Here is a 576,716-nt window from a genome sequence, read left to right on the forward strand (position 1 = left end):
GTGCCTGCATGATCATTCTCAAGATTCCCAAGAGCTATGGTTGTAGGGAATACCAGCCATGGACTTGCAGCTCTGTGAGGTTTCTCCATTCTCCATCCTCATATTTTCCCTTCAGCTGCTAAATGGCAAATATCATTCTTTTTCATCCTGCAATTCTCCTGTCTCCCTTAATAATAATAATAATGGATGGGATTTATATAGCGCCTTTCTAATACTCAAGGCGCTTTACATCACATTATTCATTCACTCCTCAGTCACACTCGGTGGTGGTAAGCTACTTCTGTAGCCACAGCTGCCCTGGGGCAGACTGACGGAAGCGTGGCTGCCATTCTGCGCCTACAGCCCCTCCGACCACCACCAATCACTCACACACATTCACACACAGGCAAAGGTGGGTGAAGTGTCTTGCCCAAGGACACAACGACAGTATGCACTCCAAGCGGGATTCGAACCGGCCACCTTCCGGTCGCCAGCCAAACACTTAGCCCATTGTGCCATCTGTCGTGATATCCCTTGACATTAAGGTTACTATTTTCCTGGTCCCATTTGCAAATGTGGATTTTCATCTACAAATTTACAGAGGTAGCCTGGTTCCTGTCAAAACAGTAAAGGGTCTGTCCCACTTGGGCGTCATTTGCTCGTCATTTGGTCTCAAATATGAGATGCCGTTCCTCCAATTTGCATTTAGCCTCACTCTGACGATGGAGGAGACCGAGGACAGAAAGGTTGGTGTAGGAATGGGAAGGAGAATTAAAGTGTCCAGCAACTGGGTAATCAGGTTGGTTCATGCAGGCTGAGCGAAGGTGTTCCGCAAAACGATCGCCCAGTCTGCGTTTGGTCTCGCCGATGTATAAAAGTCAACATCTTGAACAACGGATACAGCAGATGAGGTTGGAGGAGGTGCAAGTGAACCTCTGCCTTACCTGAAAGGACTGTCGGGGTCCTTGGACAGACTCGAGGGAGGAGGTATAGCGACAGGTGTGGCATCCTCTGTGGTTGCGTAGGAAGGTACCTGGGGAGGGGGTGGTTTGTGTGGGAAGGGATGTGTTAATCAGGGAGTTGCGGAGGGAACGGTCTCTGTGGTAGGTGGAAAAGGGTGGAGATGGGAAAATGTGCCTCGTGGTGGGATCCCGTTGGCAGTGGCAGAAACTTCAGAGGATTAGGTGTTGTAAGCGATGGCTGATGGGGTGGAAGGTAAGGACTAGGGGGACTCTGTCTCTGTTGCGACAAGGGGGAGGGGGAGCAAGGGCGGAGCTGCAGGGTACTGAGGAAAAACAAATCAGGGCCTCATCTTTGATTAGGGGAATCCCAATTCCCTAAAGAATGAGGACATCTCGGATGTTCTACTATGGAACACCTCATCTTGGGTGCAGATGAGGCGTAGACGGAGGAATTGGTAGTAGAAGTGTAGTCGAGACAGTTGTGGGAGTCAGTGGGTTTGTAATAGACGTCAGTCAGTCAAAAGACTAGAATGTTAAGCACACTAGGAAATAGGATACAGGTCGGTCTTTCAATAATAATCCACCTGCTACATGGCCAAGGAACTAAGACAAAATGTCAAGATACCAGTTACCAACGCTTCTGAGATAGAGCATATATTAGTACTGTTCCATAGGCCTTGGGTACAGAATTCCTCAGCGTACAAATGGAATAATGCAGGAAAGAACTGCAGATACTGGTTTTCACCGAAGATAGGCACAAAATACTGGAGTATCTCAGAGGGACAGGCAGCATCTTTGAATGGAAGGATTGGGTGACATTTCGGGTCGAGACCCTTCTTCAGACTAGACAAATGGAATTGATGTGTATAAACCAAGAAAAGGTTGCATAGAAAGGAACTGCAAATGCTGGTTTATACCAAAGATAGACACGCAGTGTTGGAGTAACTTAGTGGGTCAGGCAGCATCTCTTGGTTGGCCTGGCTATGAATAAAAATGCAAAGACTCATAATGGAAGAGTGCAGCACCACTGTGCAATAAGATCAGTCCAGCATTACTGTGCAAAGAGTAAAGGGCCTGTCCCACAAGCATGCGACCTGCATGCGGCAAGCGCGACCAAACCGGAAGCGGGGGCCGCGCGGAGGTCGAGTGAGTGACGTGAAGTTCGAGCGAAGTCCGCGGGAAGTTCGCGCGTGACGTACGGCGCCAAGACGCTGCGTCTGGCGTCGAGACGCTGCGTATGCCCATCGAGGCGATGCATACGGCGTTGAGGCGGTTGCGGGCCGGCAGGCCGTTGCCGCGCGGAAAAATTTGAACACGGTCAGTTTTTCAAAGCCCCGCGCGAAGTGGGACCGGCCCCGTGAGGCCGTACGGCTCAAGCGACCACGTTAGGTCGCGCTTGCCGCATGGAGTCACATGCTCGTGGGACAGGCCCTTATGTGTTCAGCTCCATGAACAAAACAAATACAAAAAAAAGTACAAATATTTGTGTGCAAGCTCACATCAATTAGTGAATATTGATCAAACTAAACTAGACACAGTGGTGATATCTTGACAAACCAAAAGATATTGGGAATGAATGATTTGATGGGTGGCGGACCCATTTCAAAATGATATTTGAAAGCCTCCTCACTCTGCTGCAAGTGAAATGAATTTTTCAAAGGATCAATCTAATTATCAGTGGACAGAAGCCTATCACACAAAACTATTCATAATCCACTACAATTCGGTAATCTTGCCTGAGACCTTAAGCATATTTGTTGCAGGAAGTGAAATTAATCACATTGATGGAATAAGAGGTATTCTTCTAAAATCCTGATATTTAGAAGCATTTTAAAATAAGTTCAGGAGCCTTTAAAAAGACATTTAACCATGCATGTTGTATGTGGTTAAGGTTACTGCTTGACTGGTAGCTCACAGCTGAAAGGAAAATAAGATAACAGAAGAATATAAGTCTGAGCATTTAAGTTTAGTTTAGAGATGTAACGCGTAAACAGGCCCTTCGGCCCACCGAGGCTCGCCAACCAGTGAACTAGTACATTAACACTATCCTGCACACACTAGGGACAATTTACAATTGTGCCAAGCCAATTAACCTGTACGTCATTGGAGTGTGGGAGGTAATTGCAGATCCTGGAGAAAACCCACACAGGTCACGGGGAGAACATACAAACTCAGTACATACGGCACCCTTAGTCAGGATCGAACCCGGGTCTCGGGCGCTGTCAGGCAGCAAGTCTAACACAGCACCACTGTTATGAGCAATTATTCTATTTCAACAAATATTTAGCCTTATTTTTTATATTTAATTAGCAGGAAGAATAAAAATGCTATGTAATAGGTCAGAATTAAAGATAGTTCAATATTGTACAATTTTGATTTAACTAAATGAATTTAACTTCATTTGTCCTAACATTCCAAAGACATGCAGGTTTGTAAGCTAATCGGCTTCGTTAAAAGTTGCAACTGGTGTGTGGCATCGGAAAGTGGGAGAGCATAGAACTGGCGTACGGGTGATCGATGGTCGGCATGGACTCTGTGAGCCAAAGGGCTTGTCATCCAAGCTGTGTCTCTAAAAACTAATACCATGTGATCACCCTTTACGAGTATGTTGCCGGGACCTGAGGGCCTGAGTGACAGGGATAGATTGAGCAGGCTAGGACTCCATTCCTTCGAGTGTGGGGGGACGAGGGGTGATCTTATAGAGGTGTGCGTTCATACGAGGAATAGATCAGGTAGACGCACAGAGTCTCTGGCCCAGACTAGGGGAATCATGAACCAAAGGACATAGGTTTAAGGTGAGGGGAGAAAGATTGAATCGGAACCTGAGGAGTGACTTTTTCACACAAAGGGTGATGGGTGTATGGAACAAGCGGCCAGAGTAGGTAGTTGAAGCAGATACTATGGCAAAGTTAAAGAAACATTTAAACAGGTACATGGATAGGACAGCTTTAGATGGAGATGGGCCACACACAGGCAGGTGGGGCTAATGTGGATGGGACATATTGGCCGGTGTGGGCAAGTTGGGCCGAAGGGACTGCTTTCACGCTGTAAGACTCTATGGCTTATATTGCAGTTTGCGAGAGTTCACAAAAGCTTGAGAGCTGGGAAATGCTTGAGACGTGTATTCTTTCATGCATTGGAGAAACATTGGGGAAACATTGGGGAATCATATTCCGCAACAAATACAGAATGCATCCACTATTGTTCAATACTAAGTTGAGATTTAAATAACAATTTAAAGTTAACTGATTGAAAGTCGTCACAAAAAACTTTTATTACAAATTACCTTATATTACAAATTAGGTTATTTGATATTTTTTGCAGATGCCTTTTAGGAGGACCGCTGGAGTTTCATATGGAACATGCGCACCGCCACTCGGTGAGGCAAATGCATGTTTAGTTTGCATTGCAACACTTATATACCTTAATCATTCAACATTTTAGTTTCTAAAACTACAGGTTTTATGGTCCACACAATTTTCAAATCGTCTTTCAGAACATTTTCTGCATGAGAAAGGCTTTCAACCATTGATCCAGATTTTCCAACCTACTGCATCTTACTAGGCCATGACATCATCTCCCATACTAATTCATCTCTGTAAATACCTGCTATTTCTGCAAGCTTTATTTAGAATCTGTGATGTAATTTTGTTGACACACAATGAGATTGCTGTTCAATATTTCTAAAATCAAAAATGTTCTGCTATTTTTAAGCCTTCCTCATTAAAAGTGTTGCAATCTTACTAAAGAATTGAATTATTCCCTTGTTTTCACTTCAGAAATAACCTATCTTTTCATGCAGCTGTTTATATTCTCAGAATGCTCTGAAACATGTTACAGCCAAAGAAGCATTTTTTTTAATGCTCTCGCAGCAGAGATTGATAGATTCTTGATTAGTACGAGTGTCAGGGGTTAAGGGGGGGATGGGCAGGAGAATGGGGTTGAGAGGGAAAGATAGATCAGCCATGATTGAATGGCGGAGTAGACTTGATGGGCCAACTGGCCAAATTATACTCCTATAACTTATGAAATTAGGTAAAGCAGCAACCAATTTGTGTACAAGCCTCCACAAAACGAAATGTGATGACGAAGATATGATCTGTTTCACGAATCATAATTAGTGGACAAACATCAGAATGCAGTTTTCATTTAGTTTAGTTTAGAGCAACAGCATGGAATCAGGCCCTTCGGCCCACCTAGTCAACAACCATCATTCACCCGTTCACAACAGTTCTATGTTATCCCATTTTCTCATCCACTCCCTACAAATTAGGGGCAATTTACAGAGGCCTATTAACCTGCACAACTAACCATTTTTGGGATGTTGCAGGAAACTGAAGCACCCAGAGGAATCCCATACAGTCACATGGAGAACGTGTAAACTCCTTACAGGTGTGGAATATGTTAAATAACCTTATGTGTAGAAGTGCCATGGTTTTAAAATCTCATCCAAAGCATTGCATCTCTGATACTGCAACAGTTTTTCATTATTACATTGAAATGCTAGCCTGGATTTTTATGTTCAAGTGTCTGAAGTGGGAATTGAACCCACAAATTGCCCAATGCAAAAGTAAGGAATCGACCTACAGCTAAGGTAATCAAAAGATATCATCATTAATTCTAAACATCTTTGTTAGGTTTTAGCATCATTTATATTATGTGAGAAGAAACTGCAGATGCTGGTTTAGACAATAGACAATTGATATTAGGTGCAGGAGGAGGCCATTCGGTCCATCGAGCCAGCACCACCATTCACTGCGATCATGGCTGATCATCCACAATCAGTACCCCATTCCTGCCTCCTCCCCATATCCCTTGACTCCACTATCTTTAACAGCTTTATCTAACTCTCTTGAAAGCATCCAGAGAATTGGCCTCCACTGCCTTCTGAGGCAGAGAATTCCACAGATTCACAACTCTCTGGATGAAAATGTTTTTCCGCATCTCCGTTCTAAATGGCCTACCCTTTATTCTTAAACTGTGGACCCTGGTTCTGGACTCCCCCAACATTGGGAACATGTTTTCTGTCTATCGTTTCCAATCCCTTAATAATCTTATATGTTTCAATAAGATACCCTCTCATCCTTCTAAATTACAGAGTATACAAGCCCAGTCGCTCCATTCTATCAACATGTGACAGTCTGCCATCCTGGAAATTAACCTCAGGAACCTATGCTGCACTCCCTCAATAGCAAGAATGTCCTTCCTCAAATTTGGAGACCAAAACTGCACACAATACTCCAAGTGTTGTATCACTAGGGCCCTGTACAACTCTTTGCTCCTATACTCGACTCCTCTCGCGATGAAGGCCAACATGCCATTAGCTTTCTTCACTGCCTGCTGTACCTGCATGCTTACTTTCAGTGACTGATGAACAAGGACCCTCAGATCTCGTTGTACTTCCCCTTTTCCCAACGACACAATTCAGATAATAATCTGCCTTCCTGTTTTTGCCACCAAAGTGGATAACCTCACATTTGTCCACATTAAACTGCATCTGCCATGCATCTGCCCAATCACCCAACCTGTCCAAGTCACCCTGCATCCTCATAGCATCCTTCTCACAGTTCACACTGCCACCCAGCTTTGTGTCATCTGCAAATTTGCTAATGTTACTTTTAATCCCTTTATCTAAATTATTAATGTATATTGTAAGTAGCTGCGGTCCCAGCACAGAGCCTTGCGGTACCCCACTAATCTCTGCCTGTCATTCTGAAAGGGGCCCGTTAATCCCTACTCTTTGTTTCCTGTCTGCCAACCAATTTTCTATCCATGTCAGTACCCTACCCCCAATACCATGTGTTCTATTTTTGCCCACTAATCTCCTATGTGGGACCTCATCAAAGGCTTTCTGAAACCGAAGATAGACACAAAATGCTGCAGAAATGCAGCATCTCTGGAGAGAAGGAAGGGGTGATATTTTGAGTCAGGTCGGGTCTGAAGAAGGGTCTCGACCCGAAACATCACCCATTCCTTCTATCCAGAGGTGCAGCCTGTCCCGCTGAGTTACTCCAGCATTTTGTGTCTATCATTTGTATTATATTACAAACCAGGAACCAAGTTGTGAAAGAGTGCTACATAAATGAGTGCGTATTCTTCATTTTTAGATAGAAAAATGGTTTGTTGATGATGTTTACATTATGCTCCACCATATTTGGGATTTAAACCTTTTTGGTAGAAATGGGAGTGCTACAACATCAAATGCATCTCAAGTTGCTTCCAGGCCTATTTAACTTTTATTTTTTCAAGTCATGGATTTCTCCCTTTTTTTTTCTTTGCCTTTGCTGCCATTGCAACAAAGTTTGGTCAATCGTCGAATGACATTACTTAAGAAAAATACAATACATTGGCTGATAAAATCCTCGGAGAAGATATCAGTTTCAGAACGTGCCATTTATCAACTTCATTCTGGAATGTAATAAACTGATATGATAGAATTATGCAAATCAAAGAAATCTGTGGGTGGATAAAACTGAGTAACCTTGACAACCACAGATGCACAAACTCAACTCCAAACCATCTGTCAAGATTCTATATAGCACAGATAAAACACAAAAACATCCTTGTGGTTGTGGGAAGAAAGATGATAAAATGATCAGGCCCAAAGAACATCAGGGAAACTATTATTTAAATAGGAGGAAAGAAAATTTGAGGCACGGCTGCCGAGTGGAACAAATCAATTATGTTGTCCAATTTAGATGTTTAAATCTCAAACCATACATGAATTGTGCAATTTTCGCATCTATATCAGATCAGGGGTCTTGGGGAGGTTGTCTAGTCCTTCCACCCCAACTGGGTCACGATTATATTTGCTGCATTAAAATGTAATAACCTCCCTTCCAGCTTGATAAGCAATATTACTTTAAATACATAGAAAAAGGATATCATCCTTTTCACTCCTCTGTGTCAAGAATAAATACATTTTCCATTTTCTCACCATAACTGTTTCTTTCTACCCTGACAGTTTACAGTATGAGAGATGTTTACTCAACTAGCGTCAACAATGGTTTTCAGCTTCCATCAGAATGTATTTTCCATTATTTTTCAGTGCCTTCCCTTTTTAGTAACTAATGAACAATAGAACCAAATTTATCTTACGTGAAGTCAAATTTCCCTTCCTCTAACTTGTCAGTTGTTCTATTTAGAAACTAAATTGATCTCCTCATGACTTTCACCATTAAAATATGATGTCTGCAAGCTATAGTGTGTAGAAACTGCAATAGAACAATGACTTAGGAAGTTCTAGGGATACTGAAAGAGCAAGATGAAGGAACAGCAAAATATATCTAGATCAGAGTGGTCTTTCATTCAGAGGGGAACTGGACTTTGGCGTTCATAGAGTTATACGGCACAGAAACAAGCCCTTTGGCTCAATTTGCCCATGCCCACCACAACATCCCCTCTATGCTAGTCCTACCTGCCGACGTTGGTCCCAAATCCCTCTACACCTTTCTTATCCATGCACCTGCCTCAGAGTCTTTTAAATAGTGTTATACTGTAGTTCCTGCCTTAACTACTTCCTCTGGCATGTTGTTCCATATACCCGCCACCCTCTGTGCAAAGAAGTTGCCCCTCACTAATCACAATCACAATAATCACAATAATACTTTATTAGCCAAGTATGTTTTGCAACATATGAGGAATTTCATTTGCCAAGTCAGTCATACAAATAAAAAGCAATGGATACACACCGTTTTAACATAAACATCCACCACAGTGACTCCTCCACATTCATTGCTGTGATGGAAGGCGAAAAAAAGTTCAAATCTCTTCCCTTCTTTGCTCTCCCGCGGTCGAGGGCCTCGAGCCCTCCGTTGACAGGATGATCTTGACTCCCGTAGCCGGCGGCGTTTGGGCCCGCTACATCGGGGCGATCAGCTCCCGCATCAGGGGGATGTCAGCTCCCCTGCGCCGGCGATCAGACCCCAGGTCGTGGCTGGTCGAGCCTCTGCATCATTGGAGCTTCCCGACTCGGCCTCTCCCGAGACTGTTAGCTCTTGATGGTAAGTCCACAGGCCACGGTTGGAGCGATCCCAGCCAAAGGATCAACTCCAATGTTAAGTCGACGCCCCGCTGTGGGGCTCAAGTCAGTCCGAGGAGGCCTCCAGCTCCATCGATGGTAGGCTGCAGAGCGACCAGAGATGCAACCCGGAAAATAATCACACCTCTAGCAAGGTAAGAAACTAGAAAAAAGTTTCCCCTGACTCCCTCCCCCCACATATAACAAACAGGAGAACATTTACACAAACTTTTAACACATGCTAAAAATTTAAAAAAAGATGAAAAAATAGACAGACTGTTGGCGGGGCTGCCAATCGTGTGGTGCCTCAAGTTCTGATCAAAACCTTCCACTGTCACCATAAACCTATGTCCTCCGGATCTTGATTCCCCATCTCTGGGTAAATGACTCTTGTGTTCACCCTATTGATTCTCCTCATGCACCTTCGGCCTTTCTCACTGATACACGTTGCAGAGTTGATAGGTGCTTTGTACTTAATTGGGCTACCTTTCACATTTACAAAGTAAAGCAGATATTGTACAATATCCAAAATGAGTACAAAATTCAGTGTAAACTGGAAATGCTGTGGCTAAATTTCAGCCAAGAGTTTTGATGTTAAATTCTAAAAGAGATCTGCTTTAACAAAAGAAAAACTGACAACTAACCCTTGAAAATGAAAATTAATACTGATTGGAAAACAAAATTAAGATATTTAAATAGGGAAGGCAATAAAGATCATAAAATAGTTTCACATGCAGATAATTTTACCTGCTATATATTTTGCATATTATGTACATAATTTTACACAATTAAACTTATAATAATGCAGATTTAAAAAAGGTACACCAAACAGTGCATTAGGCCACTCAACTAAAAAAGAAATTTGACAATCTAAATTTTTTATAGACAGTTGAATTTTTGCAATTGTTTTAGTTTTTACTATGATTTCAAGAATTTGGCATAATTTAGGAAAGGAAGAATGAGTTGATTTTTAGTTAGTGAATTTGATGCATTCCACCCAGTGAATTCCAAATCAGAATTGTGTTAAGGTGATACAATATCAGGGAGATCAGCTCCCCGGCTCACGTGATGAGGGAAGGAAAGATTAGTTGGCATTTCCATGTGCTTTCACTAACCAATAATCCCAGCTGGAATGCAGGGTAAGCAACAAAAGTAAAACCAGGCTTTGTTTTTTATTGCTTCAGTGAGCGACAGGAGAAGCTACCTGCACATGCAGCTCATAGTTGAATAACGGTAAATTCCACAAGGGTCTGAAAAGTGTCTCCCACTTGGTTAACCACATTCCAATAAAAGGTTTGTGTCATCAAATGAAACTGACAGCAATCACATGTCATGAATAAAGAAACTAAATATTATCTTTTTTTTTAAATACTTCAAAACAATATGGAAAAAGAAAAACCATGCGATATAGGTGTAGACACAGCCACAGAACTGTAATCTCCTCAAAGGTTAAAACATCAGCAAGCTACGCTTGAAACTGTTTCTTCACACATCAAAAAAATATATTTAATCTAGACACAATTACAATTGGCAAAACAAGTTAAAGCCATAGCTTTTGAGGGGCACCTTAATTGTTTGCTGTAGATCCACATATTGGTTTATAAGGAGATTTATATTGAGTTAAATAAAGGGAGAGACAGTCAGTTAGATTTTTAAACAAAAAGCAATGTAGACAATGCATTGCCAGGTTCCAAAGGCAACGGGATTTGTTTTTAAGAAATTGAATCCAATGCAATGTTTGGAGGTGGTGGGGCAGCAGTGCAGGAGGGGTGGGGCTCAGATTATTGGTCTTAATTGTCAAATAAAAAAGAATAAAATAGAAATAAACTTATATCAGATTCATGAAGCTGATTGTATTTCTGATTTTCTCTTGCATATAAACATGCATGCATACACACAGTCTGAAGAAGGTTCTCGACCCGAAATGTCACCCATTCCTTCTCTTTAGAGATGCTGCCTGTCCCGCTGAGTTACTCCAGCATTTTGTGTCTACTAGACATTAATATGTACACATACACACACATATGTTTGTTTAAAATATTTAAACATATGTGTGTGTATGTGTATACATTAATGTATATATATATATATTTTAAAAAAATACACACACGTATATATCAGATAATATATATGTGTGTGTGTGTGAGTGTGAGTGTGTGTGTACGTGTGTGTGTGTATATACACAGCCCCCCCCCCCACCCCCCCACCCCCCACCCCCCCCCCCCCACCCCCCAACCCCCACGGGCCCGACCCACCCCCACCCCGCCCCCCCCCCCCCCCCAGCCCACCCCACCCCCCCCGCCCCCCCCCCCCACCCTCCATCAGTCTGAAGAAGGGTTTTGGCCCGAAATGTTGCCTATTTCCTTCGCTCCATAGATGCTGCTGCACCCACTGAGTTTCTGCAGCATTTTTGTCTACCAACATACACACTTTTACATCCAAATATATGTGTGTGTAAGAAAGAACTGCAGATGCTGGTTTAAATTGTAGGTAGACAAAAAATGCTGGAGTAACTCAGCGGGTGACGCAGCATCTCTGGAGAGAAGGAATGGGTGACGTTTCGGGTTGAGACCCTCCTTCAGACTTTCATGTTTCATGTATATTTTTCAAATAATCAAAGGGAGATATGCGAATGCTGTGGATCTGAACATTTACGCACTTCATTCTCTGATGAGAATCAAAGATTCCAGAAGATGCGGATTGCAGAGACCGAGCACAGATCCCAAACGATTATTTGACAGCAGTCACATACTTCAAGCTGAACTTGAACGTCACGATCCCTGGAGTCCAACATTCATAGCAATTCCTGCCAACACGGAGGTTCTATTTCTCACACATTTTTATTGTTTCCCAAAGTAATGTTTCCAAATCAGTGGCAATTAGTTCCAAAATCCAAAGTCATATCTGTCTGACAGATTTATTTCCACGAGGAACCAATTTAAAATGACTGAGATGCTGTTCATTTGTGAGTTAGTAGCCTGTCACTTGAGAGAGCCTTAAATGCACTCTCTCAGGCCAAGTATGCACACATCCCAAAAGTAAATGCCACAAGACTTAATTCATGCCTATCACGACTTAAAAACGTTAATAAGCTTGATTAAAGCTCTGACATAAATGATTTCAATGGAAACCAAACACATTTAACCTAGAGCGTAACAGCGAGATCAATTTATTTAGCAGTTAAAAGCTTATTGATTGAATTTAACTAGAAAGAATGCTCAGGTGTTAATGATGCCGTTCAGAAGCTTTATCCAGTTAGGTGTGTTTCGTTTGCACAATGCTTTTGTACATTTTCAGAAAGCGTGCAACAATATAGATAATTTAAATATAGTTTTATATTTGCAATGTTACTTAACTTCATTAGCCAAGACCTGTTGAGTCCATTCAAAGCGCTGCAATGGGACACACTTGAAATGAAAAGATGCTTCCACTTCCCAATTAACAGAATCGTTCCCTTTCAACTAAAATGAATGTTATTGAAATCAATTAATGTGGACTGGAAAATCTCTCATTAATGAGGGGAGTGTGGGTGAGTAAGCAGCAATGAAAAGATGAAATTAGAGAAGAGGCTCTCTTGTTGGCCTGGAATAATTACACGCTTAGTTGACTAATTGTCTGGTAAAAAGCACTGCAGTGATAGTAACAGATTGCCACATTCATTAGGCTGCAAAAGGCCACCTGCTGCAGGGCCTCATTTGCTTCCAGTCTTTATACGTGTGTTTATCCCTAGGGGTTGATATTAGGACATAACATTCGCTGTGAAAAGCAAAGCAGCTTGCCAATATGCTGCAATATTGTGTCCTTTATGCAAAATACAGGAGCTTAATATGTCAACTGTAATGAATAAAACAAACAGTAATAACTCAGTATGTAACAAAAGTGACCTCATAATATGACATTATAGTTTCATTTGGCGCATTGATGAATCGTTTTGCAAACTAAACTTCTTTGAGTTTCAGAGTGCCAGGCTGGAGAATTTAACAAAATACCACATCAAGCTAAATGTTCTGCTGTGCATTGGTTATATTTGTCTAATTCGATTTCATATCTAAGTGGAACTGCGAAGCAGCTGAAATAACCATCATTCTGATTCAATCAGATAACTTGAAAGCACAAGTTTCCACTATGTGAATGCTGTGTCCCCACCTGAGTGACTGATCCGACTGTAATCCCAATTGATAAAGAAATGTCGTCTTTCTGAGTTAAACTGCACTCATTCCTGTTGTCTGGTTTATAAGGTAATGAAGGATTCTCTTGATAATTATGATGTTAGATTTGATGCTCATGTCAAACAGAAATGAAGGAGAATAATTCCCTGGCAGGTTACATCAACAAATCTGCACCCGTTTACAGTATATCTCCAAAATTTGTTTTTGTGGATGTGGTGTTAAGATCAGCAAAATAAATCATACATCACCCAGTAGATTTTGATTTTGAGTTTTCATGTAAATGTTTTTCTGCGCTGTTCATTTCCTGCAGAATCTCAGATTGAACCATTTCAATTAGACCGATATTACACAACAATCCTATCATAATGGATTTAGCTTTTTTAATTACATTCATTGCTATTGAACCAATTTGACAATACCTTCACCTGCTCATTATACTTATCTTACAAATAATCTCCAGCCTGCCCAAGAGTGCCACGCAAGCCATGTATATTAAAATACCTTCTCCATGGGGAGGGTGATCATGCTATCACTCATGGAGCACATAAAGGACGTTACATTATAACATTCTGAATACAACAGTAAATATCAATTAACTACACAAATTGAGAGCTCTGAAGGTTTCCGTGGTTAAGGATTTTAAAGCCAGCTTAATTGTCAATGGTTTATTTGCTGGAAGATTTCATTTCTCTAAGAACCCTATGATAAATACTCACAGGATTGAATACAACAGGACCAGATTGCCGAGGCTCCCTTGTGTCAACTGGAAGCAAGCAAATGTTACCCTCCGGGATCAAACAGATGCATCTGCTGTAACCCTTCATTGTATTCTCTATTACCTGGTGAACCCTTAGTATTCCACAAATACGTCAGAAGGTTAAAACAAATATCAAGTTTTGCATTATTTCTTTTTAAACTGGACTGGTGATTAAAATAATGAATTATATGGGACCAAGTTCAAAGCGGTTTTTATGCTACATGATATTTATTTTCTTCATAAAGCTCCAAGATTTCTATTTTAAATTGGACAGAACAATTTCTGCAGGTTGACATCTTTGATGCAAGTATCCTTCTGAAACACAATAGGCCAGCATGGATGAAAAATGAGCACTAAACGTTGTCAATTGCAGTTCTTCTACATAAAGCAAAATCGTGTTCTAAATTAAACAATTCATTTTATTGGCACATTCCATTGCAGGTATAAAAGTTATACTTCTTAGAGCCATATGCCAGAGGATTTAGGTGAATATCCTTTTGTTTAATGAAAATGCATCAATAGTTTCTGTTGCAAATAGTGACGAGACTCATGTGTGAATGTTCATACCCATATATCTTGGTGCTGCTCAGCTAATCTACCATTGTCCCTAATCTTAATAAAGTAAGTAACTAAACACGTTATTGGAGTTGGAAAATTAGTCTCAACATTTGGTGTTGTCATACATACACTTGTTTTGAACACCTTTGCTGAGAGGCAGAGCTAAGAATGGACAAAGAAAGACACGTCTTACTATTTTTCTACAAACAGGGTAACAAATCAAGGATCTCTGAAGCACCTTAGATCTGTAGATGCCAATTAAGTCACCCATCTTGAGAACCAATAGAGGAAGTCATTTTGTGATTAGTTTAGTTTAGTTTGGAGATTCAGCCCGTAAAACAGGCCCTTTGGCCCACCGAGTCTGCGCCGACCAGCTATACCCACACATTAACACTACCCTACACATACTAGGGACAATTTACACTTATACCAAGCCAATTAACCTACAAACATGTACGTCTTTGGAGTGTGTGTTGAAACCAAAGATCTCGGAGAAAACCCACGGGGAGAACATACAAATTCTGTACAGACAACAGATACCCGTAGTCGAGATCGAACCCGGGTCTCCAGTGCTGCAAGCGCTGTAAGGCAGCAAATCTACCACTGCGCCACATGTATAATATTAAAAATATCTTCTTTATAGTCTTAACTTTGTTTGGCTGTGAAACAGAGCAAGATTCCCTTCAATATACAAAACATGAACATATAAAACAAACGGAGAACTACAGGAAGAATCAAAATAGAAAATGTTGGAAACACTCAGCGGGTCAGTTCGTGCCCGTGGTCCGAACACGGACCAGAAAATATCTTAAAATGTGGTTTTGTTTATCTTTTTAGTCTCTCTTTCCCACTTCTGGAATGGTACTGCTGTTTTAGTCTCCATAGATGCTGCCTGAATGTTTCCAACATTTTCAGATTTCTAGCACAGCAGTTTTTTTTTCATAGGATCATTCGAACTTGCTCTGGAGAGCTAGAGAAAATTAAAATTAAATATAACGAATTAAAATGTTTTGAACCAGTATGTTTTACATTTGATAAAGTGACAAATACTGGCCACAAACAAGGAATGAACAAACACAGCACTGGATGTGAAGCAATCCAAGCCAAGCCTTGCTGAAGTTACACTGATGAAGTTGCACTCTGTGTCACAGCTACATCTCTAACAGCAGCTGATATGCTTTGAGCATCGTAACTGAATATCATTGGTAAATAGTTCAAGAAATGATCCATAGAACAAAACCAGTTTTCTATGAAAATAAGAAGAAGCCAAACTGCAAGGAAATATCTGCAAGAAATACAGGGTACAGGGTACAACGTATCTAGTTATAACTTGAGATTGCTCACTAAAGTTTTACACACCTCAAAAGCATAGTTCCATAAATAAGATCACAATTGAATCTCATCCAGGAATTAACCCTGAATGTCGGTAACTTTTTCACGCAAAGGGTGGTGGGTGTCTGGAACGAGCTGCCAGAGGCAGGGACTATTGCAACGTTTAAAAAGCAATTAGACAGGTACATGGATAGGACTGGTTTAGAGAGATATGGGCAAATGCAGGTAAGTGGGAGTAGTGCAGATGGAACATGTTGGTCGGTATGGGCAAGTTGGGCCAAAGGGTCTGTATCCACACTGTATGATTCTATGCTCTATAACCAGCTTCCACTTGCGTTCAGTGCCTCAGCTAATGAAGGAAAGATTCTGACTTCACCATGCTTACATCAATTCCACACTTACTTCACAACCTTGTATACCTGTGCTGCCACATTTAGGAATTCCTGGGCTTTTACAGTAAGAGCCCTCTGTTTCTCTATGTTGCTGAGGATTTGACCATTCATTGTACTGTCCTTGGAGATCCCCCCACATGCGTCACCTTGCACTTATCAGGATTAAATCCCACCTGACACTCACTACTCTACCCAATTTACAAATTCATCAATATCATTCTGTAGTGTATGAACACAATGTTTAGGAAGGAACTGCAAATGCTGGTTTACACCAAAGATAGGCAGAGGATGTTTGAGGAAGGGTTTTGACCCAAAAAGTCACCTATTCCGTTTTTTAGTGATGCTGCTTGTCCTTCTGAGTTACTCCAGTATTTTGTGTCTATCTTCTTGTATAGATCACATCATGTGTGCCATCTATGTTAAATTCTTAGCAAAGAAGGCAAACAAAACAGCCATATAAAAAAAACCTTATTACGGATCCAAAACTTAAAGCCAAGGAGTTCAATCAACCCAGGAAAGAACAGCTATTGTTCAATCAAATCTGAATAAGAGGAGGAGACATCCCTAACTTTTGTACGTGAGAGAGTAAATAAATGTACTTTGATATTATGGTGATTTTTCTAAAAGAGCTTCCAAGCCGTTACATAATTGTCTGAAGAAAGGTCTTGACCCAATACGCCACCCATTCCTTCTATCCATTGATGCTGCCTGTCTCGCTGAGTTACTCCAGCATTTTGTGTCTATCTTTGGTGTAAACCAGTATCTGAAGTTCCTTCCTGCACAAGTTAGAATGTTCATTTTACATTTTTACTCTACCTTGTTAGAATATTATGTTGTTTGACTCCTACGCCATAAGACAAAGACACCAAATGTATAGAACACACAGCGCACTGAATCACAAGACACAGATTTCAATTTTAACTCCTAGGCACAGAATCAAGGATGAGGTGCAAATCGATGCTTGTGAAACACCCACCTGCTTTGTCTTTTTAATGAATAAAAGGTGTTACTGCCTCGTTCCACGACCAGTCAGAGCAATGAAAAAGACAAAGACTCACATTTTTATTGTGCCTTTCAAAACCAAGACTTTACAGCCAACGCACTGGCATAATTCAGCATGTTCATCCATCAATGCTAAATAAAAAAGGCTGCCTGATCCACATTCTCCAGGCATCCTTGTCTATGTTACTGCAAATTCCATCAAACAAATTGATCATTGTTGGTATTGGACTCTTGTTGGTATTGGTCCTTGAGACTCTTGAGAGGCGCCCATAAATAAAATTTATTATTATTATTATTATTGGAGCATTTTTCCAAAATTTGAGTATAAGCTTTTTTCCCATTATTAGCCCGTAATTAAGTAAGTTCTTTTGAAACACGTTTAATTCGGGGTTACCTTCCAATATTCCAAAAATGATCCATTCTGCTTTTGGTACAAGTTTTATTTTAAATAATTTTGTGAAGATTTCAAATATTTCGTTCCAGAATTTTTGGATTTTTTTACAAAAAACAAAAGAGTGCACTATGGTAGCTTCTTGTGACTGATATTTATCACAAATGGGTGAGACATTGGGGAAAAGTTTATTTATTTTAGTTTTTGAATAATATAGTCTATGTAATGTTTTATGTTTTATGTAACGTGGATTTCAAACATGTTCGAAACACTACACTTGGAAGAGATGAGACTCCTCCTAGCAGGCAAAGCAGACCACTTCCAAAAGACGTGGTCTGCATTTATGGAACTATTACAAGTATAAGGTGCAATAGTAATTTAAAATATAAATGGTACCAGGATCTGGTAACGGGGGGTATAAAATAAAGTTAAAAATAAAAAAAATGCGGTTGGTATATCCTTGTTTGCGGAGTTTTGTGTTACAATAGAGCGATTGTTTTTCCTTTTTTTTCTTTTCTTTCTAGGGTCTAATTTCCTTTCTTTACTTCCTTCTCTAACTTCTTCCCTAAGGGGCTTTCTTTTCCCAACACTTTCCTGCGCCTTCACGATTCTTGCTCACTTTCCTTACTTCTTTTATTTCTGTCTTTTTTAAAGCTCGAAAAACGAAGTGGTACAACAAATGTATTAAGATATATGTGATGTGTATTATTGTAATTTACTGTACTTCTAATTTAAAAAATAAAATAAAAAATAAATAAATAAATAAATAAAAACAAATTGGTCATTAAGTAGTGAGACTAGAAAAAATAGAAAATCAAACCGCCAGTGTATTCATTACATCCAAAATTGGTCAAAAAATGTACAAAGAGTTGCTGTAATTATTGAAAAAAACTACTGACGGTGGCACGGTGGCGCAACGGGAGTGTTGCTGCCTTACAGCGCCAGAGACCCGGGTTCCAGCCTGACTACAGGTGTTATCTGTACGGAGTTTATACGCTCTCCCCGTGACAGCGTGTGTTTTCTCCGGTTTCGCTGATCAGGGATCGCTGGTCCCAGTCTTTGCAGACATTCTACTTTTCCTTTTATCCGCCCTTTCTCAGTAGCTGTAACATGATACATTCTGTGCTATATCCTTCTCTTTTTACACGACCTTTTATACTTGTGTAAGGTTTGATTGTATTCATGAACGTATGACTTGACAGGATGGCAAACAACACAAGCTTTTTCACGATATCAATAGTAATCCAATATAAATACCAAGATTTGTTTTAATTTTGATTTTTTTTTAAAAATAATTGACAGCAAATTATATATTTGATTCTCACAATAAGGTTTCTCTAAATATCAAACAGTTAAAAACCAAGTAATCATTCTGGTTATATATCAAGTTTACTTTTCTTGATTTTATGTAGTGGGCACTAATTGCAATAACATTAGAAGCTAAATAGAAAAGACATGACTCATCATTAAGAAACTGAATTAACCTCAACAAATCCATGGACTAAATCAGGATACTCCAGCGGTCACATCATTTCCTGGTGTCATCCTCATCATCATCATTTATTCTTTAAAATAAAATTGGAGCAAGAATTGAAATAGACTGAAAAAACCTCCTTGAAATTTTTTTTTATTAACTGCTATGACACGTGACACTTCTTACAACATGTGTTCGGCAATTTGTCCGAATATTTTAAGGTTTAATGCCTTTAATTGATCTGCTTTCTTAGAGGAACAACTCCTTCCATTCTCCATTCCTTGGGCATGACTTTTCATTACTATGCACAGAAAACAATCGATCTTAAACTAATAATGAGAAACAAGAGACCAAATCCAGATAAATGGATCCAGTAGTGACAAATAGCACACAGGTAGTAATCTGGCAGTAAGTACATGAACAAGATCATGAAATAATTACCTATGAGGAGGTTATTTTGATTCATCCAACCAGCGAGATCCTAATTTCTTCCAAATGTGGTTCAATTATTTAACTGTTTTCAGCGTTTTGCCTCTTTTGCACTCTCTGGAACTTCCTTGCGGCTGCTCATTTTAAACCTTTGTGCTCCTGTTCCACTGAAAGAACATTGACAATCAGTCTGAAGAAGGGTCTCGACCCGAAACGTCACCCTTTCCTTCTCTCCAGAGATGCTGCCCGTCCCGCTGAGTTACTCCAGCATTTTGTGTCTACCTTCGATTTAAACCAGCATCTGCAGTTCTTTCCCACACATTAACCTTGACACATTTAGGCTGCCCGTCTCTCATTTGTGCAATTTCACCTGCTGTGTATTATAAGAATTTCCTGTATTTCTCTATGTAGCTCATCAGATCATTTTCAGCTATTTTCTTTTTGAACAGAAAATTTCAGTTTCTGTCTATCCGACTTCAAACTAGATAGTAAAGTCAAGTCAATTTTATTTCTATAGCACATTTAAAAAACAACTCTCGATGACTAAAGTGCTTTACATTGGTGGAGGTACTAAGGTTATACAGCGTACCACAACCCCTGAAGCGCGAGCTTCCATTGGCCCCAGCATTTGAATATATCTTTCTCTGCTCTGTGTCTATGACCAGACATAGTACAGGTACTTACATTCTGAAAAGTGCACATTTAAAAATCGAACAATTTCTCCTCTAATCCATGCCTGACCTATTTTTGGCTGTGCAGCTATAAATACTATTGACAAGGTTCTTGCAAACCGGTTGCCCAAGTTGAGTAGAACCATTGATGAGAAGATGCATGATGAGAATAATCAGCACTGAACCCTGATGAAACAATCTGGAATCACAGCGATCAGTCCTCCATGGCAAAAGCTGAAGGCCACGTTCTTTATAAAATCTGTAGGAAGGAACTACAGATGCTGGTTCACAACGAAGATAGACACAAAATGCTGGAGTAACTTAGCGGAGACAGGCAGCATCTCTGGATGGAAGGAAGGGATGACGTTTTTGAAGAAGGGCCTCGACCCAAAATGTCACCCATCCCTTCTATCCAGAGATGCTGCCTGTCCCACTGAGTTACTTCAGCATTTTGGGTCTATCTTCATTATAAAATCTTCCTGTTTTCCTCCACATTTTCACAGCAGTGTTTAATAATTTCAGATCAGTTATTTAGAACTTGGAATGGTTGATTGGAAGTGTTAGATAGTCCACATTTCAGTTGTTGTCCACATAACATAGACATCCTATGTTTGTCATTTTTGCAAAATTTGATTTTGCAAACAGTTCAACTCCTTTCTTGCCGCTAAATGTATATGAGTCGTAAGATGATTTCCAGCAGTATTCAATGTTGCTAATGGCAAGAAACTGCTCTGTTTATGCACCTGCGACATGGTGGCATAGCAGTGTAGCTGCTGCCTTCCAGCGCCAGAGACCTGGGTTCGATCCTGACTATGGGTGCTGCCTGTACAGAGTTTGTACATTCTCCCCATGACCTGAGTGGGGTTTTTCCGAGATCTTCGATTTCCTCTCACACTCCAAAGACGTACAGGATTTTTAGGTTAATTGGCTTGGTGTAAATGTCAAATTGGCCCTCGCGTGCGTTGGGTAGTGTTAATGTGCGGGGATCGCTGGTCAGTGTGGACTTGATGGGTCGAAGGGTCTATTTCTGCGCTCTATCTCTAAACTAAACTACACTAATAAATCTGCATGTCTTGTCCACTGTTGTTTTCCAAATTAAAATGCAAAGATTATCGGTTAAGAAAATGGTCCTAACAAAATATTTCTGCTGAAATAAGCAAAATAAAACTAATCTTGTTCAATCAAATTATTTTGGCATTTCTACACTTTATATGTTCAGCTCTTCATATCTTAAAGCACAACTCTCACTTTCTACCATACACTTCCCTTCAAATTTTTGAACAGAAGGATCACCAACCACATTTAAAATCAGCTAATTTTAAAGTCCATAAAAAGCAAATATAAAAGGAAAAAAAAAATCAGAAATGTGTAACTATATAGAAAGAGAACATGGAATATTTTGCAGATATATTCTAATTTACAGTCAAGATATAACTTCATGAAATTGACTAAAAAGCTTTTACTTTTCTCAGTGAAAATAATGATACAGATTGACTCAGCATGCTATGTGTCTTGTGGGGAATCTTAAAGGGAATAATGTTCCATAACATTACAGCATGTGTTCTTCCTCCTGATCGCAATCACAAGTGATCAAGGTGATGTCAAAATAATATCAGAATAATAACAGGCTAATAGGCATCTCACTTCTGTGAATCGTTGCCCTGGATATTTGGTAGAGAGTTCCTACGATTCATCATTCTCTGAGAGAAAACATTCCTCCGCATTTCTATTTTAAGTGGACAACCTTTTCATCTGAAACCATACCCCCTCGTTCTAAATCCCTCCTCGTGGGGGAAATATCCACCTTGTCAATCCTTTTCAGAATTTTTTCCCTCTAATCTTCAATGAGTATAAACCCAAACAGAGTTGTAATATATGGGGCATTTTCCAATTGCCGTTCAGAAATTAGTTATGTGGCATAGATAATAGTGCCAATGCCTCAACAATTTACAGTCGATATTAATGAGTTAGATAAAAGGGCCAACTGCACTGTTGCCAAGTTTGCTGTTGACACAAAGACAGATGGATTAGTAAGTTGTGAGGGTGAGCAAGAGCCAACAAGGATATATAGATTGATTAAGAGGGTGGGAGGAAAATATAAGTAGTATAATGTGAGAAAATGGGAGGTTATTTTCTCTCAAATTAAAAAGCAAATTATTATTTAGATAGTGTTGATCCAGCACAGGCACCGTGGCTCGGGTCAGCTTCGACAATAAACGTTGAGCAGGTCGAGTGAGATGTTGCGTAAGTTGAGTCGATCCAGGAACAGGTCGGAATTAGCTCTATACGAATGTTCCATGAGCTGTTTGGCTCATTCAGATTTCAGCCAGCCCGCTCAGCGTCCATTCTACTGTGGATATTCAGGGCTGCTGGTTACAGTATGTGGCGAAAACCCCAGCGTGCAGCAAACTCCTTTCGTGTTGGCTGGTAAATTGACTGCTGTTTGCAGATAACTTTGCACGGAGCTCTGTGGTCTGCAAAATGGCAAGCAAGCTTCGAAACTACCCCGCAAGAAGTGGGGCTGCGAAGAAAATCAATGTCAAACCATCCAGAATATGAATCGACAAGTACCAGGTACTGCTTGCCATGCCATTCAAATATGTCGGTTGCCACTGTAGGATGGCAGGAGCCGGATGTGAAAGTGGTTGCTTTTGTTGACAGGACATCAGGTAAGTCGGGACGTTTTTTCCAGCCTGATAAAAAATGTCCACGAATAAAGAAATAGCCCCGATTACCTACGGCTGGCATAACGAGCCGCTACGATATATCCACGGACACCTACAGCCTCCTACGGACTCGTTTCGAACTTTCTGCGAGTTTGAATCAAGGGGAAAACACGGGAGAATTCGTGAATAACTCGGGAGAGTGGGACAGGCCCTTAACACTATCCGACGTACACCAAGGACAATTTCACAATTATACCAAGCCAATTAACCTACAAACTTGTACGGCTTTGGAGTGTGGGAGGAAACTGAAGACCCACACAGGTCACGGGGAGAACGTACAACCTCCATACAGACAGCACCTGTGGTTAGCATCAAATCCGGGAATCTGGCACTGTAAGGCAGCAACTGTGTACCACCGTGTCACCCAAATGTTGACCACTTGAATGTAATATTTATTGTGCAAATGTGAAAATATACACTTTTGAGAATGGAAAGCGAAAGGATGATCTGTATTCAAACTTCCCCAAAGGATTGAACAAAAATGGAGAAAAGTTGGTTCCAATGTGCACATATAATACCTGAAACAGACCAGTGAGCAAACAAATGCAATATCAACTGAATATCAAAATCACCGACTTAACAGTGAATAACATAAGTAAAGTGAAGCTCATGTTCTTGTATTAATTATAATTTTCATAACCAATACATAATGTTACCAAAGGCACAGTTCTCAAACTAAATTAATTTATAAGTCACTCTGAAGCAGCACCTACAACAGGGATTGCACCTGGCCACTTTCAGGTTTCGTGTGTTAATTAGTAGTCAACTGAGAGATCTCATGATAAGTGTAAGAAGGAATTGCAGATGCTGCTTTAAACCAAAGATAGACACAAAAATCTGGAGTAACTCAGCAGGACTGGCAGCATCTCTGGAGAGAAACATAGAAAATAGGTGCAGGAGTAGGCCATTCGGCCCTTCGAGTCTGCACCGCCATTCAATATGATCATGGCTGATCATCCAACTCAGTATCCTGTACCTGCCTTCTCTCCATACCCCCTGATCCCTTTAGCCACAAGGGCCACATCTAACTCCCTCTTAAATATAGCCAATGAACTGGCCTCAACTACCATCTGTGGCAGAGAATTCCAGAGATTCACTACTCTCTGTGTGAAAAATGTTTTTCTCATCTCGGTCCTAAAAGATTTCCCCCTTATTCTTAAACTGTGACCCCTTGTTCTGGACTTCCCCAACATCGGGAACAATCTTCCTGCATCTAGCCTGTCCAACCCCTTAAGAATTTTGTAAGTTTCTATATGATCCCCCCTCAATCTTCTAATTTCTAGCGAGTACAAGCCGAGTCTATCCAGTCTTTCGTCATATGAAAGTCCTGTCATCCCAGAAATCAGTCTGGTGAACCTTCTCTGTACTCCTTCTATGGCAAGAATGTCTTTCCTCAGATTAGGAGACCAAAATTGTACGCAATACTCCAGGTGTGGTCTCACCAAGACCCTCTACAACTGCAGTAGAACCTCCCTGCAGAACCTCCTATACTCAAATCCTTTTGCTATGAATGCTAACATACCATTCGCTTTCTTCACTTCCTGCTGCACCTGCATGCCTACTTTCAATGACTGGTGTACCATGACACCCAGGTCTCGTTGCATCCCCCCTTTTCCTAATCGACCACCAGGAGGAATCGGCCAGAAGGAATGGAGGGTCTCGACCCGAAACGTCACCGATTCCTTTTCTCCTTAAATGCTGCCTGTCCCGCTGAGTTACTCCAGCTTTTTGTGTCTATCTTAGATCTGATGATAAAACTGATTAACAATTATGCTGTTTTGGATCTAAGGCACTGCAATGAAATAGAAGCTAATGCAGTTGCACTGTCTCTAGGGTGCAAATGTGTAATCAAAGTATCACTTGGTGGCACCATAATCCAGTCGCTTCTGCTAACTAATCAATGTTCCTTCAAATTCTTTTAAAAACATTATTCCTGTTTGATTAATTCCACTGAATTAAACTTACATATTTACCGGCTCATTTACTTTCTGTATGTGTTTAAGAAGGAACTGCAGATGCTGGAAAATCGAAGGTACACAAAGATGCTGGAGAAACTCAGCGGGTGCAGCAGCATCTATGGAGCGAAGGAGATAGGCAACGTTTCGGACCGAAACCCTTCTTCAGACAAACGTTGCCTATTTCCTTCGCCGTCTGAAGAAGGGTTTCAGCCCGAAACGTTGCCTATTTCCTTCGCTCCATAGATGCTGCTGCGCCTGCTGAGTTTCTCCAGCATTTTTGTGTACCTTTTACTTTCTGTATGTGATCCTTATATATCATTTCCAAAGAGTTAAAAGCAGGTACATTAAAATTCCTCTATCATTAAATATGTTTTGCACACCTATCTGAGATAGATGTACTTAACAAGTGAAATAAGCTAATTTATCTAATCCTTTAAAAAAAAAAATCTGAATGGTGTCAAATGTTTGATTATTTAATGGATGAGTCAGTCACTGGACTCCATTGAGTCATGAAAAAATATGCAATTTACTTGAGCAGGAAGCAAATTAGCCCCATTCATGTTGTACACTGTTCCAATGCCTTAAGTAACTTAATTAGTAAAGGTAGCTCTATACTGGATTAAGACATTTGTTAGCCTGACTTGGTATTTTTCAAGCGTCTAATTTGATTCTTGACCAAATAGTTGAGTTTTAAATTGATGCAACTAATCTCATGCTATATACTACAGATTGACCAGGGATTTACATTTAATGAGACACCCTACTGCTTTGTATCTTATTCAGGCTGAAACTTTGTAAAACAGGGAATAATGAGAGGTAGCATGAACACACCTTAAACTCATAATTAGGTTATCTAGGCAGCTAGAAAAACAAAATAAATCATAGGCAACAGTAATGAATTTCTGATCACACCAGCAAACCTGATACTTGGCAAGACAGGTGATGCTTAATTACTTTTTTGGGGATTAAATGGAATTGTGATTTTATTTATATCACGTAACCACAGACACTATGTTCTTTTATTCAGTCTGATCTTTTTTTGAAGTTCCTTTCTTGTTTGCTTTGATTTAATACAAGAGAATTTTAAACTTGGATTGAAGATTAGCATGTGAAATCTGCATTTTGAAAGGTATAGCACAAAATACATATTTAAACATAAATTTATTCAACTTCCAAAACTTTTCTAAAATCAAATAATCAATTTAGTCTGCATTACAATTACATTTTTAAACATAATGAATATCCACCTTATTGCATTTCTTTTAGCTTGACATCAGCAATGTTGATCTTTACTTAAATTATCGATGTTATAACAATCTGTGGAAAATACTAAGAAGTGCATTACCTTTCTTTTACTCTTATTAGCAAGTTTTGGTTGTGTATTCAACCAATACCTTCTCACTAATCTGATATTAAAAATGATAGAAACATAGAAACATAGAAAATAGGTGCAGGAGTAGGCCATTCGGCCCTTCAATAGGATCATGGCTGATCACCCAATCAATATCCTGTACCTGCCTTCTCTCCATACCCCCTGATCCCTTTAGCCACAAGGGCCACATCTAACTCCCTCTTAAATATAGCCAATGAACTGACATCAACTACCTTCTGTGGCAGAGAATTCCTGAGATTCACCACTCTCTGTGTGAAAAATGTTTTCCTCATCTCGGTCCTAAAAGATTTCCCCCTTATCCTAAACTGTGACCCCTTGTTCTGATGCTTTGATTATTAGTACTGTGGACTATCCCAAACATTTTTGATGGAATCTCATTTGTATCAAATACTACATTTCCATCATCCCACTATGTCCAAATTCCAGTGACCTCTCCCCACACGCTTGCCTTTGTGCATTATTTAGTTTAGTTTCGTTTATTGTCACGAGTACTGACATACAGTGAAAAGCTTTCTTTTTCATCCGCTGACCGCTCATCTTACTTTTCCTCACTAACACTAAACATTTCATAAGATCAATAAGATCATAAGTGATAGAATTAGGCCATTCGGCCCATCAAGTCTACGCCGCCATTTACTCATGGTTTATCTATCTCTCCCTCCCAACCCTATTCTCCTGCCTTCTCCCCATGACCCCTGACACCCATATCATTTCATGACTGACAGATGCTTTTCAAACATCGTATAGTTATGCCCGTGTCCCATTTAGGAAACCTGAATGGAAACCTCTGGAGACTTTGCGCCCCACCCAAGGTTTCCGTGCGGTTCCTGGAGGTTGCAGGTGGTTGCCGGAGGTTGCAGGTAGTGGAAGCAGGTAGGGAGACTGACAAAAACCTCCGGGAACCGCACGGAAACCTTGGGTTATTACGCAAAGTCTCCAGAGGTTTCCGTTCAGGATTCCTACGTGGGACAGGGGCATTACACTCTGGAATTTTTCATTTTCCACATCTCTCATAATACAAATAGCCTTCTGCAAAAACCACTGTCTTCAATGTTGCATTCAATTATCAATTATTCCCTTTCTTTTACCTTTCCTTTCCATCTTGCTGACAACTATTTATTTTTTCTTCTGCTCTGAAGCATCATTTTACACATGAAGACTGTCAATTTAAATGCAGGTTTTGCTTTTGTAAGCTGAGAGATAAGTTGTCTCGATTTCTAAAACAGCCGAAAATTAAATTCTCAAGTGTGTCAGTCGGTTTGTTTTTGGAAAATCGTTTCGATAATAGTAGCATTTTAATTTAATTGTAGCGATCTCTTTCAGCCACAAATGAATTGTTTATAAGACATAAAATTATTAAAAGGTATTGATTCGTTGATCAATAAGGCCACACTGTCATATTATTGAAAATCCCTCTCCAAAATGAAAGATGAAGTGCAAGTTACAGTTCTCTAAATATCCAATGATTCAATGTGACCCATAGTGACTGGAAATCAAACAGTCACATAAATTTTATGGTGGAAATCCATACCATTTGGTAGTAAATCTCTGCGGTGCTCTATTTAAATCTCATTGTTATTTGTCCAAGTAATTCGCTTAATCCTCCCATATTATTGGGATTGCTTCAGCATTTTGGTCTCGAGGAACATGAACGTCACAAGTACTGCTCTCATTCACAAGGAGTGGAGGGCAACATGTTAAATACATTTGGTGAAAAATAGCTGTGTTTGCGGACAACTGACAAGAACTCAAGCATTCTTCCCAAGACCAATTTGTTCAACCTATTTTGTTCAGTCACGAGAGTAACAAACTCCAAGGAGCTCACAGGAAAACTAATCTAGAAAAAGCACCGTACTCTTGTTCAGGCTGTGCCACCTTCATTTGTCAAACAAAAGTTACAAACACTAACTAAACTATGAACTATGGACTGTCTTGGTTGCACTTTGGTCATGTGCATCGAGGTACAGTGAAAAGCTTTTGTTGAGTGCTAGCCAGCCAGTGGAAAGACAACACATGATTACAATCGATCCATTCACAGTGTACAGATACATGATAAAGGGAATAATGTTTAGTGCAAGGTAAAGCCAGTAAAGTCCGATCAAAGATGGCGCAAGGGTCCCCAATGAGGGAGATAGTAGCTCAGGACTGCTCTCTGGTTGCGGTAGAATGGTTTTTGCACTAATATTGGGTTTTGGTTTTAATTTATTGAACTTTTCGTTTGTTTATTCTGTTCTCTATGAGTACAGCGTTGAACAGTCGCTGGAAGTAAGAATTTCATTGCTCTGTTTCGATTATATACGACAATTCAACACTCTACACTCTAGTTTGAAAGGGCTAAATCTGAGATATAGGAATTCCTGTTTCAGATGTATAGGCAGGATTGTCTATACTTTTTTTAAATATCACTATTAATTTGTTAAACAAAATTATTCCACCATTTTTGCATAAAATGTGATTTGTAATTATAATGTAATGAAAACTGTAGCTGGGAAATTCAGCTACATAGCATCCATTTACTAAGCACTTCACCACCTCCTAAACTATCAATGCAGCAGACAAGAGATGTACTGCTCCATTCATTTTCTCCAGAGATTAAGCCTGACCCACTGAGTTACTTCAGCAGTTTGTGACTATCTTCAATGTAAACCAGCATCTGCAGTTACCTCCTACACATGGACAACTCATATTTCGTGTTCATCGTATGGCAAAGTTCAAAGATTAGCTGTGAATGTCCATTTCTCGAATAGGCATTGGGCACTTTAAATGAACACAATTCAGTGAGTTTGCCACAGTTCTGAGAGTTCCAACACAGGATTATTTACTCAAGGCGGCAGTTTGCAATGTCAAGTCAACCACATTGGAATCAGGCAAATTCACCTATTTAAATTTCAGTTATCCTGGGTTTTCACAATACAACTTCCAAACTTAGAAATTCAAGGCATACTTGAAGAGAGAGGGTGTTGTATCCATCACTGTGCTCAGCTGCTCAGCTCCATGAAGATCCAACAATGAAACTCAACGCTCTTAGGGTTTCCTAGCGTTTCATTGTATCACAAAGTCACACAGCCTGCCTGCAATTGACCCAATATTCCTCAAAGCCTGTCCTATCCATTTCATATCTCAAATCCTGTCATCACCATTCCACTTGAAATGATGCATTTCATCTCAGAATCTAGGTCAGGCCAGTGGAGCATGCAGGTTCTTCAAGTCTTGTGAAACCTAAGGAAAAACTGTCACCACTTCCTGCCTTGCAAATGTTCATCGATCATATTATAAGGGTTTAGCAGGTAGAATTCTCAAAGTATGTTGGGCCATAACCAACGGGAAATCCGAGATAGCAGATCTACGCTATAAAAAGTACTATATTACAAAGCATTGCATAATGTCAGCCAAACTTTGCTTTGCCCATTTTACTGACTCTTTCTATTGGTTGCTTTTCTCTCACAGTATCACAAACCCTGTGTCCGGGGTTATGGGGAGAAGGCGAAATAATAGGGTAGAGAGGGAAAGATAGATCAGCCATGATTGAATGTTGGAGTAGACTTGATGGGCCGAATGCTCTAATTCTGCTCCGAGAACTTATGGACGTGTGAACAAGTAGTATGAATGATTTCTAAAGCTATTAAACTGTTTCTTATTGTAATTTCAACAATGACATTCCTCAAGCAAAACACAAAGTGTTGGAGGAACTCAAGAGCTGGGGGTACTCGGGAGGGGACAGGACAGCGCCGGAGACCCGGCCGGGATCAATCCTGGCTGCGGATGAAGCGCAGGTCTGTGCCAGGTCTCCCTCCTCCAATCACCGCGCTCTATCCTCAGTCCCCCCCCCCCCTACTCCTCCCTCCTCCAATCATCGTGCTGAATCATGTCCCGCCCCCATTGCCTGCTGACCAACGCCTCTCTCGTCCAATCGGCGCCCTCGATCATCAGTCCCGCCCCCACTGTCTCGCGGAAAGTGGAGATTTCACCAGGTTTTAAAATCCGGATTACAAAAACTTGGGTGGGATGTCCCCCACCTCTCAAAACATGGGGGGGGGGGGACGTGTCCCCTCTGGTCCCCCCAGGTTTTCCGCCCCTGGCGAGGGGATGGACTGGCGATGTTTTGCATGGGGACCCTTCTTCAGACTGAAGAAAAGGACTGCCCCAAAACCTCACCCGTCCAGTCTCAAGATTTCAACATCCACTCTTTCTTCTGTTTCAGTGTCATTGCTCTGTTGTGCTTTTTCTTTACTCCTGAGCTTTGGCTCTTGTTTCAAGATTGCAAGAGCTGAGTTCAACTAAGCCCAGTCTCTAGGTATACTTCAATAATTAAAAAATAAGTACTGAAATTGCTTGAGTAAAGGGGTCATTGTTCAATTCCCCCCCACCCCCACCCCCAGAATCTAAGCAGACTTTTTTTAAATTACATAATGACCAAAGTGCTGCTGAACTTTTAAAATCTGTACGTATTTCATTTCCTTGCTTATATTTTGTATTATTATAAACGGTAATTTCCATTAAACAGGAACTAGTCATTTACACAACACGAGTTCTAATTTGGCATCCTGTAGAAAAGCATTGTCAAGTCTACGAAATTTGAGCATAGCTTTGTTTCCATTTGAGGACAAATGAAAATATTCAACTTGAAATGCCACCATTAAATTTTTCCCCCATTGTTTCTAATGAGTGGTCCATTTCCTGTCACTGTGAGCAAGACATACTTCTGCACGCTTGCCAGGAAGTACATCCATTTATCTGTGCGTTCCAATATGCAGCAACTCACGGCACCAGCTATCTCCACATCCCAACCCCCTTCCCACCATTATTTCCATCCACTCTAAGTGGAGTGCATAAACACAGGCAACAATTTCAGCACAGGATGTAAATCACCTCGATGTTTTGAACTTAACAACTCTGTCCGCCTTCTATGAGATGGCTAATATCACTGATTCTGCATGATTAAAACAACCGTATCCAATCAACAAATAACCACAAGGAAGTGTACTGGATGTCCTTTTTTTTTTTACAACAGACCATACATTCAAAGGAAATGTAAATGCCTGACCAAAGTTCATGTCTTGTGTCACCATTATAAATAAAGCAGTAAATCAAATTAAAAGGCAGCAGGGTTGATTGGCCACTCATAATTTAGATAGCTAATTAATTGTGATAGTGGTTTATTTGGATCTATTGTTCAATAATCTAATTACTCTAATTTTCTGTAAGTGCTGCTAGTTGGATGATCTAATAGATAGCTCAGCATACCAAAGAAGGTAATTTTGAAATTTAGCTGCATAAAAGCTTGGAGCCGTTTCAGAAGTAGGAGTGGATAGGTTTTTTTTTAAATTTGAGTAACAAAGGAAATCCTCAACATTCTTTATATTTCAGAATGTTTTGGGCCTAATTCTTAATTGCTAAATAAGAGTGACAACAAAATCTATAAAGCTTAATGAACTGAGTGTTTGTTTTACTCAGTGATAAACCATTCAATACCAAATAAATCAACCCTTATGCCATCAAAATTTCAGATTCTTCAATTTCTGAAATGGACTTTGTAAGTTTCAGTTTATTGCGCTGTGTATAAATTAACCACATTCTGTTCTTATTTATTGAAAATCCATTTTACTTTGCTGTAAAGCCAGGAAAGTCATGCAAAAGCAAACCACATTAGAGCTCGGAAAAATAATTGAAACTTCTGTGGCAAATACGTGAAGCCATTGTTATCTCAGTCCATCATTCAGGGAAGTCAGACTCTTTTCCAACCAAATAACCTTTCCATTCACAAAAGTCTGCTAATTTGGCGCTGCCTCCCAGATTCCAGTGTGTTGGGCAACTAGTTTTTAGTTTTGGTTTTAGAGATACAGCGTGGAAACAGGCCCATCGACCCACCGAGTCTACGCTGACCAGCGATCACCCATACGCACCAGGGACAATTTACAGGAACCAGTTAACCTGCAAACACACATGTCTTTGGAATGTGGGCGGAAACCGGAACACCTGGAGAACACCCGTGAATCATAGGAGAATGTGCTTACTCCGTACGGACTACAACCGTAGTCAGGATCAAGTCCTGGTCTCTACTCAACTGCAGATATTTTTCTCATCAACTATATACGAACCTACGAATTAAAACATACACATATTATGCACCTCACAATTTTGTGGGCACAGGTCAGAAATTATAGTCTACTCCAATAAATATTTGGGCTATTATGTCGCCAAATGCCAGTTGAGGCAATTGGAGTCAGTTACCAACACCAAAAAGATCAGAGAGACCTTGTTGTAATGAGGCACAGGGAAATTGTGAGGGTGCATGTTCACGAATATGAGGAAATAAAGCAACGTTGAAAACCAAGCAACATCGTTTGAACTAACACCAACTATTTCAACTATATTTCAATTTTTTTGGGAGCTTTTGACTAATGTATGTAATTTTTTAAGAACAGGATATTAAACCTGCTGAACATTAAGCTATAGATATCCACTATAGCACATACATTAACACATATGCCTCTGAAACAGAGATTGTGGGCCCAAGTCTCATTGCTTAGATGTCAGGACAATGAAACTGAAATGATAAACTTGGACAGCACTGAACTGAAATGGTGCTACAATACCAGAGGTCCAATCTTTTAGATGTTATGTTAAACCTCTATTCTTTTTACCACTCTTTTAGGTCAAAGTATACGGTTAGGTCAGGTCAGGTCAGATGATACATTAAATCTGTGTTCCTTCCACCACTCTCTCAGGCCAGTGTATAAGATCCTATGACACAAATTTGAAAAATAAAGTAGTGGAGCTATTCCTGACTGTGACCAATATGGATCCCTCAATCAACATTATGAAATCTGATTATCTTGTCGTTAGTTATTACGTTGTTTGTGGAACATGCAGTGACCAATTTGCCTGTTGCACTTTCATATCCCAGAAGAGAACACAGATGATAAATTAATTCATTAGCTGTTGTAGTTTATGGCAGTAGAACGAGCACTAATGTTTGTGCTACAGTGGATATTTGTAGCTTAATGTTCAGCTAGTCTAACATTCTGTTCTTTAAAAATTGCACTAATTAGTCAAAAGCTAATATGTGCAACATTATTTTGAGGGATATAAAAGATATTCTTGGAATGCCATTTTTTCTGTTATGGCAAAAATGTTCGTGTGACTTAAAGTGAATTATATGAATTAATAAATAACAGTAAAAATATAAACCATGAATTTAAATTCCTTTGCTGTTAATCAATGTTAATTCAGATAAATTACTTTTTCAATGCACTAGATACATATGTCAACAAGTTAAAAATATTTCACCAAAGGATTTGAGAAAATATTCGATTTTGTACAAGGTATGTAATAATACCCCTGTCCCACTTAGGAAACCTGAACGGAAACCTCTGGAGACTTTGCGCCCCACCCAAGGTTTCCATGCGGTTCCCGGAGGTTTTTGTCAGTCTCCCTACCTGCTTCCACTGCCTGCAACCTCCGGCAACCACCTGCAACCTCCGGGAACCGCACGGAAACCTTGGGTGGGGCGCAAAGTCTCCAGAGGTTTCTGTTCAGGTTTCCTAAGTGGGACAGGGGCATTAATAAATGACAGGCTGAAGTTAATCCTGATGGACTATTTTAAGATTTGAGAATTGATCAAATTCTTAGAGAATATTTCTTCCTGTTGTCAGTTGCATTCTGCAGATCAAGCATGAATTATATGAATTAATAAACGACAGTAACAATATAAACCATGGAGTTGAATTTAATTGCTGTTGATACATTGTTTCAATGTTAATTCAGATAAATTACTTTTTTTAATGCACTGCATACCGAAATCAACAAGTAAAAAAAAAAATCTCAGCAATCCATCCCAAATGATTTGAGAAAATATCTGATTTTGTACAAGGTATGAAAAGTGCAGGCTGGAGTTATTCCAGATGGGCTATTTTAAGGTTTGATGATCAAGCTCTTGGAGAATATTTCTTCCTGTTGTCAGTTGCATTCGGCAGAGCATGCATTGTACCATAAAGGATATTGCCAGTCAACAGTGCGACATAGTCTTTGGGCCCTTAATCAGATTGCAGGACATCAAGTACGTTTCCTGGTGTCCGGCCTGCCCTTTTCAGTTAACACATTAAATAAATATTTACCATCGAAAGGAAGACATTTATTTCCTTTCTATGCCACAGAACAATAATTCTTTTTTTATACAATTAAATACACAGTCAGTTCTCAGACTAGGAGTAATTATCACACTTCCCTGCATTCTTCATTGATATTGTCACACGGTGACAGCACCCATTAGCTTTCACGAGACTTTCCTCATAGCGTCAAGGAAATTTATACAGAAAAGAATAAACAAAATAATTATTACAGGATATTATTCTGAAATTATAGACAGCACTACCTCTCAGACAATAACCATATTTCAATTTAACATTTCCTCTTTGTGGTTTTCACTGAAAGACTCCATACTTAGGAGCCAAAACAAGCCTTTTTGTCATGACAGGAGCTAATAATATCTCACAAATGAAGGTGATGCATTTCCAACTATCAACGGTACAAAATATCTTCAGGGATCACAATTAAGTAGAAAGGAAATTATCACAAAAGTAAAATAAAACAGCAACAAAAATCATACGTTCGACTGCAATTAGTTTCATCACTTAGAATAAATCAGCATTTCAATCATTCTGAAGCAAAACTGGTCATTCCATAATAATGCATCTAACTATAGACTGTGCAGAGAATTCACTGCCCTTGCTCTGACAGCTGGTACATTGGTTTCATGATAGTCCTAAACATAACTTTAGGAAACCTAATAATCTCAAAATTCACAAAACATCCTTTCAGGCAAAATATAAAGAGAAAACTGTGTGAAAATCATAAAGTGTCAGCTGAGACAGACGGGTGAATGCTTGTTAATTGATTATCTAGGTAGATTATCCAGGTAGATAATTAATTAATTAATTATCTACCTGGCGAGATAAATAGGTTGGGAATCACTGCTCTAGTTAGTGTCCACTTTTACTTAAATTGATAGCTTTTACATTCTATGGTGTTAATAATTCTCCACAAATGATGTACCTAAAATCTTTCTCTTTTACTAAAAGCTTTATGCAACATAATTATTGCATTAGTGTGTAATAAATTGGGTTCTGTATCTATCTTGGATACTTAGAATGTCTACTTGGAACCAAGTATAATCAACATCCTGTCTTATAACAAATATACTGGGTTTTGAAATGCATGCCAAACTTAGGCTTTGTCGATTAAGAGCACACAATTTAATAAAGCCACAGGACAAGGAAATCACTGAATAAATTGTTGGGATTTTTTTAACCTATCTGTTAAACAATGTTCTCAGCACAGAGATTTTAATCCAGATCCCAGACCTGTAATTATTCTTTTTCAAATCCACCTCCAGTTGCTTCTGAGCAACAAAATCACACTGAGTCAAAATGAGTGATTATATAAATATTTACATAGATACATAGACAATAGGTGCAGGATTAGGCCATTCGCCCCTTCGAGCCAGCACTGCCATTCAATGTGATCACGGCTGATCATCCACAATCAGTACCCCGTTCCTGCCTTCTCCCCATATCCCTTGATTCCGCTAGCCCCAAGAGCTCTATCTAACTCCCTTTTAAATGCATCCAGTGAATTGGCCTCCACTGCCTTCTGCGGCAGAGAACTCCACAAATTCACAACTCTCTGTGTGAAAAAGTTTTTCCTCATCTCAGTTCTAAATGGCCGACCCGTTATACTTGAACTGTGGTCCCTGGTTTTGAACTCCCCCAACATCAGGAACATGTTTCCTGCATCTAATGTGTCCAATCCTTTAATAATTTTATATGTTTCTATAAGAACCCCTCTCATCCTTCTAAATTCCAGAATACAAGCCCAGTCGCTCCATTCTTTCATCATATGACAGTCCCGCCATCCTCGTGAACCTACACTGCACTCCCTCAATAGCAAGAATGTCCTTCCTGAAATTAGGAGACCAAAACTGCACACAATACTCCAGGTGTGGTTCCACCGGGGTCCTGTACAACTGCAGAAGGACCTCTTTGGTCCTATACTCAACTCCTCTCGCTATGAAGGCCAACATGCCATTCGCTCTCTTAACTGCCTGCTGTACCTGCATGCGTACTTTCAGTGACTGATGTACAAGGACCCCCAGGTCTCGTTGTACTTCCCCTTTTCCTAACCTGAGACCATTCAGATAATAATCTGCCTTCCAGTTCTTGCTACCAAAAGTGTATAACCTCACATTTATCTACATTATACTGCATTTGCCATGAATCTGTCCATTCATCCAATCTGTCCAAGTCACCCTACATCCTCATAGCATCCTCTTCACAGTTCACACTGCCACCCAGCTTTGTGTCATCTCCAAATTTGCTAATGCTACTTTTAATTCCCTCATCTAAATCATTAATGTATTTTGTAAATACAATAGCTGCGGTCCCAGCACTGAGCCATGCGGCACCCCACGAGTCACTGCCTGCCATTTTGAAAGGAACCCGTTAATCCCTACTCTTTGTTTCCTGACTGCCAACCAATTTTCTATCCGTCACTACCCTACCTCCAATACCATGTGCTCTAATTTTGCCCACTAATCACCTGTGTGGGACCTAATCAAAGGCTTTCTGAAAGTGCTGGTACACTACATCCACTGGCTCTCCCTTGTCCATTTTACTTGTTACATCCTCAAAAAATTCCAGAAGATTTTTGTCAAGCATGGTTTCCCCCTCGTAAATCCATGCTGATTTGGACCGATCCTGTTACAGCTAACCAAATGTGCCGCTATTACCTCTTCAATAATCGACTCCAGCATCTTTCCCACTCAACTGGTCTATAATTTAGATCGCCAAATAGGCGCGGTGGTTAAGTCCAGCTTCTTTCACTTAAGGAAGAAAGGTGAAACCCATTCTCGAGCGGCAGCATTTTGAGACAGTAATCCATGCCTTTATTACATCTAGGCTGGATTACTGTAACGCACTCTATTTTGGAGTTGCTCGCTCTTCACTGGCTCGTCTCCAGTTGGTTCAGAATGCTGCTGCTCGCCTTTTAACTGGAACTCGAAAGAGGGAGCACATAACACCAGTTCTGGCCTCCCTCCACTGGCTCCCGGTGCTCTCTCGAGTTCATTTTAAAATTCTGTTATTTGTTTTTAAATCTCTGAATGGGCTCGCCCCGCCTTACCTCTCTGAGCTGCTCCACCCATACGCTCCTGCCCGGTCCCTCAGGTCAGCTGATCAGCTGCTCCTGGAGGTACCGAGGTCTAAGCGGAAGCTCAGAGGGGATAGAGCCTTCTCTGTTGCTGCTCCGGCACTCTGGAACGCTCTGCCGTTGCACGTCAGACAGGCCCCCTCACTGTCCATCTTCAAATCCAGTATTAAAACACATTTATACTCCCTGGCTTTTGACCATGCATGAGACTTTGCTCCTGCTTGTAGTGTTTTTAATATTTCTTTATTTTGAATATCTTTACTCACTCCATCTTTTAACTGTTATTATTGGTGTGTATTAACTTTTTTGTCAATGATTAGTGATGTACAGCACTTTGTTGCAACTATGTTTGTTTTTAAAGTGCTCTATAAATAAAATTATTAATATTATTAATTAATTAATAATTCCCTGCTTTCTCTCTCCCTCCTTTCTTGAAAAGAGGGATAACATTAGCTACCCTCCAATCCACAGGAACTGATCCAGAATCTATAGAACATTGGAAAATGATCACCAATGCGTCCACGATTTCCAGAGCCACCTCCTTGAGTACCCTGGGATGCAGTTCATCGCGCAGGAATCATGTTCCCAATGTTGGGAGAGTCCAGAACCAGGGGCCACGGTTTAAGAATAAGGAGTAAGCCATTTAGAACGGAGATGAGGAAACACTTTTTCTCGCAGAGAGTGGTGAGTCTGTGGAATTCTCTGCCTCAGAGGGTGGTGGAGGCAGGTTCTCTGGATGCTTTCAAGAGAGAGCTAGATAGGGCTCTTAAAAATAGCGGAGTCAGGGGATATGGGGAGAAGGCAGGAATGGGGTACTGATTGGGGATGATCAGCCATGATCACATTGAATGGTGGTGCTGGCTCGAAGGGTCGAATGGCCTACTCCTGCACCTATTGTCTATTGTCCTGGGGATTAATCAGCCTTCAGTCCCATCAGTGTACCCAACACCATTTCCTGACCATTTTTATTAAACAATGCTATAGATTGCACTCCAGATTTTGTACATTACACCTAATCGGTAGTGGGCAGTGGTAGAGTTGCTGCCTGACAGAGCCAGAGACCGGGGTTCAATCCTAACCACGGGTACTGTCTGTTCGGAGTTTGCACGTTCTCCCCGTGACCTGTGTGGGTTTTCTGCAGGATCTCCAGTTTCCTCCCACACTCCAAAGAGGTACAGGTTGTTAGGTTCATTGGCTTCAGTAACATTGTAAATTGTCCCTAGTGTGTGTAGGATAGTGTTAGTGCACGGGGTTCGTTGGTCGGCATGGACTCAGAGGGCCGGAGGGCCTGTTTCTGTGCTGCATCTCTAAACTAAACTAATGCTTTGCATCTTTATGGCCAACTAAAATCCCATTGCATTATTTCAGTCAGGATTGTGGACTGCAGCCAGCTTGATGGCCCATATTTCATATCCCGTGTACATTGCAGGGTGCAAGTTGGCCACGATTTATGAAAGGCACGGTGGCATCTTGGCTGATGCTCGAAGTAAAACGTGTGAAAAGGAAGTCTTTGATGAGGGAGATGGACAGACTATTTTGAAAGGTGACATTGAGAGTAGTGCCCATTAAAGGTCTACTTTTGTATTTGGAGAAATGAATGAATCCACAACAATAAATACCGGGTCATTATTGTCACCTCAAAAAGACAATCAATCATTCAGCAACACATTCAGAGAATCATATTTCTCAATTCCTGGTAAAACCTTTAGTAAAACTATTTTTCTAGGAATAATAACTGCCATTGACAAAACGCAACCCAGCGTCTAGAAACAGTATTTCAGCCTCAGCAAAATTTTCTGACTTTACCTGCTTGTCAAAAAATGACTTTGATTTCAGATTCCCATTGTAGAAAAACGTTATTGATTTTAAAAATACCTTTGATTAAGTTACATAGATCAAACATGTGGAAAATTGCCTGTTGTGTTTTCCTGCTTTTGATTCCAATACACATCCTCAGATTTTCTTCCCTTATCTCTCTTCTCCTTAAGGCAAGAGCCTTGTGTCAAAGCATCGTTTCAGAAGTTGTGACAAGCCCACAGTACAACATTCATGTCTCCCTTCTGCATGTATGAGGGTTACTGAACAATTCTCAACAAGCCGTTCAAATATGATGGCAATGCAGCTGAAACTCTGATCTTCTGCTCTTCCGGTTTGAGCGGCCTTTCCATTTCGCAAAAATGGTACGCGACAGGGCTACGATTTTTTGTCAGCTCACTCACCGTTCTCCTGTGCTGCGAGCGCACCAAGTTTCGTTCCGATCGGTGGTATGTTGTAAAAGTTAGCGAGGTTAAGAAAATTGTAAAAACCGCGCTTGGGCATATCGATCTCCTCTCCTGCCAGTTAGCGCCGCGCGGATTGGTCACTTCTTCTGTCACTCCCTCGGATGGTCCGCCCCTTCCTGCACAATCGCGTCTTTACTGGAGCTGAGGATGGCCGGCGGAGGTCTCCAACCGGACACAATTTTCGGAAGGACCGGAAGCGGCCCGGCCCGGCGTGAAGTCAGCTGATCCCGGCGGAGGAGAGCGTCCAGCGCCCCCAAACGCACCGCCATCGCAACGCCCCGCAGCTCCAGCCCCTTCCTTTCTGGTCCCCCTCGCTGGCTCCTGCCCCCCTCCCCCATGATACCTCCCTCTCCCCCAAGGCTCTTCCACCGTCTTTTCTCCGAGCTCTCCACCCGCCCACACGCCGGCGCGGCCGTAACTGCTGGTGCTTCCGGGCCGAGCCGAGGCCTGGCTCTGAGGGCGCCGACGGCTGATGCTCCTCCGGGGCACGCAAGAAGTGAGAGGAGCAACAACCTCGAGATTCTGGGGAGGGAGAGTGGGGGAGGAGAGGGGATAGAGGGAGAGGAGGGGAGTAGGGAGGGGAGAGCAATGGAGGGAGGGAGTGACTGAGGGTAGGGGAAAGGAGAGGTGAGGGAGGAGAGGGAAACGAAGAGGGAGAATGTGAGGAGGGAGGGTGGGGGAGGAGGGGGAATGGAGGTAGAGAAGGGGGGAGTAGAGGAGGGGGAGTGGGGGAAGTAGGGAGTGGGGAATAGAAGGAGAGGAGGGCAGTGGGGGAGGGATAGGGGGAGGTGAGGAGTGGGGGATAAAGACATAGGAGGGGAGTAGGGAGGGGAGAGGGGAGGGGAATTATGGAGGGAGGGAGTGACTGAAGGTGGGGGAAGGGAGAGGGAGAGAGAGGTGAGGGAGGGATTTGGGGAGGGAAGGAGGAGAGGGTAATGAAGAGGGAGGGTGAAGAGGAGGGGGAGAGAGTGCTAGGGATGAGGGGAAGTGAGCTGCGCCTGTGCAGTTGGGGTGAGTGGTGGAATATTGCGTTGGGGGACCAAGCCTCCTGTGTGACAGGGACCCAACGGGTCCCACATATTCTAATTGTTTCCTAAAAGTGAATTGTTTCTTAAATATTTTGTACATGTTTTGCTTATTTAGTATTTGATTTTTCTAGGCTTGTGCTCAGAGGCCCTTTTATATGAAAGACTGGTCTCACAGGTTTAACATAATTTCTTAGATTAGTATTGTATCAATGCTCATCTGCACCATGCAGAAAAAGTGGTGTTGTTACAGACTGAGCTCTTTTAAAATTGGGACATTTTAAACTTTGCTCAAATCAGTAGAGTTTTCTTTTCCCTCAAAAGGTTCAGCATGAATGGAGTTGATTCAATCCAGTGAGTTCACTTTAACTTATTCTAAGAAAAAAGTGATAGTCCTACTCCCGGGTCTTTACTCTCGGACTATCTTTAATCAGACTTTACTGGACTTTATCTACTGCACTAAACATTATTCAAGTTATCCCATTTATCATGTATCCGTGGATGGCTCGATTGTAATCATGTATTGTCTTTTCACTGGATGGCACGCAACAAAGGCTTTTCACTCTATATTCAACAGGAACAGGACACGAATGGATTCAGAGGACACAATATGTTCTGTGCTTAAAGATACAGTACACTTTATTTCTCTTTTTGAAAAAAAAAAGTGAAGTACAAGAATCAATGTATAATGTTCAAATACCCTACAGCTGCAAATAAGAATGTAGTTGTTCCGTTTCGGGACATGACAATAAAACCACTCTTGACTGACAACAATGATAAGTTATTTGGAGTCTTTCTTATCTCCCTACAGGTTTTTGTGTTGTACCCACTTCTGGACTGGTTGGTTCTTGACTCTTAGAATGTTCCTCGTCTTTGTCAAACTTGGATTTAGTAATTCATTTTCTGAAGTTGGCCCTGGATCCAACTTGAAACAACTTCCTGATGGGGTGGTTCACTATCGAGCCTTGGTTTATCTGTTTAGAGATCATTTCATCTCCATTCATACGTCACCAGCTCTTGAGATATAGATTTGCTGGCTCTCAATGTATTCAGGAAGGCAATACAACAATTATTTTCCAGTAACTATCAATAAATTAGTAAAATGGAGATGAGTGCATTTTACACCACAAGTGGACCTTCCTCGAAGTAATAAGAAATATTAGTGACTGACTTACTGCAGAGAGATTGAAGAAAACACCTCTTCACATTTATACATAAATTTGTCCAATAAATTTAACTTAAATATACCTAATATTAATTTTATTACTATTCGTGGTATAAGCTGGAAAGGGTTGTGAGAGGATTTACTAGGATGTTGCCAGGACTGGAGGGACAATAGGGTGAGGTTGAGCCGGCTAGGACTTTATTCCTTGAAGCACAGGAGGTTAAGAGGTGATCTTATAGAAACGTATAAGATCACGAGAAAAAGAAAGAGTAAATGCACAGTCTTTTACCCAGAGGAGTGGAATTAAGAACCAGAAAGCATAGGTTTAACATGAGGCGGAAAAGATTTAATAGGAACCTGAGGGGCAAACGTTTTACACAAAGGGTGGTGGATGCAGGGAACAAACTGCTAGAGAAAGCAGTTGAGGCAGGTACTATCACAACATTCAAAAACATTTGGACAAGTACATGGATAGGAAAGGTTTAGAGGTAAACGGGCCAAATCCAGGCAGGTGGGACTAGTGTGGTTGGGGTATGTTGGTCGCCATGGGAAAATTGGGTTAAAAAGCCTGTTTCCAGCTCTATGTGGTAATTCAGAGAATACTTGAATATAATGCCAAATCTCTCCTCTCCCCTGATACCAGAAAAACAAGATTATCTCTGAGATTCATTTTAAGGTTTGTTTCAAGATGGCAAAAATCCTAAATTATCATTTTTATATGGAGACAATAAATGGCTGGAGAATTATGCAGATTTGACAAGATTAATGCAAAACAGTAGTATTACACACATTTTGTACAATTTAAGCAGAACATTAGATAGATAAGGTTAAAATGTTTGTGAGAATTTTCAGCGGATGGAGATGAAAGTGAGAGGCAACTTTGAAATTATGGTGGAGGACATTTCAGTCTTTCAAAATTCACCTTCAGCAGAAAGTAATTGGCAATTGCTTTCTTTTAAGAAATATGTTTAGTAATTGGCAAATTATTTTATAAAACTGTCTTTGCTAACTACTACCATGCCATGATAAAAAAACATTTATTGAAACACATCACTGCACTTTGAAAATATATCAGTGTTTGAACGATACATAATTGGAATGAAAATGACGTGTGGCTGTTTTGTTAGTGCCCTGGCAGCAAAGACAATGCCACTGTATAAATCAAAATTGAATAATGAGATCTTAAACCTCACTAATGCATCCAAGGTGACTTAATATGGTGCATTATCCCCAATCTAAATGTTACAAGTCTTTCCGTCTGAACAGGAATAACTCTATGTCTTTATTTATATATATATAGCACATTTTTAGTCAACTTGCATTGACCCCAAAGTGCTTCACACAATTACTTCCATACAGACAGGCAAAGGTGGGTGAAGTGTCTTGCCCAAGGACACACACAGGCAAAGGTGGGTGAAGTGTCTTGCCCAAGGACACAACGACAGTATGCACTCCAAGCGGGATTCGAACCAGTTACCTTCCGGTTGCCAGCCGAACACTTAGCCCATTGTGCCATCTGTCGTCTAACAGTGTAGAGGTTGGTAGAGATACGACCTCACAGCACCAAAGATCCAGGTTCGATCCTGACCTTGAGTGATGTCTGTGTGGAGTTTGCACATTCTCCCTGCAGCCATCCTGGCCTCACTCTGACAATGGAGGAGGCCCAGGACAGAAAGATCAGTGTGGGAAGGGGAATGGGAGGAGGAGTTAAAGTGTTTGGCAACCGGGAGATCCCGGAGGCCAAGGCGGACTGAGTGAAGGTGTTCAGCAAAATGATCTCCGAGCCTGTGCTTGGTCTCACCGATATACGAGTCCACACCTGGAGCTCCATTCGAACAACTGCAGAAATTCAGAGAAATCCCAGCCCCTGTACTTCCTCCTGATACCCATATTTCATTGACCAGAGCCTGCAAAGTGTATATATTTTCCTGCAAGCCTTCAGAATCTCATCAGTGTCCTAGATATATCATGTATTATACCACGCAGCTATCAAAGTTATCATTCATTTATGGCATTGCTTTGAAGGCACTTTGTCACTCACAATGAAATATTTGAGTTTTGTTACATGGCATTCCACAAGAAAACCTCGGAAAAAAGGATTGCTATTTTCTGCTTCACATATTCATGACTTCTGACGATCAATTTGTCTTAATTTACATGTACTTGGGTTTTCTGGAATTCGCACCACGGGAACTAAGGCTGCAAAAATATCTTTCCATACATCGTACACAACACCCTTGAATTCTGCAGAAGACATGGTGAAGTTAGTGTCATTAGCAAGCAGTGCATCACAACCCAGGCAAGGTTTTATTTGTGCTAATCATACCTCAGACCTCAGGGAGATTTACAATCTGATTTGCCACTGCAAACTCCATGTAATCTTCTCTGAAAACCAACACCATTTTATCTACGCCCGATTCCCTGTTCCACATGCAAGTAATTCAGTCCGAAAACATTGTCAGCTCTGACAGCCTGATTTAATCTGTAGCATTCCAAGCACCTCTGACCACTGGGCAGAGTCATTAACCTTGACTCAGGTAATTGAATTCAAGGTTGATTGCCTATGACCCCCTTCGCTTAGGTCCTTAAAATGTACATATTCATTACTGCCTGGGTAGCTAAACGGATTGCACAGGAATAGCTGTAGCAATCAGCCTGCTTGGTATTCAGGGGGCAAGAAGGGCACTAATTGCATGTTAGACCTGAGGATTAGATTATGAAAAGAGTGAGAAAATGAAGATAGATCCTTCTGACACTGTCAGATTAAGGGCAGTGATACACAGGAGGAAGACACTAAATTCTACAATGACATTAGTGGTAGAAAATGCTGAAGAGGAAATGGAAATTATACAAAACTGTCATACATGATGTGTCACTGTTTGGGGTAACAGCTACAGTTTTTGACATTACAAAGTCAATTCCATTCTGCTTTTTGAAAGGTATGCAAAATGCTCGTGTTCAAGGTATGAAAATGAAACGGGGGCGTTTTTAAGTTTAATCTTTCACTTTCACGTGAATTTTCATATTCTCCCACAAAGCAGTAAAATAAAGCAAAACAGACTAAATTGCGTGTGGAAATAAAGTGAATGATTTAGGCTGTATGTAGCATTTTAATAGGGAATGTGCTGTGCACTGCAATTTATGGGAGAAGAATTTCTCTATAAACTATATGTAATGAAATTGTAAACCCATTTATGAAGAACAAATTAACTTGCATTAACATAGCACTTTTCATGTCCTCAAGACATCCTAAAGTACTTTACAGTCAATGAATTACTTATGAAGTGTAATCGCTTATTTTGTAGGCACACACAACAGCCAATTTGTGCAAACAGTAATAAGATCCGCGACCACTTAACCTGTTTTGGGTTGTTGCTTGAGGGATAAATGTTGGGCAGAACATGAGAAGAAAGCCCTGCTTTTCTTCACATAGTGCCGCTGGATCTTTTATGTCTACCTGAATGAGCAATCAGAGCCTCAGTTTAATGTATTATCCAAAAGTCAGTACCTCTGACAATACTCTCACTGTACTACACTGAAACAGCAGCCTAGCAACCCCTCTGTGCTGGCTTATTCTCGCCTCCGGTTCAACCCCTCCACATCCCCAACTCTACTCTCAGTTTGAAGAAGGGGTCCGAACCGAAACATCACCTATTCTTTTTCTCTGGAGATGCTGCTGCTGAGTCACTCCAGCATTTTGAGTCTATCTGGCATAAACCACCATCTACAGTTCCTTCCTGCACCTGGAAAGGCGCATTGAACTCTGCAAGCATTGCTCATATCATCAAAAATTAAGGAAATGCATTTGTAAAATTCGCAAAACTGCCAGTGATTACCTTTATTATTTTACAAACTTGAAAGAAGCTTCTGTTACTCACATATGTACAACAAATATTGAAATCCGGATGAACTAACATGGACATGTTGAGGCTTTTGCAAAATCAGCGAGAAAGGGTGAATTCATTTTGTCATTCAAATCTTACAAAGTAATTGCATTGTAGAAACACTGCACATCTTATTTCTTGATGCATGAAACATAACTGAGTTTACAGTGTACAACAGAATCATTATACCTGAAAAACCTGTTTGCCTCTAAAACTGTAATTTTATGTAATGGACTGTTATTCCCTCAGGCAGAAGAGAGGATATCTGTGACTTTACAAAGGGCGGCACAGTGGCGCAGCTGGTAGAGCTGCTGCCTCACAGCGCCAGAGACCCGGTTTCAATCCTGACCTCAGTAGCTGTCTGTGTGGAGTTTGCATGTACTCCCTATGATCGTGTGGGTTTTCCTCCGGGTGCTCCAGTTTCCTCCCACGTCCCAAAGATGTACGGGTTTGTAGGTTCACTGCGGCGACCTAATTGGCAAGTTTAGAAGAGTTTAGGAGAGTTTGAAATGGTGTCATGTTGAAGACCTCCGACTATGTAGAAGACCTCCTTCGACTATGTCAAAGACTAGCTTCGACTAGCTTCGGGAAAATTGGACACCGAATAGTGGAGAGTGAAGACGACCTCCTTCGATCTCCCTTTGACTAGTTGAAGACTATCTATGACTACCTTCGACTACCCTCGATTACCTACGAATAACATGCCGACCTACAACGACCTACTTCGACTAAACCTACGAGCAGAAAAATATCGATTTTTTCCATGGCGACCTTTTTGTACTCGCGGGCATTTTTCAGCATGTTGAAAAATACGCCACGACCTAGCTGAGGCCTCGAGTATGTGGGGACTACTCTCGAGCATGAAGGAGAGTTACAAAGACCTCCTAGTGTCGACCATGCTGCGAGTACGAGTCGAGGACAACCTCTTCTAAATTCGCTAATTAGGTCCCCGCAGTGGGAGAGCCCCTTAAATTGGCCACTGTAAATTGCCCCAAGAATGTGGGGAATGGATGCGAAAGTGGGCTGAAGGGTGTGTTTCCATGCTGTATCTCTGACTGAGCTAAAGAAAAGGATTATAATTATATTCATGGTATTACCACATCCATGGGTAACACATGTAAATCTATTCCTTTTTGCCGAATTTTCAGTCTGTTTAAAAAATGTTGAAGTTTAGAACTTAGTGTGATGTCTGAGAATTGTTCAGTCTGATTGTTTGCTCGGCATGCTTGATAACACACTGTTGTTGAACCACACAGACCTCCAACAAATGTCACTGACAACATTTCATGTTAGATTTGTCTTTTTTTTCTTCAAGGTTTACAGTAAGATCTATGGTCCGCTGCTGACTAAAAAATTCAAAGCATCATCCGCGTGGCTGCATGTTTTAGCAAGTTTTAAGCTTAATAAAAGACAATTTTTTAAATGTTCTTCATTCCTCTGCGCTCAGGATTGTCAGCCTGCCCAAATTAGCCAGGCATATCATCCTTCTATTTATACATATATATCTTCGTGCCTTAGTGCTTGATTTGACAGATTTGTTTTTTAGAGATTTGGATTTAATACGTAAATGTAGTAAGACCTGCGATGGGAATTTAAAGAGGATTTAGAAAAGCAGGCTCATACAAAATACATCAGCTAGTGAAGCTGATGGAGCTGGTGTTCAGTGCATTACCAGCAGATGAAATGTAGGCCATGAAAGGAAAGTGTCTGAACAATAATGTATTTTCTCTGTCGTAAAATCCTTTCATTTTTGAGTTTGGGCCATAACAGTAACGTTTCTGTGCAATTAATATCACAATAACAATTCAGTAGTAATAACAGTCACAGAGTCACACAGCATGGAAACAGGCCCTTTGGCCCAACCTGCCCATGCCAACCACAATACCCCATTTATACTTGTTTTGGATCTAAGGCACTGCAATGAAATAGAAGCTAATGCAGTTGCACTGTCTCTAGGGTGCAAGTGTGTAATCAAAGTATCACTTGGTGACACCATACTCCAGTCGCTTCTGCTAACTAATCAATGTTCCTTCAAATTCTTTTAAAAACATTATTCCTGCTTGATTAATTCCACTGAATTAAACTTACATATTTACCGGCTCATTTACTTTCTGTATGTGTTTAAGAAGGAACTGCAGATGCTGGAAAATCGAAGGTACACAAAAATGCTGGAGAAACTCAGCGGGTGCAGCAGCATCTATGGAGCGAAGGAGATAGGCAACGTTTCGGGCCGAAACCCTTCTTCAGACTTTGTGTACCCCATTGATACTAGTCCACCTAACCTGGATTTGGCCCATATCACCCCCCCCCCCCCCCCCCCCCCAACATTTCCTATAACATCCTGAGAATTTGTTTACTATAAGATTGTTATAGTACCTGCCTCAACTACCTCCTCTGGCAGCTTATTCCATACACCCTCAATGCCCCTCAAGTTCCTTTCAAATTTTTCCCCTCTCACCTTAAGCCGATGTCCTTGGGCTCTTGATTCTTCTACTGTGGGTATACGACTGTTGGTCTTATATTCTTGATCTTAGAAATAAAAAAATCACCCCTCATCCTCCTGCGCTCCCAAAAGTCTGAGCCTTGCGAACTTTCCCTGTAGCTGAGCCCTTCAAGTCCTGGCAGCATCCTCATAAATCTTGCACTTCTTTGATATCTGATCAAATGTTTCACTGAAATGTCTCATTGGCAACGGCCACGATTAGCAAATTCTTACCAGTACAAAAGGTGTTATAATTAAGTGTAGGAAGGAATTGCAGATGCAGGTTTAAAACAAAGATAGACACAAAAGCTGGAGTAACTCAGCAGGTCAGACATCATGTTTCCTTTATCATCGGTTTTTTTGTTGCATATCTTACATTCATTTGTTCTATCTCTCTCTATATCACCATCTATATCTCTCCTATCTCATTCCCCTGATTCTCAGTCTGAAGAAGGGTCTTGACACGAAACATCACCTATTCCTTTTCTCCAGAGATGCTGCCTGACCCGCTGAGTTACTCCAGCTTTTGTGTCTATCTTAAAGCCCTGTCCCACGGTACAAGTTCATTCCAAGAGCTCTCCCGAGTTTACCCTGATTCGAACTCGGAGATTTACGGTAATGGCCACTCATCGGTACTCGGGGCTTTCGTGGACATTTTTCAACATGTTGAAAAATCTTCACGAGTCTTCCCGTGCTTACCTGCCGTTAGCGAGTCTTCCCGAGTACCTGCCGTTAGCGTTACGAGCCGCTAAGAGACGTCCCCGAGCTCCAACGTACCCACTACGTTCATTCTCCGTGCTTACCACGAGTTTGATTTTTTTTAAACTCGAGAGAGCTCTTGGAATGAACTCGTACCGTGGGACAGGGCTATTAGGTGTTATGGTTAACCTGCAGCCTGGAAGTACATTCACTCAATTTGTTTCCATCTTTTAACCCAATAACAGGAACTATAATGATGCACAAACTATCATCAATTTTACATTTATAAAGACAGTTAATAGACTTGAATTTCATAAGAAGCAAACGGCATTGCAGAGATCTGCAATCATTCGATAACTAGATACTCTGAACAAAACATATGTTATATGACGGAAATCAAAAAATTTAGATGCCGCAAATCCGAAATAAAAACGGAAAAAGATGGAAACACTCAACAGGTCAGGCAGCATCTGTGGAAAATGAAACAAAGTTTACATTGCTGGTCAAGGAGCAGAAGCACCAACTCTGTTTCTCCTTCCGCATAAGTTATGTATCCATCAGTGAATTGTCAAAGGGCAATAATAAGTGTGGAACCTGGAAAGTATGAAGCAATTATTCAATTGTTTTTCATAAAGATCTTACAAAAGCATGAAATGCATTGTATAAAGGAAGTGAGCAGTCGTGATGTGCACTTAGAATTTCAGCAGCAGTTGGACACATAAATAGAAGGTGAAGGTAGTGTATAGAAGGTACATCATCCTCCCATTCCTAAATGTCCTCCATCCCTAAGATTACCTTTGCCTAAAGGCACTCATTAGGCAGACATTTTAGTTTGCAAAGATTTGTAAATATCTTGTAAAAGAGCTGCAAGGTAATCTTGGGGATGGAGGACTATAATAATGGTTAGGTGATGTACCAGGTTTCACCTGCTATTTAACTGCTTGGGTAATTAAATGCACCAGCCAGTGGATCACAGGATCATAGCTACATAACGTATGAAACAAATTCAGCTAGTGTTTCCTTTTACTCACAGAAAGTATTAATGCACACATTGGGTTAGCATTACTAGTGCTGAAAAAATGCAAGCTGTTCATGTTAGTTAATCCATCTAAACACAACCAATATTTCTTCTGCCTCGGCATCTTTGATCTCATTCGTGGTTTTCAACTTCGTTAACCAGCACAGATTTGAAATATTAATAATTTTCTACACTGAGGATGTTCTTAACATTTTGTAAAGCTGTCCCTCTACTTCTCTGGTCGACTAACAAAGATTATCGTTCAGTAGTGCTCTGAATTTACCTTTTTTTATATACTGCTGAAAAGCCTTATATCTCTGCAAATTCAACTTTCAATCACCTACTTTCAAGGAGAGCTCAATCTATCCAGTTTTTCCTTATAACTCAATTTCCTGACACCGGGGATCAGTGTTATGGATTTTCTCTGTACAAACATCAGGGTTTGATGTTTCCCTTGTCTCGTGCTGATCAAAACTAGAATCCTCGGCTGGCATCCACCAATACTTCAATCTGTCAGACTGCACTCCACATTTTAGTCAATGGCATATAAATGACATAAACCTGCAAAATAGTTGCATACAAACAGCTGCCCAACCTCACTTTAACAAGCAAATACTGTATATACTTCTTTGCACAGTAAAACTGCTAAGCAGAATAGCAGGTAACATATGTATCTATTAGAAATGAAGACTTCAATTTCCTTGTTGAATAAGTCACTTAGAGTCTTGGAGTCATAGAGTCATACAGTGTGGAAACAGGCCCTTTTGCCCAACTTGCCCACGACGACCAACATGTCCTATCTACACTTGTCCCACCTGCCTGCATTTGGCCCAGTTAGATGTAAAATGCCAGAGTAACTCAGCGGGACAGGCAGCATCTCTGGAGAGAAGGAATGGGTGATGTTTCGGGTCAAGACCCTTCTTTAGATACATTTGACCCATATCCCTCTAAACCTGTCCTGTGCATGTACCTGTCTAAATGTTTCAATAGTACCTGCAAAAATAGTTATGGACACATAGGCAAGCTTCGTGAGATAGTTCTAGCTTGCAATTTTTTAAAGTTCATACATCAGAACAAGTAACCCTGTGAAGATATAAAACATCAATGGCAATTTCTACTGTGGTTGCCCTTGAGGTCTCCTCTCTCTTCTTTTCCAACTGAGGCTCTGCAGTGGATCTATCCCCTGCTTTGCTTTTGAGCGACATACATTGGGATCTGCCTCTGTCGGAAAACTTAACCCATTGTCTTGCTGTGCTGTGCTGAGCTGAGCTACACCACACTGGGAGAAGCCATTAGTTTCCTAAATGTCCCAGCGGATCAGGCAGCATCTCTGGAGAAAAAGAATGGGTAACTTTTTAAGTCGTGACCCTTCTTCAGATTTTGTCAATCTGAAATTCCCTATATCACACTTGCCTGTACAGGTGTGCCTAGTAATTTGTATGGTGTAAGGTACTGTCCCCAATCTCTATTCACTCATTCTATTGTTGACTTTCAAGTTTGCAATGGTGTTTGTCATCAACATTATCTGTACCCTGCCTCAGATAACAGACTTATTACCCAACAGTCCTGTGTCTGCTATAATTGTTTTCCACTCTCAGAGCCTTGCTCAGCTTCAGACGACTCTTACCTGCAAACGTTTCTGCTTCTTTCCCCGGTGGCAATTTGTGAGTTCATGTCCAAGTCTTCAATCACGCTCACTTTTGTGTCTGCACCATTTTTGTCATTCAAGAGTATCCATGGCACTGCTTTCACTCAAGATTAGCGGTGTGCCTTGTTGTCTTTGATTGGGTTTTAGACAGTGCTGCTCAAGATTTTGTTTTTGCATTGCTATGTCGGCAGGTTCCCTATTTTTTTATTATCTATTCTGTTAACTCAATTAATAATGCTTCATTGCAACCACATGTGCAATCATCAAATCCTAATATGTGTGTGTGATTCATTTTGAACATATAGTACACAACATGAATAAGGGTCTCAACCCAAAACGTCACCCATTCCTTCCCTCCAGAGATGCTGTCTGTCCTGTTGAGTTACTCCAGTATTTTGTGTCTACCCTGATTCAAAACATTTATATCTTGGTCCTGTTCTATTGCTAATCCCAGTTGCACATCATTTTTGAATGCAATCAATGCAATATTTCAAGATTTGCCTTAAGAGTCAGAATTTTCAATATCCATGAGATCCTCAAAGTTTTTCTTGAGGTCAGCCATTATCAGTTTCTGTGTAAGATTTGTAACAAAATAAATCTTCTGCTTGTACTCCCTGGGTCATCTCTGCTAAGTCTTGAGCAATGTCTACCTGATCCTGCCAGATATGCAGAACATTTCCCGCATGTTCTGCTTTTATTTCAACTTTCCAGCAAATACAGTTTTACGGTTTTAGCAAATACAGTTTTAGATTTTCAAGTTATTGTTCCACCGCCTGATGTGTGATTTCTCTTAATGTAATAAACGGCAACAACCAAAGTAGCATGGAGTAACTCAGAGGGTCAGACAGCATCACTGGAGGACGTGGACACGTGACATTTCAGGTTGGGATCTTTCTTCAGACTAAAGAAGGATCCCAACCCGAAACATCACCTATCCATGTCCTCCGGAGATGCTGCGAGACCTGCTGAGTTAATCCAGCACTTTATGTTCTCCACAAGAGTGCTGCGTCTGCAGTTCCTTGTGTCACCAAAGCAACATCTGTGGGTTTACTTGGCAGAGATACAAGTATCTAAATTCAGAGCATGGAAAGCCTCTATTCTCAAACTAAACAGCAGTGTCTGATAAAATAGAGCAAGATCACACCACAAAGTACATATGAGCGTATCTTTAAGAACTGAGTATAAATTCACCTCTTAAAGGCACAATATCACTCGTGTATACAACAGTCTTGAAAGGGAAGTCAAACGTAAAAGATATTAACCATTATGCTCGCTTTGAAGTGGAGCCACCCGAGACAGCCACATCACACCACATGGTCCACAGCAGCTTAACCCTCAAGATAGAGGAGCATTAGGTGAGGCGCACGCTGCGGGCCATCAATCCAAGGAAGGCTACTGGACCCGACGGCGTCTCTGGACGCGTGCTGAAGGACTGCGCTGACCAGCTGGCTGGAGTCTGTACGAGGATTTTCAACCAGTCTCTGGCCCAGTCCACTGTTCCACCCTGTCTGAAGTCCGCAACCATAGTCCCCTTGCCCAAAAAAACCCACATTTCCAGCCTCAACGACTACCGGCCAGTCGCACTCACACCAGTGATGATGAAGTGTTTTGAAAAACTGGTCCGGGGTCACATCACATCACTCCTGCCCCGAAGCTTTGACCCCCACCAGTTTGCGTACAGAGCGAATAGATCTACAGAGGACGCTGTAGCCACAGCTCTCCATGCTGCACTGTCCCACCTGGAGCAGCGGGGGAGCTACGTGCGGATGCTCTTTGTGGACTACAGCTCTGCCTTTAATACCATCCTTCCCCACAAACTGGTGGACAAACTGGGGGACTTGGGACTTCCACACTCCACCTGCATGTGGATAAACAGCTTCCTGTCGGGTCGCAGCCAGAGAGTCAGAGTGGGCCATCACACATCCACGGCCCTCAGCCTCAGTACCGGCTCTCCACAGGGCTGCGTGCTGAGCCCCCTGCTCTACACCATCTACACACATGACTGCACCCCCGCCCACCACAGCAACACCATTGTCAAATTTGCGGATGACACTACGGTGGTGGGACTCATCTCCGGGGGGGACGAGTACGCCTACCGGGATGAGGTGGAGCAGCTGACAGTGTGGTGTGGAGAAAATAACCTGCTCCTCAACACCTTAAAGACCAAGGAGATAATAATAGACTTCAGGAAGAATAAAACGGACATGGTACCATTAATTATCGGAGGGGACTGTGTGGAGAGGGTGGCGGATTTCCGCTTCCTGGGAATCCATATTGAGGAGGACCTGACGTGGAGCGTGAACACCTCTGCGCTGCTGAAAAAGGTCCAGCAGAGACTGCACTTCCTGAGGGTGCTCAGGAAGAATAACATCACTCAGAGACTGCTGCTGTCCTTTTATCGGTGCTCCATTGAGAGCATCCTAACATACTGTGTATGCGTATGGTACACCAGCTGCACAGCGGCTCAGAGGAAAGCGCTCCAGAGGGCCATTGACAACGCCCAGAGGATTGTCGGCTGCCCTCTCCTTACCTTGGAGGACTTACACAGTTCCCGCTGCATCAAAAAATCCCAGAGTATTATAAAGGACATTTCCCACCCCGGACACTCCCTGTTTGAACTGTTACCGTCAGGCAGACGGTACAGATCTACAAGGACAAGGACAAACAGACTTAAAAACAGTTTTTACCCCACTGCTATAAAGGCACTAAATGTAGCCGCCAAGGAACGCAGGGGCGATACATACTAAGAGACTGTGAAATCGACAGAAGGATGTAGGGCTGGGTGTTTATGCGTGCTATTTTTTGATATTTATTTTAGTTGTTTATCTTTTTTAAATATTTACCTTGTATGTATCGTTAGCTTTTAGAAATGTTTGAATGGTGCACTGACTGGATGACATTTTACAATTTCGTTGTACATGGTTCATGTTACAATGACAATAAAGAAACTATTCTATATTCTATTCTATTCTATTCTATTCTATTCTATTGCTAAGATCTCAATGATTCATTGCAACCAGTTTCCGAGGTGTAAGCAGATTTTGTTCACTTTGGCTTGAAAAGATACCTTTTATATTTTAACATTAATTGAATGATTAATCTTCAATTACATTTAGATCATTTTCAAAAGCACAGATACTTGAAAGCCTTTATACAGATGCAATCTGTCTTTTGCACTGAATATTTTTCACTCAAGCTACACAAGATGTGGTGGTCGTAAATAAAGATCAAATGGCTGTAGATACTGCAGATCAGAAATAAAATACCACATATGCCTGATAGGTCGGCAGGTTCAGTGGGAAGAGAATCGGAGTTAACATTTCCAGCCAGTTAATATTTCAGGTTGAATAGCTCCATCAGAACTGCAAACGAGAGCGAAGAGTTATTCTTAAGTTGCAGAGAGGGTGGGGGAAGATCTCTGATAAGATTTGTTGTGGTATGGACATTTGATGAAATAACCTACATGATAAATTAATGAAGGTTGTAGACAAAGAAAACACAAACAAAGAAGCAAGTAAAGTCTGAGAAATGTTTAGCAGATCGGGCAGCATTAGTGGAAAGATAGAAACTGAGTTTAAGTTATAAATGGATAAACTGCAGCAGAACTGGCTTAGTTTAGTTTACTTTAGAGATACAGTGTGGAAGCAGGCAGTTCCTACGTACTAGGGACAACTTACAGAAGCTGGTGCCTTAACCTGTGAACCTGCACATCATTGGAATGTGGGAGGAAACCGGAGCACCCAGAGTCAGGATCAAACACAAATCTCTGGCACCGTAAGGCAGCAACTCTACCACTACGCCACTGTGCTGCTCACTGGCTTGTTCTATTCGATATTCGATATTGAGTCCAGAAGGCTGTTTTGCTAGGTGCTCATCATAAAAGTGTTAAGGTACCAGCAAACAATTGGTGTGTAACAAATATGTGGCATACATAAGGGCATTTTTTTTAAATCATTAGAGCAAACTAATAGATTATGACAAAATTGCATTTTGGGGATAATAGTCCCTGTGTAAAATGAAGTTTAAATGGAGTCACTTCGAACTAAGGCATCGAATTTGCGATGTTATATTACTAACCTACCTTATCTGACACTGGTTAAAAGAACCCCCTCGGGAAGTAACAAAATCAGGTCACGTTTCTTTAGTACAGAGAAATAGCACCAAAGGAAAAGGTATGAGAAGAAGCAAATTAAAATGTATTTTTTGCATTATTAAAATAATAAAATAATGAAGCACATGAGGTGCTGAAAGAGAGAAAAGAAAGGACTTTTATATGATGCCTGAGGGACACCCTAAAGTTCTTTACTTTTGAAGTGTAGTCATTGTTGTTATATAACAGATAATTTGAACTCAGCAAGTTTATGTTCAGACCTGATTATCCCATCATAGTTTGCATTATCAAAGCAAGACTATAAAGTAAAGAAATAGAAAATAAGGATCAAAGAAGCAAATACAATTTGAGTTACAAAACAAAAGCTAGGCTCAGGCCTCAAAATACCGAGACCTTTGACTAGAAATGGTAGGTTCAAAAATATTGACTGATTCAAATATATGATCTTCGGAGAAATTATGAGTTTTCTATGATTTATAATTTTATAATTATTATTTATTCAGCCTATATTCAACTGTATCTCCAATATAAATGGCAGGAAGAATTACATTGAAGTAGTGACTGGAGTGTGATGTACTTGATTCAAATTGCAACCTTTTCAAGTGATGGCTCTTTTGTGGGTTTCTGTGCGATCTCAGCTAATCTAAAGATCAATACATTAGTGCTGCAAGTTTTTGCAGCACAAACAATGGACATGTAGAGAAAAAAAATGATTGAAGAGTTAAGCACTTAGTTCCCTATCCTTTGCCTACTTCAGCTACTACAAAAGCAAATTACTTATTTGAACTATTTGGAAGTCAGGAATGCACAGTACACAAAATTTCAAACAAAACCTAAATCTATCCACTATAGAAATCAACATAGTCACAAAATGCTGGAGTAAAGGGCTTGTCCCACTTGGACGACCTCATCCACGAGTTTAGAAGACCCTAGACGAGTTGAAAAACGTGTCAAGGTTGTGTCGACTCGTCGAAGTAAAAGACCTCCTACGACTATGTCAACGACCTCCTACGCCTATGTCTACGACCTCCTGCGACTATGTCTACGACCTCCTACGACCCCCCTTGACCTCAGTCTTCCACACCTAAGACCAACTACGACTAGCTACGAGTGGAAAATTATCACATGATAAAATTATGTCATGTTTGCATTTTTTTCTTCTCGGGCCAGTTACCGACCCACGACTACCTACGACTACCATCATGACCTACTACGACATACCAAGAGTAAAAAGTATCAATTTTTTCCATGCCAACCTTTTTTTTTACTCGTGGACATTTTTTATCAGGCTGGAAAAAACGCTGCGACCTACTTGAGGCCACGAGTACGCGGAGACCACTCACGAGCATGAGGGAGAGTTACAAAAACCTCCTGCGACCATGCTGAGAGTATGAGTCAAGGGCAAACTGGGCAGAGGTCGCCAATTAGGTCGTGAAAGTGTGACAGGGGCTTAACTCAGCGGGTCAGTCAGCATCTTTGTAGAAAAGGAATAGGTGACGTTTCAAGTCAAGACCCTTCTTCAGACTGAGAATCAGGGGGACCATTGTGAGCGCCTTTCCGTGGTCATAAGCTCATAAGGAATAGGAGTAGAATTAGGCCATTCGGCCCATCAAGTCTACTCTGCCATTCAATTATGGCTGATCTATCTCTCCCTCCTGATCCCATTCTCCTGCAGTGGAAACTAATGATCACAGAATAACATTGACGATATATACTTTGAAAGCAAGATTGGTGATTATAATAATGAGCCAGTCAGAATACTTATTTTGTGCATGAAAGATATTACATGCAGTTTGAACTTAATGATTATAAAGACAAATAAAAGCTGATAAAAGAGAAAAGTGCAGTAAGTGTAGTGTTCAGGCATCTGCTGGAGTCATGTTCCTTGGTGAACTGACATGAGCGTGAATAGCAGTGGGAGTGTTACATATTGACTCATCAATCTTGTTTCAAGTGAAGGGGAAAACTAACCAGCATTCTCACATTTGATTGGAATCAAGCAAACAAACCCTGCAGGGAGTGCATGTGTTCAGAATCAGATATAATTGTGATCCCTCCAATGTTAAACATTCTGCCCACACTTTTGGGTTCCTGCCTATTTAATAGATTTGGAGTGTTAAACCAAAAAAATAAAAGTACAGTTTAGTTTAGAGACACCGTACAGACCCAATGGCCCACTGAGTCAGCGCCGACCACAATCCCCGCACACTTACACTATCCTACACACTAGGGGCCATTTACAATCAGACCAAGCCAATTAAACAAGAAACCTGTACGTATTTGGAGTGTGGGAGGAAACTGGTGATCCTGGAGAAAACCCACGCAGGTCACAGGGAGAACGTACAAACTCCACACAGACAAGCGCCCGTAGTCAGGATCAAACTCGGGACTTTGACGCTGGAAGGCAGCAACTCTACCACTGCGCCACCACGCCACCCGTTCTTTCAGGCAGCCATTGCACTGCAATGTTATACACAAAAATGCTTCAAAGACCCCTCTGCTCATTTTTCAAAGATGTCAAGAGGCCATTTCATCTCCATCCTCCCCATACTCTTCCAAATAAACCCCACATAATAAACATTTACACACCTCCCCACTACCACATCCCTGTTGCATTTTCCCATCCACCACAATACATCCGTGTTTTTAGAAACATCATGAGGTGTCATGCATTTGGAGAGCCTGCTTTGAAAACTGATATTGTGCAAATAGTGTGCATGCAAATCCTTCCAGCACACTGGAAGCTGAGTTAAGATATTTTCTAATACTGTCAAACATAGAAACATAGAAAATAGGTACAGGAGTAGGCCATTCGACCCTTTGAGCCAGCACAGCCATTCAATATGATCATGGCTGATCTACAAAAACAGTACCCCGTTCCTGCTTTTTCCCCATATCCCTTGATTCCTTTAGCGCTCTCTTGAAAACATCCAATGAATTGGCCTCCACTGACTTGTGTGGACACATTCACAATTTGGGTGAAAAAGTGTTTCCTCATCTCAGTCCTAAATGGCCAACCCCTTATTCTTAAACTGTAACCCCTGGTTCTGGACTCCCCCAACATCGGGAACATTTTTCCTGCATCTAGCCTGTCTAATCCCTTAAGAATTTTATATGTTTCTATAACATCCCGTTTCATTCTTCTAAATTCCAGTGAATATAAGACCAGTTGACCCATTCTTTCATCATATGTCAGTCCCGCTATCCTGGGAATTAACCTGGTGAACCTAAGCTGCACTCCCTCAATAGCAAGAAGGTCCTTCCTCGAATTAGGAGGCCAAAACTGCACACAATATTCCTGGTGCGGTCTCACCAGGGCACTGTACAACTGCAGTAGGACCTTGTTCCTATACTCAAATCCTCTCGCTATGAAGGCCAACATAGCATTTGCTTTCTTTACTCAGCTACTTTTGTTACTTTTGTTACTCAGCTCCATTCAAAATACTACATAATCACTTAGATACATATTAGATAAGCATCTCAGATACAGTACAGGTGTATAGCAGTAGTACAGTGAGTGTACTGAGTCGCCAGTTTGGCACCATTTTCAAGTCCTAGTTGTTGTAAGTGCAGGGTTCTTGGCATGACCATGAAGGCCCGTTGTCCTGGCAACGTTGCAGGTTGCCAACCTTCACTGGCAACAGCATCTGAGGCCACTCCATATAACCCAATGGTGATACAACATAGAAAATAGAAAAGTACAGCACAGGAACAGACCCTTCCGCCCTGATGTCTGGGCTAATATATAATGACAAGGTAAATTAATCTCATCTGCCTGCACGTGACCCATATCCCTCCGTTCCCTACAAACCACATGCTGTGCACAAGCTAACAAGTGCTGATGGATAGCCTTGCTGTTCCCAGTTCATTGACAGAAGCTCTGTTCAAAGGACAAAACATTGCAAACAACAGGAACTCATCGTGAGGCAACATCACTCTTAGATGCTCTGCATTGATTATAATAATAATAATAATAATAACAATAATAATAATAATAATAATAATAATAATAATAATAAACTTTATTGCGGACTCAAGGTCCAGACAAGGGGCAACATTACATTTTACCTTTACCACAGCAGTTTCTTGGACTGTCACAATTTCCAGGATATTCTGCAGGTCAAGAAATTAATTCCAATTTATTGCTAATGCGGGTAGTAGATTCAAAATACTTACTAACCTTCCAACCTTACAATTGATCTTCGCAAAGCCCATGCATGAAGGAACTATGACGAGGAAGCTGATGTATTACGCCCCTACCATGAAGTCAATCAACTTTAGAAGAGAAGAGGAGAATCAAGGAGCTGCAGATGGTGATTTACACAAAAAGACACAAAGTGCTGGATTAACTCAGCAGGGTCAAGCAGCATCTTTGGAGAGCATGGATATGTGACTTTACAGGTCAAGACCCTTCTTCACATTCCAGACTTCAGACTTATTCAGTCTAAAACAGGGTCTCGACCTGAAACATCACCTGCCTGTGTTCTCCAGATATGCTGCCAAACCCGCTGAGTTATTCCAACACTTGTGTCTCTTTTTAGAAGAGGAGAGATGGCCAAAATAATTAGTAGTAAATGTTTAATAACTTTCACAAACTGCAGCTACAGAAAATATCACAATCCAATAAACACACATTACAGCTGAAGAAAACCTCATGGATTTAAGAAGACAATTTTTAATAAATATTAGTTGAAAAATATATTAAAACACACTCTCACAAGTTGTTGACTACAAATAACACTGACAAATACACCCAGAGTTCTGAAATGGAAAAATGTACACATTAAAAAATCTAATATATTTGTTACAGAAATTCAGTACTGTACATATTGTTAAATAAATCAGTATTTCTGAACTGGATGGTTCAGAAACTATAAACGTAACAAAATCACCAATCTAATCATAAATAACCATTAAGTGTGAAAATTCTGAAAACACTGTAAAGCACTCTAATAGGAGGTTGGTTATGGTACGTAGGAAAAAATTAATGGATCTGTCAATCTCAATAAAATTATTCCAATACTAATGTCAAAGGAATGGAAAAGCACATTTCAAAAAGTAATTCAGTGGTTCCAAAGCAACTCTATATCACTGAAATACTCCCACATCACTGGCATGCTATATGGTCAGTGACTTATTGCCCATCATTTATTCACATGTCTTTATCTTTAGATGGACAAGATACGTCAAAACAGTATATTAGTCTAGTGGATCAATTTTTATAACTCGAGTGTGCGTAGATATTAATTTTTGAAATCTTCAGTGAAACAAATCGTGCCTGACGTACAAATAATTTTTTTCTTTGTAGACATAAACCTACACATTTTCCCACTGCCAAAATGTAATTTGAGAAACCCATTTATGGCCATGTAGACATAATATATCTGCTTCAAATTTTAGAAAAATAACAACATTAGTGAGTGTACCAAAGACTTGGCTGAAACAAAATGTTTTTAAAATGCAATAAAAAAATTGGTTATACCTTTTGCTTACTAATATGTTACTGAAGTTCTTCAACATTGCACAACAGCACAGTTGTTTTACATTTGTATTTGGAGTTAAGCATCACCTTTGTGTCTATTTCCTTGTGCCGTTATTAATAACCAATCATTTTGTATGTAAGTCAATAAAACTGCTCACAGGCAAAGTGCAGATATTTTTGTAATTCCCATACATCTAAGATAAATACTCTAATTTATTAGTGTTGAAATTTCATTTACTAAACAACAGTGCTAACGAGCAGTTGCCCAGGGACCACTAATTAGATTCACTTTATTTGTGTCATTATAATTAAGTTACCCTCCACCATGAAGACCTGAAGTAATCAAATATTTTCATGAAACTTCTTAATGGAATGGTGGCTGCAAAACTAAATGGCTTCTAAATTCGCTAAGCAGCAATTTATTTCCAGGTCATTCCCAATGTATTATTTGATCTATTTGTCATAAACTGTAAATAATATACAATATAACACATGCAACTCATTATTGAAACACTGACCATGAACTCTCATTATTGTAAGGCTTAGGGAATACCTTGGCTTGGAAACAAAATAGCATGGTTGTTGGAAGCATTTAGTGAGCCAGTCAGCACTCACAGAGGGCGAAGAGAAGTTAACATTGCAGCTCAATTTTCTTTCACAAGTTTAACATAGATATTACCTTGGGATGCTGGGCATCCCCAGTATTTTCAGTTTTAGTTATTTTAACCTGATGTGAGGTATGTTGTAAAGCGATATTCAAAGACTGCATGATGGTGCAGCAGTAGAGTTGCTGTCTTACGGCACCAAAGCCCCAAGTCCCAGGTTCGATCCTGACTATGGGTGCTTGTCTGTACGTAGTTTGTACCTTCTCCCCGTGGCCTGCGTGGGTTTTCTCCAAGATCTTCGGGTTTCCTCCCACACTCCAAAGACGTGCAGGTATGTAGGTTAATTGGCTTGGTGTAAATGTAAATTGTCCTTAGTGTGTGTAGATAGTGTTAATGTGCAAGGATCGCTAGTCGGTGCGGATTCAGTGGGCCGAAGGGCCTGTTTCCGCGCTGTATCTCTAAGTTAAACTAAAATTCTTTAATAAATTAGAATGCCTATTTAACAAAATGGCTTCAACAGAACAAAATGTACATAGAACATAGAAAGGTGCAGCACAGAAAAAGGCCCTTTTATTCACAATGTCTCCGCAAAACATGATGCCAAGATCCATGTGATTCATATCCCTCCTTTTCCAACATATGCATGTTCCTATCTAAAAATCTCTTAACTATCATAACTGCCTTCACCACCATCACTGTGTAAAAAACTTGTCCTGCACCTCCTTTTAACCTGGGTCTCTTTAGTTCTAAGCTGGGATCTGGCGCAATGCCGAAGAACTTCCTCATCCGTCAAAAGGTTAGATACCAAAATTAAAATTAGTTTGGAAACTTCTAACTAACACCCCCCCCCCCCCCCCCCCCCCCCCCCCCCCCCCACCCCCATTTCTCTTCAGGTCTCTATTTCTTGGAGCGCAGGAGGATGAGGGGTGATCTAAAAGGGGTGTATGAATGAATGAATGAATGAATGAATGAATGAATGAATGAATGAATGAATGAATGATTAACCTGCTACCAGGCTGCAACCAATACTTCCATTGACAAGCCATCAGCCATCAAGAAGAACTCAACACCAGTCCAATGCATCTGAATTTAAGTTTCTCAGTTAAATTTCAAGGATACGAATCGTGAATTGATCTATCAGTTTAGATACTTAACCAAAACGGTAAATGCAATTTAACTCCCCTTCCCATACGGACTTTTCGGTCTTGAGCCTCCTCCTTTGTCAGTGTGAGGTAACACGCAATTTGGAGGAACAGCACCTCATATTTCGCCTGGGTAACTCACAACACAGTGGTATGAACATTGAATTCCCAAATTCTAAGTAACTTTATCTTACACTCCCCTCCCCCTGTGCCCCCTTTCTCTACCCTAGTTGTTTTACTGGTTCCACTGTTCTATACTTTGTTTCTCTGGAGATCACACCTTCCCCAGACAACAATGGACCAACCAGGCATCACCCTGCTTGAGGTCATTTCTGGCTGGCCCTGATTGGTCCTGGTCCTTCCTTGCCTCCAAATCATCACCTCCCCCTTTACTTTCAGTCTGAACGTGGGTCCCAACCTGAAACGTTACATCCTCTTTCTCCAGAAATGCTGCCTTGACCCGCTGAGACACTCCATGACTTTGTGTCTATCAACATTCATTGACTGAACTCAGCCTTCACCACCATCATACCAAACAAGCTCATCCCTAAACTTTATTTTTGATTAAGGTCTCATCTGTTTCTGTCACCAATTGTGTTTTCTCAGTCGTACTCTTCCTTCTTACTCTTCTGCTTTCCTTGTTTTGTATTCCTCCGTTAGCAATATCCTATGGTTTTCTTCTATTATAGCAGATTAACTGCGTCATAGTGCCCTGTTCATGGAAATTATGTTCCATAAATTTCACTTGCCAAAACAATTGGAAATTAATTATAATGTCTCCAACCCGTTTTCAAAATGACAACAATGATGGATTTTCCTGATAATTAGAGGCTTAGTGATTGGGAAGATGATTGAGATGGCGAAATGATGACAGATTTAGATAGGATAGATGCATTATAAATATTATCCTATGAATTCCATTATAAACATTAACACACTCAAGTTTCAGTTGTTAACTGCTAATATAAAAGAGAACGATACAACATTTTAACGTTTTGAAGAAAAAGTGAAACTGATCCATCCTTTTAAAATGATTAGGCTATATTGACACAGCTCCAAATGTATTACATGTAATGAAGCAAGGCAAGTCTATTTGTCGGTTAATATTTATGCAATGAGTGTAAGCACAATCAGTTTGCATTTTAAATGCATACATGGCTTACTTTAATGGCTTACTTTAATTGTAATTAAGGATAAAAAACCTTACAACAATTTTACAGGAAAGAGAAAAAAAACTGGTTAGAAAGCAAGAGTTTCTTGGTAATGCAAGACCTCAAGATAGAAGCTAATATAGAAAATTGTGGCATTGCGCCTTCAATGCTGGGAGATTAAAATTACAGCTGAATGCAGTAAGTTAACATAAGGTGCCCCCCTTATAATTGTGCAAATAGAATCATAAAATGGAAAATATTGTGCTAAGTAGCTGGAAATAATGTGTTGTTAGATTGGACTGAAAGATTTTTCCATACTCATTTTCTTGAAATTAAAGAAATTAGTAGAATTTTATTTTACCAAATATTAGTTTCATAATTATTTTTTCAAAATTTTCTATGAGCTAATTCAACAGGAGGTTTTGCCTTACAATCAACCTGAAAATTGGACAATGGGAGAGAAAATATAGGAATCAGGAAGAGAAGCAAACTCAATTTTCAGTGAGGTGGATGGGCAAAAATAATGTCTTACGGGGTGAGTATGGGGAAAGTGTGATGTCTTTGGATCAGAGAAAAGCCAATTAGAATATATTCTTAGTAGTTTAGTTTAGTTTAGAGATACAGTATGGAAACAGGCCCTTCGACCCATCGAGTCCGCACTGACCAGCAATACCCGCACATTAACACGATCCTACACAGGCGAGGAACAATTTACATTTATACTAAGCTAATTAACCTACACACCTGTATGTATTTGGACTGTGGGAGAAAACTGAAGATCTCAGAGAAAACCCACGCAGGTCACATGGAGAACGTACAAACTCCGTACAGACAGCCCCTGTAGTCAGGATCGAACCCGGGTCTCTGGCGCTACAAGCACTGTAAATGCCCCTGTCCCACTTAGGAAACCTGAACGGAAACGTATGTAGACTTTGCGCGCCACCCAAGGTTTCCGTGCGGTTCCCGGAGGTTTTTGTCAGTCTCCCTACCTGCAACCTCCGGCAACCACCTGCAACCTCTGGGAACCGCACAGAAACCTTGGGTGGGGCGCAAAGTCTCCAGAGGTTTCTGTTCAGGTTTCCTAAGTGGGACGGGGGCATAAGGCAGAAACTCTACCGCTGCACCACCCAACTTTATAACTTTATAGTTAGTGTATAGAAGCCATGTCCAAGTGTTTAGATCTTTAAAAGCAAGTAGAAAGTGAATTGAAAAGCTGAATGGAATGTTGCGGAGCGGCACTGGAGTACAATCATGAGGATGTAATCATTCAGGTCTAGATTTATTTATTCCAACATTTTCATTCTGCGTTCTTGTCCTTTCTCATAAAGCAGTATTTCCAGCTGTGATTTTTACTTATGCAACTTTTTTGATTTTAAATTCCTGTGTACATTTTTCAAAACTCATCAAACGGTCTTGTGCAACAAGCTACAGCAAAGCTGTACAGTCCCTGGACAGCGTTACATAGCCAGTTCATCAGAATTTCAAAGCTCACAAAATCAAATTGAGGATCAGTCTGAAGAAGGGTCCCGACCTAAAACATCGTCTGACCATTTTCCCCACAGATGTCGCCTGACCCACTGGATTCATCCAGCACTTTGCATTTTGCTTAAGATGCCAACATCTGCAGTTCCTTGAGTCTTCATCACAACAACACGAAGGCTTAACGGGTTAAACTATGAAACAAGGTTGCATAAATTTGTTATGTATTTCATTTTTATTAAGTTAAAGGACAATTTCTTCAAAGCCTCTTAAATATAAAATGGTCTATTGTGGTGGCCATGCAGAAACAACATCCTTTATTGGGAGAATGCAAAGCATGGGATCATAATTAACATGAGTTCATTGCCATTTAGGTGCAAAATCAAGGAGCATTTTTTTCCATGTAGATAGTAGAGAGGATCTGAAATTTCATTATAATTATCTTCCCTATCTTCATTACCCACCTGCGAATACCCAAAGAAAGAGGAGTCAACACTCTTTCAAAACTAATTTTATGTTTGCCAGACACATCAAGGGAAGTGGGTCAAATGCAAATACATATATTTGAGGTAGAGATGAGTCAATTGTTGGAACAACTAGAGGACTGCTGTAGAGTAGTTCTGAGTTCATCTTAGAAATTGTTCACATTTTAATAAACCGTACACAAAAACTGCTAAACGTCTATCATTAACTGAGAAATAGTCCCTCCTTTATTCATGATAACTCAGATTTATAAATCTGCATTTTCATTCCAAAGAGGCAGTCGTTGAAGAACAGAAGGCAATCAAAGTGAGATCCTGAATCAAAACTCAAGTAAAAACCACTGATCAGAAAAATCGTGCCCTGCATAAATGGATATGTGTATGTAAATATGTTCACCTACTTTCGGTGTTGTTCGTATCTTCAAAGAAAAGCAATGTAGGGCATGTATATTGGTCTGAAATGAAACTCACTTTAATGTTGGTGGAATTACTTCACCTGAGAGAAATGTATCACATAGTTAACGTCTGCAATCTTATTTATGCCATAGTCAAGGTTTATTGAACCTCCACTATAATCAGATGTCTTTTCCCTGATGCCCCTAGACTAAGTAAAATATTTGTGTAGAGGGGAACTGCAGATGCTACCGCACTCCCCCCCCCCCCCCCCCCCCCATTCTAAATGTGCTCAAGAGACTTCAGCATCTGCAGCTCCTTGCGTTTACATTCGCAGAAGTGTCGGACAGTAATCGATAGATAAGAAGGAAAACGAGTGGTTTTAAACCATTGGTCAGCGGCCTGGAGTTTTTTAATGCTGTCTCGCAACCCCAGTGGGTAGATACACTAAAATTTAACGCTAAGACTATCACAATCTTCCACTCTACAACGAGTGAATTCTTGAGCTTTACATCGCGGTTTAAACCTCTGAAGGCAAGAGACAAGAGGAAGGTAACGCGAGTTTCACACTTCGGAAAATGAGGCGTTTTGCAGTAAACAACCGTTCATCTAGTCGACCATATGGGGAGAGTTTTAAATGAAAAAAAAGTTTTAATGATTTATTTTGTTCTTATCGTTACAGGGAAGTACGAAGCAACCTTCTTCACACCCACATCCACGATTAAGAAACACTGATGTGGAAATCCACCGATGGTGAAGGATAGTGTACGAAGGAACTGCACATGCTGGTTTAACCCCGAAGATAGACACAAAAAGCTGGTGTAACTCAGTGGGTCAGACAGCATCTCTGGAGAAAAGGAATAGGTGATATTTCGTGTCTGAAGAAAGGTCTCGACCCAAAACGTCACCTATTCCTTTTCTCCAGAGATGCTGTCTGACCCATTGAGTTACTCCAGCTTTATGTATCTATCTGAAGTAAATTATTGACTGTTTCAGCATTAGGAGAACTCAATGTACTACAGTGTAAAATGACTTGCCCACTTGCTAGCGCCTAAGAAATGTGTTCATCAGGTTAACCATCACGATCACTGCACAATTTCTCTGGAGTGTATGGATTAACTTTTCATTGTGATTTAGACCTATGAATTAACTATTTCGTTTGGCCTCAGTGTTCTTGGTGTATATTTTAAATTTAAATTCTCAAGTTAAGATAAAATAGATACTCAAAATAAATATGAAGTATGAGTATAGAGGAGAATTTAGGTAATCATTGCTTCATGTTTAATGAATTCAATTCCATTACTTATGGGGCAACTCACAGCAAGGCATCTGTCACAGGGTCAACTTGGGTCAGATCATGACATGAAACAAGCAGGCCATAATGAAAGCAAAGACCGTAGGATATCATATCTTTGGTGTTGCTTTGAGAACTTGGCTATTCAATTCACAGCAATAGAACAGTAGGACTACTGGTAAAACAACTACAATTTTCACCACTATGGTGTGATCCCTAATTAGTTATGTTATTTCTAACAATGTTCTGTTTGTTTTGAAAAAGACTAAATTAATGAAGTAAGTACATTTTCAACTGTTGAAACAGAGTAGAATAAGAAATGTTATACCAACCAAAAAACTAATTTTACAATTTTAGTTCAGGAATTGCAATAAAATAGCTTTTCATCACTTTCACTAAGTTTGCGATTTAATGATGCAGGGGACACCAAAGTTGAATCAATCTCCCACTTGATTTTGTTCCACTCCAATCTTCCACTCCATTTTGTAGTAAAGCTTGTAGTTACTTACAATAATGGGAAATGTGACATATCACTTCCTATTTAAAGACAGGTTTCCAAATTTCAACTTCAGTGTTAGTGAACCCTCTTGCCATCAACAGAATCAAAAGGTTTTAGCATCCAAGAAAACTACCAGGAGTGAAGAATACTATCTTGTTTGGGCACAATGGGAGTTATGGTACAAAAAGGGTAATTAAGATGATCTTCTCCTTTGGTAAAGAAAATGGTTTAATAATTGATTGGCCTAAAATGCAAACCAAGCCTAAAGTACTTATTTCTTGTAAAATTTATAAAGAGAAGCTGAGATGACTAACTGATAACATAGAGAAGATAATTTTTAAATAACTGTGTACATGGATGTTTAAATAAGCACATAAATAAAACAAGAAGAAAACGAGAAGTACTCACTCTTTCAATGGATTTTCTAAATTCAATTAACATTCCCTGATGCTGGGTGAACCTTATCCACAGCTGTTTAATGAAAATAGACAACAATGAAATTCCAACATGAGCCGTTTTCAACGTTGGTGTTTTTGATAGACTCTCTAGATCTCTATAAACACCTTTCCTCCATTCATGGACACAAGATAGCTTGATACACCTGCACATTTTCACAATCATTAGTATACTTATCATGTTGCAATATTCTGCATCGCTTATTGGGTTCTCCTCACTAAAGCGCCTGGTGCCCACTGTTTTTCTTTAAAAGAGACCATCCTCAGATTTGTTTATCCTGGCATTTTGTGCAGCTATAACAAATGTGGTGTTTCACTGGTGTAAGCCTTTCATTCAATCTTGCTCTCCAGGTTTATTACAAATGGTGTTTAATAGGCCTGTCCCACATAGGCGATTTTTCAGGCAACTGCCGGAGACTATCAAGTTGCCGGCATTCGCCTGAAAAACCGGCAACTGGAATGGCGACTGTCAGAGTGGAACACACACACACAAACACGCACATCGCTTCTTTCTTCTTGCTTCTCTAGGGAGCATAGGCCATTGACAAATGTCCTCCACCTCACTCGGTTGTTGGCAGTTCTTTCGAGACCTCCCCAGTTGAGCCCACTCTCAGACATTTCTCACTTCCTTCACCAGCCCGTTATGCAGGCAGGGGACAGGGCAAGTGTGGAGAGCGCTGTCTGAGTGAAATTCACACGGTGCAAAGCCAAGGAGATACAGACACACACCACGATAAACAGGAAGGTTGGTGCTGTAATTAAGACGGCTAAAGCACAGTGTACGGTAAATCCTTTAAAAGAGGGGGGGAAATGGGGGGGGAAAGGGGGGAGAAGGAGGGAGAAGGAGTGGAGACAATTTTTAAGAAGCCAGAGATACACGGCTGTGAAGCTCGGCGGACATTTAACATTACCGGTCAGTTATCCTTGGTTCTGAAAACTACTGCTTACTTTTCTTTTGCCCAATGAGCCAATGAAATTCACCGGTTAGCACCGGCTACAACCTACAAGAACCTTCGACCTCCTGGAGACCCACTAGGACCTCCTGGCGACCCACCTACGGCACAAGAATTCTCGCTACTCTCCGTGGCGGCTTCATTCTAGTCGCCGCTAATTTTTCAACATGTTGAAAAACTTGCGGTGACCATAATGAGGCCGCGATTAGTTCCCAGAATGTGAGAACTCCTCATGACCATGAAGGCGACTCCCCGGCAACCACCCGCGAACATGTGGCGACTATTTGACGACTGCATAGTCTCCTGCAGTCACCAAAAATGTTGCCTAAGTGGGACAGGCCCATAAGAGTGATTAGAATGAAATGGTGCCATAGTTATAAAACAGTATATATAGCTCACATAATCATCCACAAATCTTTCAAAGCACGAGAGATACAATTACAGCCTGAGTTATTGGTATACGCAAATCAACAAGTCTACAGTATTATCTAGGTACATTTCTGGAGGTTTAAAGTTCAGGAAGTGCTCCTAACTAATGCTTTAGAAAAAATATCCAGGAAACTAAATACTGCATGTCAATCTCATCCTAGAACTATTATCACAGCGGATTATTCCAAAGACATTGTAATAATGGGAAGAAAGCAGAAACGGGGTACTGATTTTGGATGATCATATTGAATGGCAGTGGAACGAATGGCCTACTCCTGCACCTATTCTCTATGTTTATATGTTTCTAAGACGATAAAGATGTCTAACGATGATGCAAGACAAAAAGAGGTCACGATTTAATGATGAAGATGGCAATTACTGATCATCACCCAGAGGCATCGAGCTACATCTGGGGACCTTACCGTGAGCTCTGTTCATATTGTAGCACCACAACAGCTATACAACTCTGTTTTTCGGTTATGTTAACTGCAACACACAGAAAGTCATGACAGGATATTTGAGCATTGGACAGGATTTAATTACCACCCATTACATCTATGCCATGCAGCCTGCATGTGGATTTAAGTCCAGAAAGATGTGTAAAGAGAATCGTACAAACAACATGGGAGAAAGAACATACTATTAAAGCCTCAAACGGGCCAGGAAGACATGCACTGAACAGGATTAAATATTTAGGAAAGAACTGCAGATGCTGGTTTAAATCGAAGGTAGACGCAAAATGCTGGCTGGAGTAACTCAGCGGGACAGGCAGCATCTCTGGAGAGAAGGAACGAGTGATATTTTGAGTCAGGTCGGGTCTGAAGAAGGGTCTCGATCCGAAATGTCGCCCATTCCTTCTCTCCAGAGATGCTGCCTGTCCATAGAAACATAGAAAATAGGTGCAGGAGGAGGCCATTCGGCCCTTCAAGCCAGCACCGCCATTCATTGTGATCATGACTGATCGTCCCCTATCAATAACCCGTGCCTGCCTTCTCCCCATATCCCTTGACTCCACTACCCCCTAGAGCTCTATCTGTCTCTCTCTTAAATCCATCCAGTGTCTTGGCCTCCACTGCCCTCTGTGGCAGGGAATTCCATAAATTTGCAACTCTCTGGGTGAATTCCACAAATTCACAACTCTCTGGGTCCCTCCGAGTTACTCCAGCTTTTTGTGTCTACCTTGGATTAAATATTTAATCTTTAGCATTTAGCTGTCAGACGCAGATCCCAATGCAAAATACCGTCTGATAATTTTCCTCCACAGATGCTGCCTGATCTGTTGAGTTCCTCTTCTTATCCCAACCACCATGAGCACAATCTAATCATATAGTTTCACTCTGTCTACCCAATACAACTTTCTCCAACATAACATTTTCAGATGTTATAAAAGAAAGGTCATCTCTGTGATCAAATTCCATCAATAGCAAATCTACGGTACAGATAGGATACTTGGCCTTATTTCATATTATTTACTAGATTAAACCAGTATGCCTGCACCAGCTAATCATATTTCACGTTGGCTTAAGGGCCTCCAATACAAATTTTCCAAATTATTTTAACCATTGACATGTAGTATCCTTCTCTTTCGTCTATATCCAAATGCTTTTAACTTTTTTCTCCAGGTCATCCTAGCCTTTTTGAAAAAGTAAGTTGCATTAATTTATTTTAACAAATTCCTGCTTTTTTTTTGCTTTTTTTCACTTTACCAATTACTTTATACAAAGTGCAAACTTTCTCTTTAATCCATCCTGAAAGGTGCTAATTGATCCTTTTGTCTTTCCATATTTTAGAGCAAATACCGTCATCTTCTACAAATCCAGCATTGTTTGGAAACTCAGATTTTTTTTTTAGAATTTAGGCTTTCGAGTCTAAAGATACAGCGTGTAAACAGGCCCTTCCGTCCACAGGGTCCGCGCCTACCAGTGATCAACCCGTACATTAGCACGTCCTACACACCAAGGACAATTTACAATCTTACCAAATCCAAATAACCTACAAGCCTGTATGTCTTTGGAATGAGGGAGGAAACCGGAGCACGCAGAGAAAACCCATGCAGTCACGTGGAGAACGTATAAATTCCGTACAGTCACCACCCGTATTCAGGATCGAACTCAGGTCCCTGGCGCTGTAAAGCAGGAGCTCGGCCGCTGCGGTCACTGTGCCACCTTTGCATCTGCCTCACTTGTTAGCGTAGAATGTGCCAGGATCGGGATCCTGACTGTACACCTGGAGCTGGAGTTGAGATCTGGAACACCAGGTTTGCAGCTAAACTGGGGTCCATTGTGCTACATTCTTATTCCTTTCAAAATCACAGAGTTCACAGGAGCATTTATTATACCACTGTATAACATGTTAAAAAAAGCGAAAAAAAATTCACTGGTTTGGATATTAACAGGAAACATTCAATAATTTGCAAAATCTGATACTGCAGCACTATCTAAATCCAAAGTGTGCCGGATTATTGGAGATTTATATGAAAAATATTTAAAGTAAAGGGACCGCAGTAGAGTTGCTGCCTTAGAGAGCCAGAGACCCTGGTTCGATCCTGACCATGGGTGCTGTCTGTATGGAGTTTGTACATTCTCCCTGTGACTGCGTGGGTTTTCTCCGGATGCTCCGGTTTCCTCCCACACTCCAAAGATGTACAGGTTTGTCGGTTAATTGGCTTCAGTAAATTTTCTCTAGTGTGTGTAGGATAGTGTTAGCGTGTGGGATCGCTGGTCAGCGCAGACTCGGTTGTCCCAAAGGCATGTTCCCTCATGGTGTCTCTAAACTAAACTAAACCAATATACCACTTGCATATAGTTGACGTGCTTGTATTGCTGGGATTTACAAAGAGATTTGTTTTGGGAATAGGAAAATATTGATTTTGATTCAAAGTGTAAAACCAGAGCAACCTAAATTAATATGGCAGTATAATTTATGTTAGCAGCAGGTATGGAGGTATTTTGGCAAAATGCAAGCAGTGGAGTGTGGGGGATAGAAAAATAGCTTTAAAATTATTATAAATTGTAGATTATTTTGTTAAGTAATATATCAGTACAGAATTTGACATCTTTGCTTTTCCATTCAGCTAGATCCATTTTAACCAAATAATGATTGTGAGTGACTTCTGGCGGACACTCAGATCCCCCACAGGGAAAGGAAGAAGATTCATATGTTATCGTGGCCAGGGATCAGAGTTGCAGAAGCTCATAGTGAGCGGATGGAATATCGCACCCTCTTGCCTACTTCCCAACAGGCAGCAGCAGGCACTTTACCAAAGGGCTAAGATTATATTGTGCACACCGCTTAGGGGAAAATGCATCTGACGAAGTGAATGTTGGACGAGGAAAATTTATTGAAAGGCGAAGTGAATCTAAATCTAAACACTAAAAATCTTTCTTTTTTTTTTAAATCACAAAATATTTGTAAATTTGATGATAATTTTGAGAAGGCTTGTACAAAATATCTATTGAGAAATGGATTTACTATCAAGAATTCCACCAAGCCACAGTTTCTCTTTCGAAGATAAATCTGGGTTCATGCACATCTTCAATGGACAAGATGTACATCATGGCTTAAACATGTCCTCATCATAGCAAAGAATTTCCATTCTATTCCTTTCTACATTATTCTAGTCCTTTCAGCGGGCTGGCGTTTGAACTCCAACTGCATCACTGTCCATAGTGTAGTGGGGTGGATGAACATCAACTGTGGCTTTTGCTCCTGACTGCTCACTAGTAAGCACCTCGGTACAAAATGTCACGTGAGGAAGATAAGAAATATTTGTAAAATAATTACAATATACCCTAACTTAATCAAACATTTCCATACTTTTAAGCAGTACGTATCTAATATGGGGTTTTCCAACTTTTATAATTACTATTGAAAAAATCTAGCTGTTGCATACATTGTTCATAAATTGTTGTTAAGGTTTAATACTGATTATTATAAAATAATTACAGCTCTGTCAATATTTTTTTAATCATTTAAAAATAATATATATTTAATCTTTCAAAAAGATAAATGTGATTTTGTTTTAAAAAGCACTTTTAATTTTCCAAAAGGAGTATTTTGTACTTATTAACTTGAAACAAATAAACTCCTTGATCTTTTTTCAGAAGGAAAAAATTAATCCTTTCAAAAATGTTTGGATAATGTTTTCTGAATTAAGAGGAAGAAATGTGCATGAGCCTTTTGCAGTATTTCGCACCTTTTTTAATAATAACTGTAAGCAAAATTGCAGATGTTACAAGCTTCAATTATTATGAAAAGATAACCAGTCATCTTAAATTAGCAATTTGACCATTAGGGTATTAAAAATTATAAACCTTTCATAAAGTGCCTTTGATTTAACCACAAATAAATGTTCAGAATATGTCCCTAAAATGCAAAACAAATAGTGGATCTACAAGTAAAAACAAGGAACTGCAGATACAGGGTTACAAAAAAAGACACAATGTGCTGGAGTAACTCACCGGGTTGGGAGAGCATGGATAGGTGATGTTTTGGGTTGGGACTATTCCTCAGACTGGATTCAGAGTGGATCTACAATATGATTTCAGCAAGGTCATTGCATTATTTCAGGGTTTCTTTAAAGCTTATTTCATGGATATGCATATCATAAATCGTTCTGTAATACTGTTCTGTATCCTCTCTCGGAAAGTTTAATATGCATCAGTTAAAATATTATGACAAAGGAATAATTGCACATAACATTTTAAATGCTTTGCTGTAAACATGAATGGCACTTACATCTTTACTAATGCTTCTAAATTCAAAATGTAAGTGGAGTTTACTATTCTGCATAAGATTCAACAAGATTACTTGAATCGTTTTACCATTTGATCACTAACTGGTTCAAAAAACAATCAGCCAAGAAGTAAAAACTGAAATACCATGGTATCAAAAAAATGTTTTGTCAGAGATAATGTTTTGAACTTCCAAACAATTCTCTTCATAATTAGGTCATGTTTTATTTCTCAATATATAAAAATAAATGCTTTCTTTGTGTTTCGTTTTCTGACAGTGAAGAAGCTAATGAAGCAAAATTTCAGGCAATATCATGGCCTTTATTGGCACAGAGATTTTAAAAGTCACAATAAAACCATAAATGACAACAAATGAAAAAACTGTGTTAAATTGATACCTGCAATTTTCTCCACTTTGTTGTATTGGGCTAATATAAGTGAGACAGGTTTTCAACCTTAGTTTCAAGGAAGTGACGGAAAATCTGGAGTGGAGATATTGCCTCTGTTTCATTGCACTGCTGTTCAGAACAATCTAACTGAAAATATAATTAGATTTCACAAAAGTGGAGATACAAAACGGAAACATAAATACAGTTCTCGGACCTTATAAGATGGGAGACATGAGAGTATGGGATACACACATTTCTACTGCTGAAGTTAACTCAGCAAGTAATAATATCCAATTATTAATTATAGGGATTTTGAAACGAAATGGAACATAATTTTTAAATGTTAATCCTATTTTATCTCCAAGTGCCCTCACTTCTATAACACATTTTAATTTCATACGGGTTTTTAATTTAGGAACTCAATGTTATATTGTCGTAAGGCCACTGCTGGTGCAAGTTTATGGTCCCAGAAGTGTGGAGGGAAGGGAGGCTTAATGCAGTTGACAGCATACACAATTACAGTAACAGATACTTTTAGAACCGATGAGCCGAGTTCTATTTTTAATGTACGCCTCAGCACAAGCACCAATGTATTGTAGCTCCTGGCATTATCTCCCCCACTTAAAATAGCATTTCACGCATCAAGAAAATGTCCGCATTTACGCTTTGATTGTTGAACTTTTGCATCTGTGCATCAAAATTTTAGTGATAATGGGAAAAATATCCTGAGTGATGCATCTCAGGCACTCGGATCACGTTTGTTTCCCCCTGAAGTCAGGAGAGCTTTCTGTCTATCAAGCAAATGTTTATTCTGGAGAAACAAAGAGCCGCAGATAGACACAAAATGCTGGAGTAACTCAGCGGGACAGGCAGCATCTCTGAAGAGAAGGAATGGCCGACATTTTGGGTCAAGACCCTTTTTCAGATGGCGAGTCAGGGGAGAAAGAATGTAAAATGGAAGGGTAATGGGTGAAAACAACAGATCAAAGCAGACGATGCTCAGGGAAATGTAGAACGGTTCATTGTTGGCTGAGGGGAAGGTGACAACGAGGCATACAAACTGTAAAATTAATCAGGAGGACAGTGAAACTAGTCAGAGAACTAGGGTGGTGGAGGGACAGAGAGCAAGGGAAAGCAAGGGTTACTTGAAGTTACTTGAACTGCAGATGCTGATTTACAAAAGAAAGGACACATGTGCTGGAGTAACTCAGCGAGTCAGGCAGCATGACTGGAGAACATGGATAGGTGACGTTTCAGGTCAGGACCCTTCTTCACACTCATGTCTGAGAACCAGAATGTTTATTTAATATTTATTTCAATGCCAAATAATTTTCTTCACACCTGCGTTTTTTTCTCTTTACAATCATTTACATTATTTGAGCTTGCCACATTCATACTGCCTTAAGCCCACCCCTCATCACAACTCCACTTCCCCTTCCTCCTTTAACACGGCAAACTGTAAGCAAGGTGGTCCGCATAAAGAGTGTGCACAAATACATTTATTTACATTGACACATTCTGAGCCAAACTGGAAGAAAATATATTCCTGTTGTGATGAAAGAATTAAATTGAGCAGAGTTTAACAATTTTCTAAAGGAAGACAGTAAGATATAAAACCTAAATACTGCGGGCAAGAACTCCACAAGCATTATCATTTTGTGTTTAATTTTATCATTCATTACTCTAAAAATATATTTCTTTCTCAAACATATCTGCAAAAGTCATCTGCACCATGACACAGCCCTTCTCAACATTCTATTCCATAGCCACATGGGAAGTAGATTCAGTAATTGGTTAAACTATACACACAACAACTAGCCAGTACGTTGTTTGATTGACTGATTTGGCATGATTAAATTGTCCCTGGAATGTTTTCATTAAATCTACCAGATTATTTGGCCCCAGGAGCCCGATAAGATGCTTTGTATGAATGAAGTGTTTTTGTAGACATAGAGAATCTTTTACATCATACGCATGCAGAAAGATTCTGGGGATAAGCCAACCTGACCAACTCTTGTTTTCCTTTCCTACTCTATTTAAATATAAAATGAATGTCATATACAAAATGAAAGAAAAAAAAGCAGGTGGCAACAGTGGAGGTTTGCAACACCTTTGAAACCTGACTATTCACAAACCCTTTAAAAAGTTGTATCTGCATTGCTTTTTTTGCCGAAAGTTTTCCTATAAATAATGTCGCTGTGATGTTTTTGACATCCCAGAGGCCGCCAGTTTGACATCCAATACAAATCATGTCAGGCATATTCAGGATAATGGAATAAAAAAAAGCTGCACAATTTGCATTCAAACTGGGTTTTTGACAAGAGCAGAGCAATCGGCACCTAATCTAGTCTCAGGTCTCCACCTGCCCTCTCCTTAAACCCGTGATCTTGAAAAGGACTTTAAATTGGAAATTATTACACATTAGAACCTCAACATAGGCCAGATCGAAGTGGATCGATATCTTGCCGAGTACAATAAATCAGCCTTCTTCTCTGCGGTTACTGTTGCTGAACATATTTAAATTTTCTTGTAACAAATTAATTCCAGCATTTTCTGTTGATTGAATTAGGGCAAGTGTTGGTGCTGTCACAAGTATTTCACTACTTCAGTGAGACAAATTGGTCGTCTGAACATGGGTAACAAGCCAAAGTGTTGAGTCCCTGGTAATCTTCCCACTAATTCTCCATTACGGCAAAATGAAGCCATAAATCACCGTGACAGCTGATCGATGTAAACATTGTTTCCGCCATGATTGCCAGAGCTCCCAGTGGAGTTACTGTCCACTTACAATTCGCTGAAATTACTCCCACTGCACCCTCCCTGGAAACAATGTAAGCCTTGGAACCAAAGTCACTCCTGTCTAAAAGTAACCATCTCATTTCAGCTTTCAGACCACTCACAAAATAAAAAATATTAATCAAAATGCCCTATTTAGAGATCAGGAATGTTGTTCTCTCCCAACACTAAGGACGATCATTCTTTGTGAGGAAATAAAAGTGAGATTTTAAATCCCTGCTCGATAAAATATATTTGTAAAAATGTAACACTGTCAATCCCAACTATTGTCACTTTTTCTAAACTAACTAGTGGCAACCTGGATGAAATTACTTGACCCTATATCGAGTTCTTCTAATGTCTTCCAAAAAAATAAATTAAACCACCTCATAGCTTGCCCTATGACATTGGTCCATACACAATTCCAAAAAGATGCTTTACATGCACCGATGAAGGATTAATTCACAGGACAAGGCTGAGGTACTTTAACCTGAGTTTGCGTGAAATATTAGAGTGCAGGGTTACTTCTAAGAAATTCAATTTTCCCGTATTGATAATGTGTCATGCTAATTTGTTCCAATGAAATAATTATTTTTCAACTGAAGAATTGACACGTGCCTATGGGTCATAATTTTGAAACCTGTAAATCTTTCAGAAGATTCGCAAGTTAGCATCACAATACGCCAGATTTTGATAAACAGGTCAGGGGCACTTGTCAAACTAACCTATGCCAGTCACATCAAAATTATTATGACATCATCACAAAGACAAGTACAGAGAAAGAAACAGCATGAGATCATCTGTCAATGTCCATCTCGGGTTACCGCTCAACCAATCAAGTGAATTGATCAATAGTCAATCATTAGGAAAAAGAAGAATTTATGAGGTGCACATTGGGACATAAAGAATAACTAATCAATAAGTAATGATGGACTTCATTTTTTTATAACCAGAATTTTGCTGCGAATTGCAAGAGCTCGCAGATTTTTATAACACAAGGACAGGACTAATATCTGAGTTAAACTCTAGGGAGGACGGGAAAAGTGAAGATTTGTTGTTTCTGTTTCATTTTTGTTGACAGCGGTACTTTAGAGAAAAATCATTTTCTCGATTTCATATTTGAACTATTTATTCTTTTCCTTTAAATGCATCAACAACTGAATGTTATTGACAACGAGCCTCAATGTAAAACGTACATCTGATTAATGATATTGTTAACTATTTAAAAACCCTTTGATAACACTTCAATTTGCATTTAACTGGCTAAGCAGAGATTGATTGATTATTTAAGGATGGCAAAGAGGAGATCTGTGTTACTGAGTTTACAATTCAATTAAAGGATCACATGATGTTCTATTCCTGAAAACTGCAAATCATTCACAACAGAGTCCATGCATTTGCAACAAAGACTGAATTTTACTGCAGGAGTTACGAAAGACCACAGCTTCAGTTTGGAGCTGGCATCGTGTGACATTGCTGCCTTTTTGCTTTTGACTCAAAGGAAAACAGAAACGTGGAAACATAAAGCACAATTTAATTTGTGCATCTGTGGTTGCAAAGTATTTTAATTCAGACAGCTGTGACTGAAGAGTTAATATTTTACTTGTCAGAAACTGAAACGAGGACAGTGAATCACTGTAATTCTCATTAAGAGGCTTTCCCCCAGTAGCACCCTAATTCAAAATAATGAAAGAAAAGACTGAGCACCAATCTAATACCAGTTGAGGCCTATCTTTTAATATTTCTTCAGTGATGGATTAGAGATTGGAGAAATTCATCTCAGATCTTAGAGCCTAATTTAATAAGGAATCGTTCCAAGAGTATTGCATTTTATAATAATGTCATTTAATGTGTCGTCTTCCATTTTTACTGTCCCATATGTATGCTTACATAATGGTGCCACAGGGATAAACTTTTAAAGAGACAGTCATCCCTTTTGATGGAATCTAGATACTTGATCTCGAGCTATGGCCAAGTAAACTAACACACTTTTGCAATTTCATCAGAAGTTTAAAAAAAAAGTCAAAATAAACATTAATGGCATAAACAACAGGTTGGAAATATAATTGTTTCATTGCATGATGTTCAAACAGCTTTTTAAAAAGGATGCAAAACTTTGCAAATGTTGTAAAGTTTAAGGATAAGAGGGAAGTCTTTTAGGACCGAGATGAGAAAATCATTTTTTACACAGAGAGTGGTGAATCTGTGGAATTCTCTGCCACAGAAGGTAGTTGAGGTCAGTTCATTGGCTATATTTAAGAGGGAGTTAGATGTGGCCCTTGTGGCTAAAGGGATCAGGGGGTATGGAGAGAAGGCAGGTACAGGATACTGAGTTGGATGATCAGCCATGATCATATTGAATGGCGGTGCAGGCTCGAAGGGCCGAATGGCCTACTCCTGCACCTATTTTCTATGTTTCTATGTTTCTGTATGGTCATATATTCTATTGGACAATATACAGAACCAACTTCAGAAAAATTAAAATTTCAAAATTCAATTTATGTTCTGGAGTCCTTTTAAGCATAACTCAATATAATTATTGAAAAAGAAAATTAATTGTTTTACTGACGAATAAAATCATCTACCAACGGCTCAGGAAAGTGTAGTGCTATGCTCCAACAAGTGTTACTTCTTCGTCCTACAGAATCATAATCAGCTTATAATATCACAGTTGTCCAAGTCATCACCAATTCGTTCTTTGCAACCTCACACAAAGGTCAGAATGCGCAAACAGTTTCAGTTAAAAAAAAAGGATGAACTCAAATCTTGCTGGGTCTCCATGCCGTTACTATTAAAATATAAAGTACAAAGTACTTTTGTTCTAACACCACAATAAGTGCTCAACCAAGAAAACCAAGTCCAAAACCATAGTATCTAAACTAACAACTTGCCTTCTCAAAATATATTAGTTTTTGCACTAGTTTTGCTTCTCATCTTTCCATACTCCGATTATAGAACAGAACCAATTTCAAAGTATTAATATTGGACAAAATAGTTACAGGGATAAAAATCCAGGTTCAGTCTCACTGATTTAACTAATAATAACCATGGAAAATTGTGATCTGATCCGACAGGATTGGGTACAAGATTGATCAGATGGATGTGACATTTAAGTTCTTAAATGTTGCCTAAAAAGACCGATCCATGAGCAGTCATTTTCATGTGGTGGCAGTTAAAGCAAAAATGGTGACGTGACTCTTTCTGGCCATTTCCAGCCAGATAATGTTCTTGCAAGTTGGTCTCGTTTGTCAATTGTGACCATGAAGCAGAAAATGCAGGAAATGGAAATGTGAACTTTCAAAAACATTAATGATGGGCAAACGTTACATGCAAACATATACAAAGGCTTACACAGTGCATTCTTGCAATTAAACTTGTTTTATTTCCAAAGGATATAAATTCCTCCAAATTTGAAGTTATAAAATAATACAGCATGGAAACAGGTACTTTGGCCAAACTCATTCATGCCTATTTTCCTGCATTAGCCCAATATTCCTCCCAGCCCTTCCTATCCATGTACATGTCCAAATGTCTTATAAATGTTGTTATTGTGCCTGTCCCGACCACTCTCTCTGGCAGCTCATTCCACATACGCACCACCTCCAGTGTGAACAAGTTGCCACTCTAGTCCCATTTAAATCTTTTGCCTCTCACCTTAAACATATGCCTTCTAGTTTTTGATTCCCCTGGTAAACCTATTTACCTAGCCGATCAAGAAGCCGCTGTATTTTTTTGACAAATCTGGCTCCACCCTTCCCTGCTGTTCCACAGCCACAGTGCCACAGGCCAAGCTGCTGTTGTTGCTCTCTGAAATGCCAATCCCCCCCCCCCCCCAACAGCTTTCAAAGAGCTATCCCTGCTACTGAGGAGAATGGCCTGATGGGAACCCTGGCTGCTTACTAACTTTACCTTTCCTATGGTCACCCAACTTACCTGCCACTTGCATGTTAGGTGGACCACTTCATAAAACTCCTATTTATTACGCTTCAGCATCCTGAATTATCTTGAGTGCGCCCAACTCCAACTCCATAACTTGACGCAGTGAGTCAGGACCTGCAGCTGGACACACCTCCCACAGGTGTAGTCACCAGGGATGCAGGAAGATTCTCTGATCTCCCACATCATGCAGGAGGAGCATACCACTGCCCGATCTGCCTTCCCAACTACTTTATCCTGCATGTGTAGGAATGAACTGCAAATGCTGGTTTGCACTGGAGATAGACACAAACTGCTGGAGTACCTCAACAGGTCAGGCAGCATCCCTGGAGAAAAGGAATCGGTGACATTTCTGGTCGGATCTGAAGAAATGTCATCTATTCCTTTTCTCCAGAGATGCTGCCTGACCTGCTGAGTTACTCTAGTACTTTGTATCTATCTACTTTACCCTGCATCTGTACACTGTGGATGGCTCGATTGTAATCATGTGTAATCCTTTTGCTGACTGGATAGCACGCAACAAAAAGATTTTCACAGTACCTCGGTACATGTGGCAATAAACTAAACTAAATTTAAAAAAATAATCTAAACTTAAAGTCTGAAGAATAAAGTTAAAAGTTAAAAAAACTAAATAAAAACAAGAAAAGCAGTGTCATCTAATTAAGAGAGATTAGAAATCAGAGGAGAATGTCAAGATTTTGCATCAACCACATTACACTCATACAAAGACACATAAACAAATCTTCTCTGGAAACGGATGATGCTTTAGACTGGAAACTGAGGAGAGGCCGAGTTAGTAGATTAGATAGCGGGTTTTTGTTAAAAAAGAACAAAAGATTCAACTTGAGAAATAAATAAAGTCCTCCAAATAAATCATATTCTATTCTATTCCAGCTCCTTATCCACGCGTTAGATTTGGGCTCCATTAGGAATAAATCTAAGACAATTTTATAACATTCCATAAGACCATAAATCATAGGAGCAGGATTAGGCCATTCGACCCATCGGGTCTACTCCGCGATACAATCACGGCTGATCTATCTTTCCCTCTCAACCCCATTCTCTTGTCTTCTCCCCATAACTTTTGATGCTCTTCCTAATCATGGTATTGAGAAACATTACCACAAAAATATTAAGGTTTGGGCCTTTTTTTAAATTCAAATCTCTGGGTCTTCCAAGGTATGAATAAAACATTAGAAAAGGATTTTCTTCTCCAAATGGACAATGGGTGGGTGAGTGGTCTATGCCACACTTTATTTTTTTTACATACCTATCAGAAAATATGAAAAAGGCCAAAGCTTCCAGGTATAAACAGTGGGACCATGCAAGATGCAGTTAGCCTTTCACAGCAAACAGACAGCTTTCGGCTGTCCCATGGTAAATACATGCCACACTTTCACTTACCCATTGAATGTGTAGGTCTTGCTGAGTAGCAGATGCCTGTGTGGAGCCCAGTAGCAGAGTTCAGTCTCGTGAGGGGAGGTTCGGCATCCTCTTTCATTTGAAATAGAAGAAAGAAAGGTAGATTATCTAACTTTCATGTTAAAATGTAAAGTTATTCTACAGTCATTTTAATTGTTTGCAGTTGCCCCTGAATATCAGAAACACTTAAAAACTTTGGCGCCTTTGAGAGATTCCACCCCTATCCTTGCTTCCTGACAAATTATGCACCGTCGCTTAATTGTTAGCGTAAGAATGCCACTCGCACTTTTGAAAATAAAACGTTGCACTGAGATAAGATACATCAATGATGCTGAAATGGGGAAGGTGAGAAAAAAGATCTCAAATTTGCACATTGATAGCTGAATTTTTGGTTTGCATCTGATCACACCTGTGGATGACTTACCTTCATAATGTAAAATGATAGGACAACAAATGGATTTGGGGCTGGTGTGTGTTTCTTCCACCACTGAATGGTAAACACAAGGCAAACCCAAACTCCCTTCCACCAAACAAACACCATCTAAAACAACATGCTCTTTCATGGCAAGAGTGACTTTCTCAACAAACACCCCACCAATCATCCTGGGGTGGCACAATGACTCAGATGGGACAGCTACTGCCTCACAGTGCCAGAGGCCCGGGTCAGTCCCGACCTTGGGTGCTGTCTCTGTGGAGTTTGTACGTTCTCCCTGTGGATTTTCTCTGTGCTCCGTTTTTCTCCCAAATCCTGTCAGGAATCTACTGGTTTGCGTGCAGCACTTGTCTGTAGGTTTAAACCACCCTGGCACAATGTCACAGTGGACAATTTGACTGCCTTCTGCAGAGAATCTGATTTGATAATAGATCTAGATGGATGGATAAAATGGATAGCATAGGTCCAGAGGGGTATGGGCCAAACGCAGGCAGGTGAGACTAGTGTAGATGGGGCATGTCGGTCGGTGAGGGCAAGTTAGGCCGAAGACCCTGGTTCCACGCAGCATGACTACATGATTCCATCTAAACAGAATCGTGTTTTAATCACTTAAAACATGTAATTCCAGCTTCCCACGTTCTCTAGGATTTGGAACAGACTGCCAGAGTCCACATTTTGCCCGTTTTATTTCACACTCACTTTACAGTATTTAGTCTCTCGAATCTGCCTTGATATATTTGCTGAATGTAATTGCGTGCACAACTAGTAATAATCATCCTTCCTACGGATTGGTTAGCTTTGCGATATTTTACCAATTACATTCTGCAATCTTTTAAACATTTCACTCCATCCTTTCTAAAGGGCTTGTCCCATTTAGGCGATTTTTTTCAGCGACTGTCACAGTCGTAGCAGGTCGCCGAAAAAGTGGCGAGTGGACCCCCCCCATGACAATGTGTACGACACGCTACAGCAACCTACCACCTAGTCGACGTCAAGCTACGGCAAGCTACTGACAACCGGTGACCCATTAGTACGTCCACCTACGACCACACCTACGACAACCTACGTCCACCTGCGACAAGCTATAACAAACAACGACCCTATTGGCGACTTGGTTCTTGGTTTCTTGTCCTCCAAAATATTCCAAATGGAATTTAAACTGGAGGTGGTGAAGGGAGGGCTTAAGCCAGAAAGGGTTATTGGGAAGAAAGAGCTACTTTAAATTTAGTTGCATCTGGTTGGGTAACTATAGTTGGGTGGAGATTATTCCATGCTTTAATTGTGCGGGGGAAGAACGAATTGCTGTATACATCTGTCTTTGTAGCTGGGATCACAAATTGGATCGAATGCCCTCGTCTGCTCCTAATTGGTTTGGGTTTGGTGTAGGTCTTCTAGTCTATGTCGAGCTGACCATTTAACATTTTGTAAAAACAGGTCAAACGGTGAGCTTCACGTCTGTCTTGGAGAGGGTTCCACCCCAGAGAATTCAGCAGTTTGGTGACACTCGCTTCTCTCTCATAGGTGTTAGTAACAAATTGAGCTGCCTGTCTTTGGACACGTTCGATGGAAGAAATGTTTTTATTTGTATATGGGTCCCATGCTGCAACTGCGTAGTCCAAATGAGGTCTAACGAGGGTGGAGTATAGCTTCTCCTTGACAGAAGTTGAACAATGATGAAAGTTGCGCCACAGAGACCAAATCTGGAGTATGGTGTACAATTTTGGTCGCCCAATTATAGGAAGGATGTCAACAAAATAGAGAGAGTACAGAGGAGATTTACTAGAATGTTGCCTGGGTTTCAACAACTAAGTTACAGAGAAAGGTTGAATAAGTTAGGTCTTTATTCTCTGGAGTGCAGAAGGTTAAGGGGGGACTTGATAGAGGTCTTTAAAATGATGAGAGGGATAGACAGAGTTGATGTGGATCAGCTTTTCCCTTTGAGAATAGGGAAGATTCAAACAAGAGGACATGACTTCAGAATTAAGGGACAGAAGTTTAGGGGTAACATGAGGGGGAACTTCTTTACTCAGAGAGTCGTAGCGGTGTGGAATGAGCTTCCAGTGGAAGTGGTGGAGGCAGGTTCGTTGGTATCATTTAAAAATAAATTGGATAGGCATATGGATGAGAAGTGAATGGAGGGTTATGGTATGAGTGCAGGCAGGTGGGACTAAGGGAAAAAAGTTGTTCGGCACGGACTTGTAGGGCCGAGATGGCCTGTTTCCGTGCTGTAATTGTTATATGGTTATATGGAAAGTTTAGGACACCTGTTGCTTTCACCGTTGCATGATGAGTCTGACCATTCCAACACAGATCATTCTGCAATTTGATGCCAAGATACTTGGTTTGTTTGGATTCTTCAAGGGTGGTACCAAGTATATTGTAAGACAACTGACGAAAACTGAAGACAATTCAGTCGCCGATTAACGTAGGTAGTCGCCAAAGGAATTCACCAAAATCAGCACCCGACCACAACCAACGTCACTTGGCGACAACCTACGACAGCACCTACGACAGGAGAAGACAAGCTACCTCAAGCTACGTCAAGCCCACAGTCACCGAAAAGTTTTGAAAATGTAAAAATCCAGAAAAACGTTACAACTCTTTTGGCCACTTGAGGAGACATCTCACAACCATATAGGCCTAGTCGCCTGTAGTTGCCAAAAAAAAAATTGCCTACGTGGGACAGGGGCTTAAGACTTTGCTCAAATAAAATAATGAAAGGAAACCTCTAACTGAAACCATTCAGAATGTGTTATATACTTTATTTTCAGTATTTATTTGTAATTTAAGAAAGAAACTTCAGATCATTAGATTTAATCACTGACATTTTACTTGTGCAATGCTTATATGCATCTAAACTGTTAAGAAAAGCAATCCAGTGAAATAAATACAGATACTGAAGGCAGGAGTACAGACTACAAAAAGATTAAAACCCCTTATGTATGGGAAACATATGGGTATTTAGCATATTGCGTGTATTTTTAGAGAGCATTTATGTATTAACTGCATTAACCAAACTATAGGCAACATTTGAAAAATTAAATGGTAATTACCAAGATGTATCAGCAATAATACGCAGCTTCTCCCTCTCTAGATAATATGTATTAAACATCCAGCAGATGATTATGTGGAATTGTCTGTGGAATTCTCTGCCTCAGAGGGCGGTGGAGGCAGGTTCTCTGGATGCTTTCAAGAGAGAGCTAGATAGGGCTCTTAAAAACAGCGGAGTCAGGGGATATGGGGAGAAGGCAGGAACGGGGTACTGATTGGGGATGATCAGCCATGATCACATTGAATGGTGGTGCTGGCTCGAAGGGCCAAATGGCCTACTCCTGCACCTATTGTCTATTGTCATGACTACATGATTAATCTGTGATGATACTGTGAAAGGCTGTGGAACTTAGGTTTTAAGGAAAAAATGTAAGTTGTCCCTCTACCCCACTAAACAATAAGTAAAGAAAAACTGGGGAAGAAAATTACGGAAAATGTTCTATTGTGCAAAACAAAAAATACACAGACTGAGTTGCTCATGAAGACTGGAAATAAAGAAGAAAGTGGAGACGTAATAGGGGAAAAACATTTAGCTGTTCTTAAAAAGCCATTTCTGCAGATTGACCTGATTTATTACTGTAATACTTTCACTCTATTCTTGGCCGTGGTTTGACATACCGTCTCATTGGTCTTGAAGGGATAGTTACAAATCCTCTGTGCTGTCTGATATGGTTTTCAGCCTTGCATATCAGTCACTGTGCTTGTTCCTAACAGAGAGGTATTTTTATGCATGTTTGGTGAACCCACATTACAATGTGACTTTTGACTCGACGCATCATCCTGTATTGATGACGCAACGTTCGACAACCCTGGCACACTCCTCCTGGAGCTTTGCATTATACCTTCAAAGTCCAAACAATAGCACTCCTCAAGGAGAGGAAATCCTTTCTGCAAGAATTTACCGTTCACCATCTGCCGCGCTCTCATCCTACTGACTTAGATCTGGCTTTGGCCAATTCCCCTGATCGCCCGGAGACAGTCACAAACAACAGCTGGCACATCTGACCGCAGCTTCATCTGCATTTGAGTACCTTTCAAAGAGTCTTGACAGAAATACAGCTGCAAAGTCTGCCCGTACGACAGAGATAATAAGAGCTGCCTCGACTGGGTAGTGAAAGGAACGTGACCTGAAACGTCAACTATTCCTTTTCTCCAGAGAGGCTGCCTGACCCGCTGAGTTACTCCCTTCCTCAGACACATCAGTCTGAGGAAGGGTTTCGGCCCGAAACGTTGCCTATTTCCTTCGCTCCATAGATGCTGCTGCACCCGCTGAGTTTCTCCAGATTAAAAAAAGTGTAAAGGGTGCAACAAGGTAGATTGGAATGTGAATACAAAGAATTGCAGGTGCTAGTTTACAACAAAAAAAATGCACAAAGTGCTGGAGTAACTCAGCGGATCATCATTGCCTATCCATGTTAGAAACATAGAAACATAGAAAATAGGTGCAGGAGTAGGCCATTCGGCCCTTTGAGCCTGCACCGCCATTCAATATGATCATGGCTGATCATCCAACTCAGTATCCTATACCTGCCTTCTCTCCATACCCCCTGATCCCTTTAGCCACAAGGGCCACATCTAACTCCCTCTTAAATATAGGCAATGAACTGGCCTCAACTACCTTCTGTGGCAGAGAATTCCACAGATTCAACATTCTCTGTGTGAAAAATGTTTTCCTCATCTCGGTCCTAAAAGATTTCCCCCTTATCCTTAAACTGTGACCCCCTTGTTCTGGACTTCCCCAACATCAGGGATTCTGCGTGACCCGCTGAGGTACTCCAGAACTTTGTGTGTTTTGTTTTGTAAGCCAACATCTAGAGTTCTTTGTGTCTACCTCATATTTTGCTTGGGCAGCTTAAAACCCAACGGCATGAACACTGGATACTCCAGTTTCAAATAATATCCACCACCCCACCACCCTTCTCTTCCACTGCCCCCACAGCTCACCCCAGTGTGCATACAGTTCTCTCATCATCTCCCACCACTTTCATCACCCTTCTCCTCTCCCCCCCCCCCCCACACCCACCCTGGTATGCCCAGGTCCCATCTCCATCCCACCTCTCTTCTTTGTACACCCCCTTCCACCTATATCCAGCTTTACATTTCACTCCTCTTCTTTACTTATTTGACACCATTTAGTTTCCATTTCATCTCCAGCCTTAATCACTTACTCCACCCATCTGCCAAACACACACCCCCCTTCCCCCAATAGCTATTCATCTATCACTTGCCAAGTTTACCCCACCCCAACCTTGCTTTTCCAACAATTACCAAAACCTATCAGCCTGAGAAAGGGTCCTGACCCAAAACATCATCTGTTCATTCCCTCTGCCTGACCGGATGAGCTCCTCCAATAGTTTGTTTTTTGCTCAACATATTATTATGGGGCTGGTCAGCCTGGGAAGGCATTCCATCTAGGAGAGGGAAAACTCTGATTTAAAACCTCCACTGCCTTGTGGCCATATCCAGTCATGGAAAAGGCTCCAGGAGTAAACTTCAAGAAAATCCGGAGTTGGAGCCCTTAAGGCAGTTCGTTGTTGTCTACAACCTCGCTCTGACAGCTCCTGCGACGGCGCGGAACTGTAATGACCCTGCTGTTCCTTTGGATCGATCAGCGACGTGGAGAGGGGGGAAGTGCTGCATGGGCAACAGCCTGTCCTCTATATAACATCGCCCAGGCTTGCATCCGACCAGGATGCATAACCCATGGTCAGTCATGACCGAGGGGGGCCTACTACTACTATCATTAATCTTTCCAGGTGCGGCAGAGGTTCACCTGCACCTCCACCAAACTTATCTATTGCTTCCGCTGCTCTTGGTGTCAACTGCTCTACATTGGTGAGACCAAGCATAGGCTTGGAGATCGCTTCGCCCAACACCTCCGCTAGGTTCGCAATAACCAACCTGATCTCCTGATCTCAGCACTTCAACTCCCCCTCCCATTCCGAATCTGACCTTTCTGTCCTAGGCCTCCTCCATGGCCAGAGTGAGGCCCACTGTAAATTGGAGGAGCAGCACCTCATATTTTGCTTGGGTAGTTTGCACCCCAGCGGTATGAACATTGACTTCTCCAATTTCAGGTAGTCCCTGCTTTCTCCTTCTTTCCCCTCCCCTTCCCAGCTCTCCCAGTCCACTGTCTCTGCCTCGTCCTTTCTTCTTCTCGCCCCCCACCACCACATCAGTTTGAAGAAGGGTCTCGACCCGAAACGTCGCCTATTTCCTTCACTCCAGAGATGCTGACTCACTCGCTGAGTTTCTCCAGCATTTTTGTCTACCTTCATTAGCCTTCTTGGCCACTTGCCAAGCCTGCATACCAATGATTCCTGTGCAAGGACATCCAGGTCCCTCTGCTTCACAATTCATTTTCTCTGGATTGCAGCTATGGAAAAGTAACAAGAGGATAGGCAGAAAGAATAAGAGCTGGGATGGTAATGAGAGATTTGACACGAGCATGCAACAAACAATAATATAGTAGATTATGGAATGATTGTGTGTTTTTTTAGAGGTTCTTGATGTTCTCATAAGCCACGCGTTATGTATGCTCCTAGCCAGACTACTCTGGAGAAGCCACTAATTGTCAGCGCATTGCTCCATGTACAATTGTATCATAATTCATCTTGTGCTTCCCTACTTTTATTCTTCCATCTGGTGTACAGCAACTTGCTCTTCAAAGAGTAAAGGACAGATTTAAGCCCTTTTACAATAGGAAAAGGGGGCTGTAGAGTTTGTTTGCTTCTTACTTCATTTTCCGGCATCTCCATTGCAATTAATCTTGGGTCACGTTGAATCACAAAGTATAAGGTGTGTGAATTGAGAAGGGAATGAAGAAAGAATTGGCCATTCTGCAAAGACTTTCAAATTTGAAGAGAATTTCACTGGCATCTGCTCAGAAGTTAACAAGAGGTAAACACATTCTATATGAAATATGGTGTGGATTCACTGAAAATTGGGGGTTGTGGGGGGGGGGGGGGGGGGGGGGGGGTGGTAATGAAGGATGCAGCAATATGGAAGAGATTGATGAGTGTCCGATGGGAGATGTGTGAATAGCCATGAGATCTTAGGAAAAATAAAAAAAATGCATTCATTTAGCTATTTTTCAAAACATTAGATTAGATTAGATTAGATAGCCTTTATTGTCATTCAGACCGAAGTCTGAACGAAATTGCAGCAGTCAAACATACAATACAATACAATAAAAAACAACAATAAACACATATTAACATCCACCACAGTGAGTCCACCCAGCATCTCCTCACTGTGATGGAGGCAAAAGTCTTAGGGCTGCAGTCTCTTCCCTCCTCTTCTCCCTCTGCGCAAGAGCTACATTTTCCAGCCAGACCAATATTCACTGATCCAATCATTTTTATTCACAATGCCCTATATCTGATTTACTCGATAGTTCAAGATCCTCCTCTCATAAGACATACGACTTGGTTGGACTGAGAAAATAGGATCTGGAAAGTCAATGGATGTCTCCCAGGTTCCAGCAGTACTGGGTCTCTTTGGGCCAGCAGAGAACTGCACTTCATTGACTCCTCATTTACTTTATACTTTAGAGATACAGCACAGAGACCACCGCGTCCGTGCCGGCCAGCTATCAACCCATTCACACACACGAGGGACAATTTACAATTTTTATCAATGCCAATTAACCTACAAACCTGTAAGTCTTTGGAGTGTGGGAAGGAACTGGAGCACCCAGAGAAAACCCACGTGGTCACAGGGAGAATGTACTAACTCCGTACAGACAGTGCCCGTTGCGAGTATCGAAGCTGGGTCTCTGGCGCTGTGAAGTAGCAGCTCTACCTCTGCGCTACTGTGTCGGCCTCAATACATGTTAAGTAATGAAAAAAAAAAAAAATTTTGTGACAGCTCAGGCAACTCAATCATCCTACCACAACAAGAGAGCATTGCTGAACTACAACTACTTCATTGGTGACCCTTGGACTATCCTTGATTGGGCTTTGCTGGCTTTACCTTGCAATAAACATTATTGCATTATCATATATCTATACACTGTAAATGGCTCGATTGTAATCATGTATTGTCTATCTGCTGACTGGATAGCATGCAACAAATGCTATTTCACTGTGCCTCGGTACATGTGACAATGAAATAAACTAAACTGAACTGAATTATTTCTGTTCCCTGTGTAAGTTTTCATACATTAAGTTATTTCCATGACAAACATTTTAAGAATAAATGGCCTGTCCCACTTGGCCGTCAATTGCGCGCCACGCAGATGGCGCGCAAAGATTTTGTACATCATAAAATCCTGGGACGCCGCCCCCGACCGCGTGTCACTGCCTATGTCATCCCGCACCATGCGCGCATCGCGTGTCATGACGCGTAAATGATGTCGCGTAAATTACGCGCAAATGACGGCCAAGTGGGACAGGCCCTTAAGTCAATTTGTAGAGCCATCAGGTTTGAAACATATAATATTATAAAAGGACTGGACAAGCTAGATGCAGGAAAAATGTTCCCAATGAGTCCAGAACCAGGGGCCACAGTTTTAGAATAAAGGGGAGGTCATTTAAAACCGAGGTGAGAAAAAACTTTTTCACCCAGAGAGTTGTGAATTTATGGAATTCCCTGCCACAGAGGGCAGTGGAGGCCAAATCACTGGATGGATTTAAGAGATAGTTAGATAGAGCTCTAGGGGCTAGTGGAGTCAAGGGATATGGGGAGAAGGCAGGCACGGGTTATTGATAGGGGACGATCAGCCATGATCACAGTGAATGGCGGTGCTGGATCGAAGGGCCGAATGGCCTCCTCCTGCACCTATTTTCTATGTTTCTATGATAGAAATTTTTAGTCATAAAGAAATCAGACCGAGTAAGTAAAGAGATAACTGTTTGCATTGTTGGATGCTTGATAATTAGTGGACACAAAGTTAAAGAAGAACTGGAGACATGAGGGAAATCTATTTTATAAAAGATCAAGTGGTTACAACGTATACTGCCCAAGAGAGTAACAGTTGAAGATTCAATTAACACTTTAAGCTTAATCCAAAAAAACACCTGTGGTCACCCCCTCAACTTTCCAGCAACTACACGTCTTGTGGCCTTGTGAACACATCAATCTCCAGGCCTCGTTGCCGTGGCAGTCCCACAGATAGAGTGGTTCACAAGTGGTGACTAGGCCTCTGCTGGAGAATCACGATGACCTGCCCATTCCAACCTACTGCCAAAAGCCTTTGAATTTTTCCTAAACATCTCTGATGATCAACAACATTTAAACATAATTAACATCATGAAAAACAATCATTAAATTAACATAGTTTCCTAAAAGCACCGTTAACGAAATAAAGAATATTCTTTCATTTTCAATTCAGGTCAGAAGTCCCATTCAACTGAAAGGGCCATATAACAAACAGGAACATAAACTGCATCCAATCCCTCAGATCGCTACGTACGGACTTTGTTCCCTGAATCCAGCAGCATCCCACGAGATCAGGTGAGAAAAAGGCATCACTGGCAATTCTCTGCATTAATGAATGAATGAAGGAATACTTTATTGTCACAGGTGACAGGTCACAGTGATATTCTTGGTTTTGCATACCCAAGGTATGCAAAGATTCACCACATAAAGGGCAGTAACACATTTACAAATATTCCAAAGTATTTACAAAGTATTCCATTTTACACAAACCACTTTTAACACATTCAATTTCTATTGAACACATTTCCATTTGTGCTCCCCCCTAGTTCTCGGCAGTTCCCCTACGCCGGGTCCTCCTTTGTTCTCCCTCTCGCCGATTCCCCCACGTCAATCAATCAATCAATCAACCTTTATTGTCATCTTGCAAAGCAACAGTTGTACAGTGCAAAATGAGAAGACATTTCCCAGGGAATACCGGAGTATCGCACATAAAACTTAAACATTTCACACATAATAACAGTAAAAACAATCCAGTCCCTGATGAAACAGTATAAATAGTTAAAAGCTGGTAAAAACAGCAACATTAAAATACAGTAAAAACAGTCATTAAAATGTCCAGGGCAGCTGATTTGAGTGGCCAGTGCCAGAGTTCTTAAATTGTCAGCGCAAAGCCGCAGAATCAGGAGGAGTGACTGTTTAGCAGCCTCACAGCCTGTGGCAGGAAGCTGTTTAGCAGTCTGGTAGTCCGGGCTTTGATGCTACGGTATCTCTTGCCTGATGGCAGGAGATCCAGATGTGTGTGGAGGGGGTGCAGTTTGGCTTTAGCCATTCTCAGAGCTTTTTTCAGACAGCGGCTCTGGAACAGTTCTTGTACCGAGGGTAGCGAGACACCAATGATCCTCTCTGCTCCCCTCACCACCCTCTGCAGAGACTTCCTGTCTGAGCAATTACAGTTGGAGTACCACGTGTTCATGCAGTACGTGAGTACAGACTCCACCGTGCCCCTGTAAAAAGTCCTGAGGATGTTGGTGGGGAGTGAGGCCTGTTTGAGTTTCCTCAGGAAGTGCAGTCGCTGATGGGCCCGTTTGACAATCCCAGTGTTGTTCCTGGACCAGGTGAGACTGTCTGTAATTTGCACTCCAAGGAACATTATGCTCTCCACTCTCTCCACCGTGGTGCCACTGATGTTGAGGCGTGTGTGTTTTGGCTGCGACCTCCTGAAGTCGACAATCATCTCCTTTGTTTTGTCGACGTTTAATGCTAAATTGTTGTTGCCGCACCAGTCCACTATTTGTTTCACTTCCTCCTTGTACATTGATTCATCATCTCCGCTGATGAGTCCCATCACAGTTGTGTCATCTGCGAATTTTATGATCTTATTGTCCCTGAATCTGGCAGCACAGTCATGTGTGAGCAGTGTGAACAACAGCGGGCTGAGCACACAGCCTTGATGGGAGTCGGTGCTCAGCGTGATCGAGCCTGAGGTGTTCTTGCCAACACGGACTGACTGCGGTCTCTCTGTCAGAAAGTGCAAGATCCAGTGACACAGGGTGGTGTTGAGGCCCAGCAGGGTTAGTTTCTCCACAAGTCTCTGTGGGATGATGTCCCTACCAACTACAAAGTTAAATACAAATGGTATCCATAAAAAATTACATAACGACAACCATATACATTCATATCAAGAGGATTTCAGTATAGGAGTAAAGAGGTTCTTCTGCAGTTTTGTTGGGCCCTGGTGAGACCGCATCTGGAGTATTGTGTACAGTTTTGGTCTCCTAATTTGAGGAAGGACATCCTTGTGATTGAGGCAGTGCAGCGTATGTTCACGACATTGATCCCTGGGATGGCGGGATGGTCATATACGAGGCAAGATTGAAAAGACTAGGCTTGTATTCACTGGAGTTTAGAAGGATGAGGGGGAATCTTATAGAAACATATAAAATTATAAAAGGACTGGACAAACTAGATGCAGGAAAAATGTTCCCAATGTGGGGCGAGTCCAGAACCAGGGGCCACAGTCTTAGAATAAAGGGGAGGTCATTTAAGACTGAGGTAAGAAAAAACTTTTTCATCCAGAGAGTTGTGAATTTATGGAATTCCCTGCCACAGAGGGCAGTGGAGGCCAAGTCACTGGATGGATTTAAGAGAGAGTTAGATAGAGCTCTTGGGGCTACTGGAGTCAAGGGATATGGGGAGGAGGCAGGCCAGGGTTATTGATAGGGGATGATCAGCCATGATCACAATGAATGGCGGTGCTGGCTCGAAGGGCCGAATGGCCTCCTCCTGCACCTTTTTTCTATGTTTCTACATTGGATAAGGAGCAGGTGGGATGCTCCTTATCCAGGAAGAGAATACCAGGATTTCTCTTTGACTGGGGAGCAGTTTTAATGGGCCAAATGGCCTCACCCTCTGCTGCACAAATTCTCATTATAGCAACAAGGAGATTTTTGCAGGATGAAAATTATGCCAGACATACATAAAGCAATCTCTGAGTTATCACCAAATGTAACTGAGATGGAAAATACTCTCAATAGTGCCTACAACACAAATCCAGGGAAATATGTCATTCCATGCAGGAAAACATTTATGGCATCCATAAGAAAATAATTAGACAAGTTAATGCTTTATAATCTTTTTTCTGTGCAGCAGCATGTACATATATATATATTTCCATCTGCAAGTCGGAGCTCGAGAGCAGAGGCAAATGGGAAAAAGATGACAGGATTTAAAACCATTTTGCTGTTACGACAGCCTAAAATCGTTCTTACCTATTTCACGTGCTGGTAAAAGAAGCCAGTTGCTGCTTGAGAGTTATGAGCTACCACCTTCACTGAATGTCTGTTATGTCAGACAGCATTTTTCTTCATTGTTTCATAAAGAGGAAAGGGCACAAACGTGTGGGAAACTTACCATGGATAATGGTCTCCTATCCACTCTCAGTACAAGCCTCTATCACTATAAGGGGAAGAAGCACTCAACATTTTGGAGGCGTGCAAAATGATATGGATAAGATCACTAGGATAATCAGGCTCTTTTTGCAGAGCAGGAAGGTCTAGAACTAGAGGGCACAGATTTAAAGTGAGAGGGAGAAACTCAAAAGGAGATCTGAGGAATACTTTAGACTTTATAGATGAGGCGCGGAACCAGGCCTTTAGTCCACCGAGTCTGCACTGACCAGCTATCACCCCATACACTAGCGCTATCCTGCGCACTAGGGACAATTTACAATTTTACTGAAGACAGTTAACCTATGAACTTGTACATCTTTGGAGTATGGGAGGAAACTGGAGCACCCAGAGAAAACTCACGCAGTCACTGGGAGAATGTGCAAACTCCATACAGACAGCACCCATAGTCAGGATTGAACCTGGGTATCTGGCGCTGTACGGCAGCAACTCTACCGCTACGCCACTGTGAGGGTTTTCCACACAAAGGTTGGTGAATATTTGGAACATCGTGTCAAAGAAGGGAACTGGAACCAGATAATATTGTAATGTTTAAAAGACATTTGGATGGAGACTTGGATGGGAAAGGAGTAGAAAGATACAGGTCTAATGGCAAATGGGATTAGCATGGGTAGCATCTTGGATGGGCCACAAGAATCAATTTCCTTATTATACACTTCTTTGATTCTTTAATATGTAGCTGGAAATAAAATATTGCTATTAATTATGCAATGCCAATTTTTTTAAGTTAAATTTTGGTAGCAAAATGTCTAGCAATGTATGAGAAATATATCTCTAATTTCTTGACGAACATATTTAAACACTTTATAAACGTAGATGACCTCAACTATTTTTTAAAGGTAAACCTTCCTACATACTGGTGTGAAATGCGGTGTGTCTTCTGTGGGAAGAATTGGGCAAGGTAAAGAAATCAAGGAAACTACTGTGATAAAACTTGCTACTTCTCATGGGAGGGTCCAATCTTCTATTCTTGCCAGTCTTCATAAAATGTTTTAGCACACATTTTTGAAGCTTTAAAGTCTTTATGCTCAACAAATTAAAATAACTTGAGGCACCTAAACTAAGTAACACCCAAAAAATGGCAATATGATTAAATACAATATGATTAACTGGTACCACTGACAAACCAGCATGAAGCAAAACTGCATCTGCAGTTCCTTGCATCTCCATGTATGCCATGACCACCACCTAGGTAAATATACAAGAATAATGTACTTAGATATCTTGTCAAAAAAATATTTCAAATGTGTTTGGGAGAGGAAATGTAAGAAACTATATATACTACGTAAAAATATATACTACGTATATATACTACGTATCCGGAAGTGGCGGCGCTGGGAACGGCTGCGGCTCGCCTGCAGTCCGTTTGTTTTTACTTTTTTGTGTTGTTTTTTTTCGTTATGTCTAGTTGTGTTTTTGGTTTTTAGGTTGTGTTTATGTGGGGGGGGGGGGGTGGGGGGTTGAAACGGGGTTTGCTGTCTCTCCCTTGGGGGGAATACGACTTTTTCGTCGTATCCCCCCTCTCTGCCTCCGTCTGCGCTGAGGCCTAATGGCGGAGCTGGCGACCTCGGGACTCCGGAGGCAGCCTGTCAGGACTCGCCCTGGGTTCACTCCCGTGAGGGCGGCCCAGCTCGGGGCTGGAACTGCGCTCCCGTGAGGACGGCCTGGCGAGGGGCCGAGACTCTCCCGTGAGGGGCACTCCCGTCGGAGTGGCCCAGCCCGAGGGAGGAACGGCACTCCCGTCGGAGTGGCCCAGCCCGTGGGAGGAACGGCACTCCCGCCGGAGTGGCCCAGCCCGTGGGAGGAACGGCACTCCCGTCGGAGTGGCCCAGCCAGAGGGAGGAACGGCACTCCCGTCGGAGCGGCCCAGCTCGAGGGAGGAACGGCACTCACGTGAGGGCGATCCGGCTCGGGGCTGGAACGGTGCTCCGGTGGCTGGGACGGCGTTCTGGCGGCGGTGACATGAGTCCTGGGTTCAGCCGCGGGCCAGTGGCTGCGTCCGCTGGACTGGAGGGCGGCAGCTTCGACCACCCCGGGCCGCGGTGTTTGAGCCGGTCCGTTGCGGGGTTCGGTGAGCCGCGGGACTGATTTACCATCGCCCGGTGGGGTATCGCCTCAGCGCAGAGGGAGAAGAGGAGGGAAGAGACTGAAGCCCTAAGATTTTTGCCTCCACCACAGTGAGGTGCTTGGAGGACTCACTGTGGTGGTGTTAATTTGTGTTTATTGTTGTTATTATTGTATGATTGTATGTATGACTGCAGGCACGAAATTTCGTTCAGACCGTAAGGTCTGAATGACAATAAAGGCATTCAATTCAATTCAATTCAAAAAAGGTACCCCAAGAAAATGTGTGTAATGATTACATTCTTCTTTTGAACTGGTAGACAATAAGATTTGAGTGCATTCCCCATTATATTGTTTTATTCTTCCAATAATCCTCCAACCAAACAGGTATTGCAATGGATAAAACCCAGTTGATAATAATCAGCAAAACTAAATGCACGTAGAAACATAGCTAACATTGCAACATGGCTTGGAGGAAATAAGGCAGAGAGGAGGGACAAAGAGTAAGGACAGGACCTGGAGATAAGGGATCAAATTGTCATTAAATCAGCATATTTAAGAGTTATCAAAAGAAATTTGAAAACTGCAAACGCAGTTTTTCTGCATACTGGTTTGTCATTGCATCCACATTTTTCCATAGAAACACTTACCTCAAAGGATCCTTAATGTACTGATTTTTCAACAATTGATAAAGAAAAGCAAGTTAAGCTTCATCAGCAGGTGGAGTGCCAGATGGCATCAGGAAGAATTTCCAATAATAGAAATGTTCCAAAGATTCCTCATTGTTTGATGATCATTGCTTGCAAATCATTGATCTGGTTGCTTCAGTTATTTATGTGTTTTGGTAAGAAATGAAATAAAAAATGAAAATCAAGTAAGGTCCAGAGGAATATGCCCCAAAAAGGAGTACCACTTGTCATCATCTAGTCCACTAGATGGGGTGTTTTGCAAATGGTTGAATGTTCCATTTTGGAGGACATTTTATGCTACACCAATGAGTACTGACATAAGAGTGGAGTTAAAGACAATATTAGATCAGAAGAATAGGCTTATATTGTTGCCAATAAGAGCAACAAATCTATGAAGTGGGAATCTTTCAGATTTCAGCAAAGAAACACTAAGAAATAGATAAGGAAAGTAAAAAGTGTGTGTAAGCTAGTGAAAATTATTTTAAATAAACAGATTTTAAGAGATTATATTGGATATATAAATGCAAAAAAAAGATAGGAAAACATTAATGTGGATTCATTGCAGATTGAGACAGGAGAAGATAAACCAAGAAAAAGTAGAAATGGTAGAGAGATTAAACAGTGATAGTCAACAGGTCATAACATAAATCCAAATAAATTAACACATACAAAAAATGTACTTGAAAAATTAACAAGATTGAGAACCAATAAATCCCCAACAGCATCCAATAGTTTTGCAAGAAATGGCTGTGAGTTCCACAACAGTTCCCATCGATGAAAAGCTAGCAAATGTGACCTCACATTTAAGAAAGGGGCGAGAAGGGAAATTGGGGAAATGCAGAGCAGCAGCATGACATGAATGGTTGGCAAAGTATTAGAACCGATTATTAAGGAAATGACAGCAGGTTGCTGATTTAATAAGTTTGACCCCCTCAGCTAGTATCATCAGAAAATAATAATAGGACTGGACTGAGTTAAAGTAGATTTATGAAAGGGCAATCATGATTGATCATTTTTTAAGAGTTTTTTTCAGCTTATAGCAGGCAGAATAAATAAAAGGGAATCAGTTGCTGTGGTGTTTTCAACTTCCAAAAATCTTTTGACTTGATGCCGCAATGGAGGAAATTAAACAAATTTAGGAAGATAATTAATAAATAAATGTATCGGAAGAATATGTATAGAACACAAAATGCTGGAGTAACTCAGCGGATTATGGAACATCTCTAGTGAAAAGGATTAAATGACGTTTCAGGTCGAGACTCTTCTTCAGACCTTATTGCAGACTTCAGTCTTCAGACTTGGCTGAAGAGGGGTCTTGACCTGAAACATCACCCATTCCTTCTCTCTGGAGATGCTGCCTGTCCCGCTGAGCTACTCCAGTATTTTGTGTCCATTTTTGGTGTAAACCAGCATCTGCAGTTCATTACTACATTTAGAATGTATAGGTTTGGGGTTTCACTCTGTTGTGGACCAAGGGTTGGATAACAAAAAACAGAAACTCAACAATACCCAGGTTATTATTGGGTTGGGAGATTGTGAATGGTCATGAGCCACAACAATGATGCTAGGGCCACAGGTATTCACAATCTACTCCTATAATTTGGTCGATCTCACCACCCCAGGGAGGATATATTTGTGATATAGGGAGTACAACAAAAGGTTCATCAGTTTAATTTCTAAAATGGGTGCAATGATTAATAGGACTGAGCCTATGTTGAATGGATTTATTAAAGTGATCTAATTGAAGCAAAATTCTTCAGGCATTTCACTGTGTAGATGGAATGATAATGTTTTCCCTGGGCTGAGGTGTCAATAATCAGTCTGAGAATAAAGGTTGGCCATTCAGGACAGAAAGGAGCAGAAATGTCATCACCCAGAAAATAGTGAATCTTTGGAAGTTTCTACCCAGGAGGATTGTGCAGAGTTGTTTACTGAGTATATTACAGACTCATATATAGAGAAGATCTGTGAATATCCTGTATCAAAGAGGATCGGGATTATGTTGAACAGAGGCACCAAGGTGAAAAGTCAGCCAAGATCTTTTCAAATAAAGGAGGCTGTTCATAGGACCAAAAGCTTACGCCAAAAAAGCACACCAACATCTCGACTTCCTCAGGTAATTAAGGAAGTCCAGTATGATGCCAATGACTCTTACCAACTTCTACAGATGCACCAGAAAAAGCCTATTATCAGATTGATTCACAGCTTGGTTTGAGAACACCTATGCATGATACTGCAAGAAATTTGCAGAGGGTGTAGATGTAGCCCAGTCCATTGCACACACCAGCAACCCCACCACCCCCCATCAACACCTCATGCCAGCACCATGCCAGCCGTTCACAGTGCACACATAAAGGATAAAGGGCACAACATTTAGTGTAACATATAACACGGAAGCACGATAATGTGCAATTAAAGATAATTCAAAGGTCTCTAATGCTACAAATGCAATGAATGGTTGCAAACCACCTAACACTAGGCGGTCCATCTGATTGGCATTCTGTGCTCCAAACTGAACGACTATTACCTTTTCCACCGTCATATCAAGGATGCAATGTCTCATGTCTGCAAAAACAAAACCCACAAATTGTCAGTGGGAAGTGTTCACAATCCACTAAAGGTATGTTCGGCAGCACTCTCAAAAACCAATAAAGAAAAGCTCTTCACTGTACACGTGACAATAATAACCCTACATCTATATCTTCCACTAAACTGTTGGCAAGGCAAAGAGTGAATGCAAGTACCATCCACCCACTCCCGCCACACAGAACATTTATCACAGCGTGTTCCTCATCATAGCCCAGCCACTGTGCCAGCAGCGCGCCAAAACAACCTTCATTTCATGAACTCGTCTGGAGACATACACACACACACACACACACACACACACACACACACACACACACACACACACACACACACACACACACACACACACACACACACACACACACACACACACACACACACACACACACACACACACACACACACACACACACACACACACACACACACACAGATTTACAGCAGCTACAAACCCGGGAAGAACTAATGTCTCGGCCCCATAAACGAGGCGCTTATCGGCCGCTTCACCAAGTTACAGATCAGCGGTTACAGGTCGGTTGTAAGGGGGGTGGGGGGTGGCCTCTCGGTGCGTGTAGAGTTCCCTACCAGACGCGCCAGCTGCCCCGACCAGCTCCATGGCCGTCCACTGGCTCTTTCGCTGGACTCGGGAGCCCTCGTTGCCCAGGTGAGCGCTTCGCTGTTGGCACCGCTCCTGCTCCCCATCTCAGCCACCTAGATCGCTCCATTCAGACAACAATCTATTTTGGGGCGCTGAAAATTTACTTTGGATAAACCAAAGTATTTGTGACATTCTTTTAGTTTAACAGTGCTGCGGCAGACACCAACACCAACCAAACACCTGCCCGCAGGTAGGGCCACCTGAGGGGACACAACAATGCCGGATCAAATTATAGACATTTCCTTTCAACGTACAGGTGTGCCCAGTACCTGTCCCCTCTGAAACATCATCCAAGACAGCTGAAAACTCCCAAGTCTGAAGAAAGGTTTCGGCCCGAAACGTTGCCTATCTCCTTCGCACCATAGATGCTGCTGCACCCGCTGAGTTTATCCAGCATTTTTGTGTACCAGCTGAAAACTAAGTTTGCTCATGGAACTCAGTACCTTTTTTACTGAATGCATGTACATTTTCCACCATTGGAATGTTTTTATACCCACGAGCAGATGTTAACATAACTAAAGAAGGGTCACGACCCGAAACTTCACCTGTTCCTTTTTTTCCAGAGATGCTGTCTGACCCGCTGAGTCACTCCAGCTGTTTGTGCCTATCTTCGGGTTAAACCAACATCTGCAGTTCCTTCCTACACTTAACATAACTGATGTTAGAAAATGTATACATATTGGGGCGTAGCTCATATTTCCAAAATTAGATTTCAGTGACGTTTTTGAATTGTTTGTTAGGCTCCCTGTGACTATTACGGGTGCCAAGAGTTCTGAGGAGAAGGCAGGAGAATGGGATTGAGAGGGAAAGGTAGATTAGCCATGATTGAATGGCGGAGTAGGCTTGATGGGCCGAAAGGCCTCATTCTGTTCCTATCACTTACGTTCACTTTGTTTTATATCCCACAAATTAATCCAATAGTAAATTTAGTTCTGTACACATAATTTTGGATGAGAAATAAAAAAGACCTCGTTCTTAAAGTCATTAGTATGAAAGTTTAGTCACATGGTCGTTAACATTCACCCAGCCCCCCCAAATGTCCAAGTGTGTTGGTCTTGCGCAGTCATGTCGGGACTCCCTTTCGCAAGTCTTTTGAGGCTGATTAAATAAACTCCCATTTTGGTTCGTTCGAGACGGATAGCTTGGTTTTGGGTTTTTTCCCACGTGCTCACCCTAAAGAGCTTTTCGCTGCTCATTAATTTGGAAAAAGTTAGCCAAGAAAAATGTAAACATCACACCATCACAATAAATTGTTTAGAATGTTCTGACTTACCACCGTAAAAACACTTAAAAAAGGAAAGTTTTGATTTGCATCACAATGACCGCATCAATGACCATAGTTTCACTTCGTTGTATTTACCCGACCGTTATGTCCGAATGTAGCAAAGTTTGACAATTGTAAGTTTTTAAAAAGTCTCTTGTGTTTCAACGTAAAACTTCTCATGTCTGCCACGGCATCGCGTTCGAAAAAACAAATCTTCTTATTCTTCATGCAACAATATTCGAAGGTACCTTCGTTCTCGAAAACAAAACAATACAAATTGCAAAGTCCAACCACACGCAAACCAAAAATTTGAAAACAGAATTGAGAAAAGACGTAAAAGAAAAAAAAACAATGACGACTTCAACATATTTTAATTAAATATATAAAATCATTTCATTCTGACTTGGCACTCGTTGCAATAATAGCAAAATCTGATCGATATCGGCTGATTTTCGTTAATCTAATTCATTCTGATTAATTGCATTGACATTAAACCGTAGAACTGTACAATAGAGATTTTGTTTCATGTTTAGAGTCATCGTTGAACACGTACAAATAGTCAGTTAACTTTATTATAAATAAACCAAGAATGGCGCAGCATCTATGAACTGCAATACATTTTTACCTCCGATCTCTAGCCTGACGACGGGAAAGGACATGATTACTCTGAGTAACACTCCTTTGCAATGAGCTCTTCAGCTTCTGCTGTCCTTTGAGTGAATCAAGGTTTCAATGAAACCAACGCCTCATATAAACATATTCCATAAACATCTATGTGAAATAAATTCTCATAATAGCACAAGAGAAATATTTAAGAATAAAACCACATATGAAATAAAAATTAAATACTGACAGTCTATCAGTCATACACAATTTAACCAAAATAAAACTTTGTTCGTGTATTGACAACTGTTTTACACAAAGGACCGTACCTTAATCGTAGGGCTTAAACTACAAGAGTTTACGGCAACATTTTGGATACATAATTTATAATTTTTGATCTAAACAAATTGACATCTAGGTCGAATAGTTCTTATTGTCCATCGCTCCAGTTATTGTAACGACAAGAAAATAGTACATTGGAAAATTCCAAAAATGAAAATCTTTGAGATTATTTCGTCTCCACACTTGCATCAGCAATTATGTGTCCCGCCTAACATAAACCAAGTGCAATTCTGATTGAAAGGACATGAGCATCGTTGAAAATAGTATAAATATACATGCAAGTGTAATCCTTTGCACTTCATTTTGATGGTTCACTCTTGACTCTCATAAATAGTTCACTCAGACAGGTAAGAAATCCAAATTTTCCACCTCTGTGCAATGTTCCAATATTTTATGGGAAGCAAAAGCAAGCGTCGGGATTTACATTCTACAGGAGGAGGCCAGCCCCCATCCGTGGGTATCAAGTAAATTTTTGTGCTAAAATGATTTCGCAGAAAGCTCAACACTGAACTTTATTTCCCAGCTGCGGGTCCTTCCTCCTTTGGAGGCGAGTTTTGTTTTTTGTTTTGTTTTTTGTGTCGTGTCTTTAACCCTTGGGAAAAGTTGCTGTGTGTGTTTTTTTTTGTTGAGATCACAGGCCCAGCGCGGCGGCGTGTTTTTTGGCTTTGAGTCTCAAGTCTGCGATGCTGGAGTTTTTGCTGGTGGTCTTGGCTGCGGCCGCGGCCGCCACCACAGTGGCCGACTCTGCCAATGTGGCCAGGGGCAGGCCGAAGGGCGGCGGGGGGAACATCATGTAGGGCGCGTGCGCCGCCAGGTGTGGGTGCAGGTGGTGGTGCGCGTGAGCCACGCTATCCAGCTGCAGCTGAGCCTGGACCTGGAAGGACAGCGGGGTCATGTTGCAGTGGTTCTCCTGAAAACACAAACAAGCTCATTGAGACACGGCTATCACACACAGAAGTTACAGTCAACAACTATTGCTAGGAAATTATTGCACTATTATTGGGGGGTGTTATGTACGCGTGTGTATTACGCACACATTTCACTGTGCCATCTGGCACACGTGACAAATAAATGGATCTTGTACATAAAAAAACACATACACACACACACATATACATACACACACACGCACACATATGCGCTGCAGCAAGTAAGAATTTCATTGTTCTATCTGGGACATATGACAATCAAACACTCTTGACTTGACTTGAGGTATATGTGTGTGTGTGGGGGTAGATATGGGAGAAGGCAGGAACGGGGTACTGATTGGGGATGATCAGCCATGATCACATTGAATGGCGGTGCTGGCTCGAAGGGCCAAATGGCCTACTCCTGCACCTATTGTCTATTGTGTGTGTGTGTGTCTGCGAGTGTGTGTATACAGTATATATATATACTGTATACACACACTCGCAGACACACACACACACAATATATATATATATGTGTGTGTGTGTGTGTGTGTATATATTTATATATATATTTATTATGTATATATCCACACACTTAACATTTTTCCCGTTTATTATGTTATTTACAGTGTAATGTATTTACTTATTCTGTTATGCTGCTGCTGCAAGAATTTCATTGTTCTATCTGTGACATATGATAATAAAACACTCTTGACTCTTGAAATAAGAAATTACAGGTTCTTAATCATTGCTAACATCTGGACATGCACAGTTTTAATGCATTGGTATAAACTTAAAACTTTCATTGTCTTCAACTGAATTTACGAGAATGTAATTCAGGAGCTGTATTTCAGCGGGACAGTGGTGCATGTGGTAGAGTTGCTGCCACACAGCACCAGAGACCCGGGTTGGATCCCGACCTCAAGTGCTGTCTGTCTGAATCCACATCAGTCAAGGGAATCCACATCAGTCAGGAATTTGTGTTAGGTAAACTGTTGGGACTGAAGGCAGATAAATCCCTAGGGCCTGTGCATTCTGAGTATGCAAGATTTTGTGTACCTTCGATCTTCCAGCATCTGCAGTTCCTTCTTGAACACAAATCCCTAGGGCCTGGTGGTCTGCATGGATCAGTTCCTGTGGACTGGAGGGTAGCCAATGTAACTCCACATTTTTAAGAAAGGAGAGAGAGCGAAAACTGGGAATTATAGACCAGTTAGCCTTACATCGGTAGTGGTGAAGGTGCTTGCGTCAATTGTTAAAGATGTTGTAGCAACGCAGTTGGAAAGTAGTGACGGGATCGGTCAGAGTCGGCATGGATTTATGAAGGGGAAATCATGCTTGACTAATCTTCTGGAATGTTTTGAGGATGTAACAAATAGAATGTATAAGGGAGAGCAAAGTATCTGGACTTTCAAAAAGCCTTTGATAAGGTCTCACACAAGAGCCAAATTAGAGCACATGGTATTGGGGGTAGTGTATTTACATGGTTAGAGAACTGGTCGGCAGACAGGAAGCAAAGGGTAGGAATTAACGGGTCCTTTTCAGAATGGCAGGTAATGACAAGTGTGGTGCCGCAAGGCTTGGTGCTGGGACCCCAGTTATTTACAATATATATTAACGATTTAGACGAAGCAATGAAATGTGACATCACCAAGTTTGCGGATGACACAAAGCTGGGTGGCAGTGTGTGTTTACCCCGTCTCTTTCCCCCCCACATCACAACATTAAAAAAAAAAATCCTATCCCGTGCGAGTTTGTAGGTTAGTGTGCCTCTGCAAATTCTCCCCCTCAGTCTTTCGGGAATTGACGGGAAAGTAGGACAACATCGAACTAGTGTGGACGGGTGGATGGTCGGCGTGGTCTCGGTGGGCCGAAGGGCTTGTATCCTGGTTGTATCTGTAAACTGAACTACATCTCCGGAGGCGATGAGCGACGTCTCGAGTCGGGACCATTCTTCAGCCCCTTCTTGAATGCACGGGTGCTGTCTGATCCGCTGAGTTCCTCCAGCACTTTGTGTTCTGTTTAAGATGTCAGCACCTGTAGTTCGCTGCAATTACATTCCCAGAAGTGTCTGACAGTAATCAATAGCTCAGAAGGGTAACGAGTGGTTTTATACCATTGGTCAGTAGCCTGTAGTTTTTGAATGGGACCCCAATGAGTGAATACACTAAAATTCAACGCTAAAAGACTATCAGATTGTTCCACTCTACAACGAGTGAATTCTTGCGTTGCGGCTTAACCGTCTGAAGGCAAGAGACGGGATGACAAGAGACAGGATGAAGGTAACGCGAATTTCACACTTCCGATCAAACTGAATAGAAAACGAGGCATTTTGCTGTAAACAGCAGTTCCTCTAGTCGACCATATGTGGAGAGTTTTAGTGATTTAACGATTTATTTTTGTTCTTATCGTTTCAGAAAACCACGAAGCAACCTTCTTCACACTCACATCCACGTTTAAGAAGCACCGGCGTGGAAATCCATTGATGGTGAAGGGTAGTGTAAGGAAGGAACTGCTGATGCTGCTTTAACCGGAAGATAGACACAGAAAGTTGGAGTAACGCAGTGGGACAGGCAGCATCTCTGGAGAAAAGGAATAGATGACGTTTCGGATCGAGACCCTTCTTCAGTCTAAGAGTCAGGGGACAGGGAAACGAGAGATGTGGACGGTGATATAGAGATACATAGAACAAATGAAGGATATTTTCGAAAAACAAATTTAAATAATCGATTTTAAAGAGGAGACAAGATTTTTTTTTTTTTTGCGTCATTTGAAACAACCAGTGGTAGTGGATAGTAACTGCCACTAGAAATGCTCGAAGACTGTAGTTTAATTCAAATTGAGGAAATTCAAGCCTGTCCATCTGTCCAGTGTGTCTCTCGACCTCAAGGAAGGCTACAGGAATATGTTCCATTCCAGAGAAAACTCGAGTAGATTTGTATCTATTTCGATTTAATTCAACGTCTCCCCCAAATTATCAGGCGCACATGAATTTTTAAATTGCTAGAGAAGTGTAGTGAAATCTTTGAATAGCCTGTCAAACATGATTAAGGAATATACTTAGAATAGTTAGATATGTAGGGCAAGTGTACAGAGAATAGTGTGAAAATGTAAACACGTCTAAAATCAATAACTGCAAAGCGAAGTGGGAAAGCTCACTACACAACCTTAAGGCTAATAAATAGACCAACATGAATCAACCTTAGGTGATATGGAGTTGGGATAACACTATTTAATTTCCAATTCTTATTAAGTAAATTCTAATTGCAGATGTTTGGATGCTGACTTGAACTTATGTCCAGACAGTTAATGCAATCTACGAATATGAGGCCAAGTTCGGTACCGAATATGTCACATTGGGCGAGGGCCGCCAGTATTGCCCGCGTGTGCCAAGACTCATCTATTTGCAGGTGGCGAGAACATTGTACACATTGAAACAAATTAATTGCTACTTGGAAGTAACATCGGCACCTGGCCAATGGAATCTCAAATCTAAATAAGCCTGCATGCTTAAAATTTGGCAGTAAATATTTGCAAAGAAATAAAACTCCGTTTGAATTATTCAGGCATCCTGAAAATCGAGACATCGGGAAATGTGCAGCCATCCACATACTAGTAAATGGATCAGATAAATGGCAAAAAAAAAACAAGTCGGAATCCTTTCGCCAAGTCGGGCAAATGAAGAATGGAATTACACGTTGTTAATGAAAGCTCTCGGGGGAATACCGATCTTCTTAGGACGCTGCCTGTGTCTCATTATCAACAGCACTTACTGATAAAATGGCAGAACATGATACGGGTTGTTCAGCAATCATCAACTATAACTAATTCAACTGGAAACAGACCCCAAGTAGCTCCAAAAAAAAATAATCCAGTTTTCTCTCTCCTCGCTAATTATTCGCCCCTAAGATCACGCCCATGGAAATTAATGGGGTCACCTGTTCATTATCAATGTCATCTTAGCAATGACATGAAGAATTGCTCTGAAAAATCACGAAGATCATTGATTTCAAATGACCCATTAGGATTTCACTTTCAAAACAAGCATCATGGACGGAGATAGACACAACAAGCTGGAGTAACTCAGCGAGTCAGGCAGCATCTCCGGAGAAAAAGAGTATGTGACGTTTCGGGTCGAGACCCACCACGTGTAAGGGGTCAAGCAACTTGTATCTCGGGGACATCAGTGATTCATTTCAATTACAGTAAAACGCTTTGTCTTGCATACAACCCGGTAACATCATGAAGTTGGATGTGGATGTTATTACTTGCCTGTTGAAATGGCATCCTCAAGGCCCCCACGTTAACGTACGGTGCGACTCGACACGCTTCAAACTGACTAGCGGTTCCAATAAGTACACCTACACCAGGTAAACAAGGTCATTGAAATAAATGCACCTTTTCGTCTCATAGTTATTGTGTTACTTTAATTAGTATGTGCGAATCCTTAGACAATGATCAAAATGTCATATTGAAATTAGCGTTGTAATTTTTGACTTCAAAGTATGTTTCATAGCATAGTTGAAACGTTCGATCTGTTTTGTATTCAAGATCCCACCCACTCACCTACCCTGGATACAGAATTACATTTTGTTTCAAAGACGCATCACGGAAACAGGCTCTTCGGCCCACCGAATTCACACCGAGCATCGATCACAGTTAACGCGAGTTCTCCGATATCCCATATTCGCATCCACTCCCTACGCATCCACTCCCTACACTTTGCAGGCAGTTTACAGGCGGGGAAACAACCCCGCACGTCTTTGGGATGTGGGGGAAATCTGAAGCAGCCGGAGAAAACCCACAAAGTCGCAGGGAGAACGGGCAAACTCCACACAGACAGTGCCAGAGGTCGGGATCGAACCCGGGTCCCTGGCACTGCGCCGCTGTCCCGCAATCAGGCGGCCCTGAATTGCATCCCCGTAAAAATGGTTTGAAGCCAGTGTACACATAAAGTTTATAGCAATCCATTAAAACCGAGCATGTCCGGATATTAGCGATGATTAAACGTCTCCAATCTAACACACGTACCTTTATGAAGTTGATTTTCTTGCTTTCGACATTTTGCTCTCCTATTCTGAAACCATACCTATGGGGCAAACATTTTTTTTAATGACAATGATTGGCAGCTGCATCTCAGAATGCACGAGTTATATTGTTCAAACTGACAACTATGCGATGCAATATCCCGTCGGACTTATTAATTATTAATCTGATTGACCTCGTTTATTTTAATTATCTGACTCTTACATATACAACGCATGGCAATATATTTGGAGGGGGGGGGGAATGCTGCAAACAATCGAAAACACATTGTGATGTCCGTTTTTTTTTTAATGTTTATTGGTACGTGAGAGATTATTTTATGCCTCGTTTCATTTATAGATAAAGGTTATGGTACCATACGATCCAGAGACAACTCCATGACATCTAATACCACAACGATAATGGCCCTGACGTTTGAGCAATGGTCTGCCTCCAATCAGACTTTGCTCATTAATAGACTAAAATAACTACCAGCAATGAGAGAAAAAAACGTTTCCCTGTTAATAATTCCAATGCCTTGTAATTAGTATTATTCCAGATTTATATATGTGATATAATCCGGTGTTTATTCTTTTGTTTATTATAGCAAGGCAACATACGCTCACAAAGGACACAGATTAAAACCCATACAATAAATACCGCATTAATATGGTAAGCTGGTTTTCAATTCTCAGATGAAAGTCTGGTGTTAAATAATGCATGTACTATATCGAAATCATTTTATTTGCAAGTAGCACCACATGAACAAGTTTCCCAGATGCATACATGGGCATAAAAAAAAACTTAAAGCGCATTTTGGAATTGTGAAGCCACGTTTACTTTCGATCCAATAGCACGGGGATGTCGCATTTTTTTAAAATGATAAGTATTATCAAAGCTGATTGTTAGTTTAACATACGGATTTAGTAACGGAAATTAAATCAAATACTTTGATGCGTTGAATAAATATTAAATCTTCTGGAAACCTTTCACTATACTTTGTTCAATGAGTTTTAATCAATACGGCATCCTACAGCTCATGACATAACTGCATCCGAATTGATACAATTGAGACCAAATGCTGCCCAGGCATGGCAGCTAAATATAGTTCTGTGGCTCTTCAAAAATGACTGATTGAAAATGAAATGTACATTATTTCTGGAGTTCTCCTTTTGTACATGCCTATGAAGTGGAATTTAATTGCCACTGAGAACAAAGGATGATTACCCAGTCGATGATATTGATGAGGATTTCAGATATAATGTGGTTCAGTTTGCCATTACAATGTAACCAATAATTTTACAGTGATGGGAAGAGCTGTTCAAGAGAATGGGAATAGATGACGGGACATACCCCCATGGTGCAAGCCTACAAATGTCACAGGGCAAGGTTTGTGTTTAACATGTATCGTTTGTAGGATGCATAATAGTTCTTGAAATATACCACTTGCTGCCCTGGGTTTAAACACATTATGAATGACATGGACGCCTGAACTGAGAAGTTGACCAATACGGCGCTCTGTACAACTGCTAATAAATAACTTAAATTCAGATATTCAGAGCTCGGGCGACTTGCTACTGGTATCATCACCAACAACGTTAATTATCTCTCATCATTCCTTGTGGCATGATATTGAGAAATATAATGGGGGGGGGGGGGGGGGGGGGGGAATGTTATTGGTCATACACAGAGGAATAAGAAAAGGATCGTGTGAATAATGTTTTTTTTTCCTTCGAAGGTTCTTTGAGCAACAAATCTTTTTTCCCTCCCTTTTGCAGGTCTGTTTGATGGTTTTGGACACTGGTCGATTTGTTCGGGTCAAGTTGCTGCTAAGTTTACCTCGTTATCGTATTACAGGCTGGGAACCCCCATAAGAATACCATATAGCTTGATGCAGATGGTACAGTTACAGAGGGCGCACGCTGCAAGTAATTTCCCAACTGCAGCTGCCTCTAGCCTATCAACCGCAACTTCTCCGAAACTTCTAGTAAATTAAATATCAGTTCGAACGATGCAAACCTATTTAATTCATCATAGCCGCATGCAGCGTCGACATCTGAAGGACTACTTATGTAAACATAAATCATCCCCTTTATGTCCCGAGCCCGATGTTGTGCAGTTGCCCTAATTTGTTTCCTTTGCACGTAAACCCAAGTGTATTGGTACAGTATTCATTTCTCGCAGAGGTGCAAACCACAATCCGCGTTTAAATATAAATAATGAAATCACCCGGTATATTAAAAACTTCGTGTTACGAAATTAAAACTGGTGTTTCCAAAATGCCAGATGGGTGTGTAATAGGGAATGTTTGCCTTACTTGTACCCTGGCCTCTGAGAGTCCCAGTCTCTGGCTCAGCTCTTCCCTCATAAATGCATCCGGATAATGAGTCTCATCGAACAACCTCTCCAGCTCGTTTAGCTGTTCCAGTGTGAAGTTAGTCCGACTTCGCCGTTGCTTAATTTTGGTCTGAGCTTCCTCTTCCACTGGTTTGGTGTCTTCCTTTTTCTCTTTAATGTCGCCACTTCCTACAAACGAGCATTGCACGGCGAGAATTATCATCACGTCTTTGCTAGTTATATCGATAGATAGAATCATTGGCAGGAATATTTGAAATGGAGATCTTTAAAAAGTTAACAGTTCTATAAAAATCAAATCCGGTCGGAATCACAACCATTTCAGCCGCACAAGGTACAATTAACGATAAACACAATCTAACTCCTGCCCTCGCCACCGAACTTGTCACTGGAGTGCCCACGCTAGTACCACGGTAAAGAAGCAGCATTTAGTAGCAGGAAGAAAGCTGTGCGTTCACGGGAAATTATTATTTTTGTTTATTCAACATAATTTCCACCTCCCTCAATTAATCTTATTTTCATAATTTTCTTACTAAATGACGAGCATGATGATATACAGCAGCATCGGTCTGATAGTGTCAGAACATAACAATAGACAACACCTTTGAATGTTAGCCATGTGCATCGCATTTAAATAATTTGATTTAGTAAATTTGTTGCTGCACAGAAAGAACGGACGTTTTAAATATTTTGAATATTTTAAATATGGCTATTAATACAAACTCACAGCGTATTTGGTCTTTTTTAAATTCTGCTCCCTCATCCCATTATCTATCAGGAAGACTCAGGTGCTATCACAGGCGTTAGATAACAAAGAGCCAAGTTGTTTGAGTAGCTGAACTATTAGGTTCCGCTCTGCGTAATTAATAAACACTTCACAGTGGAGCTCCAAATGTTTCGAGTTTAGGATTGGAGTATCTTTTTCTTTAGGTACACAAGCTGCAACATCCAGCGGGCTCTGCTACTGGGTTACTGACAGAACGGGCGCTCTAACCAAATTAGACACAGAAGCAATGCTCGTCGTCTTTTTATATTTAGGACAATACATTTTCAACCACAATACTGGGTCAGAAAGACCTTTGTTAGGATTCCCAAACTGTTCGTGTTTTAGCGGCTTGATTTATTTGTAACGAAATTTAAAAATAAATCAATTAACGCTTACTGATTACAAAGTACAATGTGACAGCGAGCACTGATATACTTTGTCGCTCATAGCTCTGGAAACTTAGACACGTCTTCTTATTTTAATCGTCATGCGAATCAGCAATACGTTTTTATATGATTTATTTTCATAAAGAGAGTCATCTGTCATATACATATGTACATTAAAAATCACCGTGCCACACGTCACCGACAAGGTTACAGCGTGAAAGCATTTTACGCTACATGGGAGAGATTGGACGGTTTGCTTTTTGTTGCAATTTACTGCGAATAAAGATGAAAGGATAAAAGAAAATTGTTTTGCTCCAGCCTAAATACTGATTGAAGACGTTATCTGCACCTAACATTTACTGTATGAAAGAAGGATAACAACGAGAATCCCATCTACTGTCGTAAATACATTTATCAAAGAAAATGTTGCGAAATGATAAATGGAACGATTATACTTAGCGAGACGACTGGTTCACAATCTGCAATGCTGAATCCACATTCGGCATCCATTTAATCGTTTTTAGGCTATAAAAGTGCAATATTCTATGAAATATGTAAAGTATTGCGAATAGTTGTGTGGTTTCCGATGATGTGGCCTTGTAAATGGCGTCATAGATAAAGTAATAGCATTTATTTATGAAACCATCTCCTAACGATGCTGTAGAATCGTGTGTGAATCTCGGTAAATGAGACAAAACTTAGTTGCACTGTATCGATGTAAATATATCATTAAGATTAGTTCCGTCATTGTCATTTACCTACGGCTAAACGTCTGGAAACAACAGTAACTGCCTTTAAATACGTCTCTTTTTTTTTAAAACCCACTTTCTTTACGTTATATTGAATATCAGCAAACCCGGCCTGTTTAAAACCGATGCCAAGCGGAAGGGCACATTCTTTAGAAAAATAGAAACCAGAAGAAGCTATTAAGTTTAACACCGCAATTAAAATTGATTGAACTTCTCGCGTCACCGAATCCCCTGTAAACATCCTCGCGGTATGATCCGACACACATTCCGTGTCCCTTATCGATAGACAACTTTCACTTTTTAAAACAAAATCATTGATTATGTAGTAATTAACCGCCCGTTTTATGATTTACTGCTCTCGAGTTATGTGAAGCTGACAACTTAATACAACAATTAAAATAATTCGGCAGTTTGCTCTTAATGTGCTCATGTCCTCTGATTTTCGTAAATGACATGATTGAAACAATCACAAATAAACCAAGCTAACATTGACACGGCACCACGCAGACCATATGAAGCCTCGTTGCTGTGTGTGAAATCAGAAGGTTTGTTTACCCGGATCGGTTAGTTTCGGAGTGCCGCTGTCCCGCGGTCTATCCGGCCCGATCTCTGGCTCGCTACTTGGAGAACGAGACGCCCCGCGCTGTGCACCGATTACTTCATCCCGACTTCCTTCACTCAGACCCGGCTCCCGAGCTCGCACAGGCCCGCTCTCAAGAACTTCTCTGTATGTGATCACATCCTTCCTCTCTTTCACTTTTTGATCAAAAGACTTCGAAACAAAAGCTGTAAGTTCTTCCATTGCTGCTCTGAGGAATATGACCCTGTCTTGTTTTTTCTTCTTCTCCTCCTCTCCCTGTGTGTTATTCTCTCCAATACATTAAACGTACAATATTTCTCTGTGGTATGTCGCCTTGGAGTTGAAATGCAAACCTGATCTTCCAGAATTCGGCTTGCTCGGAGATGTAGATCTAATACTGATGCGCTATTGAAGTCAGACTATTTATACTTAGCAATACTTGCCCAGCTGCGCCTCTTGTACTCAGCAATTACCTCCTCTTGTCCACTTGATGTGTCCCCACTCCTGGAACACAGTTATCATCAGCCTCTGGGCTGTAACTCATACCTAGCGGCTGCTATTGGCCATTAATCCACCACTGACAAGCATTCGTAATTAATTTAATTAGCGAGTATTACTGCTATTGTTATTACTTAGCTAAACACGGGGGAGCTGGGATGGCACAGGGGCGTGGCCAAATAGAATGACACATCGCGCAGCGCGGTGACTGGGTCGTCCCCAAACCCAGCGGCTTTAAACACCAAAGCACGCTAAAAATCAGGTAAACTTTTGATTTGAGGTAAATCAAAATTATGTTTGCAGCTTGCATGATATTTAAAATTTCAACAGATCTTTTTGCACAATGCATGGGTTTGCATGTAATATTATATATATTATATAATATAATCCACATATATAATATTATATATGCATACATATATATATTTACATATTTCTGCCTGATGGTTCATTATGAAATATGTGTTCATCTGTTCTCTATATGAATGGTATCCTGATTGGGTCAAATGATTCTCAAAGCATTTTTGGTTGTTAATTTGCTGTAAAACGTACACTTACGTTGCAATTCATTTAAATCACGGCTGAAATCGTATTGTTTCTCCAAAAAGGACAATGCTAAAAAGAAAAGTAATTCGTCACTTTAGTCACCTCCGTGGTTTTCCTCGTGGCTGTTTTAAACATTTACAGCCGATATGGTACTTAGTGCGGCGTGGACAAAGACAATTGATAATCATCTCTGATGGAGGGTTTTTTGAGAGAACCGAGCACGCACAGTTTAGTTCTCCTGTCAACTAATGCATGCTTCCAGCAGCAAGTGGCTTCGTATGTTTATATTTACCCTATATTCACACTTCTTGCCATGTATAGGAGGAACTTTGTACTTCATACTCCATGGTAGAAAATTCAAATAATCCGACGGCATGTTAATTAGACGTTGAACGAAACTAAATATATTCATAAATGCAAGACACTGAAATAGCATTTAAAATACGTTAAATAAGTTGTTTAACGTGTGCTGATGTCGCCTTTTCATTTAAGCACCGAGAATGTTGTCCACGTTTTACTAAACTTCAACTAATTTAATCTGCACCTTTTAGTAGAGCCGTCAATCCACAAATAGATTATCATTTCCAGATTACACGTTGCATTATTTATTCGGCGAGATAACTATTATTGACAATCTTCATAGTTTAGACCGATAATTTGTAATTTGGCATATACTGTTCACCAAGGTAACATTATAAATAAGGCTGGACCCTAAGTAAATACATCGAATTGTCACAAAACTGAAACTAGACCTAAATATGCGATCTATCTTCATCTCCACGACTCGAAGAGATATTTATTGCACTTTGCAGCACATATTATATTTACTATCTATACTTCAAAATGTATTAGATTTACATGCGAAATTTATCACAACTTTTTGGGAATTAAGGTGCAATTAGATTATTTTTATGAATACATGATACTGGAAAACAAATCCATAATCCTTGTGATTGATCATAAGAAACAAAATGTTACACTTTATCCGTAAACACTAATATAACATTCTGCATTACCCACTTTGGAACAAATACGTAAAGTTTGCTATTGATTTAACCGCCAAATAATCAACATACACATTGCAACGATGTTATAAACTTTTCAAATAAATAGTTTATTACAATTATAACAATATAGCGTATTTTTCCAGTATTATATTCATTACAAATGTTCATTACTTACATCGACTGGCAACAATCTGCAGGCGTTTGTAACAAAAACTAGCATAATAATGGTCTTTCTTACCACACCAAAGATAAAACAGTTCTCAAAGTTGTTGAATACATAATAATATTGATTGTCAAAAAATGTAACGTAATTTGCTCAAAGTTGCAGCAATAACATGTTTATATGTGCATAGAATCTGGTCTAGATTAAATATGCAGTTATTGATAAATAAATGAATTTTAATATAGCATTCATTTTACATTAATTCGCGCAGATTCCTCTGAAGACATCAAGGAAATAAATTGGTCCACCGAACAGACCTATTTCTGGTCTATTGGCATTTATCATTTCCTATGTGCGAGTGGGGGTGGGGAGGGGACGCGTGGTGAGGAGGTCTCTCTTGAAAATCCATTTGCCACATTATTATATGTAAACTAAAATCGCTTTTCTAATTTAACGGAAATTGCACTCGAAGTGTTATTATTGTTTCATTTTATTGCTTTAAACATACATAAACACAGGGTATTTTATGGTAGAAGTTATTTCAAGTGGTTTGCAAGTTGCCGGACAAATATTATTTGCACAAACATGTTGCAAACTACCGTGATAAACCAAATTATCTGCACCAACCTCTTCCCAATTGTTCACAATATTAAAAAATGTATCTGCTGTCATACCTTAAACATAATCCTTTCCCCATAATTATTAGGGACGATAGAGAGAAAACATGTCAACAGTCAGCTATTAGTTAAGTTGATTTTAATTGCTAATGCAAAGCTCGCTATTTCGTCCTTGCTAAAAGTCAATGTTAATCTCAGAAAGATACACTGTCCAATTTTCAGAGATAAACAAACGAGAGAATAATTATTTATTCACGAAGCATGGAACCGCCACCACTGTATTTCCAAAAACATGCCGCTTAACTAATAGATGCCACCAAGTAATCCACATTATAGATACTTAACAGTTAAAACTTATTTGCCTGCTTTTGTGGTTATATCGAGTGCTCAAGATCTTTTTGGAGAGTTTATCCATCTCTTTTGGTGGAAGCAAAGTTAGTTTGACTTCCCAAATGCATGCATCGGTGTGAATCCTTCTTTGCAATTGATTGAAATGAAACTCTCACTGTAATTTAGTCCGGCTGCAATGCTAATTACTGTCGTTGCAAACTTCTCCAGGGCCGGTCGGTCGGTCGGTGGGTGCATGGAGCTCATTGGCTTCGGCCGGGACCAAGACGGCGCCTGCCCAGGAATCGATCGATGTCTCGGGGCCGACTGTGTGTCCTTGGGTTGGTTGGGTTCAGAGTTCGGGGGCTCGGCGATCGGCAGAGCGGGTCTGACAGACATGGCGTCGTCCTCTCGGCGGGGAGTTGTCGCTGTTGAAGCCTAGACGCGAACACCCAGCCCAGCCCGGCCCAGGTACCCGCCCGCCCGCCCGCCCGCTCTGCTTCACGGGGAATGTCCAGGCAGCGACGATGAAACATCCATAACCGTCGGTGGTTTCCGCGCGGGGTTTGGTCCAGCGCCGCGCGCAGGAGAGATGCGCAAACACTGACTGAGGCCTAAAGCCGGCGCCAGCCCCCGGGGAGAAGCGCACGTCCACGGGGGCCCGGGGAGACCTGTCTGTCCATGGCCCGGGGACCGACTGAAGTTCCGATGGGGTCTTCTCTGTCGCCTCGGCCTATATAAAGGAGCAGGGAGGTTCTACTGCAGTTGTACAGGGTCTTGGTGAGACCACACCTGGAGTATTGCGTACAGTTTTGGTCTCCAAATCTGAGGAAGGACATTCTTGCCATAGAGGGAGTACAGAGAAGGTTCACCAGACTGATTGTTCAAAAAGGAACTGCAGATGCTGGAATATCGAAGGTACACAACATTGCTGGGGAAACTCAGCGGGTGCAGCAGCATCTATGGAGCGAAGGAAATAGGCGACGTTTCGGGCCGAAACGTCGCCTATTTCCTTCGCTCCGTAGATGCTGCTGCACCCGCTGAGTTTCCCCAGCAATTTTGTGTACCTTCACCAGACTGATTCCTGGGATGTCAGGACTTTCATATGAAGAAAGACTGGATAGACTCGGCTTGTACTCGCTAGAATTTAGGAGATTGAGGTGGGGATCTTATAGAAACTTACAAAATTCTTAAGGGGTTGGACAGGCTAGATGCAGGAAGATTGTTCCCGATGTTGGGGAAGTCCAGGACAAGGGGTCACAGTTTAAGGATAAGGGGGTAATCCTTTAGGACCGAGATGAGGAAAACATTTTTCACACAGAGAGTGGTAAATCTGTGGGATTTTCTGCCACATAAGGTAGTTGAGGCCAGTTCATTGGCTATATTTAAGAGGGAGTTAGATGTGGCCCTTGTGGCTAAAGGGATCAGGGGGTATGGAGAGAAGGCAGGTACAAGATACTGAGTTGGATGATCAGCCATGATCATATTGAATGGTGGTGGAGGCTTGAAGGGCTGATGGCCTACTCCTGCACCTATTTTCTATGTTTCTATGTCCTGGTGGCTGGGAATTGGCTCTGAATCGCCCCGTGCAGATCCGGCATGGGGCTGGGTGATGGGTAATGAAGGGTGGGATGTGGGGGTGGGTTGTGTGTGGAGGATGGTGTGTGTTTGTTTTGGGGAGTAGTTTTGGATAGGGTGAAGGGGGAGGGGAGATCTTCTGCAGGCAGGTTGGATGTTAGGGTTGAGGGGATCATAACTAAAGGATGAGAGTGTGGTGTGGGAGGGTGCATTTGGCCTCGTTGAATATGTTGCTTAACATAAGTTGATGTAGTTTTTTCATTGGCACTGAGAATGTTGTCTATGTTTTACTAAACTTAAAGTAAATTAATGCACACCTTTAGCAGAGGCAGCAGTCAGATCTTTTCCTTGATCTGAATATGACAGACACACTCCAAGGACACTGAACACAGAACGTGCTGTAGTAGTCAATCACAACCAGTATTGACTCTCCTGATGGAAGTGGGCCTAGAAAATCTACCACAACATCTTCCCATGGTCATGCGGGCAACAATGTACCTCGTATTGGCTCAGGTGGATTGGGTTTGCTTACCATCTAACATCTACGGCATGACCTCACCACTACTAACCACTCCCCATATCACAAGTATAATTACAACCTCCCCACCCACTGATCTCTCTCTAGTTCCCGTGACAGACCACGTACAGCTAGTGCAGTAATGTATGTACAGTATGAATAAACTGGAGTAAAGTCAAAGAGTGTTGGTGACTCCTCTTTACATCGTTCCACATCTTTTTCCATCCCTGGCCACCATACATTTGTACGGAGATTTGGTTTAGTTCCCACAACTTCTAAATGTCCTTCTCCACCAGTTCATCATCTTGATTCTGGTATCGCACATTCTCCTCCTCAGAATCGTGTATACTTGGCTCCTCAATTTGGTAGTCTTGAGTCTAATCCCCACAGTCTCAACATCAGTCTGCAGAGTCCCTCGAGGTAAGGATCTGACACACTCCATAACAGTACAATGGCCTTTTTCTCTCCATGAACCTGCCTCAACTAGAAGTAGAGTCGTGGAGCAACTTGTCTTTTCCCTGGGTGTGTTCCTAACATGTGATGTGCAAACAAGCATCCGAATTGGGGCTAAAAACACTTTTTGTGGGTGTTGTGAGTGGGCGGATCCTGAAATTGACCGCTTTTCATTCATTGGTGCGATCTAACATTTGAAAATCATACGTAATCTCGGTAAAAAGTGCCCACCAAATCATGTTTACTGCAACATTTGACTGTGTCTCTGGAGATAAAGGGTGGTGACGTTTCGGGTCACGACCCTTCTTCAGTCTGATTGTAGGTGGGTGGAGCAGGGGAACTGGAAGCAAGAAAAGACCAGGATAAATCAGGGCTGGCAACAGATGACGTCAGGTTCGCTGGCCGGCCAATCGTTGGCTTGCAATGGTGTGATCCCAAGAGAGATACATCGCTGCGAACTGTGGAACTGGTTAACCAACCATCAGTGGAGAAAGAGGATGGGGGTGGAAAAGGGGCGGGGAGTGGAGAAGAGGGAGTGGAAGAGAGGGGGCGGTGGGTGGAGAAGAGGGAGTGGAACGGAGGGGTGTGTGTTTGTAGAAGTTACCCAAAATTAGTGAATTCACTGTTCATCCTGCAGGGTTGTAAGCTCCCTAAGCAAAATAAGAGGTGCCGTTTCTCCTATTTGCATGTGGTCTCACTCTGGCAATGGAGGCGGGCGGCCCAGGACAGAAAGGTCAGTATGGGAATTGATGGGGAGTTAAAACAGCGACTGGGAGATCCACTAGGCCTTGGCATTCTGTACGCAAGTGTTTAGTGAAACAGTCGCCAATGTAGAGGATGCTACTCCGGGAACATTGGATGCAGTCGAATGAGTTAGAGGAGTTGCATGTGAACGTCTGTCTCACCTGGAAGGATTGTCGGGGTCCTTGGATCGAGTTGAAGGAGGAGGTATAAGGACGGGTCTTGCATCTCCGATTGGCCGGCCAGCGAACCTGACGTCATCTGTTGCCAGCCCTGATTTATCCTGGTCTTTTCTTGCTTCCAGTTCCCCTGCTCCACCCACCTACAATCAGACTGAAGAAGGGTCGTGACCCGAAACGTCACCACCCTTTATCTCCAGAGACACAGTCAAATGTTGCAGTAAACATGATTTGGTGGGCACTTTTTACAGAGATTAATGCATAATCAGAGTTTTGTCCGAGCCAGGTTTAATAGCCTGATGGCTGAGGGGAAGTAACTATTCCTGAACCTGGTTGTTGCAGTCGCTGCCTCAAAAAGGCTGGCAGTATCATCAAAGACTCACACCATCCTGGCCACACACTCATCTCCCTGCTACCTTCAGGTAGAAGGTACAGGAGCCTGAAGACTGCAACAACCAGGTTCAGGAATAGTTACTTCCCCTCAGCCATCAGGCTATTAAACCTGGCTCGGACAAAACTCTGATTATTACCAACCACTTTCTGTTATTTGCACTATCAGTTTATTTATTCATGTGTGTATATATTTATATCATGGTATATGGACACATTTATCTGTTTTGTAGTAAATGCCTACTATTTTCTGTGTGCTTAAGCAAAGCAAGAATTTCATTGTCCTATACAGGGACACATGACAATAAACTAACTTGAACTTGAACTTGAAAGTACCATTGGAGGGGATGGTGTGGGTGGAATGGGATGAGTGAGCCAAGGAGTTGCGGAGGGTGTGGTCTCTGCGGAAGGTGGAAAGGGGTTGAGATGGGCAGATGTGAATAGTGGAGGTATTCCACTGTGGAGCATGATCCGTTGGATGCGCAGGCTGGTGGCGTGAAAGATGAGGACCAGGGGAATGCTGTCCTTGTTGCATCTAGGGGAGGAGGAGTAGCGTGAGCAGAACGACGGGACCCAAAGGAGACACGTGAGAGGGACCCAATTATGACAGGAGAGAAACCACATTTACTAAAGACTGAAGACATCTCGGATGTCCTTGCATGGAAAACCTTATCACGGGAGCAGATGTGGCGGAGATAGGGAATTCAGAGTATGGGATAGCTTCTTTGCAAGAGGCAGGGTGGGAAGAAGTGCACCCCAAATAACAGTGGGGGGTTATTGCTAATGTCCAAAGTCATGGAAGAGTGAAAAAAACAGGATGGGTACACATTCATATTAGATTACATAGGTCTATATGTACACTTTTACTTTTGTAATTAGTATTATTAATTAGAACTAAAGGCAGAACCATATACCATAGCATACGAAGCACCGTGAAGCATTTAAATAACATAATTTGGATGCTCAGAGGCCGTGGCAAATGCTTTCATTTGTTGTTGAGAGATTGCTGAAAACTGTAAAGATGAAAGTCATAAGATGATACCTAGAAAAATAAAATATGTTTAATCAAAGGGGAAATTACGATTGAAAATGTTATTTTGAGAATTTAATGAGCAGGTTGAGCAATGGGGAACCTATGGATGTAACATATTTGGATTTTGAGAAAGCAGGTGGTAACTCATAAGGTTAACAGAGAAATGGTAAATGGATCACTACTGTGTTGGGAAACGGTAACTACAGTGATGCAACAGGGGTATTGTGTTCATTTACTGACATTGCAAAGACAGGTTGGAAAAGCTTCCACTATTAATAGGTACATTTTGTCTTTTATAGGATACTTGGAAGCAAGTTATTTTGACACTTGGATTCATTTCAGGTCAGTGAATCTGAAAATGTATTCAAATGGAATCATAATTCCTCAAGATATGGGGGAAAATACTAATAAGTTATTTTTATATTCACACTATTTCAGAAGGATTGAATTGCGATTGGGATTCTTTTTATTTCTTTCCCTTGTTAGAGACTTACTTGCCTTTTTTTCACACGTTAACTAAAACCTGCTTCTGCTGATAATTGGTGCAAATGTTTGCCCTTGGTTCAATGCAAGTAAACTATTTCCTGTATGAATGAGTCCTGCATTTATATGGATATTTCCTACTTACAAAAGAATCTTTAAAAGAAAAAGATGGAAATATTGCTCCATTGTTTTGGGTTATCCCTGTCTTTCTATCATAAAGTTTGAATTCAGATCACCTGAAAACAATCTGCATCTTTGCTCATGGCAAGTAATCGTGAAGCTGTAATTGGGACACTTGGAATAATCATTCACAGGATCATTTCTCTCTAAGTACTCCAGAAAGTCAGCTCTACAATTCACTGGCTTGCAGATGACTTTAAATAACAATTAAGAGTTATGACATACATAAGGCAGAGCGGGTAAGGATGGCAAGTTATTATTGAAAAGGTAGGACTGTTGTCAACATAACCCAAACACATAAAATTATTCTTCTGAACTAGCTTGCTATGCACATATGATGGAAAATCGCTCATAACAAAAAAACATGAATTTATTTTGCACAACAATTATGAATTGTGCATCAATATTTGGAAACATTTTAGATTTAGATCTTTAGACTAATGAAATCATAGAACGTGTAACTAACCCAATTGAGAGACTTACTAACTTGATAGTGACCATTTGAGGAGGTGATTGTAGTGGCCATTTGACTTTACATAGTATGTTATAAATTATGGGATTTGCCTTTAAATTTTGTCTGCCTGTGATTATGTGGGTGGGATTTATTACGTAGTCGGAGGTGTGTTTGCTGCTGGGATTCTTGCGCAGAAACTTGTAGTTTTTTAGTTTAGTTCGGAAGAAGCATGGAGGGATGGCATAGCTTTGTACCATATCAGAACTTTGGACCATGTCAGGGATTTCTACCATTTCGGAGCCACATGCCGGAGATGACCGAATAAGATTAAAATGTACTTAAACAAGAAGAAGTTTGGATGAAAATGTTACTGTTTTACTTCGACAATAAAGAAACTATTAATCAAGAGACTGTGTTTTGAAAATATATCTTTGGACGGCTTTGAATGTCTCATGGGGAGCTCCCATTCGTAACGACTCTATCTCCTTACCCCCCTTGTCTTCAACATAGTGGATAGAGGGAAATATTCCTTGAACGATATAATAATCTGCCACTACAGTGATGAAGGTGATCGATGAGGGTGGGGCGGTGGATACTGTCTACATGGATTTTATGAAGTCATTTGATTAAGTTCTGCGAACATTAAAATGCACAGGGTTAACAGTGACTTGGTCATGTGGATTACAGCTTAGACATAGCCTACTGATAGAAGACAGGCTTGTGGTGGAAGGACAATATTCAGGCTGGAGGTCTGTGACAAATGGAGTTCTGCAAGGATCTGTGCTGGAATCTCTGCTATTTGTTTTATATATATATATATATATCTTGGAAATAAAGATAGGAAGCACTGCTGGAGATCGTAGATGAGGCAGATATGATAGTGGCACTTAAGAGTCTTTTGGATTGGCATATGGATATGCAGGGAATGGAGTGATATACAGTGCCCTCCATAATCTTTGGGACAAAGACCCATCATTTATTTATTTGTCTCTGTACTCCACAATTTGAGATTTGTAATAGAAAAAAAATCACATGTGGTTAAAGTGCACATTGTCAGATTTTAATGAAGGCCATTTTTATACTTTTTTTTCACCATGTAGAAATTACAGCAGTGTTTATACATAGTCGTCGTCTATGTATAAACATGTATAAACTATCTATAAATTAAACTAAGCCTGCCTGATCTTTAAAAAAAAAGTTATTACTGGATCCATTCGACTGCCACTACATAGAAACATAGAAAGTAGGAACATAGAAAGTAGGTGCGAGAGTAGACCACCAGGTCCGTCGAGCCCGCACCGCCATTCGCTCATGGCTGAACACTAAACAGACACACTTACCCACAAACAGTAGACACAAGACACAGAACACAAGACACTACCCTCCCCTTTATACCGCTATCACCCCTCTCCACCCCAAAAACCTCGTGATCTCCTGGGGGAGGCAAAAAACCGGATAAAAACCCAGGTCCAATTCGGGAAAAAAATCCGGGAAATTCCTCTCCGACCCCAATCTAGGCGATCAACACTTGTCCAGGAGATCACTCAGGTCTTACTATACTAACCATACCTAGGTCCATATCCCTGCCCTCTCCCCGTAGCCCCTTATCCCCTTGGCAGCTAAAAAACCATCTATTTTAGTCTTAAATATATTTAAAGTTTCTGCTACCACTGCTCCCTGGGGCAGTGAATTCCATAAATTAACCACCCTCTGGGTGAAGAAGTTCTTCCTCATCTCAGTTTTAAAAGAGCCCCCCCTTATTCTGCAACTATGTCCCCTAGTTCTAGTTTCCCCGATCATTGGGAACATCCTCGGTGCATCCACCCGATCAAGGCCCCTCACGATCTTATATGTTTCAATGAGATCGCCTCTCATTCTTCTAAACTCCAAAGAGTAGTGTTCCAGCCTACTTAACCTTTCCTCATATGTCAATCCCCTCATTGCAGGAATTAATCTTGTAAACCTTCGCTGCACTGCCTCCAGGGCTAGTACATCCTTTCTTAAGTATGGACCCCAGAACTGTACACAGTATTCCAAATGTGGTCTCACTAATACTGTGTACAGCTGCAGCAAGACCTCCGTGTTTTTATACTCAATCCCCCTAGCAATAAAGGCCAAAACTCCATTGGCCTTCCTGATTGCTTGCTGCACCTGCATACTAACTTTTAGTGATTCATGTACTAATACCCCTAGATCCCTTTGCGTTGCATTACAACGCAGCTCCTCCTCATTTAGAAAATAACTTGCCCTATCATTTTTTTTCCCAAAGTGAATGACTTCACATTTATTAGTATTAAACTTCATCTGCCAAGTTGTTGCCCACTCACCTAGCTTATCTATATCCTTTTGCAGACTCTTCCTATCCTCCTCATCCCCTACTTTTCCTCCCATTTTTGTATCGTCCGCAAATTTTGATATATTACACTTGGTTCCCTCCTCCAAATCATTTATATAAATTGTGAACAACTGGGGTCCCAGCACCGACCCTTGCGGAACCCCGCTAGTTACCGGTTGCCATCCCGAGTATGAACCATTTATCCCCACTCTCTGCTTCCTATTTGTTAGCCAATCCTCTACCCATGCTAATATATTACCCCCAATTCCATAATTTTTTATTTTTAGCAATAGTCTCTTATGTGGCACCTTGTCAAAAGCCTTTTGGAAGTCCAAGTATACCACATCCACCGGTTCCCCTTTATCCACCCGGGTTGTTACTTCCTCAAAGAATTCGAGCAAATTCGTTAAACAGGACTTCCCCTTCACAAAACCATGCTGGTTCTGTCCGATGAAGTCATGTTTATCCAAGTGCCCCGTTAGTGTTTCTTTAATAATTGTCTCTAACATTTTACCCACCACCGATGTTAGACTAACCGGTCTATAGTTACCCGCTTTCTGTTTACTTCCTTTTTTAAATATAGGTGTTACATTGGCCATTTTCCAATCCACTGGGACCGTTCCTGCCTCCAGGGAGTTTTGGAAAATTATCACCAATGCATCCACAATCCCCACCGCTATCTCCCTCAAGACCCTTGGATGTAATCCATCAGGCCCAGGGGATTTATCCTCCTTCAGTCTCATTAATTTCCCTAATACCACCTCCTTGGTGATCTTAATAGTATTTAGCTCCTCCATTCCTACCACCCCCTGTTTATCCAACGTTGGAATATTTTTTGTGTCTTCTATGGTGAAGACTGATACAAAATACTCGTTTAATGCCTTTGCCATTTCCATGTTCCCCACCAACAACTCTCCAGTCTCACCCTCCAATGGACCAACGTTCACCTTAGCCACCCTTTTTCTTTTTATATAGCTATAAAAACTCTTACTATTAGTTTTTATGTTGTTTGCTAAATTCCTTTCATAGTCTATTTTCCCCGTCTTAATTAATCTCTTAGTTATTTTTTGCTGACCTTTAAATGCTTCCCAATCCTCTACCTTCCCACTATCTCTGGCTACCTTATATGCCCTTGCCTTCAGCCGAATACTATCCTTTATAGTTTTACTGAGCCATGGCTGACTGTTCTTACCCTTACCCCTTTTTTTCTTCATAGGAATAAATTTTTCTTGAAGGTTATACAGTAGACCCTTAAACGTACACCACTGCTCATGTACCGTCTTATTCTTGAGTCTGCTATCCCAGTCAACTTTGATCAGCTCAGTCCTCATACCTTCATAATCCCCCTTATTTAGACTAAGCACCCTAGCCTGAGTTTCAACCTGCTCCCCTTCTATTTGAATATGGAATTTGACCATATTGTGGTCACTTGTTCCCAACGAGTCCCTAACTATGACATTTTTAATTAATCCTGCTTCATTACACAGGACCAGATCCAAGATTGCCTCCCCCCTTGTCGGTTCTGTGACATACTGTTCTAGGAACCCGTCTCTAATACATTCTATAAATTCTTCCTCTAGTCTACCCTGCCCAGTTTGGTTTGCCCAATTAATATGAAAATTGAAGTCCCCCATGATTACAGCAGTTCCCTTTTTACATGCGTCAACTATTTGCAGATTTATGTTCTGACTAACAGCGTCACAGCTATTTGGAGGTCTATAAATTACACCCACTAGTGTTTTTTTCCCCTTGTTATTCTCTATCTGTACCCAAGCTGTTTCACTATCCTGATCCTTCAACGCAATATCCTTCCTCTCTATTGCCGTTATTCCCTCCCTTATTAAAAGGGCCACCCCTCCTCCCTTTCTTTCCTGTCTATCTTTCCTAATTGTCGAGTACCCCTCTATATTTAACTCCCAGTCCTGATCCCCTTGCAGCCATGTCTCCGTAATGGCCACGATATCATAACTATATATACTTAATTGCACCGTTAATTCATTTATCTTATTATGAATACTCCGTGCATTTAGATAAAGCACTTTCAGATGATTTTTACTACCCTTCCTTTCCGTTTTTGCCCCTTTTACATCTAGAGCTTTATCTTCACCCATTATGTCTCCTGTCACATTTTGACTTTCCGCTTCCCCACTGATACCCTGCTCTATTTCCTCTACCCCTGCCGTTATTACCCCCCTTGATACCTCCCCCCCGCTACTTAGTTTAAAGACCTCTCTACTGCCCTAGTTATATGATTTGCCAGGACCCCAGTCCCCACTAATCTTCCTATTGGCTGTAATTGCATTGTTTCAATCAAAAGACTGTATTTTGGTAATGTCCTAAAATATGTATCACCATTCTTTCTGCAGTGACACCAAAGCATCATCACCACTGGCTGAGAAAGCAGATAATTATGTGTTCAACAGGAAAGAAATCCCTTTCATGGGATGCTGAGCAGATTTCATTGTGGTGTCCGCTGACATATCTCGCCTCCTGCTGAGTTCAGCTGTTGTACAATAATCTTTTACATAAGGACAAGAGCAGTTTCATGTCTTATATAAAATGTACATGCTAGGGTATAAAAAAAGCCAGAGAAAATATATTGATCAATCCAACAAATCGCAGAGGCGTGAATATTGTGGGACTGCCCCAGTTCTCTTTAAAAACGTCGTCAAGTTCTGTGATTTGACATTTTAATCAAGCATCAGATCTAGGTACCCTGAAGAAGAGTCTCGTCCCAAAACACCTTCTTCCTTTTCTCCAGAGATGTTGTCTGACCTGCTGAGTCACTTGAGCTTTGTGTGTCTGTCTCCAGGTAGGCAGATTTAATTTGGAGAGCACCATTGAAATTGTGTAACGAAGTAGAATAATTTTTGAATAATTTAACCCTTAAATCTAGACACTGTTTATAAGAAGTTAAACGCCAGCATTGCCCACTCCGGAAGTGGTGGCGCTGTGATACAGCTGCGGCTCGCCTGCAGTCTGTCTGTTTTTACTTTTTATGTTGTTTTTTTTTGTCTAGTTTAGTAATTTTTTTGGTTATTAGGTGGTGTTATGTGTGTGGGGGGAGGGTGAAACAGAGCTTTCTGTCTCTCCCTTCGGGGGAATGCGACTTTTTGTCGTATCCCCCTTCTCTTCCCCCGTCTGCGCTGAGGCCTAATGGCGGAGCTGGCGACCTCCAACCTGCGACCGACCTCGAGGGTCCGGAGGTAGAGCCAGCCAGGACTCACCAACGCGAGGCTGGCCGTCTTCGAGCTGTGGCGACGTTCGGGTAGCGGCACGACTCGGCGCTCCAGTGATGGCAGACGGTGCGGAGCTGAGACACTCCTGTGCGGCCGGCACGGCTACCGGCTGGAAGGCGCTCCCGTGTGAGCAGCCCGGTGCGGGGCTGAGACGCTGCCTTGTGGGCGGCTCGGTGCGGAGCGGAGACGGTGCTACGGCGGCTGAGGCGGCGTTCTGGCGGCGGCGGCCTGGATCCGGGGCTCGGCCGCGGGCCAATGGAGGACAATGTCGGGAGCTCGCAGGTCACAGGCTGGTGCCTGTTTTCCGGAGCACCCGTTGCAACAGCTGCGGGCAGCTTCGACCACCCCCCGGGCCGCGGAGCTTGAACCGCGGACTGACTTACCATCGCCCGGTGGGGTATCGCCTCGGCGCAGAGGGAGAAGAGGAGGGAAGAGACAGTAACTCTAAGACTTTTGCCTCCATCACAGTGAGGAGGTGTTTGGTGAACTCACTGTGGTGGATGTTAATTTGTGTTTATTGTGTTTTGTTATTATTACATGTATGGCTGCAGGCAACAGCATTTCGTTCAGACCGAAAGGTCTGAATGACAAATAAAGGATTCAATTCAATTCAATTCAATCAATTCAGTTACAGCTCATTTTTGTTTATAGTGGTGCAACAGTTAAGGGCCCGTCCCACTTGGGCGTCATTTGCGTGTCATGCAGATGGCGTGCAAAGATTTTGTGCATCCCAAAATCCTGGGGCGCCGCGCGTCACCACGCACCATGCGCGCATAACGTGTGCGACATGACGCACGCGTCGTGCGTAGTGATGTGTACATGATGTCACGTAAATTACACGCAAATGACGCCCAAGTGGGACAGGTCCTTTAGTAGGTTTGTCTGACAATCTTGCCTCTGGGAGTGACCTATCATTCTGTTGATTGATTATTCTATGGATTTTTTCCCCCAATAAGTTTGATTTGGGTCCCATTTTGAATTTAATGGACAATTGTTTAAATTGACATAGTTTAGATAATAGTTTTGAATTGCTTATCAGTCAGCCTTCTTTAATGACTGACTGATTTATCTTGACCCCGAAAGCTAGGTGACACATTCATGAGATTTTTATGCATGGAAATTAGGTACTGCATTACTTAGCAGAGAGGTAAACGGGTTTCCCTCTTCAAGTATTTATCACCCCTTTTCAGAATAACTGTTTATCCTTTTAACTCTATCCTAGCCATAAATGATTTTGCAACATTCTGTTGTCACCTCAGGGTATTTCTTACTCACTGCAGAGCAGGCCACATTTTTCTAGTTTGATTGCAACACGGAATTAGCTAGTTTTTTTTTGTAAAAATGCATATCACCACCGCTGTTCTCATTTTATCTGTTTGCTGTTTATCATATCTGTTTGGCAATTAAAATAAAAAATATGGAATCACAGTAATGGAATTGTGTCACCTTCTAGAAGTAAAAGTTTAAAATTTCAAGTTGAGATGATCTGAAAATGGCAAACTGTATATATTGGGGGTTGCAACTATTTTCTTTGATAGAATATTTGGGCTAGCCTAAAGTTATAATAATGGATAATGGAATAATAGATCAAGATAAAATAACTTTGTGTTGAAATTGAAATAGCTTTTTATAAATAGGAACTGATACTAAAACAAGGGAAATGTGTGACACTTTTCAGATCATAATTCAGTCAAATGCCTTCCAGTTAATGCTCAGATTAAAAGATGTTGTAAAATCAGGTAGGCAAATCAAGTTAGTCATTTTGGAATGGAAATATCAACTAATATTTAATTATGTTGATATTTAGCTAAATTATTGATGTAGACTTGAGTAGTTTTGTATAATATCCTAAAGTAACTGTGTGCACTGTGGCTCCTATTAGGAGTAGCAATCAGAGAATTTAATTATTGTCGTTAATTGAACGTTTTAAAGTAAATTCCATTTAAGAGTTGAAAATGTGCCAATGTTGGCTAATTCTACAGAATGTTGTAAATCTGCAGATAATTCACATAATTTGTGTTGGAAAAACAAGTTTGTAAAAATGCACCATTCATTACTTGCTAGATACAGAAACATCCATAATTGTAGTTAGCAAAGCAATGTAAATTAAATTTTTTTTTCAAATTCTGGAAATCTAAAATAAAATTCTGGGAATATTCTGCAGATCAGCTAGCATATGTGGAGAAAGAACAGCTTGCTTGATTTTTTTTCTGTGAGATAGGAAACTAAAACCAACTAACTAATACACAAAAAGGATCTCGGCAATCAAAAATAGTTGAGAACAGTACAATTTGGGAATAATAATGCACAAAGCAACATGGAGATTTCCTTTAAAATAAATAAATTGCTACTTAATCTCCATCTCGCTTTGTGCGTTATTATTCTCAAAGTGTACTGTGTTCAACTATTTTTGATTGCCAAGATCCTTTCTGTGTGTTAGTTAGTTGGTTTTAGTTTATTGTCACGTGTACCGAAGTACAGAGGAATGCTTTTGTTGCGTGCTAACAAGCCAGAGGAAAGATAATACATGATCACAATCGAGCCATTCTCAGTGTATAGATACATGATAAAGGAAATAACATTTTGTGCAAGATAAAGCCAGTAAAATCCGATCAAAGATAGTCTGAGGATCTCCAGTGAGGTAGAAAGCAGTTCAGGCTGCTCTCTGTATTTCTCGTGGGAAGCTTTAAATCAGTATCCAGCCAATGGGAACAACTTTGCTTTGTTCAAATCTGTCATGATCTTGTATTCCTTCATCAAATCCCCTCTCAATCTTGTTAGCTCCAAGGAGAATAACTCCGTGTGTGCAAAATTTAGGTCAATGAGGAAAGTAGCTAGCTACACACAATTCCTTCTATCCATACCTGGCTTGCTGACTTGGCAATATTTATTATGTGGCTGAGTTAAATGTAAATGAACATGGCATTACTTTTATCAGATCCTGGAATTTCACACAAGATATGATAATATATGTGATCAGTTAAACATTTTGGAGCCTGCACAGATGATGGCATGCTTAATGGGAAGCACAGCTTGGGGAATACAAAAGCTGACCTTGCATTTTAGAAGAAACTGATTTGGGAAATAAGAACTGCTCAATGAAACAAGCCAAGGTCTATCTTGCACTCATTCTACCATCCTGGAAATCACATGATATAACATTAATGGAGTTTTTGGCTGATTGTGGCAATCAATCTCTTGCCAGTTTCTGTGCAACAGATCCAGACATAAAGCGAGGAAGGACCCAGTGATGGAAAATGTTAATGTAAAAGTGCAAATTCACCTGTTCCTTTCAAACATGCTATAATTATTATGCCATGCCTCAAATTACCCATTTGCTACATCTCATAATGTTCTTTCTCAAAAAAATCTGGATAATTTACACATGGATCAATTAATACTATCTCCTTTCAGTCCCCTGTGACAGTGTGTTTTTTCCACAGATTGACTACTCGTTCAATGGAATAATGTTTTCACAGTGTTTATTGCTTCTTCAGTCAAAGACTTGATCCTCTAAATCTACTGTTATGAACAATTTAACTCCTATTTAGTTGCATAGTAAAAGTAATATGCATGTGTAACAACAGGCTACCCTTCTATGGTTTTAATATATTAAGATTCCGCAATTTAAGTTTAGTTCAACTTGGCATCATGTTCGGCACGGACTTTGAGTTGATGGGCCTGATCCCGTGCTGTACTGTTCTATGTTATATATTTTATGAACTTGGTTATACACCTGTCCATATGATTCTTCTAACTTCTGTCATGTTGAATGCTTACTTTTATACCTCTTCACTGGATTGATAACTGCAATATCCATTTTATAAAGTGCCGCCAGAACTTTACTAAGTGTGATTAAATGCAATAACTTATAAAAAAAAGTAAAACCACACTCGTTGCATCTGGCAAAGCAAAACAGCAACTCAGAAACCGGCATTGTTGGAGACATTGTGCCATTTATCTTAATAATCATCCACACCAAACGTCTTGTGAATGCTTTCTTATTGTAGATCTCAGTCAAGATTTCTGACAGTAATGATGTGAGTGTTACACTCTACTGAGCCAGCATTGCTGGATTTCCTATGATACCTGTGATATTTGCTGTAGAATGAAGGTATAAAGTGTCTCTCCTTGGGCAATATGTCACTCTATCCTATTGTTTTGCTATTTCAAATTAATCATTTAAGCAATTTTGGTCATGATTTAATTTACTTATCACTTTTGCTATTCGAATAGTTTCTAGCTTGCATTTGTATTATTTTGATTTAGTTTAAAGTAGAATTGACGGGAATTTAACATAGGTTAACGTGAACGAATTGATGTGCCCAACTCAAAGAGGCAGCGCTTGCATTGAATTTCTAAATTTATTTATCATAGTTCTCGGGGAAACTTTGGAAGAAGTTTTAAAATGGGGCATCACACTTCAGACAGTGAAGATGACACAAGAAGCCGTCGTAAAAAGAAACACCGGAAAAAGTCCACTTCCAGCAGTTCTTCAGGCAGCAGAACATTCAGCCGGAAAAAATCTAGTCGAAGGACAAGATCGCATTCGCATTCGCGTGCTCGTCGCTCCCATTCCCGCTCCAAAGATAGAAGGTAAGTGCAGTGAAATAAGTAACTGCAATGTACCTGTTTAAAAAAATAAAATAAAAATAAAAATAAATTCTATGGGTGTTCACATAGTTTCCACCTGGGACCCTTCTTCAGACTGGTTGTAGGGAAAGAAAGCTGGAAGAGAGGAGGGGTGGGACAAATAATAGATGCAAACATGTGCCCATCCCCCCCCCTCATACCCTCCCCCTCCCCTGTGCCCCACCTGAACTCGCACCTATTTCTCTTCTCCCCCTCCCCTTCCACCTACACAACTTTCCTTCCTCTAGCTTCACAATTTGCAACTCATCGCAATTTTCAATCCTTTTGTCTCGCGCCTATTTATTTATTTTTCATCTCTGACCTTTGTCCAAACATCTGTCCATTAAACCTACCGCCCTCCTCACCTGTATCCACCTATTACTTGCCAGGCTTTATCCTGTCCCTTTCTTCCAGCTTTCTTCCTGCCCCTTCCCCCCCCCCCCCCCCCCCCCCACCACAAATCTTTCTGAAGACGGGTCCAGACCGAAAACATCACCAATCCAAGTTCTCAATAGTTGTTGCCTGACCTGCTGAGTTATTCCAGCACTTTGTGTCTTTGTAAACCAGCACCTGCAGTGCCTTGTTTATGCACTCACATTATTATTAACATCTGTTAACATCAGGCAATGAATATAGACGAATAAAATCAAACATCACCCGTTTTAAATTTATTAATTTGTATTGCCTGATTTTGCAAATATTTTTTAAGATTTATATTTTACAAACGTGTTACCGTGGCAGTTTTTAATCGAGTAAGTTTTGGCTCAGATATAAATGTTAAATTGTTACTAATCCCATATTTGTTGATGGAATTGAAAATAACAGCTTGGCATATTTCCAATAAATTCAGTAGATTCAGAATAACAGTTTGAAGTGAAATTATATCAACCCATTATTAGTTATATAAATCCATCTACTGATGTGAGAGGTTATGAAGGCACCTGGCAGATTGTGTCATAAAGCAGTTGACAAACCAAGTGTGGCATTGAGAGCTATCTGCTGTATTACTCTTCAACTGAATCTTTTATTACCCGTAGAGTTTCTTTTTTTTTGCATTGAAGTTAAATATTACTGGTTTTATCTTTGAAATCTTCAACACATGCAAATTGAAAGTAATTTCTTTAATTCCAAAGGCAACTTCAAAATGAAGTTTACTCTGAATTTGGATGGCCACACCTGCAATTTTAATGCTGCAGTAAATGATTTGAGTGAATACGTTGGCTCCATGAAGGCCTTTGTTAGCTTCAGATCTGTTTCAATTTATTTTGTGTCCATTAGAAGGAAAAGCAAACACTTTCATTTGAAGTAGTCTTTGGAATTAGAGCTGACAATTTATTGTAATTTGTTTGTTTTCAGGATGAAACTAGCAATATTTAATTCTGATGCAAGAATGAAATTCTGTTGGTAAGAGAGGATTCAGCTATAAAGTAATATAACAGATAGCTCTTAATGTCATGTTTGGTTTATCAACGGCATTATGAGGAAAAAAAATGTCAGTGACAATAATAAGGGTTTTGTACCAATATGGTGGTGTTTTCCTCAGAGAAACATTCAAGTTGAGCCATCTTGCAATAAAACTCTATAAAATGAAGTTGTCACTTTTTGGAGTGACTGCTGGTGCAATTTTGAGGAAATTGTGATAACATTGTTCATTTTAAAGGTGGCTGCAAACACTTGAATCTGACTGGAATGAGAATAAAATGATGATAAAGTGTAGATGCGCATGAACACTTGGTGTTTAAAATTGATAAAAGTTGGAAATTGACAACAAAACGACACTATCAGATTAAAAATGTGAATGATCTATTGGAAAGAATTGTGTTCTTGGACAATATATAGCAAGTTCAATGGGATGGAACAGATCATAAATAGATTTAGGGTGATATGATGTATTGTGCATAAAATGTTCTGTCTTGTAACAGTGCAATAATGTTATTTAGAGTGACCACTAATATGGAAACAATTTAAAACAATTTATGCAAATTGGTATTTAACAAAAAAAGCATATATCAGAAAATGGGCGGCACGGTGGCACAGTGGTAGAGTTGCTGCCTTTCAGCGCCAGAGACCTGGGTTTGATCCCGACTACGGGTGCTTGTCTGTACGGAGTTTGTACATGTTCCCCGTGACCTGCATGGGTTTCCTCCAGGATCTCCGGTTTCCTGCCACACTCCAAAGACGTACAGATTTGTAAGTTAATTGGCTTGGTACAATTGTAAATTGTCCTTAGTGTTTTTAGTGTGCAAGGATTGGTGGTCAGCGCAGACTCAGTGGGCTGAAGGGCCTGTTTCCGCGCTGTATCTGAAATCTAAACTAAACTAAATGATAATTGTACAATGCACACAATGTTTATGCTTGCTGAAAAAGAAAAAAACGATCTTGGGGCTTAATGCATTCATTTGATTGGCAGGAACATGATTAATTAACTGTTAGCATGTGCATAAACAATTGAACTATAAATATAGAACATAGAACACTATAGCGCAGGAGAAGGCCCTCGACCCACAATGCTTGTGTCGAACATGATGCCAAATTAAACAAACCCCTTCTGCCTCACATAATCTATATCTCTACTTTCCTTGCATATCTAAAAACCTTTTGAACGTCATTATTGAATCTGCTTCACTGCCCCTGTCTATCATAATTAAATGATGAAAATATACCAAGTACTAATATTTTGATCTGTCAGGTCTACAGTTGAAGTCGGAGAAATTACTTTATTTACTATTTACATGCATTGTTTATGTCAGTTGGTCTTGAGCAATGAAAAGGACCAAAACATTTCCAGTGAATTTAAGCTAATGTCTGAAATGAAGTGCAATGCCTATTACATAATATCTCAGCCAAAATGTGCAAGAAATGAAACTTCTTCATTGCCTCTGATTCTTGACACATTAGGTTTAGTTTAGTTTATTGTCACATGTACTGAGGTACAGTGAAAAGATTATGTTGTGTGCTTACCAGTCAGTGGTTACAGTCAAGCCATCTGCAGTGTACAGATACATGATAAAGGGAATAATGTTTAGTACAAGATAAAGACCAGTAAAGTCCGATTAAATATAATCCAAAGTCTCCATAGGGTTACTGTATATGAAGCACAAACAGGTTTCACAATGGTTTCTGACTCCTACCCTTATTCATTAGACCTAAATTGTGGAAGCCTTCAGCTTCAACCTTCTTTTCATCCTTAATATTTCAGACATAGGCGACATTCAAGCAGTAGCTCATCGTATGAAAAACGAAAGAAACGAAACAGCTGTAGCAGATCACGGGAACGAGGGAAATCCTACAGACCACGACGATCCAGATCAAGAAGCAGAAATAGAAGGTGCAGATGTGTTATCATTTCTGGAGTGCAAGTAACCATAAGCTTCAGTTAATCCTTCCTATAGTTTCTAAACTGTTCTGTTGATTAAAGAGTGGCAAGGGAAGAGGGAATGCAAGGCCTCATGGCTGAATACCAATGTTTTTCTTTATCATCCAACTATAAAGTATTTTGCATGTGGGAAATTGTTTGTGTTAAACGAGAGTAAAGTTGGGTGGCACGGTGGTTATTGGTAGAGCTACTGCCTTACAGCGGTAGATATTCAGGTTCGATCCTGACTACGAGTGCATGTCTTTACGGAGTTTGTACGTTCTTCCCGTGACCTACCTGGACTTACTCCGAGATCTTCGATTTCCTCGCACACTCCAAAGATGTACAGGTTTGTAGAATCATTGGCTTGGTATGAATGTAAAAAAAATTGCCCCTAATGTGTGTAGGGTGGTGTTAATGTGCGGGGCTTGCTGGTCAGCGTGGACTCGGTGTTTCCGCGCTGTATCTCTAAAGTAAACTAAACTAAAGAATGGAACAATGACAGTCATGGTTGAGAAAGGCATTTTAGAAAGGAGTTTATCCATCTTTGAGTAAAAAGGGTACAAAAGTAACCAATAATCCAGGATTAGGCATTGGAGTGCTACTCTAGTAAGACACCGACCAGTGCTGCCATAAATATGGTAGAGATCACCAAGGAATGCTGTCATGAACGCAAATGTCTGAAGTATTCAGACTTAGCAGCTGAGGCAGAACCACGCGACCTAGGTGCTCCCTAGGTGCTCCCTGTAGAGGTTGGTTGTAGAGGGTTTGTAGCCATGTCAACAACCAGACTCCTGAAGGGAAAGGGAGTTCGAGGACAGGCCTTCCGGCAAACCGTCAGGGGCTGTCAGAGGCTGCCGAGCGAAGCAGCAACTGGCTGTGGCTGAAGAGGAAGGATCCACTGGGCTGCAAAATAACCAGCAAGAGGGGTAAAACAGAGGGGAGCGCACCTGGGACGCCAGGTGTTGCTGTTGAGCACTCTGGCGGTGTCGTGGGCCTATTAACGAAACACCAAGGAAGGAGGGTGCCCACCTGATGACCCCAATGAAGTATTTACCCCTACCCCCACCCAAGATATTAAGAAGGTGCCAATTATAGTAGTGATTGTAATATCAAGTCCTATAAGCGCAACTGTCAATTTGAGGCAAGATAGGATATTTAGCAATTTTAAGTGAAGACATGGTTTGAAGGGATTTGGCATGAGAGAAGAGGGAGTTGGAGGTGAATCATGGTTCGAGGAACTGAGGAGGTCAGAACAAGCCACGGAATTGGAAACGGACTAAGGCAGCTTGCAGAGACAGGCATATAAAATAACTCGTCCTATTGGAGGATCTTGAGAGTGACATTGAGTATTTAAAATAAATGCAGCTCTAGATTTTTGCAGTTTTACAGAATCTAGTCCTGCAATGACAGCTGGAAATGAAATCCAAAGAATTAACATGGAAAAACAGTTACATTCTCGTAATTCATACATTTGAAGAGATTGATTATATATTTTATGCTCTATGCCATGATGATAAGCGAGTGATTAACAACTGTTAATTTTTCAAGCGTAAATCTCTTCTCGCACAAACTGGCCCATTTTTACCAGATATTCCTGATTTAATATCTCCCCCTCTCCCCCTACCAACCCTCACGGTCCCTCAGATCCACATCAGCCGGTCTCCTCTCCATCCACAAGTCCAACCTCCGCAGTTTTGAGGACAGAGTCTTCTCCAGGGCAGCTCCCAGGCTCTGGAACTCCCTCCCCCAACTGATCTACAATTCCGTGTCCCTCACCATCTTCCAGTCCCGCCTCAAGACCCATCTCTTCACCTCTGCCTATCCTTAGCCCCACGTCCCCCTCCCTTTTCATCTGTGCATTAATTGCCTCATATTGTGTTTTGAATTGAATTCTGTCTTTACTTTGTGTACTAGTCATGTCTCTACTATTTATTTCATTCCCCTTACATGTTTTTCCTCTACCTGCTAAATTTTTGTAAGGTGTCCTTGAGACTCTTGAAAGGCGCCCATAAATAAAATGTATTATTATTATTATTATTATTAAAAAAGGATAATTTGTGGAACATTTCATTCTACATCTATCCACCTCTTACTCCCAAGATCAAACTTTGAATCTACCTGCCCTTTGTGGCTCAGTGGGGCACAGCGAGAAACAGTTATGTTCTGGTCTTATTTTGAGCTGAGGAATTCCATACCAAAGAGCTTCTGAGTCATTGGTACTTATTAATATTCTGTAGCTTTGCCTTCTCTCAGTTGGCTGGTTGTTTGATACGGGGGTTGATATGGTGGTAAGTGGTGGAATCTGAATTTGCTTGGAATTTTTTTTAAAAAGGTATCAAAATGGTTTATGGGCATAACAGAGAGCATCTTTGAAAGCAGGTATATTTTGGACATCGACTCTTCACCCTGACCAAAGTGGCTGTAGAGACCTTTTCTGCTCCAGTATGGAATGAATTGATTAGAGGGCAACAAACTCAACTTGAGGTTTAGTGTCCATATTTGTTAACAGCAAAAGTTATTAACAGATTATAATCTGGTGAATGAGAAATTAAAAAAATATATATAGATATATATATATTTTCCATTGCCTCTCATGTTGGGCATGAAAATAGTTGACTATGGGCCTGGCAAAACCACACTACAAACACAGGGCAAGTAAGCGGAATTAAGTGAAAGGAATAAATGCAAAATATGCAAGAAAATTAATGAGATTTTACAGTATTGACATTCGGCACAAGGTTTTCCAGGAAGAGAGTGATTTAACATTTTGAGATCGGAAATTCATTAAATCATGTTTACACACTTTAGTGACGGTTTGAAGAAGGCCCATGCTCGTTTGGTGTGAGGTGTCCAGTCTCCAATATTCTGAAATGTACAAGACCCATGATATCATGCATGTTAGAAAATGATTTGCTCATACAATTATTCACAAAATCCTTCACTTCATGGCCTCCTGCCATTGTAGAGGGAGATAGTTGGGATTGAAGATGATTGTGGGAATCGCTGGTTGGGTGAGTGGAAGTAGTCTAAATTTATGTTGGCTGTGAGGGGGAGATCAAGGGGCCTGATAGAAAAACTGTGGGTGCTGTCAGAAGAATTGTGTCGATTATTGAAGGGTGAGTGAAGAAAGACGTGAGGCCAAGAGGATACTGACAGATAATTGTAGTGAGAGTTTTTAGTTACAAAGATAAAATTGAAGTCTATTTTTAAATGAGAAGCATCATCTCAAAATCCCCAGCCCTTGCCCTGGTTGAGATGGGCCTTTTGGCTCATTGAACAGGTCTCATCCACGTGGTGCAAAGCAGCTGCAATTTCTCAGGCCTTCAGAATTTCATTCTTGATGCTGGTTCTACATTATTTCCAAATGAGAATGCTCCTTGCCTGGAGGCTCCATGCATGTTCGCATTGCATGCAGTGATAACCCGCTGAAGGTGGTAATAACACAGAAGTGTTCAAGTTGATCTGGAGAATATTACAGGGATTTGTAAGAATCCGAGCACAAGATTATGAATTTTAAAACGGAGCTGTTGGCGAACAATGAGGCATTGTCGGTCAGTGACCAAGCACTTAAAAATGGTGTTAATGAGTAATGAGTAAGAATGAATTGCAGATGCTGGTTTAAACCGAAGATAGACACAATGTCTGAAGAAGGGTCTTGACCCGAAACGTCACCCAATCCATCTCTCCAGAGTTGCTGCCTGAGTTACTCCAGCTTTTTGTGTCTATCTTTAGTGTTAATTAGGATGTAAATAGCACAAAGAAAATAAATGTTAAAATATGTTTATGTAATGTGGTTGCAGGCTGCTCATAATGATCATCAGTTATTGTATACACACACAATTAAAAGAATATATGAGATTTACGCAAAAAACAAAAACAACAAAGTGACAAATTTTGAAAAGATTTTCAGGTGACTGACTGGGGAATTATTGGAGAACATTATTGTTATGACATTGTAGCAATAATATTTGTGCTTTTCACTTGTTTGGTTACATAAATGTTCAGAAACCGAGACGCCTCAGAACAATGGAACAGTAAATGTAATTCTTGTTCAAAGCTATTTAAGATCCCTGCAAAATAAAATATTAATAATCTCAATGCTGCAATGCAATTTTAACCCAAACTAGCTAACATTTCTTGCCCTTGCACAATAATGTTTTTGAGTGAATTTGAATCCAACAAATTAAATATTTTGACGTGTCAACATCAATGTTGCTCACGATATGAAACTAGGAAATTAGATAATTGTGGACATGACGGCAAGTTGCAAAAATTGCTGACTTTTAAATTTGTGCAATAAAAAGTCTACTAATATTAAGCATCCATGACAAGCATTTAATGGAAAGTAACCTTGCTTTACTAAATTTTACTAGTGTTCTGTTAACATACTTTTTCCACTTGGATTGCCCACTTGGATGAGTCATCAAAAGGCTATTCAGTATTCAATTAAGAAATGTTAATGTAATTGTTCGAGGAGTATTTTTGGTATCCTCCTGAGATTTGTAGCCTCTGTGCTATGTCGTGGTAACAATGTCAGTACTTGCTTAAGTCGTGCATATGTCGTATGCATATGTCATATGCATATGCATAAGTCTGTGTTCCTATCCACTATTATCATGACTAAAATGCATAGCCACAATAGTAATGAATTAGAAAATTATCAATATGTGTGCTAATGGACAAAGTTTAAAGTTTCATGGGGTTTAAATATTTTGGAGACACTCTTGTTTGAATGTTTTGTACATTTCTAAAATATAAATTGCAAGTATAAAATCATTAAGATGGAAGTTGTATTTGATTTGTGTAAATATCACAGAATATTATCTGCATGTAACACATTTTGTCTTTTCTAATGTTTGGTTTGTTTAACCAAATAATTTTCTCATACTTATTTTTTGTAAAAGTATTTTAATAAATTCAAAACATTTAGTTTAACAAAAATATATAAATCATTTTTGATGTGAAATAAATACATATATTACTGAAATGCATTTACTTAAGTGATTTAATTGTCAGGAAGTGTACGGTAACCATGGAAAAACTGAGTTGATTTGGAAAAATATACAAATTAAAAATGACTTGATTTTTCATATTGAACCTATATGGTACTTTAAATTTTATAAGTAATCTTTGATATGGAAAAATATCAAAAAAATCTGTAAGGGTCAGTGACAGCAGATAGTTTCTCAAACTGCCTATATGAGAACATAGAGAAATCTTTCGGCATGACAAAATTTAATAAATCATCCCATTTCCTAATTTGATCATATTAGATGCTGATGTGGAAGAAGCGTTTCAAATAGCAGCTCCTCATTAATATACATCAGTCTAGGGAATAGAATGTAATACTTATGCAGGGATGTCATAGTTACTGTTTCTTAGTTTACTAAGTGGAACAGGTTGATGTGATATGGGGTGTTATTTGTCACTGTCGTATTAAAATGGTTTGGGTCGAGTTATGGAGTCCAAAAAGGCGTCTGCTGATAAATCAAAACTGGATTGAGTGGACAGGAGACAGTGATTGATACTCTGACAGGATATGAAGAAAAGAATCTTGATATAAGAATACATGATATTGAAAATGAGCGGAAAATGGCTCTGGAGTATGGATATTATTCAACAAAATGAGAATAAAAGTGGCATGAAAATATTGCTGGGAGAAAATTTGGATAGTAATTATTGAAATATTACATATAGAGGTATAATAAAAATTGTTTGAAATGCTTTCTATGACAAATATTTTTTGAATAAATAAATCACTCAGTATTTTTATTCAAAAAGTATTGAATGTAATGCTATATAAATCTAGCCTGTATTTTGCATATTTTCAACTGACACATTCACAACTGACAGGAAACTTGTTTTTTTTTTAATTCAACCTGATTTTTCACAAGTTTGTCCAGTCTAGTAACTGAAGAAGAGTTTTAATTTAATGCAATTTGAAATTATTAGATATAGACTACCATAATACTGAAGATAAATATTTTTTTTTTAAAGGAGAAAAATAATATTTTATCATGGGTAATCGTCTTTTAAAATAGGAAGAGTTTTGGGGAATTTAGATATGTATTTATTACATTTTTAAAAAAGTTATGTGCATTTTGCATATTTATATAAGTAATAACGCACAGCATCTTACTCAGAACCTTCAACGTAACAGAATTTACGCAAGAATTATTTTTGAGTTCATTTTCAAAAATATCTTCTTTGTCTTTGATGTCAGGTGAAACATTTGATGTCTGGTGAAACATTTGGGGAGAGAATTTAAGATGCTTGAAAGGTATCTGTTTTTTGAATCCTGGTTTTATTACCCTGATTATTGAGCCTTACTCTTCATAGTTACTACATATTGCAACAGTTCGTTAGATCTCGTAAGCCAAACAAATTCATTTGTATGTGTAGGAAGGAACTACAGATGTTGTTTTATACCGAAGATCAGTCACAAAATGCTGGAGTAACTCGGCGGGTCAGGCAACATCACTGGAGAAAAAGAATAGATGAAGTTTCAGATTGGAACCCTTCTTCACACTGAAAGCAGGGTGAGGGGGGGAGATGAGGTGGAATTGGAGGGAGGGAAGAGGAATTTGCTATTGTTTCTTACTCCAGTTTGTAAGAGACTTTTCCATTTTATTGGTTTTAAGGTACAAATAGTTATAAAATAAAAGTATTTTAATGTACACAGGAATAACAGTGCACATAATTAATAGCACACAAGCTTTGCATTTAAAATAAACAATTTTGATGGAGAAAAGTATCAATTATAAATGAATATCCTCACTTGCCTCAAGTAGATATTTTGTAAATGATTTGCCTGAAAGCAAATACAATGAATTCATCACAGAATGAGGAGACATTTTTGCATCCACTCACATTATTGAACAAAAGGCTGAGTGAAAAAAAACTTAATGCAGGAACAATAGAGCAGATAAAAGTAGAGGTATTTTTGAAGAACAATTTGCATTACAGAATTTGATAGGGGCATTATCTGAAGATAATGGCCAGAATGATATGGGTGAAATTATGATCAGAGGGCTGAAAGATAGTCTATGAGAAAAGCATTGTTGCAGATTCAAAACATGACAGAACAAAAGATGTGCACAATAAAAGTTGTTACTGTGATTCAAGCCAGCGATGAGCATAATATAAAATAGAAATCTTTGGGAGAAATGATTTTGTCTCGGAGAATGATCATCAGCACGGAAACAGGTGATTCGGTCCAATAAGCCCATGCCACCCAAGATGCCCCATCCAATCTAGTCCCATGAACCTGTGTGTAATCCATATTCCTCTAAACCTTTCCTTTCCATGTACCTATCCAATTGTCTTTTAAATGGTGTCATTGTAGCTGTCCCAACTACTTCATCTGGCAGTTTGTTACACATACCCATTACCCTCTGTATGGAAAAAGTTGCCCCTCAGGTTCCCATTAAATTGATCTCCTCTCACAAACCTATCAGATTCAGATTCAATCTTTACTGTCATTGTGCAGTGTACAGTACAGAGACAACGAAATGCAGTTAGCATCTCACCCAGAAGAGCGAACATAGAATAATGGAACATCAAAATATATATATGTACATACATTAGCAATAGTGCAATTTTTCTGGGGGAAGGAGTGTCCAGGGGGGTGACTGACAATCACCAAGGTGCAGAGTTAAGTTGTGTAACAGCCACAGGGAAGAAGCTGTTCCTGAACCTGCTGGTCCGGCAACAGAGAGACCTGTTGCACTTCCCGGATGGGAGGAGGGTAAACAGTCTGGCTGGGGTGAGAGCAGTCCTTGACGATGCTGCGTGCCCTTCGCAGACATCGCTTGCTCTGGACAGACTCAATGGAAGGGAGCGAGGAACCGGTGATGCGTTGGGCAGTTTTCACCACCCTCTGCAGTGCTTTCCGGTCGGAGACAGAGCAGTTGCCATACCATACTGTGATATAGTTGGTAAGGATGTTCTCGATGGTGCAGCGGTAGAAGTTCACCAGAATCTGAGGAGACAGATGGACCTTCTTTAGTCTCCTCAGGAAGAAGAGACGCTGATGAGCCTTCTTGACCAGTGTTGAGGGATTGTGGGTCCAAGAGAGGTCATCAGAGATGTTGACCCCCAGAAACCTGAAGCTGGAAACACATTCCACCTCCGTCCCGTTATTATGGATGGGAGTGTGCTTGCCACCCCTAGACCTTCTGTAGTCCACAATGAGCTCCTTGGTCTTCTTGGCGTTAAGGGCCAGGTTGCTATCAGCGCACCATGCTGCACCGTGCCATCTGGATCTTGATTCCGCTGCACAAAACTCTGTGCGTTCACTCCATCTATTCCCTCATGATTTCACCCACCTCTCAGATCACACCCTCGACCTCTTGCGCACCAAGGAATACTATCCTCGCCTGCCCCACCTCTCCCTATAACACAATCCCATGAGTCATGGCAACATTCTCATAAATAAACTCTTGCACTCTTTCCAGCTTAATGGGATCTTTCTTTTAGGAGGGTGATTAAAACAAAACACACTACTCCAAGTGTGGCCTCGCCAACGTCTCGTACAACTGTAGCATAATGTATCAACTTCTACACTCCATTTCCTGACTGCTAAGTGTACTAAGTGTACTCCAGTGTACTAAAAGCCTCCTCCATCACTTTATCTACCTGAGACACCACTGTCTCAAACCTTCTATTTCACAATGTCTCAAACCTTCAGACTTTTTATCAATGGCCTTTGTCCATCATCTGCGTACCCCCCCCCCCCCCCCACCTCATTTGTATCCACCTATTACTGCCCAGGCTTTGACTTGCCCCTCCTCTCTTCCCTTGGTCCTTGCAATCAGTCTGAAGAAGGGTCCCGACCCAAAACGTCACTGACCCTTGTTCTCCAGTGATGGTGCCTGATCCATTGAGTTCCTCTAGATCTTTGTGACTAGAGATGAAATTTACCTTGGACAAGTGTAGATAGTGTTTTATGGAAAAATGAGCCATATGAACAATATGGATATGATTAAAACAGCTAAATTGAAAGTTGAAAGTCGCGCAAGCATTTGTAGATTTGATGTTAGTATTTGGATCAGAAGTTCATAATGGAGAGTAGGTAAGAAATCGATTTGAACAGTGAGATGAACATTTCAAAACTGAGATTTTTGTGAATTAGCTGCCAGTGTATGTCAGTAAATTGATGGCTGATGGATGGATGAACTTTGGATGAACTCAAGAATACTGAAGATTCAAAGTTGCAGACTGTTTCTTGGTTTCTTGGTCCTCCAAAATATTCCAAATGGAATTTAAACTGGAGGTGGTGAAGGGACTGGGCAGAGCTTGGGACTGGTGTTGTTGAGAGATACAAAGGAGGAAAGGTTTGGGTTGACCTGAGGAATATGTGACACTGGTGCTGATATCGAGGTAAATATGAATTATTTTTCTCATTGAGAAATTAACAGATCGGAAATTCTTTGTGAGCTCAATCTGGATTTCAGCCTGAGATAGTGGCTCGGGGAAGAATTGTATTAGTGGCTACCAGACAGAATGAGTTGTGTGACCAAAGCCAAAATCTTTAGTCTTTTTTTATTCGATTGATTAGGCAAGTTGCATACCAAATATTTTAAAAGTGGTGTGGAGAAAGAGTTAGCTGCTGTCAGCATTCATTTTTTAGATGTCATTAGTATGGATTTGAAATTGCGGAGAATTAAAGATGGATTCTTGGGGGACAACAGAGAAGGTATTTGGAAGGGAAATGATTATTGAAAACTACCACTTAATACGACCCCCCCCCCCCCCCATCACCACCTTGCCATCACCCCCTGTCAGAAGCTGAATAAGGTATCATTGGTTCTTCAGCATTGTGTGAATGTTAGCTCCTTTTAATGGGAAAAAAAATGCATGAGCCGCAGTATTGTCATGTTTTGGATGACACACTACCTTACGATATTTCACTGTTTGTAATTCGAAACAAGAATGTATTTAAATACTACCTATAAGATCAAAATCTTCCTTCAATTACTTGTGCTATAAACTGCAATATAGTTGCAGCTGTTCCAAGTCAATTCAACCAAATTTGAGTATAATGTGCAGCTGCTGCTTTGTTGTGAATTCAACAAATCTGACACTCGAAGAATGTCTCCCCCTTTGTCTTGTAGAATGTATTGTAGATACCCTAAGTAATAATTCGAAACATTTAGGTGCTTCAGAATTCGGAACAGTAATATATTTAAAATATTTATGTGTTGCATTCTGCTTTCACATTTTGAGTGTAACATTTTGAATTATATCTGCACCATATGTCAGATTTGTATGGGAGATTGTTATGAAAACTATTTTACATAATCATTCATCTGACCCTATTTAATGCAGTTTTTAATTAATGAACAATGGACTTAAATGTAGCAGTGGCACTCGTTCAGCCGGTAGCATAATGCTAAGCATTGCAGCTATGGAATTCTATATAAATAGACTTTTTATATTCTCTTATTAGATATTCCATATAATTTTCATTTTTAATATGCTCAAAACAACTTTGATTGAATACCTTGGATTGCATATTTATTGATTATTTTTCAGGAAAAATCTTTGCAAGTATTGCCGTAATGCGATCTTTCCTTTGTATGTCACTTAGTTCACAGTAAGTGATATATCAATATGTTCAAAAGTTTTTGAATATAAATAGAACTGATGAATGCCAACATTAAGGTTGTACAATTTTTAAAGAAATATATTTATTTAGGACGGAGAGGGTGTGGATGATGGGCTGTTTAGAAAATAGTCCCTCTCACATATTGTCAAAAATTTGTAAGTTGAAAGTTTTTTTTATTTGAACAAGTTATCTATACCAGGATATAATTCTAAAATGATTTTTTTTCTGTTAGATTTTTGCTTCAATTTAAGCTGCTTGAAGTTTTCCCAAATTGGATTTTAAATGCCAATTAGAAGGTTGAATGTAGTAAAATAAAAGCAAATAAAACCAAAATGGCCTCGCCTTATGGCTAGTTAGACTTCTGAGAGGAAAAATGAACCTTTGCTCCAAGCATGGCTTTGAGAAAGATATTCATCATAATGAACACATTAATTAGGACGATAACTATTTATAAGATGATAATTAGAAACGAAGCACAGTAAACTGGGTTTTTCCTGCAATTAATGAAGGATTAATTACAGTAGGTAATGAAGTGGATTTTTAAATGCATTAAGGTGAAGTACAGAGATGTTCAGGGCTTTAGTAATACACATAATTATTTCAGGCTGTTTGAGCATGCTTATGTGAGTTGGCTAATAAGCATCATTGCATCATTATGTATGCACTTAAAAAGACTTGCCACCAAAATGATTGCCTAATTATATCTAATTGGCAGGACTATGTAGTTATTGAGCTGTTTGTAGCCATTTTAATGTTCATTTAACTGTCCTCGGGGCCATGTGATAGAGAAAAAGTTTGAGATATTTGCTGGCCTCGGCTGGTGCCGCTAATCACTTTTGGTGGACCACAGTTAAAAATGCTTTACTTGCGCAGAGGTCAAAGTCGAAAGTAGTCTGTGAAGTTTTCTTTTCTAAGGCTACTTGACTGTATATTCATTTTCAATTAGTGCAATAATTGTGGGTGTCACTTTGTTTAGCTTTCACAACAGTAGAGTCTTCTTTCATCACTGTCCTTTTTAGTGACACATTAGTATTGATGGAAGCCAAAAGTCCTCTCAGTCTAGGCATGCAGTGAATTTGGCCCTGTGATTTATACCTTGTGTTCAAGTCTACTGTATCGTTTTAAGGTTAAGTACTGATTATCTTTTCAACACTGTCAGGTAATACCTGAGATTGACTGTTGAGTGAAATTTCTTTCCCAAGGATGCATTTTTTTTAAAGGCTTTTAACCAAGTCCCCGTGGAGTTGGTTATTGCATTTTAAAATGCAAGTAAAAAGTATCCCATCCAACACTGACATTTTCCAGAAGAGTTTTGTTGTGGGTTAGTGACATCTACACTCCAGCTGTTGACGGCTGTATATGTTCTCAAGGCCAGCACTTAACCAGAAGTGAAGTGGGACAGAGTATCCGCCTCTGCCTTTTACTCAGTGCCTTGGTGGATGCATTACATTGCATTTACCTGTAAATTTGACAGTTAATAAAGCAAATGAAAGTTGTAAGACAGTTTATAATTGTCTGTCAACTATGTCATAAATTCAGTTTTATTCCCTTATTCACATTCCATCAAGTATGGGTGTGAGAAAAAAAATCATAATGTATGCTGCCCAGTTGTACATAATCAAAACCATCTGAATAATGTTGTTAGTGTAGAAATGCCTTTCTTATGTCTTAACTGCCCAGCTCTAGCGCAAAATGTAGATTTGGAATTGAAGGCTAGCTTTGTCTTCCATTAGGATGAAGAACGGTAGTTTCCATTTTAATAATTATGCTTAACATAATTATGTATAACTTTGTTTTCCAACTGTGTTGGTATTTACTTGGTTATTAGAGTGCTTGAAATATATAAATTAAATGAAGAGGAGGAGGAACAAAATGGAAGTTGAATAAAAGGCGAAGGGACAGATTCACTTAAAGGAGGTAAGGTGATTGCGCCAGGGTGTTGGAGAAATGTTTCAAATGAGTATGAACAGATTTACAGATTAATTGGTCAATTTGAGGTTATTGTTTTATTGGCACTAAAAGGGAAATTTGCATGCTGGCTCAATGTGATAATTTTGTTTGTTTCCAGATGAAATTAGAACCCTTTGTCACTTCAAACCAAAATGTTTAATGTAAAATGTCCTTGGCGATGTTATACTTTAGTCTGAGTTTGCTATATAGTAATTGTTTTACTGGTTCTTCATGTTTATTATTATAGCAAAGATAATCTTGGACCTCCTCTGATTTTGTTTATATTTTGCAGCATTCTTTATTTCTATCTAGCTGACAAATATGTTTTCAAATCTGCATTTTGGTTTCCTATTAGTAGCTAGAGTTCTGAGTGTATTAATAACAATGTGAAGGAATGGAATTTTGTTACAATTCCTGGTAGCAATAATACAACTATTTCCTGAAGTAATATTGGCGGTATTGAATAATTCTGTCTTAAGTTCTTTGGATCCATTAATTCTATGGATATTGTTGTATGTATATGGCAGGACAAGATGTAGTCTTGGAATAGCCAATAAATATTTGGATTGTGCCAGTTTTGGCGTGACCTCAATGAAATCCTTAACTAGAAGATAAAACCTATTTAGAGCACAATTAAGTGAGAGTACATTGCCCAAACTTCTGCATTTTTGGTATTCGCAGATTTTAATTCTTCACATAATATATGTATTAAACAATATTGAAATCTATCCATGCAAATCAGTCAGCCGGCAGATTATTGCACAATATTCTATTTAATATTTTTCTGATATATTGGTAAACTCTTCTGCATTTCTTCAAAGTATTTAAGAATGTTACCTTTTTGCTTCACAGTACATCTTGAATACGTGATCAAATAATGGACCTTTGGGGTTAAATGTATTTTATGATCCAGCAGAATTTTGAAACCTAACCTTGGAATGGGATCACATATTGCAGTTATCCTTTTGCTCTCTGAAGACACACCTGGTATTTATGAATGGTTTTAGGCTATTAATTGGAAATGGGGTTTTAAACTGTCTGAATTCATTTTACTTGTGATGTTTGCAGCAATCCAGGGAGAATTTGATCCCATTTTCATATGTGGGTTTTGAACCCAAAGATGAGAACAAGGTATTTGGCATTCTTCAGAGGGGTATAAAAACAGTGGGGAGCAGTGTAACCTGGATGTAAACAAGGTGAAGAACTTACATATCAAAAGAAATACATTATTTTACTGGACTCCAAAAATGATGAAATACATTTATAACTGTCTTAAATATTATTCTCTTAGTTTGTAGAACTCTCAGCTCTGTGACCGAGGATTTTGAATTTAAACCCTACTTCTAATACTTGATCATAAAAATCTACATCCACATGTTAGCCGTCTGTTCTTGAAGGTGCTCTCATTCAGATGAGATGTTATGGTTAAGCACCATCCAGTTCTGAAGCATACAAATAAGACATCACTCAAACACATCTGGACCATTTCCAACGTCACCCTACGTTTCTAGACCTCACTATCTCCATCGCAGGTGACAGACTATTGACCGACATCTACTATAAACCCACTGACTCCCATGGCTATCTGGACTACACTTCTTCCCACCCTGCTTCCTGTAAGGACTCCATCCCCTACTCCCAATTCCTCTGCCTATGCTGCATCTGCACCCAGGATGAGGTGTTCCAAACCAGGGCACCAGGTCCTCATTCTTTAGGGAACCCTCTTCTACTATAGATGAGGCTCTCACCAAGGTCTCTTCTATACCCCGTGACTCTGCTCTCACTCCCCATCCCCCCCACTCGTAACAAGGGCAGAGTCTCCCTTGTCCTCATCTTCCACCTTACCAACCGTCACATACAACAGATAATCCTCCGACATTTTTGCCACCTCCAACGGGATCCCACCACTGGCCACATCTTCCCATCTCCTCCCCTTTCAGCTTTTCCGCAGAGACTGCTCCCTCCGTAACTGCTGGCACTTTCCCTTGCAACCGCAGGAAATGCTACACTTGTCGCTTTACCTCCCCCCTTGACTCCATCCAAGGACCCAAGCAGTCTTTCCAGGTGTGGCAGAGGTTCACCTGCACCTCCTCCAACATCATCTATTGCATCCGCTGCTCTAGGTGTCAGCTGCTCTGCATTGGTGAGACCAAGTGTAGGCTTGGCGATCGCTTCGCCCAACACCTCCGCTCGGTTCGCAATAACCAACCTGAACTCCCGGTGGCTCAGCATTTCAACTCCCCCTCCCATTCTGAATCCGACCTTTCTGTCCTGCGCCTCCTCCATGGCCAGAGTGATTCTCACCGTAAATTGGAGGAGCAGCCCCTCATATTTCGCTTGGGCAGTTTACACCCCAGCGGTATGAACATTGACTTCTCCAATTTCAGGTAGTCCCTGCTTTCTCCCTCTTCCCCTCCCCTTTTCAGCTCTCCCACAGCCCACTGTCTCCGCCTCTTTCTTCTTCCCGCCCCCCCTCCACATCAGTCTGAAGAAGGATCTCGACCCGAAACATCGCCTATTTCCTTCGCTCGATAGATGCTGCCTCACCAGCTGGGTTTCTCCAGCATTTTTGTCTACCTTGTATTATTTCTTTGCTTGTTAAGCATAATGAAAGGCACCATATAAATGCATGTCATCAATAACATTAAGAAAATAATGATAAATCGTCTTCTTGGATTTGTGATACTGTTGCAGTTTGGTGCAAAATTAAGACAGAAATGTAAATTAAAGGTTTAAAAAAATTCCATGAAGGATAATTAGAATACAGAATTATTTTCCACAAGCTGTTGGAACAGTTTCAAAAGATATAGTTGCTTGAAAGGACGAATTTTGCAGCTTTTGAGGAACAAGTTAGAAAAATAGGATAAGGCTAGATGGCTCGTTGGTGGAAAAACACTGACATATCTTCGTTGGCCAAGTGGACTTTATTCTATGTTGTAAAATAATTGATTTAACGATGTATGCAATACTTATCTATAACCACTAGATGTCAAGGGTATGTTTTATAAATCTTAATCTCTGAAGAATCACTTTGTTTTAATCAAATTTAAAGTCTGAATATGTACTGGGCATTGCTCCTTGCATTAAATGGGTGCTGCCTTAACTTGTATTGCAGATAATTGGTAGGTGAACAAATTTTCCAATCTCACCCGAACCATATTTCAATATGGTCAATAATACCGGGAAATTGTAATGTGACTTCTGTGTCAGAAGTTACCAGCCATGTTTGAGTCAATAGATAATCCAAATGAGACGGAGTGAGGTTGGAGTGAGATTAGAATATAGGTAGGAGCAGGATTGGGCTACCATTCAACTCTGTTGAGCCTGCTCCCCCGTTAAACAAGATCAAGGCTGATCTACCTTTTGGCTATTTTCATGCATTACCCCTCTTGTCCCTTGATTACCTCAAAATCCAAAAATGTAACGATCTCCATCTTGAATGAACTCAATGATTGAGCCTCCCCAGCAGTCGACTATTGAGAACTCCATAGGAATTTCTTCATAAATGGTCAACCTATTATTTTGTGTGTGACACCTGGTTTTGCATTTCATGAAAGGAAGAAATATCCACTGAAATTTGTCTGTTAAGCCTCCCATCCTTCCAAAGGAAATAACATAGGCTGAATTTGCTCTGTCAAGATTGACCAGATCGGTTTGAGGAATGTTCGGTTTGCCTTTTGAGGAAAGAATAAGAAGCCTCGATTATTGTTCAAACAAAATAAAGATTGCTGTTTTTCTTGATTTTAAGGGAATCAAAAGAAAGAATAAAGAATGGATGATACTTTATTGTCACATGTGACAAGCCACAGTGATATTCTTTGTTTTGCATACGCAGGCAAGGTATGCAAAGAGTCGCTACGTAAAGGGCACCAACAAAGTATCCCAGAACTCCACAAACCCCCCCCCCCCCCCAGCAATATCTCCATGCTGGGTCCTCCATTGTTCCCCCCCCCCCCCCCCCCCCCCCACCTCGCTGGGTGCTTGTTTGTTATCCCACCCCACCTCATGGTGGTTTCCCTACATCAGGTCCTCCTTTGTCCTTTTTCCCCTCCCTCATGCTGGTTTCCCCACACAGGGACCTCCTTTGTTCTCTGCGGCATATTCATGGGGAAGTTCTCCGTGATGAATGGCAGAGCAGGCTTTGAGGGTTAAATTATCACCTCCTCTGTTTCTTATATGCTAGATATCTCCTTTATTTGCCTCCAGTCTGAAGAAGGGTTTCGGCCCGAAACTTTGCCTATTTCCTTCGCTCCATAGATGCTGCTGCACCCGCTGAGTTTCTCCAGCAGTTTTCCTTTATTTGCCAATTGATTCAGTGAATCTTTGTTGCAGTCTCTCTATGGTAAGCCCTTTTTTGTCAATAAAAAGACCAAAACTGCACACAATATTCCAGATGAATTTTCACCAAGACCCTATAAAATTTATAAAGGACAACTTTACCACTGAACTCAGGAAAAATGTTCCTGATGTTGGGGGAGTCCAGAACCAGGCGTCACAGTTTAAGAATAAGGGTTAGGCCATTTAGGACTGTGATGAGAAAAAACTTTTTCATCCAAAGAGTTGTGAATCTGTGGAATACTATGCCACAGAAGGCAATGGAGGCCAATTCACTGGATGTATTCAAGAGAGTTAGATATATAGTTCTTAGGGCTAACGGAATCAAGGGATAGGAGGAGAAAGCAGGAACAGGGTACTGATTCTGCTGGCTCGAAGGGCCGAATTACCTACTCCTGCACCTATTTTCTATGTCTATGTTTCGCAAGGAAAGTAAGCTGACATTTGATAGATAAAGACGTAGATGGAATGAAATTTGAATTCTTAGCATTGGCCCACAGCAGAGGGTCACAAAATCTTTTTGGTGCCGCTTATCTGAATGAGTGAATTTAAAAAAAAGCAACATCATTAGACATAAACCAGCATCTGCAGTTCATTTTTATTACATCATTATGACCAGTTTACGACCAGTATATCTGGTCGAAGATGATCCTTGAGCTGTTGTCCTTATCCTTTCGAAATTTAAAACCTCAAATGTTCAATTATTGGACCTATAATGTTTAATCCAAAATGGAAGTGCATCGTGCGACTTCCCTCATTTACAAGTAATTTTATATCTCGATCACTTGAGGATCAGAGCTCCATCTATTCTACCACATAAACTGAAGCTTCTCTCTATTTTTAATTATGCTGTAGGTGCAGCAAATATTTTGTTGTTAAATTGAAAATCATCATATGTAATTCCTGCCCATTCATGCTTGGAAATATGCATAGAATGTAAAGTTAATGTACAGCCTAAAAAACACTGCAATTGTGGCCATGCGAATCACATGCCTCATATGGTGTGGCTAACGCACTATTTTACGGATTCCTTTCTGAACATTTGTCCACTCGTAATGAATAATGTCCATGAATTACTTCCAACTCTGTTTGCTTTAGGGTTCTTGTTAAATTACAGGCAGATTTTCATGTTCTGTGGGAAACTTATTATGTTTCTGTTATTTTACTGCAATATTTATATAAATTTATTGTTACTGGGAATTCTGAAGTTCTTTTTCTGTCAATCGTTTGTATAATGGAAGGGAATTCAACAGCACATATAGAAATGTAATGATTCATTCTTAAACTAATTGGTACCCAACTGTTGCATACAGTTGTAATTTTTTCTCAGCTTTTAGTTATTTAGTACAATTAGTTATTCTGAATTACCACATAAATTGTTAATTCTCAAGATACTATGCCAAGTCTATTTAATGTTCTGTTTCCTCTGGTTTTCAGCATGATGGAGAGTAGTGGCACTACCTCAGAATAAAATTCTCATTTCAATGGATCACCCCATGTTTGAATAAGCGAAGGCATCAAATCATAAATTACATCCAATTGATAAATGTTCTTTTATTCCTTGTGCATATTTCACATAGTCATCTTTGTGAATGGGAGAGGATGTTTGGTCACAGTGCAAACATCTAGTTTGATACTCCAGCTTAGTATCAATCTTTAACCTATATTGAACAACTGGCAATTGTGGAATGAGAATGAGAATAAGAATTCCGGTTATTAGTTTAAAAGCTGGACCATTGTATGGTGCTTTGCTTCCGTCGATGTTTTATGTTGAACTACAGCTGATGTAAATCTGTTTGAAAAATCTGCTCGTCTTGAAATAGTCCCGAGTTAAGAGTTTTGCGATTTGATAGAATTTTCTTCTGACCTGAGAAAAATAAAAGAATTGAATAAGAAACCTATTGCATTAATTGAATGAAGCTGCTTCTGATAGCTTAACTTTTTAAAAGGTAAGAATTGTTTGCATGAGGATTGGATATCAGGCTGAGTCAGTTATTTATAAAAGGTAATTAGAATGTGTTGAGGATAAGATTATTTGTGTAAAATATAGATAACCAACAAAATCACGACACAAAGCATGAGAATTCTTACCTCCCGTGCCTGTGTTAAAATATGCAATATCAATTTGTATTACATTTTAATCAAAATTAGAGGTTATAAAATACTTGTATCAGTGTTGCTGCATTTACACACTAGACTGACACCCAAAACTAATTTTAATGTGCTAATTTAAATTGAAATATTTAAAAAAAAATCTTCATTCATTTAGTGAGTTTTATTGTTTGTTGCAATTTTTGTTGTTTCTTTGGGCTTCTAATTTTGCGTAAATGATTTAGCATGATGGTATTTGGAATGCAAAGTACAATGCCCAAAATGATGATCTCATTTCCTTTAAAACATTAGAAATTAACAGTTGAATTTTATTAAGGCAGGATTCCAGGTGCAAGTATACATTTAATTAAGTGTAGTTTCCTTTTGGTGCTGGTATGTGTATCTGTTTTCTGTCACGAGTCTGTTCTAAATATAATTGTCCATGTGTTTTTTCTTTTGGTGTATCTGCTTTCTCTTTTTTTTTCTTCTTCCTTCCTAACTGCTGAATTCTAAATGACCTGAATTATCAAAGTGTTAGGGAAAACCGTTCACATGTAAGCTATAAATTTAGTTTATAGAAGTCTTTGGATTTTCAGACACTTAATAAATATAAATCTACAAATCAGTACTGTATGTACTTTAAAACACATTTGCTAGTTAAATACAAATTTTATAATACCAGTGCACATTAAAGTTTTGTTCTGGTTTGTTTTAACGAGAGTACATTTCTGTGATGTCAAAATACAGATGGTTCGAGTAAAACTAATTATGTGAACTGAACAGCTGTTAAATTTAATACAACTAATTTTGTTCTTGTATTCCAATTTTCAGCTGATTACCTGTGAAGAATTAGCAAATTATCACTTGTTTAGGCAGTTACTGTAAATTGACTAGACTATTTAGAATTTAATGATTAGCGTAAACACATAAGGAATAAGGGAATTTCTGCATGGTCTTAAACGTACCTGATTATATGTGGTTTACAATTACAGTTCTAAGTTGCATTTAGTATTTGCCTTATTAAGGGAAGCAGGTGAATTTGAAACTTAGAGAGGGAAGGACTGAATTTTCAAAGTCCCATGGTGCCATATGGACCTATGTAGATCTAAGAAACATTTCAAGATTTTTGAACAGTGGCCCCATTTACATACTCATTGTTAATTTGAATTTAATTTACTATTAACCACAGATCTGAATTGACACACTTTCTAACTGACACAGAAATAAATTCACATTTAACTAATGACAGTGAGTGTATTTTTGCAATATTTCATTGCAAATGGATCTGTTGACATGAATTTTATAAAATATTTTCAAATTAATATTTCTATAACAGGCAACTCTGGTTTGGTAAAATTTTCATGTAAAAATTCTGGAATTAAAAAAAATTATAAATCATGATTTTGCTGTTAAATGTCATAATAAAAATGAGTAAAATAGCAGGCTTTCAGAACTTTGTTTGCTCAAATTATCTGCGGTGCTGCAGGTTTTTAAAAATCTTAATAATGATCAGGTATATTAATTCTGTTCTTTTAATGTCGTGCTGCTGCTGAAGGTGGCTTAGATCCTTGTGGCCGTGCCGCATTATAAATGAGGAGGTAGTTGTTCCTCGAGCAGTACAGAATCTGAATTTCGAAGGTGGTTTATTTTTATATTGCTGCAGGGGATGTACAAAACATTCACAAAATAACTATTTGGCTTCTAATAGGACACTGTTTTTGTTGGACATTTCTATTAAACTATTTGAAGCTAAATTATTCTTCTATGAATGTTTTTTGCACATCCCCTCAAGCAATCTTCAGAAACCACCTTCAGAGTTCAGTTTCAATGCTGCTGGGTCAGTGAAAATAATTTGTCTTCCATCTGCAATTTCTTAATGCCATTCTCAATTCTAACGAACGTTAAAATTGCATATGGTTCAATAACTGCTCATTGTTGTATTTATTTATATATTTTTGCCAGTTATCTACATTGCATCTAATTTTTCAGGTAACCATCTTCTCTAGTTAAAGCTTTCTTTAGAAGTGTCTGATTGCATTTTTTTTTTACATTAAAAAAACCCTTAATTTTGTCTCTGATGTACAAGGGACAACCTGAGGAGGACATGTAATGTTTGTACAGCAGCGTTAGATTGCATGCAAAAGAGAGCTTGCATGTGACCCCCTCTACCTTTTCCAGCATCCAATCTCTCTGCCATGCTGTGATGATTTTTTTAAATGAATACTGCTAATGACCTTTGACTTTCTTCAGTTTCTGACTACTAGATATCTTGTAAATACTCTTCTTGATTCTTATCTGGACTATTTTCAAGTCAAACCACACTGTTACTTTATCTTCACGATCTACAAGGAGTGTGTATTCTATTTCATCTTATTGCATACCTGTTGAGGATTGAAAGGCACTCCTACAGCGAATAGGTGTAGGAAAGAACTGCAGGTGCTGGTTTAAATCAAAGGTAGACACAAAATGCTGGAGCAACTCAGCGGGACAGGCAGCATTTCTGGAGAGAAGGAATGGGTGACGTTTCAAGCAGCATCTCTGGAGAGAAGGAATGGGTGACGTTTCAGACTGAGGAAGGGTCTCGACCCGAAACGTCACTCATTCCTTCTCTGCAGAGATGCTGCCTGCCCCACTGAGTTGCTCCAGCATTTTGTGCCTACATATAGTGAATATATCTCCATTCATGTTATTCCTCCACATTATTTAACTTTGACAATCTTCTTCACCGTTGGCCTTAGCTCTTCACTGCTTTACTCCAATAAGAAGACAATTGGTAAAATTCACTGCATGCTATCATTGTTGTAATCGTATGTTAATATACAATCAACTTTCGTAAGATCAAAATTGTATCAAGTTGTAATACAATGGGTAAATAACACAGAATATTAGAAATAACACAGAACACACAATTATAAAGAAAGCACATCAGCGCCTCTACTTCCTGAGAAGATTACGGAGTCGGTATGTCAAGGAGGACTCTCTCGAACCTCTACAGGTGCACAGTAGAGAGCATGCTGACCGGTTGCATCATGGCTTGGTTCGGCAACTTGAGCGCCCAGGAGCAGAAAAGACTGCAAAAAGTTGTAAACACTGCCCAGTCCAAACATCGGCTCTGACCTCCGTACCATCGAGGGGATCTAACGCAGTCGCTGCCTCAAAAAGGCTGACAGCATCATCAAGGATCCACACCATCCTGGCCGCTCACTCATCTCCCCGCTGCCTTCAGGTAGAAGGTATAGGTGCCTGAAATCTGCAACATCCAGGTTCAGGAATAGCTGCTTCCCCACAGCCATCAAGCTATTAAACTCAACTCTAACAAAACTCTGAACATTAATAGCCCATTGCACTTTATCTGCTTATTTTTGTGTGTCTATATATATTCAATGGTATATGGTAACACTGATGTGTTCTGTATCTATTTATGCCTACTATATTGTGCTGAAGCAAAGTAAGAATTTAAGTGTCCTATCTGGGACAAATGACAATAAACTCTCTTGAATCTTGAAATTGAGAATACCAGTGACCAAAATGCAGAGCCCGATTTACCATTAGGCTTCATAATCTGAAGCCCAGGGCCTCGAAATCTAGGGGGCCTCCGGTCAAGGCAGGACACCTGCCGTTCAACTCTGAGCAGGCCCCTCTCTCTTTCTTTCTCTCTCTGTCACTCTCCGTCTCCGCTTGCTCCTCATCCGCAGGCACGGCCGGCCGCCTTGCACACGCGCACTGCTATGGCCAGCACATCCTTCCCCCTGCACATGCGCACAACCACGGCCAGCACATCATCGGATGCCCTGCACGTGTGCAATGCCACGGCAACTGCTCGGCGCTGGGCACTTTCTCCCTCGCTTTGAATTGTGGGAGATCTGGCCGCCATTGCTGTCCGGTCGCCGCCTCGCTGCGTCCACTGAAAACCAACGCAGAATCACTCCCTGGAGTAACTCTTGCTTCTGGTTTCCTGGTCCTCCAAAAATATTCTAAATGGAATTTAAAGTGGAGGTGGTGGAGGGTCCATCACCAAACTCCAAACTCGGAATAATAACAGCATATTACATTTTATCTGTTTATTTATTGTGTATATATATATGGTCTATGGTATATAAACACACTGAACTATTATCTCCTGTTCTGTATTATGTTTACATATTCTGTTGTGCTGCAGCAAGCAACAATTTCATTGTCCTATCGGGGACATGACAAATAAACCCATCGCGGAGCTGGCCGACTTCGGAGCGGGGAGAGGTGTGGTGGCGTGCGGCTGCAACCCGACTTCGGAGCTTCAGAGGCTCCGGCCGCAGGCCTGGTCGACAGGAAAATCGGCAACGGCAACTTCTCCCGCCGGAATCGCGGGGTTTAAATGGAGCGGGGCCTAACATCGCCGGCACGACTTAAACAGCCGCAGGACTTACCATCGCCAGCCGGGGGCTTTAAAGGGCTTTCTCACTGTGCGACCTGAAGCAAGACTTAACAAGATTTAACATCGTGGGAACCTTCTGCGATAGCAGTACGGCATTCATGGACCACCGAGGACCTCCGTGGCGCTAACGGCAGGTAGTCGTGTGACTTGGTAAGGTCGGGAGAAAATTCAAACATTTTTGAATTTCTCCAAGAGTGCCTTGAGCACTTTTTGGTGAGCGTTGCAACTTTGTATGAACGCAGTGGCCCGTGCGATAGCCGTAATAACTCTTGCGGGTACCGTGGGAACTCCTGCGAACGGTGAGTAACTGAGCAGTTTGATTGTCAGTGCTTGTTTTACCTCATTGTTAAATAAATATATGTTTTACTATCAGATTGATGTCTGCAATTCTTCATTAACACATCACTACAAGATGAATGTCTCTAATGTTATAATCCCTCATGCTGAAACACAAAATAGTTGAAGGGAGGTGAAATAATCACATTTTCATTCTTTTTCATTTTTGAGTGTTCAGGTACCTCACTTGCTGAGCTATTTTACTCCAGCAGTTTGTGTCTCTTTTTGTCTAAAGCAGTTTCTAAGACTGGAGGAACTCCGCGGGCCAGGCAGCATCTACGGAGGGAAATGGACATGCGATCCTTTCTTCAGGCTGCCTTATCTCTCTGCCCCCAACTCCCACCCCCACACACAAATGCTGGAGAAACTCAGCGGGTGCAGCAGCATCTATGGAACGAAGGAAATAGGCAACGTTTCGGCCCGAAACGTTGCCTATTTCCTTCGTTCCATAGATGCTGCTGCACCCGCTGAGTTTCTCCAGCATTATTGTGTACCTTCGATTTTCCAGCATCTGCAGTTCCTTCTTAAACAAAAATGCACCGAGTTCCTCCAGCACTTCGTGTTTTGCTCAGTATTCCAGCATCCGCTGTCTCCCGCGTCTCCAATAAAACAAAACTACTGTCAAAAGGGTGAAGAATAGGGGCAGAGATAGATACATTCCTGATTAGTGCGGCTGCCAGGAGGTTATGGGGAGAAGGCAAGAGAATGTGGTTGAGAGGGAGTGCCCATCTGTTACTATTAATTGGACAGTTCGGTCTGTGAAACGCAACACGCCAGCCCCGACATCCAGCCCGATGGTCAGTCCTTTGAAGATAGACACCAGTTGCTTGGAGCAACTCAGCGGGACAGGCAGCATCTCTGGAGAGAAGGAACGGGTGGCGTTTCGGGTCGAGTGCCTTCTTCAGACTGAAAGTTTCACCTCTCAGTAGATAATAAAATAAGACAATCATCACGGTCAATGTGAGACACAGTCTTTATTCCTATTTGACAAAATAAAAAGACGACTTCTTGCACATATTGAGAGAAGGTGCATCACACCAAACAACATTTGTCTAAAAAAAACCAGATTATTCTTCAGCTCATTAAAGAGCTCGGGTGAAAAAAACCAATATAGTGTGTGAAAAAAAGTTACATCATTTGTGCCACGTGATTAACAACACTACAGTCCACGATGTTCATTTAAGATTAACGGGAAAGATCAGGAGACGGACAAGTCACTCGCACAAATAACAGAAATGCCGAGTACCGTGGGAACTCTTTATCTACCCCCCGTTATATCGTGCGGAACTCGTGCTGGACCACGACCACTTCACTCGGGTGACATCTTGCTTCAGGTCGCACCGTGAGAACTGGCCATTAACATCATGAGCCCCAGTCGCCTCGTCACTGCAGTTGGACTGCTGGACCGCGGGAGAAGAACAAAGGGAAGAGATAAGACTTTTGCCTTCCATCACAGTGAGGAGGTGTTGGAGATTCACTGTGATGGATGTTTGTGTAAATTGTGTTAAGTGTGTGTCTTTTTTTGTAATGTCATGACTGCAGGAATGAAATTTTGTTCAAACCTTGTCTGTTTGAATGACAATAAAAGGCATTCTATTCTATTCTATAGTTGCATTACTTTTCAAACTTGGTTACTTTTGTAATGTATATAACCAGGTCACACTTGCATCGATGAAGAAGTACATCATAAAATCATTGTTAAAGAGGGAATGTTGGGTTGGACATCTTGAGCACTCTGCTCATTAAATACAGGTGTGCAATCTTTTGTGCCCACATTTTACAAAAGGGATCTCAGTTTAGTAACTAAAAGGTTTACCATGAATAAATAAATGGTGACTCATTTTAAAAATTTAGTTTTGATCAGCTTCTCCAAGGTAACTGGAGAAAGCATTTGTCAAAGCATTAAAAAAAAAAACAGATGTGAAAGCAGCGAGTTATAGCAAGAAGTACTTGAAGCTCAGATGTTGGACTTATTTAAGGTGTAGTTTGAAACTATAATGAAAAATTAGGTAGATTTGATATACTATGACGATAAAATTGAATGAATGAAGAGTTTCTATTATTCGCAATAACTCATTTTCATCATCATAGTCTGTTAAAGAAAGACTGGCACGGTTTGAAAGTCGCTCTTCTTTGATGCTTTGCATTACGACTAAGGCCAATGAAGATAGACCCAAAATGCTCAGCGGGACAGGCAGCATCTCTGGAGAGAAGGAATGGGTGACGTTTCGGGCGAGACCCTTCTTCAGGGGATGGGCGGCACAGAGATAGAATGTCGTTGGAGATAGTAAGACTGGTGGGAGAACTGGGAAGGGAGAGGGGATGGAGAGAGAGGGAAAGCAAGGGCTACTTGAAGTTAGAAATGTCAATGTTCATACCGCTGGGGTGTAAGCTACCCAAGCGAAATATGATGTTCTTATGGGTAATGAAAATATGTGTCGATATTACAAGTATTAAACCATCTCATTTTGTTAATCGCAACAAGATTCATTTTGCATAATTTCTTGTTGATGCAATAAAAGCGAACTAGGGAGTTTGTGTACATTGCATGTAATTATTTCATACTTTCCTTTCTTGCCCACAAAATATGTTTGATTGTTCATCGATTCAGGGTTCACTGTTAAGGGTTCAAATATTTCTCCCTAGAGAGCCTTTTGAATAATTATTTTGCATGTTCCTCACTGCCAGTTTGCAATGGACACGAAGCTACAACCATTAGTCGGTTACAACGCTCTCTAGTTACCCTTATTCCCCTTATGTATTTATAAAATCTTTTGGGATTGTCCTTAATGCTCTGGTGGGTAGCATTAAGAACAATCCCGAAAGATTTTATAAATACGTAAGGGGGAAAAGGGTAACTGGAGAGAGAGAGAGTGGGACCTCAGGAATCAAAGCGGTCACCTCTGTGTGGAGCCACAGGAGACGGGCAAGGTCCTCAATGTGTATATCTCCTCTGTATTTACCAAGGAGAAAGACAGTAGGATGGAGGAAATTGGAGCAGTCACTGGAAGTGTCTTCAGAGCAGTCAGTGTTACCGTCGAAGAAGTACTGAAGGTACTGTCGTGTATGAAGGTACACAAATCTCCAGGGCCTGATCAGATATATCCGAGGACATTGCGGGAAACTAGAGAAGAAATTGTGGGAGCCCTGGTTGAAATTTACGAGTCGTCCTTAAATACAGGAGAGGTGCCTTAAGACTGGCGGGTGGCAAATGTTGTGCCTCTTTTCAAGAGGGATGCGGGGAGCTATAGGACAGTTAGCTTAACATCTGTAGTTGGAAAGATACTAGAGAATATTCTGAGGGATAGGTTATACAGGCATTTGGATGGGCAAGGGCTGATTAGGGATAGTCAGCACCGTTTTGTACGTGGGAGGTCGTGTCCCACAAATCTGATTGATTTTTATGAAGACATGACCAAAAACGTTAATGAGGGCCGAGCTGTAGACGTGTACATAGATTTCAGTAAGCCATTCGACAAGGTAGGCCGCTCTGGAAGGTTACATCGCATGGGATCCAAGGAGAGATAGCTGAATGGATAGCAAATTGGCTCCATGGAAGGAAGCAGAGGGAGATGGTGGATGGTTGCTTCTCGGACTGGAGGCCTGTGACTAGTGGTGTGCCACACGGTTCGGTGCTGGGCCCGTTACTGTTTGTCATCTACATTAATGATTTGGATGAGAATATACAGGGCAAGATTAGCAAGTTTGCTGATGATACAAAAGTTAGTGGTTTTGCAGATAGTGAAGATGGTTGTGAAAGATTGCAGCAGGATCTGGATCAATTGGCCAGGTAGGCAGAGGAATGGTTGATGGAATTTAATGCAGAGAAGTGTGAGATGATGCATGTTGGGACGTCAAACAAGGGCAGGAGCAGGACCTTCACAGTAAATGGTAGGCCTCTGGGTAGTGTTGTGGAGCAGAGGGATCTAGCAGTACAGGTGCATGGTTCCTTGAGGTCGAGTCGCAGGCAGATAAGGTGGTCAAAAAGGCTTTTGGCACTTTGGCCTTCATCAGTCAGAGTATTGAGTATAGAAGTTGTGAGGCCATGTTGCAGTTGTATAAGACGTTGGTGAGATCGCATTTAGAATATTGTGTTCAGTTCTGGGCACCATGTTATAGGAAAGATATTGTCAAGCTTGAAAGGGTTCAGAAAAGATTTACGAGGATGTTGACAGGACTAGAGGGTGTGAGCTATAGGGAGAGGTTGAGTAGTCTGGGTCTCTATTCCATGGAGGGCAGAAGGATAAGGGGGGTTCTTATAGAGAAGTACAAAATCATGAGAGTAATAGTTCGGGTAGATGCACAGAGTCTCTTGCCCAGAGTATTGGAATCAAGAACCAGAGGACATAGGTTAAAGGTGAAGGGGAACAGATTTAATAGGAATCTGAGGGGTAACTTTTTCACACAAAGGGTGTTGGTTGTATGGAACAAGCTGCCAGAGGAGGTAGTTGAGGCTGGGACTATCCCATCGTTTAAGAACCAGTTAGACAGGTACATGGATAGGACAGGTGCAGGCAAGTGGGACTCGTGTAGCTGGGACATTGTTGGCCGGTGTGGGCAGGTTGGGCCGAAGGGCCTGTTTCCACACTGTATCATTCTATGACTATGACTTTCTTACTTCTTTTATTTTGAATGGATCATCAACATTTGTTCTTGTTTTTTTATTTAGTTGCTAGCATTTTGTAATAAAGGGTCAAATTAGACTGCATTATTTGAGACTTTAGATATGTGTTAGAAATCCATTGTGTAATGGTTATATATTTTTATTTTGTTCAATGTTCATTAGAAGCAGGGTGAAAAAGGTGTCACAGATTTTTTAGTGGAAGGATGACCTGCAGATGATGATGGAAAGGTTGATATTTTGGATGAAGGAAACGCACATTTAATTATATACAGTAAATTTCCAGAATGCTTCAGATAATAAAACAATACCATATCCTAAGTGGTTGCATTGGTGGTGATCTTTGTAGAAAATGTGTTCCATGACCACAGTCTAGTTCTGGTTTATATCCGAGGTCCAGTGAAAAGCTTTTGTTGCCTGCTAACCAGTCAGTGGAAAGACATTACATGATTGCAATCGAGCCGTCCACAGTGTACAGTTACATGATAAAGGGAATAACGTGTAGTAGCGTCATTAGAAATAAACTGGTTTCTACATTTATATGACAGTGATTGCTTTATCGATAGTATGGTGGGAAGATGACAGTACATTAAAAAGATTGTATTGTTTGTCAGAAAGCTAGTTGGAAGAGTCATGAAAATGCGATTCAGCTTGTGAAAATATTTGCTGCACAGATAGTTGAATAGAAAGCATGAAAAAAATATTTTAATTTGCTTTAAACTCATTTTCAACTAATATTCTTTTTCTCATTCTGATTCATTGAAAACTACGTGAGAAGAAGTTCAACTTCAACTAACTTCCAATTGTAGTAATTTGCAAAAACAGATTTTGAGTGGATGGATAATAATTTTGGCTTTGATTCTGCAGTTAAATGCTGTTGAATTGGGGATGCCTGCATGTCATGGTGTGTAAATCCTCAACATCAGCACTCGTGGTTGATGTACTTTTCAATGCATTCTGCTGCAGTTTGCTGAAGACATCTGCACTTGCACTGGGATATTTGTTCTGGTTCCAGGTCTGGGTGCCCACTGATTTCAGACAATCACTTAACATGTTCTGGCTTAGATAGCTTTGGAGCGAGTGGGTACTAATGTCCGGTGTGGATATGGTAGTCTGTAGGGTCTGCTTGCCTGCTGTGTGACTTTATGACATACACTGTGCAGTCCTGCCATGTGCACTTGCCAAGATTTTACATGCCTCCCACTAGTTCAGATTCTATAACTGACTTTCATTATCATTGACTTCAGATTTTCCTGTACCACATACTACAAGAATCTTCCAATGAACCAAATTCCTTATTTTATTTGAATGTTGCCAAAGTTGAGCATCCTCATAAATTAAGCACACCACTACCACGGCCCTGTTACCTGATTCCAATCTGATGCATGTTGTGCATCAGTTCTCCTTGTCTAGATTTTAGAGCAGACAAAAAATGCAGCACAGGAATAGGCCCTTCGGCCCACAATGTCCGTGCTGAACATCGTGCCAAGACAAACTAATCTCATCAGCCTGAGCATCATAATAATAATAATATATCTTTTATTGTCATTGCACGTCAGTGCAACGAGATTTAGTATGCAGCTCCACTGATGTACAAGAAAGGTAAATAAATACAATACATAAATAAACAAGCTGAATTGATTGACGTGACCATCTGAGGGAGACTGTCCAAAGGGGGTGGGTGGGGGGGCACTCATTAGGGCCGGTTCAGAGCCGCTATAGCTCTTGGGATGAAACTGTTCCTGAGTCTGGAGGTTCGGGCGTAGAAGGCCTTGTAACGTCTGCCGGAGGGAAGTAGTTGAAACAGACCGTGGCAGGGGTGTGATGAGTCCTTATGGATGCTGACGGCCTTCCTGAGGCACCGCGTGTGGTAGATGCCCTCCAAGGCTGGTAGCTCTGTCCCGATGATTCTCTGCGCTCTGTTGACGACGCGCTGAAGAGCTCTCCTCTCCGCCTCCGTGCAGCTGAGATACCACACAGAGATGCCATACGTTAATATGCTCTCTGTGGTGCAGCGGTAGAACGTTGTCAGCAGCTGTTGGGGCAGACCAGTCTTTTTTAATGTCCTCAGGTAAGAACAGTCGTTGCCTGTGCCTTCTTGACCAGCGCGGCGGTGTTTGTGGACCATGTGAGGTCTTCTGAAATGTGAGTGCCCAGAAACTTAAAGCTGGACACTCTCTCCACACTTTCCCCATAAATGGAGATTGGGGCGTATTCTCCAGAATGGGACCTCCTGAAGTCAATAATCAGCTCCTTGGTCTTGGAGGTGTTTAGTGCCAAGTTGTTATTGGCGCACCAGTCCGCCAGGTTCTGCACCTCCGCTCTGTATTTTGTTTCATCACCGTTGGTGATCAGCCCAATCACTGTTGTGTCGTCTGCAAACTTCACGATGGTGTTGGTGTCGAATGCAGGGACACAGTCGTGAGTGAAGAGGGAGTAGAGCATGGGGCTTAGTACACAACCCTGTGGTGTGCCAGTGCTCAGGGTGATGGTGGAGGACAGGTGTGGGCCCAGTCTCACTGCCTGCGGTCGCTCCGTGAGAAAGTTCAGGATCCAAGCGCATATCGGTGAGCTGAGGCCTAGCTGGTGGAGTTTGGTGGTGAGCTTGGTGGGGATGACCGTATTGAATGCAGAGCTATAGTCAATGAAGAGCATCCTCACATACGTGCCCTGTCTGTCCAGGTGAGTCAGGACAGTGTGAAGGGCCAGAGAGATGGCATCCTCTGTCGATCTATTTGCCCTGTATGCAAATTGATGGGAGTCCAGTGAGGCAGGGATGCTGGATTTAATATGGGAGAGGACCAGCCTTTCGAAGCACTTCATGGGGATTGGAGTCAGGGCAACCGGGCGGTAGTCGTTGAGGTTGGTGATTTTGGACTTTTTCGGCACCGGCACTATGGTGGCTGTTTTCAGGCACTTGGGGACCGTTGCCAGAGATAGAGAGAGATTGAAGATTCTCGTGAATACCTCCGCCAGCTGTCCAGCACAGTCCTTTAATACTCTTCCCTGTACACCATCCGGGCCTGCAGCCTTGCGTGGATTGATCCTACGCAGAGCGCACTGTACCTCCTGAGTGCTCAGTGTTAAGGCCTGTCCCTCTGCTATGGCCGGGGTTATTCCACACCTGGTGGTGTTGCCAGTATCGAACCGGGCAAAGAAGGTGTTTAGTTCGTTGGCCAGTGTGATATCACCGTGGGGGCAGGCGGGGCTGCTCTTGTAGTCAGTGATGTCCCTGACACCCTGCCACATGCTTCTGGTGTCCGCGGTATTGAAGTGGTCTTCTACCCTTTGCCTGTGGATGACTTTGGCCTTTTTTATGCCTCTGTTCAGGTTCGCCCTGGCCGCACTGTAAGCAGAAGTGTCCCTGGATTTAAAGGCGTTGTTGCGTGCCCTTAGTAGATCCTGAACCTCCTTGTTCATCCAGGGTTTCCGGTTTGGGAACATCTTTATTTGCTTGTCCACTGTGCCAGTCTCCACACAGCAGTTGATGTAGGAGAGCACAGTGGATGTGTACTCCTCCAAGTCTACCTCTGTGCCACTGGTAGCCTGTTGTGCAAACAGGTCCCAGTCGGTGCGATCAAAGCAGTCCTGGAGTTGTAGGGTTGCGTCCTCGGGCCATATTTTGACCGTCCTTATTGCAGGTTTGGTCTTGCGGATGAGGGGTCTGTATGCAGGCAGTAGAAACAGTGAGAGGTGATCGGATTGTCCCAGGGATGGGCAGGGGAGAGCTCTGTATGCGTCCTTGATGTTGGTGTACACTTTATCCAACGTGTTTGAGCCCCTGGTAGGGCACTGCACATGCTGGTGCAATTTGCGGAGTGTGGCACGTAGGTCGACCTGGTTAAAGTCCCCTGCAACAATGAAGGCACCGTCGGGGTGAGCATCCTGCTGCTTACTGATGGCCGAGTGCAGCTGTGCTAGTGCTAGGTTAGCATTAGCCTGTGGTGGGATGTATATGGCCATGATGATAACCACAGTAACCTCCCGAGGCAGGTAAAACGGTCTACATTTAAGCAGTAGGTATTCCAGGTCTGGTGAACTGTAGCTCTCTATTACAGTGTGGTTGGCGCACCAGTCATTGTTGATGTAGATGCAGAGCCCACCACCCTTGCTCTTACCGGAGTCCTTTGTTCTATCAGCACGATGCAGTGACCGGTTGGTCAGGTCCACAGCCCCATCGGGAACCAGCGCGCTGAGCCAGGTCTCTGTGAAGACCATCATCCACATCCCTCCATACTCTATATTTCCATGTGGCTCTCTGAAAGCCTCTTAAACGCCACTATTGTATCTGCTTCCACCACCACCACTGGCAGCAGGTTCCAGGCACCCACCACCTTCTGTGTAAATGTAACTTGCCCCACCTTACTTAACACCATCACCTTTAAACTTTGCACCTTTCACTTGAAACCTATGCTCTGCAATATGTGATATTTCTCTCCTAGGAAATAGCTGAAAGTCTACCCTATCTATGCCTCTCATAACTTTGCACACTTCCATTGCGTCTCCCTCAACCATGCCGTTCCAGAGAAAATAATCCGTTTAATTTTCAAATGAAATATTTTCAATTTAAAACCTGCAATTAAATTATTCTTCCATAAATGCTTAAAATGTCTTCCACTCTGAGGCAGTAATGTCATAGTTGAATGTTGGTTGTGTTCGCATATTTCGTAAGTGACAAAGTGGTCTTTTTGCATCTTGAGGAATTTTAATCCCTCAGTGAATTTTGATATTCATTTTGTCACTTTATCAGTAATATTCCTGAATAAATGCCAAGCCTTAGGTTCAGAATCTGAAGCAATCGTTGAAATGTACATCAACAAGTGCTGCCAATGCCTTTTATGCCTTCGTCAGTACACAGCTGCATGGTGTTAATTTTGACATTCTTTAATTCGGCAAGGAGAAAAAACCCTATAAGTGGTGAAAGGTTTGATTTGATTCGAGATGTTTTTAATATATTGCATTTCTTTATGGTTGCTGATGGCTTCAAAAGGAGATTGAATAACGTGAACTTCTGCTGCATACAATAAAGCAAGGGACTGTCTAATTCTTATTCTTCCCAGATGGTGACAACATGTATGTTTAAATGTTTGTGTATTAAATACATTTAACTATCAAAATGAAGAAGAAAAAAGTTCTGAATCTTGAAGTCCTCCAGCCAATCTATTTATGAGCCATCAAACTTCATAACAGCTTTTATCCTGCAAGTTTAGTCGATATTGTTCATGCATTACTCCTTTGGGCTTCTCTGAGGAAGATTCTGGGCAGATGTTTCATAACCTTACAGCAATGAGCAACTCTTTAATATATTGTAATTCTGTGTAAATACCGCTAACATAACACAGCTTGGATTCCTCAGACAGCGAGGAATGCCATGACTTGTCCCAAATGGAGAAACAAATTGAGGATAGCATTGATATGCATGATGCATGTTCCTCAAATATGTTTTAGTGCTGAGTGTTGACAAGTATGGTCCAAAATAAAATTAATATTTATAAACAAAATCAAAGGCTTGAAAATCTAGCCTACACGAGCTTCCTGACCATTAGGAATATGCAATATATAACAATAGTGGAAAAGGTCCACAGTTCATCAGTTTTACATCAGAAATATTGCCACGAGGCACATTTTAATGGCAACCAAATACCAAGTCCTACAGAATTGAAACGAGGAAGTGAAAACTGATTCTTAAGGGCCTGTCCCACGGGCATGCGACTCCATGCGGCAAGCGCGACCTAAAGGGCCGGTCCCACCAGCATGCGCCTGCATGCGGCAAGCGCTACCTAACGTGGTCGCTTGAGCCGTACGACCTCGCGGGGCCGGTCCCACTTCGATCGCCGGAGCGGTATGGAGTTGTGCGGAGCTGGTCCCGACATCGCGCGGGGCTCCGAACAACTGACTGTGTTCAAAAATTCTGCGCGCAACAGCCCGCCGGCCCGCAGCCGCCTCGACGCCGTAGTCACGCGCGAACTTCCCCCGGACTTCGCTCGCACTTCATGTCACTCACTCGACCTCCGCGCGGCCCCCGCTTCTGGTTTGGTCGCGCTTGCCGCATGCAGGCGCTTGCCGCATGCAGGCGCATGCTGGGTGGACCGGCCCTTTAGGTCGCGCTTGCCGCATGGAGTCGCATGCCCGTGGGACAGGCCCTTTACTGACTAAAGTTCTTCAGTTCCCATAAGAGCCTGGGATGGTGTTGTGAACATCTCAGTGACAACTGAGAGCACAGGTTTGTTTTTGGCACTGTTATTTGTAGAGGACATCAAATAAGTTTCATAGATGAGGAATAAGAGTTATAGAGTCATAGCTATACTGCATGGAAATAGGCTCGTACAACTCGTCCATGCTGACCAGGTTTGCTGGTGAGATGAGAATTCTGGATGCATAAATACGAGATAAATGAGATTTTACTGTATTTTGTAAACTTGAACAAATATTATGTAATACTGAGGTTCCTTACAGAAAGTAGTCAGATCAGTGTCAGTTCGGTTGGGAATCTAGTAATTTCAGTCACCATATCAAGTCTCCCTTTATCCGTGTTTTGACCCATGGTGATGAAGTATTTTGGTAAATCTACTGAAATGTGTGATGTAAATTCCTCAATGAGTTAGACTGTAAAGATTAATCAATATATAACAAGCTCAACATGTATTGAAAATACCCCCCCGAAATGTTACTTTATATGCCAGCCTTAGTCGAGAGATTAAAGAATATATCCTGAGAGTTGCAGATCAAGAAATGTATCTTCAGCACACTGGCTGATGGAATTCATAGATTCTATCCAATGTAGCTGCTAATATAGAGAATGTGTGAGTGTTGTCATAAATGCATTCTTGCTTATAGAATATCTTCAACATTTTGGAGAAGAATGCATTTTTTATATTCTCAGGGTATTGCTTCATATAACCAAATTTGTATACTATCAATACCAGAAGAATCTTCACTAGATTTTCACAAACAGCTTGATTGATTGATAGTTGATTTATTGATACAATAAAGTAATCAATCAATCAACTATCAATGCTAGAAAAATCTTCACTAGATTTTCACAAACAGCTGTCATCATATAAGCATTTCTTTGGAATCTCAGCATATTGTTCCAGAGTTGCAGATATATCCATAAAAACAAAAAGTAGGCAATTGTCAAGTTCCTAGATTTGTGCTAAAACAATGCTTGAGATATTTTCTTAGATGTGTTTATGCATCTAGTTTAAGCCCAAGATGGAAGCTCTACCATATTCTTTCTGAACATTTATCCATCATCTATTCTTAAATCATTTCAATGGCATATGTCCGATGGCACAGGCGAGGTTGAGGACTTTGTGGAGAATTGTCAACAAGGTGTCTATTTTGTACTGACATGACACACTGGGTACCATGTGTGAGAATACGTTGGATAAATAATTAGAACTCAGATTGGATGCATGGTATTGAGAAACCTGATTTTGACTGACTTTATTCAAAACTTTTTCATAGTTCAAGATCTCACCATCGACATCGCTCTCACAGTCACAGCAGTGAGCACTCGACCCGCCGCCGAAGTTACAGTCGAAGCAGGTCTCGCGAAAGGGAGAGACGCAAAGGAAGAGACAAAGGGCGGGAGAAGGTCCGGGAGAAAGGAAAAGATAGGGAATCGCGAAGTGATAAGAAAGGGTAAGATATGAATTGTGGAACATCGAGGTTTTGATTTAAAATTCGAGTAACAGAAAACACCTGTGGACCGTTGTTAATCTACCCACCTGATTTATTTATCAGACTGAAATATGTTTTGTTCATATGCCTGTTTACTGTGGGCCATATTAATCTAAATGCATGGTAATAGTTCAAAAGGTATATGAAAATAATCATATGTCAATAAACAGAGCAATTGTATTTTCTTAGAACTTGAACCTTTAAATACTCATCATCATTCTTTATTGTCATCATGCAAAGCAACAAATTGTACAGTGCAAAATGAGAAGACGTTTCTCAGGGAATACCGGAGCATCGCACATAAAAACTTAAATATTTCACACATAAATAAAAACAATCCAGTTCCTGATAAAAACAGTATGAATAGTTTTTTAAAAAGTGCAGGTAAAAAAGCAACATTAAAATACAATTAAAAAGAGTCATAAAATGTCCAGGGCAGCTGATTTAAGTGACCTGAGCCAGTGCCAGAGTTATTACTCAGTGCCAGTTATTAAATTGTCAGTGCAAAAGCAGCAGAATCAGGTGGAGTGACTGTTTAGCAGCCTCACAGCCTGTGGAAGGAAGCTGTTTAGCAGTCTGGTTGTCCGGGCTTTGATGCTGCGGTATCTCTTTCCTGATGGCAGGAGATCTAGATGTGTGGAGTGGGTGCAATCTGTCCTTTGCTATGCTCAGTGCTTTTTTCAGGCAGCGGCTCTGGAACAGTTCTTGTACCGAGGGTAGCGAGACACCAATGATCCTCTCTGCTCCCCTCACTACCCTCTGCAGAGACTTCCTGTCTGAGCAGTTACAGTTGGAATACCACGTGTTCATGCAGTACGTGAGTACAGACTCCACCGTGCCCCTGTAAAAAGTCCTGAGGATGTTGGTGGGAAGTGAGACCTGTTTGAGTTTCCTCAGGTAGTGCAGTCGCTGATGGGCCCGTTTGACAATCCCAGTGATGTTCCTGGACCAGGTGAGACTATCTGTTATTTGCACTCCGAGGAACTTTATGCTCTCCACTCTCTCCACCGTGGTGCCACTGATGTTGAGGGGTGTGTGTTTGGGCTGCGACCTCCTGAAGTCGACAATCATCTCCTTTGTTTTTTCTACGTTTAATTCTAGATTGTTGTTGCCGCACCAGTCCACTAGTTGTTTCACATCCTCCCTGTACATTGTTTCATCCTCTCCACTGATGAGTCCCACCACTGTGGTGTCATCTGCAAATTTTATAATCCTGTTGTCCCTGAATCTAGCAGCACAGTCATGTGTGAGCAGTGTGAACAACAGCAGGCTGAGCACACAGCCTTGAGGGGAGCCGGTGCTCAACGTGATCGAGCCTGAGGTGTTCTTGCCAACACGGACTGACTGCGGTCTCTCTGTCAGAAAGTCCAGGATCCAGTGACACAGGGTGGTGTTGAGGCCCAGCAGGGTTAGTTTCTCCACAAGTCTCTGTGGGATGATGGTGTTAAAGGCTGAGCTGAAGTCAATGTACAGGATTCTGGCGTTGGTGTTCTTGTTTTCCAGATGAGTGAGTACTGTGTGCAGCGTAGTGGAGATGGCATCTTCTGTAGAACGTTTGGATCTTAGCCAAATAGAATCTTAGCCAAGCCGTTATCATAAATATGGCGTTATTTGCTATTAAAACAAAATTTATCTGGAAAAAAGAATAAAAGGCTAATGTTTAATAGTCTTTGTTCTATTAATAAGCTTCCATCTCAAGGATGCAATCCTTGCTATAAAATAAACTGTTCACCAACCTTAGCGATTGACACATATCTATGGATTAATGGAATTTATAAATATGTAATGTACTTCAATGCAAACCACGAGTACAAACTCTTTGGAACTCAAATTCAAATCTTTCTCTGTAAAATAAGTACCGTGTTTCAGGTAGTTCAGCCCCAATGTGATAGTTGCATTCCGAAGAAACACTGTGTTATAAAATATCGCATTATAAGGACAATTCTAACAATGGAGGAAAAGGGGGTTGGTTAGGAACTAGAGAGTTTCAGACGTGCATTGACAAAGTTATTTTTCCCACAGGATTTAAAAAAAAAGAAGTTTTTTAAAGGACAAAAAAATTGTCTTTGCGACTAAGCTGAAAAAGATATATGATTAATAGAGTATCATTGCACAAAAGTTCAAAGGTTCCATGGAAACAGTTTTTTCCCCCCCCCATAACTTTTAAATCCAAGAGCTTTTTTCTGCCTATCAACTTCAAAGTGCCTTTTAAGAGGTTCTTTAGTTCAATATCAAAATGGCGATATAACCAATGTGGCCCGCGTAATGCAAATGGTGTTCTCTAATTTTTCATATGTGTTCTATCCAATTTGCGTAATGGAAACATAGGTTATAGCAGAACTACCTGGATCGAAAAGCACTTCAAAATAATTCAGATCAACCTTCTTGGATCCCAAAATTACTGGTCATAGGCGCCCTGGACATTACTGTTGCTTCCTGCATTTTCCAGAATGCAATCTTCTGCCGGGGACAGATTCCCGGCACTTGGAGGCACAACATTTTTTTCAACACAAGTGGTTAGTTGTGAGGTCTCACCAGATGCTTAATGACTGTCTAACATACTTTTAAATTAAATGTTTGAGCTGAGCGGTTTCAAGGAAATTGAAAATAACATTTAAAATATATTAAATTTGCCTAAAGAAAAATGTGCGCACTGACACAAACATACAGGTATGCCTACATGTGCAAGAATCGAAGACATTTAACTTAAATAAATCCAATTAAAAAAACCTTTCTCCAGGCAGTCGATTTCTCCTGGTAACTGATTTCTCCCAGTCATTTCCAGGAGTGTACCTTATTTTAAGCTCGGATAAGCTGATGTAGGTTTAACAACCAGGTTTCCTTGCCCGAAGCTTGCTGCGACGCCTATGAGGAGTACACTGCAGATATTTCATGGCAAGTGCTTTACTGAGCAGGAGACTGCATCATAGCTTCCACTGGGGAACTGCTCCTTTACAACATCTCTTCAATGGGAGTTTACCAGAACTGTAATCATTTAGATGTATTTAACTTATCTTTAACTTTGCCTTCAAACTCTTTGTCCAATGCTCTCCCTTAAAATCATTGGGGTCTTCAGTGCTGCACCATGTCAGGTCTGGTGCAGGATCCAAGAGGTGATTCACTGGAATATGAATGCAATTAAGTTATAGTAAGCCTTCATTATTGACTGATTATGCCTCAGTTAGAGAGTACTATGTTGAATTGCAGACACAATACTTCAGGAAGAATGAAAAGCCTCGCAGGGCTTGTTGGAGATTTATGGAGATTTTATTGGGGATGAGAGATTTTACTATGTAGAGAAGCTGGCACAGATCATACAATGGAAGGTTTGGTATAGGTGTTCTCAATTATGAATGATATCCATCAGATAAAGGAGGCTTCCACTGGCCGGAGTGTTGGTATCTGGATAACAAATGTAAAATAATTAGGCAAAAATCCAGTGAACTAATGAGAATGTTGGATTTGATGAACTATTGTGATCTAAAATGTACTACCTGAGGGTGATGGAAGCATATCCTATTAAAACTTTCTAAGGAGAATTGGAAATATACTTTAAAAGAACATTTGCTGGGTATGAGGTATAAGTGCAGGGAGGGGAGACTAATTGCTTCATCACTTTATGCAGTGATTTCTATTTGACATTTTGCTTCATTCGTCAAACATGTCACTTCTTCATTGAAGTTTATGACCAAAGTTCCTTGCAGTACACATTGTATTAACAATTATTTGTGGATATTTTTGTCAAAAGTTGATTTCAGATTGAGTGTACGTTAAAGTACAGACAAAGGAATATGACATAAGCTGTTAAATTCAGGGTAGAAGATTAATTTCTTAAGCATTTAAGTATTAAAGTATGCATCTGGAACATGCTGCAGTCACACAGCCAGAAAATGTGTGATCCCTCGATTTACAATAATTGTGCAAAATGTTTCCTTTATAGCGTTTAAATATTTGAAAACCCTTCAAATAAAATGCATGGAAGTGTGAGGAAGAACATTTGTATGGTTGTATTGCTTAATGCATGTTTTTTTTTGTTCTCGACTCGATAGTCTTCATTGGACTGATGTTCCCTGTCACTATTTTCTATGGTAGATGACACGCTATTGTATTAACTTTCAACATAAGAAGTTCTTACGAATTCAACATCAAATTCTGTCTTTCTATTTGTGAAGAAGACACAATATTTAGATCAAACACGTCTGCGTGTGTTAATAATTAATGTTTTTCAAATATGTCTTGTAGTGTACAGAGTGATGCTGTCGTTATGTCACTTTGGTACCTTTTTTAATGTTTTTCACTTGTTTGACAGTTGTGTTCCATGTGAACAAAAAATTATGCAGTTTTCAGTTTGACAACATCCTTAACTCAACCAACCTGTCATTCCTTTAAATACTCTTTCCCCACCCACCCTTCCCCCACCTTCCAATGCTGCAGGAAGTCCTTATGTTAATTTAACATTATTAGCATACAGGTTACAGAGTTCTGCTGCATGAATCATGCACAGGACCTCTTTAAAGTGTCTACTCAGATGAAAGCAAGCTTATGTGATTGGTGTTGTCTGACACCAAGCTGTATGGTGTTGTTTTCATTAAACATTTATTACACTTCCAGTGTGACAGCAGGCAACTTTGTGCTTGAGTAACGTGTTTTCATGCAAAATTTATTGAAAAAGACGAGGCATTGTAAAGGGATCTTGTTGCCTTTCACCAGTGGCAAAAGGGTAAATGGTTGACTGGAAAAAAGGAAGTATGCCTTTGACATTGCACTTGAATTATTTTATTTGACAGGGTCACACAGGAAACAGGGGATGTATTAAATAGCATCTTTACTTTTGATATACAGACATGTTTAAAAAAAAAGCGTTGACACTGGCATGAAATTATTAGATTTTGATATATCCATACATGCAAAAGTTTGTCTCTATTATATCCATAATGGAATATCTTGCCATTTAATGCTTTTATGATTTTATCTGGACCCACATTGTCAGTAAAGGAACTTCAATATTTCACTTACATGGAGCAAGTTTTTCTTTTAATTTCTTAACTTCAAAATCAAAGATAATGACACTTAATAAATTCAGATCATCATTCTTTGTGGCAATGGAGGGAGGAGAGAGGGAAAACTGGAAATGTAATGGTATACAAAATGAAGATGAAAGGTAGGACTTTCAAATCTTTTAGGAATGTGGTCATTGAAATGTTGATTTTTTTTTTAGCCAGGAGCATTTTTTTTTAAATTTGAAGGCCATTTGCTCTACCCACACATCACAAGCATTTAAATTACACAAGCTTTGTAAAAGTGACACAAAGGCACTAAATAAGCATTTACACCTGTTGTTAATAGAGCAGAGGATGATCCAAGAATACTGAGGGTTTTAAAGCTAGAAAGCTCAAAGGTTTGGGTGCAATCTTCAAGACATTTCTAAGAAGATGTAAACATTGCAGTATAGTAGTTGAGGTCAGCTGGGAATTCATTTGTTGATGTCCATGCAGTCAATGTTCACCTGATTTAATTAGGGCCAGGCTGAAAGTACCAACAATGAGCCACTCCAAATGATGCAAAGGATATTGCAATCTAAGGCTATGAAGGACAAATGTACATTTCCTTGAAACTGGATATGCATGACTTCCAATAAAAATAGAACGCTGCACATCATTGATGAAAGGGACTAGCACAACATCTAATTTACTGATTGTCATTGTTTGCACGGAACCACCCATGAAACCCACACTTTCTGGGACCTCAAATTAAGGGAATTATGTTAACTATATTCATGGATTCCTTTAACTAACACCAAAAAATGTCTCCACCTTAAATAGCCTGAATAACTGCGCCTCTACTGTCCTTCTGGTAATGTATTTGAATAATTCGCTACGCTCTGGATGAAGACATACCTGGATCCTCATTCCCTGGATGAGGGTGTAGATTGTTATCAGTTGAGGCCCCAACACCTATCCCTGCAGCACCGCACTACCCACAGGCTTTCAAGATGCACATGACCAGTTTATTGCTACATGATTATCTATTTGTTAACAAATTCTCATATTCAGCAACATATTGCCGCCAGAATTGTGCACTCTAAGTTTGTTTAAAAATCTATTCTGTGGCATCTTATTGAATGTCTTTTGATGATCTAAACACATCAATTGGTATGCCCGCATCTTATTGCAACCTTCAACAGATTTGTCAAATGCGACTTTTCATGTTGATTCTGCCTACTCCTGTTATTATTTTCTAGGTGAAGGAAATAACTGCAGATGCTGGTTTAAATCGAATGAAGACACAAAATTCTGGAGTAACCCAGCGGGACAGGCAGCATCTCTGGAGAGAAGGAAGGGGTGACGTTTCGGGTCGGGCCTGGTCTGAAGGGTCTCGACTCGAAATGTCACCCATTCCTTCTCTTCAGAGATGCTGCCTGTCCTGCTGAGTTACTCCAGCATTTTGTGTCTACCATAATTTTCTAGATGCCTGTACTACTTCCTTAATAAAAGATTCCAACATATTCTATATTTAGCCCCTTGGCTATTTGGACTTTGCTATCTGGAGCCACAAAAGATTGCAGATGCTGGGATTTGGAGCAAATAACTGAACTGTTGGAAAAATTCAGCAAGCCATGCAGCATCTGTGGTAGCTGTCTATTTGTTCCAATTTATCCCCTGTTTCCTAATTCTTTTGTAGTTGTTGCTGCTTTTCCTCATTTTGTAAGTGATGGTGTTCCATTTGCTCTCCCAACCTGAGCAACCTCTAAAATTTTGATAGATGATAAAAATGTCTTATCTTCATCACCCCAACCTTCAAAACATAGGAATGCATATTATAAATATTATGTTGCAAGAAGATTTATTTCTTTTTGGTCCCATTAATTTCTCCAATACTCTTTTCACTTAATGCTAATTCCATTGAGTTCTTCCATTCTAGAGATGTTGTGCATCACTATTTCCTGAAGGTTTTCTCCATCTTCCAAGAAGACAGCAAAATGATTGTTTAAATCTCTGCCTTTTCTTTTATCTCCAGCATAATTTCTCCTGCCTCAGTCTTTGGGGTATCCACGTTAACCAGGATCTTCTCCTTCTGTGACATATATATTGAAGTTCTTACTCTGATTTTATTTCTTGCTAACTTACTCTGGTATTCTTCTTTTCTTCATAACATGTTGGTTCCCCTTTGCTCAAGTCTGATATTTTCTCAGCTTGCATTTTTGGTTACATTATACAATTCTTCCTTTGCTTTCATTTCGGTCTTTAATTAGATGGCAATTGCTGGATACTATTCCCGTCAGGTATTTTGATTTTAAAAGGACATATGTGTTGCTAGTAACCTATGTTTTAATTGTTCATATCTTAGCCATTGCTTATTTACTATTACACCTTTTCATGCAATGTTCTAATTTGCAATAGTTTACTACCCTTTCTTGACACAAAATGCTGGAATAACAGCAATTTGGGAGAGCATGGATAGGCAATATTTCTTCAGACCAGGAATGTCGAATACCCATGTTCTCCAGAGATGCTGCCTGACCCACTGAGTTCCTTAAGTAATTTGTGTATCTTTTGGTAAATCAGCATCTGCAATTCCTTGTTCTTTTCTTGACATTGGATAAGTACATACAGTGCCCTCCATAATGTTTGGGACAAAGATCCATTATTTATTTATTTGCCTCTGTACTCCGCAATTTGAGATTTGTAATTTAAAAAAAATCACATGTGGTTAAAGTGTACATTGCCAGACTTTAATAAAGGCCATTTTTATACATTTTCGTTTCACCATGTAGAAATTACAGCAGTGTTTATACATAGTGCCCCCATTTCAGGACACCATAATGTTTGGGACACATGGTTCCACAGGTATTTGGAATTGCTCAGGTGCGTTTAATTGCCTCCTCAATGCAGATATAAGTGAGCTCTCAGCACCTAGTCTTTCCTCCAGTCTCTCCATCACCTTTGGAAACTTTTATTGCTGTTTATCAACATGAGGACCATGCAATGAAAGTCAAAGAAGCCATTATGAGACTGAGAAACAAGAATAAAACTGTTAGAGATATCAACAAAGCTTTAGGCTTACCAAAATCAACTGTTTGGAACATCATTAAGAAGAAAGAGAGCACTGATGAGTTTACTAATCGCAAAGGGACTGGCAAGCCAAGGAAGATCTCCACAGCTGATGACAGAAGAATTCTCTGTATGATAAAGGAAAATCCCCAAACACCTGTCCGACAGATCAGAAACACTCTTCAGGAGTCAGGTGTGGAGTTGTCAATGACCGCTGTCCATAGAAGACTTCATGAACAAAAATACAGAGGCTACACTGCAAGATGCAAACCACTGGTTAACCGCAAAAATAGGATGGCCAGTTTACAGTTTGCCAAGATGTACTTAAAAGAGCAACCACAGTTCTGGAAAAAAGGTCTTGTGGACAGAGACAAAGATTAACTTATATTAGAGTGATGGCAAGAGCAGAGTATGGAGGAGAGAAGGAACTGCCCAAGAAAAACATACCACCTCATCTGTGAAACACGGTGGTGGGGGTGTTATGGCCTGGGCATATATGGCTGCAGAAGGTACTGGCTCACTTATCTTCATTGATGATACAACTGCTGATGGTAGTAGCATAATGAATTCTGAAGTGTATAGACACATCCTATCTGCTCAAGTTCAAACAAATGCCTCAAAACTCATTGTCCGACGGTTCATTCTACAGTAAGACAATGATCGCAAACATATTGCTAAAGCAACAAAGGAGTTTTTCAAAGCTAAAAAAAATGGTCAATTCTTGAGTGGCAAAGTTAATTACCCGATCTGAACCCAATTGATCATACCTTTTAAATGCTGAAGAGAAAACTGATGGGGACTAGCCCCCAAAACAAGCATAAATTAAAGATGGCTGCAAAAGTCATTGCATGCAAAGGATATGCAACACAATACTAAACATGACTACTTTCATTTACATGGCATTGCTGTGTCCCAAACCATTATGGTGCCCTGAAATGGGGGGGGGGGGGGGGGGGGGGTAATGTATAAACACTGCTGTAATTTCTACATGGTGAAACCAAAATGTATTAAAATGGCAACATGCACTTTAACCACATGTGATTTTTTTCTATTACGAATCTCAAATTGTGGAATATAGAGACAAATAAATAAATGATAGGTCTTTGTCCCAAACATTATGGAGAGCACTGCAGATGCTGTAATTGTCTCCACATACAGTGAGGAATGTGGAGGAATCACTGTGCTGGATGTTTATGTTAAAATGTGTTTTGCGTGTTCTGTTTTTTTATTTGTACGACTGATTTGGCAAATGAAATTCCTCATATGTTGCAAAACATACTTGGCTAATAAAGTATTATTGTGATTGTCTATCCATAAATGTGCACATTGTACTAGTTATGTCTGTGTTTTTACTCTCAACTAATTTATAATTAATACTTAATTCTGGAGCTCTCTTTCCCATCTACAATTAAATATTTTATTTTCCTGGCTATATTCTGCCTGCATTTGTACTTTCAAGGTCAGATACATTTGATTTTCTTGGTATCAGTTCATGTACTGTTGGAGATCTTTCCATCGAGGTGCTTATTTTACTTTCCAAACTATATTATCTAAATGAAATGCCAGTTGATTTTTTTTGTCTATTCTATTCATTTTTCAAAGTTTCCAATGGCTTTCTTCACTGATTGTCAAATTAATTTGTGGTGGCAACAAGTTTTGATTTGTGCTCCCTGTTTCTAATGTCAGATTGCCTGCCTGCAGTCGGAGCAAAATAAGAGCCAATCCTGAGTTCTAGGGTAGTTAATTTTCATTACTTCTCCACATCTAACAGCCATCAATTTCCCACTCAAAGAAAATTTCTATCTATCTTTCTATTTATCTCTTGCAATAGTAAACATCTATTTTTATGCAAAGATTTCCAAAAGATACATCTGTAGTCTGTGTACACTGCATCTGCAGCATTCCCTGTTACACTTGCTCACACAGGACAATATGTTCCATCTACCTCGTCCCACCTGCCTGCATTTGTCCTATATCCCTCTGAACCTGTCCCATCCATGTACCGATCTAAATGTTTCTTAAACGTTGCAATAGTTCATGCCCCAACCACTTCCTCCGGCAGCTCGTTCCATACACCTAATCATCCAATAATTTAAACAAAATTGCATCACATTAAACAGGATCAGGTTTTATAAAACCAATTTGCTCTTACTGTTCTTGTTTCACTCATGCATGAATTAATAGTTGGTTCCCCTTCAATTATTGACTTCGAATTTTCTGTTTTAATTCTGGTTGATAAGTCTGTTTGGAGCTGGTGAATGCAAACCAAAAACAAACCTACAGGTGCTGAAAATGTGAATTTTATTTGAGGCTAGTGGAGCGAGTCTCAGGCTCATGTAAGATCTGGTCTTTCTAAGCATCGCTATTTATACAATCATATCCCTTCTAGGATATTATTCTCTTGGAATAATATTAATCTAGAAGTTTGGGAGGAGGCTATTTCAACAATGAACCACAGCCTTCTGATCTTACCAACCTTGCCTATTTTACCTTCCTAGTTCTTGGGATTTATGTTTCTTTAAAGCTGCAGATGGATCCAGCACAGATCTTGACAGAATTAATTTGGAACTAGACCAAGCGCGGACCCGTTGGGTCCTGTTCACCCAACGCAATATTCCACCAAACTGCACCTGCGCGGCTGACGGGCTCGCACTGCACAGGCGCGACTGCTGTGTTCAAAGTTGTGCCGTTGACGGCAGAAATTAAGTTAAAGTTAATAAAGTGAATAGAGGACCCGTGGAGCCGTTTGTAAAATAGAACAAAACTTACCCGTGGAGCCGTTGGGTCCACGTTGTGAGGCCAGGAAAGTACAGGTGGGCAAAAAAAAAAGGCGATGTGAAAATCAGCAAAGGCCCCAACTGCGCACGCCCAAATATCGGGCCCACTGCGCACGCGCGTGGAGACTGAGTAATTTGGTGTCAAGTGGGGGCGCTGTTTAAAGTTAATTTAAGTTTTAAATGTCAATAACTTGTAATATATATATTTATTTATTTATTTTTTTAATGTATGTTTTTTTTTAAATTATTTGATTTTTAATTTTATTTATATATATATATATATATATATATATATATATATAAAATTAAAAATCAAATAATTAAAAAAAAACATACATTAAAAAAAAAAATAAATATATATATGTATATATATATATATATGTATATATATATATTTAATTTATTAGAAGCGTGTACAAAAATATAACCAACGGCATATGACATAATACAGTTATTGTACAGCTTCAATTTTAACTTTTAGCTATAGTTAAGAGAAATATATGCTTAGATAGATAGATAGATGCTTAGATAGATAGATGCTTAGATAGATAGATAATTAGATAGATAGATGCTTAGATAGATGCATGGACAGATACTAAGATGCTATTTATTACCATAATACATTTTACCAGACATCCTATGCTGCTGGAAATTAAAAATGTCATTGTTCTGTTGTCGGTATCTATTGACAATTAAAATGCTCTTGATTTTCGACGTTGTGAAATTGTTTTTTAATTCAGCCAGGAGTTCAATCGTTTTGCATTTGTATGAAGACCCTGCAGAATCGGTTGAAAGTTCCGCAGTTCGGCAATAGCCGTAATGATAACTGGATCACTTAGATTTAGGCTAAAGCCCCTATCCCACTTTCCCGAGTTACTCACGAATTCTCCCGAGTTTTCCCCTTGATTCAAACTCGAAGAATGTCCGTAGGAGGCCGTAGGAGATATTTGTAATGGCTCGTAATGCCAGTCGTAGGTACTCGGGGCATCAGGTAAGTCGGGACATTTTTTCTGCATGTTGAAAAATGTCCACAGTAAAAAAAATAGCCCCGAGTACCTACGGCTGGCATCTCCGAGTTTGAATCCAGGAGAAAACTCGGGAGAATTCATGAGTAACTCGGGAAAGTGGGACAGGGGCTTAAGGCTGACTCTTAGATTCGTCCCATTATAACCATATAACAATTACAGCACGGAAACAGGCCATCTCGACCCTTCTAGTCCGTGCCGAATACCTGCCTAGTCTCCCCTAGTCCCATATACCTGCGCTCAGACCATAACCCTCCATTTCTTTCCCATCCATATAACTATCCAATTTATTTTTAAATGATAAAAATGAACCTGCCTCCACCACCTTCACTGGAAGCTCATTCCACACAGCCACCACTCTCTGAGTAAAGAAGTTCCCCCTCATGTTACCCCTAAACTTCTGTCCCTTAATTCTCAAGTCATGTCCCCTTGTTTGAATCTTCCCTACTCTCAGTGGGAAAAGCTTATCCACGTCAACTCTGTCTATCCCTCTCATCATTTTAAAGACCTCTATCAAGTCCCCCCTTAACCTTCTGCGCTCCAAAGAATAAAGCCCTAACTTGTTCAACCTCTCTCTGTAACTTAGTTGCTGAAACCCAGGCAACATTCTAGTAAATCTCCTCTGTACTCTCTCTATTTTGTTGACATCCTTCCTATAATTAGGCGACCAAAATTGCACCCCATACTCCAGAATTGGCCTCACCAATGCCTTGTACCATTTTAACATTACATCCCAACTTCTATACTCAATGCTCTGATTTATAAAGGCTAGCACACCAAAAGCTTTCTTTACCACCCTATCTACATGAGATTCCACTTTCAGGGAACTGTGCACAGTTATTCCCAGATCCCTCTGTTCACCTGCATTCTTCAATTCCCTACCATTTACCATGTACGTCCTATTTTGATTTATCCTGCCAAGATGTAGCACCTCACACTTATCAGCATTAAACTCCATCTGCCATCTTTCAGTCCACTCTTCCAACTGGCATAAATCTCTCTGTAGACTTTGAAAAACTACTTCATTATCCACAACTCCACCAATCTTAGTATCATCTGCATACTTACTAATCCAATTTACCACACCATCATCCAGATCATTGATGTACATGACAAACAACAGTGGACCCAACACAGATCCCTGTGGCACCCCACTAGTCACTGGCCTCCAACCTGACAAACAACCATCCACCATTACTCTCTGGCATCTCCCATTCAGCCACTGTTGAATCCATCTTGCTACTCCACCATTAATACCCAACCATTGAACCTTCTTAACCAACCTTCCATGAGGAACCTTGTCAAAGGCCTTACTGAAGTCCATATATACAACATCCACTGCTTTACCCTCATCAATTTCCCGAGTAACCTCTTCAAAAAAATTCAAGAAGATTAGTCAAACATGACCTTCCAGGCACAAATCCATGTTGACTGTTCCTAATCAGACCCTGTTTATCCAGATGCTTATATATATTATCTCTAAGTATCCGTTCCATTAATTTGCCCACCACTGACGTCAAACTAACAGGTCTATAATTGCTAGGTTTACTCTTAGACCCCTTTTTAAACAATGGAACAACATGCGCAGTACGCCAATCCTCCGGCACTATTCCCGTTTCTAATGACATTTGAAATATTTCTGTCATAGCCCCTGCTATTTCTACACTAACTTCCCTCAATGACCTAGGGAATATCCTGTCCGGACCTGGAGACTTATCCACTTTTATATTTCTCAAAAGTGTCAGTACAGGTGCACAACCTTTTATCCGAAGATCCAAATAACGAAAACCTCCGAATAGCGGACATTTTTGCAGTCCTTGAAGAAAGGTCCTTGAAAACGTTCACCGAGGGCGGCCCGCATAGGTGACAGCGGAACCTCCGGTCGGTCCTCGAAGAAAGGGGAACCAAATCCCCATTCATAAAAGAGAAGGTGAGGGTATATTGCGCGGGAGGGTTAATAATTGACAATATGCTGCTGCCTGCCCGCTGAGTTAAAAAGTTCCCACGGTAGACTCACGATATACAGTGTATCGTGAGTCTTGCGTGGGAACTTTTTAACTCAGCGGGCAGGCAGCAGCAGATTGTCGCTCCCTTAACTTTCACCTCACCTACACCCCTCTGCTTCCCGGCCATGTGTGTGACCCCTTCCCTCCCCTCTCCAGCTCCCCGCTCATTGCACCGGCGCGGGGGCTTTGCACTGTCTTCATGTCGGCGATACCAGCAGGTCAGTGACAGTCACCGGAGACGTCAGGACCAACGGGACACCGACCCCCAGGCCCACTGCAAGCACGGAGATCCCAGAGACCCACAGCCAGCAGCAGCCCAGCCCCGTTCCAACTCCAGAGGAAAACTGCAAACTGGCCGGAGACGTCAGGACCACCAGAAGCCGTTCCCCGAGCTGCGCCCCCTCATCGGGACACCGACCCCCAGGCCCACTGCAAGCACGAAGATCCCAGAGACCCACAGCCAACAGCAGCCCAGCCCCGCTCCAACTACAGAGGAACCTGGGTTGCGGATGACGGGGCGCAGCTCGGGGCGTCGTAGGGGCCCATCGGGGAGCGGGTTCCTGTTGGTCCTGACGTCTCCGGCCACCTGCCATCCTCCGGGAACTGTACCGCACTTGCAGGAGAGTGGGGTTGTTTGCAGTTGCAGAGGGAGGGGGCAAGGGCGGTACAGTTCCCGGTCTCAGCTCCTGTCCAGGGGGGTGGCCGGAGACGTCAGGACCAACGGGACACCGACCCCCAGGCCCACTGCAAGCACGGAGATCCCAGAGACCCACAGCCAGCAGCAACTCCAGCCCAGCCCCGCTCCAACTCCAGAGGAACACGTAGGGGCAGAAGCTGATGGCGTGCAAGGTACGTCTTGTTCTTGGGGTGGCGGATGAGGGGGCGCAACTCGGGCTGTGGGCAAACTGCCACTTGTCGCCGTAGCGGCCCATTGGGGAGCGGATTCCTCTGGAGTTGGAGGGGGAGGGGGGTATTGTGCTGTTTGATCGCCCCCTGCTATCCCAGGGACAGGGAGACACAGCGGCTTTTTAGACTGGTGGGCAATCACTTCCAAAGTTCTGCCCACACAGTCAGTACACCTCTCCTACACTGCATTTCATACAAACATTTATTCTGCAAGAAAAAACTACATTGAAGACACAAACTCGCGACCGAGTAACTGCCGGGATCGAGGCGCAAACTCGCGACCTAGCTCGGGGATTCAAGAATCCCCGAGCTTGACCGCCTAAGGGCATGTAGCCCCGCTAGGGTGACATGAATGCGAGAGGTGATTCAATGCTGCGGGCACATTTACAAATTCAGGAATTCATTCAACACACTGCATTTCATACAGACATTTATTCTGCAAGAAAAAACGACATTGAAGACTCAAATTCGCGACCGAGTAACTGCCGGGATCAAGGCGCAAACTCGCGACCTTGCGGATATGAGCCGAGCACTCTACCACTGAGCCAGCCATTAAAATCTACGCTAAAAAATTTCCATTCCGAAGGCCGACAAATTCTGAATTACGAAAAGTGTCTGGTCCCAAGGCTTTCGGATAAAAGGTTGTGCACCTGTACTTCCTCTTCTTTGAATCTCATAGTTTCCATAGCTACTCTACTTGTTTCCCTTACCTCACATAATTCATTATCCTTCTCCTTGGTGAATGCCGAAGAAAAGAAATTGTTCAATATCTCCCCCATCTCTTTTGGCTCTGCAGATAGCTGTCCACTCTGACTCTCTAATGGACCAATTTTATCCCTCGTTATCCTTTTGCTATTAATATTGCTGTAGAAACCCTTTGGGTTTACTTTCACCTTACCAAAGCAACCTCATATCTTCTTTTAGCTTTTCTAATTTATTTCTTAAGATTCTTTTTACATTCTTTATACTCCTCAAGCACCTCATTTACTCCATGCTGCCTATAATTATTGTAGATCTCCCTCTTTTTCCGAACCAAGTGTCCAATTCCCCTTGAAAACCATGGCTCTTTCCGATTTTTACTATTTCCTTTCAACCGAACAGGGACATAAAGATTCTGTACTCTTAAAATTTCACCTTTAAATGTACTCCATTTCTCTTCCACATCTTTCCCATAAAACAAAATGTCCCAATTTACTCCTTTTAAATCCTTTCGCATCTCCTGAAAGTTAGCCTTTCTCCAATCAAAAATCTCAACCCTAGGTCCAGTTCTGACCCTCTCCATAATTATATTGAAACTAATGGTATTGTGTTCATTAATTCAACATGACTTGTAATTGCTACACCCATCCAGTTCTTGAGATTTTAACTTGTAGTTTCCATTTTTGGAACTGGTTAGTTTGACTGATGTTGCCAGGATACAGGTCGTGGCAGTTCAATTGATCTTGCAGTCCTTGAGGTAGGAAGTGTTAAAAAAACAGTCATACTACCTTCCTATGATCTCTGTCACCTATGTGTATGTATTCTTGTGTGAACAATGGCAATTATTGATTGAATCACAAAGCAGCCTCTTGCACATGGAGTACTATCTTTAGCCTGGTACTGGAGGATTGTTGATTGCTATGGAATTATGTCTAGTTTGTTGTGATCAGTCGGTGAATTAATAAGAGTAGAAATTAAAACGTGCTTTTCTTGAAAAAGAAAAGGAAGAGTGGTACATGTAGTCAAGGATAAGTATATCCTCTCCACTTTCTAGTATAGAATCCCTGAAATAGTACACATATCAAATGTTATCATGACCAGTTGCTCTTTTTATGTCCTTATTTAGAATATTATTCAGCACTCTGAAGAATACTTCTGTATAGTTTTAGAATATTTCATCAAAATCTACTCGCATCCATTTGTATTGAAACTATTTTAGTTAACAATTATTTGCTAGCACCAAATTGTTACTTCTTACACTCGTCAAATCAGTACTCTTAATTGATTTAAACCTCGTGTCATCTGGTTTAGGTATTTTTTTCGTCCGTCATCCATTTATGTTGTCAAATTTGATGGTGACCTGCTGTTGTTAAAAATGGGAAGAAAAATTGAATTGAATCACCTTAATGTTGATCAGAGCAATGCTACGTGAGTTTTTGAGAACTGCGAAAATCCAGTTACTGTGAGCAGTAATCTCTTTACAGCCTAAGAAAAGTCATGGTACTGTTTAGATACCCTGGAGACTGTATGCTGCAAAGATGAATAGTTCACCAAAGATAATAATCCTAGACAAAATGAAAAGAATAATTTGGTCTGCTAATGCACAAACAACTAGAAGCCGCTGGGTGCTTTTTGCATATTCTTATAACTGCATACTACATATTGAGTCGACCCTTTATTTTTAGGCATTAAATTATTTTGCCAAATTAATATAAGCAAACACTGTTACTTAACTGTAATAACGTGATATTTTTGTTGCAGAAAATAAAATGACTTGCTCTCCTTAAGATATCCATGTCCCCCTTTTTAAATGTAATTTGCATATTTACAACTTCTTTCTTTTCCTCCTTCCCTGTGTTAATCTTCTGCAATGACTGGTCAACTTCTGGTACCAAAGTAGGGATCGTTCTTATGGAAGCCTTGATGGTCAATATTGAAAGGACATTTGCTTGCAGCAGTATCAATTAACACATATCTTGTTCTCGTGATGTGGTGACACATGCATACGGAGATGGATTTGCTGGCCAGCGATCAAATAGCAGAAGGCTGTCTCATTATCCTTTCTTTTAGCCCAAGGCCTCATGGTCAGCTGTAGCACCTCTATTCCCATTTTAGCTGAAATCAACTTAACTTAATACAAATCTGGACTTTCTTCATCTGTCTGTCTGAGCATCCCACTTGTGAAATAAAATACTTCCTGAGCCATCGAGCAGTGAACACTGTTTGTCAAATTATAATTCTATACTTGCAAATACACATTGATTATAAAGTCATGCCATTTATTGATATGTTAGAGCTTCATTACATAAGGAACAAATCGCTTGGCTAAAGTGATAGAAACAGGTCTTAGTTCTTCAAGGTCCATACAATTGATGCAATTGATCTGTCAAATAACCATAAAGTTTGTATTATTTAAATGTAAACATTTTCTGTGAACAGAATCTGAAAAGTCAGAGCAAATATTTGGTTGATTAATTGAAAGATACAGCATGGAAACAGGCCTAATGTGCCACTGAATCTATGCTGACCATCGATTACCCGTTCACACTAATTCTATGTTATCCCACTTTTATATCTGCTCCCTGCATACTTGGAGCTATTTTACAGAGGCCTTTTTGGTGAGACAATGTTCTTATGATGAAGTACCCAGGATGAATGTAGAAACAAGGACCTTTAGATGTTGGTTTATACCAAAGATAGACACAAAGTGCTGGAGGAACTCAGTGGGTCAGGCAACATCTCTGGAGAAAAAGGACTCATGACCCTCCTTCGGAAGGGGGGGGAGGGGGGGGTGTCCTGACCTAAAAAGTCACACATCCTTTTTCTCCAGAGATGCTGCCTGACCCGCTGAGTTACTCCAGCACTTTGTCACTACCCTGGATGAATGTTTGTTCAGGTGGGGGATGGGAGAACGGGGGGAGAATGAGATTTGACTATTTGGGAGTAAAATCAAACTCTATTTTTCAAAGGTTTTGCATGCTTAATCGTAAAAAACTCAAATATTATTGACATTTGAGGAGGAAATCGCACTTGCCATTTTTCCACTTTTCAAGAAATGTTGCATTCCTGATTTTAATTCTTGACGCAATATCCCATTGTTCTTTTCAGAAGTGTGTACATGTTTACAATTTGCTGACTCTTTTGTGGAAAGGAAAAATACTGTATAGGGCTTTTGTGGGAATGGAACAAATTGGCTGCAAGAAAGGCTTAAACCAACATCAATATAAAATGAGGAATAAGACCACATCAAGCGTATTTAATACTTGGTTTGAGGAACTGGGACATTAGACAGTAGGAAGACATTCATCTATATCCTTAGGCTAAAATGTCAGCCAAGCTTACCCGTCTCATATTTAAACTGCACTTTGCATCAAACTTCTGGGCTTAGCATTCATTTGAGATAAAAACCAATAATATATTGGTCTCCTATGCTCTTTGTCTGCCTATCGTTGAAACAAAAGGCTTCTGCCATCACGTTTTGGTTCTTTTTAGTTTTCAAATTCCTTGGATAAAAATGTATTTGAAAGTGGTATGATCTGGTGAGCAATTGAGGTTGTTCAAGGTTACATGAGCATAATTTCCTCATTTGAATTTTGATGTCCCTCCCTGCCTGATAATGCTTTCAGGTCTGAAAAATATAAATAAACAACGAATTGAAAACTGGAGAAAGTGGGGGGAGAAGAAGAAAGTAAAGTGTAAATTAATAAAATAACAAAACTGGGCATCAGATAGAGAACTGTGAAAGACTATTATCTCATCCATTTATCCCATGTTTGTTTTCCCTGTTATCCCTTATTCCAATTGCTTGCACATGTCTATAAGTAATCTAGCTCACATAAAAAACAATCAATCTCAGCTTCCAGTAGAACATAGATCTGTACAGCACAGGAACAGGCCCTTCGGCCCACAATGTTTGTGCTGAACATGATACCATGTTAAGCTGATCCCATCTGCTTGTACATCATCCATATCCCTCTTCCTTTGCTCTTCTATATACCTATTAATCCTCTTGTTTTAGCTGCTGATTTCCCGACACCTTTTCTGCAGTTCAGTTCACCATAATCCACTCCCAGTTATGTCTGTTTAATATAGTCATTGAGTACTAGATGTTCAAGCTCCATCCTGATATTCTAGAGATGTCTTCATCTCTTTCATGCTCCTTATACTTGGTGGCCTCAGTTTCTGTGTTTGAGCGATCTCTTGTCAGATCTGGCTTGCCTCATAAACTACCAAGTTGCCATTGTTGTCTTCCAAAACTCTTAGTTTGCTGGATAAACCTGGAATGCAATGCTTGTCTCTTAAACTTCACTCCCTCCTCTCTCATGCATATGCAGGGAGCTCATGGATTATGTTGGAACCATATAAGAATGAGACCATTTGCTCAAACGCAGTCTTTGTCTTTGCTGTTCCAAGCTCATTGGTCATAATTTCAAAAATCGCCTTGCCCCACCGCAAGCTCTCAGATATCTATCGTTTCTGATATCCCCCTCAAGCCACCTTTTAACTCTGCCTGTTCACGAGAACCCCCTTCAAATTTGTTAACACAAGACCAACTTCCCTTCTGGTGTTCATGGTTGCTAGAATGGCTCTTTTGCCTACTCTTCCCATTTTAGAAATCTTTTATCCTTGTCTCTCTCCGAAGTATAACTAATACTGACTTGATGCATCCTTGCAAACTACTACCCAATCTCCAAATAATTTCCTCTCCAGGGTGCTTGAATGGTGTAGCTTCCCAAACTCATGACCACCTTACGCCAAATTTCTTGTTTGAATATAATCAATCAGTTCTCACCTTTGTCACAGTAACAATGTGACACAACATGACACATGACATCCAAGGTGATTGTTTTAAAGGTAATCTGTCTCTCATTCTGAAACTCTCAATGACTGAAGCTATTCAGTCAGATCTTGGTTGATCTGATCTTCAGCGCAACTCTACTTTCTGATCAGGTTCCCATAACCCATAATTCTCCTATGATCTAAAAATATACATATGCTAACTCTGAATATGCTAATGCCTGGGAAAAAATATATACCTTCTAATCTCAGTTTTAATTGGGTGACGGAGCCCTACTATAAAGGGAAGAAAATTGGGGAGTTTGGAAGGTAAAAAGGTTAGAAAATCAACAAACATTGAGACAAACTGTGCTTGATGGTCCATGCTCAATTGAGGGAGTGTAATGAATACCATGGATGTGCTGAAAAAGATATTTGGCAATGTGAAACTTCAATCACTATTTTTAAAAATGTCTAGAAGAACAGGAGTAGCAGCTTGATATACCCGGTTAAAGAGTGTTTGTATGAAATAGTGTGGAGAAACAATGAAGAATTGGAAGTTAGAAATATTAGTTAAAGTGAGAAGAGATGAAATGTTGGAAAGATTATCAGGTGAGGCCATCAGTGTTGAACTCAAGCAACACAAAAAAGGCATTTTGTGTCAGGCAGTGTACCACAAGCAGTCCAAAGGAGACCAAAGAGGGCATTCTGAAGGGCCTGTCCCACTGTACGAGGTAATTCAAGAGCTCTCCAGAGTTTAAAAAAAAATCAAACTCGTGGTAAGTACGTAGATTGTACGTAGGGGCTACGTTGGAGCTCATAGATGTCTCGCGGCTCGTAAAGCTAACGGCAGGTACTCGGGAAACACGGTAACTCGTGAAGTTTTTTCAGCACTGTGAAAAATGTCCACGAGAGCCCCAAGTACCTACGAACGGCTATTAACACAATTCTCCGAGTTCGAATCAGGGGAAACTCGGGAGAACTCTTGAATTATCTCGTTCAGTGGGACAAGTCCTTGACAGTACAGGAGCCTGAGAACAGTGATCTCCAGGTTCAAAAGCAGCTTCTTCCCAGCAACGCTGCTTCCCAGCAACGCTACTTCCCAGTGGACTTGGTGAACCGATGGGGCTGTTTCCATGCTGTAACTTTCAATGATACAATGGATCATCATGCTCTTGAACCACATTGCGCAACCCTAACCACAACCATACCTCAGCAATGATCAACTATGAGCTTTGATCTACAATGATCTCAGCAATGAAGCTTTGTTTGCACTTTTGCTTTTGCACTATTATATGATATTTTGCACTATTATACAAAACGATAGAACTTTATTTATCTCAGGAGGAAAATTGATCTGCCAACAGTCATAAAAACACAAAATACATGAAACATGAAATTAAATTGACGAGTGGAAAGGATTGGGGATGTGCAAAGTTGGGGAGGGAGTTGAGGGGGGGGGGGGGGGGGGGGGGTGGGGGGGGGGGGGGGGGGGGTCAGTCTGCCCTATGACAGAAGGGGAGGAGTTGTACAGTTTGATTGCCACAGGGAAGAAGGATCCACAGTGGCATTCTATCCTGCAACTTGGTGGAACCAGTCTGTTGTTGAAGATACCCCTCAGGTTGACCAGTGCGTCATGGTGGGGGTGAGTTGTATTTTCCAAGGTGCTCCGCAGTTTGATAAGCATCCTCCCCGCCAAGACCACCTCCCATGAATCCAACTCCGCCCCCAGGATGGAGACAGCCTTCCTGGTGAGTTTGTTCATCCTATTTGTGTCCGCGGCCTTCGCCCTGCTGCCAACAGCACACAGCAGCGAAGAAGATGGCACTGGCTACCACTGATTGGTAGAACATCTGCAGTATCTTACTTCAGACGTTCAAGGAGCGAAGCCTTCTCAAACAGTACAGTCGGCTCTGGTTGTGATCTGATTATGATCTAGTTACCCAGTAATACTGATTATAATTAATTTTATTATTGATTATTGCGTTTATTGTTTTATTGCATTAATATGTCTGTAAACCTGCAACAAGTAAGAATTTAAATGTTCCTGTTGCATATGACAATTAAACACTCTTGGCTCTTGCTGTCCATTCTAAGTTTTCTTTGTACATGGGTATATAAAAAAGATTTGTTTAAAAACATTCCAAATTAAAACAATCCTTTTCTCTGATATCTGATAGACAGGCTGACTAGTTATTAGGATGTGAATATTTTGTAACCAGGATTAAAAATATAAAACTTGTTAATTTTTATCCTAGTTATCTCTAATGCCTTAATGCCGTTGATTAACTTACATATTCTTAACTTTTAATATTTTATTCTTTGTTTTAAAGTTAACAATCTGTTTCTGCATTTTGGATATATTACAAATTATAGAAGGTTAAACAAATTTAAAATTTAAAATTTCAGTTTCCACATGTGTAGTCAATTTGCCACAGAGGTTATACTTGAAAAATGAAATCCTCAGGATTTTACCTAAGACCAAAGTCAAGGAATCTGTTTTGTCTTTGGATGAAATAGTGTGGAGAAACAATGAAGAATTGGAAGTTAGAAATATTAGTTAAAGAAACAATCATAGAAGTGAGACGAGATGAGATGTTGAAAAGATTATCAAGTGAGGCCATCAGGGTTGAACTCAAGCAACACAAAAAAGTTGCAAGGTCATCAGGTTTTACTTTTATACTTAATCTATCACTCGTGGTACTTGAGGTATGATATCTGAGATTGCAGGCAGGATTGCAGCGACACATTTGTATTCTGTTAAATACTAATTGGCATTGAACATGAGGAATCAAGACCAAGGCACGTTTTAGCTCAAGCAGAGAGGGAGTTGGGAAATGGACAAAAAGGGAAATGGGAAGGAGAGATAGCAAAAGTATTTATGATCTTCCTCTGGTGGGCATGGATGGCCATGTAGGTGTCCCCATCAGCCTGTGCAGGTTGACTAGGACTGATTTGTATTTACCTCAGTTCAGTGGACAGATAATGATAAGTATATTTTACTTTGGTTTGTCATTTACATCTATTTCTGCCATGTTGATTGCCTGAACTTAGCAGTTTATTTTTTCCCTTGCTGTAATTATCAGGTTGTTTCTATTTTCAACTTGATGTGGTGTCATTGACAGAATCATATCCCATTTGGGGTAAGATTCTAACTCGATAAGAAAAAAAACCAGCTAACTATTCTCATTTGCCCCTTCCAATGGATGGGACTTGACATAACTTAAATCTGTCCTTTTATTACTGTCTGGATGGAGTTTGGATGAGGCAGTAAAACACATTGTAGATACGGTTACTTTTTGTTTCGTTAGAGCTTGGCTCCTGGTTTTAATTTTTTTTTGCAATGCAGCATCTCTGATGTTAAACATTTATGTTAATATTTAAATCAATTTATGGAGTATGTGGAGCTTTTCATATTTTATTAATCATAATGTTCTTAGATTTGCATGATCCAAAGCTCAAAGAAAACTGAGTGATAGCTCCACTTTGACATTTTAACATTCATGCTAGATTTTTCTTATAATGATTGTTATCCCATTTGCAGAGTTTGAAATAAATCATAAGCTTTCTTTCAACCAAATTTGACTTGGAGAAATAAGATGACTGTAAATCATCAAGGTAACATTTAAAGTATAATTCTTTTTAAAATGTCATTGATATAAGATGGGCTTTTATCTTCCAAGGCATTGCAAACAACAGATTATTTGAGGATAACTTGAAAAACAAAATCCAGGAAAGTTAACAAATATGACAGATTTCAATGACATTTGTGGCAAGAGAGTTGATGGTGTAGTCCTACATCGTTTAAGCAAAATGATAGATTTAACTGCTGCCAAAATGTTTCCTTCGGAAAAGGGTAACCTATTTTAAAATTCTGTGACTAAAATATCAACAAAGTGTCAATATGAAATGCTGTAACAGTTCATATATGGGCTGTGTTTATGTATAAGATTAACAGGAAACCTCTCTGGAACTCCATTCTAGTTGTTTATGTCACAAAGAGCACATCAGTTTTGGATTATTTTCTTAGTGTTTCACCTTGGATTAGCATTTGTATAAGCCTGATGTCCTGAAATGGTCCATATTTGCCAAGTGCTTTGGGCCATTTTTTAAAAAGTTTCTTCTGATGAAAACTGTGACCATCCTAAAACTGTAGATGATATGAATAACAATTGTCTCCAAGATCTTGCCATATCTCCCTGGGTAACCTGCAGCCTGCAAAAGCAGCATAAGTAGTCCATAGTCTTTGTTGCTGCTTATCCAGGCTATACACTTGTAAGAGAGTGAAGGGATAATCACCTAAATCTAATTAGAGGTTAAATTAGGCCATGACTGTGCTGTGGCGGTCAGACACCTTGCTGTAGCAATCCTGTTTGCATCAAAAAATAAGGTGTCATATTGATTATTCAAATTAGCTCTTAATGGCCACAGATCATCCCTCGTGGTACAGCTGATCCAGCCTGAGCCTGGGATCGCAAAGAAGCCTGGTGTTTGTTGTCTGCGTATGTTTTGCTTTTTTTTTGGTTAATTTCAGATTTAAGTGAGCCTTGATCACAAGAGAATTTTGGTGCAAGAAAGATCAGAAGGGTTTAACTGCAGAACGCTAGTTTCCACGTGAGCTTTTGTGATGCTTTGAAGCTTCATTTGCTGTCAATTCAAGGACCAGATTACTTGTGAAACAGTTTTCTGATGTATTACTTAGCTACAAAGATCAGGCAGAAAAGACAGCAGTTTTAATCAGCATCGTTATTAAAAAGAAACCAAGTATTTTCCCTTCATACAGTATTGTAAAAATATATTACTGGCTTATTATTGGAAATCAGACTGAGGATAAACAGCTATTTTAAAATAAATAAATAATGTCTCCCCCAGATGGAATGGCTTCCACTTCTTGTGTACTTGTCATTTTATATGATTCTATGCAGAAAAGATTCCCTGTTCAACTTCTGTTTGGATACAATTTTGAGGAGTAAGTGTGGAGAGGATGTTTTCTTTTAAGAGAAAATTCTGAACTAGGGGTCACTGTTTAAAAAATGGGATCCCCCATTCAGGGCAGAGATCTTTCTGAGGGTCATGAGTCCTTGGAACACATAAATAACATTCTTGCCATAGAGGGAGTACAGAGAAGGTTTACCAGACTGATTCCTGGGATGTCAGGACTTTCATATGAAGAAAGACTGGATAGACTTGGCTTGTACTCGCTGGAATTTAGAAGATTGAGGGGGATCTTATAGAAACTTACAAAATTCTTAAGGGGTTGGATAGGCTAGATGCAGGAAGATTGTTCCCGATGTTGGGGAAGTCCAGAACAAGGGGTCGCAGTTTAAGGATAAGGGGGAAATCTTTTAGGACCGAGATGAGGAAAACATTTTTCACACAGAGAGTGGTGAATCTCTGGAATTCTCTGCCATAGAAGGTAGTTGAGGCCAGTTCATTGGCTATATTTAAGAGGGAGTTAGATGTGGCCCTTGTGGCTAAAGGGATCAGGAGGTATGGAGAGAAGGCAGGGATGGGATACTGAGTTGGATGATCAGCCATGATCATATTGAATGGCGGTGCAGGCTCGAAGGGCCGAATGACCTACTCCTGCACCTATTTTCTATGTTTCTATCTCCTCTAAAGATCGTGGAAGCAGTGTCTTTAAGGATATTCAAAATAGAGATAGATACATTCTTGATTAGCAAAAGGGTGAAAGATTACTGGGATGAGGTGCAAATATTTTTTTAAATGGCGGAGACAGCTTTAGGGGTGATTGGCCTGTTCGCACTCATGGTTGATACACTTGCATGTTCATAAAGGCAGCAAGATTTTCTCTTGTTCACATAGTAACCAAATAATGTAGTGCAACGTCTTGCATACGTGGCTTGAACTAAATATAAAAACCTCCTTGCGTTCAAACACAAAGTACTGAGGAACTCAGTGTGTCAATCAGCATCTGTGGAGGGAATGGGCAGGTGGTGTTTTGCGTTGGGATCCTTCTTGTGACTTTTGGAACTGTCTGAAGATTCCAGAAAATGCAGGTCTTTGTGTATCTATAAAAATCTACTTTAGTAAAGCTGATATAGATTTTGTATAACATGGTAGTATCTCATGTATTTGAGGTTCTCTTTACCTAATTGTTTAACTCTGTAGACATATTAGGACGAAGAAATTACTTTTTTCTTGCCAAGGTCACAATTATAATATATTATTGTATTTTCTAACAAAAGGGGCCAACTTTTGAAATCCTATTTTGTGAGCAAGATGAATAATTAACAATTTAAGTTTTTCACCAAATATCTGAGGACCCACTTGTGAACTCAATGACAATAGACAATCGACAATAGACAATAGACAATCGACAATAGGTGCAGGAGCAGGCCATTCGGCCCTTCGAGCCAGCACCACCATTCAATGTGATCATGGCCGATCATCCTCAATCAGTACCCCGCTCCTGCCTTCTCCCCATATTCCCTTACTCTGCTATTTTTAAGAGCCCTATCTAGCTCTCTCTTGAAAGCATCCAGAGAACCTGCCTCCACCGCCCTTTGAGGCAGAGAATTCCACAGACTCACCACTCTGTGAGAAAAAGTGTTTCCTCGTCTCCGTTCTAAATGGCTTACTCGTTATTCTTAAACTGTGGCCCCTGGTTCTGGACTCCCCCAACATCGGGAACATGTTTCCTGCCTCTAGCGTGTCCAAGTCCTTAACAATCTTAACAATGCTTTGTATTACACTGTTTACTGTATATTTATTTGTAATCACCGCTGATGATCCCCACATGTCTCTTTATCTAGTTCAGATCTGGGCCTCTATCATGTTGCTCGAAACGATTGCTTGGAGTCAGAGAGTTTTGCAGGTGTGAAAACTGGCCCTTTGGTCAAACTTGCCCACACCGGCCAACAGATGCCATCTACACTAGTCCCACCTGCCTGTGTATATCTGACAGATCCCTCCAAACCTCTCTTACCCATGTACCTGTCTAAATCTTTCATAAATGTTGTGATAGTACCTGCTGCAACGACTCCTCCGGCAGCTTGTTCCGTACATCTACCACTCTTTGTGTGTAAATGTTACCCCTCAGGTTCCTATTAAATCTTTCCCCCCCTCCCCTTAAAAAGGTGACTCCTCTGACTATATCTCAACAGAAGCTGGGTGTTGACAAGGTTTGAAAAACACCTACCCTGGCAGAATCTTTGCTGTCTGTCAGAGCAGTAAACTTCTTAAAAATTACTGAAGCATTTAAAAATATAATAACTGAATACAGTTGTATATCATTGAAAGGGCCAAATTGTTCCAGAATAATTTTGAAAACAAGTGAAGTATTTGCCAACAGCATCTCACCAAACCAACACAGCCCTAGAATTCCCATTAAAGTCATTGGTTGTCTAGACTCTGCAGCAGGCCTAATCCAGAAAAGGGGCTGAGAGTTGACTTGCCTGCAAATGTGGAGAAATCCCAGCAAGAGTTTAGTTTATTAAGCTTCTGGGGAAACCCAATGTCAGAGTGTCCGAACTGCAAGCAATTCAAAATAATTTCACTGTACTTGGGTACACATGACAGTAAAATACCATTGAACCATTGATGGACGGTGCAAAATATGATCTTATTCTGAAAATCCCAGACAATGTATGGATGAAAGGTACAGAATTGTCAACAGGCAAGTACATTTGGATTTGTTCAACGTTGCTGGAATTTACCAGGGAAATCTGAAATAAATTATTCAAGAACGTATGTCAACAGCTTAGAAATCTGATGACTGTTTTCTAGAAGGCATGAGGCATAAATATAAATTGCCCCGATAATCCGGAGAAAGACTTGCATGTTGGCACAGAGCAGTTCGTATTATCTCGTAATTTAGTGTTAAATTCCTCTGTATTCATCCAATTGCATTGTGCTTCTCATGGCCCAGTGGTGGAGCAGCAGCTACCTGCAATTTCACAGCAGTTATGTCAGGGAATTTGCCTGCTGAATCTGTGTCTGAGTTGGACCGAGCACAGGTTTGCAAGTTCAGTTCATCCCTCTGAGAAAAATGGCTGCGAGGGAGATAGTTAGGTTGAAGGCTATTTCCATTTTTTAATTAATTGGGTTAAGGAGAAACGATTGTGTTTTAATATACTATGAAATGTATTTAATGCTTAGTAGTTGTGAATGTCAGGGCATTTGAAACTCGGCCAGTTGACTAAACCAATTCACAGATTAAATAGTCGTCAAAATTATCGGTATCTTATGCTTAGATTTTGCTGAATATTATTGGATGTTCCTCTGCATTCTCGACCAAAGCGGAGCTGGCCAAATTAGCACTGGTAGAACTATTCCAGGTGCGTACAGACTAAAGATGTAAAGGAATTGTAAACATGGAAATTCATGGGCAGTTTGATTTGCAAGGAGATGTTTTTGTATCTTAAACTTTAAATGAGAAATTTGAAATGCAGTCTTAAATAATGCAGGTTCCAACTGGATGGTGTTTGCAGTTTTTTAAATTCACTTTAATTGATCACGGGAACATGTTAGTTATCAAGAATGTACTCGCGTGTTTTTGAATATTTAAATGAACGTTTATACATATAGCAGATAACCTTTTTGTGTATGTATAAAAATAGACATTTAGCTAAGTGTCTAAAATTTCTGACATTTTTTCAAAATTCTAAATTTTTCCCCCCTCAATTTTGGCCAAAGCAATTCCCAATTAAAAGGGACTTTTTGAAAACGTGCAGCCGGAAAAAAAATGCTGCATGTGTGAAATACAAGTGTTTATTGTGTTCATTTACACTTTAAACACATTGTTTCAATAATGTATATTAAATGGTTTTGTAACTTGTGAAAAAGATAAGAGGTAAAGTAACGCTATCATTAATGTTACTTTGACTCAAAATATAATTAAATTAACCCTTGTATTGCACTCTCAAGAGTTTAACCTTTGTATTTGCTTAAATTCTGAGTATTGAAACTTTGTTGTTAATAGTCTGATGATTCTTGTCCTTAAAATTAAAATTCTCTTAATACATGCTAACTGGAGCAAACAAAATAAAAATGGTCTTTCAATTTCCATGAGACATTCCTGATATAATTTTCAAATGCAGGCCTAGCAATAAAGACCATTTAAAAATTCTTATTTTTGTATGAAGCACAATTTGTGTCACCATTATGGAACATAAATACAGAGGAGAGACTTCAGAATATAATTTAGAAAAACAATTCTGATAACATTAGTGAACTGCACAGACGTCCACTACCACGGTATCTGACATTGTGTAAATCTTCACTAATCGAATTACAGCCTTGTAATGTGATTGCAGACATCTATTATTTCTGATGTTACACCATTTCACTGGTCCTTTTGGTGTTGTGTTTCTTTTTTTGTTTATTTTACAGTATTTTGCGGTTGCCATTTATTGTGTCATTTGGCAACCGTGGTGTCTGGAGAAGAATAAATTTATTATATGTTACCATAACAAAAGTCTTACATTTATTTTTTATTACAGAACCATTATTACCAACAAAAGCACACTTTAAAATGTAATAAAGTTGAATTAATGATTTTGTCAGGGAATTGTTCAGTGCCATATCAATACAATGTTTATATAGTTGAAAATATGTGTATTAATAATATTTAATGTCACTGAGACGGGTGCGTTTATGTTTCCTTTGATTTTGGGTAACCTAGATTGCAGCACTGAGGTTGTTATTGAAGCAGCGTGTTGTTGGCGAAGGAAGTTATTTCACCCATTGTGCTACTGCTCACTTAATGCTATCGCAATCCAAAGCAAATCCCACTGTCTCACTTTCTTTCTGTAATCCTGTATGATCCCTACTTCAAATATACATCCTATTTTCCATCAAAAGAAATTTCAGTCCCTGTGAAAGCATCTCTTGCTTCATCAGTTCTTTGTGCAAAATGCACTTTAATCTGTCCTAACTCTTACTAACACTTTAAATTGGTGATCATTTATTTCTGTCCTTTCAATGAAAATAATCGAACCTTATTCACTCCCTTAATGCTCAACAATAGTTTCCAACAAAATTATCTCTCAGCCTCTTCTAATCCAATGAGAATAACCCCTAATTCAATGCATTTAAAATTCATATTCTAGAATTCAATTTTTGTGACTTTGTCCCTCCCTTTTTCTCTTCCCATCTTCAGGCTACAGACCATCCAGCGTTCTTCCACTTGTATATCGTCTCTGCCTTATTCCTCATCTCACCGTTTGTGGCTTTTCTTTCAGTTGTCAAGACTTTAAGCTCTTAATTCCCTCTATAAACCTTCCTGACTCTTTTGTCCTTTCAGACCTACCTCTTTGCCTAAGCTTTCAGTCAATTCTCTTAACATCACCGTCTATAGCGTTGTATCATTTTTTGTCTGATTTTGCTTCTTACGACAGGCTACATAAATCCTTTTAACTGCTAGACTTCTTTCACGTTTTCTTTTAATGCCATTTTAAATCCTGTTTTTCTTCCACTATACTTTCTATATTCATGATTATCTTTATTACTCTTTGCTGTTGCTTCATCGTATGTCCCTCTTTAAAGTCTTAATTTAAGTTGAACGATGAAAATGTGTTTGGTGCAGGAACTTGATGAAATTTCTGAAACAGCATAGAGCCAAAGGTTCTTTTACACTAACAGCAAAACTACATTGCTTTTGAGTCATGCAGGTTTTCAATGGGCCTGCTAAAGAATAACAGCTGCCGCTGTCTTGGGGATTTGACAATGATCCTGGTTGTAGGTTTGCTTCAATTTTAAAATGTCATGCAGATTTTGTACCATCTGAATGGTCCAAATGAAGTCACACTATATTAAACCTAATTAACAATTAAAGCATTGTATGTATTCTACCTAATATTTTTTTCTTCCAATGCCAATGCCTTTCAACACTTCAGACCATGAGGCCTGAAGCCCCAGTGTTGCTTAGTGGGCACAGATGTAGTCAGAATGTCTTGTCCCGCCTGGTAGCAAGTGCCGTCAGATAAATATCCATAAAGGGATTTCTTGCCCAAGCTCCAAGGATTTTTGCCTTGACTTTTTGTGTGATTTTTAAATGAAATGTATTCATCTTTTGCCCCAAAGAGAGAGCCTATTGAATGGGATAACGGGTGTAATGTGCCATTGAAGGCAGGATTGAAAGTGATTATCTTGTTAACTCCTGACAGTTACGGCCAGCTTGAAATAGAACTGACAGGGTTGATTTGCAAGTGAATTAGAGGGTTTTTCAATTTGTGCCAGGATCATCTTTTTATATTCTGATATGACAGATGCTATGTTTTATGCTTTTGTTCCCTTTCAGTCTTACACTTGCAAGAGAGCTCAAGATTTTGATGTGTACTTCAATATTTGCATCACTGTGATTGGAAATCTTTCTTTGGGTGCAAGTACTTCACCAAAATCTTATATTTCAGAATTTTGGTATATTTTTCAAATTACAAACAACATGAATTATTTTAAGTGAACGTGAAATGTTCTTTGTATCGTGTGGGTTAGAAGGCATAAGAGCTCAGAACTGCATTTTTTGCTCTGTCTCAGTTATTCAATGAAATGATGAAACAGCAGTATATTGTTTTCAATATAATCTCATCATTGCCATTTGTGGAGTTGCTATTTCCACTTCAATGTAACCGTTTTGAAAACTGATATGAAATGTTTCGCCTGTACAAATGGAAAAAATCATCAATGTAACTTTTTTTTCCCTTTATGCTCCAACTGCTTTTGGCGTGATTCCTCTCATGATCTTTGTCACAATTAAAAGGAAGTCAGAAACTTGTTAAGTCTTACACTTATGTCAACATTTATGCCGACACAGATGGTGCGTTGCTAATTATTGTAATTATTGAAAATTTTGTTTCTTCAAGAAATTCTCATTAATCTCAATATAAAGTACTTAACCCTTTTCCATCTGCTTCTGTAAACCATTCCTCATACCGTTGACCAGGATGCTGATGTATATAAGAAGATTAAAGAAGAAAGTACCCTTATTACTTCACTAGTGTTGTATTTCTGTGGCAATCAAAATTGTTCCACTGCAGCTTATAAAATTTAAACATGTAACATTTCTGTGGGGCTGCTCTTCGAATTTGTTTGGCAATCTCATTTATTTATCAACAGTGTATATCATTCTAAATTTATGTTGACCTGTCATCTTAAAGTGAAATTGCTTCCTTCATGAGCAAGTATGATGTTGTTTTTTCGGGAGGGAGCTAGAAGGTGGAAAATATATTCAGGAACTATGAAGGGTTTTTGTGCCCTTTATTTTTTTTGGTTTATATTTGCTATGAAGGGAAAAGCAGAGTTCAGAATGTGTACAGAAAAGCTAGTTCCTGGGAAGGGGTAGATGGGAGTTGTGACCAGAAAATGAACAATGTTGGGAGTGGCATTTTGATTCAGTTTAGGTCTCTCTATTCAAGTGGATTATCACATCATCACCTGAAGGTGAAACTGGCGAGGCGTGTTGGTCCAGAGCAAATGTGAGAAAAGTGAAACGAATAGGGTAATTATAGCTAAATAGCAAGCCTTCATTGTTGTCCGAAAGTGCTTCATACGCAATCAAATACCTTTTTATAGTTCAGTCACTGTTGTAATACAAGCAAGGGCTGCAATCAATCTTCACTGCAAATGTTTCATAAACAATGATCAAATATTCTGTTGTCATGCTGGTTGTTGGCCAGGCCATGTTTTAGGAAGAGTCCATGATATCTTGTACATTTACTTGGGAGGCCAGAAGGTTGCAGTGATTTGGTGTCTCGCACATCTTATGATATTGAAGCAGTTATTTTAGTGTAGATATTCAGCGTGGAAACAGGCCCTTTGGCCCACGCCAATCATCAATCACCGGGTTACACTTGTTCCATGTTATTCCACTTTGTCTAAACATCGGGGGCAACTTAGAGGCCAATTAACCTTCAAATCCACATATCTGAGATGTTGGAAGAAACTGAAGCACCCAGAGGAAACCGATGTGTCTCAGGGAGAACGTGCAAACTCCACTCAGACATCACTAATCGCAATTCTTCTATTGTTGTTCCGCACCTTTTGTCTTTCATCTTTGACCTTTGTGCAGCCATCGGCCTATCAGAAAATCTCCCACAGCTATCGCTTGGCAGGCTTTGTGCTGCCCCTCCTCTCTTACAGCTTTCTTCTCCCACCCACCCACCCACCCACTTTCCCCATCACCGCAATCGGTCTAAAGAAGGGTCCTAACCCGAAACGTCATCTATCCATGTTATCCTGAGATGCTGCCTGACCCACTGAGTTACTCCAGCACTTTGTGGCTTAACATGTAACTACTTGATGCATGAGAACGTTAATCCTTGTGCAAACCACAATTGATCTTCTCCTGTGAAATTGATTCATTTGTCTTTCATTAACACTCTATATGAGCCATATCGAGGAAAGCAGGTTTGAATAGTAAGTTACTTGCAAGTTGGTTGGAAAGGTTTTTGAAGTTGAACTTGTGGTGTAGTATTGAATATGCCCACAGACTGTCAGAAATAATGCTACAAATTTAGCACAATCCTGAGGTAAAAGTGCCTTTAGTGAATTTGAACATGGGAGCCTCCGTACTGTGCATTCCATGCAAAGGGGACAGACTCAAAGGCTAGGACTCTCTTGTGGTACTGTCTTCCATGTGCATTTACCTGGCCTATTGCATCAGAGAAGTTTGTCTTCAGTCTCTGCCAATGTTAGAGTTTCAATTGCACCATTTAAATATTGCAGCACAGACAGTGGAGATAGTGTAACATTACTATTTGTACCTTGCCTTGCCACTATTTGCTTATGTCTGGTCTCTCACCTTTTTAAAACCTTACCAATTGTCTGTTTAGTTTATTTAAGTTTAGTTTGGTTTAGTGATACAGCGCGGAATACGGGCCCTTCGGCCCACCGAGTCCGTACTGTCCAGCGATCCCCGCACCTTAACACTACCTTAAACATACCAGGAACAATTTACATTCACATCAAGCCAATTAACCTACAAACCTGTACGTCTTTGGAGTGTGGGAGGAAACCGAATATCTCAGACAAAACCCACGTGGTCACAGGGAGAGCATATAAACGGCACAGAAAGTACCGGTTAGTGGTGATCGAACCCGGGTCTCTGGCACTGCAAGCGCTGTAATGCCCCTGTCCCACTTAGGAAACCTGAACGGAAACCTCTGGAGACTTTGCGCCCCACCCAAGGTTTCCGTGCAGTTCCCGGAGGTTGAGGTGGTTGCTGGAGGTTGCAGGTAGTGGAAGCAGGTAGGGAGACTGACAAAAACCTCCGGGAACCTCCAGGAACCGCACGGAAACCTTGGGTGGGGCGCAAAGTCTCCAGAGGTTTCCGTTCAGGTTTCCTAAGTGGGACAGGGGCATAAGGCAGCAACTCTACCACTGCGCCACTGCGCCCTGTTCTCCAATGTTTGTAAAATATCACCATCTATTCTTGAAACCGACTGCTGCAGGAACTCAGCAGGGTGAGGCAGCATCTGTGGAGACAATTGGACAGGCAGAGTTTCGGGTCAGGAGTCTACTTCACACTGATAAAATGGAGGGGAACTAGCTGGTAGAAAAAGTTAAGGGAAAGGGCTGGAAACTGGCAAAAGTGGTAGGTGGTCCAGATGAAGGGGTTGATTAGCAGGTAGATTAGGTGAGGTGGGGGGGGGAGGGGGGGAAGGATGCCGATACAACTTTAGAAAGAAATATGGTGCTTATTTGTAAAATTGGAAACAATACCAGTTTTAGACTCTAGACGAGAGATACAGTACAGAAACAAGCCCTTTGACCCACCGAGTCTGCCCCGGCCAGTCATCTTCCCGTACTACACACTGAGGACAATTTTTTACCGAAGTCACTTAACCTACAACCCTGTCCATCTTTGAGGTGTGGGAGGAAACTGGAGCATCTGGAAAAAAACCCACACTGTCATAGGGAGAACGTACAGACAGACAGTATCTATTCCAGATGGATTCCAAACAGAAATGATGCAGCCGTTTGTGCTCCTTCCTAGTTGTCACAAAATACCTTCAGCCTGAAACAATAATGTTGTTTCTCTTCTCGGAGATGTGTTATTCCAGCATTTTTTGTTTTTATTGTAAATCGGGTCATTTGCCCCACTCAGTGCCCAGTTTCTTGCATGTGGAAGTAACACACTAATAACAGCAGCACTGATTACAAGAGGCCCCCATCACAACTTTACTTTTAAATGTTTTCTTGTGTAAATGTGCACACCCTGTTTTTAGACTAGAATGAGAGAATATTTGTAATGCAAGAAAACTTTGGCAAAGGTAATGGTCACTAATTCATTGTGATACCTACCGGCAGCTGAAATAGGCAGAAAATATGATTTTAAACGATTTTAGAGTTGTGCATGTTATGGGCCGGCACAAAAAAATGATTTAAGGGCGTTGAACTTGCTTTGAGTTTCACCAATATTTTGTATATTACTAAAGTTTGCTTTCTGGTTTGTGCCACCATTTGCACCTCAAAACAATATTATATTTTGTAACAGTTCCTATAATTATTCTTCATTATATTGTGGGGACATCCAGACATTATGTTGGGTTACTATATATTATTTTTAGGATATTGAAGTTCTTTACCATATCTTGTAATGTCTAAATTTATGAAATATTGAAGTACAACTTTGCGCTAATAAAAGCAAATTTGTATTTTAAAATAAATGGTACTCTTCTATGTTTCACTGTGAGAAAATATGAAGCTGTGTAGTTCTGTGAGAAGAATGGGGAAAAAAATCATATTTTAGATTGTGGGAAACTAGTAAAATTTGGTGTGAAGATTCCTGAGATGCAGAAATTCAACATGTATGATCTGAGTGCCAAACAATCAAAAAGGCAAATCAATGTCATCTTTATTGCAAGAGATTTTGGAGTACCGTGTTTGAGTTAGGAAATTATACAGAGTTTGCTCGGGTATTTACTGAAACCTCATTTGTGGAAATGTGTGCATTTTTGATCTCCCTGTCGAAAAAGATCATTTATTTGTCGTGGGATCAAAGATTCACAAGGCCAGTTCTTGTGATGAGGGAATTGTCTAATGAATGGAGACTGTTTAAGATTGGCCTATGATCACTGGTGTTTAGAACAGTAAGACATAACATCATTGAGACATGCAAGATCCTGCAAGGGTTTGACAAGGAGGTGCCAGGAGACTGGATCTCTTGCTGGCGAATCTAAGTTAGTATTAGACTATATTCAAGGCTGAAATTGATATTCGAGTATTAAGAGAGTCAAAAGTGTATAAGATCATGAGAGAAGTAGATAGGGTTTCCTTATGAGGAGGATATAAATTAAGTATACAGGGTTGAACACCTTTCCCTTCAGAGGAAATGAGAAATGCAGATTTATAAATAGGGAGTGATGTTTGACGAGTATGTTGTCAGGACTCGAGGACATGAGCTGTTGGGAGAGGTTGAAGTGCAGGAGGATGAGGGGTGATCTTATAGAGCTGTACAAAATCATGAGAGGAGTAGATCGGACAAATGCACAATGTCTTTTTCCCAGAGTAGGGGAATCAATAACTTAAGGACATAGGTTTAAGGTAAAGGGGGGGGGGGGGGTACTTGAGTAGTTGAGGCAGGTACTATCACATTGCTTAAAAAATATTGGACTGGTACATGGATAGGATAGGTTTAGAAAGATGTGGTCCAAATACAGGCAGGTGGGACAAGTATAGATGGGTCATGTTAGTCAGCGTGGACAAGTTTGGCCATGTTGTATGCCTCTATGACTCTATATGGCGATCTGGAAAATAAGTGGCCCTTATAAGTGGCATAGTATCAGCCACCCTCTTATGAAAAGAAGAACATGCCTAAATGTGTCTAGTCTTGCTTCTGCTCATAATCCTGCCAATGTATGAGAGTGATTTCCAGTGGTACTCTGAGTAGAAATTTCATAATCATATACCAAGATGGCGGCGCTGGCTTAACAGCTGCGGCCCACCTGCAGTCCGTCTGTTTTTTTTCTTTCGATTTGTTCCTTGTCATGTTTTAATTAATTTTGTTTTATTAAGTTGTGTATGTGTGTGGGTGGGGTGGGAGAAACATGCTTTGGTCTCTTCCTTCGGGGGATGCGACTTTTTCTTCGGTCGTATTCCCCGTCCCCGTCTCCGTCTGCGCCGAGGCCTAATGGCGGAGCTGGCGGCATCGGAGCTGTAGCAGCGGCAGCAGCGGCGGAGACCCGACTCGGCACCGAAGCTGTGGCGGTGGCGGCAGCAGCAACGGCAGCGGAGACCCGACTCGGCCCCGAAGCTGTGGCGGTGGCGGCAGCAGCAGCGGAGACCCGACTCGGCCCTGGAGCTGTGGCGGCGGCAGCAGCAGCGGAGACCCGACTCGGCCCTGGAGCTGTGGCGGCGGCAGCAGCAGCGGAGACCCGACTCGGTCCTGGAGCTGTGGCGGCGGCAGCGGAGACCCGACTCGGTCCTGGAGCTGTGGCGGCGGCAGCGGCAGCAGCAGCGGTAGCGGAGACCCGACTCGGCCCCGAAGCTGTGGCGGAGGCGGCGGAGAACTGACTCGGCCCCGAAGCTGTGGCGGAGGCAGCGGCAGCGGAGACCCGACTCAGCCTCGGAGCTGTGGCGGAGGCAGCGACCACCCGCGGAGTTTGAACCGTCGCCTCGGCGCAGAGGGAGAACAAAGAGGGAAAAGACAGAGACTTTAAGATTTTGCCTTCCACCACAGTGAGGAGGTGTTTGGTGAACTCACTGTGGTGGATGTTAAATTTGTGTTGATTGTGTGCTTTTGTCATTTTTTAAATTATATGTATGACTGCAGGGAAACAAAATTTTGTTCAGACCGAAAGGCCTGAATGACAATAAACGAATCTAATCTAATCTAATCTAATAATGCCATCAATTGCTGATATCCTAGCAGAGAAGCACAATTATGGATTCTCTGAAGATAGACACAAAAAGTTGGAGTAACTCAGCGGGACAGGCAGCGTCTCTAGAGAGAAGGAATGGTTGATGTTTCGGGTCAAGACCCTTCCTCAGACACCATAGTCATCCTGCACTTTCTTGCTTCCAATTTGGTCTCTGCCGTCATTGGAAGAGTCTATGACCGAATGCTGTGTGATTGCTTTATTACACTGATAAGCCTTCATATTGTGCAAAACAGCTTGAAATAAATTATTCTACTTTGGAGAAATTCACCGCAGTCTGAACCAACTATTTCAGCAAAAAAATTATTCAGTCTGAAGAAGGGTCCTGACCCGAAACATCACCAATTCCAGAGACGCTTCCTGACTTGCTGAGTTACTCCAGAATTGTTGTCTTTTTTTGTGAACAGCATCTGCAATTCTTGGTGTCTCAACTATTTAAACGAATGGTCTGGTTTGTTATCATGGGTCTTATCAGCTTCATATTAAATACTAGCAGTGTTTTGAGAAGAATTTGGCAAGGATGCCCATTGATTTTCTCCCTTGGATATACACATGGACAGATATGCTTTTAGAGAGAAGGTTTTTTAGGGTAAAGATAGAACCACTTAGAAACATAGAAAATAGGTGCAGAAGGAGGCCATTCGGCCCTTCGAGCCAGCACCGCCATTCATTGTGATCATGGCTGATCGTCCCCTATCAATAACCCGTGCCTGCCTTCTCCCCATATCCCTTGACTCCACTAGCCCCTAGAGCTCTATCTAACTCTCTCTTAAATCCATCCAGTGACTTGGCCTCTACTGCCCTCTGTGGCAGGGAATTCCATAAATTCACAACTCTCTGGGCGAAAAGGTTTTTTTCTCACCTCAGTCTTAAATGACCTCCCCTTTATTCACTTGCTAGAAATCTTGGCAGAGAAACACAATTATGGAGCACCATAGTCATGAGTCTCTGTCGAGAGTAACCCTCGGTCAATTTTTGGACCATATGTAAGCCCTTCATGCACGTGACTTAGTTTATCGGAAAAATGTATGCGATTTGGCTCAGAAGCAACCCCAAATAAAAATAAAACATTATTGGAATGCTTTCCATTTTGACCTCCTTCAGGGACAAATTTCATTAAATAATCAGAATAGGATTCCACTGAATTTTGGTTGATGACCTTCCAAGAAGTTCATAGGATGGTGTGCAGGTTTATAATCACCATATTGTGTTATAAAATGGGATGTAAAGAATAGTCCAGAATTATTTCTGTCAGGGATGAACAGTGAAACATCCTGAGATCCCCTGGCCTATAGGAACTGTATTTATGGCAGGTTTATTTTCTTAGCAATTGTTTCAAAAGGATTAAGTGAAAATGCATTCTTAATTCATCAATACTCCAAACAAAGGTTGCAGTATAATTAGTGGAGATGTTTGAGTCCAAATATGATTGGTATATCAAAAAATATGCAAACTGGTATACAGTACAGTACTTCTGCTGCTGGGCAGATAATCAAAAGGGTTGGACCCCATTGATGCAATGTTGGCAGATATCATAGGAGCAGGAGGAGGTGATGTTAAAGAGGAAATGAATGAGTGTGCAAAATTGAGGGTTAAAAGCAATGCAGCAGGGACAAAGTAAATCACGAAAGAAGCATTGGAAGCTATGTTCATGTAAAAAGCACATAAGTCTGAAGAAGGGTCTCGACTTGAAACGTCACCTATTCCTTCGCTCCATAGATGCTGCCTCACCCGCTGAGTTTCTCCAGCATTTTTATCTACGTTTTATTCTGTGGTTGTTCTGATACAGTCATTCTGCTTTTCACTTTCAATTGACTCGTTATCAGTGTGTAATTGTTAAGAATTATTTAGTGTATGATATGTTTTTACGTTATTTTTGTTCTGATCAGTTACATATTTCGAGAGTCTTGCTGGTAAATAAATAATTACAAAGAAATATGGAGTTTTATTTAAATTTGTCAACCAATTGGAATTTCCTAATATAACAAACATTTCCTTTGTGAATGTAAAAACGACATTCCAATTAAAGCACAAATTGACGAATTGTGCTTTAATGTGGAAATGTGGCATATACATTTTAATTAAAATTGAAATAATAAATTGATTTTAGATTAATTAGATTATAAAAACTTCAGTGTCCATGTAAGCTAAAGGAAATGATTAGTTGCTTTCTTGGTCAATTTGAAATCTTGTAGCAGCATTATGTGGTTAAAATTATGTTGCATTTGATTGATTTATTATTTCAGTAGACAAGGAGCAATTCATCTAACAGCTCTCTGCTTCCTGATTCTCTAAGTTACTGAAATTGGAATCTTCAGAATTATTTGCATTATTTGGCAATTAAACCACATTTGTGAACAGAGTCACAATAGTTGATTTAAAAATAGATTTCCAGAAAATAACTTTATTTTTCGCTCACTTAATGATGGTCTTTTGCATTATCTCTTTTGTCAATATTATTATTTTTTTAATCATCTGCTTAGCTTTCACGGAGTAGGATTTGTTTCTACAGATCCAGCATGCAAACCATCATGAATTCACTAATTGCTATGTCAATTCTGTGACTGCAATGTAAACCATGAGCTGGCGTATTCCTCAAAGGATAAAGGCATTATACTGTTTTAATCGAGATGTTAAAAGTGAAATGTTCAACTCATAGATCAGTAAAGGGCCTGTCCCACTTGCGTGTCCTTGGCATGCAAATTACGCGACCTCTTGGTCGCGTTGAGGCGCACGGGCATCTTGTGGCCGCCCGGGGCCGGTTCCACTGAGAAGCGTGGTTGTGTAGTTGTACGTGACATTGCGTGGGGCTCCGTAATTTTTGCAGCGAACAAAATCTTTGCGCGCCAACGGCCTGTCGCATAACTGACAGCCAAAGTGGGACAGGCCCAAGACCCTGGCGCGACGCAACGTCTCACCTTCAACAGCAGCAGAAGCAGGCAAACGATCGCCGAACTCGGCCTGGGGCTCACGGTCGTTGCGGTCCAGATCCGCCCCCACTTCTACTCCCAGAGCGGGGCCAAGAAAATTGAAGATAGACACAAAATGCTGGAGTAACTCAGCGGGACCGGCAGCATCTCTGGAGAGAAGCAATGGGTGACCTTTCGGGTCAAGACCCTTCTTTCAGACTGAAGAAGAGTCTCGACCCGAAACATCACCCATTGCTTCTCTCCAGAGATGCTGCCGGTCCCGCTGAGTTACTCCTGCATTCTGTGTCCATCTTCAAATGACGTCACACGTTCCAGACGGCTGTGCGGGCGCATGAAATCGCTCGCGACCTTCGCGGGACCACCGTGGCTCAACGCGACCATGAAGTCACGTAATTAACATAAGTGGGACAGGGGCTTAAGAGCTCTGTAAGAGAGTTGCAGGAATTAACAGGAATTAACAGGAAAAGAAACTAGGATTGGACCTGAATAACTATCTTATGAAGTGCATACCTAATGTAATCAGGTTTATTATCCAAAGAGCAAATGTGCATCAAGTTGGTAATTTAGATATCAGTTGTCTTCAAAATTTGAATTCGTGGAAGCTAGTTGTTGTCATCCCAAACATGTAATAGATGAACAGTGATTGGACTTTAGCCATTGAGGTTGTTAGACTTTTGTCTGGGATTGGCATCATGTAAGATACATGTGCCATGTGAATAAAGAAAATGCATAGAATTTGTAGAAATGAAAAGTGGATGCTGAATTATATCAAAGTGCTGGAGGAACTCAATGGGGTGGGCAGCACCGAGGGAGGGAATGGACAGGCAATGTCTCAGGTCCTGACTTTAGTCTGAAGTAAGGTCCCAGCCTGAAATGTTTCATGTCCATTCTCCAAACACTTGTCTCCCGTACTAAGTCACCCCAGGGTGCAGAAGAGATTCTCCAGGATGCTGCCTAGGCTTGGAAATTTGAGTTTTAGGGAGAGGTTGAACAGGCTGGAACTTTATTATTTGGAACCTAGGAGGCTGAGGGGTGACCTTATTGAAGTGTACAAGGTCATGAGGGGCCTGGATAAAATTAGTGCGCTCAGTTTTTTTCCCAAAGTAGAGGATTCTAAAACTTTAAGAGGGCAGGGGCTAAAGGTGAGGAGAGAGTTTTAAAAGGAATCTCAGGGACAATGTTTTCACTCAGAGGATAGCCCGTATCTGGAATGAGGTGCAAGATGAAGCTATGGATGTGGATAGGATTATGATTTTTAAAAGGCTTTTGGACAGTTCTGTGCATAGGAAGGTTTTAGCAAGCTAAGGGACAAATGCAGGCAAATGGGACTTTTCCAGAATGCCAACTTGGATGGCATGGACAAGGTGGGCTGAAGGGTCTGTTTTCTATGTGACTCTGTGACTCTATGTATCAGTTTGCCAGTATTCCCTAAATTACAGTCTGTATGTTTGAATAAAGACATAGTGATTGGTATTTTCTCATGTCGATGAAGCTTAAGTCTGATCAGGTCCACAGATTACTTACAGAACAGATTGTAAGTTAATTACCAGTAACAGAAATTTTGGATCATTACCTTTCCCTTCCTCTGATATTGGGATATTGAGGGAATTTTTAAGTACCCTTCCCCTTGAGAATATTGATGATACAGAGCTAAATGGTCGTGTACCTTGTATTGTGATTGTATTGATGGGGGGGTATTTACTCACACTAAAATGATGCTTAGGTTTCATGCTGTTGTCTTTCTCTACTAAAGAAATTTTGTTTGGGGAAAAGAAGCAGAATTAAAATGTGCGCCTGCTTCCCTTGCTGGTGGTTTGTGTACAGCGTAACATCAAATGGGGATGAAATACAATGAAACCATAAACTGTTTTCCTTTAATTGTTGATTTTGATTGCAGACATTTCTCAAAAGAACACATTTTTTTCAACAGAGTTCATTTTATTTTTTTGTGTGACACATTACAGTACATTAAATGTTCCGTTCGTTGGTTGATGAAGCTTTAAGTTGCCTGTGATTTTCTGTCATCACTAGCAGAAGCTTCCATGCACCAACATCACATTTTTACAAAGATTTTTTTTTAAATTAGATGTCCGGGATTGAAGCTATCATACCATAATGCATCTCTGATGAGCAGTGTGCTAATGGGCCACCCTGTTAGGTGGGAAGCAAATGACTGGCTTTGCATTTTAAATTTGTGGTTCCTGACGATGGGCGTTTGCCTCAGCTGTGGCAGGAAAAGACAGAATAGTGAAAAAAAAAATCAAATGCAATTATTTGAAATGTGACCATGAATGAAAATTCAACTGGTGTTCTGGCTTTAATTAATTGCATGCTACCTGGAATTCAAGCTACAGATTAAAGGATGCTGTTCCAGAGAAATTTAGTAACTATGAACATAACAGTAGCCTTCAGAATTAGTCGATAATGATGTCGACGTGGGACTAAGAGACTTGGGTTGGAGCCACACAGTTCCCTTGACATGAATGATATGCTAGACATTTCCAATTTGCCAATATTGACTGCAGCAAAAGCAATGCATTAAATGCAGACCTTTTTAACACTTGTTCTTCCTCTTTCGTTTAATTAAGTACGGTATAAATAAAAGTTCATGTTTGGTAAAGGAATCGTGGTTTTCCTCTCTCTTTTTACTCTTTATTTTATTGTTTATTGTTAAGAGGTTGACCAGGCTAATGTTCTTTCATCTTTCCAGACTGTAAAATAAAACTCAGGAAGCAGATGGCTTAACTCACCATCAGTTTAGACGTCCACTGGCAGTCACATTCATTAAAATGTGAACATTTGTTTTCTGTCGGTAAATAAAAGTTCTGCACCCTTCTGCAGCAAGAGCGTGATGCCCGAAGTAGATGAGCATGCAGAACATAATCTCGATAGGATTCTGATTCACTGTTAAATAATATCTGTTTGTGTTTTTAGATGACCAGATTTTTTAAATGTGGACCCGATGAAAGGCAATTGTGGATAATGGTTTATTTCTGCACAGACCTTTCATGATTGAATTTGGCAAGTGCCGTGAGCTTTATTTAGGGTGGCCAGAGCTGTGTTTCCATAAGTTTCCTAATCTCTGACTTATGAATGTTAAACCAGTACATTTCCTGCTTCAGAGGTTTGTGTTACACCAATATGACTATCTGGGCTGCTTCAACTACAAATTGGATGAACAGTCCCTGACACTTTTTCAATATTATTACATTAAACCAAGTGGATTTTGATTGATAACCTAATATTCAACTAATGCAAAACATCAATCATGGCAAGTATATTAATTATTTAATATTGCAGTCTAATTCAGAAATCGATGTGCTGTATGAGAGAGAGAGAAACTCAAGGTTCCCAGCAGACCAAAGGCAGAAGATGATAAAAAAAAGGACTGTTGTACTCCTGTGCACTTGTTCGATATAAATCTTTATTCATTTGCCAATAATCTCTTCCCATTTTCCACTTTAGGACCATTTTATCAGTTTTGAGACCCATAATTGAATTAGGTCTGCTTTCAGCACAGGGGCAGAAGCTGTACAAATATTGATGGAATCATGACAGGGACAGTACTGGAGACAGACCACTGATAGGATTGTCTTCATATGCCATTAACTGGAGGCTTGTGAACAGTCTTTAAATGCGATGTAAACGGTTTCCTGATAATTGCTGTTCATTAGGCCGTTTGCACTGTATTGTCTCTGCAGTAATAAATCTAAAATAAGCAGTGCTAATTTCTTTTTGGAGTCATGTGTTGCAGAATTACTTGTTGTTTATTGCAAGTTATTTTTGATTTGCACCGTAAAAATGCATGAAGGACGTGTGTTAATAGTGTTAAACAGAGAACTCCTTTGAGTTTTAATATTTTCAGTCATTGTGTTTTACGTTAGTCTTTTTTAAGGTTTTTTTCCACAGTAATATATATGTGGCACTTTACCAGTAATTAACACATGTAAACTGTTCGGTGTTAGGCTATGTCACGTTGAGGGTGGGAATGACTGAGACAACTAATTTGTACATGCAGGAAAAACAGCTGAATTTAAGAAACACTTAACATCTGTGCAGTAAGTTCAATATATGATGATGTAGGGATGAACAGTTATAAAAGATCTAGCTCATTCAACAAATATTCCATTATTCATTTTCTTTGATTCTGTTTTGTATATTTAAAAGATGGGCATGGAAGATGGGGTGGAGGTGTTTTGTAAAGGGTACAGCTGGAGAATCTACACGGATTAATGCATGATTAATCTGCACCAATTCAATCTGATTCTGAAGGCTCATGAAATTTATGGTACTTTCTTACTCCCATCATTTCATCATCTTGGTAGTAGTCGTTGTTGAGCACTTCACACTGGAACCCAACTTTGTTAGTGGTTTGCACAAGATCAGGCTGGCTTGCACTGCTTAAAACTGGACAGAAACACACGATAGAAAGGTGCATTGTGGTTGAATCAGACGATGCAAAACATTTCCAGCTGGGTATCTTCAGCTTGGTATCTCGTCGGAAGCTTTGGTTTAATGACAGTGAAAGTGAACACCCAGCTCTTTAGACACTCCACTAGGGGTCTTGGGAGATAGTGGGGAGTAAAACACATGCCCACTATCTATGGAGCAGGCCCATTTCAGCAGCAGTAGGGGGACACAACTATTGAGGTCAATGCCAGACTATGGAGTAGAACTCTGTTAATATACCATGTGCCAAACTCTTCTTTCACAATTCCTGGACATGTGTTGTCCCACTGGTTCTTGGCGTTCCCAGCATTAACTCCAGAACCCGTGAAAATCAAAACTGGATTGAAAGCACCAACATCGACTGAGCTGGACCCATCATTTATTTATTTGCCTCTGTACTCCACAATTTGAGATTCGTAATAGTAAAAATCACATGTGGTTAAAGTGCACATTGTCAGATTTTATTAAAGGCCATTTTTATACATTTTAGTTTCACCATGTAGAAATTACAGTAATAATAATAATAATGGATGGGATTTATATAGCGCCTTTCTAATACTCAAGGCGCTTTACATCGCATTATTCATTCACTCCTCAGTCACACTCGGTGGTGGTAAGCTACTTCTGTAGCCACAGCTGCCCTGGGGCAGACTGACGGAAGCGTGGCTGCCAATCTGCGCCTACGGCCCCTCCGACCACCACCAATCACTCACACACATTCACACACACATTCACACACAGGCAAAGGTGGGTGAAGTGTATTGCCCAAGGACACAACGACAGTGTGCACTCCAAGCGGGATTCGAACCGGCTACCTTCCGGTTGCCAGCCGAACACTTAGCCCATTGTGCCATCTGTCGTCCCAAACACAGTGTTTCAGGGCACCATAATGTTTGGGACACATCGCTTCATCGGTGTTTGTACTTGCTCCGGAGTGTTTAATTGCCTCCTTAATGCAGATATAAGAGAGCTCTCAGCACCTAGTCTTCCCTCCAGTCTTTCTATCACCTTTGGAAACTTTAATTGCTGTTTATCAGCATGAGGACCAAAGTTGTGCCAATGAAAGTCAAAGAAGCCATTAGGAGACTGAGAAACAAGAATAAAACTGTTAGAGACATCAGCCAAACCTTAGGCTTATCAAAATCAACTGTTTGGAACATCATTAAGAAGAAAGAGAGCACTGGTGAGCTTACTAATTGCAAAGGGACTGGCAGGCCAAGGAAGACCTCCACAGCTGATGACAATAATTCTCTCTATAATAAAGAAACATCCCCAAACACCTGTCCGACAGATCAGAAACACTCTTCAGGAGTCAGATGTGGATTTGTCAATGACCACTGTCAGCAAAAGACTTCATGAACAGAAATACAGAGGCTACACTGCAAGATGCAAACCACTGGTTAGCCACAAAAACAGGATGGCTAGGTTACAGTTTGCCAAGAAGTACTTAAAAGAGCAACCACAGTTCTGGAAAAAGGTCTTGTGGACCAATGAGACGAAGATTAACTTATATCAGAGTGATGGCAAGAGCAAAGTGTGGTGGAGAGAAGGAACTGCCCAAGATCCAAAGCATACCACCTCATCTGTGAAACATGGTGGTGGTGGGTGTTATGTCCATGGCTGCTGAAGGTACTGGCTCACTTCATTGATGATACAACTGCTGATGGTGGTAGCATAATGAATTCTGAAGTGTATAGACACATCATGTTCTCTACTCATATCTACTCATGTTCAAACAAATGCCTCAAAACTCATTGGCCGGTGGTTCATTCTACAACAAGGCAATGATCCCAAACATATTGCTAAAGCAACAAATAATTTTTTCAAACCTAAGAAATGGTCAATTCTTGAGTGGCCAAGTCAATTAGAGAGAGAGAGAGAGAGAGAGAGAGGGAGCGAGGGAGGGAGAGACAAAGAGGGAGGGTGCGAAAGGGGGAGGGAGGGAGAGTGGGAGGGAGAGAGAGCAGAGACTGAGACACATGAGAGCAGGTTGAAAAAACAAAGATAATGAAAGATGTTGGAGGCAACGAAAGTGCTTTGCATAACACCCTACAAGTGAGTAACAGAAGCAGGCAGCTAAGGTGTAGTTACATAGATCTGTTTTGCCTTGTTCTTCTTTGTGTTGTTAACGTGTGCCCGCAAAAAAACAAAAACAAATAGCACGCAGGAAGCATTTTGAAAATTTCAGGAAATACCTTCAAATTCCAGGAAATTTGGGATTCTATTTCAGGAAAAATTTGTTGAGGTGTGGAAGCACTGGGATTAGTAGACCTTGAAGAGGCATTGACACTTTGTTTTTATGTGGAGGGGTGTGATTTTCAGTCAGGACGTCTGTATCATTCAGTCAGTGAGCTGTAAATGTCGATGTGGATGCCATGACGGTAATCGCAAGCACATTAAGATGGCACGAAAAATTACCCATGATGTACTACTGCTTGGATCTTAGGTCAGGGTTTCACGGGCCCTCGCGTGCGTTACGTACTACGTGGCGTGGTGGATGCGAAGCTGTGAGAGTCGAGGGATGAGACGCGACAAGATTAGAAAGAATAGGGATTAAAAATGTAAAATGGCTACCACATCATCATCTGGTGCTAAAAGCAGGAAGCAGCAGTATACAAAGAGATGGCAATGAATGCACTGTCAAGTAAGGTGCGTAGAAGACATGTCAATTGGTAGCAAAGTTATGCATTCTAGTACTCTTACATGGGTATGACCCCACATAAAAAAAGCAACATTTTTTCCCCAGCAAAATGGCACCGCGTAAAATACTGATTTCCTCAGCAAAATACTGATTTTCAGGTACTAGAATACTGAAATGCTCTGACTAAACTTGGCAGCTCAGCCAAAGAGATTATCCATCTCAGTTTTCTCCTCTGATCCCTGTCAACATGCAGATTTGGACAATCACAATGATCATCAATCACCCTTTTTTGGTTTGCATTAATCCTATGTTAATTAATTTTATAATTGTATTCTCTCCATATTCCCATTAACTCTTTTCCAGGTTCCACTGCTTTCTTACACACCAGGGTAATATTTGACATAGCTATAGTAATTCCCAAAAGAGTGAAAGCAAGGAACTGCTTCCAACTAGGATGCTGCCTTACAAAAATGAACAAAAAGTACTGGAGTATTTCAGCGGGTCAGGCAGCACCTCCAGAGAACACGAATAGGTGATCTTTTGGATCGGGTCTGAAGAAGGGTTCTGACCTGAAATGTCATTAATCCATGTTCTCCGGAGATGTTGCCTGACTCACTGACTTATCCCAGTACTTTTATGTCTTTTTAAAATTCCTAAAATATCCAGTACTGGAGTATAACTTTTGAAAGTCAATATTTGGCCGATTTGGTCTTAATTCATCTTAAGATTTTCTTCTCTTAACCATTTTATTGAGGCAAAATCTATCCTTGATTTTGGTGTAATAAACATATTTCTATACATATAGTCTGAATGGCTGGTGTTAGTTGTGTGGAGGAGAACTTGCCAATGCTGGCCAATGAATTGTAACTGATTGGAAAAGCCTTTAACGGTGAAGCAAAAATATCTCACACTTACGTTGCACATTTTACAACATCTGGATGTCCCCAAATCAACTTAGAACCAGTGAAGTGCTTCCAATACATAGTTGTTACAGTGTAGGAATACAGGAGACAAGTTGCATACAACCAAGTTGCTTGCATGGGAGTGAAGCAAATGACAGATTGTTAACATTGGGCATTGACATTGAGTGGTTACCAGGGCACAGTAACTCATCTGGCCTTTAAATATTGTTGTGGGATCTTCAGTACCCCAAGTTGGCATAAGGGGTCCCCTAATCATTCATCTCAATCTTGCATTCAAATATCGTCATGTTACATACTGAGATGTTTGGGACGAGAACCCACAAACCTGAGAAATTGCGACAGCTGAGCCAGTGCTCATCAGATAACAAACAAGCTGAGAAGCTCGTGGATTTCCATTCCAAATGATGGTTGTAAAAGGTAGCAATAATTATTTTTTATAATTGAGGATTGGGGGCACATAGAATAAATACATAGAATTTAGACTGAATAAGAAGAGAAACGATGTTTTAAAAATTAAGAAAAGCTATAAAGAGAGTAAAAAGGAATCTTGCTGTTTGGAACAAAACTATTCAACAGGTGCAGTTATATCCATACTGAAATGGGGAATAAATTACATTAAATAATGTACAATGACCATTGATACTGACCTTTAACTTAACTTTCTTAACTTTAATATAGTTATTTTTTAACTTTAATATATCCTTAACTTTAATATAGTTATTTTGGAGTTCATGAAATCAGTTTGTTTTCCAAAATTCAGCAAATTATTAAATTTTGGATACATGCTTGAATTTGATTGGTTTTCCTTCTACTTGTGATCAGATATTGTGAAGGCACTTTTATGCCAATCAAAAAAGGGCTACCCAGTCTAATCCCTCCTTTGTAATTTAGTTCACAACCCTTCAGTGTGTGATTCTTTAGGTCAGCTTGCAAGTACTTTTAAAATGTGATGAGGGTTTCTGCTCTAGCATCCTTTAAAGCCATGGCTTCCAGATTCATGCACCTTGTTGAAATAGCTTTTCCCCAAAGCAAATTTTTTCCTAGTCATCCACTAATTGCTTCAAATTTGCACCCTCTGATTTTTGAAAGCTCAATGAAGAGAAATAGGCTCTCTATATAGCTTTGTGGAGAAGGGCAAAGTTTAAAGGAGATGTGCAGGGCAAGTTTCATTTTTAAATCGAGGGTGGAGAGTCTCTGGAACATGTGGCTGCAGTGGCATTCAAGAGACTTTTTGATAGGCACATGGATTGGCAGGGAATAGTTGACAGATAAGACAATGGTCTTGGCATCATGTTTGGCACAGATATTGTGGGCCAGAGGGCCTGCTTGCACTGTTTGACCTATGTATGCATTTTGATATCTAAATCATGGTTTCAAATCCTTTAGAATATATGTTTTATGTAAGTTATCAAATGGTATAACACTTAATGCATGATATTTGCTTTTAAATCCCAAATTGCCTTATCATTTGATGGGAATACTTTTAAAACTTCCAATTTCAAGTCTTATAGCAAAATATGGATATGATTTTCTCATAACAATGTCATTAATCCCTATTATTAGTATTTTGTTGACTGCCTTGTTCAATGGGTTTAATTTAAGGTTAACTCATGCTAACTTGGATATTGGCATGAGCTTTGGCTATCTTGAGCTGCTGATATTTATAAAATATTTTTGTTCTTTTGCAGGAATCCTGGAAACATCAAATTAGCATTAGAACATCTGGTAAGTTTCATGATTATCTGTTCAATACTTGCATCATCTTTTGATATCTGTATTCTAAATGAACACTTTTGAGCAAGCTTTGAATACCTAGCACTCTGAAAGTAGACAATTTCCCAAAGGAGCAGCCTTACTTTTCTTGTGTGCAAGGCACGCGCACTTCCATTTATCTCTGTATTCCAAGGGAATTAATTTTTTTGTTATAAATTAGATCTTTTTGATGTAAAGATGAAATAAAGTACACTGAAACCCATAATGTAGAAGGGAACGTGTGGATGTAGAGAAGATGAATATATATTTTGTATTTTGTCCCTTACAGAACGAAAATTAGTACTGGATCTTTTGCAGTTACAACAGCCTAGATGAATATATATTTAAAACTCTACTTTAGTATTATAATATATTTAACCATAATATTCCATGGTGTAGTAGATCATTTCTGACAGCATTTGTTTGGAAATGGGAATATGTGTAAAAATGCCCATGAGTTTATTTTTAAACAGTGCAATGAATTAAGACATTTCTCAGGAGTTGATGCCCATATCCAAGGAGTGAGAAAAAATATTGCTAATCTTTAGCCTTAATTCATATAAATTATGTTTAACTGTTCTATTTTTATGCTTACAAGAGCAGCAAAATATTGGCATTTTCAGTATTTGGATCACTTTTCATTCTGAAAAGAAATATTTTTTCATTAAGCATCATTATTTTCAAATTTAGAATCCTAAGTTTTGAATCAAAGAGCTAATTTGAATTGACCCATCCAGATTGCTGACTGACAGAAGATGGTTGTTTTGTGAATGAGTGGATTACACAAGTTCACAAGTTATAGGAGTAGAATTAGGCCCTTTGGCTGATTGAGTCTACTCCTCCATACAATCATGGCTGATCTCTGCCTCCTAATCCCATTTTTCTGCATTCTCCTCATAACACCCGTTCTAATCAAACATTTGTCTATCTCTGCCTTAAAAATATTCACTGACTTGGCGTCCACAGCCGTCTGTGGCAATATGTTCCACAGATTAACTACACGCTGACTAAAGTTCCTCCTCACCTCCTTTCTAAATGAGTGCCCTTTAATTCTGAGGCTATGACTGAGTCCTAGACTCTCCCACCAGTGGAAACATCCTTTCCACATCCACTCTATGTTTCCCCCGACCCCCACTTAAACAAACCGGAGAACATTTACACAAACTTTTAACACACACTAAAACATTTTAAAAAAAGACGAAAAAACAGCCAGACTGGTGGCTGGGCTACGAATCGTGCGGCGCCCCTGGTGGTTTATCAAGGGACTAGTATATCCCTGGATGGTTGAAGTTCCCATCACAGGAGTTGGCAAAATGGCTTACATTTTCAGTCAACAGCATTAAATCTGTTGGTTTATTTCATGGTTGTAATGCATCTGCCATGTGCAAATTGGTTATTGTGTTTTTTTTCCATAACAGCAGTGATAATACTTCAGTCATCAGAATGTTTGAATGTACGAATGGCACCTTGTGAATTTTTTTATTACTTTAACGTGTCTGCCTTTGAACTGTGAGGCTAAATTAATTTAAAGGGTATTGGCCGTTAGCTGTACAGGGTTCCCACTATACACAGGAACCAACTGTACAGAGCTGAGTATCACCCGCAAATAATGTTCTTGCATGAGTTTAGCTCTGGTCATGGAGCGGTTAGCCCTTTTCCAGTTACGTGTGAAAATTAATTCAGATTGCTGAAGTTAGGTAGAAATTTAGCTGCTCATCATTCCCCCAGAGTGAAAAAAAAAGTCCGTTTTTTTTCTCGCAGTAACAAATATTTGTTCTAGGAATTTATTAAATGGCCTTTATTAAAATCTGACAATGTGCACATTAACTACATGTTTTTTTCTATTGCAAATCTCAAATTGTGGAGTACAGAGGCAAATAAATAAATGATGGGTCTTTGTCCCAAACATTATGGGGGGCACTGTATCTTTGGTCCACCAATCCTCCTTGTTTTTCAATCCCGAGATATCTTAGCATAATAGCATTATTTTTCTTTTCTTCCATTCTTTGAATATCTCAAACACTGAAAATTTGCTTCTTTGGCTGCCTCTTTCAAAGGAAGAGATTTGGTATCTCTACTGTTTACCTGTGTCTTTAATAATCGACACATCACTACCTTCTTGCCTTCCATATTTCCCTTGTGCCTTAGTAAATGAAGTGCTGGCTGATACGAGTTTAGCATTCCTTCTGATGTGTACAGGCTGTCCCTGGGCAATGAACACATTCCATTTTTGCAGACATACATAAGTTGATTTTGTCTGTAAGTCAAAAAATACACAAACATCACTCAAAACGATGACCGTACCTCCCCAGTATTGTAATGAATGGCAGCAAAAGCACACAAGACCGATAAGAAAGAACAGTTACTGAAAGTGGATAGAGAGAGGAAACGTGTTCTGCTGTTTGTAGGAACGTACATGTATACTTATGTCAGACTTGTGTATTTTGTAACATTATGGGAGTTCGCTCGAATCCACCAGTCAGGTGCTTGTAACTCAGGAACAGCATTTAATTAGTTAGTTTGATCTAAGATCTATTGCTATTGTTGCCATAACAATTATGTTGATTTCGAGTTCCTCATTTACCCTTCTCATCTTTCCCATCTGACATGGTTCTTCTACTTTTCATTGCTTCAGTCAACCCAATTGCTCTGTTTGCAGGGATCGGGAAGCAAATTGTTTTTGCTTACTTCATTACTAATTACATGCGGATCTAATTAGATATTTTTGTTAAACTTAAGGTTTTTGTGACCAGATGGATATAGATTCCAAAATTCTCAAGAGACCCTTTCTATCTTTGTAATTTATCTTCACTCTTTCATGATTTAATATAATTAATGCTCCAACTATATCTTTTGCCACTTCATTACCATGAGCTCACATGGCTCGTGTTGTGCTCAGAAGTAATTTACTGTACAGCTCGGGAGTTTCATGATTAAGAGTAATAGACAAATGGGATTGAACTTGCTCAAAATTGAGTTTCTTGCTGAGACGGATGAAATGGGGAAGTGTTCTGTCCACAGAGCTGAGAATACAATTTGCTGTAGAAAATGCAAGTCAATCTCGTGTGCATTTGCGCATGGAAACCAAGTATACGGTTCAGATGTGGGAAATGGGATGAAATTAAGGATGCCCGAAAACGGTTTTAACTGAAGAAGTTGAAGACAATCTCATAAATAACTTTAAAAATGAGTCGGGCAGGTACTTGTGAGTTGCAGGCAAAATGTGTAATGAAGCATCTGTACCCTTTCTTAGAGTCAGCTCAGGCACGATGGGCAGAATAGCCACGTGTTGTAAATTTCCATGATGAATTGTTTCTAATGATTAGTGAATTTTGTATGTGAATGTGTTCGACTTTATACCGTACAGGTATGAATTCATCAGGAGCATTAAAATTTTATTTTTTTCTATTGAACAAATTGAATAACAAGTGTTGGACATACACAAATGAAAAATCCAGTTGTATTTTGTAAGCTTGTTGATGGGTTTTCAAGCTGCCTTTTTTTAAATTGTCCCTTCTTCCTGCAGCTGGACATTGTAAATGTTTTTATTAGATGAATACTAAACCATTGAACATCATTAAAGAAAGTATTTTACTGGGACTTGAATATAATGTGATGCACAGGTTTGGTCAAATTATGTCTGGTTTATTCCTTCATATTTGCATGTTCTCTAATTTTTTGTGATAACCTAATCAAGGTTGGGAATTCATTTTGTGGTGAAGGTACACAAAAATGCTGGAGAAAAATGCTGAAGGAAATAGGCAACGTTTCCGGCCATAACCCTTCTTCAGACGTGGTGAACCAAGAATATGGAAGTATCCGTTTTTTTACCCTGCTAGACGATTATAGTGCAGTTTAGTGTAGTTTGGTTGAGAAATGCAACGTGGAAACAAGCCTAAACCGCGCAACCAATGATCACATAAACACAAGTTCTATCCTACAGACTAGGGACAATTTACAGTAGCCAATTAATCTACAAACCTGCACGTCTTTGGAATGTGGGAGGAAGCCAGAGTACCCTAAGAAAAGCCACATTCTACCTGATAGAATGTGCAAACACAATACAAACAGCACCCATGGTCAGGATTGAACCCGGGTTTCTGGAGTTGCAAGGCCACAACTCTTCCTCTGTGCCACTGTGTCGCCTGGTGTATGAGTGCTGTACCTGTGTATTGCTTTGAAACATTTTTTTTAAATAGGTAGATTCCTGAAGAAGCAGCTTCTCTGAGCTTCTTAAATTTCCCATGGTTTACGATAAACATCACAGTCAAACTGATAATCCTCTGCGGTGCTGAGATGAATGCTCAATGTGTGCTGATTGTTTGCATTGATAATTTAGGCGATGTGCTTTCCTTTATGAAATTATTTAGTGCAGTCCCGAAATTGCCAAATTTCAGTGAGGAATGGCCGTAGGTAGCGTAGCGGTATAGTCGCTGCCTTGTAGTGCCGAAGACCCGATTTCGATCTTGACCACAGGAGCTGTCTGTCCGTTCTCCCCGTGATCACGTGGGTTTTCTCCGAGATCTTCGGTTTCCTCCCACGCTCCAAAGACATACAGGTTTGTAGGTAAATTGGCCTGGTAGAAGTGTAAATTGTCCCTAGTGTGCGTAGAATAGTGTCAATGTGCAGGGATTGCTGGTCAGCGCTGTCTTGGTGGGCCGAAGGGCCTGTTTCCCTTCGTGCTGTATCTCTAAACTAAACAAAATTAAAATTCTGTGAATGTATAGGTTGTGGACGCCTGTTAAACGAGCTAACAAATAATTTATAATAATAAGAAAGAACTAATCTTTAATAAAATGGTCGTTGCATCTGGAAAAGTTGGCTGAATTTAGCAGCTTCAAAGGATGCAAGAAATTAAGGAACTCACAACACCCGATAGTTAGATGTATAAGGAACTAAAGAAGGTAAAATTCTGAACCCAAAGGTTCACTCATTTGTGAAGTAGTGAATATTCATTGAAAGAAAGGCAGTGTTCAGCATTTGCCTGTATTATTGTTGCGGGAAAGCACATCAGCTTTACATTCAGATTGCGTAAGGCAATCAGATTCCAATTTTAAAGGTGTAATCAATGAATGCTTCTTGGTTCTTTGAAACTAATAATTTATAATGTGTGGCATGGGCAATGCCGTCAGTTTTCCATGCTGCAAAGGCTTCTTATTTCTAAACGGAAGCATGATAGAATAACAAATAGGCAGAAATAGCCTCTGTAGTATGGATTTTAAATTCTGCTATGATACAATGCTACAAAATCGTGTAAGAATTTATCATTCTCCCATCATACGTGATGCACGCATATTCCCAATATGTTTGGGTGGATATTACAATTGGTAATGCCTCTTGATGTTGTTGTGACTGAACTGGAGCTACTGAAGCTGGTAGATACAATGGTCTTTAATCATCACGACAAGCAAAGAATGTTTCTTGGTGACCCTCTCTGTCAAATCTCCCCAAAAGATAGTTTTTATATTCATAAAGAACAAAGCAGGGATTCAATACAATTTCAGTAGCCACAATAACATAATTTACTTCAACCGTATGAAGCTGACAAATTGTTCCATTGAGTTACATACTTATAATTGGAGCAAACTGTTACGGGCAAAACACCACTGGATGTTCAAACACCCATGCTGGGACAATATAATTCACATAGATGGTCAAAAAGCTTCTGAGGACAAGGAACCCAGATACCTGAAATTAGTGTTGACTGTGAGGGCTGACATTTCAGATACACAAATATCCCAATTATTGATGGGCAGAGCAAATATGCCTATGACCATGTTTGATGTGCTAAGTGACAAAATAAATCTGGTCTGGAAGCTACCTTGATCTCAGTCGCAATGGTGCAAAATAGCATAAACTGGTTGTTTGATGCCTGGTTTGACGGAGGCCAATTAACATAGCCCCATGTTTGGCTGATGCATTCAGAACATCTTGCAATCATGTCCCTTTACAGTCCATATCTCCTGATCAGCCAGACTCTTGCTGTGGGTCAGTGCTCTGTGGACAGTACCCTTTATATTGCTGTTCTTTCAATTTCAAATCTGATTACTGCTTTGCTGTTTACATTAGAACAGGTTTTCCTGAAGACTGATTCTCGTTTGAAATGATGTCTGCTATATCCACCTAATTCGATAACTCCCCATATCATCCCTACAGTGTAGAACGATGGGAGCAATATTTTGTCTTTTTTTTAGCTGCTGAAAGAACCACTTTGATAGTTAATGCAGTTGTGTTTCACAAAGAATGCGTGGTCTGGGAAGTATAGTATGTTCTCCCCTTCACTTACTTAACTACAAGGACAGCCAAAAATTTTTTTCTGATTTAAAACAATGCATTGTTGACATTTCTAAAATGGGGAAGCTTGGCTTTTAATCTACTACAGGAATGTATTTGTGCTCAGGGGTAATATCCCATGTTGCTCATTGTGAACCAAGACGAAAATACACAGGTTATGTTTCTCTCAATGACATACCGTGAATGCCTCGTATGTCCCTCCCAATGTCATGTCTTCCATAGATTTAAAAAAAATATATATGTTTATTTTATTAGAAGCAATTGTACAAGAACAAAGCAATCGGCATGAGAGTTATACAATTTTCGTACAGCTTCATGTTTAACATTTTATAAATTGATACATAAATCGAAAAAAAGAAAAAAGGAAAGAATGAAGAAAAAGAAGAAAGATGCAAAAGAGAGAGAAGAAAAGACCCCTGAACTACCAAAGAGGTGCGAGAAGAAAAAAGAAAAAGGAGAGAAAAAAAAACAGAGATATGCCCCTCTGTCCTTCCCCCCCCCCCCATCCCAAACATCGGTCTTCCATAGATGAGCGTAAACCTTTGCAGGTCAAATTACCTCAAACTATGTGAATGTGTTTAATAAAACAGCATTACTGCCATTGAAAGAAAGGAGGGAACCTCAAACTCCGCAGGTTTCAAGGAAATACGGGACAGAATAAAGCGTAAACGGAGACTCATGACATGCACTGTGTGCCGAATGCTGCAGAAATCCTCCAGTAGTATAAAAATACATCGATGAATTAAAGAGGGAAGTTCGGAAAACAGATTTGGTGCATGAAAAGATAGTGGGTATTTTACCTTTGGCCCCTCAGCGTTCTGCCAGAGATAGCTGACATATGTTGTATCATTTGTTTCATTTGAATGAAGTTGTTGACATAGATTGGGAAGATTTCTGGGGGAAAAAATCTTAATTTCTACCTTTTCATTGATTCCAAGTACTTATGGATCATTGAAGTTAATGTATTCCTTTTACCCTATTAAGTAAACTGATTTAAACAGTTTTTCAGCATATCTTATTGTCAGTTGTGTTTGAAGGTTGGTTTCTCAGGTTATGCAGCCTGAGGCTTCGTCACCGTTTGTAGACCCCCCCCCCCCCTGCTTTAATGGATGATCTCAGTAGGCAGATCTTGGATACACAGCTGCAGAAACTAAGGGCAGTGACAGGAATGGTGTGGGAAGTGTGTGAGCTTGGGTGGTAACATCATGGCAACACTCTTAAAAAGTTCATTCCATATATAAAGGGACAGATGATAACAAAGTGAAAAGTAGGAATGATTCAAAACTTAAATGACAGCCGAGGCAAGAAGATGGAAGATGTATAAAGTTTAAAAAAAAATTCATATTTGTCTTTGCAGAAGAAATGGATGGTAAACACAGTGAAATTAAGTGGGATAAATATTAAATGTTGGAACTGATAAACATCAATGGAGAATTTTTACTGTCTAGAATGTTTAGAAGTTGTTAAGTTGCCAAGCTGAGATAGGCTGATTACCATTTTCTAGTGTCTTCGGCTATGTCACTGGCCAAATGACTAAAGGCTGCTGCTGTATCATTGAGTACAAAGGTGCAAAATGATAAACTGAGTAACCACAAGCCAGTCAGTTTAACCAAGTATAAGATAATGCATTTGGGGAGGTCAGGCACGGCAAAGAAAAACATAATGTTGTGTTACGATATATTCAGGACAAGAGAGGGATCAAGAATGGCAAACTTAGAAATCTCTGAATGTTTGCAGATTATGGAGAAAGATGTTCAGGAAAACATAAGATAGTTGCTTCATAGGATGAGGAATGATATAAATGCATAAAATATTAGTTAAACCACAACTGGAGTAATGTTCATGTTGCTGGTCACCACAACAGATCAAGGAAATGATACCATCAGAGAAGGTGCAAAGGAGACTTACCTGGATTTTGTAGAAACAAGGAATTGCAAATGCTGGTTTATACCAAGATATTCACAAAGTTCTGGAGTAACTCTGCGGGTCAGGCAGCACCTCTGGAGAAAAAGGATGGATGACGTTTCGGGTCAGGACTTCAGACTAAAAGTAAGGGGTGGGAGTCATGGAAAACCAATGTACAATACATCAAGCAGTTAGGAAAGAAAGTGATATTTCAACCTTTATTATATGATCTTGGTATCCCATGCATGCCAGCCATGACAGCTAATATGCATTGTGTGCCATTCTATTAAAAAAACATATGCTTGCCATAGAGAGAGTGGAGAGTAGATTAACCAAGCTGATTCCTGGGTTGCTGAATTTGCTGTCCAAGGAAAGATTTAACAGATTGGCCTGTATTCTTGAGATTGTAAAAGAATAAGAAGCAACCTAATTGAAACTTAAATAATTCTCACAGGCTGACACAGGGAGGATCTTTGCGAAAGGGTGATAGTCTCAGAATAGGGTTATTTTGGACTGAGATTAGAATTTTTTTTCCTTGGGCATTTGTGTTTCTTTGAAATTTTCTGTTCTGGAATTCTGTAGAGGTTTAGTCTTTGACTTAATTCAATTTAGTGATTAATAAAGTTATGATTAATTACTGAATTGGAAATATATATATACACCAAAATACTGTTATGTTGTTTATACTTTATATGTATTGTACAGTATTTTCATGAATGATGGAGCAAGATGGAAGAGCCAGTACCCAGATCCTAATTCTCAAGTTCTAAGAATAGCATTCTTCTGCACTGAGATCCCAAATTCTTATTCCTTCATATTTAATTGTAGTTTGAAATTAAAACATATTTAAGCCTTTCCTGATAGAATTAAATTTAACATTTATGCTTCAAATCGTGGTGGCTCTTCAATAAACGAATTTGGTATTCCGACTGTGCATGCCCATGTCATGGGTCACTCGCGATAAACATTCTCGACAACTGTGCTGCTGCATGTATACAGGTATGCGTTTCATCCGTTGTCATGATCGAACCCGGGTCTCCGGCGCTGCAAGCGCTGTTGAATTGCTACTTGACCGTCCCCGTCACCGCCCGAGTGTCCCATTCCTGTCAAAAGTGACCGCACAACAGGTTAATGAAAAGACTGTGGACGTGCATGTGTAGTGAATGGCTGGGACAAAGCTACACCACCAACTTCAAACCTGGGATCAATGAATCATTTGTGAAATGTTCTTGAAAATTGTGAATTTTACAATAACAATCCCTCATCAAATTGGATCTTGATGGATTAATTCATCTTTGGTAACCATCATTAAATGGGTGCAGGAGCGTTGGCTGCATGTTGCACCTCGTTCCCATATATTCTATTCCATTGACTTAATTGAAACAAAACGTTAGCAGATGAATGTGTTCAAGAAGGAACTGCAGATGCTGGAAGATCGAAGGTACACAAAAATGCTGGAGAAACTCTGCGGGTGCAGTTGAATACTTACTACACCCAATGGTCGCTAGTACTAAATGTACGAGACTGAGGTCAAATGTTTTAACATCACATTTGCCTCTCCAAATGAATTGCATGAGATTCATCCCATTTCCTGTGGTGAATAATGGAGAATAATGGTTGATGGCTTTAAAGAATACAGAGCATTCAATAAAACACCACTATTCTTCTGCCAACAGTTATCTGTGGTCATGTTATCAGAGTATGTATTTGCAGCTCTGTGTGCAGCTAGATAAGTAATTAGAAGACAAAATAATGGAACATTTAAAAACAAATTTAATGCTTGATGACTGAAGGGAAGCAACAATTCGTTCATGCATTGGAAAGTCTCAAAAGTTCAATCTACCATTTCATGACTTGTGAGTTGGAAATTAAGATACTCGGGTTTGTTGTGAGATGCAGAGCACCATTCCCATAAGATTGGATGAGGCAGGAGAAGGTTTGATGCCAAATTTGTTAATAGTGTAGTTATTCTGTTGTATAGTTACCTTTAGAGCATCTGTGACATCTGTCCATGTCTTATTTCAGTCAGTGCCACTAAAAGTCTAAAATGCTGTGACTGAATGAAGATATGTTGCTTTAAAATCCTCATACCATCTGGCAAGATCTTAATTAAACACATAACTGGCAAATCTGGGTGCTGGCTTTCATATGTTAGTTGTGAGCAAGAACTTTAGCAAATGTTAGTTGTGAGCAAGAACATTTGCAAAGTTTGCTTGCAATCTCTTGAGACTGATACAACAAAGACATTTTGATTTAAATTTGTTTTCTCTTGAATTGTTACCTTTCCTGTTTGCTTTTTCAGATCTTAGTATATTTTTACATTTTAACTTAGTAAAAAAGTTATTTTATGCAATATATCAAAACATGTTTATCATTAGCTTCAAAAAGATCTCATTGTGGTACTGGGAAAGTTTAAGTTGTTTCTCATAAATATGAAACCATGAACATACAGATCACGGTTGTAATTTTTTTGTTATCACCATCTGTCAAAGTCATACATTCAGTTGTGCAATCCTTCTAGATCAACATTCTTTCTTCTCAGGAGTTGCATTTTGCATGTTCTTCTGCAGTTATGCATTTTAATTATATTTTGATTTTGTTTTCAATCTGTTTTTCGCCTCTTCCTGTTCAGTTCTGTTTATTTGATTTTCCTATGGTTAAAGCAGTATGGGTGGTGTGGGGTACGGGTCTTCGACGGATAGTCAATATCGATCCCAGCCGGTTATAAATTTCCCTATGACCAGCATAAGCCTTATTTTAAATGGTATTTTCTATCATTTCCCACATCCATCTGTATCAGGTCAAACCAACTTGTTTGTAAATTTGATGTAAATTTGTAACTTCTACATTCAATGCAATTTCTCTTCATTGGTCATCCATATGCTTCTGTTATATTCATGCTTAAATACCACAATGTTGGCATCTACTTCATCATTTTTCGCTTCTGAGGTTTAGACTAAACATGGGACTACTCGTGTACCACTATCAATCCTTTTAGTCATTTCTCTTCATCTTCACTGATTTTTGCGTGATGTCTGTCTTCCGGTGCCTCATTTTAATTTGAAACCTCAATGAGCTCTCAACAGCCTATGACTGCAACCTCCACCACATACAGTGCCCTCCATAATGTTTGGGACAAAGACCCATCATTCATTTATGTGCCTCTGTACTCCACAATTTGAGATTTGTAATAGAAAAAAATCACATGTGGTTAAAGTGCACATTGTCAGATTATAATAAATTTTATACAATTTGGTTTCACCATGTTGAAATTACAGCAGTGTTTATACATCGTCTCCACATTTGAGGGCACCATAATGTTTGGGACACATGGCTTCACATGCGTCTGTAATTGCTCACGTGTGTTTAATTGTCTCCTTAACGCAGGTATAAGAGAGCTCTCAGCACCTAGTCCTTCCTCCAGTCTTTCCATCACCTTTGGAAACTTTTATTGCTGTTTATCAACACGAGGACCAAAGTTGTGCCAATGAAAGTCAAAGAAGCCATTTTGAGGCTGAGAAACAAGAATAAAACTGTTAGAGACATCAGCCAAACCTTAGACTTACCAAAATCAACTGTTTGAAACATCATTAAGAAGAAAGAGAACACTGGTGAGCTTGCTATTTGCAAAAGGACTGGCAGGCCAAAGCAGACCTCCACAGCTGATGACAGAAGAATTCTCTCTTTAATAAAGAAAAACACCATACACCTGTCCGACAGATCAGAAGCACCCTTCAGATGTGGATTTGTCAATGACCACTATCCGCAGAAGACTTCATGAACAGAAATACAGAGGCTACACTGCAAGATGCAAACCACTGGTTAGCTACAAAAACAGTGTGGCCAGGTTACAGTTTGCCAAGAAGTACTTAAAAGAGCAACCACAGTTCTGGAAAAAGGTCTTGTAGACCAATGAGATGAAGATTAACTTATAACAGAGTGATGGCAAGAGCAAAGTATGGAGGAGAGAATGAACTGCCCAAGATCCAAAGCATACCACCTCATCTGTGAAACACGGTGGTGGTGGGGGTGTTATGGCCTGGGTAAGTATGGCTACTGAATGTACTGGCTCACTTATCTTCATTAATGATACAACTGCTGATGTAGCATAATGAATTCTGAAGTGTATAGACACGTCCTATCTGCTCAAGTTCAAACAAATGCCTCAAAACTCATTGGCTGGCGGTTCATTCTGCAGCAAGACAATGATCCCAAACATACTGCTAAAGCAACAAAGGAGTTTTTCAAAGCTAAAAAATGGTAAATTCTTGAGTGGCCGCTAATCACCCGATCTGAATCGGGCCTGGCAGAGCATCACTAGAGAAGACACCCAGCAACTGGTGATGTCCATGAATCGCAGACTTCAAGCAGTCATTGCATGCAAAGGATATGCAACAAAATACTAAACATGACTACTTTCATTTACATGACATTGCTGTGTCTGAAACATTATGCTGCCCTGAAATGGGGGGACTATGTATAAACACTGCTGTAATTTCTACATTGTGAAACCAAAATGTGTAAAAATGGCCTTTATTAAAATCTGACAATGTGCACTTTAACCACATGTGATTTTTTTCTATTACACATCGCAAATTGTGGAGTACAGAGGCAAATAAATAAATGATGGGTCTTTGTCCCAAACATTATGCACCACCACCACTTTATCTACCAAAGCAACCTACTTGACTCAAAGCTTTTGTGAATTCCATGACATTTATTAATTTCTCATTTATGACAGGAAACCTTCAGCTGCCCGAGTTTCAAATTCTCTCAATAACCTCTGCTTCTGTTCTACTCTTGCTTACTATCAAAGCTTTCCAAATTCCATTGCATGGCCAAGCTTTCAGTGAAGATTCTAATGCAATCTATAATTAAGGACTGCACATTTAGAGACATTTAAACTTGATAGGGACAATGAACTGTAAAGCAGATAAAGGGCAATGGAGGCCAATACTTAGGGTATTTTTAAAGCAGAAATTGATAGATTATTGATGAACAAGGGTGCCAAAGGTTACAGGGTGACAGCATTAAATGGGGTTGAGAGGGAAAAGTAGATCAGCCATGAAGGGCCTAATTCTGCTCTTATGATCTTTTGGCCAACTCTTTATCCCTTTCCGTTGTGTTCCAAACACAACCTGACCTGCGGTTAGTTTCAGGCAGTTTTTGTTTTATTATTATAGACAGGCTGTTACTATAGAACATAATTGATTTTTTTTTTAGGAATTAATTACAATAGGTGACTGGGAGATACCAATGGATGTAGTTATGTAAACTTCGGAAAGCATTCAATAGATTTCCATTAAAGAAGTTCTTAGCAGAATGAAGATGTGTGCATTTGAAGGAAACCTATTAACTCAGTTACGGACGAGAGGTCAAGATGAGTTTTATCAATTTATTTTGACAGGATAGGTAGAAGGATTTATCTGTTAAGGCATCATCAATAACGGATGTAATAAAACCAGAGGCAGAGAAATCAAGATTGAAGTTGGGAAGCATCTCTTCACTCAAAGAGTTGTAGAATTTGAAAGCATCAAGCACCCAACAAAATGTTACTAAACTGAGGTGCACAAGTATATATTTCCGAAAGTATAGAGAAATTAGAGAAGCAATATGGGTGAATGGAGTTAGGAGACAACGCTGCCAAGATTTCATTGCAGAGCTGGGCAGATTTAAGGGGCTTCTTTGCTCAAATAAATGTCTGGAAATTGCGTACTTTTTCTTGCGTGTATTACACATGGATGGGATCTTATCAACATTAGATTATGGTGGTGATCATTTCTGGGTGGAATCATTGTAATTGGGCCAGGCAGTCGCTGATGTGAAATCGAAATGGAAAATGTTGCAAATACTCAGCAGGTCGGGCTGCGCTTTTGGGAAGAGAAGCAGACTTAAAATATCCAGAGAAAGACTCTTTCTTCTGACAAAGAATTTTCAACCTGTTATATCAAGTCTTTTGTTCTTCCCACAAATACAGCCTGACCTGCAGAGTATTTCCAACATTTTCTGTTTTTTATTTGGTTTTCTCTTACAAATGTGATTGACTTTATTGCAGCTGACCTTTTCCCAGCATTTGTTTATGTTGATAAGTTCTAGGAGCTGAAATGCCCATCAAGTCTACTCCGTCATTCCTTCATGGCTAATCTACCTTTCCCCCTCAACCGCGTTCACCCCATAACTCCTGACAACCTTACTAATCAAGAATCTAATCATTTTGTTGCACACAAGTAGTGTGTCAGATGTATTTTCATCGCCTCCCCCCTCTCCTCCCCCCCTCTTCCCCCTCTTCCCATCCCCTCTCCATCTCCCCTCTCCATCTCCCCTCTCTCCCCCCCCCCCCCCCCCCCCCCCCCCCCCCCCCCCCCCCCCCCCCCTCCCCCCCCCCCTCTCTCTCTCTCTCTCTCTCTCTCTCTCTCTCTTGCTTTCTCTGCCACGGGGAGAGGGTAGAGAGGGAGGGGGTAGAGGCAGCACCTACCCAGGTCATAGAGCAGAATCCTCCCGAGCTAGGCTGCGGCCTGCGTGCACCAGAGCGAGGCCCGGAGCGATCCGAGGACGGTGAAAAGCAGCGGAGGGCCGGCCGATCGTGCCTTCCACGAGGGTAAGCCCTCCCACCCGCGTGACAGACGATCGGGCAGAGGAGACGGAGAGGAGGTCATCCCCTGTGACGGCCAACACGGCCATTTTTCCACTGCGCTTGTCCGTGCCCACCCTGCAATAACCACCATGTTACAAAACTTGAAGGAGCCCTGGGAAGCGCGCTGCACGACTTGAGCACGTGTTCAATAGCTTCAATCCAGAGCTGGGGGGGGGGGGCGGCTGGGCCACGTAACTCGCAGTTCGTGGAAAACAGTGGGGCTGCGCGTTGAAAATTCTGAGCAGCATGCCACGAGGAGCAGAGGCATTGTGACGTCATCCAGCTCGCTTCAGCACGTTAGATTTTAAAAAGATGTTAAAAACTCGGGAAATAATAAATCAAATTTCAGATGAGGGGATTTTTGAGATCATGAGGTAAATCTCTACCAGAATATGTAAAAATGTCACCGTTACTACGTCGGGTTTTCGAGGAGATGTGAATCAAAGCAAAAGTTCAAGCAAGCAAGCAAGCAAACCCACAAGTAAACATCCAAGATCAGAGTCTTAATATAATATAGATTACGTGCTCCCTTGGTTTTGACAGCTCAAGATAATAGAAACTGCATCACTGGTGGTCCTTTCACTGTTGGCAACCTTTTGTACAATTCACAACAACTGCAAGTTGTGATTGTTGGCCCTTTGATCATCCTGTACTTAGTGGCATGAGGCTGCTCACAGATTGCCAGCACACCGTCGCAAGGGGAGACACAGCCAGACATACAGGAGATGTGTTCTGTGTTCTGCCTTCCCTGCCTATTCCCTCACCTCCCTGCCAACCTTCTACGTAACTGTTCTGGGGAGAGCACATCCGTTTGATGTTCTTCCTTCTGATCGGAATGACAGCACTGTGGCAATTGTGAGATTGTTGAGCAGATCTCTAAGTGAATTGTGCAGGTTCCATTTCACCACCATGCTCAGTGTGCAAACTGCACAGAGAACAGTTTCTAATCAATTTTTTGCTAAAATTCCTGGCGAGGCATCCAGTTGTCTGTAAGCACTTTCCACAGTATATACATTATTTAATATCTCAGGTGAGAGTGAAATGTTACTTCTGGACGCGAAAATTTGATTTTAACATATCACAATATGGAATTACATTTGATACTTCAGCATCTTTATAAAAAAAATAATGTCAAGGTTCTTTAGTAACTTGCCAGTTTCTTTGTTGAACTAAATTAAGGCGCATGTTGCAATCAAAAGCGCTTGAACAATTGGTTGGGAAGAAAGCCAAACTGTAAGAAAGACGACTGCATCTTTATAAAAAAAATAATGTCAATGCCTATACAATTATATCACAATTAAATATGTAGTATTTGTTGAGTTTAGTAAGTTTTGTACATTTTTTGCAGTTCATTTGATAACATGCCTACCTTTTGTACATTATTCATGGTAATATATTTATTGAATAATGTTGAGCTGCAAAATTCATCTTTTAAATTAATACATGGTGTCTCAGCAATGTAATTGATTTATTGTCCTCCCAACAAGGTGAACACATGGTTAGCTACCACGTGAGATGTTTATGGAGTATTTTTCAATGAGGGAACAAAATACCTTTGGAGTGACCTTGCCATATTCGGCATTATATTCAGGTTTCCTTTGTCTCTCACGATGGTTATTTCCATTCTCTTCAATCTTCCTGTACACTGTACATATAATGTGTATAGTGTACATATTTCCCTGAAAGTGGCGTTGCAGGCAGTTAGTGTGGTGAAGAAAGCTTTTGGCATGCTTGCCTTTAGAAATTAGGGAATTGGCTATAGTAATTGGGATGTTATGATCCAGTTGTACAAGGCATTGGTGGAGTATTGTGTTCAATTTTGTTCACTCTGCCTATGGGAAGGATGCCATTCAGCTGGAAAGAGTGCAGAGAAGATTTTGTGGGATGTTGTCATTTTGGTCAGGTTGCGGCACTATTCATTGGAGCAGGAGGCTGAGGGGTGTATAAATTCATGAGAGGAATAGATAGAGTCTTCCCCCCAGAGTAGAGGAACCGAGAACAGGATGGCATAGATTTAAGGTGCGCAGGGAAAGATTTCATAGGAATCTGGGGCAACTTTTTCACAGAGGGGCAGTGAGAATATAAAACAAACTGCCAGTGGAAGTAGTTGAGGCAGGTATAATAACACCATCTAAAATACATTTGACCAGGTTCATTGATAGGAAAGGTTGAGAGGGATATGTGGCAAATGTGGATAGGTGGGAGAAGCTTAGATTGGGTATCCCGGTAGGTGTGGAAGAGTCAGGCCAAGAGGCTGTTTCCATGCTATATGCCTCTTTGATCTGTACCAGCATTGATGTATCTTGGGGTCCATCGCTCCTTGAAAGTGGCAGCACAAGGAGGTAAAATTGTAAAAGCATGTGGTATGCCTGCCGTCATCAGTCGGGCATTGAGTATAAGAATCAGGAAGTCATGTTGCAGCTTTATAAAACATTGATTGGGCTACATTTGGCGTATTTTGTACAGTTCTGGTCGTCCCCTTTACAGGAAGGATGAAAGGGGCAAGGGATCACTAGGGAAATGTATGGGAAAACTGATAGAAATGTATATAATTATGCAAATCATAGATAGGTAGACAGTCGGAAACCATCTTACCAGGGTTGAAATGTCAAAGTGGAGAGCATAACCTTTAGGTCCGAGTGGCAAAATATGAAAAGAGATGGGAGAGGCAGATGGGAGAGTGGTGGATGCCTGGAACACGCTGCCAGGGTGGTGGTGGAGGCAGATATGATACGCATTTAAGAGGCTTTTAGATAGGCACATGGATATGCAGAGATTGTAAGGATATGGAGGAGATTAATTTAACGGTATTATGTTCAGCACATACTTTATGGGCTGAAGGGCCAGTTCCTGTGCTGGACTGTTCTATGTTATGAAAATTGATAGCTATTTCTCCGACGCAATTGTACCAAATTCTTGTGCTACATTTAGAGTAGTTGGTGCTTACAGCATACAATGCAATTTTGGTTTCTATGTATTTAGCAGTAAAAGGGAACCTCGAGTTTTAAATTGCAGCAATTGATCAACCTAAGCATATCATTCAAGAATTACTTCTCTAGGACGATATTTAAAATATATTGGTGCATAGTTTTTTTTATCTATGAAGGTGGCTAGGTGTGGTCTTGCCAAAGGTTGTGATGTTTCCTTGCCAAAGGTTGATGACATTGTGATGACTGAAGTGATATTTCCTTGCCAAAGATTGATGCCAAATTTGGTAAAAATGGTATAGAAAATGTTCAATGACCATTTGGTGGTTGGAAAATATTCCTGACTGAGCCCATCAATCCCTGCTGAATTTTGTGGCCTTGTTGCCATGGCCATCCCACAGAATGGAGTGACCCATGAATGATAAGCAAGTTTTCCCAAATGTGCATTGAAAAAGTAAGTGGTTAGTTTGATTTTCCATTATTTAATTTTAATATTAAAATGTATAAAGTGAAGCTAAGTGCTTAGCTGGAGCCAAAGACCTCCCCCCCCCCCCCCCCCCCCCCCCAATGGGGCACTGTCTCTTGCCCAGAGCAGAGGACCAGAGGACATTGGTTCAAGGTGAAGGGGAAAAGATTTAATAGGAATCTGAGGGGTAACTTTTTCACACAACGTGTGATGGGTGTATGGAACAAGCTGCCAGAGGAGGTAGTTGAGGCTGGGACTGTCCCAACGTTTAAGAAACAGTTAGACAGGTACATGGATATGATAAGTTTGGAGGGATATGGACCAAACACAGGCAGGTGGGACTAGTGTAGCTGGGGCATATTTTAACTCCCCTTGTTACATTCCCATACAGACCTTTCTGCCATATTGATAGCATCTGACCTCCAGCATGTTCTGTACTGCTGGCCATGGAAGTCAGAAGGATGTTGTACTGTAACGGCAGTTATTTTCCAAATTCCTGACAAAAAGTATGTTTCAATCCACAACAAATGGATCTGAGTCTCGCAGACCCTACTAATCAATGCAAAGTTGTCTGGATGAAATACCACATAAGATGTGATTTTCATTCTTTTTCATCCTCCTGTGGATGGGTTGAATTTTAAATTTGGAATTATGTACATTTTTGACAAATGTTGTTATCTAATATATATTTTCTACGCTTGCATGACGGATAGGTTCAGATGTTCACTGCCGTATTAATTCCTAATGACGGATTGTCTATCTATCTACACTTATTGGCATAAAATTAAACCTTTGCTACTTTATAAATAAAAATGCCAATCAGGCGTACCGTTCTCATTTGCAGCCATGATATGTTCATGGCTTCAGTAATTTGATCGTGGCTGATGAAAAGCTGACAAGATTTCCACAGTGCCCCATTAGATAAAAGCTGCGTGAAACCATGGGTTAATCTGCAAACAGATTTCCATGCTTATTACTCTAATGATTTCATCATATTTGATGTACCAGGCAGCATAACCATTTCAGCAGCAGTGCCGTGCTCTGGTTTGATCTCTTCCCTCATTTAATGATGTAGTAATTTAGCTGACCTTTGACTGGTTGCATATCTATTCATAATTGTGTGTCATTCTGATGGGGAAATTACTTTAGAGAAACCAAAGTATTCAGCCTGCTTTCCAAGTCAAAAAATTACAAAAGAAATATTTCATTAATTTTCAAATGATGATATTACATTTAGTGCCTCGGCCTCATGCATCAAAATATGAAAAATGCTCAGTTACTGTATGTGCTTAATCTTAATGGTATCTGTGGATGTCAAGGGCATGGAGGAAATTAAATCGGAAAGTGCAGATAGACCTAAGACGATATTATCTACTGATGATTGCAGTTTTGATAGGTATTTTAGTGGATTTCATTTCGCAGAATGGTAGATGATGAGTTGGGCACCAGATTTTCTCATTTTTCTTCTACATGATTTATGTGAATTCTGTATGAAACTTTTTGCAGAAGCACAGTTACTGGAGATGAGAGCTAAATTAATGCACTAGGTTTCCATCTCTGCTTCATGCACAAATGTCAGGGCACAATCACAGAACTGTCCACATCATTATTCAGAGTTGTTTACATTTAAAATATGTAATGGAATATGTTCAGCATAATAAGTGGAAATAAAAGTTTTACAAACATTTTTAAAGGTCATGAAGTTTGAGAAATGTTGCATAGCTCCTGAAATATCATTGACGCAATATAAATGATTGTATTATAGCTCTATTCACCTTTAAAGGAGCATTGGAATCAACTGTTCCACCATTTTCACATTGTATGTGCTAAAGCATTTTCCCATGGTGTATTAGCATATGAAAAATAGGAAGACATTTTGCTGAAAGAGTACATTTAAAGATGTACAATAACACTAGAGAAATATATTTTGTCAGGAAAAGGCTAAAACAAACATGAGCCTATTTCATTAAGTTTTGAAGAGGCTGGCACAAGTTCTATTCCCAATAATGGACTTTATTCTGATTATGATAATTAATAATATTTTCATTTGGAAAAAATGCAGGATTTTTTAGTTTGCATTCCTCATTCTAAATGGTGCCTTATTTTACCTTCATTTTACTCAAGTATTACATGTAAACAACTGCGTACCTAGAAGGTATAAACGGGAATGAAGATATGACTTGCAATCTATATCTTATTACTAATTTAAGTGGCCTTTAAGATGCATAAAGAATATTATTTTAAGATGTGATTATCTTAATACGTATGATTGGATGTACTGAACAAGTCACGCCCAGAGAATGGCTACGATGACTGAGATGAAATCACCCAGAAATGTTGAATGATTGTCAATGAATGTGGCATACAGAAACATTAGAGATACTACGTTAGCATCAATTTTAGTTTAAGAATGAACAATCTGAATAATATAACAACTACGATTAATAAACAAAAACAATGAAACAAAAACAGTCAGCTGGAGAGGCAGCATCTGTAGAAAGATAAATGGAATTACATTTCAGATTGTAGACCCTTTGTGTAAATATAAGAAAGCAAAATTAGTTCAGAAGGAGTGGAGAAGAAATGGGAATTTCTCTAAGGCCAGGTTTGCCATTATTTCCCAATCCAATTTCTGGGAAAATGCTGCAAATTGGAGTCCCCTGCTAATTCCATCCATGGTCCAACATCAGAGTGCAATTGGAGATTTTTTGTAAATAGCAGCCAGCATTCACATGGGAGTCCTCATCTTTGTGCACTCCATTGGAGAATTGGCAACGTTTCCCTGTTAAACCTGGCTCAGCGACTCATGAGCAGCAACAAACAAGCCTGGCATGTGTCTGGATTCTTTTTATCAGAAAACACAAAAGTACTTAACAATCTGTTACTTTTGAATGTACTTGTAGTTGTAGACAAATGGGCATTTGCATGGATCCTGCAGCAGGGTTTTGTGTATACACAGTATGTCAAAAGATTGTTTGCACTGTGCTTTTTTCACATGGTAATGTCTTTAGGCTTTATGATTCACAGTTTTAAAATATGGATTGTTATATCAGAAGCCACTTTCTTCTATGGTTTCAATCATTTTTGAACAGATGTGTTCTCTTTGGAGAAACAAAATGAGAACAAAAATCAAGCATTAAGTATTTTGTGTGATGAAACTCTTTTTTAATTCAGCATTAATTTCACTCAATGTCACAAACAGTTTGTCAACAAAATGTGACTTTTTGCACCAGTGTTGGTGCCTTGGGTGAAAATTGCAAGAGACTCATCAATGATATATGGTGAACGAATGGGTCGACTGGGCTTGTATTCATTGAAATTTAGAAGGATGAGAGGGTATCTTATAGAAACATATAAAATTCTTAAAGGATTGGACTGGCTCAATGCAGGAAAAATGTTCCCGATGTTGGGGGAGTCCAGAACCAGGGGTGACAGTTTAAGAATAAGGGGTAGGCCATTTAGGACTGAGATGAGGAAAAACCTTTTTCATCCTGAGAGTTGTGAATCTGTGGCATTCTCTGCCACAGAAGGCAGTGGAGGCCAATTCACTGGATGTTTTCAAGAGAGAGTTAGATTTAGCTCTTGTGGCTAAAGGAATCGGATTTGGGGAAAAAACAGGAACAGGTTGCTGATTTTGGATGATCAGCCATGATCATATTGAATGGCAGTGCTGGCTCAAAGGGCCGAATGGCCTACTCCTGCACCTATTTTCAATGTTTCTATGGTTCTATGTCAAGCCATGCCAAAATATTCATATCAATTGGTCAACATTTCAGATCTCACCATTTCAATTCATGTTTTTGTCCTGTCCCCTGGTGGGTCAAAGCCAATTGTTGTTTGTGGAGGGTGAGGTTGAGAGCTGTGGGTTAAGCTCTAGCATTTCTGAGCTTTACCAGCCTGGTTTAGAGCCATGTTGCTTTGCTCTGAAGTCCTGGCCTTCCGGCTAATAGGTTATTTTCAGAACAGCAATCCGTAAAGAGGACATCCAGTTATTCCCAAGACTGGGAAATCTACTGGTCCAGCAATCAGCTGGAGGACAGGTCATGGAAGTATCCATGCTGCATCAAAGCCCTGAGCAACAATAGAATCCAGAGTCACAATGGCAGCAAACATTGCTGGTTGTATGAGGGATGGTCATGGCTGCACTGCAATAGAGCCCTGTACTTCTGCCACTCAACACTAAACCATGATTGGGTGCACAAATGTTGAAAAGGAGCTTATAAACCACTTCCTGCAAAATGTTAGCTCCGTGTTTCAAGTAAAGGTGTGGAGGTGGACAACCAAGACATTGACATTTCATGCAAGTTTTTGGGCAGACAAGATTGTGCCCAAGCATCTCCAAGCAAATTCTCCAAATGCCATCATTTATGGACCACCTTTGTTCCAATCTATGATTGCCCAAGCAGCTGAAGATTCCTCCTTTTGATTTATTGCTACAGACAACAATTGGTAGTGCCATCTGCAAGAAAGAAGGAGAAATGAAATGAACGTGCTTCACTAAGTACGTGGAATAGCATCTTGGTTATAATAGCTGCAGTTAAATAAGTGTGAGATGTGGTCTTTCTAAATTGCAATTTTAATTAACTTAACCAGCTGAAAGTAGGCATTCATCTCTCTGACTATTTTCTCACACTTTCACATCATTTGAATATTGAATGACTTCCTGGGCTCCAATGTGTGCTCGATCTCTGCAATTCTTTATCTCCTCCTCCAAGATGTGGATCTTGAAATGGGTGAACCTCTCCTTACTTATGTTACAATTTTTCAGTGCATTGCTGTCAAGTCTGTGTCATGATGAGAAAAACATTTTTCACACAGAGAGTGGTGAATCTGTGGAATTCTCTGCCACAGAAGGTAGTTGAGGTCAGTTCATTGGCTATATTTAAGAGGGGGTTAGATGTGGCCCTTGTGGCTAAAGGGATCAGGGGGTATGGAGAGCAGGCAGGTACAGGATTCTGAGTTGGATGATCAGCCATGATCATATTGAATGGTGGTGCTGGCTCGAAGGGCCGAATGGTCTACTCCTGCACCTATTTTCTATGTTTCTATGAGATTCAGCAGTGATTCTACTTTCCTTAGAGAGGTACAGGTGTAACCCATTCATGCTCTAACTTTTGCACATAAGTACCCCTTAAAATACTTGGACTTCACACACGTAAATGGATAAGAATATACAATTGGTATTTTCAATGTGCCCAGGCTCTTGCATCCTTCTACTGTCCTTGGTGTTATAGACAATAGGTGCAGGGGTAGGCCATTCGGCCCTTCGAGCCAGCACCGCCATTCAATGTGATCATGGCTGATCATCCCCAATCAGTACCCCGTTCCTGCCTTCTCCCCATATCCTCTGGCTCCACTATCTTTAAGAGCCCTATCTAGCTCTCTCTTGAAAGTATCCAGAGAACCGGCCTCCACCGCCCTCTGAGGCAAAGAATTCCACGCACACCACTCTCTGTGTGGAAAAGTGTTTCCTCATCTCCGTTCTAAATGGCTTACCCCTTATTCTTAAACTGTGGCCCCTGGTTCTGGACTCCCCCAACATCGGGAACATGTTTCCAGCCTCTAGCGTGTCCAAACCCTTAATAATCTTACATGTTTCAATAAGATTCCCTCTCGTCCTTCTAAATTCCAGAGTATACAAGCCCAGCCGCTCCATTCTCGCAGCATATGACAGTCCCGCCATCCCGGGAATTAACCTTGTAAACTGACACTGCACTCCCTCAATAGCAAGTATGTCCTTCCTCAAATTAGGGGACCAAAACTGCACACAATACTCCAGGTGTGGTCTCATCAGCTGACAGTAAGTCCTATCCATGGAGAGCACATATTTACTAATCAAGTAGTTCATGTTAACATTGAAAATATCTTTGTCCATTGTGAACCAGATAAAATGAAGCCAATTCAAAAGTGTCCATCCATTGAATGAATGAATAAGTTTATTGGCCAAGTATTCACATACAAGGAGTTTGCCTTGATGCTCCGCCCGCAAGTGACAACGACATACAGTGACAGTTAGGAATGACACATAAAACATTAAACATTAATATTAGAACATTATTGATTAAACATGTGAATTAAATAAAATACCAGAGCAAAAGGAGGCTACAGATTTTTGGTTATTGAGTAGAGCTACTGCTCGTGGATAAAAGCTGTTTTTATGTCTGGCTGTGGCAGCTTTGACAGTCCGGAGTTGCCTTCCAGAGGGGAGTGATTCAAAGAGTTTGTGGCCAGGGTGAGAGGGGTCAGAGATGATCTTACCCGCTCGCTTCCTGGCCCTTGCAGTGTACAGTTCATCAGTGGAGGGAAGGTTGCAGCCAATAACCTTCTCAGCTGATCGGACGATTCGCTGCAGCCTCCGGATGTCGTGCTTGGTGGCTGAGCCAAACCAGACCATGATGGAGAAGGTGAGGACAGACTCTACGATGGCCTAATAGAATTGGACCATCATTGGCTGTGGCAGATTGGGATTTAAGGTCCCTGGAGATGATGGTTCCCAGGAACTTAAAAGACTCCACTAACAAGTCCCGCAGCCATTCAAAGCCGCGCCGGGCGATGATGTAAGGCCCTGCTCCAGGTACTCTTCAACCCCGCAATGCGGGCGTGAGAAGTCGCCGTTGCGGAAGCCTCGAAAAGCGGTCTCCTAGCAGGGACCCGCGGGCTCCCGGTGTCACCGTCCACCAGACCTGCGGTAAGCCTCCGAATCTCCAGGGTCGGGTCGCAGCAGCGCGCCACCACAGCTCCACCTGCTCCGAACTCGGCCAGCTCCATGATGGTAAGTAGGTCCGCAGCTCCACGACTGGAGCCCCAGGTCGTTCCGGTTGGAGGCCGCCCACGGTGCTCAGCCCCAACGACAACGGAGACCCGACAAAGAAAAGGTCGGGTTCTCCTTACAGGGAAAATATTTTAAAAGTTTCCCCACCCCCAGCCCCCCACACACATACCCAGTTAAAAAATAAAAACTACATTCAAACGAGACAAAAAATAATAAAAAGACAGACGGACTGCAGAGGCGGCTGCGACGTGAGTCGCGCCGCCCACCCTCAATTCCACTGTCTTAAGAGCATTGAGCTCCAGGTTGTTGCGATGGCACCAGGCCGCCAGTAGTGTCACTATCTGTCTGTAGGCAGATTCTTCCCCATCCTGGATCAGTCCAATCAGGGTTGTGCCGTCCGCAAACTTGAGAAGCTTGACAGAGTAGTCACTGGAGGTGCAGTCATTGATGTAGAGAGAGTAGAGGAGAGGGTAGAGTATGCAGCCTTGTGGTGCTCCTATGCTGAGGGTTTGCGGGTCCGAGATGTGCTTTCCCAGCCTCCCATGCTGCTTCCTGTCTGTCAGAAAGCTGTTGATCTACCAACAGAGGGGTTCAGGCACAGTCAACTCGGAAAGTTTGAAGTGTAGTAGCTCTGGCACAACGATGTTGAATGCTGAGCTAAAATCAACAAACAAAATCCTCGCATTGTAGACTGGTTTCGGAATCTGGGAATGGCATTTAATTGCTGTCAGTTTTTGTTGACCAGGATATGCATTTTTTTTTGTGAGCAATGTGTATTTGAAACGTGTGTAGGTCTATTAATTGGAATTTGGACTCTTCTGGGTTCTTGGGAGAGAGAGGGGTAAAGGGCTAGGTTTTGGCTAAATTGCAAATTAATTTTGTTGCATTTTAATTTTTAAGAAACTAATGCAAATACTTCAGTAAAAATTCTAAAAAAAATCATTATTTTTATTCTACTAATATCATTCAGAAATTTGGTGCAGTTGGTGTAATGTCTATATGAATGTAACTTCCTGTTAAGTGGTCAAACCTCCATCACCAGCTGAAGATGCAATTGCTGCAATGTTCACTCATGAACAGCCAACTTTAATGGCCGATAATATAATATATATGGAATTATTATTAGAACTTGCTGAACATTACCAGTACTATTGAAATGGACCAAGCATACAAGATGCGACTTTACTCCACACAAGATCCATTTTGAATTCAGTTTTATTGGTTGCTTGAAAGAAGTTTGTGAAAAAAGGTTTTTAAAGCTGAACTTTATTTTAACTGTGAGAAGGAATGATACCTATCATGTACAATGCTTGCCCTGTAGATCAACATTTGCTCCACGGAGAATGGTTTAGACAAATAGTGTGAACATTACTAAGAGGAACCTAGATAATGATATGAGAGAGAAGGGAATGGTTCCAATTCCCTTTCATTGTAGTTTTTTAGTAATTTGGTGCCAGATTTAGCTGGAGCAAATTCTCTGGCTGGATCTGGCTGGGTATGTCCTACCTCTACCTGCTCTGGTTGCCAAAGTCCTATCATGCTGGCCAGAGCATCCCAGAAGCCAGGAGCAAAATGACCAGCTGCAAAGTCCTCAGCCACATGTAGCGGAAATGCTGGGGAGCTTTCTGAACCAGCCTCCAGTTAAAATTTGAATTTAATTGAAAGGCAGCATGGAAATGGGCCCTTCATTCCACCAAGTCCACGCCAACCCTCGATCACCAGTTCACACTAATTCTTACACAGTTATCCCACTTTTGCATCCTCTCCTTACACACAAGGGACGATTTACAGAGGCCAATAAGCCCACAAATCTGCACATCTTTGGAATGTGGTAGCAGCACAGAGAATAAACCCACGCAGAGAGAACATGCAAACTCCACACAGACAGCACCTGAGATCAGGATTGAACCCAGGTCTCTGGCTCTGTGAGCAACAGCTCTACCAGCAGTACCCACTCTGCCGCTTAAAACAAATAAACAGTTGCAATTAAAATAATTAAAATAGGCAGATAATTAGTGGGCCATGTTGTGCTCATTAAGAGGTAAATGTAGACAAAAATGCAGAAGAAACTCAGCGGGTGAGGCAGCATCTATGAAGCTGCCTCACCCGCTGAGTTTATCCAGCATTTTTGTCTACCTTCAATTTTCCGGCATCTGCAGTTCCTTCTTAAACAAGAGGTAAATGTATGTATTTTTACAGTAAAATGTAACTATTAAAGCCAAATCTAAAACTCAACGCGTTGCGTTATTTGATCTCTGTTGACATATTGGTAACCAGTAGCATCTCAGTTAAATTCAGCAGGCGGGAATTGGGGAGGATTTGGACTTGGAACCTATGCAATGATCTATGTTGTGTGCATAAATGGATGAGAACATAACTTGTCTCGACTGTGATAGTCACCCGATTGGAATAGCCTGTTAAGATTTACAGCCAAAGTAAATAAATCAAGAATGGCCATTTTGGTACACGAGTACAGGTTTGGTGCATCCCGGTCAGGATCCAATGCCTTCAGGAAATGAAGGAACAGAAGATAATTGGCAGCAATAAAAGCAAAATTAAGTGCCCTTTTCAAAAAGCTTTGCTATGGGACTCTGAGTTATAGGTATTACAATATATATGTTACTGTTTTCTTGTCCTTATAATTTTGTCATGCCTTTAGTTTGTATTAATTTATACACCACTATGTAATAGATATGTTTGCATCTCACCAAGTTGCAAAAAGTGTGATTTTGATAATTCTTGAAGCTACAATAAATCTGAGGATTTGTGTGGGGGAGGAGGAGGTTGATGTCTTTGAAGGATTATGCAAATGTGAACATTTCTTTGCTGAATGGGATTGCAGGAAGCTCTGGTGGCACATATGTATGAACTGACTATGCAAATCCTCAAATAATCTAATGATCCCAAACTACAAAGAATTAAAGCAAACTTCACATCTTTTTTTATTTGTTGAAACTTCATTATTTTATAATAGATGCAGCACAGCAGCATGAATGCAAAAATGAAGTGTCCTTTTTGTGTGACAGAGGTATTGAAGGGAAAAATACACTTTGGATTTGAGGGCTATTGCTCATAGTGCGATTAATATTTTAAAAACTTATCACCTTACATTTTGCTGCTTAACACTGAACAGCTTTGAGAGAGAAAGTGTGACATATAGTGTTTCGACTAGGAATCGGAAACACTTAAAGAATTATGTAAAATACCTCACATTATTTAGTGTTGTCTTGTTCCATTCTTAATCATAAACTAAGAGTATGCCACCGATCATTCAACTGTTTGCTGAGTGGTGTATCTTTTTGATTACATATTAATTGTATAGTGTCGTGCACAGTTGTTCTTTTATTTTTTGATGAATGAAAATCCTTTCCTGTGTCATCATTAATAACCAAGTCCATTATATGTGATGTGCGTTTTATCTTTTGTTGTTTTGCAGTCCCCTGCGGAACAGGCAAAAGCAAGACTGCAGTTGGTCCTCCAGGCTGCCGGTAGGTCATGGGAATGAAATATCATGTTGTAGAAACATAGACAACAGGTGCAGGAGTAGGCCATTCGGCCCTTCGAGTCAGCACCGCCATTCAATATGATCATGGCTGATCATCCAAAATCAGTACCCCGTTCCGGCTTTCTCCTCATATCCCTTGATTCCCTCAGCCCTAAGAGCTCAATCTAACTCTCTCTTGAATACATCCAGTGAATTGGCCTCCACTGTCTTCTGTGGAAGAGAATTCCACAGATTCACAACTCTCTGAGTGAAAAGGTTTTTCCCCATTTCAGTCCTAAATGGCCTACCCTTATTCTTGTGCTCCGTTAGTGAAATATTATGCAGGATGCCTGATCATCTAAGCTTGAATCCTCGATACATTTTATTTTAGTTTAGAGATATAGCGCGGAAACAGGCCCTTCGGCCCACCGAGCCGACAACGACCAGCAATCCCCACACATTAACACTATCCTACACACACTAGGGACATTTACACCTAGCCAATCAACCTACAAACCTTTGGAGTGCGGGAGGAAACCGAAGATCTCAGAGAAAACCCACACGGTCACAGGGAGAACGTACAAACTCCGTACAGACAACACCCGTAGTCGGAATCGAACCGGGCTCTCTGGCACTGCAAACTCTGTAAGGCAGCAACTCTACCGCTGCACGACCATGCCGCCCAATTGTGCACATGTTCTCAACAGATAGTTTATATTTTCACCAAACACATTATTTTTTTAGTTGTTAAAATAAACTTTACGTCACTAGAAAATAAACTGAGTTCATATTTTTTCCTCAGGAAAGCTATTAACATAAACTAAGTTTACTGAAAGCAGATTCTGAAATTGGTTGTTAATTAGTTTTGTGCAAATTTGTTGGCAGATATGATTTTTTTTGTAGCTGCCAAGTTCCTTCAATTTTTTTTAAAGTGACATTCAAAGACTTAAAGACAAGCTTTCACAAAAAATGTTGAATCAACTCAGATAAGGAACTTGGCAAATTTCAAATTAGCTGTTCAAGAAGAAGGATTTTACACATCCTTGGATGGATATTCTTTATGATTTAAATATTTTGAAGTTATTAATTTATTATGTCAATATGCTTGAAATACAACTGATATATTCTTGTTGGCAAACAATACCTTTTAACTAATCAAACTGAACTGATTTTTCAAATGTATTACATAAATATTTTGTAATTATTTTTGCAGCTCGAGAATATAGCTTTACTTACGGTACTGATACTGTTTTACTTTAGTGGCTTTTTAGTGATGAAGATGAAAATGTATATATGCACATTAGGGAGGTAGAATGAGGAATATAGTATCCAGGCGTGGCAATGGAGGCTGGTTGTTCTAGAAAGATGCATCTGGTGCCGAGGTTGCAGTTGCAAAACTGTTAGTGTTCCCTGTCATTACTTTGTAAAACTGACACCAATTTCTGTTGTTTGCACATTAGTGGTTGAACTCAGAAACGTGGATGTTGCAATCGTGCCCAACTCCTCCAAGAGTGTTCATTTATTTGAAGTGAACTCCACATTCTAGCTATCGAGACCATTAAAAACATTGAATGAGTTGTGATTTTAAGTCACGGTGTTGTTGCACAGTCTCACCAGACCAATGGGCTGTTCGTTTCAGTGTCATTGCTTCCTTCCAATGATAAAAATTCATTTGTTTACTAAAAATGTTTTGTAAACACTTTTATGGTACTGATATTTAAGATATGTTCCCAGAAAAGAGAATGCTAATTGAACATTGCTAAAAAGGATAATTGTAGCATTATGTTTCAGAGTTGGCTACTGATTGTCACACTCTGTTGGCATCTTGGCTCTCCTTGATGCCGTGCCAGAAACTTGGCATGAACCCCTGTCATCTTGGTTGCTGCACAGTGCTGTAACCGGATACCAGTGCAAATCCAGCAATGTATCACTGCGTGACTTCTTGTGGGAGGATGCTAGTGAGGGCTTGTGTCAGGTCGGCTGAGACAAGTGATACGACCCCTCAGCTCTGATCTGCGGGATTCACAGCACACTCCGCTCGGCTGGCACAGTGAGTGCAATCATGCAGGGGATTGGGAACAGTCACTGCATGTATTGCAAGATCACCCTGATCCCATGCTCTATCTCATCACCTATTATATGTGACAAAAACTGCTCTCTGTCCCTCACTTTGTTTAGCTATATCATTCTGCCGACCCATTTTTCCATGGTTAAAAGGTATTTCATTGGCACATGTACCTAGCTACAGTGAAATTCTTTTTTTGCCTACAGTTCTGTGACAATCCTTTTATATGAATAAGAATGTGATGGCCAGAACCACTATTGAACTTATATCATGCAAACATTTTAGACAGATTTGTGCAAGCAGACACAGAGATCAGCAGTGAAGTCATGATGAAGCAACCACTGCAATTGAAAAATTCTCAGACACCAAAATAAAAATAACAGATTTTATTTTGCCATCGTTTTACAGCAACTGAATAAGGTTTGGGATATACATTCAGGCTCAAGCCAACTATTGAAATACACAGGAATTGTGTGTGGCACTACCCAGGAAGGCACAAAAATGCGGAGAGACAAGCAGCTGCAGATGCTGGAATCCTGAGCAAAACATTTTTGTGTGTGTTTTGCTCAGGATTCCAGCATCTGCAGTTTCTTGTTGCTGTGTATTCCTGCCTCCCTGGGTAGTCAAGCACTTTGTGCTGGAGGAACTCAGTGGGTCAGGCAGCATCTGTGGAGAGAATGGACAGGCGATGTTTTGGGTAGGGACCTTTCTTAAACACGCAGGCAGCATCTAAAGAAAGAGATACAGAGTTTGTGAGAGACGTTCTATTGGAGGGTCTACGGCCTGAAGTGCAATGTGTGTTTCCAGCATGTTCTGTTTTCATTCAAGATTTCCAGCACCTGAAGATTTTAGATATTTTGTTTAAAATTGTTTTCAGATTTTACACTGTTCACTATTATATTTAGACGCCATCAGAGAAATACTTGAAAGCAGTGAAACATGTAATTATGACCTCAATAATTTTTATAAAGCATCCCTCTATTATTTCCTGTGTGTTATTCTATACAATGAAATACAATCTATTTTTTTCAAAGAAGCTTTTTAATACAATTTTAATGTAAGGAGAGAATAAAAATGCATAAGCTTTGATATTCGGTAGATCCCCAAAACTACTGATACAGTGAATTGTTGTTGAAATATGATATGCAGAGTTTACCTCAAGAAATAAAACACTTTTGGGTATTTCCTCTTACTTAAAATATATTCAGTTTTTTTTCTGCAAAATACTTACATGCATTATTTTCTCCATATTTCTTAGCTCTCTGGTGTCCTGCACTATATAAGAATCAATTATTCCGGTAATCCATTGTGATTTGGGCATTTCAGCTGAATATTTTTATTCTTCCAGATCATTAGAATAGGTAGAATAGGTTATTTATTGTCTCCACACCACACTGTCACCACACTCTAACGTTCTATATCATGGTATGTCTATCCAGCAGAGTCGGTACCATAGTCTTCAGAACATTTTTGTTTGAACATATGGATGTGCCACATTTTCAATAAAGACACCATTGCACATACAGTAGATGAGGACTTGAATCAATTTGCTCTGATCAGCCATTATGCTTCTGTAGTTAGGTTTAGAGATATAGTAAAAAACAGGCCTTTCAGCCCACTGAGTCCATGCTGATCATTAACACTAGTTTTATGTTATCCCACTTTCTCATCCATTCCCTACAAAATAGGGGCAATTTTACAGCGGCCAATTAACCTGCAAAAGTGCACCTCTTTGGGCTGAGGAAAGAAACCCATGCAGTCACAGTGAGTACGTCCACTCTCCACAAAGACAGCAACCAGAGGTCAGGATCGAACTGAGGCCTCTGGCGCTGTGAGGCAGTAGCTCTACCAGCCGCGCCACTGTGATGCCCTTATTTATGCCACATTCAACTAGTTCAAACTGTCAATCACCGGTGGGTATTAACTTTTAAATTACAGGTATCTATTTCCTAAATTTGGAGTCACTTTTCTTGAAGGACAGCTTTACACATGGTAACTGAGATTTCACATGTGGCTTTTTCAATTCTCCACTCCACCTTAGACTGCAATTTCTGACTTTACTCAGTTCTTGTGTGCCATCTTTTGACTTTGCCTTTGTTTTTTTTAACTTTATTTTCATACACACCAATATGTCTCTTCCATTGTTCTTGTATTTCACCCATTCACTTAGTACAAGGAGATTCTCTCTTTCATGTCAACTCTGCAATCCTAACATCCCTTGCAGTGAAGAAGGATCTCGACCCGAAACATCACCTATTCCTTCGCTCCATAGATGCTGCCTCACCCGCTGAGTTTCTCCAGCTTTTTTGTCTACCTTCCAGCATCTGCAGTTCTTTCTTAAACATCCCTTGTTTCTTTGTTGTTAACCCAAAGTGTTTGGCGATGTTTTAATTAGTTGATTGACAATGTAAACCTCCTCCACAATGAATCAGCATCGTGTTTCTTGAATGAGGCAATAACTTGCTCCAAAGTTCAATGAAAAGGAAATGTCATCAGTAATGGATAGCACTCTCATCATTGTTCATGTGGTTCATAAGTTATGATACAGATGAGCACATAATCTGGTCCTGATTGATTGATTGAAACATACAGCATGTAAACAGGCCCTTCGGCCCACTGAGTTCATACCGGCCATCTATCACCCATTTGCACTGGCTCTGTTATCTCTCTTTTTTTCCATTACCTACACACTCTGGGTACTTTACAGAGGCCAAATAGCGTACAAGCCCACAAGTCTTTGACATTTGGGAGGAAACCGGAACACCCGGAGAAAATCCATGCGGTCACAGGGAGAGCAAGCAAACTCCACATAGTCAGCTCCCAAGGACGGGATCAAACTTGGTTCTCTGGTGTTGTGAGACAGCATGTCCAACCAACTATGTTACTCTGCTTGTACTCAAATGTTAGACTGTGAGGGGCACATTTGTGAGAGCAGTTCTATTGGAGGGTCTTGAAGCACAGTCGAGGTCACCTGGAGGCTCCTCGTATGCGGAATGGAGTCGCTGCAGTCAATGGGCGTGGAGAGCAAGGGCCGGTAGGAGGGTGAGCCGGGGTAATGTCTCCAGTGTCTCTGGGTCGGCCGCAGGATGTTGCCCCCGGGACACAAGATGGCCGACGAGGAGAAATTAGAGGCGATGGTTCGTGTTCCGAGCTAGTCGTGGGCGATGGAGGGGATCGGGAGCAGCTCCGGTAGAACAAGCTCGTGGGAATCCGGACTTTGAACGATAAAATGGCACCACAGAAGGCAGCGCCGGCATCATTATATGCAAAATGAATTTCACTGTGTAATGCTTAATTGCATATGTGACAATAAATATTCATTGATTGAAATCCCATGACATAATGTGGAGGAGACAGAATGTTATTTCCATAGCCCTGCCCTGTATTTATTCCTTGTCAAGTTGTTAGCTTTATTACTTCATTGATTGGAGTAACTATGCCCCTAAAGTACCCACTGGGTTGTAAAAGCATGAAAGTCTTGAAAACACAAATGTTTGTAAAATACAAGAATTTTAACTTTATTTTTGGTGGCCTTTTGCAAACGTCACCCATTCCTTCTCTCCAGAGATGCTGCCTCTCCCGCTGAGGTACTCCAGCATCTTGTGTCTATCTTCGATGTTCTTCTGTGATAGGTGCATGTGTTGATGCTAGGCTTATACCAACTGGTACAACCATTTGTCCTATACAAAGACCACTGCAGATGTCAATCATCATGTTGAAATGGCCGTAATCACAGCAACCGCACCTCTTACTATGGCAAAGATCATAAACAGTCCCCAGACAGTTTGATAGTTGCATGGTATTGATTATGTAATGAGTGCTTAATGTCCAGTAATACAAAAAACATGTCACTGCATGTTTTAAACATGCATTTGTCCTTTTACGGAGAGTTGGATAAAAAGGAACACTGTTGTAGGAACGGAAGAAACATAGTATCCACCACATATTGTAATTGAGTGCATTTATTTAAGCTCAGAATAATTTCTCGGTCAGCACTTTCAACATTATGCATTCCCTCTGGACTCCTCTTGAGTCTCGGTCTGAATCATGTGCTCAAATTACTGAAATGGTCTTGAACCCATGGTGCTACAGATTTGAAAACAAAAGTACCATCACTAAACTAAAGGTGAAAGAAGTGGCAAGATCACTTGGAAATGTTGACACAAATTGAATTACAGGCATTTTTAGTTGGACCCAGATCAAACTAGGCCCATGCTTGGAAGCCTCATTGGCTACCTTTATCCAAACCTAGAATTCATTGCAGTTTTCACTGCAAGATAGTCCTGACTACATTTGAATCAAGTTTCAAAAATGTTATAATCATGTAATTAATTAAACCTCATGAAATAAAATAACATTAAAACGGAAGTTGAACTTCTCATTGTTGCCCAGATTAGAAATTCCCAATCAAATGAAGAGATTCGAATCTTCGGCCAGGTGTGCCTTTTGTTGGATCGCAGAGTTTTATTTTTTGGAATAATGCAGGGAAATTCCCTTGCAATCAGGCTCTTCATGTGGAGTACCGACATCTGTCTCCCAACTAATCCTGAATTTATTCAAAAGGTTGCCCAAGACAGCGATCTACTTCCTCTTTGAACATGCTAACCACAACCAATATTTTCAGATGTTGCAAGAGTTCAGCATTGATGCCAATCGTTAGAGGGCTGACATGCTCTGGAGTGTGGAGGGTAAAACAATTAATTTTTTTTTCAATCTCTTACCTTGCCGGAGAAGCGATTTGTTTTTTTCTTCTTTTTTTTTCTTTTCTCCCCCGGATCGTATCTCCGGTCGCGCTGGAGCTGGCGGCCTTGCTCGAGACTGACTTTGAGCCCCACTGCCTGGGATCAACGCTCCAACTGCGGTCTGCAGATTTCAACATCGAGGAGCTCGTAGTCTCAGATAGAGACAGATGTTGGGAAGCTCCAAGCCGCAGGAGGTTCGACCAGTCCCAACTCGGGATTCCGATCGCCCGGCGCAGGGAGCTGAACCCGATGCAGAGGGCTCGACCGCCGGTTGCAGAAGATTCGAGTGCCCTGACCATGGGAGAACAAAGAGGGGAAGATGATTGGACTTTTTTTTGCCTTCCATCACAGTGAGGCATGTGGGGGAGTCGCTGTGGTGGATGTTCATGTTAAAAGTTTATTTGGGGGTTTTGTTGCTCTTTATTGGTATGATGACTGTATGGCAATCTGAATTTCACTGTACCTTAATTGGTACGTGATAATAAACAAACCTTAAACCGTAGGATTTTTTTGAAAGTTCAAGGAATGTATGGCCATGGAAGTGGAGATGTGGCCTGGGGAGGTCTGCATGATCATATTGAATGTGAGAGCAGACTTGAACGAACCGAATGGCCTCCTCCTACTCTTATTTTCAAATCATTTTGTACTAAACAGATAATAAGCACTTAATTTAAAATTATGCGGGAAAGAATTGTTACCTCGCCCTTTTTCGTTTTTAGTCCCTTAATTTCTTGATATGTGAAGTGTATCCAGGGTATGATAATGATCAAACATTTTCCAAACAGGCAGCCATATGGAAGTAATTTTGGCACAAGCAACAACCTTACACCAGCTAAATATAACAGGATTAGCACTGGGATTGGTGCTGCAATTTTGCAAACCACCTTCGAATAGCAACTATCATTTATTGCATAAACATCTATTCATTTGGGCAATAGTGTTATTAGGATATTGAATAGATAATATTTAAGATAGACACAAAGTGGTGGAGTAACACTGCAGGTCAGGCAGCTTCTCCGGAGAAAAATGACAAGTGACATTTTGGGTCGGGACCAATCTTCAGAGCTGGAGGCGAGAAAGACAATGACCAATCAGAGCCAGCAACAAATGACCGCAGGGGAGGAGGTGCCATTGTTGGCTAGGGAAGGTGTAATCTCAAGAGGGATACAATGTGGTGAACTGGTAAAACGGCTAGGGCGGAGGAAGGAGGCAAGAGGGGAGGGGAGTATTAGCAGAAGTTATTTAAAAGCCACTAAAGTTCGTCCAATTTGCATGTGGCCTCACTCTGGCAATGGAGGAGGCCCAGGAGAGAAAGGTCAGTATGGGAATGGGGAGTTGAAATGGTTGGCAACCAGGTAATCCCGTAGGCTGTAAAGGTTAAGGAAAATGAATGTATAGATTGCAGGATAGTTGACAATTACGAGCTCCCCTCCAGGTTACAACAAAGTTTTGTTCCTGAGAATTGTTCGGAACCCGAACATCTCACAAGTCGGAAATGCAGCTGCAGACCAAGTTCCACACAGCAAAGACACCTGCAGCCTGGCAACAGCTGGCAACTCCATCTTGCCAAGTATCCCAAATGCTTGGTCGTATGTACGGGTCTGTACATAGGTCAGGAGTTTGTAAGCTGGCAAGAACCTGTAAAAATACATAGTAAACATTTTAGTTGTACAGGTTTTTTTTAATACTAAGTTTTTAAAATTTCTTTCAGGCCTGACAAGGCTGAGTTACTTTCCCTCAAGTTACTTGTTCCATTGTTTTGATATCTGCTCAACTGTATTCAGGCTGTTACTACTGAAGGGAAAGACTATTGCTTTAATATGAACAATGTCCACTTGGGTGGCATACCTTTGGTCCACTTGCAGCTAGGAAACTAAAGCCGGCCAAAGAGATATTCCACGGACATAAAGGAAACTTTTCATTTGATATATATTGCTTATTTTCTCCTTCATAAAATAGAAGTAATTTATGAAGGAGAAAATAAGCAATATATTCAGAATGGTTCTCGTCAAATGTAGTGCCTTTTACTGCAATAAAGAGAATTGGAATTTTCAAATCCGTGCATTTATTCTCACTTTTGAACATGAAAAATGTTTAACAGGAATTTTGAATCTTATGGTATCCATTTTGTTTTGTTCACCATTTTGACTGAACTACTAACATACGTTTCTCAGCCTCCCCCCTCCCCATTGCCCCGCAATAGAACCATAATGTATTTTAAGTTATGTATGTAACTTGGAGTACGTTTAATATATTTTTCAAATGTATAATTATAAAGTAGATGTGACGGTTGTGAGCAGTGTGGCACAATTTGTTTAGTTTGTGCAGAGCTGTCAGCATTTATTTCGTGGTCGTGCTCTCTAAAATATAATAAAGCTACTATGGGTTATATATCATCCCAATCCTGAATCTGTGTGATTCAAATTAAATATATAGTGCATGACATCTTATTTTTCCTGTGAAAAATAAGGAAGGAATTGAAGGAAGGAATGGAGCACACACATTCTTGGTGACAAAGATATTGCAATTGTTTTAAGAGACACTATTTAAATTTTATTTTTGTGATTTTTTTAGCCGCTGATGCACAACATAATTATTTAACTATGCAACAATATTTCTTTCAATATTTACTAAATAGAGAAATCATTATCATCCAACCAATAATTAAGATGTGTTTAGAGTTGAAGACTTTCATTATTGCTGGTGACAGATATTTTAGTTTGCATCACAGAAAAATGGTCACCAATATCTGGTAATTATTAAAAAATATTAATATATGAAGATATTCCATTTGCATCAAAATTGTGTATTGCCAGTATATTTGATTAAATCATTGAGTACATATTTTAACATTGTTGTAATTATATTAACAATAGTTTCAGTTGTTCAATAAACCAGAATAACAGAGTAAATAGTAGTTAATGAACACCCTGTTATTGGGTCCAACATTTCAAAGTCAACTAGGAGATGTTTGCTTTAAAGATATCATTGCTGAGGCACATTAAATCCAATTAGCAGTTACTAAAGGGAAATACGGTGAGTTGCGGGAGCAGTCTGGGCTCTGGTTCCTGGTTTAATATATCTAATCTAAACAATAAAATAGTGTGTTACTCGCAGTTGAGTAGTTACTTTTAATGCATAACAGCTGGATGGAATATTGGATTGCATGATGGCTTATGTTATTGGATAATCATGTTGCACTGCTCTGGAATTTAGTAGATACAGCTGAGAATGCGACTTTATCTTGTGAGTTTCAAGCAAGAAATAAAGCATCATAGATGCCGGAGTTAGATTACAGCTGCTAATGTTTATTAAGTACGTGTAGATTGAAATGTGCGATTTTGTTGCATTTAATTTATGAAAGGACAGCAAATTCTACTTTTCCTATTATTGAAAGTGTGGAGAAAATAATTCAAGTGGTGCCCAGAAATGTGGAATTATTATTAAAACTGGCACTTTGCCACGGAAATTTTGATGAAAGGTCATCAGCCTGAAACGTGAACTCTCTTTTTTCTCTCAGCAAATGCTGCTTGACTTGTTGAGTATTTCCGATATTCTATTCTCCTTTCAGATTTCAGCATGCTGAATGCTTTAGCTGCTGCTTATCCAAAAGTTATAAACCTTTTGTATCGGTGTTCCCAATGTGGGCGCCCGTAAATCGGCAAGACCGTGTAGACTTGGCGACCGAACACTTACCCACTGCCCTTAAGGCCTACTTATCTCGCAGTTGTGAACCACTAAACTGCCCTTCCCATTTCCCACCTTCCTGACCTGGGCCACCTCCTTTGCCAGAATGAGACCACACGGAAACTTACATTACGAGCGAGTAGCTTATCCGCGCGCAATGATATGAACATTGAATTCTCTGATTTTAGGCAACTTTTACAAACACCCCCTCTTCCCCCTCCCTCCTCTTCCCCTTTCCCCCCTTCCTCTCCCTCCCCCTCTTCCTCCTCCCCCCTCTTCCCCTCCCACCTCTTCCTCTTCCCCTTCCCTATCTTTCCCCTCCCCTTCTTCCTCTTCCCCCTTTCCCCCCTCCTGCTTTCGCCCCTCCCCACTCTTCCCTCTCCCCACTCTTCCCTTGCCCACTCTTCCCCTCCCCACTCTTCCCTTGCCCACTCTTCCCTTCCCCACTCTTCCCTTGCCCACTCTTCCCTTGCCCACTCTTCCCTTGCCCACTCTTCCCTTGCCCACTCTTCCCTTGCCCACTCTTCCCTTCCCCACTCTTCCCTCTCCCTCCCTCTTCCCCCTCCCCACTCTTCCCCCTCCCCACTCTTCCCCCTCCCCACTCTTCCCCCTCCCCACTCTTCCCCCTCCCCACTCTTCCCTCTCCCCACTCTTCCCCCTCCCCACTCTTCCCCTCCCCACGCTTCCCCCTCCCCACTCTTCCCTCTCCCCACTCTTCCCCCTCCCCACTCTTCCCCTCCCCACGCTTCCCCCTCCCCACTCTTCCCTCTCCCCACTCTTCCCCCTCCCCACTCTTCCCCCTCCCCACTCTTCCCCTCCCCACTCTTCCCTCTCTCCCCCCTCCCTCTCCCCCCTCCCTCTCCCCCCTCACTCTCCCCCCTCCCTCTCCCCCCTCTCCCCTCCGCCCTCTCCCCCCTCTTTCCCCTCCCCCCTCTTCCTCTTCCCCCTTCACCCACTAAAAGCCCATTAACCAGTTCTACAGTTCATAACTATGCACCCCTCTTGGGCTCACACCTGTCTCTAGCCAACAATCAACTTATCAGAGAATCTGAAGAAGGGTCTCAATCCGAAACATCACCCATTCCTTCTCTCCAGAGATGCTGCCTGTCCCGCTGAGTTACTCCAGCTTTTTTTTAATCTATCTCGTCTGAGATCATCTGTTACCAGCCCTGATTTGCCCTATTTTTCACCAGCTTTTCCCCACACTCTCCTCTACTACAATCAGCCTGAAGAATGGTTCTGACCCAAACGTCACTTGTCCATTTTCTCCAAGGATGCTGCCTGACCCACCATGTTATCCAACATTTTATGTCTATCTTTAACAATATTGAATTTGGTATTTATATATGCATAATAATTGTTGAAATAATTGAAATCATGCCGAACTTCCTTAGTCTTCTGAGGCAGTAAAGGTGTTGGTGCGCTTTCTGAGCAGTCGTCTCAATGTGGTTGTGACCATCCTGTGACCATCTCCACTTTGGCACCATTGATGCTGACAGGGGCCATGTGAATAATCTTGCTTCCTAATGTAAATAACTCGCTCCTTCATCTTCCTGACATTGTGGAGACATTGACACCATATTCTCTTATTTATCCTAGATTTCCTCTGTGAAAGATGCTGACATAATAGTTGAGCTTTAATTGCACCAACCTTCATGGTTATTTTTGTTTAATGCAAAAGTTCAAATTTAAGATTTATTGATATTATAATTTACCAGAGTATTTTCAGTTTGCAGAGGCTGCCAGATCTCTTTACCAAAAATTCAACTGAGACAGCTCTCCAGGCAGTCCAGTGTTCCTTCATAACTGTACCATGGTCGATTTTATAATATGTGGTGGTCTCAAATCCTGAGGTGGGACCAAAGTCCACAACATTCTATTACCTCAAATCACGTAACTGTCAGAGAGGTGTTTCCTAGTAATGACATGCACCGTGATGGAAACGTTACAGCATTCGATATTTGTGTCCCATTTAACTTTATGCCACGTATAAATAACATCATGAAGTGGGTTGATACCCTAAACTCTGTATAACGAGCTTAAATCATCAGGTCCATGGAACGACCCCTGACATCAAACCATTGCTGTGTTTTCTTGACTGTTATCATTGCAACAATAACAATTCGTAAGCATAATTCCAAACCATAATGGAATCAAATGGATTAAATAATAATGAGGATAATAGGCAATCAAACTTAAGTGGGCCTCAAGTACAGTGAAAATACAATAATTAATTCAAGAAGGTAATATTCCAGCAACTTCCAATTATTCAAATCCACCCTTTAAAGGTTCCTGTCCAAAATAATGGGAATACAGCAGACTGAACAAGAATACTGGCTCGAAAAGTCAACTCTTCGTATTCTCCAGAGATGTTACCTGACCTGCTGAGTTACTCCAACACTTAGTATCTTTTTTTTGTAAACCTGCATCTGCAATTCCTTGTACCTGCAGTCAGAATATTGTTGGGGACCAAAAGACATGCCTGCCATGTCATAATAATAGACGCAGTTTGAAAATATTTTCAGTGCACAAACATCAGCATCTGGCTAAATATAAGCCCTGTCCCACTGTACGAGTTCATTCAAAGAGTTCTCCCGTGTTTGCCCTGATTCGAACTCGGAGATTTACGGTAATGGCCACTCGTTGGTACTCGGGGCTCTCGTGGACATTTTTCAACATGTTGAAAAATCTTCACGAGTGTTCCCGAGCTTACCGCGTTTCTAGAGTACCTGCCGTTAGCGTTACGAGCCGCTAAGAGACGTCCCCGAGCTCCGACATACCCGCTACGTTCATTCTCTGTGCTTACCCCGAGTTCGATTTTTTTTTAAACTCGGGAGAGCTCTTGAATGAACTCGTACAGTGGGACAGGGCCATTATTAGACTTCTAGAGGGAAGATGATAAAAAGGAAATAAATGCAGATGCTCAAGTATAAGTGGCAGATGATGTAATCTTGAATTTTGGCTTTCACATCTTCCAAATCACATTTTCTAAAGTCTCAAATGCTAATTCCACAAAAATGTTTTATTAGCCCCTATTGTATCTGCAAGTTATTTGGAAAATATATAACTTGTAAATGATGTGTAGAATTTCTGTGATATTTGGATATCTCTGGTTTGCTTCATTTGCACATGTGCACGGTTAGCATTATTCCTGTAAAATCATGTAAAAATGTTGCACCATTTGAGAAGAAAAGATAGTTTTGGCCAGAATCCTTTGTTACAGATGATAAAACGGCACTAATGATTTAAACCCATCCTTTTGGCTCCTGATAAAATACTCAGCAAGAAAAATGCCGCAGAAGTTTTTTTATCTTTCAGGAAAATAATTATTCTTGACACTCTAAGCTTTGTTTTCATTACTCAATAAGTCAATAGATTATATAACTCATCTTAAAATCACATAATTCTGTCACCTTGACAATCATATTTATTTTAAAGAAAAAAAGATTCAAAAAGTTGAAGTATTTACCATACATGCTCAGTAATATAATAAATTATATATATATATATGCAATATATATATTGCAAATATTTTTTCTACATTGGAATTGCAATGTTTTCCATGTTATGTGTATGAAAGGAGTGAAACAAAGATCTGAAAAGTTCTTAACCCCTTAGTTCTTCCTAAGCCTTGTGACAAACGTGAATAAAAAAGCAAAAATCTATATTGTTTATTTACATGTATACACTAATATGCGAGGTAAAATTAGAGGTGATGCAGAACTGAGGGTCTGTCCTTGCTTAAACAGATGTTAAGCATGCAGAAGTTGAATGCTAATATTTCAAAACTGGTGCCATGAGCTTGTACAAAGCTGAGTTGCACATGGCTACTTGGACATGAATTCTGTTTTGTGTCTCTGGAGAGGGTTAAAGCTGGGCCCTTTTCTAGTGCCACACTATATGGACTCTCTCAAGTCAGTATGAGGCAGATCATCCCTCGGCTAAACCTCTTCAGCTTTTGTTATTAGACTCTGTAGACCTGTAATTAGGCCTCCTGGCAAGCCTTGCGGGGCAGTTAATGGTCATATGGGGTTTGTGACAGGCAGACTTTCTTTGTATAAATCTAGTGTAAAGATGTATTTATGGGTCACTTCCTGCCAGGTCTATGCTTTGTCTTAATGCCCCAATGGCTGACAGAGAGCAGGTTCCCTTGACCATGGACAGTTCAGTTTGCTGCTTAATATCCACTCAGTTAATCCCCAGTGTAAACAGAGGATTTAGGGAAGCTTCTGTCACTTAGAGCTGCCAGACTATGAGAGTGTTGGGTGCTTTTTATCCTCAAAGCCTTAGTTAAACTTTTCAGAAGTAATTTATTTCCATTTTACCAAATTCAGTTTTAACGTAATTTCAAGAATTAATTATAAAATATATATTTTTGAAGTGAAATCTGCTTTTTGCTGAGTATTTCACTCCCACAGAAAACAGATCTTCAAGTTTAATTGTATTTTGAAATAAAATAAGATCCCTCTGTGATCACCATATGTACATTTATTTTGTAGATCATTTTGTTTGTGGTTAATTCATTTGAAAAAGGAAAGTCTTTGGATTTTCTCTAATGCCTACACAGTAAATAAGAGCATTAAGTGATCTGAACTCTGCAGGAGCCTGAACTTCGAAATGGCCCGTGACAGATGTGGCAGAAGAGACCACATACATAGACTGTATCATTTTACTCTGGTGGAACTAATTGGATCACTCTTCACTTTCAGAGGCCTAGGCTTATTATAAGAAGTGTTTTAAAAATAAAAGAGGATCCCATTCAGCCAATCTGTATGTGGGAAGATATCGAGAACAAAAAAAATTACTGACAGGTGGCTACATATGTGAAACGTGTGAAAATCTGCCTTTTGGCAATATTCTAATTTCAGCATTATTCTTGTTACTGAAGAGTTCTGACTTGATTTGTGTTTCATCTTTCATTATATTTATGACATAATTGTTTAACACGTTTGACAATTATGGTAGGCTCAAAAATTATTTCTGTGTAGCAACATTTATATTCTGATCTGTTGAAGAGAAAGTAACAGAGCTGGATGTAAATGTTGTTTCATTTTCTATAATTTATATTCCGTCAACATTTGTTGGGGAGCAGGAGACTGCAAAGACTTCCAAAATGACACAATTCACAAATAGATTACATAATGCAACAATATGATCTTAAAGAAACAATTAGTTTTGTCTATATTGTATTAATTTTGTTTTACCATATATTTCAGCTACTTCTTTGCTTTCAATTTAAAAACTGTACCTTTTTATTTTAATAGATAGGTATGCCATGCTTGACTTGATGTGTAATGGGACTCGGTTAACCCATGATGCCTCTCTTATCGTAATGCATGATTTTTTTTTAAAATACGGTGATTCTCGAAGCAATAATGGAGGAGAGTGACTGAAACCAAACTTTGAAGGTTGCAAGCCGGATTTTTTAGTGCACTTTTATTACTATATTTTTCAATTACTTGGTTATATGGATGTGCTGTAATATAATTTTTTCACTTCATTTATTTACCTTTAAGATAATGCTTCTGTGCCTGGTAGTGACTGTAAGGGCAGTAGTTTAAACATTTGGCAGATCAAGCAGTTTTAATGAAGAGGCGCACCCAGGTGGTGGACGTCTATGAGGACAATATAAATCTAAAAAGCTCATTCAATATCCACGTTAAATACTCCACATACTTAAAACATTCAACAGTTGGAGAGTTAATCAGTCATTACCCCAACACTGTTCAAATTGTCTGCTTCGTTTCCCATTTTCAGCAGTATTATACAAATCAACATGATGGTGAAACGTTTGAATGAAAATTGAGTCATTATAAAATTTAGGTTCTTTTTTGTAATATATCTTCACCCTTTGTCACCTAACTCCTGTTGATACTGAGGATCATACATGTTCAGAAGGGTACTTCTTCAATCTCAATACCACTGACAGTTCAGCAGCATATCTGGAACCCTGCCCCTTCATATCTTCTCCTTAATTCATTACCCACACAAAATAATTAATTTTTTCAAGTTATACAGTAGTTGTGAAAGACATGGTAAATAAAGGGGAAAGATAAAGGGGCATCTTGAGTCTTGGAGTTGCACATTTCCAATAAGTGTAAAGAGGCCCAATACACTTCTGACAAATGCTTTACTGATAGTGCAGAGCTTTGGGGTATCAAGAGAGGAATCAGCAGCAGAAAGATACCCAGCCTTTCATCTGCACGCTGATTCAGTTGAATCTAGTCAGTGTTGTGTCATTTGACAAATACTGTTGAAAGTCAAACATATATTTGTAGACCGAAGATAGACACATAAAGCTGGAGTAACTCAGTGAGACAGGCAGCATCTCTGGAGAGAAGGAATGGTGACGTTTCGGGCCGAGATCCTTCTTCAGGATTCGAAAACAGCAATCACAGGATAATTCTGCAAGTCAGTGCGGGGTGCCTGGGGGATTTCCAAGATGCCTTTGTCCTGTGGCAATCCATCCTTTTTGATCACTTTCGACCTCCAAGCATTCACACTTGCTTGCTGCTCAGAGTTTGAAGCTAGCCCTTAAAATGAGACTGTTGACATGAGCTGTTAGAAAGTTGTAATGAGCTGGCCATTGTTGGCCAAGATGCCTTGGTTATTGTGAGGTTTAGTTAGGCACAGTTAGTCCACCCATCTAATGCCTAGATGGCAAAATTACCCCTCCTCCAATCTCCCAACAGAAGACTGCCTTGCAAACAACAATGGATGCCTTGCGTACTCCCATTAATTAAAGTCAAATCTGTGGCTCATCAGTCAAAAGGAATTTGGCAGTCTGATCAGAAATATCGAAGATTAGAAGATTATATTGACAAGATTTGTCGATCTAAGCCAGTAGAAATATAAAATGAATGCTGCAATTTTGTACAAAACACCCTCATGCGTATCCTGTGCAACCTCAAATTCTTATTTAATCCCCTGTGAGTTTAGCCACAAATGTAGTCCAGCTGCTCAGTCTGTGCTTTGCCTGCTGAGTTGCTCATAATGGATATCTTGTGTACTCTGGAGCTTTTGAGGTAGGAGTTGAGGGATACATGAAAATAAAACTCTTCAATAAACTGTAGCACTTCCAAGAGGCACTGAACAGTCAAGTCTAAGTATCCTCTTTCTGATTAAACAATCCTTTTCATGGATGAAGACAGCCGCACACACACCAGAAATACCACCCACTCAACTGTGGCTGCTACACCACATCTGCATTGCTGTACTGCAGCTGTCTTTATGGTCCTACAAGCCCTACGATGTGACCATCCAATATTGACCCATTCTGCGGCGTCTGCATTTGCTCAACTCTTTGCCTAATAGAAAATTGAAGTGCAAGTTTCTGAGTTGTGGTGAGATGGGCTCAGTCCTATGATGCTGCATCGTTGAAGTGAGTGATGTCTGACGAGAAGACATTGTCATCTTGCTGGATGGCAGACAGTTTGGAAAATCTACAGTTTTGTTGTGAATGCTACATAAATGTCTTTCACTTTCTACAATTTCTGATTAAACAAATTTTCATTTGGGGAAAATATTGTCATTTTAATTGCCTATTAGAGCCTCTTGCAATCCATGATCATGGAATGAGAAATTGATTATTGATTGTTCACATGCGTAGATTTTAAAGATAAAATGACAACGTTACTGGATAGACAAAAATGCTGGAGAAACTCAGCGGGTGAGGCAGCATCTATGGAGCGAAGGAAATGGGCGATCTTCGCTCCATAGATGCTGCTGCACCCGCTGAGTTTCTCCAGAATTTTTGTCTACCTTCGATTTTCCAGCATCTGCAGTTGCTTCTTAAACGTTACTGGATAAATAGCCGGAGTTCTGGGCCAAATATAAAGGGATGTTTCAGGTATTGCATTTGTCAAATTCTCTACATAAGCAGAGCAGAAAATTCTCCATTAGAATATTCTCACAAATTTAAGCCATTTGTTTGTGGTTGCTTTAAAGTCAATGGAGTTCTTTTGTATTTAACTTCTGATTGGTTTTAAGTCATAACTACTTTACAATTTACAACCTCCAAATGGAACTCATTGTTTTTTTTTCTATTCAGGCAAACATAAAGCCGCAGCTTTCAGTTTCTTCTCATTTACATTGCATCTATCTTTTTTGACAAACCTTATTACATATCTGATACTAGTATAACCCCTTCACTTGATGTAATTTAAAAGTAGGGAGCGCTGACCAAATTAGTTTGATTCTGCAACATAGTAATTAGAATGAGTTGAGATATCAACAGCATTTTGAAATTTGCCATTGATTGTAAGATAAATATTAAAACTATGATAAGAGCAGAACATGAAACAAAATGAAAAATCTTGCATTCTTATGAATTAATCGGAATTGCATTCACAGCAATTGTGCAGCAAAACCTTTCAGAATATGATAACAAAAGATAAGTCAATTTATCTTTGGTTGAATGGGTGGGTGGTACTTGAAATGTTGATCGGTATTCTGTCCTGAAGGATTTTTTCTGCTTATATAATGATTATGTTGTGGATTTAATTGCAAAAAGAAGACGTTTGGTTCAATAAGTATATTTAAAATATTAAAATTGATATCAAGGCTTGCAGTATCCTATTTCATATGACTGTGGCTTATGGTTTCTTTGTTGACCCAAATGAATGAAATTAGAATATATACTATCAAATTCATTTGTAATCACTGCCTGATTAATGGAGTTTGGTTTCATAGCCATTATTCATTCAACAACACCTGATATCTTCCATAAACAAATTTTGTTTGCCCAAATTAAGAAATTAAATGAAGCATTTGATGAGCTTATGATTGACCCTTCCAACTAGCAGCACATTAGTCAATGTCAGTATCTTGCAAAACTATTCTGACTAATGTGCTGTCAAAAGAAGGGTTTGGATTCATCATGATTTCTGATTAATGGTTGGAAACAGAGGATGTTGGAAACCAAATGCAATTGTGATAATCGTTTAAATCTCAATTTGGCAGTCATTAAAAATTTACTTCTCGGATGAACTGTTCCATGCCACTGCATTATTAAGTGTGACAATAAACGCTAAATGTAAACCACATTTAAATGTAAACAAGATTGTTAACGTGTATACAAAAATACTTGTACATTTTCCTTGACTTATTTACATTTTTCTATTGATTCTCAAACAAAGGATATATTGTTGGAGTCTGCATCTGCAAGACATATGCTAAAGCTTATATGCTATTACTGAGTGTTAGCCTTCGAGATGTACTTGAGCAATTCCTGCGAATTCTGGCATTTGTTCCTGAAAAGTAGTTATTATTTTCCATTTGAGGCATTTATTATTCACATCAAATGCACATTGTTCACTCTCACCTTCATTATTGTACTTCAGTAAATGGTATGTTAATTGGGACTTTAAAACGAATAATTGATAGAAAATTTGAAGTAACATGAAATATGTTGTTATTTTTAACAAATAGATATCAAAGGAAGCCGTGTGTGTACAATTTGGGGTGAAGTTTTCAGGTAGTGAATTTCATACCTTCTACCTTGGCTAAAGTGGTAGAGGCTTGACAGATGCTGACAAAGGAACCTTGCAAAGTTCCTGTGGTGCTCTTTGTGTCTCTATGCACCTAAATGCTGTTTCTTCTTCTCGTTGGCTGTCAGCCAATAATTCATTACTAGATGTCGCAAATCCTGAAAGCTTTGATGTGATCTTTTGGATTGCAGCATTGTTTATTTCTGCAGCCTGCCATTTTCTCGATGTAGTGTTGTAGCTTTGCCAGGTTGACATCTCATTTCAGGTACGCATGGCGCTGCTCCTGGCTTGCCTTACAGTCATTGAACTAAAATAGCTAGGAAGAATTTGGAAGGATATGGGTCAAATGCAGGTAACCGGGACTAGCCTGGAATACAAACATTGTCGTCATGGATAAATTAGGCTGACAGGCCTATTTCCAATCTGAATGCCTCTTTGACTGTAATGAGTCAACAGTTGGTCTTAGACTAAATGCTACTGCTGGAGTGAGGGAAACGCTCAATGATTTTCTCTTCTTTGAGCACAACTAGATTTTATTCTTGTTGCCAGTTGAATCCAAATTTTAACTGTGCTTTCATCTCCAAGACTTCAAACACTGTTGTAATACCATGCCACGTAATATTAAATAATTTGCATTGGTTTGGTGAATCAACATTTTAAAATTTGAAACTAGTCCTTCTAATTATATCTAAAGCAGAATATTATAGACAATAAGTGTAGGAGTAGGCCATTCGGTAGTTCGAGCCAGAAAATTCACTGTGATCATGGCTTATCTACAAAGGTAACTCCACTTGGATGATTGTATGTTACAGCATAGGTGGAGACTATTCAAGTTCCAACAATCATTTATGTTTTCTCTCCATAAAAATTATCTCATCACTTTTTCTTCCTAATTTCTTATATCATTTTATATTTATGTTTTACATTTCTCATTTGGAAACAACTGTTCTATTCTTTCTTTTAAATTCATGAATCCTGCTTCATTCAAGTTAATAGCAGAACATTCTGACCACTCCATGTCACTAAATAGTTCTAACCATTCCTTTCAAGCTAATTGTTGTTTGTGCTATCTTGTAACCTTCATGCCAGTGAAAATGATATACTTCTATTTTACTCTGTATTACTATTGTTGTGTTAAAACTTGTAACACAAGTTCAATTGCCTGGAATCATTTTCCTCTATTTACTGAAGCAGTGTTCATGTATGATTTATAATGGATTTTCCCTTTTGACTGTAAACTGTATGTCAGCATTGTTGGAATTATGAATTAATCTGCATTACATAATAGATTGATTCCATTAATACATAACATAAATGTTACATAATAGATTACAGAAAACAAAGAAAGAGGAGGCAACAAGGCTTTTTTTGCCTGCTCCACCATTTATTGAGATCTAATCATTTCTATGGCAAAGAAATAAAAATATCAATCAATGTGAACTACCTAGTTCATCTTTTTTTGAATTTTATTTAAATTATAATTGTGAATGGAACAGAATTGAATGTTTTTGACAATAAATGTTATATAAATGCCAGTAAATGTTATAATCTGTCCCTCAAATTGAAAGTGAACATTTAAGGCCTTGATTTTGATTATAGACTGCTGGGAAATAACCTTTTGCATCCTAAGAGCCATCACAGCCTTGATTAAAAAACAAAACAAGCAACATGTCTGATAATTTATTTATGGTAATGTTGTCCAATATGTTGGCCACTACCAACATGACTAATCCGAACGTGGCTAATATATTTTTGAAAGTTAGTAGAAAATAGGTCACGTAAATTCTAATTAAGGATGTAATTTCAGTACTCATATTGACAACTTATATGCTTTGCATTTTAACTTTTATATACAACAATTGGAAAGGGGTCTTGCTCTCCTTTGCTTTCAGTCTGATGGAAGATTTCGACCCGAAACGTCACCTACACTTTCTGCCTGACCTATTGAGTTACTCCAGCACTTTGTGTCTATCCATTGGAAAAACTAAGACTGAAGCCAGAAATTGTGACTGTGCTCTTCTTCCCTGGCCAGCATTTATTGATCATCTGTAAAACACCACGTTATGTGGGTAAAAACACCAGACATAACACAATGTAACAAATGAGCAGTTTATGATAAACAGAGCCGTGATTATGTTAAACTTAAAAACAGAAAATCCTAGAAAGTCTCAGCGGGTCTGGCCACATCCTTGGCAAGAGAAACAGGCGTAACATTTCAGGTCAAAGACCCTTCATCAGAGCTACAAGGAGAGGTGAAAAAAAGCTTGTTAGACTATGGGAAGAGTGGGAGAGGGGTATGTTTCCAATCGGTAAAACTGGAATGACCTTAGCTGTTGAAAAAAAAAGATGGATTTGTCAGCCCATTCAAGTCAAAAATCAAGTTATATGGACGGTCTGGGTGTAGACTCAATATTGAATTCGACAACCTCAGGATTTCTCTGCCTGCATCAATCATCCATCATGTTGACTCAGCATGCTTGTTTTTGTTTCCTTTTTTTCATCTCTGTCCATGAAGGTGCGTCTCCTGGTGCGTTTTCCTGCTCCACATCTTCAAACCCCTACATTAATTTGTCTATATTATTTTGCCTATGTTTTCACTCTGGAACTGCTCCCATTCATTCATTGATCAGATCACCTTGTTTACAGCAGTGGTCACCCCATTTTACTCATTCGAGATATTCCCAGTTCTACTGAAGGTTCTTTGACCTTGAACGTTAAGTCTATTTCTCTTCCCACAGATATGGCCTGACTTCTTGAGTTTTTCCACATTTTTCGGTTTTATTTCAGCTTAGCAAACAACATCTGCAGCTTTTATTTTGATCTTCACTGTGTTAAGTTTGTCCTGAAAACATTGATGATATTAAAACGAAAGGAATGGCAGATGTGTTGAATGTTTATTAGGGTTAACAGTAGAAGAGGTGAACTTGCCAGCCATCACTGGGAAAGTTAAATCATTGTCAGATAGAAAATGGACAGATAACGACAGATCTGTTGGAGCAATTGGTTTCTAACTCAAAGTAGGAATGGTGCAGAAGTCCAATGACATTCATAAACCGCCTTCAGCTAGAATTGCTAAGTGGCTTCCACCTGAGCTCTTCACCACAGAACCTAGGGTGACCAGAACTACACACAATACTCCAAGTGAAGCCTAACCAATGTTTTGTACAATTGCAGCATTATGTTGCAACTCTCATACTCAACACGTCAGCTGATGAAGGCAATCTTGTCATACATATGCAGCTTACACCATCCTGTTTACCTGCATTGCGACATTCAGTGAACTGTGTACATGTACCTCAAGGTGTCTCTGTTCATAAGTTCAAGTTCAAGTGAGTTTATGATCATGTGTCCCTGATAGGACAAGGAAATTCTTGCTTTGCTTCAGCACACAGAACATAGACTACAAAACAGATCAGTGTGTCCATATACCATTATATAAATATATACACACATGAATAAATAAACTGATAAAGTGCAAATAACAGAATGGGTTATTAATGTTCAGAGTTTTGTCCGAGCCAGGTTTATTAGCCTGATGGCTGTGGGGAAGTAGCTATTCCTGAACCTGGCCGTTGTAGACTTCAGGCTCCTGTACATAGGGCCCATAGTTCTGACATATTAACATATCCCCGTTCAACATCGCTAGCCAGAGCCTTGCCATTCACTACTTATGTCCTGTCGTGGTTTAACCTCATAAAAATTATCTTTTCACTCTTGTTCGAGCTAAATTCTATCTGCCATTTCCTTGCCCACTCGCAGTTAATCAATATCCTGATGTAACATTATATAGCAATGTTACAAAAAATTTTGAGATTTTAAAAATCAAGTCTGTAATTTATCCCATCAGATAAAGCATAAAAATAAGTTTAATTTGACACCTAATTCACTTTCATATCTCAAGTATTTAAAAAGTTATGGCCATTTTCATACTCGGAAATGAGCATCTTGTTCCCTATTGATTTTCTATGGACATAACAATAAAGCTGTGATCGTGAACAGTCAAAAGCCCATAACTTTCTTAAAAATTAAGAGAACTGAATGAAATTTTCAGTTATCATAGATTGAAGCATTCTGAAACAAATATAAAATAATCTTACTTGGGTGACCTGAAATTAAAGCATATAATTAGTTAGTTACCTAATTGTGGCTAATTTCAGACTTCAATTACTAGATCTAAACATCTATCCATTTCTTAATAAATGATTAACATTTTTAAATAGCCTAAATGTCCAAATAATATTCACAAATAATTCACAATAAAACATGATTTTTAAATCTCATTTACATTAATTTATAGACCAAATGGAAGGAATTTAGTGTTCAATTGCTGTAAATAAATGCCCATTTAAATCAGCTTTCTAGTGGGTCCCTGTGGAACGCGCTGGTTTAGAACGTTCACATTGCGGTAGATTTGTGCCCCAAATGCCGAGAAAAATACTGCGGGATATAATGGGCCCAAAATGAGCTCCTCGCAATATTAAACTTTGTATAAAGGAATCTTTAGAAGCCCTTTTTAATGTAAAAATATACAGCCTAACTTCTGCTATTTGCTTTATGAGACCCTGCGGTTGCTGGCGGTCGCGGGTTTAGAGATTGATTTTTAAACTACTATAACTATTATACGAGGCCTTTAAAACTAATAATAGCTTTTGCGACGGGTTCTTGCAGCGATTTTTCGTTAATAATTAACTAGGCTGAACATCTTCGATTTGAACAGCCTAGAGAAAATCGCGTTTTAAACCCGCCCCCTCTAAACGGCGCCAAAATCGCGCACACCCGCAGCGGCAGATTTTCAACGACGCTTCAGGTAGGCTTTGCAACATACCTACATTATACAACCCTCTTCACTGTCTACTATGCAGGTACCTTTCAATAACGCATTAGTTGTGTTCCAAAGCAACCTCGTGTTATAGAAAATCATTTGAGAAAAGCAATGCAACAATGGGGTAAAGGGAATTGGGGGCGAGAAAATATCAGACTCTCAATAACCCAGGGTTTTTTCCCCCGCAGGATTTTCAAAAATAAATGTATTTTTAATCGCCTTGTTAGTGCAAGCTAAAAATTCTAATGCTGTATGTTACATTGTTTAATAGAGTACCATTACGCAATTGTCAATAGAAGCGATTGCTTGTCAGTATCAATGGCTATCTGTAGGGAAACTGACAGACTGGGGTCTTAAGAGGCAATGGTGTGTGATTATGTGGGGAGGTTGCATGGAAACAATTTTTTTTCTCTAGAATTTATTTTTTATTTTTTGCAAGACAGCTTCTATTCTACTTGTCAATTTCCGAAGTAACTTTTAAGTGGTTCTCTCATTCCCGATCGAAATTGCATTATAACCAATTTGACTCATGTAATACAAATAGTGTTCCCTCATTCATCAATCATGTTATACCCAACTCGCAGCATGGAAACATGCGTTATATCAGAACCACCTGTACCACTAATTTGAGTGTCATCTATCTTGGTGACATTGAATTTATTGGTTTCTGACTAGCCTTCAAGGCCTAGCCACCAAAACTACAAAGCATGTAGTTTCGGTGGGCGGCGCGACTTTCGTCAGCAGCGGCCTCTGCAGTCCGTCTGCGTTTTTATTATTTTATGTCTTATGTTTTTATGTAGTTTTTGTTATTTTTGTTGGGGTATGTGTGTGGGGGGGTGGGGGTAACTTTTAAATCTCTCCCTGCACGGGAGACCCGACCTTTTCTTTGTCGGGTCTCCGTTGTCGTTGGGGCTGCAACGAGGAGCGGCCTCCAACAGGAAGACCGGGGGCTGTGGTGCCGACTACGCACCTCACCGTCGCGGAGCTGGCCGAGTCCAGAGCGGGTGGAGCTGTGGTGGACGCTGCTGCGACCCGACCCCCGGAGATTCGGAGGCTGCAACTGCGGGTTTGGCGGGCGGCAGCACCGGGAGCCCGCGGGTCCCTGGAGGGAGACCGCTTTTCAGGGCTTCCGCAACGGCGACTTCTCCCGCCCGAGTTGCGGGGTTGAAGAGCACCTGAGCGGGGCCTTACAGCACCGCCCCGCGCGGCTTGGAATGGCTGCGGGACTGCGAGCGCGCGCCGGGGGCTCTAACACCAAGACCCGGTGTGCGACCTTGCATCACCCGGCGTGGCTTTAATGGCCGCGGGACAATTCGCCATCGCCCGCCGGGGGCTTTGACTTTGACTTTGACTTTGACTCTGACATCGGGGGGGAGAGTGCAGTGGAGAGATAAGTTTTTTTGGCCTTCCATCACAGCAATGTGATGGATGTTTATGTAAATTATGTTGTGTCTTGGGTCTATTTGTTTGTAATGTATGGCTGCAGAAACGACATTTCGTTTGGACCTCAAGGGGTCCAAATGACAATAAATTGAATTGTATTGTATTGTATTGTATTGAATGTGTCTCTTTTTCGGGTTGAGTTCAACAATTGTTGAGATAATGTGGATAGTTCTCATTGTCATACTTTGGTCATCCTACCTTAAGTAAGTAAGTAAGTTAATGGAGGCTGAGCAGCATCTGAGATAAACCAGATTGCATGATTGGCACCTCGTCCACAGCCTAAACCATCCCTCCCTCTACCCCAAGTGCATTGTTAGAGGTATGTGTGCCATTTACAAAATGCATTGTTTATTTGAGATCTACCAAACCTGTGGCCTCCCCCACCAAGATGGAGAAGGGCAATAGTTGCATGGGAATACAACTGTCTCCACGATTCCTTCAACGGCACACAATATAATATTCTGTCTTGGCAATGCATTGTCGTTTCATCATCTTCACTGGATCAAATCCTATTTTCTCACAATACCATGGGACTGTCTTCAGCAAAGGGATTACAGCAATTCAAGATGAAGTTTAACACTACCTTCTCAAGAGAGTTTAAGGATGGGCAGTAAATGATAGCCTTGTCAGTGGTCCATCGCACCTTGTAAATAGACCAAAAAATGCAAGGTTCCTTTAAGTCATGAACAATTCCTTTAGATTGGAAAATTGTGAATGTCACTCTACTACAGTAATGAGAAAACATGAAAGGAGAAAATGAAGGAATTATTGACCTGGTAGCCAGGTCTGTTTAGGAAGTTTTTAAGAAGGAACTGCAGATGCTGGAAAATCGAAGGTAAACAAAAATGCTGGAGAAACTCAGCGGGTGCAGCAGCATCTATGGAGCGAAGGAAATAGGCAACGTTTCGGGCCGAAACCCTTCTTCAGACTGATGGGGGGTGGCGGGGAGAAGAAAGGAAAAAGGAGGAGGAGGAGGAGCCCGAGGGCTGAGGGATGGGAGGAGACAGCAAGGGCTAACAAAATTGGGAGAATTCAATGTTCAAGCCTGCAGGATGCAGACTCCCCAAGCGGAATATGAGGTGCTGTTCCTCCAATTTCCGGTGTTGCTCACTCTGGCCATGGAGGAGACCCAGGACAGAGAGGTCGGACGGGGAGTGGGAGGGGGAGATGAAGTGCTGAGCCACCGGGAGGTCAGGTAGGTTCTTGCGGACCGAGCGGAGGTGTTCGGCAAAACGATCGCCCAGCCTCCTCTTAGTCTCACCGATGTAGATCAGCTGACATCTAGAGCAGCGGATGCAATAGATGTTGGAGGAGATACAGGTGAACCTCTGTCGCACCTGGAACGACTGCTTGGGTCCTTGAATGGAGTCGAGGGGGGAGGTAAAGGGACAGGTGTTGCATCTCTTGCGGTTGCAACGGAAAGTGCCCGGGGAGCGGGTGGTACGGGAGGGAAGGGAAGAATTGACAAGGGAGTTACGGAGGGAGCGGTCTTTGCAGAAGGCAGACATGGGGGGAGATGGGAAGATGTGGCGAGTGGTTGGGTCACGTTGGAGGTGGCGAAACTGATGGAGGATTACTTGTTGTATGTGACAGCTGGTGGGGTGAAAGATGAGGACTAGGGGGACTCTGCCCTTGTTGCAAGTGCCGGGATTGGGAGAGAGAGCAGTGTTGCGGGGTATGGAAGAGACCCTGGTGCGAGCCTCATCTATGGTGGAGGAGGGGAACCCCCGTTCCTTGAAGAATGAGGACATTTCAGATGCCCTGGTGTGGAACGCGTCATCCTGGGAGCAGATGCGGCGGAGACGGAGGAATTGGGAGTAGGGGATGGAGTCCTTACAGGAAGCAGGGTTGGAAGGAGTGTAGTCCAGATAGCCATGGGAATCAGTAGGTTTATAGTGGATGTCGGTCAGAAGTCTATCACCAGCGATGGATGGTGGTTTAGGAAGTTTAGTAACTTTAGTAAGTTACTGGAATTCATTATTCAGGTAAAGCGGTTACTACCTTGACACATTTTCAGCTGTTAAATGAATGGCAATATGGATTTGTAATGTTTACATAACATATTTTTTGAAGAAGTGATTAAACAAGTGAGTAGAGAATATTAATGGGTGTTTAGTTTTGTTTAGCGATACAGCACGGAAATCGAGTCAACACCGACCAATGATCCCCACTCGCTAACACTATCCTGCACACACTCGGGGCAATTTACAATTATACCAAGCCAATTAACTTACACATCTGTACGTCTTTGAAGTGTGGGAGGAAACCGGAGTTCCCGGAGAAAACCCACGCAGGTCATGGGGAGAACGGACAAACACCGTACAGACAGCACCCGTCATCAGGATCTGGCGCTGTAAGGCAGCAACTTAATTGCTGTGCCGCTCATTATTTAATGCTTTTGGAAATTACATTATTCATGTAAACCGCTAAAAGCATTTAATAAAATCTCCGAAAGAGAACACTAGGTAATGTTGAAGTTCGTGGAAATTTGCTCTTTTGCAGGTGATTAAGCAGGCTCTCATATATAGAATCTGGTCTTTAGAGGTTCAGTTAATATCCATATCTCCATATAACCTAAACAAAATTACAAAAAAAACAGCACCGGTTCAAAGATAATTGTTATCCATATACATAAATGGACTTGAAATAATCTTGATTCTTTTATGGACAGTTAAATAAATAATCAAAAATGTTTATGGAATGTACATCCAGAACACTGGAGTGCAGGTTGTCCTACAGCTAGACAAACTGTTCATTGGACCATTGCTGAGATAATGTGGATAGTTCTCAGTGTCATAATTTGGTCATCCTACCTTAAGTAAGTAAGTAAGTTTATTGGCCAAGTATTCACATACAAGGAATTTGCCTTGGTGCTCAACCCACAAGTAACAACATGACATACAATGACAGTTACGAATCTCAGAAAACACTAAACATTAATAATAATAAGACATTAATGATAAAACACCATTGATCAAGCATGTGAACCAACAAAATGCCAGATCAAAGGGAGGCTACAAATTTTTGGCTGTTGAGTAGAGCAACTACTCATGGATAAAAAACTGTTTTTATGTCTGGCTTTGACAATCCGGAGTCGCCTTCCAGAGGGAAGTGATTCCAAGAGTTTGTGGCCAGGGTGAGAGGGGTCAGAGATGATCTTGCCCGCTCGCTTCCTGGCCCTTGCAGTGTACAGTTCATCAATGGGGGGAAGGTTGCAGCCAATATGCATGATATGAGGAAAAACAACTGGGAAGTTAAATAGTACAGAGTAACCATTGCAAAGTTCTTCCCGAGTTCGAATAGTAAGTAAGTAAGTAATAAACCATAACTTAGCAGACATTACATTTAAATGATTGACAGAATGTGGGTCGAACTCCCTGAAAGGATGGTAGAGACACAGATCCTCTTCACATTAATAATATTCTTGATGCGCTCATGTTGGGCTCTACAATTGTTATTGATGCATTCTGACCATGTAATTTTCTGAAGAAGGATCTCAACCCGAAATGTCACCCATCCCTTCTCTCCAGAGATGCTACCTGTCTCGCTGTGTTACTCCAGTATTTTGTGTCTACGTGAAATTTTCAAGATAGCCAAAGGGCAGAAATGTAAATATAAATGTATTTTTAACATTGAAGCCAATGTGTGCCTTCAAAATCATAAATTTATCAAATGAACAATTTAATGTTAAATGCAAATTAATTGTGTGGCATTTATTATCTCAGATCATTTCATAGAATTTAACTAAAGCATTAAGAAGTATAATTAAAATAAAAGTGTCAAATATAGTATTATTCATTGCATATTATATCATGTAGTTCTAATATTTAAGCATTCCCAATGACTGAAATAGATTTTACAAACCTTCCCAAAGACAGTGTCTTTTCTTCCAATTAATTACAATTTAAAGTTATTTTCATTGCTCTGATTTCCTGCTTATCTTGCTCCTGTACGTGTGTTTTTTCTAATTAACAGTTTATTTAAAGTTTCCAGTCTGTAGCAGTTGATAAAAATGACCTTTGTTTTCCTGTAACCCATTCAATCTATATAGTGGTATGTAGGCAGTCATGGTAGGCTGCAACAAAATAAAGCCTACAGCAGTACATTAACTGTTCCCTTACATGGAGCTAATACACTTTGAATGAAACCTTCAATTACTAAGCACTTTTAAGTTGTGTCAAGACTGTCACATGATGTTAATTGTATCTTTATAACCTTTTTAACTTCTTGTTGCTGTAACAGAGCTTAACAATAAATGCAAAGTATTTGCCCATGGCAAGTAAAAACTCATTTTGAGTCTATAATAACTATTTACTATTTAGATAGCATGGCAATAAATTTTGACTGAATGTGATTTTGCTAGAAAATAGAAAATGATTAAATTACTCTCTAATGGACTGGACCAGCATGTAATCATTGCTTGTGAGAGTTCTATAGCCGGAACAAATGTGTTTGTTGAGATGGTGAACTGAGTAAGCTTTTGCCGTGTTTGTCAAAAACCTTACCAATGTTTTAAACCAGTGTGACAATGCGAAAAGGATAATAGCAGCTTGATGTACCTTAGTCCTAATTTCCATTAATAATTTGAACTAAAAATCAGGAGAGGTCTGTAACTTGTTGCTGATTCGCTTTGACCCATTTTATTATAATACCCGAGTCAAAATTCACTTTGCGTCCAACCTTGCTGTTTCTCTCTCACCTATTGCACTGTTGAAAAATTATCAGGATGATTTGGATAAAGAAACCCTTTAAATTATAGAAGAGGAAAATGTGTTTATAAAACACATGGAAGTTCATCAGCTGCAGAGAACTTGACCCTGTTGATGGTTAACCAATACCAGATTGTTCTGGTATTGGTTAACGTCAACCCACTCCTTTAAGATATTACGGCTTCAGCATGTGGATAGAAACAAGCACAGGTTATCGATACACGCTGTTGCCAGTGTGGGTCTTCTTTATTTTACAAAAGTACACGGCACATACTCACACATATTCACAAGAGATATTGAATATATCACATGGCACAAATCATACCATTCTAGCACTCAGTTCTTAAAGTTAGTTACCATTATATACACTACACTGCTCTCCCCTTAGAAAGTAAAACAACTTGTAAATTAGACAAACAAGAATAATTTTATAAATGTAATCTGACGACTGGTTTACGCACTCTTTCTGATCTCCTTAGTGGTTTAGGGGAAGTGTCAGGTTGTGGTTCTAAAGGAGAGTCAAGTTCCGGATCATTTACCTTTGTCTCTACTTTCTTTGGAGATTCTGCTCGTACATCTGAACTTGGAATAATACCAAAGTCTGACAGATCTGCTTCTTCGTCTATGCTTTGCTCTTGTTCATACCTTGCTGGGATCATATGGCTTATGTACACACTTCTGACACGTCCTCCAATTTCTACCAAGTACCTCCTGGTACCACACATTTCAACTACTGTTCCCACCTCCCATTTGTTTGCTTTAAAAGGGGGCTGAGAACACAAAGCTGATCATATGTATTGAGCCTACGTTCTTTTTGACTTCCACCATAATGACGTTTCTGATCAGATTGTTTGTTTCAACCAAACTCAGTCTAGTTCTGAGCCTTCTTTTCATGAGAAGTTCAGCTGGCATCTACCCTGTGGTCGATTATGGTGTAGTACGATACTTCAATAAGAAACTAGCTAGTCGCTGTTACATACTGAATTTTGAATTCCCTTCAAGAACTTGTTTCTTGAGAGCTCCTTTGACTATCCTGACTGATCTTTAAGTTGAGCCGTTAGATGCTGGATGGTAAGTTGGCACTAAGGTATGCTTTATACCATTTAGCTTCATGAATGTTTGGAACAGTGTAGCACGAAATTGGGAGCCGTTGTCAGAGACCAGCTCTTCAGGTAATCCATGACACACAAAGATAGACCGCAATGCATCTATGGTTCTTTCTGTCGTTGTGTTTGTACCCATATGTCGCACCTCAATCCACTTTGAGTGGCTTTCTACCACTAAATTATTATTCCCGTGTTCACAAAAATCCACATGAACCCTCTGAAAAGGTCAGGTAGGCCAAGACCATGTTTGCAATAGGGTTTAGGCAGGCTTACTTCTACAACTCTGACACGTGCTACATTTGCTTGCCATTGCTTCTATGTCATTGTCCAATCCTGGCCAATACATGCAACCTCTGGCTGTAGACTTCATTCCCACAATACTTGTGTGTTCACTATGGAGTTCTTTGAGTAATCTTTGTCTTAAACAGTTGGGTACTATGACTCTGTGACCCCATTTAATACACCCCTGCTCACATGACAGTTCATGTCGTCTAATGTGATAAGATTTTCGTTAATTAGTACATGGTTTTATTTCTGACCATCCACACAAAGTTTGTACGAATATTTGCTTTAGCACTGTGTCCTTTTGAGTTTCATCAGCAATTTCAGTTGCTGTGACTGGAAAACCATAGTCCATTGCTTCTGTGACGTAGATAGCACCTTCAGTGCCCACATCTGATTCTTCTTGAGACAAACACGGCAATGCATCAGCGATAGCATTTTCTTTTGGGCTGCGGTACTCAATGCTGTAGTCATACTGTGACAGGAGAACTGCCCAGCGCTGCATCCTCGAGTCTGCCATTGTAGGTATTGCTGACCCAGGACTAAGAATAGCGAGAAATGGCTTATGATCAGTAACCGGGGAGAATTTCCTACCCAACAGATACCGATGGAATTTCTTGATCCCAAAGATGATACCAATGGCTTATTTCTCGATTTGTACATAAATACGCTCACTCTTGGTAAGTGTGCGTAATGCAAATGCTATCGGCTTTTCTTGTCTATGTTCCATTACATGTGAAATCACAGCTCCTACCCCACAACTAGACGCATCACAAGCTAACTTTAACTCATGATTTGTATCGTAGTAAACAAGTAATACATCACTTCTTACATGCATCATAAGCATTTTGTTGCACTTTGGACCATTCCCATTTTTAATCCTTTTTCAACAACTTGTGAAGAGGAGTTAGCTTTGTTGCTAACTCGGGTAAGAAGCGTGAGTAATACTGTACCATACCCAGGATGGAGCAAAGTTGTGATACATTCTGTGGTATTGGTGCATTTGCTATAGCTTCATTCTTTTCCTTCACTGGTTGTAGTCCATGTTGATCCACTTTCAAACCAAGATACACTACTTCGGTTTGTAAGAATGCACATTTGCTTCTTTTCAACTTTATATTGTGATCATCAAGTCATTTCAACACTTCACTGAGTATCTCCAGAATCTCCTCAGTAACAGTTGCAATCAGCAAGTCAACTTGATTGCTCAAACAATATGATGTTCCTTGCAGAATCTTGTCCATTCGAGCTTGGAAGATTTTTGGTGCTGATTTCACACCATAGAGTAGTTTTGTGTAGAAACACAGCCCCATTTGTGTGTTTATTGTGAGGTACTGCTGGCTCTTACGATCAACATTTAGCTGAGCATACGCATGTGACAGATCTAGCTTAGAGAGTACCTTGGAACTAGCAGGTTCAGCATATAAATCTTGTGAGGTTGGTAGTGGATACTGATCATCATCTACTGCCAGGTTGATGGTCACTTTGTAGTCCCCATACAATCTCACTGTGTTGTCCGCTTTCGGAATCGCTACTATTGGAGTAGCCCAATCACTGCGATCTGTGTTAACCAGTACACCATTTTGTTCCAAGTTTTTTTTATTCAGCTTCCATCTTTTTAGCGAATATGGCACTGGTCACGGTCTACAGTAGACAGGTTCCACATTGGGTCGAATCCTAATGTATGCTTGCTCACCCTTTATGCCATCGTAGCTGTCATTGAACATAGCATGATGTTTCTGCAACAACTGATCCAGTTGTGTTTGCTCTTCAACTTGGAATACAGATTTCCAGTCCAATTTCAGTAAGCGGAGCGAATTTCTGCCCATCAATGATGGCCTATTGACATAACTTGCGACAACTATTGACAACTTCAAAGTCTTGCCTTTGTGTTGTACATCACAAACTATTTCTCCATATCTCTCCAGTACTTCTCCAGAGTATGTTTTCAGCTGAACGTTTGTTTCTGTGATAGGCATATTGCTAAACTTGGATTCATTTTAGCAATGGATGCTACTTGGATGCTAAACTTTGCTTATAATTGGACAATCGGCAGCGGTATCAATACACATAGTAATATATTGATGGTTCACTTTGACCCTTGTCTGAAAGTCTTCCTTTCCAGACCCACCTTGCGTAGTATAGATGTCGTACAGTCCAAGTTCATTACTCACTGACTGTTCTTCAAGGTTGTGAATCCCACACATTTGGTTTTGTCGAGCCTTTGCTTTTGCTTTGTCCTGTGAAGGTGCTCTACATACTGAAGCAATATGGCCTTTCTTTTGACGGTTGTAGCACATAGAGTCCTTGAACTGGCACTTATTTACTTTGTGTTGACAATTGCATCTTAGCACATATCTACTCTTCTCCCAGAACTTTGCTGTGAAGGCCTTTACCATGTCTTGTCATGCTTGTGTTTTGGAACTGCCTTTTGACTGTTGACTGTGCCAGCATGTGTTGGTCGGAACTCATGTGCACTTTGACATGCCATTTCCATGGCCAAAGCAGTTTTGCATGCCAAATCAAAGGTAAGGACTGGTGTGTTCAGTAATTGTGATCGGATTCGCTCATCCAGCATCCCACATACAAATCTATCACGCTAAGCTCGATCCAGAAATGTCGCAAAATTGCAGTGTAGAGACAACTTCTTCAATGAGATAATGTCCTCACCCACAGTCTCACTAGACCTCTGGTTTCTTGTGTGAAATTTGTAACTTTCTGCAATCTCCATGTGTTTAGGATTGAAGTGAGCATCAAGTTTTGAAAGAATAGTCTCAAATGAAACATCTCTTGTTTTCTCTAGGTCTGGGATGTTGGTGAGTTTCATAAACATCAGGACCAATTTCAGTTAATAGAATGGCTTTATTTTGTTCCTGGATGGCCTTGTTTTGTGCTCTTACCTGCACTTGATCATCATCCTCTGTTTCCTCTGCTTCAATAATGTCATTTGCAATTTAAAAAAAAAATTCAATTCGCTCACAGTGCGAGATAAATGTTTCACAGTTCTTGTCGAAAGTCCCCAGTCGGCCTATGTATCACAAGGACGCCATCTTGCCACGTAGACACAACACAAAGATAGCCTGAAAAACTCCAGACAATTTGTACAGCTGCTGTTATAAACTACAGTCCCATGCATTGAAGGATCTGTGGCCTATCGTGTCCAGTTCGCAAACAACTGCGATACAGCTTTGTATTTGCTGTTTAAAATGTTAAACAATACTGCATAATGCAAAACTGTCCTGCACTGTATTTAAAGGTTGAGTTCCCAAACCCTCTCCGATCCTCGTCGCCATTGTAAGATATTACGGCTTCAGCATGTAGATAGAAAGAAGCACAGTTTTTCAATACACGCTGTTGCCAGTGTGGGTTTTCTCTATTTTACAAAAGTATACTGCACATACTCACACATAATCACGAGCCTGATAAGACGTTAAATATATCACATGACACAAATCATACCATTCTAATACTCGGTTCTTAAAGTTACAGTTACCATTATATACACTACAACTCCTTACACCCAGAGATGCTGCTCCTTTGCTGAGTTACTCCAGCATTTTGTGTCTGACCAGAATGGTCGAGTCGGGCATTGGTGTTGTGAAAAGGAGCTGAAGCGTCTAAAACTAGCTGGAGTCATCATTCTATTGATGGAACAGAGAAACAAAATGATGTGCATTTGGTTTTGGTCAGAATTCACTTTTGATGTTCAGAAGGTTTTCATTGAATTGTTTTTAATGAGCCATGGAACAATTTCTGAGTGGAGGGCTCAGCTGTGCAAACTAAACCATATATTCAGAATTTTGTTCATACCAAACTTCAATCCACAACAAAAAATCAGGTTATGTCAATCAATCAATCAGTTTTATTCGTCACATTGCACATAAAGTGCAAGTGAAATGAATTTGTCAATAGACAATAGGTGCAGGAGTAGGCCATTTGGCCCTTCGAGCCTGCACTGCCATTCAATGTGATCATGGCTGATCGCTGATCATCCCCAATCAGTACCCCGTTCCTGCCTTCTCCCCATAACCCCTGACTCCGCTATTTTTAAGAGCCCTATCTAGCTTTCTCTTGAAAGCATCCAGAGAACCTGCCTCCACCGCCCTCTGAGGCAGAGAATTCCACAGACTCACCACTCTCTGTGAGAAAAAGTGTTTCCTCGTCTCCGTTCTAAATGGCTTACTCCTTATTCTTAAACTGTGGCCCCTGGTTCTGGATTCCCCCAACATCGGGTATAATGTCAAAACTTGATTGCAGGTAGACACAAAAGCATTTGAAATATATCAGTGTTCAAGAAGGAACTGCAGATGCTGAAAAATCAAAAATGCTGGAGAAACTCAGCGGGTGCAGCAGCATCTATGGAGCAAAGGAAATAAGTAACGTTTCGGGCCGAAACCCTTCTTCAGACTCGTGATCTATATCAGTGTTGGTCACTGCTTATTAATGTTACAATTATATCAACTGCAGCATCAAATTTTATACAGATGAAAGGGTGAAAATTGCTAGGATGGATAATGCATGACTACTTTCATTTACATGACATTACTATGTACCAAACATTATGATGCCCTGAAATGGGGGGACTATGTATAAACACTGCTGTAATTTCTACGTGGTGAAACCAAAACGTATATAAAAATGGCCTTTATTAAAATCTGACAATGTGCACTTTAACCACATGTGATTTTTTTTCTATTACAAATCTCAAATTGTGGAGTACAGAGGCAAATAATTAAATAAAGGGTCTTTGTCCCAAACATTATGAAGGGCATTGTACACCATCCAATTTCATGAGGTAATTTTTGAAATCCAATTTAGTTTAGTTTAGAGATACAGCGCGGAAATATGCCCTTAGGCCCACCGAGTCCGCACAAACCAGCGATCCCTGTACACTAGCACTATCCCACATACTAGGGACAATTTACAATTTTTACCGAAGCCAAATTAACCTACAAACCTGCATGGCATCGGAGTGCACGTGGAAACCAGAGCACCCGGGGAAAAGCATCTGTGGCCAAGATTTAACCTGGGTACCCATGAACCCATAGCAACTTTACCGCTGCGCCACCATGCCACCCTAATTGTTGAAGGATATGAGGACATGAACTCAATAAAGGTTACAAAAATAGCAGGTTTTGATCTTGTTTCTTCTATACTACTATACAAGGAACCTGGTGATCTTACAGCATTGCATTCATGCATAGCATTGCATTCATGTTATTTCTTGAGGGAAGGTTCAATATGAGTATTTTATGATTATCAATAGCTATTAAACAAAAATTGTAACACATCTATCTTTCTGAATGGCATCGCACTTTCATCTAGTTTGCAGCCCTCCAGAACAAATGTTCTCCTTTCTCACCCTTGACTGCACAGAGAGCCATGGCAATTTATCGTGAAGTGTTTGAATCCCTATGCATGAGGCCCGTACCCTGTACCCAACCAGATGTTTTTGTTATAAAATGTAATAAAAACGAACTGCGGATACTGGTTTGTTCCAAAGATAGACACAAAATACTGAAGTAATTTAGAATGTGCAAACAAACTTTGTTGCAATTAGTTCACTCAAATGTTTGATTCATATACCCACAATTGAAAAATGATTGCAATTTCTTTCAATCTCTGAAGTAAGAAATCTAACATTAAAATAACTACATTTTATTTCTTTGCTGATGTGTATTTCTGCACTTCATTTTTTTTTCGAAAAAATCATATGCTCAATTTTTCTTGTAATTTCAGCTTATCTTTTTTTGGTAAAGCATTCTTTTGAATGTACTAGGAACTTGAACAGCATTAAAAATGTGATTAATTTATTCAATTTTACTTTCTACTCCTGTGGAAGTTTGACTCGGTTCACCAATTGTGCCAAAACATAGCTAAATATTTCCCTTTTCTCAATGTGCTCATGTTATCTTACAATAATTGAAAGGCCTAAAATGTTTCCCAAAGTTACAATGATATAGACATAATTTCCCAACAATTGTTATTCCACCCTGCCTGTTTATAACTAGTTTGTTTATGATAGTGATAATAAAGTAGCTTGTGCTTTTATGTATCTATTATTTACAAGTGACCTCTTTGCTTTTGGCAGCATCACCCCGATGGGCAGGATTTTAGCATAGAAGCAAAGCAGCAGGTTGGATTCGTCTTAGAGTATTAATCCATGGGTAAATTAGCCAGAAGGCTGGATTGTATAGACAAGCTGAGCAACAGGTTGCTGCCATTTGGACTTGGGCAACAAGAACCACCTGAGGGAATTGGAATGATCAATAGGCGTATGGGGGAGGGTAGGAGTTAGCTGCCGGCCTGTTTTTATTCAAAGATAAGTATTATGGATTTCACAATGAAAGTCTTACTACATAGTGATAAAACAAAACATCTATTTGTGCAGAATGCTGGGTGTATTACAGAATGCAATGATTATTTTGTGCAATGTTTAAAATTTCAGTTAATTTGAAGATTTGGTTAGGTTGATAAGTTGCTAAACAAGAATATGATGCCTGCCTTTATGTGGTCTTCTTGAATGGTGGTAGGCCTGAAGGTTGTGTCTGCATACTTGTCCAATTTCAAAACTGGTCAACAGCATATTTATACTTGTTTATCAAGCTGTTTGCTTCTGGATTCGAGTTACCATTTGTTTCAACCCACAGGCTTTCATCTTGAATGTTTTTTTCTCAAACCTATGCTTGATGACCAAAGTTACAACATCTTGCCTAATTGTAGAATTGCACATTACATCCTTCCAATACCCTCAATATCAATTTTATGGGGACGTGCTAAGAATTAGGTCAAACGTAGTCATATTTTAAGGAGATAAAAATGTGATGTTCAATACTGTCACAAATTAGAGCATTATGGGCCTGCCCCATTTAGCGATTTTTCAGGCGACTGCGAACAGCGACTGTCAGAGTGGAACACACGCACACGCACACACACACACACACACACACACACACACACACACACACATGCACACATCGCTTCCTTCACCAGCCCGTTATGCAGGCGGGGGACGGGGCAAGCGGGGGGAGCGCTGTCTGAGTGAAATTCGCACTGTGCAAAGCCAATGTGATACAGACACACACCACGATGAACAGGAAGGTTGGCGCTGTAATTAAGATGGTGAAAGCACAGTGTTGATGGGTCACATAAGTCCTTTAAAAGAGTGGGGGAGAGGAGGGAGTAGGGGGGAGTAGGAGTGGAGACAACGTTTAAGAAGCCAGAGATACACGGCTGTGAAGCTAGGCGGACATTAACATTACCGGTCGGTTATCCTTGGTTCTGAAAACTATTGCTTGCGTTTTTATTTCCTTAATGAGCCAATGAAATTCACCGGTCAGCACCGGCTACAACCTACGAGAACCTTCGACCTCCTGGCGACCCACCTACGGCACCAGAATTCTCGCTACTCTCCATTGCTGCTTCATTCTAGTCGCCGCTAATTAATCAACATGTTGAAAAATTTGCGGTGACCATAATGAGGCTGCGACTAGTTCCTATAAAGCGGGAACTCCTCACGACCATGAAGGCGACTACCCGGCAACGACCCGCGAACATGTGGCGACGTCATAGTCTCCTGCAGTCGCCTAAAAAGTCGTCTAAGTGGGACAGGCCCATTAGAGATCAGAAGTGGATTATTACTGCAGGTAACAGTAGTTGAATTAGCATCGGAATAATGTTGTGAGTGTTGCATAAAGTTGACATTGTTCTTGGTTTATTATTGTCACGTGTACCAGATACAGTGAGAAGTTTTGCGTGTGTTCCAGGCCAATCATACCAACAGTAAGATTAAGGAGAGTTTAGAATACAGAGTTACTTCAGGGAAGGTGCAGAGAAGGAACAAGTGCAAGGGCTTCAACAAGTTAGATGAGGAGATCGGAATATGCATATGAGAGATCTGTTCAAGAGACTGATAACAGTGGGAAAGCAGTTCTTGATTCTGGTGGTATCTGCTTTCAAACTTTTATAAGGAGAGGGAGAAGAGAGAATGACCAAGGTGTTGGTCGTCATTTGTAATGTTTCCCAAAGCAGCGTGCAGTATGGATAGAGTCGAATGGGGCGAGGGGGGGGGGGATGCGAGGAAGGAAGGCTGGATTGTGTAATGGGCTCGTCTGCACTTGCAACTCTCTGCAATTTCTTGCGGTTTGGGGCAGAACTGCTACCAAACCAAGCTGTGATGCATCCTGATATGATGCTCTCTCTGGTGCATCTGTAGAGATTGATGAGTCTTTGGAGACTAGTCCATTTTCCCTTGCCTTCCGATGCAGTCGAGGCATTGGTGTGCTTTCATGGTGTAGTGTCAATGTGTTAGGACCAAGATAAATTGGTGGTCAGTTACACTTAAGAACTTGAAGCTCTCGACCATGTCCACTGAAACAATTTTGATACAGATTGGGGTGCAGACCCTCCCCCTCTTCCTGAAGTCGATGACCAGCTCATTCATTTTGCTGACATTGAGGGCAAGGTTGTTATCTGGAAATCGTGATATTGAGCTTTCTGTCCCCTTGGTATATTGTATCTCGTCATTGTTTGAGATCTGACCCACAACACTGATGCCACCTGCAAGCTTGTAAATGGAGCTCGAGCAGCTTTTGGCTGCACAGGCATGAATGTATCAGGGCTACAGTAAGAGGTTCAGAACGCATCCTTGCGGGGCACTGGTGTTGAGAATTATCATGGAGAATATTTTGTTGCCTATCCTCACTGATTGCTGTCTTTGTGTCAAGAAATCAAGGACCCAGTTGAGTCCGGGGGCCGCTGACAACTAGCTCCAGGAGTTTAGAGATGAGTTTGGTAGGAAGGATGGTGTTAGAGGAAGAGCTATGGTCAAATAAATCTGATGTGGGCGTCCATTTTATTCATATGTTCCAGGACTTGTTGCAATGGTACATGAATTGCAGTGGGGGGTCCTGGCTGTCTGGGAGGCTGGAGTTGATGTGTGCCATGACCACCATGGTTGACATTCATTTAGTTCAGTTATTTTGAGTTAGTTATGTGCATCATTTAAATGTCTTGCCTTAATAAAACTATAGGGGAAAATACTTTAAGGATATGTGTCAATGTGCCTTGTTTATGCTGGATATTGGATGTACTGTTCCAAGAAGACATTTAAGGAGGCAAATTCAGTCAACAAATAGGATGAATAATTTACATTGAGGAAAATGTTAGTTTATTAACGCTCTGAACCACTAACAATAATGAATGGTATGAATTTAGCATAACTGACCTGATTATTTTCCCCATTCTTTTCAAAATGCTTTCAATTTTGCATTTAGTAAGGGATTTTAAAGAGACCAATATCAAGGTTTTTTCAAAAGTATTAGATTTAATTAGGGTAATCATAAACCTTGCTCAGAGCATGACACCTGCCAGGGAAAACTTCAAAAGGATTGCCGGCGTAGCATGACGATAGAGCTTCATTCTGCCTGTCCACGATCACACATCCAACTTACCTCCCATCCGGGGATAGAGAAGAGGCGATTTCATTGACTTTGATCCAGTTTTGGGGGTGGTTTAATTTCCCATAATGCCATTGATCAATGATTTTCTTTCAGCGGTGATGTAATTAAAGGGTTTTAGTCAGCTTGTGCTATGTTGGCCTGAATATTTATTATTCAGTAGCTTTAAAGGAGATCGATAGGGTGCAGCAGCCCAGTATTTCCACAACAGCAAAGTACCCATTGATGCTAGGCATATGCAGCAAAGAGGAAACCAAGAGAATTCAAGGAAAGTTTTTTGCCTTAGACCTTGAAGCAGCCTATAAACCACAATTGGTTTATTGATTTGGGTATTTTAGTCTCCACAAATTACCTAAATTTGACAAAATTAATTTTGTTTTATTTGTCAAAGAAACAGTTCCTGCGTGCACACTTTTGAAATTTTTTTATTTTACGAATATTTTTAAAAATACAAAACTTCTGGACGGAAATATTCAATATTATTTCTAAAACACTTAAAACTCCATTGGAGCCAGATCCAAAACTAATAATATTAGGAATGTCTGAGGGCTGTGCTAATCTAACGATATTTCAAAGACGCTTCCTTGACTACGGTTTAATAACTGCGAAAAAACGTAGACTTAAATTCTGGAAAAAGATAACAGTCCCCACAGTGAAGATGTGGATCACAGAAATGACCGAGACACTACATCTAGAAAAAATAAGGTTAATCTTGACTGACAAACCAGATCAATTTTCAAAAATATTGTCTCCTTTTATTGAATTTCTTCAACACCATAATGGTTGAACTCAAACTCAAAACCGATGGTAGGGCTGGGTGAGCGGGCGTACGGAAGGGTAGATGGATACATCTCCGCTTCTTTTTCACCTTTTCTATTTTATTCCTGTTTTTTTTCCCTTGCTTTTTGTTCCTTTTCTTCTTTCTTTCCTTTTGTTAAAATGTTAAAACTGAAGCTGTACGAAAATTGTATAACTGCTCTGTCGATAATTTTTCTATGTACAATTGTTTCTAACAAAAAAAAAAATAATAATAATAATAATAAAAATAAAAGCTAATATGGACATTGATTGTAATGGCAACAATCACCATGCGACATCTTCAGTCTCTACAGTGAAAGTTTGCCACCTGTTTCAAAAGGGTATTTATTTCTGGTGCCCAAGTAGAGTATGGTGGGCTGCCTCAGTGACTACCATCCATTGCACTTACATCCTTTCTTTTCCCTCTCCTTTCAATTGGGCTACAAGCTGAAGACAGGAGGGTATGGAATTGAGGGGGCTGTACCTGGGACGCCAGGTATCACCATTGAGCCCTCTGGAGATGTTGTGAGCTTATCAATGAAACATCAAAGAAGGAGGGTGCCCACTGGTGACCACGATGACGTAACTACCCTACCTTTCACCACTCCAATCCCACTGCAAATAGCAAGAGTGCCGACTTACTACAGGGATAGACACATCAAGTCCTATTAGCTCTACTACATTGTAGAAGGTATCCTGACTGACTGCATTGTTATGATGAGAATGACTAATCTGATCCAAGCAAACCATTTCATAGAGTCACTGATTGATCCAGTGTGGAAACAGGCCCTTTGGCCCAACTCACCTACACCGGCCAACATGTCCCAACTACACTAGTCCCTCCTGCCTGCGTCTGGTCCATATCCCTCCAAACCTGTCCAATCCATGTAGCTCTCTAACTGTTTCTAACTAGTCTATTGTCTATTTCCTATTTCTTAAATGTTAGGATAGTCCCAGCCTCAACGACCTCATCTGGCAGCTTGTTCCACACACCAACTACCCTTTGTGTGAAAAAGTTACCCCTCAGATTCCTATTAAATCTTTTCCCCTTCACCTTGAACCTATATCCACTGGTCCTCAATTCCCCTACTCTGGGCAAGAGACTCTGTGCATCCACCTGATCTATTCCTCTCATGATTTTGTACATTAAAAAGTTTATATCTAAAGTTTAAATCTGAGAGTTAAGGAGAAATCCAGTTATAACATTGAACACAAAGTGCAATATAATTAAGACATGGAGCACTAAAAAAATGATTAAATGATATTGTATGATAGGTTAAGATACAGCTTGATGATTTCCCCAAAGTTTTGTTATCAGCACACTATCCAGCTTTTTGGTCCTCTTTTGGTCAATTTTATACACTTTTTCTAAATCACAATGGACCATTTCCCCCTGAAAATAGGGTAAAATATTGATGAATGAATGAATGAATAAATGAATGAATGAATGAATGAATGAATGAATGAATAAGTTTATTGGCCAAGTATTCACATACAAGGAATTTGCCTTGGTGCTCCGCCCGCAAGTGACAACGACATACAGTGACAGTTAGGAATGACACATAAAACATTAAACATTAATAATAAAACATTATCGATTAAACATGTGAATTAAATAAAATACCAGAGCAAAAGGAGGCTGCAGATTTTTGGTTATTGAGTAGAGCCACTGCTCTAGGAAAAAAGCTGTTTTTATGTCTGGCTGTGGCAGCTTTGACAGTCTGGAGTCGCCTTCCAGAGGGAAGTGATTCAAAGAGTTTGTGGCCAGGGTGAGAAGGGTCAGAGATGATCTTACCCGCTCGCTTCCTGGCCCTTGCAGTGTACAGTTCGTCAATGGAGGGAAGATTGCAGCCAATAACCTTCTCAGTTGATCGGAAAATTTGCTGCAGCCTCCAGGTGTCGTGCTTGGTGGCTGAGCCAAACCAGACCATGTTGGAGAAGGTGAGAACCGACTCTAAGATGGCAGTATATAATTGAACCATCATTGCCTGTGGCAGATTGTGCTTCCTCAGCTGCCGCTGTTGTACATCCTCTGTTGTGCCATTTTGACTCTGGAGTCGATGGTGGACCCCCATTTAAGTTCCTTGGAGATGATGATTCCCAGGAACTTAAAAAGGCTCCACAGATGTGACTGGTGTTGTTGATGGTGAGTGGGGTGAGGGGAGGGGGAGCTCTCCTAAAGTCTACAATTAATTCCACTGTCTTAAGAGCATTGAGCTCCAGGTTGTTGCGATGTCAGCTGTGTCACTTCCTGTGTAGCAAATGAGAAGCAAATGATGAAAGGGGAAGTGGGAGGGTTTCAAATCAATTAAAATGTGATTTTGCTACAGCTATTAGCCATTGTTTGCAAATAGAATTTCTGCTGAATTGACATCTTTAGTTCATTTACCAACTTCTGTTCAAAAACGAATGCAAGTTTTTGTCATTGAATTCTAATTAATGCTCTTAAATGTTTTGTGTGATCCTCATATAAGTTTAAAACGAAATAATTTTTCATACCCTTATGGTCCCACTTAGGCGACTTTTTAGGTGACTGCAGGAGACTCTGCGATCACCACATGGTCGCCACGTGTTCGCGTGAGTTTGCCGGGTAGTCGCCTTCATGGTCATGAGGAGTTCCCGCTTTCTGGGAACTAGTCACGGCCTCATTATGGTCACCGCGAATTTTGAACAGGTTAGCAGTTAGCAGCGACTAGAATGAAGCGGCCATGAAGAGTAGCGAGAATTCTCGTGCGTAGGTGGGTCGCCAGAAGGTCGAAGGTTCTCGTAGGTTGTAGCCGGTGCTGACCGGTGAATTTCATTGGCTCATTGGGGGAAAAAAACGCAAGCAGTAGTTTTCAGAACCAAGGATAACCGACCGGTAATGTTAATGTCTGCCGAGCTTCACAGCTGTGTATCTCTGGCTTCTTAAAAGTTGTCTCCACTCCTTCTCCCCCCCCTTCTCCCCCCCCCCCTCTTTTAAAGGACTTACCGTACACTGTGCTTTAGCCGTCTTAATTACAGCGCCAACCTTCCTGTTCACCGCGATGTGTGTCTGTATCACCTTGGCTTTGCACCATGTGAATTGCACTCAGACAGCGCTCTCCCCACTTGCCCTGTCCCCCGCCTGCATAACAGGCTGGTGAAGAAAGCGATGTGTGTATGTGTTCCACTCTTGACAGTCGCCTGAAAAATCGCCTGTGGGACAGGCCCATGATAATGGTTTTAAAATATATGTAGTTAAAGCCATGATATGTGCTGACATTGGCTTTGACTACGGTAGATTACGGTAAACTTTTAATGGAATTGGAAACAATTGGAATTGGAAACATTCATTACAGATCTGAAGTTCAAAACAAAAATATTAGTTTTTATGTGAAGTCATCGTTTTTCCAGAAGTTGAATATCTACATTGTTCTTTACGCTCACCCTGAAAGCTTAACGTGAATAAGCACTGATACTAAATCCAATGAAATTAAGATGACAGTGGTGTGAGAAAACTATTATCTAAAGTCGACTGTTACTTACTTGTCTTTTTTTCAAGGGTGACCAAGTTGTTAAAACGAAATGAACAATCTTTTTCATGTATCGGAGCTAATAAATGTGGTCAGGAGCGTGCAGAAAGGTTAGCAGTATAATTATAGTTGGAATTGTTCCATTAATATTAGATGTGATTTAATTGAATAAGCTGAACTAGTAGTGGTATACAGTTTGTGCCTGAGATAGAATAATAAACAAGTTTCATAATTTGATTCATGTATGGAGGAGAGTGAATTAATCACAAACTTTGTATAATGTAAGTCACATACAACACATAGCATGTAAGTTTAATTTAGTTTAGAGATACAGCGTGGAAACAGGTCCTTCAGCCCACCGAGTTCACGCTGACCAGCGATCCCTGTGCACCAGCACTATCCTACACACGAGGGACAATTTACAATTTTTACTGAAACCAATTAACCTACAAACCTGTACGTCTTTGGAGTGTGGGAGGAAACCCATACGGTCATTGGGAGAATGTACAAACTCCATACAGATAGTACCCATAGTCAGGATAGAACCCAAGTCTCTGGCACTGTAAGGCAGCAACTCTCCCACTGTGCTGCCATGTACCGCTTTAAGTTCAAGTTAAATGTTTTGTTTGCTCCTGTTTTGTACATTGCTGCTGTTACTCATTACTATCTGTACATTACTCCAGAAGGTAAAAGTAATGTCACAATAGGATTAATTGGGAACCACAAGGGGTTATGATGTTATTTCTACAGTATATCACCATGGCATGATTCAGATGCATATAAGTGGAACATATTGCGCAAGTGAGAGAGTAAATTGCAGAGCGATTGGAAAACAATGTGAATTATATATGGAACCTACATATAGTAATCATGACCTCACTCATTAATATTTTGTTGCTTTCTAACAAACTAGAATTCTATTCCTTACATAGATATTATTATAGGCATTTGATAACATGCATATAATACCCCGATGTTACAAGGGTGATGGAGTGGGGGCGTGTTCATAGACTACCGTACAATCCACATTGCGATTGTCCATTGTGAAGCTGCTTCATCTATGCAGCATCAAGAGATGTGGGGTGAATAAATTAAAACCTGTTGATTTACTTTTTTTTCACCTAACTTCTATGAGAGTGAATTTTATTTCACATCTTAATTTTTGGGGGATTGATTAGCGCATTCTCTAAGGGTGAATATCTGTAGCTTGAACATCCATAACATGGGTGTTGCCTGTAATTCCTTGAACAAATTGATTTGACAAATTTGACATTAGAATGTTCTTTACCAATTTAATGTTATCTTTTACTTATAAATTTATAATGATCATATGACTATATATTTGTTATTTTTAAATTTCAAGTTTCTTTATTCCAGTTATTTTAACTGACATTTTGAAGATAAAATTAAATATTGTTGTTTTAAAAATGTGTCAAGAAACAATGGTATCACCTTTTTATGATATTCTGTAGTCTTTCAAAGTAACAGAACAGGTGCCAGTTACAAATACATAGCATGGTCTTAGCATGGTCCCAACTTGAAACGTTGCCTATCCATTTCTTCCAGAGATGCTGTCCGACCTGCTGAATTACTGTATTTTGCTCACGATTCCAGTATCTGCAATACCTTGTGACTCCTTTGAAAATAACTTGTTTTTTTGGTAACTTCGCCTAAAACTATTGTCATTATGCTATGTCCTCCTCCTCACTCAACAGGCAAATTATAGGCCTTGTGCTCCAGCCAATTTTACTAACTACAGTGGTTACATGTAGCTCTTTAATTTAACTCAGCAAATGGACCTCTGATTTGCTTGTTTGGTTATGTAATTACTGTTTTTAAATGTAAGCTCTGCTATTCCGAAGCAAACAGGGAAGGATAAATCGTTGCAAAGCATGCAGTGTTGACCTGATTGCAGTAATATGAAACTGTGATTGTAGTAACGTTTACTTTGAAGAATCCACTAATGCCAGATTGTACCATACAAAACATTTTGCCTACATACTGTATGATCAGCACTTAAACAAAATGAATGTTCAGCCCAGAAATATCAGGCATGTTAACAAAAAGCATTGTATTTGCTGTATCTTGATGTGGTGAAATATAATCAGTCAATCATCACTGTTATAAAGACTAAATAAAGAATGAAAACCAAACATCACATGAGTTTAATACCATTTTAATATTGTCGCTACTTGAACAATAAGCAAATATTTAATGTGGATTGTGGAGGTGTTTTGAATAACTAACTTATATGACGGTGATGAAGAAGTCCCTTTCAGAATATAAGGCTGTTCCAAATATTTTTTAGAAATGCAACTAATCTACGCACAGCAAGCACCCAGTGTGATCAATACTGGATTATTGATTTTGGTGATGTTGTTTTAGAGACGCCATTTAAAAGTCACTTGGACAGGTACATGAAAAAGAAAGATTTGGAGGTTCAAGGGCAAACACAGTCAGATGGGGCAAGCTCAGATGGGGCATCTTGATCAGTTGGGCCAAAGGGGCCTGTTACTATGCCGTATGACAGACTCCATGAGATATATAATGGTTTCAACACTGCTTCACAAGCATGCAAAGAGATCTTGTACACCAGAGGGAGCAGGGAACGGTCTCAGTTTACAGCCTCACTCAATAGAAGCCACTGTCTCTACACTCGAATGCCAGCCTCAATTTTTACGCTCAAATCTCCGGATTGAGACTTAAATTCACAATTCTCTGAAGAGTGGTGCTAACCAAGTGATGTCTGACACCTGGTTGAAAGAAGGTACAGATTTTCAAAAGGAAACCATTTCTTGATTTGATTTGATTCAACTTTATTGTCATTGCACAAATACGAGTACAGGTACAACGAAATGCAGTTTAGCATCTGGTCAGAGTGCAAGATAGTAGAAATAAAAATACTGGTTAAACAATATGTGCAATGTGGATGAATTAAACTGGTACATAGGCAAATAAATGTATACAGATGGGAGAGTATAAAAGATAGGTAGCGTCGGGACTGTGAGTTCAGCAGTGTAATGGTGTTATTGAAAAAGCTGTTCCTCAGCCTGCTTGTGCGAGACCTGAGGCTCCTGTACTGCCTCCCTGATGGGAGGAGGGCAAATAGTCCATCGTTAGGGTGAGAGGGGTCCTTGATGATTTTCCCGGCCCGTCTCAGACACCGTTTGTGGTGGAGGGCATCCATGGCAGGGAGCGGGGCACCGATGATGTGCTGAGCTGTAGGGTGGTGCATTAATAGTTGCAGAATTCAGTTTGTTAAATTTTTTAGGATTATATTTCATTGGTATCGGTTTATTTTGGCCTTTATACGAAAATCTGGTGAAATACTTAGTGTATGATCCAGGCAAATCAAACCATACACAAATACAATAGGTGGTATAAAAGAGAAAATAAATAGAGTGCAGAATTTAATGTTACAGCTACAGAGAAAAATGAGGGTGAAAAAAGTGCAAGTGCCGCTGCGAGGTAGATTGTAAGATCGGGCATGTATCCTTAACATACAAGAGTTTTTTTTCAAAAGTATGCTGTGAGTGGCCCTTGATTATGTTGGCTGATGTGTCCAGGCAACGTGAAGTCTGGATGGAATTTAGATAGTAATTGATTCCAATTCAATTTACTGGTGGAACAAGTTTGAGGGGATGAATGAATTACTACTTTCCAACATTTCTTTGTTTCTAATGGACGGCTTTTAAGCCAAAGTAACATTTAAAAAAATATTTTGCAACGTGCTTTTAACCATAGGTTAATGGCATGTTCTGATTTGTAGTGACTTTTTAAACATGCAGTTACACCTCAATTAACCAGCACAGAGAGGTGAACTCTGTTGAATCCCGGGGTATGTTCCAATTGTTTTTCTTTCAGGAACAACTCAGATAATGGGCAGATGTAAAAATACATCACATGAGAAAAAACAGAATTGGAGTAAATGTACCAAGAAAGAGAAATAAAATGTAGATCTTAAACTAGAAATGTTTAGTATTTTTTTTCTTCTCCACATATATGGAGTAATATGCTTCAATGAAAATAAGCATGGGGGCAGCTTTTGTTGTCACTTCAAATTTCAAACTTACTTCAGAATTATTAAGACTAACGCTTTCTGGAATATTATATTTTCATGTGTAAGTTAAAATTAGCAAAAACTAGAGGTGCCTTTTAAAAAAAAAAAATGAATGACAGACTGTTTAAATAGTGCTGTCCTGCCAATAAGAAATTGGGATAGAAATTGTCCCCAGAAACCAGAACATTGAGAGAAGGGGAAGAAACTGAGGAGGGACTAGGGAAAGACTAGGTCCAAGAGGGCTGCAAACATTGTTCCAGAGATACACTTCGATTGTTACCTGTTGAAGGAGCAGCACATCAGTAGACAAAGGTTTTCCCAATGACTGACGACAGAGATACAGTGGCTTGCAAAAGTATTCATACCCCTTGAACTTTTCCACATTTTGTCACGTTACAACCACAAACGTAAATGTATTTTATTGGGATTTTATGTGATAGACCAACACAAAATGGCGCATAATTGTGAAGTGGAAGGAAAATGATACATGGTTTTCAAATTTTTTTACAGATAAAAAACTGAAAAGTGTGGCGTGCAAAAGTATTCATCCCCCTTTACTCTGATACCCCTAAATAAAATCCAGTGCAACCAATTGCCTTCAGAAGTCACCTAATTAGTAAATAGAGTCCACTTGTGTGTAATCTAATCTCAGTATAAATACAGCTTTTCTGTGAAGGCCTCAGAGGTTTGCTAGAGAACATTAGTGAACAAACAGCATCATGAAGCCCAAGGAACACACCAGACAGGTCAGGGATAAAGTTGTGGAGAAGTTTAAGGCAGGGTTAGGTTATAAAAACATATCCCAAGCTTTGAACATCTCACGGAGCACTGTTCAATCCATCATCCGAAAATGGAAAGAGTATGGCACAACTGCAAACCTACCAAGACATGGCCGTCCACCTAAACTGACAGGCCGGGCAAGGAGAGATTGATCAGAGAAGCAGCCAAGAGGTCCATGGTAACTCTGGAGGAGCTGCAGAGATCCACAGCTCAGGTGGGAGAATCAGTCCACAGGACAACTATTAGTCGTGCACTCCACAAATCGGGCCTTTATGGAAGAGTGGCAAGAAGAAAGCCATTGTTGAAAAAAAGCCATAAGAAGTCCCGTTTGCAGTTTGCCACAAGCCATGTGGGGGACACAGCAAACATGTGGAGGAAGGTGCTCTGGTCAGATGAGACCAAAATTGAAGTTTTTGGCCCAAATGCAAAACGCTATGTGTGGTGGAAAACTAACACTGCACATCACCCTGAACACACCATCCCCACTGTGAAACATGGTGGTGGCAGCATCATGCTGTGGGGATGCTTTTCTTCAGCAGGGACAGGGAAGCAGGTCAGAGTTGATGGGAAGATGGATGGAGCCAAATACAGGGCAATCGTGGAAGAAAACCTGTTAGAGTCTGCAAAAGACTTGAGACTGGGGCGGAGGTTCACCTTCCAGCAGGACAATGACCCTAAACATACAGCCAGAGCTACAATGGAATGGTTTAGATCAAAGCATATTCATGTGTTAGAATGGCCCAGTCAAAGTCCAGAACTAAATCCAATTGAGTATCTCTGGCAAGACTTGAAAATTGCTGTTCACAGACGCTCTCCATCCAATCTGACTGAATTTGAGCTATTTTGCAAAGAGGAATGGGCAAAATTTTCAGTCTCTAGATGTGCAAAGCTGGTAGAGACATACCCCAAAAGACTTGCAGCTGTAATTGCAGCGAAAGGTGGTTCTACAAAGTATTGACTCAGGGAGGCTGAATACTTCTGCACGCCACACTTTTCAGTTTTTTATTTGTAAAAAAATTTGAAAACCATGTATCATTTTCCTTCCACTTCACAATTATGCACCACTTTGTGTTGGTCTATCACATAAAATCCCAATAAAATACATTTACGTTTGTGGTTGTAACGTGACAAAATGTGGAAAAGTTCAAGGGGTATGAATACTTTTGCAAGCCACTGTATATAACTTGCCTCAATGTATAAGTTGCAAGAGCCCTGAATTTACACTCAACATTAATTCAGGTGATAGTGGCGTATATAAGCCACTTCTCTTAGCATGTCTTTGCAATGTACCATTGCATTCACAATGTAAGGGAGGCACTTTACTTGAGGGAAGAGAATCATCTCCTCTTTGAGTATGGAACAATAAAACAGATTTAGCATGATTTACTTGGATACAAGGCTTCTGGAAGAATCCAATGGTGATAAATGTTGATGAGGGCAAGGCTGCAGACGTTGTCTAAATGGTCAAACCTCTGCTTATAGCTAATGCTCTCTAATCCAAGCAGCCTTCTGGTGAACCTATGCTATTTGAACATTATATTCAGCAGACACTATATGCCATGCTCAAAAGCAAAAGATCACTCCCCAAATGTACAAAAAAATTGTGGTGAAAATAAAAAGTCCTCATGATGAATAGTTTTCTCTCAGGAAGCGCACATGATTCATCCGTTATGAATACTTCAATGTGCCTGCCATGCTTCATTTACGGTGCTGGATAGATGTCTGATTCTAAACAGATTGGGGGGTGATTACACACAGATATAAATAAACAATGCTATGTACCTTCCTCATGATCGCAGTACAAATGCTTGCAATAAGCAGCGCAAAGCAGCACCCTTTGACATCACCTCAATCTACCAGCGATGATTCACTGCAATCTGCGATTGATCTATTAGTTACTGCATGTGCCACCTACCAAATGAACAGTGGCACCAGTGAAAGATACTTTGGTGGTATACAAAAATCTCAACCTCTGCCACCTTGAAGGACAGAGGAAGTTGCTTAGCTAGAGTACGAATGTTTGCTGGCATCCAAATAAACATCATCTTGACCTGGAAATATATTGTCTTTTCTTTGCAGCTTCTCATTCACAATGTTGGAGCTTCTCACAGAATGCTGCAGTAGTGGTTTGTTCGCTGCAAGTTCCACAGCATTCCTGCAGGAATGGCATTTGACCCAACATGGTTTAGCAGGTAGATTCCCCCGTATAAAAGCTAGGGAATTGCAGTAAGTTTACATTCTGCCATTGTACTCCATGAGGAATTCAACACTGAAGCATAATCACGTATATTCCGGCAGAGGACTATGCTAGAATAATGCATTGACATTATGATTGTAAAAGCAAATCAACATCTGTTAATTAGTTGGAATTAGTAATATGGACAATGTTATCAAAAGTCACCTCTATTTCCAGTGCTGCATTCATACCTCACATGTCCAGTGAGGTGCCCAGGCCACTCACTCTTTTTAATTGTCCCAAAATTATTTTGGATGCACTTTGATCAATCATAGACCTCTGTATCTAAGGAGTAATGTCAGTTTTAAATAACAGATCTGTAGTCAATTTATGCCAAGCATCCTTGCTTGGTTTAAAGAATGAAAGTACCAGTCAAATGTATTATTTTGCACAATATTCACCAATGTACTCTCGACAGTAGGTAATTTCTAATTAGCACAAATGGATTGATATTATGAGAGGCCAATGTTCATTCTGACGAATTTCATTTTGTTGTAACCTTCTGTAGTTGACTTAAATCTGTGTCGGAAGAGTGTACATTGGAAGAAGAATTTGGAATATTTTGTCTTTGTGTAACCCTGGTTACAATTAAGTGCATTTGAGCACATTTTGGTAAAGATGGTATTTCATTTATTTACAAATATATGAGACAGGATGATTTGGGAATTGGCTTCAAGGCAATCTTGAGTATTTCTGTCTGTAGGTGGTAATAATCATTGTGTAGTGTTAGGCATCAGAAAAAGTGAGGCGAGGGTCAGTTTGCTACACCATATCAAATTGTCATTGGTGATATTTTATTGCTTTTGATAGTTTGTGAATATGAACAATTTATATTCCTGTGATATGTTGTTTCTTAATTGATTTAGATGTCGAAAAGATGTGACAGTCGACAAGTAAAAGGTTCAGGAAGCAAAATTATAGATTTTTTTTTGCGAGATTCTAATCAGCCATTGAAGGTGAATAGCTCCCCGATTTTTATAAACTTAATAATGCACATTATTCAGCTATGATTGGTTGTGCCCAAAAGATGACACTCCCTGAGCCTCTGCGGTGTGGAACCAAAGTGATCTGTAGAGTATTTAATCATCTATGCCTCACTTATCCCTGTAACCTTCAATCATTTTCATAACTAGATATCCGACCCACTCCTATTCAGAAGAATTAGATTGGCATAAAATTAATTGCTTTTGGAGGGATTCTATTCTGCATATCTCCCAGTCTGCAGAGAAAGAACCTTCTTGAAAATTCTTCTCATCTCTAGTACTGCTTCAGGCTGGTTAATTTTGTATTCATGTCTTCTGGCCCTGTTACCACAACTTAAGTTTAATAACTGCTTATATCACATTATCTAAGCTGATCAGCATTTTAAACAGCAGGAGCATGTGCAATCTCAGCCTCCTCTCTCCACTGAGAAGAAGCCCAATTCTGTTGGCCATTTTGTTTTGAGTTTTACATCAATCCTCACTACTTATCCAAATTTGACATTATCATTGTACAATATTGTTGATTTTTTTATTTTATTTTAGGTTTTCACTGCTTTGGGTTGGGATTAGAGAGCACTTTTCCTACTTTTTTTTAAATCAGTTGTCATTCAGTGATTGTGACTGTATACATGCGACATGATCAGAGCTGCCAAGTAGTACGGATTTTCCGTATTTTGTACGGAAATGCGATTAGAATATGGATGTACGATTTTGTGTTAAATACGGAGTTCTTCTTAGAAGCATATGGTGCAACACAAACGTAGAAACGGTCAGTTTCAGGACTGGGTGAATGGTGGTCAAGAATAACAAATAGCTATCTCTCCTTTATTCTGCTGCTTACTACCTCTGCTTCTTTTCTCTTCATTTTCTTTCTTTTCTCATTTTCCTTTTCTCACTTTCTGATATCACACACTTCTCTATTTCTTTTCTATTCTTTTTCTGTCTCCTTTTTATTGTTAAAATAAAAATAATGAGAAGCTGTACATGAATTGTAACATGCCAATATATACTAGGTACCTATGGTACCATATTATTGTACTTACTTCTAATAAAAAAAAAAATAAATAAATACGGAGTTCAATTCAGTCTGAAGAAGGATCACGACCAGAAACGTTGCCCATTCCTTCTCTCCAGAGTCGCTGCCTGTCCCGCTCCAGGTTTAAACAGAGCGCTGTCAGTTTAACGCGTGGGAATTTAAACATAGCGCTGTGGGTTCTAAATATAACGCTACTGGCTGGAGCGCTATGGGCTTTAAACATAGCGCCATGACCACAGCATGTTTCACAGACTGTTCAGGAAAATTCTCATCTGGAATACTCTTTCTCAGTGGAAGTTGAGCCATTGATTATTTTTCAGGCAGTGGTAGAATTCTGGATAAGCCTAGTGGTGAAAGGTTACCAGTGGGATTGCAGTTACATTGGGATTGGCCTTGATTTTACAGAACAGTGGGCTTAAGGGGGAGAGAGGGAGGGGTGGAGAGAGGGAGAGGATGGAGAGGGGAGGGAGAGAAGGAGAAGGACGGAGGGGGAGAGGGAGGGAGGAATTAAGAGGGAGGGAGAAAAAAAGGAAGGAGAGAGGGAGGAAGAGGGAGGGTGGGAGGGAAAGGGGGAGGGAGGGAGGGAAAGAAAGGGAGGGGGAGAGAGCAGGGTTGCCAACTCTCACGCATTGAGCGTGAGAATCACGTATTTCACACAACTCTCACGCTGATCACAGAATTTCTCACGCTCAAAAAAAATAAAGAAAGTTACGAACAATTCAATTCGCCCAAGGCTCCTCCACACTCACCAATGAGAATAGTTTTCTGTTGGAGGGTTTCCGGTAAAGAATGAGCAATTTTATTGTTTTAAGCGCATCGCACACTATTTAAAATGGCAATGTACCTGCAGTAGTAATGATTCCATTTGACATTCATGGAACCAAAATCTGCAGGTGCTGGAAATTCAAAATAAAGCAAAAAATATTGTAGAGGTGAGTAAAAACCATGAGGGGAATATATAAGGTGAATACATAGTCTTTTTCCTGGGATATGGGATTCAAGAACTAAAGCAGGGGTGTCAAACTACCGGCAAAGGGGATTGGAGGGGAAAACAAGTTGTTTAGCAGATGGTGTGATAGGTGAGACACGGTGATGGTCCCAACACCGACCACTGAGGCACCGCTCACACCTCCCACCCTCACCGCTGGCGGTTCTGTGTCCATCGGCCGCTCTGTCCACACCCCATGGAGTTTTAACCCCTGCCAGGAGTGGGCCGGGTGAGTGGGGGCGTCGGTGCCGCCTCCGGAGCCGTGGGGATGAATCTCGGGCTAAGGTTCCGCTCCGATGCCTGACCCCCGGGTCACTGACCCTCACCTCCACCGGATCCCAGCTGGACACAGAGCACCTGGGCCAGTCCGCATTCCCGGGGGGGGTTCACACACACACTCACACACTCTCTCACACACACTCACACTCACACACACACACACTCACACACACTCACACACTCACACACACTCTCACACACACTCACACACACACTCACACACACTCTCACACACACTCACACACACACTCACACACACTCTCACACACACTCACACACTCACACACTCTCACACACACTCTCACACACACTCACACACTCACACACACTCACGCACTCACACACTCACACACTCACACACTCTCACACACACTCTCACACACACTCTCACACACACTCACACACACACACACACACACTCACACACACTCACACACACTCTCACACACTCTCTCACACACACACACTCTCACACACACTCTCACACACTCTCACACGCACTGACACACACCCTGGCACACACAAGGTTGAAAGGGATATGGGCCAAATGCGGATAAATGGGACGAGTTTAGATGGGGCATCTTGATCTGCATGGACAAGTTGGGATGAAGGGCCTGTTTCCATGCGGTAAGACTATGACACATTGTAGAAGGGGTGCAATTGCTCTAGTGAGGATCCAGGGCGTTTTATGAACATGTTGGCAGGGCTGGAATTTTTTTTCACTTTGAAGAAAGATTTGATAACTGGGATTGTATTCTCTGCAGCAAAGGAGGTGAAGAAAAACCTGAGTTGAGGTGAATAATATGAGAGTAGGACCTGTTTTGCATAACAAAGAGTGTAGGAAGGAATTGCAGATGCTGGTTTAAACTGAAGATAGACACAAAAAAGCTAGAATAACTCAGCGGGACAGGTAGCATTTCTGGAGAGAAAAGAATGGGTGATGTTTCGGGTCGAGACCTTCAGACTTGTTCGGACTCAAAGTAGGGGTTGGGTGTGGGTTGAAGTACTGGAGGTGAGTAAAGACCAGGAGCAATCAGGACCAGCCACAAATCACCTCAGGCAGGGTGGTACCCTGTGGGACCATTGTTGGCTAGTTGATCTCCAGAGGGATACATTGTGGAAAGTTGTGAAACTGGTTAAATGACTAGGGAGGAGGAAAGTGTCAAAGGGGGGAGGGGAGTGTAGGTAGACATTACTAGAATTAGAGAATTGAATGTTCAGACTGCTGGGTTGTAAGTTACTCAAGCAAAATATGAGCTGCTGTTCCTGCAATTTGTGTGAGGTCCAACTCTGGCAATGGAGCAGGCCCAGGTCAGAATGGGGAGTTGAAATGGTTGGCAACCCGGATATCCTGTAGGCCTAGGCGTACTGAACAAGTGTTCAGTGAAATGGTTGCCAAGTCAACGTTTGGTCTCACCGATGTTTAGGACCCCACATCGGGAATAAGGCATGCAGTAGATGAGAATAGAGGAGGTACACGTGAACCTCTGTCTCACCTGAAAGGACTTTCGGTGTCCCTGGATGGTGTCGAGGGAGGAGGTACAAGGACAGGTACCTGCGGTTGCTGGGGATCTTATCTGGGGAGGCGGTGGTTTGGGTAGGAAGAGATGAGTGAACTATCTGTTAAATATAGCCCAGGTTTATAGATTGCAGGAAATGCATGACTGCTGTATGAAGAAGTACATTATTTAGTTTAAGAGTTGTGAGGAGAAGAAAGAATGAACCAAAATGAGAGACAAATTCAGGGAAGAACTGACCAAAACAATGTTGATATAAAATAAAGGCAGTCAAATTTGCAACAATTAGAGGGTATTGAAAGCAACAAGTGCAAGATCTGAAGAAGGGTCTCGACCCGAAACATCACCGATTTCTTCTCTGCAGAGATTCTGCCTGTCCCGCTGAGTTACTCCAGCATTTTGTGTCTGTATAGACTAGAATCTGCAGTTCCTTCCGACACATGTGAAAAGTAATCTGTTCAAGCTTTGGGCATAACAAGCTTTTATATGAATTCTTCTAGGAGTATTGTGAAAGCTTCTTCAAACATAATAACTCCTTTATCATAGTTGCTAATAAAATGATAAAATAAGAATTACTTGCCCTTCAAAATAATAATTAATAATAATAATAATAATAAATATTCTCGAAAAGGATATAAACTATTATTTTGACTAGTTTATAATCAAAAGTAATCAAACTAATTTTATTCATTCATGCAATATTTATTGTGGTCTTTAATTGCCCTTGACTAGGTGCAAGTTGATGTGACAAAGTTGAGTCCCATATTGTTTGGTGTGGAATGCTGGATTTCTAAAGAAGTAGGCAACGTTTATTCGATTTTTAGTAATATCCTTGGCATCTATAGTAATGGAAAATGGCAATACTGGCACTTGTTTAGGATAAGCAAGAATTTTAGATGTGCAGACTATTCCTGCATGATAAAATAGTAACAACATTTTTGACAAATCTGACACGAGAATTAGAGCAATTGGTCTATTTCGATCAGTGTTCAACAGAAATCTCATGGCAAACTTTCAGAAACATAGGCCCAAATTTACTTTTTATTCATTGTATTAAGTTTCATTTCTTGTTTCCGCTCTGGTGTTTTATTGTCCCGAAACAGAACAATGAAATTTTTACTTGCTGCAGCACTACAGATATGTAAATAAATGTGAAATAAATCTGTCAGATTTGTATTTGAATGAATCAATATTAATGTGTTCTGCATTTTTCATTCTCCTTGGAGAGACTGTTCCATTGATCCTTTTAATTAAATATTATTTATGCCTGTTAGTTTCGTACTAACCCAACTTCAAATGCAGGCCACATTCCCTGATTCTACTGTACCCAACCGGGTGAAGCAGTTGGCCATTGTATGTAATGGGCCGGATGTTTCATTAAACCGTCCCTTGCTAAGATCTTGAGAAGTTTGGAAACGTCCAGGCTTGGTTTCAGGGGATAGTTTTATCCAGACAGAGCCAGGATTGTTCAGTACATCCAGATTGTTGAATGGTGGGAGGCTTGCGTTAGAGGGGAATCGCGAGAAGGAGCAAGTAGTCCGGCTGAATCTGGGACTTGATATGAGAGTGGTTGGAGTCAGTTGAAGTTTATCATTAGTTAACAAATGAAACAAAATAGTATTATTTGTCTCCATTTGCCATTAGCTGAAATCCATGAAGACAATTTCTGGGAACGAAGCAGAGATATTTTGAGAAATTTCACAGTTGAAGCTGGACCAATATATTTATATATATATTATTTCCCCTTGCTCTGCAGCAGTCACTAAGCTGTGCTTTTACACTTCTGGATCATTTCACAATGCAGGAGCTGTATTGTGCGGCTAAGGATTTCATACATTATACACAGTGCCCTCCATAATATTTGGGACAAAGACCCATCATTTATTTATTTACCTCTGTACTCCTCCATTTGTGTTTTTTAACGGAAAAATCTCATGTGGTTAAAATGCACATTGTCAGATTTTAATAAAGGCCATTTTTATATATTTTGGTTTCACCATGTAGAAATTACAGCAGTGTTTATACATCGTCCCCCCATTTCAGGGTACCATAATGTTTGGGACACAGCAGTCATGTGAATGAAATGAGTCATGTTTAGTATTTTGTTGCATATCCTTTGCATTCAATGACTGCTTGAAGTCTGCTATTCATGGACATACCAGTTGCTGGGTGTCTTCTCTGGTGATGCTCTGCCAGGCCTGTTTTGCAGCCATCTTTAGCTTATGCTTGTTTTGGGGGCTAGTCCCCTTCCGTTTTCTCTTCAGCATATAAAAGGCATGCTCAATTGGGTTCAGATCAGGTGATTGACGGCCACTCAAGAATTGACCATTTCTTAGCTTTGAAAAACTCCTTTGTTGCTTTAGTAGTATGTTTGGGATCATTGTCTTGCTATAGAATGAACCGCCGGCCAATACGTTTTGAGGCGTTTGTTTGAACTTGAGCAGATAGGATGTGTCTATACACTTCAGAATTAATTATGCTACTACCATCAGCAGTTGCATCATGGATGAAGATAAGTAAGCCAATAACTTAAACAGCCATACATGCCCAGGCCATAACACCCCCACCACCGTGTTTCACAGACGAGGTGGTCTCCTTTGGATCTTGGGCAGTTTCTTCTCTCCTCCAAACTTTGCTCTTGCCATCACTCTGATATAAGTTCATCTTCATCTCATCTGTCCACAAGACCTATTTCCAGAACTGTGGTTGCTCTTTTAAGTACTTCTTGGCAAACTGTAACCTGGCCATCCTATTTTTGCGGTTAACCAGTGGTTTGCATCTTGCAGTGTAGCCTCTGTATTTTTGTTCATGAAGTCTTCTATGGACAGCGGTCATTGACAAATCCACACCTGACTCCTGAAGAGTGTTTCTGATCTGTCGGACAGGTGTTTGGGGATTTTTCTTTATTATAGAGAGAATTCTTCTGTCATCAGCTGTGGAGGTCTTCCTTGGCCTGCCAGTCCCTTTGCGATTAGTAAGCTCAGCAGTGCTCTCTTTCTTCTTAATGATGTTCCAAACAGTTGATTTTGGCAAGCCTAAGCTTTGGCTGATGTCTCGAACAGTTTTATTCTTGTTTCTTCGTCTCATAATGGTTTATTTGACTTTCATTGGCACATCTTTGGTCCTCATGTTGATAAACAGCGATAAAGGTTTCCCCGCTTTTGTCTATCTTCGATTTTCCAGCATCTGCAGTTCCTTCTTAAACATAAAAGTTTCCACAGTGATGGAAAGACTTGAGGAAAGACTAGCTCTCTTATACCTGCATTATACCAGGAGGCATTAAACACACCTGGGCAATTACAAACAGCTGTGAAGACATGTGGTCCAAGCATGATGGTACCCTGAAATGGGGGGACTATGTATAAACACAGCTGTAATTTCTACATGGTGAAACCAAAATGTATAAAAATGGCCTTTAATAAAATCTGACAATGTGCACTTTAACCACATGTGATTGTTTTCTATTACAAATCTCAAATTGTGGAGTGCGGAGACAAATAAAAAATGATGAGTCTTTGTCCCAAACATTATGGAGGGTGCTGTACACCCTAATATCATACCCAGTTAGGAAAGATCATGTTTTCATGTTAGTCATCTATGATGTATGAAGAAATTTATACGATCAGCACATGAAAAGACCAATCATGTGATCTCCAATATGTGCTAGACATCTATGGTACTATTGGCTTGGTCTCACTGAATTATTTTAAGATGCAATTTCTTAATCTTGTTCTCTTTCCGCTTGTAATAAAGGTTAGCATTCCATTTGCCCTCCTAAAATTACTGATAGTAGCTATATCTAACTTCCTTTGAGGTCCTGAGATCACTCCAGAAACCACTATCTCATACCTCACCCCATTTTACTAATACTTAGTTTGTCTACTCTTTTATGATAATTAATAAGCTCATAATACTCCATCTGACTTCTTTTGACTTCACTTTAACCTCCCAATAGCCCATTTGCAGACTTTTTGTGTTGACTCACAACTTTACCACTTATTTTGTCTCACCGGCAAGCTTGGATATATTATACATGGTCCTCTTGTCTAATTAATTAACATACATTGCAACAGTGACACTCAAACACTCATCCAGAAGCACCCCATTAATTACAACTTGCCAATTCGAAAATTATCCATTTATATTTCTATGTCTATTAAAATAACAAATTTTATCTCCATATGCTACTTGGCACCCACACTTTCTTGTGCAGAAACCTTTTGTGCAACACCTTTTTAAAAACCACCTGGATTTTTAAATTCACTACATTCACAGATCACTTAACAACTATCATGTTTACACTCGCAAATAATTCTAAATATTTCCCTTTCATAAAATCATATCTGTGCCCAATCATTTTACTCTCTTAGAGAGAACTGTTATCATTTCCTTTTATAATTGATTCTGGCATTATGCTGTCAAGCATTTAGGGTGGCTTAACGGTGCAACTGGTCGAGCTGCTGCCCCACGGCACTAGAGACCCGGGTTCATTTCTGACCTCGGGATCTGTCTGTATGAAGTTACTTCTTTGCTTTCGTTTGCCTGGTCATTTTCGTTTGGGATTATTTGTATTTGTTTAACGTTTCTGCCATTTCTATTTCCCCGTTAATTCCCCCATATTTCAGCTTCTAACAGCAATATATAATTTTGTTACATTGCCTAGTTCCGTATTTAAGAGTTTTCCAATCTAATTTGCTCGCTTCGATTTCAATTATCTTTTCTCCTTTGTGTAAATGTTTTACTCAACTGTGGTCTTTCGGTGATTAGATTATACTTTTTAAAACTGTGATGACCAGAAGAGTCCTGCGTATCAAAGTATAAATCATCACCTTCTTGAGAATAATTTAGGATGCCGATAAATGCTGGCCTTGCCAACAATTCCCACATCCTGTGAATGAATATTAAACGAGTGTCGGTGCACAAGTAAAATATTAAATGGTGCCATTACCTGACTTCTTTGGTCTAATATTGACCTCTTAATATGTTTCAACATATGATCTGTTTTCCTTAATGCTGCAGTGCATTGCAGAGAAATGTCTAATTTAAATCAATTAGATGCTGTCTTTCACTTTACAGACACGACCATTCAGACAGAGAATCATTATATCATTGATTATAATATATGTTATCATTTAAATCAGCAGACAAACATGTCTGGAACTATACATCAGCAACTATTGATGCAGGTAGAACTCCAGCTATTTCCTAAGTCCTGTGGGGAATGTGCTTTACATGAAAACTAGCACTAAAACTTACAAAATCCATAAAGCCAATTTGGTGTCAGTGAACATAGATGTTGGTAGATTGAGCCAATAGTAGCAGATGTGCATTAAATGGGTAAAATTGCAATATGTTGCAACTTGACCCTGATGCTCACCACTGACATATAATAACCTTAATAATAATAATAATATATCATAATCTCCATCGCAGGTAACAGACTACTGACCGACATCTACTACAAACCCAGTGACACCCATGGCTATCTGGACTACACTTCTTCCCACCCTGTTTCCTGTAAGGACTCTATCCCCTACTCTCAATTCCACCGTCTACGCCGCATCTGCACCCAGGATGAGGTGTTCCAAACCAGGGCATCGGAGATATCCTCATTCTTTTGGGGAGCGGGGGTTCCCCTCTTCGACTGTAGATGAGGCTCTCATCAGGGTCTCCTCTATATCCCGTAACTCCGCTCTCATTCCCCATCCCCCCCACTCATAACAAGGACAGAGTCCCCCTTGTCCTCACCTTCCACCCTACCATCCGTCACATACAACAGATAATCCTTCGCCACCTCCAACGGGAGGGATCCCACCACTGGCCACATCTTCCCATCTCCTCCCCTTTCGACTTTCCGCAGAGACCGCTCCCTCCATAACTCCCTGTCAATTTGTCCTTTCCCACCCAAACCACCTCCTCCCCTGGTACTTTCCCTTGCAACTGCAGGATATGCTACACTTGTCGCTTTACCTCCCCCCTCCACTCCATCCAAGAACCCAAGTAGTCTTTCCAGGTGAGGCAGAGGTTCACCTGCACCTCCTCCAATCTCATCTATTGCATCCAGTGTTCTAGGTGTCAACTGCTCTACATCGGTGAGACCAAGTGCATACTTGGTGATCGCTTCGCCCAACACCTCCGTTCAGTTCACATCAACCAACCTGATCTCCCGGTGGCTCAGCACTTCAACTCCCCCTCCCATTCCGAATCCGACCTTTCTGTCCTGGGCCTCCTCCATGGCCGGAGTGAGTCCCACCGCAAATTGGAGGAGCAGCACCTCATATTCGCTTGGGCAGTTTACACCCCAGCGGTATGAACATTGACTTCTACAATTTCAGGTAGTCCCTGCTTTCTCCCTCTTCCCCTCGCCTTCCCAGCTCTCCCTCAGCCTACTGTCTCCGCCTCTTCCTTTCTTCTTCCCTCCCACCCCCTCTGAAGAAGGGTCCCGACCCAAAACGTCACCTATTCCTTTGCTCCATTGATGCTGCTTCACCCGCTGAGTTTCTCCAGCATTTTTGTCTACCTTCGATTTTTCCAGCATCTGCAGTTCTTTCTTAAATATATAATAACCTTTATCTGCATTTGCAGCTCTGTTTGTAGACATCCCAATACTAATTGGCAGACCTGTACAGAAATAGTATCTTGTATTTTCTATTTGTGATGGTATGTGACGACACAATCTAAAAGCACTCACCTGCAGAGAAGGTTCAGAAATTGCATTAGTAGCGTGTTCTCCTGTGTATAGCAGAGGGATAACCAGTTAAGAGCCCAGACTAATTAACTATTACAAGAGGAATAATCACATCCTATTGAAAACGCTTGAAGTTTTAGAAAGGTTACAGTGAAATATATGACATTCTGCATAACTCTTAAGTCATGTATATTATCTCTGAACACAAAAATGTATGTTTAAAATGGTTTCTTTATTGCATCTGTTTCTTTTCCTGGCCTTTAGAATCTTGGCCTCTTAAACTCTTTTCAGATTGCACATGCATTATGCTATTATTCCAATGTGTACATCTTATCTATTATTCTTGGCAACCTTCGTGCATGTATTTTTGTATCAGGTCTTCAGAAGTACATGTGGAGCACATAATCGGTATAGCGCACCTCAATAAGTTGCGGTAATATTGCGCCTTTATGAATTTAATACAAGCATGCAATTAGTCTATATTCAGAATAAGAGGATTCATTTAAACTTTTGTGAATGTGCTTGGAACAATAATCACAAGCTTTTTTTTAATGCACTGCGCTTTAAAAATCATGAGATGGTGCCATTTTATTCTGGGTTTTTAATCAACGCTATATGTAATAAACAGTAGATTCGGTGTTAAACAAGTCACAGCCGTCATTCGCTCTATATGCCAATGAAAGAAATCCTGTCTTGTTAAATATCCTTTAAAAATTGTGCAGCCACATTCCAGTGAATCCATTATGAATCTTTCCTCCAGTTGTGCATTTCTTCCCCATCTGAAAAGATCTACTTTATGAGCTTAATTGTTCGGACAGCTTTCATACTCAATACGTTAACATAAATCCATCCTATTTTAATTACAAGTACTTTAACACTGCCAAGTTTGTATATATTAATTTTAACATGAATTTAATTCTGAAGTTGTATGAAGTAAACATCTTGAAACTGTTTTGGTTTATTTATTTCTTCATAATGTTCTTGTTTTTGCACTAATTTTAAAGTCAAAAGGGCAATTCCTTTTCATCATTTTCAAGTTCAAAATATTCACTGTGTCACAGATGTTCATGAATAATGTCCACTTAAAACTGTTGGCAAGACTGCCCTGAAGTTGGTGAGATGAATTAAATGTTGGGGGGATCTGACAGGCAGCACACTGCTTTGTGATCATTGCAAAGTTCTAATAATCTCCCTCACCTTCCCTGTCTGTGCCTAATGAAAGAGAATAGGTGATTGCACCTCAGGCTATGTTCTGCACTTAATGACTTCTCCAAAGGCAGATTTATGAAGAAAAAATTAACTTTGAACAAGGACTGAATTGGTCCTGACAGTCTGATAGACTGCGACACAGAATCTGTAGCAAAACAGACGTAACTATAATTGATTATCAATATTTTAAACAAAGTGATGAAAATAAGCATTAAGTGATGAGAAAGGCAGACTTAATATAGCAGGCAGTAACCAACAGTGTCGTGTCTTCAGGGACATTCAAGTGCATCGTATTTTTGCTGCAAATGCTGAGATGTTATTCCTGTTCCTTTACCTTTTGCCACTTATACACAATTGTCTTTTCAAAAAACTAACATAAAATTCTCTTTGCAACTCCAAAATCAGTATATGAACTAGCTGGTGTCGTGCAGTCCTGTAGTTGAATGGGCCTACATGTTAATATTCAGCTTTGCATCAAAAATTGCTTGGTTTTCAATTGATGTCAGCTGCCAGAATAATGTTAAGGAGAAATAGAAATACCATCATTGTGGCACTTCTATGTTATAGAAAACGATACACAAGTGTTTCCATTTACTAACTAATAATTAGCCCAATTTTCAGCTTGGAAGCTCTGTTATGTATTGTTCTTTCATTACGAAGGTTAGATAAACTGACAGTCCGAGAAAACAGATGCTGGGGCCATGATACATGATTTAGCTCATATCCATTTGCCCTGGAGGAAAATGTTACGAGTTGTTGCCACTGGTGTAAGTTAGTTGGCATTGATTGAAGCCAGTTTGCACTTTTTTGTTAAATAGGATGTTTTTTTTCTGACTGGAACTGATGGTGAAAGTGATTTCAGAGGCCTTGGTAGATTACTGGAAGAAATCACAGTTTGCAGGCAAAAAGGAAGTTTTGATTTCTCAGCTCAGTGGACATGAAGATACTCTGGCTGATGGGGTTGGCAGCATGTACTACATACATATATTGAAACAACAGTGAATGAAAGCAGAGTTTGAGGTGCATGTGGAGTGTTAAGCCCTAGGACGTAGAAGTAGTTTAACACTTTAACGGCAGTAAAAGATGGTGAATGCACTATAAAATTACATTCTTGTCCACTACATCACTCGACCCAAGCATCAAGTAACATGGTATTTTCCCTCACGCACCTACCTACCAACAAACTCAATCTTTCAGGATAGGAATTAAAAAACTCAAAAGGCGCCTCAATTGATCAGGCATCATATCCACATCTCAGTAGTTATGCATTCTGTCAGCTGATCAATCGTGGTAGTCACATCAACCAAAAATATTGCAAGACACAAGTACACAATTGTCTCCTTTGCATATTGGAGCCAACGTCCACAGTAAGACCAAGTTCTGACCATTATGAGAATGCTTGCTACAGAATTCAGGGCTAGGAGCGGCACTCAGACTACTGAAGATATATTCTCATACCTAAATCTTATTCTTACATTTAATTTCCCCATTATCCCATGGTCTCTTCAGGCTCACAAGATGCTGATGTACTCACTTGGCATATCTTACTTGTTCCCTCCTCCTGCTTAACCGAAAAACAATGTTTATTTGTGAATCGTCAGATCGCAGATTGTCATAGTTTAAGTATGTTTGGCCTTTTTCATTTTGCTTGGTGAGGAATTGAACACTTGCCTGGGGTTACAGAGTGGAATTAAATATGATGCACTTGTCATGAATAATACCACAATCATCGGTGTTGTTGGAAGTTGAGGTGCATACTGCTGAGGTGTCCAATGGTTTTCAGCAGTTGGAGAGCCATGAACCATGCACTTTTTTTTATTGTTAACACGCCGCCCCTATAAAATTCATAGAAAGCACCAAATACATAATTTTGTCATTATAGCTTATAATCTGCTCCTCGCTGACTATCAGCACTGGGGCATCTCAGGGCTGCGTACTCAGTACCCTGCTTTAATCCATGCATACACATGACTGTGTAGACAGACACAGCTGCAAGACTTTTATCTTTAAATCTGCTGACAATACCGTGGTCATTAGGTGAGCAACAGGTTCAGGGGGGAGATTAATAATCTGGTTGAGTGATGCCAGAACGGCATTTGCTCTCAACATTAGCAGCACCAAGAAGCTGATTGCCAACTTCAGGAAGGGAAAGCTGAAGGAGCATGTCGTCATTGGCGGGGCAGTGTTGGAAAGAGTCAGTTGGTTAAAGTTCATGGACACATCCGATGGTCTGTACATGGATGCAATCGCAAAGAGAGCACACCGATGCCTCTACTTCCTCAGACGTTTGACGAGATTCAGCTTGTGATTGAATACTCTATGAAGCTTTTACATGTGTACAGCGAAGAACGTAATTTGGTGCATCATTGTTCAGGCTTGTAATTTTGAATGCTCAATAACGATAGCAGCTGTAGAAAGTAGTGGGCATTGGTTGGTCTAAAACAGGCAATGACCTCCTCACTGTTGAAGAGATGTACAAGAAGACTGTCTTAAGATGGTGGCTAATGTCATCAAAAACCCACACCACACTGGCCATACTTTCTCCCCCCTGCTACCATCAGAAGAAAGTACAGGCGGCTGAGAACTCTTATCTCCAGGTTCAAGAACAGATGCTTCCCAGCACCCATTGGATTATTTGATCACCCTGCACAATACACTCCCCTATATTAGCACCAAACTTATGATGAACTTTGTACTACTATGGTCGCATTAGGATTTGTAATGTATTTGGTTTTCACACTATCATGATCTAGTTAATTTAAAATAACTGGTAATTTATTGTATATTTACTTAATAAACACCCTTGACTTGTATGTAATTAGAGGCATGTGGTTTCTATCTGTAATTTGGAAATTGGAGTTTTCTTTATTTCTTTATCACTGAAGATTTGCTTTCTTTGGATCCAACATTCTGTAATGTTCTTAAATTCACCATCAGAACTTGGACATTTGGTGTGAAATTAACTTTGTTTGTTCCGACAGCTTCCTTACTGAAAAACGAAATTAGTGTCTGTAGGCTGTTTAAACATGGCTTCTATGTGGCCTTATTGTTTTTCTTAATTCTGATTCAGTCTATTCAACTGAATGCACAGCGATATCAGACGTACTGAGCTGCTGTGTACACTGTCGTTGGAGGAAGTGAATGTTTAAAGCTTGGGCAACCGATCAGATGGTTTTGCTTCTTGAGTTCTGCATACTTGGAGAAACTTCGAAAAGTTTTTGGATTTATTCATTCACAGAATGTGTGGGCCTCTGGAGTTCCAGCATTTATTGCCCACCTCTGAACTGACCAGGCAGTTAAAAGTCAACAACACTGGTACCTCTAGAGTCTCAGAAAGGCTGGATAATAGATTTACTTCCTTGAAGAACATTGGCAAAACAGATGGTCAAGAGTCAAGAGAGTTTCATTGTCATATGTACCAAAACGGAACTATTAAATTCTTATGTGCTGCAGCACAACAGGTCTGTATACACAGATAGATAATATAATAAACAATCAAAAAAATGTTCAATCAATAAAAATCCTCAATATGGTGCAAAACAAATGTAAAGCCCAAAGGGGTTTTACAACAGTTTTGCAGTTTCAATGCAACCATTAACAAGGTTAGGCTTTAGTGAATTTAAGATTTATTGAAGTAGCTGAGCTTAAATTTGTTCGATGCAATGTTGGGATTCAGATTCACGGCTCTGAATCAGCGAGTGGATTTGCTCTTATGCAAACATAGAAACATAGAAAATAGGTGCAGGAGGAGGCCATTCGACCCTTCGAGCCAGCACCGCCATTCATTGTGATCACGGCTGATCAACCTGCCCTACTACATTCTGGCAATGACAGAAACACCATTGCTGTGCATGATATTTCAATATTTCAATTAATGATTTTGAAACCAGCAAATGCAAGAATTTCAATTTTGCACTTCAGGCAGATTTCTAATCAGTAGTGCCATGTTTTGCTGGTTACTTCTTGAGCATAGAATGCCCTATAGCATTATGAAGTCAAATGAGGCAAAAGTCAAGAACCAAGCTTAGTGATCTTTCTAATTACTAACTACACCCTGTGCAAGTCTAATTCACGAAAGAGCATGTGAAAGAGACAGAAAAGCTATGTTTGTTGCAGTGTTGCATATATAATTGAATTGATGGTGATTGATAGTTTATGGAGCGTTTCAAATTAGTTTTGGAAAATATTTCTCCAAGAACTTGTGTTTATGCAGGCTTCTTTTTGGCTGAAGTTGAGACAATCATCTAAGGGAACCCTTTTCCGCTTCCGTTCCTTGCATTTACACCTAAAGACTAAATGTCTAAGGTTGCCATGACCTTGTTGTAGACTCTCATGTTTCACTGGTCTTTCACCTATTGCCCCTCACACCCTCTCCATCTTGCTCATTATGCCCATCTCCTGTTCTGTTAACTCCTCAACCACTTACTCAATCACTAACAGCAAGGAACTGCAGATACTGGTTTACAACATAATTGAATTCAGGAATTGAAGTTCAGTAGTTAGAGCAGAAAAGAGCCAGAGTGCTCAATGAAGCCAACGAAGGACTTTGGAGACAAAGTAAGATTGGATAGGACATACACAATATGAGATGGGATGGGGAGCAGAGGTATTGATACAAATTAAGATTGGATATGACATGCACAATATGGGGTGGGATGGGAGCAGAGGTATAGATAACTCTAATGGTAAGGATATATATATGTATATATATGTATATAATGAAGTTGAGTTTAATATGTTTCTTCAGATATGCTTATATTTCAAATTACATGACACACTCGATGAAGAAATTGGGGAAAAGTATTCATCCACTGAGTAGCTCAGCGGATGAAGCAGCATCTCAGGAGAACATGGTTAGGTGGCATTTCGAGTCAGGACCCTTCTTCAGTCTGAAACGTCGCCTATCCATGTTCTTCTGAGATGCTGCTTCACCCACTGAGCTACTCCAGCACTCTCTTTTCTGCTCTAACTACCTAACTTCAATTCATGAACCCTATGACCTTAATAATATTAGCAATCTTCTTTTTCGTTACCACTCCACTTACATCACAAAATATTTTCTCAGAACAAAATTGATCCTTTATTTTTGTCTTTGCAAATAAAATTTCCCCAGTTTCTGCGAGTGTGCCCTGTAATTTGAAATATAAGCATATCTGAAGAAACATTAAACTCAACTACATTATATACATATATATCCTTACCATTAGAGTTATCTATACCTCTGCTCCCATCCCACCCCATATTGTGCATGTCATATCCAATCTTAATTTGTCTCCAAAGTCCTTCATTGTACCAACCAATCCCAGAACTATATATATTTGAATCCCCTCCAATGAGATTTCTGACCCTGCAACGATTCCAAATTAACATCAAAAGTTAAAAGTGATATTCTGCAGCTATTCTTCCATGTTGCTCTCAACCAGTTTGCTCTTTTTGGCTCAGTTAACCTTAACATGTTCATGTCTATAACAATAAATAGACTTAACTTGTCACTGGCTGTCCACCTTGTACAGCTGGGTTGAATTCACAAACTTGCTTTCAAAAACATAGAAAATAGAACAGTACTGCACAGGAATTAGCCCTTCGGCCCACAATGTTTGTGCCGAACATGATGCCTCGCTGAAATAATCTCTTCTGCCTGCATATGATCCATATCCCTCTATTCCCTGCATTTCCATGTGCCTTTCCAAAAGCCTCTTAAACGCCACTAAAGTATCTGCCTCCACCACCACCCATGGCAATGCGTTCCAAATCCCTACCATCCTTTGTGTTAAAAGATCTTGCCTTGCACATCTCCATTAAACTTTCCCTCTCTCACCTTTGCGCTATGCCCTCTAGTGTTGGACATTTCATTCTTATTTGTCAGAGAAAGATCTGTAATAGTTGCTGTTCTCAATGTAGGCTCATAAAATTTCGTGCTTCCATGGGACTAACCTTGGCCCAGTTATTTCTGAATTACATACTTTCTTTGGCAATCTAATCGGAAAATACAATGTACATTTCACATATGTCGGCAGAGGCACACTCTAGGAATTTACCAGTTCTGTCAATACTATTCTTGCTTCTGAATTGTCAGATTGCTTGATTAACATTAAGGATTGCATTGGCAGAAATTTCCTCCCACTGGATGTTCGATGAAGTTCCTGTCACAGACTGCTCTCAATGTAAACTGGTTCCATCCTTCTTCCCTTCATTGTGTGAAGCTGAGCTAGACTGTGTGCAATTTTAGTGTCATTTGTTGTTAAAACCAGGCCTTTGTTACCTCTTGATGGATCAATTACTGTGAGCCAGCCCATTGCATTCTATCCTTCATAAATGTGAGGTCATCCACAAAAAAGTATGATTAAGGAAGAACTGCAGATGCTGGAAAAATGGAAGGTGGACAAAAAATGCTGGAGAAACTCAGCGGGTGGGGCAGCATCTATGGAGAGAAGGAATAGGCAACGTTTTGGGTCGAGACCCTTCATCAGACTTGCTGCGCTTTATCAGCTTCCAATAAAATAATCCTTCCATTCGAACATTTTCAACCTTTCTTTCAAATCTTTCTATGGCTTTGTCTCTTCCTCTCTATGCTGTTCCTTCAGTTCAAAAAACATCTTTGACCAAATGTGTGACATGATATTAAATTTTTTTTGCTGTGAAGCACCACATGTTTATTCTGTACTTTGAGTTTCAGCCACAATGTTAGTTAGTTGAATTTTTTATTAATTTGTATACATTTGGATCCTTTCAGGACCATTTCTAACAAGTTTATTGCTGCCCAGTTGGCCAACTTTTTATTTTGTTTTCAATTTATAAAATTTTGCAATCTTGATAACAGATAGCAATGATTTCATGAAGATCTTTATGTGCTGACTGAACAAACAGATGTGGTTTAAAAAAAGAGCACAGTACCTAAATTTAAATTCCCATTCTTTTAGAAGTCGGTGTATATAGTGTTTAATGCCTAATGTTTTATTGCCACCTACTGACAAAGTGTGAGCAAAATTTATTTTCTTAATAATTTTAGTGAATTTTTTTTTGTGCAAAGTAATATCTTTTTGCTTGTAACACTTCACATACTTTGTAAAACATTTACTCAGCAGGTTAATTAAATTAATCTCCATCGACTCCTCCCTACAAGTCCAAGGCGTAGCTATGGGCACCCGCATGGGCCCAAGCTATGCCTGTCTCTTTGTAGGGTACGTTGAACAATCCCTGTTCCAGGCATACACTGGGCCTATCCCTGAACTCTATCTCCGTTACATTGACGACTGCATCGGTGCTACCGCCTGCACCCATCGACTTCGCCACCAATTTCCATTCTGCACTCAAATTTGCTTGGACCATCCCCGACACCTCCCTCCCCTTCTCGATCTCACAGTCTCCATCACAGGAAATAGACCATCGACTGACGTCCATTACAAACCCACTGACTCCCACAACTATCTCGACTACACTTCTTCTCACTTCCTGCAAAGACTCTATCCCCTACTCCCAATTCCTCTGTCTACACCGCATCTGCGCCCAAGATGAGGTGTTCCATACCAGGACATCCGAGGTGTCCTCATTCATTAGGGAACAGGGGTTCTCCTCTCCCATCAAAGATGAGGCCCTCATTCGTGTCTCCTCGGTACTCCGCAGCTCCGCCCTTGTTCCCCTTCTCTCTAGTCGCAACATACAGAATCCCCCTGGTCCTTACTTTTCTCCCCATCAGCCATCGCATACAACACATAATCCACCACCATTTCTGCCACCTCCCACAGGATCCCACCACTAGCCACATTTTCCCATCTCCACCCCTTCCCGACTTCCGCAGAGACCATTCTCTTCGCAACTCCCAGGTTAACTCATCCCTTCACACCCAAACCACCCCTGGTACCTTCCCCTGCAACTGCAGAAGATGTAACACCTGTCCCCATACCTCCTCCCTTGGCTGTCCAGGGACTCCGACCCAAAGAGTCTCGACCCGAAACGTCACCCATTCCTTCTCTCCAGAGATGCTGCCTGTCCCGTTGAGTTACTCCAGCTTTTGTGTCTAACCCCAACAGTCCTTTCAGTTTAGGCAGAGGTTCACTTGCACCTACTTTAACCTCATCTACTGTATCCATTGTTCAAGATGTGGACTGTTATACACCGGTAAGATCAAACGTAGACTGGGCGATCGTTTCGCTAAACACCTTCACTCAGTCCACCTGGTCCTGGACATCGGGCCGCCCGTAGCTGCAACTGCGGAGGGCTTGGGGAGGCCCTGACCACGAGGAACAGTGGAGGAAGAGACTGACTTTGGTGCCTTCCCACACAGTGGGAAACTTTGATTCTGCTGTGTGAGGATGTTTTATGTCAAATTCTATAGTGTGTTGTGTTCTTTATTTTTATTGTATGGCTGTATGGGAATTTCATTTCACTGTGCCATCTGGCATTAAATGTATCTTGTATTTTGTATCTTGTATCTTGAACCTACCTGATCTCCCGGTTGCTAAACACTTTAATTCTCTTCCCATACCCACACTGACCTTTCTGTCCTAGGTCTCCTCCATTGTCAGAGTGAGGCTAAATGCAAATTGGAGGAACAGCATCTCATATTTTGTTTGGGCAGCTTGGTATGATTATTGATTTATCTAACTTCAGGTAGCCCCGACATTCCCTCTCTCTCTATCCCTCCCCCACCCAAGACTCACTAGCATCTCGTTTTCACCTAACAAACAGCTAACAATGGCCTGTTTCCTTTATCATCGTTACCTTTTTGCATTGTGTTCTTTATCTCTCTACATCATCGCTTCTATCTCTTGTTTCTCTTATCCCTAACCAGTCTGAAGAAGGGTCTCAACCCGAAACGTCACCCATTCCTTTTGTTTTGCACCAATATGGTGCATTTAAGTGAATTTAAGATTTACTGAAGTAGTTGAACTTAAATTTGTTCGATGCAATGTTGGGATTCAGATTCACGGCTCTGAATCAGCGAGTGAATTTCCTCTCATGCATACATACCCCTGGGTGAGTTAGCCACAGCAACCTAGCCTCAGATCCATTAAGAAGGGTCTCGACCCTGAAACTTCACCCATTCCTTCTCTCCAGAGATGCTGCCTGTCCTGCTGAGTTATTCCAGCTTTTCAAGTCAAGAGTGTTTTATTGTCATATGTCCCAGATGGAACATAGCCTATATGAGGTTGTAGTGTTAAATAGCTTGATGGCTGTAGGGAAGTAGCTGTTCCTGAACCTGGACAATGCAGTTTTCAGGCTCCTGTACCTTCTTCGCAATGGTAGTGGTAAGTGTGAGGCCAGGAATGGTGTCTATCTTCGGTTTAAACCAGCATCTGCAGTTCCTTCCAACACATGAATTAAATTACAATCGATTGTCAATATTAGGATGTATTTTAACAGTAAAGTTGTAATAAATACATGATATGATCAACAGTTTCCATTCCTTCCACAATGCACAACTTCCATTTGTTTTGCTTTGAAACAGTTTTATTTATAATGTTACCAATGGGAGAGAGTTCTTTGAATAATTGTCAAGCATAAACACATTTTAAGAAAACTTTATAAAAAGTCTGCCGACGAAGTTTTCAATTAATTGAGATTTAAAAATCCCAAATAAGCTGAAAATGTAATAAAATTGTGCTGTGCCTGCCACCCACTGACAGAACTTAGCTATAACATATAAGATTGAAGCTCAAATTGAAGGAACTGGATTTTAGTGCAAATTCATATTTCAATTCAAAAGAAGATTTGCTGAAAATAAATACCGTGGTTTGGTAAAAGATTTGATATATTGTGCATTATTTTAAAGAAGATAGTGAAAAATACCAAACATAAACAGATTAAAACACTGAGACAATATCATGGTTAAAAGCTTAGATGCATACCTTATCTAATTATTTGTTAAAGATCATTTTTTGCTCGAAGTACAGCATTTGACAGAAATCTAGCACACTGCATAAATCATCAGTATTCATGGTTCAGACTTTTCAAATTTGTTTTCTTCCTTCAAAAATTGAGTGCTTCACATTGTGTTAGAATGACTCAGTTGAGATATTTGAAACAATGAATCAACAACAATGGAGATACATGTTAGAGAACTGAAGGGTATTATGAAATTAGGTGAAATTATCAAATAGCTCCGATGCAAGGATTCTGAGCCTTTTATGTGAGTAAATTGCTTTAAAAAGGTCGTCTGATAGTTTTCACAGAGGGTGCTGGGTATATGGAACCAGCTGCCAAAGGAGGTAGATGAGGCAGGTGCTATACCATCTTTTACAAGACATGTGGACAGGTACATGGATAGGATAGGTTTAAAGGGATATGGGCCAAATGCAGCAGGTGGTGCTAGTGCAGATGCAGCATCTTAGTCAGCACAGGCAAGTTCTGTGCAAAATGACTCTTCAACCATAGTTACCATGTCATGCATTCGGTGGTGTAATTCCCATCTGACTTCAGCATCAGCTTTAACTTCCTGTGATGTTACAGGATTGGAATAACTTTCCTGAATTGTCTTTCGGGCAATATAGGTCATGACTCAAGGCTGATGAAGACTTGACGCAGCTATGTATTACATTCCATCGTGAAGATAATTTATTTAATGTATGCATATCCACAGAGACAATGATAACCTCTTTGTTTGTTGACTTTGATACTGTTAGATGATTTCTGAGTTGAATGACAGGACAACCCTCAACAATATGCAACAATTAAGAAAGCAATGTTTGGTCATGTATGAATAATTAACTCCAAAGTGCTAAGACAATTTGAAGGGCATTGGCATAGAAAGTCCAGAGAGTATTTGTTCAAGTACCAAGGACATTGTACAATGTAGAGTCACACAGCATCGAACAAGGCCCTCAGGCCCAATTTGCCCACGCTGCCCAAGATACTCCCATCTATATGTTCAACCTGCCTGTATTTGGCTCATCTTCTAAACCTTTCCTATCTATTTGTCGAAATGTCTTTTAAATGTTGTCATAGTACCTGCCTCAACTACCTCCCCTGGCAGCTCGTTCCATTAAATCTTTCCTCTCTTAAACCTATGTCTTCTCGTTCTTGATTCCACTACTTTGGGTAAAAGCCTCTGTGCATTCACCCTATCTGTCCCCTCATAATCTTGTACATCTCTATTATATCACTCCTCATCCTCCTGCTCTCCAAGGAATAAAGTCCTAGCCTGCTCAACCTCTCCCTACAGCTCAGGCCCCTGAGTCCTGGCAACATCCTCATTAATCTTCTCTCTAAGCAAATCTTCCAGCTAAGCAACATCTTTCTTATAACAGGGTGACCAAACTGAATACAATACCAAATGTGGCTTCACCAATGCCTTGTACAACTATAACATAACCTCCCAACTTATATACTCAATACTCTGACTAATGAAGACCAATATGCCAAAAGCCATCTTGACCACCCTATCTACCTGTGACACCATTTTCAAGGAACTCTGTACCTGCACTCCTAGATCCCTCTGCTCAACAACACTCCCCAGAGCCCTGGCATTCACCTTGAGGGTCCTGGCCTGGTTTGACTTCCAGAAATGCCTCGCACATATCTGCATTAAACTTTACTAACCATTCCTCAGCTCACCTGCCCAACTGATCAACCATCTTCACTAGCTAAAATGCCACACACCTTCGTGTCATCTGCAAACTTACTAATCATGCCAAGTACTTTCTCATCCAAATTGTTGATATAAAACACAAACAGCAATGGGCACAGCACCAATTCCAGAGGCACACCACTCCTCACAGGCCTCCAGTCTGAAAAACAACCTTCCACCATCTTCCTTCCATCTTGCTCTGATTCCTTCCATGCAACCAATTCTCTATCCAGTAGGCTCGCTCTCCCTGGATGCCATACGATCTAAGTTTGATCTTTGTGGATGATTAGGTTGTTTTGATATTCTTACAATTAAATAATCTGAATACAGCACCAAGAATAATACTCAGGATATTGGCCAGTCAGGATCAGGCCTTAGCATCAGGTCAAAATATTTGAAATGATTGTTTTGCTGTGTGCAATTAGGATTATTATTCCTCTGATCAGGAGTCTGTCCCTCACAAAATTAAGTAATGTCATTGAAATTATTTGCTTGAATTTATAGGGATTTTGTTCCCTGTAACACAATTTTGGAATTGTGTTTTGCTGTTTGTAGTGTCAATAAAATAGCACATGCACTTGTAAGTTGTAATCACACCACATATAATGGTGTATTATTTAATAGCGACATCATAGTAAAGTAAACTTAAACTGAAATTTGACAACTGTACAGTAACAGGAAAGAAATGGAAACAATTATTATGCCCCTGTCCCACTTAGGAAACCTGAACGGAAACCTCTGGAGACTTTGCGCCCCACCCAAGGTTTCCGTGCAGTTCCCGGAGGTTTTTGTCAGTCTCCCTACCTGCTTCCACTACCTGCAACCTCCGGGAACCGCAAGGATACCTTGGGTGGGGCGCAAAGTCTCCAGAGGTTTCCGTTCAGGTTTCCTAAGTGGGACAGGGGCATTAGGCAAATCATTTTCTTAAAAGAATCAATCCAAATATTAAATAAACATTAACTTAAATAATTTACCCCTGAAGATTACAGCAGAATTCCTGTGCAAGAATAGAAAACAGAATACGTTTAATTTTTTTTCTTTCAAAGAGTAGCAGAGCGATGAGAACATTTCCAACAGCGCCTCATATTTCGCTTGGGTAGTGTACACCCCGACGGTATGAACATTGACCTCTAATCTTAGATAGCCTTGCTTCCTCCCTCCTTCCCCTCCCCCTTCTCAGTTCTCTCAAAGTCCTACTCTCCTCCTACTTCCTTTCTTTTCCCCCCGACATCAGTCTGAAGAAGGGTTTCGACCCGAAACACCGCCTATTCCTTCTATCCATATATTCTGCCTCACCCGCTGAGTTTCTCCAGCATTTTTTGTCTACTTTCCATACTGCCTGTTTGCTTCTGTGTACTCAAATAATATATAGGATTATTCTAAAAGTAAATGTATTTTAAAATTTGTTAGAAGACAAATCACAGGGTTAAAGTAACTGAACACTCATTTACTTAAACACATTTCACAATATGAATTGAAACAATATCTTGAATGTTAAAATCTCTCGTCATGATACCAAAAGCTTACAATACCAACTTTTATTTTTCATTTTCCCTCCCTCCATTCCTGCACAGCATATATTTCTCTTGCTATTTTCATACATGCACATCTGTATTTTAAGATAATTTAAAAAGTAGACTCTCCAAGCCATGGAAATATTATCTTCCATTGACGTTTTAAGTAGATATAACAGTCACTTAATAACAAAATAAATGACAGACTGCAATGCATTACAACTATGAAAGCCAGGAAGATATTTAAATATGTTACAGTGTTTCTTGTCATCTTAAATAGAACTATTAATTGTATAATCTGAAATTAACTGTAATCCAAAATATTTTTTGTTACATTTTTAAAGTCTAATCTGCAGAAAATGTCCTTACAAAAACGAGAATGTTTATTGATATCTTCCTAATTATTTTAATCCTTATGGTGACTCCACTTCCCTCCCCAGCCACTCATGGAAGACAGAGCTGCCCATTGTCTATTATTAAATCATTGATTTATTGAGTTTGTATCACCATCTCATTTTGATGATAAACTCTAATGAACTTACTGTTGCACATATTCATTCAACAGCATCTCTTGCTCAGTGTGAACAAACTTTTCATCAACATTTTGGATGAATTCGCCCACAATATAAAAAATATGAATTAGATGTTTTTGTTAAAAGATTCATTAGGATTTCATAAAGTAAAGCCTATAAGCAACATACTTTTCGCAGTGTAACTTTCAGATTTGGAAGTGTTATATCTGTTATTTTAAAGATTATTTCAACAAACTGTTATTCAAACATTTTAAATTCAAGCTGTTATTTTAAAGATTACTTTAACCTCGCTTTGTTTGCAGTATTAATTTCAATAACACTTTTTCTTTTTAAGTTGTGATTCTGAAAAAAAAAATTAAAAACAAATAAAAATTGAACATGAGCTTTGTAACTCCTGGAATTCAGGAGTGCTGTCAAAATTCCAAATCTGTACGTGAGATTGAAATTCCACATTCCTTCATGTTCAGTATCAGCTCAATTTGATCTGATTTTGAATCAACTCAAAAAAACTGGGGAAGTCTGGTGTATGGAATTAAACAACAATTAATCACTCCTTCCTCTCCCACTTTGTGTTTGTAGAATGATTGAGAAGGAAGCTCATTGAAACTTCATAGAATAACACAGCACACACACATGTCTGTTGTAATTGCAACAGCAGTTGGAAGGAGCTGGTCAGATAAGGGCTTGTCTCACTATGGCGATCTTATTGGTGAGTTTGGGAGAGTCTGCGCTCTCCACAAGCTCGCAGCATGGTCGACACATGGTTGTAGGTGGTCTCTGGTAAGTCTTCTTCATGGTCGAGAGGAGTTCCCCCATAGTGGTGACTACTCACGGCCTCAGTTTGGTCGCAGAAATGTTTTCAACAAGTTGAAAGATTTTCTGCGACCAAAAATTGGTTGGCTGGGAGAAAATCGATACTTTTGAGCTCATAGTGCAGTGGTAGTGGGGTCGCCATGTCGTTGTAGGTAGGTAGTTAATCTCCTTTGCTGACCGGGCATTTTAATTGGCTCATTGGGAAAAAATAACGTAAGCACGAGTTTTCAGAACCAAGGAAAACCAACCAACTGTGTGAATTTCAGACGGCACTCCCCTGCTTTCCCTGGCCCCCGCCTTTGCGATGTGTGTGTTCCCCGCTGACGGTCGTTCCGGCTCGCCGTTTTTCAGGCGAGTGCCCCCGAGCTTGAAGGTCGCAGACAGTTTGCTGAAAAGTCGCGTAAGTGGGACAGGCTCTTTAGTATCACTTTCTGTTTCTTTTCCCACATCTCAGCATTATTTTCTTCTTTGTGCATTGAGTAAATTGTATTTAAAGGCGACTATTCAGTCTAATTCCACCATATTGCTAATGATGGCAAAAGCTAACCTTTTGTTGTACAAATTCTTTTTTTTCCCCTTGTCCTTTTGTTGATTGCCTTAAATGTGTGGTTTATATATTGACACAAATCATTAGAAACAATTTATCTTCATTTACGCCATCTAACCACCATTATTTTATATATATTACATCCCCATGGTGCTAAAAACAACAATTGGCTTTTTCAATCTGAACCCAAAAATGTAATGTTTCATTCCTGGGCCCATTCAGTTCTGTGCCCTCTCCAAAGTTTAAAATTCCCTCTTTAAAAAGTGGTGTCCAGAATTCTATTTTGGATTTAATTTCATATTTTATATTCATAGCTGAGTTTATTGTTTGGAATGATGGGAGTTTTTCATCCATGCATTTCACAATGCACCAGATCTCATTGTGCAAGTACGAACATGTTTGCAATTAACATTGAAATTAGCAAAAAAAAGTTCAGGGTATTAGGAGAGATAGCCTGTGAATCTCCCAAAATCACCAACTGAATTACATCCACTGACCTGTGTTTTTTTAAAGAAACAGCATCTCATTCTTCGTCCCCTCTTTTAATGAGCTTGTGCATTTACACGTGAATGACTCTTAAAACTTGCCACGTGAAGTTAGAACTGATAAGGGCATCTATAAAAAATGCATCAGAAATTGTTGAGTACATATTTCTCTTAAATTATGTAGAGGATATTGACATTGACGTAACTAGCAAATAGTCTTTATCTTAAATCCTAAATTACTTAAATAGTTTGATTAACAGGTGAAAAATGATTTTAAAAAAAGCTATTTTCACCTGTTAATCAAACTATACCAGTCATCATTTTTTAATCAATTATTATATCGTTTAAACAGATTTTAGAAAAAAATGTTTTGCAATGCTGTCTGGTACCATTGGTTTATGGCAGAGTTAATGTTCAATGATAAGCAAATGAGCTTGATTAGAAACATACGCTTATTAAACACTTCCCAAATAATAAAAACTCTACACCATTAAATTATTGTTATTACTTTTCCATTTAATCTCTTTACTGTACCAAATCTTTCTTCTTGCAGCTGATTTATCTCTAATGCACCTACTCTAAACCACACCATGCTTTTCCTCATTCCTCCTCTATTCTTGAATATCATTGACAGGAGAAATGTTATTTATTGTTTCTATCACTCAGGGCCATGATGCACCATTGTACGGACCACACAACAGTCAGATTGCACATCCAGCATGTTACAATGCAGTACATTTTGAGCTGGATTATTCACAATAATGTCTCTATAAAATGTCTCTCACTGCAGAGTGCTCCATTGTGACATGATCTGGGCCCAATATTTTAAAACATTTATCCCAAATGTTGTAAAGCACATACTAACTACACAAACGTGAGTCAAATATAACCAACAAAAAACATTTGAGTAACCTTCTGGGTCCAGGTATTTTGAGATTTTGAGACATAAGATTTTCTTGAGTACATCATTCACTATTTTTAAGTAACCTGATGTTATGGTGGTGAGTAAATATGGCATTTTATCGCAGGTCCGCCAGCGGTTCTAATTATAAGATGGGCTGGCTGAGATTGCCCACAGGCATCCAAAATTGTCTGTCTAGGTTTTTTCCCTCTCCTAGATATCTGTGGACAGGTGATCGTTTTCTGTCCCGATCCTCCGTCACATCATAATCCTCTTATTCGCATGCAGCTTGCTCATGTAGGTTTACTTCTATTTAAGTGAATTCAACAACATTGCAACATAAGGCAAAACTAAAACTAATTACAGTTTTTTTCTGGCACTTTTCTTTTAATAGATTCAGTCTTGTGGGCAAAAACAGTGTATCATATATTGATGACTGTAAAAACATCTAATCAAAAAGCAAACCTGACAATATGTGAACTCTGATGGCTAAGATGCCAAAAAAAATTACTGTTTCAGTTTAACAGCTGGAAGGTTTGTCTATTTTGTGTCCAAAATTAACTAATACTGCACATAATTGTGCTGCTTATTTGTTATGGGAAGAAAGTTGTACAGCATAGAAGCAAGCCCTTCAGCCCACTGCATCTATGCCGAACATCATGCTTATCAATACTAATGCAGTTGTACAGGGTCTTGGTGAGACCACACCTGGAGTATTGCGTACAGGCTCATTTGCGTACAGTTTTGGTCTCCTAATCTGAGGAAAGACATTCTTGCCATAGAGGGAGTACAGAGAAGGTTCACCAGACTGATTCCTGGGATGGCAGAACTTTCATATGAAGGAAGACTGGATAGACTCGGCTTGTACACGCTAGAATTTAGAAGATTGAGGGGGGATCTTATAGAAACTTACAAAATTCTTAAGGGGTTGGACAGGCTAGATGCAGGAAGATTATTCCCGATGTTGGGGAAGTCCAGAACTAGGGGTCACAGTTTAAGGATAAGAGGGAAGTCTTTTAGGACCGAGATGGGAAAATCATTTTTTACACAGAGAGTGGTGAATCTGTGGAATTCTCTGCCACAGAAGGTAGTTGAGGCCAGTTAATTGGCTATATTTAAGAGGGAGTTAGATGTGGCCCTTGTGGCTAAAGGGATCAGGGGGTATGGAGAGAAGGCAGGGATGGGATACTGAGTTGGATGATCAGCCATGATCATATTGAATGGCGGTGCAGGCTCGAAGGGCCGAATGGCCTACTCCTGCACCTATTTTCTATGTTTCTATGTAATCACACGTATGCAGTAATCCCTTTATAAGTTGCTCATTCAGGTATGTGTCCAGATGCCTCTTATATATAAAGGTTACCCTCAGCTGACGATTAAAAAGCTCTGCTTCCAAAGTTGAGTAACCTTGTATTGTTGTAACTTCCCCTTTCACCCATCATCACCCGATGTGCAAATGATGCGCAGTCATTTTTAGAGCAATATGAATTAATACTGAAGCAAAACATATGTTGAATGTGGAGTGGAAAGTACGTGACAAACTTCTCGACAATAACATTTCTACACCCCCTAACCCCACACCACCTCAGAATTCTGATAAATTGATCATCCTGAAGAACAATAAAATACCACTATAAAGACAAAACTTGTGAAGTACAACAGATAAATCAAACTCATGCACATTAGTTGCTTGAATCTAAATTGTGCCCAGTTGGTTTCTCTGGAGTGCAAGAGCCATCAATCTTTTGCTGTTAATGGGGGAATCTTGAAATCCACGTGATGTTTGTGTTATTAAATTTCAGTCTAATGAGTACTGCTAATACATTTTGAAGATTTTTGTGAAGTGCTGAATGTGTTTTGCAGCTGGATAATTTGAATGAAACATTAGCCAAACGTTTTACATGACTCAAGGGGGTTTATTTACAATTACACTTATAGCCAAAATTGAATTTAAATGGAAGTTCTATTATCTTCCTTTTCTGACAGTCAGAATGAAGTGTATATGAAGTGCAGATCTTTACCATTCTAAATGATTGTTTCGATAAACTAATTAAATATATTTGAATTGTGAGAAAGGTTGGGGACTTGGATTTAAACTACATTAACAATTCCTGTCTAGTACTAAGCTTACAATAAAATTAAGCTTTATTTGTTTACAACAAAGGTATCAACGTCAGTAAATTTGGATTTTCCAAGTGATATTTTACACACATTGTGGATAAAATAATTTGTATCAAACACTTTTGTAGTAAATGAAAGACAAATCATTTTTTGTCATGATTCAAGTAACAAAACTTGGTGTGGCAAAATCATCAATGATATTAGCAAATGTTTATCTAATTATCATAACAAATAGCTTGGCTGTGTTAGCAACTATTATGAAAGATTATTTCTCAAGATTTCTTTGCACATGGTTCACTCACCAATGGTTTAGCAATAAAGGGAAATGGTTCCCTGGAGACATTTATGTATTGAAACAAATGATATGCTGCAACAGAAATTTAATTAATCTGCAATGTTTATTGATAACCTCTAGTTTCTTGGCAGTATATGCTAATCTTTTTCTAATATCTGTGTTGTAGTATTTTAAAACAGTTTTCAAAACTGTGCCATGGATTGTGTGATAAAAGTAAATATGACCAAATACATATCTGTGGAAAAGATGTAAGAAAATTAGTTTGGGAAAGAGGCTTCCTCCTTTATTTAATATTAAAGTTTACTCTGGTCTTAAATTTATTATTGCTGTTACAGTACATTATTCAACCTTCAAGTATTGTTTCTTTCACATTTCGAGAGTGTTATCATCATTGTGTAACACTCTTTATTAGTTGGACCAGCATAAATAATGTTGTCAGCAGTTATTACTTCGATCTTATTAGGTGCCAACCCTCCAGGTTTCTCCTGTGGATTCTTAGAATTGAGCACAAATCTTTCAAGACTTTGCTGCGGGAAGATTATAGGACCATAACAAAAATCATCTTAATAGTTTTATACAAGAAAGACTGATCTTTGGGAGATTAAATTAAAAAATCTAAAATCAGTACTCTGTTCCTGCTTTCTCCCCATATCCCTTGATTCCTTTAGCCCTAAGAACTAAATCTAACTCCCTCTTGAAAAGTTTGCCCAAGATAGTCTCTAAAATTCAACCTGCTAATTTGTGAACTCCATGTCCTTTCCAATGTGGAGTTAATATGTACAAAACTACAGCAGGCTCCATGAAACCCCATGTGTCCCGCTATTTGAGTTTCCTATATTTTATAATGTTGAATGGTTTTCAAACTAATCAATTAAATGGAATTATAAGACAATTATTTGCCTTTTTTTGTGAGAAGAACAGACTGATTAATTTTACAGAAATGCCCATTGATCCATATTTCCTCCTGTAAGATTAAAAGTTATAAAGTATCAATATTTAGGTGTAGGAAAGAACTGCAGATGCTGGACACAATCGAAGGTGGACACAAAATGCTGGAGTAACTCAGCGGAACAGGCAGCATCTCTGGAGAGAAGAAATGGGTGACGTTTCGGGCCGAGACCCTTCTTCAGACTGATGTCAGGGGAGTGGGCGGGACAGAGAAAGAATGTAGTCGGAGACAGTAAGACTGGTGGGAAGGAGAAAGGGATGGAGAGAGAAGGAAAGCAGGGGCTATTTAAAGAAGTCAATGTTCATACCGCTGGGGTGTAAGCTACCCAAGCAAAATATGAGGTGCTGTTCCTCCAATTTGCACTGGACCTCACTCTGACATTGGAGGAGGGCCGTATGATTACAGGAAAATAATCCGCCTGTGGGCCGGATGATTTTGGGTTACGGGGCCACATTCGGCCCGGGGGCCGTAGGTTGCTGACCCCTGCCTTAGTTACTGTGACCAGTAACCTGTGACTGTGTTATGTTAAACCCTGTAGACTTGTGCTAGTTGCCGTTTGATGTATGCCTTTAAGGCTTGACCCATCTGCTCCGCCTGCCCACATAGGGGTTTGGCCAGTTGATCGACCAGTCAAACCTTCTCTTGGGTGTGGCACCTTTGGCTATTTAAATGAATGTATAATTGTATGCATAAATCTGTCTGGAATGTGTCAGTATACATTTTTACGTCAAACTATGCAAGATTCTATTTATCTGTTTCTATCATCAAATTGAAAAACAAACAGTTCTTAATAACAAGTTTCTGCAGATAGCTAGTGTGTTGTATGTAGATGCCTTCAACGTTACAGCGTGGAATCTGTAGTAGCGACATTGTGTGTATGGTGGTGGGGGATTGCAGATTTCCCTTGGTTTCAGAATTCAAAGCAGGCATTTATTTAATAGTGCCAAGAAGAAAGCAAAATTAAACAGTTGAACAGATAATGTCAAAGAGATAATTTCAGTCAATGTGAAGCACATTAAGAATCTTGAATATATTAGTGGAAAGGATGTGTGACTGGCATAACCAAGGGCAGGCACACCCAGTGAAACTAGAATAGAATTAAGTCACAGAATTTGCAGGCAGTGGTGCTCTTTACGAGGAGAAGAACGTTCAAAAATCTATTGAGAATTTCCCCCTCTCCAATGGTTGAGCTGCCATTTGCATTAAATAATTCTCGCAGGCAGCATAATCGAAATCAAGAAGTATTATGTTTAATTAACTTTGTTTGACATTGTATAAAAATGGAATGGAATAGAATACTTTATTGGCACATGTGACTAGGCACAGTGAAATTCTTTGCTTGCATACCCAATGTATACAGGCAAGAAATTGGAGTATATGCATGCTCTCTTATAGTGCAGCACTAAAGTACAAAATATTGTAAAGTTCAGCCACAACCACGGAATGTGCGGAGCTAAAAGACCAAATGCATTTCACATCTGTCTCATCACTGTACTACATTATCTACAGCAGGCACGCTGAGGCATTGAAGAGATAACACCACAGCTGTCTCCACCAAATCCTTCAAATCCATTGGATAAACTAACCGACATTAGTGTTCTTTCCCAGGTCAGGCCCTCCAGCATTGAAGCCCCAAATGCATTATTTGGCTCTTTTTAGCAGACGATGTTGTTTATGTACCTGATAACAGAAACCCAAAATTGAGCTCTCAAGAATTTGTCTCGTGAACAGAGAGTAAAAATTCATGTAAGTTCTCAAACCCTCCTTGGGATGATGCAACAGTCCCATTGATTCTTAAGTCCATGAGCACTCAAAATGAAGAAATAACATTTTTGGACAGCACCGAGAACATTGAGACCATACATTGGTAGCACACAGAAGCCCAATTTAAACACCATCTGATAAACTATATCACAGATGGACCCACCAGGCACCTCTGCCCCATCTGTGGGAGGCTCTGAGAATCTCATATTAGCCTCTTCAGAAACCACAGAACTGGGATAGAAGCGAGTCATCCTTAATCCTGAGCGATTACTGGAGACCAGTTCTGAGATTTGAATTGATTTGCCGTAGAAGTAACATAGAAACATAGAAACATAGAAAGTAGGTGCGAGAGCAGACCACCAGGTCCGTCGAGCCCGCACCGCCATTCGCTCATGGCTGAACACTAAACAGACACACTTACCCACAAACAGTAGACACAAGACACAAAACACAAGACACTACCCTCCCCTTTATACCGCTATCACCCCTCTCCACCCCAAGAACCTCGTGATCTCCTGGGGGAGGCAAAAAACCGGATAAAAACCCAGGTCCAATTCGGGAAAAAAATCCGGGAAATTCCTCTCCGACCCCAATCCAGGCGATCGACACTTGTCCAGGAGATCACTCAGGTCTTACTATACTAACCATACCTAGGTCCATATCCCTGCCCTCTCCCCGTAGCCCCTTATCCCCTTGGCAGCTAAAAAACCATCTATTTTAGTCTTAAATATATTTAAAGTTTCTGCTTCCACTGCTCCCTGGGGCAGTGAATTCCATAAATTAACCACCCTCTGGGTGAAGAAGTTCTTCCTCATCTCAGTTTTAAAAGAGCCCCCCCTTATTCTGCAACTATGTCCCCTAGTGCTAGTTTCCCCGATCATTGGGAACATCCTCGGTGCATCCACCCGATCAAGGCCCCTCACGATCTTATATGTTTCAATGAGATCGCCTCTCATTCTTCTAAACTCCAAAGAGTAGAGTTCCAGCCTACTTAACCTTTCCTCATATGTCAATCCCCTCATTGCAGGAATTAATCTTGTAAACCTTCGCTGCACTGCCTCCAGGGCTAGTACATCCTTTCTTAAGTATGGACCCCAGAACTGTACACAGTATTCCAAATGTGGTCTCACTAATACTGTGTACAGCTGCAGCAAGACCTCCGTGTTTTTATACTCAATCCCCCTAGCAATAAAGGCCAAAACTCCATTGGCCTTCCTGATTGCTTGCTGCACCTGCATACTAACTTTTAGTGATTCATGTACTAATACCCCTAGATCCCTTTGCGTTGCATTACAACGCAGCTCCTCCTCATTTAGAAAATAACTTGCCCTATCATTTTTTTTCCCAAAGTGAATGACTTCACATTTATTAGTATTAAATTTCATCTGCCAAGTTGTTGCCCACTCACCTAGCTTATCTATATCCTTTTGCAGACTCTTCCTATCCTCCTCATCCCCTACTTTTCCTCCCATTTTTGTATCGTCCGCAAATTTTGATATATTACACTTGGTTCCCTCCTCCAAATCATTTATATAAATTGTGAACAACTGGGGTCCCAGCACCGACCCTTGCGGAACCCCGCTAGTTACCGGTTGCCATCCCGAGTATGAACCATTTATCCCCACTCTCTGCTTCCTATTTGTTAGCCAATCCTCTACCCATGCTAATATATTACCCCCAATCCCATAATTTTTTATTTTTAGCAATAGTCTCTTATGTGGCACCTTGTCAAAAGCCTTTTGGAAGTCCAAGTATACCACATCCACCGGTTCCCCTTTATCCACCCGGGTTGTTACTTCCTCAAAGAATTCGAGCAGATTCGTTAAACAGGACTTCCCCTTCACAAAACCATGCTGGTTCTGTCCGATGAAGTCATGTTTATCCAAGTGCCCCGTTAGTGTTTCTTTAATAATTGTCTCTAACATTTTACCCACCACCGATGTTAGACTAACCGGTCTATAGTTACCCGCCTTCTGTTTACTTCCTTTTTTAAATATAGGTGTTACATTGGCCATTTTCCAATCCACTGGGACCGTTCCTGCCTCCAGGGAGTTTTGGAAAATTATCACCAATGCATCCACAATCCCCACCGCTATCTCCCTCAAGTACCAGAAGAAAGTTAAAAAAAATGTTTGGGAAATTAAATAATTTGACCATCTTTGTTTCTTTTTGTAAATGGACTGAATAGATTTGGTTTATATGATTAAAAATTTAATTTTAATAATCGGTCAAAACATAAAATGTTTATTTGATAATTAGAGTTTGAAAATGAATACATTTTAAGATTTTCTAAATCATTCATGCTTTTCATTTCAGCAAGAGCCGATGAAGTCCTAAAAGCTAGGGAAAGAAAAGAGGAGGATGCCAAAAAAGAGCAAGGTAAAGAAATTAGTTTTAGCTAAATAGCATTCACACTTTTAAAGTGAATTTTATGGAATGCTATTTCCCACCTTTCTAAAGATGATGTTGACTTTAGATTTGGGGAGATACATGACTACTCATTTATCTAATGCCAAAAATACAGAGAGGCAGGTGATTTCTATTAACAAAGTACTCTACTATTTAAAGATGAATAGCCTGTTTTGTATGTGCAGATATTAAGGTTATTAAATGGGCACACACTAAGTTTTGTGTTGCATTCTCTGAAATATTTAGCAAAGAACAGTACAGCATAGCAATAGGCCCTTCATCCCACAATATTTTTGTCGAATCTTCCTGTATGCGATCCATGTCACTGCATATAAATTTGCCTATCTAAAAGCCACTATCATAACTGCTTCTATCTTGCTAGCCACTATCATAATTGCTTCTTTCTTGCTAAAAACAAGTACTAGCCTTGTGCACATCTCCTTTAAAATTCCTGACGCTTATACTCAATGAAGGCAACCATACCATACACCTTATTTATCAATCTATCTACCTGTCTTTCCATTTTGAGGGACCTTGCACTAGATCCTAAGGTCCAACTGTACATTAATGCTGTTTAGAGTTTTGCCATAAACTCAATACTTTTCCCTTGCATTTGACCTCCCAAAGTGCAACACCTCGCACTTGATAGGATTAAACTCTAATTTGCCATTTCTCCACCCATGTCATTAACTGATCTTGATCCCAGTGGGTAGACAAAAATGCTGGACAAACTCAGTAGGTGAGGGCAGCATCTATGGAGAGAAGGAATAGGCGACGTTTCGGGTTGAGAGACTGATGTCGGGGGGGGGGGGGGGGAAGAAAGGGGGAGGCGGAGACAGTAGGCTTGTGGGAGAGCTTGGAAGGGTATTGTAAGCTTTGACAACATTCCTCCACAAATCCACCTATTCTGGTGTTGTCTGCAAACCTATCAACTAATCCATCTACATTTATGTCCAAGTCATTGATATATATCAGAAACAACTGACATACAAGCACAGATCCCTAACGTAATGCATTTACTTTGAAAAATATTTGTCATAAGCATAGTACATGAAAGATATGTTTATGATGTGTGGTTTCTCACAAATTGTCTTTGTTGAAAATATTTTTTGAATGAACAGCTGCTCCACAGCCAGAATCATTGTAGATATCTGCGTGCTGACTGCTTGCTTTTAGAGTCCATCTAGAAGAGGATAATTTGCCTGAAATGGATCCTGCGGCACTTCAGATATGGATTTAAAACAAAACTTATAAAATATATGGAATTTGCAGATGTTGCTCGGTTCCAAGAAAATATAATTTGCTGAAATTTGAGAATGCAGCCTTAAACTATTTGTTTGAACAAAATACATATTTCATATTCCTCATTTTAAATCATGTAACGTGCACAGAAAGTTCTTGGTCTCTCTGACAAGTTGCAAGAGTTGGCTTTATGTACTGCCTGACAGTTGGTCTCAATTTTTGTCTGGACCCGAAAAGGAACTGAGCTTCAATTATGTGCTTAGCCTTGGCAATTATTTAACTCCAGATCCAGATTATTTGCTGATAATTGGCCAGATTTTTGCAGAGAAATGTTGACTGATTTACTCAGAACAATTGACAGTTCCTGCATAAATAGCATATGTTTCAGATTTCAATGCATGCATGTGCACGCAATGACTATTCATACCTACTGATGGCTATTCATTCTTTTGTCTTTTGCCTATTACATTCCGACACTGAACTTCGAGTAGTGTTTGAAAATTCATTACTTGCAGCGGAAAATCCACTGGAACTGGTGGAAGGCGCCATTCTCTATTGATTTCAAAGGAATAAACTGTTGTGAGGGATTGAGTATTAATTCATTTTGATTTCCTTAACATTAATAGATCTAAGTATTTTTAAACATAATAGTTTTATTTCAGTTTTAGAACTATCCAAAACCTCTGGCCCAGGGGGCATGCAAAGATTTTCTCAGCAACTTTGGGAAGAGGGATTGTTCTGAACCCTGCATATGATGCCAGTTGCATTGTAGGCTTCCTGGTTAAAACTTGCTGGTGTATAAGGCCCTCCCACTGAAAAATTGGCCAGTTTCTTTTGGCAAGCCCAATTAATCTACATCAACCATATTTTGGCAAGTTCTCATTATGTTAATCTCACAGATCATGTGTGATTTTTATAATACACAGCTAAATGGTAAATGCAGGCAACTTGCTGCTCAGCAAGCTTTCACCATCAAAGTCAACAGATCTATCGAGATTGAAGAAAATGTCGTTGATGTGAAATAAATGGGGTTTCAATAGGTTTTTGGTAAAATATCACATTATTGGCCTGTCATTGTTTATCATCAGGATCAACAGCGTAGAATATAAGGGATTAAAAAATGTTCACTGTACCTCGATGCACGTGACAATAATAAACTAAACTAAAACTAAACTAAATACATAGCTTTGATATAAGCACATAATGTTAGTTTGTATGAATGGCAGAGCTAGTTTCCATCACTCTCTCTCTCACTTTTGGTAACTGATCTTACTCAACAGTTTTATATACTTTTGATGCCATTCATTGCAATACAGTGGAGGTATAGATATCAAATTGAATGATATTTGTATATTTTTGGACAAATAGGCAAAATCAAGTTATGGATATCTGATAAAAAGGAACCAGCTTCTTCCCAACGTCGTTAATTCCCACGTGCACAGCTATTTCCAGCTGTTTACCTTCCCTCTCGAGGATGTTCTGAAGTTGGTCAATGACATCTTGAACCCTGGCACCAGTGAGGCAACAGACCATCCTCGAGTCTTGCCTGCCGCCGCAGAATCTCCTGTCCACATCTCAGACAATGGAGTCACCCACCACTATGGCTCTGCCCGAAGTCAGTCTCGCCGGTCGAGTCTCATAGCTAGGATTGGAGTCACCGACCTGTCCACCGCTCGGACTGGAAGTGTCGTCTGTCCCGACCGCTCCCAAGACCTGTTTTCATTAGGCACAGCCACCTGCACTCCATGTTTACTCCCCTTTCTCACAGTCACCCATCTTCGCTCTTCCTGTATCCTTGGCGTGACAAACTCACTGTAGGTCCTGTCCAGGAAACTCTCGTTTTCCCAGATGGCCCTGAGGTCATCCAACGGCTGCTCCTGTTCCCCAACATGTTCATTCAGGAGCTGCACCTGGACATAATTTCTGCAGGTGTAGTTTCCAGAAGTTCCAGCGGTGTCCCTTACTTCCCACATCCTGCAGGAAACACACTGCACCAACTTGCCTGCCATTTCTTCAGTGGACAAAAATCACAAATTTCGATCAAGTGGAGCCTCCTTGCCGAAGACTCTCAAGGCAAAGACTCACATTTTACTCACCAAGGCACTTCACCTCAACAAGGCCACTCCCAACATGACCGCTCCTCTGCAGCTGCACTGTTACCTAATCAACCTAAGTTAGGGCTAATTTGTAAATTACTCGAACCTGGGCCTATGGCGCTCTTTTTTAATCTTCTCTCCCTCTGACTCACCTACTTCCAGCCAATACTCGTTCTCGCTGCTTCTGGCTGCTGTTTCTCTCCGAACTTCACGGAAAACCATCTCCGACCTTCACCTAATACAATTTCTCATTGTTTGCTGTAAGATGCATCTCTGTCAAAATCAATTTTATTTGGAAATATTTCTGGCATCTTCACAATATCGAACCGTTTCACTTCCAATGAAAGGACTGACATTTGTTTGAAAATACATGCCTTGAAAGTATTTCGCAAATTGTTCAATACATCTTGACAGACCAGTCTCAATTTCCTTCTCAAAATTCTCATCGGTAAAGAGGTAGCCTGAGATGATCATTGCATGCGTCCTCCTTTCAACCCTACAGTTTAGAATGGAGAAACTCTATGACAATTCTAGCCATCTTTCAGAGACATGAAAGGTGTGTGGGTGCAAGCGATCTGAAGGCAGTGCTTGAAGGAAGACTGTGGACCTCACCACTAGACTGACCATTATTTGAAATTAAACTTACTTCAGTGAAAATAGATACATTAAAATTCCTATAATCTAGCATTGCCAAAACTTTGTTCATGCCGGATTAGCAAAGTTTCCAGACTGTTGCCTATCGTTCACACTAATACCTGAATACATTTATAATGCATTTTTTTAAATAGATATTACAGTTTTGTAATACATTTCCTAGTGAACCAGGTAAGTTTAAAAGGAGTCTTTTTTCCAATTTTTACAAAAATTGAAGTTGAGGTCCAAATTGCAAAAATTCTGCAGACCATAAAAATCTGATATAAAAACAAAATTGTGGTGATATTCAGCCTGTTAGGCAACAGCTGTGGAGAAAGTTTCAGGTTGATAACCTAAATATTAGATCAGCATTTTCTGTTTTGTATTTAAATTGAAATAATCTTCCCCTAATTGTTCCTCAATGACTTTCTGTTCTGCACTTTCCACATCCATGATAATGTCACAATTTAATGAAAATTCTGAGCATGAGTTTACCTGGCATTGGTTTGTTAGATAAAGTGAACAGGGTTGGCCACACAGATTAGAGAAAGAATTCCACTGCAATATCTCCTCAACGTATGTCGACTTTGAAGTTCACCTCCTCTCTCCGACAAGTTCTGCAACATCCTCTCTCACTGTTCTCTGTATCTCTCTCTCTCTCTCCTCTGACTCAAGTCTGAAGAAGGGTCTCGACCCGAAATACCACCCATTCCTTCTCTCCAGAGATGCTGCCTGTCCCGCTGAGTTACTCCAGCATTTCGTCTCCTAATTTGAGGAAGGACATCCTTGTGATTGAGGCAGTGCAGCGTAGGTTCACGAGATTGATTTCTGGGATGGCGGGGCTGTCATATGAGGAAAGATTGAAAAGACTAGGCTTGTATTCACTGGAGTTTAGAAGGATGAGGGGGAATCTTATAGAAACAAATACAATTATAAAAGGACTGGGCAAGCTAGATGCAGGAAAAATATTCCCAATGTTGGGCGAGTCCAGAACCAGGGGCCCCACTCTTAGAATAAAGGGGAGGTCATTTAAGACTGAGGTGAGAAAAAACTTTTTCATCCAGAGAGTTGTGAATTTATGGAATTCCCTGCCACAGAGGGCAGTGGAGGCCAAATCACTGGATGGATTTAAGAGAGAGTTAGATAGAGCTCGAGGGGCTAGTGGAGTCAAGGGATATGGGGAGAAGGCAGGCACGGGTTATTGATTGGGGACGATCAGCCATGATCACAATGAATGGCGGTGCTGGCTCGAAGTGCCGAATGGCCTCCTCCTGCACCTATTTTCTATGTTTCTATGCATCTATCTTTGGATTAAACCAGCATCTGCAGTTCTTTCCTACAAGAGAAAGTAAAGGGCCTGTCCCACCTACGACATCCTACGACCACACAGGCGACAACCGAAGTCAACCTACGTTCACCCGCGACAAGCTGCACCCTGTCGGCGACAACTGAAGACAACTCCATCGCCGGTACCTGTCGCCGGTTGACGTAGGTAGTCGCCAATGGAATTCACCGAGGTCATCACCCGGCGACAACGTACGTCACCTGGCAACAACCTGCGTCATCCTGGCGACACCTACGACAGCACCTACGACAGGAGAAGCCAAGCTACGTCAAGCCCACAGTCGCCGAAAGGTTTTGAACATTTCAAAATCCAGCGGGGACAAGAAAAAAGTTACGACTCTTTAGGCGACTTGGGACGACCATACAGGCGTTACTCCGCGACCATGTGACGACAGCCTAGTCACCTGTAGTCGCCGAAAAAATCGGCTAAGTGGGACACGCCCTTTAGCATTCTCTTTCCCCTTCGATGGATCTGAAGGTTCCTGAGCTAATAATTAAGAAGCAGAGTTTCATCTCTATTTTAGCCAATATTTATCTCGAAACTAACATGTACAATATTGCTCTATCCGATGGTTTATATTGGTATTTTGTGGATATACCAACGACTCTTGGCTATTTGTTCTGAGAAAACTTTTAGTGAGTGGTGTTTCAAAAGAATTCACAGCCATCTGGAACTTGTCTGTGCAACCCATGATCCAGCCCCCACCACCCTGAATGTCTAGCAGGCATTTGAGGCTCTGTTCTTCCTTGGTTTCAGTTGATCGGCCACTCATTCCATGCAGGTGTTTCCTTGTGGCTGATTGCGCTGCGGAGGAAAATATAGCTGGCCTCACATCTCATGGAATCGTGGTGACACAGAACACACTTGGGACCCTGTCGCAGAAGGAAGGACATGTTAAACAGAGACACTGAAGGCCGAATTGGAATTTTAAAAAGGCCAAGCCAAAGCAAGAGAGAATTGCAAAGCAATCACAAATCCAAAATAATTGACAAATATAAAGACCTAATGTGCATAGTGTGCTTTAACCACCAGAAAAGCAGCATTACCTGTTGGAAATTGAAAGTAGCAATATCAATTTTCGTCCTTCCTACATAAATGGCAGATATTAACGGTGCTTTTTTGTGACTCGGATGGCATTCTGGCAACTCTTAAAAAATAAACGGCATTATTTTGTTTTTGCCATAGTGATTCATATATTTATTAATTGTGCATACAGTTGTCTACAAAAAAATGCACTGAATATTGCAGACAAGAAATAACTTTGACAGATTTGAGAGGGAGGTAAAAATACACAAGGAGATAGAATGAGTTGTTCAATTGATTGGGATGGAAGAACTAGTTGGACTGTCAGAACTAAACATGAGTTATGACAACTCAAAATAGAAACCATTAAAAACAGATGAGCCATCTGGTAAATTGTCTACAATATTTTAACCCAACAATACACGGAGTTAAAAAGCATTTTAACAAAAAAAATGTTCCTGGAGTTTTTGATCTGCAGCTCGATGTTGAAATCCCAGTGGATGCAGACCACCTATTTCTGATGGACAGTGGAGATCCAATCCAACTTTCCATGTAGGATCTGTTACCTGAGAACCGGGAGAATGTCTCCATCTAAGAATCTAACCTTCTTCAGAATCGTAGAATGGTTTTAGCCTCAGTCGATTTCAAATGGTTTTTGTTTCTTGGCTGCCTATAAATACAATTTTTCCTCTAAAGCAGCATACAGTGTAATTTAAATACCAAAGGACTTTAAATTAGGAACATTTTTGTTCTGGAATATTAAGTTGATAAAAAAAATAATTTATGATTTACCTATTTTCTTCTGTCTTTGCTGTTGAAAATGCAGTGCATTGTTGCTGCGGTACCTCTAACTAAACTGTTGTCTGTCTATCTGTGTAACAAACAAATGAATGACTGGACAAAGTGTTAACTATAATCTGCTTGAAAATCAAATTATTTGACCTCTAAGCCCTACAAAATACTGGTTTGCTGTTAAATATTCAGAACCATCCTGTCATGAATACAAATAGAGGACAAATTAGAATCTACAAGCGACTGACCCAGGCATTAGATTAGAGGCTAGGGGTTTGTGCTGCTTTAAATCTTTTAATTACCACAGTCCTCACTGCCAGCTGAAGGACGCGTGAAAATTTTGAGAACTGTTGATAAAAAGCAAGTTTATCAGCTAAAATGTAGAGTCAACTGGCATGCTTTTTTATGCAGTTCTAAAATAACACAAGCTCATTCTGATTGAAGTTGCATGCATTTTACGTTATGTATATTCTTTTGGAAAATCATTAGTATGTACAATAGAAAGTGCCTGGCGTCCCATCATATTTAGGTGGTTAATCTAAATATTTTTTTTAATAATAAGCTGTTTGTCATGCTTTACAGCAAACGAGGACAGCGAGGCCAAATAATGGGGTTCGGTGGGTTTTATTGGGTTTTATAGTACTTATCGATGTAAAATAATATTTCATTCGGCATTACTGCTATATTAGTACATCGTCAAGACCCGTTTTGAAATATTTTGAATTTATAATAAATATTTTAAATAGTTAATTATTGTATGTTTTTGCATTTTTGCACTTACAATTTTGCACCGTTCTGTTCTTTGGGTATTCATCTTATTTATTGTCATATCTCTATTACCACATATGCTGTTTCCTCCATGAGCTTCATGCAACCAAGAAATTTAATTTCTCATGGCAATTAACTAATCTGGTGCACATGGCTATAAACTAATCTGAATCTTATCAGATGCAGCAAGTGCCAGTCTCAAAAGTAGTCATTGCCCCGGAAAGTGTGGCATTTGACCTGCCGAGTAAAATATTTCTCCACACATGCATTTTAACAATATCGTGCTGCCTTAAAAACATGTGAGAAGTTCTTACTGGCAACAATTTACGCTAGTTACTGCATATGTATGCTTCTATAATAAGTAAACATCCTTAAAAAAATAATTAATTGTATAAAGTAACTGACATGTGTCAACATGGTCCCTTTTAAATGCATTTCTGAGCTTTAATATTTTGCTGTGCCTTTCAATTTTCAGTTACCCTGGCAATTGGATAAATTTTATAGCAATGATAGAAAACGATAAAATTGCTTTTGTTTTATATATAAATATATGTGTATGAATATTACATATTCCAATTAGTTGACTAGCAGCTACAAGTACCTAATAGGGTCTTGCATTCTAAGAATGTCATTCGACCTTGAGAGTGATACTGCAAGTGCCTGCGCTATCTACTAATGGCTGTAGTGCAGATTTCAGTTTTCTATTCTAGTGTGGAGACCTCATGCTGATTAATGCCCCGTTTATTATTGAAAAGGGTGTCAAATTTGCTTTTAAACCCTTTGTCCTTGTACCTGTCGACTTGTACTATCATCAGTTTATATTGCTGATGATTGTTGGGGCTGGTGGCTTGGCGATTCCACGATTGTCTGATCTGCTTGTACTGTCATTCAGTTTTTTTTCTTCTCTTTCACTTGGGCACAGGGTTGGAAAAATAAAAATTTAAAAAACAAGGTGAAAGTAAAATTAACAGTACGAGCATGGTGAATGCAACCACTGTTAAGGATTTTGCTTCCACAGACATGTTTCTGCACAATTTAATTTTTTGACAGGTCCCACTTCTCCGCAGAAGTGAAACACACCCACATTTGTAAATAATGCAATGTATTTAGTCATGTAGCATTTACAAGAGATGGTCAAGCATCGGTTAATGACCAGAAGCCCCCCAGCTCCGAGCCCTTTGGGACGGAGACCTACAATTTAGATTGAGTCTCAATCTGCCTGGAGTTCAAGTATAGTGGCTGATTTTGAGTTATCTGCATCTGAATAAATTAGCATGCAAATTCTGTACCTTTGTGGAATACTGAATGTAGCACTTGACCATCATCAACCATATTGTAAGTTATCAGCTGTCTGTCATTTACTATGAAAGAATTAGTTGAAGTATATCAACTAACAGTACAAATATTAGAATTACTTTCATCCTGTATTCCTCTGTGGGTATGTCTGAACCCTCGAAGAATTACAGCAAATGGGTAACAGTTTCGAAATTGTATTTTTATTCTTCTTGCTACTCCTTTCTCCCCAATTTCCTCGGCATAGAAGCAAAAGGTAAATCTAACAAATGGTGAACCATATATTATGAGGAGGTGAACTGGAGCAATCCAAAGCAAATCGCCCATCAGTTTCCTCTCATTGCAAAAATCCATTGCTGCTCAGTATCGCCCCCTAATGGCACAATGAAAAAACATGGTCTTTGCCGATTAAATAATGTGCTCATTTCCCAGTTCCACGTGACACAAGGTTTTTAAAAGTTCGACTTTCTATACAACATTATGCTTTAAAAGGAATTAATGTTGAGAGTACTTTTGTTCTAATGATTAAAATGGCAACCAAATATATTTGGCGCATTTATCGAAAGGTTTTAAGTAAATGAATTGCGCCGCTCAAGATGTCTGGAAACCTTTACAAAATGAACAAAGAAATTCAAGCAGAAATATGTTTGCTGCATATTTCTGCAATAACCCTCAACAAAATTGTGGAGAAACTTCCACGTAATATTTTTATGGCTCCTTTTATCTTTTAAATTGATGTTTACAAAGGGGGAGGTTGTGCATCTGTGGTGGATTGATTAGTTATGCCTGGTTTGTAACCAGCAAATCAGGGTTATGCGCTCTTGGGAAATAAATTTGGCAGAAAATCAGCATGAGAAGATTTAATTATCACTTGGAGACCTTTCCCTTTTCCAAACCAGTGATCCTGAAACTGTCAGTGTTGCAAGGAAATCTGTGTCGACACCAAGCTTCACTTCCCAATTTGTCCTCCACATGATGATAAGCCAAGCAATTACAGCTTTATTGATTTTTCATCATGGCAAATTTTAAGTTGATATTTTCTTGAAAAGGCTGGGGTGATTAAGTGTTTCCCTTTGCTTGAGTACAAGAGAGAACTCTGGCAGAATCTAATATTCAGAGGTTGACCTTTCCAGGCAGATAATGTGTTGCCTTTTCCACGTGTTAAATAGACGATTTGGGGTACAAATGTGATAGGGTATCTGTGGAGACAGTTTAATTTGCTCTATTTATATGAACAAGTCATGTGGCACATGGTTTGCAACATCAGTTGAATGCGCTTGAAATTAAAGCCCACGTGGCCTGGAAATGTGAATGAGTACAGCCACTGTCTAATAGGGTTAGTGTCATAAAGAAAAGCATTGACCAGAGTCATGCTGTGGTAAGTGCACGCATTAGAAATACTTCTTTATTAAGGAGAGGGAAGTGAGTTGTAACATGACAAATTAATTACATGAAAAGCTGTAATTTGCTGACTTATAAAAACATTTTTTTTTCAAATTAAAATAATAGTAACAGCAAGATTTTTAAAAAAATCGAATGCCATCAATATAGATTATCTCACTTAGCCAATTGGATTGTAATTAATAGCATGTGTCATAAATGTTCTGCATTTAATTTACTCTGTTGTCGGTAAACCCAAAATGATAACAATTTAATTGCATCGCTAATATAATTTTGAAGCTCTCTGCTCTCAGGCTGATTTTTGACTTTGTTCTGTTAATGTCTACCTTAAAAACAAACTATTTTGCAAGGATTAAAGAAAAGAAGGCTGAGAAGTGCAGTTAATTTTAACAATCATTTAACTAATATATCATTGTCTGCGGCTAAGCAAATAACTAACGATATTCTAATTTAAAAGTAATCAAATTAATTGCTGGAAAAGTTTGTCTGATCTTCACCAATCAATATTCCCCCATGGCTCCCACATCTCCCTCATGTAAAGCTTAGCTTCTGCTATTACTGTTGTAGCCTTTCGCTTCACTCGATTTAAGTCAAGTATGAGCCTCTTGCACTTGTCAATTCTTGTGCAATAGTTGCACTTAGCTAATTCTCATTCATTGTTTACAACTGTACCATCTCTGCATGCTGTGCAAGTGTTCTCAATTCACCTGACCCTAATTAGTCTGGCTGTTGCTGTGCATCAGGATGGTGACATAAGCCACAGGCCCAAAAATTAAGTAATAGGCAATGCAGAATTGGAAGGCATACCAATAGACAATAGGTACAGGAGTAGGCCATTCGGCCCTTCGAGCCATGGGATCATGGCTGCTTTTGAGCAGTTTCTTATACCCTCTCTTTGAAAACGTGTGTCTGGGCCAACAATTGAAACCCATTAATCCAAGTGTGAACACCTGCTCCCACAAGCATGTGAGAAAGAGAATCAATCCAGGGGCACTGATAACTTGCAAGTAAAGATGCAGGTAATGTTATTCCCTTTGTTGTCTAAGTAGTAGACATTGTAAATTTTGGGAAGCCTTGTCAAAGAACCTGCACTTAGTTGAAGGAGTATGTAGAAGGACATAGATTTACAATGAGGAGGGGAAAGATTTAATAGGAACCTGAGGGGTAACATTTTTACACAAAGGGTGGTGGATGTATGGAACAATCTGCCAGAGGAGGTGGTTGAGGCAGGTACTATTACAATGTTTAAGAAAGATTTAGACATGTACATGGAAAAGATAGGATTAGAGAGTTATGGGTCAAACATAGACAGGTGGGACTAGTGTCGATGGGATATTTTGGTCGGTGTGGGCAAGTTGGGGCGAAGGGCCTGTTTCCACACTGTATGACTCTATGACTATGAGTCCATTTGGAAGCAGTACATCATGCAGATATGATGCAACTGCAACCACAGTGCCATGGATGTGGAAGTTTGATGGTGAATGGGGTGCCACTCATGTATTCTATTTAAATGTTATTAGAGTTGAACTCATCGAGATAGGTAAAGCATGTTTCAATACAATCTTGTGGAATGAGGATCAGAGGAAAATCACTTGTTGAAGAATGTATGGCTTGTGATTTGCTGTGACCCATTTGTCTGGAAAAGTAAACATTCTGACCAGTGGCAACCTGCCCACTCCCTCCACAGTTAAATAAGATGATTTAGGGGTTGTTAATGCTGCAGAATATGAAAGGTAGGATATCTTGTTGAGGATGGTCATTGTTTTACACTTAAATGGCATGATGATCATTTGCTAGGTGCTGGCCAAGCATGAATATGGTTCAAGATCGGCCATGTTATAAGTTACGTAATTATCTGAGGAATTGTGCATGGATCTAAACACTGAGCAATCTTGAGAAAACACCCCATGTCTGATCTTATGGTGGGGAAAAGGAGTAGTTCTAACCTAGGCTTCTCCGAGAGATTCTAAAGTAATGCTCTGAAGCTGTAGCAATTGGCCTCCAATCATAACTATATATTGCCTAATATTCAGTATGACTTGGATCATTGTAGACACCTTCCATTACAGCCTATGTCTGAAAGTAAATTAATGGATGACATTTTGGTGGATTGAGTATGCCCTACATTTTTTGAGTGGCACAAACTTCACATGTACTGGACAAACATGGTGATACTCGTCCTCACAATCATTTCTTTCCCCAACATTAATGTCAATTATTTTGCATCTACACACTCAAAAGGTAAATCCCCATATAGGCGACATCATAATAAGTTTACCAGTATAGTAACTAATGAGCGATTAGCATTCAATCTTGATCTCACAAACAATGTGTAAACAGAACGTGCAGTCATGAATGAATCGTGGGGATCTTGAATGAACTGAATAACCAACAACCATTGTAGCACCTTGTCAATTGTATTTGCTTTTGTTGTATAGATCCATGACAAGCCATAGCCAAAAAATATGTTAAATCTTATTTATGTTTGCTGTGCAGACAGAGAAGATGAAAAAGATCCCCACTACATTTAATTAATTTAAATATAATTATTTCTTAAATAGCACACTTTTAAAATATTGAAGTTTCTTGCTGTTAAGAATCATTGATCTGGAGAAATTTATAATTTTTTTAATACTAATAATAATAATGTAATATGTTTCATTTGAGTACATCCATCACAGCACAATTAATTTGTTTTGATTAAATATTTCTGTAGTTTTTCATATTATTGAATGAATACTTTATTGTCACATGTTACAAGTCACAGTGAAATTCTTTGCTTGCACACCCAATGTATGCAAATAGTCGCCACACAAAGGCCGCTTACAAAGTTACAAAGTATCCACGCTGCCAGGTCTCCCTTTGTTCTCCCCCCACCCCTCCCCCTCCCTCATGGAGCCCCCCTCCCCCCACGCTGGGTCCTCCCTTGTTCCTTCCCCCGGTGATAGCGTCGTCACTTCCACGTGGTCCGTCCTCATCTGTCGAGAGCAAAGAACTCTAATGACTACTTTTGTAACTTTGTCGCCGATAGATGCATAGCGACCTTTTGCGTACTTTTAATGTTTTACGAATAAAACAACGAATGTGACAATAAAGTATAACTGAATTGATTCATCTATCAAGAGAGGGGTGGAGTTAGCCTTTTCAGGCATTGAACCTGGAGTGGGAAAGCTAAAATAAAACCAGAAAAGACGGGACATGTTGATCAGGTCCATCGGAAATTGTGGAGAAGAATCCAGTCAATATTATAATAAAATATCAGGTAACTTTAAGAGATGTAAAGATGGGGAACGGGTTAGTGAGAGGCAGCATCTGAGATGGAGACAGTGACTTCTTTAGTTTTACTTTAATGCAGTTCAGTGCATTTGGAATATTTTCTCCCACCCATTTGTATCTCTTTCCAAGTTCTGGTCAAGGGTCTCTAGCCTGAAATATTAACTGTGTTTCAAAGTTTCCTGCCTGAGTTATTCCAGCTGGGGTTTTTTTCAATTTTAGATTTTCAGCATCTACTATTTTCTTTTGGGGGGGGGGGGGGGTTAGATCTATGCCAGAATTTTGTAGCACTTCTTGCATACTTGTACAATCATTGCTAATTGAATTTAGTATTGCAGAGAGAACTTCAGAAGGCATCACGGAAGGTAGCCGGTTCGAATCACGCTTGGAGTGCATACTGTCGTTGTGTCCTTGGGCAAGACACTTCACCCACCTTTGCCTGTGTGTGAATGTGTGTGAATGTGTGTGAGTGATTGGTGGTGGTCGGAGGGGCCGTAGGCGCAGATTGGCAGCCACGCTTCCGTCAGTCTGCCCCAGGGCAGCTGTGGCTACAGAATTAGCTTACCACCACCGAGTGTGACTGAGGAGTGAATGAATAATGCGATGTAAAGCGCCTTGAGTATTAGAAAGGCGCTATATAAATCCCATCCATTATTATTTATGTGAGGTAAGTGAAACAAGTAGAGTAGCTATGGAAACTATGAGGATCAAAGAAGAGGAAGTACTGACACTTTTGAGAAATATAAAAGTGGATAAGTCTCCAGGTCCGGACAGGATATTCCCTAGGACATTGCGGGAAGTTAGTGTAGAAATAGCAGGGGCTATGGCAGAAATATTTCAAATGTCATTAGAAACGGGAATAGTGCCGGAGGATTGGCGTACTGCGCATGTTGTTCCATTGTTTAAAAAGGGGTCTAGCAATTATAGACCTGTTAGTTTGACGTCAGTGGTGGGCAAATTAATGGAAAGAATACTTAGAGATAATATATATAAGCATCTGGATAAACAGGGTCTGATTAGGAACAGTCAACATGGATTTGTGCCTGGAAGGTCATGTTTAACTAATCTTCTTGAATTTTTTGAAGATGTTACTCGGGAAATTGATGAGGGTAAAGCAGTGGATGTTGTGTATATGGACTTCAGTAAGGCCTTTGACAAGGTTCCTCATGGAAGGTTGGTTAAGAAGGCTCAATGGTTGGGTATTAATGGTGGAGTAGCAAGATGGATTCAACAGTGGCTGAATGGGAGATGCCAGAGAGTAATGGTGGATGGTTGTTTGTCAGGTTGGAGGCCAGTGACGAGTGGGGTGCCACAGGGATCTGTGTTGGGTCCACTGTTGTTTGTCATGTACATCAATGATCTGGACGATGGTGTGGTAAATTGGATTAGTAAGTATGCAGATGATACTAAGATAGGTGGGGTTGCGGGTAATGAAGTAGAGTTTCAAAGTCTACAGAGAGATTTATGCCAGTTGGAAGAGTGGGCTGAAAGATGGCAGATGGAGTTTAATGCTGATAAGTGTGAGGTGCTACATCTTGGCAGGACAAATCAAAATAGGACGTACATGGTAAATGGTAGGGAATTGAAGAATGTAGGTGAACAGAGGGATCTGGGAATAACTGTGCACAGTTCCCTGAAAGTGGAATCTCATGTAGATAGGGTGGTAAAGAAAGCTTTTGGTGTGCTGGCCTTTATAAATCAGAGCATTGAGTATAGAAGTTGGGATGTAATGTTAAAATTGTACAAGGCATTGGTGAGGCCAATTCTGGAGTATGGTGTACAATTTTGGTCGCCTAATTATAGGAAGGATGTCAACAAAATAGAGAGAGTACAGAGGAGATTTACTAGAATGTTGCCTGGGTTTCAGCAACTAAGTTACAGAGAAAGGTTGAACAAGTTAGGGCTTTATTCTTTGGAGCGCAGAAGGTTAAGGGGGGACTTGATAGAGGTTTTTTAAATGATGAGAGGGATAGACAGAGTTGACGTGGAAAAGCTTTTCCCACTGAGAGTAGGGAAGATTCAAACAAGGGGACATGACTTGAGAATAAAGGACTGAAGTTTAGGGGTAACATGAGGGGGAACTTCTTTACTCAGAGAGTGGTAGCTGTGTGGAATGAGCTTCCAGTGAAGGTGGTGGAGGCAGGTTCGTTTTTATCATTTAAAAATAAATTGGATAGTTATATGGATGGGAAAGGAATGGAGGGTTATGGTCTGAGCGCAGGTATATGGGACTAGGGGAGATTATGTGTTCGGCACGGACTAGAAGGGTCGAGATGGCCTGTTTCCGTGCTGTAATTGTTATATGGTTATATGGTTATATTATTACCTATTAACTGAGCATGGGATCCAATCATTGTTCCAGAACCATGTCCTCCCTCATTGATAATCCAATGAATATGCATGTACTCACTGCCATTTTAGAGACTTTCAACCTTAGATTTGTGTCTTATGAATGGGTTTTGCATGGTGTATTTTGTGACTTGAAATGTTGTGTAATGTACTCGTTACCATGCTGGTATTCAAACGGCACAAATACATTCAGAGTAAATATAGTATTTCCAGAGTGAGTCCATACACAAACTGGAGCAACAGCACCTCATTTTATGCTCGGGTTGCTCAAAACCCAAAAGTAAGAACATTGAATTTGCCGATTTTAGGTAACCTCTCACAACCCTCCCTCTTGCTTCCCCAAACCCCTCTCTCTTTTACCCCCCCTTTCCACCTTCATCCATCCTTTCCTTTCCCTTTCCCACACCTGGACTCCTATCTTTTTCTCACCCCAACTCCACCGTTGATTTCTTCCCTCTGGTTTACAATACGCAACTCTTCAAACCTGTCTCACTCCTCCCTTCCTTCCTTTTTCTTTCTTCCTTCCCTCCTTCCCCCCTTCCTTCCTTCCTCCCTTCATCCCTTCCTTCATTCTTTCCTTTCTTTCCTTCCTCCCTTCCATTCCTTCCTTCCTTTCTTCCTTCCTTTCTTTCTCCGGCCTTTGTTCCAATCATCTACCCATCAAAGAAAACCCTGTCTATGTTGATCTATTTCCTGTCAGGGCTTTGTCCTGCCTCTCCCCTTTCCCAGCTTTCTTATCCCCCACTACAATCAGTCTAAAGAAGGGTCGTGATTTCAAACGTCACCAATCCATGTTCTCCAGAGATGCTGCCTGACCCACTGAGCTACTCCAGCATTTTGTATCCTTTAGTAAACATGCCTGGTGATTAATGATCTGGTAAACAGTTTTTTCTCATAAAGTATATTCCTCTCATTTCGAAAAACATTATTTCAACTAAACTTCAGTTATGAAATATATTTCAGGAGTGCCTTCCATAATGAATTCTTACTGAACTTCCGCCGATAAATTATTTTAAGATTCAATTTGTTATTTAAATGATTAAAATAGAAGCTGTTCTTCTCTTGGGTCGGACGGCTTATGAAATTAAATTGTGCTGTAAATCTGACTTTTGTGCGCTGGGATACTTAATTAATCTACTATAAAGTAGAATTTAACAGGTGATTTTAATTATTTTTTCGGCTTAAGTTAATCGCTATTTTTGAGATGGAAATGGTTAACTTAGTGATAATCAAGTAGTGTTCTAAAATATTGAGAACACAGCAAAACTCCCAAAATATTCCCGTGTCTGTGTGCCAGAGTGTTTTGTGCTAAGGGAAAATATGGACATTAATATTAATAAATATGCAAATAATATAATTTACAACACACCAAGGTTTGGTTTCTAATCTTTTATTTATGTTCATTTGAACTGTACAAATGCAATTAATATAATCTCTATGACCTCAAGGTTACTGAAATTGTCCACAAAATTACGATGATATGAATATACTTTTAACTTGCACAGAATCCATGTCACAATTGCTGGGGATGGTGCAGCCAAATAACTTGCTACGTTAAATGAAATCAAATATATGACTACTTTATGATGTTTTTTTTTTTAATGTGTGCTCCAAGATGTAAGGCTCTCATGACCACTTTACTCTTGTGGTTTATGACATTCTTCAGAACCCGGAGATTGTGTTACATCCTTGTGGCAAACTCGTGGCCATCTGTTCTGTTTTTTAGTTAGCAAATCTCAAAACACATGTTACATAAATGTGGGATACAATAGGTTGAAATGTTTGGTATAATTTTTATTTAATGAGGGAAACATGATTTAACCAGGGAGTGATGTTACTGATGGTCACTTCCAATGCATATCCTAGCATTTCAGAAATAAATTATGATTTTACTGTATAATAAATATTAAATCATGCTAAAATATAGTGCTCTTTTCTGACAGATGGGTATTTTCGTTTCAGTTCATTTTTCCCCAAACTTTTACGTATCTGACAAGAGTATAAATAATTTCTGCGAAATTTAGATTCAGCCAGGATACAAAGTGGTCGTAGAAATCAAGAGCAAAAATAATGTTTATGTGTATATATGGCCTGACAAAACCTTCCTCTTTTTAATTTAAAATATTTTATTGATAGACCATTGAACATTACAAAATTTAGAGTATTTGTTTTTATCTTATTCATAGTGTTCTATACATTATCCTGTTGAATGTTATTAGCTGGATGTTAATATAAATTGAGTGTGGTTCAATTTGTGCTGCCTTATATCACTTTCTTATGTTTGACCTATGGCTTAGTTTACTTCATCTGTCCATTCATTGAATTGACCGATCAATGCACATTTCGTTTGCTTAAAAAAATGGTTATCATTTCTAAACCCAGCAAATGATGACATGACAATATTAAATGGTGGTCAGAAATATGAGGGCTTGTTTATGCAAGTGAAATAGACACTAAAGCCTCGATTATATTGGGTAGATAGTATAGTGGCCAAATAAAGACAGATGGGACTAGTGTAGATGGGTGTAGTGTAGATGTTGGTCGGTGTGGGCATGTTGGGCCGAAGGGCCTGTTTCCACGCTGTATGACTAAGTGTAAGAACTTTCCATGGAAGTATCACTTGCCAAAATGGCGAGAGCAATAAAGAAGCAATCCTTCATGTGGTAATGGACTGTAAGAGAGTTTTGACATTTCATATCATCAAATATGAGGATTGGTGGATGTCTGAGAGTCCTTTGCAAAATGAGCTTTTCCATCCAGAAAACATGGTCTACATGCGAAGTTTAAAGGGAACACTGCTATAATGGCTCTAATAAAATACTCCTCCCAGCTTCACTGCACTACAGATGTCTATTGCCAGCTCATGTTCCAACCACTCTCCCCTTTGCCCTCTGCCTGGTCATTCCCTTCACACGTCATCTTCCTTATCCCTCCTCATTCATAGGACCTACCAGAGAATTACTTCTGTGATGCAAAAGCCAAAATGATACTGTTGATTTGCCAGCTTGATGTGAGAGGATGCATGCATGCAACAGCTTTCTCTCCGGGTGTGCCTCAAACCACATTGTAACAAGGGTGGTTCGAGACAAGTGACTGAAATGCTATTCCAAAGAGTACAACCATTTTTTATTGTCCGTTATATGAGAGGAGAAAAATACATATAACAATCATGACCCACTTTAAACTTGTGGACCTATTTTGTTATAGATGTATGTAATTTGCTTTGCTCATATTACATTTTGCTGGTTATACACACATACCTTTGGTTTATGCCACTAGAAGATATATCCTCAGAGTACTGAGTGGCCAGAAATCGGGCAAGCTTGTAAATGCTTGAAATTGACCCCACATGAAAAAAATAATCTTGTTTTTTTAATATCTTGATGGCTTTGAAAAAAATATTGCATGGGTTAGTTAGTGCAATATGCTCTGAGATTGTAAACTTTTCTTTTGCATAACCAAATATTAAATTAATCGTTAAACGTTAGTCTTTTATGTTGATTAGTTTTAGGGCGGGGTTGTTTAAGTTTGCAGGAGTGACATTCAATTTGGAAAAGGTCACATTTTGCAAGTTCAATTCCTTAAGTGCTGTGCCCAATGATAAGATAATATATTAAGATGTATTTCAGTTCATTAGCTTTGGTCAAAGGTCAGATTTACTTGTTCAATTACTTAGGAATACTGAAGTATATTTTATCCCAATGTGAGTGTGTACCAGTGACCTAAGCCCATGATCAGCCATAAAAGCTAAAGGCACTGACATCATGTATTACCATTAATAGAACAGTTTTATTTTTTTCAACTGCAATGATTAATAATTGATGGCGTAAAATCTAGAAGAACTACCTTTCAAACTTCATATTAAATATTTGTGATCTATAATTTAAATGTATTTTTAGCAGAGTCAGCCAACTTGGTTCATGAAAGTTGTAAAAGGCATATCACATTAGAAAGTACCTGTACACTATATCTTTTCATAACTTACGGAGCAAATCAAGACCATGCTGAAATTTAATGCAGTGGGTAATTGATTTTAAACAATTACGTGACCTTATTTAATTAAATTAATTAACCTGTCACCTTTTAAGGTTCCCATCTTAGATTTGGAGAACCATGGACTAACTGATCTTTGGTATAATTTACCAGGTGCTTCAATGGTTATTAATTTGTAGAATTAGATGTGCTGTAGTTTCCCAGTTAAAACCTGCACGTTTACTTTCTGTTCAAATGACCACTGCCCATTTATGAAGGGGAGAATATTTAAGAGCCATCTGGACAGGTACTTGAAAGAGCAGGACACAGAAGGATATGGAGTTAAGGCAGACAATTTGTATTAATGTAAATGATGATTAGCATGGATGAGATGGTCCGATGGCCTTTTTCTGTGCTGTAGAGCTCTGTGACTTTAACATACATACCGACAGATGAAATACTACTAGGGTAAGCTGTTCAGTCAACTTTCAGCTGTGTAAAAGACCAGACGCTCCTGATATATACCAATCTCGCTCGTGTATCTATTCCGTCATTGGAAAACAGGTCATTTCCATCGGCATTTTATGGTGGTAAAATTGACTTCCTTGTTCTGCTGGCAGAATTGCATTTATTTGTTAAGGTGCAAACGCAACATGGCAAATCTTCAGAATGATCATATGCATGAACTAAACTAAGCATTCACAACTGCAAAACACTCATACGTTGCTGCTCCAGGATGCTGGAGTAACCATCATTTTTAGTTGATTTCTGTAATCGCCACAGGAAGCAGTTCCACCTTATACCTTAAAACATAGGCACACACTTGGAGCCGAGAACAATGTCAGAACTATAAGGTAAACGCAGCATTAGTCTGTACAGATGGGGCTTGTGGAAGTTGAAAGCCTCCCCAGTGTACATGTCATGGCCTCATTAAGCCGACTCAGCCACCTGCTGTGTACATTGTCAACCTCCCGAGGTTGCTTTAGCATCTGCCTGTGACTGTGATCTTAATCTATTGACCTGCTGATTGATCCTCATTAAGATTCATTTTATGGACAGGCAGGGGAAAGGTGTACAACCATCAGAATTACTGTGGACTGAAAGCTAAACATGAAACACAATGGACACAATATTTAATTCCATAGCTTATGTTTTTTGGTACTGATTCCACTCTAAAATGGTGTCCGATCTGGCATGTACATTATTTATGCAGATTGTACCAGTGCCATATGGCATTTTAATGAGGACGTTCACTCCACATTTAAGCCCCCACGTCACACAAAATCAAACTACGATATGGCCTGTGATTCTAGTGCGCAAGCTACTCGCACATTAACAGGATGTAAACAGCAAAAACCATGCAGTCATGCAAAATGCATTAGAATATAGCATTGGCATGCCGGAACAGGCCTGTTACCCGATCCAAGGAGGGCGGAGTTCCGCAGTGCTCTTGGTCAAATGTGCTGTATGCCACATTATGTCACAAGCATAATAACACAGCCCTTGCCACCAGCTGTACAGCAAGCATTCAAGGAGAAGGAGACTAGAGGAAGGGAGTAAGCAATCTACCAGTCATTTAATAGCTTGGCTGTCTGTGACTATCTTATCTCATTGCCACACCAAAAAATGAAACCTAACTCCCCATTCAAGAACAGTCTTGTGTTGTACCTTCCTTCTGTCAAACAGAAGCTGACACAAACTCTGACATTTTTCGAATTGCTGTGGAATTGTAATTGTGGAAGAGCTGCAGATGTCCATGGAAGGCAGTGTCAAACAAGGACTGAACTCCAAAAGGCCTGTTCTGGATTGTGCCATCTCAGCGATGAGTGGCTGCAGCCTGGGATGGTTTCCTGTCATACAACAAAAGGTTTTTGTTAACAATTAAATTAGAAGAACAACCACTGTCATCCTGATGGAGGTCAGTGGATTTATGCTGCAAAGTTAAATGCTGGTATTTGCAGCTGAGCTTTGTTGATCATTCTGGGGATCAGCACCAAAATATGGTGACTGTACATTTGTGATTGCAAAGGAATTTCACTGTAATTTGCATTTGTGACAATAAAGAACCATTGAAGTTAGACAAAAATGCTGGAGAAACTCAGCGGGTGAGGCGGCATCTATGGAATGAAGGAATGGGTGACGTTTCAGGTCGAGACCCTTCAGTGATGGGGGGGTGGGAAGGAGAAAGGAAGAGGCGGAGACAGTGGCTGTGGGAGAGCTGGGAAGGGGAAGGAGGGAGAAAGCAAGGACTACATGAAATTGGAGAAGTCAATGTTCATACCGCTGGGGTGTAAACTACCCAAGCGAAATATGAGGTGCTGCTCCTCCAATTTGCGGTGGGACTCACTCTGGCCATGGAGGAGGCCCAGGCCAGAAAAGTCGGATTCAGAATGGGAGGGTGAGTTGAAGTGCTGTGCCACCGGGAGATCAGGTTGGTTAATGCGAACTGTGCGGAGGTGTTGGGCAAAGTGATCGCCAAGCCTGCGCTTGGTCTCACCAATGTAGTTGACACATAGAGCAGCGGATGCAATTGATGAGGTTGGAGGAGGTGCAGGTGAACCTCTGCCTCACCTGGAAAGACTGCTTGGGTCCTTGAATGGAGTCAAGGGGGGAGGTAAAGTGACAAGTGTAGCATTTCCTGCGGTTGCAAGGGAAAGTACCAGTGGAGGGGGTGGTTTGGGTGGGAAGGGACGAATTGACCAGGGAGTTACAGAGGGAGCGGTCTCTGCGGAAAGTCAAAAGGGGAGGAGATGGGAAGATGTGGCCAGTGGTTGGATGTGGCGAAAATGTTGGGGGATTATCTGTTGTATGTGACGACTGGTGGGGTGGAAGGTGAGGGTAAGGGGGACCCTGTCCTTGTTTTGAGTGGGGGGGGATGGGGAGTGAGAGCGGAGCTAAGGGATATAGAAGAGACTCTGGTGAGAGCCTCATCTATAGTCAAAGAGGGGAACCCCTGTTCCCTAAAGAACCATTGAATGTTGACTACAAGCTGAGCAGCGGTCCGGACGTCCACTACAGCACCCAGATATTGGATAGTTTCTGCTGGGTCTATGGTGGAAGCGGAGAGACTGGCTATTGCATTCTGGATTACGCTTGGATCTCGAAGTCTGGTAATCTATGGCACAGTTTTTGTGCTTTAAGTTCCATGGAAAATCCTTCACAAAGTTGGTGCTGGATTCTTCCATAGATCTGAATATTGCACAAAGCCTCTCCAACATTTCCAAGCATTTTACTGTGCTCAGATGTCTCCTATAGACCATCATATTGAAACAATTGTCATGGTGCTCCATGTGCAACCTTGCCCTCTGGGGAGCTGGTACTTCTGATTACTCTTTCTGCCCTTCAGGTTCTTAGTACGTGCCAATTGCGTCACGATATATAGATCCAGGTTCCGAATCATCCTCTGTGCAATGGAATTTCAGTATCTGGCCTAGTGCCTGTTGCGATAAAATCAAATGACAATATTTCTTCACTACCATGGCTTTCTTGCTTTAGTACCGTGCAGTTCTGGAATAGAAGAAAAGCCTAAGAGTAAGGAACAGATGGAGTGAATGTAAGTGTACACACTTGAACTTACCTGCAGCTTATAAACTGCAAAGATGATAATTTGAGGAGGCTGACATTGAGGATGCCGTGCACTGATATTGAGGATGCCGGGCGCTGCCTCCTTCATGTAGTCAAGTCAAGTCAAGCCAAGTCAAGTTTATTTGTCACATACACATACGAGATGTGCAGTGAAATGAAAGTGGCAATGCTCGCGGACTTTTGTGCAAAAGACAAACAACCAAACAAACTATAAACACAATCATAACACACATATTCTTTTACATAATAAATAATGGAAGGAAAAACGTTCAGTAGAGTTAGTCCCTGGTGAGATAGGCGTTTACAGTCCGAATGGCCTCTGGGAAGAAACTCCTTCTCAACCTCTCCGTTCTCACCGCATGGCAACGGAGGCGTTTGCCTGACCGTAGCAGCTGGAACAGTCCGTTGCAGGGGTGGAAGGGGTCTCTCATGATATTGTTGGCTCTGGAGTTGCACCTCCTGATGTATAGTTCCTGCAGGGGGGCAAGTGAAGTTCCCATAGTGCGTTCGGCCGAACGCACTACTCTCTGCAGAGCCTTCTTGTCCTTGGCAGAGCAATTCCCAAACCAGATGGTAATGTTCCCGGACAAGATGCTTTCCACCGCCGCTGCGTAGAAGCACTGGAGGATCCTCGGAGACACTCTGAATTTCCTCAATTGCCTGAGGTGGTAAAGGCGCTGCCTTGCCTTACTCACGAGTGCTGAGGCGTGTGATGCCCATGTCATATCCTCGGAGATGTGGACTCCCAGATATTTAAAACAGTTCACCCTATCCACAGGATCCCCATTTATCCTCAATGGAGTGTACGTCCTCGGATGATGTGCCCTCCTAAAGTCCATGATCAGCTCCTTCGTTTTTTTGATGTTCAAGAGGAGGCTGTTATCCTGGCACCAGAGTGCTAGGCCAGCCACCTCCTCCCAGTAGGCCTTCTCGTCGTTGTCTGAGATCAGGCTCACAGTGTCATCAGCAAACTTAATTATTGAGTTGGAGCTGAACCTAGCCACACAGTCATGTGTGTACAGGGAGTACAATAGGGGGCTGAGGACGCAACCCTGGGGCGATCCTGTGCTCAGGGTGAGGGACTTCGATGTATTCCCTCACATCTTGACTACCTGGGGCCTGGCGGTGAGAAAGTCCAGGACCCAGGCACACAGGGAGGTGTTGAGCCCTAATTCCATTAGCTTCCCGGCCAGTATTGAGATAATGTAGGCTGATGTCCTGCAGCAGACTGATGCGGGGTCTCAACCAGAAACATCAGTTATCCCTTGCCTGCACAGATGCCATTTGACCCACTGAGTTGGATCAGCAGTTTGTTTTCTGCTAGTTTGTCTGTACTCTGGTGATTAGTTGAAGAATGGCAATCTCCCTCGTGTGTTGTGACATTATTATCCCCCATCAGACTGAGTTCCCAATTGTCGCATTTCTCCTTTAGGTATTGCTGGTCAGCTCTCATTGATATATTATTGGCCCACTGTTGAGGCAGACAGACACTCAGCAACACGGTCAGTGTTAACTGCACTATCTAGTCGTTGTTATTAGTGGCCAGCACAAATTTGTCATCTCCACACCCGTTTTCAGACATTGTGGAGTTTAGCTGCCTCTTAGTTTTAAGCCAATAGATAATTCACAACAACTGATTTCCGATTGCAGTTTACAAAAAGCATTTCAACTCCAGTTATATCAAGATCATATTCGCAGGGCATGTCTGGACTTCTTAATCTATACATTTTTCCCATATGGCTGATGGATTCTTTCATTAAATGGACAGATTGAATTTGTTTTGCATTTTTATTTAGGTCAGATTAAGCATTGAGCATCTTTGAGTATGAATGGTTCTAACATTATGGGTGTACATTTGTACTCCCCAATTATTTTTTTCCACAAGCAAAATTTTCCAGGAAAAACAAATATATGAAGGGAAATTTGAAACTTAAGAACAATTATTTTTAGTTGGGTTAATTTTCCATTATACAGCGGGTCAACTTTCAACTTCAGCAGTGGCTATAACTAATGGTGTCACATCAGCCATTCATTAGGCTAGCTGTCTGATTTTGGATCAGTGAAACTATTTAAATATTTTTATCATGTTTTTTGCCAATCCACATCATTAGGAAATTAAAGCTTGGGGCAGGCAAATATTTAATTCGCAAGATGCGTTTTAAATGTCTAATGTATGGTATTTTTGGCTGCTCATCATACATACCAATTAATATGTTGCTGTAATGCAAATGGAGGTTTGCATTTGTCAGTGCTGTTATCTTGTAGACATTACTCCTGCAAATACTGATGTGCAACTTTAGCTTGGAAGCTGTCAATTGAAATCAGCAAATCAATAGCCTTAATAGCTCCTCATTATTGATGCATTTGCATGACCAAGTCTAATGTTGTCAGTATTAGTGGCAGTTCAGTTCACAGCTATTATCTCACCACCGCCAAACCATATTTATTACCATTTATTATATCTTCATTCATGATTAACATCATCATTTTACAATGAAGAATAGATTGCTTTAAATTATTTTTTAAATTTATTGTAGAATAGATGCCAAAACATTTAATGATGGCCTATTATGCAAAACAGACTCCAATATAAATAATTATCTTAATTTAAAATTATAAATTATGTAAAGACATTTACAACAGACAAATCAAATATTAGCTTATATCGGAACTTGCAAAGTAGAATACAGATACATTGCTATTGGGAGGTTCTGATCAACTATGAATTTGCAGATTGTGGACATAAATGAGTTTGCATTATCAGTGGTTATGAATTCAGGTCCCACTCCAGAGACATAATCATTTAAATCTAGGCTGACAGATCAGTGCAGTACTGAAGGAACACTCCGCTGTCTGATGTGCTACATTTTTAATATGATGCTACACCAAGCATCATGGGCTCTTCCAGGTGGATGAAAGGCAAAATTATATGGAGCAGTTCAGTTACTTTGGGGTTGTTTAGGACTCAATACCTTTGTTATTACAGATTATCAGATCGTAATCACAGCGCTTTTTAAGTTGCTGACTGTGCAACTTGACTATCGTGCTTCCTACTTTGCAAGAGTAAAGATACCTGAAATGTGACATGCTAATGTGGGTGTGGAGTTGGTTTAATGCCATTCATGTTGGCCTCAATCTCCACAGAAAGCTGCTCAGTTGCCTTAATGACCTTGTTAAGCCCAGTGAAAAGGTCTCCAGATTGCACCTGCCGCATAGCCTCGTGGTTGCTTGCAGTTATAAAGTATTAGTGAAGTGTGTAATTTGGGGGGTTTAGTTTGCATTGGTGCTTATATCTGTTACTTATATCTGCTGTTCTCCTCTGCAAACATGGGCATGCTTGCAATCACAATGATAGCAAAGAAATGCAAATATTCAATTTATTTTAGGCTGCCTGTGCTGATTCAGCAGATATTGAGCATTCCCATGCCAGACAAATGTACTGGAGACATAAAGAACTGCAGGTGCTGGAATCTTGAGCAAAGCACAAAGTGCTGGAGGAACACGGTGGGTCAGGCAACATCTATGGAGGAAATGGTCAGGGAATGTTTCAGGTCAGGATCATTCAGACTGGAGTGTACTGGAGTGACTCAGGGTGAGCTAAGTGACTTAGGAGTGCTGGTGCAGGATTCCCAAAAAGTTAATCTGCAAGTCGAATTGGTAATAAAGAAGGTAAAGGCAATGCTAGCATTTATTTCAAGAGGGCTAGAGTACAAAAACTGGGATGTAATGCTGAGGCTCTATAAGGCGCTGGGTAGGCGGGAGTAATTTTGGGCACCATATCTGAGGAAGGATGTACTGGCTCTGGAGAGGGCCCAGAGGAGGTTTACAAGAATGATCCCGGGAATGAGTGGGTTAACATATGATGAGAGTTTGACGACACTGGGCCTGTACTCGCTGAAGTTTAGAAGAATGAGGGGGGGACCTCATTGAAACATACCGAATAGTGAAAGGCTTGGATGGAGTGGAGGTGGAGAGGATGTTTCCACTAGTGGGAGAATCTCGGACTAGAGGTCATAACCTCAGAATTACAGGTTCTTTTAGAAAGGAGATGAGGAGGAATTTCTTTAGTCAGAGGGTGGTGAATGTGTGGAGTTCTTTGCCACAAAAGGCTGTGGCGGCCGTCAATGGATATATTCATGGCATAGATAGGTAGATTCTTGATTAATACGGGTATCAGGGGTTATGGGGAGAAGGCAGGAGAATGGGGTTAGGAGGAAACGATAGATCAGCCATGATTGCCTGGCGGAGTAGACTTGATGGGCCGAATGGCCTAACTCTGCTCCTGGAACTTATGACATGAACTAGGCTAATCATGACTGGGTTATCACGGCTGACTGGGCCCCCATTTTCTTAATATTGTTTTGAAATTGAGTGCAGTTCTTCGGTCTGTCTTTGTGAACTTGTAACGAGAAGCAAGTGGCATAATTTTCTTGATTCAATTATTTGCTTGCAATGGAAGGTGGCACATGGAAAAGGCCAGCCTACAATTTGGTTACATTTGGTCAAAGCGATTTGTTCAGTCCGCCTGGCAAGTCCCGCTGTCAGAGTGCGCTCCATCTTGATAAAGTCTCTTGCATTTGGATGATTATCAGTGCAGATGAACGTTTATGGGGATGGAGAAGATGGAGGGTTAAGTGATGATTTGTTGAGTGGTTTAAAAAAAGCAGCCTGCCATGGTCGGCTGTTCTATTGTAGGCAGCAATGCTTGTGCTTCCCTCCAAGTTCAAATTTTCTATCAATGCTCAGATCATTAAGTTGTGTTGAATGGGGCTCACTTTCGTGATGACTCTGTTGGCTGGATCGGCCTTCAGGCATGTTTGGTTCTTCACGCTTTATTATATGATTGGCGTTGGCAGGGTTTGCAACCATGGAAACTCCTGCTGTGACCACAATATCACAATATTGTGTGAAATCATTGAGTACAAACAACAAGTCTTTATAATGCAACATAAAGTCTAAATGTTTGCCATGTGTCTTGGAAGTGTTTCAAGGTTGTTTTTGGATAAATATATCAGGTGTGTTGTGATTATTTGTCAGTATATTGGAAGGTAGCCTGTAATAGGTTTCTCAAAAATATTTGTAGGAGCCATTTATGCTTGTTAGTTACTGTTAGTAAATTATAGCCATGTCTAGATATTTATAGTTTTATCTTTTTTGTGTATTTGTGGGTGGGATTATATACGTAGATGGGTGTGTCTATATCTGAGGAGGCTTGTGTAGCCACAGAGATTTAGACTCGAGGGATGCTTGAGACAACAGTTTTTACCACTCTCACACGACTCGACAAGACACGACACGGAAGAATGACAATAGACAATAGGTGCAGGAGTAGGCCATTTGGCCCTTCGAGCCAATGTGACCATGGCTGATCATCCCCAATCAGTACCCTGTTCCTGCCTTTTCCCCATATCCACTGACTCCGCTATTTTTAAGAGCCCGATCTAGCTCTTTCTTGAAAGCATCCAGAGAACCTGCCTCCACCGCCCTCTGAGGCAGAGTATTCCACAGACTCACCACTCTCTGTGAGAAAAAGTGTTTCCTTGTCTCCGTTCTAAATGGCTTACTCCTTATTCTTAAACTGTGGCAATTTGTATTGGAAAGTTACAATTTGTATTGAAATAAGAAAACTTGATATGAATCACTTCTTTGTTTGTACTACTTCAATAAAAGACTAATTAATCAAGAAACAACGACTGGAAGATTAGTTCTTACTATCGGCTCATGCATAAGCTATATCTCTTCTACATCCCCGAGTAGTAATGGCAATCAAAAGTTGGACATCGGAAAATTAAGAAATTGCCATTACAATATTCTTTTTATAGCTCAATTCTGCTGTCATGAAATAATTCATTATCTATTTTAAAAGTTCCTTGTTCAGTAGGGTTTAAGAAAGAACTGCAGATGCTGGAAAATCGAAGGTAGACAAAAAAGATGGAGAAACTCAGCGGGTGAGACTGAGTTTGTTCAGTAGGGTGTTCAGTTTAAATATCAAGATAATGCTCCTAGTTTGATTGTAAGTTGGAATCAAGAGGATTTGTACGCTTTCTTTGGAAAAACATTGCCAAATTAGTTATTTATTGTGTGAAATCCTAATCTCAGTTAACACTGGAGGAATATAACATGTAATGTTATTTATAATTATTAATATTAAGCGTATTATTTTGATGTAGGTGAACAAATTGCATTACAGTCATCAGATTTATGGAAATAAACATTTAATATATTTCAATAGGAACGAAGCTGTGAAATTGGAATGTTTTTATTTAATAACTGTTTACTGAAATCATTCTTAACCACGTAACTAATTAAAATTAGAAAATGAATGCAGAAGCAAATAACGTTTTTTTAGAGTATAGAAATGTAGTTTTTTAAAGTGCATGACAAATAATTTATATTTCTAATTTTATGTATTTCTATGATTAATAAATTAATTCACTGAAACTCTTTACCAACCGTAAATTGAGTGACCTTTGCAGATGTTATGAGCAGCCATTTTTCATCCTCCTATTCTAAATGACTTTATAAAGTTACTTGCTGATGTGTATTGAATAATATTGCTTTTATCAAAGAGCATGAAATTAATGCTTACTAAATCTAATTCAGTTGTCTTCACCAAAGAAAAGTAGACGTGTGAACCGATATATTTTGGTGGGAGCTGTGTGCGCATATCTTTGACAGTGAGCAGGTTGATAGCCGTAAATAAGGGATGGAATCTGTGGTTTTATCACAGGCAAATGAAGCCCAGCAGCAATGTTATATTATCAAATTCTGCTTAGGTCTCAGTTAGGCATCACCAGTGAGGAAGGATGCTGAGATGGAATGGAAGATATTGCCGCTATCATGATGGAAGATATTGCCACTGACAGCCGTTGAAGTAAAAGAAAAACTTGCAGGGATCTGATGGAGTTGTTCAAACCTATAGATTATCCAAGTAAGGATAATGTTTTCAGAAGCAAAAAGATTGGTAAATGGAAGACACAGATTTAATAGGAATGAAATGTATTTTCGAAGGGTAGTGAATCACTGGCATCCTTGGTCCCAGAGGATGGTGGAGGACAGACTATTAAACCAGCGTATAAGAGGTATTGTGGTTAGCAAGATATAACCATATAACCATATAACAATTACAGCACGGAAACAGGCCATCTCGGCCCTACAAGTCCGTGCCGAACAATTATTTTCCCTTAGTCCCACCTGCCTGCACTCATACCATAACCCTCCATTCCCTTCTCATCCATATGCCTATCCAATTTATTTTTAAATTATACCATCGAACCTGCCTCCACCACTTCCACTGGAAGCTCATTCCACACCGCTACCACTCTCTGAGTAAAGAAGTTCCCCCTCATGTTACCCCTAAACTTCTGTCCCTTAATTCTGAAGTCATGTCCTCTTGTTTGAATCTTCCCTATTCTCAAAGGGAAAAGCTTGATCACATCAACTCTGTCTATCCCTCTCATCATTTTAAAGACCTCTATCAAGTCCCCCCTTAACCTTCTGCGCTCCAGAGAATAAAGACCTAACTTATTCAACCTTTCTCTGTAACTTAGTTGTTGAAACCCAGGCAACATTCTAGTAAATCTCCTCTGTACTCTATCTCTATTTTGTTGACATCCTTCCTATAACTGGGCGACCAAAATTGTACACCATACTCCAGATTTGGTCTCACCAATGCCTTGTACAATTTTAACATTACATCCCAGCTTCTATTCTCAATGCTCTGATTTATAAAGGCTAGCATACCAAAAGCTTTCTTTACCACCCTATCTATATGAGATTCCACCTTCAAGGAACTATGCACGGTTATTCCCAGATCCCTCTGTTCAACTGTATTCTTCAATTCCCTACCATTTACCATGTACGTCCTATTTTGATTTGTCCTGCCAAGGTGTAGCACCTCACATTTATCAGCATTAAACTCCATCTGCCATCTTTCAGCCCATTCTTCCAAATGGCCTAAATCACTCTGTAGACTTTGGAAATCCTCTTCATTATCCACAACACCCCCTATCTTGGTATCATCTGCATACTTACTAATCCAATTTACCACACCTTCGTCCAGATCATTGATGTACATGACAAACAACAAAGGACCCAACACAGATCCCTGAGGCACCCCACTAGTCACCTGCCTCCAACCCGACAAACAGCCATCCACCATTACCCTCTGGCGTCTCCCATTCAGCCACTGTTGAATCCATCTTGCTACTCCTGCATTTATACCCAACAGTTGAACCTTCTTAACCAACCTTCCATGAGGAACCTTGTCAAAGGCCTTACTAAAGTCCATATAGACAACATCCACTGCTTTACCCTCGTCAATTTCCCTAGTAACCTCTTCAAAAAATTCAAGAAGATTAGTCAAACATGACCTTCCAGGCACAAATCCATGTTGTGCAACATCCAAGATGTGCAATGATAATATCGAATGGTAGGGCAGGACCTGGGGGATCCAGTGGCCCACTATTGCTTCTACTTTCTGCTATTCTTTGCATTTTATTTGGATTGATTGATTGAAAAACATAGCATGACTGGTTCTTCGGCTCCCATGTCTACGCCCACCATCGATCACCCGTTCACATTAACTCCCACTCTCTTATCCCCCTCTATGTTCTTGGGGCAATTACAGAGCCCAATTAACCTACAAACCCACATGTCTTGGGTATGTGGGAGGAAACCGGAGCACCCGGAGGAAACCCTCCACGGTCACAGGGATAACGTGCAAACTCCACACAGTCAGCACCCAAGGTCAGGATTGAACCCGGATCCCTGGCGTTGTGAGGCAGCATCTCTACCAGCTGCGGTACTGTGCCACACTGTTCTTCAGGTGAAGAACGAAAGAAGCAGAAGCAATAAGACTCTTTAATGCAGTGAGGTCGTAATGGTCTGGATTGTATTGCTGGAATGGGTGATGGAAGCAGGTTAAATAATGATTCTCAAAATTGAATTGCATTTATGCCGTAAAAAATTAGATGGAAGGAAAAAACTCTAAATTGAGACTTTCAGAGAAATGGCAGTTGCAGTTGGCTTTCTCTGCTTCATCATAATTATTTCAAGTTTGGTCAATTGATGAATGAGCTCCGTTCATACCATAATCTATTACCGGGCAGCATCCAAATGTGCATTGGTTTTGCTGTAAAATGTGATTGTATAGAATCTCCCAGCAATAATTTTTGTAACTTAGAATAATTTGGGGATATTTATTTTAGCTGAAATAGCCATTATTTTGAAGAGGTTTTGACAAAAGATTGCAGCATTTTAGTCAAGCTCAAGATCTGATTCGGTTCTGCACTTGGGATGCAGTTTTACCAATTGTTGTTATAACTGTGCATAAATTTGACTCTCAAAACCAACACTACCTCTATTTGAAATTTATGTTTCACTGGGTGAGGTCAATTATGTGCCATTCCCCATTGGCACATCCATTTCTGAAGAGTTCAGGGATTCAACTTCCCCAGGGAATTATGACCAAAAATTCATAATTTTCAAATATAATGCAACATTATTCATCTTAAAAACATAATTGATAGTTGGCTTATAATCATAAAAATTCAAAGGAAAGTGAGTGAGGCTCATTTCTTCAACCGTAACCACCAGCCATCCTCCCGACCTGACCCGAAATATCACCTGTCCTTATTCACCGGAGATGCTGCCCTACCTGCTGAGTTACCCCTGCCCTTTTGAGTAAACTAGCATCTGCAGTTCCCTGTTTCGACAGTATTTCTCTACCATTCTCTCCTCTCATGATGACCATGGTTACAACAAATATAGACACAAAATGCTGGAGTAACTCAGCGGGACAGGCAGCATCTCTGGCTACAATTCCTATCTGCCAAAGTTGTTTGGCTTCTGAAGAAAACCCCACATCATGGGTGAAAATTGAGATCCATCATTTGCACAGGAATATCCCAGTTCCAGCCCAGTGCCCATTACCAAAGCAAGACAGCAGGTTCAAATCAGAGTTACAGCTGGGACCAGTAATGAGATGCTCATCAAGAGAAGAAGGAAAAAATTCCTGGCAAGGCCTCTTGGGGCAGCAAATCAATTAATGTGTTGAGAATTCACCAATTTGTTGCCCCAGGAGAAAACAGCTATCCAAATCTGCAAACCCTGTATGCCTGACTGCACCCACTTGTCCTACAAGGGAACAGGTGGGGAGTTTACTCTCCCAAATTTCTCAGTGTAGTATGAGACAGCTGGTTCGAAGCTTCTTGCTTCTATTACTGATAAAGGTGCATACGTTGGAATTATTTGTATTTTAATGTTTATAATTTTTGGCAGAAATAATATCTCTCTGACTAATAAAGGGCATGGTTAAATTTGGCGGTAAATTTGAAAGGGTAAATGATAAGTAGATGTTTTCCCTTGGTAGAGTCTAGGACAAGGGGCATAGTCTTTAAAGAAGGGGGCATCCATTTCAGACTGAAATGTAGAAGAATTTCTTCAATCAAACTGTTAAGAGTCTTTGGAATTGGTTGCCCTGGAAAACTGTAGAGGATGAATCCTTTAATATATTCAAAGCTGAACTAGATACTTAATAATTAAGGGAATCAAGAATGAGGGTGGATTTGAGAAAGTTGGACCAGTCATTTTTGAATGGCAGAGTAGGTTGGGGCCAAATGGTGACCTGTTCCTTTTTCTTATGATCTTAATATTGGACTCGTGTTATATTAACATTGTAGCATACAATCTGATCTTATTTAAAAAAAAACAGATTGTTATCTGAAACATTAAATCCAGGTTTACAGTGTCATACAAGAAAAGCCTTGTTTGGAACAATGCAGAGCCTATTTCAATCAATTTGCAATTTGTTAATAACAATGAAAGATGTTGTGATATCTGCAATATTGTCACATGATGAACATTCACTAAACAAGTTATTGCGTAAGCATCTTCCAGGAAAAGAAAACATCAAAGGTACACAAAATTGCTGGGGAAACTCAGCGGGTGCAGCAGCATCTATGGAGCGAAGGAAATAGGCGACGTTTCGGGCCGAAACCCTTCTTCAAACATCAAACCTGTTTTCAGAATGTCATATTAATGAGACAAAATAAAACAAGCACTATATTTAGACATATTTTCTCTACCAAAAGGTTTTCTAAGATGAATCACCACATTTCTTCTTTTGTAATTAATATAAATTTATTAATATTTCACTTTTTACTTGAAGTATTAGAAAATGGTCCCGAATTCAACAGTGTTTTAGAAATAATTGGAAGAAACTAATTGTTATGTTATTGTAGTTTTATTTTACTTCTTCCCTCCAAGGTGTGATAGTGGTTCAGTTGCTGGATGAGCATCTGGGACCTTGGAATTGGTCCAAATAGATGAGTTTAAATCTCACGTACGGGAAAATTAAGTGAAATATTCAAGTTGATTTGCTATAAAAAGAGCCACTAACAGTAATTGTGACCACAAGGCTAGTTTCTTATTTAATAATCCACCTGATTTACTACAATCCTTCAGGGAATCTTTGTTCTAGTCTGGTATATTTGTGTCTCCAGACATGGTTGGCTTCAGCTACCCTCTGAATTGACCTGGCTGACCTCCATATTTCTCTGAACAAATACCAGTTCACTGATACTAATTACAAATGTAGAATCGTAAAGTATAATCTATAGCACAAAAAGGAATTTATTCATCTTAATTTTTACACATAATTAACCAAACTCTACTACTTCAAACATGTAGTGATAAGAAAAATAGAATCACAATGCAAAATTATATAGAAAAAAGTCATTTTATTGTGACTTGCTAATCATGGAATTATGCAACATGGAAACAAGCCCTCCAGCCCAACGTGCACACCCTGGCCAAGATGCCCTGGCCCCACTAGTCTCACCTACTTGCGTTTGCCCCATATTCTTTTAAACCTATCCTATCGATGTACCTGTCCACATTATTTTTTAATGTTTTGCCACCTACCTCCTCAGGCAGCTCTTTCCATATACCCACCACCCTTTGTGCAAAAATGTTGCCCCACAGATTCATATTCTTCGGTTCCTGATTTCCTACTCTGGGTGAAAGACTGTATTTTCCCCTATCTATTTCCATCATGATCTTATGCATCTCTATAAGATCACCCTTCATTCTCCAACACCCAAAGGATAAAGTTGTAGCCTGTTCAACCTCTCACTATAGCTCTGGCAATATCCTCATAAATCTTTTCTGCACTCTTTCCAGCTTAACAACATCCTTCCTGTAACAGGATGAGCAAATCTGACCAAATGTGGTCTCACCAATGTCTTGTACAACTGCAACATAACCTCCCAACATCTATACTCAGTACTGTGACTGACGAAGGCCAATTCTTGACCGCCCTATCTACCTGTGATGCCAACTGTGGACCTGCACTCCTAGATCTCTCTGCTCTACAACACTCCCCAGAGCCCTGCTATTCACTGTGAAATTATTTAAATAAGTTCCATGGGTCTATTACCTTTTGGTTTCTTTTCCTGTAAGATTTCAACACAATAACTAGTTTGTGTAAATCTTCATAATATGACAATATTGCAGGTATCACAATATCGTTCATTGTTCAATTAACAAATTGCTAATTGATTGAAATGTATTCTGTATCAAATAATGTTTCAATCAAGGCTTCACTTCCATTATTGACAACTGCTACTTCTGTTATCAAAGAGCAAACCTTTCTCTTCAGAGTGTTAGCAAATTGTTACAGTTCTCATATTTGGACACCCTGCTCTCACCTTTTCCTGGGTGGTTTCCACAACTCATTCTTGGCCACAAGTTCCCTTTCTGACGTTATCACAGTATTTTTTAAATTAACTTCTCATATTCTCTTACAGACAATACTTTTTTCCTCTCGGTCAACACTTACCTCTTTGATCTATTGTTTTATTTTCCCTGTATTCACCATCTACATTGTCAGTTCTCTTACCATCGAGATATAGATGTACCTGTTACGTTTCATTCCTCTATTCAGCAGTCAAAGGATTCTTTACTATAAATGAGAAAGGATTCTTGGGATTGTTTGCAACAAATCCCCTCGTTTTAATTTGTAAAGTTTTCCATAAATTAACTAATTCCTCATGAGAACAGGGAGACCAATGAGAGTTATTTGAGGTATGTTGGGATATGGAATGTCATGTTCTGGATCTGTTCATGTTTATGTATATTGGAAGATGAGAGGCTGACTGTGTGAGCCTTGGAGAGGTCAACTCTCTTCTTCTTAATAACATGGGTGTGGGATTCAGAAGCAGACGGACTGACTTTGGAGATGGACAGTCTTGTAGAGATGGAAGTACTGGAGGTAGTCTATAAGCTATTAGGTGAACTGGTTCAGAAGCTTAGCTGTGGGTCAAATTGAATGCTAATTTTTTTCTTGGCAGAGTTTGACATGAGATAGTTTCTGGTGAGGGAATGGGAATGAGCCTTCTAACTTTTTCTAGCATGTGCAAGACAGAATAAAAGTAAAAGAGATAGATATGTTGTAACAATTTTATTGGAAGAGCTTCTTGCTGTCAAACATTATTTGAAGAATATGTACCAACAGAATATTGTCAAACCTTGGAACAGGAGCATTTTTTCATTGTGTACACACATTCATTGCTTTTTCTGGTGACTATAATCCAGATCATTCTGGCTTAATTTTACTTTAAGAGCGAGGTGACTTGGTCCCTTTTATGTTGTAAAACTACCAATTATAACATTTAAACTATACATAACAATCAGTTACAGTCAAGCTCTTTAAATCCTGATTTTATTTTGAATTTTAATGAATTTTTGAATATTACAAACCTTAGATTCAAAGCATTTCAATGAGCAGAAAATAAAAGCAAACAGAAAGAAAGGATTTGGAATAAATCAGTCGAAGGAGGTTATTGGGCAGACAGAGAGATAAAAGATAGAAGAAGCCAGTAATTGCCTTTAAGATCAGACTACAAAGCATTACTGTAGATTTTACAAGGCCAGCCAGCTACAGAAGAGCTGTAATTTATGAGCTCAGCGTAAAAGAATAGCATAATTGCATTAAAAATTAATGCTAATGAGCACTAAAATGGTGAAGGTGGTTATTATGAAAGTTTGTATTCATCTTCTCTGGGCTGAATGATGGCTAGTGGCTTGATTAATGGCTTAATTTCTATCAATTAGTAGGCAAAAATCTCCTGTGAGGCTAGGGTAAATTGAGCATTGAATTACATATCTAGCCCTGTGTATTTGAAAGAGGGAGCTGCCTATTGCATACATATCTCTGACTTGGCCCGAGTGACAAAAGTGGTATAGCCTGCAACGTCTGTGTTACCTCTCCTGACAGACTAGTTGTATGTGGTTATGAGGTGTTTGAAGATGGCTAACAGATGGCACTTAATGACTGGTACCTTGTAAACATATTGCGTTCTGGTTCATAGTAAATTAATCAATTGAGCCAAAAATTGCTTTGGAATAGACAACAATAATTTTGGCTGTTCTTTCAATTTTTTTTACAATCAAGTAGGAATAGGAATACTTTATTGTCTAGGCACAGTGAAATTATTTGCTTGCATACACAATGTATACAAATCTATGGCACTGACAAAGTTACAAAGCATGCAGTTCCTCCTTTTTTCCCCACCATTCCCCCCCCCCCCCCCCCCCCCCCACAGGTCCCCATTGTCCGTTGTTCTCCCTCCCCTATTGCCAGTGTTCTCCCCCCACCTCCCTCACGGGGGTCCCCCCATGCCTGGACCCTCCATTGTTCTCCCCCCACCTGCCTAACGGCGGTCTGAGCAGTATGGGCATGATACAAGTTTTTCAGTATTTGTAAGAAATAAATTTGATTTTCATTCCACTTAATATAATGTCCAGTATAACCGCTATAACTTTATACTTGAAGTAAAGCAATAGAGAATTCAGTTCATCTGACATTTTATATTATGGATCGAATTGTAAAATGAAGCATTTTTCCAATAATTTGGTGTTTCAAGTTTTCAGGGATTTTCAGAATTAATTAGTTAACGATTTGAAAAAAAAATGTAATGGTAATTTTACTCTTATGTGAAGAACAGTTGTGGCAGCATTGGTTTTCAAGAGATCGCAGCAGCTAAATAGATCATAAAACTGCTTTCATTTATTCTTGCACCTCTGTTTTATGAAATGTTATACAATTTTACATTTCAAAACGTGTTATTGCATATTGCCATTCTTGTCTGCTGCTACTTTAGATAAAGTACAAAACATAAAAGATAGATTTAAAGTTTTGATTACTTAATTTTTTCAAACTATTTTGATTTTAATACAAATCAATTAGATTATTCCAGCAGCAACTCATTTTTCATTACACTATTTCTAAGCCACATGTAATTCCAGTACTTGCCTGGAAAGTAAAGTGGAGCGAGATTTTTTTCCTAACTTTAAGAAACACTCAAGCTTGTATGGATGTGCTTTCTGTTCAGGTTAACAACTGAGTATTGATGGAGTAACGCCCCTGTCCCACTTAGGTGATTTTTTAGGCAACTGGGGTGTCGCCTGTATGGTCGTGAGAAGTCTCTTCAGTCGCCCAAAGAATTGTGGCATTTTTCTGGTCACCGCTGGATTTTGAAATGTTCAACACTTTTCTGCAACAATCAGCTTGATGCCAATGAGCGCAGCTTGACTTCTCCTGACGTAGGTGCTGTCGTAGGTTGTTGCCAGGATGACGTAGGTTGTCGCCGGTGCTGACTTTGGTGAATTCCATTGGTGATACCTACATCAACCAACGTCAACTGGCGACAGGTACCGGCGACTGAATTGCCTTAAGTTGTCTTCAGTTGTCGCCGACAGGGTCGTACCTCGGGTGGACATAGGTTAACATGGAAACATAGAAAATAGTGCAGGAGTAGGCCATTCGGCCCTTCGAGCCTGCACCGCCATTCAATATGATCATGGCTGATTATCCAACTCAGTATCCCGTACCTGCCTTCTCTCCATACCCTCTGATCCCCTTATCCACAAGGGCCACATCTAACTCCCTCTTAAATATAGCCAATGAACTGGCCTCGACTACCCTCTGTGGCAGAGAGTTCCAGAGATTCACCACTCTCTGTGAAAAAAGTTCTTCTCATCTCGGTTTTAAAGGATTACCCCCTTATCCTTAAGCTGTGACCCCTTGTCCTGGACTTCCCCAACATCGGGAGCAATCTTCCTGCATCTAGCCTGTCCAACCCCTTAAGAATTTTGTAAGTTTCTATAAGATCCCCTCTCAATCTCCTAAATTCTAGAGAGTATAAACCAAGTCTATCCAGTCTTTCTTCATAAGACAGTCCTGACATCCCAGGAATCAGTCTGGTGAACCTTCTCTGCACTCCCTCTATGGCAATAATGTCCTTCCTCAGATTTGGAGACCAAAACTGTACGCAATACTCCAGGTGTGGTCTCACCAAGACCCTGTACAACTGCAGTAGAACCTCCCTGCTCCTATACTCAAATCCTTTTGCTATGAAAGCTAACATACCATTCGCTTTCTTCGCTGCCTGCTGCACCTGCATGCCTACTTTCAATGACTGGTGTACCATGACACCCAGGTCTCGCTACATCTCCCCTTTTCCTAGTCGGCCACCATTTAGATAATAGTCTGCTTTCCTGTTTTTGCCACCAAAATGGATAACCTCACATTTATCCACATTATATTGCATCTGCCAAACATTTGCCCACTCACCCAGCCTATCCAAGTCACCTTGCAGTCTCCTAGCATCCTCCTCACAGCTTACACTGCCCCCCAGCTTAGTATCATCCGCAAACTTGGAGATGTTGCCTTCAATTCCCTCATCCAGATCATTAATATATATTGTAAATAGCTGGGGTCCCAGCACTGAGCCTTGAGGTACCCCATTAGTCACTGCCTGCCATTGTGAAAAGGACCCGTTTACTCCTACTCTTTGCTTCCTGTTTGCCAGCCAGTTCTCTATCCACATCAATACAAAACCCCCAATGCCGTGTGCTTTAAGTTTGTATACTAATCTCTTATGTGGGACCTTGTCGAAAGCCTTCTGGAAGTCCAGATACACCACATCCACTGGTTCTCCCCTATCCACGCTACTAGTTACATCCTCGAAAAATTCTATAAGATTCGTCAGACATGATTTACCTTTTGTAAATCCATGCTGACTTTGTCCAATGATTTCACCACTTTCCAAATGTGCTGCTATCCCATCTTTAATAACTGACTCTAGCAGTTTCCCCAAGGTTGTCGTAGGTGGACGTCCTAATGGGTCGCCGGTTGTGGGTAGCTTGCCATAGCTTGACGTCGATTAGGTGGGAGGTTGTTGTAGACATTGTCGTAGGTTTTCCGGCGACCTGCTACGACTATGACAGTCTCCGGCAGCCGCTGAAAAAATCGCCTAAGTGGGACAGGCCCATAACTCTTTTCGCTAAATTCACTTAACTCCATAATTGTCTATATGCATAAACACAAATGCTGGGTTTTAAATAACTACAAATGGAAGATAGATTCAAGTTCAAGTTCAAGTTTATTGTCATGTGTCCCTGATAGGACAATGAAATTCTTGCTTTGCTTCAGCACACAGAACATAATAGGCATTGACTACAAAACACATGAATAAATAAACTGATAAAGTGCAAAATGACAGATAATGGGTTATTAATGTTCAGAGTTTTGTCTGAGCCAGGTTTAATAGCCTGATGGCTGTGGGGAAGTAGCTATTCCTGAACCTGGTCGTTGCAGTCTTCAGGCTCCTGTACCTTCTACCTGAAGGTAGCAGGGAGATGAGTGGGTGGCCAGGATGGTGTGGGTCTTTGATGATACTGCCAGCCTTTTTGAGGCAGCGACTTCGATAAATCCCTTCGATGGAAGGAAGGTCAGAGCCGATGATGGACTGGGCAGGGTTTACTACTTTTTGTAGTCTCTTCCTCTCCAGGGCACTCAACTTGCCGAACCAAGCCACGATGCAACCGGTCAGCATGCTCTCTACTGTGCACCTGTAGAAGTTAGAGAGAGTCCTCCTTGACAAACCGACTCTCCGTAATCTTCTCAGGAAGTAGAGGCGCTGATGTGCTTTCTTGATAATTGCATCAGTGTTCTCGAACCAGGAAAGATCTTCAGAGATGTGCACGCCTAGGAATTTGAAGCTCTTGACCCTTTCAACCATTGACCCATTGATATAAACGGGACTGTGGGTCCCCATCCTACTCCTTCCAAAGTCTACAATCAGTTCCTTGGTTTTGCTGGTGTTGAGGGCCAGGTTATTGTGCTGGCACCATATGGACAGTTGCTCAATCTCTCTTCTATACTTCTAGATTGTGTCATAAAGAAGAACAATTCATAATGCCTAATTGGTTGTGCTACACAACCTCCATTTTTAGTGGCACCTTCTAAAATACTTGACCTTTTTTAAAAAAGAATCATAGATAGTTTAAGGAATCATAGTAGTTTGTACACAGGGAATGTTATCTAAACTTATAATTTCAGGTGGAAACTTATTTTCTCGCAAAATACACATGTATGTTTCTTTGAGCCTACTGAGGTTTACAGGTTTAAACAGTTACAGATGGAAATCATATTATATTTCAGCAGATGTCCCCTGATATTACCAGTGTAAATAAAAAAAACATGCCTAAACATGGAGTAAATTATTTTCTGCTTTTGAAAGTTTCTACCCCTTGCCTAGCACCAAGTATCATCTGTTTTCACAAAAGCTAGAATTTAATTCCATGCACTGGTAAAGGCAGGAAAATGAAAACACATAGCTACTCAGAGTAATTGAACTTCTGCTTCTGTTTTTCCTTTTCTGCATTTACATTTGGAAACACCAATTTTATTTAATTAGTCCTTTGGGAATAGATTTTTACCGCATGAGGTTTTTGACTGAAAAGTAATTGTGCATCTTAAGGTACAATCCCTATTTTGAGTTCCAGATTTAATTTTTTAATTTATATCATTCAACATTTGCTATGCGGGCTGTGTTTACTTTCATGGTGAAGCAAGAGTTAATTATTTTTGGCAGCTGCAGTTATACTTCAATTATCAAACTGTTGTAAAGTGCTTTTTGCTGCCTGTTGACAAATTCTCATGGTGTAACTTAAAAGGTAGGTGGTCTAGCTACATGTGTTTACTTAAAAGTTTTGAGACCACCTAAGCCTTCTTCTTGCGTATGGCGTGCACAGCCTAAAGTTGTAGGACAACTTGTTCTATTTGATCTTATTTGATTGTGCACGCCGGGTTCGTTGAAACAGGGTGGACTACGTGAAGGTTGCAATCTTCCACCCCACCACCTAAGTTAAATCACTGCCCTCATTTTGTTTGCGTGTAATATGATTGTTGCGTACTGCAAAGTAAAAATGTTAAGTTCCCATTCATTCAGTTTGATCCACTGAGAAAGTACAATGGTACTTTTGACTTATTTCTTTAAAATACTCTCTGTTATAAAACTAAAGTTGAAGAACTGCACAATTCAAGAAATGAAATTCTGTACACATAATAAATCCACATAGATCCATAGTTGTTGGAAGTGTTTATCTTTTGTCTAAGAGCCAACTCCAAATCGTGTACAATTACAAGTTTTGAATTAAAAACTATCCCATTGCTTTTTAAATTTAAAGAGTATAAAATACAGGGATAAGTTTCAGTAAATGCTGCAGACCAATGTGTTTTTTTAATGTATGAATATAAAAATAACAGTTTACATATGGACTATATAGGAGCTTCTGACATAGTTCATTCTACCATGTCGTCTATGAGTGTAGATGTCCAAAGTCCTCGATATGGTTGCAATGTTTAAGATTTTCTTAAAACTGGAAAGTGTGCTCAAGAGAGGAGATAACTTTCTGAGGGCATCATATTCTGCACGGATATTGTGGGCCAAAGGGCCTTTCCTGTGTTGTACTATTCTCTGTTCAATGAAAAACTTCAAGGTCTTGGAGACTCAGGAACAACTTCTTCCACTCTTGTTTTTAGACTTCAGAATGTTCTTCCATAAGCAAGGGACCGATTCTCCTCTACCCTATTGTGGACATTGGACTTTGTCCATGGAAATGTTCTGCTACCATGCTGAGAACCATTCTGCATCTCCCCTTTGCTTTACCTATTGTACATTACTTTATTGTGTTTATGTACAGTATTATCTGAGTGGATGGAACACAAAACATAGTTTTTCACCGTACCTCGATACTCGTGAAAATAATAAACCTACATTTAACAATTGAAAGAATGGCTTCAGCCAGAACATATTTCTCAAAGGTTCTGGCTCACTCAAATGGCCCACTCTTCCAACCTTCAGATTGTGCTCCCTCACATTCATTCTCCCAAATTCTCACCCCTTCTTCCCCTGTTCAGTACTTCCATCTTGTTTTCTTGTTTTCCACCTGCCCTTTGCTTTTCTGTCAATTCTTTCTGCCACAACACTATCCATTCTTGCACGGGTGAATGCAGAGCTCCAGGAGGGCTCCCACTACTTCCAGATCTTGTTACCCCTTTGTCAATTGACTGGCCACCCGAAAATGGTCAGGCAATCAAATGTCGGGAAGATCAAGAGGTGGGAATTAGTGGTGTAAAGGAATCCTAAGGGCTGTGAAGCTGTGGAGGCAATAACAAAAATAGTGAGGGGAGAGACGTTACTTAATTTGAAGCAAATGCAGGAGTGATGTGTGAAAGGCATTGTACGTTAGAATCAGGGAATCAAGGATTTTGAGAACAGAATAAGAGAAGACACCACTTGGAATAGTGTAAGCCTTTAGCCCACGAAGGCAGACGAGGTTTTAGCTGCAAGACAGCTGCTGCAGAACCAACGGAAGCAATATTATGCTGGTGGAAATAGACAGCTCTGATGATGTGCAGCTCAACAAATAAGTCATCTGTAGTGATAAGGTTGGATACAAAATGGTCCAATTTCAAATTTCGCCAGGCAGGGGGATGAAACCTGTTTGTAACTGGACCAAAATGTCATTTAACACGTGTTGTGTAAATGTGAACAATGCAGGGTGAAAGTTAATTCCACATCTCAAGTCAGTAATTTTTGTCAGAATACATTGAAAACAAAGTTTATTTAGAAAATACAAAGATAAGAGCAACGCAAATGTTATACTCTGAGACAGCTTAGTATCTGCTGTCCTCTGCTGGTTAAAGTGTTATATTACAAGTCGACAACCGAGTTGTTTAGAGTATCATCCAGTGATGGCAGTGATCATGTGTAGGAAGGAACTGCAGATGCTGGTTTAAACCGAAGATAGACACAAAATGCTGGAGTAACTCAGCGGGACAGGGAGCATCTCTGGGGAGAAGGAATTGGTGACATTTAGGGTCGAGACCCTTCTTCAGAATCTCGATGATACTCTCATATTGTACCTATTCAAAAATAAAGAGTGATCTCCAAAGTCAGAGAATTTATCATTCTCTTAATAATTCTATTACCTTTGTATTCCTGTTTCTTTCCCTGTCACCTTTTCAGTTTCTGTCTGCCTTCCTTTCTTTCTTCAGTGGCGCTCTCCCTAACATATTTAGTTTCGCTCTCCTTTCCATCTCCTTGATGATCGCATGGATTCAGCATGGATATCAGCCAAGTTACTTCTTATATCTGCTGTGTTTGGGCAGCTAAACGAAGAGCAAAGAGCATTTTTTTTTCTTTATGAGAATGAAACAAAGTTGGAATAAACAAGGTGGTCCAGCTTTCTTATTAGGGTTTTAGGGATCAATATGCAGCATATTGATGAAAGAATCTCTTTAAAGAAGAATTTTAATTTAGTTTAGAGGAGATACAGCATGGAAATAGGCCCTTCGGCCCACCGAGACCGCACCGACCTGCAATCCCCGCACGTAAACACCATCCTACACACACTAGGGACAATTTACATTTTTATACCAAGCCAATTGACCTACAAGCCTGCACGTATTTTGCATGTGGGAGGAAACCAAAGACCTCAGAGGAAACCCACGCAGTCAAGGGGAGAACGTACAAACTCCATACAGACAGCACCCGTAGTCTGGATCGAACCAGGGCCTCTGGCGCTGTAAGAGCTGTAAGGCAGCAACACTGTGCCACCCCAAGAGTTATTTAACAATCAAACTTCCAACACACCACTTATAAAACAATAACATTATAAAGACAAGTATAAATTTACCTGACCAATTTGGACAGTTGGCTGTCTTGATATTTTACATTGCTTCTTATTTAAGGCCAACCAGCATTCTTTAGTGGTTCCACTGTGGTGCTTTGTCATTGTTTTGGATCACAGGAGGCACCCGTTCATGTTGTTAAAATAATCTCTGAAACTTGTACCTTGTCTCCAGTTCAATATGCCTGACACTTATCCTATCCAATTGTATCCTGGGGAAAATAACTCTTCTGTGTTTCTAAAAGCTTGCTATAACACATTCTGACTTGACATTTTAACTGCTGTTGCAAATTTCTTATGGGCCTTCAAAACCCTTTCGAGAAACATTTCTTGTGCATGTCAGAATGCAACCTAAAATGTGTCTCACCATATACTGTTTTAAAATCCCTTAACAGCCATACATAGGTGATGCACTTTGGTAAAAGGAATCTAAAAGCAGCCATTATCTAAATGGAAAAAGATTGAGATTTTTAAAAAGCAGATGAGTGAAGTACAAAGGGATCTGGGCGTTCTTGTGCATAAATTGCAAGAAGTTAGACATTGAATTGAAATTGAATACCTTTATTGTCATTCAGCCTTACGGTCTGAACGAAATTTCGTGCCTGCAGTCATACATACAATCAAACAATAATAAACAACAATAAACACAAATTAACATCCACCACAGTGTATCCTCCAATCACCTCCTCACTGTGGTGGAGGCAAAAATCTTAGGGTTACTGTCTCTTCCCTCCTCTTCTCCCTCTGCGCTGAGGCGATTCCCCACCGGGCGATGGCATAAACAGTCCCGTGGCTCACCGAACCCCGCAAACGTGCCGGCTCAAACACCGCGGCCCGGGGTGGTCGAAGCTGCCGCCCTCCAGTCCTGCGTACGCAGCCGCTGGCCCGCGGCTGAACCCAGGACTCAGGTCATAGCCGCCAGAACGCCATCCCAGCCACCGGAGCACCGTTCCAGCCCCAAGCCGGATCGCCCTCACGTGAGTGCCGTTCCTCCCTCGAGCTGGGCCGCTCCGACGGGAGCGCCATTCCACCCTCGGGCTGGGCCACTCCAACGAGAGTGCCATTCCACCTCGGGCTGGGCCGCTCCGACGAGAGCGCCACAGCCCCTCACGGGAGCGTCTCAGCCCCGCGCCAGGCCGCCCTCACGGGAGGGTCACAGCCCCTCACGGGGGCGCAGTTCCAGCCCCGAGCTGGGCCGCCCTCACGGGAGCGAGCCCAGGGCGAGTCCTGTCAGGCTGCCTCCGGAGCCTCGAGGTCGCCAGCTCCGCCATTAGGCCTCAGCGCAGACGGAGGCAGATAAGGGGGATACGACAAAAAAGTCGTATTCCCCCAAAGGGAGAGACAGCAAGCCCCGTTTCAACCCCCCCCCCCCCACATAAACACAACCTAAAAAACAAAAACGTAACTAGACAAAACGAAAAAAAACAACACAAAAAAGTAAAGACAAACGGACTGCAGGCGAGCCGCAGCCGTTCACCAGCGCCGCCACTTACGGTCACATGTACGGCATGTGTAGGAAGTAACTGCAGATGCTGGTTTACAACGAAGATAGACACAAAATGCTGGGGTAACTCAGCGGGACAGCTTCAGTACAGCAAGTGGTTAAAAGCAAATATGCCATTTGTCTTCCTATTTCAAGAGTTGGCATATTGAAATAGATAAGTATCATTCCATCTGTGCAGGGTATTGGCGAGGCCGCTGTAAAGTGCACATTTCAGGTCCCCTGATTTAAGAAAGGATATACTGGCATTGGAAACGGTCCAAAATAGATTCACTCGGCTACTTCCCATTATGACAGGGTTGTCCTATCATGACAGGTTACATGTCGAGATGTTTTTACTTGTGAACCATTCCGAGCTTTCATTTTTCTCTCTCTCTTGCCATTAGTTTGTTTGGTTTTGTGGGGTTTTCTTTCCCTTTCCCTCTTGCTGTGCACATCTGATTATTTAATGGCAACGAGCCTTTGAGGATCTTTGATCATGTTTGCTGCACTTTACCTGTATTGAAGCGCGATTTAAAGATGTCATAAAAGTCAGAAGCTTCTGGTCTTGGATTTCAAGAGCAAACACAATCAATTTTGTTTTATCCATCATTCCTTTGCCTTCTATTTTAACCCAATTTTATGGCTGAAATCCCTAAATTCTGTAGCTGAAAATATATTTTACATGTTACTTCCCATGGCATGTGTTAGTTTAGTTTATCAATGATTTTGTGACAGTGCGAAGTACTGGAAACTTTCCAGAGTTAGCTGAAGATCTGACATATTCAATATTCAATATTCAATAAGTGAGTTCAGTATTCCGAAAAACGCAAGGAATCATGGGATTTATCAAAGGTCATTTGTGATAAAGAAAAAGCGAACAAAGTGCTGGATGTATAAATTCTGTATAAACTGTATAAATTCTTATCTTTATTCATAATTTATGTGTAAATATATATTTAATCTGAGGAACAGGGGTGCCAGGTAGCGGGAGAGCGGGGTGTAACAGTGAGAGAGAGGAGGCAGATGCGAGTGGGAGACGGGGAGAAACTGGAACGGAGAGACATTCTCGGCAGCTGAACTGCTGCGTGTATACAGACCTGCGTTTCATCCGTAGTTAGGATCGAACCTGGGTCTCCGGCGCTGCAAGCGCTGTTGAATTGCTAATGGACTATCCCCGTCCCCTCCCGAATGTCCCATCCCTGTCCGGGGGGGGGGGGGGGGGCAATTCAACAGCGCTTGCAGCGCCGGAGTCCTGGGTTTGATCCTGACCACGGATGAAACGCAAGTCTATGTGCATGCAGCAGCTGAGCTGCCGAGTTTGTTTATCACGAATGACATGACCTTGGCATGCTCAGTCGGAATACCGAACTCGCTTATTCACACAGGGGTAATTACAAAATTCAGCACACTACAGCAGCCTGTGGAATGGCCTTGCGTTCTGTATTTGTATTCGAAAACCCTTTTTGAGAATGGAAACATTGTCCCTTTAAATTAAAATCTTTTCAATGTATCTTTTTTATTCCAGAAACCACAATTGAAGAACAGGTGAAACGAGTGAAAAGTATTGAAGCCATTGAAAGTGATTCTTTTGTCCAACAAACTTTCAGATCAAATAGAGATGTGAAAAAGGTAAGAAGTTTTTTTTTTGTATTTTTCAAAGAGAATCGCGTCGAGTAAATGTCACTGAATAAATGATGCTCACAGTGCACAAGATTTAACATCTTTGCAGAACAATAAACGGTGACATCTAGAGTAAAAAATACATTACATGAATGTCAGTTTTAGTGAGTTGAAAATAGATTTGGCCAATTTGAATTGGATTCAAAGGCAAATGGGCAATTACAACATGTGGCCTTTTAAGAGGTTGGTTTGGGTATACTAATTTCAGTGGCTCAATGGTACATTATTGTCACGAGTACCTAAGTACAATGATTTTTTTTTTAGACATACAGTTCAGTGGCAATCATCTTAAACATTAGGCACAACCATACCAAGTATGAGTGTAAGATGGTAGACCGTACTGAGTCAGTATACAAGAGTCGCCACATTTCAGGTACCATCTTGTTCTCTTCAAGTCTGAAATTCTTTCCAATGGGAATAAAGGTAAAGCAAACAAAGCCTGCCCTGGATGTCAAAAAGGGTTGAGTGTGAGGTGAAGCAGAAAAAGAGGGTGCACCACTGATGGAAGGTTGATAATAGGAAAGAGAATATGGCCCAATGTAGAAAGACGAGACAGAACACAAAGAAGAAAGAAGGGCAAGGATGTGGCATTTTAATATACAAATGAAAGAAAATGCCTTCTGCAGGCAGAGAAATTCGCACTGTGTAACACAGTAATGGGTAGACACAAAAAGCTAGAGTAATTCAGCGGGTCAAACAGCATCTCTGGAGAAAGGGAATAATTGAAAGGTGAAAATAGACCTGAAGAAGGATCTCTACCCAAAACATCACCTATTCCTTTTCCCCAGTGATGCTGCCTGTCCCGCTGAGTTGCTCCAGCATTTTGTGTCTATCCACAGTTGGTTCCTACATAGTAAGAGGTAGGGCTGATTAAGGGCTGAATTGATCTCCACAGCGATAAAAATGATAGGATTTCTAAATGAGTGCTTTTCAGCTGCATTTTGCAATGACCTGTTTTATCAGCTCTATTTTATGCCTTCATTTAATGACTCCCCCTCCTCAGGTCTTTGTGGTAAAGAATTCCAAAAGTTCACAATACTCTGAAATGAGTACAGCTTCATCTACTATTGAATTGATCCCTCAATTTGAAACAATGCCCCCAGTTCTGGGGGAAACTGGCACCATTGTTTCAGGTTAAGGTATCTGGACTTTAACAATTCTTCATTCATCAACTTCTTCATCATGGAAATCAATCTAGTGAAATGTCACTGTGCTGCATACAATTGAAGCATATCCTTCCTTAAATATTGAGACTACAACTGCATGTCATATTCCGCCTGTGGTCTCTCCAATATTCTTGCAGAGAGCCGGCTCAGATTTGTTGGTTTGAGTCACCTCCTTCATGTGATAATAATTTTACGATTCAATGTGCAGGTGCACTCAAGTTCATTCTTCCATATAATTTTGAATATTTTATTTTGCTGTTCTTTATTATACTCCTGCATGAAGGCTGAAAAATGTTACCTCTCTCTCCGACACCTTTTTAAACATAACCTCTATCAAAAGTAGCTTCATGATGTGCTGCCCCAAGAAGGTGACTGGTGTTTCACTACTGTCCAGGCCACGCTCTCTTCTCACTACTGCCATTGTGGGTACAGAATGTGCATATGGAAGCCTGAAATTCTACACCACCATGTTCAGGAAAAGCTACCATCCCACAGCTATCGGGTTCTTGAACACAACCCTAATAGTACCTCCAAATCAGAACATTATGTTTCAACTCTTACACAACCATGGGGTTTTTAAAATTGTGTTTTACACTAGTGTCTTGTTTTCTTGTACAGTATTTTTATCTTCCAAATTTTACGTATATATGTATATTCTGTTGTTGTGTTTATCTGAGTGTGTGTCTTTAATGCCGCTGCAAGCGAGACTTTTTTTGTATCTGTACCACCGTGTGCAGGTGAAAATAAGCATGACCTGACTAATGGCTGCTGTTATTTTTAAAATTTATTATTGCAAACTGTTCAAAATAAAGTTATAGCGTGCTTTAATTAAAAATGTTCTCACAAAAATGGGAAAGAATCTGCTTTGTGGGATATTATGCCACAATATATGATGCACTGTCAATCTTTCATATAGGGAACAAATAAGACATTCTCATATCAAAACTGATGAGTGATGAGTGTTTTTACAAAATGTTAAATGGTCAGCTCAACATAGATTACAAAACCTACACCAAACCCAAACCAATTTGGAGCAGACGAGGGCATTTGATCCAATTTGAGATTCCAGCTACCAAGACAGATGTGTACAGCAATTCATTCTTCCCCCGCATAATTAAAGCATGGAATAATCTTCACCCTACCATAGTTACCCAACCAGATGCAACTAAATTTAAGGTAGCTCTTTCTTCCCAAAAACACTTTCTGGCTTCAGTCCTCCCTCCACCACCTCCAGTTTAAATTCCATTTGGAATATTTTGGAGGACCAGGAAACCAAGAACCAAGAGTGTCATTGTACAGTTGTACAAGCAAAATCATAAGGAATAGAAGCAGGAGGAATTCTGTCCACCATAAGGAATAGAAGCAGGAGGAATTCTGTCCACCATAAGGAATAGAAGCAGGAGGAATTCTGTCCACCATCCAGTCACACCTTGGTGAAACTTGTGCCTCGTCCTGCCTTTTCTTCAAACCGTCTGATTCCTCCGGCATTCAAACATCTATGGCAATAAGGCTTGTTTACTCTCAGTAACATAGCCCTATTGTTCGCAAGGCTAACACACCCATAAGCTTATTGGTAAAAGTTACTATAAAAAGACGTGTTTATTCCACGTCAGGCTATTTTGCTGAGAATTATATTTGCATGGTCAATAATAGAAAAATAATTGATCTTGTTTATTTGGACAGATAATCCACTGTTCATCCAATGTTAGATTTGTGATTTTATTCATCATTATAATTTACAAAATGAGGGTATCATTAATAAATATGATATTTTTAACCGATTCCTAGCAAGCCATTGGAAGCTGGAATGAACTGCTTTCAAGTAAATTATATGACAGAGGACAGTTAAGAGTCAATTGCATTTCTGTGGAGTCCTGCCGAGAGAAAGAATGGCTGATTTTCAGAAAACATAAGTGAACCAGATAATTATTTTATAACAATCCAGTTGTTTTGTTGTCAGTTTTGCACTATACTTTAAAACAAAAAAACAATTAAATGAATTGGTTTTAAATTGCCCATCTATCTTTGTAAAGATTTAGCTCATACATCAGGATTATCTGCCCAGATACTTCACCGATGATGAAGAGTCTTTGATTGGAAATGTTAACTCTGTTCATCCACACACAGATGCTGCCTGACCTGCTGAACGTTTCCAGTATTTTTCATTCTTATTTCAGGTTAGCAGCGTCTGCAGGTTTTCTTCCAATTGCTTAACCACTTTAATAAAATTCCCATGATAGGGTCTGATGGCAGAAGATTCACTTTACATTGAGATTTAAAAGATATTTATGGTTCAATCTTTGCCTCTATTTTAGACACAAGAACCTGCAGAAACTAAACATGAAGCCACTGTGCTTAGCAAACGAGCAGATGATTTTAGCATTGAAATCAAACAAGAGGTTGATTATGTTCCTTCTGCCATTAAGTACCAAGATGATGACGCAGTGGCTCATCCAAGTGTAAGTATTGCCGGACTAACTAAAATATAAATTGATGATTTACTAATGATACTGAAATTTAAAAATGTGTAGCCAAAACAATGTAAATATACTGGACCACAATAACTGTTACCTATTTTTATTTTATCTCTATTTTTATACATCATATTTTCAGCTCTCAATCATTTGAGGTTGAAATTCTATTGAATATTATTTCTAAAACATGTGTTACCATTTACCATTTTACCGTGTTACCAGTTTAATGTAAAATTCCTACAATGTCGTAATATCTTAACTGTTGATAACAAATTACTTCATGCAACTGAAGCCGCACGGTGGCACAGCGGTAGAGTTGCTGCCTTACAGCGCTTGCAGCGCCAGAGACCCGGGCTCGATCTCGATTACGGGTGCTGTCAGTACAGAATTCGTATGTTCTTCTCGTGACCGCATGGGTTTTCTCCGAGATCTCCGGTTTCCTCCTACACTCCAAAGACGTACAGGTTTGTAGGTTGATTGGCATGGTGTATGTAGGCTGATTGGCTTGGTGTAAATTGTCCCTAGTGTGTGTAGGATAGTGTTAATGTGCGGGGATCGCAGGTCGGTGGGCCGAAGTGCCGTTTCCACGCTGTATCTCTAAACTAACTAAACAATTCAGTTAACTGGAGTTTCTTAACCACAGCGTGAAAAATGCTACCTTGTTCAATCTAGTACCTTGAACACATTGTTATGATATACTAGACTAAGTGGGACCCGTTGGGTCCCATGTTTACACGGGAGGACTGGTCCCCCAATGCAATATTCCACCTCTCCACCAATTCCAATATTGGTGGCCAGTGGGGGGGGAAGGGGAGGGGGGCTTTCGGGAAGGCTAGTATGGGTGTTGTGGGCTGAAGGCACTGGTTTCCAGTAGGCTAGTATGGACATTGTGGGCCAAATGGATTCTTGGGGTGGCTGCTCAGTCACTCAAGCCTGATGTGCTGTCAGCTCACTCACGGCTGGTGGGCTGGCAGTTGACTCACGGCTATTCCTTGAAATTCCAATTCAAGCAGGGTGCAAGGTCACCAAATTCAAATGCAGTTACCTACCATTTTAAGCAGGGTGCAAGGCCAGCAAATTCAAGTGCAGTTTCTTACCACTTCAAGCAGGGTGCAAGGTCACCAAATTCAAATGCAGTTTCATACCATTTCATGCAGGGTGCTAGGCCACCACATTCAAATGCAGTTTCATACCATTTCAAGCAGGGTGAAACCCCCATAAAACCACACAAAACACCACACAAACAGCACACTCACAGTTCAGTAGACATTCAGTGTGTTCAGTTTATTCACAGCTCAGACAGAGTCATGACCTCTCCCTTCCCCATCTTTCAGAGACTGAGCCACACCCACATTTCCGGGTTTTATAATCCCTCCCCCCTCCCACCAGAAGGGGCGTGGCCTTCGTGGCATGATTGAATCTCTCAGGAGAGAGATTCTCAAACATTTTTAAACACTAATAACACTTTTATTTTTCATTGATGGGAATAGTCCTCTGCACCTGATGAGCGGAGGGGGACTGAGTAAGATGGCCAAAAATCACAGCTGTAAGTGGTAGTGTTTTATGTAAAATCAATATACACTGCAAACAGGAAGTTGTCAAGTTTAGACTTTTAATCAATTGCCATTTCAAACCAACCACCATCACCAACCATTTGCTGTGCTTTATTTCAAACCATCCACCACCAACAACCATTTGCTGTGCTTTATTTCAAACCAACCATCACCACCATTCATTTGTTGTGCTTTACTTCAAACCAACCATCACCACCAACCATTTGCTGTGCTTTATTTCAAACCAAGCACCACCACCAACCATTTGCTGTGCTTTATTTCAAACAACCACCACCAACAACTATTTGCTGTGCTTTATTTCAAACCAACCACATTTTCATTTTCAAACCGCATTAAGGACACTCAAGGTCAGTAAAACCACACTCACAGTTTAGTAGACATGTGTTCAATGTTATTCACAGCTCAGACTAAGAGACGTGACCCTCTCGCTCCCCCATCTTGCAGAGACTGACTGAGGCACTCAACACTTCTGGGTTTTATAGTCCCACCGGAAGGGGCGTGGCCTTCAGGAGAGAGAATCTCAACATTTTTTAAACACTAATAACTCTTTTATTTTTCATCAATGGGAAAAATCCTCTTGTCCTGCACAGCGGAGGGGGACAGCGTTTTTTCTTAAATCAATATACAGAACAACAGGAAGTGGTCAAGATCAGACTTTTAGTAATATAGATTTCATTGCAGTATTATTTTGCGGGAAAAATCATTTAGTTTTATTTCCAAACCAACAACAAAACAGCAAAAATTAATTCGTATTTGTTGTATACTGTTCTTGCAGAATCCCACACAAGTGATCCAGACACCTATCTGTCTGATATGATTCAAATGATCCTATCACTTGCTCTTCGCCATTAACTCTTTGGTACATCTAAATGCGGTGGCATCCAAATAATGGAGCTAAAGTAAATCTTTTTGGCATTTGAACATGATAAAATATGCCAAAGCACTTTATGGAAGTGTCATCAAATCACGCCCATTACTTCAGGAGATATCCTGGCAGAAGTTTAGCAAAATATGTATTGATGTAAAAAGAAGGGCATCTTTGTTCTTCAGTGGTTTAAATCCTTTGCGAACTGCTTCACACATTCCTTCGTGCATATCTTCCACCATCTCCCTTCAAGATGAAAGGATTTTAATCTATATTTGAAACCAGGCATCCTCACTTACTACTGGTGTCTAATATTACAAGCTGGATCGCTGTGGCAAATGAAAAGTTAAATGTTTTCCTTTGATGTTTGAGACTTTAACGGAAGTTTTATTTTATCAGGAGGATCATTGGATTGCAACTGATGATCAGCCAAGGAATTCATGAACATCTGTGGGCAGCAGTAAACATGGAAACATAGAAAATAGGTTCAGGAGTAGGCCATTCGGCCCTTCGAGCCAGCACCACCATTCAATATGATCATGGCTGATCATCCAAAATCAGTACCCCGTTCCAGCTTTTCCCCCATATCCCTTAGCCGTAAGAGCTAAATCTAACTCTCTCTTGAAAACCTCCAGTGAATTGGCCTCCACTGCCTTCTGTGGCAGAGAATTTCACTGCCTTCTGTGGCAGAGAATTTCACTGCCTTCTGTGGCAGAGAATTCCACAGACTCACAACCCTCTGGGTGAAAAGGTTTTTCCTCATCTCAGTCCTAAATGGCCTACCCCTTATTTTTAAACTGCCATAGAGGGAGTGCAGAGAAGGTTCACCAGACTGATTCCTGGGATGTCAGGACTGTCTTATGAAGAAAGACTGGATAGACTTGGTTTATACTCTCTAGAATTTAGGAGATTGAGAGGGGATCTTATAGAAACTTACAAAATTCTTAAGGGGTTGGACAGGCTAGATGCAGGAAGATTGCTCCCGATGTTGGGGAAGTCCAGGACAAGGGGTCACAGCTTAAGGATAAGGGGGAAATCCTTTAAAACCGAGATGAGAAGAACCTTTTTCACACAGAGAGTGGTGAATCTCTGGAACTCCCTGCCACAGAGGGTAGTCGAGGCCAGTTCATTGGCTATATTTAAGAGGGAGTTAGATGTGGCCCTTGTGGCTAAGGGGATCAGAGGGTATGGAGAGAAGGCAGGTACGGGATACTGAGTTGGATGATCAGCCATGATCATATTGAATGGCGGTGCAGGCTCGAAGGGCCGAATGGCCTACTCCTGCACCTAATTTCTATGTTTCTATGTACCCCTGATTCTGGACTCCCGCAACATCGGGAACATTTTTCCTGCATCTACCCTGTCCAATCCTCTAAGAATTGTAAATGTTTCTATTAGAATCCCTCTCATCCTTATAAATTCCAGCGAATACAAGTCCAGTCGGCCCATTCTTTCATCATATGTCAGTCCCGCCATCCCGGGAATTAACCTGGAGAACCTACACTGCACTCCCGCAATAGCAATAATGTCCTTCATCAAATTAGGAGACCAAAATTGCACACAATCCTCCAGGTGTGGTTTCATCAGGGCCCTGTACAACTGCACTAGAACATCCTTGCTCCTAAACTCAAATCCTCTCGCAATTGGCTTTCTTTACTGCCAGCTGTACCTGTATGCTTACTTTCAGTGACTGATGTACAAGCACACCCAGGTCTCGTTGCACCTCCTCTTTACTTAATCTGACAACATTCAGATAATAATCTGCCTTCCTGTTCTTGCCACCAAATTGGATAACCTCACATTTATCCACATTATACTGCATCTCCCATGCTTCTGCCCACTCACCCAACCTATCCAATTCACCCTGCAGCCTCACAGCATCCTTCTCGCAGCTCACTGCCAACCAGCTTTGTGTCATCTGCAAACTTAGAGATGTTACATTTAAATCCCTCGTCTAAATTGTTAATTTATACAGTGGCTTGCAAAAGTTTTCATACCCCTTGAACTTTTCCACATTTTGTCACGCTACAACCACAAACGTAAATGTATTTTATTGGGATTTTATGTGATAGACCAACACAAAGTGGTGCATAATTGTGAAGTGGAAGGAAAATGATACATGGTTTTCAAATTTTTTTACAAATAAAAAACTGAAAAGTGTGGCGTGCAGAAGTATTCAGCCTCCCTGAGTCAATACTTTGTAGAACCACCTTTCGCTGCAATTACAGCTGCAAGTCTTTTGGGGTATGTCTCTACCAGCTTTGCACATCTAGAGACTGAAAATTTTGCCCATTCCTCTTTGCAAAATAGCTCAAGTTCAGTCAGATTGGATGGAGAGCGTCTGTGAACAGCAATTTTCAAGTCTTGCCAGAGATACTCAATTGGATTTAGTTCTGGACTTTGACTGGGCCATTCTAACACATGAATATGCTTTGATCTAAACCATTCCATTGTAGCTCTGGCTGTATGTTTAGGGTCGTTGTCCTGCTGGAAGGTGAACCTCCGCCCCAGTCTCAAGTCTTTTGCAGACTCTAACAGGTTTTCTTCCAAGATTGCCCTGTATTTGGCTCCATCCATCTTCCCATCAACTCTGACCTGCTTCCCTGTCCCTGCTGAAGAAAAGCATCCCCACAGCATGATGCTGCCACCACCATGTTTCACAGTGGGGATGGTGTGTTCAGGGTGATGTGCAGTGTTAGTTTTCCACCACACATAGCGTTTTGCATTTGGGCCAAAAACTTCAATTTTGGTCTCATCTGACCAGAGCACCTTCCTCCACATGTTTGCTGTGTCCCCCACATGGCTTGTGGCAAACTGCAAACGGGACTTCTTATGGCTTTTTTTCAACAATGGCTTTCTTCTTGCCACTCTTCCATAAAGGCCCGATTTGTGGAGTGCACGACTAATAGTTGTCCTGTGGACTGATTCTCCCACCTGAGCTGTGGATCTCTGCAGCTCCTCCAGAGTTACCATGGGCCTCTTGGCTGCTTCTCTGATCAATGCTCTCCTTGCCCGGCCTGTCAGTTTAGGTGGACGGCCATGTCTTGGTAGGTTTGCAGTTGTGCCATACTCTTTCCATTTTCGGATGATGGATTGAACAGTGCTCCGTGAGATGTTCAAAGCTTGGGATATTTTTTTATAACCTAACCCTGCTTTAAACTTCTCCACAACTTTATCCCTGTCTGGTGTGTTCCTTGGGCTTCATGATGCTGTTTGTTCACTAATGTTCTCTAACAAACCTCTGAGGCCTTCACAGAACAACTGTATTTATACTGAGATTAGATTACACACAAGTGGACTCTATTTACTAATTAGGTGACTTCTGAAGGCAATTGGTTACACTGGATTTTATTTAGGGGTATCAGAGTAAAGGGGGCTGAATACTTTTGCACGCCACACTTTTCAGTTTTTTATTTGTAAAAAAATTTGAAATCCATGTATCATTTTCCTTCCACTTCACAATTATGCGCCACTTTGTGTTGGTCTATCACATAAAATCCCAATAAAATACATTTACGTTTGTGGTTGTAACGTGACAAAATGTGGAAAAGTTCAAGGGGTATGAATACTTTTGCAAGCCACTGTATTGTAAACAACTGGGGTCCCAGCACCGAGCCTTGCTGCACCTCACTGGTCACTGCCTACCATTCTGAAAAGGGCCCGTTTATTCCTACTCTTTGCTTCCTGCCTGCCAACCAGTTCTCTATCCATGTCAATAACCTATGCCATGTGCTCTAATTTTGCACACTAACCTTTCGTGTGGGACCTTGTCAAATGTTTTTTGAAAGTCCAGATACACCACATCCACTGGCTCTCCCTTATCCATTCTACTTGTTACATCCTCAAAAAATTCCAAAAGATTAGTCGAGCATGATTTCCCCTTCATAAATCGTCACTGCTTTCCAAATGCGCTGCACAATATCTTTAATAATCGGCTCCAGCATCTTCCCCACTACCGATATAAGGGTAACTGGTCTATAATTCCCCATTTTCTCTCTCCTTCCTTTCTTAAAAAGTGGAGTGACATTGGCTACCCTCCAGTCCACAGGAACTGATCCAAAGTCGAAAGAACATTGGAAAATGATCACCAATGCATCCACGATTCCTAGGGCCACCTCCTTGAGTACTCTGGGATGCAGACCATCTAGCCCTGGGGATCTATCAGCCTTCAGTCCCAACAGTTTACCAAACATTATTTTCTGACTAATGTAGATTGCCTTCAGTTTCTCCCTCCAACTAAATCCTCGGTCCCCTGGTATTTCCGGGAGATTGTTCGTGTCTTCCTTGGTGAGGACAGAACCAAAGTACTCGTTTAACTTCTGCCATTTCCTTGTTTCCCATTATAAATTCACCTGTATCTGACTGTAAGGGACCTACATTCATCTTCACTAATCCTTTCATTTTTACATACCTATAGAAACTTTTACAGTCAGCTTTTATATTTCCTGCAAGCTTTCTTTCATGCTTTTTTCCCCCCTCTTAATCAACCCCTTTGTCCTCCTCTGTTGAGTTCTAAATTTCTCCCATTATCTGGTTTGCCACTTCTTCTGGCCAATTTATATGCCTCTTCCTTGGCTTTAACACTATCCTTGACTTCCCTCGTCAGCCACGGTTGAGCCGACTTCCCAGTTTTATTTTTTCGCCAGACAGGGATGAACAATTTCTGGAGCTCATCCATGTGGTCTTTAAATCTTCGCCATTTCATCTCCACCGTCAAACCTTTAGGTATAATTTGCCCGTCTATCCTAGCCAATTCCCATCTCATACCTTCAAAGTCTCCTTTATTCAAGTTCAGGACCGTAGTCTCAAGGGGCCTTGCACAGCAAGATCGCTAACTAATCCTTCCTCATTACCCAATTCTCAGTCCAGGATGGCATGCGCTCTAGTCGGTTCCTCCATATATTGGTTAAAAATCCCATCGTGTATGCTGGTTTAAATTGAAGGTAGACACAAAATGCTGGACAACTCAGCAGGGCAGGCAGCATCCCTGGAGAGAAGGAATGGAAGATGCCTCGGATCTGAACTACGGTCTCGATCCGAAACGTCACCCATTCCTTCTCTCCAGAGATGCTTGCCTGTCCCACTGAGTTACTCCAGCATTTTGTGTCCACCTTCGATTTATACCTCAAACCTATGTCCTCTGTTCCTCGATTCATGTACTCTGGGCAAGAGACTCTAGCAGTTCGTTCCATAACACCCACCACCCTTTGTGTGAATATAATGCAAGTCATATGGAATAGGAGTAGAATTATGTAAGAAGGAACTGCAGATGCTGGTTTAAACCGAAGATAGACATTCGGCCCGTCTGAATAAGGGTCTCGATGCGAAACGTCACCCATTCCTTTTCTCCAGAGATGCTGCCTGACTCGCTTAGTTACTCCAGAATTTTGTGTCTATCTTCGGCCCATCAAGTCTACTCCGCCATTTAATCATGGCCTGATCTATCTCTCCCCGCCAACCCTATTCGCTTGCCCTTCTCCCCATAAACCTCTGGCACCTGTAGGATGGAAAAGCATAGAGCTGACCTTTGTTTTCTGTATCGTTTGTTTTGGGTTTTTCTAACCACACCGAGAGAAGAAGAAGTCCTTGGTCAAACCCCTCCGCCCCCCCCCCCCCCCCCCCCCCCTCAGGAAGCGAACCCTCAACCTCCCGACCTGCACCCAGCCAGGGCCGGCGGTATGCGACCAAAGGGTGGGCTGGAGTTTGAGACATCCGTCAGGGCTATGTTGTGTTGATGATCAGAAGTTCAGATGACCAGAGGATAGCTGCGGTCAGAACCCAGACTTTGGGACATTGGAAGATTAAAAGGTTTGGGGATCACAGTTATATCTGAAGAGGGCTGGAGTGGGATGCAGGCTGTGAGACGTTGATGGGAGCTGTTGGTCAAGGGACGCAAATTTAAGTGGATTTAGCTGATGCGGGATTTTGTCCAGTACTGCTTTGAGAAAACCTGATTGTCCTGGGAGTGATTAGCAGTGGCTGTTCCCCGGACTGTTAAATCTTCCTCCATAGTGATAGAAAAGGAGTGTTGCAGGGGGGAATAGAATCAAATTTCAATATTACTACACTGAATTCATGTCCCACAAGCGAAAGATTGGCAGCTTTTTGTCTCTTCTCAGTTCAAGATGTTGCATTACAATCTACCACCTTTAGACTTTAGAGAAACAGTGTGGAAAGGTATTTTAGCCCACTGAGTCCATGCCAACCAGTAATCACCCTATACACTAGCTCTATCCTACGCTCCAGGAACAATTTATTGAATTCAACACAAGTCACAGTGAAATTCTTTGCATGTATACCCAAGGTATGCAAATAGTCACCAATAAAGGGTGCTTACAAAGTTACAAATTCCCCCGCGCCAGTTCCCCCTTTGTTCTTCCCACCCTTCCCCCTCTCTCATGGCGGTCCCCCCATGCCAGGTCCTCCATTGTCCACTGTTCTTCACCTTCCCTCACAGAGGGCCCTCACGCTGGGTCCTTCTTTGTTCCTTCCCTCGGCAGCGGCGTCATCACTTGCACGTGTCCGCTGGTCCACGCCATCATCGATCGCCGCACCGACCTCTCCACTAACACAGCAGGGTCCTCTCCAGATGCCCCCGTAGTGCCTACTCAGTCCCCAACCATGGGCTCCACCAACCCAGGCACCGATGGCCGAGGGTTTGTCGACCCGTGAGGCATCACCGCCGGCCTGCGAGGTACCGGCCTTGGCTTCTCAGCGGCACCTCCAGAAGGCATCTGCTGTAGCGGCGCGCCCCCAGAAGGTGTCAGATGCCAATTTCCAGACGCCGATTAACCTGCAAACCTATATGTCTTTGAAGTGTGAGAGGAATCCGGAGCAAGCAGAGAAAACCCACGCGGTCACAGGAAGAACGTACAAACTCTATACAGTCAGCACTGAAGTCAGGTTGAACACGGGTCTCTGGTGCTCTAAAGGGCCTGTCCTACTTTCACGACTTAATTCAAAACCTCTGCCGAGTTTAAAGGACCTAAAAAAAAAAATCAAGATTGCGTTAACCTACGAACTCCTATGACCTTCCACGACTATGTTCATGAACTCCTACGAACTCCTAGGAGCATGTCTACGAATTCCCACGATTATTTCGATGCCCACCTTACGAGTAAAAAGTTGCAATTTTGTTCATCCCGACCATTTTTTTACTCGTGGACATTTTTTATCGGGCTGGAAAAAACGTCCCGACTTACATGATGTTACGAATACCTATGGCTAGCATAATGAGCCTATACGATATATCTACGAACTCCTACGACCACCAACAGACTCGTTACGAACATTCTGCGAGTTTGAATCAAGGGGAAAACTTGGGAGAATTCATGAATTACCTCGTGAAAGTGGGACAGGCCCTTTTGACAGCAACTCTATCGCTGTGCCATCCTCTACATTTGTGAAAGAATAAGCAAATGTGTTCTTCGCTTCCATAGATATTTTAAAAACACTTTACATGAACCAAAACTGGATTACATTAAGGAAAGTTGAGGTGTAAAATAGTTGTAAATTATGTGAAGCGTTAGAACTAATTCCTGCATTTGGTTCTGTTCTACCGTTACAGTTGTTTATGGACAAGCATGAAGCAGAAGAAAAGTGGTTCAAGAGATTAATCATTCTGCGACAGGAGAAACTGATGGGAAGCCCAGTATCTGGTTTCTGAATGATTTAACATTATTTCTTAAATGATTGAATCAGAAGCTTATATGTTTGTTGTACAATTTTCATTGTTTAATCTTGATAGAGTAATCTATGAATTTCTACTCAGAAGAGTGCTAACTAATAAAATGTACTTTTCTGTTCAGCTGAAGTATCTGTTTTGTGATCCAACAATATTTTTCTTTAATAAAAAATTGTGTATCCATTTTTGTTCCAAATTGTTCACCTTTAAATCTGCAATTATTCACATCGGATAATATTGATAAAGCAAGTACCTACTCAAAACCATTCAGAAAGTTGCTGTATGCAGGAAACTTTTTACAAATGTTTTTACATTGCTACAAATTTTCTGTTCCTTATCGTGATTATGGAAGTAATTGCATCTTTAAAATGGGCCTTGTTCTTTCCTACACCTGTTGTACACATGGGTTGTGCAAGGGTGCTGCTGCCTGACCCACGGAGTGCACGTTGTGTCTTTTGCTGTGGTACACAAAAATGCTGGAGAAACTCAGCGGGTGCAGCATCATCTATGGAGCGAAGGAAATAGGTAACGTGCCGAAACCCTTCTTATTTTTCTGTCTTGCCTCCTGGACAGGCAAGGGGGTATCCCCATTGCGTCATCGCAGCCGCCGCGTTGACGTCACTCTGTCGCCCATTGTGACGTCGTGACCCCCCCCCCTCCACGAGGGGGGGGGGGGGGTCAGTGCAGACCCCAGCGTTCATATTGTTCGCATTCCGCCAATCACTGCGCAGGACGGCGTTCACCCGCATGGCTTCGTCGTCAGGGCAACGGGCAGCGCGGAGGAGTCGCCATAGCGACCGCTTCCCCATAGCCCCACCCCCCCACTCACCCAGCCCCTCCCCCCCCCCACCCCACGCGCGCTCCCGTTGCCAAACAAAAGGCGTTGACTGCGCGCGCGCCGCTGCACACCCGGCAGAGGGGGCGAGCGCTCGTCAGGGGGGGCGGACAACACCGGAGCCCGAGGTGACAGAAAGAAGCCATGTTTCGCGAAATGGAAGATGATCCCTTTTTCTCGTAAGCGGGTCACAATATTAAACCCGGTACCCTGTCCCGACCCCCTTCCCGACCAAGGGCGGAGTGGAGAGGGGTGGAGTGGTGTAGGAAGGTGCTCCAGATGCTGGTTATACACCGAAGATAGATAGACACAAAGTGCTGGAGTAACTCAGCATGCTGAAGCAAAATGGAACCAAAGGTGCTGGAGCGGTTGACGGCACTGAGCATGTACTCGCTGGAGTTTAGAAGAATGAGGAGGGGGCGGAGACCTACTTGAAACGTGCCTCTGGTCCTCACCTTTCACCCCACCAGCCGGCAAATACAACACATAATCCTCCGCCATTTCCGCCACCTCCAACGTGACCCCACCACTCGCCACATCTTCCCATCTCCCCCCATGTCTGCCTTCCGCAAAGACCGCTCCCTCCGCAACTCCCTCGTCAATTCTTCCCTTCCCTCCCGCACCACCCCCTCCCCGGGCACTTTCCGTTGCAACCGCAAGAAATGCAACACCTGTCCCTTCACCTCCCCCCTCGACTCCATTCAAGGACCCAAGCAGTCGTTCCAGGTGCGACAAAGGTTCACCTGTATCTCCTCCAACCTCATCTACTGCATCCGCTGCTCTAGATGTCAGCTGATTTACATCGGGGAGACCAAGCGTAGGTTGGGCGATCGTTTCGCCGAACACCTCCGCTCAGTCCGCAATAACCTACCTGAACTCCCGGTGGCTCAGCACTTCAACTCCCCCTCCCATTCCCAATCCGACCTCTCTGTCCTGGGTCTCCTCCATTGCCAGAGTGAGCAACAGCGGAAATTGGAGGAACAGCATCTCATATTCCGTCTGGGGACCTTGCGTCCGAATGGCATTAACATTGAATTCTCCCAATTTTGCTAGCCCTTGCTGTCTCCTCCCCTTCCTTAACCCTCTAGCTGTCTCCTCCCACCCTCCCAGCCGCCCGCCCTCGGGCTCCTCCTCCTCCTCCCCTTTTCCTTCTTTCTCCCCCCCCCCCCACCCCCCATCAGTCTGAAGAAGGGTTTCGGCCCGAAACGTCGCCTATTTCCTTCGCTCCATAGATGCTGCTGCACCCGCTGAGTTTCCCCAGTAATTTTGTGTACCCTTAAGAATTTTGTAAGTTTCTATAAGATTCCCCCTCAATCTTCTAAATTCTAGCGAGTACAGGCCGAGGGGGGGTGGAGACCTCCTTGAAATGTGCCGAATAGTGAAAGGCTTGGGATAGAGTGGATGTGGAGAGGATGTTTCCACAACTTGGAGAGTAGGACCAGAAGTCATAGCCTCTAAATTAAAGGACATTCCTTTAGGAAGGAGATGAGGAGGAACTTCTTTAGTCAGAGGATGGCGAATCTGTGGAATTCTTTGCTACAAAAGGCTGTGGAGGCCAAGTCAATGGATATTTTAAAGCCAGGGATGGATAGATTCTTGATTAGTACGAGTGTGGAGTTATGGGGAGAATACTCCAATGAACTGCAAATGCTGGTTCGATAGGATGGGTTTAGAGGGATATGGGCCAAACACATGTGGGTGGGACTAGTGCAGATGGGACAAATGGACACAAAATGCTAGAGTAACTCAGCAGGTCAGGAAGCATCTCATTTCGGGTCAGGAGCCTTCTTCAGACCTATTGTAGTCTGGACCCTTCAGATTGATTCAAGATGTGGTAGATGGGGGATCTTGGTTGAGATGGGCAAGTTGGGCTGAAGGACTATTTCCATGTTGTATAGAAACATAGAAATTAGGTGCAGGAGTAGGCCATTCGGCCCTTCCAGCTGCTCCGCCATTCAATATGATCATGGCTGATCATCCAACTCAGTATCCCATACCTGCCTTCTCTCCATACCCCCTGATCCCTTTAGCCACAAGGGCCACATCTAACTCCCTCTTAAATATAGCCAATGAACTGGCCTTGACTACCTTCTGTGGCAGAGAATTCCACAGATTCACCACACTCTGTGTAAAAAATGATTTTCTCATCTTGGTCCTAAAAGACTTATCCTTAAACTGTGACCCCCTGTTCTGGACTTCCCCAACATCGGGAATAATCTTCCTGCATCTAGCCTGTCCAACCCCTTAAGAATTTTGTAAGTTTCTATAAGATCCCCCCTCAATCTTCTAAATTCTAGCGAATACAAGCCGAGTCTCTCCAGTCTTTCTTCATATGAAAGTCCTGCCATCCCAGGAATCAGTCTGGTGAACCTTCTCTGTACTCTGTACAATATGACTAAGAAACACACAAAGTGCTGGACCTTAATTCAAAGGGTTTCTCATCCCTGGAGGACATGGACAAACAACGATTCACTCTAAAAAAAGGGTCCCAACCCAAAATAACCAGATGGAGTGATACCTTTTGAGACATGTTTTACATGTAAGGCTGGAGTCACAGGGAACTGCAGATGCTGGAATCTTTAGTAATAATCAAACGTGTTGGAGAAACTCAGTGGGTTGAATGTTGAAAATTTAGCGGCAACCAGAAATTGTGGTAAATAAAACTTAGCGGCGACCAGAAAGATGCTACGACGAATTTAGCAACAACTACCGGCGAACATGTGGCGACAAACCAGTTGCCTAAAAAAATCGGCTAAGTGGGACAGGCCCATGAGGGACGGTCTGTGGAGAGAATAACAAACAATGTTTCAGGTTAGAACACATCTTCAGGATCCTCCCCTCTTCTTGAGCCTGTAGAAGTGTCACCGAGTCACACAGCACGGAAACAGCCGCTTCGGCCCAACTTGCCCATGCTGACCAAGATGTAACATCTACATTTGGGCCACTGAGTTACTCCAGCACTTTGTTATTTATAAGGATGGTGGTTTCTTGCGGACAACTTTCCTGTATAAGTCCTGAACCTTTAGAAACAATGGATGAAAGAAAGGAGGAGGGGGAATCCTTGCTGATGAAGTTACACTGTTACTATGTTATTAAGACAAGAGACCAGAGTTGCTGGAATCTTCAGCCAAACATAAAGTGCTGGAGGCACTCATCACGTCAGGCAGCATAGAAAATAGGCGCAGGAGTAGGGGTGTTCGGCCCTTCGAGCAAGCACTGCCATTCAATATGTGGTAGATGGGACATCTTGGTCAGGGGGTTATAATTCTGACATCCATATGTCAACTTTCAATTGTGCTACATTGTCAAGATACGGTTGTATATCATATTCTTGGTTGCTACGTTAGGTTGAAAAGATGGAGCCACTGCGATCCATATGAATTTGTGTTTTGCCCAGGAAGGTCCATTCCCTTTCCGGATGCTGCCTGACCTGCTGAGTTCTTCCAACACTTTGTTTTGTTAAAAGTTGAGCATAGTTGAGAGAGAGTGATTATTTGAGAACATGGTGAGAGGTATGGAATAAAATAGTACTTAATGGCCAAGATTGAGATGTCTCCATGCTTCTTGGCTGCAGCAAGCCACCATTCCCCCAACATTCCTGCCCACTATTGAACACACTTAAATGTTTCCCGCTGTTGTTCTGCATCACAATGTGGTAACATTTAAGAAGCTGAAAAAATGATAAGGCCCTTGGGGAGTAAAAAGAAAACAGGAAACAACTCAAACAGGCAATCTGTGGGACCAAAGGAGGGCACAAAATGTAATTGGCGAGTTGAATGAAGGAAAATCTCAAGGCAATTTATATCTGGTTTCAACCAAGAGGGTAGCTGAGGAGAGGGTAGAACAATTTAAGGACAAAGGTGGAAATTTATGACTAGAGCAAATAGAAGTGGATGAGGCATTAAATAGTAACTGTGCAACAGTATTTACCAAGAAGGAGGACATGGAGAATAGTGAGATTGGTGTGGAATATCCAAATATATCAATCAATCAATCAATCAACCTTTATTGTCATCTTGCAAGCAACAGTTGTACAGTGCAAAATGAAAAGACGTTTCCCAGGGAATACCGGAGCATCGCACATGAAATTTAAAACATTTCACACATAATAACACTAAAAACAATCCAGTCCCTGATGGAACAGTATAAATAGTTAAAAGCAGGTAAAACAACAATGTTAAAATACAGTAAAACCAATCATAAAAATGTCTGGGGCAGCTGATTTGAGTGGCCAGTGCAAGTTATTAAAGTGGCCAGTGCCAGTTATTAAAGTGTCTGTGCCAAGCCGCAGAATCAGGTGACTGTGAGTACAGAGTGACTGTTTAGCAGCCTCACAGCCTGTGGCAGGAAGCTGTTTAGCAGTCTTGTAGTCCGGGCTTTGATGCTGCGATATCTCTTGCCTGATGGCAGGAGATCCAGGTGTATGTGGAAGGGGTGCAGTTTGTCCTTAGCAATTCTCTGAGCTTTTTTCAGACAGCGGCTCTGGAACAGTTCTTGTACCGAGGGTAGGGAGACGCCAATGATCCTCTCTGCTCCCCTCACTACCCTCTGCAGAGCCTTCCTGTCCGAGCAGTTGCAGGTGGAGTACCACGTATTTATGCAGTACGTGAGTACAGACTCCACCGTACCCCTGTAGAAAGTCCAGAGGATGTTGGTGGGGAGTGAGGCCTGTTTTAGTTTCCTCAGGAAGTGCAGTCGCTGATGGGCCCGTTTGACGGTCCCAGTGGTGTTCCTGGACCAGGTGAGGCTGTCTGTAATTTGCACACTGAGGAACTGCCAAAGTATCGCGCACCAACCACCAACCTGGACACACTGCAGCAGAGCCACTGTCGTGCCGCTGCCGATCGTAACACCTGTTGATGTTTAGTAGCGAGTAGAGTGTTTAATTTGTCATGATATATGTATTTTTATTTCTATTTATTTTTTACTGCACACTGAATGGACACTGGTTGAGCAACGTTTTTTTGTTTCCTCTGGGTATGTGAGTACTCAGGAAAATGACAATAAAGATATACTACTACTACTATACTACTACTTTATGCTCTCCACTCTCTCCACTGTGGTGCCACTGATGTTGAGGGGTGTATGCTTTGGCTGCGCCCTCCTGAAGTCGACAACCATCTCCTTTGTTTTGTCTAATTCTAGATTATTAAGGCCTGTTGATATCAAGAAGGAGGAGATGTTGGGTCTCTTGAAAAACATTAAGGTGGATAGGTCCCCAAGGGCCTGACGGTATCTGTCGGAGGTTATTGACAAATGCAAGGGAGAAGATTGTGTGACCTTCGCCCAGTTATTTGCATCCTCCCAGCCACAGGTGAAGTCCAAGAAACCTGGAAAGTAGCCAATGCTGCATCTTTGTTAAAGAAGGGAAATTGGAATAATCCATAGGCGTGTGAGCCTTACATCAGTGGTAGGAAAGTTATTGGAGGGGATTCTTAAGGATAGGATTTACTTGCTTTTGGAATAACATGACCTTATAAGGAATAGTCACCATGGATTTGTGTGAGCAGGTGATATCTTACAAACGTGATAAAGTTTTGAGGAGGGAACAGAGATGATAGCTGAGGTTAAGGCAGTGAATGTTATCTACATGGACGCTGGTAAGGCAGTTAACTAGGTAGTAACTTCATGGTATTAATCCAGAAGATTAATGCCCCTGTCCCACTTAGGAAACCTGAACGGACACCTCGAGAGACTTTGCGCCCCATCCAAGATTTCCATGCGGTTCCTGGTGGTTGCAGGTGTTTGCCGGAGGTTGCAGGTAGTGGAAGCAGGTAGGGAGACTGACAAAAACCTCCAGGAACGCACGGAAACCTTGGGTGGGGCACAAAGTCTCCAGAGGTTTCCGTTCAGGTTTCCTAAGTGGGACAGGAGCATTAGAGACATGGGATCCACAGTGATACACACACACACACACACACACACACACACACACACACACAGTGCAGGAGTAGGCCATTCGGCCCTTCGAGCCAGCACCGCCATTCAATGTGATCATGGCTGATCATCCCCGATATAGCCATATATATAAATGATTTGGACAGGCTGGGTTGATGAATAAATATACAGATGACACAAAAAAGGTGCAGTTATGGACCTTGAAGAAGGTTATCAAAGGATACAGCAAGTTGGAGATAAGGATTGAGAAATTGCAGAGGGAGTTTAATCTAGAATAATATGAGGTATTGCACTATGAGAGATCAAGAGTAAGAGAAAAGTATACAATAAATGGCAGGATCCTTGGGGGACATTGATGTTCAGAGTGATCTTGGGATGTAAATCCATAGCTCCGTTAAAGTTGTAACGCAAGCAGATAGGGTGGTAAAGAAGGTGTAGGGCATGCTTGCCACCCATGGGGCTGTTGATTATAAAAGTTGGTAAATCATGTTGCAGCTCTATAAAACTGTATGAAACAAAAAGCTGGAGCAACTCAGCTGGACAGGCAGTATCTCTGGATAGAAGGAGGGTTTTTTTCAAAATTTAAAACCTGAACTACCCATTGTTAACCATTATTCATTATCATGTAAAACAACATTACTGCATAAATATTATGTTTGGAATATTTCTAGGTTTTGAGATGTTAAGCCATGCTGGCTTTCACCTTGCGTGGCTTCAAAATGTCCATATGATATGTTAGTTCAGAGCTTACATCAGACTCTCCATTGGAGAAATAAATACGTAACTTATAGTAGCTGCTTTGAAAGTGCATTTTTAGCTTATTAAATGTTTTGAACGCCCATGTCAAGCTCAAGACCCAAACAAATTTGCCTGAAATTAGTCTGCAGAGTCATTTAAATCTGTCACAGCTTTTATTATCAATATTCCTTTTTGATCTTGGGCAGAATGTTGATTTTGGGGAGTGTATTAATATGGGAGTAGTTATGGTATAGGGTTGGCAAAGAGTTAAACCTTGCCAACTTCTGCAAAACTGCAAATTTTAACATCTACTAGACCAAGTGGGACCCGTTGGGTCCAGTCCCCTCAACGTGCGATTGTGGGGGGGTGGGAGGAGGTGGTAGGCCTGCGGCATTGCACTCACACTAACCAGCTCCCACACACACTAACCACCCCCCCCCCCCCCCCCACACACACACACACACACACACACACACACACACACACACACACACACACACACACACACACACACCACCTCCCTTGATATATTAATATTATTAATTCTCTCCTTTTACCCTATCCCCCGCCCTATCCACTCACACATAGCCCCCAACTCGCAAGCGCGGTTAGAGAGGGAGGGGGAGGGGGGTAGTGAGAGAGGGCAGAGAGACAGGCAGAGACGGGGCAAAGAGGGCAGAGAGGGAGGGGGCACCACTCACCCATAGGTCCCAATACTCAACACTCCCTAGAGAGAGGGGGGCAGAGATGCGATTTTACACAAACAAACAAATACACATGTAAACAAACGCGCGCACACAAAAATACATCCACATACAAGATCAGACTTTTAATAGTTATATGATAACATCATCTAACTTTCTTCAGTCGATGGAGCTCAGATTCCATTGTGTTGGCTTTGCAGTTTAGTTTTTTTCCTGCTTAAGAATACCATAGCAGCAATCATTGAAATCTAATTTGAGAGTATTTGTAGAACAAAAATTGCCTATAATGACGATAAGATTTTATTTTAGTTCTTTAATATGTCAAGACTATTAGATGCATCAATTGAGACACAACCTCAACACATTCAAGGTCTTTTATTTGTTGATACGGGAAAGAATGTCAACTATATGGTTTACTATTTGTGTCTTATAAAATGTGAGTTAGTCTTTTTATAAAGCAGTTAAATTAATTACAGTGACAATTCTATTATAGCTTAAAGTTTCATTTTCATCCCCATTTTAGAGACCCTTTTCATTCACATCAGGAAAACCTTCGTCAGTTGATGTCCAGTTTTCCTGTTCAATTGGATCAAGACCTCTTGGTAAATTCCCCAGGTGGGAAACATCATCATCATCATCATCACCATCGTGCTCATGAATGCCCAAAACCGAAATGCCCAAAGGAGGCTCCAAAGCAGCCTAATGTGGTATGAAAATTATTATATATTCTAGTTGAAATTCATTTGTGTGGAGCATTGGAAATGAAATTCGGGAATGGTGAAAGGCTCAAGTGTTCAAGTTCAAGTGAGTTTATTGTCATGTGTCCCTGATAGGACAATGAAATTCTGGCTTTGCTTCAGCGCAACAAAACATAGTAGGTATTGACTACAAAACACATGAATAAATAAACTGATAAAGTGCAAATAACAGATAATGGGTTATTGATGTTCAGAGTTTTGTCCGAGCCAGGTTTAATAGCCTGATGGCTGGGGGGAAGTAGATATTCCTGAACCTGGTCGTTGTAGACTTCAGGCTCCTGTAAAGATGAATTGATTTTCCATTAAATTGGCAGCTTAAATAATATTTCTTTAAATATGTAACTGTTAGAAATGTTTTAAAGTCTTATTGACAATAGTTAACGTTTTTGAGTGTGAATATGGATAAGTCTGATACTGGCTTGAAATTATTTTTCAACAATGGTATTAGAATGTTTGATGGAAGTAATGTATGCTGAATCTATTCTTCAGGTTGGGAAGGAATTGCAGATGCTGGTTTACACTGAAGATTGACACAAAATGCTGGAGTAACTCTGGAGAAAAGGAACAGGTGATGTTTCGAGTCGAGACTCTTCTTCAGACCGAAGAAGGGTCTCGACCCGAAAAGTAACCTATTCTTTTTCTCCAGAAATGCTGCCTGAGTTACTCCAGCAATTTGTGTCTTCTATTATTGCATTTAAATCTTCTATTTAAAGCCTTTGCTACATATAAAATTTGATTAATACTCACTTGTGCCATTTTACACAATCTTTTTTCAATTTCAGTCTCCATTCACAATAGACAATAGGTGCAGGAGTAGGCCATTCAGCCCTTCGAGGCTGATCATCCACAATCAGTACCTCTTTCCTGCCTGCTCCCCATATCCCTTGACTCCGCTATCTTTAAGAGCTCTATCTAACTCTCTTGAAAGCATTCAGAGAATTGGCCTCACTGTCTTCTGAGGCAGAGAAACCTGCAGATTCACAACTCTCTGGGTGAAAAAGTTTTTCTTCATCTCTGTTCTAAATGGCCTACCCCTTTTTCTTAAACTGTGGCCCCTGGTTCTAAACCCCCCCCCCCCCCCCCCCCCCCCCCCCAACATCGGGAACATGTTTCCTGCACCTAACGTGTCCAATCCCTTAATAATCTTATATGCTTCAATAAGATTCCCTCTCATCCTTCTAAATTCCAGTGTATACAAACCGAGTCGCTCCATTCTTTCAACATGTCCTGCTGTCCTGGGAATTAACCTTGTTTACCTACGCTGCACTCCCTCAAGAGCAAGAATGTCCTTCCTCAAATTTGGAGACCAAGACTGCACACAGTACTCCAGGTGTGGTCTCACTAGGGCCCTGTACAACTGTAGAAGGACCTCTATGCTCCTATACTCAACTCCTCTTGTGATGAAGACCAAAATTAGCTTTCTTCACTGCCTGCCTTCACTACCCAAGTGAGATCAGTTTTCGAGGTGGGTATGTATATTCAAGTCAGTGAGATCAATGAATGTGACTTATGAATGTAATTTTTTTTATTAGGATAGGATGGTTCAGTTGCCGGAAGAGACTGCTCGTCAGCCTTTCAGGAGAACACGGAGAGAGGTGACGTTTAGGGCCGGGACTCTTTTTAAACTGGGATCGTCGCCTATCCATGTTCACTTGAGATGTTGCTTGACATGCTGAGCTACTCCAGCTCTCTGTGCCTTCTTTTGTAAACCAGCTTCAACAGTTCCCTATTTCTCCATCCTCTGACTCTAATTGAATTGAATTGAATTGAATCCTTTATTTGTCATTCAGACCTTTCGGTCTGAACGAAATGCTGTTGCCTGCAGCCATACATGTAATAATAACAAAACACAATAAACACAAATTAACATCCACCACAGTGAGTTCACCAAACACCTCCTCACTGTGATGGAGGCAAAAGTCTTAGAGTTACTGTCTCTTCCCTCCTCTTCTCCCTCTGCGCCGAGGCGATACCCCACCGGGCAATGGTAAGTCAGTCCCGCGGTTCAAGCTCCGCGGCCCGGGGGTGGTCGAAGCTGCCGCCCTCCAGTCCAGCGGACGCAGCTGTTGCAACGGGTGCTCCGGAAAACAGGCACCAGCCTGTGACCTGCGAGCTCCCGACATTGTCCTCCACTGGCCCGCGGCCGAGCCCCGGATCCAGGTCGCCGCCGCCAGAATGCCGCCTCAGCCGCCGGAGCACCGTCTCCGCCCCGCACCGGGCAGCCCACACGGCAGCGTCTCAGCCCCGCACCGGGCTGCCCCCACGGGAGCACCTTCCAGCCGGGAGCCGGTCCGCCCTCACCGAGCGCCTTCCAGCCGGTAGCCAGGCCACCCACACGGCAGCGTCTCAGCCCCGCACCGGGCTGCCCCCACGGGAGCACCTTCCAGCCGGGAGCCGGTCCGCCCTCTCCGGAGCGCCTTCCAGCCGGTAGCCAGGGGCCACCCACACGGCAGCGTCTCAGCCCCGCACTGGGCTGCTCACACGGGAGCGCCTTCCAGCCGGTAGCCGTGCCGCCCACACGGGAATGTCTCAGCCCCGCGCCGTCCGCCCTCACCGGAGCGCCGAGTCGTGCTGCTACCCGGACGTCACCACAGCTCGAAGACGGCCAGCCTCGCGTTGGTGAGTCCTGGCTGGCTCTACCTCCGGACCCTCGAGGTCGGTCGCAGGTTGGAGGCCGCCAGCTCCGCCATTAGGCCTCAGCGCAGACGGGGAAAGAGAAGGGGGATACGACAAAAAAGTCGCATTCCCCCGAAGGGAGAGACAGAAAGCCCTGTTTCACCCTCCCCCCACACACATAACACCACCTAATAACCAAAAAAATCACTAAACTAGACAAAAAAAACAACACAAAAAAGTAAAAAAAGTAAAAACAGACAGACTGCAGGCAAGCCGCAGCCGTATCACAGCGCCGCCACTTCCGGAATCACAATTGTAAATGTAGATTGCAATTCCCGAGGATAGAAATTACAAATAATAGTCATATTTTGCATTTTAATGCATTCAAATGTGAGTTATTTTATTTGCTCCCTTCATCTGTATTTCTAATCGTCATTTATTGTGATGACATAATGTTTAATTAAAATGTGTTTTCTGATTTGCGATGTGTAAGAATGGTGCCCATTCCATTCCTTAGCCACTGACTATTACATCTAACCAGTGAATTACTCAACATAACCGTAGATCATTCTGCTTTCATGTTTTCATATAATATGTATTGTGTAAAACAGAACTTGCTGCATTTAACATAATTTCCTGGCTATATTCCTTCTATGATGTTCATCTTAAAAATATTTTTTTGTGTGTTTATTCAGGGTAGCTGCTCAGTGGATCCATTCAACCAGATGATGGAACAAATGAGGAAAGACATGCTTGAAATGCAACGCAACATAGTAAATGCAACTTGGGAGCAGATAACCAAAAACTCGTATTATCCCTAATTGTAGCCAAATACTAAAGTTGCCTGTTGAATGATTTTAAATTATATGTTGTGACTAGGGTTTAATTTAGTCTAAGCTTCTAGAAATTTCTGGTGTATTGCTTTGCTTAGCAGCCTTCGCTTTCAAAACAGTGTACTTTTCCCCCCCTGCAGAAACATGGTCCTTGCAGTACTGATGACCATACTTTAAACACCTCTACTGTAATGAGTTATGCAAAAGTGGGAAATGAACCCCCCAAAGTGTTCCAGGCTTCCACTCATGTACATCGCGTTCCTGGTGGAGTAAGTATTCTGAATTGGAAAATTCCTCTATTGATCTAAACCATGCTGTCGAAATATGTGAAAGCATTATTTTATCATTTAAATTTCTATATGGTACGAGTGGACTCCAGGATTTTGTGGTCGTATATGATCTTGATTTTCTCTGTTGTGCTCCTGTGGTCATTATATTTATGTATCTGACAGGCAAATTTGATTTCAATGTTGACTAGTCTACAGTTTTTATTTCCCTCATGCTAACAATCAAATTGGGTGAGGTTTATTCTCTTGCAGTACTTGCTAAACGGAATCAATCTCACTAGACAAAATTTGCTGATTAGCTCTGGGCATTGACGGAAGAGAGTTGATCATGCCTGGCTAAAAGGTAAAATGTTGGAAATTAAAGAGAACCACTGTGGATCTGAATCAGAGACTGGCTATGGGGGACACAAGAAGGAGATGTACGTTGTCATTTATTAAGTGTGGAACAAATGTTGGCCTGGAACCATTCATCTTCTTCTTGCGTATGGCGTGCACAGCCTAAAGTTGTTGGACAACTTGTTCTATTTGGTCTTATTTGATTGTGCACACCGGGTTGATTGCATTTGTCGAACCCCCCCCCCCACAACTTATACCAAGCACCTTAGCACTTTGTCAGTGATTTACTGGTGATAATTCTATTAAGCACCATGAGAAAAGTAAAGTGTTTAGTTCCTTTAAAGATATTGGACTAATTAATAATTTAGAACATTTTCAGATTAGAGAGACGAGACGGGCAGTGAAAGACTCTGAAACTGGAATTGAAAAGTTATCGATTGGCCATCACATTAAAGACCGTGCTCATGTTGTTCAGAAATTTAAAAACCAGAGAACAGGTGATGAAGAAGTTGATCAAGAATTTATCAACCTACATGAAGGTGAGGCAACTCCTCTCTCCGACAAGAGTTCAGCAACATCCTCTCTCACTGCTCCCCCTCTGTGATTCCTCCTTACATTCTATGTCTGTCCCGCCCATTCCCCTGACATCAGTCTGAAGAAGGGACTCGACCCGAAACGTCAGGAATAGGTCTGCAGCAATTTTCCATACTTATTCCAAAACAGCGGTGGCCATGTCATATTTGGCAAAGAACCTGGCTGAGATTTAGAGACACAATAAACTGCAGATGTTGGAATGTTGATTAAAAAACTGGAAGAACTCTGGCAGGTCAGGCAGCATCTGTGGAGGGAATAGACAAGGAAGTTGTGGGTTGGGAGCCTTCTTCAGACTAATAGTAATTGGGGGGGGGGGGGGGGGGGGGGTGAAGAAAACTGATAGAGGTGGGGGCAGGACCAAGTCTGGCAAGTGGTGGTTGAGATTTAGTTAACCACCTAATGTATGATCATCCATGTGCAAGGAATAATAATATGAGAGGATTCAATGTATTTCTACTGCCTTCATATATTTCAATCTATTTTAACACGTGAACCCTGAATAATGCTCAGGAAATTTGCTTAAAAAGAAAACACAGAGCAGCAGCGCATTCCAGAAATGAACTTCATGATATTTCCATTGTCCTGGGTATCACTGGGCAGAAAACTGAACTGTGAAACCTGCATTTGAATCAATAGTTTCCACTTTATTCTCACATTCATCACACAAACATACATAAACCAATTTGGATAATACATGTCTCTGGTCTCATAATGAACTCGGGAGAAACAGGTGTCATTGTTTCTCTTCTTCAAGTGTATATTTTGTAACCACATTCGCTTTTTGCAGATGACGTGCAAATCTTTGACCAAGAATGGCAGGAAAAGGTGTCAAAGTATCTGCCTCCTGGAACACACACAATTGGTCTTCAAGATGTTAAAAAAGCAATGGAAGGACAAAGGTACATTAAGGCCTGTTGTTTCTTTACAGGATAATTTAAAATAATATATAATGTAACCTAGTGCTGAGGTAGGAGTTTAAAAGTATTAATAATTTTGACCTGTATGTTTTGTTCATTGACGGATGATTTTACTTTAAAAGTTAATTATAATTAAAAAAATAATAAAGTTCAAGAAAAAATGCTAACCAATAACAAAAATCTTAGACACCTGGAACTGCAAATGCTGCCATTTTAAATGGAGGTGAGTGAAAAGTGGGATATGGAAAAGGACAAGATGAGGCAAAAAGTCATGGTGAGGTGCAATATCATCATAGAAGCCAGTGATCACAGCATCTGGTATTGATAATGGAGAGTTGCTGTAATCTTTGTCAGTGATGATGGCCATGGACATGTCTTTGGTAAAAATGTTGATGCCCTGCAAGACCCTGTAATTTATGCATCAATGCCAATGTGGAATGGAATATGACATTTGGGTTATAAATGGTCATTATTTCTCAAATTTTCATTGTGAGACTGATATATTCACAAATAGTGCCAGAGAAAAATCTACCACCGTCAGAGGTCTGCTCCTGGCAGCCATCCATTCTAATTTCCTCATGGCAAGGCTTCCATTGGAAACAAGCAATGCCATGTTAAAATATGCTGAATTTTAGGCATGATTAATGCATGGAGAATAAATGTGCTGATGGGCCTATTTTTCAGACTTTGCAGTTTTTCAATCTTTTTGTACCCTACCTGGAGTGATGAACAGGGCTATTTTTATATCTGCCATTCTACCACTCGTATTTTTTAAAAGCCTGAGATCCATTCTATTTGGGCCTGGTGATTTATCCATGGACTCACACAGTGTGGAAACAGGCCCTTCCGCCCAAGTTGCCCACACCGACCAACATGTCCCATCTACACTAGTCCCACCTGCTTGCATTTGGCCCATATCCCTTTAAACCTGTCCTGTACCTGTCTAAATGTTTCTTACATTTTGCGATAGCACCAGCCTCAACTACCTCCTCTGGCAGCTCATTCCATAGGTTAAGGTGAGAGGGGAAACATTTAATATGAACTTGAGTGGTGAATTTCTCACACAGAGGTGGTGCACAAATGGAATGAGCTGCCAGAGGAAGTAGTTGAGGCAAGTACAGTAACACCACTTAAAATAATTTGGACAAGTACTTGGATAGAAAATGTTTAGAGAGATATGGGTCAAGTGCAGGCAAATGGGACCAGCTTGGATGAGGCATCTTGGTTGGCATGGACGAGGTAGTCTGAAGGGCCAGTGTTTAAAAAGCATTGTTAACATAATGAAAAGAACATCAGAAGATCATTACTATATAATATTTGACATCAATCCACATAAAGGGTTACCATGCAGATGCATTAAGAGAAACAGAGGTGTATTTTGCGGGAGATATTTTTTGTTATTAGTGCTTGGACAGCTGAAGACAATGCCACCTCCACTGATCAAAATAACGACACAAAAGGCCCAAAACTAGAGGAATATCAAGATTATTGGACTTGGACAGTTTTCAGAACCAAAGCCCTTAGCAATATTTACATCAAATTGCTCTGTGAAAATATCACCAACAACATGTCCTAACCCAACTACATTGAAAGTACACCAAGAACTTTGCTCCCTCAGAAGAATAAAGAAACTTGTTATGTCAGCAGTGACTTACCAATTTGTATTGAGGCACCATAGAAATCATCTTATCCAGATGCATCCATCACAGCTTGATCAAAACTGCTAGTGATTGCAGAATGTTATCAATGCAGCTCAGTCCACCGTACAAACAAGCCCCCCCCCCCCATCAACTCCATCTACTTGTTGCTTCAGGAAAGTTGCTGGCATAATTAAGGAGCTTGCACACTCTGGTCATTTTCATTTCTCCACTCTCCAGAAAATACAATAACGTAAAAGCAAGTACCACCATATTCAAATACAGCTTCTCATCTGCCAGGGATGAGTTCTCCCATATGCCAGCAATGAGTTCCCGATCTTCCAATCAACATAATTGTGGCCCAGATAATTTCCTTTTTCTGCACTTTCTCTGTAACTGTAACATTATATTACACACTTTGGTTATTTTCTCTTTTGCACTACGTCATACCAAATGATACCATAGGTATCATTTTACCATAATGGTAAAAAAAGCAGCATCACTCGTGTATGGTAAAGCACACAAAAACAGTTTTTCACTGTTTCTCAGTACTCGTGACAATAATAAGTCAATACCAAAACCATATCTATGGAGCAACTGAAAGCAAGAAAATAAAGACTTTTACATTGATTTAGCAAAATGAATTTTGACTGAGTACTCCATCATAATGCTTATTTCGCAAACTTGCAATCAGAGGTGTGAAATTTGTACATTTTGGCATGTGGCAAAGATTAATCTTCAGTATAAAACACTTAAATAAATCAAAGAATTCCTTGTAATACACCATAAAAATGTAGCATATGGGGAAACTCAGAAATTAGAACAATTAGATCTGGCTGTTTTTGATTGATTCAGCTTCATCTACCTCCCCTTTTATATCACTCTTTATATTTCTGTTCAAGAATATCCTAATGCTTCATGAAACTTTTATAATACCACTTAAATAGTATTCCCTGTCAAAAGTTCCAAAAGTTTAGTGATCTTAATGTTGCAAAGAAACAAACATTCTTTCTAACTCCTAACATACTATTTTTTAAAATAAAAACAGAAAATGCTGCCAACACGTAGCATCAGTGGAGGGAGAAACAGAGTTAACGTGTCAGGTCGATGATCTTTCATCAGAACTGGAAGATTTTAGAGATGAACAGCTTTTAAGCAAGTACAGAGCCAAAGCTCCTAATTTTCAATTGTACCCACCGAATACTCTTTAAGCCCTTCATCGTAGTAAAGAATTTGCCATTCCTCTTTAATCTTAAACATTTCAATTAAACTACCTTTCTATATGTTTTTCAAACTTAAGTAAAGCCAACATTTATTTTAACCATGCCTTGTAATTTTTCTTTCTGAACCGCAAAATCATTGCTGCTTGGCTTTGAATTTTCTTGGGAACAATAACATTTGCATGACATAAGGAATGGAACATTGCACTGAAATCCACAGTCAGATCAATAGATCAGATAGTGTCACTATAAAGTGAATTGCTTAGTATTCTGTCCATCTAATGTTAGTTGATTTTCTTTTAAACCTACAGTGGCTCCTGCAGAGACATTAATTGCGCAGCACAATGCCGCAACTGGCAGAGCTGCTGCCGCACGGGGCCAGAGACCCGGATTCAATCCTGACCTCTGATCCTGTCTGGCTGTTGTTTGCATGTTCTCCCTGTGACTGCGTGGGTTTCCTCCGGGTGCTTTGATTTCCTTCCACATCCCAAAGACGTGCGAGTTTGTAGGTTAATGGGATTCTCTAAATTGCCCCTTGAGTGCAGAGAGTGGATCAGTAAGTGGGATAACATAGAGCTATTGTGAATGGGTGATCAATGGTCATTATGGATTTAATGGGCGGAAGGGCCTGTTTCCATGTTGTATCTCTAAACTCTAAAGTAAATGTTATGTTTAAATTAACAGCTTGTAAAAAATTCCCAAACAATAAACATGCCTTTGATTATTTTTCGCCGGTCAATTGTTCATAAATAATATATGCAATATATACATTTGATCGTTTTCTGAACAGTTGTATCATACAGCATGCAGAGTCGTGAATAATCAATGTATTTAAAGGTGGCGTAATTTCATAATGCTTTCCATGAACACGTATCTCCTGACTCCCATGTCCCAAAAATTACATTTTATTGTTATTTACATTACTTAAATTCACTGAACAATTGTGACTGATGAAGCAATATTGTCGACACTATCGTTTGTTTCCATGGCAATATATCTTTATTATATATTTTGTACAGATTAAAACTTCATTGTTAAATCATTTGAGGCCATAATAGCTGAGGAAGTGAAGTTGGAAACAATTGCAGCTTTTATGAAGTTAAATGAATAAGATTTTATTGCAGATTTTAACTAAATCAGAACTTTGACAAAAATACATTTACCACTTCAGAATCTAAAATAAAATATATTGATTTAGATTTCACTCTCAAGTAACTAAAATTAACTACTGCTGCATTTCAGGGTAATGTACTGAAGAGAACTTAAAAAGTCTGATTGAAATTATACATCATAGGGACAGTTAAGTTCCAATCCTTTTGACTAGTTTCATAAATTCTTCTTTCTACTAGTTTTTGACAATTTGAGAGAAAGCATTATTCATGTCATCAGTCAAAATGATATAGATATCAACAAAACATTTTTTGATCTCATGTGCGTGAATGAAAGTAACAAAGTACTGTCTTATCTTCACTTCCAGGTCAAAACATGGAAGAAGGCAACCGGTTTGTCAAGTTGATGTTCCTCCTTCTACTTGTGTGTGCCCTGACGGGAGTTCTCCTACTGGATACATGAAATCAAGAAATGGAAGAATATGAGTACTTTACCAAAACTACTTGGCTCGGGCAATTATTGTTCAGTACCAAGGCTGTGCTTTTGAGTGTTAGCTTAGTTCCTCTAGCATACTTCAGTTCACCTCGAGCCTTAGGCTATGTAGTTCCATAACTTGCATTTCATTTTTGTCATCAGCAACGTGTACCAAATAAAAGAAATGCATTTTATAGATGTTAAAGGTTAAATATCTACTGAGTCAAGTTAGGCATCCAATAAAGTAGGCTTCAGACATACTGGTGATGTAGAAGATTTGATCAATTTATATCCTGTCAACGCAATTAGCATTGATTTTTCTTGCACTCTTTATACAAACCTGCACAGTGTGTTATTTGGAATTATACTTTTTAGATGGCATCAGTGAGATGAATTCATAACTTCATAAATCATAGGATCAGAATTAGGGCATTCGACCCATTGGGTCTACTTTGCCATTCACTCATGGCTTTTCTTCTCAACTCCATTCTCTGACCTTCTCATAACCTTTGACAAGTCAAGTCAAGAGAGTTTATTGTCATGTGTCCCAGATAGGACAATTAAATTCTTGCTTGCTGCAGCACAACAGAGTATTGTAGCATAAATACAGAACAGTTCAGTATGTTTATAATAGCACAGACCATATATATACACACATAAATAAACAGATAAAGTGCAATAGGCTGTTATAGTTCAGAGTTTGTTTGATGGCGAATTTAATACCCTGATGGCTGGGGGGAAGAAGCTGTTCCTGAACCTGGATGTACCAGATTTCAGACACCCTTACTAATCAAGAACCTGACAATTTCCACTTTAAAAAAAATACCCAATGATTTGGCCTCCACAGCCATCTGTGGCAAAAAAATCCACAGATTCACTACCCTCTGACGAAAGAAATTCTTCCTCTTCTCCTTTTTAAATGTACGTCCTTTTATTCAGGGGCTGTGCCCTCTGGTCCGACCTCTCCCACAAGTAGAAACATCCTCTGCACATCCACTCCATCCCGGCCTTTCACTATTAGGCACGTTTCAATGAGGTGCCCGCTCATCCTTCTAAAATCCAGCATGTACAGGTCCAGTGCCGTCAAATGCTCATCATACTTTAACCTAATTATCCCCGGGATATTAGGTCTGTAACCTTCTTTGCATATGGGTGGCTAGCTTCCAGCAGTAATTTTACTGCATTATAGACCCAGGAAAAGTAGATGGTCTGTTGTTTCTTCAGGTGCTCTTAAAGTGGATGTATCATATCTGTCAGTTTGGTAAATACGAGCAGCATCACTGTCAGGACATACTGTGGCATCAGAAAACATTAACTGGTCTGAAGAAGGATCTCGACCTGAAACATCACCTATTTATTTTCTCCAGAGATGCTGCCTGACCAGCTGTTATTCCAGCATTTTCGGTGTGAACCAGCATCTGCAGTTCCTTCCCACACATTAACTGATCTTATTTTGACAATCCTCACATTTCTCTTAAATAAGAGAAATGTATGACACCTTTCCAGCAGCACCATCAATAATTTTTAACCAGACAATTATTTTGTAATATCTTCTTTCAGTTACAAATGCACTTCCAAAGCTCTCAGACCTGAAATTTCCTTACTCCCTTTCTTGCCTGAAGAAAGTTATAAAATCTTTCTATGGACCTCATCGATTTACCTTGACAGGAAAACTATGATGTTTTTTAAGGTAATACTGCAGATCTTGTGGGATGTCATCTGTAGATTTGTGTCACTCATACTGTGACTCTGCCCACAGGCTTATTAGAGAGCTCTCTCTCGCTCTTAGACTAATTATGCATGCTGAGATGAAAGCTCGTTGACTTACCTCTGCAGAGTTGCTAATAAAAGGCTATGGATTCGAATCACTTTGTGAGCTTGATCTTAATTCAACATGGTGTCAGAAGTGGGACACGAACCCAAGCCCTGAATATCCTCAGTTGAATGGGCTGCCTGAACGTGCCGTCAGGAGTGCCAAACAATTAATGGAACGATCCCACAGAGCAAAATCAGATGTGTACCTGGACCTACTCAACCTGCACAACATCTCCCGCAACCCTATCTTGGGTTCACCTGGGCAGCGACTGTTGTCAAGGCAGGCCCGAGCCACATTGCCTGTGGCGAATCAGGCACTAGTTCCGCAGATGGTCCCACTATCTGATGTCCAGTCCAGGCTGCAACAAAAGCACGACATTCAGAAAGGGTGGTATGACAAAACGAGCAGACCACTTCCACCATTAGCCGAGGGGCAAGTGGTTCGTCTGCAAACCGACAAAGGTCATGACCACATGACAAAGGTCATGAGCGGGCCGGCAGAAAGCGCTGAAGCGGCAGCCGGTTCTGCTGTCGGGTCCCGGTGGCTGCTCGCACTCACCCGAGCTGCTTCCCTCCCCGGAAGTGGCGGCCAGTTCTGCTGTCCGTGCCCAAAGCGCTGCGGCAACGGTGAGTGAGTCTGATATGATCTCCGACCCCCTCCTTCTCAACATCCTGCCGTCCCCGCATCTTTAACCCCTGGCGCAGACTCTCCACACGCTGTGAAAGGAACTCTCCCTCCAATTGGACCCTTGAATTAGTATTGTCATTCAATAAGATGACAACTGATTCAACGTCCCGGTGTGCTCCCGTTTTTCCCAACATCTCTCCACCTGCCTTCATCCTCTGTCCCCCATCTATTCAGTAATTAAAAAATGAAGGAGATTTAGAAGCCTTGGGCAAATTGAATTGTTACTTATTTTTTGTTTTTAAGGAGAGAACAATGTGCGCATGCGCAGTTTAAGATTTTTTTTTTAAATGCCGCCTGCCTACCTTGAGTAATTACTCACGGCATGTGTTTTAAAAGGAACTGCAGATGCTGGAGAATCGAAGGTACACAAAAATGCTGGAGAAACGCAGCGGGTGCAGCAGCATCTATGGAGCGAAGGAAATCGGCAACGTTTCGGGCCAAAACCCTTTGAAGGGGGTGGCGGGGAGAAGAAAGGAAAAAGGAGGAGGAGGTGCCCGAGGGCTGAGGGATGGGAGGAGACAGCCCGAGGGCTGAGGAAGGGGAGGAGACTTTGGGTGGACATTGGGGATGGGACTGGACTTTGTGCCTTCCCCCATAATGGGAACCATTGTGGGGGGATGTTTTTATGTTAAAGCTATTTATTATTGTTATGTTTGTATTCTTTTTTATGTGCTGCATTGGCAAAAAGAATTTCACTACATCTAGGTGTATGTGACAATAAATCAACCTTTGAACCTTTGAGACAGCAAGGGCTAACAAAATTAGGAGAATTCAATGTTCATGCCCGCAGGATGCAGACTCCCCAAACGGAATATGAGGTGCTGTTCCTCCAATTTCCGGTGTTGCTCGCTCTGGCCATGGAGGAGACCCAGGACAGATAGGTCGGATACGGAATGGGAGGGGGAGTTGAAGTGCTGAGCCACTGGGAGGTTAGGTTGGTTATTGCGGACCGAGCGGAGATGTTCGGCAAAACGATCGCCAAGCCTCCGCTTGGTCTCACCGATGTAGTCCAGCTGACATCTAGAGCAGCGGATGCAATAGATGAAGTTGGAGGAGATGCAGGTGAACCTCTGTCACACCTGGAACGACTGCTTGGGTCCTTGAATGGAGTCGAGGGGGGAGGTAAAGGGACAGGTGTTGCATTTCTTGCGGTTGCAACGGAAAGTGCCCGGTGAGGGGGTGGTACGTGAGGGAAGGGAAGAATTGACAAGGGAGTTACGGAGGGAGTGGTCTTTGCGGAAGGCAATTTTCTTCACTCCATAGATGCTGCTGCACCCGCTGAGTTTCTCCAGCATTTTTGTGTACCTACAAAAAAAAGTCTGCTTGGTCATTGCAAATGTAAAAACAAAACTGAAGATAGACACAAAAAGCTGGATTAACACTGCGGGTCAGGCAGCATTTCTGGAGAAAAGGAATCGAGACGTTTCGGGTCGAGACCCTTCAGACTCAATTCACCCATTCCTTCTCTCCAGATGCTGCCTGGCCAGCTGAGTTACTCCAACTTTTTTTGTCTATGGTTTAAACCAGCACCTGCAGTTCCTTTTTACATAAAAAAAGAAAACGATCTCATCGACCATGGCAAATCCCCCCCAAAAAAGACTAACTTCTTAGTCACGTACTGGCCCCGATAGTTGATGTTCCCCCTTGCGCCGCTCTCTATGGGATCTTTGCTTTGGATGGATGTGCTTTATCTGAACCCAAACCAATTTGGAGCAGAAGAGGGCATTCGATCCAATTTGAGATACCAGCTACCAAGACAGATGTGTGCAGCAATTCGTTCTTCCCCCGCACAATTAAAGCATGGAATAATCTTCACCCTACCATAGTTACCTAACCAGATACAACTAAATTTAAGGTAGCTCATACTTCCCAAAAAAACCTTTCTGGCTTAAGTCTTCCCTCCACCAAAGATCCTATACCGGAGCAAGATAGCTTACTCTTGCGAAACAAAGATCCTATAGCGGAGCTGCTATAGGGTGGTTGCACGTAAGGTCACTGGGTCATAGGGCTCGACGCACGGAGCCGCTAAATCCAACTGGAAGACATTCGTCGCTTCCGGTATATGTTATTAATGCTAGAAACGCGTACTTTCCTACTTGTTAAAAACCGCCAAAATGTTGAATTTTTGCGCTGAAAAAAATTGTGGGAGTCGGGGTAAGTGTGAGAGACATGCACCCAACTTCAGAATTCCAAACATGAAGCGAAATGAAGGTATAGAGAAGCGAGAACTGAAGGGACTACAGCAGCTAAAGTACTTGGTAAACATTGAAAATATTGGGAATTATCGCGTTTGCTCACTGCATTTCATCAAGTAAGGCATTATTTGTGTTTTTTCTTGATTCCTTTGGCATCTAAAAATTCTCAGAAGTGATAAATCTGGCTGTAAATTTTTCTTCAGATGCGTTTTCATTTTGTATGTAAAATCCCACGAGAACCATGGGCGATTTAAAAAAATTACAGCCAGATTTATCACTTCTGAACCTTTTTCGATGCCAAAGGAATCAAGAAAAAACACAAATAATGCCTTACTTTATGAAATGCAGTGAGCAAACGGCCAATGTTCGCCAAGCACTCTGGCTGTTGTTGGCTCTTCAGCTCTTGTTTCTATCTACCGTCATTTCTCCTCACTTTTGGAATTCTGAAGTAGGCTAAATGTCTCTCACGCTTATCCCGATTTCCATAATTATTTACAGCGCAAAAATTGACAATTTCAGCGGTGGGGTTTTAACGGGTCCGCTACGCTGGAAACAATGGTAAGTGCCTACCTGCAGCTCATCGCGTGTAATCCATTTGGAGTAGTCTAGCAACAGTACGGGTCATGGGTCATGACCCCACTGCCGTGAAACCTCCCTATGGACCCACCCCCTTTGGACAGTCTCCCTCAGATGGTCACGTCAATCAATTCAGCTTGTTTATTTATGTATTGTATTTATTTACCTTTCTTGTACATCAGTGGAGCTGCACACTAAATCTCGTAGCACTGACGTGCAATGACAATGAAATATATTATTATTATTATTATTATTATTATTATTATTATTATTATTATTATTATTATTATTATTATTATTATAGGATCTTTGCCCTCCACCACCTCCAGTTTAAATTCCATTTGGAATATTTTGGAGGACCAAGAGCCAAGGTGCAGGTGCAGCAGGCAGGTGCAGCAGGCAACAGGCAGCGGCAGGCAGGTGCAGGAGGCAGCAGGCAGGTGCAGGAGGCAGCAGGCAGGTGCAGGAGGCAGCAGGCAGGTGCAGGAGGCAGCAGGCAGCAGGCAGCGGCAGGCAGGACAGGGACTATGCCGGCCGGCGGAGGGCGCAGCGCTCGGAGTTTGACGAGGACGTGGGCGGGCGGGTCGACCTTGTCCTGGAAGCTGCGGGAAGCGGCGAGAAGCGGCGGCGGCACCGGGTCGCCATGCATCTGTTGAAGGCCGCCCTCGCCTCGGGGCGGAGACGAGCCGGTTTACGCTGTGTCCGACAGGTGAGCGCCGGTGGAGGTTGAGGGCCCGGGGTCTGTGAGGAGACTGAGAGTGACCTCAGTGACAGCGGGTTGGTGGGGAGACGGCGGGACAACGGGGCCGACAGGGACAGATAGATCGGCCATGATTGAATGGCGATGGTACACTCGATGGACCGAATGGCCAGATTCTGATCCTATCCCTTGTGAGAGCGAGGACGGGCCAAACCAATGGATGTTTTAAAGTTGGAGATTGCCAGATTCTTCATTAAAGGTTCAAAGGTTCTTTGCTGTCAGTGTGGCTCAGGATTGCTATATGTGTGTATATGTATGTGTATGTATGTGTGTGTGTGTGTGTGTGTATGTGTGTGTGTGTATGTGTGTGTATGTGTGTGTATGTGTATGTGTGTGTGTGTGTGTGTGTGTGTGTGTGTGTATGTATATGTGTGTATGTGTATGTATGTGTGTATGTGTGTGTGTGTGTGTGTGTGTGTGTGTGTGTGTGTGTGTGTGTGTGTGTGTATGTATGTGTGTGTATGTGTGTGTGTGTGTGTGTGTGTGTGTGTGTGTGTGTGTGTGTGTGTATGTGTGTGTATGTGTATGAAGAGGCTTTGAAACCATCATTAGTTCATAAATTCAAGGCGCATAATTAGAAACATATACAATAGGTGCAGGAGTAGGCCATTCGACCCTACGAGCCAGCATTCAATATGATCATGGCTGATCATCTAAAATCAGTACCATGTTCCTGCTTTCCCAGATTAGTCAGGGTGTTTGGGGTTATAGGGAGAAGGCAGGAGAATGGGGTTGAGAGAGAGAAAGATAGATCAGCCATGATTGAATGGTGTAGTAGACTCGATGGGCTGAATGGCCTGTAGGGCTCTTTGGCCATATGGATCTTAGGGTTAAAGGAATCAAGGGATATGCGGGGGGGGGTGGGGGGGGGGGAGCAGGAACGCTGATTTTAGATGATCAGCCATGGTCATATTGAATGTTGGCTCGTAGGGTCGAATGGCCTACTCCTGCACCTATTTTATACGTTTCTAATTATGCGCCTTGAATTTATGAACTTATGATGGTTTCAAAGCCTCTTCACACACACCGCAATCCTGAGCCACACTGACAGCAAACTAAGCTTTCGTTGCAACCAGGTCTGCTCACATAGCAGAGGTTTCGGCATTCACTTTGGCTCATGGACACTGGATTTTGTTTGCATGTGCAGTAAAGAGCTGAAATCTCAAAGATCAGCAAGGTTGGACCCAGAAATGAAGGCTCAAGGTGTAAAGAATGGCAGAGTAGACGATGGGCTGAATGGTCTAATTCTGCTCCTATAACTTATGAATTATAAAATAACTTATCTTCTGACTCAGCCTGAACAATGTTAAGGAATGCAGATGCTGGAAATCTGAAATAAAAACTGAAAGTGTTGGAAAAATGATTAATGGAAATGATTAGTACGGGGTTATGGGAAGGAGGCAGAATGGGGTTTAGAAGGAAAGATAGATCAGTAATGATTGAATGGCAGAGCAGACTTGATGGGCTAATTTGACTAATTCTGCTCCAATGTCTTATGGTAAGAGTCAGACACCATTGGTGTCACTGGCAACATGCAGCTGTCTGCCTGCTCAACAGGCAAGGTTTGGATCCTCAGGATGGCGGGACTGCCATAGGTTGATAGAATGGAGCTGCTAGGCTTGTATACTCTGTAATTTAGAAGGATAGATCTCTTAAAGACAGGAGTGAAGGGATATGGGGAGAATGCAGGAACGGGGTACTGATTGTGGATGATCAGCCATGATCACAGTGAATGGCGGTGCTGGTTCAAAGGGCCGAATGGCCTACTCCTGCACGTATTGTCCATTGACCCGCGCCAAATCAGCAGCAAGGATCAGACCCGGGTCCCCGGCGCCACAGGCGCTGCCGAACCGCCACTGGACCGTTCCCCCCCCCCCCCTTAGTGTCCCATCCCCGACCAAGTGGCGGCCGGAGACATCCGGACCGATGGGACACTGGCCCGGAGAAGCGCCAACCCCAGCTCAACTCAGCTGCCCCACCGGGACAACCGACAGCCCCGGACTGATGGTCAGCGGCCCGGAGCAGCGGCCCACTGCCAGCACGGAGACGTAGCGCCAACGCCAGGCCAACTTCGCTCCAACTCCCGAGGAACCCGCTCCCTGGCGGGCCAGGGACCGCCAGCCGCACCCCCCCACCCCACCCAGTGGCCGCCGGCCAACCGCCCCCCCCCTCGCGCCGGCTGCAAGGCTGTGGCCATCGCTGCTCTAGGCCTGCACCCCAGCTGCTGGCCAAACCCACTGGACAGGCAGAGCCGCGCTGGAGCCAACGCCTCATCCCCATGCCGGCTACAAGCCCAGGGTCACGCCGTACACCCCCGGACAGGGACGGGACACCCGGGAGGGGACGGGGACGGGGACGGGGACGACCCAGCAGCAACTCAATAGTGCCCGCAGCACCGGAGACCCGACCCCGACCACAGACGAAATGCAGGCCTGCACACAACGCAGCCCCACAGCTGCCGAGAATGTTTATAGCGAGTGACTTATGACCTGGGCATGCGCAGTTGGAATACCAAACTCGCTTATTCAACATCTCACCCGGACGTTTGGCGAAAAAGATGTTGAATTGAATTGTTAGATACAACATGGAAAGAGACCCTTCAGCACACTAAGTGCACACCGGCCATCGATCACCTTTTCACAAAAGTGCTATCCACTCTCCTATCCACTCCCTACTACTACACACGTGTCCATCTTAAAGAAGGTAATTAACCTATAGGCCCGAATGATTTTGGGATGTGGGATGAAACCAGAGCAGCCGGAAGAAATCTTCATGGTCACAGGAAGAACATGTCAAGTCCACATACGCGGCACTCGGGGTCAGGATTGAACCTGTGAGCCAGCAACTCTACCAGCTGCAGCACTGTGTCACCCTATCTAGTCATAACTAGATTAAATCCACAAGGGATTCTGTTGTGTGATCTTAAATATGTACATTAATATGCAAATTAACCTGTACTTTGGAATGTGGGAGGAAACCGGAACACCTGGAGAAAGCCTACACTTACATAGGGAGAACGTACAAACTCCATACAGACAGCACCCATAGTCAGGATCAATCCGGGGTCTCTGGTGCAGTAAGGCAGTCACTACCGTTGTGCCACTGTGCCGTCCATCTAAAACCTGCGGCAGTTACCTCAAGGAACTTGAAAGATACTGTCAACTCTGTCTCTACAAAATTCACCAAAAGGATAAGTGTGTCAGTGTCCTCTCCCTAATCAACAAACTCAGTTTTGATGTCTAACAACCATCCTAAAGTGGTGCTCAATCATTGGCATTTGTTCCTCTTGATGCTTGTTTACATTTCTACCTCGGCCCTGCCCTGTTGTCAAATGTGGTCGCTCTTGTCCCGCTTCTAGAATTAGTCTTTAATGTCCATATTTGGATTAACGTTGTGATGAATGTTGGAGCCATGTTGTTGTTGCAAAACCCAATTTGGAACATCGGTAAGCAGGTTATTGATGAATAAGTGGTGCTTCTTCACTCGCAATGAGAACTTAATGTTGATTAAGAGGCAACTGATTAACTGGATTGGATTTCTCTAACTTTTTGTAAACAGGAGGAATGCCTGGTGGTTTGAAAATTGACAGCTAGATGGCAGCATTTAGCTAATGTTGTGGTTTGACCAGAGGTGCTGCTGGTTCTGGAAAGCAGGATTTTATTCTGATGTCTGATCCCCCCAATGTCTTTGATGTATCCAGTGCCGAGAAATTTCTTGACCTCATGTGGACTGAATACAATTGGCCAGAGACTTTCTTTTATAATAGGGAAAGATCTCGGGAGAAAGTTGAGATAGATCATCTCCTTCGCATTTCCAGCTGAAGCAAGTGCCTTCTCTTTAGCATTTATATGCTCGGCCCTGCTACCAGTGAGGATGGAGATGATCTTGGAGCAGGCTCCTTCTTTTAACCGTTTAATTGCCCGTCACATGTCACAACTGGATGAGGCAGGACGCAGCACTTCAATCTGATCTGTTAAGCATGGATAGTTTAACCTTGTCTCTGATCAGCCGTAACTAGTCTCAGCTTTACTCCTCATTTTTCAATACGTTTGGTGTTGCTGCATTTCCTTCTGCTCATTTGGAACCAAGCTTGATCTCCCGGACGCTCAATATTTTTTCTATTCATTTATTTAATATCAAATTATTTTAATAATTTCAAATTTGTTCAGCCAGTCAGTAACTTTTCTCTGCAAGCATGACTTTGGTTTATTCCTGCCATCAAATATGAGCAAAACCTAATGTCAGTACAGTATTTGAATCCCTGGTTTCCTGAAGTTCAGTCCCATCCTCGTTCTTTTTCACCACAAAGCCTCAACTTATCCGCTCAAAACATTTATCCAGTTCCCTTTCGAAAGGCACTGACTCTGTTTCGTGCACCTTTACAGGTAGAGAATTATACATCCTCACAGATAGAGAATTATACCTCTCCACCTCCTGCAACCGCAGGAGATGCAACACCTGTCCCTATACCACCTCAATCGACTCTGACCAGGGCGCCTGACAGTCCTTTCAGCTTAGGCAGAGGTTCACTTGCATCTCATCGAACCTCATCTAGTGTATCCGTTGTTCAAGATGTGGACTGTTGTACATCGACAAAACCAAACGCAGACTGAAGAAGGGTCTCGACCAGAAATGTCACCTATTCCTTCTCTCCAGAGATGCTGCCTCACCCATTCCTTCTCTCCAGAGATGCTGCCTCACCCGCTGAATTACTCCAGCATTTTGTGTCTATCTTTGGCTTAGATAAGAAACAGTCTTGGCATCGTGATACTGTTGGCAGGTTAATTTCCCTCATGGGATAAATAAAGTTATTTTATCCCATTATGGTATCATATTGTATGTTCAGTACAGGCATTGTGGGCTGAAGGGCCTGTTCTTGTGCTGTACTGTTCTATTTTCTACGACATTAGGTTATAATGCCCAGGGCCATCTGCTTGGGTTATTACAACTCAAATTTGGTAAAATCTTTCAATAATTTGAGGATTATCTTAGTCTAAATGACTTGATGCACGCACATGTGGTGACTTGTTGAAAATAATTATAGGGAATTATAGGATCAAGAATTGTCACCGATTCATTTTTCCGAGGATGCTCCTTGACCCACTGATTTACTCCAACACATTGTGCCCTTTTTTTGTAAACTAGCCTCTGCAGTTCCTTGTTTCTATATAAGGAGTAAAATCGGTTCTAGTTTATTGTTGAATGCTTAATCTTCATTATTGATTTAGGCAATTTTTATCTTTTTAATCTCTCACATTTGATTGTTTTAACCTAAATGGAATTTAATTTTGACTATTTTTTATATTATACATCGGTTTTTATTTGGAATTTTAATCCTAATTTTGAAGATTTCTGTTTCATTAGGAATGTCACCAGCCACAAGGAATGTTTGAAGCAATGGTCTGATCAGATGAATTGTCAATTGGCATGTGTGGGTCAAATCTTTCCCATGTAGTTTATACTTTTCCCACTCAGTACTATATCAGAGGGTCAAAGATGTACAGATTACTGTCTAGGGGGAAATCAGTGAGTAAAGTAATAGATGTTTAAACTCTGTACTCTTGTTGGTACGATGTTAATAATATTTTTTTTCACTATTTTCTTGCAATTCTTTTGGAATATCAAATGTCTTTTACCTTTTAAATGTCTTTAAAATCGATGTAAAGGTGTTATGAAATCAATATTTACTTCATTTTCACTCAGGTTCTTGTGAGTATTTGTCGGCAATGTTCATCTGGAATATTACCAAATGAAATGATTCGGAATATAGGAATTTCTGCACATATTGATTCTGGGAAGACAACACTGACAGAAAGAGTTCTGTACTATACCGGAAGAATAGCGGAAATGCATGAGGTACGAAGAATCATTTTAAATTGCTCATATGTACATTTTTAAACTGTTGACCAACAAGTTCCAGGGAATTTGAAAAAGTGTTTGTTGTTTTTATGACTAAAATACTGGATTTACCTTACCGACAGATGGCACAATGGGCTAAGTGTTCGGCTGGCAACCGGAAGGTAGCTGGTTCGAATCCCGCTTGGAGTGCATACTGTCGTTGTGTCCTTGGGCAAGACACTTCACCCACCTTTGCCTGTGTGTGTGGATGTAATTATGTGAAGCACTTTGGGGTCAATGCAAGTTGACTAAAAATGTGCTATATAAATAAAGAAATTTAATTTAATTTAATTTTAATTTATTTGCTGGCTCAGTCAGATCAATGCTTTTTAGTATTTAGATTCTAATGATGCAAGGAAAATTGCTGATTGATGAATTATTGCCAGAGTAGAAACAGCAAACTTCTTGTTGTGTCATTGTTGTTCAACAAAGAATAATAAGTCACAAGTATTGGAATAACAAGTCTGTTAATAGTGTCTCTCCTTGGGGAAAAAAACCAAGAACAAGGACACTTCATTGGAAATTTCCAAATTTCTTAAAGTTTATGAAATAACTCTCAGAATGCTACTGACAGATACATTAACACAGCAGCATGTTGATTTTCAATGAATCTGAAGTATGATCAATAACATTAATGTCCAAACTTAAGTAGCCAAGCATATCTTCAGTTAGCAATTGTAGGAGAATGCATTCAGATGGACAATAAATTAGAATTAAATCTTCAATATATTCCATGTTAACGATGTACCTTTGATTGGCAGGTAAAAGGAAAAGACGGGGTGGGTGCTGTAATGGATTCCATGGAACTGGAACGGCAAAGAGGTATCACTATCCAATCTGCAGCTACTTACACGGTATGGAAAGCAAGGAATGTCAATATAATTGATACACCAGGTAATATGTGAGACGATGATTGATATCCATAAGCACTAAAGATAAAATTGGAATAGATTTGAATAATTCAGAGAAGGGAGAAGGAATCCAGTTTTAAAATTGCATGCCAAAGGAAAATTATAGATATGAAAATTCAGTCCATTGTGATATATTTGGTGCTCCTGGGAATATGCTGCCTCGTTTTCCCAGACCTGACAAGCTGTCACAATTCATTTTATTTAATATTCTGGGAACTTGGAACAAAAAAATATGAAGATGCTCATTTATCTGAAATCGGTGAACATAAACAAATGTTTAAAATCTTCCACATTTATTGTGTTGTCAGTCTGAAGAAGGGTTTCGGCCCAAAACGTTACCTGTTTCCTTCGTTCCATAGATGCTGCTGCACCCGCTGAGTTTCTCCAGCATTTTTGTGTACCTTCGATTTTCCAGCATCTGCAGTTCCTTCTTGAACAATAAGGAGATGCAGTTTGTCTCGCGATGCTATTCATTAGTGAACTTTGTATCGGTGTGGTGCGACATATTTTAAAGCTTGATTAATTCTCACAGATTTATGGACTGTTCTGGAAGGCGTCACATGAATGATGGTCAATAGCAATGTTTTAGTTTCTTTAAAGGGATCAATTGGGAATTTGATTGCCTTTCTTTGGACGGTGGTTAGATCACTTTTGTTTTAGAGATACAGTGATACAGCGCGGAAACAGGCCCACGAGTCCGTGCCGGCCAGCGATACCCGCACATTAACACTATCCTGCACACACTAGGGACAATTTACACTTACACCAAGCACTGACAGATACATCAATTCATCCACTGTATCCGCTTATCCAGGTGTCGACTTCTGTACATCGGCGAGACTGAGCGCAGGCTCGGCGATTGTTTTGCTGAACACCTCCGCTCAGTCCGCCTGAACCTACCTGATCTCCTGGTTGCTCAACACTTTAACTCCCCCCCTCCCATTTCCAATCTAACCTTTCTGTCGTGGGCCTCCTCCTTTGTCAGAGTGGAGCCCAGCGCAAATTGGAGGAACAGCACCTCATATTTCACTCGGGTAGCTTATACCCGAGCGGTATGAACATCAACTTCTCTAACTTCAAACAGCCCTTGCTTTCCCTCTCTCTCCATCCCCTCCCCCTTCCCAGTTCTCCCACCAGTCTTACTGTCTCTAACTAAATTCTATCTCTGTCCCACCCACTCCCCCTGACATCAGTCTGAAGAAGAGTCTCGACCCGAAACGTCACTCATTCCTTCTGTCATGTTGCCTGTCCCGCTGAGTTACTCCAGCATTTTGTGTTAGCCTACATACCTGTATGTTTTTGGGGTGTGGGAGGAAACTGAAGATCTAGGAGAAAACCCATGCAGGTCATGGGGAGACCATACAAACTCCATGCAAACAAAACCCATAGACCCGGGTCTCCGGCACTGCATGCACTGTAAGGCAGCAACTTTACCGCTGCGCCACCGTGCTGCCCTTGAAAGCTGAAATTTAATTTAGAATCTTCCCTGTTTATAAAGTTCAGAAACACACCACTGTCTGAATAAAGGTATTGTGGAAATATTCCAGAACTTGCTATGAGGTGACATTTTGACACCACTTCAGTCATGCCATTTACGAAACATTGGAAAATTGATGGCTCAACACCAACAACAATTTGTGACCTAGCACATTTATGAAGAACCTTTAATGTAGTTTGCAGCAATTCAGGTGTTTCTATTCATTAATATTGGTATTCTCTCCTGTTTTCCAGGACATGTTGATTTCACAATAGAAGTGGAACGTGCGCTGAGAGTTTTGGATGGAGCAATTCTAGTTTTATGTTCAGTCGGCGGAGTTCAGTGTCAGACAATGACTGTGAACAGACAGATGAAGCGTTACAATGTTCCATTCCTTACATTCATAAACAAATTGGACAGGTTGGGAGCTAATCCCTATCGTGCTCTTCAACAAATGAGGTTAGTTTGTTACCATGCAAAATGTCAAGCTGTTAAATTAATGATTTTGAGAAACCCATACTTTCTGTGATCTTCATGTGTTGTAGTGCGTAAGATTTCAGCTCCATAAATGAGTCCAAGGTCTGGGATAGATGGGAATGGCTTGGAATTGAACATGACAACTGATTTATGAGATTAGAAAGTAGGCTTGAACACGCTTTATTTTTGTACATATTCTAACTGTTTTTAGAAACTGCCCCTTTAAGTTACGTAGAGATCCTAATATAAAACTGGGAAATGCTGGAATTGCTGAGTACGTTAGGCAGCTTCTGCGAAGGGGAAAAACAAGTTAACATTTTGGCTCATTAACCTTGCATCGCGTTTGTTCCAATGCAGTTGCAACAGACCAAAGCATTTCCAGCACTTTCTGCTTTTATTTCAGATTTGCATCATCTGGCGTTTTTTTACTTTTTGATTTATACGGTTCCAGACACACATAGAAGTACGGCAGTGTGTATTTCAAATTGTAAAGAAGTGAAGAAAAATAGCAAACAATTGTGATATAATTGAACTGTATATTTGTGGACGAACTAAACCAGGTCCTCTGGAGCTCATTGTTGAAGTAGAGTTGGCAAAAGTTCTCTGAATATTTAGGCACTGGATATTGAAGCATTGGTCAGGAAAGAAAAGGTGGTTTATGTCAGGTATAGTCTGCTAGATCAAGCTAATCCCTTGATAAATGAAAAGGATGTTGTAGTCCAATTAAAGAGGGAAATGATGAGGGCAAAACAAGGACATGAGATGACATTGGGTAAAGGAGAATCCTAAGAGGTTCTCCAAGTATATTAAGAGCAAAAGGATAACAAGTGAGAGAGCAGGTTCCCTAAAGGAGCAATGTAGTCACCTCTCCCAATGGGAGTGTAATTGGCTGGGTAAAAAAGGGTCGTGAGATAGCCTTGACAGATAGGGTAAAGATAAATCCCAAGAGAATCTACAAGTTATCGTGTGGGCAAAAGAAAATAGGGCCTCATAGAGATCAACGACTTCTATGTGTTGGGGCACAGGAGATGTTAGATGAATAATTATCATTTGTATCTCTCATGGTGAAGCTCATGGGAGATAAGGAATTAAAGGAAATGAATAGTGGTGTATTGGGACATTACTAAAGTGAAGGCGCTGGCCATTTGTAGGCACATTAAGATGGATGAATCATTGGGCCAAATCAAGTGCATCTGAGAATATTGTGGGAAGTTAGTAAAGTAATTGCAATGGTAAAGTCATTTGTATCATTTTTAGCCATGGGGTGAGGTGCTGATAGCTGAGGATGGCTAATGTTTTGCATTTATCGAAGAAAAGCTGCATTGAAGACAAGCCATTGAACTATAGGCCGTTGAACCTTATATCAGTGGTAGGAAAGTTACTGGAGAAAAATCTGAGGGACAGGATCTATCAGCATTTGGAAAGGTAAGATTAATTCGTAATGTTGCGCTAGGGTTTGTGTGGCGGATTGATGAGAGCAGGGTGGTAGACATTCTCCATATAGACCTCACCAAAGACTTGTCAATGTCTGCAAGGTTGGCTAGGCCAGAGGTTAGATCCTACGGCGTCAGCGATTGGTAGTGGAGGGTTACTGTGACCAATGATGTGCCATGAGGATTAGTGCTGGGTCCACTGTTACTTGTCATTTATGTCAACAATCTGAACAACGTGTTGTTAATAACATGGTTAGCAAGTTAGCAGATAATACCAAAATTGGTGGCACAGCAGACAGTGAAGTGGATTACCTAACAACAACATGATCCAGGTGAACTGGGGAAGTGGCCAAAGAGTTGCAGATGGAATTGAACTTAGATAAGTGCGAGGTGTTGCATTTTAGTAAACCAGGGTAGGATTTACCCAGTTCTCTGAAGAGTATTATTGAACAGAGAGACCGAGGGTATAAGTACCTAATTCCCTGAAAGTGGCGACACAGGTGGATAGTGCGGTAAAGAAGGTGTTTAGCATACTTGTCTTCATTAGTTTGAGGCAGTTTCCTAGTCCAAAATGGCATTACTCCATCGCTGTCTGCAGATGCTATCTAACCCATTGAGTTCCTCCAGCAGGTACGCACAATTGCTGGGGAAACTCAGCGGGTGCAGCAGCATCTATGGAGCTATTTCCTTCGCTCCATAGATGCTGCTGCACCCGCTGAGTTTCCCCAGCAATTGTGTGTACCTTCGATATTCCAGCATCTGCAGTTCCCTTTTGAACACGAGTTCCTCCAGCAGTTTGTTTCTTGGTCTAAATTTCTGCCACTAGATGGCAGATCACGAGACATAATAAATCAGTGATCCATCTGCAAACATTACCAAGAGAGTTGTATAAAATCCCTATCTGTTGCTGCGTAATGCACTGCAGAACTGAAATGTAGCCAGTATTGGGTCTGCAGCAAATTGTATTCATAAAATGTGGTCTGATATTTTCATTAAAAATATTGGAGTCAGATGTCATCAATATTTCAGAAGGAAATATGACGTACTTAAGTGCATTAGCACAAGTGACATCAACACCTATCCCAAAAATGCAGTGATTAATAGAGATGATTACTGGATGATTTAAACATTTGGATCTTTGCAGTTTATCCTAGATCTATCAGTAGGATTCACCAGATAACCTTAAGAAACAGGTGTCTTTATTTTCTTTTATTTTTGCTTTTATTTCACTCAGCAGATCATCACGTTTGACCACCTTAATCATCTTATTCCAATTTTGGTTCTGTGTGCATTCTGTTTACCTACCAGTTATGTGTGTTAGGAAAGGGCTGTTATCAGGCATCTGAACCATCCTATTATCACCAACGAGAGAGTGGTCCTGACCTGCCATCTACCTAATTGAAGACCCTCAGACAATTTTATATCGGACTTTACAGGACTTTATCTTGCACCAAAGGTTAGTCATTGTGGAATTCATTGCCACAGATGGCGGTGGAGGCCAAGATAGGTTCCTGAATAGCAAGAACCTAGGCTACGGTGAGAAGGCTGGAAATATTTCAAAGGTCTTTTATTGTCACGTGTGCCCGTTAAGGTACAGTGATACTCAATTTACCATACAGTCATACTAAAAAAAAAGCAACAAGACACACAACTACAGAAACGTTTACATAAACATCCACCACAGCGGATTCCCCACATTCCTCACTGTGATGGAAGGCAATAAAGTCTAAACTTCTTCCCTCTTTATTCTCCCGCGGTCGGGGCAGTCGAACCATCCGCAGTCGGGGCGATCGAAGCTCCCGCAGCCGGTGATCAAAGCCTCCGCGTTGGGGCGATTGAAGCCCCCGTGTCAAGGCGATCGAAGCTGCTGCGTCCTGGAGCTCTCGAAGTCGGTCTCTAACCAGAGACGGCGAGCTCCACGATGTTTAAGTCCGCAGGCTCCCGCAGTTGGAGCTCCGAGGTCAATCCCTGGCAAAGGGATTGCCAGCTCCACGATGGTAAGTCCTGCAGGTTCTCTCAATTGGAGCTCCCGAAGTCGGTCTCTAGCAGAGGCCGCCAGCTCCTCGATGTTAGGCAAAGCTGTGGACGGTCGTACGATACGGAAAAAATTGCATCTCCGTTGAGGTAAGAGATTTAAAAGAAAGTTTCCTCCAACCCCCCCCCCCCCCCCTTTTGGCGAGACAGCTATTGCTGGCGCCACAGGTGGAAAATGGGATTGAAAGGGAAAAATAGATCAGTCATGATTGAATGGCGTAGACTCAATGGGCCGAGTGGTCTAATTCACTCCTACATCTTAATGGTCTTATTCGGTTTATCGTGTATCTCTACACTGCGGACGGCTTGATTGTAATCATGTATTGTCTTTCCGCTAAATGAATAGCATGCAACAAAAAAGTTTTTCACTGTACCTCAGCATACATGACTAAATACAGTTTCGGTATACACAACTAAACTAATTTCAAACACCATCTTCTCTCTATGATTTTTGAATTTATGTTTCCTACATTTCCTTCTACAGAGAAGGATTATTTTTCTTGATTATCACAATCAATCACAATCACAATAATACTTTATTAGCCAAGTATGTTTTGCAACATACGAGGAATTTCATTTGCCAAGTCAGTCATACAAATAAAAAGCAACGGAACACACAAAACACTTTTTAACACATAAACATCCACCACAGTGACTCCTCCACATTCCTCACTGTGATGGAAGGCAAAATAAATGTGATATGTAAATGTTATGATATGTAACATTGTATTTGTTTAATTTTCATTTAACATTTTCAGATTTGAAATCCATAGGGGAAATACGATCCAAAAAGAATCATGATTTGTTTTTTTTAGGAAGATTTTAAAGCAATGATTTTTCTTTCTATTTGCAGATCCAAATTGAACATTAATAGTGCATTTGTTCAAATTCCAATTGGTCTGGAAGGAAACCTGAAGGGCATTATTGATCTAATAGAAGAACGTGCCGTTTACTTTGATGGTCAGTTTGGGTAAGAATATTATACATATGTTCTGGCGACGTGCTTCATATTAAAGGGAAAGAGGAACTGCAGAGGTTGGTTTACAAAAAAACCCCAAAGTGGTTCTAAATTAACATTGGAACTGAATGCTGAATGATAATTTCCACCTTAGTGATCAACCCCCTGTTAAATGTCATGTGTTACACGCTGCGGAAGCAGGCAGTGAACTGAGAAGGTGCAACATTTACTGGCCTCTGTTTTCTCTGGTCTCAGTCAGCTGCGCTTTCCATTCCTCTCTTCCACTGGTCTGTCTTCAAAGGTCTTGATTGGAAGGGAGCTCAGCCTCATTTCAGTGGCTGCCATCTTCCTATTTTGTTTGCCATTGACCACGTAGCTGATTTACGGACTTCCAGCAAGTGGTGATCTATTGTCTCGTCCACCCATATAAAATGTCTTTGGATAGACACAAAATTCTTACCCAAACTTCATCCCTCATATGAACCTGGCCAATTCTGCGCAAGTGATAACTAATAAATGTGTGTTGATGAAGTCAACACTTTGGAGAAAATGCTTTGCGGGTGTTTTAGACATTGATGGTGGAAGCTGCTCTGTCACTCCTCCTGTTTTTATTTGCTGTGCAGAGATTGCAATTTGGAAAACTCATTTTGGTGTTCTATGAGGTTGCTGTTGGCCCACACTCTCAGACTCGGCAGGGCATAATATCTACAGCTTTTGTAATGTGCATGCTTATTTTAGCATCAAAAGATTGTTTGCTGATGATTGTGGAGTCTGATATGTGAAGCAGCTAACAATCTCCAGTAACACATTGTCCTTGCTCATTGAATACAGGATGATGTGTCCTGGGCAATTGTTAACCAGTTGTAACTGTGCCCATTGCAAGCTGGAGATGTTCCTCAGGGTGGGTTGGTATGGTGATATTTTCAGGACAGTGCAACTGCTCGATAAGGAGTGGACAAGACAGAACAGCTTTCATCTGTTGTGTAGGAAGGAACTGCAGATGCTGGTTTACACCAAAGATAGACACATCCGCTCACAGACATGCATCCTGGCCCCTATGCAGAACAATGTTGCCGACCCCTGCCCTACTCCCAATTCCGCTGCATTCCCATTCCCACACTGTTATCCACAGTGGGTAACTTTTGTATGGATTCCAATTTTTGCATCCTATATACACAGAGGTTACAGCAGTAGCAACTTGAGTACTGGCGATGCAGCCTCGTCATCTGGAGATTTGCTCAGGCCAAGCGAGTCCAACAGCTTCATTCCATTTTGAAATTGCACGTGTTACAAATTTTGGGTTTGACTGTGCATTGTTGCTTTTCAACAGATTTTCCATTCATGGATCTGGAATCCATGAAATTTAGATTTTACTTTTATTAGCTGATAGCTTTAGATTTTAGAGATACAGTGAGGTAACATGCCCTTCGGCCCACTGAGTCTGCGCCGACCAGCGATCATCCTGTACGCTAGCACTAGCCTGCCAACTAGGGACAATTTACAGAAGCCAATTAACCTACAAACCTGTATTTCTTTGGAGTGTGGGAGGAAACCCAAGCACCGGGGAAAACCCTCACGGTCACAGGGAGAATGTACAAACGCCGTACAGACAGCACCCGTAGTCAGGATCGAACCCAGTTTTCTGGTGCTGTAAGACAGCAACTCTACCACTGTGCTGCCCCTAAGTTACACCAATCACCTAATTGATATATTTGCACTTGGGGTTCTAATAGTAAACATATCTTGCATGTGGACTAATGTAGTTAGAGATTGGTCACCGCTTATTAACTGAAAGATAGAACAAATAACTTTTATTACATTTGTTATAAGGTTGAAGATTAAATTTCATTTATTACATTTAATTTATGAATAAACAGTATTTTGTAACAGCCTGGTTACTTAAACAAGATTCAAATTTGTTAATTTCTATATTCTTGAATCAACCTTTTTATTTCAATCCATTCCAAATACAGTGAGGCAGATTGTTAATTCCGACATTGGATGGGTTTGGGTCAGGCAGGAAGGAAGGAAAATGTAAAAAAAATCTCAAACCTGAATCCAATTTACTTCACAGTCACCAACTTTTGTTTTATTGAATGCTTGATGGCGTAGAAGGGCAAGCAATCAGTCTGCTCCCCGGAGGCGGATTGCTCATTTCATTCCTTTCCTCTACATCGGACATTTTAAGATTCAAGAATGTTTACTTGTAATGTGCACTGGATATGAACCAGAGCCATGAAATTATTTGTTGCAGCTTTGCACATATTTGACGCATGAACACCAATAAATGTGCCATGATGGTGCACAAACCAAAGTATGTTGAGCAACTGTAGTAGTGCAAACTCTAGTGGTTAGTTGTTGAGGTAGGGTTGTGCAGGGTGCTTCAAGAACCTGATGGTTATTGGAAGCTGCTGCTCTTGAACCTGGAGGTGATAGTCTTTAGGCTTCTTTACCTTCTTCCCGGTGGGAGCAGGGAGAAGAGAGCGTGGCTAGGATGGTATGGAATGTTCCTATTTGCTACCTTATTGATGAGTGTGTGCTGTAGATCCCTTCAATGGTGGGAGGTCACTACCTATGATAGACCAGACAATGTCCAGCACTTTCTGTAGCGTCTTTTTGCTCTTGAGCATTCAAATTACCGAACCAGGTCGGGATACAATCAGTCAGTATGCTCTCCATTGTACATTAATAAAGTTATCAGCAACATGTCAAATCACTTCACACCTCTGAGGAAGTAGAGGCATTTCTGAGATTTCTTACAATATGGTGGGCCCAGGACATCATCAGGCAATACATACATCCGTGAGCCCGCGGTTGTTGACTTTCTCCACCGCAGTGCTGCTCATGAAGAAGTTCATCGATCCTCGTCTTTCTGAGTATTTGTGAAGCCAGTTCCTTTTTATTCTTTTTGGTCATGCTTACTGGAATGATTGATTATTGTTACAATTTTTGGTTTGCTCCTGTGAAATATCTGGAGACATTTTACTTCGTAACTTATTTTGTTATTGTTCACCACACATGCAAGTCCCAATTATTCAAGTAGAAATAACGTTCTGAAGTTCTTGGTGCAGCCACAGTCCATAGAAGTTCATTTTTGAGGTTAATGTTTTGTAGTGTTCATGAGTTTGATTGTTGTTGGGAAGAAGCCATTCGTGAACCTGGTGTCATGGTTTTCAGATTCCTGTACCTTCTTCCCAATGGTAGGAGTAAAATGTGAGCATGGCCAGGGTGATGTGAGTTGTTGATGATCTCGGATGATAAAAGCAGATATTGGCTATTTCTCTTCTAGCACTTTTCTCCCTTTTGTAGGACGTTGTGGCGGCACCTGGTGACAAGGCGTCTTGTTGTGGGAGGCGCTAGTCACGGGGTCGGTACCTGATTTGGTATTTAAGGCCGGGCAATGCCTTGGAGGGATAGGGAGCTTTATTAGAGAGATTAAACACGTCTAGCGCACACAACTCATGTCCGACTAGTTTGTGGCTGGACTCCTGCGAGTCCCCGCTACAACGTATTGAATATTATCAGTAAACCTCGATGTAATATTTTAGAAAACAACATTTCAAAATGCACTTGCATACCATCCTCTGCATTTGAGTCCTTTACTTCATCGAACGTGTAAAGTACAAAATACATTTTTCAAATCTCTACCGGTTGAATAAAATCAGTTAATTTTATCTGTTTCACTTTTAGATTACTGATGTCAAATGGGACAGCCTTCGTTTACCCATGTTATCCTCTTTAAACCAGATATGTTACACTTTCAACCAGTCACTGGTCATAGCTTCCACATCCAATGACACTTATAAGGTCATGGTCAGGACCTTCGCAATTCTCAATACTTTGATGTAATTGTTTGTCATTCTGTTTGAAACCTAGTTACACTTTAGGTTGTAAAGATTTTTGACAATGTGCGCAATATTTTTACTCGCTGACAACTGATGAAATATAAGGCATATTGTGACTGATTTGTGTTTGTACAGGCAGAATATTAGGTATGATGACATTCCTGCTGAACTGCGAGTAGAGACTGCAGACAGGCGTCAGGAGTTGGTTGAGTGTGTAGCCAATGTGGATGAGCAGCTTGGAGAAATGTTTCTTGAAGAGAAGGTTCCTACAATTGATGATCTAAAGGTGAGTTTTTAACTGTGTGTAGGATATGTATATCAAACTTCAGCTGTTTGCAGGTTTCATATTGTATGCGGATATTGATGAAGAAGAAATGAGGGTAGGGTGGTGGATGTTTTCAAGAGAGAGTTAGATTTAGCTCTTAGGGCTAAGGGATATGGGGAAAAAGCCGGAACGGGGTGCTGATTTTGGATGAACAGTCATGATCATTTTGAATGGCGGTGTTGGCTTGAAGGGCCGAATGGCCTACTCCTGCACCTATCTTCTATGTTGTCTCTATGGATTTTAACAAGGCCTGTGATGAGGTCCTGCATGGTCGGCTATTCTGGAAAAGGTGATCCAGCTTGAGACAGCCAACTGGATTCAAAATTGGCTTGGTAGAAAAGTCAGAGGGTGATGTGGAGGTTATTTTGCTGACTCAAGGCTTGTGACCAGTGGTGTGCTGCAGTGATCTGCTGTGGGTCCACTGTTGTTTATCATCTGTATTATGGTTTGGATGACCATGTAGTTAACATAGTTAATACATTTGCAGATGATACCAGAATTAGTAGTATTGTGGTTAGAGGGGAGGGATATTTAAGTTTACAGCATGATCTGGATCAAGTAGGAAAGTGGACCAAGGAATGGCAGATGGAATTACGTGTGAGGTGATACATTTTGATAAGTCAAACCAAGGCAGGACTTGCACTGTAAGTAAGACACTGGAGAGTATTATAGAGCGGAGATATAAAGGAGTACAGGTGCACCGTTCACTGAAAGTGGTGGCGCAGGTAGATGGCGAAGAAGGCATTTTGCACATTTGCCGTCATTAGGAAAACTATTAAGTACAGGAATTGGGAAACCATGCTGAAACTGTTGAAGATGTTATCTTTGGAGTATTCTGTATAGTCCAAGTCACCCAGCTAGAAAGAATGTCATTGCTCTGGAAAGGGTACAGAAAAGATGCACAAGGATATTACCAGGGCTTGAGTTATAAAGAAAGGCTGGAGCGGCAGGGAGTTTTTTTCCCTTGAAGTGTAGGAGACTGAGGGGGTAACCTTGAAGTATACAAAATCATGAAAGACAAAGATAAGGTCACAGTTTTTTCCCCAGGGTAGAGAAGTCCAGAACTAGAGTGCAAAGATTTGAGATGAGAGAGAGGAAAGATTTAATGACGTCTGAGGGGCAAGTTTTTCACACAGACGGCGGTGTACATGGAAAGAGCTGCCAAAGGGAATTGCTGAGGTGGGTACAATGGCAACTTTGAAAAGTCATTGAGAGATGTCGGAGGATGGGAGGGATTTAAAGGGATCTGAGCCAAGTGCAAGAATATGGGTCTTTCTCGGTTATAAATGCTGTTCAGCATGGGTACATTGGGCAGAAGGGCCTGTTTCCATGCTGTATGACTCCATAATTCGAAGGCGATAAGATGATGATAAAGTTGCATTCAATAGATTTAGATCTCATTGTGTGGAATCCTTTTTATACTGTTCAGTCTTCTCAAAATAAAAGTGAAGCAAACATACTGGAAGTTAAGCAACTATTGAAATTATTTTTTCATTGAAAATGTTATTCTTGTTGCTGCATTGTGTTTCATTCTTTTTATTTCTTCTCTCAATTACTTCTAGGCTGCTATAAGGAGAGTAACTATTAGCAGGTTATTTTCTCCTGTGCTAGTTGGAAGTGCTTTGAAAAATAAGGGTGTGCAACCACTTTTGGATGCTGCCCTCGACTACCTACCAGACCCAAGTGAAATCCCGAACTTTGCCATTGCCAATCAATCGTAAGTGTTTTATATTTTTGTTACCGATTTAAAACGTTCATCTTTAACATGTGTATGGTAATTATTCAACCTGCAGTTATGTTTTTTATTCTATATTCATTTTTGCCTGGTGGTAAAACGTTCACATTAAGGGGCACATATAATTTTGTTATCACAGCAAGCATTGATCTGGATAAAACAAGATCATCAAAAGGGAAATGTAACTGGCTTTCAAGCACAATTGCATACTCATTGAGTTAAGATTCCTTCTCTGTTTGAATTGATTAGATTCATTGGTATGGTTTTAGACAGAGTTGTGATTATTGTTTTAGTGCTAGCTAGTATCTGCTTGTTGAGTCTCATTGTCTAAAGTCGTCTTGTTAAGTCTCATTGACTGTACAATTCAAATTGTACACCCCAGCACAAAGCTAACATTGGCCTGATTCCTTTATCATTGTTACTTTTTTGCATATCTTTCATACATTTGTTCTATATCTCTATACATTACCGTCTTGTTTCTCTTTCCCCTGACTCTCAGTCTGAAGAAGGATCTCGACCCAAAACGTCAATTCCTTTTCTCTAGAGATGCTGTCTGACCTGCTGAGTTACTCCAGCTTTTTGTGTCTATCTTCAAGAAATATATCCCATTGTTTATTGTAGCCATAAAATCTGAAACATGGATGCCATGTGCAAGTTGGGATGACTAATTGAGATTCCTATTATGCAGAGTTTTGTTTCAGAGGTGGTAGAAGGATGGAGAAGTGAGGATGAACAGAGGTAAATCCAAAATGTCAGGCCCAGCCTGCTGAAGTCATGGCATGCTATGCCAAAGCAAATGATGAGGCTGCACACCAGGTCAGAATTTGAGAAACAAGATGGAGGTTCTTAGTGTTGTAGTGGCTACTGGGATGTATTTAGGAAGGAATTTACACATGGAGCTCGGAGTTCAAAATGCAGAGCATTGTGCACAATGAAAACACAATGTTAATCAGATAGCTGTGATGAAGGCTAAATGGGGCTGATGTTGGGTAGAGTGAAGGTAACAGATTTGGATACATGGATATTTACATGTTGACTAAAATCTGAGTGAAAATGGCTTATTGTGCACATTTCTTTCTTCAGGGATTCAGACGATAAAGTTAAAGTTCTTATGGATTCAAAAAGAGATGATTCACAGCCATTTGTAGGTTTGGCCTTCAAACTAGAGGTAATTCATTAATAGTATTGTTATTATCTTTATGCATTCAAATCCAAAACTTGATAATAGATTAGTGTTTCGTAGTTTGTAGGTTGCCCTCGAAATAACGGGGTTTGGTAGATTTTATTGATATTCAACAGAATTTTAAATAATTTTTGCCAACTCAATCATGCTGACCAGCTTTTATGAACGAGACCCATTCCTTTCTAATTCTTTCCTATCCGCATGCTTGTCTAAATATCTACTAAACGTTGCCATTGTACCTACCTTTACAACGTTTTGTGGCAGTTCATTCCTTATACACACAACCCTCTGTGCGTGTAAAAAAAACTGAAAATGCCCCTCAGACCTGTAAAGATTTCCCCTCGCACTTTAAAACCAGACCCTGGACTCTTCTATCCTGGGGGAACAGAGAGTGACCAATCTATCTTGTGACTGTCAGAGTGTGACTGTCTATCTAGAGAGACCAATCACCTTATCTACCAACTCAAAATTAGTTTATTTGGGGGCAGAGAAGCAAAAAAGCATGTGTCTCTCGTGTATTGAAGTATACCATTTACAGGGTTTTTTAGAAAAGGGGCTTGTGTCTGCGCTGTATAGCTCTGTCTGACATCTATTCTTTGAAGTGCATGAATTTTCCAAAATCTATAATATCGTTTCAACTTTTGTGGAATTCCCTGCCACAGAGGGCAGTGGAGGCCAATCACTGGATGGATTTAAGAGAGAGTTAGATAGAGCTCTAGGGGCTAGTGGAGTCAAGGGATATGGGGAGAAGGCAGGCACGGATTATTGATTGGGGACGATCAGCCATGATCACAATGAATGGCGGTGCTGGCTCGAAGGGCCGGATGGCCTCCTCCTGCACCTATTTTCTATGTTCTATGTTTCTAACTTCTAAAGTACTAAAAGTTATCACCAAAAAATTCTATGCAGGATCTGTCTGATCTTAATGTAATGGAAAACTCCAATTAAACTGCTTGGATTGCAACGGAGCAATTTTAATTTTGCAGAAAAAAAATTCCACTACTGCGTAATGTTGAATTAGTGTTATGCTGATCTAAAGTTGTTTTGGTATCGGTATAATTTTCCTTTTCATTTATCAGGCAGGTAAATTTGGACAGTTAACATACATTCGAGTTTACCAAGGTATGCTAAAGAAAAGTGAGAACATCTACAACACACGAACAGGCAAGAAGATTCGAGTGCAGCGCTTAGTTCGAATGCATGCAGACCAGATGGAGGTATGACTTCTGTGTAAGAAGGAACTGCAGATGCTGGTTTAAACCGAAGATAGACACAAAAAGCTGGGGTAACTCAGCGGGACATGACTTCTAACTGAATGTACTAAATATTCTTTCCTGTATTTGTACATTCTCCAATTAACTTTTAATGCTGATAATTCTGCATCTATTGTTTGTTCATTTTGTGATTATAAACGATCCACTCTGGTAAGAAAGTTGAATTTCTTATTTAGAAAGATACGTTCATAAGACATCGGAGCAGAAATTGGCCATTTGGCTACTCGAGTCATTCAATCATTGCTGATTTATCTTTTAATCTCAACTCAATTTTCCTGCCTTCTCCCCATTACCTTTGACACGTACTAATCAAGAATCTATCAATCTCCGTTTTAAAAATACTCAAAGACTTGACCTTCACAACCGTCGTGGCAATAAATTCTACAAATTCATCACCCTCTGGCAAACTAAATTCCTCCTCATCTCCTTCATAAAGGTACATCCTTTTATTCTGAGGCTGTGCCCTCTGGTCCAAGACTTTCCCACTAGTGGAAACATTCTCTCCATGTCCACTCTTTCTAGGGACTTTCATTATTCGCTGTTTCAATATCTAAGTGCATTGCATTCCTCAGGACTACCTGACGCAGAGGCAGGCGTAAGTTTTAATTGTCATGTTTTTGTAAAGTACATATTCGGTTAGTATTCATGCTTTGAGCATGTGCATCATAATATTGAAATTTGAAAACTGAGATGAAGGTACTTGATTGTCTTATCTTCTGTATAGTAATTACAGATATTGTTATATGATTATGCTTATTACATGAAGGCAAAACTAAAAATTACCTTACACCATATAAAGGAAATTAGACCCAATTTCATTGTGCATTTGGTGACATTTTAATCTCTACAGTGAGTGAATAAGTTGGAAGAAACCTGACAAAGTTTAAATCTCCTTCAACCTAGTCTCAAGTTATTTATTCAATGATGCAGAATTCTTCAATGCATTCTTTAAATATGCTTGTTCCCTCAGTTTGGTTTGAAAGCAAAACTTTTCTAGTTCACTGGTGGAATTGGTTCAAGCTTTGCCAAAAGTTTTGTAAATTATGATATAATTAAGTAGAAAGGCAATTATATAAACTTGTTAGGCTGCTGCTGCAAGTCGGAATTTAATTGTCTGTTTTGGGACATGTAATAAAAACACTCTTGACTCTCCCTTGACTTCTGACTTCTCACGATTTCATGAGGGAAAGGGAATGATTGTTAAATTGATTCAATTTACATGAAAAATAACTACACTTTGTTGCTTTTGATAGGATGTTGAAGAAGCATATGCAGGTGACATTTGTGCTTTATTTGGCATTGATTGTGCTAGTGGCGATACATTTACTTCAAGATCAAACGGCAATATTTCATTGGTAAGAAGAACATTTATACCATTTAAAAGCATTTATCGGCTTCATTTGGTGAAATTGCAGAAATTTCATGTAATGGAAAATTCTGATTTATAATTTAACAATAAACATTTGCACACAAGTAAACTGAAAGTTTCAATTAAATCTCTTCTATTAGCAAAAAAAATCACCGGATAAAAATGGTTACATTTTTTGTTAAATTCTGGTAGGTAAAAAGAAATAAAGTGAATTCTTGCCTCTTTACAATTTTTTTTTTTAACTTTTTGCAGTTGTACCAAATTATTTTTTTTATCTTTCAGGTTTCTTCAAGCACAGTATTTAAAAATACATTTGCTTGTTAAAAAAAATTAATTGAAGCTTAATTTTAAAAATAACCCATCAATGCTTAGATTATCCAACCTATAATATCTGTGATATTACCTGTGCAATGCTAATTGTTCTCTTTTTACGACAGGAATCCATTCATGTACCTGAACCTGTGATATCAGTTGCAATAAAGCCTGTTAATAAGGTATGCATATCTGCATTCAAACTCCTGAAATGTATTTTTATGTCCTCAGGTTATTCCATACCTTTTATTTCAACCAGCGAGCTCCCTTTTTCCAGGTCATTTTTGGTTACTCTTGAGCTAACTAGAAATGCTCTAAAATCTCCCTACTATACCAGTCAAGAAAAATATTAGAAAGGAACTTGTGAATTTGTGTCACTCATACCCAACTGTAGATCAACTGGGAGTGGATTGGACAGAAGTATATGATGTACAAATCTGTACTAAAATCAAATGTAAGCCTTCTAGAAAATCATGAAGAAAGATAACGTTTTTAACATCAATTGGAGCCATGACGTAAAAAATGGATTAGCTAATGAACATTAAATAACATTAGATATTGGAACTAATTATAGCAAATTACATTCCATAATTTCCACCTCCTAATCTATCACTTTATCCATCTGATCATTTTAACAATTTATGGTACAATGTATATACTGAATGTTTTACTTTGTTTGGAAACAAATCAATCATGGTTAAAATTATGAATATCTGACACCATCTGTGCTGTTTTACAATAAAATAATCAAATGTCGGCAGTAGACAAATTCTCTTTCATTACTTTAAAAAAATCTAATAATATACTCGGTTTCCTAAATTCATAGATCAAAACTACTAAACACCCCCCCAAAATTCGTGTTATTTTGGGAATATGATGATGTAAATTTGCTTTGTATTTAAATGCACTGTTTTGACCGAATGAAATTATTATTGTGCTCTAAAGCTTCAGAAAATACTTTATAGACTGCCGTATTCTGTTTCAGAATGATTTAGATAAATTTTCCAAAGGAATTGGCAGATTTACACGAGAGGATCCGACTTTCAGAGTTACTTATGACACCGAGAGCAGAGAGACCATTGTATCAGGAATGGGCGAATTGCACATGGAAATTTATGCTCAGGTATTAAACCTTTCACAACAATGCTTTATCTAAATGTCTTGAGCTTTGATTAGGTTCAGAAGTTTTATTAGTATTAAAGTTCAATATGAATATAGTGAACCACCGTTATAATGGACCAGTGTGGGGGGGGGGGGGGAATGGTGTCCATTAGTACTGATTTCCCATGATTATCCATGCTCTCCAAAGATGCTGTCTGACCCGCTGAGTTACTCCAGCATTTGTGTCCTTCATCATTGCACAAATGTTGATCAAAGCAATTGCTTGTCAATTTCTATGGCCTCCCGCAATGTAACTAGCAGCCGGTGTTCTTAAAGAGACAGTGTTGTCTGGTTGCTATGGGGAAGCTCCATCCATTATAACTGAAATCCTACAAAGAGGTCCGTATTAACGCAGGTAGACTGTATATTTTAAGTGTTCATATTTTAAGTATTCATTTTAAATTAAACAAATTTATACTAGCGTTTAAGTTAAGATATCTATACTTGCATATAGTGATGGGTTCATTTAAAAGTCTTGTGTAAACCTATATATATGCCTAATAATTTCAGGTAATCCGAGCTAAGAATTGTTTTGTTTTCCTATAATTCAGTTAAAATTCTATCGATGTACACTACTTTGACAAGCACTCAATCCCCTCAAATAGCTGCAGCTGAAGTTCAATGTAATCAATTATTGGGCACCTCCTTCGTTCTCTCCCAAGGTCCAAATCTACAGCAAAGTAACAAACAATCTCTTGTATGTTATTGACAAAGTTACTCCATTTGTAATGGCAATTTCTATGTGCATTTAATGATGGCACTGTAAAATCAGCTGTGTATATAACATTGCTTTTTCAGATTTTTTATGATCTACTCATTCGAATTTGCATACTGATATAGTTAATCTTGTCGTGATCCTGCTCAGTATAAAACAAGCCACAGTAACCTCCATAATTGTAAAGCAATTATTTGGAATTTATGGTAGCTTTACGGTTGCTAATTTTATGGATTGGTAAATGACTTCATGTACATTGAATATGCTTCATTGAACATGGATGAATTATATTCATCTTGACAGTTATAAAGATAATTGGTGAAGTGTAATTACCTTTCATTTTAGTGCTAACATGTTTTTGAACCTATGGAAAGCTTTTAGATAAGTGCATGATAATTTTCATAGTTTTTATAGTGTAAATTCCAAACTATTTCTGATTTTTAATACTCATCTTTTAACAGTTTTTTTATCCTGAAATACTGAAGAGTTGGTTGATCTTTATTCTTTATGCAAAATCCAGAGATAATACACAATTTTATCAAAGATAGTAACTATATAATTTTGTGCAATGTCTTTAACAGTTTTCTAATACATTTCACAAAGGAATGAGAAGGGAGGTTTAGAGTGAATGAAGATGATTAAAAAGTCTTGCCAGAGGGTTGTAGGATGCAGGGCGGGATATAGAGCTGCAGTTTAGAGGTTTATGGTGCATGAGACAAGGAAAAACATACACACAATGACTAGTTTGAATTTTCATGAATAGAAATAGAATAGACTTGGTTCGGCAACTTGAGCGCCTTGGAGAGGAAACGACTACAAAAAGTAGTAAACACTGCCCAGTCCATCATCGGCTCTGACCTCCCTTCCATCGAGGGGATCTATCGCAGTTGCTGCCTCAAAAAGGCTGGCAGTATCATCAATGACCCACACCATCCTGGCCACACACTCATCTCCCCACTACCTTCAGGTAGAAGGTACACGAGCCTGAAGACTGCAACGGCCAGGTTCAGGAATAGCTACTTCCCCACAGCCATCAGGCTATTAAACTTGGCTCAGACAAAACTCTGAACATTAATAGCCCATTATCTGTTATTTGCACTTTATCAGTTTATTTATTCATGTGTGTATTTACGTATATAATGGTATATGGACACACTGATCTGTTCTGTAGTCAATGCCTACTATGTTCTGTTGTGCTGAAACAAAGCAAGAATTTCATTGTCCTATCAGGGACACATGACAATAAACTCTCTTGAATCTTGAATCTTGACTTTATTGTCACATGTGACAAGTCACAGTGAAATTCTTTGCTTGCATACCTTGCCAAGGTATGCAAATAGTCACGCATTAAAGGGCGTTTACAAAGTTACAGGTCCTCCACTGTCCATTGTTCTTCACGACAGTCCCCTCACGCCTGGTCCCCCACGCTCGTACCCCTCCCTCACGGCAGTTCCCCCATGCTAATTCCTCCTTTGTTCCTTCGCTCGGCAGCTGCCTCCTCACTTCCACGTGTCCAACCTCATAGAAACATAGAAATTAGGTGCAGGAGTAGGCCATTCGGCCCTTCGAGCCTGCACCGCCATTCAATATAATCATGGCTGATCATCCAACTCAGTATCCTGTACCTGCCTTCTCTCCACAAGGGCCACATCTAACTCCCTCTTAAATATAGCCAATGAACTGGCCTCAACTACCTTCTGTGGCAGAGAATTCCAGAGATTCACCACTCTCTGTGTGAAAAATGTTTTCTCATCTCGGTCCTAAAAGATTTCCCCCTTATCCTTAAACTGTGACCCTTCCAGAAGCGCCAGGAGCCGTCATCGACCGCCGCACTGACCTCACCACTAACGCTGCCAGGTTCTCTCTGGACGCCTCCATGGCGCTGACCCAGGCACCGATGACTCGGGAGGTCCAGTCTACGACCCGCGAGCCTCCGGCCCATGAGGCCCAGGCTGCGAAGTTCCGCCGCCGGCCCTTACCGCTGGCCTCGGCTTCTGCTGCTCGCGGTGCTTCTGGAAGGAGATTAGGAAGGAAAAATCTAAACATGAATGGTTGAGCCATTTTTTCTTAAGGACCTGCAAATGATACTCAGAACAAGCATTATAATCAGTTACTTTATATACCAGGATAGATTTAATGAACTGTGTTGCCTTGGTCTGCATTTATGGGAGGACATAATTTAATCCGTGTAAAATTTGTGGAAGCTTGCACAGGTTAGATCAACAGTAATCTATCTGGGCCCTCCTCGCCTTTTTCATGTCACTGCAGAGAATTCACCAATATTGCAAATGTTTGTTTTTTATGTTGCTTCCTTCTGATGACAGAAAGTGAATGGGATGTTCCCCTGACTTACTTGGTGGGTGAATTTTATCCCAAGGACTAGTTCACAAAACCAGCTGCTTCTCTAGCAGAAATAGTAATACGACTGCCTTGGCAAACATCCTTGCTAAGCTCCAGCGATTTAAACTATACTAGGAATAATAGTTGGAATAGTTAACAATAAATTCTTAATTGAACGAATATGTTCTGGTTCAGGCCTTTTGTGTAACAGCTACTCTGTTTTTGAGCTCTGCTGTTGTGAATTTAACCCCTTGCATGTAATTAAAAGTGACATTGTGATGTAAATTAGACTTTTTTTCTCTTTCTGGTAAATAGTCAGTGATGCCAGAATTTGTCTTTGGCCTCTGGCTAAGAACACCTCCAATGGCATAGATTCATTTACCAACAACACCACTGCATCCTGTATTTTATGCATTTTACCAATTGTATCAGTAAACTAAAAAATAGTCGATAAATTAAATTATCCAAAGCTGTTTAAGGTTAATTGGAGTTCTCAGATCAGGATTTGAGTATTTCGGCACCTGATTGTGATTGTGATACATTGTGAAATGTATTTATCGCCATTTTTATTTATGAGAAAAGTACAGTTTAGGATACATGTCTACTTTTATGACTTAGAATCATAGTCATAGAGTGATACAGAGTGGAAACGGGCCCTTCGGCCCAACTCGCCCACACTGGCCAACAATGTCCCAGCTACCCTAGTCCCACTTGCTTGCGCCTGGTCTATAACCCTCCAAACCAGTCCTATCTGTGTACCTGTCCACCTGTTTCTTAAACGATGGGATAGTCCCAGCTTCAACTACCTCCTCTGGCAGCTTGTTCCATACACCCACCACCCTTTGTGTGAAAATGTTACTCCTCGGATTTCTATTAAATCTTTTCCCCTTCACCTTGAACCTATGTCCTCTGGTCCTTGATTCCCCTACTCTGGGCAAGAGACTCTGTGCATCGACCCGATCTATTCCTCTCATGATTTTGTATACCGCTATAAGATCACCCCTCATCCTCCTGCGACTCGACCTTCAAGGAACCATGCACTTGTACTCCTAGTTCCCTCAGCTCTACAATAATGCCCCAAAATTCAACACCTCACACTTCTCTGTATTAAATTCCATTAACCATTCCTCTGCCCACCTAGCCAATCGATCCAGATCCTGCTGCAATCGTTCACAAACATCTTCACTATCTGCAAATCCACTAACTTTTGCATCATCAGCGAACTTGCTAATCTTGCCCTGTATGTTCTCATCCAAATCATTGATGCAGATGACAAACAGTAACGGGCCCAGCACCGAGCCCTGTGGCACACCACTAGTCACAGGCCTCCATTCTGAGAAGCAACCTTCCACCATCACCCTCTGCTTCCTTCCATGGAGCCAATTTGTTATCCATTCAGCTATCTCTCCTTCGATTCCATGAGATCTAACCTTCCAGAGCAGCCTACCAGCGGCACCTTGTCGAATGCCTTACTAAAGTCTATGTACACAACATCTACAGCTCTGCTTTCATCAACCTTTTTGCTCACTTCTTCATAATTCTGTGACCCTTGTAAATGTAAAGGCTATTTCTCGTTTTGCATCTTCATGTATATGCTTTTGTATGCTGCTTTTATGCTACTGTTTTTATTCAGATTCCACAACAACAGCATCTCGCGAGACTTCTAAGTCTTGCAAGATAGCTGGATGAGTTCTAGATTAAAAGTGTGTAAGTTTTCAGAACTGACTTTGAACACTGGTTTCCCAAATACAGAACTCAAACAAGCAATGTACAAGTACTTATAGTAGATTCAGTACGATGCTCTAAAGAAGCCTAAAATTATATTAAATTATTTTACCTTTTATTCAATGCCAGAGACTCGAAAGAGAATACAATTGTCCGTGTCTAATGGGAAAGCCTAAAGTTGCCTTCAGGGAAACCATTGCTGCACCTGTTCCGTAAGTAAAGTTTCATATTATAAATTCACTCTTGTTTTAAATTAATTACCACAAATAAAAGCTGTTACATTTTTGTTAGTCTTGTCTCATTAGAACTGCAAAACACGAGGCAAATTTAAAATTTCTGAATTACCATAGAGATAGTTGAGTCCTGGGATATAGTGGAGAAAACAAATGGCAAAAGTAAGGGCAGAGTTTTGAGGATTTTTTTTAGAAACGGATAAAAACAGGTGAACAAGAAAGATCGAGGTGAAGGTAAAGCTTTTAATTCTGGACTTGCAAAACACCATTGTGAGAGTACCTTCACACCTCCGTGAAAGTACCTTCACGTGTGTGCATGTGTATATAAATATATGTACAGTGCCCTCCATAATGTTTGGGACAAAAACCCATTATTTATTTGTTTATTCGCCTCTTATTTATTTATTTGTATCATTTGCCTCCATACTCCACAATTTGAGAATTGTAATAGAAAAAAATCACGTGGTCAAAGTGCACATTGTCAGATTTTATTAAAGGGTATTTTTACACATTTTGGTTTCACCATGTAGAAATTACAGCTGTGTTTATACATAGTCCCCCCATTTCAGGGCACCATAATGTTTGGGACACGTGGCTTCACAGGCGTTTGTAATTGCTCAGGTGTGTTTAATTGCCTCCTTAATGCAGATATAAGTGAGCTCTCAGCACCTAGTCTTTCCATCACCTTTGGAAACTTTTATTGCTGTTTTTCAACATGAGGCCCAAAGTTGTGCCAATGAAAGTCAAAGAAGCCTTTATGAGATTGAGAAACAAGAATAAAACTGTTAGAGGCATCAGCCTAACCTTAGGCTTATCAAAATCAACGGTTTAGAACATCATTAAGAAGAAAGAGAGCACTGGTGAGCTTATTAATCGCAAAGGGACTGGCAAGCCAAGGAAGACCTCCACAGCTGATGACAGAAAAATTATCTCTATAATAAAGAAAAGTCCCCAAACACCTGTCCGACAGATCAGAAACACTCTTCAGGAGTCGGGTGTGGATTTGTTAATGACCAATGTCTGCAGGAGACTTCATGAACAGAAATACAGAGGCTACACTGCAAGATGCAAACCACTGGTTAGCCGTAAAAATAGGATGGGCAGGTTACAGTATGCCAAGAAGTACTTAAAAGAGCAACCACTGTTCTGGAAAAAGGTCTTGTGGATAGATGAGACAAAGATTAATTTATATCAGAGTGATGGCAAGAGCAAAGTATGGAGGAGAGAAGGAACTGCCCAAGATCCAAAGCACCTCATCTGTGAAACACAGTGGTGGGGGTGTTATGGCCTGGGCATGTATGGCTGCTGAAGGCACTGGCTCATTTATCTTCATTGATGATACAACTGCTGATGGTAGTAGCATAATGAATTCTGAAGTGTAGACACATCCTATCTGCTCAAGTTCAAACAAATGTCTAAAAACTCAATGGCCGGCAGTTCATTCTACACCAAGACGATGATCACAAACATACTGCTAAAGTAACAAATTCTTGAGTGGCCAAGTCAATCACCCAATCTGATCCCATTTGAGCATACCTTTTATATGCTGAAGAGAAAACTGAAGGGGACTAGCTCCCAACACAAGAATAAGATGGCTGCAATACAGGCCTGGCAGAGCAAAGCCAGAGAAGACACCCAGCAACTGGTGATGTCCATCAATCGCACACTTCAAGCAGTCATTGCATGGAAAGGATACGCAACAAAATACTAAACATGACTACTTTCATTTACCTAACATTGCTGTATCCCAAACATTATGGTGCCCAGAAATGGGGGGACTATGTTTAAACACTGCTGTAATTTCTACATGGTGACTTGGACAGCTTTGGGGAGTGGGAAGATGCATGGCAGATGAAGTTTAATGTGGATAAATGTGAGGTTATCCACTTTGGTATTAAAAAATTGAAGGCATAATACTATCTAAATGGCGTCGTTGAGAAAAAGGATCTGGGGTCCTTGTTCATCAGTCTGTGAAAGTAAGCATGCAGGTACAGTTGGAAGTGAAGAAAGCGAATGGCATGTTGGCCACAAGAGGAGTCGAGTATAGGAGCAAAGAGGTAATTCTGCAGTTGTACAGAGCCCTAGTGAGACCACACCTGGAGTATTGTGTGCAGTTTTGGACCCCTAATTTGAGGAAGGACATTCTTGCTATTGAGGGAGTACAGCATAGATTTACAAGGTTAATTCCTGGAATGGCGGGACTGTCATATGCTGAGAGAATGGAGCGGCTGGGCTTGTTTAGAAGGATGAGAGGGTATCTTATTGAAACATATTAGATTGTTAAAGGTTTGGACACGCTAGAGGCAGGAAACATGTTCCCGATGTTGGGGGAGTCCAGAACCAGGGGCCACAGTTTAGGAATAAGGGGTAAGCCATTTAGAACGGAGACGAGGAAACACGTTTTCTTACAGAGAGTTGTGAGTCTGTGGAATTCTCTACCTCAGAGGGCGGTGGAGGCCGGTTTTCTGGATACTTTCAAGAGAGAGCTAGATAGGGCTCTTAAAGATAGCGGAGTCAGGGGATATGGGGAGAAGGCAGGAACGGGGTACTGATTGGGGATATTCAGCCATGATCACATTGAATGGCCTTGCTGGCTTGAAGGGCCGAATGGCTTACTCCTGCACCTATTGTTTATTGTCTATTGTGAAACCAAAATGTATAAAAATGGCCTTTATTAAAATCTGACAATGTGAACTTTAACCACATGTGATTTGTTTCCTATTACAAATGTCAAATTGTGGAGTACAGAGACAAGTAAATAAATGATGGATCTTTGTCCCAAACATTATGGAGGCACTGTAGGTGTATAAGTGTGTAGACACAAAAAGCTGGAGTAACTCAGTGGGACAGGCTGCATTTCTGGAGAGTAGGAATGAGTTACGTTTCGGGTCGAGACCCGTGTGTGTGTGTACATATATAATGTATATGTGGGTATATGTACACACAATGAACTTTCTTTTTCTCGTTTATTATATTGTTTACAGTGTACTATGTTTGCATATTCTATTGTGCTACTGCAAGGAAGAATTTCATTGTTCTATCTGGGACATATGACAACAAAACACTCTTGATGACTGCAGTGGTTCAAGCAATTTGTTCATCATCCCCCTTTTAAGAGCAGGTGGGATGAATATGGAGCTATTGTTTTGTCAGCAATATCCATGTCCCATGCTTTGTTCAAAACCATAACCTCTGACAATATGGGCAAATGTCAGGTTTGAATTAAATGAAATAGAGAATATATTATCCAGACCGTTTGATTCTCCCAGACCAAACTCTTTGATTCTTTGTGGTCCAAATCATACACCCTGCTGGATTGTGTGGAAATAATGTTATCTTCTGTTGCAAACTTAGACCTCTTTATTACTATTCCGAGTTCATGAAAGAATCTGAAATTGAGACATTGCAGCACTGGGTATATTCTTAAAAATAAACATGGCTCTGCATATGAAGGCTGGATGCCTTGCATTACCAAAAAGTATTCATTCTTAATCTACAAATAATACTGTGAAATATATCCAAAACAGATTATGTTGCATTATGATTCTAATTTGAAATAGTATTGACCATTCTTTATTGATAGGTGCAACTTTCTTTAATGGAATAAATTATTGAAGTTAGCAGTTATTTTCTTAATCTGATATGAGATTACACAAGTATGACTTCAGTATGAAGGTAGACACAAAATGCTGGCGTAACTCAGCGGGTGAGGCAGCATCTCTGGCGAGAAGGAATGGGCGATGTTTTGGGTGGAGACCCTTCTTCAGACTCAGTATCTTGTACAATTTAAAGGGGCTGTCCCACTTGGGCGACCTAATTGGCAAGTTTAGAAGAGTATAGGAAACTTTCTTTCAAGTTCTTACCTTCCCGGAGATGTGATTGATTTTCGGATCACATTCTCCAGGCTCTGCAGCCTACCATCGCTGGAGCTGGGAGCTGTCTCGGACTGTCGTGAGCCCCACCACGGGGAGCGGACTTAACATTGGAGCGGATCCCTTGCCTGGGATCGCTCCCACCGCAGCCTGTGGACTTACCATCAAGGGCTCGCAGTCTCGGGAGAGGCCGAGTCGGGAGCTCCAACGCCACAGAAGGTTCAACCAGCCCCGACGCGAGGTTCGATCGCCCGGTGCGGGGGAGCTGATAACCCCCGATGCACGAGCTGAACGCCTCGACACGGAGGGCCCGAACGCCACTGGCTACGGGAGTCAAGACCGTCCCGTCAACGGTGGGCTCGAGGCCCCTGACCGAGGAAGAACAAAAGGAAGACCTTGAACTTTATTTCGCCTTCCATCACAGTGAGGAATGTGTAGGAATCACTGGTGGATGTTCATGTTAAAATGTGTTTTTGAGTCTGTTGCTTTTAATTGTATGACTGACCTGGCCAGTGAAATTCCTCCGATGTTGCAAAACATACTTGGCGAATAAATTCTGATATCAACAATAAAGCATTTAAACATAGACTTAGAACATAGACATAGATTAATCTGAATTTATTAATCAAAGGACTGTGTTTTTGAAGACTTATCTGGGAAGAAGCGCTGAAGGTCTCTTTGAGCCAGATCGCATGCGTATCGAAGATATTCCCCTTATTCCTGCTCATTTAGCTACTAGGTAGTTAATTTCCCGAAAGATGAAAATCTGCGGCTACACTAACTTCGGGAAAATTGGACATTGAATAGTGGAGAGTGAAGACTACCTCCCTTCGACTATGATGAAGACTATCTACGACTACCTTTGACTACCCTCGATTACCTACGACTAACATGCTGACCTACTACGACTAAACCTACGAGTAAAAAAAGTATCGATTTTTTCCATGGCGACCTTTTTTTACTCGCGGACATTTTTCAACGTTGCAAAATATGCTACAACCTAGCTGAAGCCTCGAGTACGCCTGAGACCACTCTCGAGCATGAAGGAGACTTACGAAGTGCTACGACCTCGTGTCGACCATGCTGCGAGTATGAGTCGAGGGTAAACTCGCCAGAACTCGCGGGTTAGGTCGCCCAAGTGGGACAGCCCCTTAAATGTATTTTAAAGCAGGCGTGAAAATTGCAATTTAAAGGTTTTGTGACTAAATTTGAAGTAGCATTGTTAAATCAAGTCCTGGGCAAACTAATCCAGGTAATACAGGTACAGGTGCACAACCTTTTATCCGAAAGCCTTGGGACCAGACACTTTTCGTAATTCAGAATTTGTCGGTCTTCGGAATGGAAATTTTTTAGCGTAGATTTTAATGGCTGGCTCAGTGGTAGAGTGCTCGGCTCATATCCGCAAGGTCGCGAGTTTGCGCCTTGATCCCGGCAGTTACTCAGTCGCGAGTTTGAGTCTTCAATGTCGTTTTTTCTTGCAGAATAAATGTCTGTATGTAATGCAGTGTGTTGAATGAATTCCTGAATTTGTAAATGTGCCCGCAGCATTGAATCAACTCTCGCATTCATGTCACCCTAGCAGGGCTACATGCCCTTAGGCGGCCTAGCTCGGGGATTCTTGAATCCCCGAGCTAGGTCGCGAGTTTGCGCCTCGATCCTGGCAGTTACTCGGTCGCGAGTTTGTGTCTTCTATGTAGTTTTTTCTTGCAGAATAAATGTTTGTATGAAATGCAGTGTAGGAGAGGTGCACTGACTGTGTGGGCAGAACTTTGGAAGTGATTGCCCACCAGTCTAAAAAGCCGATGTGTCTCCCTGTCCCTGGGATAGCAGGGGGCGATCAAACAGCACAATACCCCCCTCCCCCTCCAACTCCAGAGGAATCCGCTCCCCGATGGGCCGCTACGGCGACAAGTGGCAGTTTGCCCACAGCCCGAGCTGCGCCCCCTCATCCGCCACCCCAAGAACAAGACGTACCTTGCACACCATCAGCTTCTTCCCCTACGTGTTCCTCTGGAGTTGGAGCGGGGCTGGGCTGGAGTTGCTGCTGGCTGTGGGTCTCTGGGATCTCCGTGCTTGCAGTGGGCCTGGGGGTCGGTGTCCCGTTGGTCCTGACGTCTCCGGCCACCCCCCTGGACTGGAGCTGAGACTGGGAACTGTACCGCCCTTGCCCCCTCCCTCTGCAACTGCAAACAACCCCACTCTCCTGCAAGGGCGGTACAGTTCCCGGAGGATGGCAGGTGGCCGGAGACGTCAGGACCAACAGGAACCCGGTCCCCGATGGACCCCTACGACGCCCCGAGCTGCGCCCCGTCATCCGCAACCCAGGTTCCTCTGTAGTAGGAACCAAAGATCTTTGGTTGGAACGGGGCTGGACTGCTGCTGGCTGTGGGTCTGTGGGATCTCCGTGCTTGCAGTGGGCCTGGGGGTCGGTGTCCCGATGAGGGGGCGCAGCTCGGGGTACGGCTTCTGGTGGTCCTGACGTCTCCGGCCAGTTTGCAGTTTTCCTCTGTAGTTGGAGCGGGGCTGGGCTGGGCTGGGCTGCTGTTGGCTGTGGGTCTCTGGGATCTCCGTGCTTGCGCTTGAAAACGTTCACCGAGGGCGGCCCGCAGAGGTGACAGCGGAACCTCCGGTCGGTCCTCGAAGAAACGGGAACTAAATCCCCATTCATAAAAGAGAAGGTGAGGGTATATTGCGCGGGAAGGTTAATAATTGACAATATGCTGCGGCCTGCCCGCTGAGTTAAAAAGTTCCCACGCAAGACTCACGATACACTGTGTATCGTGAGTCTACCGTGGGAACTTTTTAACTCAGCGGGCAGGCAGCAGCATATTGTCAATTATTAACCTTCCCGCGCAATATACCCTCACCTTCTCTTTTATGAATGGGGATTTAGTTCCCCTTTCTTCGAGGACCGACCGGAGGTTCCGCTGTCACCTCTGCGAGCCGCCCTCGGTGAACGTTTTCAAGGACCTTTCTTCAAGGACCCCAAAAATGGCCGCTATTCGGAGGTTTTCGTTATTTGGATCTTCGGATAAAAGGTTGTGCACCTGTACTGTCATAATATCATTCGTTATTTTTGTTGTGCTGCCAATACGATACCCTTTAAGTAAAATAATATCAAAATGGTTAGTAATAAGTTCGTAGAGAAAATTTCTGTAGTTGATTCTCAGTTGATTTGCAATGCCGAGCCCTCGGTTCTTTGCTACTCCATTCCCTCCGGCCTTCCAAATTCAGATTCTTCAGAAAAACTTTCAGTTGGAGAGGGTAAGCAAGTGTATTTCACGTTTGGTGATTGTTTAGGCTGCCACATCACCCACATATTGCAAGTTATTATTTCCTGTTTGGGATGATGAAGAAAAAAAGCATTAATTCCATGTAATTAGTGTGTTGACTGATCATTGTGAAAATAGTTTGAGTTATAACAATCTGCAGGAGGAACACAGTGGGTCAAGCAGCATCTGTGAGGGGGGGGGGGAATTGGCCACATTTCAGGTCAAAACCTTGCATCAGGACAGAGTGGAGAGGGAAGATAACTGGTAGAAAATGGGGAGGGGCAGTGTAAGGCAGGGATGAGTAGGTTGGTGGACTGAGGAGGGGTGAAGGATGATGGGCAGATGGATCCAGCTAAGGGAGAGAGGTGTTTGGAGACAGGTAGAAAGGTGTGGACATGGAAAATGGCAGATGGAGACGTGAAGGCGAATGGGGATGGGTAAAAGGACAATGAGGATATACAAGGGTTTTGAGTCGTGCAAAGATGACAATGGCAACCATTAAGAAAGAGGAGAAGGGCAGATAGAACAAGAACGAGATGGAGGAGGGATGGGAGGGGGGAAGTCTGTGTATATTCCGTGCGGTGTAGGGCATGGAACTAGGAGCGGGATTAAATTAAATGAGAGTGGTGTTGGAAGAGGGTATAGGAAAGGGAACAAAAATCGGAGGATTGGATCAGCAGAGGAGACGCACATGAGAGATACAGGTTATCTGAAATCGGATAAATCAATATTCATATTATTGGGCAGTGAAGGACTCGGGTGGAATATGAGTTTTTTTCTACTGGTTTGCATCGAACATCACCCCAGCAATGTAGAAGGCCAAGGATGGACAGGTCAGCGTGGGAATGGAAAAATTGAAATGTCTAGCAACTGGGAACTCGGGATGTCTATTGCAGTGTGGTCTGCAAATCAGTCAAATAATCTGCTCTTGGTCTCGCTGATGGAGAAGAGGTCACATTGGGAAAGTAGTAGACGAGATTGGAGGAAGTGAACCTAGAAGGGTGTTTTAGGTCCCTGGATGATGGTGAAGGAGGAGGTGCAAGAACAAGTGTGGTTGCAGGGAAGGTGCCAGGGGTCAGGGAGGGGGAGTAGGAGGGATAAGTACAACAGGGAGTCACAGATGGAGTGGTTCCTACTGAAGGTGGAAAAGGGTGGGAAGGGAGAAGATGTACTCATGGTGGGATTTCATTGTAGCTGTCGGAAATGATGAATAATGATGTGCTGGATGAAGTAGTAGTGTGAAAGGTGAGGACTAGGGGAACTATATTCTATTTAGAAGGAGGTTGGATGAGATCAGGTCTGACAAATGGATGAAACATAAAAGAGGGCTCCATCGACCACAGTAGAAAGGCAGCTATGTTTCCTGAAAAAGGAGGACATTTCAGATGTCATCAATAGGCTGGCCTTATCTTAAGAGCGTATGGTAGAGATGGAGAAAATGAAAGAAAGCATCTTTGCAAGGATTGGAATGGGAAGGCAGGTAGTCTATGAAGCTGTGTGAGTTAGTAGGTTCATGTTAAATATCATAATAACTACTGTCTCCTGAGACGGTCACATAGATTTAGAAAAGAGACAGAGAAGTGTCAGAAATGGGCCAAGTGAATTTGAGAGCAGAGTATCTATGGAAATAATAGATTAAAAAAATTACCTGGCTTGGTATTTCGTGGAGAAGAACTATGTAGGTAAATTGAAGAAATTCGTCTGTCCTGATCTGGGAAAAAAAAACTATTTAATTATAAAAACATGTAATGCAAATATCAGGCACAGTAATGTTGAGTGATTTTAATTTCTCACCTGTTGGTGAACTTCCTGTATTTGAGCCATGTTGTACTTCATAACCTCAGTAGACTTTTGCCACATGATGTAGCTGGCACTAACTATTGCCAGTTGCCAGATTGGTCTTGTTTCAGGGGCTATAAATCCAAAATTATCTGATGAGAGGGAAAATAAGTTTAAAAGTCTTAATATTTTTGCAACATTTTTGTTATTGTTTAACAATTTGTTACAAGACATGGGTAACTAATATACCATACCAGGAATATTGTAGCCAACCACAGGGTCCATCCGTTTTCTCAAATTGAGATAAAATTCATAATCTTCCTTGAAACCGTCTGAGTCTTTAAAATTACACTTTAGAACAGTGTCTGGAACTGATTTCTTATAAAATAATACTTTCGCTGTGCAGAATTTAGTAACCTATGGTGAGAGACAATTACTTTAATTTTCAGTTCAGTTTTCTCTTACTACTACCATTACTTGCAGTGTACCATTTATTCATTTGAGGCAAGGTGCCCAGAAACATAGTTTGTTTACTTATTTTTTTAAAAGGTAAGGAAAGCTATCGAAGGTTATTCACTTAATTTCCTGTTACCTAAAGTACATTGTCAAAGGAACATTACCCAAAGCAGATGATGTATAAAATAGGTTTTTTTTCCATTTGGTCAAAGAATATTGCATGCATCATATAACTGCTCTTGTTATTTCTACTTACATTTGAGAACCTTCCATTTCTCACTTCAAATTTAAGATGGTACTTGCGCCCTTCGTTAACCATAATCTGGAGAGAAAAATATTGTGTCACCACAGGACTTTGATAACTTAATCTTGCCCCGAATGTAATCCTTTCCCACCCTTACACATTAGAGGGACTCAGTGTATCTCTTGCCTTCATAAAAAGTGTAATATCTACTGGATTTGTACATCTAACCAATTGCCACACCAAGATGTTGAATGTGCCACTAAACTAGGCCATGTGTATAATTTCCAGAGCAAGATTATCTGTATATAGACACAGAATGCTGGAATATGTAACATGGAAACATGTAAACTGATTTTTTTTTAAAAGAACTTGTTGAAGAATTAGTTGTCAAAGCAGAAAAACTCGCAAACTTTAAGCTGGAGATATTGCAAAATTTGCGTTTAACTTGATTTCTAAGGTAAATTGGTATTTAGTAATGCTAAACGTAAGAAAGTATTTGTTGCTAAGTGCTGTGGGTTTGCAGACAAAGTAGTTGTCTACTTTGGCAACAACCCAATCCACCCTGGAGTTTGCAAAATAGAGGAGTTTATGTTTTTCATCTCTATTAACAAAGCTCCTGGTGTAAACATTTTAAAAATCGATTATATGTACTGTTGATTTAGAAATGGGTGACTGATAATTATTACAATTTGAAAGCCACATTTAACTGGAAGAAGTGAGTTATGTAAACTAGTAACTTTAACGTAAGCTGATTCAGCAGCTTTCCCACTAAAAAGAGGCAGTTGCCATTGCCTGTTTATGTGCTTTGCATTTCAATTCTTACTTCTAGTTTGCAACTTGATCTTGAGCTATAATACACGATTGATTAGTTTGCAGAAACAGCACACTTAGATTAATTTTCTGTTCAAAATGTCTTGTGAAAACCTTTGCAAATAGTCTTTTAGAAACCAAGTAATTGTTATGTTTTATAGTCTTACCTCAAGAGATGCTTTCTTCAGCTGATGTAGCTGAAAAACATTGTGTGGCGATCCATGATGGTAGTTTAAATAATGGATGGCCACGCTTGCAGCTTGCCGAGCAGCACGAGCTTCTGTACGAAGTTTCATATTAATATCTGGAATCTCTAAATTATTTCCTTGGGACATTCCATTTAGTGATATAAAACAACTGACTAAGCATAGAACTGAGTACATGTTTGAACAAAATCAGTGCGGAACTAAACGTTGAGCTCTGTCTTCTATGGCAATTGCAGCTTCAGTTGTTGTGTCAGTTTCATAACCTGCCCCGTGATCTTCACGATTGCGCATTGAAGTACTAAATATTAATGATTTGTGCATTTTTTCATGAACTTAAAAGTTTGTCTACAATATTTGCACATTTCCCTTTTATTCATTAGAAGTGCTGATTTTTCTGTTTATTCTGTGTATCATTATTAAACCAAAAAGGGATTTCCTCTAACATTTGAATTGTACTAAAGTTATGTTAAGTATCTGAAAGCTTTGTGCTACTTTTTGCTATTAATCTCCCTTTTTGTAAGAGCCATGAATATTATTTTGTAATGCTGTCAATTTCCACCTTCAACCCTGTTAATACAATAAGCATAAGAACAATATTAAAAAAAAAAAAAAAGCCTTGTCACTTGAGAGTGAAGAGAACCCCATGCAGTTTACAGGTTTATTTTGTATTCCTGTTCTGTGCTGATTTAGAAATCTAAAACAAAATACTTAGATATTCCAAAAGAATAATTGCAAGTACAATGTCAGGTAATTGTAAACATTTTCAGAAATTGCAGAGAAAAGTAGGTACGTGCGGCTTGCGAGGCAGTAATCCAAAAGAGCTATTTTACATTGAGAGTCCAATGTTCAGCCCTTGCAACTCAAACATCAACTTTAATGAAAGGTTATGTTTGTCTTGGGTTCGTTCGTCTGGTTGCTGTATTTTGCATGGATGGTTTTGGCTATTCTTCTCCAACCTAGCGAATGCAATTTATGTTACACATGATTAAATAAATAAATGACCAGCTGAATTGAAGTAAATAGCGATGAAACAATGTTATGCCAATCATAGTCTCTTGGAACTCATATTTTCTCCTTAAAATCTGTTGGCTCTTGAATTTGACAGTTAAACTTTTGATTTGAAGTTCTGAATTTGATTGGTCAGATTGATGCTTCCTTGCACTTATTTGCCTTTGAATCGGGGGACTGCGATATTGATTATGATGTGATGAAAATTTATTCAAGTGTAATTGTAATTAATGATTAGCACTGAGGTTTGGTAAAATAGTAGAAAATAAATTAATTTCAAAAAGCATTAGGGTTGCTAAAAGACTGCAGCTTTTTGCATCTTGGAAGAAGGATGTGGCAGGGAAAGTGGCTTGTGGTAGCATCTTGTGACAGCTGATGTAAAGGATGATGAATGACGTGCTGCATGTGCCAGCTAGTTGGCTGGAAGGTGAGAATATTAGGGAAACTATCTCTGTTCTGACTGGAGGGAGATGGCGTGTAAACAAAAAAGTGGAAATGAAAGAGAGGTTTCCATGAATTACAGCAGAAAGGAAGCCACATTTCTGTAAAAAGGAAGATATTCCAATGTCCTAAAATGGAAGAACTAGGATTGAGAGCATGTGCAGCGGAACAACACATCTCTCAACACATGCTCTTCAGCACAATACCTGCCAAATATCTACACTTAGCCATAGTAGGAAAACTAATCATGTTTCTTTAACTATCTACAAAAGAATATTAAAGGTACACATAAATGCTGGAGAAACTCAGCGAGTGCAGCAGCATCTATGGAGCGAAGGAAATAGGCAACGTTTCGGGCCGAAACCCTTCAATACAAAATAATATTGTTGTGCATTGACAGCTTATATGCAGAATTATTTTTTTGATTATTGTTATTTGTTCCCAGCTTTGAATTTACACATAAGAAGCAGTCTGGTGGTTCGGGCCAGTATGGCAAAGTTATTGGAATGTTGGAACCTCTGGAGCCTGAAAATTATACAAAGTTAGAATTTGATGACAGAACAATTGGAACAAATGTGCCGCAACAGTATATACCAGCCATTCAAAAGGTAAGGGGTATGGTTGTTAGCATAAAGTAACATTAGCAAATTTGCAGATGACATAAAAGCTGGATGGCAGTGTGAACTGTGAGGAGGATGCTATGAGAATGCAGGGTGACTTGGACAGGTAGGGTGAGTGGGCAGAAGCATGGCAGATGCAGTTTAATGTGGATAACTGTGAGGTTATCCACTTTGGTAGCAAAAACAGGAAGGCAGATTATTATCTAAATGGTGTCAAGTTAGGAAAAGGGGAAGTACAACGGGATCTGGGGGTTCTTGTTTATCAGTCAATGTAAGTAAGCATGCAGGTACAGCAGGCAGTGAAGAAAGCGAATGGCATGTTGGCTTTCATAACAAGAGGAGTTGAGTGTAGGAGCAAAGAGTTGTATAGGGCCATAGTGAGACTACATCTGGAGTATTGTGTGCAGTTTTGGTCCCCTAATTTGAGGAAGGACATTCTTGCTATTGAGGGAGTGTAGCGTAGGTTCACAAGGTTAATTCCCGGGATGGCGGGACTGTCATATGCTGAGAGAATGGAGCGGCTGGGCTTTGTATACTCTGGAATTTAGAAGGATAAGAGGGGATCTTCGTGAAACATATAAGATTATTAAGGTTTGGTCACACTAGAGGCAGGAAACATGTGGGGGGGTTGTTTGTATGGTGTTACCTAAAATTGGACAATGCAATGTTCACACTGTTGGTATTTCACACGTTTTGTCTTTCCATCTCTGTTCTTTGTCGACCATCTGCCAATAAACACCTCCCTCCCCCCTCACCTGTGACCACCTATCACTTGCCAGACTTTGTCCTGTCCCCACCTTGTCCAGCTTATTCCCCCCCCCCCCCCCCCCCCCCCACAAGACAATCAGTCTGAAGAAGGGTCCTGACTTGAAACGTTATCCATCCAGAGATGCTGCCTGACTCCTGAACTACTCCAGCACTTTGTATATTTTTTTGGTAAACCAGTATCTGCAGTTCCTTGTGCTGAAAAAATTAATTGACAATAGGTGCAGGAGCAGGCCATTCAGCCCTTCGAGGCAGCACTGCCATTCACTGTGATCATGGCTTTTTTTAAGAGGCAAAATTAAAACTAACTAGAATACATAAAACCTATGGCACTGTAAGTTGGTTTAATAATAGAATTTAAAATATTACCATATCATGTTACAAAATGTTTACAAAACAACATAAGCCATTCTTCTCAAATATCTGTTGCCGATTCCTGCTCTCATTTCTCATTCAGATCCATCATCAGATCTTTCTGTTTCTATATACTTCTGACACCCCTTAAATAATATGCATCTCAAATATATCTGATAACAAATTTCACATTATAGCTGCTCAGTGAATTGTTTCAGCTAGATATCCTTTTGCATATATCAATGACTTGGTTTTTTTTTCAGCCCTGCTTTCTGGATCTTTCTGGAGTTTATTTGTTCTGCTTTCTCTGCAAATGATCAACACGTCATTGTTATATCCATCCTGTTAAATCCTCTTAATTTGGAAGACCCACAACAGATTTCCCTTAATTATATACCTAGAAGAAGTACACCATCTGCCCCCCCCCCCCCCCCCCCCCCATATCTCACTGACCTCCTCTCCCCCTACCAACCCTCACGGTCCCTCAGATCCACATCAGCCGGTCTCCTCTCCATCCACAAGTCCAACCTCCGCAGTTTTGGGGACAGAGCCTTCTCCAGGGCAGCTCCCAGGCTCTGGAACTCCCTCCCCCAACTGATCCGCAATTCCGTGTCCCTCACCATCTTCCAGTCCCGCCTCAAGACCCATCTCTTCACCTCTGCCTATCCTTAGCCCCACGTCCCCCTCCCTTTTCATCTGTGCTTGAATTGCCTCATATTGTGTTTTGAATTTAATTCTGTCTTTAATTTGTGTACTAGTCATGTCTCTACTATTTATTTCATTCCGCTTACATGTTTTTCCTCTACTTGCTAAATTTTTGTAAGGTGTCCTTGAGACTCTTGAAAGGCGCCCATAAATAAAATTTATTATTATTATTATTATTATTATATTATTCTAATTTCTGTGTTGGGTATAACAGTTAACTTGCAAAATTGCAGGAAAACATTTAGATCTTACCTTTTAGACCTTTTTTACATGTTGTAGATGTCATAACGCTGCATGTTGTTTTGGCAGGGTTTCCATGAAGCCTGTGAAAAGGGTCCGCTGACAGCTCATAGAATCTCTGGGGTGCGATTTGTGTTGGAAGATGGAGCTAATCACATGGTGGATTCCAATGAAATATCTTTCATCAGAGCCGGAGAGGGTGCAGTTAAACAGGGTCTGTAAAGTACACAGAAAATCAGAAATAAAATGAAATCAACTAGCATTATTCTCAATGTCCTCCACCCTACCCCCATTTCATCCTTTCATCAAACATTAATTTAGTTTTGTTAAGTTTAAGTTTTATTTGTCATATGTAGGTTAACACAGGGTCAACGGTACAATGAAATGTGTTTGTCAAGACAACTGGTCACCTCAGCAATAATATAACATGGATAAAATAAGATAAAAATGACATTGTATGTTTCTGTAAGTTTATAAATGGAACTTTGGCCCCCTGGTAATGTCAAAACTGAAATTTTTTTTTTTTCCATAAAACAGTTTCCGCAAATGATAGTATATTTTTCATTTGGGGAACTTTCACCCCAAGTTCTTAACTTCCTTTCATCCCCTTTGGTATTGATCTCAGCTTTGAATATATTGGCTGGGCATCTATAGTCCTCTGGACTAAAGAAATAAGTAACGGCATGCTTGTCTTGGAGATGATGTAGTGAAAGTTTCTGAATGAGGGGATAATTTTATGAGGAATGAAGATTTATTTATTTATTTATTTATTTATTTATTCCGAACAAGTAAAGACATTAACGACATTAATATTAACAAAATCGAAATTATCAAACAATTGGACATTACAATCAATATTTACAAAGCAATGAGAAGAACAAAATCAAAGTTCCAATGTCCAACTCTGTGTCTGTACAAGCTCGAAAAGGAGTGAGAAGAAGAATAACTTAATCTCACCCCTTTTCCCCAACACTTCTACCATATTTAAAAATCAATTCATTACTAATAATAATACTACCCTAGGCAATTTCCCGTAATACCTACAGACATATATATACATACAACTATTATGTACATACAAACTTCATAACTGAAGTACCCAAATATAAGTAAACAATAGTAAAGCAATAGATAAACACTAACCCCCACTTGTCAACCATCCCCTCCATCCCTGTACCCCTTGAGAATTATTTTTTTATATATCATTTTAAAATGATTCATGTTTGTGCATTGCTTCAATTCCCCGTTCAATTTATTCCACACTCCTACTCCACAAACCGAAATACAAAAGGTTTTTCTAGTCGTACGGACTTTTTGTTTCTTAAAGTTAAATATTCCTCTTAAATTGTAACCCCCCACACGCTCGTTAAATAATTTTTGAATGTGTCCAGGTAAATTTTTATTTTTGGCCCTAAACATTATCTGAGCTGTTTTGAATGTAACCAAATCTTCTAATTTTAATAATTTTGACTCTAAAAATAATGGATTCGTATGACCCAGATACTTAGCATTATGGATAATACGAATTGCTCTTTTTTGCATCATGGTTAATGAGTGTATCGAATTTTTATAGTTATTACCCCAGACTTCTGCACAATAATTTAAGTAGGGTAAAATCAATGAACAATAAAGAATACGGAGTGATTTGTAATCCAGAGCTTGCTTGGCTTTGTATAATACAGAAATACTTTTTGACAATTTTAATTTTACATGTTTAATATGTGATTTCCAGCTTATTTTATCGTCAATTATAACCCCAAGAAATTTATTTTCATGCACTCTTTCAACTTCCACCCCATTTATCTTTATACTTACTAGTGTATTTATTCTACAATTACCAAATAACATTATTTTAGTTTTACTCAGATTTAATGAAATTTTATTCCTATCAAACCATATTTTCAATTTACCCATTTCTTTTATTATTTTATCCAATAGCTGTTTTAAATTTTCCCCAGAACAAAAAATATTTGTATCATCTGCAAACAAAACCAGCCTCAAGACATTGGACACATTACAAATATCATTTATGTACATGATAAATAATTTTGGGCCCAGCACTGACCCCTGTGGTACACCACACACAATGTCCAAGCATGTAGAATTATGACTACCCAGATTTACAAACTGTTGCCTGTTCCTTAAGTAGCTTTTAATCCAGTCCAGTACTATTCCTCTAATTCCATACCTCTCCAATTTTTTAAATAAAATATCATGATTAATTGTATCAAATGCTTTTTTTATGTCAATAAATATCCCAGCTGCATATAATTTCTTATCAATGGCGTTTGTGATGTCTTCAATTAATTCTAGTATTGCAAGTGATGTTGATCTATTTGTTCTGAATCCATATTGACTTTCTGTGATTAATTTATTCTTTTCTACAAATTTGTCTAATCTATTATTAAACATTTTTTCTAATATTTTGGAAAATTGTGGGAGTAAGGAAACAGGTCTATAGTTTGTAAAATGATGCTTGTTCCCAGTTTTGTATATTGGTATTATTTTTGCTATTTTCATTTGAATTGGGAAAGTACCGGTTTGGAAGGATAAATTACAGATGAATGTTAAAGGTTTGGAGATCCCCTCAATGACCATCTTAACTAGCGACATGTCAATGTCGTTGAAATCGGTAGACTTTTTATTTTTACATGTTTTGACAATATCCAACAGTTCTTTTTCTTCTACTGCCGTAAGAAACATAGAGCAGGGATTTCTCTCCACTAAATTCTCAGGAGTTTCTCCAGATGTCCCTGAATCGGGGATTTGTTTAGCCAGGTCTGGTCCAATATTTACAAAAAAATTATTAAAACTATTAGCTATATCTTCCATATTGTAATTTTCCTTATCCTTATCAATAAAATACTTCGGGTAATTTGTTCTCCCCGGACCATTTCTGATAATGCTATTAAGTATGCTCCATATTCTTTTTATATTGTCTTTATTGTCATCTAATTTCTTCTTATAATAATCTTTCTTGCTTTCTCTTATGATGTAAGTTAATTTATTTTTATACTTTTTATATTTATTTTCTGTATCTTTAGTTCTCTCTCTTATAAAATCTCTGTATAGGGCATTTTTTTTTTTTACAAGCATTTTGTAATCCCTTTGTAATCCATGGACATTTAGTATATTTTGATTTTCTATTATATTCTTTAATTGGACAATTTTTATCATATAATGACTTAAATATTGCAATAAATGTTTCATAAGCACTATCAATGTCTCTTTTTTGGTATATTATATCCCAGTTTTGTGCCAATAGATCCTTTTTTAGTGCATTGATAGCTTCCTCCGATCTCACTCGTCTATATTCTATTAATTTGTTTGGTTTGTTGTTCCTGTGGATATTATCATAAACTATAAAAACTGGCAGATGGTCACTTATATCATTAATATCATTAATTAATAATCCACTTACTATTTTATTTTCCACATCATTATTAAATATATTATCAATGAGTGTAGCGCAATGGGAAGTAATTCTACTCGGTCTAGTGATTTTAGGAAATAGACTCATGCTGTACATAGTATTAATAAAAAGATGAATTGACTCTTACACTGAAGTGGAGAAGGAGAAGTGAATGTATTGAAATGCAAGATTCCAAGAAGCTGTGAGGATGGCAGAATCCAGAATTGTAGAACAGAATAAGAGGTTGTGCACTTAAGGCAGCTCTGGAGGGGAGCATTCCTTTATCAGAGGGTAGAAATTAACCACAGAATTGAGAATGCTTAATCATTAGGTATATTCAAGACGGGCAGATTTTTGTACAGTGAGGGAATTATTAAAAATGGGATCACAAAGGAAGGTGGCGTTGAGGCTAAAGATCATATCCAACCTGATCTGACTAAATGGTGGAGCAAGCTTAGGAGGCAAGTGGGTGCATTTGCTCCCGCTTTACGCTATCTGAGGCTCTTTTGATTCTCTGGCAGAGGGAACAGGTTTTCACCATCTCCATGTCAGTCTTGCCCCAGATTTTATTTGTTTTGGAGATTACAGCTATCCTTCAAACTCCAATGCATGTAGACGCGGTCCTACTCCCATCAGTTATCTCAAGACAACCCTTCATTCCTGCTGACCAAAAAATACAGTACTAACTCCTCTCCATTTGATTCTGTTCTTCAGTTATGGAGAAGACAAGTTTGATTATTCTGGAACCCATTATGTCAGTGGAAGTGGTGGCTCCGAATGAATTTCAGGGAATTGTCATCGGTGGAATTAATCGTCGTCATGGTGTTATCACTGACCAGGATGGAGCAGAGGGATACATCACAATTTATGCTGATGTACGTGTTATACATTGCGTGCGTTTTGTGTATAAAATATGTCCAATTTCACTGTTGAGCGACCATGGTTTAATTTATTCATAATATCTTCATTCATATTAAAGATATTTTCCTCTTATAATCACTGTTCATGGGTATGAAAAAATGTTTTCAAGAAATAATGGATTAGTAAAATATCCTAATTCTGGAAAGTGATTTTAAAGTATTCTGGGATAAAAGGTACCTGTTTATTTGGTAGCAATATTTGTATATTTCTCATCACATGTAGCATAGGGTAAAAATATAAATATCCCAGCTGTTTACAAAAAATTGGAGACAATAACAAAAAAGGTGTATAAATTTCCAGGCACATTTGATGGAAAAGCACTAAATGCATCATAAAGAAAGAACCACGTTTATTGGGGTGCAACACGGTATACTGTAGAACAGTAAATCCTATCACCGAGAACCAAATTCTATAAGCAACTTTGTACATACTTTAACGATAGTGTTATCAAAATGTCTATTTTTCTTTCAATTTGTATGATTTCTTTTTGTGAAGTTATAAAACAACCAATATCAATTGAATAAGGGAAAATAATATTGTGTTGGTTTTTGTATGGTCCAGGATGTAAAATACTTATCTTTACTTTACAGGTACCACTGAACGACATGTTTGGATACGCCTCAGAACTCCGGTCTTGCACAGAGGTAGATAACGAAAGGGATGAATTTTTTTGATTCGGAATTTCATTTATTTTCTCCAACATGGTCGATCATTCACCCGTTTCTTTCAAGTAACATTAAGATTGAAGGCGCCAAGAGATTACCTATCAGTGGATAAGAAAATATTTAGACTTTATTTTATCTTTTCATATTGAAAATAAATTGAACAAGTGTAATTGAACAAGTGTATTAAAGTCTTTGAACTAATGAGACAAATGTAAGGAAATGGATGAGTACTTAAAAGGGCATAGCAAGCTTTGTTAACTATGTTTTGATTTTTTTTCAGGGTAAAGGTGAATACACTATGGACTATAGCAGATACCAGCCGTGTCTGCCCAGTGTACAAGAAGAGCTGGTCAATAAATACCTCGAGGCAACAGGTCAACTGCCAGCTAAAAAAGGCAAAGTCAAGAACTGAATGTCCTGTAATTATCAGTTAATTTTTCAAGAATGTTGGCATCACTTCACAAGTCATCAATGCATCTCAAGAAGTAGCAGAACACAGTGTCACTTTCCATTTATCAAATCAACCTATTTTTGAAGGAGTCTGATTACCAGATTATAATGCATGGACAATTCATGCTATACCTCTGAAATCCACTGCAAAAATAAACTGCTAGAGAAACCCAGAGGACAAGACAGTGTGGGTGGAAATGGACAGACAATGTTTGGGGTCAGGATCCTCCATTGAAGCTGCTTGGAAACTGCTTCACTGAGTTCCTCCAGCTGTTTGTGTTTTGCTCAAAATTCCAGCATCCAGTCTCTTATGTTTGAAAAAATCTACTGTTTTAGAAATTACAATAGACATAAATCAAATGCCTTTTTGAAAAATGTGTTGTCTGGAAAACTCTTGAATAATTGGGAAAAACCTCTGCTGTTTTTATTTTCTCTTTTGAAGACAATCCTTATTTGTTATATTTCCTAAAGTATTTCCTTATCTATTAAAGTACAAAATACTGTCTTCAATTTTTTCCAATTATGGTCTTTATAAAAATAGTATTTGATGGTTAATTTTCACTGTTCAAAATTGCATTGAACAAATCTAATAAGTCCTGACTTTTTGTGATAAGTTAACAGGGTACCACATTCATCAAAAAGTGCAACCCCCACTTTTTTTGAAGAGGAAGAAGTATGAAGTTTTAGTACTTATGTTTTAGTTATGCAATCTTGTGCTATTTATTTAAATTATTTACCACATTCTGTTTTAATATTTTCTGTACAGTTTTTTCTTAAAGATTTTGATCTTTTAAATATGCTGGCATAATCAAAGGTGGGATACCATAGCAAAACATTAAATCAATCTTGTGAAAGTGGATTTTAAAAATAGAAAATGGTGATATAACACTCAGGCAGCTTCTGTGGAGAGAGAAATTCAGAATTTTGTGTTTTTCTTTCAGAATTCTAGTATCTGCTGAGTATTTTAAGCATGATCTATTTTAGTTTTAAAATTCCAAGATTTATTTGATTCATATTCTCTTATCAGTTCCCCCTAAGTACATAGAAGGTACTGGGCTACTTAACCATTCCCATTTTTGTTAATTGGAAGCGAGTTTCTTACCTGTATTTCCTTTGATTATAATGGAAGCTCAGAATAGTTGAAAATACTGACATGACACATTAGAGCAAATTGATTGTGATTTGCAGAAAGCTTTCTTTGTTAAATCATATTATTTACTCCACATCAGCGAAATTTTATTCTGTAAATCTTTGCCCTTTGTGGAGGATATAACCCCAAACCAAAAACCCAACTACAATTGAGATCAAGTGACATGAAAACATAAACAAATAACTTTTTCTTCTTTTCTGATCGAAACTTGAAATATTTGTTGCTATTATAAGTCATTTAAAGCTAAGCATATTAAGTAGTGGGAGTTTTATTTGACCATTATTTTACTTTTCACTTGTGTTAAAACAAAATTGCTACAAACACTCAATAGGACAATCACATCTGTAGAAAGAGAAATGGTTAACCTTTCAGGTCTAAGCCCCCTCATCATTGGTTTATATTGTATTTGATATCCTTTGAACTTAATAGACTTGGTTTATTCTATTTAAACGACATTTAATTGTTAAAATAGATAGTTTAGAAACTGTCAATGTTTTAATATTTCCTTTTTCATTGATTGAAAATATTTTCTAATGATGTATTTTCTTATACATGAACACTTCCTTATCTGTGATGGTTTGAACATTTTCCTGTGGATAAAGTTGAAGGACCAGCTTCTTCCTATCGAGTCCACATACAAAATTAGAAGTTGTTCAGCAGGAGCTGAACACACTTCTCGGCATCTGCGCAATGGTGTTTGTCGTGCGCTTCTTGTGCGTGGTGGTGGAAAGATTGGTGGAAACAGGGCCGTGACGTGAACGCTCTTTCCTTGACCCCGAAGGACCAGCTGAAGTAAACAATCATAGTGCAGCGTTTCATATCTACCTTGAATGTTGGGCTGCAGCTGTTTCAGGAGAGATATTGCAGTTGAATTGCTATTTCTGAGCTTTAAATCAAGAAATCGGTCTGTGTACAGTCTGTTCCAAGCCATGAACACAATGAAATTCTATGGTTGAGAGTAGAATAGAAGACTATCCACTCTCAAGTTGTATAGTTTTATAAGCGGGGATTAAGCTGCTTTGTGCAATCTAATTCCTGGAAGTTTTTATTGTTGATTGGTTTAGTTTTCAAAGTTTCTATGCTTTTTTTATTTCTAATCCCTCCTTTTTTTCCGAACCAAAAGTTGACAATGATCGTACGATTTCTACATTTCTTGTTTCAGAATTGGTGTTTGTTAACTTAATTTTTCAGTCTGCTAAAGCAGGTGCATAGACACAAAACGTTGGAGTAACTCAGCGGGTCAAACAGCATCTCTGGAGAAAAGGAATGTGTGACGTTTCGGGTCGAGACCATTTTTCAGACCCAAAATGTTTTTCAACCTGAAACGTCACCTATTCCTTTTCTCTAGTGATGCTGTCTGACCTGCTGTTTCTCCAGGTTTTTGTGTCTATCTTAGGTTTAAACCAGCACCTGCAGTTCCTTCCTACACAAAGCAGGTGCATGGTTGGATTTGATTATGTGGTTCCATGATCCCTTGTGGAATCACCACTCCCTATTGTGTCGTTAATTTACATTAAATTCCATAGAAAATCCCAGGCATGTGTAATGAGCACTTGTTATATTGCTCTTGACAGAAAATTCTGATTCTGTTGACTAGAGGAGAAAGGGATTTTCATTAGTAATATACATAAATAAAAATTATAATGTAGCTGCATCTATTATGTTCACACAAAATCTCTTTAAACCAGCTAAGTCAGTGTGAGAGTGCAAGAACATCAATCATAACAGTGTCATTTCTTTCCATTTCATTATCCGTGATGTTGTCAGTGTAAACGATTTAGTTTCATTCAATAATCCACATCATCTTGGGAACTCAAATTTAAACCTGCACAACCATAGTTCCCAGCTGTGTGCAACGCTGCTTACAAATTTGCCAGCTATCTTATACATTGACAGTATATTTTTCTTCAGTGTAGAATATGCAATATAACAGAATAATTGTCTAGCCAAGTGTTTAAACTTTTAATTTATGACCTTTCAATTGCAGAAGGAGTTTTTTCCATTAGAGCGTTGTCATAAATTAATTTATAGACCCGCAGCACTGTAGGGATTATGTTTATTCATGAAGATTGCTGACTAATGTTATTTTGAGGAATGTAGTACCAAGGATGCTTGTTTACCAAAGAAAGACACAAAACGCTAGTTACTCAGCAGGTCCATATTCTCCAGAAATGCTGTCTGACCCGCTAAATTACCATAATTTTGTGTATCTTCATTTCAGTATGTTTGCTTCACCATTTTAGTACAAGATATAGAAGTTGTGCTGCTCAGCCTAATGCAAAGAGTTAGGGTATTTAATTTTTCAGTTATGTGCTGTACTTTCATTTCATGCCACCAGAAGGCACCAAAAAAAATTTAAATTGAGTATTTTTTGAATTTCCCCATCACAAAAGGGAGTTTCTGGAGTGCCTCCGTGATGGATTCTTAAAGCAGCTTTTATTGGAGCCTACCAGGGAGAAGGCAATTCTGGATTTAGTGTTATGTAATGGACCGGATTTGATAAAGGAACTTGAGGTTAAAGAGCCATTAGGAGGTAGTGACCATAATATGGTCAAGTTTAATCTACAATTGCAGAGCGAGAAAGGTAAATCGGAGGTGTCAGTATTACAGTAGAACAAAGGGGACTATGGAGCCATGAGTGAGGAGCTGGCCAAAGTTAACTGGAAAGATACCTTAGCAGAGATGACAGTGGAACAACAATGGCAGGTATTTCTGAGAATAATACAGAAGGTGCAGGATCAGTTCTTTCCAAAGAGGAAGAAAGATTCCAAAAGGTGTAAGGGGCGACCGTGGCTGACAAAGGACGTCAGGGACAGTATAAAAATAAAAGAAGAACAACGTAGCAAAGATGAGTGGGAAGGCAGAGGATTAGGTAACGTTTAGATTAAGAATTAATACATTTCGGTGAACCAAGTTCACATTTAAGAATTTCTTCCATGCAGTACCCTCAATTTCACCCACCCAATGCTGCAAATACTCAACTTCAGATTCCTTCACTAACTAGAAATAGTCATAAGATAGCAGCAAAAGATAAAATTGTTTCCACACATTCGAGTGCAACTGTGAATAGGAACATAAAGACTCAAAGGGTTTGGACTGCAGAGACTCGGAGGGTCCAGATAACATTTTCTAGTTAATTTTACAAGCAAACTTTTGCCCATTTGTGTCAGAATTTATGTTTTTGAACAAAACATGGATATTACTGCCAAAACAATACTTCTATATTCATCCTCACCTAAACTTGGATGAACTATTTTCTTGAATCACTGCAGCGATGGTTCCCCTTAAGGCAACTTTAGGCTTTCCCATTACTCATGGACAATTATATTCTCTTTCTCGTCTGATATTCCATAGAAAATTAAATGGTTAAATATTATCTACGGCTTCTTTAAAGCATCATACTGAACCTTCCATAAGTATAGGAAGGAACTGCAGATGCTGGTTTACACCGAAGATACACAAAGGTCAAAGACAAATTCTGGCATTACTGACTACTAAAGAAAAAAATTAGTATGATTTACATTGCAATTACATCTATTATTATGCGAAACTGGTCAAATTCACAAAACAACACAGCTAGAGAACAGAATAGATGCCATACAAAGGTATGAACCTGAACATACTCCTTCATTGAAGTTAGCTTAAAGGGCCTGTCCTACTTACGCAAATTTTTTTGGCGACTTGCTCGCACCCGTCATAGTCGCAGCAGGTGGGCGAAAATTTTAAAAATGTTGAAAATCCAGCGGCTACCAGAAAAAGATACGACTCTTTGGGCGACTACTCACGACCAAACAGGCGTCACCCCGCGACATGTCGAGTAGTTGCACAAAGAGTTGTACCTTTTGCTGGTCGACGCTGGATTTTCAACATTTTGAAATTTTTCGGCGATCTGCTGCGACTATCACAACCTGCATCCTACTATTCAACAACAATTTTTCCAACCCTCTTCACTTACTGGCAAAGCTTTTAACCATCTTCATCCACCCTAAATCTTTCCTCTTAATCCTTTGTGAAATGTATTGGAAAACTGTTAAAGACTCTGCACAAAGTTAGATTGTTGCTGTCACTACCAAGATAGTGAATTCTCAGGTTTATGCAAATTCAAAACAACTGCATTCAATAGATGCATTAAAAAAAAATAACGAATGTAGATAAGCTGCAAACACATCTGTTTTATCAGGATAAAAACTACTGTTAAAATCAGGTGGATATTAAAAATCACAAATATTTTTAATAGAGAAAATTCCAAACTATGACAACTACCATGCAGATACCCAAAAGCTTTACAGATTCAAAAATGTTATCTATAAAATGGAAGGTAATTACAGTTCAACAATTATCCTTGTAACTGTAAAGTCTAATAATAATCAGTCCAGGTTCAATGAAGCATACATAATGTACGTAAATTCATTTCCCAATCCATAATATTAGCAACAGTAAAGCTGCCATCAATTTCAAATAATGGTTTTACAATTATGAAGGTCGCAATGGCTTGTTTTTTTTCCTGCATAGGATCACAAGACAACTATATCAGCATGTAAATTCATACAAAGTGGACCATAAAAAATCTGAAAAGGTAATATTACTCACGCAGCTAATTTTACAGTGCCATCATTAAAGGTATAGAGAAATTGGCATTAAAAATTGAATAACTTTGCCCATAACAGAGAGAGAGGAGGAGGGTGCCCAATCATTTATCAGAATGAACCTCAGCAACAGGTAATTTAAGAGATTGTCAAAGTTATGTTTATTAATAGAATGTCACCAAATGAAGCTTGTAAATGCTGTTTGTTCCTTTCTTACCACTGAAAGATTACCATTTGATCTTGAGATAAATGAATTGTTTCTAAGCTTGTACAAGCTTCTTTTGCATCACATCAAAAGCAAAACGTGCAAAGTTATCCTTCATGTACATTGAAACAATTTAGCAATCACTGTTTTGCTTATTCCCTTTCCCTAAATAAAACCAAGAGAAACTCTTCTCTACTTAATTTAATCGATTTGTAAAACTTTTGGCAAAGCTTGTACCACATCCACCAATGAACTGGAATAATGGTGCATTCAAACCTAACCAAAGGAGCAAGCATATTTAAATACGTTGAAAAATTCTGCAACATTAAAAAAATAACTCGAGACAAAGTTGAGACAAAATTCCACAGATTCACAGAGTTGTGACTGCCGCAGAAGGCAGTGGAGGCCAATTCTCTGGATGCTTTCAAGCGAGAGTTAGAAAGAACTATTAAAGATAGCGGTCAATGGATATGGGGATAAGGCAGGAACGGGGTACTGATTGTGGATGATTACCCATGATGACAGTGCTGGCTCGAAGTGCCGAATGGCCTTCTGCACCTGCCTTCTCTCCATACCCCCTGATCCCTTTATCCACAAGGGCCACATCTAACTCCCTCTTAAATATAGCCAATGAACTGGCCTCAACTACCTTCTGTGGCAGAGTTCCAGAGATTCACCACTCTCTGTGTGAAAAATGTTTTTCTCATCTCGGTCCTAAAGGATTTCCCCTCTATCCTTAAGCTGTGACCCCTTGTCCTGGACTTCCCCAACATTGGGAATAATCTTCCTGCATTTAGTTTCTATAAGATCCCCCCTCAATCTCCTAAATTCTAGCGAGTACAAGCCGAGTCTATCCAGTCTTTCCTCATATGAAAGTCCTGACATCCCAGGAATCAGTCTGGTGAACCTTCTCTGCACTCCCTCTATGGCAATAATGTCCTTCCTCAGATTTGGAGACCAAAACTGTACACAATACTCCAGGTGTGGTCTCACCAAGACCCTGTACAACTGCAATAGAACCTCCCTGCTCCTATACTCAAATCCTTTTGCTATGAATGCTAACATACCATTCGCTTTCTTCACTGCCTGCTGCACCTGCATGCCTACTTTCAATGACTGGTGCACCATGACACCCAGGTCTCATTGCATCTCCCCTTTTCCGAATCGGCCACCATTTAGATAATAGTCTACTTTCCTGTTTTTGCCACCAAAGTGGATAACCTCACATTTATCCACATTATACTGCATCTGCTATGCATTAGCCCACTCACCCAGCCTATCCAAGTCACCTTGCAGCCTCCTAGCATCCTCCTCACAGCTAACACTGCCCCCCAGCTTAGTGTCATCCGCAAACTTGGAAATGTTGCATTCAATTCCCTCGTCCAAATCATTAATATATATTGTAAATAGCTGGAGTCCCAGCACTGAGCCTTGCGGTACCCCACTTGTCACTGCCTGCCATTCTGAAAAGGACCTGTTTACTCCTACTCTTTGCTTCCTGTTTGCCAGCCAGTTCTCTATCCACATCAATACTGAACCCCCAATACCGTGTGCTTTAAGTTTATATACTAATCTCTTATGTCGGACCTTGTCGAAAGCCTTCTGAGAGTCTAGATATAACACATCCACTGGTTCTCCCTTATCCACTCTACTAGTTACATCCTCGAAAAATTCTATAAGATTCGTCAGACATGATTTACCTTTCGTAAATCCATGTTGACTTTGTCCAATGATTTCACCACTTTCCAAATGTGCTGCTATCCCATCTTTAATAACTGACTAGTTTCCCCACTACCGATGTTAGATTAACTGCTCTGTAATTCCACGTTTTCTCTCTCCCTCCCTTTTTAAAAATTGGGTTACATTAGCTACCCGCCAATCCTCAGGAACTACTCCAGAATCTAAAGAGTTTTGAAAAATTATCACTAATGCATCCACTATTTCTGGAGCTACTTCCTTAAGAACTCTGGGATGCAGCCTATCTGGCCCTGGGGATTTATCGGCCTTTAATCCATTCAATTTACCTAACACTACTTCCCGGCTAACCTGGATTTCACTCAGTTCCTCATTTGACCCGCGGTCCCCTGCTATTTCCGGCAGATTATTTATGTCTTCCTTAGTGAAGTACATGCAAGAAGAATATTTTCCCGTTGAGGCGGCCGACACCCAGAAGGACTTTCCCAGCCTCCGGCTGCCCCCTTTTTGGCCCGATCAGCCCCAGGTCTGGTTCGCTCACGTGGAGGCACAGTTCCACCTGCACCACATCATCGCCGACGAGACCAGGTATTTCCACGTGGTGGGAGCCCTGCCGCAGGAGTTAGCCTCGAGGTTGCTGCCGTACCTGAGAGATCCACCGGTGGCAGCCAAGTACCAGGGTCTCAAGGCCCTGTTGCTACACACTTTCGGGCTCATCCATCGAGATCGGGCGGCGAAGATCCTACACATGGGTGGGATTGGTGATCGAGGCCTTCCACCATAATGGCCAAGATGCTGGCTCTAATGTACGGACATCGACCGTACCTGCTTTTCGAACAGGCCTTCCTGGAGCAGATGCCTGACAATGTCCGTCTAATGCTTGCGGGAGCGGACTTCAGCTATCCCCAACAGCTCGCCAATAGGACCGATGAGCTATGCACCACAGGGCGACGGGACATTTGTGCCTTCACCCACCCGGCTGCCACAGCCAGAGTGCAGCCGAGGAGGCATCGCGAGGAAGGCCTGTCACTGGCCGCTTCTGAGGATCCATCGCAGCAGCCCGAGCAATGTGTTAGACGCCGTTGGTGCTATTACCACCTCCGTTTTGGTGCGAAGGCCGGACGCTGCCGAGTCCCCTGCACGTTTCTGGGAAATGCCTCAGCCGATCGCCCATAGAGGCGACCTCGATCGGCCCGAACGAACGCCTCTACGTCCTTGACCTTCATTCTGGCCGCCATTTCCTGATGGACTCCGGGGCCATCGTCAGCATCCTTCCCCTGACTGCCCGCGATACCCGCGTCAGTAAGGTAGGACCCGTCCTCTCGGCGCTTAACGGGAGTGACATTCGAACGTACAGTACGCGGACCCTTAACCTAACCTTCGACTCCCACCCATACAGGTGGAAGTTTATCGTTGCTAACGTCGTCCAGCCGATCTTGGGGGCGGATTTCTTGCGCGCATTTTCCCTTCTCTTCAATGTGCGTGGCGGTCGTATGGTCCCGTTGTCAGACCTCCGCCCCGCCGAACAGCTCGCCTCCGCCCAAACAGCAACCCGACGACATCGCAGAGGTCCAGGAGCCTTTCGCCGCTCTGCTGTCCGAGTTCCCTGAGCTACTAACTTCCCATTTCGACGGGGCTGCGCCTCATCACAGTGTGGTGCACTATATCCCTACCGAGGGTCCGCCGGTGCACGCTCGCCTCCCGCCGGACAAGCTGCGCATTGCCCGCAATTCCAATTGATGGAAGACATGGGTATTGTGCGGCGGTCCGATAGCCCTTGGGCTTCCCCACTCCATATGGTTCCCAAAGCGTCCGGGGGTTGAAGGTCTTGCCTTACAGGCCTTACAGGCGGCTTAACGCGGTAATCACGGCAGACCGGTACCCGGTGACCCATATTCAGGATTTTATGGCTCACCAGGAGGACATGACCTTCTATTCGAAGGTTGACCTGGTCCGCGGTTATAACCAGATCCCTGTCCACCCCGACGACGTCCCCAAGACAGCCACCATCACCCCGTTTGGCCTTTTCGAATGGCTGCGAACGCCGTTCGGCCTAAAGAACGCCGCTCAGGCGTTCCAGTGGCTCATGGACCAGGTCGGGCGGGGTTTGCCTTTCGTCTTCATTTATTTGGATGACATCCTGGTGGCCAGCAGTTCGCAGACGGAGCACGTTAGTCACCTTCGCCTTTTGTTCGAGCGGTTACGTGGTGATTAACCCTGCGAAGTGCCAGTTTGGCTTGCGGTCCATCTCCTTCTTAGGACACAAGGTTACCCCTCAAGGCGCCGAGCCGCTACCTGAGAAGGTAGACGCCATTCCCCAGTTCCCTCGGCCGCTCACTGTCAAGGGTCTTCAGGAGTTTATAGGGATGTGAATTTTTACCACCGGTTCGTGCCGTCGGCCGCTGCGGTCATGCGCCCACTATTCCAGTGCCTCGCGGGTAAGCCGCGGGACCTGGTATGGTCGAACAAGGCCGGTGCGGTGTTCGAAGGTGTTAAGGCTGCGCTGGCTAACGCCACCATGCTGGTGCACCCGAGGGCATCCGCTCCCAGGGCACTCACAGTCGACGCCTCGGACGTCGCTGTGGGTGCTGTCCTGGAGCAGCAGGTCGGTGACCGCTGGCTGCCACTGGTGTTTTTCAGCCAGCAGCTTCGGCCTCCGGAGTGTAAGTACAGCGCATTCGACAGGGAACTCCTCGCGCTCTACCTAGCGATCAAGCATTTCCGTTACTTCCTCGAGGGCCGAGCTTTCACTGCCTTCACGGACCACAAACCGCTTACTTTCACGTTGAGCAAGCTCGTCGATCCAGGCAGCAGCGGCACCTCGCCTACATATCCGAATTCACGACTGACATTCACGACGCGTTGTCCCGTCCAGCCATCCCTTCAGTTTCGGCTCTGGACCTTGGCGTCGACTACGCCGAGCTGGCAGTGGCCTAGAGGGCCGATGCAGGCATGGCGAGTTATCACACCTCTGATTCGGGCCTTGAGCTGGCCGAGATGCCTCGCGGCGCAGCTGGTGTCAAGGTCCTCTGTGATGTCTCCACGGCTAGAGCCTTGCCGGTTATCCTGACCAGTTGGAGACGATGTATTTTCGACACAGTCCATAGCTTAGCCCACCTGTCCATTCGCGCCACATCTTCCCTGGTAGCTTCCAAGTTTGTTTGGCATGGGTTGCGGAAGCAAGTGGCCTATGGGCCCTTGCTTGCATTCCGTGTCAGACCTCGAAGGTTCAGCGCCATGTGCGGCCGCCCGTGCAGGATTTCGCTGTGCCTGATGGCAGGTTCCTACATCTCCATGTAGACCTTGTCGGACCCTCCGTTGTTTGTGTGGTGCCACGCACCTGCTTACTATAATTGACAGGTTCACTAGGTGGCCGGAGGCAATCCCGGTCGGATACCTCCACGGAGGTTGCGCTCGGGCTATTGTGTCCAACTGGATAGCTCGTTTTGGGGTCCCGTCTGACATCACCACAGGCCGTGGGGCAGTTTACTTCATCTCTGTGGTGAGGCTTAGCGCGGCTTTATGGCGCCCGCCTACATCTGACGACCACTTATCACCCAGAGGCAAATGGGTTGGTCGAGCGGTTCCATAAACACCTTAAGTCGGCGTTGAAGGCCCGACTCACCGGCCACGATTGGGTTGACCAGTTGCCCTGGGTTCTCCTGGGCACCAGAACTCCGGCTAAGGAGGGCCTGGACGCTTCCTCGGCTGAGCTCGTCTATGGCTTGGCTTTACAGGTACCAGGAGATTTCCTGCTCACCACCCGTGATCAGGAGATTTCCGCTTCGGCGGTGCTAGCCGACCTTCGCGAGTGGGTGCGTGAGTTAGTCCCCGTCCCCACCTCCAGACATGGGTCGGTTTCGGTGCATGTGCCGGTGTCATTACAGGATTGTGCTTATGTTTTCCTTCGAAGGGACGCCCACCGCTCGCCGCTGCAGCGGGTTTATGAGGGGCTGTACAGGGTGCTGAGGACTGGAGTCTCCACATTCACGTTGGACGTGGGCGGCTGGGAGTTCGTCACGTGGTTCGTCACGTGGACGAGGACAGCCCAGTGGTGGTGGCCACACAGCGGCGTAGAGGCCGGCCGCCTGCCGTTCGGTCGTCTCCTGCCTGATGTTCCCGGCCCTGTTTCGCCGGTCCCCGTTGTTACGCCCGCCCCTAGTTCGTGGTTTTCGTGTCCCACCGGCTCTGTTCTGACAGTTCCTATTGTTATGCCCATCCCGCGTTCGAGGACTACGAGTTCAGGCCGTATTATTCGGCTCCAGGTGCGTTTCCGTACCTCGGGTTCTGGGGGGGCCATGTAGTGGCACCTGCTGGTGAGCAAAGATCATAGATGATCTTTGCTGGTGAGTGCCAGCGTGAAACCCTGCGGTCGGAAACCGCGCACACGTGACTCTGGGAGGGGTCGGGTTTTCGCGCGGTTTCTGGGCTCAGCCCGCCAGTCGATTGAGGACCACCGTTGTGGTCAGTTGTGTGTTAGGACTTGTAATACCAGAGAACCTTGATTCAGAATAAATCTTGTTTCAAACCACTGGTTATGTGCTGAGCAGAGACAAAGTTAACTGATCAGTTTGAAGTGCTGCATTCCTGCCTCATCCAGAATGTGGTGAATGGTGGTGTCGATTAGGCAGTTGAAAAGTGGAGCCTGCTCCAAGATGATCTCCATCCTCACTGGTGGCTGGGTCCAGCAACAAATGCTAAAGAGAAGGCACTTGCTTCAGCTGGAAATGTTAAAGAGATGATCTATCTCAACTTTCCCCCGATATCTTTACCTATTTTAAAATCTGGCCAATTGTATTCAATCCACACGAGGTCGATAAATTGCTTACGGCACTGGATATAGCAAAGGAATGAGAATAAAATCCTGCTTTCCAACACAACAGCACCTCTGGTCAAACTGTAATAGTCACTAAATGCTGCCATCTAGCTGACAAATACCAGTATCATCGAAGACCCACATCACCTTGGTCATGCTTTCATTTCACTCCTACCAGGTGCACGAAGGTACAGGTGCCTTAAAACCATGACCTCCAGGTTCGATCGCTTCATCCCAACAACCTTGAGGTCTTAAACACTGCACAACATTAACCTCAACTATGAACTGCTCTAACTTCGGACTTTGGGTGTTTTTATTTGCACTAGTATGGTGATTATTAATTTACGGATTTTTTTTTAAATTTATTGAGTCACATTGTAAACCGGCCCTTTGGCTTAACTTGGCTATGCCAGGCAATATTCTCCATCCACGCTAATTCCAACTACCTGTGTTTGGCCCATATATCCCTGTGAAGTTACTCCAGCATTTTTGTGCCTGTCTTTGGTTCAAACAAACAACCAGCACCTGGCGTTCTATCTGTACATGTGTAACTTGCGTACAAGAATCCTTTTGTACTTCACTCATCTGCAGTTTCAATCTTTTTTTCCATTTAGATAACGGGCTGCTGCTTTTTTAAAGATTCCTTTTACCAAAGTGCATCATCTGCGTTTGGGCTACTGTCCTGATGTCGCCCCCCCCCCCCCCGCGGCGCCGGAAGTGGCCGAGCGGTCTCCAGGAAGTGGGGCCGCCTGGTCACGTGAGTGGCGGCGGCGGCGGCGGCGGCGGCGGGGACGGGGAGCGAGCGAGCGATGGCCGACGAGGAGGAGAGAGAAGCTCTGCTGCGCGAACACGACCGCCGCCCGCCTGACAGTCCGGCCTCCTGTTGCGGCCGCGTCGCCTCCGCCTTGTGCGACCCGCGGCGATGGCCTCACCGAATCGTGGTGCTCGTCCTCATGTGTTTCCTGGGTTTCGGTGAGTCCGCACAGAGAGACAGAGCAGCCGGTTCGATCCCCCCCTCCCCTCCCCTCCCCTCATGACATGTTGTCCCCTTGGTTTCTTCTTGGTCCTCCAAAATATTCCAAATGGAATTTAAACTGGAGGTGGTGCAGGAAGGGATTAAGCCAGAAAGGGTTATTGGGAAGAAAGCCCTCTCCTGGGGCACCTCCCTGGCTGATCCCCGGGACCTCTCCAGGCATGTGTAGGAAGATAATAATGCAGATGTGTCTTCGGCCCGAAACGTCGCCTATTTCCTTCGCTCCATAGATGCTGCTGCACCCGCTGAGTTTCCCCAGCAATTTTGTGTACCTTCGATATTCCAGCATCTGCAGTTCCCTTTTGAACAAGATAATGCAGATGTTGATTTACACCGAGGATAGATACAAAATGCTGGGGTAATACTCACCGGGACAGGCAGCATCTCTGGAGGGAAGGAACAGGTGACGTTTCGGGGTCGAGACCCTTCTTCAGACCTGTCAGAAGTCTGCAATAAAGTCTGAAGGCTCTCGTCCTCAAACGTCACCTATTCCTTCTATCCAGAGATGCTGCCTGCCCCGCTGAGTTACGCCAGCATTTTGTGTCTACGCCCCTCCCGACATGTCCCCTGTTCCCCTCTCGTGGGGCATCTCCTTTTTTTAATCAACAGTAAATGACAATGTAACCGAAATATGTGGTATCCCTCAATTGGGTGACTTGCAGTATTGTGAAAGCATAAATCCAGCATAGTTATTTTGGCACTGATGCTGCTAATGTACAAGAAAGGCTGTTACTGTGGAAAATACTGAAGGTTGCCATTAATGTGTGAATGAAAGTAGAGGAAGTCTGCTCCTGGGGTATTTTGGAGACCAGGGAGTAATGTATTTTCTCGTCACTGGTCGTGCATTCATCACCTTTTTTCTCTGTTACAGGTAGCTATTTCTGTTATGACAACCCAGCTGCTCTGCAAACCCAAGTTATGAGTGTAAGTTTTGAAAAACTGAATCGTTAATGTTGAATCACGGACTAATTTTAGAGCAATTTATTGGAGTTTGCTTATTTCAAACTAAATTGAATTTTATTGCCTTTGGTACATTGAATCCTTAATATGTTCGGCTGTCATGCGACAATTGTTAACTTCAATTGTTGGCCATGTGTGTGGTTGGAGCTGAGTACTGGAACTGCGGTCAGAGATATGGCTACATTTGTAAAGAACAGAAACTGTCGTAGAAGTTATTCTGTCAATGGAAGAGTTTACCACTCTGTCATCGCAGCCTTATTCCCATTGCGAATAATAAGGATGAGTGTAAATGGAATGACTCAGCAGATTCTGCCTAAATGCAGAAGTGGTTGCAGAGTCTGGGGAAGTCTACTTTCCATAGCAAGTGAAAAACATACCACTGATCGAAATCACGAGAAAAACGCTGTTTTCGGTTACCAGGGTACTGTCTGATTCACCTCTACCCCATTGCAAACATTGGACATTGTCTCTGGAACAGCTGTGCTATAGATGCTGAGAACTATGTTTTGCATTTTGTATCTTCCCCTTTGCTCTATTGTACTTGAGTTTGGCTCAATTTTATTTATGTGGAGTATTTTCTGATTTGATTGGATATCATGCAAAGCAAATCTTTTCATTGTACCTCAGTACACACGGCAAGAATTCAAGACAATAAGACAATAATCTATTCAATAATGAAATAGGTCGGCCATTCACCTCCTGATCTGCTGTTCACTATGATTTGATTGATCTTTTATCTTGGTTCTGCTCTCCTACATTAATTTCATATCCCTTTAATTTGTCTGTAGTTGAACATTGATCTCTTTGCAGTCCTCTTGGGGAGAGAAATGTGTCAATTTTATCAGCTGCTAGTAGGAAGAAAAGCTTCTATTAAGATGCTGCAAAACTGCTAATGTTAAGATTCTGCTTAGGCATTTAATAAAGTCCCTCGTGGATGGCTAATCCCGAAGACTAAAATGCATGGGACTCACAATGATTTGGTCATCTGGATTCAGAACTGATGTACTCGTAGGAGGCAGAGCATTGTGGTGGAAGAGTGTTATTCTGGCTGGAGGTCTGCGACCAGTGGAGTTCTGCAGGGATACATGTACACGAGTTAGTAAGTTCACAGTTGCCACCTAAATTGATGGTGTTGCTGACATAATGCACAACAGGGTATAAATCAGATAGAGAAATGTGTGGAGAAATGGCAGATGGAGATTAATCCAAGCAAGTGTGAGGGGCTGCACTTCGTGAGGTTGCTAAGAATCTTAAAGAGCTTTGATGTAGAGAGGGAGCATAGGGTCCAAGTCCTAGCTCCATGAAAGGGGCAACACAAGTAGATTGGTAAAGAAGACACATGGTATGCTTGCCTTTATAGGTTGGGCCATTGAGTATAAGAGTCAGGAATTCATGTTGCGGCTTGTATGTCTTTGGTTAGGCTGCATTTCGAATATTGTGTGCAGTTCTTGTTGTGGCATTACAGGAAGGATGTCAAGTCTACGGAGAGGGTGCAGAAGATATTTGCCAGAATGTGCCCAGATTAGAGGCTATTGGGTATAAGGAGAGTTTGGACAAACCTGGATTGTTTTCTCTGGAGCATTGATTATAGAAACATAGAAATTAGGTGCAGGAGTAGGCCATTCGGCCCTTCGAGCCTGCACCGCCATTCAATATGATCATGGCTGATCATCCAACTCAGTATCCCGTACCTGCCTTCTCTCCATACCCTCTGATTCCCTTAGCCACAAGGGCCACATCTAACTCCCTCTTAAATATAGCCAATGAACTGGCCTCAACTACCCTCTGTGGCAGAGAGTTCCAGAGATTCACCACTCTCTGTGTGAAAAAAGTTTTTCTCATCTCAGTTTTAAAGGATTTCCCCCTTATCCTTAAGCTGTGACCCCCTGTCCTGGACTTCCCAAACATCGGGAACAATCTTCCTGCATCTAGCCTGTCCAACCCATTAAGAATTTTGTAAGTTTCTATAAGATCCCCTCTCAATCTCCTAAATTCTAGAGAGTATAAACCAAGTCTATCCAGTCTTTCTTCATAAGACAGTCCTGACATCCCAGGAATCAGTCTGGTGAACCTTCTCTGCACTCCCTCTATGGCAATAATGTCCTTCCTCAGATTTGGAGACCAAAACTGTACGCAATACTCCAGGTGTGGTCTCACCAAGACCCTGTACAACTGCAGTAGAACCTCCCTGCTCCTATACTCAAATCATTTTGCTATGAAAGCTAACATACCATTCGCTTTCTTCACTGCCTGCTGCACCTGCATGCCTACTTTCAATGACTGGTGTACCATGACACCCAGGTCTCGCTGCATCTCCCCTTTTCCTAATCGGCCACCATTTAGATAAAAGTCTGCTTTCCTGTTTTTGCCACCAAAATGGATAACCTCACATTTATCCACATTATACTGCATCTGCTATGCATTAGCCCACTCACCCAGCCTATCCAAGTCACCTTGCAGCCTTCTAGCATCCTCCTCACAGCTAACACTGCCCCCCAGCTTAGTGTCATCCGCAAACTTGGAGATGTTGCATTCAATTCCCTCGTCCAAATCATTAATATATATTGTAAATAGCTGGGGTCCCAGCACTGAGCCTTGCGGTACCCCACTAGTCACTGCCCGCCATTGTGAAAAGGACCCGTTTACTCCTACTCTTTGCTTCCTGTTTGCCAGCCAGTTCTCTATCCACATCAATACTGAACCCCCAATGCCGTGTGCTTTAAGTTTGTATACTAATCTCTTATGTGGGACCTTGTCGAAAGCCTTCTGGAAGTCTAGATACACCACATCCACTGGTTCTCCCCTATCCACGCTACTAGTTACATCCTCGAAAAATTCTATAAGATTCGTCAGACATGATTTACCTTTCGTAAATCCATGCTGACTTTGTCCAATGATTTCACCACTTTCCAAATGTGCTGCTATCCCATCTTTAATAGCTGACTCTAGCAGTTTCCCCACTACCGATGTTAGACTAACTGGTCTGTAATTCCCCGTTTTCTCTCTCCCTCCCTTCTTAAAAAGTGGGGTTACGTTTGCTACCCGCCAATCCTCAGGAACTACTCCAGAATCTAAAGGGTTTTGAAAGATTATTACTAATGCATCCAATATTTCTGGAGCTACTTCCTTAAGTACTCTGGGATGCAGCCTATCTGGCCCTGGGGATTTATCGGCCTTTAATCCATTCAATTTACCCAACACCACTTCCCGACTAACCTGGATTTCACTCAATTCCTCCAACTCCTTTGACCCGCGGTCCCCTGCTATTTCCGGCAGATTATTTATGTCTTCCTTAGTGAAGACGGAACCAAAGTAGTTATTCAATTGGTCCGCCATATACTTGTTCCCCATGATCAACTCACCTGTTTCTGACTGCAAGGGACCTACATTTGTTTTAACTAATCTCTTTCTTTTCACATATCTATAAAAACTTTTGCAGTTAGTTTTTATGTTCCCTGCCAGTTTTCTTTCATAATCTATTTTTCCTTTCCTAATTAAGCCCTTTGTCCTCCTCTGCTGGTCTCTGAATTTCTCCCAGTCCTCTGGTATGCTGCTTTTTCTGGCTAATTTGTACGCATCATCCTTCGCTTTGATACTATCCCTGATTTCCCTTGTTATCCACGGATGCACTACCTTCCCTGATTTATTCTTTTGCCAAACTGGGATGAACAATTTTTGTAGTTCATCCATGCAGTCTTTAAATGTCTTCCATTGCATATCCACCGTCAACCCTTTTAGAATTAATTGCCAGTCAATCTTGGCCAATTCACATCTCATACCCTCAAAGTTTCCTTTCTTTAAGTTCAGAACCATTGTTTCTGAATTAACAATGTCACTCTCCATCCTAATGTAGAACTCAACCATATTATGGTCACTCTTGCCCAAGGGGGCACGTACAACAAGACTGCTAACTAACCCTTCCTCATTACTCAATACCCAGTCTAAAATAGCCTGCTCTCTCGTTTGGTTCCTCTACATGTTGATTTAGATAACTATCCCGCATACATTCCAAGAAATCCTCTTCCTCAGCACCCCTGCCAATTTGATTCACCCAATCTATATGTAGATTAAAGTCATGCATTATAACTGTTTTGCCTTTGTCGCACGCATTTCTAATTTCCTGTTTGATACCATCTCCAACTTCACTGTGGCCTGTACACAACACCCACCAGCGTTTTCTGCCCCTTAGTGTTTCGCAGCTCTACCCATACTGATTCCACATCCTCCAAACTAATGTCCTTCCTTTCCATTGCGTTAATCTCCTCTCTAACCAGCAACGCTAACCCACCTCCTTTTCCTTTCTCTCTATCCCTCCTGAATATTGAATATCCCTGGATGTTCAGCTCCCAGCCTTGGTCACCCTGGAGCCATGTCTCCGTGATCCCAACTATATCATAATCATTAATGGCTATCTGCACGTTCAACTCATCCACCTTATTACGAATACTCCTTGCATTGAGACACAAAGCCTTCAGGCTTGTTTTTACAACGCTCTTGCCCCTTATACAATTATGTTGAAAAGTGTCCCTTTTTGATTTTTGCCCTGGTTTTGTCTGCCTGCCACTTTTACTTTTCACCTTGCTACCTATTGCTTCTACCCTCATTTTACACCCCATGCCTCTCTGCTCTTGTACCCATCCCCCTGCCACATTAGTTTAAATCCTCCCCGACAGCACTATTCAATTCAATTCAACTTTAATGTCATTGCACAAATACTGAGTATCGGTACAACGAAATGCAGTTTTGCGTCAGTCCGTAGTAGTGCAATATAGAAATTTAAAAAAAAGAGGATACAGAACAATAGAAAATGCAGAATAATTAAACAATGGGGACGGAGGGACCGGAGGAATCTATCGGCGGGACTCCGAGTTCAGCAATGCGACGGTATGATTGTAGAAGCTGTTCCTCATCCTACTGGTACGAGACCTGAGGCTCCTGTACCGCCTCCCTGATGGGAGGAGGGCAAACAGTCCATGATTGGGGTGGGAGGGGTCTTTAATGATCTTCCCAGCTCGTTTCAGACACCGTTTTCGGTGGAGGGCATCCATGGCAGGGAGTGGGGCGCCGATGATGTGCTGCGCGGTTTTCACCACCCGTTGTAGTGCCTTCCTGTCCGCAACAGTGCAGCTGCTGTACCATGCCGTGAAGCAGGCGGTCAGGATGCTCTCGATGGTACACCTGTAGAAGTTGGTCAGGATCTGGGGGGACAGGTGGGCTTTCTTGAGCCTCCTCAGGAAGTAAAGGCGCTGCTGTGCCTTTTTGATCAGCTTGGAGGTGTTGAGGGACCAGGACAAATCCTCCGAGATGTGTACCCTGAGGAATTTGTAGCTGGAGACGCGCTCCACCTCAGTCCCGTTTATGTGGATGGGGGTATGTCTGCCCCCTCTGACCTTCCTGAAGTCGACAATAAGTTCCTTCGTCTTCTTGGAGTTGAGGACGAGGTTATTATTGGCACACCAGGTTGTCAGGTGCTGGACCTCCTCTCGGTAGGCTGACTCATCGTTGTCACTGATCAGTCCTACCACCGTGGTGTCGTCAGCAAACTTAATGATGGCGTTGGATCCGTACTTAGGGATGCAGTCGTGGGTGAAGAGGGAGTAGAGGAGAGGGCTGAGCACACAGCCCTGTGGCACTAGCAAACACTCCCACAAGGACATTGGTTCCATTCCAGCCCAGGTGCAGACCGTCCTGTTTGTACTGGTCCCACCTCCTCCAGAACTGGTTCCAATGCCCTAAAAATTTGAATCCCTCCCCCTTGCACCATTTTTCAAGCCACGTATTCATCTGCAATTTCCTCCTATTTCTACTCTGACTGGCCCGTGGTACTGGTAGTAATCCAGAGATTATCACCTTTGAGGTCCTACTTTTAAGTTTATCTCCTAGCTCCCTAAATTCATCTTGTAGGACCTCATCCCTTTTTTTACTTATATCGTTGGTGCCAATATGCACCACGACAACTGGCTGTTCACCCTCCCCCTCCAGAATGTTCTGCAGCCGTTCAGTGACATCCCTGACCCTTGCACCAGGGAGGCAACATACCATCCTGGAGTCTCGTTTGCGGCCGCAGAAACGCTTATCTATTCCCCTGACAATTGAATCCCCTATTACTATTGCCCTTCCACTCTTCCCCCCCCCCCTCATGTGCCGCAGAGCCACCCATGGTGCCATGAACTTGGCTGCTGCTGCATTCCCCTGATGAGCCATCTCCCTCAACAGTATCCAAAATGGTATACCTGTTTAGGAAGGAGATCGAGGTGAAATCTGACAGAAATATATAAAATAATGAGAGCCATATGTGCGGTAGACAGTCAGAACTTTTTTACCAGGGTGAAAATGTCAAAGACTAGAGGGCAAAACTTTAAGGTGAGTTGGGGGCAATGTTTAAAGATGATGTGCGGGGCAAGTGTTTACACAGGGAGTGGTGGGTGCCTGTAATTCGCTGCCCGGAATGGTGGTGGAGGCTGATACGATAGTGGCATTAAAGAGGCTTTTAGATGGGTACATGGGTATGCAAGAAACGGAGAGATATCACATTCAGGAGATTCATTAAACTTTGCATTGTGTTGAATTTTTTGTGGATTGGAAGGCCCAATCCTGTGCTGTACACAAGATTAATATTCTGTTTAACCATTTAATGTACAATCAACATGTTTTTGCCCACCTCAGACTCAATTACATACTTTTGTGAGCTATCACCAATTGTGTCTGCAGCTTTTCAGGATGTTCTGCATTTGAAGCTTTACGTCAAATAAATGAATTGCCTACTTTTAAAATTGCAGTTCCATTTCCTGTTTGAACAGATTACTGTCAGATTAGGCAATATTAGTAAATTGTCCTACAGTTGGTCAAATGTAATGCTGAAGGTGCTGCGTGGAGAATAGTTCTGCTTCTCAAATCTAGTCCATTTGCATGAGTGACAATGTATTTCGGGGCACTTGGTTATTTTCAGTGATTTAAGTTGTGAAATAGATAACTTGCTTATTTTTGTGATCATTGTTTTTTGTAAAACTGAACTAACTTAACACTCAAATAGTATTTAAATATTGCTTTAAAAGCTTAATTATGCTGGTTTGTTATATGCAAAGTACTTTGAGCAGAAAATCTTGAATTATCTTGGTGATTTGGGATTTTAAAATAAAGAGCCACAATGCTTTTGAAACCATTCAGTTTGTAGGAACGAGGTTGGGTGTGGGATTTGCTTGTTGATGTTTGACTTTCGGCATTGAGAAACTTGCTCAAATTTAACATTGCCAAGACAATTCTTCTTTCACAAAACGCACAGTACTGGAGGAACGCAGCAGGTCCAGCATCTGCAGTCTCTTGTGCCTCCTTATCATTAAATGTTTAATTCAATTGTATGTCATTGAAAGTAATGTTGATTAATTTCTGTTTTTATAAATGTAATGCTTCAGTTGAAGCAATTGCTATCTATGTTCAAAATGTTTGAATTGAATTTGAAAAAATGGGTTTTGCAAATAGTTTTGATGTGAAGGTGAGAACACCCAGAGCACACATTCTTTATCTCCAACCTCTCCCTATAGCTAATAACCTGTTATCCAGGCAGCATTCTGCAAAAGCTCTTCTGCACCCTGTCCAAAGCATCCACTTTTTTCCTATAATGGGACGACCAGAACTGCACACGCTACTCCAAATACAGCCTAGCTAAAGTGCTAGAAAACTGCCACGTGACTTCCTGCTTCTTGTACGTAATGCCCCAACCAATATAGGCAAGCATACCAATCACCTTATCTACTTTTGTTGCCACTTTCAGGGAGCTATGGACTTGAACCACACAATCCCTCTGTACATCAATGCTGTTAAAGCTCTTAGCATTATCTGCATACTTTCTCCCTACATTCAACCTTGCAGTCTCTCCTTTTGCATTCTTTGCACATTTTAGTTCTGATTCCAGTATTTACAATATTCAATTTATTTGATCATTTTGATTAATTGTACATTGCACTCCTTTTTTATATCATGATGCCATTGAATTAACCTGTACTTGTATGAGATTTTGGAATTCTTGACAGGATTTGAAAATCCAACATTATATGATAGTATTCAATTTTATTTTGCAGGATATGCAAGTCAATACTGCTAAATTCATGCAGCTATATGCCTGGTATTCTTGGCCCAATGTTATACTATGCTTTCTTGGAGGATTTTTACTGGACAGAGTATTTGGAATGCGGTAAGAGCATAAGCAAGAGTATTTGCATTTTCTGCAATTTAAATTATGAGATTGATATATGTAGTTCTTAAAATAGGTAAATTTATATATATATATATGATCTTTAAACCACAAATGTAATATATGAAAAACTTTCCTTTCAGTTTGGGAACAATAATCTTCAGCTTGTTTGTCTGTGTTGGGCAAGTGAGTAGAAATACTATTTCTTTTCTATCTGTGTTTCCATATAAACTCTTTATTGAAACTGTGATATTGTTTTCTTCACTTTGTGCTCCCCTATCCCAATACAGACTGTAACTTCAGAATTTTGTTTCAGAGTTCACGTGAAGTGGAATCTATCTGTTGGAATTTGGTGTAAAATAAGCCAATAAGTCTTCCACTCAAAAAATTATGGTTAATTCTTTCTTGCCCTTGACACCTTTTTCCAGCATTTTCGCAAAGTCCGTGACTCCTGCAGTTACATTTCTATCAAGCTCCACTTCAATATGTTGAATAATTCGATCTCCAATTCTTTGGAATCTCTTGGATAGAGAATTAATTAGTAGAAAATTCTAAAGATTCACAACCTCACCATCTGAAGTGTGTGCACATACTTCCTTAAATATGGAGACCTACTCTGGACAGTATTCCTCGTGGGGTCTCGCCTGTAATTTTGACTCAAAACTTTACAACTTTTGTACTTCGTGCCAATTGCGATATAAGCCAATGTTCTATTCTAATAGCCTTGGAAATTTTTCACTTGAGCTGCAATAATGCTCTCAATGATTATGCTACTCCAAAGAGTCTTGATCACGCACATAAGTAAATTTTACCCAGTAGTTAGAATTTCAATAGGATGGTTGACATAATTGCAGCTATATTTTTAGCTGCATGGCTCCAAGCAGTGCTGAGGCAAGATGGAGGGAGATGTGAGTAGCAAGCAAGATTCAGGCAGTTTTCCTATCAGAATGCCTTTTCCACCAAAATAAATAAGCCCCTTTTGCCCAGAGACTGAGAAACATGGGATTTGCTATTGTCATAAAAAAAAAAAAAAAATTATTGGGGGAAATATGTTGATCCTTCTTAATTTGTTTTCAATATAAATTTAACGAAAAAAACTTTTTATGGCCAGTGAAACCATTCACTCTAATGGGTCATTCCACCTGTGTTTAGTGTAAAACTGTGGAGCAGCTTTGATGTGCATTTGAACCCTTGCCACAATAAGATTAGCTACTGTGTGGATCGATAGTGAGTACAGAGACATGTGCCGGCATCTGACCTCCAACTTATTACACACGTCAATGAAAGGAAATTACAATTTGGTGTTTGTGTTTAGGTTATTGTTGCAACTGGAGCTCTGTTGAATGCGTTTTGGCTTATGGAACTTGGAAGATTTGTGTTTGGGTGAGTTCGTGCTTGTTTCTTCACTGTGTATGTCCTGGTCAGTAACAGACATCAATGTTCTTTGAACTTTGGAGACAAAGCAACAATTATTTTCCTTCATTTATTTTATCACTGGTATCAACCCAGTTATTCAAAGATATCTGATGCTTAACGTTAAGATAACATTGAATAGAGCATCTATACTTGTAAAACCTACTAAGGAATCTAAAGGTAGTGAAAAGGCATTGTTGTCTCTTTTCTTCAACAAGTAGAAAATTAACTTAATGTCCTTGCTGAACAATGGCTATAAATGTCAAATCTGAATTAACACATTATATTAAGGGTATAAGAAATAAGAGGTCATATAATTTGAGCATTTGCAGCCTTTTCTATTGTAATGTCTATTTTCAAATAATTAAAGTACTAGTTTCTGGATGCATAAACAAAATAATTTCAGTATTCATTGGTATCTCATGGATAAAATTGAACAATGCTGAACGAGAATGAACAATGCTGAACAGTATTCCAGATGGGGTCTCATCTGTAATTTTGCCTCAAAACATTACAACTTTTGTACTTCGTGCCATTTGCAATATGTGCCATTTCGAGCATCATGTTCCCAATGTTGGGGGAATCCAGAGCCAGGGGCCATAGTTTAAGAATAAGTGGTAAGCCATTTAGAACGGAGATGAGGAAAAGCTTTTTCACACAGAGAGTTGTGAGTGTGTGGAATTCTCTGCCTCAGAGGGAGGTGGAGGCTGTTTCTCTGGATGCTTTCAAGAGAGAGTTAGAAAGAGCTCTTAGGGATAGTGGAGTTAAAGGATATGGAGAGAAGGCGGGAACGGGGTGCTGATTGTGGATGATCAGCCATGATCACATTGAATGGCGGTGCTGGCTCGAAGGGCCGAATGACCTACTCCTGCACCTATTGTCTATTGTGCAATTTTGACCACCAGGGATGCCGCATGATTGGCAGCCCCGCCAACAGTCTGTCTGTTTTTTCATCTTTTTAATTTATTTTTAGTGCGTTTTAAAAGTCTGTGTAAATGTTCTCTGGTTTATTTTATGTGGGGGTCGGGGGAAACTTTTTTTCAGTTTCTTACCTTGCCGGAGATGCAATTGTTTTCCGGATCGCATCTCTGGTCGCTCTGCGGCCTACCATCGATGGAGCTGGATGCCTCCTCGGACTGACTTTGGGCCCCACCGCGGAGCGTGGACTTAACATCGGAATTGATCCCTTGCCTGGGGTCGCTCCAACCATGGCCTGCAGACTACATCGGGAGCTTGCAATCTCGGGAGAGGCTAGTCGGGAGCTCCAACGAACGCAGAGGCTCGACCAGCCCCGACGCGGGGTTCGATTGCCCGGTGCGGGGTAGCTGACATCCCCCCCGATGCGGAGGGCCCAAACACCACCGGCTACGAGAGTCAAGATTGTCCCGCCGACCTTGGGATAGGAAAGAAGGGAAGAGATTTGAACTTTTTTATCGCCTTCCGTCACAGTGAGGAATGTGGAGAAGTCGCTGTGGTGGATGTTAAAATGTATTCTGTGTGTTCCGTTGCTTTTTATTTGTATGACTGACTTGGCAAATGAAATTCCTCGTATGTTGCAAAACATAACTGACTAATAAAGTATTATTAAATGTGATGAAATTGACAAGCCATTTTCTTAGACTGAAGATCTGAGTAGCACAAAAAACATAAGCAATTAAAACTTCCATTTATGCAGTGCATTTAATACAAGAAATTACCCCACAATATTTTTAATGGTCATCATACGCTTCGGTCTACATGATCTCCCAGTTGCCAAACACTTTAACTCCCATTTTCATACTGACCTTTCTGTTCTGGGCCTCCTCCATTGTCAGAGTGAGGCCAAACATAAATTGGAGGAACAACTCATATTTTGCTTAGGCAGCTTACAACCCAGTGGTATAAATATTGATTTCTCTGTCTTCAAGTAAACCTTGCATCCCCTCTCCATCCCTTCCCCACCTTTGTCGTCGTACCAGTTTTACTGTTGTCCTGTTGAGTTCCTCTGTTCACTCATCACCTATCTCACACCCAATAATGGCCTATTGTGTGCCCCACGTATCCTTGATTATTGATGCTTTTTGCGTATCTTCTATTAATTTCTCCTAAGTAACATCTATATCTCTTGTTCCCCATTCCACCGACTAAGTCTGAAGAAGGGTCTCAAACCGAAACGCCACATATTCCTTTTATCCAGAGATGCTGCCTATTCTGCTGGGCTACTCCAGCTTTTTGTGTCTGTCTATGAGAAAATAATATTGGCACTGAAGTTGAAGAGCAGCAATGATTTTAATGAAAGTGGAGCAGGCTCAAAGGGCCATAGAGCTTTAGCTTCATTTGTGCAGACTCTAGCAGTGGTACAAATGTTTAGCAAGCAACACCATATTTAATTACAGTGTTCTTTGACTTTTTAAAAATCTTTTTTCACTATTTAGACCATGATATGGTTGTTACAAATGGCCTTTACCAACATGTAATAATGAGGTATATCCACTTTGCCCAATATGACCTGACGTTAGTTATGAATAAAATGGCAAGTGCAAAGTAATCAGATTTTTTTCCTTCAACAGGATTGGTGGTGAGTCACTAGCCGTTGCACAAAATACATATGCCGTCAGCTGGTTTAAAGGCAAAGAACTAAACCTTGTGTTTGGGTTACAACTGAGCATGGCTAGACTGGTAAGATTGCACTTTATAGATCCTGATATTTTTTAAATGCCCAAAATGGCCAAAATTTGAATCCCTTCGTTAAGGTATGTGGCAACATTTTAATGCACATCTACAATGAAGATAAATAGAGCTAATCACAAGGTAGACACAAAATGCTAGAGTAACTCAGCAGAACAGGCAGAGAAGGAATGGGGGACGTTTCGGGTCGAGTCCCTTATTTTGACATGGAATTCATTAAAGTGTTTGTACAAATAAAGAACTAATGAGCAAGTGACGGTGAAATCGGCGAGTATTACTGAGGCAAGGGTGGGCTGCCTTGGAGAGAAAAAAATAATATTGCGCTGAGCTTTTATGTTTAATAAGATTGTCTTTCGTTTTGGGAGCTTGCCACTCGTAATTTAGTTCCATTTTATTAGTTACAATTCTATTGCGTCAATATTGTAAAATAACTTTGGGGAGCACAGTAAGGATGTGTGCTCATACCTGTGAACCCTTAAGACAAATTCTAGATGTCAAAGTAATGAGAAGAATGCTATTTGGTCAGTCTTAGTTCATCAATCTGGAATAATCTGAAGGTTCTCAGAACTTCAAGTTATCAATCCTTAAAGATATTCTCAGTGCTCACCTCCACTATTATATTTAGTATTTTCTTTCTTATTATATGCTGTCCCGCTAAGGAGCACTAATTTTAATCTGAATATCTTGTCCTATTCAGTCTGAAATACATTTTCATTGTTTAGTATTTCATTGGATACGTCAAATGGCATAAAACGAGAAGGATTCTTGCTGAATTTAACATAATTTAAGTAAGTAAGTAAGTTTATTGGCCAAGTATTCACATACAAGGAATTTGCATTGGTGCTCCGCCCACTAGTAACAACATGACATACAGTGACAGTTACGAATGACTCAGAAAACACTAAACATTAATAATAATAAAACATTAATGATAAGACACCATTGATCAAGCATGTTAACTGGATAGCTCCTGTTTTCTGCACTGTTTTTAATACTTGAAATATGTTCATAATACTGACTAGGGATGGGTACACAGCTTGTAATGTGATCTTGTCATCAAACAAGACCTCTTTTGACTTCATTTGGTTAGATGGATAATTGGTATGAATCTATTTTCTCCGTTATATTTGTTATGCAACATGTTGATCATGAAATCTGTGCAGGCTTCAACACATTTCAGTTTCATTATTTGTTATTTTGTGTTCTGTTACTGGAGGAAGTTTGGAGTTATAGTTTTAATTTGTCTATCTTTTGTTTTCCTCATACAAATAGTTTCTGCAATTCCTGAGCTCCCCTGATTCTATTGCTTTTAAATAGGCACAGTTTAGTAAATTGAAAGATGCATATCAGCAGAAGATTGCATTTTTTTAATGATATTGTCCAGTGAATGAAAATGCAAAGTCAGTTTAATGTCTATTCATAAGTCTCTAACCAACAAGTCTGAAAATTAATTTATAAAAGTGCAGTTTTTGTGTTACCATGACATTGTGTAGAAACTTTTACATTTCTTTTACAAGTAAAAATTGATAGATATTTGCTGCGCCTTCATTTAAAACTGTTGGTTGAGGATGCATTTTATTGCAACTTTTCAATTTTGAAAAATAAAAACTAAAAGTAATTTACATTTCTCATTTGTACAAGACTGTAAAACTTAAATTATAACTTTTGCTCATATACAGGGTAGTACTGTAAACATGAACATTATGGGATGGATCTATTCCAGAGCAGCAGAGATGGTAGGCTCCGTGGGCCACAGGTCGCTTGGTATAAGTCTCATGATAGGTGTGTAGCTTTTTTTCCCACTGTGCATTAACTTAGCAAATTGGGTAGTTTTGCTGTAATGTGTGTTTCCATAATGTGAATTGCATATAATGCAGTTGATGAATTAGGGAACACTATTCATATAATGCAGGCAGAATTGCTTACCAGGCAATTTTGATCAGGAGCGAGCCCCAACAGTAATCACCTGCATCGTCCCATAATCCTCCGACATTTTCGCCACCTCCAACGGGAACCCACCACTAGCCTTCCCATCTCCGCCGCTTTCCACAGAGTCCGTTCCCTCCACAACTCCCTGGTAAACCCGTCCCATCCCACCAAAACCACCCACTCCCCAGGTACTTTCCCCTGCAACACCTGTCCCTATATCTCCCCCCTCAACTCTGACAGTCTTTTCAGGTGAGGCAGATGTTCACTTGCACCTCCTCCAACCTCATCTGCTGTATCCGCTGTTCCAGGTGTGGACTCCTGTATATGGGCAAGACCAAACACAGGCTCGGCGATCGTTTAACTGAACACCTCCACTTGGTCCGCCTAAACCTACCTGATTTCTCAGTTGCTAAACACTTTAATTTCTCCCTCCCATTCCCACACTGACCTTTCTGTCCAGGGCCTCCTCCATTGTCAGAGTGAGGCACAGTGCAAATTGGAGGAACAGCACCTCATATTTCGCTTGGACAGCTTACACCCCAGCAATATGAATGTTGACTTCTCTATCTTCATATAACCCTTGCTTTCCCTCTTTCTCCATCCTTCCCCCTTCCTAGTTCTCCAACCAGTCTGACTGTCTCTGATTACATTTTCTCTGTTTGCTTTGTTGTTGCCTTCTCCCAGCTAACAATGATCTATTCTACACTTTCCTTGATCTCCATCCCCTTTGTCTTGTTTTCACACTTTCCACATTTTATCTCTGTATCTCCCTCTCCCCTGACTTCAGTCTGAAGAAGGGTCTCAACCCAAAACATCACCCATTCCTTCTATCCAGAGATACTGCCCGTCCGGGGGAGTTACTCCGTCATTTTGTGTCTATCTTTGTCCCTTCAGATCACAGGTAGCCATCTTTACTGCAGGAGGCCGCTAAAGAGACTTACTTTCAAAATTCATGAGCAGAAAAAATGCTATCATGGAAAACAGAGTAGTTCTGTGGCAGGCCTTTTAAAACAGTTACTTTAGAAATTGAGAATCGCTCCTATTAATATTTGTGCAATGATACTTTGTTAAATGCAACATACAGCCTTAAATATTTTTAGCCAGCAGTAGCAAAATAAATTCATAGCTATTAAAAAACACCTTTACTTTGGAAACATACTGGGGAGGGGGAAATAGCTTTGTTTTTGTGAGTCTGAAGCACTCTAACCCCTATTTCCCCCTTTTCCTATTCAGACAATCGGTTATATAGCATGATTTTTTATAATGTGAAGTTTTCTAATGTAAATTTTTTTAAATAATACAGCATTATTGTTTGTATTCCAGAATTGAATGTCAGTCGCCAGAATTAAGCCTGGCTTTGTTGATGATATTTCCCATGTTTATTTTGAATTTTGGTTCAAGAAGTTCATTTTTTTCTAATGAATTTTTTCCATTGTTAAATAACAGGCACAGAAGTGAAAACATTCTTTGTGAAAGGGCCAATCATGGTTCATTTAATAATTATGGCAATACTGTTTTAGAAACTGGGTATTTCTGGGTTTTATACTTTTATTATTTAGAAATTTACCTCAAACCTTTTCAGTGGAAAAGTAACTTGTATCGACTGGTCCTTCCCAGCTTACGAACGCCCAACATGTATAGCCCATGTGTATCTATATATATATATAAACAAGCGTAAGAAGATTGGCAGCTGGATTTGTTGGTTGCTGCAGGCTCTAGGCATCTTCTGCTGTGTGGGAACTTGGGCCACGGCAATATCTAAATTATTTGGATAAATGCAGTAATTGAGTTACAGGTTGCCTTTGGTTGACCCTGTTATAATCTAAATATTTTGCTGGGTGGCCACGTTTCTGACATGCAACCATTTTGGCTTGCCATATCATAATCTGGTGAGGACTGATATTGTGTTGTAGAGCTTGCCATGGCTATATGTTCAGGTGGTGTTGCACTTGTTCAGAAAAAAGAGCTTTGCCTCGCGTCTTTTATTCACATGTGCAATTATTTCGCAGTATTACATAGTGGTGAAAACCTGAATGATGGTTGGTATTTGGATATTTGAGTACGTTAGTCATGATTCTTGTTTTAGGCCAGCTTTAACAAAAGTATTTTAATCCGGCTTACTGAACCATAAGTAAAATTGATTTGATATTTACAATCTTTGGTTTGCTGATGTAAGAAATTATTTTTTTACAACATTCTTAACAAATCATTAAAATATAGAAAGGTTGCATTTATTTGCATCATCATGTTTGGATTTTGAAATGTTTCACGTAGAGTTATTTAATTTGAAATATTGTGTTACTCACACAAACCACTTGTTAGCAACTTCTTATAATGGTCATGTTGGTCAAACAATTGTGATTTATAGGCTCCACTCAAAATTTCCGGGGACCCTCAGGGTGGTGTATCTTTATTGGATGGAAGTTTTGGACTTTGGAGTTAAGATGATTATATATGTGCCTATTGTGGCAATTCACATAAACATTAAACACATTATTTGAAAAAGAATATTGCCCCAGGCCAGTATTTTTTTTCTCATTTGTGGAAAAGGGACGGTCATTTTATACAAGGTAAAAAAAAATTTTAAATGAGAGGAATTACTGTTTATTCTCCATTAGATTGTGGGGAAAAAAAATCTAATGTTGATATCTTGGATCATGTTTAGAATAATTCCTACTGAATATGTGGTGCATGTTCAAACTATATTTTATGTCTTTGTGCAGCTGCCTCAACATGTGTGTTCTCCTTGTTGTGTGCATTCTTCATTGGTTACTTGGACAGAAGAGCCAAGAGGATTTTAAACAAAGATCAGGGTAAAACAGGTGAGATCAAATATTGCAGTATAAGTAACTGAAGTTAATCCTTCTAAAAACATTCAACCTTAAAAAAAAAAATTCAGCCATTATGAAATGAAATATGATCTGATTTTTGTACTTTGCAATAATCATCTGTTGTAATGTTCCTTGCTTTATTCATTCAGCACACTTTCTTTTGGTGCTGACAAATGGCAATGTTTTTTTCAAATTTTGTAAGTCAGGGATGGTTGAAAGTTGCATCAAACTTTAATACAACTGACAGTATTGTAGTCCAGGAGTGTCGTGATTGCAAGCCAGGTTCAGCATCTGCCTTGCATATTGTTAATTGCTTGCTGAAATGCTTCAGAATAGAACAAGTGGAAATAAGTTGGAAAAAATACACCTTCTTGTCACGAGATACACTGATCTTGTCCTCTAGTCGAACTCTCAGTGCATGGTGTATCTTGTGGAGCTCACAGTCCCTTGGGAGGATGCTGTGCAGGAAGCCTTCGAAAGAAAGAAACTTCGATATACAGAGCTTGCAGCGGAGGCAGAACAGAAGGGATGGAGAGCCAAGATCTGCCCTGTAGATGTTGGATGTCGAGGATTCGTGGCAACATCAACCGTAAGACTGATGAAGGATCTGGGGAATCAGCGGACAAGCCCTATGCCAGGCCATCAAAGAAACATCACGAGTGGCAGAGCAGAGTAGCCAGTGGCTCTGGCTGAAGAGGAAAGACCCCATTTGGTCTCCCAAATAACCGACTAGACAGATGCAGAGGGGGGTGGTTCTGGGACAGCAGAATGCACCGCTGAGCCTACTGGAGACGTCGTGGGTTCAATCAGTGAAATGTCAATGAAAGTAGGTGCCCACTTGATAACCCCAATGATGTGTCTGCCAAGCCTTTCTCAACATCGGAAGAGCACAGGTGTGCATAAGGCTCCCATCACCACCGGGAGCATGTTGATATTTGGCACTTTGGATCTTTAACATCTTGTCCTGTGTATTTGGAAGCATTTACCATGGAATTATCCAGTGACTTCTGTGAATAGAATGGCTGACATCAAGGGAAAGACCTTGTGACTGCTGGAAAGACAGCTGACAGGAGGAAATAGACCCCACCTGGTGCAGGCATGGGCCAACTACCCATGTCAGCAGGATCCAATACTATTCAGTATTTTGAAGACACCCGCTTATGGCTACGAAAATAATTAAAGAACGAAAACCCCTAGAGTCTGCGTGAGTGGGTGCGGAAGAAGACTCATTGACGGATAATATGGCTATAGACCTAGGAACGGAAAAGACCATGAGCAATACAAGAACCATGCGCACAATCAGCATCCGAAAAGAGGCTTCAAATCTGCTCGCGTGGCTGGATGAAAATAACATCTTCAAAGGGCTTGAAAATACATCAAGGAAAGAAAGGGTGCTTGAGAGAGGGAAAACAGGGACCTCGCATTGATAAGTACTTCCTGAGACGTCAATCAAGTCAGTCGAATGAAGTCCAGCGACTGGAGTCTCACCAAAGCTTGCAGGGCACAGCCCCCCTGATGAAGGAAACTCAAGCACAGTAACGCAGGCAGAGGAAGATATGGAGCCCATCCAGCCAAGAAAACCAGCAATGGAAAAAAAGATCAGTGGAAGAAAACCTTGCGTCAAATAGCCTGGAGCCTCAGAGAAGAAAGAATGGGAGACCATAAATGCAGACCTGACCAGTATCCTACAGGGTGTAAGGATGACCCTGGCAGAATCAAGGGACACTGTCATCCGAGCTGCTGCTCCAACCCTGGCAACAGGAAAGAAGTGGACGGCTAAGAATGCGACACAGCAGACAAAATCTGCTCTCCACCAAGGCGACATGATAGGGCAATAGGAAGAAGTGGCTTAGGGCTTGGCGGAAAGCGACCTTGCTAGAACAAGGCATCATCACTGAAGCGCCGTAAGTTGGTCGCGGCCGAAGTCCGCCGACGAGGAGTTGAGTAGGTGTGCCAAGGCTGTGTCGCAAGCTAAACAGGGTCAGTGGATGAGATGGGAGAGTGTGGAAAAGAGGAAGATCAGCTGGAAGGACATGTGGGAGATGGAGGCGAGCAGGATATGTTTCCTCATTCGGGCAACCTGTGATGTCCTTCCTAGCCCAAAAAATTTCTACCAATGGCTGGGCGAAGATCCATTATGCCCCCTGTGTTCAACACCAGCCACGCTTAAGCATATCCTCACTGGGTGTAAAGTAAGGCTCTCCCAAGGACGGTACACCTGGAGACATAATCAAGTGCTCAAATGCCTGGCAGCGACTCTGGAACGCAGGAGAACAACCAGCAATGCCCTGCCACCCAGAACAACCAACCCAGTTAAGCCAATTGCCTTTGTTCGGGAGGGGGAACAAAGGCAATGGAATATTCCACCAAGGACCAGGTTTGGACAGCTGGAGGCAGCTGGTGCTGGATGTGGATCAACGGCTTACAGTTCCATCTGCCCGGTAGAAGTTGGATGTCGAGGATTCGTGGCATCTTGTCCTGTGTATTTGGAAACATTGGGCTTCCGTCCACAGATGAAACATTAGAATAGTTTTATTGTCTTGTTTTGAAATATTGTAGTGTAAGGAAAAAGGACTGTTTTTTATGTTACATTACTATTCTGTTTTAATGATTAATTTTCATTTTGTAGATTGAATACAATATTCATTTACATGTTTGGAACTTTTAGAGCTTAGACTTTGCCAACTGCTTTGTCTTTAGAGTTGGAAGTTGCTTCGCTTAACTTATTTATTTTTTAACTTTGATCAAGTTGGTTCCTACAATGGCGTGTTAGTTCAGAAATATGCTGCAGTGATTGCTATTTGATTAAAAGGCCATTGTATCAATGAACCAGTTGGTTTACAAATTAAACAGTTGTGAAGAATTAGTATTTTGAGATCCTGGCTGCAATCTTGCAAATTATTAAAATAACTGGCACGGTAAATGCTTGACATTTTTTTTCTAATTCTTCTAGGTGAAGTTGTTAAGCTGACAGATGTAAAAGATTTCCCATTATCCCTCTGGCTTATATTCCTCATCTGTGTCTGTTATTATGTGGCTATATTTCCATTTATTGGACTTGGAAAGTGAGTGCATTTCCTGTCATAATCTAAGGTCAAATGTTGGTTTGTTTATGTTTCAGGGCTTTGGTGTTAATTTTACATTGCGCAGGTAGAAACATAGAAAATAGGTACAGGAGGAGGCCATTCGGCCCTACGAACCAGCACCGCCATTCATTGTGATCATGGCTGATCGTCCCCAATCCATAACCCGTGCCTGCCTTCTCCCCATATCCCTTGATTCCACGCCCCTAGAGCTCTATCTAACTTTCTCTTAAATCCATCCAGTGATTTGGCCTCCACTGCCCCCTGTGACAGGGAATTTCCAGGGAGTTCAGTAGTTAGTATTGAACATTAATGTTAATATAACATGAAGCCATGTTAAATCTTAAGCCCTGTCTGAGAGCAAGTACATCTTGGACTGCAATATCTTGGATTCGGGCATTAATAGAAAATACGAGGGATAGACATGGGCATGGACCCCTGGCATTTGTAATTGTTTATCCTGCTGTGACATCTAAAATTTAATCTGAGCACTATGACCCAAAAACAGGAAAATGACTGGATAAAAATATGCCAAGCATGGCACGAACCAATGGATCAGTGACCATTTCAATAAAAACAAAGCAAAGAGTGGCTCTTGAATGCAATGAAAATAGTTATTTGTTAATTTAGATACCATAAGGAAATTTGACTGTGGGTGGTTATGATGTTCATGTCCAGAGGAGAACTCAATTTCGATCTCAAAAGGGGAAATCATGAAACAAGGTGGTGCTAAATGGAAAGGGAAGAAGATAATTCAACAAGCCATACTTTGCTGGAGATGGTGCGCAGCTTTCATCTTAAAAGATCTCAAAATGAAATAATCTATCACTGCAGAACTTCAAATCAGCATTATGTTTTTGTTTGGCCCAGTGATTATTGGCTTTAAGTTAATGAGTTATTTTGGACTGTTTGGATTGTCAATATGGGATTGTGTAACAAACCCAAACTATACTTCTGAAAGTTGAGGAACTAGGAATTAACTATTTTGGGTTTCCTATTTAGATAGAATAAGAACAGGTGAGGGAAAAAAAACCTACACAATGAGACCATGTGTTGCTCCTTTTGTGGAGTGAAGTAGTATGAATAAAATATGTCATATTTTCTTGCTACATCACTTCAGTTTCATGCTGAAGATAACATTTGATTGTCATTCCGGTACCCGGCTCTGGTTTTATTTCAATATTTTTTTAACCAGTGTGTTATGTATTTGAAGACTAGCATTATTAGCTATAGAAAATTGTGTATATAAATTTTTCCTGTTTACAATATTTTTTCTGACAAAATTTCTAGAATGATTAATTATTACATAGAAACATAGAAAATTGGTGCAGGAGTAGGTCATTCGGCCCTTCGAGCCAGCAATATGATCATGGCTGATCTTCCAAAATCAGTACCCCGTCTGGCTTTTTCCCCCCATATCCCTTAATTCCTTTAACCCTAAGAGCTAAATCTCTTGAAAATATATATTGTCAACCATATTTTGATGGTTGACAGCTTCCATATTTGCTCATCCCACACCACAATTAAAACAGCAATTTACAAACTGAAAGTATCTATTTGAATTCAACTAATATCCAAACATTAGACATGTATATTTCTGTGAATTAGTGTATAATCAACTTTTTTTAACTTTGCAGAGTGTTCTTCATTGAGAAATTCAACTTTACTGTAAAGGAAGCCGGTTTTATCAACAGGTACTTAAGTTCAATCAGTTGTTGGTTTAATTGATGTGCATGTCAAATAAATAGGCGATTGAGTCTGATCAATAAAGCATTAGCTAAAAAAAAATTGTTATCTGTTTACATCAACTGCATTAATACCTTTAAAGATTCTGTACTGGAATTTGTTATTTTTCTAATTGTGAGTGAATTTTGACATAAATTAATTTTTGCAGCAATTAGTGTATGTATCAGTACATTAACCTTTTTCAAACTAGATCAATTTATAAAAATAATTTGAACCATTTGTTATTGCATTCTAATCAATTTAGTAAAAGAATGCTAATAGATTTCACCATAATTTATTGAGCCACAGTATTATGCAGGGCCACAGGGATGTAATATTTGTGAAGAAATAATTTGGAAAAAATAAACGTTCAGCTATTTTCTACTACATCCATGTTAGTTCACAGAATGGGTAGATGCGACAGCTAAAAAGATATATGGGGAAACTGCATTTATCAGCCAATGCATAAAATATAAGTGGGTGTTTATAATAGAACAGAATGAAACACAAGGTGACCGTGAGTGCAGTTAACAATGCTAGAAGAGGGAGGATGTGATTTTCCCAGATAGGGCAAAGTAGCAATACTTGAGGAAGCTGTCTGCTAAACTGATGTACTACAATGCTGAGAACCATATTCTGCGTTCTGCATCTTCCCCTTTGTTCTTTATATTGTACTTGAATTTGACGATTTTATATATGTATAGTTCCTCTGATCTGGTTGGATAGCATGCAATACAAAGCATTTTCTTATACCTTGGTACAGGTGACAATAATAAACCTACACCTAACCTGTCAGGGCTGGAGAATTTTAATTGGGAGAGTAGCTGTGACGTGTTTGCCTTCTTTATGCATTGTGGGGGAACGTAGAATAGTACAGCACAGGAACAGGTCATCCGGCCCACAATGTTTGTGCTAAGACCTACTCATAACTGCCTGCATATTTTCCATATCCTTCCACTACCTGCACATTCATGTGCCTATCCAAAAGTCTTTTAAATGTCACTATTATATCTGCCCCCCCGGTAGTGCGATCCAGGCACTCAACACTCTTAAAAAAAAATCTGTGCCACACATCTCCTTTAAACTTTGCCCCTTAAGGCTATGCCCTCTAATATTTGATATTTCCATCCTGGGGTGGAATAGTTCTGACTGTCTACCCTATCTATGCTTCTCATCATTTTGTAAACTTCTATCAGGTCTCCTTTCAATCTGTTGCATTCAGAGAAAACAATCCAAGTCTGTCCAAACTCTTTGTGCAGTTGTTGCCCCCTAATTCTGGTAAACCTCTTCTGCCCTCTTTCTAAAATCTCCAGATCCTTCCTGCACAATGCACCAAATGTAGCCTAATGAAAACCCTATAATGATGCATCATGACTTCCTGACTCTTGTACTCAATGCCCTGACCAATGATTTTGATTTAATATTGGGAAGTTTAACTGAAATGTGTAAATCTGAGAACAGGAAAAGGACATTTCTTTTTGAAGAGAAGTCAGTAAATCGAGTGAATTGGCAGTCGGGTTATGGAGAGTGACTTATTTTGTGCTTTAACATTGTCTGATTTCATGACATTCATGTTGGAAACGTGGTGAATTGAATTTGATCACAGCTATCAAACAATTTAAAATTGTTCAATTTTGAAACCTTATAAACTTATTTTGTCAACATAAGGATGATCTGGCATCTGTAACTTTGAACTTCAAATGTGACAGATTGCTCCAATATAATTCTGGTTACAGAAGAGAAATGTTTGAACACTAATACTCTTTCCAATATTCTTTCTTTCTAGCATTGTATACATTATCTCTGCTCCAGCTTCGCCTTTTCTGGGCATTTTGGTGGATAAAGTCGGAAAGAATATTTTTTGGGTTATGTCTGCTGTTCTGATGACTCTGGCTGCTCATATGATGTTAGCATTCACCTTCTGGAACCCTTGGATTGCCATGGTAACATCATTTTCAATATAACTACCTTAAAAAAATCAGTTCATTGTCTCTAGATTTTTCATGCTGTGGGTTTAAAAGTAGCAAGTTAACTCATTCATATTGCAGCCTGAACTAATGTTGTAAATTAATCTTTAACTGTGCTTAAATACATTTCAACCTAACAAGAGTAATGGGTAAAACCTAATCATGTATTTGGATACATCCTCCACAACAAACATTTAGCTTAATTCTTAGTGTCATTTTAGGGCTCAAAGTAAAAGTAAGTATTGATTCATAGTCCAAGTTTGCCTTTGTCTCATATTGAATGTCAGTAATTTGAGATCAATGTCATGTTTGATGAATAACATCTTTGTTAGAATATGGAAAGTATTAACTTTTGATGTCCGCTATCAGAATTATATAGTCTGATTGTGTCAAAAATATTTTTAGAATTCTCATATTTTAATACAACTTGGCTTTTTATTTTACTGTGACCAAATTTAGATTTGAAAGTTCTATATTCAAGCATATTTGGGATAAAAACCTTTTTAATTTCAGTGTCTGCTGGGAGCATCGTATTCTTTGCTTGCCTGTGCATTGTGGCCAATGGTGGCCTTCGTTGTTCCTGAACACCAGCTGGGAACAGCTTATGGCTTGTAAGTAGTAATACTCCAAACTTGATTCAGTGTGGCAAAACGAATGCCCTAATAGCAATTAAAGTGGCGCATTGCACAGGATGTTCGCTCTTTTAAGAAATTATTTCACTCTCCTAATGAAGCTTGGACAAAAAGTAAAGCTGAATACTGAGTTGTAATCCATATCGATATTAATGACATGGGTGAGAAGAAAGATGGAGTTTTGCAAAGGAAATTTAGGGAGTTGGGTGAATGTTGAAAAGCAGGACCTCTGTGGGTATAATCACCAATTCAGTTTATTTGGTAGACAAAAGTGCTGGAGAAACTCAGCGGGTGAGGCAGCATCTACAGAGCGAAGGAAATCGGCAACGTTTAGTTGATTGTCACGTGTACCGAGTTACAGTGAAAAGCTTTTGTTGCGTGCTGATGTTTCCTTGTGCCATACGAGTATAGAGATAGGAAGGTCGAATAGGTAAATGTGTGGCGAAAGAACTGGTACAGAAGGGATGACTTTCCAGCGCAGTGAGGTCCAATATAAGAGGACCAATAAGAGGTCAAGCTTTAAGTTGGGAGGAGAGAAGTTCAAAGGAGATTTGAGGGGTAGATTATTTTCAACAGAGGTTTGAGAAATCTGGAGCAAGTTGCCCCAGGTGATGATGGGGGCAGGTACAATGACTGATTGGACAGGTGTTTGGATAGGAAAGGTATAGTGGGATCCAGGTCTAATGTCGGCAGATGGGATTAGCATGGTTAAACCTCATGGATGAGTCATACAGCAATACAGTGTAGAAACAGGCCCTTCGGCCGAACTTGCCCGCACCAGCCAGCATGTCCCAGCTACACTAGTCCCACCTGCCTGCGTTTGGTTCATATCCCTACAAATCTGTCCCATGCAAGTACCTGTCTAACTGTTCCTTAAATGTTGGGATTGTCCTTGCCTCAACTACCTCCTCCAGCAGTTTGTTCCATGCACCCACCACCCTTTGTGTGAAAAAGTTACCTCTCAGATTCCTATTAAATCTTTTCCCTTTCACCTCAAACCAATGTCTTCTGATCCATGATTCACCTATTCTGGACAATAGACTCTGTGCATCTACCCAATCTATTCCCCTCATGATTTTATACAGCTCAATAATGAGTGAAGAAGGGTCTCGACCTGAAACGTCACGTATTCCTTCGCTCCATAGATGCTGCCTCAACCGCTGAGTTTCTCCAGCACTTTTGTCTACATACAACTCAATAAGATCACCCCTTATCCGCCTGCACTCCAAAGAATAGACTCCCAGCCTACCCAACCTCTCCCTACAGCTCAGACCCTCTAGCCCTGGCAACATCCTTGTAAATATTATGTGTACCCTTTCCAGTTTGATAATAGGTGGGCTGTTTCTGTGTTGTACTTTGACTATATGAGATTACGTTCTGCAATTGTCAGTCCGGGGAAGATCCTCATTTTTGGTTTCATTTTTCTCAAAACCACACACCTTGCATGTTTTTTGTTAAGAACTCTCCAGTTCCATGGTTTCATAACCATTTAAGCATTTCATAGTTTTGTGTGGACAATTTAACTGTTTGTCAACTTAATTGTAGATATTTGTTATCCATTGTAAATATTTGAACATGTCATTTCAGCATGCAGTCCATACAGAATCTGGGTCTTGCGGTGGTTTCAATCATTGCAGGTTCTTTATTGGATTCAAAAGGGTACCTACTACTTGAAGTGTTTTTTAGTGCTTGTCTTTGTGGTAAGCATTATATATTCTGTATTTTGTTTTCATATTTGGTAGTGAATTGGTTGTGTTGCTTGGGATGATGACCTAAGTGTAGCAATGGAGCAATCTGTTCAGTTCATAAAACTAAACTACAATTTCTGGTATTCAAAATGCCCCCCCATTGATCCTAATAATCATGAAGATGTGATGCAAACGCAGTCATCTTTTAAAAAAAATGATTTTAAAAAAAGGATGCGTGAGAAACTGGGTCCCACTGATCAATTGGAGAGCATCTTAATTTCACTACAGGTGCACAACCTTTTATCCGAAAGCCTTGGGACCAGACACTTGTCGGATTTCGGAATTTTTCGGATTTCCGAATGGAAGATTTTTAGCGTAGATTAGGTAGGTAGCGCGGGCGGCTTGAAAAGTCTGGAGCGGCTGCCTCTTCCCCGGAGACCGGGGAATCATTGTAAATCATTGCATAAATGGTAGTCAGTTAGTTTGGAGGGATTTTATGTGGTGGGGGGGGGGGTGAAGGGGGAAACTTTAATTCTTAGTCCCCTACCTGGTCGGAGAGGCGGGGAGCGGGCAATGCCTTACCGGGTCGCCGTGCAGTAAGCTCCGGAGCGCTATGGCCGCCGACTGCCAACATCGCGGAGCTGGGGGCTCCGTCCGGCCGCGGGCGGCGCCGGTTGGAGCTCCAACCCCGGCAACTCTACCCCTCGCTGTGCGGCGCTCCAAATCCAGCGCGGCCCGCGGCTGGACGCCCGCAGCCCCAGCTCTGCGATGTTGGGAGTCGGCGGCGTCGCAGCGTTGGGATACCAGCGGGGAGCGGGCATTGCCTTACCGGGTCGCCGTGCGGAAAGCTCCGGAGCGCTGTGACCGCCGACACACAACATCGCGGAGCTGGGGCTGCGGGCGTCTGGCCGCAGGCCGCGCTGGATTTGGAGCGCCGCGCAGCCAGGGGTAGAGTTGCCGGGGTCGGAGCTACAACCGGTGCCGCCCGCAGCCCCAGCTGGGAGTTGGCGGCCACAGCGCTCCGGAGCTTACTGCACGGCGACCCGGTAAGGCATTGACCGCTCCCCGCCTCTCCGCCAGGTAGGGGACTAAGAATTAAAGTTTCCCCCTTCACCCCCCCCCCCCCCCTTCACATAAAAGCCCTCCAAACTAACTGACTAACATTTAAGCAATGATTTACAGATGTTTAAGTGTCTCCCCGGTCTCCGAGGAGGAGGCAGCCGCTACAGTTGTACAGACCTGGGTTGACCGTTTTGGCGCCAAACGCGAGCTTTGGTGTGCAGGCGACATCCTGGAAAAAATGTCCGGTTTTCGGAGTTTTTCCGTTTCTGGAACTCCGGATAAAAGGTTGTGCACCTGTATTTGCAAAGAATGCCTTGGTTAGAATAAAACAGGCTTTAGTTTATTTCTTCTTCAATATTTTCAAAATAACTGGCCACTCTTGATGTTAAGGCAATACTTTATTCCATTTGTCCCTTTGCTGGGGATTTGTTGGGAAACCATTCACTTCCTCACATGTTTGCCTTGGTTGGTGAACTATAGTGAATTTACTTGCAATATAACAATTTAAAATGTATTTGTAGGCAGGAATTTAATTAGAAACCAGGAACTGCAGGTGCTGTTTTACAAAGAAAGGCATAAAGAGCTGGAGGTCAGGCAGCATCTGGAAAACGTGGATTTGTGATGTTTTAGGTCAGGACCCTTCTTCCGACTGACTGGTCGGCACCTGACCTGAAACATCACCTATCCATGTTCTCCAGAGATGCTGCCTAACCCGCTGAGTTTGTGTCAAATTTAATTGTGTATTGTGTGTGTTCTTTTGTTCAACTGTATCGCTGCATGTCACTGCACCTTAGTTGCTGCATGTGAAGAATAAATTTGAATTTGAGTTACTCAAGCACTTTGTGTGTTTTTTACCTGGAATTTAAGACGTTTACCTCAATGCTTGTATTTTCCTTTTTCTCATCTGGACGAGTTTCTTCCTTAGAAAGTGCTAATGGGTGATGGTGATTTAAAATAATCTCCTTAACCTATGATCAAAATTTATATAATTGCATTTGTGTTCCAAAGGCTTCTGAATGACTTCTTCATTTTGCAATACAAATTTGACCGGCAGCACTTTTAAGCTTAGTTTTTTTTTTTTTAAGTGGACACATATTTTATTGATTTTAAGTTATTTTGCTCTAGTGTGTTGTATTTATCAAGGTCTGACCATGGTCTTTTATTTTTCTTCCAGTGGCATTTATAGCTGTTGTGGCGCTCTATTTTGTGGATTTATTGTCAGGTATGAAATTCCAATTAAACGTTTCTTTGTCTCGCATTGTTTTTTTCCATTACAAAGAGCCTTGAAGTGTTGATAACGATCTTTGTTTTCAACCTTTATAGAAGGTGACCTGAACGTGGCTGCATGGAAGCGTTCAAAACTCCAAGCTGATGCTGCAGCAGAGTAAGTACTACTATTCGGGCAAAACTATTTGTCAGATGCACCAAATATGAACTAGGACAAAGAAATCCTTAGTTGCTGCAGCTTTACAGGCACATTAAACATGACAACAATAAACATAACAATAGAATAAGTTATTAGTATTCAAAGTCAACTGGACTATGTTCATGCAGAAACCAAGTACATAGAGCAACCATATTAGTACAAAGGTGTGCAGTGGTTTGGTGCTGAGGTAGGGTTGCGGTTAGAGTTATGCAGGGTGTGGTTTCAGAACCGTGATGGTTAATGGATGAAAGCTCCACTTGAACCTGGAGGTCACAGTTATCAGGCTCCTGTACCACCACAATGGGCAGTCACGGTGGCGCAGCGGTAGAGTTGCTGCCTTACAGCGAATGCAGCGCCGGAAACCCTGGTTCGATCCTGACTATGGATGCTGTCTGCACAGAGTTTGTACGTTCACCCCGTGACTGCGTGGGCTTTCTCCGAGATCTTTGGTTTCCTCCTACACTCCAAAGATTACAGGTTAATTGTAGGTTAATTGGCTTGGTGAATGTAAAAATTGTCCCTAGTCTATGTAGAATAGTGTTAATGTGGGTGGTTATTTTGAAAGCAACAAATATATGGGCGAAATGTATTGGACCGCCAGCAACTTAATGGTGTTAAGCTCTCGGTCATGAAAGATCTGGCTTCCTGACTGACCTTGAGGCAAGTACTGAAACATGCAAGATAAAGGAAAACCCTATGTCTGAACCCAATCTAACTAAATACCTAATTAGCCTCTCACAAATACATATACAGAAGACAATTTGGAATAAGTGGGTGGCTGTTGTGGAAATGAATCCAGTCTTCAACGAAGATGCTTTTGGTGTTACGTTGCACCAATGTTATGCTAAGTAGGATAGATCAAGAACAGATCTTATAGCTCAGTGTAGTAAGTCTTCAGGGGCAGCAGAATTATAATCTGTAGTCTGTAATGTAATGGTCTAGCATTTTCACTCTGATACCATCAAGCAGGTTAATCAATCACAACCCCGTAAGAAATATAGGAAAGTATGACAGGAACAAAAGCAGGTGCAGCAAAATATAAATCTGTTACACATGGCTGCGTGCATGTTGAATGAGGTCAACAGCACGCTCTAGACAACTAATTGATCCCGTGACAAATAAAGCATTTTGAAATTTCTTTGGCAGCAGATGGTTGATGGTAGCAAACATGAAGAGAAGTAGGCGGCAGCAGTTCCATGAACAGATGTAGCAAAAAAGGTTGGCTTAAACCTTTGGAGCTGTCCTTAGCCAAAATAACTCATTGGATGGTCCATCTTGCCATGGTCCTGAGGCTCGCACTATCACGCTTGCCAGTCTTCAATCAGTTTGAAATTAAACAATGGCTATGTACCTGAACGTAACAGTAATTATAGGTCTTGACAATATATTGACCATATATGGAAGATTTGTTCTTGACAACAATCCATGCTTCTGAGCAGTCTCTTCCAGAATACACTGGCATCTGCCGTGAAAAATGGAAAACTACCTAAAAATTGCTTGTCCGCAGAAAGCATTAAAAATGTAACCTGGCCAATTACTGAGCCATCTGCTAGCTCTCACCAATATGATCACCTATGGTCACACAGTCAACATATTCAACTGGCTTCTGACAGGGGCTCTGGCTTCCAGACTTTATCATAACCTAGGTTCTAACAGGGAATAAGTGGCTGCATTCTAGATGTGAGGGGAGAACAACTGCTATTGATATTAAGGCAGCAATTTATCAGTTTATGGCATCAAGCTGCCCAGGTAAAATTAAAGCCACAGGAATTGTGGTTTATAGGGATATTGGGGAAAATTAAAGACCATGAAATGACCATGAAAGGAGGAGCATTGCTCAGCACAAAGAGAAAGGGTGTAACTGTTGTACAGTACTGCAGGCATTCCATGGGAAGTGTCTTAGCTTCTAATAATTTCAGCTACTACATCGATGAGATTCTATCCAAAGCATAAATGGGGTGTTCACTGATTGCCCAGTATTCATCTCATTTCATAACTTATGAAGTGATCTCTGCCCATATGCAATATTACCTGTACGACAACATTCAAGCTACTATCTGCAAAAGGAGATGACTGCAGCACCTTTAAGTTAAACTGATAACTCTCTTTTCCCTCTGTCTGATTTGCACAGCACTTCCAGTATTTTCTGTTTTAGAAAATGTTTCAGTGGTGAATCTGTGGAATTAATTGCCACAGAAGGCTGTGGAGGCTGTCCATGGATATTTTTTAAGATAGATACATTCTTGATTAGTATGGGTGTCGGGGGTAATGGAGAGAAAGCAGCAGAATGGGGTTTGGAGGGGGAGATAGACCAGCCTTAATGGAATGGCAGAGTAGACTTGATGGGCAGAATGGTTCCTATCACTTATGATCTTTATTTCACCATTCAAGATCTTTCTTACCAAGGGGCATACATTTTTTGTTACTCTGATATTTCTGAACAAAAAAAAATATTTTTTCGTGCCATGTCCATCAACATAAGCAAAAGAGATATCTGAAAACCTAAGAGGCAGCAAGTTCTGCTTTAGGGCTCTGGTCCTGTGAAAAATAATGGTTGACATCTTTGCATTCTGAAAGTAGGTTTCCTCTGTCACAGCATTCAATTATTTGATTGTTTCTGGCTGCAAAGTAAAATCATGCAAGTGTCTAAATTGCTAGAAACTTGATGAGGGTAGCATTTTAATTCTTAAGACTGACAATTACAGTTTTTTGTAATAGTGGGACATCATTTCAAGCTGAGTTTGTCCATTTTTGTTGAAATGGTAGCATGCACATGGGTTGATCAGAATAATTTTGGTTGTAAATATTAAGTGCCTGTCGGATTGTACAATAGGAAAATTGTCATGTATGTTTCAATATTTTTACAAGAATACCATGACTGATCTAAACTGTGATGAAGGAAGACAACACCATTGTAATTTTGTATGTTTTGGTTATTTTAATGATTTTGTTGATGGGATTCAGTCCAGTGTTAAAATGTCAAATGTTCAATTGTGGAAGGAGCATTAGAAGAACTTGCAAAATGTGATGTATTAAAATGTAATACCCTTAAATTGACCCTTAAATATGTACCAACATCAATTCCTGTTTTGTCCCTAATCATATTGCACATATCTTTTGGTTTACTGTTTAATATGGTTGCAGTGAAATGAATGTTACTCATAATAATCCTCTATGGCTTCAGTTTTAAGCCAAAATGTTTATTACTTTAAGAAGCTAGAATGGTAAATTGTGGACCTTATTTGCAAATCTCAAGCACGCTATTAAGTAATGTTCATTGCAAAAGCAGTGTTTACTTTGCTTACTTTTGGCTCTTTTTGTGCATATCTCCTGCTCTGCAAGCACCATTTTGTTTAAGCTTTTAACTTTTATCATCTGTTCTGTCTGAATTATTGTGTTCAAAAGATTAGGAAGGAATACAATAGGCTCACGGTGTATGTTATGAATAGTATCCAATTTTATCTCTGGGTTCCTGAAAGGAACAAATCTCTGTTAGTTTTGCTCATGGCGTTGTGGTATCAAAATCCCAGCTTCTAAACTGCCTCAGCTGCTTTTCACATTTTCAGTAGAAATTGCAACGTTTTGTGGCTGTAATCGTTATTAGATGCTGGTAAAGTGCAGAATAGGTACGGTGATTTGTAATTGTGAAAACAAGGCGATTAGTTGTCCAATATACCAATTCGTTATTTATATTTCTCCAAGTAATCTGGGAATTAGTTATTCCCAGAATACTTGGAGAAAAATAAATAGCGAATTGGTATGCTGTGGTTGTGTCCATCAATCGATACATTAACTTGTAATTTTTCATGTCTGTTATAAAGGACATAAAATTTCCATCTCTTGGGTAAAATGCTTTATTGAGTTTCTGATGAGGTTTCAAATTCCACCTTGTCTGCCAGTTTCATAGCTCAAGTATTGACAGGCAACCTTCTCCCGGCCCCGTCAATGTCCGGATATTTATAAATAGCCTGAGGTGTATTTTTAAGAAATAGCTATATGATTAACTGTGCTCCAGTTCCATTTGGCAACCACGGTTTTGTGGTGGAAATTGGTCTTCAAAGGTCTTTTATTGTCACATGAACCAATTAAGGTACAGTGATATGCGAATTGCCATACAACCAGGCTAACCAGCTTTTTGGAGATTCCAGTTTGTTCCATAAATTAGCTACCAAGTTTAACCTGATATTCACCAAAGATATTGTTGGAATTTTTACCTTGCATCACAGGAACCTATGTTTGTCCTCTGTTTTCAATACGTTGTGGCTTCGGGCTATTTTCTCTCCATTTTAGCATTATCGACATTTTTTCCCCCCCCAGAAACTTAATACAGTGACCTTTTACTGGCAATCATTTAACTTGAAGGGAATTGGAAAATAAATTGATCAAATTGAAACCCTGAGTCTGAGATTTTGTTTGTGCTTTGAAATCTGAAGAAATTACCTGATTTTGATTGGCAAGCTTTTGTTGATGGCATGCAGGTTTACCAGGTGTTTTTTTTAATTTAGGAGTTTGATGATTTATGATATTTGGTTGTTTTTTATTTAAAAAATCCCAACAATTGAGTGATTGGTTGTTCAGATGTGTTTATAGTTGGTCATTGGTGAGACTGTTCAGGAAATGAATTTGTTAAAATAACAGATAATTACTAGTACTGTAAAAACAAAGAGTGGGGAAATAGTGCGGGGGAGTTCTTTGGAACAGGTGGTTATGAGTAGAGAATCCAATTTTTGTAGTCCATTTCAAATATTTTATGAATGTAAAATTGCAAGTATATTTTTGAAGACAATTGTTGATCAATGTATCGGATTTGCAGTCATTTTGTGAATTCTTTGCTTTAAAATTGTTTGGGGAATTTGGAGAATAGAGTTTCAAATCATCCAAGTCACAATTTATGGAATAAGTATAGCGATGTTGTAGAGCACGATGTATCATCAATCTTATGCTCTGATTGTTGGGAACAAAAATGTGCGCTGAAATATTGCCATATAGTATTTGCTCAGTATCAGTATTGCAGTGGTCGGGCTAGTCTTGAGGTTTTCTTTGGATCAAAGTGAAATGTCACTATTAATGATTTCATGCTTCTATCTTGGTGACTTTGGGCTTGTGCAGCGGTGGTTTGGATGCAGCGACAGCTTCCTTTCTGGCGTTCTAACCTGGTACCGTCAAGGAATGTTACGTGGAAAATTGTGACATTTTGATAAGATTTAGCTAGTTCTTCGGTTTAAAAATAAAAATATAAATGTATTTAAAAAGTGCACAAACTATCTCACTTTTAGGATGGTTAATACATTTGGCACTGAATTGAGCACTTATGGGAATATTTTTATGACCTTTTACTTTATAATAATTACCACCATTCTATTTGAGAACACCATAGAGATGAAAATGGCAGCTAGGTTCTTGACTTTTGATCTTGTTTACAAAATCTTTAACATTCCTGGCTCTACTGCTGCTTTTTGGACTTGAAGCATTTCTAGTGCGAAAACCATTTCGAAAAAGTTATTTGATTGTGGCACTATTTTTCCAGATCTGTCCAAACAGACGCTGAAGCACTTTAAGGGAGGCTTACCTTTTCCTTTTGGTCAGGATTATCTCCTGTCAGGCCCTAAATAATTTGGAAATGCATTCAGCCTTTTTGAATTAAAGATGTTCGGCTAGACTTTTCTCCCATATCAAGCTGATCGTAAAAGTGAACGATCAACATTACATCAAAAGCCAGTTTAAAAATTCTCTACACTTCATTTCACCATATTTACCTATAAAATCTATTTATGTAGTTTGAGCCTTTTGAACCTCGACAGCTTCTTATCCCTTTTACTCTCTAAAATAAATGTTCTTGCTCAAATCAGAATCAATCACTTTCTGCACGCCTGATACTTAAAACTAATGTACAGTGTCGCATTCAATGTTTTCTTCAGCTTATTTTTGTTGTTCCTTTGGCTTTTAGATGTGCTGTTGAACCCTATGGTTACTTGGATTGAAGGGTCTGCATTTTTTGAATTGCATTGTTTGGCAAAGTCTGAAGCATTGACTAGGCACAGTAGCACAGTTTTTGTTTAACTGGAATAGAAACCCATTAGTGGTCATGTTAGCGTTCATAATTCCATGTAGCTGATTCATAATAGTAACTTTCACCACAATTTCTTACAGATGAGAATTAGGACTGGCAGCTGTCGGCCAGAAGTACACAACCTTTCTTCTTCAAAACATCACCATGAAGAATATATTTTAATATACTTTACAGGTTTTGGAAGAGGGGGGAAAGAAAGCACTTAGATTAAATAAAGATTATTATGTTGCCATTGATTGTAACGCATCAAAAAGCAAGTAGCAAATTTTATAATTCTATTTTAGGAAACTGTCAAATGCTTTCAACACATTCACTTATTTTTAAATAACAATAATGACTTACTGTCTGCTTAGACATTTTTTCAAATGTTTGTAAAATGGTGCATCTGGAGAAATCCTGTGATTCCTGTTTCTCTTACATTTGAGTGGGTATTCCTTGGGAATGGGTAAGTTTTACAATTAAGAATTTATTCTCATAACCACTTGCATAACAGACTTGTAAGCAAATAATGATGAAAGTTTTGTCTCGCTCGAAACAATGCCAAGCTGAAAGTAATTATTTGTGTTTTTTTTTTTTTAATTAGTTGCTTGTTAAAACTGGGTGCAAATTAATACTGCCAGTGAAGTAATTAGAATGAGTGTATTAAAAGTCTCTTCACGTGCACAGTAATACTTTACTTTTGTATTTGACTTGTATCTTATAATGCACTTTATTAATGTTAGACTGCTGGCCAGGTCTGTATTTATCATTTGATTGTAATTTAGCTTCCATTTGATGGAGGCAAGTAGCACTTTTTTTATTTGCTTCTAAGAATCAAATTGCATTTCAGTAATTGCTGATTTTTATTCCAATTGAGCTAAGACTTGAATTTGAATTTTTTAAAGAAAATCACTTGTACTAAGTACTCTATATAATGGTTTTATAAGTTAACAGTTGATTAAACCAACAGTTTACTAAAAAAATACGAATGTTTTATCTAAAATGTCATTGGTTAACAAAAATACATAACAGTTGATCATCTGTTTGTGTTTGCAGTCTGTTTATGCTTGGTGAGGACCCTCTTGGTTTGTGCTGAACATTTCAGTCTTTGTTCGCATTACACTATGCATATACTCTGAGCAGATCTTCGAATGTAACGTTATATTTATTCCAGCCATATGGTTGATGTGGATGGATAGGTCTTGCATGGTAGACTGCTCGGGAAGGTGAGATCACGTGGGATTTAGGGTGAGCGAGCCAAGTGGATAAGAAATTGACTTGGTGGCAGGTGTCAGAGAGTGTTGTTTTTCACATCGGAAGTGTAAAGTGCTGCAGAGATTAGTGTTGGGTTCTCTGTTGTGTCTTATGTTAATCATAAGATCATGTGATAGGAGTAGATTTTGGCCATTTGGCCCATCGGTCTACTCCGCCATTCAATCATGGCTGATCTATTTCTCCCTCCTAACCCCATTCTCCTGCCTTCTCCCCATAACCTCTGGCACCCGTACTAATATTAATATTTTTTATGATAATGTAGGTGGCATTATTAATAAGTGTTTGCACATGCCAACATAATTGGTAGTAGGGTGGACAGCGGGTAAGATTGTCCAAGATTGCAAGAGATCGAGATCAACTGGGAAAGTAGTCAAAAGAATGGCAGGCAGAATTTAACTTGACAAGTGCGAGGTGATTGGTTTTGGTAAGTTAAATCAAGGCAGGACTTGCTCACCACAGGACTCTGCAGAGTGTTGTAGAACAGTGTCATTGGGAGTACAAGAGTTGGGATGTCATATTACAGCTGTAAAGGGTGTTGGTCAGCCACACAGATTCAGATTCAATCTTTATTGTCATTGTGCAGTGTACAGTGCAGAGACAACGAAATGCAGTTAGCATCTCACTCAGAAGAGCGAACATAGAATAATGAGCAATAAATATATATACGTACATACAGTAGTAGTAGTGGGGGAAGGAGTGTCCGGGGGGGGGTGGTGGTGACTGGCAATCACCAAGGTGCAGAGTTAAGTAGTGTAACAGCCGCAGGGAAGAAGCTGTTCCTGAACCTGAGGAGGGTAAACAGTCTGTGGCTGGGGTGAGATCAGTCCTTGACGATGCTGCGCGCCCTACACAGACATCGCTTGCTTTGGACAGACTCACTGGAGGGGAGTGAGGAACCGATGATGCATTGGGCAGTTTTCACCACCCTTTAGATTAGATTAGATTCGTTTATTGTCATTCAGACCTTTCGGTCTGAACGAAATTTTGTTTCCCTGCAGTCATACATATAATTTAAAAAATGACAAAAACACACAATCAACACAAATTTAACATCCACCACAGTGAGTTCACCAAACACCTCCTCACTGTGGTGGAAGGCAAAATCTTAAAGTCTCTGTCTCTTCCCTCTTTGTTCTCCCTCTGCGCCGAGGCGACGGTTCAAACTCCGCGGGTGGTCGCTGCCTCCGCCACAGCTCCGAGGCCGAGTCGGGTCTCCGCTGCCGCTGCCTCCGCCACAGCTTCGGGGCCGAGTCGGGTCTCCGCTGCCGCTGCTGCAGCCGCTGCCGCCGCCACAGCTCCAGGGCCGAGTCGGGTCTCCGCTACCGCTGCTGCCGCCGCCACAGCTCCAGGGCCGAGTAGGGTCTCCGCTACCGCTGCTGCTGCCGCCGCCACAGCTCCAGGACCGAGTCGGGTCTCCACTGCCGCTGCTGCTGCCGCCACCGCTTCGGGGCCGAGTCGGGTCTCCGCTGCTGCTGCCGCCGCTACAGCTCCAGGGCCGAGTCGGGTCTCCGCTGCCGCTGCTGCTGCCGCCACCGCCACAGCTCCAGGGCCGAGTCGGGTCTCCGCTGCCGCTGCTGCTGCCGCCACCGCCATAGCTTCGGTGCCGAGTCGGGTCTCCGCCGCTGCTGCCGCCACCACCACAGCTTCGGGGCCGAGTCGGGTCTCCGCCGCTGCTGCCGCTGCTACAGCTCCGATGCCGCCAGCTCCGCCATTAGGCCTCGGCGCAGACGGAGACGGGGACGGAGAATACGACCGAAGAAAAAGTCGCATCCCCCGAAGGAAGAGACCAAAGCATGTTTCTCCCACCCCACCCACACACATACATACACAACGTAATAAAACAAAATTAACTAAAACATGACAAGGAACAAAATGAAAGAAAAAAAACAGACGGACTGCAGGTGGGCCGCAGCTGTTAAGCACCCTCTGGAGTGCTTTCTGGTCGGAGACAGAGCAGCTGCCATACCATACTGTGATACAGTTGGTAAGGATGCTCTTGATGGTGCAGCGGTAGAGGTTCACCAGAATCTGAGGAGACAGATGGACCTTCTTTAGTCTCAGGAAGAAGAGACGCTGGTGAGCCTTCTTGACCAGTATTGAGGTATTGTGGGTCCAAGAGAGGTCATCGGAGATGTTGACCCCCAGAAACCTGAAGCTGGAAACACGTTCCACCTCCGTCCCGTTAATATGGATGGGGGATGCACACGTGTGCATCTCTCCAAGATGCAGGACAGAACGCCACAGGAGACCCTTCTTCCCTGTAGCTATCAAACCTCACAACTCCTCCCCCTTCTGTCGTGGGGTAGACTGAGGCTGACTTTCCTTCTTTCCCCCCCCCCCCCATCCCCAATCGTTGCACATCCACAATCCTTTCTACTCACTGTAATTTCATGTTTCGTGAATTTTGTGTTCTTATGACTGTTGGCAGATCAATTTCCCTCCTGGGATAAATGAAGTTATATCGTATCGTATTTCGGGTCACCATACTATAGGACGGATGTGATTAAGCTTGAGGGTGCAGAAAAGATGTTGCTAGAGCTAGAAGGATATTGCTGGAACTCGGGTTCTGAAGAGAGACTGGATGGTTTGGGACTGTTTTCCCTGGAGAAAAGGAGGGGCGACCTTTTTAACGTATATACAGTCATGAGAGGTGAATATTCAGTTTTTTCCCCCAGGGCTCAAAAGACAAATTCATAGATAGTAAAGGTTCATAGATAAGAAAGGTTAGGAGGGATATAGACAAAATACAGGCAAATAGTGCTCACTCAAGAAGGTACCTTAGTCAGCATGGATGAGTTGGGCCAAAGGGCCTGTTTCTGTGCTGTTACTGTATGACTGAGTTAAATAAAAACATAAGAAGCACTGTTCAATCATCTTCATTAAATTTAGAAGACACACAAATAAGGAATATCTGCAAATAGGCAACAGTTAGGGTTGGAACTTACTTGGTGGTTGATTCCTAGATCTTAAAAGATGATAAAGTAGTGATATTAGTGGTTAGCTATGTTTTACTTGGTTCAAAGCTTTTCACATGGACGATTAAAAGTTGTGTTTTATTTGTTTCATAGGGCCGTGAAAGAGGAGCGCCTTCGTCAACAACAAGTGGAGGACTTGGCCAAAATACAGCCAGTTAATGCGTTTGCAGCAAGGAACCGATACCTCTCTAGACTCGGTGCACAAGTAAGGATAAACATTTGATATAAAGTTGACTGAGAAAAGTAAATCCACTTTTAAATATTATTGATCTCACATTTAATCAAATCTTATATTTGGAACATAAATCAATAATTGGCAAAATGTTAATTTGGCCGTTTGAGATAATTTTATTTACAATTAATTCATTCTTGTGAACAAAGATTTGTATTGTGCTCAGAGCTGTCATTCAAGGAATTAATCATTTGAGCACCCATCAAGTCATAATTTGCTCAATATTTTGACAGTGTCACTAAGAACATTCTTGATTTAAGAGCAATGTCTAATTTTATCCATTAATTAGCAGTAAAACTTGTTAATTATAAAATGTGTTTGGACTTAACCACCTACAGTATTTTCCTTTCAGTTACCAGAACATTACACCATCCATGGATCTGCACTGGCATATAGGAGTGTACTCAAATAACCTGAAGAATGACACTGAAAGAAGATCACTAACTTTTTAAGTTTACATCTGGAGCCATGAAATAGACTGACAGAAGATTGTTACAATACTTTTTTAATGGGAGATATACAGATAAACTATTACAGAGGCATTTTTGCACATGCTGTTTTCCACATGGAGAAGGTGGTTTTCAATACATTTATAATGATAAATATTTCAATTGTATAATAACCATTGCTTTACTTCGTACAAGATATTGGAGAAGATTAGAAATCTGAACAATTAGGAAAAACCTCAGTTTCAATGAACTTGAAGCTTTTCATTTTTGGGTAATCTGATAATTGGGAAATCCACCGATTCTATCGTTGTGTTTGGACTGTAACCACTATTAAAGCTGCAGTTAAGCAATCAACAATTTTCTGAACAAATCAGCAAATTGGTTTGTCTTCAGACATATTTTATCAACATATGAATTGCACACATTGTTAATAATAATTTTTATATTGATTAAACTTTTTAATAAATCCTTTGGGTATTGCTGTCTTTTTATGCAAATACAGTTGACCATAATTGAGTTTAGTCGTGCCCTTTACATTAAATAAACATTCAGATGTAGAGCAGAGAACATGGCAGTTATGCCACAAACCTTATACTGTTAATACTTATACTGTGAAACCTTACTCTTTCAATATATACATGAAAACTCCAGTAAAGTCTGGACATAATGAGCTGGATCAGCCCGTTGTGTTGCATGAGACAGTGTTTTCCAGACTTTCTCAGCTGCTGAAGGTCAGATGCAGGTCCTCTTGTGTTCTGTAACTTAATGAGCCAGGGACACACTGTATCCAAGCTTTTAACTTCATGACAGGTATACCTGATACATCCATAATGCTTCTGTTCATTTGTATGGGGTTTCTGTTTACTAGAATTTTTACCTTTTTATTTTGTTGTGTATCTGTTTTAAATGAATAATGTTATTGTTTCATAAGTTATTTTAATCTCTATTCCCGATGTTTAATCAACTTCAACTGTCCATACTGAACATGTCTCTGATTATCATTGTTTAAAACTGGTGGATAATATGTGAAGGCTGTTGGGGCAGAATGATCCTAGAATATGTGGGAAGCCCAATGACTAAAGAGTGCAAGACATGCTCAATCTAGCGCAGCAGTCTTTTGTGTCTACAGTAAACCTAGATGTAGTTAAACCTATAGGTAGACACAAAAAGCTGGAGTAACTCAGCGGGTGAGTCAGCATCTATGGAGAGAAGGAATGGGTGATGTTTCGGGTTGAGACCCATCTTCAAACGACAAATGTGCAGTTCTGATTATGGTTGCCAATATAGGATGCATGCTTGAAGTATCTATTTAAGTAATTGTCTAATCTGTGGAAAGTGAAGATAAAGGTAACTCCAGTCAAGAGCTGGGATGGGAGGCACGTAAGAATTGAGTGTAAAAATACACAAATTTGAAGTAAAAAAAAGGATACACAATTAACTGGGTCCACAACTGCACAAGGACTTTATTGCATTTGTGACAATTGGAAGAACTAAATGTGTAGCAGAATGGCCTATTTTAAAGGATTACGTGGAAGCATTGATTAGGCCAATAATGGAAGGAATTGAATGGAGCAATCTAATAGCATCCAAGGAAATATTAACAACGATTTGCAGCTTGGTGCTTTTGAGAGTTATTTTGAAGCCAGCAAAATAGGAATTCAGCAAATACTTCCAAAGTTGTACAATATTCAGATAACTCCCTAATCAAATAATAAAATGGACATGCCTTCAAATGGACCCTGTTAAAGTAGCAGCTCTCCTCTTGCCTGTACCTTAACCTTTCAAATGTAACAATTTCTCCATTTCTGATATTCAACCCTAAGATCACCATTTTCAAGCAAAGAAAAAAAATTCAGGTAAAGTAATTGATTTGAATGTATTCAATGCCTATGCTTCAGATTCAGATTCAGATTCAACTTTAATTGTCATTGTCAGTGTAAAGTGCAGAGACAACGAAATGCAGTTAGAATCTCCCTGGAAGAGCGACATAGAATATGATTTCAATAAATAAATCTATTTACATGCATACAGTCAGTGTTTTTCCTGTGGGAGGAGTGTCTGGGGGGGGGGGGGGTGATTGGCAGTCACCGTCAGTATACAATACAGTGGCTTCAGTATGCAATAGACAATAGGTGCAAGAGTAGGCCATTCGGCCCTTCGAGCCAGCACCGCCATTCAATGTGATCATGGCTGATCATCCCCAATCAGTACCCCGTTCCTGCCTTCTCCCCATATCCCCTGACTCCGCTATTTTTAAGAGCCCTATCTAGCTCTCTAATGAAAGCATCCCAAGAACCTGCCTCCACCGCCCTCTGAGGCAGAGAATTCCACAGACTCACTACTCTCTGTGAGAAAAAGTGCTTCCACATCTCCGCTCTAAATGGCTTACTCCTTATTCTTAAACTGTGGCCCCTGGTTCTGGACTCCCCCAACATCGGGAACATGTTTCCTGCCTCTAGCGTGTCCAAGCCCTTGACAATCTTATATGTTTCAATGAGATATCCTCTCATCCTTCTAAACTCCAGAGTGTACAAGCCCAGCTGCTCCATTCTCTCAGCATATGACAGTCTCGCCATCCCATGAATTAACCTTGTAAACCTACGCTGCCCTCCCTCAATAGCAAGAATGTCCTTCCTCAAATTAGGGGACCAAAACTGCACACAATACTCTAGGTGTGGTCTCACTAGAACTCTGTACAACTGCAGAAGGACCTCTTTGCCCCTTTATTCGATGCCTCTTGTTATAAAGGCCAACATGCCATTTGCTTTCTTCATTGCCTGCCGTACCTGCATGCTTACTTTCATAGACTGATGTACAAGGATCCCCAGATCCCGTTGTACTTCCCATTTTCCCAACTTGACGCCATTCAGATAGTAATCTGCCTTCCTGTTTTTGCTACTAAAGTGGATAACCTCACATTTATCTGCATTAAACTTCATCTGCGATGCATCTGCCCACTCCCCCAACCTGTCCAAGTCACCCTGCATTCTCATAGCATCCTCCTCACAGTTCACACTGCCACCCAGCTTTGTGTCATCTGCAAATTTGCTAATGTTACTTTGAATCCCTTCATCCAAATCATTGATGTATATTGTAAATAGCTGCAGTCCCAGCACCGAGCCTTGCGGTATCCCACTAGTCACTGCTGCCATTCTGAAAGGGACCCGTTAATCCCTACTCCCTATACATTTGATTTATTTATTCAAATCTGTTCGGCTCTAAATGTCTTGAACAAAAAATTGATGGGATATGCAAGTACAATGGTTATGTTACTGGTGCAACAACATAAAATGCAAATTCTGATTTCACATAAACAAATCGTTATTTAGAGAATTTAACTTTTTAAAAGAAAAGATCAACACATATCTGTAAAATTACCTTGATGCTTTTGGATTATTGTAAAAACTCAACTGTTTTACTAATATTCCTTAAGGAAGGAAACCTGTTTTTGTTATTTTACAGTACAGGCACGATTGAATCAAGTTTCCCTCTACAATAATTCAAGAAGCCTTTCACTGCTTGTTTTTTGAGAAACTGATTATGGTTGTTTTCCAGATATCAGGAATTCTGGAGTTGTAAATAAGAAGATAGGATATGTTGGCTGCTTCATTAAATAGTAAACATATGTAACTACTGATTTGTCAGCAAAATGTCAAGGATTGGGACAGTATTGGAATTTATAATGAAGGATATAATATAATTTAACATGGTATAACAATATGTAATATGGCACAGTGGTTCACCAACAATGCCTCCAGCAACCTGGGTTCAATCCTGACCTTGGATGTTATTAGTATGGAGTGTGTACATTCTCTTTGTGACCCCCATGGACTTCCTCCTGGTGCTCCAGTACCCCTTGCATCTCAAAGATGCGCTAGTAGCTAAGTTGTAGCTGAGTGGCACGACAATCAGGAGGATACGAGAGGGAATAGCTTGCAGATAAAGGTTGGAATTCTTCAAAAACCAGCAGACATTTGGTCGGTCAAATGGCTTTGTATATTTTAAGACATTTGAGAAAATATGAGAATAGCTTGAAAAGAACAATTGCAGAATTAGCAGGGATTTATGAAAAGAAAATCACATTTGCCTGCTCCGAGTTTCTTGAAGATGTGGTTTGTGAAATAGATATGGGGGAGCCATTAGCAGTTTGTATTATGACTTTCAAAACATTTTCAATAAGGTTCCACACAAGAGGTTAATTAACGATCCGAATAATAATGTTTCATTAAATCTTGCAAAATTCTAAAAGAGCCTGACAGGCTGGAGAGAGAGATAGTGAGATTGTTTCCAAGCCTGGTTCATCATTCTAGGAGCAGGGGAACACAATTTCCAAAAATGGGTGAACTGTTTACAATTCTAATACATTTCTTAATGTATTGGGCAGTGAACCTCGTGAAATCTCTTTCCCAGAGGATTGGATGTTGTCCTTGAGTTTAGTTGAAACAGAATCATTGATTTCTGAGCATTAAGGGAATCAAGAGATATCGAGATTAGGATGGAAAATAGAAGCCAGTGGAAAAGATTATTCATGATCCTAATGAACAATGGGGCTGGTTCAAAGGCCAGTTCACCTACCCTTATCTCTTGTATTATTAAATGTTTAACTGATATCTCTGCATAAAGACATGCATGGCACTATTTGAATATGATCAGGGAGCCTTATCTGTGGTCTCTTGAGCAGTCCTGGTCTTCACAATCATGCCTAAAAAAATGTTATTTGATCTTTGACTTATTACAAATTTGTTTTGTGTATTCCAACTATTACACTATAGTGGTGCTTTGTTAAAATTAAGCTCTGATTTTCTGATAGAGCTGTTTAAAAAAATAAAAATAAAACTGAAATTGTTTTACTGTACTTTCTACAATTTCATGTTTTTGATTTGCACTGAACCAAATTCCAACAATATGAACTTTACATTTAATATTCAAGTGTTAAATTTATTTCTTATTCTACCCAAGTTATCTTGGAACACAACACAGGAACAAGCCCTTTGGCCCAATATGATAGGTCGCACTGTGGCACTGCTACACTATTGTATGGAATTTTCTGCCTCAGAGGGCAGTGGAGGCCGGTTCTCTTGATACTTTCAAAAGAGAGCTAGAGAGGGCTTGAAGATAGCAGAGTCGGGATATGGGGAGAAAGCAGGAACGGGGTACTGTTTGGGGATGATCAGTCATGATCACATTGAATGGCAGTGCTGGCTCGAAGGGCCAAATGGCCTACTCCTGCACCTATTGTCTATTATATATGAATGTTGTTGGGAAGTTATGTAACAGTAGGCGGCATGGTGGTGCAGCCTGTAGAGCTGCTGCCTCACTGTGTTCAACCCTGACTGTTGTTGTCTGTGTGGGGCATGCACATTCACCCTGTCTGTTGAGTATGCACAGTCTCCCGATGACTGCGTGGGTTTTCTCCTGGTGCTCCGGTTTCCTTCCCACGTCCTAAAGACACGTGGACACGGGTTAATTGGCCTCTAGTGTGCAGGGAGTGGAACTTGAATGCACAGGTGCTCGATGGTCAGTGTGGGCTGAGGGGCCTGTTTCTACGTTTCATGTCTTAAAAAACTAAATCTTTTCTAATCGTCAGTTAGTTTCCTGGGAAAAGTTGAAGGGAGGTCAGCCACTTGCCTCGTCCCCACCAGTTGTCACCCGCTGCGGGAACCCTGCCCACGGCTCTCGCGTAAACTGGGAGCCAGGTGCAGATAAGTTAGAGACATAGAAAATAGGTGCAGGAGTAGGCCATTCGGCCCTTCGAGCCTGCACCGCCATTCAATATGATCATGGCTGATCATCCAACCCAGTATTCTGTACCTGCCTTCTCTCCATACCCCCTGATCCCTTTAGCCACAAGGGCCACATCTAACTCCCTCTTAAATATAGCCAATGAACTGGCCTCAACAACCTTCTGTGGCAGAGAATTCCATTTTTTTTTCACCTCGTTCTTAAAAGATTTCCCCCTTATCCTTAAACTGTGACCCCTTGTTCTGGACTTCCCCAACATCGGGAACAATCTTCCTGCATCTAGCCTGTCAAACCCCTTAAGAATTTTGTAAGTTTCTATCAGATCCCCCCTCAATCTTCTAAATTCTAGCGAGTACAAGCCGAGCCTATCCAGTCTTTCTTCATATGAAAGTCCTGACATCCCAGGAATCAGTCTGGTGAACCTTCTCTGTACTCCCTCTATGGCAAGAATGTCTTTCATGTGATAGGAGCAGAATCAGGCCCATTTGGCCCATCATGGCTGATCTCTCCCTCCTAGCCCCATTCTCATCTGCCTCCTTCCCAAACACCTGCCCTTGATAATGAGCAGCTGGACCCTCATTAGGGATGGGCGGGAGCTGGGGGGGTTGTCGCTCGCTAGTTGCTGATGACTGTGGTCCACAACTATCTACCAAATCAACCCCCAAGTGCTCAAATCATTCTCTTGACAAGTTTCAACTCTGTTCAGCTACTGACAAACGAAGCCCAGGTGGGAATCTCCACTTGTGGCGTCTTTGCTTTATATTTTCAAAAAAAGGTCACCGGCGATTTATTTTTTTGTGCAAGAACGAACGGCAGATGCAGGTTTACCCCGAAGGTCGACACAAAAATGCTGGAGGAACTCAGCGGGTCGGGCAGCATCGCTGGAGAAAAGGCATGGGTGACGTTTCGGGCGAGACCCTTCTCATTGTTTGGGTGGTCTGCTCCCAATCAGCAGTGGGCGTTTTCATCTCAAACGAGATTTTCTTCGGATTTCTGGAGGCTGGAGCCCCGAAATCAGACTGGCTTCCAAGGAGGAACCTCGGGGTTGGGGTTGCGAAGCAAACCATCGGACAGAGTCAACCCAAACGGAGAGGTAACTAACTAACGTAGGTACACAAAATTGCTGGGGAAACTCAGCGGGTTCAGCAGCATCTAACTAACTAACGTGCACGGCCCGTGTTTGTGGGTGGGGGAAGCGCGCAACACAATCACCCTCATCTCCCCAACAAACAACATGGTGTAGTGTTGCCCATTCGATGACTAGTTAATAAATGGCAGGTGACTTATTAATTGTTCCGGATTCATATGACAAATAAACCCCCTCTAAATGTCGAAGATAGACACAAAATGCTGGAGTAACTCAGCAGGACAGGCAAGCATCTCTGGAGAGAAGGAATGGGTGACGTTTCGGGTCGAGACCCTTCTTCAGACTCTGAATCAATCTGACGAAGATTTAAACCAGCATCTGCAGTTCTTTCAAAGGTTCATTTATTGTCACATACACCAATTGGTGTAGTGGAATTCAAGTTGCCATTGAAACACATTAAAAAGAATACAAAACATAACAATAGTAAAGAAATTTAAACATAAAAAACATGCCCCCACAATAGTTCCCACTGTGGGGGAAGGCACAAAGTCCAGTCCCCATCCCCATGTCCACCCATAGTTCCTGCACCTCTTGAAATGTCAGCAGTGAACAGGATTGTGGTTTCTCTGTTAGTCATGTCGCCACAACCACCGCCCACTCGCCCGCCCACCTATTGCGCCTGCACGTAGGCGGGCAATGTTCTCGCTCCCTGTTTGCTCTTCCTCATGCACGCGTTGAAAACTCTAGCATTGCTTGCATTCGAGACGAATCTCCTGGATGTTACCCGAAATTTTAAAGAAAGAGTCGTTTTATAAAGCTGCTTCAAGTTATTGTATCACACGACTGCATCCGTTATAAAATAAAGCTGGGAACTATATTCCACACTCTATCTTACCCCTTTGCTCAATTGTACTTAAGTTTAAACTGATTTTATAGTAATAGTTGGTATGTACAACAATGTTGGAGAAACTCAGCGCGTCAGGCAGCATCCATGGAGCGAAGGAATAGGTGATGTTTTGGGTCGAGACTCTTCTTCAGACTAATGTGGGGGGGCGGGGGTGGGAACAGTATGTACCTCCCCCTTCGACTCCATCCAAGGACCCAAGCAGTCTTTCCAGGTGAGGCAGAGGTTCACCTGCACCTCCTCCAACCTCAACTATCGCATCCGTTGCTCTAGGTGTCAACTGCTCTACATCGGTGAGACCAAGCGCAGGCTTGGCGATCGCTTCGCCCAACACCTCCACACAGTTTGCATTAACCAACCTGATCTCCCGGTGGCTCAGCACTTCAACTCCCCCTCCCATTCCGAATCCAACCTTTCTGTCCTAGGTCTCCTCCATGGCCAGAGTGAGTTCCATCGCAAATTGGAGGAGCAGCACCTCATATTTAGTTTGGGTAGTTTACACCCCAGCGGTATGAACATTGACTTCTCCAATTTCAGGTAGTCCTTGCTTTCTCCCTCCTCCCCCTCCCTTCCCAGCTCTCCCACAGTCTGTGCCTCTTCCTTTCTTCTTCCCCCCGCCACCCTCACATCAGTCTGAAGAAAGGTCTCGACCCGAAACGTCACCTAATCCTTCGCTCCATAGATGCTACCTCACCCACTGAGTTTCTCCAGCATTTTTGTCTACCTTCGATTTTTCCAGCATCTGCAGTTCTTTCTTAAAATTACAGTGATAGTTCATAAGTGATAGGAGCAGAATTAGGTCACCTGGCCCATCAAGTTTACTCTGCCATGGCTGATCTGTCTTTCCCTCTCAGTCCCATTCCCCTGCCTTCTCTCCATAGACCCCTGACATCTGTACAAATCAAGAGTCTATCTATCTCTGTCTGTCCTAAAAATATCCATTGACTTGGCCCCAACTGATAATCTGGTCTTTTTGGAGAACATGCAAATCAAAGCTTATCACTGGACCTCGGTACATCTGATACCAATAAAATTAAACCGAAGACTTTTCCAGGAACGCATCCAATCCATTGGTAATTTTCAGGCAGGTTTTGAAAGCACCTTAGTTATTATTGATTGAATTTTGATCTTTCAAGTGATCAGATAACTTGAACTGTTTTGATGTGTAAAACGTACCTTTCCTTCATTATTGCCAGGCCATAAACCTACATCTGCTGCAACAACTTGCCACCTGGATCCAATATTGACAATAAGTAACTTTTTTAAATCTAGTTCTTTTGGGGGAAATCAGACTCCTAATTACAACAATATGACATTTTCAAAGGCTAAACTCAAGTGCTGGAGGAACTCAATGGGTCAGGCAGTATCTATGGAGGGAATGGACATCTGCTATTTAAGGTGGGGGATATCAGACCCAGAAGGTTTTATGCTTTTATGTTCATGTTGGCCTTATCTTGTTATCTTACCAACGCAGTGCCAGTGCTATTCACCACACATAGTAACAAGTGTCGAGTGGTCTAGATAAAAGCAAAGATTATGAGTTCCACCTTAAAAAAAAGTTTTGCTAAATAGTTGTCCATTTAAAAGATTGAGGATTCAAACAAAAATTGGGCATGGCTGTGATATCGATCGATGTACAACATGGATGTTTGATGCCCTTGCCTCAACATTTAAACATGTGCTTCAGAAATCACACTGACCTCCTATAAGAGACCTTAACAAGAAGAAGGGTCCTGTTAACCAAATATTAAATCGGGCTTGTCTGTCTCGTCTGTCTTTTCATCTTTTTTAAATTATTTTTAGTGGTTTTAAAAGTATGTGTTAATGTTCTCTGGTTTGTTTTATGTGGGGTGGGCGGGTGGTCGGAGGAAACTTTTTTTCAATCTCTTACCTTGATGGAATGCGATTGTTTTCCGGATCGTATCTCCGGTCGCTCTGCGGCCTAACATCATGGAGCTGACGGCCTTGCTCGAGACTGACTTTGAGCCCCAAAGTTGCAGAAAGTTCGACCAACCCCGACCCGGGGTCTGACCGCCTATTGCGGGGGAGCTGAGATCCACTCGATGCGGGAGCTTGATCGCCCTGATGAAGAGGGCTTGACCGCTGGCTACGGGAGCCAAGATCGTCCCATCAATGGAAGGCTCGAGCCCCCCGGATGGCGGGAGGACAAAGAAGGGAAGAAGATTGAACTTTTTTTTCACCTTCCATCATCGTGATGAATGTGGAGGAGTCACTGTGGTGGATGTTTATGTTAAAATGTATTTTGTGTGTCTTGTTGCTTTTTATTGGTATGACTGTATGGCAAATCAAATTTTTTGTATGTTGCAAATCATACTTGGCTAATAAAGTATGATTATGAAACAACGCGCCCATCGTCCATCATCCACTCCCAGCGAATCGTATCGGGCTGCAAACTCTGGTTTTAAGAGCAAGTGTCACGAGGAGATCGCGTATTTAGTTTGTGCGGATCACAGTAAATATTGTTGATGTTCTAGCCATTATGTTCGGCGTTAGAGCAGATTCTTCGGTTAAGACAATTAACCCTGCACTGTGTAAAATGTCCTTTCGATTAGATAATTAATTAGGAGGGAGAGCGATAATCAGTTAATAGATGGGCGAAAATTAGATAGTGGATACCACGCAGTGATCAGTGAGTGGAAAATGCAGAATATTTAATATGTATATTTTTGTGGCTTTTAATTGCATGGCACTGCTATTTTTTGTTGATGAAATTGCTTAAGATTTTATTGCTGCTCAGGATGAGAAACATGTTTGTGTGTGCTGGTCATGGAACTTGTCATTGTGAAATCAGGGTGTTGTATGTTGCTGTTTGCCATCTAGTGGTTATTTCTTTGCAGTGTTCGGTGAATTTAACTTGAGTATGAAATAAATTGCGGGTTGAAAGATGTTCCCTTTTAACATTTTATTTCGGTTTCCTTGATTGTTTTGAATGCCCCTGGTCCCTGAATTTCTGCCTTCAGTGGTATGATGCATCATACTTTCAGTAGGTTTGCAGTGAATTAAGCCAATCTGAGTATTTCCATGCAGATAACATGAAGTTAATTGTCATGAACGATATAGGTGGAGGATTTACTTTTTTGAGCAGTGCGGAAGAGAGAGTATTTATTGCAAACCAAGAAGAAATCAGCTCATTAAGCTGAAATGGACGGATATAAATTTCCATCCGCTTCCCTCAGCAGCATTATTGTACAGTACAGTACAGGAACAGGCCCTTCGGCCCGTGATGTCTGTGCACTCTTTGAGCATTCTGCACACTGATGTCTGAACAGCCTGAATAACCTCTTCTGAACCCTCTCCCAAGCCTCCACAATAATTTCTGCAATGGGTGAATACTCCAAATGTGGCCTAACCAAAGACCTGTAAAGTTGCAATATGACTTCCAGACACTTATACTCAATGCCACAAATGATGAAGGCAAGCATGCCACATGCCTTCTTTCACCACGTTATCTTCATGTGTTACTACAGCTCTTCACTGTACCTTGGTGTACGTGACAATGAACTAAACTACTGATTAACTAATGACTTGATGGTAAAGTTGTTACTTATTTTTTATATATATATATTAATAACCATGCAATCTTTTCATACAAATGAATCTTAAATTGTGTGCATTGTAGTGTTCTGGGAAATGGAATTTTGACATGACCTGATGATCCTATAAAGATGTGTTGATAACTGTCTAATTCATTAGAGGATGGATTTTATTATGGTTTTTTTTAATGCCTAGGACTAACATTAGAGACCATGTACAGTAATGAACAAGGGGGTCAGTGGTCCTGAGTTATGTTGCCTTACAATGATGACTTTACAATCTGGGCATAAGAAGATATTCAAAAAATTGTGCATTTAATGAGCATTTTGAAAACGTGATGAGAACATTTTTGGGGGAGTTCCAGTGGTTAACGCAAGAAAATTGGAAGCATATAATTTTAAGAACTCAGATATTTGGAAGGATGGAGTAAAAATTGCAGATAAATAGTAAAGACATGAAGGGAGATACAAATTGCTGGCGTAACTCAGCAGGACTGACAGCATCTCTGGAGAGAAGAAATTGGTGACGTTTCGGGTCGAGACCCTTCAGACATGAAGGGATTTGGATAAAGACAGAGAATTTTTTAATTTGAAGTGTAAACGATGGGATGATTTGGGTCTGTAAGCACAAAGTCAAAGGGCATGTGAAACTTTGTTGTAACTTTGGAAGAATGCATGCTGTATAGTAGTAGTAAATGCCTACTATTTTCTGTGTGCTTAAGCAAAGCAAGAATTTCATTGTCCTATACAGGGACACATGACAATAAACTCACTTGAACTTGAACTTGAACTTGAACTTGCTGCTGAATTTTAGATGAACTGAAGGTGAAAGATAGGAGATCCACTGAGAGAACATTGGAACAGTTCAATGTACAATAAATAGAGGAAATAAGGATTTCAGCAGCGCATGAGCTGAGAAGGGAATGGCAATGAATGAAAGTTTAGTTTAGAGATACAGTGTGGAAACAGTACACTTCGGCCCACCGGTTCCCTGCACATTTACACTACCCTACACACACTAGGGACAATTTGCATCAAGCCAATTAACCAATAAACCTACACGTCTTTGCAATGTGGGAGGAATCCGGAGATCTTGGAGAAAACCCATGTGGCCACAGGGAGAACGTACAAACTCCATACAGACAAGCACCCACAGTCGGGATCGAACCTGGATCTCCAACGCAGCAAGCTCTGTAAGGCAGTAACTCTACCGCTGTACCACCGTGCCGCCCGAAAGTCTTCACTGCTCCCTGATGGAAATATTGTTCACTTTGTCCATCTGCATCGCAGCATTTAAAAATTGCTGTTTTTTTCCCTTTTTCCTTCCGCCCACAATACTTAATATGAAAAAGAATATGTGATTCTGTTCCATTCTGTTTGTAGTTTGTTTGTTTGTTTGTTTGTTTGTCCAATTGTTGCACAATCCGCGAACATTGCCACTTTTCATTGCACATCTCGTATGTGTATGTGACGAATAAACTTGACTTGACTAGTCCTCATCATGTTCAACCTTCTTTCTTGAGCTTTCCTCTGTGGACCATGTCGCTGCTCCATGCAACAGCCCCAGAAGCACTTTGCAAATTGCTTGAATATTATGCACCAAAAAAGTAGTTTTATTGAAATTAATTTAAAATTACATTTGAATAAATCAATGTTGCCTGCTTCCTTCATTATTTTTCAGGAGACTGTTATATTCATTGACTCCTCTTTCAGCGAAATAGCATTTCTGCAGATTTGTTTTGAATTCACCTTCATTCAGGTGCAATCCATCTTTTTACGTACTTCTGTCTTGGACAAGGTCAAACAACTGGCCATTATCTAAATCATGTTTATCTTCTGGAGTCCAAGAAACAGTAGTTGTGTCCACTATCGATCTTTATTCCAACAGGAATAATTCTGCTTTTCATAATCCATCCTCTTAAGTATTTTATTAATTTGCAATAGAATTTTTGATTCATCTGCAGTTAGAGTTTAGTTTCTTGTCACGTGTACTGAGGTACAGTGAAAAGCTTTTGTTGCTTGCTAACCAGTCAGCAGAAGCCATTGAGGAACAACCAGCAATATGTTCTGAAGAAATCTGCTTGTGAAAAGAATATGCTATCATTTTAAAATGGAAGGGACAGAATGCATCTCAGTTTTGTCACAAGATATTTTTATATCCTCAAGCCATGGTTTAACTATGTGGTGATGCAACAATATCTCTGCATTAATTAGCTGGAAGGGATCTTTGACTACTTTGTGCTAGGAAATTAGTTCTATATTTCTAATACAGAAGACTGAATTACAGCACCACAGGCTGGCTGTTGGTTAATGTTTCACTTCAATCTGCACTCTGGGGTTTGTTAATTTGCTCTCTGGAGAGCAATATGTTGCTCGTATTGCAAAACCAGCAGCATAGACCAATGATGGATGTTGATTGCTCGATTAAATGATCCAAGTCTGAGCTGTCAACAATATAAATCACATGAGCAGTAAGTTCACTTTCCACATAAAGAATGTGTTAAAAGTGCCAATGTCTGCCAGTTCTCTGCATATCCTTGCGGTGTTTATGGACTTGCCAATGATTTTTTTTTCAAGGATGCAGTGTTTTGCTGCTTGTTTGTTTGTCATGCATGAAGTTAATTTTTATTATCTTATAAAAAATTTTGTTTATTTTTCTCCAGTTCCTATCTCTTCACAGAAAGCCTAATTTGTTGTTGGCAAAGGCACTTTTTATTTGATTTGATAAGAAAGTGCAATGAGGATACTGAAAGAGTATCACATCTTTGAGAGTGCCTATATTCATTTGTCTCCAGTTAGCACAAATACATTTTACTTGTAGATGCCATGCACACATCCAGTTCAAGATCTGTCAATTTTCTTATGTGTAGGAAGGAACTGCAGATGCTGGTTCACACCGAAGAAAGACAAAAATGCTGGAGTAACTCAGCGGGACAGGCAGCATCTCTGGATAGAAGGAATGGATAATGTTTCGGGTCGAGTCTGAAGAAGGGACTCGACCCAAAACATCACCCATTCCTTCCATCCAGAGATACTGCCTGTCACTCTAAGTTACTCCAGCATTTTGTGTCCATCTTCTGTCAAATTTCTTGCTAGTTTGGTCATCTGCAAACTGCAGTTATTTAAAGGTATTATTATAAATATTGTTAACATAATTTAAACATTTTTGTTAGAGGTTTTCGCAAGAGTTTCAGGAGTAGAATTAGGCCATTCGGCCCATCAAGTCTACTCTGCCACTCAATCATGGCTGATCTCTTTTTCCAAATTGCTTTTTCCTGCCTTCTCCCCATAACCCTTGACACCCGTTCTAATAAAAAAATTGTCTATCTCTGCCTTAGAAATATCCACTGACTTGACCTCCACAGCCCTCTGTGGCAATGAGTTCCACAGACTAACTACCCTCTGACTAAAGAAGTTCCTCCTCATCCCCTTTCTAAAAGAGTGACCTTTAATTCTGAGGCCATGACCTCTGGTCCTAGCATCTCCCACCAGTGGAAACATCCTTTCCACATCCACACTCTCCATGCCGATCAGGTTTTGCTGCTACAAGTGCTTGATGCAGATGTTTGGTGCACATGCTCAATGCCTTACCTTGATGCAGTAACTTGAAAGTGAAATGTAAGATTCTAAAGGCTTGAAGAGGATAATATATGGAGACGGCGATCAGCTATTCCTCAAGCTCCTCTTGTCCCCAAGCAGCGATATTGAAGTTACATAATCAGCACCGAGATAGAAGATTGTGGTTGACATGTTCCTTTAGGATGATCAAATTTTCAATAGAATCTGGTGGTTGAAAAATGATTCTTTCTGATAAGATTGCAAAATCAACAGAATGCAGCAATATGACAGGCTCAAAATATTTCATTAATAATTTGTGGAGTTTTACAGGAGAATTAAATGATCCTTCAAATGATTGTTTTCTGTTGCAGTGTAGTTTTATTGTCTCTAAATAATTAATAAGTCTATATGGACGTGGTGGGTATAATTTACTAAAGATCAATGTGCTTTACGTGGCATTTTCATGTAGCTGTTCGTCTGCATTGAAATATTAGTTAAAGACTTCAAATCTTTCTGCAGAGTAGATTTAAAATAATTGATGACATTCTGACAAGAGATGGATCTATTTAAAAAAAAATGTGGGAAGCATCCAATTTAAAACGAGGTCACTGAGATAAATATTGCCTGTTTCGAGAGCCGGGTGCTTTACCTTGATATAGGAAGCTGATGTGGCTCAGTCAGGATTAGTCGCGGATAGCTTGCTGGGTCTAGTAAACGTGGTTATTTAGTTCCAATGCACATCTTGCAAGTTGAGGGAAAGATTGCAGTGTAATTTTGGACTCTGAATGAACTGTGTGTGACTTGCATTCCTGATTCTGTTGGCAATCATTCAGTAATTAAGGATAATAAATAAATGGGAGCAAAGATATTTTTACTGTCTTGTGAGAGAATTACCGAAGTATTTTTCTTGATGCTCTACAATTGAGATTTTGTGTGCATTTTATCTTGGTCTGGATTTACTATGTGGCACTGACCAATATTTTTAGCCAAAAGGTTGATAACCTACTATAATACTGATTTTTATATATATGCACACCACACCTAAATGCACGCATGTGACTGTTAAAATGCTTTTGGTTTTGCTGCAAAGGCCAGCAATGATAGCTCATCTCCAAAAGCCTTTTAGAAGATGATGAACTGCTGTCTTTAATTGCTCTAGTTAATATTATGATGGCGGTATGGTTCCGCAGTGGAAGAGTTGCTGCCTTACAGCGCCAGAAATACTGGTTCGATCCCAACTGCGGGTGCAGTCCGTATGAAGTTTATACATTCTCCTGGTGACCGCATGGATTTTCTCTGAGATCTTCGGTTTCCTCCCACACTCCAAAGAGGTACAGGTTTGTAGGTTAATTGGCTTGGTCTAAATGTAAATTGTCCCGTGTGTGTGTGTGTGTGTGTGTAGGCGGGGATCGCTGGTCGGTGTGGACTCAATGGGCCGAAGGGCCTGTTTCCACGCTGTATCTCTAAATTAAACTAAACACTGCAAACGTGCTGTTAGGAAGGGAGCTCCAATATTTAGATCCAGCAGCAATGCACAGTGACTCCTTTCCTAGTGCAGGATAGTGCGACTGGTTGTTGGACACTTCCATGTGCCTGCTAACCCTGTTCTTCCAGACTGTTGAATCAGCGATTTGTCCAAGGAGAGTCGTAAGATTCCCCCAAAGTTTTTTCTGAATTTATATTAAACTGGTTTTGGAGGTAGTGTTGAATATTATAATATGCACAATCATGCAATATTAGCACAAATAGTTATTTGGAGAGTGTGAAGTCTGTTTGCACCCAGCTACTGTGCAAGACTGAGATTCGCTCTTCTTGAAGATGATTATTGCCTGGTACTTGTATGGTAATGTAGTTATTTCCCAGCCCACTCCTGAATGTCCACTTCAGTTATGGGCTACTTTGGGTAACACGGTAGGCTACTGGGTGGCACAGTGGCGCAATGGTAGAGTTGCTTCCTTGTTGTGCCAGAGACCTGGGTTCGATTCTGACTGTGTGGGTTTTCTCCGGGAGCTCTGGTTTCCTTTCGCATTCTCAAGATGTACAGGTTTGTAGGCTAATTGGCTTCAGCAAGATTTGTAAATTGCCCTTAGTGTGTGGATAGTGCTAGTGTACGGGGATCGCTGGTCGGCGTGGACTCGGTGGGCCGATGGGCCTGTTTCCACGTTGTATCTCTTAACTAAACTACTTAATTGTTTGAGGATATACAAATGAAATTGATCACTGCAGATTGACAACTGAACATAGTCATATCTGACGTTGTGGGACAGGGCGAATTTTTGGTGAAGCAGCTGAGTGTATTTCGGGTCTTGGGCCCAGCCTTGTGATATCCTGGAGCTGAGATGATTGACTTCTAACAATCGCAACCACCATCCATTGTCTGACATATAAATCTGGAAAGGGAAGTTTTCACCTACTCCCTCTTCACCCATGACTGCATCCCTAAGAATGGCTCCAACGCCATCATTAAATTTGCCGACGACACCACGGTGGTAGGGCTGATCAGTGACAACGACGAGTCAGCCTACAAGGATGAGGTTCAGCACCTGACAACCTGGTGTGCCAACAATAACCTCGTCCTCAACTCCAAGAAGACGAAGGAAATTATTGTTGACTTCAGGAAGAACAGAGGGGGCAGACATACCCCCATCCATATAAACGGGACTGAGGTGGAACGCGTCTCCAACTACAAATTCCTCGGGGTACACATATCGGAGGATCTGTCCTGGTCCCTCAACACCTCCAAGCTGATCAAAAAGGCGCAGCAGCGCCTTTACTTCCTGAGGAGGCTCAAGAAAGCTCACCTGTCCCCCCCAGATCCTGACCAACTTTTACCGCTGTACCATCGAAAGCATCCTGACCACCTGCTTCACGGTATGGTACAGCAGTTGCACCGTAGCGGACAGGAAGGCACTACAACGGGTGGTGAAAACCGCGCAGCACATCATCGGTGCCCCGCTCCCTGCCATGGATGCCCTCCACCGAAAACGGTGTCTGAGACGGGGCCGGGAAGATCATCAAAGACCCCTCCCACCCTAACCATGGACTGTTTGCCCTCCTCCCATCAGGGAGGCGGTACAGAAGCCTCAGGTCTCGTACTAGTAGGATGAGGAACAGCTTCTTCAACAACACTATCACATTGCTGAACTCGGAGTCCCGCCGATAGATTTCTCCAGTCTCTCCGTCCACATTGTTTGCTTATTCTGTATTTTAATTTCTATATTGCACTATTACTACGGACTGACGCTAAACTGCATTTCGTTGTACCCATACTTGTATCTGTGCAATGACAATAAAGTTGAGTTGAATTGAAATGAATTCCATTCATTTCATATATACCTCCGTGAATGCTACAGAAACGTGTGGGAAATGGTGTCCAAATTGTGAGAGCTGTTCCATCACTGTTTCATCAGTGACATTCTGTCATAAGGTTAGAAGAGGTGATTTTCCATTCTGAAATTGAGGCAATCACTGCATGCTTGAAACATTATCCAGGCATGGGTTGATGAATGACATGCAACAGACAGGTGCAGTCAATGACTATCTGCAAATGTAATGCCTACTGATGACATTACTGGCACTGATCATCTTGGCTCATCAGCCAGGGTGCTTTGTCGTCCAGAAACGCCAAGTACTGTAGTAATAAGAGCAGTTTGGAGGTTCCTATGTTGAGTGATTTCCTGGGCTGACGCCTCAATACATTTCTATTATCTGCATATACAATTCAGTTTTTACAGAACACGCCATGAGAAAGCCCAATAGGATTCGGGGGATAAAACCGTCTGCTGATTGGCATTAATCTGCCTGAAATAACCATTCCTCAACCACTGGTGCACTGTGTTTGTAATGTGCACTGCAGTTGCTCTTCCAGGCTTCTCCAGATTCTGCATGACTTGGAAATATATAAATGTTTCTTCTTCTGGGTCCATATCCCAGAAGTCTTCTCGAACTCCTAGAAATGGTGATACAACGGTGCAGCGGTAGAGTTGCTGCATTGCAGCGCCAGAGACCCGGGTACAATCCTGACTACAGATTTTGTACGTCAATGTGCTGGATATTGGTTTTTAAAAGTGTTGCTTGATGACATTTATTTCAGCAGCTGAATTTCATTTATTTAAAGTACTTAATATATTAAACGTTACAACAAAGATAGTTGATTCCACAGTTGAACACTGAGGACACAGCCATGGTTTTGCTGCTGATGTAAGTGTGGACTGATGTGATGTGAAATAGCGCAATGGATGTTTCTAGTTTTTTTTAAAAAATTGGATTATATTTGGGTAATTCTCCTTATTGTACTTCTTCTTTCGTGTGGCGTGCACAGCCTAAAGTTGTTGGACAACTTGTTCTGTTTGATCTTCCGTTTGTGCACGTCGAGTTGATTGCATTAGTCGAAACAGGGCGGACCACGTGAAGGTTGCAATCTTCCACCCCTCCTTATTGTTGTTTAGATATCAATGTGGTAGTGGTGGTATTGGAGTAATATGGTTAAATGTGTTGCTCATTCTGAAGCAGATGTCTTCAAGTAAATCATTAGTAGTCTCCTGTGATCTCGGCTGTTTCCTCATATTATTTTTCATGAAATGAATTGGCTGAAGACTGGTTCTGTAATAATAGGAGGAGAGTGTATGATATAATGTCCAGGGCAATGTTGTACCCTGGTTTCTAACTTTACATTTCAAGGCTGTGAGCCAGTTTAATCTTTAAATCTCTTTTTCCAGTTGCAGAAGCCCACAAAATCGTCCCCAGTAAAAGTACTGTACTTATTTATTTGTACCAATAGCTACACTCACTTAACCATAATAAATTGAGACTGAAATTTAAATATTCCTGTTAAATCCTGTCCTCTCAGCTGGAGATTGCAATATTATGCTGCTTGAAAGTAATGTTGCTTAGCTGATGACTGCTTGGTAATGCCTCAGTTGTGTATATTTTTTCAGGTTTATGGTGGTTTGGTTTGCAAGTACAATATGATTTAATAGTTGTAACCAAATCCTATATTTCATTATGTGGAAATTAGTATTGTTGAATTAAAATGCACGTTACCAGCTCTCTGCTTATAAATGGTAATAACCGTATCTTTATTTTTCTAAATTGCTGCGATCCATATCAAAAATCTACGGAGCAGATTTGATAGAATGACTTGTGTTATTTCCACGCTTTGAAGTGAGCTATTTGGCTTATGACTTCTTTCAAGTGGCAGAAAAACCGCAATTCAACCATTTAGTCCAGTTTCCTTGTATAGAAAAAAGCAACGTTAAACAACAATCAGCTCTTAAAAAGATCAATGACACGAGCTTCACTAAAATGTCATTCTAATATTCCATTCTAGTATATAGCTGTCCATCCTAATTTGTCATGAAATGGATTCTCATTTATGATCCAAAGGCCCTGATTTTTGTGGTTGTGAGGAGTCAAATCTGTCAGCGTTCAGCATCATTTATACAACTCATCTGACAGCAACTTCTGGAGTATGCAATGTGTGGTCAAACACAAATCTACAGCGTTTTGCCCGTGACCCTTCAATCCTTGCAATCTTTTCCAGCATATTCTTTACAAATCAGTGATTAGATGTAAACTGAAGGTATTTACAGCATTTTCTAGCTTAAAAATGATCTGCAAATGTTGCAACTTGTATGAGCTGTATCAATATTGTCTTTGTCTATTAATAATTTATCTGTAAACTAAGTCACGAAGTTTAACATTATCTCTTCCCCACCCCCCCCAAAAAAAGAACCCCTCGATTTTACACCTATGGATTATCAGTATTTCATTTCACAAATTCAATCGATTTTAGAATCCAAAAATGATCATATGTTTGTCTTTGATATTTCAATGTTTAACAATTAGACTATATATGCCAACCTGGATCTTAGTAGGAAAGAGCTGCAAATGTTGGTTTAAATTGAAAGTAGATACAAAATGCTGGAGTAATTCAGTGGGACAGGCAGCATCTCTGGAGAGAAGGAATGAGTGACATTTTGGGTCAAGACCATCCTTCAGACCAGATTTTGCATGCTGTAATTTTACCATCTGTGAAAATCATCAATTTATTTGGTGAGCCATAATCATATAGCATGAAAACAAGCACTTATGCTCAACTTGCCCAAGCCAACCAAGATGACCCATCTACACTAATTCCACCTGCCCATGTTTGGCCCATATCCCTCTAAACCTATCCTATCCATGTACTTGTTCAAATCCCTTTTAAATGTTGTTATAGTACCTGCCTCAACTATCTCCTCAGACAGCACATTCCATATGCCCACCACCTTCTTTGTGGAAGAAGTTGCCCCTCGGATTCCTATTAAATCTTTTCCCTTTCTCATTAAACCAATGTGCTCTGGTTCTTGATATGCTGGATATATATATACATATATTGCTGGAATACAATGATGCCCTAGAATTAGTGGTTGACAGTAATGGGTGTTAAGAAATATGTAATTTATTACTCAGAGATTCCTTAGTTTTTTGTGGGTAGTTTTTTAAAATTGCTGGTGAGTTTTGTCACTCAGCTGGTTATCACACTTTAAATACACTTGATTCATTTTGCTTTCCATGTAAAATGTACCTTTGTGTCATTATCCAAGTGAAGCCCTTTGGAAGTATTTGGGTTTTTATATATGATGTGGTGTGGACCAAAAACGAACTTGGGAATACATATGTGACTTTAACCTGGTTTTGGGCCGAAACGTTGCCTATCTCCTTCGCTCCATAGATGCTGCTGCACCCGCTGAGTTTCTCCAGCATTTTTGTGTACCTTCGATTTAATAGACCTGGGGAGTTGGACTGTTTTGCATGATATTTACTTGAGAAACAGGAAAGTCAAGAAATCTGTCAAACTGCAGATGGAGATACAGTTTACAAAATTGAAGGTGACTGGTTATCCAAATCCCAGAAGATCTAAGCAGAGGTTCCTCAGAGACGTGACCTAGGCAAAATCATCTTCAGCTGTTTCGTCAATTACTTCTTTTCTATCATAATATTAGAAGAGCTGGCTCTGGAGAGGGTCCAGAGGAGCTTCACAAGGAATTAATCAGTTAACATATGATGAGCGTTTGACGGCACTATGAGCGTGTGAACGGATGAGCGGTGAGCGTTCTAAACATTCGCTGGCGTTTAGAAGAATGAGGGGGGACCTCACTCAAACGTACAGAATAGTGAAAGGCTTGGATAGAGTGGATGTGGAGAGGAGGTTTCCACTCGTGGGAGAGTCTAGGACTAGAGATTATTGTCTCAGAATTAAAGGACATTCTTTTAGGAAGGATATGAGGAGGATTTTCTTTGAGGGTGGTGAATCTATGGATTTATTTGCTACAGAAGGCAGGGGAGGGCGTCAGTGGATATATTTAATGCAGAGATAGCCAGATTATTGATTATTACAGCTGCCAGGGGTTATGGGGAGACGCAGGAGAATGGGGTTAGGAGGGAGAGATAGACCAGCCATCATTGAATGGCAGAGTAGACTTGATGGGCCAAATGGCCTAATTCTGTTCCTATCACTTAGGATCTTATGAAGAGTAAATGTTGGTATCAAAGTATAATAGATCAGGTGTGCATGCAAGACGGTCTGGGCATCTGCTGATGCTCTGAAGGTTGCTCTGAAGGCAGGCCATCTTCTTCACAGGTACAAACTCCTGATACTGACTATCTTACAGCAAGAGATGGCTGGTAGTTGGAGGAACCATTCAAAGATGCTCATGAAAACCATTGTGTAACTGTGTAACATCACTAAACCTGAAAATATATGGTACAAGAACCTTCCTCCTTCGATTTGTGCATTTGGATCATTAGAAGCCTGGTGTAAATAGGGGAAGGAGTGTATGCACCTGCTCATCCAGTCAACGACTTACTGTTCAACTACAGCTGAGTCAATGGGTCTCACTGGCCTCGTCAGCCTTAGAGAAGGCCACAAAAATCTGAAGTAATTCCCTATCCTGAGGATTACCCAAGAAAGAATGGTGACAAATGGCTAGATCTTGCAGCACTTTCATCAACAACAAAAAATGTTGTCGCACTTGCGAGTATCAGAATTAACCAGAACATTGCTGCTTTGAAGAAATAGTATAGAAACATTCGGTTTGTGTAAATGATGAGATAGTTTAGCAATTAATTAATTGGAATCCTCCCTATTCAGGCAATTAGCACAGCCCATGTAACAAAATGAGAACTCGTAAAAAATGGTGTTAGTGAATTTAATTGCAGGTAAGTAATAGGTCCATTCTTCTTGTTAATGTGCAGTTGATGAGAAAATGCAGAAGAAGTCTTAATAAAAAGCAAATAGTTACTATTAACTAATTATCTGTTGTTGGCCTCTCATACCTATGTCCAAATCTTCCTTAAAATATTCTTATAATATTTGTATCCATTGGTTACAATCTTTGTCCAGAGTTGGTAAGGTGCAACATAGTTTACATTTTTGCCTTCTCTCAGCTACTCTCTTTTGAAGTACTCTCTTTTCTAAGCGACTCTCGTCTGAAGAAGGATCCCTACCCGAAAAGTCGCCTATCCTTTTTCTCCAGAGATGCTACCTGACCCGCTGAGTTACTCCATCACTCTGTGTCTATCATGCTCTTTTATTCTTGAGAACAGAATTTGATTATAACCCTAGCATAGACACAAAAAGCTGGAGTAACTCAGCGGGTCAGACAGCATCTCTGGAGAAAAGGAATAGGTGATGTTTTGGGTCAAGACCCTTCTTTGATATTTCAAAAATGTCCTCCCCAATATCGATCGAGGCCTAGAATAAATATTGCCAAGCTCCTCATCTCTCCCTTCTAATGTAGCTATGATCTAGATTGCTCTTAACTGTATTGCCTCCATCTGTTCATTAGCCTTTATACAATAAGACTATGCTGTAAACCTGTGGTTAATCTGTGCCCAAATAAGTGTCCGGTATAGACATTATCTCCTTATGGATTTCCATTCAATCTATATAACAATAGGTACCAAAATATAATTTGCTGCCTTTAACTGTTCAAGTTTGATCTTGTTTCTTTCTACCAGCAGACATTCTGAATAATCATACAAAGAGAAAGGATAAAAATAAGAAGGTACACAAAAATGCTGGAGAAACTCAGCGGGTGCAGCAGCATCTATGGAGCGAAGGAAATAGGTGACGTTTGGGGCCGAAACCCTTCTTCAGACTGATGGGAGGTTGGGGGAGGAGGAAGGAAAAAGGGAGGAGGAGGAGCCCGAGGGCGGGGGGGATGGGAGGAGACAGCTCGAGGGTTAAGGAAGGGGAGGAGACAGCAAGGGCTAGCAAAATTGGGAGAATTCAATGTTCAAATAAGATAAAAATAAGCTCTTCGTAACATTCACAGAGTTTGATTTGACCAGAAATTTCACTGAAACAGCCTGGAAAATGCTATGGTTTTGGGGAATTAGTTAGATGCTGAGTTGCTCTCAGCTGTTGACACACGAGGACATTTTTACCATTTACAAGGCTTGCAACAAAGGTGTGAGGGAATAATCTCCACTTCCATGAACCAGTGCAGATTAAAACCATCCCGAACAAAGTAGGCTGCTCGATTTGTCCCTCATTCACCATTCTAGACATCCATACTTCCCACCAGCAGCATACTTTGGCTGCATTGTCCATCAGCACTCAAACACACCATGATTAGATGTCGTGGTTACTCCAATAGCATTTCCCAAACCACAAAGTCTACTGCCGAGGACATGACAAGGGATGTGGTGTGTGTTTGGATACACTACCTGCATATCTCTTTGTTATCTTCATCATAATCTCATTGTTATCTTCACCATCACCACCACCACCACCAAGCATTGCTATTGCAAAAATATCTTCACTAGAAGATTGCACTGGTTCGAGAAAGTGGCTCAACACCAGTGCTTTTCAGGTGTTGATCGATAAATGCTGGCATTGTTAGTGATCAATGAACCATGAATAAAAATATAAATTTTTCCAGATATGAAACGTTCAAACGGGCTCCTAAAGTGATGCAATTGACTTTGTAATTAAAATAATTTTGTGTATTAAGCCTCACCTTTTCAACATACCTCTGTAATATACACCGTACTTTAATTAGTCGGAACACTGTTTTAGCTTGTAGCATTCAAGCAGTTCTCTTTAAAACGGGTGCATTTGGGAAAATATGTTTTATTTAAGCTTGCTTCCTTTCTTCTGGTTCTGCAACTGCAATAACAGTTTCGCTTCTGTTTGCTGCCTTCACTGATTCAATTTAAGGAACTTCCTTGTGCGTGAGGTGGATTGTAATCCACAAATACAGTGCCTTTGGGAACATGAGTGCGGCATGGATCTGTGCTGTACTGGCAGCTCCCGTTGAAAGGCAGTCTTTATGTCTCTGGCACAGACATGGTGGAATAAATGGTTTTGCAGTGTGCTGTAAATTTCTATGATTCAACCTGAAGGTTGTAGGTCCATGCAGAGTAAATTTAAGAAATTTACACACAGCTCCCTTTCTAAGATTCTTGTACTTGCTGCTTGTGAGAGGAGCCTTGCCAAAAATGAGAGGAATAGATAAATCAGGAAATTATTTGATACATTTTACTCTCTTTTCAATGGCAGCATTTGAACGAATCACAATTGGACATGGATTATGGTTAGTTTTATGGATTATGATTATAGTTCAAGTGTTATCAGGCAACTGAACTATCCTACCAACAACTAGAGAGCAGTCCTGAGCTACTATCTACCTCCATGGAGACCCTTGGACTATCTTTGATTGGACTTTATCTTGCATTAAACTTTATTCATTTTATTCCCATTATTATCTATGGAACACTGTATTAGAAACATAGAAAATGGGTGCAGGAGTAGGCCATTCGGCCCTTCGAGCCTACACCGCCATTCAATATGATCATGGCTGATCATCCAACTCGCAGTATACACTGTGGAAGGCTCGATTGTAATCAAGTATTGTCTTTCTGCAGACTGGTTAGCAGGCAACAAAAGCATTTCACTGTACCTCAGTACATGTGACAATAAACTAAACTTAAACTCAAACCTAGGAGGGTGATGTTGGTATATATGGACAATTATTAGCTTGTGAATAAAAATGCAGCTTTCTCCATCGGTGAGATTAATGGGACTTTCTTGAGACATTTGGGATGGGGCACTATTGAATGGAAAAACAGGCTTGGAAAGAATTTTCTGTATTTGACTTTTAGTGGTTCATTTTAGTTATCTGTTTTGAAATACAGATGATGTTACATCTTTTCCAAATGTATAGAAGTGCTTAATGTATTAATGCACAATTGCTTTGCTTTTTAGTGCACTCTTGCTTACACATTTATAATAATTAATGCAATTATTCACGTTTGAAAGTTTGAAACCTCCCCCCTCATCCTCTTTTGCAATTTGCTTCTGATAATATTGTCAGTATGCATGTTAGTTGAATTATCTTATTAAATTTGTTCGAATTGGGAGCCATTGGTTCTGCTTCTGAGCATGAGAATTAGTCTCGCACATTGCCATGAATTTTAATACCCTTCTCAGCATGAATAGTTTTTTTTTTTCTCCTGAGTGGTAGGATCTTGTGGATGGCTTGTTGAGAGAAGGAGACGAGATAAAACTAGAGCACTGATGAAGGCAAGCAGGATTTTGGAGCCATACAGCATGGAAACAGGCCCTTCAGCCTAACTTGCACATGCCAACCCAAGATGCCCCATCTACACTAGTCCCATCTGCCTGCGTTTGGTCCATATCCCTCTAAACCTTTCTTATCCATGTACCTGTCCAAATGCCTTTTTAAATAAATGTTGTATAGTTTGCCATATAAATTAAGTAGAAATCCATTCAGAGGTAATAAATCAACGGTTTTGGTCACGGATAGAATCCCTGATGGGTTCAATGTGTTCTACGTACACTTTGAGGGGGAGAACACTGATGTACCTTCCCGAGTGGCGACCCGAACTCGGAGCGGGCAGCGGCAGTGGTGACCCGACCCCGGAGCGGGCAGCGGCAGCGGCAGCAGCGATCCGACCTCGGAGGACCGGCCGCGGGCCCGGTGGACGACATCGTCGGGAGCTCGCAGGGTGGTGACCTGTTCTCCGGAGCTCCCGCGACAACCGCTGTGTCCTCTGGACTGGAGGGCCGCAGCTTCGGCGGCTTCGACCACCCCGGGCCGCGAGGTTGAACCGGCCCGTTCGCGGAGCTCGGATTCAGCCGCGGGACTGACATTACTTACCATCGCCCGGCGGGGTCACAACATCGGAAGCCTGGATCGCCTCGGCGCAGAGGGAGAATAAGAAGGGAAGAGACAAAGACTTAAGACTTTTGCCTTCCATCACAGTGAGGAGTATTCAACTCACTGTGGTGGATGTTAATTTGTGTGTTTATGCCATTTTTTATTATATGTAGGACTGCAAGGCAACGAAATTTCATTCAGACCGCAAGGTCTGAATGACAATAAAGGCTACTTTGACTTTGACTTTGAGCCCCCATGCGCCCTGATGGTATTACAGTCACAGTCACAGAGGCCTATGTCAGAAGATGCTTCAGTGGGGTAAACCCTCGGAAAGCGTCTAGACCTGATGGTATACCCAGTCGAGTTCGCAAAGCCTGTGCTGACCAACTGGCTGGAGTTTTTACGGACATTTTCAACCTCTCATTGCCGAGGTCTGAGGTTCCCACCTGCTTTAAGATGGCATCAATAATACTGGTGTCCAAGAAGAGTTAGGTGACGTGCCTCAATAACGAGCGTGGTAATTAAGTGCTTTGAGAGGATGGTTATGGCGCATATCAACTCCTACCTCAACAAGAACCTCGACCCACTACAGTTTGCCTACTGCCACAACAAGTCAATGGAGGATGCAATCTCACTGCTCTTCACTCTGGGCCACTTGGACAATAAAAACACATGCGTCAGGCTGTTGTTTATAGACTACAACTCGGCTTTCAATACCATCATACCCTTCAAGCTGGTTACCAAGCTCACAGAAATGGGTCTCTGTGCATCCCTCTGCAATTAGATTTTTGACTTCCTCATCCACAGACCACAGTCTGTTCGAATTGGCAATAATAATCAGTATGGGAGCTGCATGCTCAGTCCCTTGCTCTACTCACTCTATACTCATGACTGTATAGCTGGACACAGTGCGAACTCCATCTTCAAGTTTGCTGATGACACCACCGTTGTTGGACAAATTACAGATGGTGATGAGTCAGAGTCATAGAAGTAAGATTGATCGATTGACCAAATGATGCCAGCACACCAACCTGACTCTCAATATCAGTAAAACTAGTTAACTGATTGTGGACTGGAAGAGGAAGGATGACGGCCCGCAATCCTGTTTACATCAACGGGACGATGGTGGAGAGAGTCAAAAACTTCAAATGCCTGGGCATGAATATTTCCGAAGATCTTTCCAGGACCCAGCACACTGATGCAATTATAAAGAAAGCACATCAGCACTTCTACTTCCTGGGAAGATTACGGAGATTTGGTATGTCAGAGAGGATTCTCTTGAACCTCTGCAGGTGTACAGTAGCGAGCATATTGACCAGTTGCATCACAACCTGGTTCAGCGACTTGAATGCCCAGGAGTGAAGAAGACTGCAAAAAGTTGTGAACACTGCCCAGTCCATCACTGGCCCTGGCCTACCCACTATCGAAGGGATTTACCGGAGTCGCTACCTCAAAGGCAGCCAGCATCATCAGAGACCTAAACCACACACTTATTTCACCCCTGCATTGGGAAGAAGGTACAAGAGCCTCAAAACTGTAACGCCCAGGTTCAGAAACAGCTTCTTCCCTACAGCCATTCGGCTATTAAACACTAAAACCCCAAATAAGCTCTGAACTACATAGACTATTATTGTACTATTATTGTTTTGTGTGTGTGTGTGTGTGTGTGTGTGTGTAATATATATGTGTGTGTGCGTATATATACACACACACTGAAATTTTTTTCTCGTTTATTATATTGCTTACAGTGTACTATGTTTACATATTCTGTTGTGCTGCTGCAAGTAAGAATATCATTGTTCTATCTGGGACATATGACAATAAAACACTCTTGACTCTTGAATATACGTTTACAACTGTAGTCATTCCATTATGGAAAGTCAATCACCACCAGTCAAGTGTAGTCCAGATGATAGCTATTTTTTTTGATAGGATAATGAGCAGTATGGTCATGTTTATTCTGGGCAAGAAATAACTTGGGGGAGATTCCTCAAATACAAGGGCTCCACAGGTAATGAATGACCCGCGCTGGTGAAAAGCTTACATAATGCAAATTCTCCCATATTTTTAACGCATTTGTGAACCTCGTAATAATAGTGACATGTTTCATGGTATACATTAAAGACTGGATATATTCCATTAATTTAATAATGGGTAGTGTTAAAATGAATATTGAATGGAATGAAAGTTATGGCAAGTATAGTCGTGCGATTTAAAATATGGGGGTAGCTTTAGAAACTGAAGCTTATGACTTAAAGAGAAATTGGCGTATGGATAGATCTTGGAAATGGAACCCTTGTGTAACCTGTACTGAAAATGACCCAACCGTTGTTAAAGCAAATTGTCTAATATCCTTGAAGCTGTCGTAACCTGAGGAATAAATGGAGAAGAAGCTTATAAATGCTCAATCAGGAGGGGGCCTTGCAATGAAGTTGTAACACAGTGGCCCCGATTGTTGAGCAATTTTGGATAAATCTTTGATTGGATGTTTGCACGTTATTTTTCAGTAATGGTTTAATTTTTATTGTACCTTCTGCATTTCATCATCAAATGCGCATTTACTAATGCACGGGGAAAAGGGACCTTTAATTTGGTTGCAATAAATTTAATTAACAGCCTTTTTATGGGTTCCTGTTTTGTTACTTATTGGTTATGTTAATTGTCTGGAAAAGGGGGATTCTAATGTATTAATTGTCCAATTATCCAACCATTTATGCTGCAAACCTAATGTTCTGTAAGGTAATGATGTTTTGTTCAAAGCACAGCATACTGGCTAATTTTCTGACATTTGCAAATCTGAGTGCTCTTGTTCTTGATGCAATCTTTGAACATTTCACCTATTTATCAATGGCACTTCATGCTTAAGGAGTCCCTCGGGATGGAGGATGAGTTGATCCTTTGTTGTTTCATGGGATGTAATGAGGCCAATGTTTGACCTGCAGAATCTCCTACCCCTTCTCTCACTTCTCCCATGGTTGTGTAAGAGGGAAGGATAGTTTAGGATATAGAGCTTCTTAACATTGTGCTCCAGACCATGCTGAAATTGTCTGACCATATACATACAGTGGCTTGCAAAAGTATTCATACCCCTTGAACTTTTCCACATTTTGTCACGTTACAACCACAAACGTAAATGTATTTTATTGGGATTTTATGTGATAGACCAACACAAAGTGGTGCATAATTGTGAAGTGGAAGGAAAATGATACATGGTTTTCAAATTTTTTTACAAATAAAAAACTGAAAAGTGTGGCGTGCAAAAGTATTCAGCCCCCCTGAGTCAATACTTTGTAGAACCACCATTCGCTGCAATTACAGCTGCAAGTCTTTTGGGGTATGTCTCTACCAGCTTTGCACATGTAGAGACTGAAATTTTTGCCCATTCTTCTTTGCAAAATAGCTCAAGCTCAGTCAGATTGGATGGAGAGCGTCTGTGAACAGCAATTTTCAAGTCTTGCCAGAGATTCTCAATTGGATTTAGGTCTGGACTTTGACTGGGCCATTCTAACACATGAATATGCTTTGATCTAAACCATTCCATTGTAGCTCTGGCTGTATGTTTAGGGTCGTTGTCCTGCTGGAAGGTGAACCTCCGCCCCAGTCTCAAGTCTTTTCCAGACTCTAACAGGTTTTCTTCCAAGATTGCCCTGTATTTGGCTCCATCCATCTTCCCATCAACTCTGACCAGCTTCCCTGTCCCTGCTGAAGAAAAGCATCCCCACAGCATGATGCTGCCACCACCATGTTTCACAGTGGGGATGGTGTGTTCAGGGTGATGTGCAGTGTTAGTTTTCCGCCACACATAGCGTTTTGCATTTAGGCCAAAAACTTCAATTTTGGTCCCATCTGACCAGAGCACCTTCCTCCACATGTTTGCTGTGTCCCCCACATGGCTTGTGGCAAACTGCAAACGGGACTTCTTATGGCTTTTTTTCAACAATGGCTTTCTTCTTGCCACTCTTCCATAAAGGCCCGATTTGTGGAGTGCACGACTAATAGTTGTCCTGTGGACTGATTCTCCCACCTGAGCTGTGGATCTCTGCAGCTCCTCCAGAGTTACCATGGGCCTCTTGGCTGCTTCTCTGATCAATCTCTCCTTGCCCGGCCTGTCAGTTTAGGTGGACGGCCATGTCTTGGTAGGTTTGCAGTTGTGCCATACTCTTTCCATTTTCGGATGATGGATTGAACAGTGCTCCGTGAGATGTTCAAAGCTTGGGATATTTTTTTATAACCTAACCCTGCTTTAAACTTCTCCACAACTTTATCCCTGACCCGTCTGGTGTGTTCCTTGGGCTTCATGATGCTGTTTGTTCACTAATGTTCTCTAACAAACCTCTGAGGCCGTCACAGAACAGCTGTATTTATACTGAGATTAGGTTACACACAAGTGGACTCTATTTACTAATTAGGTGACTTCTGAAGGCAATTGGTTGCACTGGATTTTATTTTGGGGTATCAGAGTAAAGGGGGCTGAATACTTTTGCACGCCACACTTTTCAGTTTTTTATTTGTAAAAAAATTTGAAAACCATGTATCATTTTCCTTCCACTTCACAATTATGCGCCACTTTGTGTTGGTCTATCACATAAAATCCCAATAAAATACATTTACGTTTGTGGTTGTAACGTGACAAAATGTGGAAAAGTTCAAGGGGTATGAATACTTTTGCAAGCCACTGTGTTGGTGGGGATGTTGGCCTACGGGATGTGTTCTGCACACCGTTGAATCTGTTCCTCTTTCCTTGCATCGACTGTATCATTTTCAGTAGTGAATGTCACCACCCCTGATCTCCTGATTGAAGGAAGGTCAATGATGAAAGAAAAGATGATGGTTCAGCCTAAAGGGCCTGTCCCACGAGCATGCGGCTGCGTGCGGCGAACGCGACCAAACCGGAAGCGGGGGCCGCGCGGAGGTCAAGTGATCCCGTACGAGTTGACGTGAAGTTCGAGCGAAGTCCGCGCGTCGAGAAGCTGCGCACGCCCATCGAGGTGGTGCGTACGGCCTCAATGTGGCTGCGGGCCGGCAGGCCATTGCCGCACGGAATTTTTGGACAGTGTCAGTTTTTTGTCGGGACCACAACTCCATACGGCTCCGGCGATCAAAGTGGGATCGGTCCCGCGAGGCCGTACGGCTCAAGCGACCACGTTAGGTCGCGCATGCAGTCGCATGCTCGTGGGACAGGCCCTTTACTCGCTGCCTGGAACAAATCCTGCAGTGAGATCCCAAGGCTGTGATGATTATCCACAACTATAACCTTCTTCCTTTTGTATGAAATATGACTTCAGTCCTTGGAATCTTTTCTTATTTGATGCCCATTGAGTTTAATTTTACTAGGATTGCTGGGTGCTGCACTCCGTCAAATGCTGCCTTGATCTCCAGAGCAGTCACTTTAGGCCCATCTGTGGAATTTGAGGATGGGCCCAAGGCTGTGATGAAGTTTTGAGATGAGTCTTTCTGGTATATCCCCAAATTGGGCACTGCTTACCAGGATTATCTATGACACTTTAGTAAACGCCCTCTGCCACTTGGGTGATAATAAAAAGGAAAATGGGCAGTAATGAGCCAGCTTCAATATGACCAATTTCTGAAGTTTAAAAAAAAAAAGTCACCTCCTTGATTTTATGATCCTTTTTCATCCAGAAAGTTGTGAATTTATGGAATTCCCTGCCACAGAGGGCAGTGGAGACCAAATCACTGGATGGATTTAAGAGAGAGTTAAATAGAGCTCTCGGGGCTAGTGAAGTCAAGGGATATGGGGAGAAGGCAGGCACGGGTTATTGATAGGGGACGATCAGCCATGATCACAATGAATGGCTCGAAGGGCCGAATGGCCTCCTCCTGCACCTATTTTCTATGTTTCTATCCACATAACAGAAATGGATGCATGTGGTTCAATTGGACAAATGCTATAATTTTGCTGCTGTTTGTAAAGCATATACTTCCTGACATAAACCCATTTTAAAGTACGGACTATCTAAACTGGTTAAAGTTGCATGCATCTAAGGAAGCTGAACATTTTTATTTAGCGATAGCTTTAGAGATACGGTAAGGAAACCAGCCCTTCGGCTCATCAAGTCCATCAACCATTGATCACCTGCAGAGGTAGAATTGCTGCCTTACAGCGAATGCAGCGCCGGAGACCCGGGTTCGAACCGGAATTGGGCGCTATCTGTACGGAGTTTGTACGTTCTCCCCATGACCTGCGTGGGTTTTCTCCGAGATCTTAGGTTTTCTCCAACACTAAAAAGACGTAGAGATTTGTAGGTTAATTGGCTTGGTAAATGTAAAAAATGTCCTTAGTGGGTATAGGAGAATGTGCGGGGATTGCTGGTCGGGGTGGGTCGAAAGGGCCTGTTTCCGCACTGTATCTCTAAATCTAAACCCGTACACGAGATGTATGTTATCCCAGTTTTGCATCCTGCACTCTAGTGGCATTTAACAGAAGCCAATTAACATGCATCCCCACATGTCTTTGGAATATGGGAGGAAACAGGGCGAACGTACAAACTCTGTACAGACAGCACGTATTGAGGATCGAACTGGTGCTGTCACGTAGCAACTCAACCGCTGCGCTACTCTGCACCCCAAGTTTGTTTTAGGACCGCACCCTATTACATGTGAAGCTCAGACACTTCCAGAGGGCTTTACTATGATGTCTGTTTATGCTTTAGCATAAAATGTAGATTTTACCTGGAGTGTCTGTATAAAATATTTGTTCAATTGCAATCAGCATCAAAGTGGCACAGTTCACTGGTGAACTAGAAGAAGGCTGCACACAAAGACAAAGCAATCTCTATGCAGTATATTTCTGCAGCTATCAAGGGTGGCATGGTGGCACAATGACAGAGTTGCTGCCTCATAGCACCAGAGACCCGTGTTCAATCCTGATTATGGGTGCTGTCTGCAGGGAGTTTGTAAGTTCTCCCTGTGACCGCGTGGGTTTTCTCCAGGTGCTCCGGTTTCCGCCCACACTCCAAAGACTTACAAGTTTGTAGGTTAATTGGCTTGGTATAGTTGTAAATTGTCCCTAGGGTATGTAAGAAAGTGTTAGTGTGCGGGGATTGCTGGTCAGCGCAGACTCGGTGGACCAAAGGTCCTGTTTCAGCGCTGTATTTCTAAACTACACTTAACTAGACTATCCATTCAAGAGCATCACTGGCATCCAGCCAGATACAAAGATTTCATTACACAAGCTGGCAAATAAAGTTGGACGAAAGACACAAATCAGTATCTTTTTATTAACTGAGCACAAAACTAAGATTGGATTGTACTCTATTAAGCTAGACATTAATGTTACACTGAGATTTCAATTAACCAATCATTTCATGGTTATAAAATCCACTGCATTTTGAAATATTTATTTGAGATTAGAATTTGTAAAATCGGGGCTTTTTGGAGTCTCAGAGAATATTAATCTGTAAAAGGGGCTCGGGTTGAAATTATTAATTTATATGGCTCATGTTTTTTCGAGGTTTTTCAGACAGGAACTAAATACCTTTGGTTCTCATCACATTACTGATTCCCGAAGAATATTTTGGAGAAGCTTGCTAATCTATGCAGCAAGGCAGAAAAACACAGACAGAAAAGTCTAGATTTTTGTTCAACCACACATTCTATGCTCCAGATGTGGGTTGTCAGATTTGTGGGATAATGGTACCGAATGCTGAGATATTCGTCTCCTCACAACCACAAAAATAAAAGCCTTTGGATCATAAATAGGAATCCATTTCTTGGCAAATTAGGGTGGACAGCTATATAGCTGAATGCAATGTTAGAATGCCATTTTATTGCAGCTTCAGTCATTGATCTTTTTAGAGCTCATTGTTTAATGTTGCAGCAACTGTACAGGGAAAGCAGAATCCATTGGAATAAATTGGTTCATTGGAGTTTATCCTTAACTTTTAAAGAACCCATAAAGAGAATAGTTGACTTTGAAGCATGAAAATAAAGTAATTCTAATGAGTTTGCTGTCAATATTTAAGATACAAATCTTATTAAGTTACAAATATAAATTGATCATTGTATCAATTGATTAAACACTATTCATAATTTAAATTAACCATTTAGTGTCTGGAATATAAAATATACAATTTCTGTATTTGTAGATGATGAATTTGGGGGGAGATGGTGGGTTTCACAATTGCTTATGCGGAGTGTGTTTTGCAACCAATTACAGAAGGATAATAATTTTGTAACTTTGAACAGTTAAATAATTGGTTCATGAATTTTAAAATCTGTGTGTGAAGTGGTACATTTTGCAAGAAAGGACAGAGAAGTTACTTTGAAGGTGCAAGCTTCGGTGGACGAGTGAACAAAGGGATCTCGTGAGTGCAAACACTGTAATCAGTCAAAATTGTGCCACAGATTTGCAAAGCTATATCAAAATAAATTTAGTAAGCACTTAAGGGCTTATTAGAAGTGCCTGGATATTAGGAAATGATGAAGAGACTGCACCTTTTTTTGTTTAAAATGATTTGTTTTGATAGGGATGTTGGTGTATACATTGTTGAAAACAGCACAACTAACGGGCCATTGTTATGTGGAACAGCTTGTGAAGCAGCTGCCTCAGTTCCAGCAACCTAGGTTCAATCCTGACCTTTGCTGCTGTTTGCATGGAGTGTACGTGCGCTCCCCATGACTGCATGGTTTATCCCAGATGCTCCAGTAAATGAAACACTCATATTCCTGAAGGGTTCCTGTCCATGTCAAATCCCTCTCAGTTTGCCATCTATGAAAGCAGATTCACCAGTCCATTTATTCAACATTCTGAATATTTGCATTCCAATGTCAATTAATTTTATCAATAGAGCTTGAGTTCATAGTGTCAGGAAAATAATCCTACTCGTGGAGCAAATAAATGGGCAATATTGTATTACAATGCCTTATCTTTCAGTTATTCCCTAAAAACCTTGACATAGTTCCAATTTTAATTCAGCACATAAGTCTTTCACTATAATTCCCAAAGACATGCGGGTTAGTTAATTGGTCACTCCAAGGTGGGCGCGAGTGGAATTTGGGAAAAGTTGATGGAAAAATGGGGAGAATAAAATGGAATTGATGTTGAAGGGTGTTAATGGTTAGCACTTACTGCGTTTGCTGAAGGGTCTGATTCTATGTTGTATGATTCTGATTCTATGATTCTAAATCCAGAAGGAAGTTCAAAATACATTTATTTTATTTTTTTTACTCAACTTTACACATAGAATCGTGAGAATGCAGGTTGTGACCAGAGGGAGCAGCTGAAGAAAATAGTGTGGATAGATTTTAAGAAGAGGTCAGATGAGCATATTAGATTGCCGAGATTTCTTTTGGTTACAATCCTTTCAATGAACAAGGGTAAAAGGAGACTAGAAAGCAGCCTAAATGCTGGGTGGGCTGCGTGTCCTGTTTCTGAATCATAGCGTCAAGCTTTATCTTTGCGAGTGCAAACTTCATTTCAGGCCTGCCCTTGCAAACTGATTTATCCTAAGCACAAGTATTTCAATGATTCAATGACATGTTAATGTCACATGTACCTATATACAGTGAAATTCTTTGTTTTGCATATAACCCAGTAATTTTGTGCAGCAGATCTCACCTAGAGAGTACACAAGAGGCACCATGTTTCTGGCATCAACAAAGTTAGAAAAAGTTCATTGAACAGGTTATTTTCCGCTCGCAGACGAACCAGGCCTGCCATCGCTTGTGGCTACAGACGGCCCTCCAAGATCAGTCATGATCGACTCTTTTCAATTTACAAACTAAGGAAATAAGGCTATTGCTGATATTTCATGTGAGTCTATTCCGGGAGACACAAAACTCAGCAGATGCTGGAATCTGGAGCAATCAAACAATTCCTTGGAGGAACTCAGCTGATGGAAAAAAGGGGGGAAACAAGGAGAAGAAAAGGCTGATTGAGACAGGTGAGGGGATGGGAGAATGATGCAGATAGCAGCTGGAAGGTGATAAGCAGGAACACAAAGGCTGACCGTGTTGGTATCTCCTCTGGAAGACGACATTTCTAAGGCACCAGAATGAATGTGACCGAGGCAAAGAAACTAGGAGAAATGAATGGTGTCCTTGCAGGATGAGAGGATCTGTGGTCATGGTGGTTGTTGGAGTATTTGGGCTTGTAAAAGATGTTGAGGGCTAATCTATATCCTTGGGTAAAGACAGATGGATCCAGAAGAAAAAACATCGGAAGGATGCACCCATATCTCAACTGGGTAGAGATATGGCCAGCATTCAGTTTGTATTCAATTTATACATCATATTGAAATTCATAATTTCATCAACTAGCATCCTCCCATCTTCGCACCCGTCTCTTTTTGAATCCTTGTTTTCCCCCCTTTTATTCTATCAGCTGTTCCTCTAGGGAATTGTTTGATTGTTCCAGATTTCAGCATCTGCAGAGTTTTGTGTCTCCCAGAATAGACATTAAAGTTGTGTACAAACTCATCTTGTATATGATTTCTCAACCAGCCATCTCAGGATTTAGTCCCATCATCAATAAATTTGATACCAGAGCAAAAGGTCTGAAGAAGGGTCTCAACCCGAAACTTCACCCATTCCATCTCTCCAGAGATGCTGCCTGTCCCGCTGAGTTACTCCAGCATTTTGTGTCTATCTTCGATTCAAACCAGCATCTGCAGTTCTTTTGACATTTCATTTGACATTGATCGATTATGCAAATAATTGATTCTTAACTCTCGTTTCGTACGGTACTTGCTAATCCAGTTCTATTGCTTCCACATTAATGCACTTCTTACTATCAAGGAGAAATGTTTAGCATGATAACTAAGGTACTCATTATATTACTTCGATGTAATAGCTCCAGGCAAGATATTTTAATTCCTGAATTTTGATAAAATGAAGTGAAAGACAAGAGAAGTGAATTCTTCGATTGCTTTACTTTGAAACAGGGGATAGTTGTCATAAATTCATTTTATTCTACATTGAATATGTTCTTGTGAGCAGTTTTACTGAGTTTTAAGAAATCTTCTTGGGATCTGTCCAATTTTCAAAGTAAGTAATGTCTCCTGGGGCTCCAAAACCGCTATCAAATTTTGAAGCGTGCATTATATTATAGGGAATAATAGAAAGGATAAATGAAACACGGTTATATTCCTGAAGGGTTCCTGTCCATGTCAAATTCCTTTTAGTTTTCCATCTATGAAAGCAGATTCACCAGTCTTTCCCTCTATTCAGTATTCTGAATATTTGCATCTCAATTTGAATTAATTTTAACATGGAGCTGGAGTTCATTGTTCTGAAAAAGAATTCTGCTCATGGCACAAAGTAAATGGGCAAAATTGTATTACAATGCTTTATCTTTCTGTTGAATGACTTGTTCTCTAAAATCCTTGAGTTAGCTCCAATTTTAATTCTGCATATAAATCTTACACTCAATCTTTCATTAGGAGAAAAAAAAATACCTCTTTGTACTCTCTGCTGAGATAAATCGGTGATCTCCTCAGCATTCTGAAAGTCTTGATGAAATGGGATACTCCATTGGTGAAGTGCCACCACCTTTATTTTACATGGACATTGCAGTTGGTTTTTTTTTTATGAAGTGTCAATTTTGTGCAGATTTTATTGAGACGAAAGTGGTCCGTTTTGTTGTTTCCATTGTCGTTATTATTTATTTATTACGTTGGAGCTCCGCTCGGGCAGTGCGCCTGAAATATTGTCGTATGTATTTACAATGACAATAGAGTGTATTAGTATTATTATTAATTGGCGTAGTTTTGTTAAGGAAAGATCATAATCTTGCAAACTTGATTGAATTCACGAAGCTAGGTCAGTGGATGTAGTCAAAAGCATTGCTAAGTATATGTCGATATTGTCCCTCATAGCAGCCTGATCCAGAAGATGAAGGTCCATGGGATCCATGGAGACTTGGTAGATTGTGTTCAAAGTTGGTGGTTGGGGTGGATGGAGGGATCTAATTCTGACTGGAGGTCATGTGACGAGAGGTCTTTGTGATTTACAAATATGGTTCTATAAATATGTAGGTTGGATGATTACATTTGTAGGTGTAGGAAAAAAATGGCAGTGTTGTTGATAGTGAGGACAATTGTCAAAGGAATCAGCAGACTCCAGACTAGTTGGAAATTTGGGCAGTGCAATGGCTAATGGAGTTAAATCTAGTGGAATGTCTGTGGAATTTGCACGTTTTCCCTGTGACCACGTGCGTTTTCTCTGGGTGCTCTGCTTTACTCCCACATCTCAAAGACATGTGAGTTTGTAGGTTAATTGGCCTCTGTAAATTGTTCCGACTGTGTTGCGAGTGCATTAGAATGTGGGATAACGTAGGACTAGTGTGACTGGGCGATCGATGGCTCGCGTGGACTCTGGACGATTCCCAAGCTGTACCTCTATTCTAAACATGAAGTGATAACAAAGATAGTATAGTACTCTTTTGTGCAAAACCAACAAATTTTCTTTTTTAACAGCTTCTCGTTTTGTTTAGCATGTTAAGTATGGCAAACTTCAAAACCTGTTCTGGTGCGGATGTGAATTTCTAATCTAAGTTGTTGTGGAATTAGAATGTGAAGGAATGTTCTGATTTTTGAGGTCCATGAAAATGGGGAGAGGGGTCATTTGGTGAATTAAGTGCCAGACTCTTTAATTGTTCTGATCATGGTAGAAGTGACAGAGATGTATGTGGAAATTATAAATGGAATGTGAGAAAAGGCTTTATTAACACACAAAGGTTGGATGTTGTTGTAAAGAGGCAAAGCTGATTCATCTGAGAATTCACGTGAGGACAATAGACAATAGGTGCAGGAGTAGGCCAATTGGCCCTTCGAGCCAGCACCGCCATTCAATGTGATCATGGCTGATCATCCCCAATCAGTACCCCGTTCCTGTCTTCTCCCCATATCCCCTGACTCCGCTATTTTTAAGAGCCCTATCTAGCTCTCTTGAAAGCAACCTGCCTCCACCGCCCTCTGAGGCAGAGAATTCCACACTCACCTCTCTGTGAGAAAAAGTGTTTCCTCGTCTCCGTTCTAAATGGCTTGCTCCTTATTCTTAAACTGTGGCCCCTGGTCTGGACTCCCCCATCACCGGGAACATGTTTCCTGCCTCTAGCATGTCCACACCCTTAACAATCTTATATGTTTCAATGAGATTCCCTCTCATCCTTCTAAACTCCAGAGTGTACAGGCCCAGCTGCTCCATTCTCTCAGCATATGACAGTCCTGCCATCCCGGGAATTAATCTTGTAAACGTCCGCTGCACTTTACTAGGTTAAGTGAATTTTGTTGCAGTTTTTGAGTTTGGGATACCATAGAATGAGGATGCTGTTCAGATCAAGTATCCTGACCCAAAATGTTGCTTGTCCTTTTACTTCTGTAGATGTTGCCTGACCCACTGAGATTATCCAGCAACTCGCTTTTTACTTATTTCTCTTGGATTTTGAATTTGGTCTGTCGGGAGAATTGGATGACTTCGCACAGGTGAGTGGGACGTGGTGCGAAGTAATGTTGCATGGGAATTTCTGGACATCGACTATTGTAGTTTTAAGAAACAAACCACAAAGATGGTTGACAATATGGATGATACATTAATTCATCCACAACTTCAGAATCAGGTCGGGGGGGTTGCCCCCCCCCCCCCCCCCCCGCCACGCGTACCATGTAATCCCGTGCTACCCGCTCCATTGTCGGATAGTCGGCGACTAAACCGTCTCCCCCACCTGCTTTGCCAGGTGAGGAGGGGGCTGTGGACCCCCAGCAAGACCACAAACAAGACCTGTCAAAGGGCGGATGAACTCCTAGCGAACTAACGGCCACACAGGCTAGGTTCCTGAACATCGGCGACCCCCAGGGTTGCGTTTTATCACTTCTTCTGTACTCTGTATACACACATTTTTGCTGTTCACACTCTGACTCTGTCTTGTTATTTTAGTTTGCAGATGACACATCTGTGGCAGGTCTTATTACCAATAACATCGAAACCGTTTACCGTAGTGAAGTAGAGGAGCTAGTAAGGTGGTGTGAGAACAACAACCTCATACTTAACATCTCAAAAACTAAGGAGCTGGTTGTTGATTTCAGAAAGAAGGCCACCCCCCTCCTCCCTCTCTTCATCAATGGAGAGGTGGTTGAGAGGGTCACCTCCTTTAAGTTCCTCGGGACCACCATACATCAATCCCTATCATGGGAGCTCAACACCAGTCTCATAATCAGTAAGTGCCACCAGCGACTCTACTTCCTGCGGCAGCTCAAAAAATTCAGGGTCAGTCGACCAGCCATGACCCACTACTATAGGTCTACCATAGAAAGCATACTCACATTCTCCATGCTTGTCTGGTATGGTCACACAACCTCGCAGGATAAGATACGGCTGGAGAGAATAGTGCGCCGAGCTTCTAAGATCATCGGTTGCAGCAGACTTCCCTCAGTGACATCACTTTACTCAACAAGACTCACCAGAAAGGCCAAAAAAATCATAGCAGACCACTTTCACCCGGCACATTACCTCTTTAATCTCCTCCCATCAGGAAGGAGATATAGAAGCATTAAAAGTAAAACATCTCGCTTCAGAGACAGCACCTACCTCCAAGCCATCAGATATTTGAATTTGCACTAATCACTTTGCACTTTCTCTTGCACTTGCACTTACGCTTAACATGACGCTGCTGGGTCCTGTCCTTCCTGTATATATTGTCCTTCGTACAGTATTGTCTGTATTATCTATTGTGGTGTATGTGGTGGTTGTATTGTACTGTATTGTATCTGTCTGAGAGCGAACCAAGACACATTCCTATCAACTTGTTGACATGGCAATAAACTTCTTCAATCTTGAATCTAGACGTTGCGATCACTGTCGTACGTAGCATTGTAAGGCATCGTGCCTGTTGATGTTTTCAACGAAGATGATTTAGTTTGGGCTATTGTTCTATAGTTCCTGAATTCTTAGAAATAATGTTCAAAATTGTATTTTCTCTGTCTTGTGTATAAAAATGAATATTAACTCTGTCTTGCAAAAGATACTTGGTGTCTGTAAGAATCGCTGTTAAGCTTGGGGAATATATCTGTTCTGATGGTGTGCCTTTAATGTTGTAATACGCACTAGCTCCTTGACATGTATAAAATGGACCTGGAGTATATGTTGAACATTTGTAAATGCGGTTCTGGATGTTGGACTATTTTAACATTGCAGAAATCAATAGGATGATTTATCAGGTTTTCTTAACTTCATTGGAGTAAAACTGCATATGTCTCAATCCTTCCTTTATAAAAAAAAACCAAAACACAACCAATGAATTAGAATATTCTTAGTAAAGATTTTTGATAAAAACTTGGAGAAAATATGTATTGGTGCTATTGAATGCTGTGGATATAAATTATTTTGTTA

The 576,716-nt window shown here is 40.8% G+C and overlaps 6 protein-coding genes and 3 long non-coding RNA genes across 14 annotated transcripts; 4 read left to right on the forward strand and 5 right to left on the reverse strand.

Moving 5' to 3' along the window:
* Nucleotides 1-103,798: 103,798 nt before the first annotated feature.
* shox2 (short stature homeobox 2) lies at nucleotides 103,799-115,833 on the reverse strand. Its single transcript, XM_033031152.1, has 5 exons — nucleotides 115,139-115,833; nucleotides 112,645-112,853; nucleotides 110,334-110,391; nucleotides 109,575-109,663; nucleotides 103,799-105,301 (listed from the first exon to the last, which is right to left on the reverse strand). Exons 1-5 carry the CDS (start codon nucleotides 115,383-115,385, stop codon nucleotides 105,023-105,025), a joined length of 882 nt encoding a protein of 293 aa, XP_032887043.1. The 5' UTR covers nucleotides 115,386-115,833; the 3' UTR covers nucleotides 103,799-105,022.
* A 2,848-nt stretch (nucleotides 115,834-118,681) lies between these two features.
* Nucleotides 118,682-405,884, forward strand: rsrc1 (arginine and serine rich coiled-coil 1). 3 transcript variants are annotated; one of them, XM_033031150.1, is made up of 11 exons: nucleotides 118,683-118,792; nucleotides 123,512-123,554; nucleotides 134,281-134,499; nucleotides 137,735-137,863; nucleotides 173,720-173,896; nucleotides 224,647-224,683; nucleotides 253,145-253,196; nucleotides 342,867-342,929; nucleotides 391,784-391,887; nucleotides 395,420-395,563; nucleotides 405,585-405,884. In XM_033031150.1, exons 3-11 carry the CDS (start codon nucleotides 134,312-134,314, stop codon nucleotides 405,681-405,683), a joined length of 993 nt encoding a protein of 330 aa, XP_032887041.1. In that variant the 5' UTR covers nucleotides 118,683-118,792; nucleotides 123,512-123,554; nucleotides 134,281-134,311; the 3' UTR covers nucleotides 405,684-405,884. The 3 variants fall into 3 exon arrangements, with proteins under 3 accessions (XP_032887042.1, XP_032887041.1, XP_032887040.1); XM_033031151.1 differs by lacking the exon at nucleotides 123,512-123,554 and having other exon boundaries at nucleotides 118,682-118,792; XM_033031149.1 differs by lacking the exons at nucleotides 118,683-118,792; nucleotides 123,512-123,554 and adding an exon at nucleotides 124,092-124,114.
* On the reverse strand, nucleotides 120,266-127,091 carry LOC116979584. Its single transcript, XR_004413750.1, has 3 exons — nucleotides 127,082-127,091; nucleotides 124,701-124,707; nucleotides 120,266-120,297 (listed from the first exon to the last, which is right to left on the reverse strand). It is a non-coding gene; the product is annotated as an uncharacterized LOC116979584 (long non-coding RNA).
* Nucleotides 307,987-327,884, reverse strand: LOC116979583. Its single transcript, XR_004413749.1, has 3 exons — nucleotides 327,851-327,884; nucleotides 325,101-325,105; nucleotides 307,987-308,075 (listed from the first exon to the last, which is right to left on the reverse strand). It is a non-coding gene; the product is annotated as an uncharacterized LOC116979583 (long non-coding RNA).
* A 658-nt stretch (nucleotides 405,885-406,542) lies between the features above and the next one.
* Nucleotides 406,543-424,918, forward strand: mlf1 (myeloid leukemia factor 1). Its single transcript, XM_033031153.1, has 7 exons — nucleotides 406,543-406,715; nucleotides 414,400-414,583; nucleotides 417,946-418,023; nucleotides 418,224-418,352; nucleotides 419,086-419,245; nucleotides 420,088-420,199; nucleotides 424,552-424,918. The coding sequence occupies exons 1-7, from the start codon at nucleotides 406,681-406,683 to the stop codon at nucleotides 424,667-424,669; spliced, it is 816 nt and encodes a 271-aa protein (XP_032887044.1). The 5' UTR covers nucleotides 406,543-406,680; the 3' UTR covers nucleotides 424,670-424,918.
* Nucleotides 424,919-430,512: 5,594 nt separating this feature from the next.
* On the forward strand, nucleotides 430,513-481,711 carry gfm1 (G elongation factor mitochondrial 1). 2 transcript variants are annotated; one of them, XM_033031147.1, is made up of 18 exons: nucleotides 430,513-430,641; nucleotides 436,396-436,548; nucleotides 437,352-437,484; nucleotides 439,233-439,437; nucleotides 443,776-443,892; nucleotides 447,861-448,011; nucleotides 449,613-449,767; nucleotides 450,869-450,953; nucleotides 452,048-452,185; nucleotides 453,496-453,597; nucleotides 454,049-454,105; nucleotides 454,909-455,046; nucleotides 459,994-460,076; nucleotides 472,631-472,793; nucleotides 474,939-475,083; nucleotides 478,996-479,156; nucleotides 479,793-479,846; nucleotides 480,148-481,711. In XM_033031147.1, exons 1-18 carry the CDS (start codon nucleotides 430,576-430,578, stop codon nucleotides 480,277-480,279), a joined length of 2,238 nt encoding a protein of 745 aa, XP_032887038.1. In that variant the 5' UTR covers nucleotides 430,513-430,575; the 3' UTR covers nucleotides 480,280-481,711. The 2 variants fall into 2 exon arrangements, with proteins under 2 accessions (XP_032887038.1, XP_032887039.1); XM_033031148.1 differs by lacking the exons at nucleotides 430,513-430,641; nucleotides 436,396-436,548 and having other exon boundaries at nucleotides 437,352-437,444.
* lxn (latexin) lies at nucleotides 464,566-471,069 on the reverse strand. 2 transcript variants are annotated; one of them, XR_004413747.1, is made up of 7 exons: nucleotides 470,698-471,058; nucleotides 469,733-469,798; nucleotides 469,275-469,437; nucleotides 469,036-469,172; nucleotides 468,890-468,952; nucleotides 467,023-467,306; nucleotides 464,566-465,228 (listed from the first exon to the last, which is right to left on the reverse strand). XR_004413747.1 is itself a non-coding variant. In XM_033031154.1 (6 exons), the coding sequence occupies exons 1-6, from the start codon at nucleotides 470,911-470,913 to the stop codon at nucleotides 467,172-467,174; spliced, it is 780 nt and encodes a 259-aa protein (XP_032887045.1). In that variant the 5' UTR covers nucleotides 470,914-471,069; the 3' UTR covers nucleotides 467,048-467,171. The 2 variants fall into 2 exon arrangements, 1 of the variants encoding a protein (XP_032887045.1); XM_033031154.1 differs by lacking the exon at nucleotides 464,566-465,228 and having other exon boundaries at nucleotides 467,048-467,306; nucleotides 470,698-471,069.
* LOC116979582 lies at nucleotides 473,830-493,464 on the reverse strand. The gene is made up of 3 exons (XR_004413748.1): nucleotides 493,420-493,464; nucleotides 474,882-475,085; nucleotides 473,830-474,231 (listed from the first exon to the last, which is right to left on the reverse strand). It is a non-coding gene; the product is annotated as an uncharacterized LOC116979582 (long non-coding RNA).
* A 51-nt stretch (nucleotides 493,465-493,515) lies between these two features.
* mfsd1 (major facilitator superfamily domain containing 1) lies at nucleotides 493,516-534,818 on the forward strand. Of its 2 annotated transcripts, XM_033031156.1 has the most exons (17): nucleotides 493,520-493,741; nucleotides 494,674-494,726; nucleotides 502,841-502,953; nucleotides 503,097-503,139; nucleotides 504,269-504,336; nucleotides 506,916-507,024; nucleotides 508,713-508,815; nucleotides 511,686-511,784; nucleotides 514,747-514,858; nucleotides 516,514-516,570; nucleotides 518,388-518,544; nucleotides 519,082-519,179; nucleotides 520,788-520,900; nucleotides 523,125-523,172; nucleotides 523,274-523,334; nucleotides 533,769-533,880; nucleotides 534,260-534,818. In XM_033031156.1, exons 1-17 carry the CDS (start codon nucleotides 493,579-493,581, stop codon nucleotides 534,317-534,319), a joined length of 1,569 nt encoding a protein of 522 aa, XP_032887047.1. In that variant the 5' UTR covers nucleotides 493,520-493,578; the 3' UTR covers nucleotides 534,320-534,818. The 2 variants fall into 2 exon arrangements, with proteins under 2 accessions (XP_032887048.1, XP_032887047.1); XM_033031157.1 differs by lacking the exons at nucleotides 533,769-533,880; nucleotides 534,260-534,818 and adding an exon at nucleotides 529,527-530,466 and having other exon boundaries at nucleotides 493,516-493,741.
* The last annotated feature ends 41,898 nt before the right edge of the window (nucleotides 534,819-576,716 follow it).

This window comes from Amblyraja radiata, chromosome 13 (genome assembly GCF_010909765.2).
Source record: "Amblyraja radiata isolate CabotCenter1 chromosome 13, sAmbRad1.1.pri, whole genome shotgun sequence".
Classification (NCBI taxonomy): Eukaryota; Metazoa; Chordata; class Chondrichthyes; order Rajiformes; family Rajidae; genus Amblyraja; species Amblyraja radiata.

What these genes read in the sequence shown, in the direction of transcription:
- shox2 (XM_033031152.1), bottom strand. Translation starts at nt 115,385, where the DNA reads ATGGAAGAACTTACAGCTTTTGTTTCGAAGTCTTTTGATCAAAAAGTG. An exon ending in TCCGAAACTAACCGATCCGG is followed by an intron (nt 112,854 to 115,138) that starts GTAAACAAACCT and finishes GCTCGTTTGTAG; the next exon opens with GAAGTGGCGACATTAAAGAG. An exon ending in TGAGGATGCCATTTCAACAG is followed by an intron (nt 105,302 to 109,574) that starts GCAAGTAATAAC and finishes TTGTGTTTTCAG; the next exon opens with GAGAACCACTGCAACATGAC.
- gfm1 (XM_033031147.1), top strand. Translation starts at nt 430,576, where the DNA reads ATGCATCTGTTGAAGGCCGCCCTCGCCTCGGGGCGGAGACGAGCCGGT. An exon ending in GTTTACGCTGTGTCCGACAG is followed by an intron (nt 430,642 to 436,395) that starts GTGAGCGCCGGT and finishes ATTTTCACTCAG; the next exon opens with GTTCTTGTGAGTATTTGTCG. An exon ending in GAATAGCGGAAATGCATGAG is followed by an intron (nt 436,549 to 437,351) that starts GTACGAAGAATC and finishes TTTGATTGGCAG; the next exon opens with GTAAAAGGAAAAGACGGGGT.
- rsrc1 (XM_033031149.1), top strand. Translation starts at nt 124,092, where the DNA reads ATGACATACATAAGGCAGAGCGG. An exon ending in TCAAGAAGCAGAAATAGAAG is followed by an intron (nt 137,864 to 173,719) that starts GTGCAGATGTGT and finishes ACTTTTTCATAG; the next exon opens with TTCAAGATCTCACCATCGAC. An exon ending in TCGCGAAGTGATAAGAAAGG is followed by an intron (nt 173,897 to 224,646) that starts GTAAGATATGAA and finishes GTTCTTTTGCAG; the next exon opens with GAATCCTGGAAACATCAAAT.
- lxn (XM_033031154.1), bottom strand. Translation starts at nt 470,913, where the DNA reads ATGTACTCAGTTCTATGCTTAGTCAGTTGTTTTATATCACTAAATGGA. An exon ending in GAAATGGAAGGTTCTCAAAT is followed by an intron (nt 469,438 to 469,732) that starts GTAAGTAGAAAT and finishes CTCTCACCATAG; the next exon opens with GTTACTAAATTCTGCACAGC. An exon ending in GGTTGGCTACAATATTCCTG is followed by an intron (nt 469,173 to 469,274) that starts GTATGGTATATT and finishes CCCTCTCATCAG; the next exon opens with ATAATTTTGGATTTATAGCC.
- mfsd1 (XM_033031156.1), top strand. Translation starts at nt 493,579, where the DNA reads ATGGCCGACGAGGAGGAGAGAGAAGCTCTGCTGCGCGAACACGACCGC. An exon ending in TGCAAACCCAAGTTATGAGT is followed by an intron (nt 494,727 to 502,840) that starts GTAAGTTTTGAA and finishes TTTATTTTGCAG; the next exon opens with GATATGCAAGTCAATACTGC. An exon ending in CAAAGATCAGGGTAAAACAG is followed by an intron (nt 511,785 to 514,746) that starts GTGAGATCAAAT and finishes TAATTCTTCTAG; the next exon opens with GTGAAGTTGTTAAGCTGACA.
- mlf1 (XM_033031153.1), top strand. Translation starts at nt 406,681, where the DNA reads ATGTTTCGCGAAATGGAAGATGATCCCTTTTTCTC. An exon ending in TTGAAATGCAACGCAACATA is followed by an intron (nt 418,024 to 418,223) that starts GTAAATGCAACT and finishes CCCCCCCTGCAG; the next exon opens with AAACATGGTCCTTGCAGTAC. An exon ending in AAAGCAATGGAAGGACAAAG is followed by an intron (nt 420,200 to 424,551) that starts GTACATTAAGGC and finishes CTTCACTTCCAG; the next exon opens with GTCAAAACATGGAAGAAGGC.